This window comes from Mustela lutreola, chromosome 8, assembly GCF_030435805.1.
Source record: "Mustela lutreola isolate mMusLut2 chromosome 8, mMusLut2.pri, whole genome shotgun sequence".
In the NCBI taxonomy this organism is placed as follows: Eukaryota; Metazoa; Chordata; class Mammalia; order Carnivora; family Mustelidae; genus Mustela; species Mustela lutreola.
This window is the reverse complement of record NC_081297.1, coordinates 142,976,215-143,413,069: the sequence shown is the minus strand read 5'-3', so window position 1 is coordinate 143,413,069 and position 436,855 is coordinate 142,976,215. Positions and strand designations below refer to the sequence as shown.

At 44.4% G+C, this 436,855-nt stretch overlaps 4 protein-coding genes and 1 long non-coding RNA gene across 19 annotated transcripts; 1 reads left to right on the top strand and 4 right to left on the bottom strand.

The window, feature by feature from the left end:
• Positions 1-18,109: 18,109 nt before the first annotated feature.
• ADSL (adenylosuccinate lyase) lies at positions 18,110-36,116 on the bottom strand. 2 transcript variants are annotated; one of them, XM_059187054.1, is made up of 13 exons: positions 35,898-36,116; positions 31,504-31,707; positions 29,774-29,818; positions 28,425-28,504; positions 24,915-25,086; positions 24,659-24,705; positions 23,888-23,978; positions 23,390-23,459; positions 23,101-23,248; positions 21,301-21,391; positions 20,421-20,510; positions 19,715-19,891; positions 18,110-18,242 (listed from the first exon to the last, which is right to left on the bottom strand). In XM_059187054.1, the coding sequence occupies exons 1-13, from the start codon at positions 36,066-36,068 to the stop codon at positions 18,156-18,158; spliced, it is 1,473 nt and encodes a 490-aa protein (XP_059043037.1). In that variant the 5' UTR covers positions 36,069-36,116; the 3' UTR covers positions 18,110-18,155. The 2 variants fall into 2 exon arrangements, with proteins under 2 accessions (XP_059043037.1, XP_059043038.1); XM_059187055.1 differs by lacking the exon at positions 35,898-36,116 and adding an exon at positions 34,960-35,138.
• A 10,163-nt stretch (positions 36,117-46,279) lies between these two features.
• Positions 46,280-308,807, bottom strand: TNRC6B (trinucleotide repeat containing adaptor 6B). Of its 11 annotated transcripts, none has more exons than XM_059187041.1 (26): positions 308,571-308,807; positions 244,174-244,248; positions 236,715-236,805; positions 204,993-205,060; positions 121,585-121,672; positions 116,737-116,758; positions 109,390-109,731; positions 104,739-107,087; positions 103,010-103,168; positions 101,454-101,629; positions 100,636-100,692; positions 98,498-98,572; positions 97,586-97,631; positions 95,805-95,953; positions 90,316-90,441; positions 77,857-77,988; positions 77,488-77,583; positions 77,127-77,316; positions 70,510-70,647; positions 68,163-68,339; positions 66,359-66,505; positions 66,000-66,095; positions 63,286-63,510; positions 62,783-62,853; positions 60,100-60,239; positions 46,280-59,139 (listed from the first exon to the last, which is right to left on the bottom strand). In XM_059187041.1, exons 3-26 carry the CDS (start codon positions 236,757-236,759, stop codon positions 58,752-58,754), a joined length of 5,502 nt encoding a protein of 1,833 aa, XP_059043024.1. In that variant the 5' UTR covers positions 236,760-236,805; positions 244,174-244,248; positions 308,571-308,807; the 3' UTR covers positions 46,280-58,751. The 11 variants fall into 11 exon arrangements, with proteins under 11 accessions (XP_059043024.1, XP_059043026.1, XP_059043035.1 ...); XM_059187043.1 differs by lacking the exon at positions 308,571-308,807 and adding an exon at positions 308,435-308,560; XM_059187052.1 differs by lacking the exon at positions 103,010-103,168.
• Positions 308,808-320,712: 11,905 nt separating this feature from the next.
• On the bottom strand, positions 320,713-354,259 carry FAM83F (family with sequence similarity 83 member F). Of its 2 annotated transcripts, none has more exons than XM_059187040.1 (5): positions 353,694-354,259; positions 331,878-332,045; positions 331,234-331,355; positions 328,860-329,554; positions 320,713-322,261 (listed from the first exon to the last, which is right to left on the bottom strand). In XM_059187040.1, exons 1-5 carry the CDS (start codon positions 354,180-354,182, stop codon positions 322,200-322,202), a joined length of 1,536 nt encoding a protein of 511 aa, XP_059043023.1. In that variant the 5' UTR covers positions 354,183-354,259; the 3' UTR covers positions 320,713-322,199. The 2 variants fall into 2 exon arrangements, with proteins under 2 accessions (XP_059043023.1, XP_059043022.1); XM_059187039.1 differs by lacking the exon at positions 320,713-322,261 and adding an exon at positions 323,434-324,048.
• A 19,943-nt stretch (positions 354,260-374,202) lies between these two features.
• Positions 374,203-435,088, bottom strand: GRAP2 (GRB2 related adaptor protein 2). 3 transcript variants are annotated; one of them, XM_059187035.1, is made up of 8 exons: positions 434,840-435,088; positions 392,591-392,682; positions 385,674-385,765; positions 382,514-382,633; positions 379,065-379,233; positions 376,601-376,789; positions 375,210-375,332; positions 374,203-374,593 (listed from the first exon to the last, which is right to left on the bottom strand). In XM_059187035.1, exons 2-8 carry the CDS (start codon positions 392,666-392,668, stop codon positions 374,414-374,416), a joined length of 951 nt encoding a protein of 316 aa, XP_059043018.1. In that variant the 5' UTR covers positions 392,669-392,682; positions 434,840-435,088; the 3' UTR covers positions 374,203-374,413. The 3 variants fall into 3 exon arrangements, with proteins under 3 accessions (XP_059043018.1, XP_059043020.1, XP_059043019.1); XM_059187037.1 differs by lacking the exon at positions 434,840-435,088 and adding an exon at positions 411,101-411,317; XM_059187036.1 differs by lacking the exon at positions 434,840-435,088 and having other exon boundaries at positions 392,591-392,938.
• LOC131839505 (uncharacterized) lies at positions 410,575-430,473 on the top strand. The gene is made up of 3 exons (XR_009356964.1): positions 410,575-410,758; positions 420,320-420,427; positions 429,939-430,473. It is a non-coding gene; the product is annotated as an uncharacterized LOC131839505 (long non-coding RNA).
• Positions 435,089-436,855: the final 1,767 nt, after the last annotated feature.

Here is a 436,855-nt window from a genome sequence, read left to right as displayed (position 1 = left end):
TACTCCCAGTACACAGTAGGGTGCAGAAAAAGAAAACGGGTTAAACCATGAAATCTGGGGGTGCCTGGATAGCTCAATTGGTTAAGCAGCTGATTCTTAATTTTGATTCAGATAGTGATCTCTGGAATTGAGCCCATGAGGATCCACGCTCAGCGAGGGAGTCTGCTTGAGGACTTTCTCCTTCTCTCCCCCTCTCTAATAAATCTTTTTTTTTTTTTTTTTTTTAAGATTTTAGTTATTTATTTGAGAGAGAGACAGTGAGAGAGAGCACGAGCGAGAAGGTCAGAGGGAGAAGCAGATTCCCCGTGGAGCTGGGAGCCCAATGCCGGGCTTGATCCCAGGACTCCAGGATCATGACCTGAACTGAAGGCAGTCGTCTAACCAACTGAGCCACCCAGGCATCCCTCTAATAAGTCTTAAAGTATGACATCTGGAACAGAATAAAAATACCTTGTAAATACCTAGTTCCTCTAGGTTATCACTAAAGAAATGCTTTCTAAGTGTAAGGTATGATTTAACTCCTTTCTTGAAAGAAATGAGCAACTTATTTAGAACTAGGAAATGGACCCCTCTGAGATCTGCTCTTTATGTTTGCATTTCTGCTTCATATATTTTGGGTTTTGGTTGTTTTTTTAAAAGATTTTATTTATTTATTTGACATACAGATCACAAGTAGGCAGAGAGGCAGGCAGAGAGAGAAGGGGAACCAGGCTCCCTGCTGAGCAGAGAGCCTGATGCGGGGCTTGATCCCAGGACCCTGGGATCATTACCCGAGCAGAAGGCAGAAGCTTTAACCCACTGAACCACCCAGGTGCCCCTATATTTTTTGTTTTGTTTTTTTAAAGATTTTATTTATTTGACAGACAGAAATCACAAGTAGGCAGAGAGGCAGGCAGAGAGAGAAGGGGAACCAGGCTCCCTGCTCAGCAGAGAGCCCGATGTGGGGATGTATCCCAGGACCCTGGGATCATGACTGGAGCCGAAGGCAGAAGCTTTAACCCACTGAACCACCCAGGTGCCCCTATATTTTGCTTTTTTTAAAAGATTTAAAGTTACCTCTACCCCCAACTTGGGGCTCGAACTCACAACCCTGCGATCACAAGAGTCACTTGTTCCACTGACTGAGCCAGCCAGGTGCCCCTGCTTTAATAATTTTAAGTACACCTGGCCTGTGCTCTACGATTGGCATTATCCTAATTACAGCTCTTTTAAGTTTAAAGGAAAACTACTAAGTTAAACAATTAGTGTTTAAAGCCGTGGGAGAGGTATGACGTTTTCTCATGATTTTAAACTTCTCAGGACCATAGAGCCACAGCAATAAAAGGCTAGATCATTCATGGATAGAAACACTGGGCTCAGTCATGCTCCCCAAATTCTGTCTTGACTTCTGGTTATGTTCCAGATAAGCTAAATTTGAACTAAAATTTGTGTCCACTAGACCACACCTCTGATAAAGAATATAGCTTGTAAGCAATATATACGAATCCCAGCACTTAAAAATATTATTATGACTAGGGGCGCCTGGGTGGCTCAGTGGGTTAAGCCGCTGCCTTCGGCTCAGGTCATGATCTCAGGGTCCTGGGATCGAGTCCCGCATCGGGCTCTCTGCTCAGCAGGGAGCCTGCTTCCTCCTCTCTCTCTCTGCCTGCTTGTGATTTCTCTCTGTCAAATAAATAAATAAAATCTTTAAAAAAAAAAAAAAATATTATTATGACTAAATGTAATTTGTTCTAAATGGGAATTCTAGAACAAAAAAAGGACATTATCTAAAAACTTAAGGACTTTTTTGATAACATATTAATAATATTGGTTCATTAACTGTGATGACTGTACTATACTACTAATGCAAGACATTAATAAGGAAGATGAAGTGTGGGGTATATGGAAACTTTGTATTATCTTTACAATATAAAAATATTATAAAATTCAGTTTAAATAAAAATTGCATTAAAAACCTGAAAAAGGGGCGCCTGGGTGGCTCAGTGGGTTGAGGCCTCTGCCTTCGGCTCAGGTCATGATCCCAGGGTCCTGGGATCGAGTCCCGCATCGGGCTCTCTGCTCAGCGGGGAGCCTGCTTCCCTCTCTCTCTGCCTGCTTCTCGGCCTACTTGTGATCTCTGTCAAATAAATAAATAAAAAATCTTAAAAAAAAAAAAACCTGAAAAAGGGGATGCCTGGGTGGCTCAGTTGGTTAAACGGCTGCCTTCAGCTCAGGTCATGATCCCAGCATCCTGGGATCAAGTCCCACATCAGACTCCTTGCTTGGCAGGGAGCCTGCTTCTCCCTCTGCCTCTGCTGCCCCTCTGCCTGCCTATGCCTATGCTCTCTCTCTGACAAATAAATAAATAAAATCTTTAAAAAAAAAAAAAACCTGAAAAAGGGGGCACCTCAGTAGTTCAGTTGATTAAGTGTCTGTCTTTGCCCCAGGCTATGATCCCAGGGTCCTGAGATCAAGGTCCATGTTGGGCTCCCTGCTCAGTGGGGAGTCTGCTTCTCCCTCTGCCCCTCCCTCCACTTATGCTAATAAATAAAAATCTTAAAAAGAAAAAAAAAAAACCTTGAAAAAATACACAAAACTTAAAAGAAAATTAAAACCACCTTAAACTAATCCCCCAAGAAACCACACAGTATTTCATTATGTAACTTTATTATTATCTTTTCTACTTTCTAAGTAAATGCTATGCCAACACGGGGCTTGAACTCATGACCCCGGGATTACGAGTCCCATGTTCCACCAACTGAACCAGCCAGGTGTCCCCAACTTTTCCTATTTTTTATGTTGACTCATTCCCCATTCTTTGGTTGGTTCAAGTTCAGTACTCTCTTCCATGGCGGGCAAACCAAACAACAGCCTCCTCCTCAAATTTTAACCTGCTCTCTGACTGGCTGGTGAACTCTCCCAGGCTCAGAAAGGAGAATCATTTCCTGAGTACCTTCTTCAAAAATGTCAGACCCTATGCTACACAATTTCAGCCAGCTAGTCCTCCCATCCATCCAGGATTTACATCACCAATCTGGAGGCACTTACCCTCTGTGCTTCCACTTAAGGACAGGAGACTCTCCGGGTTATCAGATGAAATCTACCATCAGCCTGGGGAATAGAGCAGTTAAGTACCAGGTGTCTGACTGCAGCTGAACAGAAGATGGTTACCCCACAGCTGCCCAGATCCTGACTTCTACATGACTTAGATCGTGGAATTCAAATCACTGGTTAACTGAATTCAGTCCAATTTTGAGAAGGCCTGAGTGTTCTCTTCTCAGCCAACCTGCAGCCCACCCAAATGCCCTTAATTAATGTTAACTGGTGGGGGAGGGGGGCTGACTGGCTCAGTCAGTGGAGCATGTGACTCATCTTAAGAGTCCTAAATTTTTTTTTTAAAGATTTATTTATTTATTTATTTGACAGATCCCAAGTAGGCAGAGGCAGGCAGAGAGAGAGAGAGAGGAGGAAGCAGGCTCCCTTCTCAGCAGAGAGCCCGATGTGGGGCTCGATCCCAAGACCCTGGGACCATGACCTGAGCCGAAGGCAGAGGCTTTAACCCACTGAGCCACCCAGGCGCCCCAAGAGTCCTAAATTTGAGCCCCATGCTGAGCGTAGAGATTACTTAAAAACATTTTTTTTTAATTTTTTAATGTTAAATGGGAAAATAAGAGCAGATAACAAAATTACATTTGATAGTATAACTTCAGTATGTTAATATAAAAGCAAAAGACACTAGAAAAGGAAAGAAGACACAATAAACCCACCCAAATTGCCCAGGAAGAAAAACTAGCCAAATCACCAATTACTAAAGATCAGACATCTAACATTCATCACAAGACTGTCACCTTATTTCCTTATTTTCTGTGAGAAAATTTAAGTAAAATCCGTGGTACGTGGTATCCCGTGTGTCTGGTGTATAACCTAAATTCTGATTAAAGACACATCAACAGTAGCTACTTCCTCTTAGGTGGCCCAGACTAGAGAAGGAAGTAGACAGAATGCTTGGGAAGTAGAGCCCAGTGACTTAATTCCTTGCATCAGACCAAGATTCACACAAGAGGGGCACCTGGGTGGCTTAGTTGGTTAAGCAGCGGGCTTCAGCTGGGTCAGAGCAAGTCCCGCACCGGGCTCCCTACTCAGTGGAGAGCCTGCTTCTCCCTCTCCCTGTGCCTGCCGCTGTGCCTACTTGTGCTGTCAAATAAATAAAAAATCTTAAAAAAAAAAAAACGCAAGAATAATAAACTGTTTCTGAAGGAGTTGAGACCTTCTATGGCTCCAAGCTTCCTTACCACATTGAACTGCATTTAGAATCTGGGTTCAAGGATTGTCTCCTATTCTCCCTTCTAATAAGTTGAGCTCTTTACTCCAGACTACCTTTGATTGTATATGGTTGGAGTCAACTCAGCCTCTTTCCTCTCAACATCCCCATTCCTGACAACTAGGCAGTTTGGCTGCTGACTGAACTGAAGAGAAAGAATGAGGTAGGGCAGAGGGAGAATCACTAACTCAGAACAGCTTCACTGTATGGGCCCAAACCGGCCTGACTCTCCACAATGGATGTGGGTCTCAATTGTGTCTCTTGGGGTCTGCTTGGGTTGCTCAGTTGGTTAAGCATATGCCTTCCACTCAGGTCATGAGCCCAGGGTTTGGGATCAAATCCCACATCAGGCTCCTTCCTCTGCAGGGAGCCTGCTTCTCCCTCTGCCTCTGCTTCCTGTGCTTGTTCGTTCTGTCAAATAAATAAAGTCTTTAAAAAAAAAAATTGTGGGGGGCACCTGGCTGGCTCAGTGGGTTAAAGCCTCTGCCTTTGGCTCAGGTCATGATCCCAGGGTCCTGGGATCGAGCCCCGCATCGGGCTCTCTGTTCAGCAGGGAGCCTGCTTCCTCCTCTCTCTCTGCCTACTTGTGATCTCTGTCAAATAAATAAATAAAATCTTAAAAAAAAAAAATTGTGTCTCTTGGGGCAACAGCTACTTAAGTCACTCTTCTTCCTCTAAGTGGTATTTGAAGCACTGATAGGTTTTCTCCTATATGATCGAGTGCCCTAACACTCCTTTACCACTCCTCATAGCAGGACACAGGACAAGGCTGGCTCTCTAGTTTATCTCTGTTCCTCAGACTGGCTGTCCAAAATGGAACATAGTAGAGCAAGATGGGAGAGGAGTAGGAGGCCTACATTTCGTCTGGTCCCAGTTATTCAACTAGATAGTTGCCGACCATTCTGAACACCTACAAACCCAACAGGAGATCAAAGAAAAGAACAGCAGCAACTCTATAAACAGAAAAGTGACCACTTTCTGGAAGGTAGGATGTGTAGAGAAGTGAATCTGAGGTGATATAGGGAAGACAGACCGTGGGGGCTGGAAGCCTGTCAGCGGGCTCCCGGTAAGTGACAGAGCAGCAGAACACAAAATAAGAACTTTTAGAGGTCTGCTCTGCTGAGGGACGTCGCTCTAGTGGCTAAGCAGGGGGTGAGCCCTTGCAGGGACAGTAAAGGAGTCACAGAAGGACCAGGGGTGCCTGAGTGTGGCAGAGCTCCCAGGTATCAAAGCAAGGAAGGGGGCTGCAGAGGCAGAGCTGAGGCATGGCTCTCAGCTCGGGGCTGCCATAAACCGTGATCTGCAACCCAGTTCGGCCACTACTCTTCGAGCAGGGACCCCACAAGCGGCAGATCTAGGAAGACTCACCTTCCTCCCCGGGGAAGGAGCGGTGTGGGAGCACACCGCAGAGATCGGCTGGGTTTCGAGACTCTGAACAGAGTCCTGTTCCAGAGATAGAAACGCTCAGTCACAGGCTGGGTCACAGGCTGGGTGAGCCCGGAGAACAGCTGGAGACAGGGAGTGAGTGACTGCTTATCTCTGAGAATTTACTGAAGAGGGGGCTCTAAGCTCTCGGCTCCTCCCAGGCCACAGACTGGGCGGCCATCATCTTCATTTCCGTCCTCCAAAGAGCTCTGTGGAAAGCGCTCAGGGAACAAAAGCTCCCAAGGGCGAACCTGGGCAGGTTGCTTAGCCTGGCCCCTGGCAAGGGCAGTGCAATTCTGCCTCAGGCGAAGACATGAGAATCACTGCAACAGGCCCCTCCCCCAGAATATCAGCAAGAACATCCAGCCAAGACCAAGTTTACCAGTCAATGAAAACTGCAAAACTCCAGCGTGAAGGGAATATAGCACATAGAATTCATGGCCTTTTCCCCGATTCTTTAGTCTTTTCAAGTTAATTTTTTTAATTTTAAATTTTCTTCATTTTTTTTCTATTTTTTCAAATTTTTCTTCTTCACTTTTCAACCAACATCTTATCAATTCCTTTTTAAAAATCTTTTTTTAATCTTCTTTTTAATCTTTTACAGTCATATTTTATCCCTTCATTGTATTTAACCTTATTTTTTGTATATGTATGTTCTTTCTTTCAAATTTTGGCATGGTTTCTTCTAACAGACCAAAATATACCCAAAATCTACTATATGGCTTTGTTCTAGTCTCCCACTTGGTCACATTCTCTCCTCCCTTTTTTCTTTTTTCAACGAATTTCTTACCAATTTCTTTTTAAAAATCTTTTTAAATTTCCATCATTACAGTCATATTCCATCCATTCATCATATTTACCCTTATTTTTGCAAAAATATGTTTTTCTTTAAGATTTTGGGAGGCATGTTCTTCTAACAGACCAAAATACACCCGAAATCTAGTATGGGGCTCTGTTCTGTTCACCAGTCTGACCATATTCTTTTTTCTTTTTCTTTTTTTTTCTTTTCCCCCCAGTTTGGGGTCTTTTCTTATTCACTTAGTGCTTATTTTTCTGGGGTCACTGTTGCCCTTTTAGCATTTTGTTTTCTCATTCATCTATTCTTCTCTGGACAAAATGACAGAACGAAAAAAGTCACCTCAAAAAAAAAAAAGAACAAGAGGCAGTATCGACTGCCAGGGACCTAATGAATACAGACATTAGTAAGATGTCAGAAGTAGAGTTCAGAATGACGAGTATAAAGATACTAACTGGGCTTGAAAAAAGCATAGACAATACCAGAGAATCCCCTTCTGGAGAAATAAAAGAACTAAAATCTAACCAAGTTGAAATCAAAAAAGCTATTAATGAGGTGCAATAAAAAATAGAAGCTATAACATCTAGAATAAATAAGGCAGAGGAGAGAATCAGTGATATAGAAGACCAAATGATGGAGAACAAAGAAGCTGAGAAAAAGAGAGATAAACAACTACTGGATCACGAGGGGAGAATTCAAGAGAAAATTATAATATAAGACATAACATCAGAATAGTATTTGGGAATAACTGGGATCCCAGAAGAAGAAGAAAGGGGGGGGGGCAGAAGGTATACTGGAGCAAATTATAGCAGAGAACTTCCCTAACTGGGGGAAGGAAACAGGCATAAAAATCCTGGAGGCACAGAGAATCCCCGCTCAAAATCAATAAAAATAGTGGTGCCTGGGTGGCTCAGTTGTTAAGTGTCTGCCTTCAGCTCAGGTCATGATCCCAGGGTCTTGGGTTCGAGCACCACATCAGACTCCCTGCTCAGTGGGAAACCTGCTTCTCTCTCTCACTCCCCCTGCTTGTATTCCCTCTCTTGTTGTGTCTCTTTCAAATATACAAATAAAATAAAATCTTTTTTAAAATATCAATTAAAAATAGATCAACACCCCATCATCTAACAGTAAACCTTGTAAGTCTCAGAGATAGAGAAAATCCTGAAAACAGCTTGGGACAAGGGGTCTGTAACCTATAAAGGTAGAAACATAAGATTGGTCTGGGGTCAAGGGGTCTGTAACCTATAAAGGTAGAAACATAAGATTGGTAGTAGACCTATCCACAGAGACCTGACAGGTCAGAAAGGACTGGTATGATATATTCAGAGCACTAAACGGGAAAAATATGCAGCTAAGAATACTATATCCAGCTAGGCTGTCATTGAAAATAGAGAGAGATAAAAAGCTTTCAGGACAAACAAAAATGTTTAAAAATTGCAAACATCAAACCATTCCTCCAGGAAATATTGAAAGGGGTCCTCTAACCAAAGAGAGATCCTAAAAGTAACAAAGACTAGAAAGGAACAGACACGGCATACAGTAACGGTTACCTTACAGGCAATACAGTGGCAATAAATTTCTATCTTTCAATAGTTACTCTGAGGGTAAATGGGCTAAATGCCCCAATCAAAAGACACAGGGTATCAAAATGGATAAAAAAAAAAGAAGACCCATCAATATGCTGTCTGCAAGAGACTCATTTTAGACCCAAAGACACCTCCAGCTTTTAAGTGAGGGGGTGGAAAACCACTTACTATGCTAATGGACAGCAAAAGAAAGCTGGGGTGGCAATCCTTGTTTCAGATAAATTAGAGTTTAAACCAAAGACTGTAATAGAAGATGAGGAAGGACACCGTATCATACTTAAAAGGTCTGTCCAACTAAAAAATCTAACAATTTTAAATACCTATGCCCCGGGGCGCCTGGGTGGCTCAGTGAGTTAAGCCCCTGCCTTCAGCTCAGGTCATGATCTCAGGGTCCTGGGATCGAGTCCCACATTGGGCTCTTTGCTCTGCGGGGAGCCTGCTTCCTCCTCTCTCTCTCTCTCTGCCTGCCTCTCTGCCTACTTGTGATCTCTGTCTGTCAAATAAATAAAATGCTAAAAAATAAATAAATAAATAAATAAATAAATACCTATGCCCCTAACATGGGAGCAGCCAATTATATAAGCCTATTAATACCAAAATCAAAGAAACACATCGATAATACTACAGTAATAGTAGGTGACCTTAATACCCCCTCGCTGAAATGGACAGATCATCTAAGTGGGAGATCAACAAGGAAATAAAGGATTTAAATGACACATTGGACCAGATGGACATGACGGATATATTCAGAACATTCCATCCCAAAGCAACAGGATATACATTCTTCTCCAGTGCACAAGGAACATTCTCCAGAATAGATCACATCCTGGGTCACAAATCAGGTCTCAACCGGTACCAAATGACTGGGATCATTCCCTGCATACTTTCAGCCAACAATGCTTTGAAACTAGAACTCAATCACAAGAGGAAAGTTGGAAAGAATTCAAATACATGGAGGCTAAAGAGCATCCTACTAAAGAATGAGTGGGTCAAACAGGAAATTAAAGAAGAATTTAAAAGTTTCATGGGAACAAATGAAAATGAAAACACAGCTGTTCAAAATCTTTGGGATGCAGCATAGGCGGTCCTAAGAGGAAAGTATATAGCAATACAAGACTTTCTCAAGAAACAAGAAAGGTGTCAAATATACAACTTAAGCCTACACTTAAAGGAGCTAGAGAAAGAACAGCAAATAAAGGATAAACCCAGCAGAAGAGAAATAATGAAGATCAGAGCAGGAATCAATGAAATAGAAACCAAAGAACAGTAGAACAGATTAATGAAACTATGAGCTGGTTCTTTCAAAAAACCAGTAAGATTGATAAACCCCTGACCAGACATACCAAAAACAAAAGAGAAAGGACCCAAATTAATAAAATCATGAATGAAAGAGGAGAGATCATAAACACCACCAAAGAAATACAAACAATTATAAGAACATATTATGAGTAACTATGTGTCAGCAAATTAGACAATCTGGAAGAAATGGATGCATTCCTAGAGACGTATAAACTACCAAAACTCAACAAGGAAGAAACAGAAAACCCAAATGGACTGATAACCAGTAAGGAAATTGAAGCAGTCATCTAAAATCTCCCAACAAACAAAACCCCGGGCCAGATGGGTCCCCAAGGGAATTCTATCAAACATTTAAAGAATTAATATCTATTCTCCTGAAACTGTTCCAAAAAATGGAAATGGAAGGAAAACTTCCAAACTCATTTTATGAGGCCAGCATTACCTTGACCCCCAAACCAGACCAAGACCCCAATCGAAAAGGAGAATTACAGAGGCATGTGGTGGCTCAGTCGGTTGGGAGTCTGCCATTGGCTCAAGTCATGATCCCAGGGTCCTGGGATAGAGCTCCTCATTGAGCGTCCTGCTCAGTGGGGAGCCTGTGTCTCCCTCTCCCTTTGCTTGCTGCTCTCCCTGCTTGTATTCTCTGTGTCAAATAAATAAAATCTTAAAAATAAAAAAAAAAAAAAAATTTAAAAACCCAGGGGGAAAAAAAAAGAATTACAGACCAATATCCCTGACGAACACGGATGCAAAAATTCTCACCAAAATACTAGCAGACAGGATCCAACAGTACATTAAAAGGATTGTTCACCATCACCAAGTGGGATTTATTCCTGGGCTCAAGGTTGGTTCAACATCCACACATCAATCAATGTGATACAATATATTAATAAAAGAAAGAACAAGAACCATTTGATACTCTCAGGGCACCTGGGTGGCTCAGTGGGTTAAAGCCTCTGCCTTCAGCTCAGGTCGTGATCCCAGGGTCCTGGGATCGAGCTCCGCATCAGGCTCTCTGCTCAGTGGGGAGCCTGCTTCCCCCCTCTCTGCCTGCCTCTCTGTCTGCTTGTGATCTCTTTCTGTCAAATAAATGAATAAATAAGATCTTAAAAAAAAAAAAAGGAACCATATGATACTCTCAATAGATGCAGAAAAAGCATCTGACAAAGTACAACATCCTTTCTTGATCAAAACTCTTCACAGTGTAGGGATAGAGGGTATATACATCAAAAACATCAAAGTCATCTATGAAAAACCTACAGCGAATATCATTCTCAATGGGGAAAAACTGAGAGCTATTCCTCTAAAGTCAGGAACACAGCAGGGATGCCAACTCTCACCACTGCCATTCAACATAGTATTAGAAGTCCTAGCTTCAGCAATCAGACAACAGAAAGAAATAAAAGTCATCTGAATTGACAAGAAGTCAAACTCTCACTCTTGGCAGATGAAACTTTATGTGGAAAACCCCAAAGACTCCATTCCAAAACTGCTGGAACTCACAGAAATTCAGTAAAGTGTCAGGATATAAAATCAATGCACAGAAATCAGTTGCATTTCTATACACCAACAACAAGACAAAAGAAAAAGAAATTAAGGAGTCAATCTCATTTTCAACTGCACCCAAAACCAGAAGATACCTAGGAATAAATCTAACCAAAGAGAAAAAAAATCTGCACTCAGAAAACTATAAAGTACTCATGAAAGAAATTGAGGAAGACACAAAAGAAATGGAAAAACATTCCATGCTCACGGATTGGAAGAACAAATACTGTGAAAATGTTTATGTAACCTAGAGCGATCTACACATTTAATGCAATCCTGATCAAAATACCATCAACTTTTTTCAAAGAAATGGAACAAATAATCCTAAAATTTGCATGGAACCAGAAAACACCCCGAATACCTAGAGGAATGTTGAAAAAGAGAACAAAAGCTGGTGGCATCACAATGCCGGACTTCAAGCTCTGTTACAAAGCTGTCATCAAGACAGCATGGTACTGGCACAAAAACAGATACAGATCAATCAAACAGAACAAAGAGCCCAGACAGAAATGGACCCTCAACTCTATGGTCAACAAATCTTGACAAAGCAGGGAAGAATGTCCAATGGAAAAAAGTCTCTTCAACAAATGGTGTTGGGAAAATTGGACAGCCACATGCAGAAGAATGAAATTGGACCATTTCCTTACACCACACACAAAAGTAGACTCAAAATGGATGAAAGACCTCAATGTGAGAAAGGAATCCATCCAAATCCTTTAGGAGAACACAGGCAACCTCTTCGCCCTCAGCCACAGCAACTTTTTCCTAGAAACATCGCCGAAGGCAAAGGAAGCAAAGGCAAAAATAAACTACTGGGACTTCATAAAAATAAAAAGCTTTTGCACAGCAACGGAAACAGTCAAAAACCCAAAAGACAACCAAAAGAAAATAGTTGCAAATGACATATCAGATAAAGGGCTAGTACCCAAAATCTATAAAGAATTTATCAAACTCAACACCCAAAGAACAAATAATCCAATGAAGAAATGGGCAGAGGAGGAGGAGTCAAGATGGCGGAGAAGTAGCAGGCTGAGACTACTTCAGCTAGCAGGAGATCAGCTAGATAGCTTATCTAAAGATTGCAAACACCTGTAAATCCATCAGCAGATCGAAGAGAAGAAGAACAGCCATTCTGGAAAAAGAAAAACAACCACTTTCTGAAAGGTAGGACCAGCGGAGACGTGAATCCAAAGCGACAGGAAGATAGACCCTGGGGGGCGGGGCCGGCTCCAGGCAAGTGGCGGAGCAATGGAGCACAAAATCAGGACTTTTAAAAGTCTGTTCCACTGAGGGACATCGCTCCAGAGGCTAAACCGGGGCGAAGCCCACGTGGGGTCAGCGTGGCCTCAGGTCCCGCAGGGTCACAGAAGGATCGGGGGTGTCTGAGTGTCGCAGAGCTTGCGGGTATTGGAATGGGAAAGCTGGCTACAGAGACAGAGCCGACAGTAAACTCACAGCTCGGTGTTACCTTGAACCAGTCGCAGGTTCGGTGAGCTCGGAGCGTGGCCGGAGGTCAGGCAGACGGGAGTAACTGGGCGCTGTTCTCTGAGGGCGCACTGAGAAGTGGGGCCCTTGGGCTCTCGGCTCCTCCAGGCGGAGACCAGGAGGCCGCCATTTGTATTCCCGTCCTCCGGAACTCTACGGAAAGCGCTCAGGGAACAAAAGCTCCTGAAAGCAAACCCGAGCGGATTACTCAGCCGGGCCCCTGGTAAGGGCGGTGCAATTCTGCCTGAGGCAAAGACACTTGAGAATCACTACACCAGGCCCCTCCCCCAGAAGATCAACAAGAAATCCAGCCAAGACCAAGTTCACCTAGCAAGGAGTACGGTTTCAATACCAAGGAGAGCAGCAGAATTCCAGAGGAGGAGAAAGCCAAGCACGGAACTCATGGCTTTCTCCCTGTGATTTTTTTTAATCTTGCAGTTAATTTAATTTTTTTCTTTTTCTTTTTTTTTTTTTTACTCTCGCCTTCTGGTAAAATTTTTTTTTAACTTTTACCCTTTTCTTTTTTAACGTTTTTTAACTAGTTTAACTAATATATATATTTTTTCTTTTTATATTTTTCTTTATTCATTTTCTTTTTTAAAATTCTTTTCTTTTCTTATTTTTTTTCTTTTCTTTTTCTTTCTTCCTTTTTGAACCTCTTTTTATCCCCTTTCTCCCCCCTCACGATTTGGGATCTCTTCTGATTTGGTTAAAGCATATTTTCCTGGGGTTGTTGCCACCCTTTTAGTATTTTACTTGTTCCTTCATATACTCTTATCTGGACAAAATGACAAGACGAAAAAATTCACCACAAAAAAAAGAACAAGAGGCAGTACCGAAGGCTTGGGACCTAATCAATACAGACATTGGTAATATGTCAGATCTAGAGTTCAGAATGACAATTCTCAAGGTTCTAGGCGGGCTCGAAAAAGGCATGGAAGATATTAGAGAAACCCTCTTGGGAGATATAAAAGCCCTTTCTGGAGAAATAAAAGAACTAAAATCTAACCAAATTGAAATCAAAAAAGCTATTATGAGGTGCAATAAAAAATGGAGGCTCTCACTGCTAGGATAAATGAGGCAGAAGAAAGAATTAGTGATAAAGAAGACCAAATGACAGAGAATAAAGAAGCTGAGCAAAAGAGAGACAAACCGCTACTGGACCACAAGGGGAGAATTCGAGAGATAAGTGACACCATAAGACGAAACAACATTAGAATAATTGGGATTCCAGAAGAAGAAGAAAGAGAGAGGGGAGCAGAAGGTATACTGGAGAGAATTATTGGGGAGAATTTCCCCAATATGGCAAAGGGAATGAGCATCAAAATTCAGGAGGTTCAGAGAACGCCCCTCAAAATCAAAAAGAATAGGCCCGCACCCCGTCACCTAATAGTAAAATTTACAAGTCTCAGTGACAAAGAGAAAATCCTGAAAGCAGCCCAGGAAAAGAAATCTGTAACATACAATGGTAAAAATATTAGATTGGAAGCTGACTTATCCACAGAGACCTGGCAGGCCAGAAAGAGCTGGCATGATATTTTCAGAGCACTAAATGAGAAAAACATGCAGCCAAGAATACTATATCCAGCTAGGCTATCATTGAAAATAGAAGGAGAGGGGCGCCTGGGTGGCTCAGTGGATTAAGCCGCTGCCTTCGGCTCAGGTCATGATCTCAGTGTCCTGGGATCGAGCCCCACATCGGGCTCTCTGCTCAGCAGGGAGCCTGTTTCCCACTCTGTCTCTGCCTGCCTCTCTGCCTACTTGTGATCTCTCTCTCTGTCAAATAAAATAAATAAAATCTTTAAAAAAAAAAAAAAGAAAAAGAAAATAGAAGGAGAGATTAAAAGCTTCCAGGACAAACAAAAACTGAAAGAATTTGCAAACACCAAACCAGCTCTTCAGGAAATCTTGAAAGGGGTCCTCTAAGCAAAGAGAGAGCCTACAAGTGGTAGATCAGAAAGGAACAGAGACCATATACAGTAACAGTCACCTTACAGGCAATACAATGGCACTAAATTCATATCTCTCAATAGTTACCCTGAATGTTAATGGGCTAAATGCCCCTGTCAAAAGACACAGGGTATCAGAATGGATAAAAAAACAAAACCCATCTCTATGTTGCCTCCAAGAAACACATTTTAAGCCCAAAGAAACCTCCAGATTTTAAGTGAGGGGGTGGAAAAGAATTTACCATGCTAATGGACATCAGAAGAAAGCAGGAGTGGCAATCCTTATATCAGATCAATTAGATTTTAAGCCAAAGACTATAATAAGAGATGAGGAAGGACACTATATCATACTCAAAGGGTCTGTCCAACAAGAAGATCTAACAATTTTGAATATTTATGCCCCCAACGTGGGAGCAGCTAACTATATAAACCAATTAATAACAAAATCAAAAAAACACATCAACAATAATACAATAATAGCAGGGGACTTTAACACTCCCCTCACTGAAATGGACAGATCATCCAAGCAAAAGATCAGCAAGGAAATAAAGGCCTTAAACGACACACTGGACCAGATGGACATCACAGATATATTCAGAACATTTCATCCCAAAGCAACAGAATACACATTCTTCTCTAGTGCACATGGAACATTCTCCAGAATAGATCACATCCTCGGTCCTAAATCAGGACTCAACCGGTATCAAAAGATTGGGATCATTCCCTGCATATTTTCAGACCACAATGCTCTAAAGCTAGAACTCAACCACAAAAGGAAGTTTGGAAAGAACCCAAATACATGGAGACTAAACAGCATCCTTCTAAAGAATGAATGGGTCAACCGGGAAATTAAAGAAGAATTGAAAAAAATCATGGAAACAAATGATAATGAAAATACAACGGTTCAAAATCTGTGTTGAACATAACAAAGGCAGTCCTGAGAGGAAAATATATAGTGGTACAAGCCTTTCTCAAGAAACAAGAAAGGTGTCAGGTACACAACCTAACCCTACACCTAAAGGAGCTGGAGAAAGAACAAGAAAGAAACCCTAAGCCCAGCAGGAGAAGAGAAATCATAAAGATCAGAGCAGAAATCAATGAAATAGAAACCAAAAAAACAATAGAACAAATCAACGAAACTAGGAGCTGGTTCTTTGAAAGAATTAATAAAATTGATAAGCCCTTGGCCTGACTTATCAAAAAGAAAAGAGAAAGGACCCAAATAAATAAAATCATGAATGAAAGAGGAGAGATCACAACTAACACCAAAGAAATACAAACTATTGTAAGAACATACTATGAGCAACTCTACGCCAACAAATTTGACAATCTGGAAGAAATGGATGCATTCCTAGAAACATATAAACTACCACAACTGAACCAGGAAGAAATAGAAAGCCTGAACAGACCCATAACCAATAAGGAGATTGAAACAGTCATTAAAATCTCCAAACAAACAAAAACCCAGGGCCAGACGGCTTCCTGGGGGAATTCTACCAAACATTTAAAGAAGAACTAATTCCTATTCTCCTGAAACTGTTCAAAAAAATAGAAATGGAAGGAAAACTTCCAAATTCATTTTATGAGGCCAGCATCACCTTGATCCCAAAACCAGACAAGGATCCCATCAAAAAAGAGAGCTATAGACCAATATCCTTGATGAACACAGATGCGAAAATTCTCACCAAAATACTAGCCAATAGGATTCAACAGTACATTAAAAGGATTATTCACCACAACCAAGTAGGATTTATTCCAGGGCTGCAAGGTTGGTTCAACATCCACAAATCAGTCAATGTGATACAACACATCAATAAAAGAAAGAACAAGAACCATATGATACTCTGAATAGATGCTGAAAAAGCATTTGACAAAGTACAGCATCCCTTCCTGATCAAAACTCTTCAAAGTGTAGGGATAGAGGGCACATACCTCAATATCATCAAAGCCATCTATGAAAAACCCACCGCAAATATCATTCTCAATGGAGAAAAACTGAAAGCTTTTCCGCTAAGGTCAGGAACACAGCAGGGATGTCCATTATCACCACTGCTATTCAACATAGTACTAGAGGTCCTAGCCTCAGCAATCAGACAACAAAAAGAAATTAAAGGCATCCAAATCGGCAAAGAAGAAGTCAAATTATCACTCTTCGCAGATGATATGATACTATATGTGGAAAACCCAGAAGACTCCACTCCAAAACTGCTAAAACTTGTACAGGAATTCAGTAAAGTGTCAGGATATAAAATCAATGCACAGAAATCAGAGTTGCCGGAGGGGACAGAGGTGGGAGGGAGGGCGTGGCTCAATGATGGACACTGGGGAGGGTACGTGCTGTGGTGAGTGCTGTGAATTGTGTAAGACTGATGAATCACAGACCTGCACCCCCGAAACAAATAATACATTGTATGTTAAAAACAAAATAAACAAACAAAAAAACTAGAACATAATGCTGTAGGTATAGAACAGTAAGACTACTGTGAAGTTTAAGCCAAATTTATTTACATTTATTTTAATTTTTTCTTCTTAATTTTGGCAACATCATTTCAATCTATTTCAGGTTAGGTAAATTTTAGTTATCTTACCAAATACATGTATTGTCCTAATTTTGTATTATCTGCAAATCTGATAAATATACTTTCTTCATTTTCATCTATGCTGAAACCATTATGTGGAATTGGACAGGGCTGAGGATGGAGATTTGCGGACTAATACTCTTCTAGGTGCCGGGCAGTTCTTAATGATCTTTGGCTACAGCTGGTTCAATCACCTATCGATCTGTATAACCAGGTTTAAAGATTGTCGAAAGCCCTGATGAAATCAATAGACCCAATTAGCTTTTCTCTGATATATAAGTTTTACCAAAAGATGAAATCAGCCTGGGTACAACGTCAGGTGAGTAAACCTGAAAATTCACTGTACCTCTGACTTTCATTACATATTCTGGCAAAACGTAACCGGATACCAAAGGCATCCAACTGTACTGAATCAGGGTCCAGGTTACTTTGCTAGACACAGATCAAATTTACCTTCAGAAGAGAGGACCAGGAGTTTGATTACTTGCTCATGATCAAGTGAGCAGGTGAAACAGACTACGCTAGCTGGACAACATGCCTGAAAGAACAGAGTGAACTATCAACTACAGGCTGTGCTGCTGTAGGAAACAAGAGTCCAATTCAACATAATTTGTTTTTTTGAGAGAGAGGAAAAGCAGGGAGAGGAAGGGAGGGGCTGAGGGAGAAAGAGAATCTTTTTTTTTTTTTTTAAAGATTTTATTTATTTATTTGACAGAGATCACATGTAGGCAGAGAGGCAGAAAGAGAGAGAGAGGAGGAAGCAAGCTCCCCACTGAGCAGAGAGCCCGACGCGGGGCTCAATCCCAGGACCCTGGGATCATGACCTGAGCTGAAGGCAGAGGCCTTAACCCACTGAGCCACCCAGGCGCCCCGAGAAGGAGAATCTTAAGCAGGCTCCACACCCAGAGCTGAGCCTCACATGGGGCTCGATCTCACAACCCTGAGATCACGACCTGAGCTGAAATCAAGAAGAGTCAGATGCTTAACCAGCTGAGCCACCCAGGCGCCCCAACATGATTTATTTCTGCTTTGTAAACCTTGAGAATTTGAAGGCACTATGCAAAGAAAAAAGCGCCGCATCAATTTAAGGTGACAGGTAAAAGGTAAAATAAAGCATCAGAATAACATTTTCCAAGACTCAGCAATAAAAGTTAATGAAGCCAACGACTTCTTGTTTAATTTTTTCCAACGCTACAGACATAATTCTGCTTTCACCTTCATTACACTTTCATATGGTTTCAGCAGGGGATATACCTCCTCTTCTAAGAATCTCTGCACCTGCCAAAAAGGAAAGCAAATATAAGACAAAAGAAAATGTCAAGATGTAAATTTGATAAAGCTTTTTTCAATGTCCATTTATATCACTGAGAAATAATTTGATAAAGCTCTTACTCCACCAGTGAACTTCCATTTTTCTCAACCACCTGTCAGGAATCTGGCCCTAGGCTGAGGCAGCTCAACCCGCCCTGCCCCCATGTGCTTCCCCACAAAGCAGCCCAGCCCAGCCCAGCCCAGCGGAAGTTGGTCTCCCCATCGCCCAACCGGTTCCCCCAGCTAAAATCATCACTGCTTCTTTCCTCCTCATTCAACCAGCTGCCAAGTGACTAACTTGCTAACCGGCCCTGCAATCTCTCCCCTTATCTGTATCTACCACTTTGGCTCAACGCCCTCACCATGTACTGCGTGGCCGCCTCTGGCAGCTTCCTTGCTGGTCTCCTGCCTCCAGTCTGTCTTCCAACTTGAAAGCCTGTAACTATTTCTGGGCACTTGGTGCTCCAGCAACACTGAAATGACTGCAGTTTCTCTCCCATGCTGAACTATGTTATATGCCAGTTCCTACTTGTCCCTAAGATTCAACTCAGATGCCAAGTCTTCCAGGAAGCCTTTCCGGACCTCTCCTATTTTAGAGCTGTTCTATTCCTCTTTTGTGATCCCAAAGAATGTGCTTCCCACAAATCCTGTAGGCATTCCTTGGTGTTATGACCTCTTTATAAGACTTCCCCACCAAGTTTTGACCCCCAGAACGAAGCATAGTATCCGAATGCATAATGAGCACCTCGTCCGCACTCGTACGTCTTTTTGAATTAGCTCTTACAGTCTCTAAAAGACCAAGAGGGAAAATGACATTTACTGAATACTTACTATGCATTAAACACTGTGCTAGGTCTTTTGATCCATGTAACCACCAGCCTGTGAGATATGTATTCTTAACCTGCTGGCCAATGAAAGCCAGAAGTCAGGAATGAACCTGACGGATCTTCCTGAGGGTAAAACCCAATCTTTGTCCATTATACCACATGCTCCAGACCAGAATTCAGAGAAATCACAGGGAGAAATACTTAAGACAGCTCAAAACAACCAAATCATCACGTTAGCCTGCTCTGAATGCTTTCTGACTAGCCTCACTCTCATCGTACCTCTTATAAAAGTAGAAACATTGAAGACAGTATTCTAGGTTCTGTAGCCCAGCAGTGTAAATAGAGGGCATTTTGGGGGCACGTGGATGGCTTGGTTAAGCATCCAACTCTTGATTTGAGTTCAGATCATGATCTCAGGGTCATGAGATCACGCCCTGTGTTGGGCTTCATGCAGGGTGTGGAGTCTAAGACTCTCCCTCTTCCTCTGCCCTCCCCCCAGCGCCCTAGCCCCCACTTGCACAGGCTCTTTCAAAAAAAAATTAAAAAATAAAAATTTTAAAAAGAGCGCATTTGGGGAGGCTTACAGTGCTATGGAAGTTTTCTGGTGCTTACCTGTTGGGATGCACGACCTGTAAACGAAGAAGGATCCAGTAGATGGTCCAGCTGGGAGTGAATGGGACTGAAGTAGGCATCGGCCTGGATTCGCTCTATGAGGTCATTGTCACCCCCTTCCTGCTTGACCACAGCAGCTGCCTGCTGCGAAAGCACTCTGATTTTCTCATGGCAATCCTGGGAAGACAATGAGATATGGTTGGCTTATTTACTAAGAGGGCATCTGAACATCTTAAGAAGTCATCCAACATCACATCCATTCTGTCTGTGGCTAGTACACAAAGCCCTTCTAGGCTGAAGTGGTTCCCCTCACAGTCTGACTCCAAGATCTTGACCCTCTGACCTTATCCTAGGCTGAACCTGAAGTAAATGCCCATCTTGCACTCCCTCCTCTAAAGCCTCACGAACCGTGTGCTCTTCTGTCCTGCCCACTCCCCCACCATTTCCTGTTTGGAAATTCAAACCTAATTCCTTCACTAGGAGTGGACCTTTTCTACAGGTGACTAAGTGATTCGCTTTTAACAACCCAAGTTCACCACAATCACTCTCTAGAGAAAAGCCTGTTCTATGGCAGAATACGGTTACTGCTGTGTACCACTACCATGATTGAGGGTGAAGAAAGAAATGTTTTCATTCTCCTTAAGGGAGGAGAACAGGACTAAAGGTGCACTTTCCACTCATCCAGGACCATGAGGGATCAACAAACCTGGCGGTTACCCCCAGCTTTCACCATGGCCATGATGATGTTCTCTGTGGCCATGAAAGGCAGCTCTTGCCGAATGCGTCGTTCAATTACCTAGAAGAATGAATGCAGGCCTAAGATGGCTCAAGGTTACAAAGTCACACACACGCAATAAGAGATCCAAGTGACCAGCAAAACGCACACAGGACATGAACTATCGTATTTGTAAAGACAGAGAATAGAATAGATCGTTTTCATTAACAGTGTATTTTTCAGTTTTCTTTCTAATCCAAAGTAGTATTATTATTTATTAACATATAACCTATTATTTGTTTCAGGGGTACAGGTCTGTGATTCACTAGTCTTACACAGCTCACAGTGCTCACCACTGCACATTTACTCCCCAATGTCCATCGCCCAGCCACCCCACCCTTCCCATCCCGGCTACCCTCCTCAAAGTATTATTCTGATTTAAAAAAGGAATACTGGTTTAAATAAATTTTTAAAAATTGCTTCATCGGAAAGATTTCTGAAACTGGAACTTTGTTGAAATTTCTATGCCCAATCTGAAGAGCCAAGTATGTAACGGAAATGAACCCATCTGCCTCAGGTACTTAAAAACGGGCAAAGGAAATCGTCTGCTCTGCCAGTCACGCCACAGCTGATGATTCCTGCTCATGAACAGTGTAAGCCAAAGGAGTTCCTTTTCTCTCTTCTACAAACATGTCTGTGGATCCCAGGGTTAGTTCTCTAGAGCTTACGTCATCACCTCCGGAATGTGCTCAGGCAGACCGGGATGCAGCTCCCCAAACATATTCACTTCAGAGCAGGAAGAGATTACACTTCCCCTCCCACAATTCAACCCCTCCCCCCAACATTTTGCTGTTCAATGGAGGCATCTTACTTTAGGGTACACCACCAATCCTTCAGAAATGTTCTGCAGCGTATTCAGTATCGTATCTGCAGTAAGAAATGCCTCAGCCAAACAGATACGTCTAGAAAACAAACAGCCCGTTCAGTTATCTCTTTAAACAAATACCCATTTGAGTGACATATATAGGGTGTGTCCCAAGAAGCTGCCTCACTGACTTGTCACGCCACATGTACTACGTGGACAACTTCCTTTCATCTCATGACTTCAGCTACCCCCATATCCTGATGACCCCGCCATCTATCACCCCTTGTCCAGGCCACCTGCTTCCGTGCCAGATCAGACACCCCACTGGAGAGCTCCGCCTGGTGGATCTGTAAGCACCTCAAACCCTGAATTGCACTCAGCCACTTTTCCATTGCTTCCTGCTCACGTGTCACACCCACTCTTCTGCTCCCTGTGGCTCCTGCTCAGTAAATGGCACTAACACCACATCATGATTTTAATTCTCACTCCTCCACCACCAAGGTCGGCCAATCTGCCCCCGATTTTAGACCCATACCCCTCCTCTCTGATCACAAAGCCACTGTGCCAGTGAGCACGCAGCTTTTTTTAAAGTAGCCTCCTAACGTGTTCTGACCAGATTCATGTCCCCTTATATCCAATTCTCTAAACTGTTACAGGGAGCTTTAGCGGGCACATCTGATTAGGTCACACCCTGGTGAGAAGTATGCAACAGCTGACTTCTGAATGAGTTCACACGTTTTATTTCCATCAATGTCTTATTCCCTGGATTACACTAAGATCCCAGAGAGTTAGCTTTAACTATGTTTTTTTTTTTTTTCAGATCCTACTACAATGCAAGCAAACCAGAGTAATGTGAAACTACTTTTAAAAAGTACAGTATGGGGACGCCTGGGTGGCTCAGTTGGTTAAGCAGCTGCCTTCAGCTCAGGTCATGATCCCAGCCTCCTGGGATCGAGTCCCACATCGGGCTCCTTGCTCGGCAGGGAGCCTGCTTCTCCCTCTGCCTGCCATTCTGTCTGCCTGTGCTCTCTTGCTCTCCCTCTCTCTCTGACAAATAAATAAAATCTTAAAAAAAAAAAAAGTACAGCATGGAGCGCCTGACTGCCTCAGTTGTCTAAGCGTCTGCCTTTGGCTCAGGTCATGATCCCAGGGTCCTGGGATGGAGCCCTGAGTTGGATGCTTACTCAGCAGGGAGCCTGCTTCTCCCTCTGCCCCTCCATCTGCTTCTGCTCTCTTGCTTTCTCTCAATACATAAATAAATGAAATCTCAAAAAAAAAGTCTGGGGCACCCGGGTGGCTCAGTGGGTTAAAGCCTCTGCTTTTGGCTCAGGTCATGATCTCAGGGTCTGGGGATCGAGCCCCGCATCAGGCTCTCTCCTCAGCGGGGTGCCTGCTTCCCCCTCTCTCTGCCTACTTGTGATCTCTCTCTGTCAAATAAATAAATAAAATCTTAAAAAAAAAAAAGTCTGTTATTTCTTGAGTCTTAGAGCATCACCTCCTCTGTGAAGCCTTCCCTGACTCCTCTACCCCCTACCCTCCTCTACTCCCCCATCTTAGCTCCCACAGAGATGATCTCACACACACAATGATCCTAACACGCATCACACTGTTCTATATTCTTGCCTCCCGGTTAGATCCTTCCAGGATCTGTGGGGACAAGGAGACCCCTCCAGCCTCTACGGCGACAAGACCACTCTAGGCTCCGTGGCAACAAGGAGAAAATGTACAGATGCTCAAAACATCCTTCAGGCTCCTCTGCTGGTCCTCCCCGCAACTTGCTGTACACAGCACCCCCCTTCTACTGACCGATTGGCACTATCATCCAGTGTGCGCTCAAACCACTGCACAGAGGCCGTCTGCAGCGGGTCCATGATAAGGGTCATCAGGTGACGGGCGAGGCTGCAGCACCGCTCAGAGCGCATAGGGTTCCGCTTGTATGGCATTGCACTTGAGCCTGCCACGTACAAGGTGAAGCAAATGCAGAGACTTCAGAGGACAGTGAGTGCCCAAGCACAGTGCTGGGTGAGCTATTCACACATGCCCACCGGCCTCCCAGCATCTCTGCAGCACTCCCACATCTTCCCAGAACACTCACCAATCTGCTGTTTTTCAAAGGGTTCCTCCATCTCCTTGAGGTTTGCCAGGAGTCGTATGTCGGTACAAATCTGGGGGGAAAGGGCCACAGGCATCATCCCACAGTGCTGGTGCGCAGGACCCTGGGAGCAGGGGCTAGACTGATGAAGGAGGTGAGCACGTCCTCTCTAAGAGCTCCTGGAGAATATCTCGCTCAGACTCCTTCTGGCTCTTGAAGAGCAGGGATAACAAGGAAGGGAGCATGGAAACACGGTGTGGAACACTGCTGCAGAACACCAAGGACAGACAAGGCAAGATGAGCTTTAATAAGAATGCTGGAGCTAGTCCTGCCTTTTAACACACTTAATTTCAGAGCTGTCACCTGCAGACCCCAGACAGTGAAAATGAAGTTTGACATCTCTCAAGAGATAAGTCTAGATAGAAGTCTGAGGCAAATTCTATCTCTCTGCGGTATGTAAAGCTCTCAGCCCCACTCCCACAAACTGCCTCTACCACTCACCTTGTGCACAGATGCCCCCAAGCTAGCCAGCACGGACAGCACCTCAATATCCAGTTTCCGTGTGTAGGTCTGCCCTGTGATGATGAAAGCCCTAGAAATAAATGGAAAAGAATCATAAGTTAAATATTTCAGGGGCACCTGCTGGCTCAGTTGGCGGAGCATGCAACTCTTAATCTCAAGGTTGTTTTTCAAGTAAGTGTGGAGGTTACTTACAAATAAAATCTGGGAAAAAAAAGTTTTTTCAAAATGTGACTGTGCCAAACAAATGAGCAAAAACAGACCTTAAGCAAAAGCTTGGTCTCACTAGTATACTAAGTCCTACTGAGCCCCCATGACCTCACTGATCACATGCTTCTGAAACAAACTGTTCTTCCACCCTTTTTCCTAACACCCAGGCCCAAGAAGGAAGTGTGGGCCTGGGGTACCCGTGTCTTGTCATAACCTGATGGAAATGCGTGCAACAAGCAGCCATGGTGAAGCCTGGTGGCCCTCAGTGGAAATGGTCAGATTTAGATGAACCCACAGGAGGACCTCGATGTGGGTGAGACTACTCTAAAAATCTCAGAAGTAAACACTTTCCTTTTTCCTTATAAACTGTAAAAAAGTAGAATCTAGACTATAAGAAAATAAAAACCCAGGCCAGAGATAAAACGAAATGGGCAGAAGAACGAAGGAGGAAAAAGTTAGGGTCAAATCAAGAGGTACACTGAACACAGGGCTTTCATCACTTAGCAGGGAATAGGGAAGCCAACACTTTTCCCATTTACCTACCTTTTAAATCCTGCCTTTTCTGTCACCATCTTGTCAAGCTGCTCTACCTTGGAAGAAAAAGACCTCCCTGTAGAAATCCAGGTGTGACCAGTATGAGAACATCTCAACATCCTGCCCAGGTTTCAACCCGTGGTACTCCTCTGGTCCAAAGACTCCACTCATCCCAAGATCAATCCTCCTCTCATCCTGGAGGTCAGCTTTGTTTCTGGTGTTCTCACCACTGAGTTTGCGTGTCCCCCAGTTGCTCTCAGAATACCTTCTGGTCATCTCCCTCGAAGAGCTGCAGGAAGCTGGCCTGAGTGCCAGTGGTGCCCTTCACACCCCGAAAGCGCAGGTCATCTCGGACCCGCTTCAAGTTCTGGAGATCCATGCAAAGGTCCTGAATCCAAAGACAGCAACGTTTCCCAACTGTGGTCAGCTGAGCAGGCCTAAAAATGACCCAAGAAGGACACACAGAAGTCTCAAACCAAGGACTTACTTCATAAAAGCTTCATTCCTTTTTTGAACAATTATTGCTATCCCTGGAAAGGGTAAGAATTAAAGTAAGAGACAGAGAAAATGGTGTAGACAAAAACAGAGCTAAGAGGTTTGGGTAAATAAGGATAAAGAAATTCAATGTCATTTATAAATATTCAATGATTATATAACTAAAGGTCTTCTAACATAGTTCTTTATCATCAAGAGGCAATAGAAGGGCAGGCACAATGTCTGTTTTGTTTGTTCCCAGACTTTGGCAAGTCAAATACACTCATGTAACAAACACTTGCCAAATATCCAATGTGTTCTTGGTTTTGAAAATACAGCAAACACAGAGAAGGTTCCTGTCCAATGGAGCTCACACTGTGGTATAAACAAGCAAATGAAGTAACTACTGATTTTTGGTCACAAATGTGAAAACATAAAATAATGAGGACACTGGAGAAAGCTACTCTAGACTGTCAACAAAGGAAGGCCTCTGAGAGACAAGGTCTGAGAAGGAGCTAGCCATGCTGTGGAGAACAGCCCCCAAAAGACATAACCAACGGACTCTAATGTAACAGACGAGGGCTTTGCTCCCCGTCCTAAGTCTAAATCAATCTACTGCAGGTCTGTTTCGGAGTGTAAAGTATAAGTATGAATATACTACAGTAAGGTTGGAGTTCTAATAGATGGTCTAGCTCATCCCAGATGGATTTTCACTTCCGTCAGGCTAATGACATGAACAGCTGGCACCATGAAGGCATACCATGAGCCACAGTATGTCCCCCATTAATCTCACGGCGTTTTCTAGCTAACTCTCCCAAGCAGATTACTGCTACAAGGAAAGATATAAACGGATGGCTTTGCTTGGATCTGTTCATGGCAGCATTGCACATAACAGGCACAAAGTAGAAGCAACTCAAATGTCTATCAATGGAAGAATGGAAAACAAAATCTGGTATAGCCACCACTTCAGCTACAAAGAGAGACGAAGCACTCTACATGCTACGAGCCCTGAAAACATTAAGCAAACAAAGTCAGTCATAGTAAGAGGAATACTGTATGACTCTTTAAATAAAACATCCAGAAGCAGCAGATCCATAGACAGAAAAATAGATTGTGACTGCCAGGGGATAGTTAAGGAGGGTAATAGGAGTGACTGGTACGTGAGGTATGGGTTTTTTTGAGAGGTAATGGAAATATTCTGAAATTATGTACTGGTGACTATGTAATTCTGTAAATGTACTAAAAAACACGCATTACGGGCACCTGGGCAGCTCCATCAGTTGGGCATCCGACTCTTGATTTCGGCTCAGGTCGTGATCTCAGGTCATGGGATTAAGCCCTGCATCAGGCTCTGTGCTCAGCAGGGAGTCTGTTTGAGAGTGTCTCTCCCTCTGCACCTCCCCTGGCTCATGCTCTTTCTCTAAAATCAATAAATCTTTAAAAAAAAAACCCGATCACTAATTGCAGACTTAAAAAGGGTGAATTTTATCTCAATAAAGCTGCTTCCTGGGGCACCTGGGTGGTTCAGTGGGTTAAAGTTTCTGCCTTTGGCTCAGTTCATGATCCCAGGGTCCTGGGATCGAGCCTCACATCAGGCTCTCTGCTCAGCAGGGAGCCTGCTTCCTCCTCTCTCTCTGCCTGCCCCTCTGCCTACTTGTGATCTCTGTCAAATAAATAAATAAAATCTTTAAAAAATAAAAATAAAAAAAATAAAGCTGCTTCCCTTTCCCCCCTTTTTAAAAGTTTATTTATTTGAGGGGAAGGGACGAGAGAGCAGGGAGCCCAATGCAGGGCTGGCTCCCAGGACCCTGACATCATGACCTAAGCCAAAACCAAGTCAGCCGCTTAACTGACTGAGCCACCCAGGCACCCCACTCCTTTTTTTTTTTTTTTAAGATTTTTTATGTATTTATTTGACAGTCATAGATCACAAGTTGGCAGAGAGGCAGGCAGAGAGAAAAGGGGGAAGCAGGCTCCCCACTGAGCAGAGAGCCTGATGTGGGGCTCGATCCCAATACCCTGAGATCATGACCTGAGCTGAAGGTAGGGGCTTTAACCCACTGGGCCACTCAGGCACCCGCCCCCAACCTTTTTAAGTAGGCTTCATGTACAACATGGGGCTTGAACCCACAACCCAGAGATCGAGAGTCACGTGTTCGACTGACTAAGCCGGCCAGGTGCCCCAGAGCTGCTGCATTTTAAGTGCAGGAACTGACTATGCTGAAGTGATACTCATGCATCAGCACTTTTCTGAGCGCCTAATGCTGCTAACTGGGGCAGCAGGTGCCCTCATCACGCTCCGCGCACAGGAACACCAGGATGCACGCGTTCTCAGACACTCTCCACTACTCACAGGAGCGGAAGAGGAGCTGCCAACGGAAGGCCACGTTCGTCATGGCCACCCCACATACCGCACACGGACTCCTCATGACAATTCCCTCAGCTTTCTGCTACCGAGAAATGCAGACCTGAACTTTGAGAAGATTAAACTCAACAGCCTCTCCTAAGTTATAGGAGATAATATCCTTGTTGCCACTCGATATCCCACTAAACTGTAAGGCAAATGCTAACACGCCACTACTGGAATGTCATCATTAGAAGTTCGCTACTAGCATTCCAAAAATGACATTCTCTGCTTTTGAAAAGGATTTTAGTTGATAATCATAAAAATATGTGCACACTTTATAGGGGAAAAATGTACTTATCCTATTATGCCACAAACGAGATAAATCAGGATTTATATCTTGGTGTATTTTCTTCCAATCTTTATACAATTTATATGCGGTCTTTATTCTACAACATTAACCTAAGTATATTTCCATGGTATTAGACTTACAAGCATCACTTTAATGGCTGCGTATTATTCTAGCCTATGAATATACTACATACTATACCTTATTTAATTATTCTCTTATTCTGGACATTTAGATTATTCCCAATGCTTACTACCAAAACCAACATGTCGTTTAACAGAGATCTTTGTACATAAGGCTTTTTGCATAATTTAGATTACTTCCTTGGGCTAGAGTCTTAAAAATGGAATTACTAAATCAAGGAGCATGAATATTTTCTACGGCTCTTGATCCAGATTTCCCAATATTCCCCCAATGAACTCTTAAGAATCTAGCTTTTACGGTAGGGACAATGTTCATTCCTCATAAGCATCCCAAGTTATCTGCTAAACTATGTTTTGAAGATTCTTCACCTCTAGGCTTCCACAGAGAAGGGAAACTGAAGAAAGAAATGAAAGCCAAATGCACACAAACTAGCCCAAGTCCCAAGAAGTAATCATATCACTTACTGGAAATGTGTGAAACCTAAGGTGGGAAGATCAGCTCGTTCCTTAGCAAAGTCAGCAAGCCGAGAGATCACTCTAGCAAGCTGTAAGAAAGACCATGTAGAGAAGAATGAGTTCACTGTGAGCTTGCTATATAATTAGGAGTTAAACTTTTAGACAATATAAATTTATATTATAAAAATATAAATATAAATATAAATTTAGACAATGTAAATTAGATCTCCAGCCTGTGGAAGGCAGAGGCATATCTTTTCATCTTTGTATCCCAAAGTGCCTTCATGAGTTCAAAGCAACCAATATTTGAAAATTGAGTTGACTACCTAGAGTCATGAACTTTTTCTGCACAATTTAAAGATCACTTATGTGCTCATGCAGAAAAAAACAGGATAAAATCACAAATCTGACCCACATATTCCAACAATAAGCAGGTAGTTAACTTCCTTCATTTAAAAGGCTATGTTTTATTTTCATTTAAAAAATTTTTTTTTTAAGATTTTTAAAATTTATTTATTTGACAGACAGAGATCATAAGTAGGCAGAGAGGCAGGCAGAGAGAGACAGAGAGAGGAGGAAGCAGGGTCCCCACGGAGCAGAGAGCCCGATGTGGGGCTCAATCCCAGGACCCTGGGACCATGACCTGAGCTGAAGGCAGAGGCTTTAACCCACTGAGCCACCCAGGTGCCCCATATTTTCATTGTTTTTGAAGATTTTATGAGAAAGACACAGTGAAAGAGGGAACATAATCAGGGGGAGCAACAGAGAGAGACGGAGAAGCAGGCTCAAGCTGAGCAGGGAGCCCACAGGGGGTTTGATCCCAGGACTCTGGGATCATGACCTGAGTTGGGGCAGACGCTGAACCCACTGAGCCACCCAGGAGCTCCTAAAAGGCTATGTTTTATTTATCTATTTATTTTTAAAGGCTATGTTTTTTTGTTTTTTGTTTTTTGTTTTTTAAGATTTTATTTATTTATTTGTCAGAGAGAGCTAGCGAGAGCGAGCACAGGCAGACCAAGAGTGGCAGGCAGAGTCAGAGGGAGAAGCAGGCTCCCTGCGGAGCAAGGAGCCCGATGTGGGACTCGATCCCAGGACACTGGGATCATGACCTGAGCCGAAGGCAGCTGCTTAACCAACTGAGCCACCGAGGAATCCCTTTAAAGGCTATGTTTTAAAAAGCATTTGCTTAGAGCATTTTAACCCAAAGAAACAATTAGTTCTACAGATCTGACACAGGATTGTTCCCTGAGTAAAAGACAACCTATTTATATTCACGTTATGTTGATTTATTTGAAAGTGGTGCCATGTCCTATCTTGGGGAAACCAGGGCTGACAGGAAACTGCTGCCAACTCCTTACCTTTGGCAAAAGCAGGTCAAATGCGTTTCTAAGAATAATCAGGTCCTGCAAAGGAAAATGCAGTGGTCTTACATTAAACAGCTTGGCCCAAACAATATTACATAACCCCTTTTAGCCCTCACAACTGGGCTTCTCAGCTAGCCACTTATCTCACTATAAGCTACCCTCGGTGCAAGCCAGAAGATCCTAGCAGAAGTTGTTCTTTTCAGGTTACTGTTTTAAAAGCACATCAACCTGGAGAGCAGTACTTCTGCAATCTCCAAGGAACAAAATCCTTATACCCCCAAAGGCCAGTGTACATGGTATCTAAAATGACTGGAAAACAGTCACGGGGCAAACTTCCATCCTGAATACTGTGAAGATGTCCAGGTCACCGAGCTCCCAAAGAGAAATTCCTGAGTCTCAGAGAAGCTTCCAGGGGGAACATTCCATTAGTTTCCCCTATCTGTGTCCACATCTACCATTGCTGACAACAACAACAACAACAACAAAAAGACATGAACCAGAATATCAAGGTTTAGGAAATTTAAAGCTGTCCTTGAGGGAAACAGGATATGCATTTCAGGCCAACTCACATGAGACAGTAATTGTGGAGCCCAACTACACACTGGGTACATGTAAAAAATAAAAAATAAAGTGTATTCCAAGGAAAGGGATTGTAGTTCTTCCATTATTTGAGTCACCAATTACACACAGATGCCTTTAATTATGTACCACTTGAGACTCTAAGTATTTGGGGCAATTTAAAAATCAGTGGCTTCTTTCTGACTTGGAAGGGTATCTGGAATAGAACTTCTGGTCCCCCCGGCACAGTGTGATCCAGAGCACAGCTTTGGAGCCATTCTCCCTGGGCATGTATCCTTTCTAGCGGTGTGACATTAGGCAAGTTCTTCAACCTAAATGTCCTCATCCGTAGAGAGAGGAATCATAAAGCCAGATCCAAAAGACTACACATTCTGATTCCATTTATAGGACATTACCAGAAAAGGCAAAACTACAGAGAAAGAAAGCAGGTCAGTGGTTGTTTGGGCTGGAGAGCAGGAGTGGGAACTGACTGCCAACAGGCATAAGAACCCCTCAGTGTGATGGATGTGCCACAATCCAGACTGAAGCAAAGGCTGAACTGTAACAATTTACCAAAACTCACTGAACTGCGCATTTGAGATAGGGAAATTTATGGTATGTAAACTACACCTCAAAAAGCCATCGAAAAATGGAGATAAAAGCAACTCTCTTATGGTTGTGAAGAATAAATGAAGTAAGACATATAAAGTGGTCAGAACACTGCCAAGGGCCTAGTAAACTCTTAAGAAAATGTGATATTACTTTTTCGTGTTTGACGATAAACTCCTCTGCCAATTAAGTGTTTTGTGAAAGAATCCTAATGCAAACCTTTCCCCCCACCCCAGAAGTTACAATAAAGAGTTATAAAGGACTTTGGAAAGAAACCCCGTCTGGACAATGGCCTTGCCACTAAAACACTAAGACCTTGACTTGGGTCCCGCCAACCAATGCATAAACTGCATCTGCCAGTCTTCCATTACGGAAGTCATTAGGGGCTTATAGTTTAGATTGGAAGGATAACAAAAGCAGAAAATTCCTGAGTTTATGAAACCCCTACAGCTAATGATCTATGGAATCACTTCCTAAAATTAGACAAAAATCACATAAAATTCATAAATCCATTATGAAGACTGAATCCTAAGTGGAAACTAAACAGAGGCTCTTACCGTATTGTCTCCAACGTAGCAGGAGGTGGCGCCAAGATGAATTATGGCTGCAGCTTTTGGGCAGCAGTGGCCAAACGTGTGCACGTGAGCCATCACATCATGTCGCAACTGCTTCTCCTCCTCAGCTGCCATCTTGAAGTCGATGTTGTCCAGGTTTGACCTCATCTCCTGGATCTGTTCATCTGTGATAGGCAAACCCAATGTCTGCAGAACAGGCAAAGCAAAATAAATAACCTCAAATGTCACAACGACTTGAAGTGACACCAAGAAAAAAAAAAATGGTTCATCTTAGCATTTACGCCCCACCTCCCAATTCTTAAATTCAAATTTGGGGTGGGGATCTGGGTGGCTCAGTTGGTTGAGCCATGCGGGCTCTTGATTTCAACTCAGGTCATGATCTCAAGGTCTTGGGAGGGAGCCCTGCCACAGACTCCCTGCTCAATGGGGGTGTCTGCTGGTCTCCCTCTCCCTTTGGCCCCTACCCCTCCCTCCCTCGCACATACTCTCTCTAAAATAAATCAATAAATCTTTACAAAAAATAAAAATAAAATTGGGGGCAACGAAAAGTACATGTGGAGGAGGGCATGTTTTCTTTTTTTAAGATTTTATTTATTTGGGGGCACCTGGGTGGCTCAGTCAGTTAAGATACTGCCTTCAGGGGCGCCTGGGTGGCTCAGTGGGTTAAGCCGCTGCCTTCGGCTCGGGTCATGATCCCAGGGTCCTGGAATCGAGTCCCGCATCAGGCTCTCTGCTCAGCAGGGAGCCTGCTTCCCTCTCTCTCTCTGCCTGCCTCTCCAGCTACTTGTGATTTCTCTCTGTCAAATGAATACATAAAATCTTAAAAAAAAAAATAGCTCTTTCTTCCTTGGAAAAAAAAAAAAAAAAGATACTGCCTTCAGCTTAGGTCAGGATACCAGAGTCCTAGGATCAAGAACCGCATCCAGCTCCCTGCTTAGCAGGAGAGTCTGCTTCTCTCCCTCCCTCTGCTCATGCACCGCGCTCTCTCTCTCGCTCACTCTCCCTCTTTCAAATACATGAAGTCTTAAAAAAAGGGATGCCTGGGTGGCTCAGTTGGTTAAACGGCTGCCTTCGGCTCAGGTCATGATCCCAGTGTCCTGGGATCGAGTCCCACATCGGGCTCCTTGCTCGGCGGGAAGCCTGCATCTCCCTCTGCCTCTGCTGCCACTCTATCTGCCTGTGCTCACTCTCTCTCTCTCTGGCAAATAAATAAATACAATCTTTAAAAAAAAAAAAAAAAGATTGTATTTATTTATGGGGGGGAACATGCATGCACACGGGGAGGGTCAGAGGAAGAAAGAATCCCAAGCAGACTGCCTAGGAAGCACCACGCAGGGCTTGATCCCACTACCCTGAGATCACCACCAAGCCAAAACCAAGAGTTGGATGCTTGACCAACTGAGCCACCCAGACTCCCTGGAGGGCACAAGGTTTTTTTTCCTTTTTAAAAAATTTTTTTATTTTTGAGAGAGAGAAAGAGAGAGCTTGCACCCTCCAGCAAGTGGGTGTGGGGGGCATAGGGAGAAGCAGACTCCCCAACCAGCCAGGACCCTGGGATCCTGACCTGAGCAGAAGGCAGACACTTAACTAAGTCACCCAGGCACCCGAGGGCACGATTTTCTTAAATAATGTAAATTACATTCTAAGTAAATGCCAGAATATGCAATAATATATTCTGATCTTTGTTCTCTCTGCCTTTATATCTCTGCCTGGCTCACATATTTTGGTCTTTGGGCTCAAATGTCATCACCTCAAAGAGGTCCTTCCCAAGTCCCAAATGAAACATCCTTCTTATATGTCATTCAACTATCTCTTTTTTTTTTAAGATTTTATTTATTTATTTGACAGAGAGAGATCACAAGTAGGCAGAGAGGCAGGCAGAGAGAGAGAGGAGGAAGCAGGCTCCCTGCTGAGCAGAGAGCCTGATGCAGGACTCGATCCCAGGACCCTGAGATCATGACCTGAGCTGAAGGCAGCAGCCTAACGATCCCAGGACCCTGAGATCATGACCAGAGCCGAAGGCAGCGGCTTAAACCACTGAGCCACCCAGGCACCCTCAACTATCCCTTTAACCTAAATTTATCTACAGCACTTAATACCACATGACACTTTTACAAATGCATTAGCCTGTCCCTCCCCCTAGAATGTACACTCCATAAGAGGAGAGTTTGTTTTTATTGCTTACTTACCCCTTAGTGCTTGGCCCGTAAGTGCCCACAGTAAGGGATCCAGGTCAAAACTTTACTTTTGACCCAGATGGATTTACTTTGAGAAAGGAGAATTAAGAATGTTGCAAGTGGTTTTGCCAACAAATTATACACAGCAAACTCAGTAAAACTGAAAACCACTACAGGAAGTTATTGAGAAAATAAACACATAAACATCTTACATTCATTCATCACTGGAAAAACCAGGCTGGAAAAAAACAGCTTGCAGCCCAGAGGCAGCTCAGAATCCTGGATTCAAGTGCTAAATACACAGTGGTGAAATTCACTCAAACCTGTCTTGAAACTCCCAAGCCTTGACCCTGGGGAGGTTCATGCATCGAAGGCCTATCTTGTTTAAGACGGTAGCTACTTGCCAGATATGGCGATTTACATGTAAGCTGATTGAAATTAAAAAGTAAAAATTCAGTTCCTCAGTCACACTAGCCAAATTTCGATAGCTCAGGTAGCTATAGGGGCCAAGCTTTATGACAACAGAGGGTATCTCAGGTCTCCTTCCAAAGCAAAGCAGCAGGGGGCAGTGTGGCGGAACTGCTTCCTGCCCCCAAGCAAGGCATCTTGTTGAAATTCATCCCCTACCCCTGCTTTTCTGCATTCCTCCGGATCTCTTATTCAATTTTCTTCTTAGCTACTAAAAATCACTGCGCAGTTTATGCTAATTTCGACACCCTAACATATTCCAAACTCAGATTATACCAAACGTGTATGCATTTCAGGCAATGCGCTGACTCAGCAGAGGAAATGCATAATCTGAATCTGAAATCTGAATGCATATTCAGAGGACTCCACATTTCCATTCCTGCTAGAAGACGTTTCCTAGTTATGGTGATCCTGGCATTTTTGAATGCCACTACCCTCATCTATATAATGGAGTATCATATGAAAGAGAAAAGAGTACATGCCAGTACATGATAAATCACAACACCCTATTCAGGTCCTTTTCTACTCATTACTGTCATCTTAGCCGATAGTTGGTGAAGTCTTTCTGTGTCTCCATTCTGTCATCTGTCAAACATCTGTAAAATAGTACTTACTATACAGGATTTTTCTGAGGGTTAATGAGCCATTAGTATGCAAGGTCTTAAGACAGTGCCTGGCATACAGTAGACATGATAAATGTGTCTTCTATTATTATGTCACTTAATTTTCTTGAGCACAATGAAGGGGAAGTGGAAAATCTAGTGAGTTTTCTGCTCGGGGAGTTCGACTATACCTCGGTCCCAGGCACGCGCTCAGATTGTTTCCAAGTTTACTGATGCCCTTTGAGAGGACACTGCCATCTTGCCTGTTGTGGCATTTTCGTCTGAAACTTTATAGCTCTCTGGATCACCTTCAGCTTCCTTCAAATCCTCTGGGAAGGCCCCTCTGGAGCTATTTCTGAAAGCGCTGAGCTGAACAGCTTTATATGCAGCTCTTAAAAAAAAGACACCAGAAATCCCATCAAATAATCCCTTACCCTGATTCTCCCTCCTTAGAAAGGCAAAACGCAGCCGAATGGACGGGAAATAGCGGCCTAGGAAATACGAATTTTGTAGTGACACTCCTGTCCCTAACTCCATCGAGGCACCGTGGAAGATAAAGTGGCTGAGTGCTCAGGCTCGGCACCGAACCCAAGTTAACATCCCGGTTCCGCTATTAATGGTTAGGAGCCAACAACGCGCGTGGCTATCACTGAGGCTTGATTTCGCCCATACCATGTGGAATTTCCACATATAATGTGGAAAAGGCACCACCTAGTTTGCGAAGTTTGTACGAGTTAAACGGGAAAAGATGTGTAAAGAAATTAGCACAGCACACAAGCACGTAAGGAGCGCTCAGGGTCCGTGGCTAGCGGAGTATTCCTGCAGGAACCGCCAAGATAAAGCCTTAAAACCACAGGGTGCACTTCTCGCCGCCGCCTCCGCATCCCTAACCCTCTGTGAGTCTAAACTAGGGAGGCAACAGGTGTCGCTCCCGGGCCTCCTGCCCTGACCTTCCTCGGGCCATAGCACCTCAGGAAAGGGATACTCGGCCGAAAATAGCGGGGCAGCTGCCCCCTGGGGCCAGGCCCAGGCCCAAGCCCAAGTCCAAGCCCAAGCCCGGCGCCGAGCCGCGCACGTGCCGAGCGCGCCCGCCTCTCCCAGCCCGGCCCCTGTCCCCGTGGCCCGTTACCTGCTCGGCCTCCGCCAGCCACAGCCAGAGCTGCCGCCAGGTCCGGAATTTGTACCTGTCACTAAACACGAAGCACATCTCCGGGCTGGCATAGCGGGAGGCAAGCGGCGAGCGGTAGCTGTCGTACCCGCAGGGCGCCTGCTGCCCGCCGCGGTCGCCGCTCTCCGCCATCCCGACCCGGAGTACCTACTAGCTGAGGGAGGGTCAGCGAGGGCTGGAGCGGAAGTCCGGGGGCGGGACTTCCTCCCTTCGGGGCGGGACCTCCTCCACTTGGTCCCGCCCCGGGGTTCTGGGAGACGCCGGCGCGTAAAGTTGTCGGGCTTGGGCTGCGGGCGGGTGAGGTTTGGTGGGTTTCTCTTCGTGGACAAGGAACGTGATTAGCCTTTCGTTGGTTACTTAGCCACTCTGTGCCTCAGTGTCCCCATTTGAAAAAAGTTACGCTAATACCTCCCTTTAAGACTACCGTGGGGTGTCAGGGTATCAGACCGATGTCTGGGACACTTAGAAAACCCTCTATGTGTTTTGCTATTCTTTTTAAAAATATTTTATTTATTTATTTTAGAGAGAATGAGAGCGCACAAGCAGGGGGAGGGACAAAGAGAATCTCAGGAAGAGTCCCCGCGAAACGTGAGCGGGACGGGGGGCTCGATCTGATGACCCTGAGATCAGAACCTGACCGGAAATCAAGAGCCCATGCTCAACTGGCTGAGCCACCCCGATGCCCCTGTGTTGGCTGTTATTCATTATAGCCGCCGCCCAGCCCAGGTTCACTGCCACTGCCTGTCTGGCACCAGCGCAGTTCCGAGGAGAAATGGTGTCCAAGCGAAATCAGCATTTGTTGAGGTCCAAGTGAGCCCCTTGCACGGAAATGCAATAAGAATGCATTTTGGCCAGCATTTTGGCCTTCTGGCATTCCAGAAGCTGAGTGACTTGCTGAGGGCCACCCAGCTAGTAAGTGGAGCCACCCCACTATAGATTCTGCACTGTTAGCCACTGTGCTGTATGGTTTCCAGCACACACCATGCCCTGTCAAACCCTGGTAAAGGCATTTGCTCTCAGTCTGGAACACCTCTCTCTTTCCTTCACAACCTTCTACTTAAGGCTCAGTCCAGAAAATGTTCCTAATGAACCCACTCTTTCCTCTGGTTGGCCAATAATAATAGAAACCTCGAACACTGTGGCGCCTGGGTGGCTCAGTCCTTAAGAGTTTGCCTTCAACTCAGGTCATGATCCCAGCGTCCTGGAATCAAGCCCTGGAGCCTGCTTCTCCCTCTCTAGCTCCCCTGTGCGTGTGTTCCCTCTCTCGCTCTCTCTCTCTGTCATAGATAAATAACAAAATCTTAAAAACAAACAAACAAACAAACAAACCTCTAACATTTGTGGAGGTCTTAGTAAGTTTTTCTTACCTACAGGCAGTAGGTTTTTACACTCAATCTCATTTAATCTAGCTGGCTCAGTTGGAGTATGCAACTCTTGATCTCAGGGTGTTAAATTCGAGTCCTACACTGGGTATAGAGCTTACTTGAAAATGAAATCTTAGGAACACCTGGATGGACCAGTCAGTTAAGTGCATGGGACTCTTGGTTTCAGCTGAGGTCATGATCTCTGGGTTCTGAGACCCAAATAAAGTTCTTGCCTCAATGCACAGAGTAAGTGTTCAGTAAATGCCAGCCATTGTTACGACCCCCATTTTGCAGGTGGCAAAACAAAGGCGTGGGCAGGTGGAGAGCCTCTAGAGAGTGTTTATGTGGGTGGGCGGGGGGAAGTCTAGGCATTAAATGCAGGCAGAAAGGCCCCAGAAACGTGGTTCTTAGCAGCTCCAAATACACACCTTCCTTCATGCTGCAGTAGCAGACACTATACTGCTTTGAAATAACCTATTTCTGAGTTCCTCAGTAGAAGGAGACCTCCCAGGGGAATTCCATTTTGAAGTCCCAGCTTGTTTGCTGAGGTGACCTCCCCTTTGCCAGTAACCATGATACTTCAGGGATATTAAAAGTTGCTGATTAGGGGTGCCTGGCTGGCCCAGTCATGCGACCCTTGATCTCAGGGTCATGAGTTCAAGCCCCATCTTAGGTGTAGAGCTTACTTTGGGAAAAAAAAAAAAAAAGTTGTGGATTAGATCTCAAGGCTTCAAGATCTTAACTTTTTTTTTTTAAATTATTTATTTGACAGACAGAGATCACAAGTAGGCAGAGAGGCAGGCAGAGAGAGAGAGAAGAGGAAGCAGGCTCCCTGCTGAGCAGAGAGCCCGATGCTGGGCTCAATCCCAGGACCCTGGGATTGTGACCTGAGCTGAAGGCAGAGGCTTCAACCCACTGAGCCACCCAGGCGCCCCAAGATCTTAACTTTTTTTTTTTTTTAAGATTTTATTTACTTATTAGACAGAGAGAGATCACAAATAGGCAGAGAGGCAGGCAGAGAGAGAGGAGGAAGCAGGCCCCCTGCTGAGCAGAGAGCTGGATGCGGGGCTCGATCCCAGGACCTTGGGATCATGACCTGAGCCGAAGGGAGAGGCTTTAACCCACTGAGCCACCCAGGTGCCCAGATCTTAACTTTTGACAACAGTTTCTTTTTCTGTCACCTTTCCATTTCTGCTTTCATTTATTCATGGATTCACTCAAAACCCTATGGACCACACCTGTGGTATCTCCTAGATGACAAATGACCTCCTGGCTTCTTTTTTATTGTTGTTCTTAAATATTGTATTTACTTATTTGACAGAGAGAGATATAGCAAGAGAGAAAACACAAGCAGGGGGAGTGGGAGAGGGAGAAGCAGGCTGAGCAAGGAGCCTGATGCTGTAGGGCTTGATCCCAGGACCCTGGGATCATGACCTGAGCCGAAGGCAGACACTTAACTGAGTCACCCAGGCGTCCCCAGAGTTCAGTGTTTTTGCCTTTCCAACTGATGGCAGACTTGGTTGGGGCAGAGATGTCATCTCATCATGATCAGAGATCATGACATCTCAGTCACTGTGTCCCTGGAACCTAACACAGGATCTATCTAGCACAGTATGGGCGCTCAGTCAATGTCTACTGGATGAAGGAATGAATGCTGCCCAAAGAAGTCTAGCAGAGAGAGAGAAATAAGGCCCACAGTAGGCAAGATTCAAGTTAGATCCTGACATTACACTTCCTCTTTCCACACCTCTCACATTTCCTCCATGTCCCCATTCCACGGATCCTTCTGGCCTCCACCTGGACCTCAGAATTAGCAGCCAAAATTGACTGAAGCACTAATTCCAGAATACCTTGGCTGTCAGAGAAGCCCATCAGTTACCTGGGCGCAGCACTCAAGTCTTCTATGTCCCTTCTGGAGCTGCAGAGGCTCGGTGTTGGGGGTGAGAGCAGACAATTCTGGGAAGATGGAGAATTTACTTCCGGGAGCTTCCCGCTCTTTGCAGAGTGTGGCAGGGCTGTCACTGCTTTGATGTGCAGTGACGAGTGTCCTATTCTCACTTTCCACTGTTACTGTTGCAAACGCAACTGTTCCCTCGGTCTTCCAGCACTCTCTTGCCTCTGCTTCACTCTGCTCTCACTTTTCCCCCCTCAACATAGGAGTTTCTGTCTCCAGTTCTAGATCCTCATTCAGGAAAGGATCTTGCTCTTTCAATTACTTGATGTCAAATCTTTTATCCCTCTAGTTCTTCCTCCCTTCTTGTGATTTAAAAAAAAAAAAAAAAAAAGCACAGGTCTCTCCCACTATAGAAGCATTTCCACTTGCCCTGTTACTTCTTAAACACGGGAACCTCTCTTTCTGGCTGTGTCTTCACCAACCATTCCTGGCACCGTGTGATTTGCAATTGCTTAACCTTTCAGCACCTGGGCCTTCTCCTCTGCCGGAGGTGGCTGATGATCCCCAGGTGGACAGTGACTGACGAGCAAAGGCAAGAATAGAAGCTGACTCCCTAGATCACTCACCGTCCAGGATCTGCCTGTATTGAACAAATGTGCTCCGCTGCCCACTTTATTCCTTAGCACTTTCATATAACCTCTGCCCTCTGGTTTCCTCCAAACCACACTCATTCATCACTGAGAACTTCCTGTAATAAACACATCAAAAGGCCCTTGCCCATATTTGCATGAAGAACCACTAATATGGTAACACAGTATGTGTAACACACTAATATGGTAACACTAATATGTAACACAGTGTTACATATTAGTTTTTTGTTTGTTTGTTTGTTTGTTTTTTAAAGAATCACTAGGGGCACCTGTGGCTCAGTTGTTAGGCATCTGCCTTTGGCTCAGGTCATGATCCTGGGGTCCTGGGATCGAGCCCCACATTGGGCTCCCTGCTCAGCAGGGAGCCTCCTTCTCTCTCTCCCACTCTCCCTGCTTGTGTTCCCTCTCTGTGTCTCTCTCTGTCAAATAAATAAAATACTTAAAAAAAATAAAAGATCACTAATAAAATCTGTGTGCTGGGAGGACATGCAGGGAATGAAATAAGCAGGGAAAGAACGGGGAGCCAGCTTTTTTTTTTCCTTCCTAATGTATGTCTTTATGTCATTTTCATTTTTGAGTCCAACAGTAGAGACAGAGGAGGAAGCAGGCTCCCTGCTGAGCAGAGTCCGATGTGGGGCTCGATCCCAGGACCCTGAGATCATGACCCGAGCTAAAGACAGAGGCTTTAATCAACTGAGCCACCCAGGCGCCCCTCTTGTTTCCTATATTAAATCACCCCTCCTGGTAGACTGGAGTGCTTAGCAATTTTGACAAGCCCTGCCTCCCTCTTGCTTTGAAAACAGAACCGTACCGATTCCCCTCCCTTTCTGACTGCTCTTTCTTCACTAACATTTCCCCTTCTCAATTCTGGAAAAGGAAGCAGTGGGAGTTTCTGCAAGACTTAACCCACCTTTCTGCACTTAACCCACCCTTTCTGGAAACGGGTTGCACATCTGCAAGGCTTGCCTTCTGAGTCTGCAGGTTCTCCAGAGCTTTGGTTCTTGATCTTCAAAGGTCACTTCCAGGGATGCCTGGGTAGCTCAGTGGGTTGGGCAGCTGCCTTCAGCTCAAGTCAAGATCTCAGGGTCCTGGGATTGAGCCCGGCATCTGGCTCTCTGCTCGGCAGGGAGCCTGCTTCCCCCTCTCTGCCTACTTGCGATTTCTCTCTCTGTCAAATAAATTAAAAAATCTTTAAAAAAAAAAAAAGCCACTTCCACCTGGTTGTCATGGCTACCTAAATCAACATCTCTAGTTTGGGAGTCTTACCTTTTTCTTTTTTTTTTTAAGATTTTATTTTATTTATTTGTTCGTTTTTATTTTTATTTTTTTTATTTATTTGACAGAAATCACAAGTAGGCAGAGAGGCAGGCAGAGGGAGAGGAGGAAGCAGACTCCCTGCTGAGCAGAGAGCCCGATGTGGGGCTCGATCCCAGGACCCTGGGATCATGACCCGAGGCGAAGGCAGAGGCTTTAACCCACTGAGCCACCCAGGCACCCCAAGATTTTATTTATTTATTTATTTGACAGAGATCACAAGTAGGCAGAGAGGCAGGCAGAGAGAGAGAGAGAGAGGAGAAAGCAGGCTCCCCGCTGAACAGAAAGCCCAATGCAGGGCTCCATCCCAGGACCCTGGAATCATGACCTGAGCTGAAAGCAGAGGCTTTAACCCACTGAGCCACTCAGGCACCCCACCTTTTTTTTCTTTTCTTTTAAAGATTTTATTTATTTGACAGAGAGAGAGAGAGAGGTCACAAATAGGCAGAGAGGCAGGCAGAGAGAGAGGAGGAAGCAGGCTCCCGCTGAGCAGAGCCTGATGTGGGGCTCGATCCGAGGGCAGACCATGACCCGAGCCGAGGGCAGAGGCCTAACCCACTGAGCCACCCAGGCGCCCTGGGACTTTTACACTTAAAAAAAATTTTTTTTTGTTCTAAGTTGGCTCAACACTCAACATAGGGCTTGAACTCACAACCCTGAGATCAAAGAGTTGCATGCTCTACCAAGTGAGCCAGCCAGGTGCCCCTCTGTCCTTCTTCCTTAAACAAATTATTCATGTAATGTCCTGTTACCCATTAGGATCATTCATTCCACAATGGTGCGTACCGTGTGCCAGGCATTGTACTAGGCGTTGGGATACAGGGGTCAGCTGACGAGGCTGCCGTGGAAGAGGACAAAGGCGAGAAGAGGAGGTAATTTTGGAGAAGTAGATGGCAGCCAGACCAGGAGATCCTTGTTGGAAAGAAGGATATTTGGGGGTTTTATTCTAACCCATGGAAAATCACTGAAAGGTTTTAATGACAGACGGTGACTTAATCAGATTTGTGTTTTGAAAATATCCCATTGGCTATGTATGGAATGGATCAGGGACAGGGAAACTGGGGTGAATGACACGAGAAGCCAGTTGCGCTAATGCCGTAGACTAGGTAAAACCTAGGGGTATGGGTAATCTAGCTTGGATAAGAGAAGTGCGTGCAGAGGAATTAAAGAATGGGAATAGATTAAAAAGTACACTCAATCCATCTTAGTGATGGATTAGTTCTGGGGTGTATGGGACAGGGTGGAGTCACGGGTTCTAGTTCTCTAGGTTTTATCACTGCATGGATAATAATGCCACATACCAGGGGGTGGGAGGAGGGGCTGCAGGCAGGACGGACTTCTGTCATGGATGTGTTAACAGAGCTGTTATCTAGGTGTTTTGGGACTCCTGGGTGCCTCAGTCGGTTAAGCGTCTACCTTAGGCTCAGGTCATGATCCGAGGGTCCTGGGATGGAGCCCCGCATCCGGCTCCCTGCTCAGTGGGGAGCCTGCTTCCTCCTCTTTCTCTCCCTGCTTCTCTGCCTACTTGTGATCTCTGTCAAATAAATAAATAAAATCTTAAAAAAAAAAAAAAAGAAAGAAAGAAATGTGGAGCAGACGATGAAACATCCAGGTCTGGAGCCCAATGGTAAGTGCTGGAAATATAAATTTAGCGGTCATTAGCACATAGATGGTAATTAAAACCATAGAAGTTTTAGGCCCTGGAGCGGATGAACAACACAGGAAAGAATTCTGCCTTGGGGCGACTGCCTGGCATGGAACTCCATCTCTGGGTCTTAGGGTCATTGGGTCAAGCCACAAGTTGGGTATGGAATCTACTTAATTTAAACAAGAAAAAGAAAAAAAAGACAAATTCTGCCTTTTGTGCAGTGCTTACATTCCAGTGAAGGAGATGATGTTAAAGAATAAACAAGACAATTTTGGAAGTGCTAAGTTCTTGGAAGAAAATATAGCAGGACAAGAGCACAGAGTAACTTAGGGTGGGTATGGGGGGGGTGACAACTATTTTTTATTTTTTTAAGTCTATTTATTTAGGTAATCTCTACATCCAACGTGAGGCTCAAACTTACCACCGCAAGATCAACTAAACCAGTTGAAGGCGCCCCAGTGACATCTATTTTTGATAGGACAAGCAGGCTAAGACCTCACATTTGACCACAGATCACACAATGACGCAGGGACCAGAGCATTCCAGACTGTGGAAAAATAAATACGATGCCTTGAGGTGGGCATGGGGAAGTCTGGTGTGACTGAGAGAAAGGAAAGCTGATAAGGGTCCTGTAAGACTGAGATTGAGAATCACAGAGAATGAGACTGAGTATGGGTTTTGTGGACCACGATACAGAGTTTGGATTTTAATTTTTAGGAGAAAGCCCTGGAGGGTAGTGACATAAACCAACAGAGAAGTCTGGGGTGGGCGTGAGGGGACAATGGGCAATGGGGAGGGCCTCCTGCAGTGGTCGCTGGACCCAAGTTGCTTGTGGGAAGATGGGGACCACGTGGGGATGTTTAACATACAGCTGAAGGGCTTCCTGATGGCTGAATTAGGGGCGTGAAGCAGCTGTGAGTCTGAACCATTAGCTGAGCAGTGGTGCCATTTACTGAGATGGTTAAGACGAGGGAAGCAGATTTGACCAGGAAGGCAGAGGGATTTGTCCATTAGCCTTGGCTGTCGACAGTGTTGACTGTTAGCGGATAGACAGGACATTAGAAAGGCCAAGGCCAGAGATAGAATTTGGGCAGGATGGGGACACGTGTTGTATTTTAAAACACTGGGCTGGCTGATCTCATCTAGGAGGAGCAACGGGACTAGAGAGCAAAATTCAGGACTGGGCCTGAGCCCGGGGCATTCCAAAATTGAAAATTTAGAGCTCAGTCAGAGGAAAAGGGAGACTAAGAAAGGCGGCCCGTCAGGAGGACACCGCCTGGGATTTGGGCACGAAGAACACTGGGGTTGAGCACTGATGAAATCCAACATTTCTTGGCCAAGGCAGCAGAGGCTGGGAGAGATGGAGGGGGTAGAGGAACACGTTAGAGCATAGAAGGAAATCCTGGGGCTGCGGTCTCAAGAGGTAAATGGCCGTGTCCACTGGACTAGGGAGGCTGTTAGTGACCTTAGGGGAACGACAGAGGCAGAGACCCAGGAGGAGGAGGAGAGAAAGTTTCTCCAGAAGGAACATGCGACAGCGGGGCAGGGGCCGGAACGGGGGCCCACAGGAGGGGGTCTACAATGGCACGGACTTCCCTGAGCAGGCCGACTGGCCAGGGCTCCCAGCCAAACACGTGAAGACAGAATGGATGATGGAGAGGCAAACGCACCTAGGGGGCCGGAAGGGAAAGGGTCCCACACACCAGAGGAAGCAGCACTTGCAGGAGGAAGCACTTCTCTCTGATTATACTTTGGAAGCAGGAATTTAGGGGGTTTTCCGACACCTCTCGTTTTCTTTCTCCGTGCATCAGGGCGCACGTTGCGTGGCGTCAGGGTCTCACTGCTGGTTGGTTCCAGGCTGACAGGAGTCCTTATTTGCCTCACGGTGACTTCTTCTTTTTTTTTTTTTTTTTTTTGAGCAATGCAGAAAATAAAGAGAGTAGGGTTTCCAAAACGGGGATTTTCTCACGTGGGTGTCAGCACAGGAGCGACAACAGAATTTAAGGGACTCTGCGACCATGTTATTGAAACGATGGGCTATAAAACCTCACCTGCTTAGGGAAGAGGAAGGAGAGGGCTGATGGGTTGGAGAAAGCAAATAACGTCGTGTCCTGGAGTGGCCGATGAGTCTTAAAACAGAGAGGACAGAGAACCAGTTGGAAGGACAGGAGGGCAAAGTCAAGGGTGCTGAAATTTGTGATCGTGGAGGGGAGCGATGTGGCGCGACTATGGGAGTGTGTGGCTGGGTTGGCCTGGAGGAAGGAACGTAGCAGCCTGGGCTGTTAGGGCGATTCTCCATGCGGACACCTGGAGTCGCCGAAAGTGACAAAGTGACGGCAGGCCTTACAGGGGAGAGGAAGGCGGAGTCAGACGTTGAGGCTTAACCGCTACCAGTCCTTCTGCAACCCCATGCCCACCCTTCGCCATCGATGCGTTCCTAAAAGACCCCAGGTTTAAAATAAAGTCCTTGGCGATACAGGTCTTTGGAGCTCCTGTGGAGATCTAGTCCCCGGATGACAGCACTTGCTTGGACAGGCGGGCCCTGGGGATGTTCTCCGGCATCTCGTTCACCTCTTCTCCCATTTCCCGGCGCTGACGTATTTTACAACACAAGAACTGGAAGTGTGTGGCCTACTGCTTCCTACAACAGACTCGCTGAAGATCATTTTCTCAGAGACCCAGTGGTTTCCCGCAGAGGGCATTTTGGCACGATCACTTTGGGATCCCGTCTGGGTTCCTGGTATGGTTTCACCACTGGCTGAGACGAGGGTCAGGTAAGCGAGTGCATGTATGTTGCGGGGCTCCTCACTGAGCAGCGCCCGCTCTACCGTAAGCAGTCCATCAGCGCTATCAGCAGCTCATTTAAGTTCTTCTGAGCCGGTTTCCTCAAGAAATGGGTCTGCTGCCATCTGTCTGGCAAAGTATCCTGAGAATTAAGTCAGACAACAGTACCTGGGAATCAGAAAATGTTGGTTTCCTTCCGTTCCTCCCCTTTGCCATTCTAGAGGCGCTTCGGGGCCAGAAGTCTACCAGGTCTCTGAGCGGCTAAGCATGGGTAAGAGGCTGCCAGGGCCCGGCATCAGCGGGCAGGTTCTCGGCCACGGCCTCCACCAGGCACTTCTCTCTGCTCTCGTGGCTCTCACTCCAAAGGCAAGTAGGGATTCAACAGGACAACAACAAGAGGCAGAAGGAGAACATCAGTTTCTTTTAGAGACTGTGGACCCAGCGGGGGGGTGGGGGGGGAGGCAGGCAGGGGGGAGCCGGGGCCACCGCGCACCCGCCACTCTGACCACCCCAATAGCCATGACCTCACAGGGCAGGACAGACACCACGGAGGCCCAGTTCAGATGCTGACTTTTGGGGAGCTTCTGTGTGTGGATCAGAGAGGGCTAGAGAAGAAGAAACAAAATCTAAACTTTCCGCAAACAAGCCAATTAAATCAGCGGAATAAAACAGGAAACCACAATCAATGCTTAGCAGCCAAACACATTTATTAGTCTTTTTTCTTTTTTTTTTTTTCCAGGAACCCAAAAATATTTTGTAGTTATAATGTAAGCAACTGAGTTGCACATAATACAATCATATCTTTCCAAAATAAAATAAAATAAAAAACTAAACAAAACAAAAATAAGCTGTTTAAAAGCCCAAAAAAACCCTTCAGAAAACTCTTACATATGCATTACATCATCTCTCAGTTTTAATGAAATGACGGCGACTTAGTTCCTCAGTACGCAACCTGTCACAATCCAATAAACACCACCCTTTAGGTTTTTTTTTTGTTGGTTTTTGAGATTTTTTTTGTTTTTTTCTTTTTCTTTTTGTTTTTGTTTTTTTTTAAATCCAGCATGAGAAATACAGTACCTGCTATGGCGAAAAATACACATAAAATGCAACTTTTCAGCTTATTTGTACATTAGTAGAGTTTAACATTTTATTGTTTGTTTTTTCTTTAAGTGAACCAGTGATTTTAAGTACCACTATACTAAAAAAAGTAAAATAAAACAGAGAAAAGGGGGGCCCAGCCTGCCATGCAAGTGCACCTCTAAAGTGCCTAGTTTCTGTGTCCATGTAAAACCAGTAACATGAGGAGCAATTTCAACACATGGGAGTTTGATTAAACCTCTGTATGCTTAAGGAAACACACACACAAAGACAATGCCATATCCTCCCTTTTCTCCCCTCACACTTCCTTGAATCCCCTCGTCGCTCCCTCTGTCGCCCACCAGAAGAGAGAAAAGAAAGCCGCCAAAGTAACATCGTCAAAGCTATTTCAAGTATAAGAAAACCAAACACTTCTAGGTAACTTGCAGAGAGCGTCACTATGGGCGGCTGTGGAGTCGGGTTGGGAGGCTTTGTTTCTGCTGAGTGTTTCAGATGAGAAGATTTTTTGCTGTACCTTCCTGTGAACCTGTTGGTGTGCAAAGTTGGAAAGCTGCCTTTTAAAACTCCAGCCTCTTTCTGATGCCCTTCTCTGTGCCTTCTGCTCAAAGGGGGCAAGGAGAGAAGTCCGGGGCGGAGGGAGGAGGAGGGCGGGGCTTCTCCATCTCCCCGGGTCCCCCTCCCACCGGGTCCCCTCACTTCTCTTGGTCACCATTGGTGACCTAATTAGCTCTCTCTCACTGCAGAGATCCCCATGCTTGTTTCCTGATTTGGTAGGATATATTTTACTATGTAAACATAGCCCCTAGGATTATGGAACCCAAAGCAGCATTTATATCTCCAGCTAAATGGAGAAAGAGAAAATAGTACAGAAACCTCTCCTCAGGTTGCTTTTGTTGTCTCTTTTTGGTTACTCAAAACAGGGATGGGTTGGGTGGGCACAGAATGAAGTTGTAGGCAAATAGCAGAGTTAGGAGTGGGCACAATTGAGCTGTTTCGTCTGCTTTTCCCTCCCAGAAGGTTTTTTTTTTTTTTTAAATAACCTGTTAAAAATGTTCCTGCACCTTAAGTCATACAGAGGTTAAGGCCAAGGGTGCAGAATCTTGTGCACGTGTCTCTGTGAGCACATTCGTGGTGCAGGCACCATTTTTGATGACTTGTGAGATCACTGGACACACTTTGGTCACTGGTGTGTGCAAAGGGTGGTGGTGGGGGAGGGTCCCAGGAAAGAAGTGCAGAGATCAGCAAAGCCCTTTGGGAGCATCGTGGATGATGTGAGGGCAGGAAGAACTTACGGGGGACGAGAAGAAGGAGACAGACAGAAAAGGGACCTTTCAAACAAACGAGAAATAAAGTCCTAAGGTGGTCAGCGCCCCAAATCAGAAGGTGGGCGGTGAATTAGCAGATGTGCATTTATTCTCAAGTTTCTTTCCTTCAGAGGAAGTCGTCACTATACAAGGTCGGGGGCTCAAACTAAAAAGGGCCTCTAGATACAGGGTTGATCTTTGAGATGGGGGTGGGGAGGGAAAGAGGTGTTGGTGAAGCAGCTGTTCAAAACGATCCACTGTGACCCTGCCTTGGGAGTGGCCAAATCCTGGAGTGGTAGCTGACAGATCCTACAAGCAGCATTTGTTAAAACCTTCTCCATCCTGTCAGCTTCAAGCCTCAGGTAGGGAGGCATTCACGGAAATGCCTGAGGGGGCCCACACCTTTCAGGAAGGTGGTTTGCATGTCTCAGATGAACTACCTTCTCAGTAAGAAATCAATACATTTCTGGAGCACTGCAAAGTGACGAGTCTGTGAATTCTACAGCGCCAGACTGAAATGCCAGGAGTAAGGCCCTTTGTGAACTACAGAATGTACTCCATGACTCAAAAAGTGAGCCTGCGGGGCGAAGCAAGAAAGGTTGAGAGCTCAAAGTCTCAGGTTAAAAAACATCCTGGAGTGCCCGGAGGGGATGCATCTTCTGGAAGAGAGAAATTCAGCCACGGACCCACCCTGGAACTAGATCTGGAGTAGATGGACTAGATGGCATCTCTCCGAAACAGGGTTTAGACTCGGGTCGGCTGGCACTGTACGTGGCAGGCAGTGGAGAGACCACCACCCCGCAAATGCACGTCTGCTCCCCCTGACCTGTTCTGCTTTCTTTTTTTACGCAAGAAAGGAGATCTGAAACTTCAGATGGCTTAAAAAAAAAAAAAAAAAAAAGAAAGAAAGAATATCATATTTTAGGGCTACTTTCACAGCAAAGAAAATTGTAAAAGTTATCTTACTATTTACACATTCATATTTCAAAAAGGATAACCCACTGATGTCAGAAAAGGAGAGGGGCGGGGTGAGGGGTCTACACTGCAGGAGAAATGTACCTCGAGGTATCGTTTTGTGTTAGACAGTTGAAACGTCAGGATTTTTTTTTCTTGGTTTTTTTTTTTTTTTTTTTTTTTTTTTGTCTAAAGGCAATCTAACAGATTGGAACCCTGATAAGATCGTGCCTGCACAGCCCTGCATGGGCACGAGGAGACTGTGATCAAGTCTGTTACTCGTTACAGTACTGTGAACGTCGACGACAAGAACTGCTTGCATGGAAACACTGAAAACGGGCAGAACAATCTGTGGCTTACGATACTGTAGGCTGCAGACAAGGCCTAGACCAGAGGGAGGCGGGTGCCAGGACCCACCGCAGGCCAGAATCAACAAAGGAATTCTGTCAGGGCGAGGGGAGGCTGGGGGCGGTCCTGTGGCCTGCACCTCCCTGCTCACTAGCTCTCCGCGGAAGGAACGCCAGGCCGCAGAGAGAGGACATGTGGCTGAGGGGTAGGGGGTGAGGAAGAGAATTCTTTCTGCCTGCCAAGCAACAGTCCCCCTTCCCCACAGAGCAGTGCAGTTTCCTTACAAATAAGCTCATTCGAAAAGGATGCCGGAAGAAGGAAAGAAAAATTCAAAGGAGCGAGGAGGAGGAGCAGGGGGAGAAGTTCTGGAAATCAGAGAGAAAGATCAACTTGAAGGTCAGCACGAGGGAGGCATGGTTTCCTGAGCTTGAAAGGGTTCTGAATTCAGGAAAGGAGGAGTACTTTGTCCCAGAGAACACTAGGGCCTTTGGGGCCCCCTGTCGCCCTGGGCTAACACTGCACGGCTGGGGCGGAGAATCTGGTAGCACAGCAGCTGACAGGGACTGCTGGCCCCAGGTCCCCCGCCGCCCCCCACCCGCCCCGGGACGGCGGGGAGGACTGGGCTCCAGGCCTCTTTCTACCTCACTGTACAGACTCCACTGCTTCTCCCTTCACTCCCCTTCCCCGCCAGGACGTGGGGATACCATGGACACAGAAACCGTAGAACAGGGATGCAAAGCTACTTCCTTCCCCTTTCTGCCCCCCACTTGCAGAATGCATAGTTACAATTCACGTTACAAAATAAAGAAGCAATGATGACCACATATGGGACCTTTTTTTTTTTTTGAAAAAAGAAAAAAAAAATCCAACAACCTCTTCTTAAATTCAGTATCAAAATTCACATTTGCATAATAATACATTTCAAGGCCATTAGAGAGGAATGAGAGAGAAGCACAGAAAGCCGCATCTCTCCTCCCTTTGTCTCCTGAATGAAGCTGAAGGAATCTTGCGGGAGGGATAGTTTTCCTCTTTGGGGAGTACTGAGGAATTATGGAAATGGCCCTTAGCATTCACTTGCGGTTTCTTTAGAAGAGAGGGCATGGGGAGAAGAGGTGCAATCGTTGAAAACAAACACAAAAACAAATTAAGAGACACTGCAGATTTCTATGCTTAACTATAATAGTTCGGAAGAAATAAAATATGACTTCAGACTTTTCTCTTTTCTTCCTCAAACATTTCCATCTTATTCTTTCAGAAGCTTTTTCCTTGCATGTAATACCCTGTTCGCATAAACAGCCAGAGGATGTGAGGAAAGTAACTGCCTTCTCAGGACAGACTCAAGAGGGGGAACAGGTGCCGCCTGCCCCGCACACGGCAGAAGCTAGAAAACGCCTTCTTGACATGCATGCATGGGTCACGAACATCACCGTATTTCAGTTCTCCAGTGCTTACAGAAACACAAAAACTCAGATAGGCACAGCCACACGCGCGCGCTTGCACACACACATATACACACGAAGGAAACTAGGTTCTGCAGATAAATTCAACCTGCACGCTTGGACGACCCTGGGTCTCTGTCGCTGTGCACCATCCCCTCGTTCTCCCTCCCGAGCCCCAGGATCTCTTCCACACAACTCGACACTGTGCAATATTGATGCTAATGGAAACTCCAGAGCCGCCCCTGGGGTCTGCCGGGAGAATCGCTGACTTCCCTAAAAAGACTACGCTGACCGCCTTCCTGTTTCATCCTCATGGACAGCTTCTTCCTAAAACAGACGGTCTCTGTACTCACAAAGGCACATTCAGAAATACTACACTTAAGTAATTAATTCCTTGGACAAAATTAAAAGGGGAGGGGTAGGGGTGGTGTTTTAAATACATTTATTCCAACTTATCCTGAAATTTCTGGCAAGAAGCGTCATGCTGAATGCATCACTTGGTGAGAAACTATACTACCTTTAAAAGGTATGTAACTTCTGGAAGGATTCCAAAGGTTTTTGCTTTGTTTTGTATAAAGACCCCTCCCCCTCCTCTCGTTCATTTTTGGTGAACACATTTAGGATAAGACTCTCTCTCTTCCATTCCATAAAGCTCTGCTGTAAGGCTAGTCCCGCAGTAAGGCTGCTCCAGCTCACCCCCGTGACCTCCGACCGCCCAGCCCTGTCGGGAGCCCAGGGAGAAGGCCTGCCACATTCCCCGGGAGGTCCCAGAGAGCAGGGCAGAAGGGAAACAAAAGCACTTTGTTTCACATCTCTGCTACAATGATAGTGTAAACTACCTTCACAATTTTTCTTTTGCTGTTCCCAGTAAAGAGGAATTTCTCTTTTTGTAAAGACAGTCTCAACGTGTTAACCTTGGCTCTGGACGGGCCAGGGGCTTGGGAGGAGAGGACTGATAGTGGGAAAACTCAACTGAGGCACAAAGTGCTTTGGGGAAACACGAATTCTTTTTTCTTTAAAACAGAACAGTTCTTGCCTTCATCTGACCTTTCCTCTCCCATGGAGAAAGCAAGCATTTGTCACAATGATGACCCCATGACAGGTCCGGCAGAGACCCATCGGTCAGGGCGGTACCAATTTTCCTGATGTGCAGAGCTTCTCATGACAAACAAGTTGTGTGGCTAACGGACAAGAACTATCTAAATTCTGTGCGGCAAACACTGGCAGCTTCCGTCATTTTCGGTTTTTTTTGTTTGTTGTTTTTTTTTTTTAAGTGGTGGTGGCAGGAGGATACTACAAGAGCCTGACCATTCAGAAACTGCTCACACGTTACAATACTTGGTAATTCCTTCCGATCTAGTCCTAGTGACCACACACCTAAGGACAGAAGGAATGCCCCACCAGTGGGGAGTAGCTCTGTTTCCTGACCAGTGTTGCCTCTGCCATCCTGTGAATGTTCATGGCCTCTTTCCTTTGGTGGCAGAGGCAGCGCAGGGAGGTGTGGTGGGCAGGGGAGGGAGGGTCAGTGTTTTATTTTTATTAGGCTATTACTATGTTTACAAGTTCTTGAAGTTGATAATTATTTTAAATCTAAAGAATGTGATGCCAGTACCTCCTTTGTCTAATTCAAGGTCAAGAAAACAACACTATCATTAATAAGCAGGGACCATCTCTGGAAATTACACACACTTTTGGCACTGGCCATAAACCTACAGAGCTTATTACAGGGTATGCACTAACTCTGGAAACACAGAGAACATTCTATGTGGGTTTAAAAAAAAAAATAGATTGATGACGTTCTTGACAACATTATGTATACTTGTCTGTTTCTAGACTGTGTGGACAACCTGCACTTGTAGGTAAGAAAGCTAAGAGGGTGTGGTACAGCGTGCAGCAGAGGGGGAGGGCATACCACTTTCTGAATGGGTTCTGAGGTCTACAGATTGAGAATTCACTGCAGACACAGAAGCTGGAATATTTTCATCTGCACCATCACATGCAGACCAAGCTGGACACTCACAGGAAGAGAAGCAACTCAAGAATAAGATTTCTTTTTGCAGCAACGTTAAGATGCGGAATTAACGCACAGGCATGAAGACTGACAAAACTTGGCAAAAACGCTGGAGAAGAAAAAGTTTGATTTTTTTTTTTCAACCAGCTGAAAATGTACCTCTACTCCTAGTAAAAGATCTTATAGATAGCTAAAACAAAAGAAAAAAACCCCAAATCCAAGCAATAATCCTACAACGTGTTAACATACTGAATCTGAACTCTGAGGAGGGGTAGAAGGGACCTGTTTTACATAAAGACTCCATTGTTCCCTAATCTTAGAGATGGCTATTACAGCCAAGTCTGCCGAAAACATCTTGTTTATACTGCAGAGGAAAACAGGCTTGGCTCAAGCGTTTTGCTCAGCACAGAGACATCTTCATTTTGTTTAAGAGAAGAGTCAAGATGGCAAAATAGGAAAAAATAAAATTAAAAAGTACACAGCATCTGAGGTCGATATGGAATCTGGCTGTTAATCTTACAAACACTGCCGCCCCCATGGCAAAAATTCAAGTGACTATTTGCAACAAGTCAATAGCCTGTGAAATGCTAGTTTCTGCTAGATATATTAATAAAAGCTCTTCCAAATTCTTAGGAATTTCTTTTCCTTTTGTGTGTGTGTGTGTGTGTGTGTGTATCTCAGATACCACATTCAACCCACAGGAACTTGGAAGAACCAATTGCTAATTCATGCTACATTCATATCAGAAGAGTTGGGAAAGTTCTTAGAACAGGAGCCATTCGATTAGAAAATTAAGCTGCTCTAAGTAAAACTGATCGAATGGCAATCAATGGATAATATTGATTTACTGGGGGACACTGGTGAAGAATTTGGTTTGGAACCTTAACATGTAGCACTGCTAAGTTAACTTCTGTGCATGTTGTGAATGGAAAAGGTCAAGGCTAGGTATGGAGGAATCAGAGATGCCATATGGGCCATCCATTTCTTCACAGTGTCTCGGAGATCTGAACTTTGTTTTTTTTTGTTTTTGTTTTTTTTGTGTGTGTTTTTTGTGTTTTGTTTTGTTTTGTTTTTTTTTTGGTTTTTGTTTTTTAAACACCTAAAATTAGGTCATGGCACTGGATTTCAATTGCCAGTAGAGGTCTCCAGTCTGATGGAAGACATCTCTTTCCCACGAGTGCTTTTTCCTTTTGGCTACTCATGTGGTAGACGGAAACCAAGTTTGTGATGTCTGAAAGATGGGCACCTCCAGCCACTAGTAACCAAGTGTTTAAAAAAATAAAGGAAACTAGTAAAAATTGGAAAGCTCAAATTTACATGATCGAAGTGTTTATAAAATAAATCTACGTTAAGGAGAGGTGACCAGCAAACCTCTGCACACATGCCAGAATGTGGTGGAGAGAGGCCACTCCCACCGAATTTTTTAAGTGTTATAGAAGTTACCTAACCTCTCAGCAGACTTGCCTCTTGCCAAAGAATACCATGGAAAGAAAAGAGTTTTTCTCTTCCATTATATCCTCACTATATCCTGTTCTTAGGTCACTGCCAACCAATAAAGCAAAGCTTCCAGCAAGTTGACGAAAGATATGGGGTCAGGGTGGGGGGTGGGGGGAAAGAGGAGACAAAGTAGGACAAGAGCAGAAAACCAGGAACCCCTTTCTACTGGCCCAACACAAACCGACTTTAAAATCACTGTACGCAGTTGTCCCAATGACATACCTGGAGAAGTCAGTGCACAGTAACGAGGGCAATAACACAAGGAAGGATCTTGGCATTCCGCATTATCCAGACATGAAAGCGTATTTAACTTCCTTGACTTCTGTTTATTTATTTTAAATTTAGCCCCCTGCCTTTGGGGCCTGTCCAGAACCACTCCAATTTCCTTAATGGGCAAGCGTAGGTAATGTCTGTGGAGTGACTGGACCACATGCACATACACACGAGCTCCCCCTGCTTAGGATGTCTGGGTGTATGTACGAAGGCACTAAAGTGGTTTTAGAGAAATTGCAGGCAGCAACCCCACCCACTCCCGTTACCTGTCGAGCTGGAGTTTCTTTCCCACTGGGAAGCTTAGATGTTTAAAAGAAGCTGTGGTCATGCTTGGGAATTCTGACCCCTGGCCCCAGGAGGGAATACAAAAGGAGAATTCAACATCAGGAAAAACTGAAAGGAAATACTCCACATCTCCAGCTGAGGGATGGGGATAATTAAGCAGCAGATCTTCAAAACAGCAATTACAATGAGCACAACAGTAGCTGGGAGCTAAAAAAGTAAAATCACTTGTTCCTCATTAGATTCTGCTTATTTTCTCCTCCTCCCGTAACAAGTGGGGAGGTAAGACAGACATTCTTCATTAACAGAACAGTCCATAGATATTTTCCTCTAGTAATGCCTATGTTTAAAATTTGTTCCAAAAATTATTAACCTATATTTCCTAGCTCTTTACACAGATTCTCAGCAATCCAACCGTACAAGATTTTTACAGATTAGAGTTTACTTCTGTTTTTCTAAGTTGTTCTTTCTTTCTTTCTTTTGTTGCTGGGGTTTGAGGGACAGGGAGAAGGGTTCCCTTAAAAAAAAATAACAATCTTTAGGGGAGATGTCAGTTCACTCTTAAATGGAAAGGAAAAAAGTGATGGCATTCCCATTTATACAAACCAAACACTCCCACTAAATGACACACAATTTCAAATAAATCTGTGATAAAGCTCTTAGAAAGCTAAACCTTCTCCCATATTTTTAAGATAACGAATTGACCTGTTGCTGCTAAATTCATAATTTTTAAAAAATATTTCTTTCTATGTGTTTTAAAATGTGTGATCCCCAGTATGACAATAATGTTTGGAGACTTTTCTTTTTACATTTTTTTAAGTAAAAATTGTTTAAACTTTTTGAAGTTTCAGGAACTTGTAAAAGTTTATTAACAGGAAAGAAACAGCCGTCTATCTAGGATAAGATACGGTTAAATAAACCATCTTCAAAAAACTGGCTTCCTACCCTAGAATTCCTGAGAATGCTTGCAAATTTTAAAGCAGGAAAATAAATGTTAAAAACAAAAACAAAAAACACTGTTAAATGCTCCCAGAGTTAGTCTTCATCTAAAATATATATTTATATGTATATATATACGCACTTTTTGGTCTTTTTTTTTTTAAGTTTTTAATTTTTTCCCTTTAAGCTTAAGATGGAAGAACATTTGAGCTTCTCGTGTTTATTTTTACATATTTCAAATCCCTCATTATGTCTTGTAAACAAGAGGGGCTCTAGCACCCGGCTTTCACCGTAGTATCGTAAGGAACCCAACTAACCCATAGTGCAGGCCTAGGAACCAGCAGGCAGGAGGGGGGCGGGGGCGGGGCACGGCAGGGAACCATGGCAGTGGACAGGGTTGCCACGGGCTCGTGGTGGGGGGCCTCAGGACATGCTCCTGGCCCGGGGCCACTAAGATTTCGCCTCCTGTAGATGGCTGAACACAGCCGCTCTCCACCTGGACATCACCACACACCACAGGGTTTCCCTCACACACAGAGAGCAGGCGGAGGGGCCCGGAAGGAGACGTTTGTACATGGGCAGGGGTGGAAGGGGCACGGTGGTGGTGATGACAACCAGAGAGCAGGAAGAGGGCGCGGTTCGCTTTCTACAAGGCATCCAATGGGACCGAACCAAGGCTGGAGACTCAAGTCTGACCACCTACCCACAAAGGGCGCATAGAGACTTAGCTGAGCCATCGCTCACTTGAACTATGCATGTCAATCTCTTCTGAGGCTAGGTTCACAATCAACGGGGTAAGCCGAAGGACTACAGAATTCCCATTCTTTGCCTCCTAAAACCACTTCAATGCAAATAATTCGTTTTTGCCTTTTCCGATACACACCCACCCACCCACCTACACACAGACACAAGCTAAAAGTCAAATACATTAGACATTGTTGTATCCTTCACTGAAGATGCTGAAGAAAGAAAAACTCCCTTGTCCTCACTAGCAGCAAGTTACGGAGGACAGTAGAGGTCTGCTCCCACCAAGGGTTGGAATGGGCAGGTATTTGCTGGTACAGAATGTCGGCACTTTATGTTAAACAGTATAATGCAGACTGGGATGTCCACACCAAGTGCTAGCACGTTACCGGCATACGTTCCCCTCCCCCCACCCCACCCGCCCCGCCAGCCATCCGCTTTGTATAAAGGGGTTTTCGGGTCTGCTAGAACTCTTCACAAAAAGCAGTCTGATACATGTTGATTCCAACTAAGTACATACATGTTGGTGGTAACTGTGGATTAAAAGTTGCCCCCTAGTCGGCCCAGAGTACTACTACATTGATGCTTAAAAAAAAAAAAAAAAAAAAAAAAAAGTCTTTAAATACCGAAATAAAAAAAGCAACATTACAAGGAAAAAAAAATAGAGGTCAAAACCAAAAAAAGGTGCAATACTTAAAAAGTCTTTGCTAAGTTATACCTGCCTAAGCGAAAACCACATACACAGGAAACACACAACACAGAGGAACGAAAGGAGACGCTTGAAGTCCACACTGGTTTAAGGACATTCGTTAAGTAAACGTTTCTGTCAGTGATGGCCTCGTGCTGTAAGACGCCGCGGCCTGGCACAGGTAACGCTCGGCGAGAGAGGAGCAGAGAGAGGGAGAAGCTGCAGGGGCTCTCAGGAGGCTGCTCGCAACCGATTTGTGTCCGTTTTCACAAAACGAAAAAGAGAACCAATGGAAACCTTAATTCGGCACTACCTCACGTCTGTTCAATTCCTCCTACCTGATGACACGAGAGGGGGAGCGTTCTTTTTCTGCCTTTGAGACGTGCTGTATGTAAAAAACCGCCTGTTCCCAGTCAGACTGATGAAAGAAAAGGCCTGGATAAAACTTAGTGGGTATTCCATGTGCCCGGTGGCCATGAACTTTTAAAAAAACCCAGAAATCAGTAAACACACGGTTGCTCCACCAGGTGCCTCCTGCTCTCCTACTTTTTTGGACTTGGCAGTGCTCCGCTCTACTGCTAGGTCAAAAGAAAAGCAAGAGAAAACTCACTCGGGCTAATTTGCAAATGGAAAGGAGCTCCCCGCTTATGAAATCATTAAAAAGCACTCTGTTCATCTTAATGCAGCCCAACGGAGTTGCTTTAGTAAGCAGTGGCTCCCTGCGCTTGTGTGTTCTCTGAGTTTAAAAAAAAAGAAAAGAAAAGAAAAAGCAGATGGCCGGCCAGCCAGCCTGCAGACTGTCAGCAACGCAGCTTTCTGAGATCGAGTGGGGGAGGAGGGGTAGGACATGGGTGTACACACACACACACACACACACACACACACACAGAGACAGAGAGAAGGATGCACGCGGATGCACATGAACACACGTGCACACACATACCAGAACGAGCATGCCTGGGCAGTTACATGTGCCAGAACACACTGGTATTTATCAACCAGCCAATCACAAATTTTTTCCTTTTTTTTTTTTTAGGTTTTTTGTGTTTTTGTTTTTAAAGTGAGGCTCCGTCAAGTCTTCCCCCCCCCACCCCAACAATTCTTTTGAATTCCCCTCCCTCCCAAACGTGGTAGACCTAAGGACGGAAACACACCCAGTGCAAACAAAGTTAAAAAGCTATTTTTTTTTCAGTATATATGTTTCTTAGCAACAACTTCCATATAACATGAAAAAAGTGAAAAACTAGAAACTAATTTTTTTAATTTTTTTTGTGTGTTTAAATTTAAATGGTATGTGTACTTGCTTCACATTGTCTTTCTAGGTTGGCGTTCATGATTCAAGTATTTCAAGAGTGATATGTTCTCTTTTTGGATTCATATTCCAAACGAAAAAACTGAAGTTATAAGGGAGGCAACTATGTGCTCAGACAGTCTGTCAATGACCCACCTTTTTTTTCTCTCTCCGTTTTCTTTTTTCCTTTTAAAAATGTATTTATTGCAAGTTGAAAAAAAAAACGAAAAGGTCAAGTTAGTGCTGCTGCTGTTCCAAAAAAGGTCACGAGGTCAGAGTTGAAAGTTCTAAGTTCAGATTGAATCCGACCCTCCTCCCAGAAGGTCACCAGGTAGTAAGGGAGCAGGGCTGCCCATCCTATGGGGATCTTCCACAGCTGGGACTCCCCACAAGCTAGAAGAATAGTTTGGGGGCCCCCACAACGAAGCGCCAGCAAGATCGGCCCCGCTGCTGCCACCAGCACTGCTGCTCCACTGCCCGAGCCCTGTGGACCCACCGAAAAGATTCAGAGCCGGTCCGACGGGATCTGACTGGGTCTGGCCGGTCTCCAGCGACTGCCAACCTGTGGCGGGTGCACTTGGGGTTGCTGCAGGTGTAGGGGGCTGAGCTTGTGCCAGAAAGCGGCTAACTTCATCATCGGTGGCAAACTCAGCCAGGATGGTAGTGTTTCCCAACACACACCTAGAAAAAAGGGGAGGAAACAGCTATGGATTGGAGGGCAATCCTAAAGCACCCACAGGGACTGAGGGTGCTGAGTCCTCGACGGTCACTGGGTACCCCTCTGACTAGGAGCTTCCACATCCCCAGGAAGCTTTGTAGAACGCCGCATTGTGGGCCCCACCCCAGGCCTCCAGGATCCCGTTTTAACCCGCCCGGGTGCTCGAGAAGCACTGTTTTCAATCAGTAAGGGATCACTAATCTCAGGACATCCAAAGACTACTCGAGGGCACCACGTTATCAGTAACCTTTGGGTATATGGAATTCGTACGTGGAGAACAACGTCACGCCTCTTTTCCCCCAGGGGAGGGGGAAGGTCACACCACAGGCAATGGGGTGACTCAGCTTTAGACATCTGGAGGTGCTGCTGCTCTGTGTCACGGCCCCACTCGTTGCCCAAGCCTCACTGCTGCCCGCTCGCTCGCTTGGCAGCTTTCTGCCGTGGCATCTGCTGGCGCCCAGTCTGAAGCAGCTGGGAGCGGGGACGGTCGCGGTGTGATTCAGTCCCACCTACTTTAGACAAAACCACGGCTACCCGCGCACCCCGACCACCACGTTTCACCTTCACCAACAAAGAAGCCAAGGTAGGTTGCTAGGTTCTATTATGAAAAGTCACAGCGCTTCTTACAATGTCTCCCAGTCTCATAAATACTGGCTTTGTTTCACGGCACTCAACATTTACTCACTGCTTCACAACTTCACAAATTCCTTAGTTTTGGAATTCTGGTGAGTGGCCTATGACACTGGTGAGTGGCACGGGACAGTCCGCGCTTAGGGAGAGAAAAGCAGTCCCCTCAGTACCAAGCAGTCGCTTAAGCCATGATGCTGTTTTTGTGTACCTGTGTCCCGTCAAGCAGGTGGCAGGTCACTCACGTGTGCACCTTCATGCGTGTCTGTCTCAGTGAGGGCACGAGGGGTACTCACATGTGCAGTGCGGTCTGGGCCTTGGCCGCCTCCTGTTTGGTGCTGTATCGAATCAGGGCGGTGCCCTGGGTTAGGTTCAGATGGAATGTCAGCAGTGGGCCATGCTGCATGCAGATGGTTCTCAACGTTGACCCATCGATCTGAGGGGTAATGACATTCACGAGATTAAAACCTGGTCGTGGGGTGTGAAGGGAACGCAAGTGGCCGTTCTTACGCAGGAGAAGACTCCTGGATTGTAAATAACGGTGTCAGCACAAAATGCGTCTTGGAGAAAGGAAGGAAGAACTCGGAGCAGGAAAGAGTGCACTGAATAGAGGTCTTAAAGGCAAATTTTAAGATTTTCAAAGCCCTGCGCTAAGATCTAATGGGTCCATACTAGAAATAGAAACGTTTGTAAAACACAGCTCAAAACAAATCATACGATTCAACCTGCAGTGTCTTTTCCTGACCAGGTAAACAAGTGACCGTGTGTTGATCTGTGAGGCTTCAGGGAGCAGAAATAAGACGGCACCTGAGTAGAATTTAAGAGAACATGCCCAGTTCTTGGCATCACTGCCAGTGTAGTAATCTCCACTTCCCTGGGTAATGATCTCACAGAGAACTAAGAGGTTAGCACTGCTAATCACACCTCATGGTGTGGGATGCTGCTGGCTGACCTAGCTCACGGACTATAGTGGTGTCCTTGGACTCCCACGGTGGCCAACCCAGGGTGAGACTTTCTGCCTCCTTCTCTGTGAACTCTGCTGCCTCAGCCTCCTGTTAGCCAGACTCTCATGTCCAGTGATTTGAGACTGTTTCTCTCACCCAGGACATGGATGAACAAACCTACTTCTTCACTCTGATCAACTTATTTGTACTGAGATCTTAACTAGGTTGAGATAGGCTGCGGAGTCCAACACTCGGATCATTTCTTTGGAAGGGAAACAGATGACCATCGGAACAGCCTTCGAAATTTGTGCTACTGATGGCAGCTGTGGAAACGCTGTGTGGTTTCACCACGGAAACCCTGCAAGATGGAAACCAGTAGGTTCACCAAATTTCTTTATAGAAAATGATAAGCAACTATATGAGCATGGCCTAGAGTATGCCACAAGTAACCTTTCAGCAGAGATGCCCTCTAAACAGATTTTAGGTAATTAAAGTAAATTTATCCAAGTTCCAAAAGATTTGCCCTAAAAACTTTCTAAGCTACGATGGAGATTAGTCTATTAGGTAGTTCTGAGCTTTAAAATTAAACAATTCTTTTTACTACAAACACAGCCAACCCCTTGATTCATTTTACACACATATACATATGTATTCACTGTTTTTCATAGAATAAAACAGAAGTGGACAGCTCGTTAGCTTCCCCAGGTTCCTTTCAAAACAGCGTATCCATTACTGTCTCTCTCATCCTAACCATATAACCACCACACCGAGCGAAAACTTTCAGAATGTTGTCGTATTCTGGGATGCCGGATGGCTCAGTCGGCTAAGTGTCTGCTGCCTTCAGCTCAGGTCATGATCTCGGGGTCCTGAGATCTAGTCCCGTGTCAGGCTCTCAGTGGGGAATCTGCTTTTCCCACTCCCTCTGCACCAGCCCCCCCACTCGTGCTTAATCTCAAATTCTTTAAAAATGTTCTAATGAGGCATATACAGTTCTGAGTATAGTCATATAAAATCTTCATACTTCAGTCATTTATCAGCTAAAAAAAAAACCCTACCTAGGGCTTTTAGCTGAATTGATATGGAGACTAAGAGCCAACCCAGATCTTTCCTCATGCTAACTGTATTTATGAACTACCCTTCTCCACATGTACTCTGAAATACAAGCCCTGGGTACACTCTGCACAATCAGATTCACTGGGCAAGTAAATTTAGGAGAAGCTGTATTTCCCCACAGAGGATCATAATACATGTTAGCATATTAAAGGATCTAAGAAGTCTCATAGTGAAGAAACCTGCTTAATTTTGTTTAATCAAGTATATATTCCAAACATATTAGGCCAGAGACCTATTAATATCCCATGGGAACACTCTAGAACATGCTGGCTTACTAAAGTGTGCATGAATTCATTTATGAATTAAATGCTAAACAATTCATTTTATGTGTCAAAGGGAAGGAGATATAATTGACTCCTTTGAATAAGGTGTTGTAAAGGGGGTGCTGTCAAGTCCAAATGAAGGTCATGGGCTCACTTGCAGTGGGTTCATTTAATCTCATGTGAGTGTTCAACGTAATACTCCTGCAAATATGTCAGTTATCAAGCAAACAAGGTGACAGAGTGGCTTGGAGCAAATGAAACCCATCACTGTAAAAACAACCCAGAGGGCATGTTCTGAAGAGAGCAAATTAGTAATGCCATCTACAAAGAAGAGAGTAACAGACGGAAAACTGAAAGCACTCATGTGGCATTCACATTAGGAAACTGACAGATTTCCTCTACTGCCGAGAGGGATGGTTAATTATTTATGAAGCATAAAAATGGGAAGATATTGAGTCTTAAGCCTTGCTGGGCCTACACTCCCCATTTAGGAGAAGGCTTCAAGCCCTTGGGTTCGCAGACCCACTCCTGTGCGCTGGACCTCTCTGTAGTGACCAGGAAATTAATAAGCTTTCTTATCTGCCGACATCCCACACCTGAGTTTCCCTTTCTTAATGCAATCAAGTCCTGTCTCGAAAATCACAAGGAAACATGATTACCTGTGGAGTGAGATTGTGAAGAACCAGCCAGTAACTGGGACGGACTGAACCACCATCACTCCAGGTAGAGGCTGAAGCAACCAGAAAAACAATTAGGAAGAGCAATAAAAAAAGTCAGGAAGCCACGTGTGAGAAACACTTTCACACAGCCCACATACTACTTCTCTCCTGTTCTCCGCGGGCTTCTCTTTTCGACCGCCCTCTGACCCCCTCCACCCTGTCACTGAATGGCCAGCTCTCTTCTCCTACACCTCCTACACCTACGCACTCGTGTACCTCACTGGTAAGACAACGTTTTCCTCCTAATGTTCTCCCTCTGCTGGTCATCATTTTTGCTTCAACAGTCCCTTGAGAGTTTTCGGATCCCTCTGCCCTAGACTGACTGCTACCTTCCACTCAAGAGATACTCTCTCCTCTACCAGACTTCCTGTCTTCTGAAGATTTCATTCAATGTTGTTTTGTGTTAACATGAACCCCTTGTGTTTTTGGCGGATCCTTCTCACCCGAGGCAAGCCGCGAGTCCTGTGTCCCCCACCCCCTGACTGATCGGGGTGCTGTGCTGCTCCAGGGAGATGACGGTTTGGGGTTGGTCAGACCGGGAGGTGGGCGGGGCAGCGGTGTAGTGTTCCTTGAGGAAATATGGTTTTTCCACATCTTGTTGGAGAGATGAGTGGGGTTGTGTCCTATGGGATCTGGGGACCATGTTGATTTGTAATCAGGGAACTTTGCTATAAAGAAGAGAAAATCAAGGAAGGAATAAGGTTAGGACTGGTCACTTTTGTCAATATACGTAAAATTTGTGTATATTCATAAAATTCTAAAAATAGTTAAAAAAACATTTTGAGAGTAGCATTGCAAAGTAACATTGCCCCTTGAGCTTACTAAATATAAAAATGTCAATGATTATTACTCTGAATTGACAACATATAAACTGAAGATTTAATAAGATAACTAATTCTCTACTACTTTCTTGGTCAAACAGAACATGAAAGGGAAGATTAACTGAAGGGAAGTATTCCTAGAACCATGAGTCTTACGGATACAGTAGAATGTGAACCCTAGTAAAACTATTCTATAAATAGTCATTGACTGAATGAAAAGTAATTAGAAATTTGTACTTTTCTTGATCCAGATTATTAGCTATCAACATTCAAATAAAATTTTTTTTGCAAGTTTTTTTTAAAGTAATCTCTACACCCAATATGGAGCTCGAACTTACAACCCTGAGATCAAGAGTCACATTCTCTACTGACTGAGCCAGCCAGGCGCCCCAACATTCAAAAAACAATCAACAAATATTTGCCAAGGGCTTAAGATGCTTAAAGGCACTTAATCAATGCTGTGGGTAATACAGTTATTCTCAAGAGTTCACCGGGGAAGACATAACAGAAAAATAAGAGAATTGGTAACCTCAGGCATCATCACACATGTTCAATACATAGAGAAGACATGGCTTGGCCATCACGTAAGGGTTTGCAAAGATAGGTCTGGAAGGATTTACATAAATGGTTGGGCTCAGAGAGATAGGAGAATATAGACCAATGTCCAATCTGAACTCTATCTGTACCAAGTATGTTTTCCTCCAGTTCTGGCTAAACAATATTTCACAGGAGCAGATATAGGAGGCCGGAAAGGTGGGCAGGGGCCGATGAGGATACTACTAGATTGAGCACATAGTATTTCAACTTGGCCCTCATCTTGGGTGACAGCAAGTAGAGTGGAGCAGAAGATATGGATGGGAGATGGGGCTGCAGACTACACCCCCTGGGAAACACCCAAGACAGTTACTGAATGCAAAGACTTCGTTAGGAAAAGATAATGGGGGGGTGCAGAAAAGTATACACTCAGTTTAAATATGTCGGGGCGCTTGGGTGGCTCAGTGGGTTAAAGCCTCTGCCTTCAGCTCAGGTAACGATCCCAGGATCCTGGGATCAAGCCCCGCATTGGGCTCTCTGCTTAGCAGGGAGCCTGCTTCTTCCTCTCTCTGCCTGCCTCTCTGCCTACTTGTGATCTGTCAAATAAATAAATAAAATCTTAAAAAAAAAAAAAAATCTGAGGTGATTCTTGGGTCATCTCTCAGGTGAATGTTCAACTGTAGACAAAAAGATAAAAACAGTTCAACTGAAGACAACGGGCAGTTACTGGAATAAAAGAGTTGGGTTGAAAAGTGAGTTTTTACGTGTAAAGAAGTCCCACGAAAGTATAATTCAGGGTGGTCAGAAACCTGGATTGCTGAGTTGTGCCCTTACACACTCACTCAGACCTGAGGCAAACTATCAGCTCTTTGAGTCTGAGTTTCTTCATCGATAAAATGGGGAGAAGGCCAGGACCTGCTCCCAGTATTTGATGAAGGTAAGATAAGGACTCATGCTGACGGCTCAGCCTGGTCTCCAGGAGCAGTCAATACGTGACAGGCAATTGTGACCCTGTCGATGTGACACAGAGGTGAAAAGAAAAAGAAGATAATCTGTAAAGCCATTCACCTACAGTGTCTTAGAAAGTAGTTAAGGATTTGTTCCATTTGCTTTTGCTTGGACAGAACAGAAGCCTTAATGACTTTAATGGCTTGAGGTCTAACTTTTCCAAGACTAAGGTGCCAATTAGAAATAATCTCTCTACCAATCTATGAGGCAGTGTGTTGAATGAGTGACTTCAAAGGCTTTATTGTATCCATTAAGTTGTCATTCCCTATCATCTTAAAAAAAAAAAAAAAAAAAAAAAAGTAACACACATACACATAAGGAATTCAACAAATGTTGTTGGTAGAATTAATTGAAGGTCTCTTTTTTTTCCCCTTGGCCATTTGCCTGTAGCCTTTGTCCATAAGTGGAAGGATTTTTTTTTTAGAAAAGCAAGCCATAATTGGCTGCCTAAGAAATAATAACCTGGATTTCCCCGGCCCTTCCCATGGCCATGATTCCTTCTGGTTCAAGAAAAGCACTTGTGGCACCAAATTTAACCTCTGCCCTCCCACAAGGCTCCCTGCAATTATGTCACCATCTGCCCTGCCCTAAATCTGTGTGTCTCATCCTATCTCTGTGCCACAGGAAGCCCCTTGAGAACACGGCCAACAGAAGAGGTCTGCCTCCATTTTGGCTGACTTAGCCAGTTAGCTTATGTTGAAGTCGTCCTTAAGAAATAAGTGCCACTTCCTTTGTCAAGGAGAACCTGACGAGAAAGTGCTAGCCAAAGGGAAACAAAGAGGTCATACTTGTACCTGAAGTGCTATGAACGTTGGTAAAGGAGTTGTCAGAGGCACTGTAGGGCCAGGCACCAGGTGAAGGCAGCGAGGTGTTGAGGGAAGAATTAGACCCTTTGGGTGACACGGGAAGAATGAGATGAAAATACTGCAGACAGACGTCAGTATAACCAGTGAAACCTTAAGTACTGTATTTAGCCTTTGATGGAAGATTAAAATGTATCTAAAAATGTATCCAAAAAACCCCTGAAAAGCTACATATTTTTATGTTTTCTGATTAAATTATTAGATTATTAGCAAGTACAAATGAAAACATAGATTGACAGATACGAAATGTTGGATATTGAATAAACACAAAGGATGCCTCACTCGTTTACCTGTGGTGTTATCCCGCAGAAGTTGGTGGTCAGTATCTACAATGGGAGATGTGGCTGTACCCCCCAGCACACTTCCTGGGGTGACATAGGGGTCAGATTCAGGGTCAATGTTTTGGATACCTTTCCACGGCACTCCTGGTTGGAATTCTGAAAGAAGGAGAACAAATATTAGAGGTAGGAGGTTGTTCAAAAAAATGATAAAAATCTAGTTTCTTTTTTTAATTTTATTTTTAAGGAATTTCTACGCCCAGTGTGGGGCTCAGACTCACAACCCCGAGATCAAATCCTATGTTCCTCTGACTGAGCCAGTCAGATGCCCCTCAAGTTAGTTTTTGATATAAGACATAGATCTGTGAAAAGTAGAATACTCAATCTATTTTAGTTCAGACTTTTAACATAAAATTAAAGATAAAAAATTCAGCCCGGGGGCACCTGGGTGGCTCAGTAGGTTAAGTCTCTGCCTTTGGCTCGGGTCATGATCTCAGGGTCCTGGGATCGAGCCCTGCATTGGGCTCTCTGCTCGGCCGGGAGCCTGCTTCCCCCGCCCCTTTGCCTGCCTCTCTGCCTACTTGTGATCTCTGTCTGTCGAATAAATAAAAATCTTAAAACAAAACACAAAACACTCAGCCCGAACAAGTACTGTGCCAGAACCTCTATGTCATCAAGCACGCTGACTTTTTCGCTCTCTGTGGCTTTGAACCAGAGCTCATCAGTGCCTGGTCCAGGTGGCCGCTCCTCCTGCTCCCAGGAAGTTCGGGCCTGAGGGCAGCAAAGTCAGGAGTAAGTAACCCGGTGCTCAGAAGAACTGTCCAGGCATCCAGAACAAGAACTGGGAGAAAATCTGGGTTGGAGAGGAGTGACTTCTCCCATTTATCTCACCGAAAATTGGCTCAGATACACAAAAGAAAACACAACGCAAGCGACCACCGTGACGTGGAACAGCCAGGGACAAACAGCAGGAATGAGCTGGCTTATCACAAGAAAGCCTAGAATACGTGGACGACGTGTCTGCAATTTTTTTTTTATCAGTTAATTTAAATCCTACTCAAAGCCATGGGATAGGATTTACAAGCTTTTGTTTTCCCAATCATGATGGAGAGATAGAGCATTACACGCAAACAATATACATTATACGAGCTTCAATGGGAGGAAACGAAATGGATTCCTATTACAAACACGGCCATACAGGAAGAGGTTTAGAGAGAGACACACGGATTTTTTATTTTTGCTTAACTAAATTTGAAAAATTTTTACAATGAAAATATTGTATCAAAATAAAAGAGAGGAAAAAAGTAACAAAGACTCTCACGGCAGCATTATTGCATACCTGGGACCTAAGTGGTAATACTTGCTTCATGAATAAACAAGTCAATTACATGGACATTTCAGAAGATCCCATGTTACAAGGCATCCTACCCACGGAGGACTGCCACAGTGCCAGTGCTCCCACATCACCTTCTCTGATCTCCAAATTCCACTCCTCTGACCTCCTATAGCTCGTCCGTGCCTCTGCAGTGTTCATCACAGTTACCTGCCTTGTGGGGGACCAGCATCTATACCTCACCTTCCTGACTGAACTCGAAGGAGCGGAGGAGACCCCATCTACTGTGAATGTCCTATCTTTCCCATAGCACCATGCCTGGCTCTTATCAGACAGTAATTACGAAATGAAAAAATAAAGTAAGTGCCTTAATAACTGGCAAAAGCAATCTGCCCAGAACCCAAGATTAAGAATTAAAAACAAACGATACACCAGGAAAAAAACAAAACAAAACAAAACAAAAAAACATGGCCTGGACAGTACCTGGAGGCCAACTGGCATTGCTGGATTTACTTCCGATTTTATTTGTTGGTGGAGATTTGGCAGGTAACCAGCTATCACCAGCAGGACCCGTATGGCCACCCAGTGTGTCACTCGGGATGATATCAAACTGGTTGTATGGTGACCCTCCTCGAGTCTTACCAGGGGCCACGATAGCGCCTGAGAGGAGAGAGGAAATTCATTCACACCCAGAAAGGATTCTTATGAACATAACTTGTCAAGTTTCTTATTCAGCAGAGAACAGTATTCTGATGTCTATGCAGTTAGAAGGGAAAAACAAAGAGGTGCTGGAACGAGAGGTCACCCTGGCGAGCCAGTATCCAATTCACAAGCAGATGAGTAGAAACAATCCATTTCACCTTCCTGAGCCTCCTGGGGTCTCACTGAAGCACACAGCACTTTTCTCATCCTCGAATCTTCCTTTCAGTTTTAAAATTCCATGGTTTAAGAAATTAACAAAACTTTCATCAACGATGAATCATATCATTCTCCCCAGTTTCCATACTGATGACTCAAGAATGAGAAATGGGGAAAAACACTACACAATCCGTGGTACACAGGATATGTTCTCATGACACTTGTACGGATGCCTCCCCCCAGCCTCTGCCACCGCCCCAGGTTCTTCCGTGCTTGTCAGACCTCAAGTAGCTGGAAGAAGCAGATATACAGAGGGAGCCCACTGGAGAGAACAGCATCTGCGATTGCTTTGAATTCCAAAGCCATGAGATGAAGTCCCGCCTTAGGTCTCTCCAGCATGTGAGCAGGGAACCCTGCAGCTCTGCAGCCCATGGCCCCCCACACAAAGCAGAACTAATCCTTTTGTAACTTTCTTCCTGAGAGATTTCGGCAGTTCTGTCTGTGCCCCTTTTATGCATTTCTGATGCTACGAGGCAGGAAGAACATTGAAATCTCAAAAGTTCTCTTAATTTAACAAAAAAAAAGGATCTTCACCTTCAATAAAACTTTGGGCCTCTGTGAGATACTACCCTATTTCTTTCTCAAATGAATTTTACATGCTGCATTGTGTCACCTGATCTCCCCTCAGGATGCTGTTTATAAACAGATAAAATTATTTCCAGCATGATGTATTAAAATATTTGTGTAAATATTGGTTAAAATAATTTGCCTGCGTTGGCCCAGTAGGAGCATTATCAAAACCACCTCCACGCTCTGCTAAGACATCCCCTGCATTTCTGGAGCCGCTGACAGAAATCTGACTCAAGGGCACATCACACTGAAGTCGTAGGAAATGAAGAGCTCAATTACCGTGGCGAAGGCTGAGGACATGGGGAGCACTGTATCTACAAGCTCTGAGAAGGCAAGTAGATGTTTAAACTTCTAGCTATCCTCTCACATGACATTTCGTGTTTATTATCATGCACCAATCATGTCTTTGGGGACAAGGGGACCTGACGAATCACCAGCCTAAAGAAGCAGGATAAGCGCCCAAAGCTACAAATGCTGGGCCTGAATTATTCAGTCTAGAGATAGGTGTTAGAATTTCAGTAAATCATTCTTGATTTCGTGGCATGAAATCAAATGAAAGCACACAGGGAGAGCAAGGAGGAGCTCCATGTGGCCAGTTTACTGTCTCTCGGATTCACACGTTCAAGAGTGGTTGATAAAGGAACCCTGGAAGTTTTCAGACCTGAGGCGCTCAGGTCTGCCAGGGAACTGCGGCCGGACCAGCCCAACACCCGGTTATACCTGGTTCTCAGGGCTACAGCTGAGTCCACGTGAATTACTGTCACAGAGAAGCATTTACAGAGAATGATGGAAATGAAGAGCCCACGGTTCACAACCAAAGCCCGTGATGTCCCTCAGCTGCTGTCTTGTGGACACTAATTCATTACGAACAAGAAAGCTTTGTGAACCGTTCAAATTTCATGTTATCTATCTATCTATCTATCTATCTATCTGTTATCTATCTTTTGGAGACTAAAGGGTTTGAGTAATCAACATGATATTTGTTGTGATCTCTTATACCTTCAAAAAAGAAAAAAAAAAAGGGGTTCTGTTCTCTCAGCCCAAATATTAGGGTCTCATCCTAATGGGTTCTCGACTTCACTGCTACTGTCCTCAATCCCATTACAGGTGGGAAATTCTGCTTCCCTTAATTACCGCTAGCATTTTAAGTTTCTTATAATTTGAAATATACACAACCCCAACCTGCCTCTCACAGGTGATCATAGGATTTGGAGGAAAAAAATCAAGAGATCAAGAAAAAGCTAAAGATTTATGCTTTAAAATAATTTTACAGGACGTGATGTAACATCAAGGCCCGGGAAGGCTGTACAGCTCCAACTCATAAGGCTTTGCTTGCTCTTACCATTTTTGTGCATATTGGCTTCCTGTGTGGCTACAGAGGGCAGTCCCTCCATCATGGAGGTCCATTGTTTAAAGCGAGACTCTGTTCCAGCCTCCTTCCCACCAACCATGCCATAGTCCATGCCGCCAGAGCTGAAGCCTAAAACAGAGAACCACATTTTACATCTTCCTATATATTTCTAGTATCAGCAACCAAGAGATCTGAGATAGAACCAACTTCATTTGTCATTTAAAGACTCATTCACAAAAAGTTTCTTCACTCAGAGATTTTGATTCAAAATTAATTGGCCCTTGCTTGCTCAAGAAAGCAATGGCTCTTTGTGCAGGTATGAAACTGTGCAGGACTCCCCAACACTCACTCCTTCAGCTAACGCCTAAGCCAGGCAGAATGCTGGGGCCAGGAATTCGCCAACTCAAAGTGCCATCTCCACACATCAAACTAATATGACAGAACAATAGCCATGAGGGTGAGGGTGTGTGGCTGAAGAAAGGCTTTGCAGAAGAAGGGATATTTGATTTAGGGCCAATGGCAGGTATGCAGCTAAGTCAAGGACACCAAGCAGAAAGCTTTAATTGATGACAATCTGGTACATTTAGGGAATGAGGAGTTCAGTGTGACTCTAGTGCTGGGCTAACCATGGCTGAAGTGAGGCAGGGTGACAGGAGATGAGGGGGGAATGAGAGTCATGTTCTGTAGGTTCTTTATGTTTTAGGCCAAGGACTTTGGGCCTTTTTCTCCTAAGACAGGAGATAAAGACATTTTTTAACAAGTGAGAGAAAGAGAAAACTAAGTTTGTATTTTAGGGAGCGCCCGGCTGGTTCCGTTGGAAAAGCAAGTGACTCTTAATCTCAGGGTCATGAGTTTGAGCCCCACATTGGGTGGAGATGACTAAAAATACGTAAACTTAAAAAAAAGTTCGTATTTTAGAAAAAGTGTAAGAATGGGGCACACGGAGATCAAGGCAGATACAGGAGATCAATTTGTAAGACATCTTTACGCAGTGACAAGACCCCAGAGCTCGAACAGGCAATGAAGGAGAGGTTCAGAGGTTACTCTGCAACGAACCCCAGGTAAGCCTCAGGTGTCAAGGCTTTTAGCACGAGCATAGGTGGGTCATGACTTCCTGCTGCACCGGGCGGAACAGGGGAGAATGAGCAGGAGAGGCTTGCTGACAGGGTCTCCCAGGCCCCACCACCCACTGTAGATCAGAATGTCAACATAAAGAGCAAAATAAAGTACTAAAATACACAAACGAAACAGAGGAGGGGAAGAGCAATGAACAGCCAGAGGGAGACTGAGGAGGGACCGCAGTGAGCACAGAACAGCCATCGCAAGGGGGGTGAGCAGGGGTCCCGTCACGCGAAAGCTCAGGCGGCTACAGGAGCCAAACCCCATCTGCTGGTTCTGGAGAAGATGTGCCACGGCAGCCAGGCCACGCTTCTTGCTGTACCCACTTGACCCTCCAACCATGTGTGGTGCCTCACTGGCTCTGAGATTCTACTGATTATCCAAATCCCATGAGGGCCCAGGTCACGTTTTTTCCCCGTGCTTCTGAGTTGTCAGAGTCAGTTTTATAAATGCATAATAAATCCAGTTCAAATCATTCCTAAAGCCTTGACCTATATTTAAAATGTTGCTATTAATATAAAGAACACTGCTTCGCACTGTTTGTAAGCAACTTTACTAGTCCATGTGATTACTTGGAGCATGGGGGCGGGGAGCAGAAATTCTTGGCATAAGCTGGAAATACTTTAAATTAACTGACTTTTTTTTTTTTTTAAAGAAGAGTTTAAGGTATTTTCTGTTTTCCTATGTAGCTGAAATGAAATGAGACTGGAGGATAGCAGGGCTGAAAGCAATAAAGCCCTTCTCTGACGGAAGCTTTAATGGCCTAAGTGGGTTGCTCCTTGGGCAAGGAACGCCTCTACCTTTGACAGAGAAAACCAACGCCAAGTGCCTGGATTCCAGCTATTTGAAAGCTTGGTTCCAACCATGGAGGAAGAGCTTTTGGGAATAACCCTGGATTATATGGTGAAGACTAGAAAGAACCTGACGATTAGTAAGAAGATAAAGAACCATTCCTTACATATTTCTTTTCTTTTTTTGTTTTTTAAAGATTCCATTCATTTATTTGACAAAGAGAGAGAGTGCACAGGCAGGGGTAATGGCAGAGGGAGAGGGAGAAGCAGCCCCCCCGCCCCCACACTGAGCAGGGAGCCCGACGTCAGACTCAACCCCAGGACCCCAGGTTCATGACCTGAGCTAATGGCAGACACTTAACCAACTGAGTCACCCAGGCACCCCCACATTACTTTTTCTTTAGAGTTGCTCTGAAATGTCTTTAGAACTCACTGTGAATTATAATTATTTAATTTCAGCTGCTTAGAGTCCTTTTGTGACACATGAAGTGTAGAAAATTATGAAGAGTTATACATCTCGAGGGGATGAGGGGACAGTTTGAGCAGTTCCATCTGAACCTTAAGCGAGGTTGGCATCTTTCTGGTTAGAAACTTGGGAATCAAACATCATCAAAGCAAGGCAGCATCCTAACTAAGGAACAAGGTTTGGGAAGGAAACATCCAGAGGACTGTGCGGAGAGCAGGAGATAAAACTGCCCTGAAAGGTTTAACCTCTGAACCCAAAACCGGGAGAGGAAGAATCAGCGCAGGCTGCACATGGTTCTGGATCTTTCTTCGATGCCCCAGAGTAATGGGCAAGACTCACAACCTCTACGCCATTTGTGAGGCACCACATCTCCAAGCCCAGCAACGTCCAGACCTTTCTGTCCTTGCTACTTCATCAAAACCACACTCCTCGGTCCACCAAGCGGCCTCCCAGTAACCCTCTGGCTCACCAGCACAGAACCTGAGCTCCCGTCCGACAGTCCTTCAGTTCAGGTCAGCGCACCCCCACAGAAAGCCTCATTTGTTCCAGGCTCTGTGAGGAGCTGAGGGACAAACAGGAATAAGACATGCCTCTTGCTCTCTCAGGGAATCGTGTCTCCAGTACCTCCTTTTTACCTATCTTGTCGTTCCTACAGATCCAACCCTTGGCCCCCCTTATCCATCCTGGCCAGAATTACCTTCTCTGCCAAACACACTGCTTCACTGACTCCTCATCATTACCATTTGGCTCAGCTGCCACCTCCTTGAGGAAACTGGGATTTCCTCTTTCACACTCTTTGTCTATGTTAGTTCTTTCTTTCCCGCTTTTCTTCTTATTATAGATTATAAAAGGTTTATTATAGATTAAAAAACAAATCTGTGCTTTTATAATAATAAAAATACACTGTAAAAGAAACAAACCACCCATAGTTGCTCTTTTAACACAAATATATATATTTTTAAGTAGTCTCTACCCAACATGGGGCTCAAACTTACAACCCTGAGTTCAAGAATTGCATGCTCAAACAACTGAGCCAGCCAGGTGCCCCCAAATTTTGATTAATTTTATTGGAAGTATGTTTTTCCCTTTTAAGTAGGTTCCACATTCGGCACGGGGCTTGAACTCACAACCCTGAGACCAAGACCTGAGCTGAGCTAAGAGTCAGACATCCAATAAACAGGAGAAGTAAAATTTTATTGGAAGTATGTTTTTTTCCCTTTTAAGTAGGTTCCACATTCGGCACGGGGCTTGAACTCACAACCCTGAGACCAAGACCTGAGCTAAGCTAAGAGTCAGACATCCAACTGCCTGAGCCACCCAGGGGCCCTAGGACATTTTCTAATAAGACGAGGGACTTTACTTCTTGATTAGTTCAGATACCTATACATGAGAGATGAGAGGGAGTTCACACTATTCCTACTTTTTAAATTCTGAGAGACAAAAAGCACCAAGAAATCTTATATATAAGTACACAGCTGTTCAAACACGTTAGGATAGGTCACCAACCCGACAACTCAGTTAGGTATATTTTCAATTCTGCTAAAAGCAGAGAATGAGAAACCATTTTTTTTTTTTTTTTAATAAAAACAATCAGTCAAGGATCAGTTAAAGAATCATTAAACTCATTCAACTTTTTAATTTTGAGAAAATATACCAAAAGAGGCTTTTTTTAAGGACTTACTAAGAGGCTTTTAACTGTTCGTGCCTCTCTTTCACCCAGAGGTGTCTTTTTTAGTTTAATACTCAATAGTAGGAAAAGTGAAATAGTATTCATTTTACTACATCTTTGTTATACACTTTTTGAAAAAAAATTTAACCTCTCTGTATGCAGTACGTATATTCTCATCAAAATCTTAAAGCTATAGATTTAGTTATTCAAAATAGGCAGCCAAATTAGATTTACTTTCAATCCCAAAACCTATTTTTCAATTCAAATAAATGTCATAATATTAAGGAATTGAGGACATTTTTAACTGTGAAATAAATTGCAAAGTATACTTTATAAAGTAGATTGTAAGTAGTCAGATCACAATATGATAAAGACCTAATAAAATTTATCTACTGTTTCATAAATGACCAAATGGAAATAAATCAGTAAGTCAGTATGTTTTTCTCCTTACTTAATTTGGATTATAATGCATAGTTAAATTTAAGTTATTTTGAAACAAAAGTATGATTAAAAAAATGCCTTTTCTTCAGTAAATGTAATATGCTTGTATGTATATAAAACTCTGATCCTTCAGCCATAGGGAAAAAAAAGCCTAAATAAAAGCACATAAGAAGTCCATTCACAGGTTTTATCTGATAAATTGTGAAAAAATGTGTACTTAAGAGTATCTGTGTCACTAACCTATGTTGCTCAAGTTGTTGGAAGATACTTTTCTTAGCACCTAAGACATGGCCCTAGGGCATGAGACTGATGAGCTCAAAAGAACTGTGCATTTCAACATGTGGAAAAGCTGCCCAGGACTTCCAGATGTCCACTTTGCTTTGTACGACTAGACCCTACTCTGGGAACCACATACTCTTTGCCAAAAGGAGATGCAGTAAGCAAAGCTACCTTGCTTTATTATCATATACGGCATCTAAATTCACAAGAACTGGACACATACCAAAATACCCAGGTTCTTATTTCATTTCATCCTTAACAGAAAATGTTGTAAGAAGGTGAAGCCTTGAGGTGCCTGGGTGGCTCAGTAGGTTAAGCCTCTGCCTTTGGTTCAGGTCATGATCCCAGCGTCCTGGGATCAAGGCTGGCATCAGGCTCTCTGCTCAGCGGAGAGCCTGTTTCCTCCTTTCTCTCTGTCTGCCTCTCTACTTGTGATCTCTCTCTGTCAAATAAATAAATAAAATCTTTAAAAAAAAAAAAAGGGAAGGTGAAGCCTGGAAACACAGAGTTAATGACACCTTCCTTAGTCATCATGGGAGGCTTCCCCCTTGCTTAGCACCCTGGATTTCTACACCCAAGATGGGCAGGCCTTAGTAAGACAGGAGCTGGTGGAGAGTTTGCTCTTCTTTTACGTCAAGTGGAAGAAAGGTTATTTTGAATTTAAGTCAGTTCTCAATCAGACCATTTTAAAGAAACAATGCCATTGGTGGATCTGGAAATTAATTCCCTTAAAACTATCCAGGATCAGGATCAAAGCATCCTTGGAAGTCCCTGCTCTTCTCCACACGTGGACACCCAGCAGGCAGTGTGCACCCCACAGAAGTAGAGCAGAGAGCAGGGCTATGTGTCCAGAGTTGCTTTGTTTCCTAGGAGCCAAGGGTTTCAGGTCTCCCCGACTCTTATTTTTTGAGTTTGCACAGAACAGTGTTTTCCTTACCAAAATAAAACCTGAATCTTATCACTTTGAGGAAAAAACCCACTGTAGTGTGTGGTACCTTTTTAATTTTTACATTTTATTTTTAAGTCACTGTTGCCTCACGGACTGGATTCTGCTTACCACACGTTCCCCGGTTCTGAAAAAGCTACCGTTTGCCTGCCAACAAATTCTTGATGAATGTCAAAGGTATAACCTTACTTGAGCTAATTCTATTTAAATCAGATGAAATACTAATATCAGAAGAATTCTATCAGTTTGTCTCCCGAGCTTCATTTTCGTTTTCCATTTCTCCACAAGAAGGAACTTTTATCAGTAGAGCTAAACACCTCAGCCTGTACATATTCTAACAGATTATAACTTCAGATGCGTGTGGCACTCACAGCGCGAACAAACGTTTCAACTGGCTTTCAAAAATTCCCGGTGGCAGGGGCCCCTGGGTGGCTCAGTGGGTTAAGCCTCTGCCTTCAGCTCAGGTCATGATCCCAGGGTCCTGGGATCGAGCCCTGCATCGGGCTCCCTGCTCAGCAGAGAGCCTGGTTCTCTCTCCCTCTGTCTGCCCCTCTGCTTACTTGTGCTCTCTCTCTCTGTCAAATAAATAAATAAAATATTACCAAAAAAAAAAAAATTTCCTGATGGCAGAAGAGCAGGTTGTTATTTGAAAATAGTAAAAGACTCCCTTGGACCCAGAGAAGTCGGAAGCACAGCTCTGAGATTTACTCATCGTGTGGTCAGCTTTCAGACGCCATCAGAACTCTCGACTATCGGCTGGAAGGCCAGGGTGAGAATCCTTCTCTCTCTCCTGTGGCTGATGCGCAAACAGGGGTTAAGGAGGACCGAGCTCCACCAGAGGCTCAGCGCGTGACTGGCGGATTTTGTTAAAAGTGATCTGCACTACTGACCACTTACCAGAACCATATCCAGGTATTGGCCCTTTGGTTTGAAGGTCTGGGAGCCCCACATTCAGAGCGTTGGGTACCATGTTGTCCAGATGTGGCTTGGGCCCAACGGGATGAGAGGGCGAGTGCTTCATGCCAGGCTGTCTCTGCTGCTGCTGCTGCTGCTGCTGCTGCTGGAGCGCACTCACCATCCGAGCCAGCTGGAGGCCAGGAGGCCAGAGCGAGGGGGAACCGGAGCGAAAACGGACACATGAGAAGCCAGCACCCTGACCCTCCCAGCAGAGACTGCAGGCGGCTGGTGCTGGGCTCTCAGGGGCCCGAGCTGCAGTGCTCACACAGAGCACTAGAGGGACCCTGCCAACCCCACGTACCTGCTGCTCTTGCTGCTGGCGCACGGCTTGAGAAAGCTTCCTCTGGTTCTGTAGCAACTGCTGCTGCTGCTGCTGCTGCAGGAGAAGCTGACATGCCTACAAAACAGGGGAGGGGAGAGAGGAGCAAAGTTTCCTGAGCTTGACTTACTGAGACACCCTAGGGAGCTGTGCACCAAAGCACAGTGGCTGAATCAAGCATCTAGGAGGGAAGGACCACCCAGTTCCTGGTCTACTGGGCACATCTACCTCTAGCTGAGCTCATATGACCCTTAAACATGCATAAAACCAAGCAAATCAAAGTTAAGGGTGAGGGAAGCAAATAGCCTTTTTTTTTTTTTTTAAGCTATAGGAGGAAAACCTGCTACTCACCAACTGAAACTGGGGAATCTGTGGAAGCTGGCTCAGCATGGCAATTTGTTGAGGAGACAACTGGGGCCCCACATTGAAAAGACCTGGGTTCAGGCCACTGTTGGGAAACTGCTTGAGCATTGAGGCAGAAACCTGACAAGAAAAAAAAAGATGAATTTTTTTAGAACTTGCCACAATAAAACTTTTTTCCTGTAAGAAGGTCTTAATAGGTCTAAAACAAGTACCCATGGTTTCCTTGACAAGTGTTTGTGGAAAATATTAAATGATCAGGAGAAATACACTAAAGTGTTAACAACGGTTATCTCTGAGTGGTGAGATAGTTAAGAGCTAATTTTAGGGGAAACTGGCTGGCTCAGTCGATGGAGTGTGCAACTCCTGATCTTGGGGGTTCTAAGTTCGAGCCCCACATTGGGGGTAGAGATTACCTAAAGATAAAATCTTTTTATTTTGTTTTAAAATTTTTAAAAAATATTTTATTTATTTATTTGACAGACAGAGATCAGAAGTAGGCAGAGAGGCAGGCGAGAGAGGGGAGGGGGAAGCAGGCTCCCTGCTGAGCAGAGAGCCCAATGTGGGGCTCGATCCCAGAATCCTGGGATCATGACCTGAGCCGAAGGCAGAGGCTTTAACCCACTGAGCCACCCAGGCACCCCTGCTTTTAAATTCTTTAAGGAGATTTTATTTATTCATCTGACAGACACAGAGCACAAGCAGAGGGAGTAGCAGGCTGAGGGAGAGGGAGAAGCAGACTCCCTGCTGAGCAGGGAGCCCAATGCAGGGCTTGACCCCAGGATCCCAGGATCATGACCTGAACAGAAGGCAGATGCTTAACCGACTAAGCCACCCAGTCAGCCCAAGATAAAAATTTTTTTTTTTTTAAAGAAAAAGAGCTTTTAAATTCTCTATTTAGGTTTTTCAATTTTTCTACAATAAAATTTATGAACTTACAATCAGGAAGACTTCGGCAAGACAAAAAGTTTTAATGACAATACGACTTTTACCTGAGAAATTGTTACTGGAAACGGAAACAAAGTATATCAAACTTCACAAAAGTAATAAATAAATGCCTAAAAGTATTTCTGTTATACACATAAGGAATATACATTAGCCTATAGGTGGGAGACACTGGAGTTTCAGTTCATGACTTCTCACACCAAACACTGGGAGGCACAGAGAGGCAGAGTGGAGGAGCCTAACCGGTCAGATGACTCAACCTGCTCCTTCTCCATGGTCTTCAGGAGTGAGCTAGGCTGGGCTGCAGAACCTTCAGGGACAGAGAGAAGACTCCCTTGCACCTTCAGACTGCTGGTCTAAGACGTTTGCACGGAGCTGGAGTGAGTTACCCTGCACTTTCGTTCTCCGAACCTACTGAATCAGCTGGTGCCACAGAGAACAAAATGAACCTTCTGTGGTGGGGGGCGACACACTGGTCACGTGTTGGGGCTGCAGGCCAACTGCACGGGCTCCCATCGCTAACGTGTGTGACTGTTAGCCCTCTGAGCCTCATTTTCCTTATCTCCAAAATTAGAATAATAATATTAACTCTGGTGATTGAGGATGTTATGAGTTAATCCACATCAAAGGCTTAGAACTGCACTTCATAAATGCTCGTATCCTTCCACAGGGACGGCTCTCCAAATGTTGGGAGACGATTATAGCTCTCTGTGTCTCGTCTTCAGACCAAACACGAGGAATTCTTTCATGCGTATCTCATCCAATTTCTCAATGCACAGCCCAAGACAGAGAGAGTCATTTTCTAGAGCAGTCGAGTACTAAGTAGACCTGGCCATCACTAACCCTTGGGTTAAAAGCCAGACTTCTATTTAACAATGCCTGAGATCTCCGTTTCTATGATGATTGCACCCTAACTCCCAATCACACACTAAACTTACTGTCAATTAAAATCTGTAATATTTTTAGGTTTTGCTCTCTTATGTAATATTTAAGCAGGTTGAATTGTACTAATTTATGTTTTTGAACTTAGGATCTTATCTTTATGTACATGGCATATAGTAGATGCTTGATAAATACCTATTAAATAGGTATTTTATTTTTTTAAGACTTAATTTTCTTTTTTATTTGACAGACAGAGAGAGAGAGAGGAGGAAGTAGGGTCCCCACAAAGCAGAGAGCCCGATGTGGGGCTCGATCCCAGGGTCCTGCGATCATGAACTTAGCTGAAGGCAGAGGCTTTAACCCACTGAGCCACCCAGGCACACCTGGGTTTTTTAGGAAGAGTTTTTGTTTTTGTTTTTGTTTGTGAGTGAGCGCAAGGAGGAGAGGGAGAGAATTTTTTTAAATGATTTTATTTATTTATTTGTCAGATATTGAGACAGATAAAGAGAGAGAAAGCACAAGCAGGGGAAGAAGAGGCAGAAGGAGAAGCAGGCTCCCCGCTGAGCAAGGAGCTCAATGTGGGGCTCAACTCTAGGACCCTGGGATCATGACCTGAGCTAAAGGCAGACTCTTAACCAACTGAGCCACCAAACATCCCACAGAGAGAATCGTAAGCAGGCTCCACACCTAGTGCAGGGGCTGACGTGGGGCTTGATCTCACAACCCTAAGATCATGACCTAGCCATCCAGGCGCACCAGATTTAAATTAAAAAAAAAAAAAAAAAAAAAAAAAAAAGATTTTATTTATTTGACAGAGACAGAGAGTGAGAGAGCACAAGCAGGGGGAGCAACAGAGGGAGAGGGAGAAGCAGGCTCCCTGCTCAGCAGGGAGCCCCATGTGGGGCTCAATCCCAGGACTCTGGGATCATGACCTGAGCCAAAGGCAGACAGTTAACTGACTGAGCCACTCAGTTGCCTAAAATTTTTTTTTAATGTAATCTCTACAGTCAGTGTGGGGCTGGAACTCATAACCCTGAGATCAAGAGTTGGCACGCTTCACGTAGTAAGCCAGCCAGGTACCCCGTGAATATGATATTTTAACTTATTAACAGTCACTCCACCGAATTCTTTTCTAACCTATTATTCCACTTATTCCCAGTTTGCGTTTCCCTATCTGGTTGTTGGTGGGAATCTGGAACGTGATAGAGCTTAAGATAACCTATCAGCATGTCCATAAAAACTTCTTTCCAACTGAAAGTGATCGGGCTGGGAATAGTCAATCATTTACTAATCCACACAACTGTTTCAGCACCTAACTTACATTTATACATCTTATCTAAAACAAAGAGACAGCTTGTCAAATGGCTTGTCAAAATAAGGATTTTGACAACAACTCTATCATTCTTATAATCTGTGATTTTTTTAACCGATTAATAAAGAAAATCAGTTAAGACTTATTAGTAAATTTATGATTCTTGATTTCCTATCACAGATGCTCAAAAAGCTATATTTTTGATATCTAGTCTAGAATCTTGCCTAGAATTGGCACCAAGTTCATCAGTCTAAGTCACTTCCCTTACTGTTTCAAAAATTATTTAAAAAAATCCCCATTCTCCTCACTTCCTTGTTGGGGAGGGGGACTCACCTTCTCATCACACTCCAGGCATCCTGCCCTTTCTTGGTGGCAGTAAACCTACAGGGAAGGTGGCCCTCTTCCAGTTACTGCTGTCTAAGTTTGTAATTCAGGATTAGGAAGCTCACATACTCCAATATCAGCTTTCCCAGTGGTAAAGGGGGTATTTTGGCCCCACATGCCTTCATCTTGTCTTAAAAATTCAGGATTTGTGCAAGAAAGAGGAGTTGTCATTATTAAACTCCCCTTGAAGATCCCCAGACTTCCTCCAAGATCACAGAAGGGCTCAGCAATTCTTTTCACAAATTCTTTCTCTGTTGTAGGATTTAATTTGTCTTAACCCTTTTGGTCGAACATCTTTGTTCTTAATGGAGAAGACAAAAGCGGTAAAAACTTTATTTTCACTTAATTTAACTTAATTTCTATTTAATCATTTAATACAAATACAAGTAGTCCAAAGCAGGGATTCTTTTCCCAGTCACCAGAACCGCACCAAACTGAACGCTGAATTGCTGTTTTGCAATTCTGTTTATGTTGCAATTCCCCAACACACTCTTACACATATTCATCCCTGCTTGCTACCCTTACTTTCCATCTTTTGAAAATACCCCTTTAAAATCTGAGTCAGGGGCGCCTGGGTGGCTCAGAGGGTTAGGCCTCTATCTTTGGCTCAGGTCATGATCTCAGGGTCCTGGGATCAAGCCCCGCATCGGGCTCTCGGTTCGGCGGGGAGTCTGCTTCCTCTTCTCTCTCTGCCTACCTGTGATCTCTCTCTCTGTGTCAAATAAATAGATAAAAATCTTAAAAAAATAAGATAAAATCAAATCAAATCTGAGTCATCAGAAAGCTCTCAACCAGAGACCCACTGGGTCTTTCCACTGGGTCTTTCTTTAGCATAACGAGTTAAATTGGTGCTTCTGAGTCCCCGTCTCTACCAGTTTCAAGAATACCTGCCCACCTTTCCTTTCATACTTTCTAGTCTAGAAATATCTGAAGTCATGGTTCCTGTCCGGGCTCACCAACTCGTTTTCTTCCAAGATCTCAGCCACTTTCACTCAGCCTATCAATGCTGTCATTTTGGGATGTATTTTGGGTTAAAGTAACAGTTCTCCCAGCTGTTTCCTCTCTACTCTCTAAGAGATGCTGAGGGTTGCCAACCAATGGGAATGCTTATTGGATTTTCTGTGTTAATAGCTGGAGGCCTAGCAATTGTGAGCTCAGCGTGTGCATCCACTCCTGTGCACTGTGCCTCCACACTGATTTTACGGCCAGCACGACGGGCTTAATATTTAAAAAAAAGAAAAAAAAAGTAAAAATTTCAATAATAACCTTTAAGCACTGATTGCAGGTTGAAATGGTAATGTAGCTATACTGGGTTAAAGAATATATATATATGTTGAGGAGCCTGGATGGCTCAGTGGGTTAAGGCCTCTGCCTTCGGCTCAGGTCATGATCCTGGGGTCCTGGGATCGAGCCCTGTGTTGGGCTCGGTCCTCAGCAGGGAGCCTGCTTCCTCTCCCTCTCTCTGCCTGCCTCTCTGCCTACTTGTGATCTCTGTCAAATAAATAAATTAAAAAAAAAATCTTATAAAAGAAAAAAAAAAAATATATATATATATAATTAATTAAATGGAATTTTACCTGTTTCTTTTTATCTTATTAAATGTGGATACCAAAAACCTTATGTTACATTATGTGATTTGTGTTCTATTTCTTTTCTTTTTTTTTTTTTTTTAAAGATTTTATTTATTATTTATTTGACAGACAGAGATCACAAGTAGGCAGAGAGGCAGGCAGAGAGAGAGGAAGGGAAGCAGGCTCCCTGCTGAGCAGAGAGCCCGATGCGGGACTCGATCCCAGGACACCGAGATCATGACCTGAGCCGAAGGCAGCGGCTTAACCCACTGAGCCACCCAGGCGCCCTTGTGTTCTATTTCTATGGGACAGTGCTGCTCCCAGGCCATCAGCATTGTTTCTCATTTCCTTTTCGAAGGGAAAGGACTCTATGATTCATGGGAAATCTATTCTGCTTATTCTGTTTTCCAATCTGCCAACCTCTCAAAGAAGCAGCCATTGTCAGAACCTTCCTTTCTTCCCACTTCTCCGTTCAGTTTTAAAAGCTTTACTGAACAAATGAGCTAGTCTGCCGATCAACCCATTTCTCTTCAGTCTTGAGAATGTATGCCATGGTTTGCCAAGAGCCCATGCTTCCCACCCACCTCCAATATTCCTATCCCTTGAAATTAGCTAAAGAAACCACCATTCAAAGTAAAACATGCGTGTGATCCAGCAGTACCCTAGGAAACAAATTCGTCCTAGGAGACAAATACAGGAATATTCATAGCAGCACTGCTCGTAATAGCAGAAATCTGGAAACGACCCAAATGTCTACTGGTAGTGGAAGAGATAAATAACCGATGATATATTCATGTAACAGAGACTACATGAACCAAACTGCCCAGATCAACATGGGGAAATCTCAGAAGCACTGTCAAGTGAAAGAAGTCATAGAAGGCTACATACTGCATGTTTTTGTTACGTAAAACGCAAAAAAAAGTCAAAGTCAAACTATACTGTTTAAAGATAGACAGATACGGAAAGAACTGTAAAAAAATGCTAACACAAGGTGTTTTATTCTTTTTTTTTTTTTTTTTTAAAGATTTATTTATTTATTTATTTGAGAGAGAGACAGTGAGAGAGAGCATGAGCGAGGAGAAGGTCAGAGAGCGAAGCAGACTCCCCATGGAGCTGAGAGTCCGATGTGGGACTCGATCCCGGGACTCCGGGATCATGACCTGAGCCGAAAGCAGTCGTCCAACCAACCGAGCCACCCAGGCGTCCCATATTCTTTTTTTTTTTTTAAGATTTTATTTATTTATTTGACAGATAGATCACAAACAGGCAGAGAGGCAGACAGAGAGAGAGAGAGAGAGAGAGAGAGAAGCAGGCTCCCTGCTGGGCAAAGAGCCCAATGCAGGGCTCGATCCCAGGACCCTGAGACCATCCTGTCCTGGTCTCAGGTCGGATCTGAGCCGAAGGCAGAGGCCTTAACCCACCAGGCACCCCAAGGTGTTTTATTCTTTAAATTTAATTTGGAGGCCAGCAACTCCAATGTGCCATAAACTGACAGTCATAAAGACTAGAAAGGTTACCTTCAAGGACTTCCTGTCTAGCTTTGCCCAACTTTTCCCTTCCCCAGACTAAACACTGCCCTTCCCCGATGAATACAAAAGGACCAGAGAGAAGCACCACTAGGCTCCTGGCAAATGGCTGTTCATGCCTGGGATGCAGAGTAATTAAAGTGCAGGTTTGCACATTCCCGTAGCAGGGATTTAATTATTCTGGCTTAAAAGCCCTTCAATCTCCAGCTGGGCTGGAGAAAGGGAAGATCTAGTTGGAGTCAATATGGCATTTACCGAAGCACTGCAGGTGCAAAATGACAGCAATTTAAAGCAAGACAAGAGCCTGGTAGAATATGTTACTTTCAGAATATTTGAGTAACAGGAGGAAAGAGACAAGGTAGAAACCCAAGACCTGGAACACCTGCAGCAAATCTTAAAGGTGAATTTCAATGTCTGCTTTCCAGGTTCACATTACACATGGACTGCCCTGATAAGGCAGTTAAAATGGATGTAAAATTTGATATTATACATTAAAAAATTTCAGTGTTCATGTCTTTTGACCCATACATTTCATTCTGGGCAACTGAAGGTGGAAATAACATGGGCACAGATTGATGTATACGGCTGCATAAAAGATCCATGGATGGGACACCTGGGTGGCTCATTTGGTTGAACATCTGCCTTTGGCTCAGGTCATGACCTTGGAGTCCCGGGATCGAGTTCCACTGGGCTCCCTGCTCAGAATGTCTGCTTCTCCCTTTCCCTCTATTCCTTCCCCCTGTTCCTATGCATGCTTTCTCTCCCTCTCAAACAAATAAATAAACAAATAAGATATTTTTAAAAAGAGATCTACGGATAAGGGTTTCTCTATTGCATTATTTTTAACAGTGAAAAATTAGAAACAATTTAATATCCAATAATAGGGATGAGAATGTTTCGGGAAATAAAAGTAAATCTACCCGATGGAACATTATGCCTTCTTCGTTACAAATGATCGATAGAAGACTATGTTGTAACAGGGAAAATACCAGGTATGACCCAAAGTTAACAGAAACCGCAGGATACAGTGACCACAAATGTCATTATGTGAAACCATGCCAGTATATGAACGGTATGAATAGGGGATTTTGTAAAAATAATCCCTGTCACTGCAGCTGGATCGGGGGTTCCTGGAAGAATTTTTTTTTCCGTTATCCAAACTTTCAGTGTGGTTATTATACTGTCTTTAAATAAATAAATAAATAGCTAAATAGCTACCCAACTGCTTTGTTTTTTAAGATATGGAAATGTGAGGAAAAAAACCTGAGGTTTCTACAGTTTAAGATTCTGCCCCCATTTATGCATCAAATAAACGTTAACCACATTTTGCTAAATGAATAAATCTCGAAAATGAGAACACAAATACTTCTCTACACAGAGCAGATCATAGGTCATACAGAGACTGGCAGCCTTAGGTCTCTCAGACTAAGTGAACTGTGCTTTCCCGAACAATTCCACTTCCTAATCATTCTGAAATGCATCTTCCCATGACTCGACATGTATTTACTCAAAATACATGCCCTGCGCAGTCGTGGATTTCAGGATCAGCAGTGAACAAAGGCAGATACAGACTCGGCCACTGTGAAGCTCGGCACACGCCTGCGGTTGGGGAGAGTGACCGTGGTGGGCTGTATGCTCCACAGACCGGCCTGGGAGAGCCTCTCTGGGAAGGCGCCTCGGCAGCAGAGATCTGAAGGAAGTATGGATGGAGCCCTGTGGCAATCTGCGAGAACAGCATTCCAGAACACACCTGGTGCCCTAGGGCACATTGACTAGACAGGCCAGAGCTAATGGGGAGGGAGAGTGGCAGGTGTCCGGGGTGGGGAGGTGACCATGAGCGCTGAAACCCACAGTAAAGAGCTGGCTTTGTACTCTCAGGGAGAGAGGGAGCCGGGAGAGGATAAAGTGGTAACATGATTTACCCTTAACTTCCCGTGATCCATCTAGAATGTTCATTCAGCAGCCACCGAGCAGGTGTGGCTATTTAAGTGTAAATCAATTAAAATTTCAGTTCTTCCACCCGTTGGTCACATTTCAAGGATTCAGGTGGTGGAGGGCCACCCTGAACCGTGTAGTTTTTGAGGATTACCAGAATGCTGGGTGGAGGCAGGCAGGGCGGGACCAATCAGGAGGCCACTTCTGGGAGGGAAACAGTGGTCACCTGCCATGGGTCCTGTTAGCAGAGGTGGTAGGAAACAGATTTGGGACAGAGCTCTGAAGGGGGATTTGTTGGTGGACTGAATGTGAGCTCAGGGGACTCTGCACCAGCTCCGAGAGCTGTGGCCTGAGCACCTGGAGGATGGGAGAGCCACAGACCTGGAGGGAGAGGATGTCTTAGAAGGGAGTATGGGGGGGCACCTGGGTGGCTCAGTGGGTTAAAGCCTCTGCCTTCAACTCAGGTCATGGTCCCAGGGTCCTGGGATTGAGCCCCGCATGGGCTCAGCGGGAGCCTGCTTCCCCCCTCCCCAGCCCTTGCCTGACTCTCTGCCTGCTTGTGATCTTTGTCTCTCAAATAAATAAATCTTAAAAAAAACAAAAAACAAAACTAAGAAAAAGACAAATATTTCTTTAAAAAAAAAAAAAAAGAAGAAGGGAGTCTGGGATGGAATTACATGTTCTGTTTTGGACACGCTGACCTGAAGTGCCTGTAAGGCCTCCTAACAGAGATGCCCAGAGGTCCATGGAATTGAGAAGAGAGATCTGGGCTGAAGACAGTCTTTTTTTTTTTTTTTTAAGATTTTATTTATTTATTTGACAGACAGAGATCACAAGTAGGCAGAGAGGCAGGTAGAGAGAGAGAGAAGAGGAAGCAGGCTCCCTGCGGAGTGGACAGCCCGACATGGGGCTCGATCCCAGCACCCTGAGATCATGACCTGAGCTGAAGGCAGAGGCCCTAACCCACTGAGCCACCCAGACGCCCCTGAAGACAGTCTTTAAGAGTATTTAAGAGTCACCCACGGGGCAAAATCACCCAGCAGTGGCTGCAGGTGGTGAGAAGAGGGTGGAGGACTCAGACTGGGGCTCTCTGATGTTTCATGTTGCGGAGGTAAGGAGGAACTTGCAAAGGAGATGGACAAGGCAAGGCACGTGGAGAACCACTGTACAAGGTGTCCCAAAGCCAGATGAATGAAAGGTTTCCGAAGGGAGGGCGCGATCCTCTATGTCAGATGCGTCTGATACGCCAATAAGGAGACTGGAGAAGAGACCAAGACATTCCACAGCACGAAGGTCATCTGTGACCTTCACACCATCTTAATCACACCATCTCGCTTGCTCGCTCGCTCTTCACACCATCTTGCTGCTACCACCTTACGTGGAGTCCTTCGCTCTAGTATGTCTGCCATTCAAACATGTCCTCTCCATCTCCGTCAATGTTATTTTCTAAAACGTTAAGTTTCCCTGCATTGCCACTCAGCTGAAAAATCTTGCCCAATGCTGCAGTATCTATGGCAACAGCAGCTAAACTTTAGGGTGCAGATAAAAATCACCAGGGGGTGACTAGGCTCTGCCTCCCAAGATTCTGTCTCAGTAGATTGGGGGAGACCTGGGAACTGTATTTTTAAGTAGCAACCCAGATAACGGTTCCAAGGGACAAAGTCCAAACTCCTTAGCAAACAAAGCTTTTCTGAAACCAGTGCCGAACTTCCTGACTTGTTTTTCCCTCTTCCACTGCAGACCACTTCCATGTGCGTCAACAAGCTCAACCTAACTATTCGGAGTCCAGAGTGCTCCTCATTATACCATGGAACTGCCTCAACCTAATATTCAAATCGATTGCATTTTCCCAAACACACCATGTTCTTCCAGATATGACTACTCCTCGTCCAAGCCGTTCCTGCTGCTTAGAAGGCACCTTTACCCTGGTGGTGCTCAGCAAACTCGGACTCACGCCTCAAGACCCAGCTTAAATGCCACTCCTAGTGTGAGGCCTCACCCAAATCCCAAATTGCGCTGAACATTTCTATGTAACATTGATCGTGGTGCCTATTTGCTGACTGTTCTGCCATCACCCCCACCAACTCCAGGAGGGTATGACAGGAGACAGCAATTTCTTCATCTGTGCAAGGCCAATACCACCACTGGGCACACCGCAGACATCTGATAACCACAGGACTGTTGCCTGACACCAGACACGCTGGGAGTTAGGAAGACACAGTGACCGTGGAGCACTGGGAAAGTTGGGAGCAGCTCTGTCTAGAGGACAGACGGCTACCTGAGGCCTGGAGGATGACCAGGACTTAGAGACAGGGGCAAGGAAGGAGGGACACCAAGAGGACTCCCAGACCCCTGGCACAGGACCATGGAGACGGGAGGGTGACATGATGAACATTTCCTCTCCTGCTAAGATAGTTACAGACCTAATGTCAAACACAGAATCTGAAATCTATAGGATATGGTTTCAAATAAATATTTTAAGTCTAAGTTTTACAAGATATCTCAAAAACAAAACAGCAACAAAACCTGACCCTTCATAACCTGATGGTTGGACCTAGTAAGTATCCCACCCCCTTCTAGAGGATGGGACAGATTCAGAGCTCTTTATCTTAGTTCACTGAAGTGACATTCTAAGGAGACTAAGTCACTTGCTGAATCCTTACATGGACTCATAGCTTTTATACTGCTCCTCAGACCTATTTTCTCACAAAGAGGTATGAGGGACAGTTTGTGGCCCAAATCTCTCCCCATACCTTGCCAACAACTCACGGCACATCTCCTACTAAGAAACGGACCTAAAAGGTTTCCCCAGGGGCACCTGGGTGGCTCAGTGGGTTAAAGCCTCTGCCTTCAGCTCGGGTCATGATCTCAGGGTCCTGGGATCGGGCCCTGCATCGGGCTCTCTGCTGAGTGGGGAGCCTGTTTCCCTTCCTCTCTCTCTCTGTCTACTTGTGATCTCTGTCAAATAAATAAAATCTTTAAAAAAAAAAAAAAAAAAAAGGGTCCCCAAAGACTATATACCCCACAACACAGAGATGCTCCAAGAGTAAGTCTCTGCCATTTCATTTTTTCCCAATCCCCCTTCCAGAGCTCCTAGTTAGTACTTCAACATCTATCTCCTCAAAACTTCTTAGAGTAACCCAGAGCCTGGTTATTCTCCTGCTTATGTGCTGGTGGATCCTCAAGGGCAACCGACTTCAGAGTGTTGACGCATTGGGATTTACAAAGTAGTTTTATTTACGCGCAAAGAAAATAACAAATGCAGCATTAGAAAAATATAGAGACACCTAAAAGGAATATAATCAGAATGGTTTTCATGCAAAAACATCTTTGTATGTATGATACATTAAAGAACTGAGTTTGAGGGACGCCTGGGTGGCTCAGTTGGTTAAGCAGCTGCCTTCGGCTCAGGTCATGATCCCAGCGTCCTGGGATCGAGTCCCACATCAGGCTCCTTGCTCAGCAGGGAGCCTGCTTCTCCCTCTGCCTCTGCCTGCCATTCTGTCTGCCTGTGCTCTCTCTCTCTGATAAATAGATAAAATCTTTAAAAAAAAAAAAAAAGGACTGAGTTTGACATTTTTTCTAAAAATCTTGATTTGGGGGCTTGACCTGGGTAGTTCCGTAAGCTAAGCGTCTGCCTTTGGCTCAGGCAGGTCCTGGGATCCAGACCCAAGTCAGGCTCCCTGCTCAGTGCGGAGCCTGGTTCTCCTGCCCCTCCCCCTGCATGTGCTTGGTTTTGTTTTGTTTTGTTTTCCCAAATCTTGATCTGGATTTTTTACATTTTAGACATTTAGGTAACTATTATTCCTTTTATGCCCATAAAACCTGCCTGTTGGTGACAGATAACCACCTGGATAGGCTTTACTACTGAACCTGGAAACACGAAATTGCTTACCTGGGGGGAAATAAACTGGGGAGGCACTTGCGCCCGGAGATTAGGAGAAGAACTTAGTGGCTGCACCGGTGTGTGCATACCTCTCGATTGTGCTGTGCTATTTCCAAACAAACCATGATTGCCACCCTGTAAACGAACAGCAACAGTAAGGCTTTTTGTTAATGTAAGAAAATGCAAAAAAGAAACAGTTCTGGTTTTCTATCCCTCAGAAGAATCATAGCCTGTGTTCCATGGAATCACAGAATTTTCTAACTAAAAATTTCCTGGTCTTAGAATGTTTGGGGAAATTATTCAAATCAAATCATGCACACAGCACCACCACCCCTGCAGTCGGATGCACTCTACAACCAGAAGGGTTAAATTTGGTCAAATGTTAAAAAAAAATGCACATTTTTTTTTAATTGAAAGGTATAGGCACTACAGTGTTTATTTCAACTGCTCTCTTTTTTCTTTCTTAAGATTGAGTTTACCAAATTTATTTTCAAGTCCAATAATCTGAGCTCCATCTTGAAAAGGCACCTGAGTACAATGCAGCCATCTGAATAGTACCAACTTTAAAACAACACTAGGACATTAATGTCTCTGAATTAGTTCAATCATAGAATCAGAGCCACCAAATTGTAGTACAGCCCCATGAGAGCCCAACTTGAGATCTGAACACCTTTCCCTGTCTTGGGTCTGCTTGATCCCTTCTTTGCTAGATGAGAAAATCTAAATCAAGAGGGAGGTTTTTAAAAAAAAAGAAAAAGAAAAAGAAAAGCAGAAAAGGGAAAAAGTGAAAAACCATTACTGGGACACCAAAAAAAAAACATTACTCACCTGTAACCTCTCATTCCAATGTATGAACATTAGTCTGGTTAAAAATAAGCTTAATTCCCTGATTTCTGGAGGATCAACTCACTGGAGTACTTCTAGACTATTCCAATCAAAGAGCTACACAAGACTGGTTTATAAGATGGCCCTTCTGTTCTGACTTGTTTCAAGCTGAGAAAAAGCCCTTCAGCGAAGAACTTGACACTGTTCTCTCTCTCTGAGGAAAGCTTCTACACCCTCTTCACTTGGCCTCTTTGAGGCCCAGCTCAGAGGTCATCCTCACAAAGGAAGACTTCCCCGAACCTTCTTCCTTGTTTCACATTCAAATTAACTAAGCCCACCTCTATGTTCTGAAAACACATTAAACACTCTTGGATGGACCCCATGAGCAGGTCACATTAATTTTCCATTCTGTCTGTCCACCACCAGCTTAAAACTTCCCTCTCTGTACTCCCAGAAATCAATAAAGGGCCAGTCTATAGGATGCAAATGTCACGACCCACCAATTCCATACACTTGACAACATCCCACTGAGTATCTTTGCTGAAGACAGCCCTTCCACAGCTAATACAAGTATGTATATTCTGAACTGAAGTCACCATCTTCTCCTTGGCACAGTGGGGATTAAGGTAATTTTAAGGAAGAATTTTGTAACAGCACCACTAAGTTCTAGAACACTAAAGATATTTCAATGGCTTAATGATTCAAGACAGATTAAGGGACTGCTACCAGGAAATTAATGAACTTAAAGGCACTGAAAATAAAAATGGCTATGAACATAAAGTAGAAAAGGCAATCAAAATCTGTGTACATCTCACAAAAGAAAATCAGAGATCCATCCTGAATTTCCAATCTCCCCAAAGACTGTTTAAACATGAAAAGACCTTTAATTCTACAAGCTGTAATGTCGCCACTTCCCCTGCCTTACTAATCAAACTGTCACTCTAAGGTGACATGGTTTGGCTCTGATTTTTCTAAGATCGTGGTAGCTGGCAGCTTACCTACTGATCATTCTCAAGAACATGGGAAACACCTGTTTCACTGAGAAAATTCTGCTAAGATCATTCTCACATTTTACTATAAAAGTAATGACCTTGTTATCAGATGTGAATTATTCATGGTTGGGTCCTCAGATGGTAGGATTTCTGGTAGCTGAAGTCCTTGTCAGAATCCATGTTTTAAAAAGTCCAAGACTGCTTTAAATTCCAACCCCTCTTTTGGTAAGAAATATTAGAAAGCATTTGCCTTTTTTCGTTTTTGTAACATCAGGCCCTATTTGCACATTCCCAGTGGACAGATGCCACCCCCGCCCCACCGCCCAGAGGTTTTAAGTCTGCTTTATCAAGTGTCTCTAAAGCCGTATCAAGCCCTGAGATACATCTGATTCGGATCATAGTACAGATGAGTCAATAGCAGTCTATCCAAAACACCTTCCTTCTTTTTAAATATGGAGCTTTGGCACTGCCACAGGCTCCATATTTTCTTGGCTTGGGATAACATGGCTAGTGGCAATCATACATAGTTTTTTAAGACTGTATTTAGAAATTAGGAAAATGGTCATCCAATGCTTATATGTATGTTCACGGCAGTTTATCTGGTTATTTCTAGAGCTTCACTGCTGAATACAAGGCTTTTATGCTGACCTGAGTCCTAGTATTTAATGGTGATCGCTGCCTCAAATGTAGTGTTTAACACAAAAAGGCATATAAATTATAAACCAAGTTACCAAGCTGACTGTAATCTGTGATTTGAAAATAAAAATCTTCCATTTTAATTTTTAATTATGAATTATGAACTATATTAAGGCTGCATGAAAATGGTATAAAAGAACCACGACACACGTACCCACCGGATTCACAATGGACTTTGCAGTATTCCATTTTTAGGATTAAAAAAAAAAAAACAACCCAAAGAGGAATGACCTTTTCTTCGAGCCCAGTGCCAGCTACTTTGGCTAGTCTATTATATTAAAAATTACAGGGGCGCCTGGGTGGCTCAGTGTGTTGGGCCTCTGCCTTCAGCTCAGGTCATGCTCTCAGGGTCCTGGGATAGAGCCCCGCATCGGGCTCTCTGCTCTGCAGGGAGCCTGCTTACCCTCACATTCTCTGCGTGCCTCTCGGCCTACTTGTGATCCCTCTCTCTCTCTCTCTCTATTAAATAAATAAATAAAATAATAAAAAATAATAATAAAATAAAATAAAAATTATATACTAATGGCTCTTGATAAATGCACGATCCTGTAGGCATGTTTGTAATCATCATTTATCAAGAGTATTAGGACTATTTTATATTTTCTATATTTCACTCCAAAAAGAGAGCTGCCCCAAACCACTGATATAATTATTTCTTGTTTGTTTATATAAGCAAAATAGGTCTATGGTCTCTGTGGAAGCATTAAGAAAAACACAAGAAATATAAAAAAAGAAAACAAGAAATTACCCATAACTCCCAAACCAGAAATAACCAACTGAACACAAGGATATCATATGATCCATTTTTAAAATGTGCTACAGCAATAATTAAAGTGTATGAAAGACCTGTGTGCAACCAAGGACTATGGTGTGAAAGGTGATCTGTAACATCCTTTCACATGTATGTGAAAGTCAGTATGTGGAAACAGAATGGATACAATTAAAAATTAAATGTCCTTCCATGACATCCTGAGGTGAGAGTCACAGTGACAGGAAGTGGCCATAGAACTGTGGCTAGGAAAATATCATCACTGGAGTCACTGTCACAGAATGGTCTCCAAATTCCTGGTTTTCTCCCTGAGAACTACCCTGGACCTGCTGTGGGGTGACAGAGGCCTGTGGCACTGCGTCAGGCTCATGGAGGGGAGGGGGCCCCAGGGGCCTACCCTGCCAGTCTCACTCTTGGTGCTTGTCTCTCCCCAAATAGGGCAAATAGGCCGCCATGTCTGAACAATGTCCAGTCTTCCCAAAACTTCATTCTCTCCTATCAGATTACCTCTCTCGGGGTAATTATCGTATTTTACCCTTAAAGACACCCTTAAGATGTTGTAACATTCCAGTATTTGCTCTTACTAGTTTTGCTGTTATTTTCTAAGTAGAAGTTTTACTAACGTGAAAGGACTTCAAAAATATCACTTGCCATTCAATCCAAGGTTAAAAATGGCAAATTTTTGTTGCTAAGTCAGATAACATAAAATACCTACATAGCCTCTTTAACATTTTCCTAAAGTAGTTCTTAGGAACTTAGCTTAACTTGGAACCAAAAATGAGAAGACAAAAGAAACAGATTTAAATAAAATCCATGTTGAGAAAGTATGAGGAGAGATGGGTTCTACGGGCTAAGAGATCTAAAGCCTATACTTAGTATCATTCTGTGCATTCAGTAATCAACAAATTTCCCAAGACAGACAAATGATGCAACGAACTGCAGACCAGGGCCAAGGCGAGGCCACAGCCAAGCAGTTGTAAATTTGAGAGGCCTCCTTACTTGTCTAGCAGCGAAGTTTTGGGGGTTGAGCCCTGTGCCGATTGCTCCAAGGCTGACGTTGGGTAGTGTGGAACCAGAGGGAGACAGCTTGTAGCTGGGAGAAGGGGAGAAGGGAGAGCAGGGAGCCTCATCCCCAAGGCACCCATCTTGATTGGAGAAAGGCAAAGTCAGCTGAAAAGTAGTAGGAGTTAGCCAATCACAATGAGTGTTGGTTAGTGAAGCAACAGAATGCAAGAAGGGACAAGAGAGAAACACTAGGAACAAACAGAGTTAGAGTGTATTAGCAATAAACGAGGATGGAATTTGGATTTGATAAGAGTCATTATACTTGGCCCAAAAGACACCATCTGTCATCTCTGATACGGATTTTTTTTCTTATCCTCTAAATCAGTAACACATTCTGTCCATTGCACTAGGATAAAAACTGCCAGATTCTTTACTTTTATGCTTCTAATACTGATTACTATAGGTGGCTGCTGAAAGAGAAGCCAGAGTAATACTCCTGTGAATCTGTTGCTGCCTGGAACAGCAGCATCAGTGTAAAACTTCTGGTTTTCATTGCTTTCTGCAGAGCCAGGGCCATGGCAAATCAGTATTCTCAATCAAGGAATTACTTCCTCCATTAGGAATGATAAAAATCAAAATAAACAGGTATAAACAACTTCTTTAAATAAGGTAGTTGAGAATTTGGACAGTTTACCATTGTAACTAAAAACAGGTCACTAGGGACATGGAGAAAGAACAAAGGAACTCTCTTAGAAATAACAAAAGAGAAAGTTCTGAGGCTGGAAGGCAAGGCCTTAGGAGATACGGACTGTTTGCACAAGATCCCAAATTTAATTTCTCATTGTACAGCAGCAGAGAAAAGAATTCAGAATAAATTTGTCTCTCAAATTTCTTCTACATGTTTCGAATGTGCATTTCCCGTACTGTAAAAAGTCAGACCATTCATTTCCCACCCCCCTCCGAACTTCATAAAATTTCTAAAGACTCAGACCTTCTTCACACACTAAAGACAGATGGTTCTAGCTTCTGCCTAATCACCTGTCGACATCGACTGCTTTTATGTCACCACTTAAATGCAGGTGATGTTTGCGTTTTGCTCATTAATTAATTCAGTAATTCTATGCTTCCTCCTGGAACTGATTATCAAAAGAACAAATGTGAACCCAAGTGGTTCACATGAATTATTGTGTGAAACCAAGGATCTAACTCACCTTCTCGAAATAAGGCCCACTATCTGTGGTTCCCATGTCTTTGGAATTAGGTGGACGGAACCCAGATCGATCCTTCCTCATGATATCATTAAAATCCCCGAGATTCATCGCTCGTTTGTCCACGTCAAATTTTTTATCTGGAAGGCTCCCTGAAAAAGAGCACAGAAGAAGTGAATATTTCAAGAACCAAAGTCTCCCTCACGACAAGGAGTTACCAGCTCCACTCTTGTCCCTTAGGTGCTGGGTGTAGCCCACAAGGGATCTCACTGGCTCAGGCTGCTGGGGAACCCGCCCTCGAGCGCTCGTGGGCCCTTTTGTTCCTTTTTAAAAAACCCGTTATCAGTTTTAACTTGTTTTCAGTGGAGGACTGAGAGAGAGACTCAGACAGGACCCGGTAAAAACCTGACTAAAAAAATATTCCCACCAGTTATTGACATGTTTGAGGAATATCACTTGCTCATAGATTCAATTGTCCTGGGGGAGAAAATTTCTCTCTTGCCCTTTTAGCATCTGCTAGATAAATGGGTGGGGCTGTGAAACAGTTATTGGGAATAAAAAGGCCTAAGAGGCACAGCTGTTGCTCTAGAATTTAGAAATCAGAGTTGAACACATTAAGTACCATGGTTATTCCTCATTTTCTTCGCTGCTCTGAAAATTTGCTATCATACACTGACATGATCAGAGCTCCTGGAAGCACGCTTTTTTGTTATTCTTAGATTTTAAAAATATCATAGATCAAAGACAATCTCCCTTATGACCGAGGACGGTCTTTCTTCCTGGTTTGATTCTTTTTAGTTCCTCAAGGTGAGCAACAGGGTCATGGGGACGACCCCACAGATGAAGGGCAGACGCTGCATCTGGCCCACTTGCAGTGGGCGAGCTCGTCAATAATGCAACATCCCAGGGCAGACGGGACTAGCAAGCTGAGAGCAGAGGCTGGCAGGGCCACAGGATACTTTGTTCGGCCACACACCACAGTTTTTTTTTTTTGTTTTTTGTTTTTTTTTGTTTTGTTTTGTTTTTAAAGATTTTATTTATTTGACAGAGAAAGAGATCACAAGTAGGGAGAGAGGCAGGCGGGGGTCGGGGGAGAAGCATGCTTCCCACTGAGGAAGGAGCCCAATGTGGGGCTCGATCCCAGGACCCTGAGATCATGACCTGAGCCAAAGGCAGAGGCTTAACCCACTGGGCCACCCAGGTACCACCACACACTGCAGTTCTTAAAATCTGAATTAGCGGGGCACCTGGGTGGCTCAGTGGGTTAAAGCCTCTGCCTTCAGCTCAGGTCATGATCCCAGGGTCTTGGGATCGAGCCCTGCATTGGGCTCTCTGCTCAGCAGGGAGCCTGCTTCCTCCTCTTTCTCTGCTTGCTTCTCTGTGAGCTCCATCTGTCAAATAAATAAATAAAATCTTAAAAAAAAAAAAATCTGAATTAGCTTCCAATATTTAAGTATCGGGTTGTCCATGTATGTATTTCTGGCCTTGCTTGTAAACTGAAAGCTCTGACAAAGCTGAATCCTAGATCTTGTAAATGGGTACATATGCCCCCACAGTAACTAGTGGCCTCCAACTCCCACTTTCTCCTACCTGGCATACACCATTCATTTACAGGACCTTCCGGGATCCTACAGCCGTTTGAGTTTTCAACCCCCACCTAGTGTCTAGGACAGTCCTTCACGTCTGCTTAATAGCACCCACCCCAACTCAAACTGAGCAGGGATCCAACGTGGCATCATTAACAACAATATATATTCCATTCTTATCTGTGGAGTGATACACACCTACAGATAAATCCATTTTGCTGCCTGGATTATCTTCAGTTTGACTCTGAAAAAGAAGCAACAGGGAGGGAGGATTAAAGGTTTGAATTCAATGTCTGGATCAGAGGGGAAAAAATGGCATTATTTACATGAGAGCTGTGGTGTCTGACGGGCACCATACACGGCCCTTTGATGTGAACCTTACACAGGGATGAAGACAAGATCATTCGGGATACGACTAATTTGATTGCCATTGGTGCCTATACTCCCAAATTCAATTTTCACACAGAATTAGCTTTAGTAATTCTATGGACACAGCAATAGCTAAATAGCCGCTTAGAGAAATAAAACCCTGTCCTCAAGCTCTAGTCGGCTCAGGATCAAATTCCATGAGTGTCAGCCAAATGATGACAACTTCTTCTCGTGACTCGTCAAGTCATCAAATCTGGAAATGTGCAGCCAAGTCAAGCTATTTGTCTTTTGGCAACCAGGGACGGGGTGTCCCCATGATGCTCCCAAGAGATAAGGGAAAGAAAAAAAAAAAGAGAGAAGTCCTCCAAGAATTTCCTATATAATTAATTACAAATATTTTCTCTAGTTATTTTGCTGTTGCTGCCGTTTTTAAAACTGTAATATTAAACCTGATACAGGAGTAGTCAGGGAAAATTCTACAAGTTTTAAGGCTTGGCTCTTTCTTCCTCTAGCCACCTAAGGAAAAGGTTACAAGGACTACAAACTCAAAAGCCATAACCATTAAATATTGGAGTAGATCACTAAGAATAAAAGAATGGAAGACAAATATTGCTTAAATCAGAAACACTGTTTAACCAGTTTCTAACTCTGTGATGTTGTACTCTATGTGGCAGTGGTTTTAACATCTGTACTAAAAGTAAAAGCTGGGCTATATTACACATAAAAGAAAACGAAACTTACCAGCAATCCCATATTTGAAAACTGTTTGGCAAGAGGATTCATCCATGAATCATTGTTTCCTCCTTTCAGTGAGCACTACAGAAATGAAATATGTAACCTCAGAACCAAATTATTTTATCTCACTTTATATCTGAGTTGCATTTAAGTACTGACTGAAAATGCAGAACCAACAGTTTACCTTTTAGAGCCCAAATTTCCCTCTTTGACTATGGTTATTTTGATATTTAATCTATTAGATGAAAGATTAATAAGCTTTAGTTCTATCTGTGTTTTCATTTTTCTTTTGTCACATTGAATTAGAATTAACTGGAAAAATATACAGTCGGGTTCCCCCACACCCCCAGGGGGAATGGCAGAGGGAGAGGGAGAAGCAGACTCCACACTGCGCAGGAAGCCTGATGTGGGACGAGATCCCAGGACCCTGGGATCATGACCTCAGCTGAAGGCAGATGCTTAACTGACTGAGCCACCCAGGCACCCAGGTCTGCTGGTATTTTTACCTCATAAACAGAAGAAGGTCAATATCAGATCACAATGTCAGATCACAAACACAATGTTTGCGTCCTAGTACTTTCCCCTTTACTATCTTCTTGTAACCCAGTTTGTAATGGAAGAGTTTGATGCTAGTGCCTATTATAAAATAAATAGGCACTAACCTATTAAAATGGGCTATTTAAGCTGGTCATTAGTTTCTGTGTGCAAACAACGAGGACTCATCCACGTACCCTTCGTCTGCTTATTTAACAGTATAAACAACCAGGGTCCCCAATGGGAAAGAGGCCTAGCGGAAGACCTCACAGATCTTACTGTAAAGTAAGGCAGATGCTGAGTTTTTGTTTCTTTACTTTTCTTTTTTTTGTTTTGTTTTTTAAGATTTTACTTATTTATTTAAGATAGAGCGAGCATGAGCTCGAGCGGTGGGGAGGGGCAGAGGGAAAGGGAGAAGCAGACTCCCCGCTGAGCAGGGAGCCTGATGCAGGACTAGATCCCACGACTCTGAGATCATGACCTGAGTGAAGGCAGACACCTAACCGACTGAGCCACCCAGGTGCGCCTGGGTTTTTGTTTCTCAAGGGACCTAGTTTCTTCCTTAAACAGGACACCCAGCATCAGCTCCTCTTTTACTTCTATGGAGGAGGCAGGTGGAACTGTGATGAGGATTTGTTGGGGACACGGGGTGATGGGGCTTTGTGCACTTGCACAATCTACCGATAAAAACTCTGTGTTTTGATGATATCTGTTACGTCAGTTTTATTATTCTTGAAAGGGAGTAAGTTTATTTCAGTTCAGTTATAGGTTTTAACGTCAAGAAAGCCCTCACTGGAGAGAGGGGAGAACTAACTGGTAGTTTTTGTTGAACGCAAACAGTTTCGGTTTTGCAGATGAAAAGAGTTTTGTGGTGAGATGTGGTGACAGTTGCACAATAGTGTGAATGCACTCAACACTAATGAACTGTCTGTGCACCTAAAAATGGCTAAAATGGTAAATCTTACGTTATCTGCCTTCGATCACAATCAGTTAAAAAAAAAAGGCTCTTGTGCTCGCTTCGGCAGCACATATACTAAAAAAAAAAGGCTCTTGAATACAAAAGGTCAGAACTGTCAGTCACGGGGCAGAAACACTGAATTCCCACTGAGCCGGATCAATTACGTCTCAGGGCCACCCACGGGGCCAGCACCTTTCCCTTGCTCACTTCGGGTCAATCAGCAGTCTCCCTCAACTGTCTTTTATAATCCGACTCATTGGGAATTCGTAAATGACAAAAACAAAGCCACAGCAAGTGAGACAATATGAGTACAAAGATGCTGACCCGTTTATCTGAATAATTCCTTCTGTGACTAGAGTGAGGGAACAGAAGTCCTTAGGAGGGAAACTGTGACTGGCTGCTTACCCAGGATGCCTCCAACAGGAACCATCTGTGTTCTCGGCTACTGAGCTACCCTATTCAGAACAAAACTGCATCCTGCAATAAAGGGGATGAAGGCACAGCCAGCCCCCTTAGCCAACCAAAGACCTTCCAGGAGGGTACTTGGTGTTTGAAACCAGGACAATGTTCACTGAAATGTTTCACGGGGCAGCAAGGCTCCCATGTTGAAATTAAATATACGACTGCCCACTCCTTATGTCCATCAATTTACCTGCAGAAGGGAAAAAACGCCTCTGCTGAGAGAGTGGTTCAGGTTCAGAGACTTGTTCTAGATTGAAACCAAAGTTCTCATCAAATTATGCAAATCAAAGTAGAAACCGAGTTGCTCTAACACAAGGAAAGCGACTTTATCCCCCCCCCCCTTTTTTTATTTAAGTAGGCTCCATGGCAGCATTTAGCCAAATGTGGGACTTGAACCTGTGACTCCGAGATCAAGATTTGAGCTGAAATCAAGAGTCAGATGCTTAGCCAACTGAACCACTCAAGCGCTCCGGAAAGTGACAACTTTAGAACAGGCATAGGATATAGATAATATCAGCCGGCAGATACAGCAGGGCTACGCACCAGCACTTCACTTTGTTGGAAGAATGGTTCTGGGTTTTGGAATTTCCCGAAATCGGATAAAAACCAGTCATGCTGATCACCACTGGAGAAGCTATCTTTCTTTGGTTTCTCTTCTATATATCATTGGGACTTACCCTAAAGACTTCCTTGGCTTTAGAATGCAAAAGCATAAAACATTTATAAGGTATGCCTTGAAAGCTTCCAAAGAGTTATCATCATATGGAAACTAAAAGTGAAAAAAACCTCTTTGAAAATTCCATTTTGTTCACAGCAACAGCTCTGTAGTTTGAGGTTTCAAGGTCATGGGGAAGGAAGATGAGGAGTAAAGAGGAAGTAATTATTTGCTCTTAAGAAAATATTTTCCCCCTTACTTAGGACCTCAGGGACTCCTCCATTAGAAAATTCTCAGTTCTGCCTTCTAAGAATGAAGAAGCAAGCTCGAGCATTTCTAAAGTGGGCTACTACCTTCATTTGCTTCTTTCCTCCTTGTCCCCAGCTTGCTGAGTTGTGGGAGGAAGCACTTCCCTGAGAGCCGGCGGTGTTCCAGACTCCTCCATCATCCTCCTCTTCCCAGCTGGGATGGCGAGTTCCCGTCACTGGACCGTCACTCTCCCCCCAGCCGTCTTGCATAGATTTGGAATCTTTAGGAAAAGAACAGGTCAATCGTATGCGATAGCTATATATGGCAATAACCACAATGCTCAGTCCCTATGAGTGCAGCATTTGAGGTGTTTGTCATCATATCTAATCCATCTCTATGGCAAGGCAAACAATCTAGCCCCTTCCACATTTATATTACCTAGACAGGTAATAGGTAGGTACCATTATAGCTTTAACTACAGACGATCCTGAAGAGATGAAGACATTTTTAAACTGAGAAGGTTTTCTGATGGAAGAAGGGTGATTCTAAGGTTGGGAAAGACACGGAGAAATCCTGACAGTACTGCCCAAGCGTCTCTTTGTGCCGAGGGTCTGGTTCATGTCTTCCAACATCCATTTTGGATCTATTTCAAGTTTATAGCGTGGTATTTCCCATGATGATACAACCAATTTTACAGCGAAAATCATGATGAAACCATCATCTTTATAAAGCTATTTCTATTTCTATGAAGTGAAGGAGATTTGTAATTTTTAAAATGCAAATTACAGATACAAGAATCAATTTCTAGAAAATAGCTAAAATTATATTTCTTCATGTGGCACTGTTAAGAGTCATACATACCATATGATAGAACTGACAACAGAATTTGTTATTCTAGTTCAAATTTTGAGCACTCAGTATGACCACACTTTTAAATCAAAAGATAATTCCTTAAATCTGCAATATGGCAGAAAAGAGATGTTGGAATACTTTTAAAGACAACGACAAACAAGTGAAAACGGGCACTTGAAATTGAATTTTTCAACATTCCATAGCATCGGTTTACAAAGTTTTACAAATTACTGGGCCTACGCATTGCCAGCTGGATCAAGGATAGCTTAGACTTTCAATGATTATGAATAAGTGTGACATGCTTCGTATAAAAACTCAAATGAAGAAATCTTTGTTGCATTCAAGAAACCTTAAATGTTCCTATGTGGGTGGAAGTATGAGAGGAGAGACAAAGGGACAAGGAAGAAACAGAAGGATAAAGTCACTGAGCGGCAGAGACTGTGATCCACAGTAAAAGCCAGGAAAAGTCTTTTCAAATTATACTAACAAAGGGGCAGAGATGCAAAACAGAGATGGTGAGCAATATTTACGTTACTGGCAAAAAAAGCACCACGGCAACATTTCAAATCTGGCCAGATACTAAACCTAACTTAAAATGAACTCAACAAAATCAACTTATGTCTTCTAGACTGTAAACATGTTAACATACGCAAAGCTAAGTCACGGTCATTTGCGACTGATGGTTTATTAAAGGTCCACGGTCCTCAGTCTCATTGAAACGACAGTTTAAACATCAGCCCACGCCTCACCAACATGTTTGGCCTCCAGATCAACGGAGACTCCCTCACAAATAAGGCTGTACACTTACTAGGTTTCATGGCATTTGGAGCGTTGGAGGGTGTGTTCCCCCAGCCTGTGGTCGATGCTCCCGTGTCATCCATTTCACCCCACCCAGGACTGCTTTCGTTTGGCTCACCCCAAGCTGAAGTACCATTATCTGGAGCAGGTGGTGTGCTTTTGCTCCAGACTGCAAAGAAAGAAAATGGGTCTCTAAGAAGGATCTGTTAAAGGAAACATCCTAATATCCAGGGAGCCAGGGAGCCAAGGTGGGGGAGGGGCGGCAACAGTGGGAGAAACAGGCACTCCTGGGTTCTGCTGGCAGAAATAGGAACGGCTTCCACCCTCAGGAGGCAACGGGCATTGTCACTTTAACTTCTGGCCCAGTACTTCCTCTGCCGGGAAACTATACGACAGATACACTTGTAAAGTACATAAACCTACATGTACAGCAGTGCTCACTGGATCGCTGCTGGAAACCATCTGGAAGCGACCTAAGTATCTATCAAAGAGGGACTGGTTAGGCCAATTGTGTCACCCATGAAATAAACACTGTACACGAAGCAAATAAAAGACAAAAATGTATGTGCTAACATGGAAAGTTTTAAAGTATGATGAAAAAAGCAAGGTGAAGAACAGCGTATACAGTACAATCCCTTCTGTGTAAAAGCTGTAAAGGATAGATATATTTTGCTACAGGTATGAACAAAATTTTGAATGAGACACAAAACTCTAAGACATTACCTGTGGGAGGAGACCCCGGGGGCTAAGATTCTTTTATTCACTACATTTCGCTTTTCTATATAGTTTAAAGGTTTTTTACTATATGGATAATAAATTTTTTTCATGTTAGCAGGTCTTAAATGCTGGTCAGGGAATTAATAAGCGATCTTTATTTCCTGCTTCATTCTTTTCAATATTTGTGGGGGGAAAAGAGAACTAGTTAAAAGCAATCATTTTCTAAGTGCCCATAAATACATTCACTGAACACTATGCTTACCCGAGGAGTGGAAAACTAAGTATTAATTCTACCAAGAAAAACAGAAACAAAACCCCACCTGAAGAGTGCATCCCCTTAATTTGCTGAATTATATGTTTTAAGGGGACATTCAAGTTGACAATGCCAAAGATGGTATTACTAGCACTACCTTTAATTTACCAGGTATGGCTATGGTTTCTATTCAGACAGAGGAAGAAGAAAGTTTAATTCTGGGCAAGTGAGTATCATGAGAGAGCAACTTCTTATGTGAAGTATTCCACTTCCAGATCCTGCTGTGCTACAGCATTCCAACGGCCCCTTCCAGAACAACACAAAATACTTCCCTTCGCTGGGGAAGGAGAAACACAGAGGATATGTCCATGGGTAGAAACTGAATGGAAATCAGGTCTATTTCTGCTACTATTTTAATTCTTCATTTTTAAAATCTGGAGCATAGTTTGTTTAGCAAGATACATTTTTTGGATTCTGCAAGACCAATACAATTACCACACACACACAAAAAAAAACCCCTCTGGAAGACTAACACAGGGATGGCCATCTTTTTCCTTTTGCCAAGAAAGAACATTAAAATGTACCACCAGCATCTGTTATCACTACCATTTTATAAAAAGAGAGCGTCTGTTAACCGTAGAGTAGGGTTAATGTAGAAAGATTTCCAGAACAAAACCAACTTGAATAAATGCAGAATAAAGGAATAAGTGCCAATGCCCCGGTTTAGGATTTTTCCTTATTGACCCCGCAAGAAGCAGCCACTGCCTACCTGATGCTGATTTACTGGTCATCGGGGTAGGCAGGTTTGGTTCTCGAGGAGCTGGGCCCCCTTGGGAATTCTTATCCCACAGATTCACATTCTTGTAGTTGTAACTGTCAGGGTCTCCCCACGCCGAAGTGCCATCATCAATGTCCATTTTCCGACTAATTGACTGTGGGGATGGCTCTTCCCAACCACTGGGTTCCTCATCCTTAGCAGTTACTGGCTGTGGCCCACTGCTCCAGTTGGAACTGGAAGGTCGTCCATTGCCTGGAGGTGGTGGGGGCGGGCCTCCCCATGAACCGGAAGCCTCTGGTTGTGGTGGCGGTGGCTGCTGTGGCTGCTGCTGCTGTTGGTGCTGTTTATTCCAGGAACTGGGCTGTCTGCCAGTCTCAGTCCATGCTGGAGACCTTTTGCAATCTTCCCACCCGCCTTTGGAAGCTAGGCTTGCACTCCCACTGTTCCCCCAAGTTCCGATTTCGTTCTGCCCTCCTTCACCCCACCCAGACCCAGGTTTACTTGCCGAACTTTCCCAACTGCTGTTTTTCGCTTGATCAACTTCCTCTCCCCAACCATTCTTCCCGGAAGTCCATCCTTGATTGGGCTGGCGCCCCCCTCCCCACCCCTGATCCTTGCTGGAGTTCTCGTTCCAAGAGGAAGATGTCTTTTCATCCGGTCGTCCGCCTCCCCAGTTGGAAGAATTGTTGTTCTTGTAGTCATTCCAGCCTCCTGTGTTCTTGGGGTCTTTCCACTCTGTAGAGGCTGAGAGCTCCCCCCATCCAGACTTCATTTGATTGCTTTGGCTGGGTGCGTCTCCCCAGCCCCCTGAGTTCTTGGTCTGTGTGGCAGCGCTCTCCCACCCCTCAGTTCCTTTGTCAGACTTCCCCTCAGGCCTTGGCACCTCTTCAATATCCCACACTGTGTCCTGCTTAATTTGAGTTTGGCCCCAGCCAGTGTTTGAGAGCACCCTGGGGTCCAAATCAGTTCGGCTCAAAAGAGTCTGTAAGACAGCCTGACAATCAGGATGTGTGGGCCGGTATGACCGACGGCCAGAATTATGACTGTCACTACTTCCTGCTTTGTGGTTGCTTCCAGTGCTTTGACCTCCAACTTCACTTCCTGTGGAGCTGGAAGATCTTCCCCAACAGGGAGCCTGGGCATTGCCTTGGTTTTCAGGGAGGGGGTGGCCCTTCTGATTGTCCCATGCTCCAGTGCTAGAATTTGGTTGGTTTGGACCACTCCATTCTCCAATTTTCAACTCATCAGACCCAGTCGGCTGTTTCCATTCTCCCTGAGAGACCCCAGATGTCATTTTGTTCCCTTCACCCCATTTGTTGTCGTTAGAGTCCTGAGGGCCAAAGTTCCAGGACCCACCCGTAGACCTGTTATTGTTGTCCCAAGAGTCATTTTTTGACCCAGATGATTTCTGAACAGAAGCTCCTTTCCAGGAGTCCTCTCTATCCTTTCCATTGTTCCCATTGTTTCCAGAATTGCTTTGTCCAGAGGCTGTGTCAGTTCCAGAAGGCCCCCTAGCTGCACCCCAAGATCCAACACTCCCAGTCTTTCGATCTCCAGTGCTTTGTGAAGGGGCATCAGTGCTCCTGGAGGCGTTCCCCAAGCCCATTCCAAAGGGCATTCCCTTATTCTCCATGGGGTTTGGTGAACTTAAGTTCAAGGAGTTAGTGTTTCCATTTTTTGGTCCATCAGTGTTATGAATTTGAGCCTGTTCTCTGCCAGAGACAACAAAATTAACACCCGCATTTTCCATCTTTGACTGCTGTTCCCTGGACGCCTGACCTACTGTGCTAACCTGTGCACTGGAATTACTCGTATCCGTTTCCAATGCCCCTTTCCTAGAATTTCCTTCTTGGACCAGCGCTGGCCAGGCAGATGGGTTGCTATTTGGGTTAAAGTTGCTGAAGCCAGAGCCAGGTCCGACTCTATCCTGACCACTCACATTCCTCCAATTTCCTAGTCCATTGTTGCCCTCTGTAGTAGAGTTGGAAGATTGAACAGATTTAGTCTTAGGGTCAGATTTCCAGACCCCAAGATTACATTCGTTCCCAGAACTTGCAGACTGGCACTGGCTCCCTTTTCCTTTGTTACTAGTGGTGCTTCCTGGCAGAGTGCTCTTCTCAGAGCCAGGGTTCGAGGCACTGTTGTTATCGGTGGTGTTTTCGGAAGAAGACTCAGTGTCTTTGCTGGCAATACAAGGCCACTCTTCCATGTCAGACCCGTCTACAATCACCTTGTCCCGGATGTGAATGGGGTTGGGGGAGGCGCCGTTGTTGGAGGAGGCTCCCGGGCCCCAAGTGGAATTTGCATAATTTGAAGCAGCAGCACCTCCAAGGGTTGACTCTGGGAAAGAGATGATCTGATTAATCACAGCCACACATCCCCTTTCCCCACAAACTAGCTTCTCTACCCAGTTGCCTGTTTTGGTTAACTGTGCCACACCTGTGCTAGTTATCTCTTCTCTCTCATTCTGCAGGGGTGCGGTATTGCTAAGTGTCACTCCACAACGTTTCTCAAAGCTGTCCCCTTGTCATTCTTATTGACAGAGAAGGGCCTTTTTGTATCATGAGACAATGCAGTAACAAGCTGAAGCTGCTTTCTATTTCCAATCTACTCTAAGCACTCCTGGCTAGAGTAAATTGCTCTGAAGCACCCTGTCAATTAGATCACTGCTGTATGGGAAGCTTCCACAAGTTTCTTCGTGCACAAGAACAAAGCTAAACTCGAGTCTGATCAAGACACTGCACAATCTGGAGCCAACGGACTTGTCTGGTCTCATCTTCCACTACTTTCTATGTGGATGCCTACATTCTGCACTCCTCGACAGTCCACGACTTGTGCCTTCTCACCCTGGAACTACTGGTTCCCCTGTTTGGATTCATATACTGAAGTTTATCCATCTTTCTGGGCCTAGTACAAGTGCTATTTCCTCTATGAGGTTTTTGGTTTGGTTTTTAGTTCATCACTTGAAAATAACCTTTCCCTGTCCAAAGCTCAGTGCTGGGGTACTGTGTTCCCATCTACCTTCCCCCACATTAACACAGAGACTCGCCCAGAAGCTCCCTCTCTTAGGCAGAGACCCTATCTTGCTAAGGTTTGAATTCTTCATAGTGGCCAGTGCTTTGCTGCTCAGTAAGCATCTAATGAATGCTGAATGCCCACCCAGCTAGATGCTGGGGCAGACGAGTATGGATCACTTGTATGCTCAAGAAACTTAGTCTGACAAATTAGTCTGGCTCAGCACACATCTTGGTGTAACTTATCATATTTGGTGGGAAGAAAAATGACGTTTTTAACTCAGTAATTTCTTCTAAACTTGTTTTAGTTATTTTAACCAAGATGCTTTAAATCAACATAAGACTGAAAAAATATTGCACAGAGCCATATTAAGTGTAGAAAGTAGAGAATCTCCAACCATTTTGAGATTTAGGGGGTCTCCTTGGTTTTAAGAATGCAAACGAGGGACTCATGTCTACATCCAGGCCTGGCTAGATCTGGCTGCAGAAAAACCTGATATGACCACCAGCACAGACTTCCTTCTGCAACTGCTTATGAGGGGCCAAGGAGGAGGGGCGCTGAGGCTTTCCTCTGCCTGTTTTAGGCCTGGCCTGATGGCCACCACAGGAAAGTCTGCAGAGAGCCCATGTAACTGTGAGGTTTCTTTCCATCTTTACTCTGCACAAGAGATAGTGACAGAATTTTCCAAGGCAATTCTATGTTCAAACTCAGAACCAGAATGAAGCATGCTTTCAGTTAACAATGACCAATTCCTTGTTCTTGCCAAGGCCTGATGATGTTCAAGCTCTGAATTTTAGTACAGCCTCAAAAAAACCCTGTAAGAGCTAAGAGGAAATCTGTTAATAAAGATTTGAAACAAAAGGGGGGAGGTGATGTTTGGAGGTTCTCGGCTGTTAGCTGATTTAGTATTCACCTATTAAAAACTCTCAAAACTTGTAAAGCCCTTCTGCTAAAGATGCCTTATATCTACATGCAGTTTTCCTGTCTGTCTAAAGTAGGCTCTATACCCAATGTGGGACTCAAACTTATGACCCCAAGATCAAGAGGGGCACACTCTAACTGTGGCAGCAGGGCGCCCCTACATACAGTTCTTAACAAAACTCAAAATCCCCTAAAGAAACAATTAATTTAAAAAATCCAATAAAAAACTACAGAATGGTATTATTTGGTATCTCCTCCCACGAGATTCTACAGAGTAACCTAAGAGATAATTCTCTCTCGGCCCCCGGCGTTCTGCAAGCAGAAGCACAGGCAGGTAAGGTTCGGAACAAGCCTGTGCACCGGCCCCACCTCCCGTCGTACCCTGAGCACACACTTGTGCTGATGGCTGGAACTATGGACGCTTGGGTTTATAATGCGCTCGTCTGAGGAGGGAAAAAAGTCCCAAATGGTGATGACGAGCGAAAGCCACATTAGCTCTCGTGCCAAGAGCACACGCTGGACGCTAAAACCCCGTTTCAGAAAGCGCTGGTGTGCATTTCATCCTGGGATCCTCGCCTGTCTTCTGAGTGACCCCAAGAGTCCAGCTAAGGAAGGGTTTTCGTGGACCCTATACCAGGCCATAGAGAAGACACGCTCACTAGTTTTAAAGCTGCCGCGGGATCCGTTCCCAGCGTGGAACCCTCACCTGGTGCAGTCCCACCGTCACCCTGCAGCAGCGTTCCTGTCACTTGTGCGTTGTTTGAGTTTGCTCCAGGTGCGGTGGAGGGAGGAGGCCCTGCCCCACCCCCAAGGAGCATGCAGGACGGTGGAGGGGGCTGCCCACGTTTTAGTAACACTTTGTGGTCCTGCTGGCAACGGAATCGCGGCGGCACCTCCCGAGGCATGTAGCGGGCGGCGCTTGGCGGTTGTCCGTTCGGCACTGCCACCCTTTTGGCATTGTTGCCACCATTGACTGGTGGCGATGGAGAGCTGCCAATTGGGCTGGCGGCCGTTGGTTGGCTTAAACTTGGTTTCGTCACTTCGGGCACTGAAAGAGAGAGATTGGGAAACGGTCTTTGAAACCAAACACCTTTTTCTAAAGATTGTTTTTAAGAAAGCTTCCATGAGACCAATTCCCACAGGACAACCCTTCTTCCATCCAACTGTGGACGGACGTGGTCCTTCTCAACTTCCCTGCACCTTCAGTTTACTGGAGGGACGGCAGAGGTGGGGAGAGATGGTGACAGGGGCCCAAAGACAGCGATGCCATAGAACTCCATTCCATCCATTAAGGGGAGGTGGGAAGCAATCACCATCTGCTCCCCTGAATCCCTGAAGGGCTGCCCAGCCAGTCTGAGGGTACATATGGGCATGAGGCAAAGCCGCTGGGGAAGGTTCAGGGCGCTCAACCAGAATGCCCCTGCCCTTTATCCACCTTCTTGAAGACCTTCAAAAGAGAAGCTTTTCTTGAAGTCCCTAGACTAGATGGGCAAAACACCTTTGTTTGTGCTCCTGGAACACGATGTCCATCTTTCTTCACCATGAATTTATCACATTATATTGAAATTCTCATTCACGAGCTCCTCACCCTCACCAGGCCAGGAATCCGTCAAGAATGAGGACCCTCCTTTCTTCTTTTCTCTTGGGGCCTAGCACAGAGTAGATCCCCCCAGGAAACCTCAGCCCTGGAGTCACAAAATCCATGGATTTTGGTTTCTACAGCTACCTGAACTCGAACACTCTTGCTTTGCACTCTGTAAATAATTAGAAACATTATAAATTTTTTTGCTGGTGTCAAAAACAAAATTTTTAAGGGGTTCTTGTATGTTTATTCCAACTCTTTATTTAAAATAAAAATTTCAGGGGCACTTGGGTGGCTTAGTCGGTTAAGCAGCCGACTCTTGATTTCTGCTCAGGTCATCATCTTATTAGGGTCGTGAGATCAAGCCCCTCCCTGGGATTGGCAATGGGACTGCCTAAGAGTACTTTTTCTCTCTCTCCCCCTGTCCCTCCTTTCTCTCTCTCCCACTCTAAAAAAGAAAAAAAAAAGTAAAATAAAATAAAAAATGCAAATAAAATTAAATAAAAATTCCAAAATGTAGGTATTTTTCCTACTTATTTTAAAGAATTTAATGTTTGGGGTGCCTGGGTGGCTCAGTTGTTGAGTGTCTACCTTCAGCTCAGGTCATGGTCTCAGGGTCCTGGGATGGAGCCCCACATCGGGCTCCCTGCTCAGCGGGAAGCCTGCTTCTCCCTCTCCTACTCCCCCTGCTTGTCTCTCTTGCTGTCCCTCTCTCTCTGTGTCAACAAATAAAGTCTAAAAAAAAAAAAAAAAGAATTTAATGTTTTATCTTACTTTTAAAAATGGCAAACAGGAAGTGTGGAATGTGCAGGGTGACTGAAAATATACCCTTTGGTTTTCCCCTCAACCCTACAAAGGATGATCTTCAGCACCTCTCTTGCTTCATCCTACCGACAGGCTCCCCCCTCCTTCCAAGAAAATCTACCTGGCAAACAGAAGCTGGCAATGTTACGGAAACAACCACTGAGCCAGGTAAGTCAGATGATTCTGAGGCCCAAATCCCTGACCTCCAGAGGCATGTCTGGGACAGCTCTGGTGGCTGTACTGCTCCGACTGCTGAAAGGATGCTGGGCCAGCATGCTGCTCGTTGAACTGGCTCCTTTATGGAGAGAGAGATATCATCAGAAGTCAGGGGGCCCAATCTACTCCCACTGGGCACTGGTGAGCACTGTGAGTAACAAAAACAAATAGGAGCCTGAAGTCACTTCAAGGCAATCCCTGGTCTAATCTTAGCCAATCATGAGGCAGTCCTGGGCCTCCCAGTAAGGAAGGGAGGTCAGAGAATCCACAACCTATGAGAAGAATAAAGCTATTTCTTGAGAAAATAAGTTGGTCGTTGCCAGATAATATCAATATAGTAGGTTCTGCATGACCTATAACAGCCGATAGATAAAAATAACTGATAAATGAATGAAGATGAATTATTCAGTGATTCATTTTCTATCTGTGCCTGTAAGATTCTCATAGCAGATGAGATTCTCATAGCAGATGGCATTCCCAATCCCCTCTCTTCTTATTATGACAATAAACAAGAAGTTGGCAAGGGCTGGGAGGAGTCTTCCCAATTGTTGTTGTTGTTGTTAAGATATTTATTTATCTGACAAAGAGAGGGGGGCAGGGAGAGCACGCACACAAGCAGGGAGAGTGGCGGGCAGAGGGAGAAGCAGATTTCCCCCTGAGCAGGGAGCCTGATGCAGGCTTGATCCCAGCGTCCTGGGATCATAACCTGAGCCCAAGGTAGACACTTAAATGACTGAGCCACCCAGGACCCCATGAATTGAGTCTTTAAAAAAACAAAACAAAAAACCTCCAAAAAACTGAACATGAAGATGAGGTCTAAACTTTTCCCACATTTAAGTTACTTGAGTACAAGTTTCCCCATACTTGGACTTTAACATTTATGTCCAAGTGTTTCCCAAATCACTACCATCCAACTCAGATCTCTTTCACCTTTCTTCCTTTTAGCCAGCGCCCCATTATTTCTTAGCTCAAGGAATAGAGTCATCACCTAACCATCCGCTCAAGTAGGAAACCTGGAAGGTGTCCTAGACTTTGTTCTTCCCCGCACATCATTATCTGATCATCATTACATTCCAATGAACCAAAGCATCTCTCTGATGCCTTCCTTCCTCCTCTACCACTGTTCCTAACCAGGTTCAAGTCCTCACTGCCTCCTCCCTGGACTATTCTATGCCCACCAGCTGAGCCATATGTCATATACCAGCATTCACTCACTCTCTAGAGGCAGTCAATTCCATCTTTGAACAAACGCTCCCACCAGTGTGAGAATACACAGGTGTTTCTACCAGGTGTGACGTACACTGCAATTAGTTTAGTTTGTAAATTAGCTACCTGGGGGGAACCCACCTCAAATCTTAATAAATGAGAGTAGACTCAAGGTTATCTCAACCACCAACACACATTTACTAAATATGCCTTCTAGGGCAGACTCAGCAGAGAGACTTGTGGCCAGTGTACCACAATGATCCATCACCCCAAGTATGCTGATGGGAAGGTGCTGTCCCTCAGCTGTGTTCATGTGGGGTAAAGGTTATGACCTGCTGCTGTGCAGGACAGTATCTAAAAATTTCAACTTATATTAAGCTGGAAGCTTTTCCCTGTTGCTTTGATTCTCACTATCAGTACTTGGCTGTAAGAATAGGCTGCACTGAACAAAACACCTGACAGACATTTACCAAGAGACTAGTAAGTGTCAGGCACCAGGACCCTTCAAATCTCTGAAGACCGTTACCTGAGCTTCCTCAGGCGGTAAGCCTTCCCTTCCACTGAGGGTTAAGCATCTCCATGTGTATAACCCTCCCCAAGGCAACACAGGCTCAAATCGCTGACCAATCTGGTTCAAACCCCACAGGCTCTAAACAAGTTGATTTCTGTCTCTTTACACAGTGTGGTGCCTGTTATAGGAATTGCAAATCCCTTCCTACATACTGCATTTCTATGAACAGCACTTAAGGTCACGTCAGTCATCTTTTCTTCAAGATTTTATTTACTCTAGAGAGAGCTGGAGCACACACACAAGCGGGGCCAGGGGCAGAGAGAGAATCTCGCGCAGACTGCGCTGAGCACGGAGAGGGATATGGGACTGGGTCTCATGATCCTAAGACCACGACCCAGTCAAGCCAAGAGACAGAGGCTTAACCGACTAAGCCACCCGGATGCCCCAGGTCATGTTAGTTTTTATAAATCAATCATTTCATACTGATAACTATACCATTAAGCCAACCAGGATCCTAACATCTTTTTAACAAGGAAAAATTGCTATGTCCAAACTCCTCCATTGCACAGTCTTTCTAGTCCTGATATTTTTTTAAGTAGGCTCCAGGCCCAGTATGGAGCCCAATGCAGGGTTTGAAGTTTAAAGACCCTGAGATTCAGATCTGAGCTGAGATCAGGAGTCAGATGCTTAACTGACCCAGGCACCCCTTTTAGTCCTAACCTTACCCTTCATCCCTGTTATATCTGGTCTATTACATCAATCCCACAGACCCCTTCGATTCTAAGTCCAATATCCAATGAAGTGGGACATCAGCTTCTACTTTAAGTGCTTCGTACTGTCTGCTACTGGACAGCAAGGCCCTCCTCTAGGCCATGTCTTCACATAACCTCCACTTGAAATCTTATTTCTATTCTCCAGAATTTTCTTTTTATAAAATAATGGAAGTTAAAGACAGAACATATAATGAATCTTTTTTTTTTTCCCAAAATATGGACAAATCTTACTTCAGTCCTCTGAACAACCAGAGACTTGGCACCAACAGTCTTTTTTCTCATAGGGTCTACTGGGAAAAGAGGGGCAGATTCAGAGTTATGGGGAGACTGCCTAAGAAAGGCACCATCTTTGGGAAGAGGAACAGGACCTAGAAACATCAGCTAAGGGAGAGAAGAAAGGATTTAGAATGCCCAGACATGCTTTTGGGAACAAAGATAAAAATGTGGCTGTAAAGTGGGGCAAAACCCCAGAAAGATCAGGCCCAGTGCTAGGCCCTGTCTTCATATAACCTCCACTTGAACTCCTGTTGTATTCTCTCCAGAATTCTCATTTTTCCTCTCCCTCTACTTATGGCCTAACATACCCCAGAGATAATTTTTATTTTTACTTCTATTTTCTCCTTGGTTCTACTAAATAAATTCCTTAGGAGATCTGAAACAGGCTTTCAGCTCACTTAGGGATTAACTTTTTTTTAAGATTTTATTTATTTATTTGACAGAGATCACAAGTAGGCAGAGAGGCAGGCAGAGAGAGAGAGGAGACAGCAGGCTCCCTGCTGAGAAGAGAGCCCGATGCGGGACTCGATCCCAGGACCCTGAGATCATGACCGGAGCCGAAGGCAGTGGTTTAACCCACTGAGCCACCCAGGCGCCCAGGGATTAACTTCTGATGGGGGATGGGGTAGAAAAAGTATGGAAACTGTGAGGCTATAATCCATTTTATGGGAGGTGAGAGAAAAATCCTAATTGGAAAGAAAATTCAATAGTAAGTAGGAAAGGAAGTTTGATTTTTAAGATTTTGGCAGAGGGAAGAGGAATGTGTTTCTGAGAACAGACCCAGCACATACACAAAAAATCCAAGAATGCCTTAATGGATTTTCGATTTTCCAATAGAAACACCACTTACCATACAGAGCAGCTTGTTTCCATAGCTCAGTTAGTACTTGGCGTCATGAATGTTAGAGTTGTGGCCAAGCCCAGGAACCTAACCACCATGTTTCAACAACCACAGAGCCTGGATTTTCCAGGAAAATGCCAATACTCTCATCTGTTGTCTTGATAATCATCAGAAAGTCCTATAAACATAAATACTATGTGCCCAAATTCTTTCCTAGATAGTATGTTGGTATAGAAAATATGGATTCTGTACTACTACCAATAACTCTATTTTTATGGTTAAGTATAATTTCTATTTCAAACATATCATTTATAAAGATACTTCCACATAAAGCCCACTTCTGTGTTGGGTACTGGCTAAAAGTACAAGAGGAAAACACTATTCTAAAAATTAAGACAATTATAACTAACAAATGTTCTTACCAGTTTATTTTATAAATCACTACAAGGCCCCAGACTATATTCTCCCTTGAAATGCATTTTGATTAGAAATACATTACAGTAATGTCTAGTCATATGAGAATTTGTTCTCCAGAACTAAGTTTCCTTAAAAACTAGCACTGTCTTGGGGCGCCTGGGTGGCTTAGTGGGTTGAAGCCTCTGCCTTCGGCTCAGGTCATGATCCCAGGGTCTTGGGATCAAGCCCCGCACTGGGCTCTCTGCTCGGCAGGGAGCCTGCTTCCTCCTCTCTCTCTGCCTGCCTCTCTGCCTACTTGTGATCTCTCTATCAAATAAATAAAAAATCTAAAAAAAAAACCCCAAAACTAGCACCGTCTTTATTAGTTTTCCATCACTGTTGGACATGGTTTGGCCTAGCAGTCAACAAAAGAAAACAAAACCAAAAAGAAAACAATCATTAGAGGGTCTCCCATCACATCTTGGCCTATCCGTTCCTATCTTGGCCTATCCATACCCGGACCTTCTTCCAAGTTATCACAGTCCTAATGTGATTCCTTCCATCCAAGGCAGTGGTTCTCAACCTGGGGTATGTATTGGGGTCACCTATAGAACTTCTCAAAATACATCTGCTAGGTCTGTGGCCTGAGACCATGAAGGTTTAGGAGGAGGTCCACACTTGTGTATTTGGCAAGTCTATGCAAATGGTGTCAATGCATATCCTAGCTGAGAACCACATATTTAAGTGGGCAAGGACAGGAGTCAGAACACTGGTCTCAAGGAATGAGGTCTACCGTTCTGCAGGGGAACCAACCAAAAGTGCAACCACCATCAGACTGCATAATCCAACCTGCACCAGATTATGCACAAAACTGCATAATCCAAATGAACAGGAGAGAGAGAGATCTGAAAGCACAGACCATTAGGTTGGGGATGGCCTGAAGAACATCTGCTTCTGTTTACGACACATCACTAGTCTGTAACAGAGTTAAAATGTATTATTTTTTGAAAAAGCACATTCCGGGCTCTAGCTCAGAGGACCACCTGACCATCCCAGACATTTAACGCGCCCTTTCAGACACAATGCATGGCATGCATCAAGATGTTTAGCAATCCTCTGCAGTTCCCATCTATAAATGAGCGGCTAGAGTTTTCTTTTTCTTACTGTTTTGAAAAGGTTCAGTTCAAAGTCATGACCCATATACTTTCAAAACAAGGTATTACTTCTTCTAATCTCCTTTGCCTTCTAAAAAATTTAAGGCCAACTAGAAACACTACTACAAATACTTTTAATTTGCCATTACTGCTCTTCAGTGGTTGTAAACAACCAACTTAATTACCTTGCACCCACTCTCACTAACCAAGTGGATTGGAGGCTGAGTCAGCAAGGGTGTAAAAATCTAAACACAGAAGGTTCCAAGGACTGAAAAAAGAAAAAAAAAATCTTACCTTTGGTTTTTTGTTCCGTGACCTGAAAAATAAATTAACAGACAAAAGTGAATGAGATATGTTTTCTAGTTCCCTATTATAGGACTACTGTAATTCTAATGACTTAAAGAATTCAGACTATCAGACATGCAGACATGTCTGATAAGGATTAAGGATTATGACATGTCTGATAAGGATTAAGTCAGATTACCCTATGCCAATGCTCAATATTTATTTGTTGTTTTTAATCAAAGTTCATGAAAAAAGCTTGAGAGTCCACGCTGATGTCCTTCTATAATGCCACATGCCCACTTATAACTTACAATAATACTTACTACTATGGATACTAAAAATTAAAACAAAAAGCATTCCACTCTTACTAAATGATGAAGTAGCTGTGCCAGGAATGCTGTTTGTCATTTTCATGCTATGACTAGAGAAAAGCAAATGGATAGAGCCTAGAAACTAAACTAGCCATACAGACAAAACGATTACCCTATAAGTATGGACTCAAACATTCAATCTCAAATCTATAAGGCAAAAGTTCAGAAGCCCATCATCAGAGGTATCAGAAGCCATGGCAGAAAGACAGGATTGAAAACCAAGCCATACCACTTCCTGGCTGTGTGATCTCCGTTTTCTATTTATCTGCTGAATGGGGATTAGTAAGAACAGGATCTCGAGTACAAAGGGTTGTTATAAAGATTAAGTCAGATTACCCTATGCCAACACTCAGTATTTATTTGTTGTTTTTAATCAAAGTTCATGAAAACAGTATGAAATACAGCAATGAGTGAACATGTAAATTCTGGACAAATAAAAAGACTGCTTTGTTGAAAGTATTTCTTTATATAGGAACTAATAAATCTATGGAAGTGATTAACTTAAAAGGTTGGATAGGCTGAATGTAATAAGAGGTTTTTTAGAGAGTTTGGATATGATGATTAGGAGCCACATGGAAACTGCTTCTGCTATTGAGAGGAAAATAAAGGAGTGCACCTAATTATATATGCCCTATGATATTAAAAAAACCACAAAAGGCCATGCATAAGAAAAACACCCAAAAGGAAATGCACCAGAATTCTAATAGGCTTACATTATTTTCATTACTATTATGGAGATCGTACATGATTTTGATTCCCTTTCCCAAATGTTAATCTTCTAAAGCATTTTTAATGGTTCTCTGACTTTGATATAGAAAAGAAGATGTTTGGTTATTTGTGGCTGATAAGCAGTGCAGGCCACTGCGACGGGTGCTCATGCAAGCATGCCGTCTTTGGAGTGTATGTCCTACAGCTAACCAACCCGCTCTGCAGTGGATTCCAGCATGCTAATGCCTGATACAGAATCTGAATGAAATGCCCTAGTTGTATGACCTCCCGGAGTGTTCCTTACACTCTTGCATTAAAAGACAAGCTAATTCGACTCTATTGAATTTGTAGTAGACAGCACTTTAAAATGAATGTGTTTCCCTGTACCAACTGTTAAAGAGCTCAAGTCTACTGTGCAATTTTTCTAAAACTCCGTTTCACCACGAATGAACTGATTTGCATCCACATACCACCAATTCCTTAAGGCAATTTAAGCTTTATAACATTATAAACATTTCTCAGAATGCCATTTTGAAGATCAGTTATACAGGAAGTCAATGCCTTCCCCAGTTGTAAGTGACAAACCCAAGTAATGTCAACTGTGTCTTACAATGTGGGTTCTGTTAAAAGAGCTGTCCTCCAGACGGTGGAAAGCTGATGATCAAAGCATGTGTTCCGCCAACACTGAACAATGGTCCTTCAGCAGCATCAGCTTAATGAATGTGAATGGAATCCTTCCTTGACACCTTTCCCATGAATGGAAATCTAACCCGGTTTACTCAGCGATGGCTCTAGAAAGAGCAAATTGAGTAAACCCACACCATTTTCATGAGAAAAGCTCAAGTTTAATGTGTGTGTGGAAATAGCTTGATTCAGCTTTAAGGAAAAGTCGATTCTTCAAGAAAATCACATTGCCAACACTCACTCTTAACCACTGATCTGTTAAACAAACAGGTTTTTTTTTTTTTTAAAGATTTTATTTATTTATTTGACAGAGAGAGAGAGAGAGAAAGAAAGATAGAGATCACAAGTAGGCAGAGAGGCAGACAGAGAGAGAGAGGAGGTAGCAGGCTCCCTGCTGAGCAGAGAGCCCAATGCGGGGCTCGATCCCAGGACTCCAGGACCCTGAGATAATGACCTGAGCCGAAGGCAGAGGCTTAACTCACTGGGCCACCCAGGTGCCCCTAAACAAACGGGTTTTGAGTGACTCTTATGAACTGGGCACTGCCCTAACTTCCCGGAAATACAAATATGAGTAAAACCTCGAGAAACTGACAGTCTAACAGGAAGACAGACACGAAGAGATGATTGTAGAGCAAGAGGGTAAGCAGCGAGAAGGATGGAAGCACCGTAAACGGTGCAGACTGAAAGAATGACCACATGATAGAGCCTCTGGCACATTCCCTATGATTCTTTGCATCATAGCACATTTTATGCCTCCTCGTTGAGCCGCTGTCTCTACAATAAGGTTGGGAGCCACTAAGACAATCACATGGTAACCTTTGTGCTCTTCCTTAAAACTGCTAAATCAGATTTTAATTCTGGAATGGCACAATGGTTCAGTATGATACAACAATATCCAAGGCCATGTGTTGGCCTGAATCCCATGTCAGCCGATCTAGAACATTTTTGAACAAAAATGATTGAATGTTATTGTTCATATGTAACCATTTGGAATTTTATTTATGGTGATTTTCTTCTTTGCCATAATTTCTGAACCAGTTCTTCATGTAGATACAAGTACACAGGGAGAGTGACCAGCTGTATAAATGACATTCTCTGCCTAAATACCCAATTTGCTCTTGAGTAAACCCACACCATCTTGTATTGTAAATCATTTTTCTATTAGTGGATCCACAGTAAAGTTTACAGATGCATATTTTATCAATCACAGCCAGATGCTGATTATTTTCCAGTTGAGGAATATTATGACCTTTGTGAAGAATGAAGACAGATCACAGATTGCCTAAAATAATCACTCGATTTGCTATCTTCTTGTTACCACTCTTTGCTCAAGTTCACCCATGTCTAGCCTATTAACCATTCATTCCCACAGACTGCAAAATCCAATTTTTATACCAACTTAGTTGATGAAATGGGAATGCCCTAAAGGAAAGAAAACCTTCACTGCGGTTCACTCTTCAGTGAACAGGTCAGTATGAGGAGGGGCAATGCCCTGACACGTTCTCGCGGGCGGACCTGCTTATCACCCTCAATACGTGGAAGGGGGCTGTGTCTCCAAAGGCAAGTATGAAAAAATCCTCTAGGTTGTTATCTGACATCTTTAGTCAGACTCTTTCCTGACATTTTAGATAATTCTAACAAGCTCAGATCAGAAGCAACATGTTAAAAGCAGGTGCCCTGGTAGCACGAGGATGGGATGGTGAGCACACCACTACTAACAGAAACAGAAACACCAAGAAAAGCAGACAAAACCTTAATGAGCATGTGCAGAGTCTATTATATTATAGTACCAAACAGTAACGAATATTCCTTTTAATTAAGTCATGAAGAAAAGATGAAATTTTATTTTACATGTTTAATGTGGCAGGGTCATATGCAATCCAATTCAGAAAATATTTCCAGTATTGTTTTTTCTCCTGGCATCCAAAAATGATCTTTTCAGAAATTCAGAAAACTGACTTATGGGAATAACAGTTCTATCCAATAATGCTGAGATAACTTGTGGTGTCCCGTGACACCCCACACTGGTTTGTGTATGACTGCCTGCCTGGGGTCTGTTCTAAATCTGGACTTTCTACCTTCCTAAACTTGGCTTCAATAACCTGGCACTACAGCAGGAACCCTCAAACCTGACTCACAGTTGAGGTCCTACTTCCCAAGTGTGCTAGTCAGCAGTAACAAGAACTGGAGGCAAATCATTTTACCTCCCCCAAAGGCACCAGAACACTCTTGCTGAGCCAGAGCCTAAGTCAGGCAATGCTGAAGAGTGGAGGTGGGGGAGATTAGACCAGGGAGGGGGCAGAGGAGCACATACTGAAGGAGGGGCGCGGGGCCCGCTGGTCTCTGCTCAGACAGCGCTGAGGTCCAGCTCATCAATTAAGACTTGTCAGCTGACAGGAGCATCTCAGTGGCTCAGTTGTTGGGCATCTGCCTTCGGCTCAGGTCATTACCCCAGTGTCCTGGGCTCCAGCCCTGCAACGGGCTCCCTGCTCAGCGGGGGCCCTGCTTCTCCCTCTCCTATACCCCCTCTGCTTGTGTTCCCTCTCTTGCTGTATCTCTGTCAAATAAATAAATAAAATCTTAAAAAAAAAAAAGACTTGTCAGTTGACAGAGGTGAGGCCTGTGTCCTTTTTCTTTTACCATCTCTTCTTCCCTAAGCAAGGGCCTCAATGCCATGGTATATTATCTCCCCCAGAGCACTAATCAGACTCTACAAATGACAGTGCTGTAAGAGGGACCAAAAGGAGAACACTGTGGTGAACTTAACAAGCCTTAAGAAGTTATTTTACAAGCTAACCTAAGAAAATGGAGATTAATTATGGTATGAATGAGGAAACTCTAAGAATTTAAATGCTGGGGACCCTCTTGCCTTTCTCGATTTCGTTTACTGCTGTTCTCATTAAATCAGCTGTAGCTCTCCTGAATACCTACTTATGGAAACAAATGCAGGTCTCCAACTTTCTCCCACTTTCAGATCTTAAAACTTTCAAGTGAACTAAGCAGCATTGCTGGGCTCGCAGGTATCCAACCCAAGGCAGTTACTTACTCTAGCTGCTTGGTGGATGTCAAGACAGACTTAAGTAATTAAACCTACCTTCTGAGTGGCTTCTTTTTTCTTTTTATCCTCTTTCTTCCTTTTCTTGTCTTCCATTAACTGTTCTTCCCTTTCTTGCTCCTTCTCTCTGTTAAAGTAATATCACACCAGAAAGTTAACATCTATATTCAATCTCCTTGCAGCCAATGAAATGTTTGTGGATGGCGTGCAAACATTCCATCTCTGTGACTGAGCAGAACCCAGTATTTTACTTAAACTAAGAGGATGCATAAAACTAACCACATTTGGTTATCCACCTATTTTGGTTTGTTACTCCTTTTACAAAATATGACTGCTTGGTTTTAAAGAAGCCCATTAAAGTGAACTTTAAAGTATATTCCTGAAACAAAACAACACACACACACACACACACACACACACACACACACAGCAAAACCCTTGATTTGAATATATGACAACATCTGGTTGGCTTTTAGGGGATATTCCTGGAATCCATGGATCTACGGAACACTCAGTACCTGGTCTTAAAAACACAAGTAGAGAACACATAAAACACAAAGCATTAGCAATGTCAAAAAAAAAAAAATGTTTTTAAAGGTTTTTATTTATTTTTTTGAAAGAAGGAGGAGGGAGAGAGAGGGAGAGAGAACAAGCACGGGGCGGGGGGCGGCGCAGCAGACAGAGGGAGAGCAGACTCCCTGCTGAGCAGGAAGCCTGAAAGTATTTGATCCAGGACCCTGAGATCATGATCTGAGCCTAAGGCAGCTGCTTAACCAACTTAGCCACTGGGTGCCCAAGAAAAATTCTGTGATAGGCAACAGGCCTCAAAAATAATACAGTATATATTAATCATGATACGCAGTTACAGATCACAATTTAGGCATTTTCCCATGTCATCTCCAGTGTGGTTAACATAAAACTCTACATTCTGCATTTCATATTTTTCTTCTGTATTACTAGTACTGGACACTTTACATGTGTTTTTAAGGCGGGTACCAAGCATCCTATAAATCCGTGTACCCACTCCTGAATGAGTTCATGTCTACAGCTTCGTGAACATGTGCATTAAGACCACCAACAAGAGCAAAAATGATCCACGACAATGAACATTCTAGTTGAACACGTGCTGAATCTTAAGAAATTAAGATAATGGGGGCGTTGGGGCACCTGGGTGGCTCAGTGGGTTAAGCCTCTGCCTTCAGCTCAGGTCATGGTCCCAGGGTCCTGGGATCCAGCCCTGCATCGGGCTCTCTGCTCAGCAGGGAGCCTGCTTCCGCCTCTGCCTGCCTCTCTGCCTGCTTGTGATCTATGTCTGTCAAATAGATAAATAAAATCTTAAGAAAAAACAAAAAAAGATAATGGGGGCGCCTGGGTGGCTCAGTGGGTTAAAGCCTCTGCCTTCGGCTCAGGTCATGGTCCCAGGGTCCTGGGATTGAGCTCCACGTTGGGCTCTCTGCTCTGCGGGGAGTCTGCTTCCTCCTCTCTCTCTGTCTGCCTCTCTACTTGTGGTCTCTCTCTGTCAAATAAATAAATAAAATCTTAAAAAAAAAAAAAAAAGAAAGAAATTAAGATAATGTAATTGATGCTTCACATGTAGAAGAATGTAATATTTAGACTCCTATACCCTGTAACACGCGTCTGAATGTAACGTATACATAAGGCTGCCAACCTCCACTCCGCGCAGCAAACGGGAAGAGCACATCTCCAAAACTACTGCAGCTGCTTCCAAGCTCAAGGCAGGGCCTGACGCCACTCTCCAAATGGCGGAGCTAGAAGGAGACCCAGATCTGGCGCCCAGTTCCCCCACAGTACTGAACAGATACTTAGGATTTTAGGTGATCCAGCACACTGAACTCACAGCTTCCCAGATACCATCCAGAAAAATGCCAAGTTCAAAGTCAGACACATGAAGGAAAAACGTGAAGTAAATGTTTGCTGGCGTGGCAAAAGCCACAAAGACGGTTCCTGAAGGACTCGAGTCGGGGAGTGGTAACGCCTCAAGCTGTACAAAGAACTGACCATCAACACTGAAGCCGGCTCTCCTGACCGGGTAATGCTTTGTTTCTAGAAAACGAAAACTAAATGACAACAACTAAGGATGAGGTGTTCTCCCTACATGCCAAGTCTCCTGGGGTTCTGTCCATATTCACAAATACTGGCCCTTCTCCCTCCCTGCCTCTGGCATAGACATACAAAAGCCTGATGTGCACAATTCACACCCCAAAGGCAACTTCAACGGAAACTATAGAAACATCATCAAGGAAGAGGTTTTATTGGGATTCCCATAGGTTGAATGCTGGAACTCTGTGGAATCAGATGATGTGTCCCTCAGTCTCAGTGGGAACTTGTGGTGGAAATCCACCCGCAGCAGTGCACCACTTCCAGAACGTGGCATTATGAAAACTGGCAAGACAGAGGCTGACCATCTAAGGCAGGCTGGCCAGGGATCCTGCTGTAGTTGCTTCCTCTGGATGTAAGTGGGAGAAGATGGGATTCCTCATGACCCAGTTACTGTAACTCAGTTCCTGTATTTTAAAGTGCAATGGACTACTGGGAAAGAGCAACACAGTCTGAAAATCTGTTTAAATATCCAATGCTTTAAAAAGCAGTGAGTTGCAATTTCTTTCTGTATCTATTCTAAAAAGTTTATTTTAAAAACTAATGTAAAAAAAAAAAGCAAAGTAAGTCTTTAATGAAACACATTCTTCAAAACAACTAACCTTTTCAAGTATTTTTTCCTATAAACAGGTAATTCAGGGAAAGGGACTGAAATTCATATTCACTACAAGATTTATTTCCAAAATAAATATTTTTCAAAGCTTTCCAGGAGACAGGCTGTGCTTTCACCGTCATCTTTTACTGCTTATATTGGTAGAATTGAGTTTTCTCTTTAGATTTCACTTCCTTAGGAAGAATTTACTTTCCCAAACCAAACTTGACTTAAAAACCTGCCATTTAGGGGCGCCTGGGTGGCTCAGTCATTAAGCATCTGCCTTTGGCTCAGATCGTGGTCCCAAGGTCCTGGGATTGAGCCCCGCATCAGGCTCCCTGGTCAGTGGGAAGCCTGCTTCTCCCTCTCCCACACCCTGTTTGTTTCCTCTCTCACTGTGTCTCTCTCTGTCAAATAAATAAAATCTTTAAAAAACAAACAAACAAACAAACAAACAAACCTGGGGCGCCTGGGTGGCTCAGTGGGTTAAAGCCTCTGCCTTTGGCTCGGGTCATGATCCTGGGGTCCTGGGATCAAGCCCCACATCAGGCTCTCTGCTCAGCAGGGAGCTTGCTTCCCTCCTCCCCTGCCTGCCTGTCTGCCTACTTGTGATCTCTGTCAAATAAATAAATAAAATCTTAAAAAAAAAAAACCCAAAACCCAATTACTTAATGATGCCATTTACTTAATGATGAATCAGAAAGTACAGAGTTCACCTTTCTTCTCATCCAGTTGTGCTCTACCTTGGTTGCATCATTGGGGAGCTTTAAAATATCCCATGCTGCACCAGAACCCAAGAGGGCAAAGGGCAAAGAGGGCATCCATGCAAGGAAGGCAGTTACATATAGGGGGACTGATTAGTCTATCTATCTATCTATCTATCTATTTTTTTTTTTTTTTTGACAGAGAGATCATAGGTAGGCAGAGAGGCAGGCAGAGAGAGAGGGGGAAGCAGGCTCCCTGCTGAGCAGAGAGCCCAATGCGTGGCTCAATCCTAGGACCCTGATATCATTACCTGAGCCCAAGGCAGAGACTTGAGCCACCCAGGTGCTCCAAATCAATATATTAATGATGATGACAACCAGGTTTCTCACTATTGAAAAAGTAGCTACCAAAATGGAAAGGGAAAAAGCTCAAAAGAGTCCTGTGGAGTTGGTTCAGAATTAGTTATTGGCAACAACTCAGGGTTTTTAACATATAGAGAAAGATTTAACAATAAACATAGATGCGATTTTTGCAAGCCCATATATGTGTATATTCCTTCATGTATGCAAACACACACACACACACACCCCTAGCTCTGCCACTGAAAGGGCTTGGGAAGAAGGAACACCCCAATAGCAATGAACACACCGAGTACCCAGACTGTGGCTTCTAAATATCATTCTTAAAAAGAACTAAAATCCTTTTTTAGAAGAGCTAATTTGGGGGCTAGGGCAAAGGAAGTACAAAATGAATGTGGAATGTTCATTGCCAAGAAGCAAGGAAATGTTCAACAAATAATAAACGGCTGCAGAGACCAATTTGAAGGGGCTCCTATAAGCTAAATCTGGGACAGTATGCACATAAAAAATAATGATGGTAAGAAATTATAAGCCATTGTATAAAATAGGAAACCATGAGTCCATTCAGACAGAAATAAGTAAATGAGTAAGTTAAAAGTTTAAGAAATGGAATATTCACATAGTTTTAAGGTACCTCCCTATGAAAATACTTATTAATTAGAAAGGAGATAAGAATAAGTACACAGAGGAGAAGCCTGGCAGATACCACCTTAATCAAATAAAACACACGAGCATCATTGTAATGGGATAAACTGAAACTGTGAGTTGCCTGATTAGATACTCTGAGAACACAGAATCTCTTCTACAATATTCCTCTCAAGTATGTATAACCTGAAAATTATCAGGAGGAAATGCCAGAGAACCTCAAACTGAGAGGCATTTTACCAAATAATGGGTCTGCAATCTTCAAAAGTTTCAGGATCACTGAACCTCAGGGAAACAGGAGATTTAACAAGACAAAATAACCAAATGCTAAGTGTGATACTTTTGCTATAAAGGCTATTATTGGGCTAAGTGTCAAACTCTGTGTAGAGGCTGAAGATTAAATGGTAGCAATGTATCAGTGTTTCTTTTGTTTTGTTTTTTTTAATTTCGATAGTTGTATTGTGGTTATATAGGAGAATATTCTTGATTTTTTGAAATACACCAAAGTATAGGGAAAAGGGATACGGGTGATAGGACACTGGGACAACAATTTATTCTTAAGTGATTCAGGAAAAGTGTTGTTGCTGTTTTAATCATATTTGCAACTTTTCTGTAAGTTCAAGATTATTTCAAAATAAAACAAAAATCAACAAAACCATTATTGGGGTAGCTCCTCAAATCAACTACATAGGAATCTCTAGGGAGAGAACCACGGCTCCAAATTCTGCATATAAGCCCATACTTTAAAAGGTATTTATTATAGGGGTGCCTGGGTGGCTCAGTTATTAAGTGTCTGCCTTCAGCTCTGGTTGTGATCCCAGGGTCCTGGGATCGAGCCCTGCATCGGGCCTCCCTGCTCAGCAGGAAGCCTGCTACTCCTTCTCCCACAAACCCCTGCTTGTGTTCCCTCTCTAGATGTCTCTGTCAAATAAAAAAATAAAATCTTAAAAAAAAAAAAAAAGGTATTTATACTTCAAACATCAAACCTTCCATCCAGCAATCAAATACAAGTGCCAGGTGACTAGCTGGGTCCCACTTAACCACCAACTGCTTCTAAGTCTAAACGCAGAGGAAATCATTCACATTCTCCTGCATCTCTTTTTTTTTTTTTTTTTTTTTTTTAAGATTTTATTTATTTATTTGACAGAGAGAAATCACAAGTAGATGGAGAGGCAGGCAGAGAGAGAGAGAGGGAAGCAGGCTCCCTGCTGAGCAGAGAGCCCGATGCGGGACTCGATCCCAGGACCCTGAGATCATGACCCGAGCCGAAGGCAGCGGCTTAACCCACTGAGCCACCCAGGCGCCCTCTCCTGCATCTCTTAACTATGTAGCCAGATCCAAGTGTGAACACTATAATCTAGAATAAATCTAGAATAGTAAAAAGGCAAAACTACTTTTAAGAAAGGTCTAAGGTGAAAAAAATACAACAGTGTTTTCTTGTTTCTTAAAAAAAAAAAAAATTAATTGAAAGAAGTAGAAGTAACTATTTTTTGAGAAAAGCAGTACTTGAATAAAGGAAAATATCCAGTCTTCACCTGAGCTGAGGCAGAGCAAGATTCCTGTTCTGCTGACAAGTTCAGAATATGGAACAGCCATTGTGCTAACGTTCCTAAAAACCCACCACATCACACATTCAAAGAGTCTAAGAGCACACAGGGCAAGTTAAGAGCTGTGCCATCTGGACACCTCCCTAGAGCTCACATTCAAGATCATTCACAGTACAGTTCTAACTTCCATGTTCTCCCTCATCCATTCCACATAGCTAATGGAAAAACCTTCCTCCTTCTGTGGCCCAATCATACCTTACCCCGTTATCAAGTCTTGGCTCAATATCCGTCTATATCATCTCCAATTCACAGGAAACATGCCTCCCCCTGGACATCCCACAAGCACCCAAGGTGTTGGTAGCTATCCATCACGGGCAGCATCAGACCACATGAAAGGACTTCTCTGCAGCATGGCGGCTTTGAACAGGGAGGGCTCTGGGGAACAGAGGCTGGTTTGGGGCTTGGCTAGTCTGTGTTTCGCCTCTTCTCTTGGAGGCTGCCCAGGAACGGATCCATCCATTCCTTTAACAGACATTTCCGGGTGCCTAACACAAGCTGGCCCTTTCCCTAAGCACTGGTGATAGAGCAGAAATAAAACCAAGGCCCAGCTCTCCGGGCGGGGGCGGGGGGGGGGCGGCGCTTACCTTCCAGTGGGGAAGAGAGACAACCAACAAGATCTACAACAAAACTCTATGTGTCAAATATCCACTTCCGGCGTCAACAAGTACCCTGGAGAAGACAGGGTGGGGTAAGCTGATGGAGATAGCGGGCAGGGAAGAGAGCATCTTACATATGATGATTAGAAAAGGCCTCTCTGGTCAGGTGGCCTGAGAACCCCACCAAAGCAAGGGATTGTGTGGGTGCCTGGGAGACAACATTAGGAGATGACGTGTCTGAGGAACCAGGAGCTTGTGTCTGAGGAAGGAGAAAGTGGTGGTTGGGGTCAGAGAGGCAGCAGTGGCTCTTCCTAGAATGACTGCATTTTTCAAGTTAACTGGAACCTACCTTCTCACAACTGAGTAACAATCACCACTTCCAAAATCTCTCTCGTTCTCACCTTCAACCGAAAAGCCCACCTCTCCTCTCAGGTGTCAACAGCTCTAGGGCTGCGGTTTCCGGCCTCAGTGGGGGCTCGCATGCCTCCCTCAGAGCACCCAGCTCACTGCAGAGTCGTGAGCTAGCACGTTTGCATTTGCTACCCACGGCGTCTCTGAATGCAGGGGAGCTGGCCGTGCTTTTCTTAGGCACCCGCAAAACAAAACAAAACAAAACAAAACAAAACTAGGGACACACCAAGTCATTACAGAGTGAGGGAAATTCTCTCTCTGAGGAACATGTGTTCTATCAAAAAGCCACCACACAACCAATGAAGTCACTTACCATACACTGAGTTACTATTATGTGCCAAGCACTGGGTATACAACAGTGGGGGAAAAGAGAGACGGGCCCTACCCTCAGGAAGGGAACATTCCAGACAGGAGACAAACACCCAGTGCCGGGGAATCATTACAAACGCCAGGAAGAAAATAAAGCTGGGAGAGAGGCTATAGAGGACCAAGAGAGAAGGGAGGAGTGGGCTACTTTATACAAAATGTTCAGAGAAGGCCCCTCTGGGGCAGTGAGAGACCTAAAGAAGAAAACTCTCTGGAGGGGAGTGACCCACCAGGCACAGAAAGCAGAAGGGCCCTGAGCTGGGGAAGCGCATAGTGTTGAGTTTGGGGTTTTATTCGGTTTGGGGGCTGGGGGTGAAGCTCCTCCCCTCCTTCACCCTCTCCGTACAGCAAACACTCCACACACCATCGGAGTCTTCTGAGCTTATATATAAGGTCACTCCCATTAAAAGAACGGGACATCTATTTCTTTCAAGTTTCCCTTCTACCTCACTCAATTTTTTTTTAACACTTTATTTATTTATTTGACAGACAGAGATCACAAGTAGGCAGAGAGGCAGGCAGAGAGAGGGGGAAGCAGGCTCCCCGCTGAGCAGAGAGCCTGATTCCGGGCTTGATCCTAGGACCCTGGGATCATGACTTGAGCCAAAGGCAGAGGCTTTAACCCACTAAGCCACCCAGGCACCCCTACCTCACTCATTCTTTCTCTTTCTCTTTCAGTGCCTGCTGAGTGCCAAGCACTGTGCTAGGGGCCCAGAATTCAGCAGCAAATAAAATGCAGCGCTGCTTGCCTTCCCAGGCCTCTCGGTTTAACTTTTTCAAACAGCTGTTAACTCCCTCCCCTTACAACCCGGGCATCATTGTTAGAGCAGGAACCTGTGTTCTTCATGCTCTGACCTCTATAAACTTTGGGGGACTCTGAAGACAGCTTATAGCTTCTTTGGTGTTTTAAAGTCCCAGAACTTTGGGCATATGAATTCATGGCCTCTGATAAAGACCAACTTTTCTCCATCACTAGAATCATGACCGATGGTTCCTGAACTCACTTGCCCAAACCTATCATGCTTCAAACATCAGGCAGAGGCAGGGCTGACAATTTCCTACTTGGCAGCAGTAACCACCAAGATTCTGACTGGAGTGAAACGATTTTAAGAACCTCAATTCAGATAAAGAGGGCTCATCCTGACAGGAAAATGTCTCTAGAAATAAAGAACATCTTATTTTTCTTTAAGGACTGGATAACTGCCCATCAAATAGCATCAAAACGTATTCCTGGGGCACCTGGGTGGCTCTATGGGTTAAGCCTCTGCCTTTGGCTCAGGTCATGATCCCAGGGTCCTTGGATCGAGCCCCGAATCCGCGCTCTCTGCTCAGCGGGGAGCCTGCTTCCCTTCCCCTCTCTCTGCCTGCCTCTCTGCCTACTTGTGATCTCTGTCTGTCCAAAAAAAAAAAAAAAAAAAAAAAAAAAAAAGTCCACCTTTTGGGTTCAGCTCATGTTATAATCTTATGGTTGTGGGACTGTGCCCCACGTGGGGCTCTGTGCTGGGCATGGAGCCTGCTTAGGACTCTTTCTTCCTCACCCTCTTCCTCTCCCCTCTGCTTTCTTTCTCTCTCTCAAATAAGTAAATCTAACAAAACAAAACAAAAAACCCCCAAAACAGAAAACAAAAACAAAAAAAACCCCATGTATTCCTGATGCTCTGTGTAAGTGTGTTAGTGGTTCATTATCAACTCCATACGACTGAGGCAGACAGATGTGAACAGATACAACATGTCCACCCAATACGTGAAATGTGCCAGAAGCAAACCAATACTGTACAAAACACCCAACTCATAATACGTCAACAACCTGGATAAGTCTCCAGGGAATTATGCAAAAGACAATCCCAAAGGTTACATACTGTATGATTCCATTTATATAATATTTCTGGAATGACTGCTCTTGTTGGGGGCTGCAAGGAGGTGTGGGGCAGAGTAACACGGGTGTGGTTACACTAGTGATCCCTGGGGTAGTGGGACTGTTCTGGATTTTCACAGTGGTGGCAAATATGTGAACGTACAGGTGGTAAAGTCATAGACAAGTATATACAAACAGGTAGAAGTAAAACTGGGGAATCTCAATAAGATCGGTGAGTTCTATCAATATCTCGGTTGTGATACTGTAGTACAGATCGGGAAGAAACTACTGATCAGGGGAAACCGGGTAGAGGACACATGACTCTTTCTTACGACTACATGTGAGGCTACGATGATCTCAATTAAAATTTTAATTTAAAAGGGCTTCAACACGGACTCATCTGTTTAAAATTTTCTCTAAGGACTTCTATTTTAAACCATTTTAAAGTAGTTCTTTATGAAAGTCCTGTAAGAGTCAAAAGGAATTTTTCAAATTGTTTAGTCCTGGCGTTCCCAGAAATGCATTCCCAGAAATATTCTAGAATTTATAATTTAGTCTAATATGTTCAAATTGTTATAGTTGTGTCAATCAAGGTTCCTGGCCTTGAGTATGTTAGATACATGATAAATATGATACCAGAGGGGTACTTAAAATCTTCCTCTACCCCATAATTCATCATATAATTCTTTCACTGAGGATTTTAGTGATAACATAGTAATATACCTTACTGTTTGACTCTGTGGTGGGTATGTTCAACAGCTCAGTCAACACCAATTCCAAGCTACCTCAGGTCCACTCCCCTCAGAACCAGAGACTGAGATATGATTTACGCTCTGCCAGTAAGGTAGGCCTGTATATGAACTTTAGAAGGAAACGACAGGATACAGGGCACAGATCTTCTCAGGGAGCAGAATCCACACCTGTAATAACGGTTTCCTGAGTGTGCAGGAAGAGGAAAATGCCCCCATCAGGCCCTCCCCAGTTCCAACGTGTGGTTCCCAAGAAATCAGTGAGATGGTGTCACCACTGACTAAACCCCCCGGGCACCTGGGAGAGTGGATTCTGCAGTCCGGACACAAGAGCTCTAACACAGACTTACACGGAGCTTTTCCAAAGCACTTCTAATACATGTGGCATGTACCTTTATTTCCCTAAAAGACAAATGGTTATCTTGGCAATTTATAAAACATTAAGAAAATAACTAGATCCTCAAACCATTAACAACCATAACCAATTAAGGATTAATGATACCGCATGTGTATCTGGGGTGAAAAAAATTAACAAAAGAAGTGCCATGAAAAAGAGTCAAGCAAGTGCTCAAAGTATCCATTTAGAGTGTTTTAATTAAAAACGCACACAAAAAGAAAGCATGTTGGAACATATCCAGTCAGGCAGAGGAAATTACATACTAGGGTACTCCAAATATCTGTATTGAATCTCTTCTTAACATTTTTTTCATTTGCTAGTTCTGACTGAGAGAATTTAATGGGATGCTAATGTAATTTGTACATGATATTAAATTAGTAGACAAAACCAAACAGCACTGAGGCATAAAAATCATTCCAACACTGAGTGGCTCATGGGAAGAAAATGGTAACATTAAACCTAGAAAAATTAAGGTAAATGCATTTTTCATTTAGAGGGATACAGAAATATCTCCTGCCTTCAAATCCATCATGTGACACGTGACCGGCAATTCTTTTGTATCCCAGAAACAAAATTTAACATAGCTCCTTTTACAAATGGATTATCTTCCTATATGAAGTTAAAGAAAGCAACGCTTCTCAAACTTTAACGGGAATCTCATTAAAATGCAAATTCTTATTTAGTAGATGTGGATTTTAAACTACAACTCTCCGTTTCTAACAAGCTGCCGGTCCCGGGCCTTGACTTTGAATAGCCCAAGTACAATGCACTTGGTTGTTTCTTTCCAAGAAAATACGGAATTGTAGAGTCATTTCTCCAAGAATAAATACTAACCTCATTACTATCAAACTTATGCCTTGTTATTCCCGTCTGTGTTTCAGTGCCAGATTACAGCATAATCTTTACAAAGTTATATTAAAATGCAATTAAACAAATCATGGAGTACCAAGTATGTACGGAACGCCACTGAAATGATGCTAGGAATTGCTAGGGCCAAAATCATACACACAAAAACAAAAAATAAAAACAAAGCAAAAAACCGGATGAGAGCCAATCCTAAGGCATCAATAGCTGAAGTGTGCCCATCAAACTGCACGCAGACTTCAGAGATGTCAAGCATGTAGAGGATTTAAGTTTCAGAACCAGTGAAATACGGCAGGAAGATCTGTGCACACCTCGGCTCTAAGAGTCTCAGAAATTTCCCACTTTCTGTATTTTGAGACATACAAGATTAGACTTATTTAGAATTACTCAAACTAAGTAAAGATAAAATATTTAAAAGAACTTGTTTTTGCTTTCAGAAATTTAAGGTGGCAAAAGTTGTAACCGATGAACCTAAGGAACACCTAATTTGAAACCACTCTTCTTCAAATCCATCATGTGACACATGACCCGCAATTCTTTTGTATCCCAGAAACGAATTTTTTTTTTTAAAGATTTTATTTATGGGCGCCTGGGTGGCTCAGTGGGTTAAGCCGCTGCCTTCGGCTCAGGTCATGATCTCAGGGTCCTGGGATTGAGTCCCGCATCGGGCTCTCTGCTCAGCAGGGAGCCTGCTTCCTCCTCTCTCTGCCTGCCTCTCTGCCTACTTGTGATTTCTCTGTCAAATAAATAAATAAATAAATAAAGATTTTATTTATTTATTTGACAGAGAGAAATCACAAGTACACTGAGAGGCAGGCAGAGAGAAAGAGAGAAGGAAGCAGGCTCCCCGCTGAGCAGAGAGCCCGACGCGGGACTCGATCCCAGGACCCTGAGATCATGACCTGAGCCGAAGGCAGCGGCGTAACCCACTGAGCCACCCAGGCGCCCCCCAGAAACAAAATTTAACATAAGTTAAATTCTTGCTAGGCTAGACGGCCTAGCAATCTTGAACAAAGGGAAACTCTTGGCCTTCTGTTTTTGTTTTTTTTTTTTTAAAGATTTTATGAGAGAGAGAGAGAGAGCATGTGGGTAGGAGTGCGAGAAGGTGAGAGGGAGAAGCAGACTCCCCACTGAGCACAGAGCCAGAGAGGGGGCTCAGTTCCAGGAGCCTGAGATCATGACCTGAGCCCAAGTCAGACGCTTAACTAAATGAGCCTGAAGCAGTGCCCCCTTCTCTGACCTTCTATTCGATCTTAGTCCAGCTGTGCACTTCTTGAAATGGTCTCCTTGCAGCTTCTGCCCACCGGTCCTAAACCTTCCTTCCCAGGCTGCGCAGAGCAAGTGTTCTAGTCATCATAGTCCCCCATCATGTGACCCCCAAGGCATTCCCAGTTCCTTCCAACACTGCCTGTGTGGTCTGGCTTTCTACCCCCTCACACTAGGGTCATTATCCCCTAAAACATGTTCCAGTTTGTGTACACTCATCCGATTATTGGGCAAGGCAGCACGAAAGCAAGCCTTGCCACGTCCTCATCCCAGAAAATATACTACTGCCACTGCTGTGCAAGAGCCCGTGTGCCTTCTTGGAAAGCACATCTTGCTGAATTACAACCGTCAAACACCCCTATTTTTCATAGTACTGCTAAGTCACTTCTCCACAACTGGGTGTGGCATCTTACATGTAGCTCCATTAATGTCCTCTGTGCCAGACTGCTGGCCTGGCACTGCCGCCTCCTAGTCTTCCTTGCATAGCAGGAAAATGTAGTCTGGAACTACATTTCTGAGAAGCCCATTCTCCATTTGTTCTAGGTTAGATGGGCTGAAGTAAGGCACACCCATGTGAGATTTGGAAGACAAAGTCCATATGCTCTGAAAACAGCTGCAAGCAGACACACAAGCAGCAGGAGACCGGACTTTCCACTCTTAGAGCAGCTTCCAGATGAGTTAAAGCCATACTGGAGCGGCAGGCAGTTGAGATCACTGCTTTCCTGGGAAGCCGGCACTCTAATTTCATCAACAATAAGAACAGCCCCCTCCCCTGAACTTTTCCCCCCAGACTTTCTAATGATTGTGAAAGTCTTTAGTTCCCTTTATTAAAGTCTATCCTTCTTGGAATATACAATGGATTCTAGCCAAAATAAATAAATAAATAAATAAATAAATAAAAAGGGGGGAGGGTATTAGAATTAATAAATGAATTTAGGAAGGTTTTATTTTATTTTATTTTATTTTTTTTAAAGATTTTATTTATTTATTTGCCAGAGAGAAATCACAAGCAGACGGAGAGGCAGGCAGAGAGAGAGAGGGAAGCAGGCTCCCTGCCAAGCAGAGAGCCCGACGCGGGACTTGATCCCAGGACCCCGAGATCATGACCTGAGCCGAAGGCAGCGGCTCAACCCACTGAGCCACCCAGGCGCCCCTAGGAAGGTTTTAAAACACAGAATGTCTATATAAAATCAGTTGTATTTCTATAAACTAGCAATAATCAGGAACCAAAATCTTAACAAGTCCTATTTAGTAGCATCAAAACTTATGAAATACTCAGGGATAAATCTGAGAAAAAGTTTGCAATCCCCACACACTGAAAACTATGAAACATTGTTGAGACAAAAATTTAAAAACCTAAGTAGGTGAAGAGGTGTACCATATTCATGGATTAGAAGACTCAATACTGTTAAGATGCTGATTTTCCCAGATTTAATTTATGGATTTGACCCAATCCCTATCAAAATCCCAGCAGGTGGGGTTTTTTAAATAGAAATTATAAGCTCCTTTTAAAATTTCTTAAGAACCCAACAACTTTTTAAAGAGCGAAGTTGGAGGACTTACACAACCTGACACCCAGACCTGTTATAAAGACATAGTAATTGGGAGTGCCTGGCTGGCACTGCTGGTGAGGCATGAAACTCTTGATCTTGGCTGGGATTGTAAATTTGAACCCCACGCTAGATGTAGAGATTACCTGAAAATAAAATCTTAAAAAAAAAAAAGAGTAACCAAGACAGTGGGGTGTTGGCATCAAGACAGATTAAAAAATTCACTAGGACAGGATAGATTCCAAAAATAAATGGACAGAGATATGGACAAGTGACTTAAAAAAAAAAAAAAGGTACAAAACCAATTCAGTGGAGAAAGGACAGCCTTTCTAACAAAGCATTGTGGAACAAATGAACATATTTAAAAAAATGAACTTCAATCCATATCTTGTACTATATATAAAAATTAATTTAAAATGAATAGACCTAAATACAGAACCTTAAACTACAAGAAAATGTAAGAAAGAAAATTTCTATGACAAACTTGGGTTAGGCAAATTATTTCTTAGGTACAACACTGAAAGCAAAATCCATAAAAGAAAAAAATGCATAAATCTAATTCAAAATTAAGAACTTTCTCTTCAGAAAATGCTGTTAAGAAAATGAAAAGAGCTGCCTACTGGGAGAGAGTATCTGCAAATCACTCATCTGATAAAGAACTGACGTCCATATATATTCCACATATATAAAGAACGCTCAAAACTCAGTAATGAGAAACAGCCCGATTTTTAAAACAGGCAAAAAATTTGAACACTTCACTGAAGAAAATACACCGATGGCAAATAAGCAGATGAGAAGATGCTCAACATCATTAGTCATTAAGAAAAGACAAACTAGGGATGCCTGGGGGGCTCAGCGGGTTAAGCTTCTGCCTTCAGCTCATGTCATGATCCCAGTGTCCTGGGATCGAGACCCACATCGGGCTCTCTGCTCAGCAGGGAGCCTGCTCCCCTTCCTCTCTCTCTCCGCCTGCCTCTCTGCCTACTTGTGATCTCTGTCAAATAAATGAATAAAAATCTTAAAAAAAAAAAAAAAAAAAAAGACAAACTAAAGCCACGATGAGATACTACTCCATGCATACTTATTAGAACATCTAAAATTAAAGAGACTGACCTTACCAAGTTTTGGCAACTGGAACTATCTCACGGTGAGAGTGTAAAACGGTATAATCGCTTTGGAAAGCAGTCTGGCAGTTTCCTACAATGTTAAACATAAACCTACCATATGACCCAGCCATTCCACACCTCGGTATTTACCCTACAGGGGAAAAAAAGGATACATCCAGCACAAAGACTCTGTAAATGAGTATTTGGTAATAACTGAAAGGTATAAACTACCCAACTGTGCATCAGTAGGTGAATGGATAAATAAGCTATGGTAGAACTTCCTACTTAGCAGTAAGAAGAATGAACTGTTGATACACACGACGTGAATAAACCTCAAAACTACAATCAGTGAAAGAAGCCAAATAAGAAGTACGGTATGTTCCAATTGTATAAAATTCTAAAAAAACCCCCAAAACCTAAAAAACCAAAGAACAAAAAAACAAAGAACCCCTAAACTAATCCATAGTGACACAAAGCAGATCCGCAGTTACTTAGGGGTTGGGGAGGGGCAAGAAAGGATAGGAAGGCATATTGACAAATGGGCACAAATGGACTTTGGGGAACAAGGGATACATTATCTTTTGTATACATAGTTCAAAATTTAACATATACTGAACACTTCAAACATGAGCAGTTTATTATAGGTCAGTTAAATCTCAATAAGGGGCTATAATAAAAATTAAAAAGAGGGGTGCCTGGGTGGCACAGTCAGTTGAGTGTCCAAGTCATGAACTTGGGGTGTGGCATGGAGCCCTACACTGGGCTCCTCACACAGCAGGGAGTCTGCTGGAGATTGTCTTCCTCTCCCTCTGCGCCTCCCCCTGCTCTCTCAAATAAATCATTTTAAAAATTTAAGAAGAAATGAAAAAAGGGAAAAAAGAAAAGGAAGGGGAGAAGAGATCTTTCCTGCTGGAATACCCTGAATGGCCTGTTTTCCTGGCTGATACGCCAGTCCGAGACCTCTTTAGCAGCTGAAATTTCACCCAGGCGGTGCACACTATTCCCTAAAACAGTAAATCTTTAAATTGGGAGCTTCTGCATGAATAACGTTCCTATGATGGGTATAAAGTTTCATTTTTAAATGCAATGAAACCTCCTATAAAAGAAATCTTGGTAAATCAACGTCTGAATTTTTAGATCTTTACCTTTACATTTCATTTAACATTCTGGATCACTATAAACTACCAGCATCTTCACTGTATTTTCTCCTGAAGTTTCATTCAACTGGTAACACCTGATGGTGTGTTTGTGTTGTGACTCAGGAGTCAAATCTGCTAATTTTTCAGCCATTCTTGTGGCTTTGTTTGCCTTGAACTTAGCTTCTTCAAGCTCAAAGAACCCCTTTGGTTTTAAGGTGCTAATCTGGCGAATAAATCTTTATTAGCAATATTTTACTCCTAAAAGTACTTTCCCATACACTCCAATTAGTATGCCAGCTTCCTAAAAGCCTGAAATTAGCAGTCATTTTACAAAAAGCCCAACAGGCAAAGGGGCAACACCATGATGAGGTCTATACCACATACTCTAGTATTTATATCCTGGAGCCTCTAAAAACCATGTTTAAACCTTAAGGGCCAGACAAACCCACAAATCCAGACGGCAGTCTACCCTCGGCATTCAACAACAAAGAAAGTGGAAAGTAATGAAGAGTCAAAGCCAGGGCTTTGCAAAGAACTGTTCACTACAGAATAGTGATGATATAGGGTTCCTCAGCGGAAAAGAAGTTTCTCAATCAGAATCCACAGTTGTGAGGCACACATTTTTAGAACTGACAACTTATTAACAGTAGAGTGGGGCTGTGTTCACAAACATTGAAGTGCTTGTTTTTATGTTGTTTTTTCCCCTTCTCTGCCTGCTTCCATGCAGGGTTCAACACAATTATTATATTAAAAGAATAACTGATCTTTGAAATCAGTTAAGATTGTTAGCATTTTAACCAAAATGACAGTAAGTAGACACTCTATTAAAAGGCGGTTTTAGGGGTGCCTGGGTGGCTCAGTGGGTTAAGCCTCTGCCTTTGGCTCAAGTCATGATCTCAGGGTCCTGGGATCGAGCCCCGCATCAGGCTCTCTGCTCAGCACAGAACCTTCTTCCCCCCACCCCCCTGCCTGCCTCTCTGCCTACTTGTGATCTCTTTCACTCTGTCAAATAAATAAAATAAAAAATAAAAGGCAGTTTTAAAGGAATCAGAGTGTGACATATGACTGTAAAAGTATGTGGTACCCAGACACATTCAGGAGTAACTCAGGGGCTAGGACATTAAAATGCCTGACATGCTCTACACATGTCCATCCACGCCAGGGTCTCATCTTTGAAGATGCTATCGTGGAAGTCTCAGTCTGAGACTCAGATCCCTGTGTGCGCACCTAATGGAGATGGTACAGCAGGTTCTGGAAGGTGCTGGGAGGTTTGTTGCCCACCAAAACAGGGAAAGAGAGTTGGATAGTGTGTGCCCTCACCTGGGAGTCATCTTTCTCAGGCTTTGGACCCTCCTTCCTCACTGACCAAGCTACTTTCTGTCTCATGGCTCTACGGTACACATAAGAAACGAGGCTAAATAAAAATCTTTAAGAAGATTCCTTAAGGGTGCCTGGGTGTCTCAGTGGGTTAGGCCACTGTCTTTGGCTCAGGTCGTGATCCTGGGGTCGTGGGATCGAGTCCCAAATCGGGCTCTCTGCTTCGTTGGCGAGCCTGCTTCCTCCCGCCCCACCTCCTGCCTATCTGCCTACTAGTGCTGTCTGTCAAATAAATAAAAAAAAAAAATCTTAGGGGCGCCTGGGTGGCTCAGTGGGTTAAGCCGCTGCCTTCGGCTCAGGTCATGATCTCAGGGTCCTGGGATCGAGTCCCGCATCGGGCTCTCTGCTCGGCGGGGAGCCTGCTTCCCTCTCTCTCTCTCTGCCTGCCTCTCCGACTACTTGTGATTTCTCTCGGTCAAATAAATAAATAAAATCTTTAAAAAAAAAAAATCTTAGAAAAGAAAAAAAAGAGACAGAGAATATTCCTTAAATTTAAGGACCAAAAGGAGAATCCAAGTGATAAAGACAATTAATGGACTCTCCTCTGACCATGTCTAGGCTCACGTATACACTGTATTGTGTTCAGAAGGTCAGAGGGCCACTACGGGTGTTGTCATAATGCAGGTTTTCCAAGCAAAGTGACTGTTGCATACATTTCTAGACCTCTGCCTTATTAAAAAAAAAAAAACACACAGCATTTTATGTCAGAAATTAGATGGAAGAGACACAGACTTTCATAAGACATCACGCAGTATCTACTGCAGACAGCGGGGGAGACAGGCAGTGCGTAAGCTTCCTGATTATGCTGCATAACTACCATTTTATTAAGTTTGTGCCTGTTACTCTAATTCTGGAAATCCTCTGAGAAAGGGTGCTATTTGTGACACTTATCTTGGTATTGAAAAAATTAGCAGAGAAGGAAATCAACTCTGAATTTAGGATTCCACAGGTGACAGTCGTACCCTACTTCTCAATGCTCTTAATTTGTGCTCTATTTTCAGAATAGTAAAAATGGAAAGTCTTGTTCTTGGGTGCCAGCAGTTGTCATTTAAATTTAGCAAGCTGAAAGATAATAACTGAATTACCTTGAAGAAAATGCGTATTTATGAAAGGCAAGCATGTTTAATGTTAATAAGTAACCAACTACAGAGTAAAGCTAACTCATGAACTTACGTGACCCAATTCTTTTTTTTTTTTTTTTTTTTTTTAAAGATTTATTTATTTATTTGACAGAGATTACAAGTAGGCAGAGAGGCAGGCAGAGAGAGAGAGAGGAGGAAGCAGGCTCCCTGCTGAGCAGAGAGCCCGATGCGGGACTCGATCCCAGGACCCCGAGATCATGACCTGAGCCGAAGGCAGCGGCTTAACCCACTGAGCCACCCAGGCGCCCCTACGTGACCCAATTCTTGAACTAAAACTATACACCAGTGCGAAAATGATTCAAAATTTAAAATATGATTTATAAATAGCCTTCTGATAACAACTAACCCAACACTGACCTGTGTTTAACTCTCCAGGATCAAATACTGACGGCTAACTCCATTTAGGATGATATTCAAGTATCCGTATACAGTTCTGTACCTGATTTCTATGTAAGTAATCTGAGGGAAATTTTTGTTTTTTTTAAAAAATATTTTATTTATTTTTGAGAGAGAGAGAGAGAGAAAGAGAAACAGCATGATAGGGGAGAGGGTCAAATGGAGAAGTGGGCTCCCTACTGAGCTGGGAGCCCAATGCGGGACTCGATCCCAGGACTCTGGGACCGTGATGTGAACCAAAGGCAGTTGCCCAACCACTGAGCTACCTAGGCGCCCTTGAGGGAAATTTTTAGAGAATGATCTATCTACCACTGCAATCTTTAATGGATAATCTCAGTAAGAGCTACGTGTAAATGTCATGTTTTTCCGAGAGAATACTTAAATTTCTCTTTAGGTATCAAGATCTTTCTTTCCCTTGTAGTTAAGAACTGTACTTTCTTGGGGCAACGGGCCAACTGGGTGGCTCAGTGGGTTAAAGTCTCTGCCTTCAGCTCAGGTCCTGATCCCAGGATCCTGGGATAGAGTCCCGTACTGGGCTCTCTGCTCAGCGGGGAGCCTGCTTCCCACTCCCCTCTCTGCCTGCCTCTGCCTACCTGTGATCTCTGTCAAATAAATAAAATCTTAAAAAAAAAAACCAAACTGTACTTTCTCTATATAATTTGAGTCTAGAGAGTCTCTGAACTTATGCACACAGTATTTTTATATTCCTCCTCTGTGTTTTAAGACCTTCAGTTCCCAACAAATTCTTCAAAGTTCTTTTGATTCCACCTCCCACAATTCCGTAGAAGCGTGGTAAACTACAACAAGCAGAGCACCTTCTACCAAGGCTGCCTAGTAGAAAAAAAGCACACACTTGGAAGTCTAGCAGTTTTAAGATCAACTGTGTATCTTGAGTCTCAGACACTAATGGCACAAACTTGGGCAAATTATCTGGCCTCTAAGTCAATTTTTGTATCTATAAAATGGAGGTATGCTACCTATCTTAAAGAGCAGCTGTGCTGATTAGAGAGCGTGGATGGAAAGCACCTAACAATACCCAGCCTGTGGGCTGCTGCTGCTTCTGCACTGGTGTCCTCCTTCTCAAAAAGCACCAGAGAAGGGCAACAGGTAATACAAAGAGGTATGAGATGCCAAACTTTCTAAGAAGAGACTCAGGGACGATCATGACTCTCCCTATAAAATTAGATCCATACTTCACACAAATGAAAATAAAGTCCAGATGGAGAAAAGATTTAAATGTAAAGGTTCAGGAAAGATACAACTAAAGCACTTGAAGAAACTGTGACTAATTTTTCTTTTCATAATCAGAGTGAACAAAGCCTTTCTTTTTTTAAAAAAATTTATTTATTTTTAATTTTTATTTTTTAAAAAGATTTTATTATTTAAGAAAGAGAGGGAGAGAGAGAACACAAGCAGGGGGAGAGGCAGAGGGAGAAGCAGACTCCCTGCTGAGCAGGGAACAGGACCTCAGGATCATGACCTGAGCCAAAGGCAGACGCTTAATTGACTGAGCCACCCAGGCGCCCTTAAATTTTATTTTTAATTTAATACCCATACCCAGTGGGGGCTCAAACTCACAACTCAAGAGTCATATGCTCTACTGACTGAACCAGCCAGGCTCCCCCAAATACTTTCTTTTTTAAAAAAGATTTTATTTATTTATTTGACAGACAAGAGATCACAAGCAGGCAGAGAGGCAGGCAGAGAGAGAGGAAGAAGCAGGCGCCCTGCTGAGCAGAGAACCGGATGTGGGGCTCGATCCCGGGACCCTGAGATCATGACCTGAGCCTAAGGCGCCCCTCCCCAAAGACTTTCGAACTAGGATACAAACCCAAAATCCATAAACAATTGCTATATTTGTATAAAATGCAGATTGTAAAAGTAATTGCTATATAAAAACTTTAAACAGGGGCACCTAGGAGGCTCAGTGGATTAATCCTCCGCCTTCGGCTTGGATCATGATCCCTGGGGTCCTGGGATTGAGCCCAGCATCAGGCTCTCTGCTCAGCAGGGACCCTGCTTCCTCCTCTCTCTCTGCCTGCCTCTCTGCCTACTTGTGATCTCTGTCTGTCAAAAAAAATAAATAAAAATCTTTTAAAAAAATTTAAAAAACTTTAAAACACTTATTATGATAAACCTACCTGTAACAAATCAGTATTTATTCAGAAAAAGAGATTAGCAACTTATATCACAAAAAGCTAAGTTCCATAATATATAAAGAACTTCTACAAATCAGTAAGGAAAATACCAACAATCCAATAGCAAAGTGGGTTAAGGAAACGAACAGTTCACAGAGGAGGAGTGATAAAAAGTTCTAAACATATGAAAATATGATCTACTGCATTCCCTACAAAGGAATAGTGTATTAAAACTATATGAAATATCACTTTTCACTCACCAACTGTCAAAGACAAAATTTGGTAAAAAAAACACAGTGCCATTCAAAGGGGTCACGGAAAAAGGCATTCACATATATTGCTGGTGAGAATCAATCTCACTGAGAACCATTTGTCAGTAACTCATCAAAATTAAAGTGTACATAGTTTTTGACCCAGCTATCTTACTTCTAGGAACATATCACAGGAAAATAATTACAAAGGAGGGAAATTATCTATGTAAAGGATATCTGCTGTAACATGTCTGTAATGGCAAAAGACTGGAAACAGTCCATCAATTAGGAGATTGGTTAAATAAATTACAGCTTATCCACACAAGCTTCTATAATTGCATATATTAAAGGAAGTTTTTTCTGTACTAATGAAAATAGATCTTCAAGATATATCATTAAATTTAAAAAGCAAGATGCAAAGATGTGTACTTTATGCTACCTTATGTGTAAGAAAAAGGGGGACTTATATGTATTTCTTTGTATATTAATAGAGGCTCCCTGGAAAGAAATATGAAAAATGAATAATACTGCTGTGTCTGAGGAGGAAATGTTGGGTGGTTGTAAGACAATCGTATACTCTTTTTAACCAGATAAATTCAGCTTTAAAAAAAAAAGACAGGGGTGCCTGGGTGGCTCAGTGAGTTAAAGCCTCTGCCTTCAGCTCAGGTCATATCCCGTGGTCCTGGGATGGAGCCCCACATCAGGCTCTCTGCTCAGTGGGGAGCCTGCTTCCCTTCTCTCTCTGCCTGCCTCTTTGCCTACTTGTGATTTCTCTCTGTGTCTCTGTCAAATAAATAAATAAATAAATAATCTTTTAAGAAAAAAAAAAAAAAAAAAGGATAAAACAGTAGGTGTTACCAACAGGGGAAATGGTAAAACATACACAAGTTTATTTCTTACAACTTTTTAAGCTTTTATTTAAATTCCAGTTAGTTAACATACAGTTTGTTATTTATTTCAGGCATAAAACATAGTGACTCAACACTTCCCTCCATTACCTGGTGTTCATCATGACAAGTACCAGCCTTAACCTCCATCACTACTTCACCCATCTCCCCACCCCATTCCCCTCTGGTGACCTCAGTCTGTTGTCTATAGTTGAAAGTCTGTTTCTTGGTTGGCCTTTTTCTTTTTCTTTCTTTCTTTCCTTCCCCCCAACCCAAGATTTATTTATTTGAGAGACAGAGAAAGCAAGTGAGGGGAAGGGCAGAGGGTGTGGGAGAGAAATCCTCAAGCAGACTCCCTGCTGAGCGCAGAGCCCTACAAAGAGCGAGCTCCATCTCAGGACTCTGAGATCATGACTTGAGCTGAAACCAAGAGCAGGATGCTTAACTCAGTCACTCAGGCTCCCCTTTTCCCATTTTTTAGCATGTTATTTTTACAACTGCATGTGAATCTACAATTATTTCAAAATAAAGAGGTTAAGTTAAAGAATACAAATCCCCTCTCTTTCTTTTGGTTCTAATCAAGGCCTTCAAATAGCCAAGCGATCTCCCCTGGGTCAGCTCCAGAGTCCCTCTAAACCTCTTTCTTACCACTGACACCTCCTTGTTTTGTGTGGTGGCACAGAGGGAACCACACACAAAGATGCACGCTGCCCAAATCAGCCAGAAGTGTAGAATGAAATCCTGAGAAACAAGCTGCAAATGGTCAACTAAGAGGTTTCAAGGACTTCCTAATTTTACCTCTGCGAAGGGGCTAGGAGATGGTGTGAAGACAGAAGGTAAGAAAGGTGGTCTAGGGAGACTCCAAAGAGTAAGAACTTGTTTTCTCCACTTCTCCTGGGACTGAAAGTACCTGGATTATTAGGTATGAGTCATCCTGCCTCCTGGCTACTTCTTAAAATGGGAAAAGTGATGGATGGCCCAGGAACCTGAAAACTTCAGGACACTAGCCACTGAAATCCTTCCACTAAATCACCCTTTATATAGACTCCACACTCACCAAAGGACACACAGGACACCTAAAGGAAGGACAATTTTGTGCAGAATGTCCAGTGAGAATCACAGAGCAAGGGGCAGCAGGAAAGTAGACAGGAGGTGTCAATAAACAGGGTTAAGAAGTTAGCCAAAACCTTCACTTAGTTATACTAACTCCAAGAGAAAACTTGCAACAAAAACAAGTTTGCGTTTACAGATTTCCTGAGCACTCAACTGGTATAGGACTATGGCTCCTGAGACATCAGAGAGACTCTGGAGACCTGACTTAGGAACAGAGGTAAGAAACACTGTCAAATAATTCATACACTTAAGAGAAGGAAACCACTGCCCTGACCAGAAGGAAACTACATGCTGTGGTATGTCTCAGGGAATGGTGGAAGACTTAGAATCTTCTGGATAGAATGTTACAGGTGTGAACAGAACGGGGTGGGGGGGCACGAGGTGGGAAGGGCAGGGAACGGGACACTTTAGAGGGATGCCGCCATCATCGGGAAAACCAAAGCTTCCCCGAAACAGCCAGGCATTTTTGCTAAAAGCATATCAGGTGGGGCTTTTGAGTTAAAATTTGCGGTTCGCTTTCCCCTACATGCCCGCCTTCGCTTACCTTTTTCATTCATTTTATTTGACACGCTCCGGGCCTTTACCAAATTAGACCAACAAGTCCAGTCTTGAAAAGCTAACAACTGCTCTCCACACACACCAATTTCCCTTTTCCTAAAACAAAGCCTTTAAAAGGGAAGGGAAAGTGAAGAAAGAGAGCGTGTTCACAATGCCTGCCAATTCTTTTCGCCAACTTGGGTTTCCGCAATTAAGCTTTGCACTGTTGTATGTGCATCTTCTGTTTAAAAAAAAAAAAAAAAGATGAAAGGAGAAGGGACATGAAACACTGAGCACCAGAACTCAGCTTTAAAGGTGCCATAACCAAAAGGTAAAAAAAAAAAAAAAAATTCCAGGAAGATGAAATGATTTAAGCGAACACTTGAACAGTGAGTTGCTGCACGCATACTCACAAAACTATTCACTGCCTCCAGCAGGGGAGATTCAAAGAGTCTCTCCCTCCCTCTTTTAAGTCACTCTAAAGCTGACAGAGTGACAAAAGCTCCCCAGTGGGTGGGGGTGAGGAGGGAAGGGGGCTCAAACCTCACCCCTCCCTCAAAGGGCGAGAAACGGCATCTGAGCACAGAGCCGCGGGCATCCTGTGCACCCTCGCTGCACTCAGGATTCTGGCTTTGGCTCCAGGACCCCTGTGGCCTGTCCGCAGTTATCAAGAGTTGGGGCATCCTTCACCAAGGAATCCCGACTACACATGCCACCACCGGCAAGCAGCAGCCAGGAGAGTGGCAGAGGTCAGGGGGTGAGAGCATCCAAGATCTGGCACGCTGGATGCCCTACCGTGGCCGATTCCCAATGCCATCTGTTGTAAGCTGTGTCACGGTCGGTTGCTAACCAAGTTCCTAGGTTTACAGTCAATTAAAAAAAAAAAAGGGGGGGGTCTCCCTCTGTAACAAAATGTATTTTTCCCCCTGCATTCAAGTAGCATCCCCCATAGGACACGCCTTGTTCTGGGGACTCAGCCTACAGGAGAAAAAGGCAGAAATGGTGTTTGCAGTCCAGTACAGGGAGCAACCAGTAAACCAGCAGACCAACAAGGAACAGGGTTTTAGTCATGATCAGTACTACGAAGAAAACTAGGTAGACAGGGTAATGAGACAGGGCAGACAACGGGTTCTAGAAAAGGAGAAGGAAGTCTTCTGAGGAGGTGACATCTGAGGCCTGGATGGTGCAGAAGAGCCAGGGAGGGTGTGGGGTGTGGGGGAGGGGGAAGAACCAGTCTGAAAGGCTCCGTGAGGAGGTCAGTGTGGCCACTCTCGACACCCGGGTGCTCAGCCTCAGTCTGCGGGGTGAGTGGCAGTTAGAAGATGAGGCGCTGCTGGGGGTGAGGGGTGGGGAGTCCGTGGACCATGCCTGGACGACAGGGCTCTTCCTGTCCTCCCGCCACAAAGCCCCTCCAGCCTTCCGTCCACAGTCCCCAGCCCGGACCCCTGCGTGCTCAGCTCCGCCTCGAGACGCCCTTCTTGCTCCTTCACATCCTCTTCTCCGGCTGCAGTTTCCCAGTTCGAGTCTCACCCCCTCCTCCCCTGCCCCTCAGATCCAGTGCAAGGGCTCCTGAGGGCCCGGAGCACTCAGTCATCTTTCTAAGCAAATACTGACCGTCCTACTAAGTGTCAGGCATTAGCCTTGCCCTGGGGATACGGAAGGGATCTAGACACAGGCTCTGCTTCAAGGGGTCTGGCCTGGTCTTCAGGGAGAGGAAGTGGTAAACACACACTTTCTACTCAGTGGGGTAATCGTAACAATAAAGTTCATTTGACTTTTAATCAGGTAACTGCCTCTGACAGCAACTTAACTCTTTTGTGGGAGCAGATGAGGTCACCTGCCCAGATCAGCCTGAAAACTCAACAGCCAGGTAAACCTGCTTCCTGGAAGGCCTAGGCGGTGGACTTGAAGCCTATTGTTCCTTAGAAGTGTCCCGGTTTGGACAATGAGCTCACCTCACCTATGAGGACCCCGCCTCCAGTCCCAAGCCTTGTCGCTAAAGCCTGCTGCCCGCGGGGCCTCAACTTACACCCCTGCCTCCTCTACCACACCTCCCTGTACAAAGCTTCACTTCCAGTTACCAGAACCCACTGCCACCTCCGACACCGCATGCCTTTTCTCTGCCCCACGCCCTCCACGCTTGGTCCAGGAACAGCATTCAGTGAACGCTTGTTAAAACACAGAAATAAAGGGGAGGCCTGTCCACCTGCACCGCCGCTAACTTCAGTCTCTAAGCCGCAAAAGCTGTCCTGGCGGCACCTGCCCTCCCACTCACTACCCCTTAGTAGCAGTAAGGCACGATGTAACACGATTTTTAAAAAGATTATTTATTTATTAAAGAGAGAGGGACAGGGAGAACACACGAGTGAGGGGCGGGGCTAAGGGAGGGGGAGAGAATCTTTGAGCAGACACCCCGATGAGTACGATCCTCCGAACCCGAGATCATGACCTGAGCTGAAATCAAGCGTTGGACACTTACCGATGGAGCCACCCAGGCGCCCCTGCAGTCTGCTGTCTTAAAGCAACAGTGATTTAGACGTGTAAGTTCCAGAGGACCAGCTTAGAAAGGAATGATGTGGTCACACTGTGCATTCTCTCCTGACACCCCCTTCTGCACCGCACGTGCCCAGCCCTCCCTGATAGCGACACAGGAGGCAGGGTGTCTAGAGCCCCGGGAAGGCCACTCACTCGGCTCTGGCTCACACCTGTGAGAAAGGGAACTGGGCTTCCAGATGACGTCAGGTTCCCTTCAGCCCTAACATTTTATAGTGAGTTTAGAGCATTAGTAAAATTCAATTTCAATAAAAGAATAATTTGGAAAATACTATGTAGGACAAGTATAAACAGGCTCTACTTTTTATTGTTAACTACAAAAGGGCAGATGCCAATAATGCAGCGACAGAAGACAAGAAGCAGCCAGAGCATGCTAATGGACTCCCAGAAAGGACACGGGTGGGGTGTACCCAGTAAAGCAGAAAGATTCAGCCATGCAATGGACAGCTTGAGACGGTCCAGCAGAAAGGCAGGCAAAGTCCCTGCAGTGAATTAAGAGAAAGTTTTAAAATGTTCATGCTGTAACAAATCTCCAATTTGAGACTAATGACAACTCAAAGAAGAAAGCCAGATAAATTCATGTTTGTCTTTTAAGGAAGGGGTGGTAATACAGAAACCACAATAGGAATTAGGCTTCAAAGGGGTTTTCACGTGCTTTTCATCCAAATATTACAGAAGGGAACAACCTATCATACCATGACTTTGAGATTATTAAGTGAACCCTAGGTGGCCCAGCTGGTTGAGTGGCACGACTCTTGATTTCCGTTCAGGTCATGATCTCAAGTCCCATGTCCAGCTCTACACTCAGCAGGGAGCCTGCCTAAGACTCTTTCTCTCTCCCTCTGATAAATACATTTTAAAAAACAAAAAAAAAAAAAACAAACAAAAAACCTCTCTCTTGATTAAAAAAAAAGAAGAAGAATCTTTTTTCATGGTTTGGCTCCTTGTCAGTATTTTTACTGAAGTGACCTAACTCACAGCAAGACTCACAAGTCACCTAACTCACTTTCTCAAAGTTTTTACCTTGTAATAAAAATTGATTCACCATTAAGATATCAACAAGTGGCCCCTTCCTACACTCAACAAATACCTATTTTATAATATTCCCATTCATTCAGCAACTATTTACTGGGCATATACAACGTGCCAGGCCCTGAGGACACAGCAGAAAGAAAAAAAAGAAGGGAAAAACCCAACATGGGCTTAGTCCTGCCCTTGAGAAGCTAGGTGTAGTTGGGGAAAGAGACGTTCATTAGAGAAAACTGATGGAAACGTCCACTGAGGCCACAGTAGGTGCCGTAAGTGGCACAAGGTACTACTGTGTGTGCAGACCAGGCGGGGAGGGAGAGGGGATTTCCTGAGACTGCAGGACGGTGCTAGGGACGGAGGGCGTGGGAGTAGGAAGGAGTCTAAGCAGAGGGAAGAGAATCGATAAAGGCTACGAGGGAGAAACCGGGCTGCTGAGGAACTGAAATGAGACCTGTGCGACGGGAAGTGGAGCAGATGAGCCCGCCCAGCCACCACCCTGCAGGTGCTGGGAGCAAGTTTCTTCTCTTTCCGCAAAGCGCGGGAATCCACCGCTGGGTTTAAGCGGGAAGAGATTTCTATTCTCCAAAGGTCACTGGAAGCAGAGAACCGTGTGTGTAGGGGCAAAGCTCGGGAGCCGTCCACATGCACAGGGCTGGCTCTGTCAACTTTACCAGCAACCGTTGAGCCCACGCAGGAGACAGGCCACACACATCATTTTCACAGAGAGGTTTTCATATAAAGAATGGTTAGCTAGGTATAAAATGACTGACTAGTCCCTGCAAAATCAAACAGAAAGAGACAGAGAGCACACTGTCTGCAGTAGAGCAGCCGCCTGAGGCTGGGGGGCAAAGGGACAAAGTCCCGCCATGGACCTCTGCCTGGGGGGGGGGGGGCGGTGGGAGGGAGCGCCTGCACCTTAGGGGGTGCAAGAAAGCTGGTTCTGCGAGGTCCCTGCACGTGGTGGAAAAACTGGGGAATGGACTGAGCCGCTGCTACAGGAAGGAAATGCTGCCGCTGGAGCAAGGCTGCGTTGCTAAGAGGAAACAGACAGGAAGAAGCCAGTTCCTTCTTCCTCCTCTGGCCCCGCGGTGGCCCTCGCACAACCCTGTTGACAATGCCTGACAGGGCCAGAAGCGGGGGGCAGAATTTCAGCTTTAACACCCCGAGAGCAGGAAGGGTGAGCTTGGGGCTGAGAAACAAACACTTAATAACCAAGAGAACACACAAAAAAGTGCCTGACACAACTCACACCAGCCCCTGGTCTTTTCCAACACGGCTGGATGACTCACAGACCATATTAAATCTTGGATACCATGATCGTTCAGACGAACCAATTTAGGTGCTGCTAAGAAAAACTGTCACCCATTAGACTAGCTCGATGCTAAGTCTCCGTGAACTGTAAGACGCATTCGTATTTCAAAGATGTTAGAGGGCGAAGAAAAAAAAATGTATATTTCAGAATTGACAAAACAGCTGAATATTCCTTAGCAGTATGTCAAACTTAATCAAAACAAGTCACTTATTACTGACAAAGCCAGATAAAAGGGAAATACCGAAAACCAGGAGCTCTAAGAGGGATTTGTTTTGCTCTATTTTGGGGGGTTTAACTTTTTGAGATCTATGGATTGACACACAGAGATCCTGTATACCATTCACTCAGTTTCTTCCAGGGGCAAGTCTTACATGACTGTAGCAGAACATCACAAACAGGAAACTGGCACTGATGTAATCCAGCAATCTTACTCGGATTTTACCAGTTTTTATGTGCTCGTTTGTGTATGTGCGTATTGTTCTCTGCCAATTGTCATATGTGGATTTGCACAACCATCACATCACAGTCAAGGGACAGAACAGCTCCGCTGTGACAGTCCCCATGCTATCCTATCACAACCATGGCCATCCCTCTCCCTGACCAATACCGTTCTGCGTTATTTTTAAGGCAAAGAGCTTATATATTACTCTATCACTATTTGTCATATGAATTGAATTTTCTTCTGTATTTAAAGAGCAATTAAAGAATGTGGTATCTCAGTTGGCTTTGGGTTAACTATTCCTACACGGGAACACACTGCCAAGTGGGTAAGGACCTCTCCAGAAAAGGAAATCTCATTTTCTGACTACTGTCAGATCCCTGCACTAGCCCAGGTTCGCCCCTTCATTGCAACACTGAACGTTAGCTGCTATTATCATCCTTGTGATTGGGTATGATTAGCCTGATTATGTCTCTCCTGTTCCAGTTTTGCCACCCTCTGACACTTTTTTCACAGAGCAGTCAGAGTGATTTTTATAAAAATAAAATCCAAACATGCCTCTGCTTGCTTAAAATCCCTCCCAACTTTCCAGACCAAGCCTTATTTCCAGAGCCTGCCATTCGCAGCTCTTGGAGGCCTGGCCCCCGCGGCTCTCTGGCCTCTGCATCTCCAGGACAAGAAGCCACGCGCCACCTCCTTCCGCGGACCATTCCCCATACCTTTCAGACTCAGGGTGCTCCCTCCTCAGCAAAACCTCCCTGGGGCCCTTCACTGGAGGCTTCGTGCCCCTTCACCATGTGGGCACTCTCTTTATTGTGAAAAATTATTCGTGACATAAAATTCACCATTGTTTCTATTTTTTTTTTTTTTAAAGATTTATTTATTTATTGACAGAGAGAGAGGGAGGGAGAGAGCACTGGCAGAGGGAGCGGGAGAGGGAGAAGCAGACAGCCCATGAGGGGCTGGAACTCAGCCGGTGGGATCACAACCTGAGCCAAAGGCAGATGCAGAACCGACTGAGCCACCCAGGCGCCCCCACTGTAACTATTTTTAAGCGTACAGTTCATTGGCATTAATCCCTCTATCCAGCTTTAACACAAGTTTATTACTCTAGATGCAGCAGGCATTGAAATATGTAACAGTTTTCCGCAGAGTAGGAGAAGGAACATATCAGAAGTCAGAAATTAGAGACGTCATAGTCTCATTTAATAGGAAGAGTTACGCTATTAACAGTTAAGACGTGAGCTGTCCAATATGGTGGCCACTAGCCACACCTGGCCATTTACATTGACGAAAATCAAATAAAATGTGGAAATTAGTTTCTCAGTCATACCAGTCGTATTTCAAATGTTCAATAGCCACATGTGGCTCACGGGCACCACATGGGGCAGCACAGATACCGAGTATTTCTATCACTGCCGAAAGTTCTACTGAATAGCACTGCTGAAGACTATTTTTAAAAGAAATGAGGAATATCCAGCTGGCGAAGGCAAGGCACACAGGCAGGAGCAAAGCCACAGCCACAAGGGAAGCTGAGGCATGCTGGAAGCATGTAGAAACCCGGCACACAGAGACCACAATCTTGGCCTATGTCCATACCTAAAGGCCATAAAAACCCCAAGCTAATCTGTACCCAAAGGGATGCTTTTAAAAAAATCATAAATGCTGGCAATAAGGACCCTAAGGAAAGTGCCAACAGCAGTAGGTGCAGAGGCTAAGTAAGAATGGAACAGTTAAGACGGGAAAGGCATTAAGAAGCCAACAAGGTCCCTCCAGCAAGGACCACGTTCTGAGTCTTAAAGAATAGACTTCAGTTAGGGGGACAAGGTTAGCAGGGTGTTCCAGGCAGGGTTCAAGGTCATGGAGCTGGTAGGTGGGAGAGCCAAGATTCAAACACAGGTCTGTTTCCCAGCGATCTTGACCGTTGGAGTAGATAACTGGGGGAAACCGCAGCAGCACGGCAATCTGACAACCTGAGAGCGGCTGGAGCCCTAAGTCGGAGGGAAATGACAGGAGATAAGTCTCAGATAAGCAGGGGCTAGTACAAAGGGCTTTGTCTCTCAGGCTAAATTTGGACTTTATCTTGGGGAGGAACTGTTGAAGCAATCTAGTAAGCAAAGTAATGAAACCACCACATTGCCGTTTTAGAAAGCGAGCCTTCCAGGTGGAGGAAGGTTACTGGGCCGGAGGAGAGAGAGGCAGAAGGACGGGTGAGTCAGGAGTAAGGGAGACTTCAGGCTTCAGGCTCTGCAGTCAGAGCCCGGCCAGCTCCACGCAGCACACAACCCTGGACATGCTTCCTTCGTGTGAAAGGGGGTATCTCCCTACACATTTTCTTAGGGATGAGGGGTTGCCCTCTTCTGAGGACAGCTGTCAGGGTCCTCCTGACAACACCCCCTGCTGTCCTTTCTGGGACGGAGGGCTGCAAGGACAAGGCTGGCTTGGGTTGCTGGGGCCTCCTGCTGCCCTGCTGGGAGGGCCTGTCAGAAGGGATACAGAAAGAGCTGTTGCCCCGGGCTTCCCAGGAACACAGGCCAGTCAGTTCCTCTGGCTGGCTGCACGGTCTGCGCTGGCCTGAGGTTGCCTGCACAAAGTTGTGGTCAGGATTACACGGGACGCATGGGAAGAGGGGGGCATGCTGTCTTACTCACTCAGGTACTCAGTACAGGGGGGGTTCTCAGTACCACCCGAAAAGTTCAGGCAAGAGAAAAGCACCTGCACCAAGTCAGTGAGAACAAAGAGGAAAGATGGAATCTCAGCTAAGCAGGGAGCAATCAGCAAAGAGTCTTAGTGACTGATTAAACGAGAAAAGAGAAAAAGAAAGGTATAAGACGGCCATTTTCAAAGGAGGTGTTTTTGCCAGCCAGGGATCATCGCTAATGTGTGGAAACGCATGAGACTTTCATAGGGACAGGGCGCTACTGGCAGCTAGTGGGTGGGGACCAGGAACGCTGCTCGACACCAGACGACGCTTGGGGCTGGTCCCTCAAACAAAGTATTATCTGGCTTCCAGTGTCAGCTCTGAGCTTTAGAAACTGTGGTCTAGGATGGTTTCCAGGTTCCTAGACTAGGGTGACTGGTCACGGCAGACTCTGCATCAAGAGAGAGCACACAGGAGGAAGGACAGAGGTCCGGGGACGGGGGAGGTGCAAAAGAGCCTGAGTCGAGGCGGGGATGTGGTAAAAGCTGTGTGTCCCTGGGGCGCCCAGACGGACCTGTTGAGTAAGAGCTTGGAGAGGAGATGTAACAGGAGTCAGAGCCTTAAAGTGCCAAGGTAGAAACCCAGGTCCCAGGAGTAATGAGTTTATCCAGGGAGCATGAAGAGAGGATGGCCAAGGACAAAGCCAAGGAGGATATGGATTTTAGCAAACCACAGCACGTCTTCCTTATCAGTAACTGAGTGAAGGGCTAGGAAAGATGCGTATGACAGGGTATTTGCTACCAACAGTATGCTAACGGCTCCCAACCCTCGCCTTTATTTACAGCTAGGACTACCGCAGCAAAGAGGAACCCTTGGGAGCGTCCAACTCATCTACCTGTTTTAACCACTGAAAGCAATGCCTGACAAATGCTAGAAAAAATAATTTTGATCCAAGTGCTAGTACTTCTCAATAATCCAGAAGCGGAAATGGATCCACAGACTCCCTCAGCAATTTATTTATTTATTTTTAAAAAGATTTTTTAATATTTTTTTGACAAAGATCACAAGTAGGCAGAGAGGCAGGCAGAGAGAGAGGAGGAAGCAGGCTCCCTGCTGAGCAGAGAGCCCCATACAGGCTTCAATCCCAGGACCCTGAGATCATGACCTGAGCCAAAGGCAGAGGCTTAACCCACTGAACCACTCAGGCACCCACCCCAACCCCTTAGCAATTTTAAGCAACACTGTACAAGCCACACACCTTCAAAGCTATGTTATAAAGATCAAACTCTGTGTTCAACAGCCAACATTAAGAGGCTTGTTGGGGGTGGAGGACAGGGAACAGCGCTAGGTGTTAGGTAAGGGGAACAATCATCAGCGCCTGTGTCCCCACCACATGTCACTGAGGGCACGGCATCTTCATGCCTGTTGTCTCATCTCACCTGATTGATCTGTGCAGCGAAACTGTCACACGGATATTGCCATCTCTATGTTATAGTTGAAGAAGCCACTTTAAAGGTTTTCTGTGATTTGCCCATGTTCACATAACTACTTAAATGGCAGGATGACAAGCCCTGTGAAACCTGAGGGGCAGCCATGAAGGTGGGAGGAAGAGCTAGTCCCTGCTTTTCATATGAAAATTAGGGCCAGTCCGAGAACGAGAACAAGAGTGTCCATCGGGTGTTTTAGATGTATCTGTCCTTCAACCCTTCATGCCTTGGGGGTTCTTACTACTCTCAATTTAAAGTGAAAAATTTGAGTTTCAGAGACTTTAATTACAAACTTTTACACATAGTATGTGGCAGAGCTGAGGTTTAAACCCACATTTCTCTGATGCCCAAGCCCAAGTTTTTAATTTACTCTTTTCTTTTGCTTACTACTGAATTTTCTCCTGTTTTGGTAAGATAGGGTTTGGACTTTTTCCCTCACTAGCCAGATGACATGTCCAAACACAACTGGAAGAAATGAAAGTTACTTTCACTTATTTTCTTCTTACTCTCTATTGAGTACATGATTTGGATAGAAAGGGACTGGAGTAAGCGAATGTTCTCAAGGAAGGCTGTAATCAGCTTTGACTAGAATAAACTGGGGCTCTCTTAGCTACTCACATTTTGAAGTTTTATCAACAGGAGATTAGGGACAGTAAAATCTAATGGTTGATGCGCTGAAAGAGAACCTAATGTGGGAAAGAAACATTTTTCCATCTGGCTCAATTACTTAGATGCCAAGAAAAAAAGAAAACGAAAAGGAGACGGCCATATTGCTGCTTTGCCAAACACGTGAGTACGCGTTCACATGCCACCAAAATCCCCTTCCACCAGCTTTCGGGACACAATGTCACATCTGCAGAGGCACAAGCTTTCCCAATGCCAAAGTCATGGGACAACCAAAGATCGCCGGGCCTGCCTTTCCCTTCTCCCTGTTTCAAGCATCTCTCATCTACAAAGAATTCAAAAACACATGTAAAAATAAGTATTCAGCACTTGAGTTACTTGAGTTACTTCTTGGATGAAGACTTGACATTTCTGTTATTTTTCCACTCTTTAAAACTTCTGGGGTAATTTTTTAAAAGCTTTTATTGTTAAATATTTAGTGCATACAAAAGAACACCCATGTACCCACCACTCAGTTAAAAGCAGAGAACATTCCCAGTACCCAGGGACCCCTGTGATCTCACCCCTTCCCACTCTATGAGTTTGCCACCCCTCGGCTAAATGCCTGTCACCTCCTTGCTTTACCACACAGTGCTTTGTAGCCTGAACAACATATTTTTTGTTTTGCATATTTTTATAAATGGATCTGTACTATTTTATTCTTTTGCAACTTGCTTTTTCTCACTCCATATTATATTCCTAAAATTAATTTGCGTTGTGTTCCGGTTTGTTCACATAAATGCTGTACAGAGTTTCATCATTAACGTACCACAAAGTATTCATCCATCCCCCTTTTGATGGACATTTAGATTTCCACTTTGTGCTACTACACACAGTGTTGCTGCTGTAAACATCCAGGGACTCTCCCTTCCTATGGAAGCATGTATACAACAAGAGTTCTTCAGTGAGGCAGGTTAACTGCAGATAGTTCTAGCTGCTGGGTCACCCGAACTTCACTGCATACTGTTACAGTTTTCCAAAGTGATTACTACAGTTTTCTCTCCCATCTGAAGAGTGTAACAATTCCTGTTGCCCTACATCCTCACCAATCCTTGGTACAGTACTTTCCAATCTTTTAGTTTTTGCTAACCCGAGGAGTACAAAATGCTATCTCATTGTGCTTTAACTTGCATTTCCTTGATTACTCACTAAGTTGGATTTTACTCCCCTACGTTTATTGGTCATTTAGGTTTTTTCCAACCATGAAATTTGTTTCTTTATTTTTCCATTAGGTCTTTTTCTTATCAGTTTGTAAGAGTTCTTTGTGAATTCTGGCTACAGCTCCTTTCTTGATAATATGTACTGAAAATACGTAAGTTCTTAATTACAAAAAATATGAATGCAACAACTTTTTTCATTCATGATTTGTGCTTTTGCACCGTGTTTAAACATTCTCCTCCCAAGATCACAAATATTCTCTTATATTTGTTTCTGTAAGTATTAAATCTTTTCATATTTATATGAATCCATATGGTATTTATTTTTTTATAGAGTATGTCTGATTTGATCCTTATACACAGGGGGAAATGATGTGAAAATGGAGGCAGAAGCTGCAGTATTATAGTGACAAGCCAAGAAACCCCAAGTATTGCCAGTAAACACCAGAAGCTAGGAAGAGACAAGGAAAGACTCCTCTCTGGTGCCTTCCAGAGAGAGCCCCACTCTGCCAACACCTTCATTTTGAACTCCCAGCCGCCAGAACAGTGATGGTGTAAATTCCTGCTGTTATAAGTCATCTAGTTTGTGACATTTTGTTAGGGCAGCCACCAGAGATTAATACAATCATATGGAGCATCCCAGCACCTCTTGTTCAAAGCCCACCTCTCTGCTAATCTACAGCGTCGACTGTCACTTTGCCAACTGATTAATAAGGCCAGTTCTGTCACGGACTCCATATACATGGAATATACATGTGATCTGAATCACATGTATACACACATATATATGTGATCTGAATCTAGGCTTTTCACTCTTGATGCTCTGGTCCATCTCTAACCCTGCAGTTAAACTATAGTGCCTTAATTTCCAGCTTTGCATTAAGTCATGGGCAGGGTAAGTCCTCTTATTATTTCTGTTCTTCTCTCTTCCATATAAATTTTAAAATCAGTTTATCAAGTTTCAGAAAAAAAAACTGTTGGGATTTTTATTGGAATTTAAATTTAAATACCAATCTGAGGAGAAATGACACCTTTATTTATTATTGTTTTTTAAGATTTTATTTATTTATTTGACAGAGAGAGGGAGAGAACACATGCTAGGGGAGCAGCAGAAGGAAAGGGAGAAGCAGGCTCCCTGCCAAGCAGGGAGCTCGATGTGGGGCTCGAACCCAGGACCCTGAGATCATGACCTGAGCCAAAGGCAGACGCTTGATATCTGAGCCACCCAGGTGCCCCAAAATGACACCTTTAAATTACTGAGCCTTCTTACCATGATCATGACAGAGCTCTATGCTTATTTAGGTCTTATATTAATGTCTCCTAATTATTTCCTTCCATAGAGGCCTTATTAGTTTTGTCCCAAAATTCTTTTATTTTCTCTTACGACTCTAATGATGTTTTAAAAGACTATATTCTTTTTTTTTTTTTTTTAAGATTTTATTTATTTATTTGACAGAGAGAGATCACAAGTAGGCAGAGAGGCAGGCAGAGAGAGAGAGGAGGAAGCAGGCTCCCTGCTGAGCAGAGAGCCCGATGCGGGACTCGATCCCAGGACCCTGAGATCATGACCCAAGCCGAAGGCAGTGGCTTAACCCACTGAGCCACCCAGGCGCCCCTAAAAAACTATATTCTTAAACGGGGACTCATTTAAATAAAAAAGATGAAACACTGTTCTTTAGAAACAGTTCCTAATCATATACTCATGCCCAGTAACCTCTTGACTGAGAATCTCATGTAGAATTCAGACATTCTAATAACCATATTAGTATCTACTATTCCAGTGCTCATTATGTGTTAGACACTACCCTAAGTATATAGTCCTCAAACTTCTGAGGTAAATTCTATTAGTCTCATTCTAAGGTGAAGAAACTGGCTTAAAGAGGTAAGGAGCCAATGAGGTAGCTCTAGAGATAAAAACCAGTACTTGGTTCCACTGCAAAACTTCTTAAATACCATTGTATTGTCTCCTGTATTGTGGTAGATGAGAATAAAAGCCACCTTAACCTCAGAATGCAAGAATTATTATCTCCTAATAATCAAAATCCCCTTAGGCTGCCCAAATTCACCTGATGGGTTCTCCAAATCAAAACAGCATTCACACTGCATTCAGGGTTTCAAAACTCTTCTGATTAATTTAGAAGAAAACACTCTACAGACGATAAACACTCAATACTTTCCATAGTTACATTTAAAAAACAATTAAGTAATATAGTAAACCAAGAATGTCACAAAGACCAGTATTATTTCGGTTTGTTACAATGGCAATTTTAGATAATTACTCAATTACTTAAAAAAATTCTCAATGTTTAAATGGCGATTTTCAAATTAACTGACTCACTTTCAAGATTCAGTAATGGACCTCAGTCAGACCTAAAAACTTCTAGGTTGATGGTTACTACTGCTTCCGTGGGCAAGTCAACATCTGACTAATCTTGTAATTTCTGTGATTACACTACTGTTTTATGTGTAAATTCTTTCTTACTATATTAGTCACAGAATCAGCATATCAGAGTGCCAGTAATCTTTTGACCTCCAGCCAATACCAAAGAATCCTTAGTTTCAATGCATAAAAAACTGATCTCACCTTATGTTAACAAATAATCCGTGAATGACATCTACTTATTTAATTACATCTGTTTGTGTTCTCTGATGCTACAAATATTTATTAGACTTCTTCCAAGCACTTGGGTTACATCATTTAACAAAACAGAACACAATTCTCCCTATGAGAACAAGCCAACCAACTGGCAAAAAAACCCCCACGGGTCCAGCACCCTCCAGGTGTGGTTCTTAGGAGTGCTCGGGAACAGCCGATTGGCCTATTAAATCACATGTGTGCAATACACCTGAAATTAACACCATTATCAATATTAATGTATGTTAGGCAAAGTGCCCTTTGCTAGATATGCCTGCATATTGAACAATGCTGTTTGGTAAGATAAAAATGCATCAGTACTTTCAACGTAAGAGTTACCAGAGTCTTCTTAATATCAATAATTTCACTGGATGAGAGAAAATGATGATTAAAAAGCAATGGCAGTTTTCCTACGCCCGTTTCAGTGAACTGCTGGTATCCCTGCAAAACCCCAGTAATTGGCAACTTATTAAAAATACAAAGAGCAGCAGTGGTGGCAGAGAGAACAACAGCAGGTCGGTCTAAGCACAGCGGAGCTTCGCAGCAGCCGCAGGCGGCTGTGCAGTTGCTCTGCAGTTGCTCGGCAGTCAATTACTCTCACAAAAGAGCATCAATGAGGGCAGGTAGCCCCCAGGTCAGCTGCACATGTTATCATTCAGAGATACATCATACTCACAAATAGTGGTGCAAGCATTAAAGATCCAAGTTCCACAAACTGCCACGCAACACGCGACATTTACTCCAGCTAATCATCTGGAGGCTTTTTCTGAATATGGTGGAACAGAGGAAGCAGAAAGGCAGATCACCAGTGGGGAAGACGTACATTGCCTGGGTTCTACCAGTCCCTGGGAACCACAGTGGCAGCTGGTGATTCTTGAATGACCAGCCCTGGACACCGACCACAGCGTCCTCAACCAGGATTTTCCCCTTCAAGGAAAAAAACAGGACCTGAGCTCCCACTTTACCCTAATGGTCTGTGAATAAACAGCAGACTGAGGTTTCACAGGACTGACCAAAATTTGCATTAAAAGATCCTGTCCCACACCTCCTTCTCTTAGAATTAAGCAACCAAGAACCCGAAGGGACTAAGCATGGTACCAGTGGTTTCTGAAATACAAAAGACTATTCATAATCTCTAATAACTTAAAATAGATGTGGCAACACATAAAGACAAACAGTTACATATTTTGCTCAACATTCTGCATTACAATGTTTCTTCTCTTTTCTTTTCCTTCCCTTTCGTTTAGGCTAAGGCTGAGAAGTAGAGGGCTGAAGAAGGCAGTGCTATGTGGGTAGAAAGAGGGCAAGATGGAAATCTGAGGAAGGAAAGGAAAGGAGAGAGAAATACATCACAACGGGCAACGGAGACAAGCAGGGGGTCCAAGTTGAAGCTAGCCACTAGCTTCCCACCCCACAACCAGATCACTGCACCCTGCAGAAAGCTGTGGCCAGAATTTTCAGCCATTTCTGGAGGGACTTCTGAGCTGCACCTGCCAAGTGGCAGGAAATGAAAACAAAACACAAAATCGCAGAAGCAGAAGGCCTCACCACACAAGAATGTTCTGATGGCTGAACCTAAGGCTATATAAAGAAAGAAGATACCAGATCTCAAAATTTCATCTCAAATACAGAACTTATTGCAACTGTAAAGATCTTCCATAGTGGCCATGATCCAAGTAATCATTAAAGAGTTTATCGGGCTATCATCCCATTATCTATTTCACTGCACACTTGTACACTTTTGCATTCTTAGACATACCTGGCAGAGATGAAAGTAGAAGCAAAGAGCATTCTCATGAAGCTGATTTCTGTTATGGAAGAAATGGTGGGCCGTGGATTGATGGAAAGAGGAAGGTGGATCATACAGCCAGAAGCAATCCTGATGGGAATCCGTTTAAGGGGGTGAGGCAGACCTTGGGCAGTGGGGAAAACCTGGCAGGTTGTGACATGTGAAGTCTTTGTGATGCACTAGAGTGCCCTGACAGCTGGCTGGGAAGCACCAATAGCTCAGGACTAAAAATGTGCTTTGTTTTGAGCTATCAGTGAAGTTTGTTCAACAACACTGCCAACACCAATAATTAGTTCTACCACACTTAACAAGACGGGCTGCTAATCACTGGCCAACATTTTTTGAAACCTGCTAGTAAGGTAATGCCAACCTGCAAAACGGAACCTCATTCAACAGAGACCTCGGCCTCAACACAGTCTAATGCAACGAATGAATGGGCCCGATGTCCTCCTCATTAAATTCAAAAGTATGTTAAAACAAAAGGGTAGTGAATAGTGAAGATCTGGGCAAGAAAGGCAAGAAAGAAAAGACATCAGAAGTGTGGAAGAAAGACAGGATGGAAGCAAGGTCGACAGGCTGTCACTCTGAAATATTCAGCAGTACCAACTCCTGGGTGATAATCAGAAGAGCAGAGGACCAACCACGCATGCGCCCCTTCAATGCATGGGCAAGAACTTGAGATTCATTTGGGCCAGAGATATGGAGGAAACATTGTTTAGAAGATTTTATTTATTTACTTGAGAGAGAGAGCGCGCACAGGCAGCGGGGGATGGCGGGGCAGAGGGAGAAGGAGAAGCAGACTCACTGCTGAGCAGGAAGTCCCACATGGGGCTCAAGGCTCGATCCCAAAACCCGAGGACTGTGACCTGAACCCAAGGCAGACGCTCAGTCGGTTGACTGAGCCCCCCAGGAGCCCCTGATGACACATTCTGGTCTTCACAAAAGCTATGAGGGTGATTATTCACCAGTGTGATTCCCTATCCCCAATTTGAGAAACAAGTCATTTGCAACCTTGAAGTAACACACAGATCAGATTAATCTTTTAAAAAATGATTTTTCCTTTTGAAAGACCTGACTCCTTCTGTTTTACAGTCCTCAAGCAAATCTCATCCTACATGAATTTATACATGCTCAAAGGTAGCAACGGTTCATTTACATTCCTTCACTGACTGCAGGAATCACAATCTATTTGCAATTATAATGCTCTAAAAATAAGTTATTTGATTCTTTCAAATGTGAAAGGTAACAAACAAGTGGAAATATTCTTGTTAAACTACTAATAGAAACTTGGTGATTTGTAAAATAGCTCTGCCGGGGTAGGGGGGAGGGGAGAAAGAAAAAAAGAAAAAGAAAAGTCATTTGGAGGTTTTAAAAGCCTATTTTGGTTTTTAAAGCAGCATTTGCAACAGGGTATATAAGAATATAAACATCAAATTAAATGACTTTAGCTAAACTAAAACAAGTATGAATTCTCTGACTTTCAAAATCCACCATGAAAACTTTTCAAAACCTGGCATATAGTATTTTCTTGGCTTATACTACTTGAGACAAAAGTAACTTTAATGTGGCCACCTGGGTGGCTCAGTGGGTTAAAGCTTCTGCCTTGGCTCATGATCCCAGGGTCCTGAGATTGAGTCCCAAGTCAGGCTCTCTGCTCAGCGGGGAGCCCGCTTCTCCTTCTCTCTCTGCCTGCCTCTCTGCCTACTTGTGGTCTCCATCTGTCAAATAAATAAATAAAATCTTAAAAAAAAAAAAAGTAACTTTAATGTTTCTTAGTGATCCATATTAAATGATCCTTTCAAATTTGGGCAAACTCACCTAACTATTCTGAAATTATTTGAACACGGGCAAATTTCCACATAAAAACAATGTCAGGGGCACCTGGGTGGCTCAGTGGGTGAAGTGACTGCCTTTGACTTAGGTCATGATCCCAGGGTGCTGGGATCCAGCCCCTGCTCAGCGGGGAGCCTGCTTCTCCTTTTCCCTCTGTCACCCCCCTGCTTATATTCTCTCACTCATTGTCAAATAAATAATAAAATCTTAAAAAAAAAAAAAAAAAAGTAAAGCAACACCTGAGCACAGAGAAATCTGGAATTAAGCCAATATTTCATATTCCATGTTGCTCAAGGTCCACATGCACATGGCAAAGAACTGCAGACAAGTATCCCCACGGTCTGTTTTTTTACATCACTCTTAACAAATCCACTAAAAGCGAAACTTTATGGTAGAAAGGTAATCAAAGGTTTTTAAAAGTTTCTGAAGCTAAGTATGCAAAAATATGTTTAAAGCAATTTTAAGACTACAGTATTTATAAAAGCAAAAAACCAAAAACCTAAATATTCAGAATAGCTACTGTTTATGGAGTGCTTGCTACGTGCCACACTGAAGTGCGGGTATTCTGCATGTTTCATGTCATTTTCAAGATGAGAATTCTCTTAGATGGGGACTAGTAACATCTCCAATCTGCAGATAAGAAACTGGGGCACCATGAAGTTGAGTAAGATTTCTCAGTTGCCGGAGGGCTGGGATCTGAATTTAGAGCAGAAGCCCCCAACACAACAGTGCACTGATTCTCAGGACAGAGAGCTTAAAGAAACAACAGCACCCAAGCAGAATGGTGGGGGGCAGGGGTATGAGGGGAAGGGGCAAAGGCTTTGCCTTCTGATTGCTGACCATTGTGATTCCTAGGAATGCAGCAAGCATAGCACATCATACTCAATATAATCTACAATATATATTATACACACAGCCATATCTACATAAATAAAATGCCCAAGAGAATATGCATCCGCTGTTAACAGGGGTAGAACTGAAGGAGAGTGGGGAGGAATTTTAAAATGAGAAATAGGGGAATTACAATTCTACAAACTTCTCATGATCTGAATGTTAGGCAAGAATATTACTTTCTAAATTCTGAAACGATTTCAAACTTCGAGAAAAGTTGCAATATGGTACAGAGAAAGAACTCCTTATCCCAGAACTGCTGAGAATACGCTGTCAGTCTCATGTTCCACCACCCCAAATACTTTAATGTATGTTTTTCTTTTAAAAATTCTTCCAACCACAACAGAACTATCAAAATCAGAAAACTAACACTGATATGTTACTTCCATTTAATCTTCAGGCCCCACTCAAGTTTTGCCACCTGTCCCAGTAGCGGTCTTCATGGCAAAGAAACAGCGGCATTCAGCTGACTTGTCTCTTTAGTGTCTTTTCAATTTGAAATGGTTCCTCACTCTTGCTTGGACTTGACACTTTCGAAGATGATTGCAGGCCATTTAATTTGTAGAACGTTCCTCAGTATTTATAAAAGCATGTTTGATGTTTCTCCTGATATGATTCAGGTCCTGTATCTTGGCAAGAGTATCACTGAGGTGATGCTGTCCTCTCACCGCCTCCTATCATGTGACACAATTTCAGTGCCGGCCCATTCTGGGGAGATTGACTCAGATCACTCAGTTAGGGTGGCGTCTGCCAGACTTCTCCGCTGTACTCTTTCCCTCATGGTATTCAATAAGTATTTTGTGGGAAGGTATTTTGAAATTTAAATAACCCATGCCTTGAACTCTGAATTTCTTTAGAACTCCATACATAGGTTTTATTGCAAAGTAGGTGGAACTGTGTTAAGAACCCTTTGTTTTCTCTTACTCGACAGGTTTTAATCAATGACATCTTAAATTTTGATAATTAAATTATCCCAGGTTTGGCCCAGTGGGAGCCCCTTCAAACTGGCTTCTGGGTCCTTCTGAAGTGTCTCTATCATTTTGTGAAAATGTCTTTGCTTTTCTAGGACAAGATATTTCAGGTTCATTTTAAACTTTCCTGCTCTAAATCCTATAATCAGCCATTCTTCAAAAAGCTGGAATTCCTTTGAGTAGAAAATGGTATTTAGAAGCCAAGATCTGGGCATGTGATGTGCTCATTGCTATTGGCGTATTGCTGCTTCCAGCAATGGGAAGAGCAAGAATTGTATGCACACACGTATGTATATAAATACACACATACAGGGTGCCAGGGTACCCCAGTCAGTTAAGTTTCTGACTCTTGATTTTGGCTCAGGTCATGATTTCAGGGTTGTAAGATCAAGCCCCATGTCAGGCTCCACAGACAGTGGGAAATCTGCTTGAATTTTAATTTTCTCTCCCCCACTCCCCATTCTTGCTCACTCTCTCTCAAAAATAAAAAAGTAATAAATAAATCTTAAAACACACACACACACACACACGCATTTTACATCTATAGTATTTCTATGTTTATCAACACTTATTAAAATCTTTGAGTTCACACCAACATTCTGTTTCCAGTCTAATATCATAGGGATTATTCTAGTTTTCTCCTTTTCAGTATCTGAAGCTCTCTTCTCCAACACTGAGAATTTCTGGCTCCCATTATCCTTGATATACTTACCTAACCAATCCATCTGTATTTAACCAATCTACCAGTGAGCCTGCCACTCCAGCCCTATGTGGGTACCCCTCCCCTCTCTTGGGCTCTGATACAACAAACCAGTCCCTCTCTGTATGTGAAGACCTTCTCATTCTACTTGGGCTGTGACACGCTTGGCCAGGATTCCTACCTTCTCTGTCTATCTCTTGGTCGCAGGACTGAATTGTTCAGAAAGGAGAAGAAAAAGAGAAAAATATTTCTGAAAATTAAATGTTTAAAAATATATATATTTTAAAAATACTCTCCATTAAACTGGAATTTGTTATAAATCAGACAGCCAAACTGAAGTTCACTTTTGCATCACCTATGAAGAACAGGTTTGTTAAGTAAATTAATAGTGTAAACAAGCTTGTAACCCAGATGTTTAACCTACTTAAGAAAACTAATTGTTTTCAAGCACTTTAAAATCACTGGGCATGTACTTGCCTTTAATTATTATCTAATTACAAATGATTTCTATTTTCTTCATTATGGCTTTGATAACTCCTCTACTTGATTATACTTTAAGAAGTACTACTTAAACTTGATAAAGTTAAACTGCTTTTTAAAAATGATTCTTTATTAATCAACTTGGCTTTTAAATTAATCATCTGAAATCAGGTTTTTAATCATTCAGTGATTGTTCTTTTTTCTTAGTTAACCTATCATGCTGCTCAAAAAGAAAATGCCTTTCACTGACCACCCAGGACTGCCCCCCAAATCTCCTACTCTGTGTGCTTACCTCACTGTCCTTATGTATTATGGATGCAGTGCTGAGGACCCCCCAAAAAGCCATCAGTTCTCATCCTCTGAGTCCATACTTAAAAAACATTCCACTTTATAAAACAGGAACTCACGAGTTAACAAATGAGTCTTTACTGCATTTTTAAAGGCTCTAGGAAGAGACCACGTTCTGGAGTTACTGCACCTCGTTCTGCCCTGTCCTTGTTTATGTGGCCTCAGACCAGTCAGCATGCTTTGGGCATGCCATCTTTCTTATGAGCGAACCATTCTCCATATCCGGTTGTCATGAGGACTGAATAAGGTAATGGGAAGTACCTGCTATAAATGGGCACTTAATGAATATGAGTTCATGACCCCCAACCCCAACCCACCTGCAGCCTTACAGAAAACCTTGCTAACATTCAGAGCAGAGTTTTCCAATTTGGTCACACAGAACCTTAGAGAGAACCTATAGAAAAACATGGGTTATAACTGCCTCTGGATTTTTTTTTAAAGATCTTATTAATTTATTTGAGAGAGAAAGAGAGAGCATGAGCAGAGGGAGAGGCAGAGGGAGAAACAGACTCCCTACTGAGCAGGGAGCCTGACATAGGGCTGGATCCTAGAACCCTGAGACCATGACTTGAGCCAAAGACAGATGCTTAACCAACAGAGCCACCCAGATGCCCCATAGATGCCTTCTTAAATTGTATCTGCCCCTGACCAAACCAAGGGAATCATGAAAAAATATCAGCTAGAGTTCTATGACCTAAAAATGAGCTATCAACTTATCCCTTACCCAGGAGAATAGTATTGGTATTCATGGGGGAAAGAAACGAGAAATAAATAGGCTATATTTTCAATTCTGACTTCCAAATAAAAATGTCAACTAGTCTAGAAACCCCAACTGATCCTGGCCTAAGGGTCATCTCTGGTTTTTCCTAACCATCTCTGTCAAGTACCAGTGACTAAATATCAGGATTTAATATCTGATAAAAGAAGACCATGTTATTAAGAATCCACGGTGCCTTGCCTCAGTAGCTCAGTCAGACAAGCATCAAACTCTCAATTTCAGCTCAGGTCATGATCTCAGGTTCTGGGATTAAGGCCTGCATCAGTCTACCCACTCAGCAAGGAGTCTGCTTGTCCCTCCCGTCTGCCCCTCACCCGCTGGTGAGCGCGTGCTCTCTCTCTCTAAAATAAATAAATAAATAAATAAATAAATAAATAAAATCTTAAAAAAAAAAAAAAAATCACAGTGTCAATAATGTGATGCCCTATGGGCTAACCTAGCAGTGTGTTTAAAAAAACAAACAAACAAACAAAAACAACAACAAAAAAAGCTAGTCCCCAGAAGCAAACTAAGCAGAACTGAAAAGGTCCCAATCCGTAAGACATTTCAAACACATGGCCTCAACATAAAACACTAGTATCAGGAGTGATTCTAAAAATTGCCAGCAAATAAAGCCACATGATCTATTTCTCAGTATGTTCAATATTTGAAATATCTAAGCTTTTGGCATGTAAGATTATGTGGTTTTGGTGTGTCACTTCTTTTAAGAGCATGAAAATCTGTTTACATGGAAGAGATGGAAGATGTAAGGGCATTCCTTCCAAACTGCCTCAAAAGCCAGATATTAAAAGAACGCAAACCAAATGCTGAGGTACCACGTGTACACACCGTTGCTTCCCCAAGTTACTGCTTCTTCACAGAGAAGGATGAAGTGGTCTACGTGTCTCATCTGCAAAGCCTCCGAACTTCTGAACAGCCTCTAAGCAAAGGTCAGAAAGCATCTCCCTTGGATGTGCCAAGGGCCCAGGCTCAGAGTGCTACGTCACAGACTTCAGACAAGGGTGGGGTGGGGCAGCGCTCAGGGACAGCGACTGAACTCCTCACCCAACAGAAGCCCAACTAGGGGTCGCCTGGGTGGCTCAGTTGGTTAAGCAACTGCCTTCAGCTCAGGTCATGACCCCGGAGTCCCAGGATCGAGTCCCGAGTTGGGCTCCCAGCTTCATGGGGAGTCTGCTTCTCCCTCTGACCTTCTCAGCTCTCATGCTCTCTCTCAAATAAATAAATAATTTTTTAAAAAAAGGGAAGAAGAAGCAGCCCAACTAGTTACCCAGAAAAGCCGATGGAACCTACAACACGAGGGGACTCCCCTGAGAAGAGGTCCCATCTGTCAAACTGGGAACTGGGAACTCTAAGTCTGCAGCCCCACAACCACTGCTGATGCTACCACTATTTCTGCTACAGGCAACTCTGATGCGCTGCACGTCAGACAAGCTCTTCTCCGGTCTCGGCATCCCTCAGTCTGCTCTGGCTCTTGTCAGTTGAGATGCATAAAGGTGCGGCAGCTCAGAGAACTCACAGACTGACAGGCACTTGATCTTCTTTAATTGTGAAATCATCTTTGTTTCCTATGAAAGGATGTTGGGCATGAGCAAGGCAAAAAACTGAAAAAAACTGGGGAAAAAACTGAGAGTTCTACATAAAAAATAATGTTGCCTAAAATACAGAAATTTATTTTTAAAAAGGGAGACAACAGTCAACCGCACCCTTCCATGCCACCCCAAATATTTCTGTTAGGAGGAAGGGTGGCCCAAAAACTTCAGAAAGCTATTACAAAGCTACATGGTGGGGGAGAATCTTTCATGCCTGGCTTCCCCCTACGGCAGCAGAGCACAGGGCTCACGTACACAAATGCAGCAGCCAAGGCTGTGTGGGCCACTAGTTCTACCTGTGTAACCTTGGGCAAGATATTCTGTTAGCCTCAAGAGTCTTCATGAAGATTCAGTGAGTGAACATATGTAAGGCACTTAGAACGTGTGCCTGGCATTCCTCAGAGGAAGCACACAGCAAGTAATTTTATCTTTCCACTTAAAAAGAAAAAGAAATGTTTTTAAAGTAATCTCTATACTCAATGTGGGGCTCGAACTTACAACCCTGAGACGGAAATTCACGTATTCCGCTGACTGAGCCAGCCAGGTGCTCCTCTTTCCCTTCTAATATGGAAAGTTCTCACCTCTCCAATCCAGACTCTCTCTTTACCTAATCTTCCAAGTCATTTGCTGCTCCCTGGTTTTATCTTAAGGGAGCCTGGACTCTCAAACATTCACCAATATTCACCAGCATTCCCCCAAAGACTTCACCCCTGGTGATCCCACACTCCCTTTCTAGGCCAGTCCTCATTCAGCCTCAAATGAACCCTAACCAGCTGCATTCTTCACCTTGACTTGCTGGAAAAATGAAATATCTTCCCTCCCAGTGAAGCCCTGAGAGCTGGTATATGTTTCACGGTTTTCTTCCTTCCCTTTGGTGTGGGGGTGGAAAGGCTGTTCCAAATGTTTTAGCTCTTTAGGCTCCCCTTTACCTGCTCAGACTTCCTCTTCTATTTTACAGAGAGGAGGGACTCCCATTCAGACGACAATGTCTCTCAAGGGAACTCTCTCAAATATCCTTCCTTCTATTTCCAAATTTACTCCTCCCTCTCGAAGGCTAACCTGTCATATATGCAGTGAATCTCTTCCCACACCTCAGTTCTCTTCTTGGACCCTCACTCCCATGTTCAAGTCAATGAACTGTAAAAGCCTAGTGGGTGCCAAGTTCAGTCTGTGGATGATCAGGATACAGAGCTCTTCTCACACTTTCAATCACTACTCCTCTCCTTGCTCCTTCCCCTTAGCCTTCTCAATCATGTTTTAAAATGTAAGCCCTCTAAGGAGAAGGATTTTTATCTAATTTGTTCTCTGCTTTATCCCTAGAGATTAGCACAGCTATTAAAACACATAAGGCTCTCACACTCAATAGGTATTTGTTGAGTTAATCCAAGTCATTCTTGATTCATTTAGTCCTTCAAAAAATGCTCACAAAAAAGCAAAAAAAAAAAAAAAACAAACAAACAATCTGATCAAAAATGGGCAGAGCACCTGAACAGACATTTTTCCAAAGAAGACATACATACAGATAGCCAATAGACACAGGAAAAGATGCTCAACATATCTCAACATCAGGGAAATGCAAATCAAAACCACACTGAGATATCACCTCCCATGTGTCAGAAAAGCTAGTATCAAAAAGACATGAAATAACCAATGCTGGAGAGGATGCGGAGAAAAGAGAACCCTGGGGCACTGCTGGGAACACAAATGGGTACAACCATCATGGAAAAATGGTGCAGAGGTTCTTCAAGAAAATAAAAATAGAAATACTCTACAATCCAGTAATTTCACTACTGGGTATGTTACCCAAAGAAAACAAAAACACTAATTTTTTTTTTTTCCAAAAACACTAATTTGAAAACATATCTATATATGCACCCCTGTGTTTATCACATTACACTAACAGAGATACGGAAGCAACCTGAGTGTTCACCGACAGATGAATGGATAAAGAAGATGCAGTATATACACAGACGTGGAATATTAGTGGAACCCCTGACAGGCTCCATCAGTAGAGCATGTGACTCGTGATCTCGGGGTTGTAAGTCTGAGCCCTGTGTTGGGTATAGCTGTTACTTAAAAATAAAATCTTAAAAAAAAAAAAAAAAAAGGAATGAGTTCTTTGTGACAACATGGATGGACCTAGAGGATATTATGCTAAGTGAAATAAGACAGAGAAAGACAAACACCACATGATTTTACTTATATGTGGAATCTAAAAACCAAACCAAACCAAACCAAACCAAAATTCTAAATATAGCAAACAAACTGGCGATTGCCATAGAGAGGGCTGGGGGGGGATGGTAAAATAGGTGAAGGGGATTAAGAGAGGTACAAACGTCCAGTTATAAGATAAGTGAGTCATGGGGATGTAACGTATAGCATGAGGAACACAGTAACATACTGACGCTATATGGTGACAGACGGGAGCTACATGCATCACGGTGAGGAGAGTACAATGTACACAACTATCCACATCATTACGTTGTACACCTAAAACTAACACAACATTGCAGGTCAACTACATTTCAATTTAAAAAAAAAGTCCCCTGGGCTCTCTGTGTGTTACAGTGCTGGGTCATAGAAGGGAGCACAACTAGTTTCGGGCCCACAGCTGCTCACTGTGTTGACAGAAAAAGACCCCAAGCACATGGGAAGACTTCCCAATGTGCCCAGGGCCAAAGAGGATGGCAAAGTGCTGGGGCTGCTGGACTCAACGGAGCCCTACACCTAATGCCCTGAGCTCCTCCAGGCCAATCTCACGACCCAAATTCGGGGCTTATCGCTACTGGCCCCTGAGGACTACCCTTCACCTTCGCTTCCCTAAACTCCTTCCTATCTGGGTTTCGCTTGGAGAAACCTTGTTTCCCGTTTTCATCCCACTCCTCTGACCATCTGTTAAGGGAACACTGTCGGTCTCATGGCCTAGATGACCATCTCCAGACGTAAACTTCTGTCTGGGAAACTCTCTTGAGCTCCTGGCCCTTATTTCTACCTGCCCAGTTATAGTAAATGCCCAGCAAACACCTGAAATGTGTCCAAAGCAACACACAGCCTCTCACACCCCATCCTCACCCCACTACCTACTCAAAATCCCTTCTCTCCCCGCTGAACATGCATGCCGGCTCACGGCCGCGCTCATTCTCCTAGCCCGGGCCTTCCTGACCTCCTGCTCCTCCCTTTCTGATCTAGCCAATGGATTACACTTCAGAAGTGTCTCCAAAATCTGGTCTTTCTATCTTTACGATCGTGGCCTTAACTTACATTTTTTTCCAGTTGCTCCTCTTGCTTTGACTGGCCACAATCTCCCCCCGCCCCCATCACACCTTCAACCTGGAGATCAAGTGAAGCACAGTTGATTTTTTTAGTTGCTTTCTGCAAGATGGTATCTAGATTTCTTACAATACTCAAAGGCCAACCAAGCCTTGCACTCTGGCCCAAAGAGCCAGCCCTGCGACCTGCTAGTAGCTCAGCATCTGTCACCCTCACCCTGTCCCTAACTCCTTGTCTTTGCTTGTGCTCTTTCCTCCGCCTAAGATGCTGACAATAAAACTAATGAAAACGGTCACTAACACTGACTCCAAGCAATACACTGAACACTTCAAATGTGTTCTCCTTTAATCCTCATAACTATTCTTTGAGGTAGGTGCCATGATTACTCCACATCTTACCGGTGAGAAAAGCTGAGGCATACAGGTAATACTGCCCAACACTGGGCTGTCCGGACTTCAGAACCCGAGTTCTTAACCACTACACCATAGCGCCCCTGATCCACTAGCCATCCCTTCCACCAAACGGTTCCTAATCACCCTTTAAGACACAGCTCAAACACTCCCGCTTCGGTGGGACTTCCCCAGTGCCCTAGGCCTCTCTCCCCATCCTCCAGGATCCCTGGGCATCATGCTTTTTATCTTTATTACAGGCAGCCTCACTGGTTGAGTCCCAAAGATAAGTCAGGTTGTTTTTATCTTTGTATTCCCAGCCCTATACCCCGTCTGACACACACACACTCAGGAAACACACAAACTCTTCTCCAAGTACACAGAACCTGTGGTCTATCCTGCTCAAACTCAAGTCTACCCTCCACGTTCTGGCTCCCGAGCACCCTTCCCTGCTAACCAGCTCCCAAGCACCCTCCCGTGCTAACCGCAACCTCTCCCCTCATCCTCACCTACCCCCCCAGGCCTCCTCCATGCTGGGGCTGCCACTCCCACAGCCAGCTGATAGCATTATCACCACCAAGCAGGGCCAGCAAGGAGCTGGAGAGGAGCTGGCGGGGCACCCCTTGATTACAGAGTAAAGTACACCTAAGAAGCACTTTCCCTGGCTGAAGAAAGAGGGGACATTTGATGTGGGGCTGCCAGATTTAAGGTCTTGGTCATTTAAAACGCCTAAGTCAGATGGTGAACATAAAAATGTACATAATAGGACAAAATCTGCCATGAACATTATTCATAACTCATAAAGAGCCAACCAGCTGACAAAAATGTACATAAGTAATATTATTTAGTTCTGTGATCTACTTGCCACTTTTACATAATCACCATCATTATATATTTCATTAAATCAGATAAACTTTGCTATAGGTTTTGATTACTTTAGATGCTACAACTGCTCAGCACCTAATGTAATTGGTTTTTCTTTTCTTAAAGTAGAATGGTTACTTGCTCACAGTCTGTGCCAAGGGAACAAAGTAATTTTTTAAAAAGTATGAGTCAATGAAATCATCACCACTGTAGCCAGTAAATAAGAATGAAGGCAGGCAGTCCCAGAACTTGAAGTAAGGTTTATTCCTTTGAGTGAGGCTAATAAAAACCAGGAAGTACAGAGTTAATTGTAACACATGCTAAGAGATGGTCTATAATTAGGATGTGGTTCCCAAACGCTGACCTTTAGTACCTGTGCCGATCTATACTTCCTACGTAATGGTTTTCATAAAGCTATATTCAACTTAATGAGATGTCTATGATTCTGAGACCTTCCATTCAACTGTTACAATGTTTTTTTCTTTGAAACAATGGTAATAAAGAGTGAGTTTTTAAAAAATGCCTTTACCTGGCAAGTTTACAACAGGTAACTCATTCGGCTCCCAATACTGCTTTTACAGTGTCACAGTTCCCCAGAACCCAAGTCTGGAAACTACCATGGGAGAGCGTCTGAAGGAACTTGGGCCAAATAGAGCTTGTGTGACCAGGACATAGTTTTAGAAAGGAATAACCAAAACGTAAAGCTAATGATGCATTTCCTCAAACTGTGTCTAAAAAACAAAAAACCTGGTACTTTAAGATTTTATATCTGCACATTACTTAAGATTCCCAGTGTACATTAGCATCTTAAAGACTCTAAGTCCTGTAGTGAGCAAAAACCAGTTTAATTCAGAATCAGGAAAGGAATTTTTTTTTTTTTTTTTAAAGATTTTATTTATTTATTTGACAGAGAGAAATCACAAGTAGTCGGAAAGGCAGGCAGAGAGAGAGAGAGAGAAGCAGGCTCCCTGCTGAGCAGAGAGCCCGATGCGGGACTCGATCCCAGGACCCTGAGATCATGACCTGAGCCGAAGGCAGCGGCTTAACCCACTGAGCCACCCAGGCGCCCCAGGAATTTTTTTTTTTTTTTTACAAGCAAACCTATTAGTACCCCAACAAACTGTAGGAAATCTTGACCTTATCAAATGTATTAAAGTTTGTGTGAAAACAGAATGTGTTAATAGAGAAGATACATCTTTACGAAACCTGGAGATGGGGCAGGGAAGTGCCCCCTACCCCCTCCAAAGATGAGTGAAACAGTGTTTTCTGAGGGACTTTTCCAAGAGAGAAAATATAATCTGTCAAAAGGTGTTTTCTACTGGGGCGCCTGGGTGGCTCAGTGGATTAAGCCGCTGCCTTCGGCTCAGGTCATGATCTCAGGGTCCTGGGATGGAACCCCGCATCACATCGGGCTCTCTGCTCAGCGGGGAGCCTACTTCCCCCTCTGTCTCTGCCTGCCTCTCTGCCTACTTGTGATCTCTCTCTCTCTGTCAAAGAAAATAAATAAAATCTTAAAAAAAAAAAAAGTGTTTTCTACATAAGGTTCTCTAAAATCTAGAGGAATATCATATCTCCATTCTTCAATGTGGATGGTCAGCTCCTTTTTGATCTGAATGGAACACTCTGGGCATGGAGGACAACATTCTGGTCATCAAAATACCCACTTCCCACACACCAAAGTAACAAATTAACATTTTAAAAAATTGCTTATGACTATGGTTGATGAGATAACTCAGTGAACTGATACATTTGATTTTCAAGACCAGCACCTGTGGAATATGATGTCTCATGTCTCACATGGGGTTCCCTAAAACTTCTTCAAACCTCATGAGACAACCTTTAGTGGATCCAATTAAAATTTAAATCAAATTAGTGGGTTGGGATCAGCTTTTTTGAGTTGGGGTGGGTTTTTTTGTTTTGTTTTTAGGTTTATTTATGTATTTGAGAGAGAGAGTGTGCAGGCAAACAGAGGGAAGGGCAGAGGGAGAGAGTAAGAATCTCAGAGACTCCCCGTTGCTCCGTCTCAGGACTCTTGAGATTCTGACCTAAGCCAAAGTCAAGAGTCAGACACTTGGGACGCCTGGGCGGCTCAGTCAACCATCTGTCTTCAGCTCAGGTCATGATCCCAGGGTCCTGGATCAAGTCCCACATCATGTTCCCCGCTCACTAGAGAGCCTGCTTGTCCCTCTCCCACTCCCCCTGCTTGTGTTCCTTCTCTCAATGTGTCTCTCTGTGTCACATAAATAAATAAAACCTTAAAAAAAAAAAAAAGAGTCAGACACTTAACCCGCTGCCAACCAGGTACCCCAGGCTGTGTTTGTTTGTTTGCTTTTAACAAATAGAATATATCAGAATACATTACACACAGTAACAGAAAGTCCCTATTTTTGCTTCTGTGTACACATTCACATACGTACAGAGCCTTAATGCAAACAGTGTATTTTACTGGGCAGCCACACAGAAAGCCACTGTTTGAAGTTACCCAATATTCTATCTAACTTCAGGTTATACATAGGAACTTCTTGGCCTAAAAACAACAGCAACTATTTTCTGTAAGCAAAGGAGTTAAAAAAAAAAAAAAAAAAAAAAACACACAATAGCACGGAGGTTCAAGATGCTGCTCTGTTTGGGGGAGGAGATGGGGAGGAGGGCGAGGGACCCTGCGCTAGGTGTCCGCCTTATCACAGCGGTCCAGGACGGTCCAGGACATTGCTCAGACCCACCACCATTCAGTCTGGTTTTGACAGAGGCATAAATGGATAACCCAAATGCACTTCTAAAGGAAAACAAAAATGGAAGGGATTAGTTTCCATATTGATTAAAAACAAAACAAAACACAGTACTTCACGGAACAGCTGACATCCCAAACTCCTACAGGGCTCTTCACAGAACACCAGGCTCCCCTCTGACCGCTGAAATGAAACTGCAGCAACTAAAAAAAAAAACACGGCTCACTCTCCAGCGTGAACAAGGTTTGTTGGGTTCCGACCACAATTCAAGATAATTTCTATCTTCCCTGGTTATTACTTAAAAGGTCTAATTAGTGACTACAAAGCAATCTAAATCAATAGGATGATTAAATAAAAATCTTTGAACCTGCTTTTTACGAACCACTCATATTTAGTAAATATTATACTAGCCCAGGACGGCAAGAAATACGAAATGAGTGTAACAGTATAAGGCCAAACAGCTTGCGGATGACCAAAGCACACAGGAAGTAATTAGCCCTTCAGCACTGCTTTCCCCTCTCAAACACCTCCACTGATGCTAGATGGCTGGGACCACTTACCAAAAGCTTCCAAGAACACTCAAATTCTAATTTCATTATCTCTCTGCCTGGAGCCACCATCAACCCACTGACTCCAAAATTCAACAAGATCAAAAAAGGGGCAGGAGAACTCCCATCTCTGCAACTGAATGTGCTTTTCGTGTAAGCCTCTGCACCTAGCAATTCTGACATGTGACACAAATTGGCACGCTGAAGAACTTAACAGTCTTATCCGTAACTGGCCAACATGCCATTCTATTGACTTAAGCCAAAAACAATTTTTAAAATTTGTTTTAAATTTTGGAATCTGTGCACTTGCATAAAAATAAAAAAGTTCACCTCCTCACATGCAAAGTTAGGATTTGACCCTCCCAATTCTAAAAATTCCACTAGCGGAATCCAACATGTATTCTAAGAAACATCAGTCTATGAAATGCTTTGTGATGGTAAGAATGCTTTATGGTGCTTTAGCTGTTTTTAAAATGTGCATTAGCGGTAAGGTAACCCATTTACTTCTCAACAAACCCCACGGTGTCCAATATGGTAGCCACACATGGCTAGTGTGCACCTGTAATAAGACTGGTGTGACTCAGAAATGGAATTCCAATTGTATATTAGTTCAAGTACTGAAAATTTAAAGTTGATACTCATTCCCATTAATGGAAAACTTTTTGTATGTTTGGAAAAACATGGGTATGTGGCTGTACCTTTTCAACTGTAAATTTTATGAAATCTAAATACAGATCAAGTATTTCCAATAAAAATTTCATTTTCAAACTGAAATGTGTTTTAAGTATAAAATACGTACCAGATTTCGAAGCCTTAGTATAAAAAAAAGAATGTCTAACATCTGATTTTAAGTATTTAAATATTTAAGTACTTTAAAATTGATTTCAGGGACGCCTGGGTGGCTCAGTTGGTTAAGCGGCTGCCTTCGGCTCTGGTCATGATCCCAGCGTCCTGGGATCGAGTCCCGCATCGGGCTCCTTGCTCAGCAGGGAGCCTGCTTCTCCCTCTGCCTCTGCCTGTGCTCGCTCTCTCTCCCTCTCTCTCTGATAAATAAATAAATAAATCTTTAAAAAAATTGATTTCATGTTATACTGAAAATATTTTGCACATATTTGGTTAAATAAAATATTTATTATTAAAATTATTTTCATGTTCCTTTTACCTTTATTTTTTAAAAAGATTTTATTTATTTATTTTACAGACAGAGATCACAAGGAGGCAGAGAGAGAGGAGGAAGCAGACTCCCCGCAGAGCAGAGAGCCCAATGTGGAGCTCGATCCCAGGACCCTGAGATCATGACCTGAGCAGAAGGCAGAGGCTTAACCCACTGAGCCACCGAGGCACCCCCTTTTTACTTTTTTAATGTGACTCCTGGAAAATGTTAACTATCACATGACTCACATTCCATTTCTTCTTCTTCTTTTTCTTAAGTTTATTTTATTTAAGCAATCTCTATATCCAACATGGGGCTGGATCCCAGGACCCCAAGATGAAGAGCTGCATGCTCTACTAGGTGAGCCAGCCAGCTGTCCCTCACATTCTGTTTCTACTGAATGGTTCTGGAGTAACCTAATGATCCCCAAACCTTTCCCACTGGAACACCTCCCAACACTAGGTTTGGGAACGCTATCGTAACCATATACTGTTCTTCCTGCTGACCACATCTGAGATTGAGAAGTCCTTTTCTCCTCTTCAGCAATGATTCCAAATGTCCGACACAATCACCTTCCTTTTCATCCCTTCCCAGGTCCTCTTTCTCTTCCTGTCCCCAAGGACCTATTCTCAGTTCTCTTTTCCATTCGCTACCCATCCCTGGTGAGCTCATCCACTCGCTCGGCGTCAGCTATCACGTCTATGTGGATGACTTCCGATCCTTTATCTCCACTTCTGACCTCCTTCTCAAGCTTCAACTTCACACTGCCAGCTGCCCGCTACACAGCAGCCTCTGGGAGTCTCGCTGCCTTCGTAAACTCAGGATGTCTGTCTGACCTGGAGTACATCTTCACTCCTCCTGAAGATTCCCATCATTCCTCCTGAAATCCCGGAGTCCCTGTCCCTCTTCTAGCCACGCCACAGCAGTCTTATCCATAACTGGCCTGCATGAGTCTAAATCACCCTGGAGTCCTCTGCCCCACTGCCACTGAGAATTCCCCAAAACCACTTTGAATGCTTTGTTATCATATTTTCAAGTCCCATCTGTCTGCCATCCAAACGATGAGCAATCCAAACTCCTGAGCAGGTCTCCCGGCTTGCCTGTACATCTCTGAGCTCCCATCAACCCTTCCAGGACGTAACTAATCCTCCAGATGGATTGCTCTCCACTCTACACAATTCCCACCAACCTTTTAGGCTTAGCTCAAACGCATGCTCCTCATAAAACCTTCGATGATCAACTTGACCAAAATTAGTCTTTCTTTTCCTTGAACTCCTTTGGCATTTCTAATGGCAACCATCATGGTAATGGGAGTATGTGGTCTTAACATCTTTATAAAATAGTGTCCTCTTAACAGCAGCTAACAGCACCTTGCACTGCACATTGCCATTTTTGGACATCTTACCAAAGAAATCACCTTGAAAAGAAAAATGCTGGAGGACTTGGGACTACTGACAATTCTCAAATCTTTATCTCCAGACAGATACGTAATAGCTCCACACCTTCATTTGGATGTCTCAGAATGCAGCAACTCCAGAACTGAACTCATAATCTAAACCCCACACCTGTCTCCCGAATGGACCCCTCCTCCGTGAATGAGACCACCATCCCATCAGTGGCCCAGGCCAGAGATGGGAGGCATCACCTTTAACTTCCCCATACTTAGTATTCAGGTGCTGTGAAATCTCCTTCTTAAATATCTCTGGATTTAACTACTTCTTCCCAACTCTGCTGCCAGTTCAGGCCACCATTACCTGGGATGCCTGCAATACTGTCTGGTCTTACACTCAACTCTCCAGCCATTTCCTATAGTGCAACCACAGTCGTCTTTCAAAAACCTAATCTGAGCAGGTGACATTCCTGCTGAAGACCCTTCAACTATTCTTAAGATCAAAACTTTCAAACATGACTTACAGACCTTCTGCATCTGGCCAGTGTTTATCTTTATAGCTTTGCTTCCCATTTCCCAGACCATCTCTTTCCCTATGTACCTCATGTTCCAACCATGTCCAAGCACTCAATATGCAGTTCTCCAAGTATGACAATGTCCTCTCTTGCCTCAGGGCCCTTGCACAAGCTGGTCCCTCTATTTGGGTTGGATGTCGGTCCCTCCCTTGTAATCATCCAACACTCCCAAACACTGGCCAGCCTCCTTGTATTTCTATTCTTTGTAACTTCAGCAATGGTACCTGGAGAAAACTTCACCCTATTCCTATACTAGCACTTATCCTAATATCCATCATGTAATAGGTACTCAATAATTACTTGCTGAATGAGTAAACAGATAATAGTTTTCTGAGTTAAAAAAAAAAATTCCAGGGGCACCTGGGTGACTCAGTCAGTTAAGCATGTGTCTTTGGCTCAGGTGGGCTCCCTGCTCTGTGGGAAGCCTGCTTCTCCCTCTCCCTCTGTAGTTCCCCCTGCCTGGGCTCTCTCTTTCTGCCAAATAAATAAATAAATAAATAAAATATATATTTTTTAATTCTCAAGTCAATGAATGAAAGCCATTTCTAGGACATCTATATTTATTTGACACCATTGTAAAGTGGGCAATTGACCTAAGTTTTTATCTGTCTTTTGAATCAAAACTATTAAGTTTCATTAAATAAACAGAATTTACAGGTATAGGCTCAGAATAATCACAACGAAGGAGAAAACACTGTATTTTATGTTCTCCCTGGTAAACTTGGGACCAACTCATCTGAAACTGTTGAGAACCTTTTGATGCAAAACGCAGAATGTATGAAAAGCAGCCAAACAAATGTGGCTACATCACAGAGGCAGAGCCTGCAGGAAACTGGAGAGCCTGAAGAGACGACATCAGACCCCAGGAATGCAGGTAGGGACTTTTTAATAAAAATAAATGGCTCAGCACTACTCCTGTCCTTATCCAGCCTGAAGCTCAGAGCACACGATTCATGATCCCGTGAGCCAGGAGAAAGAATGGAGGCATCTGTGGGGCCAAAAAACTCTTTCTGGTTTATTTAACAAAGAGAGACAGAGCAAAGGGGAAGGAAATACTTACTAAGCAAGGCAGCTAGGTGCCGGCTCTTACATACATTTCCTTTACGGTTCACAGCAGTGTATTATCCCCATTTTACCGATGAAGAAATGGGGACTTACGGTCACATAGCTGGTCCTGGGGACCTTACACTCCAGTCTAACGCCAACCTGTTAAGCCCAGTTCTAGATGCTGGGGACTGAGCAACAAGCAAAACAAAAATCTGCTCTCAGGAAAGGGTATGGTTTTGTGGGGAGTGATGCATCATACACAAATAATGTAATTTCAGATAGTGACACAATTAAGGGATATTAAAACAGTAGAAGTGAGGAATGTGGCAGAGTAAGGAGGAAGGCAAGTTAGGTTGCAAAGTTTGCAGGGCTCATTTAAAAGAGAATTCTGAGGAGATACTTTTGCATGGCCAAAGGAAATGGAGAATAAAGTGATTATCTGTCCAACCTTCAATGGAAATCTCTGGAACTACCAGAAGCAAACATTACCATTCATTTCCTGATTCTCAGCAGAGACTAAGAGATTAAAGGAGCTACAGTGTTATCCTAGTCCTAACCCAAAGCGATCGGTTAGATAGTCATCAGATGGTGAGTATTTCCACACAAACCAAGGGGTAGTTCAGGGCGAAGGGCTGACCAAATTAATTCTTACACTTACAACAGTGACAACACCTACAACAGTACCCGACACCTGCCACGGCGTTAATAAATGAGAGCTGAACGACTATACGAAGGAAGAAGGAAAGAAAATGTTAAAATGTCACTGTCATGGCTTAAATCCCTTTTCAGGCCAAGCGGCTTCAGTTCACCCCAGCCCACTCCACCACCAGACTCCACCACAAGAAGAGCGTGAGAGAAGGTGACTGGTGTAAATCCACAAACAAAACTGTACGAGGAAACAATCAGCATATGCTTCCCCCTCCCCAACCAAAGATGTCAGAAACCCCACCTTTAAATCATAAGTTACACTTAGTGAAAGTCTAATAATCCAAATGATGACCAAAAATGAGTAATTACTTAGCTGTTTTAAATAAGGGCTCTCTTAATGCAGGTGTTCTGGATACTTCTGTGTCAGGTACCTGCTCTCACTACCGCACCCGCAGCACCAAGCTATGATGGCCTCGTTATCTGATGATCTTCCTTGCTAGATTGGTACTTCTTGAGGGCAGGAACAAGGTCCATTCATCTGTATTGCCTCAGGGCCTTACCCAGTTTAAACTGGACATGGTTATGCTAAGAACCATGGTTATGCTAAGAACCACGATTATGCTAATGTAGAAAAATTAAATTTCTCCAAAACGTTCCAGACATGGGGTGTAGGGTTAGGGTGAGGCCTACCCACTGCCACTGTGATCTGCGGAGCCTTCTCTGAAGGCCTCACCATCACACATCACTCTGTGAGCATCTCTTGCACAGGTGATGAACTGGAAAAGCCTTAGAAGTCTCTGCTTCAGTTTTTAGAAGTTTGTTTTTGAAGGACGGCGGTAGTGGTGACAAAGAACAAATGGCTGTTCAAAGCTGAATGAGAGTTGAGTTTGCCACTAAATATCAAAGATGCTGACGCTTCCTTTCTGGAACCCGGATGGAAGGACAGACACAGTGTAAGAACAAGATACCACTTCTGATAGGTTAGCACTACCAATTTTTGTGATGTTTCAGTAGATCTTAATAATGAATCTATGACACTTCTTTCAGAGACAGAGCAGTGTTGTGAATAATGACATTACTATAGGATCACCAGTAGAACCAGCATAAGGAGATATGGACGGTGGGGGGGCGTCCTAAGTAAGAATCACATACATTTTCTCTGGTAAGAAACTTCCTCTGCATACACTGTCTCGTTTTTAAGAACCGTAACATGCAAGTTCTAATCTCCTTGGGTTCTGCTCTTCCAACACATCAGCCATGTCACTATAAAGTTTTTTAAGCTTCATTTCGCCCTATCAACAGAAAGAAAGCTTCGACAAAAGGCACAAATTAAACACTATCCATCTGCATGCTTGATTTCTTATTCATTTTTATTTGCTTCCGAATGACCACAGTTTCGGTGTGCCATCAGGATTGGCTCTGCAGGAACTTAGATCCAAAATGGCAGCTGAGCTTCTGAAACTCACCAGAGCCATAACGCTTAACATACGTGAAACCAGGTCTTATGTATATCACTTTTCAACCTGTCTAGGAGATAAGAATATTTATAAAAACATTTCAGAGACTCAGATGGCATTCTGCTCACGTTCGTTCGATCATCTTCCTCCTTGCGGGAGAACAGGCACCCTGCTTTTGGTTCCTCGGTCCCACAAACTGAATTAACCTGCTATTCACATGTTTACACAGTCCACAAAAGCAAGCTAATGGCAAAACATGGAAAGCTTAGGTTTTTCTCACTCTCCTCCTCTAAGGCCAACTTAGGAAATGGGTGTAAAATGAATCATCTAACAGGTAAAGCCCCAAATAAGCGCTTTCGTTTTCAGAAAAAATAACAATAATGAGAGCTTTAATTTTCTTGAGGTCCACCACAAAGCAACACTCTTTATCACTATGGTAATTTCTATGTCTTTTCCTTTAAATTCAAGCTGCAAAGAAATTTTTTAAGAGAAATTTGTTCCAGATACCTCTTTAATAGAATGTTTCCAAACCCCTCTTACACAAAAGCTGAACTTATATCACCAAAAGATGTACGCTGAATTTAAACTGTCACTTCTCTACTTATTTCCATTACTAATATAATAACATTAATTCTAAAAAAACAATAAAATACTTGCTCTTTAGAGATGGAGAACTTTAATTATCTTTATGTATTCAAATGCAGTCTTTTTGTTAAATTAGCGTGAAAGTCCCTTCATCTACACACAATTGGCCCAAAGAAACAGGCCATTTTCAGCACAAGGGGCCAATCCATTTGAACAGTGAATAAAGCTTTTGAAAGCACTACACACCCTCTTCCAGACTGTCAAATTTTCAAAACGGGCCAGCATTTCTTCCATTTTTTTTTTTTTTTAACACTTGCAGGACCAACAAGCATCTTATAATTAGATTAATTAAAAAGGAAACAAAAACACTGCTCCCTTCTGATCAAAATTATTCCATTTTGCTTAATTAGCTTTAATCCAAGTCTACATATTTAATGATGGGGATATGACAATTCCATCCATTTGCATATTTTAAATGCCTTTCTAAACTATACTTTGTAACAGATTTAGAAGAACAGTCTCTTTCTCATGCCAGTATGCCACGCATAAATCAGGAGGATACAAATTAGGAAAAAAAAGAAAAAAGAAAAGAAAACAAGGCCTCTCAGAGCCAGGGATGTGCTGAGGGGGTGGGGTAATTTACTCAGGGGTGGGGGCAATTTCCCCGCCACATCACAAACTACGATCCTTTCAGCCCACCAGACGAGAGAAGCATTACATCACACTCTTACAATGATAGGGGGAGGTGGCTCTGAGAAAGCAAGTTTTCAGCTTTCTTCCCTCCCTGCTCCTAGGCTTTCTAGAATCCTGTACTGGGAGTAATGGAATTTAACTTGAGGGCACCGCACGGTTTCGGGGGTAACTAACATACACATCCATACAGCTACCTATTTATGTGACCCTAAATGACCACTTCAACAATGGATACCTGACCCAAACAGGCAAACACAACACATACACACACACACACACACACACACACACACGCTGAATTTGCACTGAAAAGCCCAGTTCGTCTGTGTAAAATTAAACAAAAATGTTAACCTGTGAGAAATGGAAGAGGCCAGTCTACCGGGAGAAGCTGATAAAGAATTCATTTCTAATGGGGTGAATAGCTGTTTAGATCTTTAACACACCATGTTTACAAGACAGTCCTACCATTTGGTTCAAACCACGATCAAAATAAAAGCGCATCTGGCTGCACATTTGAGAACACACACACAGACCCAGTGCAAATGAGCGCGCGCAGCGAAGACAGGGGTGATCCACACATTGCTTGGGAGGTTTTCAAGCAGGGGAATCTACAAACCCCAAACCTCCTGGTGTTCACTCGCCCCCAGCCTGATGTTTAAAATGTATCAGGTCTTATTTTAGGTTCTACATCTCTCTAGGAAGGATGGCCTAGCTTTAAGGGAGAAGGAAAAAAAAAAAGGCTTTGCCGTGGTAGTGCTTGCCCTCCCAGATCCTTTGTCGGCCTTAGCAGCCGAAAGAATGCAAACCCATTTATATTTATGCAAATTTTTGCAGCAGATTTAAGGGGGCAGGGAGAGGTCTGTGTTTTTTAAAAACCTCTTTCTAAATATCAAATTTCCAGTTATTCGCAGTTTCATTTATTTGCAAGAAGAAATGAGGATGAAAATATGTATATAATTAAAAGTGCAATTAAATCACTTCAAAATTTAAATATTCTACCAAGGCTTTTCCATTTCTAAAATGCCGAACCAAAAGTACATCACGGGTCTGATTTACACAGATTCACGAAATGTCTGAAGCCAGTCTCCATGCTAGACAAATGTCCATTTGCAACACCACTAGTGAAAACGGTTAGACAAGATCCATATAAATCAATTGGTTTTAAAAAATTGAAAATATTTACCAACCTCATAAAGTGCAGCAGTGCTTAAATCCAGCAAATTGAGGCATACAAGGTAGAAATGGAAATGAAAAAAGGTCCAAAAAATGATTTCTTTTTGTCTATCTGTTTTTTTGTATTTTAAATATTCAGAAACCAGCAGAGACTCTGTCGGCCATTTTGGCTTGAACTAACTCTCTCTCACTCACTCTCCCTCTTGCTCTCTCTCTCCCCCTCTGTCTCTAAAGGAAGCAGCTTTTTGTGACCTTCAAATAGAGGCGGATCATGTGACTTCGGGTAGGTTTGTCAATCAGGAAAGGGGAGGGAGCTGGGGTTGAAACTGCCTTAAAGGGAAAGCAGCCCTTTTCCACTCACTTTCATTTGTGAAAGGCTGTTATCTCATACTCTCCGCCTACACACACTGAATGTGAAAGTGGCAACAGCATAAGGGTAACAGATGAATAAAATATAAAAACCTTTATTGGTTTATAGAAATATGCTCAGTTGCTAACGATTCTTGCAGATCCTAGAGCTTGGCTTCCTTGCTACAGTTATTCTCTAGTTGTTTGGGCAAGCATGGGCTGGCAAACTGCTCTTTAAAAGGGGGCTTAAACAATGCTTTAGCCAAACAAGAGACTAGTTTTTAAAGATTAAGGCGAAATACAGGGCACAACTGATCTCTGACAAGCTCCTAAAACGCACAGGAGAAGACTAAAAGGAAACGCACCCAAGTACAAACGGAAACTGGCAATTCAGAGAGGTTAAGTGACTAATCTCAAATCACACAGCGAGACAGAAGCAGAACAGGGACCGGTCTCCCAACTGAAGTTCACATGTATTCTTTTGGGTGTATGTGTGTTAGATACCTCCTCCCCCAGTCCCCGCCAAAAAATAGATGCTGCAGCTTTAGAGAGCTGACTTCCTCTAGGATAGGGAAGATTCCAGGCCTGTTTAATCCCCTCTCCCACCTGAGGAAGGAGCTCTGCAGCTGACAAGAGTAAGGATGAAATTTAAAACCTACCTACTTTCCCTATCATACCCGGTCCCTTCTCCTGGCTACATGTACTCTTGATTTAAAAGCACCTAAGAAAGCCAGACTGGGTTTGCGTCTCTTGCCCTGGGGCCAACAGGCTGTGCAAACTTAGTTAGGCAAATCCCTTCACCTCCCCATGCTCAGTTTTCAGACTGGAATGTAAAGACTGGACCTTACTAGATGGTATCTTTTGTTCCTTTCCGCTCAAAAACACTGCACTTGGCTTCTTTCTTTTAGCAGTTCTGTTCATCCTATCCTTGCCATCTCGAAAGTAAGTCATTACTCCAGGAATGCCTTCTTGACCCTCTTGGTGGAGACTAGGCCTCCCTATCCAACACTCCCATGACATCCTTCACGGCTTCTTTGTAACATTGGTCAGAATCACCATTTATTGTTTGCGTAAAAATTTCCCTATTGTTGCTCTTCCTACGGTGTGTATAAGGACAAACACCACATCTTCCCTCACTGCTACCTGAGGCCCCATGCAGTAGGTGAATGAATGAATGAATGAATGACCTGGACTTCCATTCAGAAGTGCCGGGCAAGAGGAGATTCGCCACCCAAATAGAACGGAAGTCACAGCGTTTCCAGGAACTCACAGCGTTTCCAGGAACTCCCCTCCATCTATCTGTTCGAAGGACTGCTTTGGAAATAAAGCAACTACGCGACAGAGAGCAGGCAAAAGTGCCCCGCGACTCAAAACTCCATCCATCTCCAAAAACCAAGAACACTGGGATCCCCAGTGTGAGTTCCCAAATGAACAAGGCTGACCAGTGTAACCTGACACGCCATCCGGCAGGGAACCTGTGGAGTCTGCAAGCCCAGCCTTCCTCGAAAAGGAACCTATGATTCCTTCCTAAATCCCACACGTTTGTCATCCTGGCTTTTGGGTCTCGTCTTCCTATAGACTTCCTCCCTTGCTTTTTCCATTCTGACAGGAAAGGAGCTGTTTCAGGATAGGCGGAGCCAATGCCTCAATGATCTGGCTGGCATAAAAGGCTTCCACTGTCTTCTCGCCGACCAGCCCGGAGTAGGGCAAGAGCCAGGACCCAGACTGACAATTGAGTTGTAAGCAAAAGCAGGAAACTCCTTGGATGGAAATTTTGAATATTTAGTCTATTTTTATCCTTCCAATACCTTCCAGATGAGTTACGGAAAGCTTACTTATGTGGCGCATGCGCCCCATGTTCAAACGCATAGAGACTGTACAGCTGCCTTGTTTTAATTTGGGATAGACATGGTTTCCTTATAATTTTGCTAAGTTTCCATTTCCCAATGCAGAATATTATTGTATAAATATATGTATGTGTGTATGTGTCACCTTAAAAGTGCTAAACAAGCTGCATGAAAGGCCAGAAAACATAACCACGTTTAGAAACAAAATACTAATTCTATTTTCAAAGAATAGGATCAATGTTTCCTTCAACTTCTAGAGAGCTTTGTTTTGTGAGATACCTCTAACCTTATAGCAATTAGTTCACTTGCTCATCTGAAGGAATAGCTGAAATAGGGGCACCTGGGTGGCTCAGTGGGTTAAAGTCTCTGCCTTCGGCTCAGGTCATGATGTCAGGGTCCTGGGATCGAGCCCTGCATTGGGCTCTCCGCTCAGCGCTGCTCCCCACCCCATCGCCACCTGCCTCTCTGCCTACTTGTGATCTCTGTCTGTCAAATAAATAAATAAAATCTAAAAAAAAAGAAAAGAAAAGAAAAGAAAAGAAATAGCTGAAATAAACCCATTACTTTCACTGTATTTCCAGACATTTTGGACTTCGTGATATATTTGCTGTACTTTTTCAAATTGACCATAAGACAGTGTTTTTAAACTGTACTATCTATTATAATATGAGGATACAAAGTAACAAAAAAGTTTCACTTTTTTTTAAAGGTTTTATTCATTTATTCATAAGAGACAAGAGAGAGGCAAAGAGCAGGGAGCCCGATGGGGGACCCAATCCCAGGACTGGGATCATGACCCGAATCAAAGGCAGATGCTCAACTGAGTCCCCAGGTGCCCCCAAAGTTTACTTTTTTAAACAAATAACCCAAAACTTAGACACTCATATGTGTGTTATCTTTCAAAGTTGGCCCCTTGGTGACAATATACTGAAATATTTTTACTAGGAAACAAGATGAAAAAATAATGAACTGGGGCACCTGGGTGGCTCACGTGGTTAAGCGCTTGACTCTTGGTATCAGCTCAGGTCATGATCTCGGGGTCATGAGATCAAACAGGAGCCTGTTTAAGATTCTCCCTCTCCCTCTGCCCCTCCCCCCAAACCAAAATAAATAGGGATGCCTGGGTGGCTCAGTCAGTTAAGTGTCTGTCTTTAGCTTAGGTCATGATCCTGGGGTCCTGGGATTGAACTCTACATCAGGCTCCTTGCTCAGAGGGGAGCCTACTTCTCTCTCTGGCTGCCACTCCCCCTGCTTGTGTGCTCTTTCTCTCATTCTGACAAATAAATAAATAAATAAATAAATAAAATCTTTAATAAAAGAAAGAAAGAGAACTGAACATTTAATTCAACAATCTAGAAAACAAGTAACAAACCAAAAAGAAATTTATAATGATAAAAGCATAAACATAAAGCAAAATCAAAGAAGAGTAGACTAATCAAACTAACACCTTTTTTGCTCTAAAAAATATAGGTATATAATCCTTTGGAAAATCTCATCAATTGGGCAGCTGGGTGGCTCAGTCGGTTAAGCATCTGCCTTCAGCTCAGTTTATGATCTTAGGGTCCTGGGATCAAGTCCCGCATCAGGACTCTACTACTCAGCAAGGGGTCTGCTTCTCCCTCTCCCTCTGCCCCCAACTCATGTTCTCTCTCACTCTCTAAAATAAATAAAATCTTAAAAAAAAAAAAAAAAGGAAAATCTGATCAAATTTTAAAAAAGGAAGAAGGAAGTCATAAATTAACATTAGGGCTCAGAAAGAGGGCATTATAACTACAGATCTGGAGAGTATTTTTTTTTATTATTATTTATTTATTTGACAGAGCAAGATCACAAATAGACAGAGAGGCAGGCAAAGAGAGAGAGAGAGAGAAGCAGGCTCCCTGCTGAGCAGAAAGCCCAATGCGGGACTCGATCCCAGAACCCTGAGATCATGACCTGAGCTGAAGGCAGCAGCTTAACTCACTGAGTCACCCAGGTGCCCCTGGAGAGTAATTTTTTTTTTTTAAGATTTATTTTTTTTTAGAGAGAGGAGCATGAGCATGAGCAGGGGGAGGGGCAGAGAGAGGGCAATACAGAAGCAGACTCCCTGTTGAGTGTGGAGTCTGACACAGGGCTCAATCTCACAACCCCAAGATCATGACCTGAGCTGAAATCAAGGGTCAGATGCTTAACCAACTGAGCCACCCAGGTACCCTGGAGAATATTTTTTAAATTTTAAGAGAATTATACATTACTTCACATCAATAAACTTGAAGAGTAAATAAAATAGAGGGAAAATAAAGAATAATCAAGGAAAATAGAAATTACTAAAATCAATTCAAGAAAAATTATGAAAATAACAACAAAAACCCACAGCAGAAATCTGTAAGGTATTCCAAGAAGTAGCCACTAAAACTACATCAGGCACAAATGGTTTTCTGGGTGAATTCTACCAAACTTCTATCAGATAATTTCCATGTCATCCCTACTATTCCCAAACTTATGGAGACAACAGGGAAAGCTTCCTAATTTCTTCTTTGTGGCTAACATATTCCTGATATCCATCTGAACTGAGATGGTACAAAAAATAAAACTATAGATCAATCTTCACTTGCGAAGACAAATATAAAAATCCTAAGTAAAATATCAACAAATAGAATTCGGCAGTTTTAAAAGAACAGTTCCTTATGACCACGCAGGGTATATACCAACAATACAAGGATGGTTAAATTACAAAATCTATTAACATAACTTCACTTGTTCAACAAGTATGTGCTCAATGCTTTCTGTGTGCCTGAGTCCATGCTAGTTGAGTTAGTGAACCGTACCAGAAAGGTTCTTGTCCATGTGCAGCCAACATCCTTGCAGAAGAAGGAAATCACTGATAAGGAAATGAAGTGTTTGATGGCATACAGAATAACTATGGGAGGTTCACTTTAGATAAGGTGGTTAGGGAAGGCTTATCTCAGGCTGGACATTTAAACTGAGTTCAAAAGCAACCTGCTAGCTTAAAAGAACAAGAGGGATGATCAGGAGGCTAGAACATGTGAGCAGGGGAGCAAAGTATGAGATGCATCTGAGAGTAAGAGGAGCTAGATCATTCTGGGTCTTGCAGGCCACGATAAGGATGTTCTTTTAAGAACAGTGGACAGTCGGATGCCTGGGTGGCTCAGTCAGTTGAGCCTCTGGCTCAGGTCATGGTCTCAGGGTCCTGGGATCAAGTCCCACATTGGCCTCCTTGCCCAGCCAGGAGCATGCTTATCCCTCTGTCTGCCACTACCCCCTGCTTGTGTACTCTATCTCCCTCCCTCTCTTGGACAAATAAATAAAATAAAAATATTTTTAAAAAGAAACAAAAGAAGAGTGGAAAGTCACAGAAGAATTTTAAAACAGGAGACCAAATGGCACTATTTTATCCATTACTCATTTTCTACTTAAGGACTATCGTCTACCAGCTTGTCAGGAGACTAGGAAAATATTTAGGACCTGAAAAAATATACTTCCAAGTCAAAGATACAAAAAGAAAATTATAACCACAAAAATTAATAAAGGCTTAAATGTCCTGAAATATAACCACCCAGGAATTTTTTTTTTCTTTTTCTCTTAACCCAGGGCCTCATCTCATGATCCTGAGATCAAGACCTGAGCTGGGATCAAGAGTCAGATGCTTAACTGACTGAGCCACCCAGGTGCCCCAAACCCAAGACTTTCATTCACTGTTAAACTTGGGATTTACACTTGATCTAAGCCAAAAGGCAGAGACATCTGAAAACAATTCTCACTTTACAAAAATTCCTAAAAATGCTAACTGTTAAAAAAATCTCAGGTAATTATAAATTAAGTTAGTTATTTGTAGCCAAAGAACTTCAGTAGCAAAATTATTAATATCCTTTAAACACATGATAGCAAAAATAAATAAAACCACAAGTTTAATATGGAACCTGGGTACCTTTTACTGGATATCCTATAAAGTGGGGCAAAGTCTCCAAACCCTCCCTAAGTACGCATTTCAAGGACCCATGGAGGTCTTACCACCACTTTAGGAGAGACAGGATCAGATTAATGTTTTGAAAGGCTCATCCTGCTCGTACATGGAGAATACACTCTACAAGATCCAGAGCAGAAGCAGAGAGACAAACTGGCAGGCAACTGTGGCCATCTAGGTGAGGGAGTGACCAAGTAGAGGGGGGAGAGGTGGGGAATATATTTAGAAGGTACAAGTGAGTCTATCATCAGATTAGTAGTTGTTGTTAAGAATAATAGCTGTGACCATGAAATAAAGTAAGGCCAATCAACTCTTTCAAAAATAAGACTTCAAATTCTGGACCTACCATTCATTCATACAGTCAAGAAACTTTTTGGTTTTTGTGCAAATTTTAAAGTGTCCACCACACATTATATACTGTGCTAGAACGAGGCCCTGGGGGATACAAAGATGACTTTTAACACCCTCAAGGACAGAAACATAGTTAAAATACAGTATGGCAGGGGTGCCTGGATGGCTCTTCAGTTAAGCGTCTGACTCGTGATTTCAGCTCAGGTCATGATCTCAGGGTTGTGAGACCGAGCCTGGTGTTGGGCTCCGCACTAGGCGTGGTGCCTACTTAAGATTCTCCCTCTCCCTCTCACCTGCCCCCTTAAAAAACAGCGCGGTAAGTGCCATAAATAAAGAACAGAGACACAAGATAGTTATGCCGCAGGAATACAAAGAACTAAGTGCTGGGAGAGTCACAGAAGATTTCACAGGGGATATGAGATTATGAACAGAGTCTAAAAAATGAGTAGGAGTTTGCCATGGAGAGAACATAGAAAAGGTAAAGACTTTTCTAAGTTTATCAACTTCCAGTACTATCAAATGCTGGCAACAACGAAGGCTGACAAGAAACAATACAAATTTAAGAGCTAACTTTTTCAGGATTCTTAAATCCCAACAAAATGAGAAGGTGGATATAGTAGCCAAAGCTTCTAGCTGGAAAACAGAATGTTAGCATTTATACTCTTACTACATTTAGAAATTAGAATGCTAGCAGACCTAATTTTAGGGAACATTAAAAAAAATTCTCGAATTCTTTAGAACCAAAACTCCAAGATCAAATTTGCATTTAGAGGAAGAATTCCTTGATACTGAGGGTTGAGGCTGCTGTCCTCTGTGCTTCTGGCTCCCTGTGCACATGTCTAGGGTAGCAGCTTCATGCCCTGTTGCTGTTGTCACCCATTCATTTTGTACTTCTTCTAAACTCTGAGCTTCTTAAGCACAGACTATGTGGCTACACTACACTTCTGTGTAGTACACAGAAGGAATTCAGTTCGTATTTGCCGGATGAAGGACCAAACGAATTAGCAAAGGAATAAATGAACAGTACAAATCTAAGTATTTACAGGGTGCAAAAGAAGACGATACTTAAAAACCTCTAATTGGTTGGGGGCGCCTGGGTGGCTCAGTTGTTAAGATCCTAGGACCCTGGGATCCAGCTCCACATGGAGCCCGTGTGCGCGGAGCCTTGCCTCAGGCTCCCTGCTCAGCGGGAAGCCTGCTTCTCCCTCTCCCACCCCCCATCCTTGTGTTCCCTCTCTCACTGTGTATCTCCCTGTCAAATAAATAAAATCTTAAAACAAGAGAAAACAAAAAACCTCTAATTGAAAGAAGATAAAACATGTACACAGGATAGTCAACCAGAAAGTACAAAATAAACTGTTAACTGTATGGCTTGCCTAAGAGACACAGGAGTTTGAAAACAGAGGCTCTCCCGAAGCCCTTCAAGGGGTCCTGGCACTGTGCCCAAATGATCTCCCTGCTTTATTCTGTTGCAGTGTGTTTTTGTCTTCTTCTTTAATTGTGGTAAAATACACCTGTTATGAAATTTACCATCTTAACCAGTTGTATGGTTCAGTAGCATTAAGCATATTCATGTTGCTGTGAAACAGATCTCCCGATCTCTAGAGCTATTTTATCTTGCAAATCTGAAATTCTATACCCATTAACCAACTTCCCTTCTTCCTCTCCTCTGGTCCTTTGTAACCACTATTTTATTTTCTATTTATATAAATTTGACTACTTTAGATACCTCATTTAAGTGAGACCACCCAGTATTTGTCTTTCTGGGACTGGCTTATTTCACTCAACACAGTATTCTCAAGATTCAATCCAGCTGTGTATGTGACCGGATTTCCTTCTTTTTCATGGCTAATACTCCGCAGTATGTATACGCCACCTTTTGTTTTTCAATTCATCCACCCATGGACCCTTGGGTTGCTTCTGCCTCCTGGCTACAGATGCCTATGCAAACAGTTCAATTCTTCTGCATGTGTACCCAGAAGGCAGACTGCTGGATCATGCGGTAGTTCTATTTTTATTTTTTTGAGAAATCTTTTGTCTTCCATAGCAGTTATGTCATTTTATAATCCCAACAGCACGCAAAGGTTTCAATTTCTCCACATCTTTGCCAACACTTGCTCTTTTCTGGTTTTGGTGTTTTTGTTCTGGGTTTTGGTTTTTGGGGTTTTGTTTTTGTTTTGATAGTAGTTCCTGATATATGTGAAGTAGTATCTCATTATGGTTTTGATTTGCATTTCTTTCTTAGTGATGATGAGTGTCTTTTCATATGCTTACTGGCCATTTATATATCCTTGGAGAAATGTCTATTCAAGTCCTTTGCCCATTTTTAAATCACGTTATTTGATCTTTTGTTGTTGAGGTACAGTTCTCTACATATCCTGCATATTAATCCCTTACCAGATATACGACTTGCAGATATTTTCTCCCATTCTGTAGACTGCCTTTTCACTCTATGGACTGTGTCTTTTGATGCACAAAATTGTAAAACTTTGATGTAGTCTCATTGGTCTATTTTTGCCTATACTTTTGGTGTCACATCCAAGAAATCCCTGCCAACTCCAGTGTCATGAGGCTTTCCTCTTCTGTTTTCTTCAAAGAGTTTTATTCTGTTAGGTCTTAATCCATTTTGAGTTAATTTTTGTACATGGTATGAGACAAGGGGACATCTTCATTCTTTCACAACTGGGTAGCTAGTGCTCCCAACACCATTTGTTGGAAAGACCCTCTCCTTCATTCCCCATTGAATGGTTTTGGCACTCTTGTCAAAGATCACTTGACCTTATATGTGAATATTTATTTCTGGCTTTCTATCCTATTCCATTGTCTATTTGCCTATCACTATGCCAGTATCACACTGTTTTGATTACTGTAACTTTGTAATATATTTTGAAATTGGAAGTGTGACTACTCCAACTTTGTTCTAAATGACCAATTATTTTTATAAAGTGTGCAAAGACAAAATATTTTCATCACTTTAACCCATATTGTTAAAACCACAGTCTCTTTCCATTTCAACTTTCCCCCATCATGATTCCCTGTCAGTAGAGTTAGAGTGGGTGCAGGCATTTTAGGGATCTGTAGAAAGAAGTTAAATTGGTGATATGTTCATTTTAAGATTAGCGGAATATAGTCACGTGGTTCTCAGTCTCGTCTCTGTGTGTTTGAGTAATGTTAACCATCCTTGTATACAAAGATGTTACCGGGCCAACTTACTCTGCATCATGATATAAATGTGTCAGTTCAAAGAGTATTTCAAAGTAGCCAATGTACAGGAAAAAATGAAGCCTTGTAATTTAAAGGATACTTGATAGAGGTTTTTCCCAAAGTTGACAATAATCTTAAAAACTTATATAATGTTAGTAATAACAAGTTGTGAGAATGAAAGGAACTTTGCTAATCTGTCAATAAGAAAAACCATATTCTGGTCAACCTTTCTGTAATAAACAATAAATTACCTTTTTATTCTATTTTTAGAAAATATCACAGAATTGTTATATGAAAGAGCAACAAAGACTATACAGCCAAAAAATGGAGAGAAAAAAGTTTCACAGTGATGTGTTAAGCAGTGAATACAAATATTATTGCTATTTTTCTGACTTTTGTATTTGTCAACTCTTAAAAGTTGCCATTTTTGTGATTTCTTTCCTCATTGCAAATAAATGTTCACTTCTGTACAACTTGTCTTTGAAATTAATGCTCTTAAAGAGCATTCCCACAAAACCCAGATTCACTCCTGGTCAGAAAGGTCTTCTTTGCCTGAACAAAGGCATATAGAGGGGAAGGAAATGAGACGTGCATGGAAGGCCTTATGGAAAGCCACTGGATGGGTGCAGAAAGATCCTTTAATTAATTAATTAGGCAACTAATTAGTTAGATTTTTCTTCTAAAATAATCTCTATGCCCAACATGGGGCTTGAACTCATGACTCCGAGATCAAGAGTCACAAGCTCTAACCTACTGAGCCAGCAGGATCCCCAAGATCCTTTAAACAACAAAAAAAATATATGCATTGGTAGGCTAAAGGCACAAAGAAAAAGTTCAGACATGGATAGAAAGGCAACTTCTGCTAAATAAATAATAATCAACAATTGGCTTATGGTAGAGATCCTTAAAGAACAGTCTCAAAATCAGGTCTGTTAGAATATACTCAAGAAAGCATTGGCTATAAAGTCAAACATGATATGTTATCAAATTACATCCCTTCTGCTAATAAAAAATAAAATATTCTGGAGTTAGGATTTTTAATAACTTCACCTCAGACTTTCAAAGTGAGTATAGAACAGAGATTCTTAGCACTCAGATAACCTCATTCATTCAATATAGTATATTTATTGACATTTTCTATGGGCCATTGGCAGTGACCAAGCTGAAAAAGGTCTTTGTCCTTGCAGAGCTTAAGAGCAAAAAAGCTTAATCTGCCTGCCATGGTGTGCCTCCTCTCTACCATGTTCTTCACCTCTCCTCCAGCCCCAACTTCCAGGCACAGACATTCCCAGCAGAAGGGAAACCCAGGCCAAGTGCTCGGGGCAGAGCTTGTCTCCACACCCTCTAGTGATCGTAACATTTGGGGGAAATAAACACTAGCTTCTCTTCATGACACCCCTGGAGATTCCTGCAGCTGAACTTGTAGTTCTTTACCTGTAATTGCTATTTCAAAGATTTCAGAAACATTTTATAACTACACAATAATAACATCTAAAAAAAAAAAAAAAAAAAGCCTAAGACACCAATTTCAAGGAACCAGGCAGATACATCTTGCCTTTCGAGTAATGTTTTTCCATAAAGGCAGTTAGTTTGTCCATAAGCAAAATATAAGCTAAATAATTAAGACTATTATAAAATTAGCCACAGTTTTCTAAGAACTGCATGATCTATCCTATTCATTGTTGGTTAAAGTCGCCACTCGAACCTGTAAGTAGCAGCAACCCACACAGTTTGTATCATTTTCAACTATGAAACACACAGCTCCTGAAGTTACTCTTACTGTAACTAATCCATGGACCAGACATCCAAGAAAAACCTCATGAAATACAATTCAGAACCTATTATGTACGATTCTGAAACTCGGGAGAAAAATGTTTTCAGAGAATTAATTTTTTCAGTCACTTCAATGCAAATTACAAAATTTATTAGCAAGGGATAGTTTCCCAAAGACCTAATACAAAATGTTTATGGTTATGCTAAAATTCCCAGCAGCAAAAATTCCATGAGCATAACTATCATCTACTGAACCTCTTTGTGGCATTTTCAAAATACCAATTAACTTGAAAATAAAACTCATTTCCTTTCTCTTAAAAACAATCAAAGACAATTACATAGAAATCTAACTAGTCTTCTGATGTCCAGTTTACCGCTGTGTAATAATGATGGAGCTTACACAGAGTTCACTTTGGTACTTGTTAGTAAGTTTATTTCAACTTGTACATATTTCAATAGTTTAAAGAAAAAAAAATGGTGAAAAACTGATGGTAGAACACAAAAATGTTAAAATAAAAACACCTCTTTCCTATGGTCAAATACCAGTTAGTGTTTTGAAGATAATTATGTATAAAATAAGTGACTTGGAAATACTTTCTTCTCTCTCTCTCTCTCTCTCTCTCTCTCTCTGTGTGTGTGTGTGTGTATTTATTTAGGAAATACTATAGAGCTACCCCATTTTTTTTTTTTAAACAAGCACCCAAAAGAATGGTTGCGAAAGAACTCAGTATTAAATTTGGTGGTTAAACAGGAAACAATGAATATCCTAATAAAAGGAATCCTTAGTGTAGAGACTGGGGAAGAATAAACTTAAAAGTCGCACTACAGTATAAAAAGAATTGGAGGAAGATAGAGCCGGAAGTTAATGAGTTCCAGTAGGAGCAGAAACAAAGATAAGGTAAGGACAAGCTGTTAGAATTAATGAAAGGTCTGTATAATTAATAATTCAGAAAAATTAAAAGGGCATTTATAACTAGACATTTAAGTTGGGAGAAATGTAATTAGTAAGAAGAGAATTTAATCAAGACATCGAAGTTAAGACATTTAAAAAATAGCACCTCAAGCCCAAAGCCATATTACACCACACGAGAGTATAAAGAGCAATGTTGATTCCATAAATTACATTGTTTTCTCCGAATCAATATAAAACTATCTTCAACACTTTGATTTCCATATAGCCTCCCATGCAAACTCTGAACAGATTCTCCCTTAAAAAAGGGAAATCAAAAAAGATGGTACTCCAAGGGTGTTGAAATACAGGAACTGATATAATTAATTCTACCAATAAGCCTAAAAAGGGGATACTGTCTATGTACACATTATAAAATGAGATTTTTTAAAATTTTAATATGTATGTTTTATTTAAAATAACATAAAAATTACCAGTTCAACATAAAATCAATGTAAGTTTTATTAATTTTACATTATCTTTTATGGTACTAAGTCTTTGAAATTCCAGCTAAATTTTGTATTTAAAGTACCTTTAAATTTGGTTGCTTCTTTTGTGTATGTGGCAAACACATCAAATCAAATTTATCATCTTAACCATTTTTAAGTGTAAAGCTCAGTAGTGTTAAGTACATTCCCACTATTTTGCAACAGATCTCTAGAACTTTTTCATCTTGTAAAACATCCATTGAACACCGATTCCCTCTACTCCCTACCCAGAGACCTTGGCAATCCTCACTTTTCCACTTTCTGCTTTTAAGATTTTTAACATCAGATACTTCATTTGAGTGGAATCACACAGCATTTGTCCTTATGTGATTGGCTTATTTTGCTTAGCCTAATGCCCTTCAGTTTCATCTATATTGTAGCATGTGACAGGATTTCCTTATTTTTCAGGCTTTGTAATATTCCATTGTGCGTATATGCCACATTTTCTTTACCCACTCATCTCTCAATGGACATTGAGGTTGCCCCACTGCTTGGCTGTTTATGAATGCTGCAATGAACATGGGTGTGCAAATATGTCTCTGAGATCCCACTTTGAGAGATTTGTTTTTAATGCTGAATTTTCATAAAATGAACCAAAAGATTCAACAAAATTCAATCAACAAAGATTTACTAGAAAAACTGAATCACTGTAGTATATTCAAGGCAAATATCTTTTGAGAATGTGAGTCTACTTAAACATGGAGATTTAAAGCTTATTCTTGTTTATAAATTAGATTTTAAGGAAGAAATTGAAAAGAAGCTAAATTCATTAATACAGTTGATTGAACATCACAGGTTTGAAGTGTGTAGGTCCACTTAAATGCAGATTTTTTTTTAGTAAGTACAATACAGTGCTGTACATGTACTTTCTCTTCCTTATGATTTTAAAACATTTTTTCTCTAACATTTTACTGTAAGAATTTAGCATAGAATGTATATAACATACAAAATACGTGTCAATTGACTGTTTATATTATCCATAAGGTTTCCAATTAACAGTAGACTACTAGTAGTTAAACTTTTGGGGAGTCAAGAGTTACCTGTGGATTTCTGACTGTGTGGGGGTCAGTGCCCCTACCTAACTCTCATGTTGTTCAAAGGTCAACTGTACACGAAAACGGATATTTGGCTGCAAATAATTTGCAACAAATAATCTGCCTTCAAACATCTAGACCATCACTTGCCTCATAAATAAAACCAAATCAGGAGCCTGTCTTGGGTGGAAACATTTTATATAAAATGAGCTTTCAAATAAGCAGAGTCAAACACAATCTATGAGCAACTATCTGCTTATGCTTTTTGAAAAGCTGTTATAGTTTTATCTTTACCCCCGTGTTAAACACATTATGTGATTAATGCTGTGTGAGTTTAATGTAGTAATTATATGGCAATAAACTTAGCTTGTTTGATTTGTTATAGTAGCTCATAAAGTAAATATTCTCAGAAAAATGATTGTATTAGATATAGTAATACTTCATAAACCTCATTAAAAAGCAACAATATTGAAACAATATATATACACAAAGTGTTTAAAGCTATATACTCTACTTAATCTTGTTCACACATACATCAGAATCCAGTACAACTGATCTAAATATTAACAGTTTAGCACAGATATTTCTCAATATCAAAAGTCAATTATTATTTTTTAAAAAGTCAATTATTTTTTAAGAGGGTTTTCTACATGCATAGCTACCCTAACTTGCCTGTTAAAAGAATTTAGCTCCACTGAAATAAACATCAAGAAAATAAAATAATTTTTTCAAAACTTCTGGCACCTATGGTAAAAATGTTAAATGATGAAGCAAAGAAAGTGGCATAGATCAGCTAATAAAAATAATTTTAGTCCTAATCCTTAAAAGAATTTGCTCTATGACCCTGACATTCTATTAGCCCTATATTCCATCTGCCTCCATAAATAAAATAGGCTATTCATACAAACTGAGACCAGTGAACGAGAGCCATTTTGGAAATCAATTTGGAAAAAAATTTAGATCTCTGCCTCACTTCATACACAAAAATGAGTACCAGTTCAATTAAGCTGTAAAGGGAAAGGGGCGCCTGGGTAGCTCTGTTGGTTAAGCAACTGCCTCCAGCTCAGGTCATGATCCCCGGGGGCCTGGGATTGAGCCCCGCACTGGGCTCCCTGCTCATTGGGAACTCTGCTTCTCTCCTGCCTCTGCACCCCACCCCCCATCCTGCCCTGGTTCATGCATGTGCTTTCTCTCTGAAACAAAAAATAAAATCTTTAAAAAAAAAATTTTTTTTTTAAATGTAAAGGTAAAAAGTAAAGCAAGAAAACTGAGGTATTTTATTACATTAGGGCAGGGACAACTTCTCTCAGCAAGCACAAAATATAGAAGCTACAAAGGCTGACTGATTTTATCACATAAAAATGTTTTAACTTTATAAGTATGAAAGATACTCCAATGATAAAAGATAAAAGATTGGGAGAAAATATTTAAAACATCTCAGAAGACAAAGGTTAATATCTATATCTTATGAAGGGCTCCTACAAAGCTATCAAAAGAAACAATCCAATAGAAAAATGGGAATAATATGCAAATAAATTATACATAAGATTCAAAAATCGATGGCCAATAACTAACAAAAGATATTCTAACTTATTAGTAAGCAGAAAGGAGCAAATTAAAACAATAAAATATTAGGGGTCCCTGGCTAGCTCAGTCGGTGGAACACATGACTTTTGATCTTGAGGTTGTGAGTTCAAACCCCATGTTGGGTGTAGAGATTACTTTAATAAAACAACAACACACATAATAAAATATAAGAGTGGCAAAAATTTCAGGATAAGTCATTTTATTGTCATCAAAGATGAGGAGAAATGGGCATTCTTATACACTATTTATGGAAGGCATCATGGGTATATAGCTTCTTTAGAAGGCAATTTGTTAATAGCTACCTTCATGCAAAAAAAAAAAAAAATTCTATGAACTGACAATTCCATCTCTAGAAATTTATTCCACAGAAATACACCTGTGAATAAAGATATAAGAATTAAGGATGTTCAATAAAGTATTATTTGTAATAATCAAAGAAGTAGAGACCACCAAAATATCTACTGGAGAAGAATGATTATAGTCCATCCATTCAACAAAATGTTCTGTAAATGTTTAAGAGAATGAAAGAGGCTGTGTAAGATGCCAAATTAAAAAAGCAAGTCACAGAAGAAAAATGTTGGGTAAAAAAATTCCTATTTAGTTATTTTAAGATATACAGAAAATGGGGTGTCTGGCTGCCTCAGATGGTAGAATGTCCAACTCTTGATCTCAGGGTTGTGAGTTCCAGCCCCACGCTGGTGTGAAGCCTACTAAATTAAAAGAATAAATAAACAAACAAACAAACAAATAAATAAATAAGTAAAATATACAGTAAGTGTTTACAAGGATTAGGAGGGGAAGATGGGTAAAAGAAGAGTCTCGCTTTTATTCCTATATCTACATTTACCATTTGAATGTTTTATGACAAACATGTACAGCTGCCCCTTAAACAACGTGTGGGTTGGGGCACTGACTCCTCCACACAGTTGGAAACCTGAGAATTATTTCTGATTCTCCACAACTTAACTATGAATAGCCAACTGCTGACTGGAAACCTTACTGATAGCAAACTGTCAACAACTACTTTGTATGTTATATGAATTCTGTATTATATACTTACAATAAAGTATGCAAAAGAAAGTGTTTTATTGACTGACTGATTTTTAAATATTTCATTTATTTATGTGAAGAGAGTGAGACCGCACAAGCAAAGGAGAGGCAGAGGGAGAGGGAGAAGCAACTCCTCACTGAGCAGGGAGCCAAAGGCAAATGGTTAACCGACTGAGCCACCCAGACACCGTTTAAAACATAAAATGTTTTATTTTATTTTTTGTTTTGTTTTGAGTTTTTATTTAAATTTTAGTTAGTCAACATATATAGTGTAGGCGCACCTGGGTAGCTCAATTAGTTAAGTTTCCATCTCCTGATCTCAGAGTAGTGAGTTCAAGACTCCAACTGGGGCTCCACGCGAGGTGTGAAGCCTACTTTAAAAAAAAAACAAAAGCAAAAACAAACAAACAAGCAAAATCATAGTTCAATATTGGTTTTAAGAGTAGAATTTAGTGAAGAAAATGTTTTAAAATCATGAGGAAAAGAAAGTACATTTACAGCACTTTCCCATATTTTTCCGGCTTAGTCAGAAAAGCATGCAACTCTTGATCTTAGGGTTGTGAGTTTGAGCACTATGTTTGGTGTAGAGATTACTAAAAATAAATAAACTTTAAAAAAAATTCCATGTATAAATGGACTTGCACAATTCAAACCCGTGTTGTTCAAGAGCCAACTGTGTTATTTTTAATAATTAGGAAAAAAAAAGAATAAGCAGGAATTTCACAAGTTATTTGGCAATGTGTACATGCCCAGGATCTAGAATGTAATATTGAATTCCTAGATCCTACTACCCAGGATTCAATCATCCTCTGCCAACTGCAGTTCTGAGATAACGAAATCATCATCATCATCATCATCATCATCATCATTATCAAAAGACCACATCGCCTTTGGTCCCCACTCCCATAGAAGAGCTGGACAAGTCTATGGGAGGAGCATCTAGTGAGAAGCATCATTTCTGCTTTATCATTTCAATATATGACAGCAGATCAGGCTCAGGAAGAAAAATAAAACAAAACCAGACACAAAACAAAACAGGATTAATCTGTGAAAAGGCAGTATGAGACTCACGAAAACAAAACAAGGTAAGGATACAACACAAGTCCACGGGGCTGTTTGAAGCTCTAAAAGAAGCACCGTTTGTGTAACACAGAACTTGTGGGAGAATCTGCCCCAGGGATGCCTTCTGAATACCTAGAGAGGCTGATACAGGATAAGGGTTACTGGAGCAGGTTTTTAAAGATAAAGACTAGTTTGTTTGGGAAATGGATACCCCTGGAGAACAGAACTTTCATCTGTGTTTTAAAAATAGGCTTAATGCCATTTTCATTGCTTCCCCCACCTCCCTCTTATCCATGGGGCTTTGATCTTAACACCACTACTTTTCGGAAACACTGCTCCCAAGGTTGGCAAAGGATTTGGGTTCAGGAGATACTATAAAACACCTTAATGTCAGAAAGATCCAGGTTCAAATCCTAACTTCCATTTCAAGCTGCATTCCCATGGACAAGTTACCTACCACGACCCTGGAGTAAAATGGTACACTGTCACGAACAGAAAGAACATCAACAGCATCTAAGCAATGTACCTTATGCACAGAAAACCCTAATCAAACGGGAGGTATCATTTTTATATTATAAGACCTCTGACCGGAGTTGGGGGTTGGGGGAGTGGGCAAGAGGATGGGAGAAATGTCCGAACTGTTCCTGTAATTCCACGGGGACTCAATGTTTGGCATTCCACTTGGCTAACGATGAAATGACTCCATGAGTCCATGTAGAATATAAGTGCATTTGACAGAATACAGCAAAGTTAGGATTTATATTGTAAGCTATTTTTAAAACTGCCTGGTTAGCAAATTAAACCAGCTGTGAAAATATCCTGGTTTCCATTCACAACAAATACAAGATAAACATTCTCCTTAATGAACCTGGCCTTGTGGCAGCACAGCATATTCTGCATAATTCATTCCTAAGGGTTTCGGAGACATCATTTTCATAAGACAGACCAAAACTAAACTATTTTCTAAGGAAAAGGAAAAGAAAAGAGAAAAAAAAAGATGAGAGAGGAGTTTCTTTCTACAGATTTTCAGTAAATTCCATGAATCGCTGTAGTTTAGGAGACTACAGTCTGAATAAAGGAAGTTCTGTCAATACTTCAGGCCAGCCTTAACTGTGCTTCCTTTAAAAGGGCATATGAAACACCAGTCTTCTCTGCAACACAATTTTTCAAGTTCTGGGGCAAAGGGAGGAGAAAAATCTGCTCATGGTCACCCAAAAGCTACTCCGAGGACTCCCAATTTCAGATTTAAAACTGATCACTCTTTGAGAAGTCAGGGGAGAGATCCTGAATTATTTAGAATGTTGGCTAAGTTATATTATTTATGATTGCCGTTCCTTTAGGGAAACAATTTGTTATTTAAACAGAGAACAGAAGTATAAATAACTAAATGAAATAGAATTTCAGGAAGTGCTATACAAATAAATTCGTACTTGGAATGCAGGGAAAGTCTATTCGTTTAGTGCACTTCATAAAGACATAGCTAAGAAAAGAATGTAACATTTTAAACTTCTTTGGAAATCAACCAGACTGAATTAGTTCAATTTGGAACATCCTAAGCCTTAAAGCCTTTGCTAAAGTGTAACACAAATTTTGATTAGCCAAGTGTGAAAAACTACAAAGCCAACTTTCCTGTCCCTCCAGTTAGTCTGTCTATAAATAGAAGCAAATGCATTACCAGCCACCAAAGCATTTGGTGAGTTCCAGTGTGCCCAACGTATGCATCCTCTGCAAACGTGCTCTCAGCATGTTTAACCAAAGTACTTCTGAAGATCTGTAATAGGACCCTTTTTAAATAAACTGTGACTCACTGTTTGCTTTCTTCACCAGGAGGTGGAGTCTTGCCATGCCCTTCCATTACAAAATCCTCCTGTTCCACCTGCAAAAGGCAAGCACCACAGGTCAGCAGTAGTCAGTAACTAAGATACAGCTCACTCAAACTTCCAGGGCCTGGCCCGTGCACAACCACATGGCCACTGCCCTCTGTTGCCTGGTCCAGAAGCCTGGGCCAGTGCCTTTCAATCCCCAGGTTTGTTCAAGGCATCTCTCCTAGTTTTGCAGAACAGAAAAGGAAGTGTGTTGACTTGGAACTCACATAACTGTAACCAAAAAAAAAAAAATTTACATCTGGAATATAATAACAAATTGCTATGAATCAATAAGAAAAAGACAATGAACCAGAAAATTTTACAAAATAATCAAGTAGGAATTTTACTGAAGAGGATGCACAAATGAAAAGATATTCAATCTCATGTCAACCAGGAAAATGCAAATTAAAACCACCAAGAGAGGGGCGCCTGGGTGGCTCAGTGGGTTAAGCCTCTGCCTTTGGCTCAGGTCATGATCTCAGGATCCTGGGATCGAGCCCCACATCAGGCTCTCTGCTCAGCGGGGAGCCTGCTTCCCCCCTCTCTCTCTGCCTGCCTGTCTGCCTACTTGTGATCTCTGTCTGTCAAATAAATAAATAAAATCTTTAAAAAAAAAAAAAACCATCAAGAGATACCATTTCACAACTACCAGGTTGGCTAAAATTAAAAAGTTGGGCAATACCAAGTGTTGGCAAGGGGACGGAAGAACAGCAACACTCATCTACTTCCGGTGGGAAGAAAAATTGGTGCAACTGCTTTTCAAAAGTTTGCCACTATCTGTTACATTGGACTATGTATGTACTGTACAATCTAGTGACTGCACCTCTGGATAAATACTGCAGAGAAACTTTTACACATATATAGAAATATTTTTTGTAGAATTACTTTAAACAGAAAAAAAGCAAACATCCATCAACAGTAAAATAAATAAATATACTATGGTGTTTTCAGAGCAACAGAACACTATACTATATGAAAAGGAATTAACTGTAGCTACACACCTCAACCGAGATGAGTTACAAAAACACAATACTGGGTGAAAAAGCAAATCATAAAAGAATACATAGGCAGTATAATTCCATTACATAAAGTTCAAATATACACTTTTTAAAACTATATATATGCATGTGTATATAGATGTATATGTGTGTATATATAGTTTTTATTTTTATTACTTTTAAAAAAGATTATTTATTTATTCACTTATTTGAGAGCAAGAGAGTAAGAGAGAGAGTGAGAGCACGAGATGGAAGAGAGTCAGGGGAGAAGCAGATTCTCCCCGCTCAGTGGGGAGCCCGATGCGGGGCTAGATCCTAGGACTCCAGGTTCAGGACCTGAGCTAAAAGCAGTCGCTCAACCAACTAAGCCAGGTGTCCTTATATACAGTTCTTTAAAACTATTTTATTACTTTAGAAAGATTTTATTTATTTATTTGACAGAGAAAGTGGGAGAGCACAAGCAGGGGGAGCAGTAGAAGGAGAGGGAGGAGCAGGCTCCCCAGCTGAACAGGGAACCAGATTCGGGGTTCGATCCCAGGACCCTGGGATCATGACCTGAGTTGAAGGCAGAAGCTTAACCATCTGAGCCACCCAGGTACCCCTAAAAACTATTTTTAAAAAATAAATGACAAAATTAAAAAATTAAAAACAAACACACATACACACACACAAAAATGAATGACATACAAAATGTAGGCTAGGGATTGTCTTAGGAAGGGACATATGCAAGGTCCAGGGGTATGCCTGTGGTTTACTTCTTGGCCTGTGTAGAAGGTATATGGATATTTGCTTTATAATTATTCTTTTAACTATCCATTTCTTTCTTTTATATATGTATGGTTTATTTCTCAGTACAAATTTCAAGAGAGAAAAAACATTTTACCATTCCAAATGGTTTACTGATCTGGAAGATCAGTGACAGAGATAGAGCTACCTCCACAAATGGGGATTATCTGTCAGTCCTATGAAGACTCTCCCAAAAGGCAAAACTTAAAAAAAAAAAAAAAATCAAACAGATATATTCAAGGAAATAGACAAGATTATTCCCAACTTAGAAAAACAATTATAGGACCTAATAAGCTGGAAGACAGACAACAGTAACATAGACACATAAAATACAATGAAGCCCAAAGAAAACAAAAGGCTCTCCAATTCTGTCATCCCCAGTCTTCATTTCTTAAGAAGATGGGGTAATACTAAGAGGCTAAGTTTCAAAAAAGACGGAAAAATTAAGAGGTGTTCGTAATTTCCATTGAAGAAACCAGAGGAAACATACACAAGAATAATTAAAGACACATGCTGTGCATACTGTAAAAATTCAAACCAGGTTTTGACTTTATTCTTAGGAACTTCCTCACTCTGCAGCCTGTGGGACTTAGCCAAGGAGAGGGAGGATTCTCCCATCCTAAGCTTATACTTAGGATGTAAAAACTCTAGAAGAAAAAACAGGATTGCAGATGGACACTTAATGAGGAGCTTGAGATGACCTGGTTGTGTTACAAGAGTGTCCAGGTATATATTTGAAAATCACCGTGTTGCACATTTTATTGACTTAACTATATAAATCTTGTGCCTTAGTTAGGAAAAACAGGTGACAAACTATTTATGTTTATTAAGTTTCTTGCAAGTGCAAGCATCAATTATTTTCTTGAAGACAAGAATGACTATTCTCTCATTTATATGTATTATGGAAATTTCTTGATCCTTCATCTTTAAAAATTCTCTCCAATTAAAGAGCTCTAAGGAAAAAAAAGAGCTCTAAATTGTGCACCTTGGCCTCTGCTTAGTAGTTTTTTTTTTTTTGAAAAAGGTTTATCTAGAATCAATTTCTAGTTAACAGTAAGATCGAAGAACCCAGAGCTTTGACAATCTCTTCCAAGTGGGCTCCCAATCTTTAACTCTAGCCCCCATGTTATGCACACTAGTCTTCTCTGCTTAGATGGCCCAATAAATTTCTAAGGAAACATCACCTTTGTCCTCAAATTTCCTCTTCTTTTTATATCCCCTATGTCTCCAAATGGTACCATCATTCACTAAGATCCCCAAACATGAAACCTACACAGGTATGCCGCACTTTTCAAAAGTCTGTATTGTACCACTTCACTTTCACAAAAGACCTATGTTAATACCTATTTTTGCTAAGAACAACAGAAACCTGGAGAGGATTTTCGCTTTTTTACAAATGAAGGCAAAAAGCAAAGTAGCATTTAGAGCTGGTCTTGCAGCAGCCGTTACAGAGCAGTGCGCGCCCTGAGTGGCAGACAGGGGCACCACCAGTCTCCTTCCCTAGGACGTCCGGAGGACTCGGCATCTCGGCATCCTGCTGCCAGAGCTTTTAACTTTGTGAGCATCTGTGCTTTATCTCCAGTTATCCTGTGTGTCCGTTAGCAAGATGTGTCTTGAAGTGTCGGAAAAGGCTAGGAGAGGTTATTTTCTGGGTTTGGGAATGTGCCAAGATTTTCCCATATCAAGAAATGGTCATCGTTTCTTGGTTTTATACAACATTTGGACTTAGGAAAGATTTCATAGGAAAGCTCTACCTTCAGGTAGCAGGAGAAACCTGTCATCACACAAGAATCCAAGGTTCCCTCCTTAACCCTACATCCTATTAATCACCAAGTATTGTGGCTTTCACCTCTTAAATAGCTCTCACATGCACCTCCCCTTCTTTATTCTCTTTAATGGCCACAGTTAAAAACCAGCTTCTCTAAATCTCACTACTACACAAGTCTTCTCAGTGGTCTTTGTGCCTCTGGGTCCCATCTCATTTTAATACATCCTCCAAATTGTTTCTGTCAAGTGGGCTTTGGAAATGCAAATCTGACTGCATCATTCTCCTTGAAATTCTTCAGTGGTGCTCCATCACCTACCTGGAGGGATAAAGTTCAGTTCCTTTGCCTAAACAATCTTTTCATCTGCTTCTGCCTTACCCACTCTGAACCCCTGGTGGGGGCATACAACTCCTTAGCCCTCCGTGCATTTACATGAACTGCTCCCTCTTGCCTAGAAGCTCTGGCCTTCTGCCCACGAGCAGTTCAAATTCCTACTCATTCCCTTAAGTGTCAATTCAGATGCCTTTCCCTGGAAGACACCATCTCCTGCAGCAGGTTCACAACTTTTCTCAGTCTCCATCACCTCGAAGACAATAAAAACGGTCCAGAGAGATCACTGCTCCTTACTGCCACTTCCTGTTTTTCTCATGTCCACTTCCTGTCCCTTCCCTTATTTTTTTCCTACAAATTTCACGAACACCTTTGGACTTAGTTTGATGATCTCTACCACTCCGCCTCCTTGACTTCATCTGCAGGAGTTGCAAGATTTTTTTTTTTTTTTTTTTTTTAAAGTAGGCTCCCTGGCCAGCTTGGGGCTCAAACTCATAACCCTGAGATTAAGACCTGAGCTGAGATGAAGAGTTAAAAAGCTTTATTGACTGAGCCACCCAGGCACCCCTCAAGATTTTTATACATAAAATTTATACCATGTCTTCACCTTTCTCTCACTACCATTCATTCATTCAACTAACATTTCCTCAGCACATATTACACGCAAGGTGCTGGGCTGAGATAAAAGTGAAGAAGAGTGTCGGTGCCCTCAAAAAGCTTGCAGATTAGTGAGAAAGACAAACAAAACCCAGTAAATTACCAGCATTGTATGGTGATAGATGGTAGCTACACTTCTGGTGAACATAGCAGCATAAGGTACAGACCTGTGGGATCACCTGAAACTAATGGAACACACTGTGTTGACTATACTCCAATTAAAAAAAGACAAAACACGACCATACAGTGGGAGAAACCAATGCAAGGATCCAGGAAGGGCGCCTGGCACAGCCTAAAGGAGTCACACACACTAAACCAACCCCAGGCAGGTGACTTCCCTCCTTCCTAAATTCAGCTAGGGAACGGGCAGGACCCAAGCTGCTCCATGGCAACGTCCCTCAATTCTGAAATAGGACTCGGGCCACAAGCTCCCCTTGCACTCGCTCCCTCCATCTGAACCTGGGAAGAGTCCCTCTAACTTCTAGTTCTGCTGTTGGTCCTCAGTGCCCATTCAGAGGCTCCATGATGCATATTTCAGTGATTTTTCTGCTCGGTGCCCTAGATTTGCTCAACACCAACTTGTTTTTAGGGTATTTCTGTCCTACCAATCCCTTAATTTCTTCTCTTCTGCTCTGGGAATACAGAGCATAGCTGGAGAAAGTTACAAACTGGTTCCTTTTCAACCCTATGCCAATTAACTTCCACTCAGTGCTTGTATGTCAGCGCCTGGCCTGCAAAGCCCTTCACTCATTCATTCTGTAACTTTCCACTCTCCTCCAAGATTCCAAACCCATCCATAAGGCGTCCTCCTTAGTCTGGCCTTTCTGAAGATTATCCTGAAAGCCTGTCCCACACAATGGATGCCCGTGGTTTCTTCTTGTCTGGATTATGCAGTTGAACCTGCATCTTAACCCACTTCCCCCCACTCCACTGCTCCACCAGGCTCCCCTCACTGCCTGAATCCTAGATGCATGACCCACACCACACCACCTCCAAGAAGCTCTTTCTTCCTTTCAAGTAAAACCATCCCCTCAACTGACAAATACTTTGTAATCTCTTCTGTTCTGAAAAATTATTTTGGCCTGTGATACCCTCCAAATATCTTCCCGTTTTTACTCTTCCCTTTACTATCCAAATTATTAAGAGAATATACAATACTCCATTTCTTCCATGTTCTCATCACTGATCTGATAAAACACTGGTTGCCTGATTAAACTCTTATTGAAGTAACATATATATGAATTTCTTTTTTTTTTTTTAGATTTTATTTATTTGAGAGAGAGACAGAAGGAGCATGAGGGGGGAGGGGAAGAGGGAGAGGGAGAAGCAGACACCCCACTGAGCAGGGAGCCCAACATGGAGCTCCATCCCAGGACCCTGGGATTACGACCTCGGCTGAAGGCAGACACAATTGACAGAGCCCCCAGGCGCCCCTATATGATTTTAAAAATCAAATAATACCACCAGGCTTATAGACAAAAATAGCACTCTCCTCTGGTGGCCCCTCACCCACCCCCATGGAGTGCTTCTTCCCCATCCTCCCAACTTAAGTCACCATATTTGTTCAAATCAATATTCAGCGCTAACCGTGCTGTTACTGAGTAAATAACAGATACAGCTGAATCATACAGAATAGTGTAATTAAATTTGCTTTTCGTGTACAATTTTCTGTTTTCTGTGGAACTAACAATTACTACTTTCTCTTCTTACACTTTCTTTCGATTTGCGGGGCGGGGGGAGCTTAGTATTTATTATGGATTTTTCACTAATTCATCCTCAAACTCTCCAACAAAGCTGTAAGTCTCCTCTTAATAAATTCAAACACTTCAGGTAATCTACCAATTTCATTCCAGTCTGGGAGACCTTCCTCAGGGGTTTTCTCCTCTCCCAGTCTGGATGGTTTGCTCTCTAGGCCACTAAAGAGCTGACACAGGGATGTCTTCTCCCCTTCATCTCTGAAATTCCTGGTGTTCTGTCTCCTACCCAGGAGCATCTGTTCCCCAGATCCTTGGTCTTCTTTCATGGTCTACTCCCTGGTTTAGGTGGCACATATATTCCAGGGATTTCCTGATAAAAGGTATATGGAAAGTAGATTTTTTGAGATCTTGAATGACTGAAATGTCCTTATTTTATCCATATGTATAACTGACACACAGAATTTTTTTTTATCCACATACATAACTGAATTAGAAGTTCAAGTTAGTGAACCTTTTTCCCTTCACACTTTTGAAGTGATGCTGCAGTGTCTTCTAGTTCCCAGAGTTACGATATAGAAATCTATATCTATATACAGTATTTTAAATCCTAATGTTTTGGATACAACCTGTTTCTTTTCCAGAAACTTTTAGGGTCCTCTACCTCTCCTCTGTTCCGCAAATGCAAGCCACAAAGTATGGTTCTTTTTTTATTTATTGAGCTTCCAGGTAGGTACTTGCACTCTAGAAACTCGGATTCTTCAGGTTTAAGACATTTTCTCTACTTATTTTGATAATTTCATCCCCTCCACGAATTCCTTATTCATTGCTGAGTTTTGGGGGCTGATCCATAAATTTTCTTCTTTTCTCTCCAATTGCATCTCTCTGGCTTTTTCTTTTACTTTCTGGAGAGTCTCTCAACTTTACCTTCCAACACTTCTAATATTTAAAAGAATTTCTGCACTGTGACTTAATTTTTGAAAGCTCTTTCTTGTTCTCTGAATACTTTTTAATAGTCGTGCTCTTATTCCATGATTATACCCTCTTTTATCTCTGAAAATTAATTAGAGTGTTTTTGTTTTGATTTTCTTCTGCTCCATATATTACCTTGTTTCCTCCAAGTCCTCTTTTTTTAAAAATTTTTTTATTATATATTTTTTTAGATTTTATTTATTTGACAGACAGAGATGACAAGTAGGCAGAGACACAGGCAGAGAGGAGGAAGCAGGCCCCCTGCCGAGCAGAGAGCCCGACTCAGGCCTCGATCCCAGGACCCTGAGATCATGACCCGAGCCCAAGGCAGAGGATTAACCCACTGAGCCACCCAGGCGCCCTCAAGTTCCTCTTTTATATTTGCTTTGGTCACTATCCTCCAGTCATAGTTTTTTATCAGATGCCTGGTCATCTTTGGCTATCTGCTGATACTTATGAGGTAAGCCGGAAAGAACTCAGGAGTGCTCTTCATATGAAGAGAAGAGAGGGATATCCTCCCTGGATATCAGAAGGGAAACCTGGCCATTTCACTGGGAGAACTCTCAGGTGTCTGCCTCTATTTATTCCTTTTCTCCCTCTTTGGGCTTTTCAGTTACCCAGAGAGGTACCCTTTAATTCTCAGCCTGACTGGTGTAAGTCTGTCAGTGTTCGGGGACTGAATTTGGGAAGACAGCTGGCATGATCTCACATCAGTCAATCATCACTGACTTGACAGAATCTTTCTGCTTTGAGTTGGATCCTTCCCTCCACCTTGAGCCTTGCCATGGTACAAAAGGGAAAGCTATCCCTCTGGGATGTGCAGGCCAGAATACGAGGGGCTTTGCTCCTTGTAAATTCTTCAACCAATGCTGCTGTCAGTGTCACTCCAAAAGCTTTTTGGCTCTCAAAATTTTGTTGGCATTTCTTATGTTTCATATACTCTTCCATTTACTTTTTTTTTTTTCTGGTGGATTTATGCTTGCTAAAACAATTTCAGTGGAGTTTTGGAAGGGAGTGGAGACTAATAACTGGGTTTAATCTACCATGTCTAGATCTACTCTTAAAACTCTTTTATCTCTTCTTATTCCCCTCTATCAAAATTGCCTTATTTGGGGGGTGCCTTGGTGGCTCTGTCCATTAAATGTCTGACTCCTGATTTTTGGTTCAGATCATGATCTCAGGGTTGTGAGATCGAGCCCCATGTTGGGTTCTGTGCTGGGTGTGGAGCCTGCTTAGGATTTTCTTTCTCCCTCTGCCCTTCCCCCACCTCTCTCTTTCCCTCTCTCTCTAACCCCCCCACCCCAAACTGCTCTACTTAATGTCACCAATAAATATTTGTTGGTTGCCTCCTTCTTTAAAATATTATTTGAAGGGCGCCTGGGTGACTCAGTCAGTTATGTGTCTGCTTTTGACTCAGGTCATGTTCCCAGGGTCTGGGGATCAAGCGCCATGTCAGGCTCTGGCTAAGCGGGGAGTCTGCTTTTCCTACTCCCTCTGCCTCCTGCTTGTGCTCTCTCTTGCGCTCTCTCTCTCAAATAAAATGTTTTTTTTTTTTTTTAAGATTTTATTTATTTATTTGACAGAGATCACAAGCATGCAGAGAGGCAGGCAGATGGGGGGTAGGGAAGCAGGCTCCCTGCTGAGCAGAGAGCCCAATGTGATGCGGGATTCAATCCCAGGACCCTGAGATCGTGACCTGAGCTGAAGGCAGAGGCTTAACCCTCTGAGCCACCCAGGCACCCCCAAATCTATTGTTTTTAAAGATTCTATTATTTACTTGTCAGAGAGAGAGAGAACACAAGCCAGCAGAGCTGCAGGCAGAGGCAGAGAGAGAAGCAGGCTCCCTGCTGAGCAAGGAGCCTGATGCAGGACTTGAACCCAGGACCCTGGGATCATGACCTGACCCGAAGGCAGCTGCTTAACCAACTGAGCCTCCCAGGTGTACTGTAAAATAAAATCTATTTAAAAAATAAAAATAAGGGGCACCTGGGTAGCTCAGGGGGTTAAAGCCTCTGCTTTTGGCTTAGGTCATGATCTCAGGGTCCTGGGATCGAGCCCCGCATCAGGCTCTCTGCTCGGCGGGGAGCCTGCTTCCTCCCTCTCTCTCTGCCTGCCTCTCTGCCTACTTCTGATCTCTGTCTGTCAAATAAATAAATAAAATATTTTTTTTAAAAAAGCTACTATGAACATCATTTAGAAGTTTTTGTATGGATATATGCTGTCTTTTTCTTTGGGTAAATACTTAGTACTCAGCAGTGTGTATCTGTTTACAGATACACACAACAAAGATGCTACAACAAAGTACCACAGCTTGTGTGTTTTCAGTAGCAGCAATTTATTATCTCACGCAGACCTAAAAGCTAGAAGTGGGACACGAAGAAGAGCATTGGTTCTTTCACAGGGCTGTGAGGGAAGGATTTGTTTCAGGCCTCTCCCCTTGGCTTACAGATGGCTGTCTTCATGTTCGCATGGCATTCTCCCTCTGTGTATGTCTCTATGTCTAAATTCCCCTGTTTCATTTGTTTAAAGATTTTTCCATTTATTTGAGAGAGAGAGAAATCACAAGTGGAAGAGAGGAGCAGAGGGAGATGGAGAAGCAAACTCCCAGCTGAGCAGGGAGCCCAGTGTGGGCTTGACCCCAGGACTCTGAGATCATGACGTGAGCTGAAGGCAGATGCTTAAGTGACTAAGCCACCCATGTGCCTCTAAATTTCCCCCTTTAAAAAATGACTCACCCTAATGACTTATTTTGCTTTGATTACCTCTGTGGAGACCCTACCGCCAAACAAGGTCTATTTTGAGACAATGGGGGTTAAGACTTCCAACAGGTTAATTTGGGGATAGGGGCTAGACAGGGAAAACAATTCAGCCTCTAACAGTAGAACAGTAGAATATGGTAGCTGTATGTTTAACTTTTTAACAGTCTCTGACTGTTTTCCAAAGTGGCTGCAGCATTTTTATCTCCTCACCAGCAGTGTATGAGAGTTCCAATTCCTCATACCTCACCAACACTTGGTGTGGTAAGTCTTTTTAACTTCACCCATTCTAATTGTGGCTTTAATTACATTGACACTGAACATCTTTTCACAAGCTTCTTTGCCATCCGTTCTCTGGTAAAGTGCCATTCAAATTTTTGACCATTTTTAAAGCAGCTTTATTCTCTCTCTCTTCTTAAAAAATAAGCTCTATGCCAAATGTGGGGCTTCAATTCATAACCCCAAGATCAAGAGTTGCGTGCTCTATCAACTCTTGATACTTATTCTAAGTATCTTTACTGAGATATAATTTACGTAACATAAAGTTCACCTGTTTAAAGTATACAATTCAATGGCTTTTAATATATTCATAGAATTGTGCAATTATCACCACAATCCAATTTTAGAACACTTCTATCATCTCAAAAAGGAAATTTGTCCTTATTGGCAGTCATTCCCAATTTCCCTCTCTTCATCCACCTTTCCAGCACCAGATAATGGCTAATCTACTTCTGTCTCTACAGATTTGTCTGTTCTGAACATTTCATGTATAAATGAAGTCGTATAGTATGTGCTGTTTGTTTGTCTGCTTTCCCTGAGCATAATTTTTTTTCTTTTTAAAAAATTAACATATAATGTATTATTTGTTTCAGGGGTACAGGTCTGTGACTCATCAGCTTACACAATTCACAGCACTCATCACAGCACCTACCATCCCCAGTGTCCATCACCCAGCCACCCCATCACTCCCACCCCCTCCACTCCAGCAACCCTCAGTTTGTTTCCTCAGATTAAATCTCTTAGGGTTTGTCTCCCTCTCTGTTCTCATCTTGTTTCATTTTCTCCTCTCTTCTATGATCCTCTGTCTTGTTTCTCAAACTCCTCATATGAGTGAGATCATATGATAATTGTCTTTCTCCGATTGACTTAATTCACTTAGCATAATACCCTCTAACTCCATCCAAGTCATTGCAAAGGGCAAGTTTCATTTTTCTCTTTTCTTTTCTTTCTTTCTTTTTTTTTTTTGATGGCTTCACAGTATTCCATTGTATATATATACCACCTCTTCTTTATCCATTCATCTGCTGATGGACATCTAGGCTCTTATCATAGTTTGGTTACTACTTATATCAGCTATACCATTGCTGATATAAACATTGGGGTGAATGTGCCCTTTTGGATCACTACATTTGTATCTCTGAGGTAAATACCCAGTAGTGCAATTGCTGGGTCGTAGGGTAGCTCTATTTTCAACTTTTGTGGAACCTCCATACTGTTTTCCAGAGTGGCTGCACCAGCCTCCATTCCCACCAACAGTGTAGGAGGGTTCCCCTTTCTCCACATCCTTGCCAACATCTGTCATTCCCTGACTTGTTAATTTTAGCCATTCTCACTGGTGTGAGGTGATATCTCATTATAGTTTTGATTTGTATTTCCCTGATGCCGAGTGATATTGACCAATTTTTCATGGGTCTGTTGGCTATTTGGATGTCTTCCTTGCAGTAATGTCTGTTTATGTCTTCTGCCAATTTCTTGATTGGATTATTTGTTCTTTGGGTGTTGAGTCTGATAAGTTCTTTATAGATTTTGGATACTAGGCCTTTATTTGATATGTCATTTGCAAATATCTTCTCCCATTCTGTTGTCTTTTGGTTTTGTTGACTGCTTCTTTTGCTGTGCAAAAGCTTTTTATCTTGAAGAAGTCCCAATAATTCATTTCTGCCCTTGCTGCCCTTGCCTTTGGTGATGTTTCTAGGAAGAAGTTGCTGCAGCTAAGGTTGAAGAGGTTGCTGCCTGTGTTCTCCTCAAGGATTGATGGATTCCTTTCTCACATTTAGGTCTTTCATCCATTTTGAATCTATTTTATGTGTGGTGTCAGGAAATGGTCCAGTTTCACTTGCCTGCATGTGGCTGTCCAATTTTCCCAACACTATTTGTTGAAGAGACTGTCTTTTTTCCATTAGACATTCTTTCCTGCTTTGTCAAAGATTAGCTGACCATAGAGCTGAGTGTCCTTTTCTGGTCTCTCTATTCTGTTTCATTGATCTATGTGTCTGTTTTTGTCCCACTGTCATACTGTCTTGATTACAGCTTTGTAACAGATCTTGAAGTCCCGCATTGTGATGCCATGAGCTTTGTTTTTTTCTTTTTGTTTTTCTCCTTTCTCTCTCTTTTTTTAAAGATTTTATTTATTTATTGGACAGACAGAGATCACAAGTAGGCAGAGAGGCAGGCAGACAGAGAGGAGGAAGCAGGCTCCCTGCTGAGCAGAGAGCCCATGCGGGGCTCGATCCCAGGCCCCTGGGATCATGACCCGAGCCGAAGGCAAAGGCTTTAACCCACTGAGCCACCCAGATGCCCCTGGTTTTCTTTTTCAACATTCCTCTGGCTATTTGGGATTTTTTCTGGTTCCATAAAATTTTAGGATTATTTGTTCCATTTCTGTGAAAAAAGCTGATTGTATTTTGATAGGGATTGCATTAAATGTGTAGATTGCTGGGGCGCCTGGGTGACTCAGTGGGTTAAAGCCTCTGCCTTCAGCTCAGGTCGTGATCTCAGGGTCCTGGGATCGAGCCCCGCATCGGGCTCTCTGCTCAGCGGGGAGCCTGCTTCCCTCTCTCTCTCTCTCTACCTGCTTCTCTGCCTGCTTGTGATTTCTGTCAAATAAATAAAATCTTAAAAAAAAATGTGTAGATTTCTCTAAGCAACATAGACATTTTCACAGTATTTGTTCTTCCAATCACATCATCTGCAAAGAGAGTTTGACTTCTTCTTTGCTGATTTGGATGCCTTTTATTTCTTTTTGTTGTCTGATTGCTGAGGCTAGGACTTCTAGTACTATGTTGAATAGCAGTGGTGATAGTGGACATCCCTGCCATGTTCCTGACCTTAGGGGAAAAGCTTTCAGTCTTTTTTTCCCCCATCAAGAATGGTATTTGCTGTGGGCTTATCATAGATGACTTTGATGATAATGAGGTAATGTACCCTCTGTCCCTACACTGTGAAGAGTTTTGATAAAGGATGCTGTACTTCGTCAAATGCTTTTCCCACATCTATTGGGACTATCATATAGTTCTTATTCTTTCTTTTATTAATGTATTGTATCATACTGATATAAGAAGTGCCACCCCAGCTTTCTTTTGCTGTCCATTAGCATGGTAAATGGTTTTCCACCCCCTTGCTTTAAATTTGGAGGTGTCTTTGGGTCTAAAATGAGTCTCTTGCAGACAGCATATTGATTTTTTTTTTTTTTTTAACCTGATACCCTGTGTCTTCTGATTGGGGCATTTAGCCCATTTACTTTCAGGGTAACTACTAAAAGATGAATTTAGTGCCATAGTATTGCCTGTGACTGTTACTGCATATTGTCTCTGTTCCTTTCTGGTCTATGTTACTTTTAGTCTCTCTCTTTGCTTAGAGGATCCCTTTCAATATTTCCTATAGAACTGTTTGCAAATTCTTTTAGTTTTTGTTTGTCCTGGAAGCTTTTTTATCTCTCTTTCTATTTTCAGTGACAGACTAGCTGGATATAATATTCTTGGGTGCATATTTTTCTCGTTTAGTGCTCTGAATATATCATGCCAGTCCTTTCTGGCCTGCCAGGTCTCTGTGGATAGGTCTGCTGCCAATCTAATGTTTTACCGTTGAGGTTACAGACCTCTTGTCCTGAGCTGCTTTCAGAATTTTCTCTTTGTCTCTGAGACTTGTAAGTTTTACTATTAGATGACGGGTTGTTGATCTATTTTTATTGATTTTAAGAGGGGTTCTCTGTGCCTCCTGGATTTTGATGTTTCCTTCCCCCAATTAGTGAAGTTCTCTCCTATAATTTGCTCCAATATACCTTCCTCCTTCTCTTTTTCTTCCTCTGGGATCCCAACTATTCTCAAATATTATTCTAATATTGTTTCCTCTTATATTATCACTTATCTCTTGAATTTTCCCCTCATGATCCAATAGTTGTTTATCTCTCTTCTCAGCTTCTTTATTCTCCATCATTTGGTCTTCTATATCACTAATTCTCTCTTCTGCTTCATTTATCCTAGCCATTAGAGCCTCCTTTTTTTTTTTCTCTAGAAAATCTATATTTAACTTATTTGTCAAAAAATTTACAGAAATGGGGCCCTTGGGTAGAGCCTCCATTTTTTATTGCACCTCATTAATAGCCTTTTTGATTTTGACTTAGTTAGATTTAAATTCTTTTATTTCTCCAGTAAGGGATTCTCTAGTATCTTCTATACTTTTTTCCCAAGCTCAGCTAGTATCTTTATAATTGTCATTCTGAATTCTAGTTCCGACATCTTATGAATGTCTGTATTGATTAGGTCTCTGGCAGTTGGTACTGCCTCCTGTTCTTTTTTTTGAGGTGAGTTTTTCTGTTTTGTCATTTTGTCCAGAGAAGAACAGATGAATGAGAGAAAAAAATGCTATAAGGGTAACAATGACCCCAGAAAAACATACACTAAACAAATAAGAGACCAAAACTGAGGGGAAAAGAAAGGAAGAAAAAAAAAAAAAAGAATACAATCAGGCTGGTGAATAGAACAGAGCCACACATTAGATTTTGGGTGTATTTTAGTTTGTTAGAAGAAACTACGTCCCAAAATTTTAAAGAAAGAAAAACTTATATATATACACAAAAATAACGGAAAATATGATAAAGGAATGGAATATGAGTGTAAAGACAAGAATTTAAAAAGATTTTTAAAAAAGAATTGATAAGAAGTTGGTTGCAAAAATAAAATTAAAAAAAAAAAAAAAAAAGGAGAGCATGTAATCAGGCAGGAGACTAGAACAAAGCCATACCATAGATTTAGGGTACATTTGGTCTGTTAGAAGAAACTGCATTCCAAAATTTGAAAGAAAGAAAAATATATATATACAAAAAATTAAATACAATGAAGGGACAGAATATGACTATAAAAATGTAAAAATGAAAATTTAAAAAGCTTTTTAAAAAGGGATTGATAAGATGTTGGTTGAAAAAGGAAAGAAGAAAAATTTTTAAGAAATAGAAAAAGAAAAAATAAAATTCAAACAATTAACTTTGAAAGACTAAAGAATCATTGGAGAAAAGCCATGGATTTTATGTGCTGCATTCCCCTAGTGCTGGAGTTCTGCAGTTCTCATTCATTGGTAAACTTGGTCTTGGCTGGATGTTCTTGCTGATCTTCTGGGTGAGGGGCCTATCGCAATGATTCTCAAATGTCTTTGCCGGAGGCAGAACTGAACTGCCCTTGCAGGGCCAGGCTGTCATCTGCTTGGGTTCGCTCTTGGTAGCTTTCGTTCTCTGATCACTTTCTGTACAACTCTGGAGGACAAGAATGAAGATGGAGGCCTCCCAATTTCTGGCCCCAGAAGAATCAAGATCTTGGGGCTCCCCTCTCCACTGAGCCCTCAGAGAAAAGCAGTCAATCACTCATGTCTCCCTGGTCTCTGGTGGAACTCTGTGCTCACCCGGCCTGTGACCAATCGTTTCTATCTCTGGCACATGGCCCCATTTGGAGTCTCCAAACCCAGTAGATTCCTGCGGTGTGCTTCTGTGCCACTCCTCCCTAGGAGATACAGAGGAGTCTCCCTGGATCTGCTGCTTGTTGGGTCCAACTTGTAGTGGCCTGACTGGGCTTCAGATCTCGGTTTATGCAAACCCCAAGCTGAGGCCCCTCCTTGGCTCTGATACTTGGGAGGTATCCCCACTTCCCCACTCTGATACTTGGGATCTCTGCCACAGCCCCTGTCTTTCTGTGACCCCGAGGGTCCTGAGACCACACTGTCCCAGCGAGGATTCCACCCCCTGCTTAGCCACCAGAGCAACATCCCTCTGCAGAGCAGACTTCTGAAAGTTTCGATCTTGTGCTTTGCTGCTCTGTAACCTTCCAGGAGCCGGATGATGGCGTCCACCGCCACCCCCCACCCCCGCCATGGTCTATCTTTGCCGTGGATTCACTTCTCCGCACATTCCACCTTCCAGAAAGTGGTTGCTTTTCTGTTCATAGAATTCCTGCTATTCTTTTCTTTGATCTCCTGTTGAGTCTGTAGGTGTTCAGAATGGTTGAAAACTATCTAGCTGAATTCTTGGGACCAGAAGAAATTTAGGTCTTCTACTCCTCCACTTCTTGCTCCTCCTCCAGCATAATGTTTTCAAGTTTCATCTTTGTTGTAGCATGTATCAGTAATTCATTCTGTTTTATTGCTGAATACTATCCTGTTATATGGATAAACCATTTTGTTTATCTATAGTATCAGCTGATGGACATTTGGATTATTTCTACTTTTTTGCTATTACGAATAATGCTATTATAAACATCTGTGTACAAATTTCTGTGTGGACATATGCTTTCATTTCCCTTGGGTGAATACCCAGGAGTAGAATTACCGGGTCATATGATAACTTTATGTTCAACTTTTTGAAGGACTACCAAACTGTTTCTCAAACCAGCTGCACCATTTTCCATTTCTACTAGCAGTGGTCCAAGGGTTCTAATTTTTCCACATCCTCACCCACACTTGTTATTATCAGTCTCTTTGATAGTAGCCATCTTAGCAGGAGAGAAGTGGTATGTCACTTTGGTTTCAGTTTATAGTTCTGTAATGGGTATTAATGTTGAGCATTTCTTCATGGGCTTATTGGCCATTTATCTATCTTCTTTGGATAAATGTCTTCCAATTACTTGCTCATTTAAAAAAAATTTTTTTTCCCTACTATAGAGCTTTGAGAGTTTTTAATAGATTCTAGATACAAGTCTTTATTCAGGTAAATGCTTTTCATGTATTTTCTCCCAGTCTGTGGCTTATTTTTTCATTCTTATTAGCAGCATCTTTCAAAGGGCAGAGGTTCTTAATTTTGATGTAGAACAATTTATCAATTTTTTTCATTTTTGAAAGACTTTATTTTTTAAGATTTAATTACTTATTTTATTTTTTAAAAAACATTTGTTTATTTATTTAACAGAGAGAGAGACAGCGAGTGAGGGAACACAAGTGGGGGAGTGGGAGAGGGAGAAGCAGGCTTCCCCCTGAGCAGGGAGCCTGATGTGGGACTCGATCCCAGGACCCTGGGATCAAGACCTGAGCTGAAGGCAGACACTCAACCAACTGAGCCACCCAGGTGCCCCTATTTACTTATTTTAGAGAGAGAGAGAGAGCAGGTAGGGGCAGAGGGAGAGAGAGAGACTTCAGCAGACTCCATGGTGAGTACAGAGCCCGACAGGGCTGGATACCATGATCCCGAAAGCACGAAATGAGTTGATGAAGATTTGGATGCTTAACCGACTATGCCACCCAGGAGCCCCCCAAATATTTTACTTTTAAGTTATCTCTATACCCAACATGGGGCTCAACCCTACAAGAGTCACATACTTTATGACTGAGCCAGTCAGGAGCCCCAGACAATTTATCAATTTTTAAAATTTAATGGTTGTGTTTTTGCTGTGGTATCTAAGAAATCTTTATCTAGTCACAGATTTGTCTCTTGCATTTTCTACTGGAAGCATTATAGTTCTAAGTTTTACATTTAAATCTAAGATCCATTTTCAGTTAATTTTTATATATGCTATGAGGTCTAGATCTATTTCATCTTTTTTGTATATGGATATCCAATTGCTCTAACACCATTTGTTGAAAAATTTCTCCACTGAATTGCCTCCACAAAATTGCCTTTTTCAAAGATCATTTGTTCATGTATGTGTGGGTCTATGCCGGAACCTCTCTTCTGTTTCACTGATCTAATTTGTCTGTCTTTTTCTCAATACCACAGGGTCTTGATTATTGCAGCTTTCCCCTCTCCATTTATTTCTTTTTTAAATTAACATATAATGTATTATTTGTTTCAGGGGTACAGGTCTATGATTCATCAGTTTTACACAATTCACAATGCATGATTATTGTAGCTTTATAAAAAGTTCTGTAATCAGGTAGTATTAGCTCTCCAACTCTGTTCTACTCAAAAGCTGTTTTGATTATCATTATAAGTTGAATAGTGTCCTCCCACCAACCCAAAAAGATGTTGGAGTCCTAACCTCCAATATTTCAGAACGTGACTTTATTTAAAGATGGTGTCTTTACAGAGGTAATCATGAAGTTATTAGAGCAGGCTCCAATCCAACCTGACTGGTGTTTTATAAATAAGGGGAAATTTGGACACAAAGACAGACATGCATGCAGGAAGAAAGCCATAGGAAGACTGGCTTATGCTGCAATTAAGTCAAGAAGCTAGAAGCCAGAAGCTAGGAGAGCAGCCTAGAAAAGACCCTTCCCTAGTCCCTTCACATGGAACAAGGTGTCAACACCATGATCTTGGACTTCTGGTCTCCCGAACTGTGAGACAGTATGTTTCTGTTGTTTAAGCCATTCGGTTTGTGGTACTTTGTTAGAGCAGCCCTAGAAAACTAATATAGCTGTTCTAGGTCCTGTGCATTTCTATACGGATTTATAAGTCAGCCTTTTCACTTATACAAAAAAAAAGGCTGCTAAGTTTTTTTTTTTAAGATTTTATTTATTTATTTGACAGATAGAGATCACAAATAGGCAGAGAGGCAGGCAAAAAGAGAGGAGGAAGCAGGATCCCTGCGGAGCAGAGAGCCCGATGTGGGGCGATCCCAGGACCCTGAGATCATGACCTGAGCCGAAGGCAGAGGCTTTAACCCATTGAGCCACCCAGGCGCCCCACCGCTAAGATTTTGATAGGGATTGAACTGAATCTAAAGATCAACTTGGGGAGAAGCAACATCTAAACAATATTGAATCTTCTGACCTATAAACCGGTATATCTCCCCATTTATTCAGGTTGACTTCATTTTCTCTCAGCAATGTTTAGTGGTTTCCAGTGTATGTACAATGCTGAATAGAAGGGGGACAGCAGACATGCTATTCTTTGTCTTAGAAATAAATAATTCAGGGGTGCCTGGGTGGCTCAGTGGGTTAAAGCCTCTGCCTTCGGCTCCGGTCTTCTGGGATTGAGCCCCATGTCGGGCTCCGTGCTTGGCAGGGAGCCTTCTTCCTCCTTTCTCTCTCTCTCTCTCTGCCTGCCTCTCTGCCTACTTGGGATCTCTATCTGTCAAATTAATAAATAAAATCTTAAAAAAAAAAGGAATAAATCATTCCATCTTTCACCATTAAGTTTAACTGTAGCATTTTCATAAAGGCCCTTTATCAGGTCAAACAGTTCCCTTCTATTCCTAGTTTGCTAACAGTTTTTTTAATCAGGAATGGATGTGGCCCTTTGTCAAATGCTTTTTCTGCATCTGCGGAGTTGATCATACGTTTTTTCATTTTTAATTTGTGAACATGATGAATTACATAGTGATTGATTTCTGAAGGCTCAACCAGCCCTGCATTCCTGGGAAAAATCCCACCTGGCCTTGTATTTTCTTTTTTAAGATTTTATTTATTTAAGGGAGCCTGGGTGGCTCAGTGGGTTAAAGCCTCTGCCTTCGGCTCAGGTCATGATCTCAGGGTCCTGGGATCGCCCCACATCGGGCTCTCTGCTCAGCAGGGGGCCTGCTTCCTCCCTCTCTCCCTGTCTGCCTCTCTGCCTCCTTGAGACAGAGAGAAAGAGATCACAAGGAGGCAGAGAGGCAGGCAGGGAGAGAGGGGGAAGCAGGCTCCCTGCTGAGCAGAGAGCCCGATGCGGGGCTCGATCCCAGGACCCTGGGATCATGACCCGAGCCGAAGGCAGAGGCTCAACCCACTGAGACACCCAGGCGTCCCCTGGCCATGTATTATCATATGCTCAAACTTTGTTTAGAATTGTAGCACCCACTTCATGAGAGAGCCTATTCTGTAATTTTCTTTTCTTGGAATATCTTTGGTCTTGATATGAAAGTAATGCTGACCTCACAGAAGGAGTGGGGAAGTATCCCCTTCTCTTCAAGTGAGATTAAGCTAATTAACATGTAACATGGGAACCTTACGATAGTATTCTTCCATCTCCCCCCTCCTGGCCTTTAGGCTGCTATCAGTGTACAATACATACCTATAAACCTACACTGGATTTGTATGACTTTTATTCAAACAATCAGTTCTCCTTTAAAGAGACTTAAGTAATAGGTCTTCTGTATCTACCCATGTCATTTCCATTTCTTTTTCTTTCTTTTAAAGATTTTATTTATTTATTTATTGGACAGGCAGAGATCACAGGTAGGCAGAGAGGCAGGCAGAGAGAGAGGAGGAAGCGGGCTTCCGGCTGAGCAGAGAGCCCGATGCGGGGCTCGATCCCAGGACCCTGAGATCATGACCTTAGCTGAAGGCAGAGGCTTTAGCCCACTGAGGCACCCAGGTGCCCCGTCATTTCCATTTCTTGAGCTCTTCATTTCTTTGCATAGATTCGTATTTCCATCTGGGATCCCCTTCCTTCTCCCTTCCATATTTCCCACAGTAAGGAAGGGTATGCTGATGATGAATTATTTCAGCTTTTGTGTGTCTGAAACAGACTTTATTTTGCCTTTGTTCCTGAAAGAAATTTCACTGATTACAAAATTTATGATCAACAGTTTATCTTTCAGCACTTTATAGACCACTGTTGTCGTCTTCTTTGCATTGTTTCCAAAGACAAATCCTTATCTTTGTTTCTCTGTTAACATAAGTGTCTTTTGTCCTCTGCTTTTCAGATTTTTTCTGTCACTGGTTTTGAGTAATTTGATTATGACATGCTTCAGTGTGGTTTTCTTCATGTTTCAGGAATATTTAACTTCTTGGATGTCTGGGTTTACAGTTTTTATCAAATTTGGGACCGTTAATTCTTGGGTTTTTTTCTGCCCCCTTCCCTCTTCTTCAGAGACTATAATTGCATGTATATTAGGTTCCCCGAAGTTGTCTATAGAACGCTGATCATCTTTCCACATTTTGCTTTTTACTCTTTTTTTCTCTGTGTGTTTTGTGCTGGATATTTTCTATTAGTATGACTTTAAATTCTCTAGTGTTTTATTCTGCAGTGTCTAATCTGCCACTAATCTCATCCAGTACATTTTTCATCTCAGATTTTACAGTTTCCAACTCAAGAAATCTGATTTGAGTCTTCTTAAAAAGTATCTTTCATTTCCCTATGTGATTTTTTGAATATTAAAATACAGTTATAATAAGTATTTTGATCTCCTGTCTGTTAATTTTAATCTGTCAGTTGTGGGTTGACTTCAATTAACTGATTTTTTTTCCTTTCACTATGGTGTGTATTTTCCTGGTTTTTAGATGTCTTATAATCTTTGCTTAGATACCAGATATTGTAGATTTTACTTTGTTGAGTACTGAATACTCTGGATTCCTATAAATATTTTTGAGCTTTGTTCTGGGACACTGTTAGACTACCGTGAAACAGTCTGCTCCTTTTGTGTCTTGCTTTTAGGATGTTCTAGGCTGGACCAAAGTAGTGTTTAGTTCAGGGCTAATCATTCCCTACCAATGAGGTGAGGACTCTGTTAGTACTACTACTGAGGACTCGACCTAATGGTCCATGAGTTATGAGGTTTTCTAGGGTATAGAAAGAGGCAATATTATGGGCATTGTTTCTTTTGAGCCTCTTGGATGGGTCCCCCTACCCTACCCCAGCCATGAATAGTTTCCTCATATGCACGTGTCTCAAGGTATTCTGCTGATACTCAGAATGAATCCTCCACAGATCTCTAGAGTTCTCTCTGTGCGTAACTCTTCCCTCTCCAGTATTCTGGCCAGACCTCTAGGTGTCTTAGTCTCTCCAGAACGTCAGCAAGGCTGCCTCAGCTGAGAGGGTCCACTGGGCTTTGCCTGGTCTCTTCTTCCCTGATCTGTAGCCTGGAAGCTTTCTCAAGCCAGTATGCTGGGGTGGTCAGAGGACTCACCTTATTTGTTTTCCATTTCTCAGTGATCACTGCTCTTCATTACCTAAAGTCCAATGTTTTTTTTTTAAGATTTTATTTATTTATTTGACAGAAATCACAAGTAGGCGGAGAGGCAGGCAGAGAGAGAGGAAGGGAAGCAGGCTCCCTGCTGAGCAGAGAGCCCGACGCGGGACTCAATCCCAGGACCCTGAGATCATGACCTGAGCCAAAGGCAGCGGCTTAACCCACTGAGCCACCCAGGCGCCCAGTCCAATGTTTTTTAAACTGCTGTTTCAGATATATAGATTATTTTTTGTCTATTTTTAATTCACCAGTAGGAAGGTGAATTCTGTCCCTGACACTCCATCTTGTCCAGTAGCAGAAGTCTCAACAGCTTTAAAAAAATGTTTTATTAAATAAATTTATTATCTATTATTTATTAAAATAAAAAAAATTATTTTAGGAGCACCTGACTGGCTCAGTTGGTAGACCACATGACTCTTGATCTTGGGGTTTTAAGTTCAAGCCCCACGGTGGGTGTAGAGATTATTTAAAAATAAAATCTCATACAAAATTGTGGTATTTTAACCATTTTTAAGTATACAGTTCAGAGGTATCAAGTATGTTCACACTGGCATGCAACCATCACCACCACACATCTCCAGAATGTTTTCCATCTTCCCAAACTATACTTTTCATTCCCCTCCCTTCAGCCCCCGGCAACCACCCCAGTACTCTCTGTTTCTATGAATTTGACCACTCCAGGTCAAATTTTTGCGAGTAACTTATTTCACTAAGCATAATGTCTTCAAGGTTCATGCATGTTGATATGCCACTTCTTGTTTATCCATTAATCTGTCAGTGGACATTTGGTTGGTTCTATTTCTTGGCGGCCACTGTGAATGAGGTAGCTATGAACATAGGTATGCAAATATCTGATAGAGTCTCTGTTTTCAATTATATCTTCTTATTTTTTAACTAAGTTTTTAATTTTAATTGCAATATAGTTAACATACAGTGCTATATTAGTTTTAGGTGTACGGTATAGTGATTTAACAATTCTATACATTATCAGTGTTCATCCTGCTTCTTTTTTTAAAGATTTTATTTATTTGTCAGAGAAAGAGAGAGAGAGAGAGAGTGCACGCACAAGCAGGGGGAGTGGCAGGCAGAGGGAAAAGCAGGCTCTCCACTGAGCAAGAAGCCTGATGTGGGACTCAATCCTAGGTCCCGGGGATCATGACCTGACTGAAGACAAAAGTTTAACAACTGAGCTACCCAGGTATCTCCCTGCTTTCAATTCTTAATGATTTTTTTATTATTAAGTGGAATATCCTTTCCACTTACTGTTCCTATTTTTCTTTGTCCTCTAAGTAACAGTTCTCACAGTAGCCATCTTCCAAAAAACCACCCTTTTGAAATATCTCCTCTGCCTTATGCTGGACTACACTCTCCATTTCTTTTCTTCTCTCTCATCTAATCTTAGAGCCTTTGAATTACATCTTTGACTTAGAAAGCTCTTCTCTCATATCATTACACGAAAGCTTCCTTTACATCATTTAGGCTAGCTCAAGTGCATTTCCTTAAACAGAACACAGCTAAAGGAGCTGCATGTCAGGACCCCAGAATGGGCTCCACACTGTGCACGGAGCCTACCTTAAAAAAAAAACAAACAAACAACTAATTTTTAAACTTACTACTACTTCATTGAACAAATATAATTTTTTTTTTTAATTTAGTTGACACAGAGAGGGAGAGATCACGAGCAGGCAGAGAGGCAGACAGAGAGAAAGGAGGAAGCAGGCTCCCCGCTGAGCAGAAAGCCTGATGTAGGGCTCGATCCCAGGACGCTGAGACCATGACCTGAGCCAAAGGCAGAGGCTTAACCCACTGAGCCACCCAGGTGCCCCTGAACAAACATAATTTGCTTATTCATTCACCTCTTGATGGACAATTAAGTTATATCTGGTTTGGGGCTATTACAAATAAAGCTACCACGAATGTTCTCACTTATTTTTGTGAACATATGCAGTCATATGCACTGGGTATACACCAAGAAGTGGAATGTCTGGGTTGTAAGTTAGGCCTATGTTTAGCTGTTTTTTAAAAGATTTTATTTATTCATTTATTTGAGAGAGAGAGAGAGAGAGAGAGAGAACATGGGGGAAGAGGGATAAGTAGACTCCATGCTGAGCACAGAGCCTGAGGCAGGGCTCCCTCCCATGACCTGAGATCATGACCTGAGCCAAAACCAGGAGTCCAATGCTCAACTGACTGAGACACCCGAGCACCCCATATATTCAACTTTAAAGGTTCAGTTATTTATTTAAATTTGAGAGAGAGAAGGTACGTAAGCAGGAGGAGGAGCGGGGTGTAGAAAGAGAATCTTCAAGAAGACTCCCCACTGAGCATGGAGCCCAATGTGGGGCTCAATCCCAGGACCCCAAGATCATGACCTGAGCCAAAATCAAGAATTGGACACTCAACCAACTAAGCCACCCAGGGCTCCTGTTTAACTTTATTAGAGACTCGAGAAACAGTTTCTAAAGTAGTTGTATCATTTTATACTCTCTCTAACAATGTGTGAGAGCTCCAGTTGCTGCATGTTCTTGCCATACATGGTATGTTCAGTCTTTCAAACTTTGGTGAGTATGTAATAATAGCACATTAGTTTTGGAAGGTTGTTTTGGTTAAGATTTATTTATTTCAGGTGGAGGAGGGGCAGAGGGAGAGGAATAGCGAATCCCAAGAAGATTCCGAGCTGAGGGCAGAGACCAATGTTGGGATTAACTCATGACCTTGAGATCATGACTTGAGACAAAACCAAGAGCTGGATGCTTAAACCAATGGCGCCACCCCAATATCAATGTTAGTTTTTTGTTTTTAAAAGATTTTATTTATTTATTTGACAGATAGAGATCACAAGTAGGCAGAGAGGCAGGCAGAGAGAAGAGGAAGCAGGCTCCCTGCCGAGCAGAGAGCCTGATGCAGGGCTCGATCCCACGATCCTAGGATCATGACCTGAGCTGAAGGCCGAGGCTTTAACCCACTGAGCCACCCAGGCGCCCCTATCATGTTAGTTTTAATTTGCATTTCTCTCATAAATAATGTTGAAAACCTACTTTTGCAGCCATTTGTGTATCGTATTTTGTGAAATAACTATGTGTTTTATACATATTTTTCAGTTGTTTGATCATTCTTACTGATTTTTAGGAATTCTATATATATATTCTAGATATGAGACCTTTATTAGATAAATGTATTGCAAATAGCTTTTCCACATTCTTAATGCTGTCAGCATATTAGCAGATGTTTAAATTTTTTATATGAAATTCAATGGAACAACTGTTCTTTTTTATGGATCGTGGTTTTTGCAATCTACCTAAGGTCACAGAGATCTCTCTCTTTTTTTCCTGGCCCCTCACCCCCACTGAGACATCTTTTATGTTGTTTTCCAAAAGCTTTACAGTTTTCGCCCTCACATTTATGTCCTTGATCCATCTGAAATCAGGTTTTCTGTATGGTGTGTGGCATAACAATCATGGCTTGAGTATCTCCATATGGTTATCTGGTTGCTCCAGTACCATTTACTGAAAGATCTTCCTTTCCCTCATTGAATTACATTAGTCTTTTGAAAAACCCTTTTTAAAATTCTAGGTTTAAAAGAAAAATTGTACAACTACAGGACGGGCAAGACCAGTATAACAGCAGCATACTGGATAATGTGGCTGACTTTTCTGACATAGAAGCACTTCCCCCTTAGCAGCAGAACCTATCAATTTTAGCTAACGCATATTCCAACATCATTTGAAGTTTATTGTGGTCATGTCATTAAATTCTGGTCAAAGAAATATAAAAGCACAGCTGAATGTGCAATCTTCATAAAGCCTTTCAAGGTAAGTGACAAGTTCTCTCTTTTTTGCTAGATGGAATACAAACATGAAGGTTGGGGCCAGAGAGAAAACAGAATTTTCTCTTTCTATAAATTAGGAAAATTTTTTAAGATGTAGAAAAAAATAGAATAAAAAAGCAAACACACCCATGTAACCACCACTCAGATTTAGCATACTTGCTTTATCATATTTGCTTCAGATTTCTCCCTCTTTTTTAAAGAAATAAAAATACGGATACAGTGAACAGTTGAGGCCCTCTGTGTATGTAGCCAGTCCTTTTCCAACTCAATCTTTTTCCTCCCTCCCCAGATGCAACCCTACCCTGAAGTTTGTGTATGTCTTACCTTTCAGAGACAACTTTAAAGAATTTACTGGTTCTGCCGTCTCTGAGTGCTCCCTAGTTCAGATGTGATCTGTGCACTACTGGCTTAGGGGTCATCTGGGGCACTTGGAAAATACAGAGATCCCAGGTTCCCAAGCCCTGAGGTTCTGTGTCAGTAAGTCCAGGGTGGGCCTGGTCACCTCCATCTTAGTATACTTTATTATACTTTTTTTCACTTACATTTAAAAAAAATGCCAGGCATAAATCAAAGCCACAATGAGATAGCATTTCATATCCACTAGAATAAAAAAATACATAAAATAACAAATTGGTATGGATATGGACAAATTAGAACCCTCGTATACTTCTAGTGGGAATATAAAATGGTACAGTCATTTGGAAAACAGTTTGGCAGTTCTTCAAAAACTAAAACACAAAGTTACCATATGACCTGGCATTTCCACTCCTGGTTATTCACCCGGTTTTTCACCCAAGAGAAATGAAGGCACGTGTCTGCACAGAACCGTGTAAGGAATGTTCGTAGAAGCATTATTTATATGCACAAAGCACCCACTCTCCTTGTATGCATTCTCCTACACCTTTCTAAGAAGTTTCTCTGACCTAAGTAAACAGAATTGATTACTCTGCAGAGAACTTCTTTGGGATGGAGGACTGAACTTAGCATGGACTTTGGAGTCAGACCTGGAATCCAATCCAGTTTGTTTGCCAGCTATGGAAACAAATAGTTTCTTTCCCAGTCTGCTCTTAAAATACCAAAAGCCATAAAATCTTGTTATAATTTGCTAAATCAGATTCAGTCTCAGATAGAGATATCCTAAACTTAAACAAGCAGAAGACTTGGGATGCCTGGGTGGCTCAGTCGGTTAATCATCTGACTCTTGATTTCAGCTCAGGTCATGATCTCAGGGTGGTGAGATTGAGCCCCACATCAGTTTCCACGATGGGCTTGGAGCCTACTTAAGATTCTTTCTCTCTCTCCCCCTTTTTCCCTCCCCCTTCACTGCCCCACCACACTCGCTCTCTTTCTTCCTAAAGGAAAAAAAAAAAAAAAAGGCAAAAGACTTAGTCTAAATAATCTCATTTAACTCTCTGATGTAAAGCCAATCAACAGATCACTTGATTCTTTGTAGACAAGACTATGTTTACTTATTACCTCTAATAACAATTAAAAGAACACTATAGCTAAAATGTTTGCCTCCTGATTAAGTGTTTTTTAATTTATGGTAATTAATAAAGACACATGGGCACTTCATAGCTATAATTCTTAAACTCTAGAGCTTATTTCTTTTTATTGTCTTATTATAAAATGCTCAACTATACAAAGAAGTACAGAGAATAAGATAACAAACACTCAACTGCTCAGTTTTATGATAATTTTTACTATGCTTGCCAGATTTCACTTAAAAAATAAACATTCCAAGCCTATAGCTGCATAATCCCTACAACTAGTAAGCTAACACCAACTCGTTTAGAATATCAACCTAAATTATACTCAATGTAAAGTAAGAAACAGCTGTGGAGTTGAAATTAAAAATTCTGATCCATCCTTGGTAAGAAATAAAGTGGAAGATTATATCAGCATTGACTGGAGATGTCCCAGGAGTGCTGGCTCTTGCCTCCTGCTTCATACGTCCTTTCATGAGATCTACTTCCTTGTCTGTGGTCCCTGCCATCTGACTCTGAGAACTCAAGAACTAACGGAAATCAGGCCACAGGCTACGTTGGGCCAATTAGATTCTCTTGCTTTAGAGAATGAGTGTCAAGATGCAGATATGCTAGTGTATCCTCTACATTAACACTGGTTGTTAGGAGAACAAATCATATAGTAAAATTTAGCACATCTCACCTCCATGCCTGTTCTTTTTTTTTTTTTTTAAAGATTTTATTTATTTATTTGACAGACAGAGATCACAAGTAGGTAGAAAGGCAGGCAGAGAGAAAGGGAGGAAGCAGGCTCCCTGCTGAGCAGAGAGCCCAACTCGGTGCTCGATCCCAGGAGCCTGGGATCATGACCTGAGCCGAAGGCAGAGGCTTTAACCCACTGAGCCACCCAGGCGCCCTTCCTGCCTGTTCTTAACGCTCCTTAGCCCAAGATAATCTTAGATAATGGTCTCCATCATTCCCTCCTCTTCAGCTAGCACCAACACTCTAATCACTACTAAAGATGACCTCAAATTTTCTCCTTGTCCTCCTGCTGAGAGGTGGAATCTGTTTCTCCTCCCCTTGAATCTGGGGTAGCCCTGGGACTGGCTTTAATTCACCAGAAGGTGGGGAAAGGAAAGCAGTTTGACTTCTAAGGCTGCAGCTTCTGCATGCTTGCAGTACTCTATCTTGGATCCCTGTTGCCATGCTGTGAGAAACCCAAGCCATGTACAGAGGTCACATGGAGGAGATCCTTGAGGCTTGGGTCGACAGCCTCAAGCTGAACTGCCAGCTGCCAGCCCGTGAGTGAGCCATTTTCTATGCTTCAGGCCAGTTGGGGCTGCAGATGACTGCAGCCCCTGCCAAGACCACTTTGGAGCAGAACTGCCCTATAGATCTCAGTGAATCACAAATCATGAGAGATAATCAAAAGCTGTGGTCGTGATTTTAGATACATATAGATATATATTCCTCTATTATTAATATCTTATCTCAGTACCTTTGTCACAATTAATGAACCAATATGATGCATTATTATTACCTAAAATCCATACTTTACTCAGATTTTCTTAGTTCTTATCTAACAGTCCTATTCTATTCCAGCATCTCCTCTGGGACATTTTATTACATTTAGTCATGATGTCACCTCAGGCTCCTTTTGGCTGTGACAATTTCTCAACATATCTTGTTTTCCCTTGACAGTTTTGAGGGAAGTCTTGGTCAGATATTTTGCAGGACATCCCTCTATCAGGATCTGTCTGATGTTTTTCTCATGATCAGAGGGGAGAATGGGCTTTTGGAAAGAAGACCACCGAAGTAAGGTGCCACTTCAGCCCATCACATCAAGGGTACATACTGTAAACATGACTCATCCCATTGATGTAGACCTTGACCATCTGGCTGAGAGGCTGTCTGTCAGGTTTCCCCACTATGTGAAGCCACATTTAAGGAAGGGGGATTTAGGTTTCCATTCTTTTTTTTTTTTTTTTTTAAAGATTTTATTTATTTTATTTTTATTTTTTTTTTTCAAGATTTTATTTATTTATTTGACAGAGAGAAATCACAAGTAAGCAGAGAGGCAGGCAGAGAGAGAGAGAGGAGGAAGCAGGCTCCCTGCTGAGCAGAGAGCCCGATGCGGGACTCGATCCCAGGACCCTGAGATCATGACCTGAGCCGAAGGCAGCGGCCCAACCCACTGAGCCACCCAGGCGCCCCAAGATTTTATTTATTTATTTGACAGACAGAGATCACAAGTAGACAGAGAGGCAGGCAGAGAGAGAGAGAGGGAAGCAGGCTCCCTGCTGAGCAGAGAGCCAGATATGGGACTCGATCCCAGGACCCTGGGACCATGACCTGAGCCGAAGGCAGCGGCTTAACCCACTGAGCCACCCAGGCGCCCTAGGTTTCCATTCTTGAAGGTGAAATACCTACATAAATTATTTGGAATTCTTCTGGCCAAGAGATTGTGACAGTAGTTTTAAACCACTAATTTGTGGTGTGGTTTAATATGTAGCAAGATATCTGAAATCCACTCAAATCCATCTCCTGTTAGACCCGACCATTTATATATGCAACACTTGCGTCATTCTGCTTACAATGCCCTTCCCACCTCCACTCACCCACTCACCAACCAACCAACCAACCAATAAAAATGAACAAAAACTCCTTATCTTTCCAACAAAACTCTAGTGTTACCTCCTCTGTCATGAAGCTTCCAATGAGAAGGAACTCTTTGCTCTGACCTAGCTCCTAATAACAAACAGGTAATACCACTATCATTGCTCTTATGGTATGGTTACCTCCCTCGACTAGACTACAAGTTCCCACCATGCAGAGACCCCACCTTATGTAACTCTGCACGCCATACTTGGGACCATCAGCACATACTAGCTGCCCCGTAAGTGTTCGTGAACTAAGTGACTGACTGACTATGAAGGTATATTTTTTAAATAATACCACAATTTAAAAGAATAAAAAAGACAGCATAAATAAACAGCTATAGTCCAGGATGTGCACAGTTCCATGTGCAACAGCTAGACCAGGCACTAAGAAAATGGATCGTTGCATTCAGGGAGTCAAAGTCACATATAACAGACAAAACAGTATCTGTTTTCAGATCAGTGTGACGACACAAGCACATAAATACTAAATAAATTAGATCACACGAGTCTCTTTCTAAGGGAAATGAAGGCCAATGAAGTCCATATTCTCGCCTTTGGATTTCCTGATATGTCATCAGAAACTTTTTACAGAACACAATTTTCATATTTAACTTCTAAAGTGTGGAACAATGAGACAGATTCGTGGGTAACTCTGTTAGTGCTATTCAATTTTCTCTTTTACGTCCACAGCAGGGAAATTAAATAAGCCCTGAAGTGGTCCTTGGGAAAAATATAAGAACAGTCACTGTGTCTCTGAAGGATTCAAGGGCTTCTGAAGTTTTACATTAATACTAATTCTGTCAACTTGTCTTCCTTCAGTATTTACAATCGCGGCTTTCACTAAAACAGCAGAATGCTCTGCAAGAAAGTGATTAGGTCACACAAAACTGCATTCTAGTGACCAGGGGAAAAAAGCCCTCCCACAGGGAGGACCAGTAGCACTGGCAGCAGCAAAAAGACGCCCCTCAGGAAGGTCTAGGGCAGCAGACTGGGCACTGTCCAGGACACAGGACACAGTGTGAGATACCCTCGGAGTGCCCAGTAAGGACGAGGGACAACTTTGAAAGGAGACATCAAGGTGACACTGAGGGTCCCATTTGACCAGGCAGCGAAAGATCCCAGGGAGAGTCAGGACATGGAGCCAGATATGGAGATACACATAAGCACACAGATAACAATTTACATACCGGGTTTGACAATGGTTAACATTCATTCATGCCTGAGCCTGAAAACCCAAACCTAACAAATTACCATTTAAAAATTTATAATAAAAAATGTCTAAAAATTATTATAATGTCTCTGTGCAGCAGGAATAAGTGACAGGCTTTTTACTTTTTACCTTACACACTTCTGACTCATTTTAATTTCTTAAAATAAGAATATAGAGCCTGCACAATAAAATATTAAAAGATAAAGGGCTACCATTGCACAAATGAAGCATACAGTTCTCTAGGAGTTCAGTAAAATTTGTTTTAAATTGGTCATGGAGCATAACAAAAATGGCTATCAAGAAGAAAAAAAAATCTTCTCAACCTTAGGTTAGGTTTTAATTTAAATCAAGCTAGTTTCTAAATTCACCTAAAACAAAACACCCACTCTACTCATCCACTGCCTGTTTTTAATTTCTACCCAAAGTGTTTGCATCTTTAGTAGTTCACTGACCTTGGAACTGCTTTCTTCCGACACTTCTCCCTCATTGGTTTGCATGGGAACAGACTCTGTGCAAAACTCTGCAGAAACACACAAATACTGCCTAAAAGAGGGAAGAAGAGAGAAAAAAAGGAATTTAGTACACACATCTTTGGTAAGAAGGGAAGGAGAGAGGTAAGGCAATTTTCCCCCACCTTAGGGGAGGAGAGTTAGATAGGGGAAGGTAGTCATTGACGACATTGGGATATTAAACAGTTCTATATTTCTTTCTTCTTTTTTCTTGGTTTTTGGCAGAGATGACAGTGAAAATCTTCAGTAATTCCTACAGTACAATCAGTGACCTAAAAGGATGCCCACCTCTGTAAAGCAGTGGGCCAGTTGTTAGGCTGTAGCCAGTCATACTGTCTGCATATTACAATAAGCTACTGGAACTGGCTGGGTTTATAATTTATGTTCAATATTTGTGGGATATTTTATAACTGAAATTACAGTACATGCTAATGGTAGATCCTACTTTTTAAAGAGGTTTTGCTTAATCAGCTAAATATCAGTTAATTTATTTTTACATGAGAACAGGCTGTCCTAGGGCAAAACAATAAAAAGTAGTAATGTTTCCTCTAAGAATAAAATGAGTCGGGCGCCTGGGTGGCTCAGTGGGTTAAGCCGCTGCCTTCGGCTCAGGTCATGATCTCAGGGTCCTGGGATCGAGTCCCACATCGGGCTCTCTGCTCAGCAGGGAGCCTGCTTCCTCCTCTCTCTCTGCCTGCCTCTCTGCCTACTTGTGTTCTGTCAAATAAAAAAAAAAAAAAATCTTTAAAAAAAAAAAAAAAAAAGAATAAAATGAGTCAAGTTAGTTAAATTTTATGAATTAAAATGAGGAAACTAAGAAAAGTGTATGTAACATTCAAATTTTTATTCAATATGGAATTCCGGAGGAATAATTACTCAAACTGATACACAACAAATCTCCATTACATTACAGGTAACCAATGTTTAAAAACCCTTCTAATACTTAAAAGGTTCATACCTACAAAATATAAAAGCTAGGATGTGCGTGTGCAGAGAATTTCTTTATTAACGCAGCAGCCTAGAGGTCTAGTGTGGGAATGTCTCTTCATCTGTTGCGCGGGAAAGGAGAACCTAGTACCGTGCTCACCTAATGAGGTTTCTTGGGAACCAGTGCGTATTTATGTGCCATGAAATGTCAAACTGGTAGAGTGGGAGCTCTGTTAATCGTACACTCACTCCAGATGAATTAATACTGCCCGTTCCCTCTGTGAAACAGATGCTCACAGCAAGGGAAACAGGCTTTCTCTTGCTGGTTTTGCCCCTCATCTGTTTATGAGAGTTGTGCAAAAATAAACTTGCTCTTTCTATGAAAATTAAATTGACAGCACCGGAAAAAGTCTGTAAGCTACCTAGAAGGATGTTACATGCAAACTGCTTCACTGACGTCCTTAAGTTTCATTCTGCTTTACAGATGTAGAGACCGTATTTCTTAAATGATGCATTATATGGACAGTGGACAAAGAAAGACACCCCAATGATTTCTGTGCCCGTTCCATTTGAATGTGCTGGGAAAGAGGAACCCTCCTTCACCCCTCCCGAGGCTTCCCTCCTGGCTCCTGTCCACGCACCCAAGTTCCACCGCGGAGGATCCTTTCTGAATGGTGAGATCAGAAGGAGAAACAGGGCATGTGAGCTCAGCCCTTGTCTCTTCCTTTTGGAAGCCAGCTGTCCCAGGGAGCACGCACTTTCCTCCACTCGAAATGCAGGACCCCCACAATGATCTGGGACAAGGTAAGCCTGCTGAATATTGAGTTCGGTGCTAGGAAGTTCACTTGCCTACAGATGTAAGCCACATTCTCCTATATAGCTTTATTAGTAACAGAGATGATATTTTGGTCTTTCAAATGCCCTGCTCTTTTATCTTATTTCTCACTTGGTATAGAACTCAGCCAAGGGAAAAAGACTGCTATTTACTGGGTCTCTCAAAGATCCTAATATCTGGTACATGAGACTAAAGTTTTGATAAACACACATGAAGGGAAATTTGGGGAGTGAATGCATGTGGAATTTCTTTTCTTTCTTTCTTTTTTTTTTTTTTAAGATTATTTATTTATTTATTTATTTATTTGACAGAGAGAGAGAGAGAGCATAAGTAGACAGAGCGGAAGGCAGAGGGAAGGAAGAGAGAGAAGCAGGCTCTCCGCTGAGCAAGGAGCCCGATGCGGGGATTCATCCCGGGACCCCTGGAATCATGACCTGAGCTGAAGGCAGCTGCTCAACCAAATGAGCCACCCAAGCGCATGCATGTGGAATTTCTAAGGCTTCAGTTAGGGCAGGACTTTGGGCCTTGGTCTTTTTAACGAGGGAGCAATGTGTTTTAATCTTGCAGAGGTTTACATGAGGCCAGAGTTTTACTTGCAGAGGTTTACATGAGCCAGAGTTTTTGCTGTCATACACCAGTTTTACACTATTGAGGCTGAATTAGAAGTTTATAAACCACAAGCCACATTGTATTTTGACATTAGTGATGACTGTAGTTATGGTAACTCTGTCTTCAGGTAAGTGGCTATTTCTATACAGACAAGACTGAATATGCCAGGCACACAAGCCTTGGCAAAGGCTTGGGGGCTTTGCTGGCGACAGCAAGGAAAGAAGCCACAGTCTGGTGGTTGCGGTACTGAGGCTCATCTACATGTCAGCTGTGCAAGTGGCCTCAGCATACATGGGCCACTCTGGCCCAGCAAGCAAATGCTAGCCGTGCTGGCCTCAGCAAAGGGAACAGGGCATTAGCAGGCTTGGTTGGCTTCAAAGTACAGAAGGCTGCTGCCTGACCTTGAATTATGCAGGCACAGCTTTTCCTAAGCAGGCACGGCTGAGGCAAAGATTAGACTGTAGGGAAAAGAGACTTTTTTCATACAGGCTCTTTAGATTTTAATGAGTGGAACAATTATTTGCTTGCTGCACATAAGCTGCAAGGCAGCTGAACGTCACACGGCACATGTGCTACAAAATGGGTGAAGTTCTACGTTTAAATTGTTCGTGCTCGGCTTACACAGGCAGTCCAAAGGCGAAACGGAAATTGAAGAGTTGTCTCACTATACTCATAGAAGGCAGGGAGCCAGGGAACTTACGGAGGAAGGGAAGGAACTTGGTAACTGGGGACACCACTACTATAAATCCCTAAATATTGCAAAAAGAAGGTGATACTTCAAGGATTAATTTTTAAAGCAGAAGACTGTACACTGGCTGGGTTTTTTTGAGATATGGTAAAGGCCCAGTTCCAAATTTAATCTCCTGCTGGCAGATTTTTCCAAATTGGGTGGAAGTGTCCAAGTTGTGGATTCTGCACACTGGCATGGGGTAACCGGATACCCTGGAGAGCCCCAAACCAAGAGGACCTCACCCATCCTCCCTCAGACACCAAGGTGGCAAGACTGAGTACAGCGTTCTGAGAACATACTTTTATCAGAAATTACTGCTCGTGGGCAGGAGGCAGGCTTACTTTCTGAATCTGGCGGCTATGGGGAGAGTGCTCAAACAATTTTGTTTAGTCTTGGAGTTTGTATAATTTATATGCTGTGCTGATCCATTTTAGGATCTCCTGGGGGGCAAAATCCTATTTTGTCTATCAATTTTGCCCAAGAAAATGCCCAAGAGAAGAGTGGTAGTGGGGGTCTGTCCTCTTGAAAGTGGGAGCAGGAGTGTCCTGAGATGTCCCCCCTCCCACCCTAGAGGGGAGGGACAGAGCCAACGTGACCTGGATTACTACTTAAGACCCATGTGCTAGGAGACAAGAGCCACTATGTGTTAGGGGAGGAGAACTTGCCCACTCTAGACATTTCCTTCCACATGAGGCCACATCCCTTTACTGCTGTTAGCCTTATACTCCCAACACATGCTGTCAGGGTGAAGTGCCTTGTTTGGTCAGTGAGTCTGGAAGGAGAAACTGGGCCTGCACAGTCCAGCACCCCCCTAGGCCCTTCCTGTGGCAGCACCTATTCTGCTCTGCTCCTTCCTTTTCCTAGGAGGCAGAGGTCTGTCCATGACTCGTCTTGCTGGGTGAGGAAGCCTGTTCAGTTTCAGAGCTGAGTATTAGAAAGCTGACTTGCTGTTAGACACAAGCTGATTCTAAGTCAACTTGAATGGTAATAAAAGTGAAAATCTGTTCTCCACCTGCCTTACTCCTTTATCCTATGTCTGTGGTTCAGAACTCACTCAGGGGAGAGAACGTTTTTTATCAGGTCCTCTTCAATTCCAGGTTATATATGGAAAGTCTTCTCTTCAGAATTAAGTTTTCTGTTTCCGTCTTATCTTCCCAATTATCCCATTACCATTGGATACGAATAGCAGACTTTTACTTTATAAACTTTTCAACTGTTTTTAGCTACTTCCCAAACACACACTATCCCCCACTTCACTCAGGCAAACCTTCTCTCCACTCTCTCCACACAACTTGCTAATTTAATTTCTTTTTTAAAAAAATTTAATTTAGGGGTGCCTGGGTGGCTCAGTGGGTTAAGCCTCTGCCTTTGGCTCTGGTCATGATCTCAGGGTTCTGGGATCGAGCCCCACATCGGGCTCTCTGTTCAGCAGGGAGCCTGTTTCCCCCTCTTGCTCTCTGCCTGCCTCTTTGCCTACTTGTGATCTCTGTCCGTCAAATAAATTAATAAAATCTTTAAAAATTTTTTTAATTTAAATTCAATTTAATTCACATATACTGTATTATTAGTTTCACATTTAATTTCTATCTATGCAGTCCATGCCCCATTTGAAAGCCCTTCCCCTCACCATCAATCCACATCTCTCCCCTTCCAATATCCAGTAAATTTTTATTTCTAAAAATCTTTTCTGATTAATACCATATAGTCTCCCTACTTACTACACATCATTTTTCTTGTGTATGGTTTTGGACCTAATCTCACTTTTTTTTTTAAGATTTTATTTATTTATTTGACAGACAGAGATCACAAGCAGACAGCGAGGGAAGCAAAGAGAGAGAAGAGGAAGCAGGCTCCCTGCTGAGCAGAGAGCCTGCTGCAGGGCTCGACCCCAGGATTATGACCCGAGATGAAGGCAGAGACTTTAACCTACTGAGCCACCCAGGCACCCCTATTCTTATTTTTTCTAAAGGAGTTTCTTTTTTTTTTTTTTTTTAAGATTTCATTTATTTATTTGACAGAGAGAGATCACAAGTAGGCAGAGAGTCAGGCAGAGAGAGAGAGAGAGTGAGAGAGAGAAGCAGGCTTCCTGCTGAGCAGAGAGCCCATGCGGGGCTTGATCCCAGGACTCTGAGAGCATGACCCAAGCTGAAGGCAGAGGCTTAACCCACTGAGTCACCCAGACGCCCCTCTAAAGGAGTTTCTTGAAAAAACCTTGGTGATATTCCTGTGAAACCACAGCTTATAGTTTAGTCTACATTGTGAATTTTACTGCCCTTCTGACAAAATGGAAGGAGAATGAAGTAGGCCATGCAGAAGTATGAGGTTGAGCTCTGGGTTCCACTTGGGAAGTGACAAAGGGACCAGTGTACTGGTGCTAAGAGAGTGATGAAAAAGTCAAGGTAAAGCCCACTTCTGTGAAAATTCACTGGAGGGCCGAACAAGTGGCAGCAAAGCTGTCAAAGATGACGTGACAACATGAGCATCTCATTTCTGCTCCGGCACATGATGTCATCTCAGAGCTGTCACCAGCTTGCTATATGTGGTAGCGACTGGCAGTCTTGACCTGGCAGTGCTTTAGCACACACGGAACAGGACTTAACAGATGTTAACGACAAACATGAGTAAAACTGTACATCACACCGCATCCAGGCTAGGTCTCCTCTCCAAGGTGGCAAATGTATTCCCATCTTGCAAGTTCTCCAGAATCTAGCCCTCACAGGTCTCTCCCGTGTCATCGGCCAGACCTCTTTTTCCCTTTGCTCCCGTCATAATGAACTGCTTACAGGTTTCACAAATATGCCAGATTATTTCCGGGTTCCATGTTTTTGTTCATACTACTCCTTCTGCCTTTCCCTCCTCTGGTACCACCAGAGAACACCCTCCTCTCATCATTCAAGACTCAGCTTTTCAAAAGTATTCCCTGATCCATCTCTGCGCAGAACTGATGAGTCCTTCCTCCATGTCCCCCAAGGATCTTACTGGAATTCTATTATTCTATTATATTATCTATTATCCTATTATTCCTGTGATGCTCTACTGACTTTACTTGCTTACACAGATGCCTCCCTTATGACACCGTCAACCCTTTGCCACCGGACACTAGATCTCGTTAATGTCTATACTCATAGGTTACTTAAAACTGTATACCTGGAATGTAATAGTCAATAAATTTCTATATAGGAAGGACCAAATTAATCAACTAAAGTCCTTTTTTATTTAAACTGCAATTTGAAATTCTATCAGTTCAATAGCTATTTCCTGGGTCCCTACCACACACCCAGTGAAGCTCAGCAGGAGAGCTCCAGGAGAAGAGCTTTGGCTTTGAAGGAGCAGAATCATTCATAATTCTTTGTCAGTTATAAGCTGTGTAATCCTGGGCACTTAACGCTCTAATCTTCATTATTTTCATCCATAAAACTGGTCAGGAGGAGGTGTTACAAGGATTAAATGAAGTAACATATGCACAGCGCTCAGCAAGGTATCCGCCAACAGGCGCTAAAGAAACAGTTTGTTCCTTTCCAAGAAGTCTCAAAGGGTTTACAGACTAGCAAAGGAGACAGAGATAAATAAATATCTAATATAAAATACTGACTACTGTATCATGGTCGCGGTAATGGGTGTACCTAGAATACAGATGAGAAAGAAATTCTGCCAACGTGGCCTAGAAGAGGGGACGATAGAAAAGATACGAGAAAGAGCAGTGGATCGCTGTGGAGAGCTGCGAAAGCGTCCACCAAGGCACAAAGCTGAGAAAAAGAATTCTGTATTTGGGAAACAGAAAATGGCCCAGTAGGGCGTACAACAGATCGGGGGCACTAGAAAAGCAGCCAGAAGCACTGATGGGAATTAGGTTCTCAAGCAGTTTGTAGGATGGCAGCTGTAGCAGCTGAAAGCCCCGAGAGCTGCTGGAGTACAAGAGTGACTGAGTGAATACCTCATTCTGAAAGCTGGTCCTGGCAGTACTGCGGACGACAGACTGGAGTGAGGACAGACTAGAGGCAGTGAAGCTAGGAATACACTCACGGAATACTGTGCAATTGCTAAATCCTAATAACAAATTCTAGCTTTATAAAAGGATGAGGCACCACATGTTACTATCAATCATTTGGACTGATGTGCTTTTCAAAGGGACCTACTGAAGGAGAAATGCAGAGAGCCGCTGTGATGGCCACTTTCCATATCCTCGTGGAACGACCCGGGAAAGGAGCAATACATCAACATGTACTTTTCTTCTTTTTAAGATAAAGACTCTCCCATTTCACTGCCAATACATCGTGGATTGAAATTTTTAAAAAACTTACCTTTGACAGTATCCTGGGGCAACACGAACCCGTGAAGATGAGGCTAGACTACATTCAGTGCAAAAAACCCAAACCCTGAAAAGAGAGAAAAACCACAATGAGGGGCGTGCTCACGGCAAGATGCCATGGGGGGGCGGCAGGGCTCAGCTCCGAGTCGGGCAGAATCGCACTAATTCAGGCCCTTTCATCCACCAGCTATCGACGGTTGGGCCAATGCCCTAAGCTTTCAAGCCTCAGCTTCCTCATTCAACACTGAGAACGGGAACAGCACCTTCTTCACGGCATTCGTTGGAAGTCTAAATGGAATATGTGTAAAACAGTACAGGGCAGGGCACCCACCACATGCTCAATAAAGAATGTGAGCAGAGGGGCGTCTGGAGAGCTCAGCTGGTATAACATCGACTTGGTTTAAGCTTAGCTCAGCTCATGATTTCAGGGTCGTGAGGTTCCATGCTCAGTGCTGAGCTGGCTTGAGATTCCCTCTCTCTCCCTATACTTGCACGTTCTCTCTAGATAAATGAATGAATGAATGAAGAAAGAAAGAAAATCTCTAAAAAACCCCAGAAATACCTTCTGAAGGACCACCAAAACCCGTATTAAACCTTTATTATTGATTTTGCCTTACGTGTTCTACCAGAAAAATGCCAAGTTCCCTTTTCAACTTCTCCATTAGACGCGAGGATGTCTCATAACCACTTTGGATTCATCGCATCCCAAACGGTCCTCTTCATCCCCTGCCTGAACCTTCAGTCCCCACTGTCTTATCAAGGGCACCACCCTCTGCCCTGTGCTTGGGTCAGCACCTCAGGGCGATCCTGGATTTCTCCCCCTATCCCAGGCCCCTCACAGCCTCATCAGCAATCCTGTCATTTCAGATTCACAGCATGTGAATTCTCCACTTCCGCTGCCATTATCATTCCTCGCTTGCGGAGGCAGCTTGGCTAGTCTCCCGCCCCTACTCTTGCTCCTCCCCCGTCCGCTCCCAAATAATGGCTGGAAGGACCTCGTCAAAATCAAGCTGGATCACAGCAAGCTGCTAATGGATGCAGTGAAAATTGTATTTATGTCCTGACAGAATGTCTCTCTCTTTGTATTTATGAAATACATCCGTACACATCTGGACACACAGATGTGTGAACATGTATGAAATGAAAGCCACAACATATTCGACATTTAGAGGTCCCAAGCCAGTCCCTTCATTTTGCAATGGCAGAAACAAATGCCAGAAGGAGATCTGCTCAAGGCTGGACTTCTGTGTGTGTGCAAAAGTGGTCAAAAGAATGCCGGACAAGCCCTAGGAAACTCATCTGTGATTAGCGTCTGCACTGCTGTCAGAAAACCTGTCACTGTTTGGAAGTTGGGTCCTTGGTTTCACAATCAGTTTAAGTGTTTCTGTCCAAGAGGGGCGCCTGGGTAGCTCAGTGGGTTAAGCCTCTGCCTTCAGCTCAGGTCATGATCTCAGAGGGTCCTGGGATGGAGCCCCACATCGGGATCTCTGCTTGGCAGGGAGCCTGCTTCCTCCTCTCTCTCTGCCTGTCTCTCTGTCTACTTTTGATCTCTGTCGAATAAATAAATAAAATCCTAAAAAAAAATGTTCCTGTCCAAGAAAATGTATTCTGTCCCCACGGCTGCAGACTATGAGTTCCAGCTTTAGTTCCACATCACATCTTAGTATTTGAGATGGTGCTTCAGGGAATCTTGAAAGCATCTTGCTGCCCTCTTATCTATCAGCACTTCTCCCTTCGTTTATTTTTTTAGCAGTGTTTGAATAAATAAATCTCGGATGGAATTGCACTATGATGAGTATTAGTGATATTTTAATCATTATCCCTATTCTCCTACGATACACACCGTTAACCCAGCCATCTTCTGTTCTAAAAAGCAAACGTGACCTCTGAGTAAATTGCTGCCAAGATTCAGTCAATAATTACCCATTACCTTTAAGGTAAAATTCAAGATCTCTCTACCTCTATCATCACTTCATATCCTCCTCACAGGGACTGTGCATGGTTTCCTTGCCTGAAATACACGCACTGAGGGCCCTTTGCTTAATTCCCATCTACTCCTCTTGTAAGATCTGCGTCTGGAATTATCTCATGAAAGTTTTCTGTACTGTCCTTAGCTACCCTAAGTGTCCCTCCTCTGAGATATACCATACAATGCGGGTAGTGTCTGAGGGTCTGCTTTCTACACTCAACGGGGGCTTCTTGACAACAAGGGCTCTCTGCGTCTTACCCATCTTAGAATTTGGTATCCAGCAGGATAAACAAGCTGAACTTAATCCCGACAGCCTCCCAATAACTCAGCACTTCAGTGTGGAGCCCTCCCCGTTAAATGGCACCAGGAAAAGCTGAAGGAGCGGGCTGGAACCTCCCAGACGGGTCTGGCCCTCATGGAGGACATGAGCTATGTGGTTATGCGTGACCCTCAGCACCTCAGAAAAAGATTCAATTCTTTCATGTTTTGTCACCTACAGATTGTCAAGAGAACAACCCTGACTAATTTTCAGTTCTCTATCCTGATTAGTTTCTGCCCAGGCTAACCATGACTTCTCTAGACTTACCAGTTGTCTAAACTCTGTACCAACTTCATAAAGTAGCCCACCATCACGTATCTTGTTAACAAACAAGCTTAGGACACTAGTTCAGTCCTTTGCCTGCTTGGCTGGTGGGCTCAGATGCCTGCCTGTGTTCAGTGAGGGGAAAAGGAGCTGAAGCAGAGGAGAGGCAGGCGAAGGAAACTGGGCAATTTCCAAGCACTCTAGAAACCAGTTTTTACAGAATGGTTTCCCTAAGCTTCTCTGCAGGGCTGTGAACCTCCTTTATCAGATGCACTTGTACTTAAGACAAAGATAACATTTGATTCTAAAATCAACATTTGGAATTATCTTGAAGTTATCTACAGCACTGTTTTCCTTCTAAGGTACGAGTAATGGCAAATTCCTTCAAAACATCATTTTGAAATGTTCGGAACTGCACTGTAACCCTACCATTGGATTGTATACAGCCACAGCACTAAACTATTTGAAGCATTCCAGTTTGCTCTCTTGCAGAGCAACCATACTGGCTTTGAGATCCACACGCAGCTGGGAAGGTTTCATGGGTCTTGAACTAAATCACAACTAGGCCCTGCTAAACTTCAAGTAGACTTCAAGAGCTCCTCCAAGCCCACTACCTAATTGAACTCATGGGATGCAATCAAGCCTACATCTTTCCTAGGAAAGAAGGACATTTCCAATAAATTATATTCACTTTACTACTTTAATATGGCATAGTTTTAATTTTCAAATGTGATTATTCAGCCTAATTCTCATTTTAAAAAATTCAAGCGATATGGATAAGGCTCTTCCTTGATCACAGTCCCCTCGCCCCCTACCCTCACCCAGGACTCCCCACTGTTATCAGTTTAATTTCCAGGCATAATTCTGGGATTTAGACTATTAAGAATATACAGTTCAGGGTGCCTGGGTAGCTTAGTTGGTTGAGTATCGGACTCTTGGTTTCAGTTCAGGTCATGATCTTGGGATCGTGGATTGAGCCCTGTGTTGGGTTCTATGCTCAGTGGGGAATCTGCTTGGGATTCTGCCCCTCCCTCTCCTTCTGCCCCACTCCTCACCTTGCTCACAAACACTCTAAAATAATAAAATAAATCTTAAAAAAAAAAAAAAAGAGGGATGCCTGGTTGACTCAGTCAGTTAAGCATCTGCTTTTGGCTCAGGTCATGATCCCAGAGTCCTGGGATCTGAGTCCCGCACTGAGCTCCTCGCTCAGCAGGGAGCCTGCTTCTCCCCCTGCTTGCTGGTACTCTCCCTGCTTGTGTGCTTGCTTTCTCTCTCTATCTCGCTGACAAATAAATAAAACATTAAAAAAAAAAAAAAGGAATACACAGTTCACCCTTGAACAACATGAGTTTGAACAGTGTAGGCTCATTTCTATGTAGATATTTTAATAGGACAGTTCTAAAAATGCATTTTCCCCCTTATGATTATCTTCAAAACACTTTCTTTTCTCTAGCTTACTTTATTGTAAGAATGCAGTATGTAATACATATGAAATACAAAATAAGTGTTAATTGACTGCTTATATTATTGGTAGGCTTCCAGTCAATAATTAGTTAAGTTTTGGGGGAGGCCAAAGTTATACACAGATTTCCGGCTGCACAGGGGGTCAGGCATCCCTGGCCCCTGCACTGCTCGGGGGTCAAGCATACTTTAAACTTTTAACTCAGTCACAAGTAACGCTGAAAGCCCTGACCACTTACGTCATTGGCAACGGGCCCGACTTCAAGCAAGATGTCTGGAAGAGGCATCTTAAGTGAAGCAGCAGATGTGAGCGTGGAGCAAAACACCAGCAAGGGAGCCGGAAAGGCCTTTCCAGGAGGCGAGCCCAGATGCCAGGACAATCGTGGCTGGTAGGAGGGTACCACATGTCCAGCTCTATAAGCAGGGCACTCAGCCCAAGTGGGTGAGAAGGAACTGATTTAATTAAATAACACAAAGGGGCTCCTGGGTGGCTCAGTCGTTAAGAGTCCGCCTTTGGCTCAGGTCGTGATCCCAGGGTTCTGGGATCAAGCCCCACATTGAGCTCCCTGGTCAGCGGGAAGCCTACTTCTCCCTCTCCCACTCCCCCTGCTTGTGTTCCCTCTCTCGCTGTGTTTCTCCCTCTGTCAAATAAAAAAAATAAATTAAATAAATAAATAAATAAATAAAATCATGAAAAAAAATTAAGTAACACAAATAATATCAAAAGCCCAAGCCGCACAGGTGGAGGAGATGGGCTGCTGCAGGCAGATGGGTTTACTTACCTGCCAATACACAAGCCTTATGATTGTTCCAAGATCTGGAAATGTTACCTGTGCAGTTTCAGGTCACCTCTACTTAAGTTCAACACTTTAGAAGTTCTGTAAAATGTTCCAGTCTGCACATTCTGAATACCATCTTCTTTAATCCTAAAGTCTCCTCTAGCTTTTGTACCCTTCCTTACCTCTCATTCGCTTATTAATCATTGCAATAGGACATCTTCCCCTATCAATCCCATTATCAAATACAATGGCTATCATTCAGTTGTTTTTGTTTTAACCTCTCTTTCACATTTAAAAATCAGAATGACCTGAAGGTCTCAACATTTGGGGCACCCTTTCCTATCTTGTTATCAAGGACACTGCAGATCCAGGGGCAGTGGAGCATGAGACTTCTGATCTCAGGGTTGTGAGTTGGAGCCCCGTGTTTGTAGAGCTTACTTAACGGTAAAATGTTAAAAAAAATAAAAAATAAAAAAAGATAGTGCAGATGCAGTCACTGAGCCAGGGGTACCTTGTTTTAGTTGCTGGTCTCTTAGCTGGGCCTGGTCCTCCTGTCTCCCTGGGCTTGCAGCCTGCCCCAGGCCTTTGTCAACGCTGCTGATTTTCAGATTCACAACGGAGCAGAGGGTTGCTGGGTGAGGAGCTGCTGCCTCTGCACATGGGGGCAGGGGTACACGTGTTGTGGTGGGGTAACCAAACTCAACTCCTGAGTTCAAGGACTGAGGCCAATTCTGATACCAAACTGTCATAGATCATGTCCCTTTACCCCACAGAAGGAGCCAAATTCATTACTTGTGCCACCTCTTACACCATTTCTTTGCAGACTCTTACTATAGAATCTTTCTCTGCTCGTCCTTTCATTACTGGTATGTTCCTTGGGAGTGATAGCCTTCCCTTTCCCTCTTTGTTATACACATACATCTTTATCTTCCCCCATAGATTCAACTCCTATCTATGTCTTGAAAACTCCCAATCTCTGTCATCCTGACTTTTCTTACCATCTTCAAAGCCTTCTATAAACTGCCCAAGGTCAATGCTCTTTGCCTCATGTTCCACAGGTCCCTAAAATGCAACACACCTAAAACTTCATAATCTTCCCTCAAACTGTGTTCTTCTCCTTCCGCCTCACTTGGGAATACTGTCGTCCCACTCAAGTAAAAAAACCTGGCACCGTCATCAGTATCTTCTTCTCACCTAACTCTGTCAGTTAGTTCAGGATGTACTTTCTTCCCTATTCCTACTACCACTGCATTAGTTCTGGCAGTTTCTCACTAGATTTATTCCATTTTTTTACACCCTCAAGACCCTTGTACCCCCACTGCCATCAGAATTGCCTTTATAAAGTGCAACGTCCATCTTCAAGACAAAATCCAATTCTCACTAGGTGGTTTCCAAAGCCCAGGACCTGTTCCCCTCTCAGCTCCATCTCACAACATCACACTGCTTTCAGTTTTCTTTAAACACCACAAGGCTTCACGAGCCAGTGAGTTTGTATATACTGTTTCTACTTGGACTGCCTTCCTGCTCACAAGGCAAATTTCTTCCCCACCTTCAAGATGCAGGTATAGGAAAACATCTTCTATAAAGGCTTTCTTAATGCCGCACTTTTTTTTTTCTTTTAAGATTTTATTTATCTATCCGAGGGGTTGGGGGCAGGGAGGGAAAGAGAGAGAGAAAGCATGAGAGAGGAGAAGGTCGGAGGGAGAAGCAGACTCCCTGCAGAGCTGGGAGCTGGATGCGGGACTCGATCCTGAGACTCCGGGATTATGACCTGAGCTGAAGGCAGTTGCTTAACCAACTGAGCCACCCAGGCACCCCTTAATGCCACACTCTTGCCACAGGTGGTCTGGATGGGAACTTGTTCTGAGTTAGAGACAACTGGTATATATTTCCACTAGGCTTGTTTATGTTGTACAGACTACTGAAGGCAGCATGTGAGTCTTCTTTACTACTGTATCATCATTTAAAACAGGGGCAGCGTACAGAGGCCTCTCAGGGCAGAGGGCTACTTGTGCGGGACCCCTAGACTTCCAGAGAGAAGCTGTGAAGGAAACTCTGGGACTGACAGGTCCATGGCACAAAAGTGTTACATTTATTCATGTATTCTGTAAGTCAAGGATGGCTGCCTAAGAAAAATAAGCTCAGTCTGAAGCAGGGATGAAGAAAAGGGTATGGGCTCACTTTTAGCTACGTATTCAGTGGGGTCAACTAATGCCTTCTAGCTTAGTCTAGGACGACCTGTCAATCCTTTAACAGATGGGTCTTCAGAAGTAACCTAAACACAAGCAGGCACCACTTGGAGGTGGGGGTGGGGACGGTAGGGAATGATGACTGCTGGCTACAGGAACAGCAGAGGCAGCTACTGAAACAGCAGAGTCAACTCGGCCCGCTTTACTGGATGCTTACTAAGCGCCCAGCATGATGCTCGCGGTTTCAGAGCAAGGGGCTATGGCCAGGTTTTACTTCCATTGTTGGTCGCATCAGAATTAAACAGTTTAACATGTTCAGTTTTTATTCCAAATTTACAGATGAATCATGATCAAAAAGGCTTTATTCTTTTTTTCCATAGTGTATATTAATTTGATGTAGGCGTTTTTTTTTTAATCAAATAGCTATTTCTATTAAAGTTCACAAAATTTTAAATGCATTCACCAATAAAACCAGTAAGTTAGGGAAATTTTAATATTTATATTGGAGATGATAATAAAATGGATAACCATTAACCGATAACCACCATTTTTTTTTAAAGATTTTATTTATTTATTTGTCAGAGACGGAGGGAGAGAGAGCGAGCGAGCACAGACAAAGAGGCAGGCAGAGGCAGAGGGAGAAGCAGGCTCCCTGCCGAGCAAGGAGCCCGATGTGGGACTCAATCCCAGGACCCTGGGATCATGACCTGAGCCGAAGGCAGCTGCTTAACCAACTGAGCCACCCAGGCGTCCCCCGATAACCACCATTTATGCTGTGCTCAGCCAGGTACATCATGGACACCTCAAAAAACTCTCATTTAACAGATGATCCCTGTCCTCAGAGATCTTAACACTACTGATAAGGAGAAGAAAATCAGCACAACAATCAATTGCACAAGAACTAAAAGCACTAAGCTACGTGGCACAGAAGTTAAGACAACTCAGAGAAAACAATGAGCCAGACAATCAGAACAGGACAGCTTTCAGAGAGAAACTAGGAGTCCAGCAGAACTGACAGGACTTAAAGCTGTGATTCGCAAACGTTTTATAGCCTAAGGATCTCGTTACAATTCCAAAAAATTATTAAGGACCCTAAAGAGTGTCTGTTTATGTGGGTTAAAAATATCAGTATTTACCCATACTAAAAATTAAGGCTATGAAAAATTTAAGATATTTACTCATAAATATCCATTTTAAAATATTAATATATTATTGCACATAACATCTTTAAGTTAAAAATAATATTTAGAGGATAAAGAAATTTGAGAAAAGTACCATTGTTTTACACTTTTGCAAATATCTTTAATGTCTGGCTTATGAGACAGCAGCTGTATCCTCGTATCTGCTTTTGCATTCAGTCTTTTGTAGTATCGTATGTCAGGAAGCCTCTGGAAAACTCCACAGCACACTCGTGAGAGAGTGAGTCTAAAAGGCATATACATGTCAGTATTATTAAAATGGTTGTGACCTCATGGACCCCCGAAAGGGTCTGGATGGGGAGTGCGGAGGACCCTTGAAGCACACTTGTAGTAACTACTAATTTTAAAAGAAAAGAAAATGGTATTAGGGTATGAGCAGGAAGGAAGTGTGTGGCTCGGGAGCCATAACTTTCACATACGCAATGCTTACTCTTAACATCTTGGCTACAACCAAGCTCACCTCCTCCACTGTGAGCCTCAGAAACAGAATCGGGAGGGCTAGGTGGGGTTCTGCATGACAGCGGGACAAGGAGCTTCTCCCTCACCATCGCGCGCGCGAGTGTGTGTGTGTGTGTGTGTGTGTGTGTGTGTGTGTGTACATGCACGCGCGTGCGTGCGGGAGAGGCTCTACTTCCCCCAGCAACATTCCCTGGAGGCCGCGTCAGGTTTTCCTCTCTAGCGCCCACACTGTGCTCTCCTCCTAGAAGCTGTAAATGGCTCATAAGAAACTGCCTTGCCATGGCTTCCCGAGGCTGTGTTTACTAACTGCAAAATCATCTCACTGCTACAGCCTCATATTTTTCAGACATTTCTTGATCTGGCTTGTCTTAAAAAGCAAATTTAACATCAGCCACGTAGCCAGTTTTTTCCTTGCCAATAATCATGTGAGTTTGTGATTCTGTTCCTGTGCATCTTGTGCTCTGTAAAAACAGTTCCTGGAGCATCATATGTCATGGATCTAGTTGCCATAAACTGAAAACATTTTCTTCATATTTTGTGGCATAAACTAAAAGCATTCTGGATGTGGTTTGCATACAGTCCATCTCTGGCCAAAAAAGAGGTTTAAATATATGGACAGACAGAGAAAGGGGGGGAGGCCATTACCACGATTAAACTGTTTGATCATCAAAGTCAATGTTTGATAGTATACTTAATTTTACTGTAAAATTTGCTATGATTAGTTCTAAAATTACCCTACAGTAGTAGGGTACAATTGTTCACTTTATATAGCAAGCTTTAAGTTATCGAAAAGTACTTTCTAGCTGAAAGAAGCACAGATGAAACAGAGGCTTCTTTTTGATCTCGCAAAAAAAATATGAAAACAATCATGAATCTATATAGTTTTTAGTCTTTTTTATTACTTTTTTTAGTCAACATATTTCTTAAGGCCCCCTTACAGACCAGAATAGATCCTTTTTAAGTCAAAGTGAAACTAAAACTTTAAAAGATTTCTGCTTCTGGGAATGGCAAACTAGGTAATTCAGACCAACCGTCCTGCTGAGGGTAGCCAGAAAATCTGAAAAAAATATAAAAAGTATATTGAAGGCAGGGGCATTAACAAGTTAATTAAGAATTACCGGTCACAAAAATCAATTCCAGGACAACTTTATAACTCAATATGAAAAATAAATAATAAAGCTTTTAGAAGATAATATGGTATAATGTTTTCCTGACATTAAGGAAGGATTTCTTAAGCAGCACACAAAAAAGCACCTATTATTAAAAAAACAGATGAATTTGACATGAAAATACAGAATTTTGGTTCATCAAAAGACATCCTCAAGAAAATGAAAAAGCAGGCTATATAAAACCAACAAAGAGCTCATATTTGAAATAACAAAGAATTCTAACAAGAAGGAAAAAACTAAGATAAATCAATAGGAAAATGGGTAGAAGACTAGATAAGCCACGTCAGCAAACAAACAAAAACAAAAGACTACATTATCTAAATGGCCAACAAAACATATGAAAAGTGTCTAGCCTCATTGGGAAGTAAGAGAAATACAAAATAAAACCCCAATGAAAAATACAAAGGAGGGGTGCCTGGGTGACTCAGTGGGTTAAAGCCTCTGCCTTCAGGTCATGATCCTAGGGTGCTGGATTGAGCCCATCGGGCTTTCTGCTCCGCAGGGAACCTGCTTTCCCCGCCATCCAGCCTGCCTCTCTGCCTACCTGTGATCTCTGTCAAATAAATAAATAAAATCTTTAAAAAGAAAAATACAAAGGGAAATCATAAAGACATATCATTATATACCAGAATGGCTAAAAATTTACTTGTTTATTTATTATTATTAGTTCGAAAGATTTTATTTATTTATTTGACAGAGATCACAAGTAGGCAGAGAGGCAGGCAGAGAGAGAGGAAGGGAAGCAGGCTCCCTGCTGAGCAGAGACCTCGATCCCAGGCCCCTGGTATCATGACCTGAAGGCAGGGGTTTTAACCCACTGAGCCACCCAGGCGCCCCTATTTATTATTTTTTAAGAGTTTAAGTGATCTCTACACCCAAGATGGGGCTCAAACTCACAACCCTGAGATCAAGAGCCACCCACTCCATCGACTGAGCCAGCCAGGCACCCCATGAATGGCTAAAAATTTACCAGCCAGGCACCCCATGAATGGCTAAAAATTTAGAAGTCCGGTAATAAAAGTGTTGCCAAGGATAGGGAACAACAGGCTCTCCCTTACACTAGCTGAGTCAATGTAAACTGTTACATCCACTTTGGAATACAATGCGCCATTATTCTTCCCTATGATCCAGCGATTCTACTCCCAGGTATATATACCCAGCAGAATTCGTACGCATTTGCAGCCAACAGACACAAACATCTTCAGACCAGCACTGTTTGTAATAGCTCTCCACTGGGAACAATCCACACACCGAGTAGCAGAATGGATAAATATCTTCTAGCATATTCATACAACGGAATACCATACGGCTACAAAAATGAAGGAACAACCACACAAAACACGGATGAATCTTGCAAATACAAAAGAACATATGGCCTGTGATCTGTGTTCAAAATCAGCCCAAACTGTAATGTTTAGAGGTACACAGGTGGTGAAAGGAAAAAGAAAGAAAGAAATGAGGAGAGTGGTTACCTGTCGGTGGGAAAGGAGGACTGTTGGCAAAAAAAACTGCAATGGGACTGCTGCATCCCTGTCATGTCCTACTTCTTGACCTCGGAATGGATTATTATTTAAAATTAAATAATTCATTAAGTTTTACATCTGTATTCTATGCACTTTCCTGGCTGTGTGATATATTTCACAGTAAATGGGAATGAATGTAAATAGAACTAATACAAAGGGAAAAGTGGTATCTTTTGTATAATTTTAAAAATTAGATCACAGAACCCAAGTTCCTTAGAAGGCATCCCGGCCCTTCATTACCAAGCCCTGTCCTCCTGGCCTCACCTCCTGCCACCCACCTTTTGTTGGCCAGTAGTCCGCCGCGCTCACTCGCAAGCAGGTGTGTCCTTTACACTTCCGCATGGTGTTTCTCAGTCCAGAAAACCACGCAGACACACCCCAATCACCCTCCTGCCAAACTAAGTACAAACGTTCATCAAGACACAGCCTGGGTATCTACCACCTTCTGGGAGAAACATTTTTAGGAGACACAGACTCTACAGACACACTGTCTGCTTCAAATTCTAGATCTGCCATTTACTAATTCTGTGACCTTGGTCAAGTCACCAAACTTTAGTTTTATAGTTTCCACATCTGTAAAATAGGATAAAAACATTATCCGCCTCACTGGGTAGTTTGAGGATTAAATAAGTAAATATATGCAAAGTAAGACAGTAAGGACTAAGTACTAGATATTATTATTACCTAATATTAACTAGATATTAGCTACTATGATTATTATCAATACACTCTGGTAACCTCCTGAAGCCCCTGCACATTTGATACTCTTCCTCTGGGCTCCCATGGTGCAGTATTACAGTTTATTTTCCTCTATACAGCCCATTATGGACAGTTACTTCCTTGAGAGCAGGGACTAAATCTTTTACTGCTCAATCCCTAACATCTAGCACAGTGCCTGGCATGTAGTAGATACTCAGTGAGTATCTGTGGAATGAATAAGTCACCAAGACTCCAAACAGGCATCTACATCACATATAAAAGTAGTCCTCTGGTGCTGAAGGGTGCCCTATCCTTGTGCATGCCATAAACCAGAAGCACAGTCTTGACAGATTCCTACAGCAATTACCTCGGAATATGGGCATAGACTCCCCCTGGTAGCAATAAATGAGGGACAAGTAATAATACTTGTCCTATCTACCTCTTGTGAGTCTGAAGTGATAATAACTATGAAAATGTATTTTTTAAAGTGTGATGTTCTATTATATGAGGTTTTATTGCCTTAATAAAACAACAGGATTATTGTTGAGTTGCAAGTCTGGAAAGGGCTTTAGGGAGTAATAAGGAATTAATATAATGTAAAAATGCAATCTCATATGGTCTGAGATAAGATCTTTATTTTTAAAGTAAACATTAAATATTTATTTTTAATAATAATTTGCAATATACTGCAGTAATAATTAAAATATTTTGCAATAAAATTCCCCCAATTTTCTCAATTGGTTATTAATGATTTAGGTAATAGCAAAAACAAATATTTGCCTGGGTGAATGTTCACAGCAGCATTATTCATAATAGCCAAAAAGGGAAAAATTCAAATGTTCATCAGCTTGAAAATGGATCAACACTGTGGTACATCCACCCAGTGGAACACTACTTAGCAGCAAAAAGGAGCAAGCTACTGATAAAAACTACAGTGGGGTGAGCCTTGAAAACACAACGCTCAGGGACGCCTGGGTGGCTCAGTTGGTTAAGCAGCTGCCTTCGGCTCAGGTCATGATCCCAGCGTCCTGGGATCGAGTCCCACATCAGGCTCCTTGCTCAGCAGGGAGCCTGCTTCTCCCTCTGCCTCTGCCTGCCATTCTGTCTGTCTGTGCTCACTCTCTCCTCCTCTCTCTCTCTGATAAATAAATAAAATCTTTAAAAAAAAAAAAAAAAAAAAAAAACACAACGCTCAGTGAGAGAAGCCACTCACAAAAGATCTCATGGTGTATGATTCCATGTACATGAAATGTCCAGCAAATCTACAGAGACACAGAGCAAATTAGTGGTTGCCTGGGCTGGGAGTGGGAACTACGGACAGCAAACGGGTATGAAAGGTCTCTCTGGGCTGACGGAAATGTTCCAAAATGATGTTGTGGTGATGATTACGTAACAGTATACATTTACTAAAAATGTTTGAATTGTACACCTAAAACAGGTGAATTTTATGGTGCGTAAATTATACCTCAATAAAGGTGTTTTTTAAAAAACAGAAATGTTGGGCACTTTTTTACAGCTAGCTGTTATTCTCACATCTTTAAAATCTCACCCCCACATGGGACCAAAGAACACAAGCATAAAGCATAATGACAAAAGTTAGCTTTCAAAAAACAAAAAAAAGATTTTAAATGTCACGTACTAAATATCTTAAAAAACCAAAGTGCCACCTCCTTACTTATTTTCCAACCCAGCAGTAACAAAACAATGATCTTGATAAACAGGCTTTCACTGTCATTTGTTTATTTCACCCCACCTGTACAGACACACATTCTGGCCTCATCTGTATTTATAATTGCAAACAGGAATATTTGGCACAATGTCCCCCACTCCTTATAGCCAAAAGGCAAACATAAGAAAAAGATAAATACAGAAAACATAGTATATAATGAAGGGCACCTGAGTGGCTCAGTTGGTTAAAACATGGTGTATAATGAGATAAAAAAATAATATTATACCTATGATAAACAGGCTTTCTAAATAGAGTTTAACCCTCAGAAATCGGCAGTTCTTTCCACAAATGTACTTCAGATTAAATTCTACAAGAATTCCTAAAATCCTATCCAAATTATTTTGCTTAACTGGAATTGCTAAATTGGATATTGCTTAAAGTAGGTCATTGGCTCGGGCTTGAAAGTATTTGGTAATGCAGAGATCTGTCTGCAACGTCATTTGTCATAATGACTTAGACAAAACAGGAGAAACCACACTGGTTGGGTGTCAAGTGTCAGTTGTACTTGATTCAGATAATTCTCATTTTAGATTTATCTCACTGCAGACTCTCGAACAAGGAAATAACAAGATGAAAGAAGTGTTTCTGAAAGAGGAAATCTGGTGGCAGCGTTTAGAAAGCACCTCTTAGGCTTCCTGCTCCTTTGTCCCTCACATGTGCTCAGTCTCCAAAGACCATTAACCTTTCCTTTGGAATGTTTTCAGGTTTATTCCTTTCTCTCCACTTCTACTCTCGCCACTACAATCCTAACTGGTGTCAGGAAGAAATAAAGGACAAGAAAACTAGGAGAAGCAGCCAAACTAGACACCATCATCTAAGATGGAAGTGAAGGGGCCCCAGTCTTGAGCAGTGGTGCTCACAGTGTGGTCCCCAGACCAGCAGCATTGGCATTACCTGGGAACTAGATGCAAATGTCAAGTCTCAGGCTTTACCCAGATGTACCAAATCAGAAACTCTGGGGGCAGAACCAGCAGCCTGTTTTTAATGAGCCCTCCAGGTGTTTCTGATGTAGGCTAAAGTTTGATTGTTAGGGGTACAGAAAGAGCAGAAGAGGAAGGAATGGACCGAGATGAGAAAACTTCAGAACCTACTGAGAACTTCTACCACGATGTCCCTCCAATCTCTATCCCAACCCATCCAAAAAGAACTGGTTTCCAAACTTTTTTTTTTAAATTTTATTTATTTATTTGACAGAGAGAGAAAGAGATCACAAGTATGCAGAAAGGCAGGCAGAGAGGAGGGGGAAGCAGGCTCCCTGCTGAGCAGAGAGCCCAATGTGGGGCTCGATCCCAGGACCCTGGGATCATGACCTGAGCCGAAGGCAGAGGCTTAACCCACTGAGCCACCCAGGTGCCCCCATAAACTGCTCTTTCAAGTGCTGTTCACTTCTGCTATCACAACCCTCTACACTGCTTACAATAAATCTCCCTTCTACCAGTCCTCATCCAATAAATTAATCTGCTTGTTTCCATAGTTGGGGCTCTAGGCAGTCAAGAAAAAAGGAAATGCACCACATATGGGAAATTATGATTTAAAAAAAAAAAAAAAAAAAAGAGGCCCTTGAAATTGGTAGGAAAAGATGAGGGGAGCCTGGGTGGCTCAGCTGGTTAAGGGTCTGTCTTCAGCTCTGGTCATGAGGCGGGGATCCTGGGACCGAGCCCCATGTTGGGCTCAGTGGGGAGTCTGCTGCTTCCTCTCCTTCTCCCGCTCTCCCTGCTCATGCTCTCTCTTGTGTGTACACACACACTCTCTCTCTCACTCTCTCTCAATAAAATCTTAAAAAAAAAAAAGAAAAATTATTATTCAATAAATGGTTTTGGAGGAGTTGGCTAGTTGTTGTCGGAATGGAGAATGGAGAGTGGAAAGCCATATTCCTCACTTTATGCATCGTATTCCGTGCACCAAAATAAAATTTCAGGTAAATCAAACACTTTAATTAAAAAAACCAAAAGGAATATGAAAGTAGTAGATGAATTAATCATTAATATTTTTATCAACTTCAGTAAGAGAAGATCCTCCTAAAAGCATGATAATTCCACCCAGAAGACTTAAAAGAAATTTCTAATAATTATACTACATAAAAATCTGAAAACTTTTCTATGGCTAAAAAAGATCACAATATTAAAAGAAAAGACATACTAATAAAACATTTGTAGTGCACAATAGGTAAAACTTTCTCTCATACTCTTTTTTAAAAAAAATTTTTTTTTAATTTATTTGACAGAGATCACAAGTAGGCAGAGAGGCAGGCAGAGAGAGAGAGAGAGAGAGAGAGAGAAGCAGGCTCCCAGCTGAGCAGAGAGCCCGATGCGGGACTCGATCCCAAGACCCTGAGATCATGACCTGAGCCGAAGGCAGCGGCTTAACCCACTGAGCCACCCAGGTGCCCCTCTCTCATACTCTTAAGAAAAAAAATGAATGCGGGGCACCTGGCTGGCTCAGTCAGTGAAGCACACAACTCTTGATCTCAGGGTCATGAGTTCAAGCTCCATGATGGGTATAAGGATTCCTGAAATTAATAAATTTAAAGAAAAAGAAGAACAAGCCTAATCAGATAATTGCACAAAGGAAAAGAAAACATAATTCACAAAAGAAAATAATACAAAGGATATAAAAATCATGAATCTAATACTTTTTTTAAAAAGTTGGTTTTAGGGGGGCACCTGGGTGGCTCAGTGGGTTAAAGCCTCTGCCTTCAACTCAGGTCATGATCCCGGGGTCCTGGGATTGGGCTCTCTGCTCAGCAGGGAGCCTGCTTCCCCGCTCTGACTGCCTCTCTGCCTACTTGTAATCTTTGTCAAATAAATAAATAAAATCTTAAAAAAAAAAAAAGTTGGGGGCGCCTATGTGGCTCTGTGGGTTAACCTTCTGCCCTGGGCTCAGGTCATGATCTCAGGGTCCTGGGATCAAGCCCTGCCATCAGGCTCTCTGCTCAGAAAGAAGCCTGCATTCTACCCCTCTCTCTCTGCCTGCCTCTCTGTTGGGATCTCTCTCTCTCTCCTCTCTCTCTATTAAATAAATAAGCAAAATCTTTAAAAAAAAAATTGGGTTTTGTTTTTGTTTTTACTTTTTTTTTTTACTTAGCAAATTGGCAAAGATTAAGAAGATTGACAAGGCCAGGTGCGGGACAGCAGCACTAACACATTGATGGTAGGCTATAAACTACCTTTCTACAGCATAAAATGACATCTACCAAAATGTAAAATATGCATTTCTTTCATATAGCAATTCCCTTCTAAGAATGAATTCTAACAGGGGCGCCTGGGTGGCTCAGTGGATTAAGCCGCTGCCTTCGGCTCAGGTCATGATCTCGGGGTCCTGGGATCGAGTCCTGCATCGGGCTCTCTGCTCAGCAGGGAGCCTGCTTCCCTCTCTCTCTCTGCCTGCCTCTCCGTCTACTTGTGATTTCTCTCTGTCAAATAAATAAATAAAATCTTAAAAAAAAAAAAAGAATGAATTCTAACAAAAATACTCACAAGTATACAAATATATTTGTATAAAGATGTTTACTGCTCCTTCTGCTATACTATTCGCAATCCCGAATTGTAATCCTGAACAACTTTGATGTCTTAATGTCAACCACTTGGAGACTGGTAATAGAAATAGAAGAGTATTCTGCAGCCATTACAAAGGGAGTTTATGTAATAGGGAAGGTGTTCACAGCGTCTTGTTAGATTAAAAGAAGAGCCATTATCACGTATCGTTTAATTCCTTATTGGTAAACACACACACACACACACATAACTATAACACATAACATACATAATATACATTTATATATCTGGGGAGGTCAAAAGCTACATGGATATCTGACTGCATGGGGGACTGGTGCCCCTAACGCTTGTGTTCAAGGCCAACTGTATACATAAATCACAAATATATTATATCCTACATATGCTATAGGTATATATGTAATGTATACAGTGTAAAATTTACCCATTATAAACCAGCATGAAAGTATAGGGGGAAAGTCTGGCGAGATATACAATGACTTTTAAAAACAGGCACTTTGAGGAGTGTGATGGGTGACTTTATTTTCTACTTCATAAACTTCAAGTTCCTCTCAAGGAACATGGATTGCTCTTATAATAAAAAGTAAATCTGATGTCACTCTTTGTCCAAAGTTCTACAGCCTCCAGCCCATAGAGAGTATAGTCCAAACCCCTCAGTCAAGTGTTAGGATGGTCCAGCTTTGTTACCCGACACCCTTACCCATCACCAGGGTGAACTCCTCTAATTGGGCAGGTTAGGCAGGGTAGAGTGTCTGCTCTCCCTCCTTCATTGTATCCCTGGCAAAGTGTGGTGCCCCCTCTGGTAACCTTTCTGCCATTGTCAAAGCTGTTAATGTGACAGGTACACTGGAATGACACTCTGATTTGTTCCTTTTAGAACAACATTGACAGAGCTGCTCAAATAAATTAATAGATTCCTTCAACTGCCTTTGTAGGAAAATAAGTTCACGTGCTAATGTATGGGCTGACCGATTCATCCCCACCACTGAAAACCAAAATGTAACGTGTTTTTTGGCTAACAAATATTAAGAGAAATGATGTTTGGAGGTTTTTTTTTTTTTTTTTTAAGATATTTATTTATTTATTTATTTATTTATTTATTAGAGAGAGAGATAACAACAGAGATAGCAAGAGAGCATGAGCAAGGAGGAAAGGGAGAAGCAGGCTCCCACTGAGCAGGGAGCCCGACGAGGGGCTGGATCCCAGAACCCTGAGATCAGGACCTGAGCTGAGGGCAGATGCTTAATGGACTGAGCCACCCTGGCACCCCAATCTTTGGTTTTCATAGCCATTTGCTGGCATATATCCCCCATCCTATGTAACACATAGATACAACAGTTATAACTGTTCTGGAGCAGAATATTGAGACAAGATTTCTTAGAAGACACAAGAGGTAGAGTCAGTTTTATGATCTCTTTGTTTGGGATGCAATGCGGACGGACCACCAAGTACTCAGACAACACCTTGATCCTGTCCCACTGTTCATCCTGCGAGCCTAACTTACTCTACTGTCAAGGTATGGTGATGTCACACGACCTATATGCCAGTGCAAGTTTGACTCGGGGTTTGTTAGTAGAAAAATCATGTCTTTGCAGGAAATCTGGATGCTTCTCAAAACTACAACGCTATGGTTGAGTAACAGAGCCTCGTTTTGGCTCATCCATAACAAGGCTTTTCTAGACTTCCTAGCTGGGTAATATCAGCTTTATTCTAACCCACACCTTCTGGCTGACAATTGTCCTTGCAGACCTCCTGAAAAAGAACTGACCATTTTAGAAGTACCCTGTGTCTAAAGATCTGGAACCCAAAGTCTTACAAAATTTTGGTCCATGATCAGGGCACTTACTGGTTGACTATTTATTATGGATATCAATGTGTTCAATACAATAGATGGTACTTTCTTAAGTCAGAATGTAGTCATGATCAGCTTGATAGAATACAAATACTTGGGCTTAGGGGTGAGAGGGGTACAAAGGAGCTAGAGTACATGGACTGCCTAGGCTAAAGTCACTAGGTCAGTGAGCTGGTAATGGCCTGAATAAACCACTATATGTGTCAGTGACATCTGCCATGAACATGAAGGTTATAGGTTATAGCGCTTGTAGCGGTACAGTTTAGATGTCTACCTCCCCTACCAACCATGGGAGGAATGGGGTACTTTACTCATATTTGCATTGAGCAGGTACTCAGTAATGTTTGCTAAATTAACGAAACATATGCTTTAAGAAAATACACATCACAGAATAAAATGGCAGATGGCAAAAGCTGGTAGTTGCCTACATTTCCTATTGCTATCCAGATTTGGTTTGGTGCAATTCTATACTCAGATTTCTCAACATTTCTTTTTTCTTTCTTTCTTTCTTTTTTTTTTTAAAGATTTATTTATTTATTTGACAGACAGAAATCACAAGTAGGCAGAGAGGCAGGCAGAGACAGAGGGGGAAGCAGGCTCCCTGCTGAGCAGAGAGCCCGATGTGGGGCTCGATCCCAGGACCCTGAGATCATGACCTGAGCCAAAGGCAGAGGCTTTAACCCACTGAGCCACCCAGGCGCCCCCCTCAACATTGCTTATGAATAGAGGTGGCCATGTGTCGCAGTTCTGGTCAATGAGATACACCTCACTGGATGAGGCAGATGTTTTGTACTTCACCCGTCCTCCTTTTCTAGGGGCTGGAGGAGGGTCGGGAAGCAGAGAAGTGAACTCCCTACTCTCAAGAAAGATACATCTAGGAATGGGTAGAAGGAATTTGAGCACTGTGGAGTGACTGTAACAGCCTCGAACTACTTACTTCTCAGCTTTATATTGTATAAGAGAAAAGAAATCTCTATTTGGTTCAAACAAACTTGGATTTTCCATTACATGTAATCTAATTTATCCCTCAGTGATAAAAGTAGCGATAGGAAGAAGAATTATGAGGCTACTGTGGTAATCCCAAGAACAACAATTTTATTCTAATAACTGAGTAAGTATAGTGTTCTTTTTTTTCATGATAGTATAACTGTAAATAATTCTAGGGTGTCTGATATCATTAAATGACAGGACTGTAGCTAGCAGTTCAACAGTGATTTGAGATTATCTAACCAAATCAAAATGTTTGGAAAGAGTGGTGATGCTTATACTGCAGAGACACACTGCAGTGTTATCAGCACGAAGACCAACTAAAACAGATAAACTCCAAGATCACATGAAATTAGCAATAACCTCTCAACTCCATGGAAGTGGTAATCAAAACCCAGACTGGAAAAGAAAACTGAAAACTTCAAAAACATCTGCAGAAGAATGCTACTATCCCAGCTGCATGTTAAACCTCCTTCATCAGATACGTTCTACATTCAACATCTGGCCTTCCCCAGCTAGTGCCGACCAATTCAGCATTAAAGAACACTTCTTGTTTAAATAACCATCATGGGGGAAATTTTTAATCCCTTTCAAGGGGGTTCAGTTGTAGTTCACACTCACTTCTGAAGAGATGAAGGTAAAACATGTTGTTCTGTCCACTCTCTCTTTTTTTTTAAGATTATTTATTTATTTATTTGACAGAGAGAGAGAGAGATCACAAGTAAGCAGAGAGGCAGGCAGAGAGAGGGGGGGAAGCAGGCTCCCTGCTGAGCAGAGAGCCTGACAAGGGCCTTGATCCCAGGACCCTGGGACCACAACCCAGAGGGTTAGGCAGAGGCTGAACCCACTGAGCCACCCAGGTGCCCTGAAACAAGAAGTTTTTTAAAGTATCATTATGAACTGATAAACTTTTCAGTTAATGTTTTTATTGGTATTCTAATTGTCTCATCGTTGGCCAAAGGGAGTTGTTCATGTGTGTGCGCTCTTGCATCTTTTTTTTTTTTTTTTTAAAGATTTTATTTATTTATTTGACAGACAGAGATCACAGGTAGGCAGAGAGGCAGGCAGAGAGAGAGGAGGAAGCAGGCTCCCTGCCAAGCAGAGAGCCAATGCAGGGCTTGATCCCAGGATCCTGGGATCATGACCTGAGCCGAAGGCAGAGGCTTTAAACCACTGAGTCACCCAGGCGGCCCTCTTGCATCCTTTTGATGTGACCCTTGTCACCTTGTCTTTGATGACTTCCTTCCTATATGGTATAACAAGAAATTCTACGTTTATCTCATATAATTCCTGCTGTAGGCCTGGAACAGTTACCCAAGGAGTCGTGCTTTCTTTTAGTGAGAACTGGTACTTCAAGATCAAAATTCGGGCAATTAGGGTTACATACTGCTAACTCGGTTGGTTATTGTTTCTAGGCCTTTTCAGTGTAATACGTTGGGCAGTTTTTTAAAGATAAAATGTATCAAGAGTTAACACTAAAACTTCCAATTCAAAATCTAGTTAATCAAGAGAATGACAAGACAAGCCACAGAATAAGAAAAAAATATTTATAAAAGATTTATCTGATAAAGGACTATTAACTAAAATACATGAAGAACTCTTAAAACTCAAAAATAAGGAAATGAAAAACTCAGTTAAAAAATGAACCAAGGGGGGCGCCTGGGTGGCTCAGTGGGTTAAGCCGCTGCCTTCGGCTCAGGTCATGATCTCGGGGTCCTGGGATCGAGTCCCGCATCGGGCTCTCTGCTCAGCAGGGAGCCTGCTTCCTTCTCTCTCTCTCTCTCTGCCTGCCTCTCAGTGTACTTGTAATTTCTCTCTGTCAAATAAATAAATAAAATCTTTAAAAAAAAAAAAAAAAAAAAAAAAAAAAAGAACCAAGGGGCACCTGGGTGGCTCAGTGGGTTGAGCCTCTGCCTTCAGCTCAGGTCATGATCTCAGGGTCCTGGGATCGAGCTCTGCATTGGGCTCTCTGTTCAGTGGGGAGCCTGCTTCCTCCTCTCTCTCTGCCTACTTGTGATCTCTCTCTCTCTCTCTGTCAAATAAATAAAATCTTTAAAAAAAAAAAAAAAATGAACCAAAGGGGGCGCCTGGGTGGCTCAGTTCCATTGAGTGAAGGACTCTTGATCAAGCCCTCCATTAGGCTCCCCAGGCATGGAGTCTGCTTGGGATTCTCTCTCTCCCTCTGCCTCCAACCCTCCCCCTGTTCGCTCTCAATTTCCAACAATAAATAAAATCTTTTTTTTTTAAAGATTTTATTTATTTATTTGACAGAGAGAGAGAAAGAGAGAGAGAGATCACAAGTAGGCAGAGCAGCAGACAGAGAGAGGGTGGGGAAGCAGGCTCCCTGCTGAGCAGAGAGCCCGATTCTGGGCTCGATCCCAGGACCCTGAGATCATGACCTGAGCTGAAGGCAAAGGATTAACCAACTAGCCACCCAGGTGCCCCCAATAAATAAAATCTTTAAAAACAACGGTGAGGGCACCTGGGTGGCTGAATCCGTTAGGCCTTCGGCCTGGGTCATGATTTCAGGGTCCTGGGATCAAGCCTGGGGTCAGGATCCCTGCTTAGCAGGGAGTCTGCGTCTTCCTCTCCCTCTGCTCCTTCCCCCTGCTCATGCTCTCTCCCTCTCTCTCAAAAAAGAAAAACAAACAAACAAAAAAAGAACAAAAGACTTGGAACAAGACACCTCACCAAAGAAGAAACACAAGTGGCAAGTAAGTATATCAAAAGATGCTCGACCTTGTATGTCATTAGGGAATCACAAATTAAATAATAAGATACCAATAGCCACCTATTAGAATGGCCAATAACTAAAACACTGACAGTATCAAATGCAGGAGGCGATGTGGAGCAATAGGAATGCTCATTCATGGCTGGAAGGAATGTAATATGGAGTATCTTCCACTTTGGAAGATGGCTTGTGGTCTCTTACAAAACTAAACAGATTCTTGTAATCCAGCAATCACACTCCTTGATATTTACCCAAAGGAACTCTGTATCCACACAAAAACCTGCACATTGATACTTACAGCAGCTTTATTCATAACTACCTACACTTGAAAGCAACCAAGATGTTCTTCAGTAGGTGAATGGATGGATAAATGAACCATGATATGGCCAGACAACGAAATACCATTCAGGGCTAAAAAGAAATGAGCTATCAAGCCAAGAAAAGACATGAAGGAAACTTAAAGGTATATTTTAGGTCAAAGAAGCAATCTAAAAAGGCTACGTACTATATGATTCCAACTATGTGACATCTGGTAAGGCAAAACTAGAATGTAGTGCAAAGATTAGAGGTTGTTGGGGGCTCCTGAAGAGTGAAGAAGGAGTAGGAGGAACAGAGAGGATTTCTAAGGCAATGAAACTATTCTCTATACTACAGTGGTGAATACATGTCATTATGTATTTGTCAAAACACACAGACTGTACAACACCAAGAGTGAACCCTAATGTACACCACTGACTTTGTATGATAATGAAATGTCAATGTAAGTTCATCAATTAGAATAAATGAACCACTCTGATGCAGGATGCTGACCACTGGGGCAGCTGGAGGTATATGGAAACTCGGTACTTTGTGCTTAATTTTACTGTGAACCCAAAACTGTTCTAAAAAATAGTCTATTAAAAAATCAAGTTAATAGGGTTTTAATTAACCTCTTTTATTTTTTATCTGTTAACTCCTTTCACCCAGGTTGAGATTCTGGGTCTCAACAACACAAGAAATGATAAAATGTCACACTATTACTCATACATATTATGTGACAAATATACACACAGCAATCTCAGACCAAAGAATAATAATACTGACACCATCGCCAATAATATACCAGTTTTGTTGTTGCTGTTGTTTTTCGCAGTTATTTTTTTTATCCTTTCAGTAGATACCACTAAGGATATAAAGCTCAAATTACTGAGGTTTAAATTTTTGGTTCTTTGTTCCTTGTTATTTTCAATTTTTAAAGATTGGTTTTTAAAAACAATTAACTTTGCCTTGTAATCATTTAAATCACTGCATGAAGTCATATCTATAAATAGGCTATATTCAAAGCAGTCTAGTTCTTATGTTTCCCTTCCATCATCTCTTATAATCTCTTTAAGTTCTTATGATTTATTCCTCTATTTAAAAAATATAGACTGAAAATACTGACATCAAAATAAGCTAGAAACCCTTGCATTCAAAGTGAATGGAGGAATGGAGCAGAAAGTCACTGGTTTGTAGTTAGAAAATGCAGTATCCAGTTACTAACGCACTACTTATTACTGGACCTTGGGGAATTATCTAATTTTTCCGAGCTGCATATCCTTTTCTATATTATGAGGAATGCAATAAATATCTACCTTATACAGTTGCTATGGGGTCAGATCTAAAAATCTTTTAAAGGTAAATTATATATGAATACATTCTTAAAGGAATGGTTTCTGAAGATTAGCCAAAAATAATTCTGTTTATAATAAAAATCTCTTTTATTCTTAGGTACAAAATAAGAAGGTATAATCTATTCCTTTATTAAGAAAGAACCTTCAAGAAGTAGGGGGAGAGAAGCTGAAGTCAAAGAGCTCCAAGCAGGTTAAGCTTTCCCTAGGGGAAGGACCAAGGGGTCCTGGGAAGTGACATAATGGAAACCTGGTCCCTGGAGTCTGGGGCACCAACAGTTAAGTGACTGTACCTCTGAATCTCTAAGGGAAACTGAGGCTGATGGTGCCCTGTAAGACCCAGCCCTGCCGGCATCTTAGCTTTTCTCCCATTCCCTGCCTTTTCTTCCATCTCCAGTAAACCAGCTTTTCTCAGTTCCTGCAAGTTCTTTTTCCTCCCTCAGCACCTTCACACACATTCTTCCCTTTATCAGAACAATCTTGCTCCAAACGATTATCTGGTCAACTCTCAGTTTTCCTTCCCATCTTTGCTTAAATGTTACCTTCTCAGAGACGCCTTCCCTCACCTCCCAGACTAAATCAAATCCCCTAATCATTTACTCTTACAGCTCCTTGTATTTTTCCTAAAAGAATTAATCAGGGTTTGGTATTACATATGCAGTAATGTAACTATCTGTCTTTTTCCCAGGAGATAAAAAGTTCTGTGGAGGTCAGCATATGTTTCGCTTACTTCTTTACCCCCAGTTCCTAGTACCGTGTCTGCTTTGGTAGGTGCTCAATAAATATTTGTTGAGCGAGTGAAAAACGTACACATCATATATAAAACTATTGAACTAGATCCTGACTACTGGAAAGAGAGAAGGATCAAGTTACTAAACATGAGAAAAAAATCTACACTCCAGTATCTTCTTATAAGGGGCCATTATTCTATTCCCCTCTAACTTGATTATTATTTAAATATACAAACATTCAAATTGTATAATGTTAGTTCCCTCTCTATGTGTAATAAAGTTTTAGTGATGAAAATGTCCAGAAACAAGGCTTCCTTATGCTCGTCACAAAAGCTAAGATTTTTCACATATGATGTAGCGTAAGTTTAGGATATTATGACGAAGCAAAAATTTTCAAAATAAAATAATACAACTTCCTAAAAATGCCAAGAAGAAGGCCCACAGGGAGGTGGAATCTAGAGTAAAAAAGACTTAAGATAAATAAACCAAATGCTATAATGATAATCTTTGAACAGTACCTGATTTTTACGTTGCCAGAAATGTGATAAGCGTATTAGTATTTCTCTTCAGTGCATATAATGAATAAAATATGGCAGACAGAGAATACACAATTTAAATGGGAAGGTAAAACTTTATTTAATTTTTTTTTTCTATCTAATGCCTTCATTTTCAGGGCGCTTGGGTGGCCCCTTCAGTTAAGTGTCTGCCTTTGGCTCAGGTTGTGGTTTCAGGGTCCTGGGATCGAGCCCTGCATCGGCCTCCTGCTTGCAGAGAGCCTACTTCTCCATCTCCCTCTGTTCCTCTCTGCCCTGCTTGTGCTCTCTCTCTAATAAATAAATAAAACCTTAAAAAAAAATAAAGCCTTCATTTTCCTTTTTCCTTGCAAACAAATGAACGAAAACACAGTTTATTTTCATACATTAAAAAAAAGGATAAAGTTTCTATTCATTAGAACACCTTTTTTGAACTCTTCATAGATTCTGATAAGCAACTCTTAAGAAGTCTGCTGTGTATGACCAAGCAGCCAAAGTCCACATACATACAGCCTTTACCAATGAAAGGAACTAGAGCTCCCTGAAGAAAGCTGATGCCGGACTGGGACAGAAAATGTACACATCTAGACATCTTGCCATATCAAAAAGCAAGGATGGTATAAAAAGTCTTCAGAAGTCAACTGGAAGAGGCTCCTCCCACTAGTCAAGAACAGGACAATACTGGGGTGCCTGGGTGGCGCAGTTGTTAAACGTCTGCCTTCACTCAGGTCATGGTCCCAGGGTCCTGGGATGGAGCCCTGCATCAGGCTCCCTGCTCAGCGGGAAGCCTGCTTCCCCCTCTCACTCCCTGTGCTTGTGTTCCCTCTCTCTGCCAAAATCTTAAAAAAAAAAAAAAAAAAAAAGGACAATATGAAGCATCAATTAAAAAAAAAATCACTGCAATGGACTCACATCTATTAAATATCTTATTTAAGTCCAGGGGCGCCTGGGTGGCTCAGTGGGTTAAGCCTCTGCCTTGGCTCAGGTCATGATCTCAGGGTCCTGGGATTGAGCCCCGCATCGGGCTCTCTGCTCACCGGGGAGCCTGCTTCCCCCTGTCTCTCTGCCTGCCTCTCTGCCTACTTGTGATCTCTGTCTGTCAAATAAATAAAATCTTAAAAAAAAAAAATTTTAAGTCCATAATGATATATATATTTTTTAAATTATGTTGTTCTGCTTTGGACCATCGATATTAGGAATCACATTATTATGAAAACTAGTAAGTAAAGGGAAAGAATCAAGCATTTAACCTGCCTTTCCTAAATGAAGTGTACCTCAGATTAGTCACAGAGTTGATATGGGAAAGCTTCTCTAGCTAATTAAGAGAGACAAATGACAAAATTAAAATACCACCATTTTGCAACATAAATTAACATAGCTAGGCACTGATCTTCAATACCTGTTAACATCACAGTAAGATGCGACAACTGTTCTTACGTGCCTCCTGACGGAAGTAAATACCACTTCCTATGATGTCTTCTTGCCAAACAAAAAGCACCTGAACTAGATCAAACTCTAGATACAACTACCAGTTTACACAAAACAGAAGATAGAAGAACATGTTAAACATAACACGGGGATGCAATCAGCAAAATCTAGAAGGTGGGAAACTATAAGACAGATGGCCAAATTTATTTTTAAGATAACTTGGGAAGAAAAAGAAGAGAGGGAAGTACAGATAAAAAGAGACTGGGGAAGCATACTAACTAAACAGTAAGGTGGTCCTTGTTTGGACGCTGATACAAACAGATCAACTTTATAAAATCAGGGAAAATTTGAATATTGATTTTTTTGGTGTGATATTAAAGAATTATTAAGTTTTTATTTTTTATTATTTTTTAAAAGATTTTATTTATTTATTTGACACACAGAAAGAGATCACAAGTAGGCAGAGAGGCAGGCAGAGAGAGAGGAGGAAGCAGGCCTCCTGCTGAGCAGAGAGCTCAATGAGGGGCTTGATCCCAGGACCCTGGGATCACGACTGGTCCTGGGATCATGACCCGAGCCGAAGGAAGAGGCCTTAACCCACTGAGCCACCCAGGTGCCCCAGAATTATTAAGTTTTTAGATGTGATAACTATATTATTTTTTTAAGAGTCCTTATCTTTTAGAGATACACACCAGAAAATTTTGAATGAAGTACTCGTGAGGGACTGCAGTCATCTAAAGGTCCATCTAGAGCTGAAGGATCTCCTTCCACAGGGCTCCCTCCCATGGTGGGTGTTGGCTGGATGCCTCAGTTCCTCGCCACACGTACCTTCCACAGGATACTTCAATACCCTCACAGTACAACAGGCTGCCTTCTCACAGGGAGCGGCCTAAGAGAGCAAGGCAGAAGCTGCAACCTAGCGCTGGAAATCATGCACCATCGTTGCCTCAATATCCCACTGGTTACCCAGGTCAACCTATTCCATGTGAGAGACGACTGCACAAAGGCGTGAATAGGATCATCAGGGCCATCTTGGAGGCTGCCTACCGCATCATGGCACTTAAGCTCCTGACTTTCAAAACCCTTCATCATCTGGCTCCTACTGCGCTCCAACCTCATTTCATTTTCTTCTTTCTTATTCTAATAAGCTCCACTTCACAGGCCTCCTTTCTGTTTCTCGAGGGGTTTGTCTGTATTAGCTGCTCCCTCAGCCTGGGTTATTTCCTCCCCTCACCATCTTACCGTTTAGATCTAACCACAATATCACCTCCGCAGAGAAGCCTGTCCTGACCACCCAGTGTGAAGGAGCTGTCTATCCCTTTCTGTCCCAGAACCCAATTTTAATTCTTTGCACAACACTTAATCACTATCTGATATTTTAGCACATCTGGCTCAGTGGTAAACTCTCCAGCACAATGAGTCATCACACTCAACATAACTTCAACATCCAAATGGGTGACCTCGCCAACCACGCTGGCCTCTCTGTTCCGTACACTGCTCAGCTCCAAGGACCTTTTCCTTCACTCTGCCTCAACCACACACTCCCACTGTCACAACAAACTCAATCCCTCTTGCATCTCCTTCAAACTCTATCCACAGTTTGATCCTTCTAGTTCACTTGCTCGGGTGCCCCATGAAAACAACTTTTATTTGCCATGAGACCCTCAATCCCTTGGCCCCACTCTCCATCTCCAGATTCCACTTTTCCTTTTATCTAGCTCAGATTTCACACTTGAAGTTATAATTACCTCCTTGCTAGAACACTCAACTTTCTTTCAAGGTCTCTTTCAAACTCCGTAACACCGGAACTCAAGAAACTGCCCTCTCCATACCAAAAATATTGATGAAAAAGCATTCAACGAGGCAGATTACTTTCCCCATAAATTCAAGGTTATTTTAAATGCGCACTCAGTCTTAACTAGTAATCCCACCAGATTTCACTGGTAAACTAGCTTTCTAATTCTTCCCCTCCTCAAGAAGGCACTCTCTTACTCATTTTTCCCTCCTCTACAACCTTCATGTCCCTTTTAGCTAGTGCCCTTGACTCTTCATTAAAAACTACAAAACCTAAAATTAAACCTAGAAATCTGTCATCTTTTCATGACCAGCTGTAAAAGCCTACCTGAATTTGCACTCATTCTCCCTTCTTTCCCTTGTTTCAACAGACCTGACCGTCTCCTCTTGAAGAACAATCCCTCCACTTATGCACCAGTCTCATCCCTTCTTCCCGACTTATAAACTCATCTTATAATTATCCCTCCTTTTCCCACCATCAACCATTACACACTTTTTCCTGAATCATTCCCATCTGTGTATATTTAAGATCTAGTATGACCTCTTTTAAGAAACAAACAAAAATTCTCCTTTGACCCCTATATCCCCCTTTGGGTATTACTCCATTTCTCTACTCTCTTCACAGCCAATGTTGTTAAAGTGGTTTAAAAAAAAAATGCTATCTGCACTTTCTTACCTCCTGTGCATGCTCTGTTCAATCCATCCCAATATGACTTCTGCCTCCATCACCGCAACATACATTCTGCCAATCCAATAACTAGTTTATGCCCTCCTCCTACTGGGCCTCCCAGCATCGTTTCCTCCTTCTTTGGAATAATCTTCTGATTTTATTCAACCAGTGATTACTGAACTCTAGCCCCGGCCAGGTACCATTTTAGGCACAGACTGCGGATACAGGGCTTCTATGATCTCTCCCTTTGCTGGTTTCCTTTCTATGTTTTTCACTTACCTCTCATCTTCATCCTCCTTTGACCTGGTCTCTAAATGTTAAGTAATTCAGAACTTAATACCAACCAAGCCTCCTTTTCTATACTCTCTCCTTAAATGACATCATCCATTTCCATGGTTTTAATTATTATCCTTAAAGTGAAAACATCCAACTTTTTGATCTGTAGCCTGGAACTGTCCTTGGAACTCTGGTACTCCTGTGTTCAAGACTTAATGGACATTTCCACCTGGATACCTCAAAGCATCTCAAACTAAATATAATCAAATTTTAACTCTTGACCTTCCTTTCAAAACACAAGATAAAACAGAAAAAACACAAGATACAGCTCTCAAACCATGAATTTGGATTCTTCTCTCCCCCTCCTCTCACTTCTAATCTACCAGCAAGCTCCCGAGCCTGTCTTGAAAATATATCTCAACTGTGTTTGTTTTTCTTCAATTCTCTTGCTATTATTATCTCTTGCCTAAACTACTGCAAAAGTTTCCAGCTAGCCTCTCTGGTCCCATCTTTTTCTCCCTCTGATCCTTCTGATATGCACCTTTAAAAAACAGAAAATGACATCAGCCTTTTCCCTGCTCTTAAGTCTTCAGCAGCACTGCACTGTAAGAGGAATAAAATCTGGACACCTTCTCTGGTCTTCAAGATCGTTAAGTGATACATTCTCTGCTTATCTGCCCTCCAACGTCTGTCTCCAATCTTCCTTTCTAGAAGACAGCCACACTGACCTTTCAGAGTCTTGACTATGCTAAGAATTGTTCTCCTGTGGCATGCGCTATGCTACTCCCTCCCTTGGGAACACGTGTTCCTCCACTCTGGCTGGTTCCTTCTCCATGTCTAGTCTCAGCTTAACTACAAACTTGCCAGACCATCTACGATGGTCCTTCCTAAATGCAGCCTTTATTCATTTTCTTCACAGAACATAACATTTCATAATTACTTATTCATTTAATTAAAAACGTATTTTGAAAACGTATAAACATAAACAAAAGTACAGCAAACAGTAATGAGCCCACAGATTCTAGTATTTTTATTTTTTAACTACTTCCCTTGCTATACTATAAGCTCCAATGGATAGAGATCGTATCTTTTTCTCCTTTTCATCTAGAGCCTTGCAGAGTGCCTAGCTCATGATAAACACCGAACACACTTTTTTGTTTTGAATGAGGGGGAAAGTTGAAGATGACACTAAAAGACACTGATGGCACCATCAAGAAAAGCAAAACAAGGAGGGGAGAGTTTTGAGGACAGCTGGTAATTTATTCATCAGTCTGCTCCCTGCCAGGCTCTGGGCAAGGTGTTGGGTTTCAAGAGATAAATAAGTGAAAGTCTTATACAAAGTCCAGCAGAGACAGATGTAATAACGGAGCATTTATTCAGGGCCACCCATGTTCTGGATACAAGGAGAAGCATTTCAGACTCATTGTCTCATTTAGTCCTATGACAACCTCACGAGGAAGGGATTATTATGATCCCGTCTTGCACCCAAGGAAACAGGATTATAAAGGTTAAATCACTGGTAGCAGGACACAGGCTGGGAAAGTAGTAAAGTAAGGTTTAGAACTTGGGCTATTCAGTTGCAAAGCCAAGCCACTAATTAGCACTGTGCTTCCAGCTGTGCACTATCCTCTCCAGCCCTAGGAAAACCGTCCCAGCAGAGGGTGTGCAAGGTGCCCTGGGCGGAAGCAGAGAACTGTGAGGAGGAGAATGGACCAAAAGCCTCCTTCAGAGGTAACATGAAACAGAGTCTGAAAGTTCAAGCAGGAAATTGCTAGGCCATGCAGTCCGAGGAAACAGTAAGCACAAGAGTATGCAGGCACTTAAAGGCGCCCTGTGTACCTAGGATGCTTCCAAGGATTCTTTGTTTTATTTTTTACAAGTGAGTGTAATGAGTACCATTGTGCTAGGAGCTGTGGATGTGAAACAAAAGATGAAATACTACAAGGAAGTTATGCATAAAGCACCATGAAAGCATAAAGGAGAAGGTTTCTTGCAGCCCTGGGGGAATCTGGGAAGGCTTCACAGAAAAGGAACCGACACTGGATGCGTTAGGAGAAGAGGGCAGGCAGAGAGAGGTACTTGCAAAAGGCAGGGCCATTTGATGAGGCAAGGAACACTTGAGGAACCGTGAGAACTGGATATGGGCACATGTGGAGAGAGGGGATTAGGGTCAGTGGCAAGAGATGAGGCTGGCAGCCAGTCACAGATGTGACCTTCAACATCTTTGCTGATTGTAAGATTAAAAAACAAAAATGCCTCAAAGCCACAGTTATTTAAACAGCATGGTCCTCCTACAGGAATATATAACCCAGCAACAGATCTATGCATATGAACAGGGGGATCTGGTATAGAAAAAAGATGGCATGTCAGATCAGTGAAGAAAGGACACATGATTTAATAAATGCCACAGGGATAACTGGTTATCCAGTTGGGAAAAAAAATCAAATTGGATCCCCTCTTTCATATCATGTAAGGAAATAAAATTCATTTAGATTTCGGATTAAATGTAAATAACAGAACCATAAATATCTTTTTACAATAAAATAGTATTTTATGAAATAGAATATAAATTCTCTAAGAATTTTTCAGTTGAAACAGGAGACTTCAGGGCGCCTGGGTGTCTTAGTTGGTTAAGCAACAGCCTTCAGCTCAGGTCATGATCCTGGAGTCCTGGGATTGAGTCCTACATCAGGCTCCCTGCTCAGTGGGGAGTCTGCTTCTCTCTCTTACTTTTCCCCGCACCCCTCCCCTCTCATGATCTCTCTCTCTAATGCTCTTTCTTTCAAATAAATAAATAAATAAATAAAATCTTAAAAACAAAACACAGGAGGCCTCAAAGGAATTTTGTTCTTTTGTTGTTGTTGTTTTTAAAGATTTTATTTATTTATTTATTTGACAGATCACAAGTAGGCAGAGAGGCAGGCAGAAAGAGGAGGAAGCAGGCTCCCCAGTGAGCAGAGAGCCTTATGTGGGGCTCAATCCCAGGACCCTGGGATCAAGACCTGAGCCAAAGGTAGAGGCTTTAACCCACTGAGCCACCCAGGTGCCCCTGTTCTTTTGTTTTTAAAGGAATTTTGTTCTAATGGCAGACTAATGTGACTTACCAAAATGACAGTTACTAAGTTCACTTTGTTGGGAAAGTCTTCCCCCCACCACTTTTTTTTCAAGAGTTATTTATTTTAGAGAGAGAGAGCACAAGCAGGAGGGGCAGGAAGAGGGAGAATCCCAAGTAGACTCCACACCGATGTGGAGCTTGATCCCATGACCCAGAGTCCTCAACCAAAGCCAAAACCAAGAGTTGGGCACTTAACCAAATGCCCCACCCAGGCACCCGCTACACCTTTCTGCTAGTCAGAAATATGTGGGGGAGCTTTGTAAAACCTCCCAGAAGCGTATCAGAGCTTCTAGGCTAAGAGAAAGGCTTAAAAAGAATGAACTTTCTTTAATAAAAGTTTTCACTAAAAAAAAAAAAATACACATTGATTTTCAATAGCAATTAATTGTTGGAAAGTAATTTCCTTGGTCTAACCTCTTGATTGGGTTCAATAAAGCCTATAACTGAAACTGTTTAATATTTCACTTTGCACTGAAAGATGTATAAGCTTAGCACAACATCTGAGCAACTACTAGGCAGACTGGGAAGCGCCCTTAATTTGCAGGCGGAAGACAGGGGTTCCAGAAATTACCACACAGAGGCTAGCTGTGGGTGCTAAACTACTGACTTGGGTATTTAACTTCTCTGAAATGCAACCTGATCACCTGTGGACTGAAAACGATGATAATCCTAGACTCCTCTCCCACAGGGAGGCTGCAGTGGGAATTGAATGAGATCATCTTCCTCTATAAACCACTCAATAAATATTTGTGGGATGACTGAAGGAATACACCATATACAGTAAGTGTTTCGCACATCTATAAATATGTATGAACACTACAAAAAAATCCCACCGACTCTTAGTTATAATAACCACTGGAACTACACAATATAGACGTGTATCTAGACGCCTGTAGTCCACATTCTGTAGGCTTGTAAAGTACACACCAGGATGTCAGGGAGTCTCGGGGAAAGGCTGTCCTACTCCCTTTCCTTCCCTCCTCTCCACCTTTCCACCTCTTTCCTCACCTTGTCCTTGCCTTCAGGACCAAAGAGAAAGCAAAGGGCTGGTTTTCTCTGCATGACTCAAGTCAATGAAAGGGTCTCCTCTTTCCAAACATCTCAATTTAAACCACATTTTATTTTAAATTTTATTTACTTATTTATTTAAGTAATCTCTACGTCCAACATGGGGCTCAACTCACGAGCCCAAAGATCAAGAGTCGCACACTCCTCCAATGGAGCCAGAAGGCTCCCCAAAGTCCACTTTTTAAATATATTTACCGGGACGCCTGGGTGGCTCAGTTGGTTAAGCGGCTGCCTTCGGCTCAGGTCATGATCCCAGCATCCTGGGATCGAGTCCCACATCGGGCTCCTTGCTTGGCAGGGAGCCTGCTTCTCCCTCTGCCTCTGCCTGCCACTCTGTCTACCTGTGCTTGCTCTCGTTTCTCTCTCTATGACAAATAAATAAAATAAAAAATCTTAAAAAAAAATAAATATATTTACCTTTCTTCTTGAAACATGGTGGTAATGTTTTACCACCATAAATTCAAAGTTTCACTTCTTTCAATAAGCATTCCTTTAGTAAGCAACCTTTAACCTCCCAAGTGTATATGCTCGCGATAGACGCTCCACCTCCGTAATATTTTGTGGAGCACTTACCACAGTCATCCTTTGTTATAAATGTCTGCGAATGTCTTAGCTCCTCATGACCTCACAAGTGCCAGCGGACTGTCTGCTTGTGGGGCTGAGCACACAATGCTCAACAAAAATTCAGGTTAAAGGGGCGCCTGAGTGGCTCAATTGATTAGGCATCCACTTTTGGTTTCAACTCAGGACATGAGCAGGTCATGAGATTGAGCCTCATGTGGGGACTCTGTGCTTGGTGGGGAGTCTGCCTCTCTTGCTTCACTCTACCCCTCCCCCTGCTCTCTTTCTTTCTCTCTCTCAAATAAATAAATCTTTTTTTTAAAGATTTTATTTATTTATTTGACAGAGAGAGATCATAAGTAGGCAGAGCAGCAGGCAGAGAGAGAGGGGGGAGCAGGCTCCCCGCCGAGCAGAGAGCCTGATGCGGGGCTTGATCCCAGGACCCCAAGATCATGACCTGAGCTGAAGGCAGAGGCTCAACCCACTGAGCCACCCAGGTGCCCCCAAATAAATAAATCTTAAAAAAAAAAAAATCAGCATATGAATGGATGCTGGCACATTAGAAATTCACTATCACCTTAGAAGGCTGAAGCCTGAGTCAAAATAATTGGGATGGCAGAAACTGAGAAAATATATAATTTCACCTCACTTCATGTATATTTTATAAGCATCTACTATATGCCCAGTACAGCGCAAGGTGTGCCATAATGAATAAAACCCAGTCTCTATCCTTAAGGAGTTTAGAATCCTATTAACACTCAATCATATTTTTTATTATGGTATAATTTCAGACTTAACGAAGAGTTACAAAGATAGCACAGAGAGTTCTCATATCTTCCCCCAGCTTTCCCTAATATTAACACCTTCCATAACCATGATACAGTCAGTGAAACTAGGAAATTAATATCACTATAATACATTAACTACAGGCTCTACTCTGACTTTATCACTTTTTGGAAGTGCTGTCCACTTTCTGTTTCACAACCACTCATTACACTTAGTTGTCACATCTCTCCTCTAATTCTATTTTAAATTTTTTTAAAAATTTTTTTGTTTGTTTTGTTTTTTTAAAGATTTTATTTATTTATTTGACAGACAGAGATCACAAGTAGGCAGAGAGGCAGGCAGAGAGAGAGGCAGGGAAGCGGGCTCCCTGCTGAGCAGAGAGCCCAGTTCCTCTCCCCCCCACCCCCCCTCGGGACCCTGGGATCATGACCTGAGCTGAAGGCAGAGGCTTTAACCCACTGAGCCACCCAGGCACCCCACTAATTCTTTTTTTTTTTTTTTTTTTTAAGATTTTATTTATTTATTTGTCAGAGAGAGTGAGCACAGGCAGAGAGAGTGGCAGGCAGAGACAGAGGGAGAAGCAGGATCCCTGCTGAGCAAAAAGCGCCATGTGAGACTCCATCCCAGAACGCTGGGATCATGACCTGAGCTGAAGGCAGAGGCTTTAACCCACTGAGCCACCCAGGTGTCCCCCAACTAATTCTATTTTTAATAACTATTTTTTCCTGCTTACAGTAACATGTTTCCTGCAAGTGAAAAAAAAAATAGAAGGAAGAAAAAGAAATCTCTGATAAACTCTATGAAAAAAAATAAGCACTCCTAACATCTATGATTGACTCATCTTTTTTCCATGTATATATGTATATACACATTTTACTTTTCTTAAAACCAGGAATCTAAATACAGTCTTTTGTGTACTTTTTCCTCTTATTATTATTATTTTTTTAAAAGATTTTATTGATTTCTCTGACAGAGAGAGATCACAAGTAGGCACAGAGGTAGGCAGGGAGAGAGAGGGGGAAACAGGCTCCCCCCTGAGCAGAGAGACCGATGTGGGGCTCGATTTCAGGACCCCAGGATCATGACCTGAGCCAAAGGCAGAGGCTTTAACCTACTGAGCCACCCAGGTACTACCTTTTATTATTGTTTTTAAAATTTCCGTGTCTTTAAAAATTATTTTAAAATATGATTTTAATTATAGCTTAGATTCCACTGTTACAATGAATCATAATTTGACCATTTCCCTGTTATTGGATAGGTAAGTTGCTTCCCATCTTATACTACTATAAATAACAGTGCAGTGAATATCTTGAATATGAAAACACCGTAACATTTACAGCGATGGATAAGCACAGAGTATTAGTGATGCAGCCGGCAGAAACAACCAACCTAGCTTTGAGGAGTAGAAAATCAGAAACACTTGTTGGAGGACACATGTCTGAGATGGCTTCTGAAGACTAAATGTATTCCCTCTTTCATTAGTATTCAACCAAACATTTACTGAGTGCCAGTTACACCCAATTATTATGCTGGGATCCAGGGATACAAAAGGGACTAAGGCTCTGCAGGGGAAGTTCACTGTCTAATCAGAGAGGCAGACACTAAATAGAAAAACCACAACAAGATAAATGCTATTATCACAGTGCTGTGTATGAACAAAGTGCTCTGGGAGCACAGAGAATACATTTAAAGAATCAACTGTAAAAGCAGAAGGAGTTATATCAAGGTTGATTAACAACACATAGAGAGAGGTTTTAGTGAAGTATGATATTAATGTGTATCGATGACATGGAGGAGTTCCTTAAGACAGGTAAATTATTATTATTTTTAAAGGATTTTATGTATTTACTTGTCAGAGAGAGAAAGAGAGAGCATGCACAAGCCAGAGGAGCAGCAGGCAGAGGGAGAAGCAGGCTCCTCGCTGAGCAGGGAGCCCAATGCAGGGCTCCATCCCCGGATCCCAGGACCATGACCTGAGCTGAAGGCAGATGCTTAATCGACTGAGCCACCCAGGCACCCCTAAGTCAGGTCAATCATCAACAGGGAATACAAAGTATTCAGATGGAGAGAAGTAATGGTTCTATTATATTCTATACTGGTAAAACGAGGGCTAGAACACCACGTTCCTTTCTAGAACTCTATCATTAAATCAATTTTATTGAGATATGTCCACAATGAAATGTACTCACCGAAGCATACAGTCTGATAAAACTTGATGAATCTATAACCCATATAACCACTACCACCATCAAGATACAAAACACTTCCAATCATCCCTCAAATTTCCTTGAGCTTCATTCCAGTTAATCCCCTTCACCCCACATCTAGCCCCAAAGCAACCACTGATTTGCCTTCTGTCACTACAGACTTGAATTTTTTAGAGTTTCATATAAATGAAATCATACAGGCTGTACTTTCTTGGCTTTGGCTTCTTTCAACCCAGCCTGGTTCTGAGAGTCAACCATGTTGGTATGCGTACAAGCAGTCCATTCCTTTCCATTATTGTCTGAGTGGTGAGTTAAGAAGCTATGGATAAACTAAGATCAAGAGAAGAGAGACTAGGCCATGAGGTGAACAGAAGCCAGGTTCTATGAGAAATCACTGAAAAAATCTGGTTAACACTGAAAGGGAGAGCATCTGAAGAACTTTAATGTGGAGAACAGGCTTGACCGAAACTAATGGCTGCCCACAGAGGCAGTCGAGATATTTAACTGAAGCATCATGGCTGACAAAGATGCTCTTGGAGGGATTCCAATCTCAAAAAGACTGTGGACTTGATATAGTTAGTGTTTCTTCCAACCTTGAAGGCCTACGATTCTGTAATTCTCATAAATGAGAAAAATTATGCCGTTATTAACCACTAAAATCTTAGTATGAATTTTTTTTAAACCAAATTAGCTATTCTGTCAATCCCAGAGTTAGTACAGCCTATAGTGTCAAATGTTTTGGGATGGTGAGGTGGGAATGTCTTTAAAATCAGACAGGTATAAGTCTAAATAAGTCTCCATTCCGCCACTTAATATGTGTCCAGGACTTAACCTCTCCATGCCAAAGTTTCTTCATGGAAAACTGACACAATGATAGATATGCTTGTCTCAAAACAAAATTGAATAAATCTTGTTAGCAAGACCCTATAGAATAAGGTAGGGAATATATGAGTTTTGAACAAGTGGGAGCCTAGGAAAGATACGAAGGCACTGTCTAGAACCGGAGTGATAAACTATGACCCAAAGGCCAAATCTGGCCATAGCCTGGTTTTGTGTGGCCACTAGCCAAGGACGGCATTCACATACTTAAAAGGTTGTAAAAGAAAACAAAGAATAATTTGTGACATAGACCTTATGTGACCCAAAGCCTAAAATACTATCTGGACCTTTACAAAAAAAGTTAGCTAAAACCAGGTATAGAGCAGACAGGGCTCAATGTGGCTGGTCGTGAGTTATATGGCTTTAAAGAGACAAACATAAAGACTGTCCTCTGGTGAAAGGCATACAGGAGGAGATGTGGAGGAGATGTCCTCAAACATGTGTAGCCTTGGGTTTCTTATCTATAAATTGAAGATAAAAACATTCAACTTCTGCTCAGGCCATGATTAAGCAATTAGCACCAGACTTGCCCTTCCATTATAAACAACTAAAAAGTTGTGCAAAATAGGGACACCTGGGTGGCTCAGCTGATTAAATGTCTGCCTTCGGCTCAGGTCATAATCCCAGGGTCCTGGGATCAAGTCTCACATTGAGCTCTCTCTCTCTCTCACACACACACACATAAATAAATAAAATCTTTAAAAAAAAAAGACAAGAAGATTGTGCAAATACACAAAACAACTGTTTTAGGCATTGAACAACAGTTAGCACTGTGGTGCCTGAGAGAAGGGAACCCAAGATGAGCCCTAAGAAGGCTCTGCATCTCTGCTTGGAGGTACTGTCTACACTGTGGCACTGGGAAAAAGACCATAAGCAGAGCCCAGTGAGCTAAACAGGTCAAGGTGACAGAATTCAGGCTTTAGAGAGTCTAGGAAGGCTGGAATCTGCCAGGGCAGAGTACATATAGAAACAGCTCCAAAATTCTGCATAGGGATCTCCTCGAGTGTTTCACTATACCAACCTGTTGCATAGAATTCTGCAAATTCTAGATTGGCAAAGCCAACCTGTTTGGGGGCGGGGGAAACAACTAGGGCGCCTGACATTGAACAGTCCCAGAGCTGATAACCAGATAGGAGACATCTGAGCTTCTACCAGTCAGAGTGGAGACTCCAAGGAATACTCCAGACATTCAGCAGAGACCCTAGATGTCAGGTCTTACTAGAGGGCTAAATGGAGACACTTAAAATAAAGGCAATTCTAGATCCACCCTAAAAGCTTAAAAACTAGCCTAGAAAAAAATCCATCTAACCCACAAGAGACTCAATTGCTTGCAAAAACAAAACTTGACCCTCTTTAAAGAAAGACAGTAAGACAATATATAGCATTCAATAAAAAATTACTATACATGCAAAGAGGCAGGAAAATTTAACCCATATTTAAGAGAAAAAATATTAGTCAATAGAAACAGATTCAAAAATGGTGAAAACTGGGGTGCCTGAGTGGCTCAGTCAGTTAGGTGTTTGCCTTCAGCTTGGCTCATGATCTTGGGTCCTGGGATCAAGCTCCACGTTGGGCTCTGCTTGGTGGGGAGTTTACTCCTCTCTCTCTCTCTCTCTCAAGTAAATAAATAAAATCTTTAAAAAATGAAATAAAATCTTTTAAAAAATGGTGAAAATTATAGAATCATCAGGTAATGATTTCAAAACACTATAAATGTGGGGTTTTTTTTTTTCAAGATTTTATCTATTTATTTGACAGAGATCACAAGTAGGCAGGGCAGCAGGCACAGAGAGAGGGAAGCAGGCTCCCTGCTGAGCACAGAGCCCGATGTGGGGCTTGATCCCAGGACCCTGAGATCATGACCTGAGCCGAAGGCAGAGGCTTAACCCACTGAGCTACCCAGATGCCCCTATAATATGTTTAAAACTTAAAGCAAAGCAACAAAATGAGAAAAAAAAAATGAAAGGTATAAAAAATAATCAAACACAAGTTCTAGAGAAGAAAAACACAAACTTCACTGGCTAAACCTAACAGCTCAAAAGATACTACAGGAAAGAAGATCAATTAACTTATTAACTTAAAAAAAAAAAAAAAGGAAAGGAAAAGAAAGGCAAAAAAGGCAAAGTCTCAGTGACCTATAAGATAGTATCAAATAATCTAAGTTATGTGTAATTTCAGACCCCAAAAATGTATATTGTCTGTGTGTGGGGTGAGGGGAGGATACTTAAGAAATAATGGCTAAAACTTTTCCAAATTTGTTGAAATGCCTAAGCCCATAGATCCAAGTACTCCAAGAAAACTACCCAAGGCACACTGTCATCATCAAATAGCTGAAAACCAGTGAGAGAAAATCATATAGAGCAGCCAGAGAAAAAAGGCTAACTAGACAAAGGGGAACAGTGTTAAGACAAACATCTGACTTCCCATTAGAAATAATACAAGATAGATGATAACAGAAAAGCACCTTAAAATGCAGAAAAATAGCAACTGTCCATCTAAAATTTGACAGCCAGCAAAAATACCATTTAAAAATGAAAGAGAAACTCAGATTTTTTCAGCAAACAAAATATGAGAGAATTCATTGCCAGCAGATCTTTTCTAAAGAAATGTTGAGGTTTTCATGCTAAAGAAAAAAATGATACCAGGGTGCCTCGGTGGCTCAGTTGGTTAACCATCTGCCTTTGGCTTAGGTTATGATCCCAGAGTCCTGGGATTCGAGCCCCGTGTCAAACTTCCTATGCAACAGGGACTCTGTTTCTCCCATTCCCTCTGCCTCCCCACCCCACTCACTCATGCTCTCACATGTGAGGGCACTCTCTCTCTCCTAAATAAATATATAAATAAAATCTTTAAAAAATGAAAAAATGATATATATAGGAACTTAGATCTAAACAAAGTTATTAATAAGGGCAGCAGAGGGGGCACCTGGGTGGCTCAGTGAGTTAAGGCCTCTGCCTTCGGCTCGGGTCGTGATCTCGGCGTCCTGGGATGGAGCCCTGCATCGGGCTCTTTGCTTGGCGGGGAGCCTGATTCCTCCTCTCTCTCTGCCTGCCTCTCTGCCTACTTGTGATCTCGGTCTGTCAAATAAATAAATAAATAAAAATCTTAAAAAAAAAAAAAATAAGGGCAGCAGAGGTGCTGCCCTATCTCTCTCTCTCTGCCTGCCTCTCCATTTACTTGTAATTTCTCTCTATCAAATTAATAAATAAAATCTTTAAAAACAAAAAAGCAAAAACAGTAACATGAACTGTGGGGTTTATTATATATGTAAAAGTAAAAGGTATGACAACAATAGCCCAAAGATTGAGGAAAATGAAAGTATACTCCATAAAGTTTTTACACGGTAAATAAAGCAGCATATTATTTTAATGTGATAGTATTAGTTAAAAATGCATACTTAATTTATTTTTTAACTTTTTTAAAATTTATTTGTTGAGAGAGAGAGTACAAGCAGGGAGAGCAGCAGGCAGAGAGAAAAGCAGGCTCCTGGCTGGGCAAGGAGCCTGATGCAGGACTCGATCCCAGGACCCTGGGATCATGACCTGAGTTAAAGGCAGATGCTTAACTGACTTGAGTCATCCAGGCATCCCAAAGATGCATGTTTCAAACTCTAGAGCGGCTGTTATAAAAATAAAGCAAAGATTTAAAATAGCTAATAGACCAGGAGAAGAAACAGAATAATAAAAAAGTAATAAAAAATAAGCTAGGAACAAAAGAAAGAATAAACAAAAAGAGATGGGCTAAATAGAAAACAAATAGCAGGTGGCAAGTATGTGGGGAAACAGAAAAAACTTTTTTTCATTAAAAGCAAAAACAAGGGGCGCCTGGGTGGCTCAGTGGGTTAAGCCGCTGCCTTCGGCTCAGGTCATGATCTCAGGGTCCTGGGATCAAGTCCCGCATGGGGCTCTCTGCTCAGCAGGGAGCCTGCTTCTCCTCATCTCTCTCTCTGTCTGTCTCTCTGCCTATTTGTGATCTCTCTCTCTGTCAAATAAATAAATAAAATCTTTAAAAAAAAAAAAAAGAAAACAAATAGCAAAATGGCAGACTTAAACCCAACCATATTACAAATAAATGTAAATGGTCTAAATACTTCAAATAAGAAGCAAAGATGGTAAGACGGGATTAAAACAATAACATATGACCTATCTGCTATCTAAAAGAAACTCACTTAAGAAAAAAAGACAGGGGCAACTGGGTGGCTCAGTTAGTTAAGTGTCTGACTCTCGATCTCAGAATCATGAGTCATGAGCTCAAGGCCTGCATTGGACTCCATGGTGGGTACTTAAAAGGAAAAAAAAAAAAAAAAAAGGCATACATAGGTTAAAAATTAAAGGATGGGGGCACCTGGGTGGCTCAGTCGGTTAGCAGCTGCCCTCAGTCCCAGGGTCCTGGAATCCAGCCCCAGGTCTGGCAGGAAGTCTGCGTCTCCCTTTCGCTTTGCCCCTTTCCCAGCTCGTGCTCTCTCTCTAGCGCTCCCCTTCACTCTCTCAATAAATAAAATCTTTAAAAAAAGGAAACAAGAAAGGTTGGCAATCAATGACCTAAGTTTCCATCTCTGAGAAGCTAGAAAAAGAAGAACCAATAAAATCCAAAGCAAATAATACGAAACAATAAAGATTAGACTGAAAATCAACAACAGAAAACAAACAGCGAGACAAAAGGGAAAATCTATGAAACTCAAAGCTGGCTCTTTGAGAAGATCAATAAAACTGATAAACTTATAGCTAAAGAATGAAGAGAAAGAAAATATAAACTATCAATATCAGAAACGAAGGAAAGGACATTCCACTCCAAATCCTATGGGCATTAATACAATTTAAAAATGTTATAGACAGGGGCACCTGGGTGGCTCAGTGGGTTAAAGCCTCTGCCTTTAGCTCAGGTCATGATCTCAGGGTCCTGGGATGGAGCCCCACATCGGGCTCTCTGCTCAGCAGGGAACCTGCTTCCTCCTCTCTCTCTGCCTGCCTCTCTGCCTACTTGTGATATCTGTCTGTCAAATAAATAAATAAATAAATCTTAAAAAAAAAATGTTATAGACAGCTTTATGGCAATATACAACTATGATAAAATAGGAAAATTCCTTAAAAGATATAAATTATCAAAATTAATATAAGACAAAATAGAAAATCTGAATAGCTTAATGATACACTTAAAATGTAGAACCTGCATTATCTACAAAGCATATTTTAATGCATTAACATCTTTTTTGAAATTCACAATAACAAATATTTCATCATCTTCAAATATACTGGTTTCAAATACTCTAAGGATAAAGTTTCTCCATATTTAAATCCTTTATTTACTCTTAAATTATTAGCTTGAATTATTTACCATTTCCTACCATAGGAGAATTTATGTTACTCCTCTAAGTTATACCTAACTGCCTAAAATAATCAGGTCTATTTTAAAATTTGATATTTTTTATTCTTCAACTTGCTAATTGGCTTTTTAGTACTTGGGATTACTTTTGTCTGACTTTACAGCAAACCTTTGTTTATTATTATATGTTGGTCTCACTTAATAGTAATTTTATTTCTACTACATTTTATAGTCAAGTTTCCTTTCATCAACCAGCATTTTTAACTTCATTAACTTTGTAATGTCAAAGCCTTGTGTGTGTTTCCAGTACCTCCAAAATACCACTAAAAGGAAAGAGGCCCTAGATTCTTAACATTCCACCAGCCAAAGCTTTGCCATAAAGTCCTTGGAAATGTCTAGCTCACACAATTTCCAGCAACGTCAGAGAAGCTCCTGTTCAATGTAGCACACTGAATCCTAACAAGGTTGCAGGAGGAGACGACAAAGACAGTGTCCCTGACCTTCACTTAACAACAACAGCAAACAGGGGCGCCTGGATGGCTCAGATGGTTAAGCATCTGCCCTCAGCTCAGGTCATGATATTTAGGTCCTGGGTTAGAGCGCCATGTTGTCACTGGGCTCCCAGCTCAGCAGGGAGTCTGCTTCTCCCTCTCCCCTTGCTTGTGCTCTCTCTCTCTCAAATGAATAAATAAAGTCTTTAAAAAACAACAAGAGAAACAGGATATACACACTCTGCAAAAACAAGAAATCTGAAAGCTCTAAGCGGGCAAACAGGCCACCCGGAACACTCACGAATACTTATTTCCTCTGTTCCACATATATGGTGCCAGGTACAAGGACTGGAAAAACCCAGCCCCTATGTGTGTGTGGGAGGCAGGAATGAGATGGGGTACAGTGGGGGAAGTTCTAGTTAGGAATCAGGACCAAGCAATTTGAGACTGCACGTCCTTTGGCTGAATACATTTCGGCCAATACTTATCAGATACACCCTTATTTAAAAAGGTACATCTGACAGCCTCATTATGACTTAGAAAAGTGGTTCTCAGCTTTTTTTTCTAGCCATCTCTGGACAGTCCCCTGGAAATATCCCCAACATTCTCTCTCTACTAAGGCAGTTCTTCACATAGTATTAGTAGTACATCAACATTAGTTGAACTAAAGAATAAAAAATCTGGGGCACCTGGGTGGCTCAGTGGGTTAAGCCACTGCCTTCGGCTCAGGTCATGATCTCAGGGTCCTGGGATCGAGTCCCGCATCGGGCTCTCTGCTCAGCAGGGAGCCTGCTTCCTTCTCTCTCTGTCTGCCCGCCTCTCAGTGTACTTGTGATTTCTCTCTGTCAAATAAACAAATAAAATCTTAAAAAAAAAAAAAAAGAATAAAAAATCTGGATACCAGCGTGCCTGGCTGCTTGGTTGGTGGACCTTGTGACTCTTGATCTTGGGGTTGTGAGTTTGGGCCACATGGTGGGTGTAGAGATTACAATGAGATCTTTAAAAAAAAAATCTGGATTCCATATAAAACACAAATTTACACTTTCCCCAGGAGGACATTCATGTTAAGAGGCATTATGCTTTTATATTTATCCTGGCTTTAAAAACATAAGCAATTTGGGGTGCCTGCATGGCTCAGTCAGTGAGCATCTGACTCTTGATTGTGGCTCAGGTCATGATCTCTGGGTTGTGAGACTGAGGCCCAGCATGGAGTCTGCTTAAGATTCTTTCTCCGTGGGGCACCTGGGTGGCTCAGTGGGTTAAAGCCTCTGATTTCAGCTCAGGTCATGATCCCAGGGTCCTGGGATCCAGCCCCGCATCCGGCTCTCTGCTTGGCGGGGAGTCTGCTTCCTCCTCTCTCTCTGCCTGCCTCTCTGCCCACCTGTCATCTCTGTTTGTCAAATAAATAAAATCTTTAAAAAAAAAAAAAGATTCGTTTTCCCCCTCTCCCTCTGCAGCACACACACATACGCACACACACACTCTCTCTCTAACAAAACAACAAAAACCCAAAATGTGCTTAATACATTAATAAACAATTTGAGTAGTATTCTTGGGACTAATCAGTGGGACCACATCTGCATCGCACTGCCCATATGCTTACCTTGAGAACCACTGACTTGGCAAAAGAGCTCACACCCCACTTAAAAGTGCTCCTTAAAATTAACTGTGCACTGTCAAACATTACGTATGATTTTTGACTTAAAAAAAATCATTTTTTTGCTAAGTAAATCAGTAAGTCATTATTTCTACTTCTACATATAAGTCATACTCGGATACTCTCAATTCGGAACAATTAATAATAAAACGTGTTTAATTAACATTTCATAATGATGTAGTTTGAACAGACAGCTCTATTTTTTTTTAAAGATTTTATTTCTTTATTTATTTGAGAAAAAGATCACAAGCAGATGGAGGGGAAGAGGAAGAAGGGCAAGCAGACTACCCGCTGAGCAGGGAGCCTGAGGTGGGGCTCAATCCCAGGACCCTGAGATCATGACCGGAGCCGAAGGCAAATGCTTAACCAATTGACCACACAGGCACCCTGAACAAACAGCTCTAGAAATAAAATTTATACATGCCAGCTAGAAGAGAAAGGGCCATCTCCATAGTTTAACACATAATGAACACAAACTCAGTGCAAGCGGGGTTATAATGCCTAATTGGAATTTCCCAAACTGTCCTCTGGAATGTCTGAACAAAAACAAAATAAAACAAACAAACCAAAAAGGATCCAAACCCCTAGAAAAGCTATAAAACAGTGGTCAAAAACTGGCTGTGTGAGGAATGCCAGAGGATGGGAGAAAGCTTGTACTTTTTACTTATACTTTTGTAACCCCGGATTTTTGTTTTAGAATAAGTACGGATTTCTTCTAGATTTATTTTTAAAGCTACCACATTAGCGGATAGGAGTTAAGGTCAGTTCAGAGAAAGCTTGCTGCTCCTTCTGAAACCTTATTACATGAGCTAGGATATCTTTTACATAAAGTACAGCATATTTTCAATCCTTTTTCCTTACTATTTATTACCACAAAGCACCTCTGAAAGGAGAACGGGGAAAGGAACCAGGAGATTCTTAACATAAAGACAGGGAAGTGGAGAAGTGCCACGTGACCGTGACAGCCGCCTAAGGGATCAAGCTTTGTCAAGAGGTGTCCTAATTTCTATTAACTGGCCCGTAGAAAACAGATTTAATCTCATATCCTGTAGGAAAAAAAAAAAAGGAAAGCAGGTTTCATTTTCAAAAGGTAACACAATTAACCAAGCATTAGAGCTAAGAAAGAAAATACTGGTCCGTAATCCCTTAGCCACAATTCCCAAATCCAAAAACTTCTGAAAACCACCAGTATTCCATAATTCATCTAGAAGAAAAACTTGATCTGAACTTAATTGGCACAATATCTGACCTGAACTGACATGAAACTATTTATAGTGTACCCACTAAAGTAAGAACAGTCATAGCTTTGGCTGCCGAAATATATAACGTATTTGACTACGAAGTACTGCCCCTGACTCTGCAGGGCCATTACGTAATATAAGGTAAAAGCATCTTATTAGCTTTCTAAAAATAAAAAAAAATTCTGAATTCTAAAATACTGATGGCCCCCACGGTTTCCAATAAAGGACTACGAACTTAAAAATGTCTTTTCATTAAAATGGTGCTGTCAGCCTCCACTGAAACATACAGCTTTTCCTGAAAACATTCTTATAATTGAACTAATTAATTTCTCTTTTCTAAAAACTACCACTATTAAAAAATCTTACTTTGCGTATCTGTAAACCCGTAACTGCATTATTAGCACATTTTAAAAAATGTGTTTACTTGAGAAAGAGAGAGAGCACAGAAGCAAAGCGGTAGGAGGTGCACAGAGAGGGAGAGAAAAGGTCAGGCAGGTTCCCACTGAGCGCAAAGCTCAACACAGGCTCCATCTCATAACCTGAGCTGAAACCGAGGACTAGACACTCAACCAACAGTGCCATCCAAGCGCCCCAGTTAGAACATTTTATACTTATCCACATTACTTTAAATCAACCTCTCTCTGAAGGTAGCATTAAAACCAGAAGGGTGGTATCACCTCTGGCAGAAGGGCGGTATCAGAGTGGAGCAAAGACAGGCAAGTGAGAAAAGCAGACCTCTGCCGATATGCTTTTTCTTCCTATATTTAAAAAACAAAACAAATGGCATGAGATTTTTTTAAGTGTCAAAGAAGAGCACAGATTTTACAAGTGAACAAGTACCAACGTAAATCATTAAAAGAATCAAAAGCAAAACGAAGTCACATAATCCAAGTAGTTACCAAGCAGTAGAACACAAAATAAGAGTCAAGAAATAGAACATTTGGGGCGCCTGGGTGGCTCAGTGGGTTAAGCCGCTGCCTTCGGCTCAGGTCATGATCTCGGGGTCCTGGGATGGAGTCCCACATCGGGCTCTCTGCTCAGCAGGGAGCCTGCTTCCTCCTCTCTCTCTGCCTGCCTCTCTGCCTACTTGTGATCTCTCTCTGTCAAATAAATAAATAAAATCTTTAAAACAAAACAAAACAAAAAGAAATAGAACATTTACAAGTAAGGAAAATTATATATTTTTGCCCAGTTATGTATCAATTCTATTATAATATATGACTAAGTGACAAATGATAAAAAAGCTTACAAAACTCAAAAGTTTCTATTATGGAAAGAAAACTGTAAAGCCAGATTAAAGCAAGAACTAAGACATAAGACTACTAAAAACCTATAATTAATTACAGTGCAGAGTAATTTAGAAAATTTTACAAGAAAAATAGGGACAGAATCGACATTTTAATAAACATAAATACAGTACTATATTTTAAACCATTGTATCTACATAAAACAAAATTGGTAAAAATTTTAACTATACACGAATCCTCCCTCCCTCCCTGACTCTCGCACAACTAACAAATGCTAGAAACAATGCAACCAAACAGGAACCTCATTTCACAACTGGTAGACATGAAAGCAGTGAAAACCTCTTTTAATGAATGTGTGGGATACAGAAGAACCCCAATTATTTCTGTTTAAAGGAAGCTCTCACAAAGTTATACTCAAAAACAAAACAAAACAAAAAAACCTGAAGACCGAAAAATCACTCAAAACACTCCCAAAAGCAACATTAGTAGCAAAACTGGGTGTTGCTATACCCTAGAGAGGAAGGATGAGGCTATCTATACCACTATTACTTACTAAATTGAGTTTTTATTATCCATGAAATACATACAACCCTCAGAAATAGTATATATGAGAACATCGCTAATATGCAGAATTCTACATTAATTAAAACTAAAAATTAAAAACCCCAGGGTAGGGGCGCCTGGGTGGTTCAGGCAGTTAACTCTCTGCCTTCGGCTGAGGTCATGATCTTAGGGTCCTGCGATTGAGCTCCACCTTAGCCTCCCTGCTCAGTGGAGAGCCTGCTTCTCCCTCTCCCTCTCCTGCTCCCCCTGCTTATGTTCTCTCTGTGTCTATCTCTCCATCAAATACATTTAAAAAAATTAAAAAAAATCCTCAGGGTTGATTAGGATATTAAAAAGTCCATGTCATAGACAAGAATTTAAATTTGAGAATATCAAGGATAAAGAGCAAGCCAAGAGGATAACAAGTAAGAATAACCAAACTCTTTACTACAAGATTTCCTAAAAAAAGAACTGTAAAGCTATAAAGTCTGTTAACTAAAAATAGGAAATTAAAGAAAGTTAATGTTGAAAGTCAAAAATCTAAGAACGTAATCCATTAAGAATATTTTTTAAAACCCCTTATTTTCTAGTGGGAGTTGGTGGTAGGACTAACAGGACCTTCAGGTGCTAGGAAACAAAGACCGTGGGAAAAGAGTTCTACTTAGTGATGAAGGCTGCCCATAATGTAGCATATATGCCAGTCTAGAAGATTTTAAGGGTAGTCCTTGGTTAATTATGTAACAGATCCAGATTCAGGGCATCTCTTTGAACTAGGTCATTCACATAATTCCTATCACTTAAGAAAGATAGGTGTGTGCTCATGCTACTGGAACTCTGTATCTTATAGGAATAACTTCAGATTTAAGTTATGAAAATATTAATAATGCTATGCAAGTATCAAAACCCCATTTACATCCTTTATACTATGCAATGTATCTTGACAAGGTGATCTTAGTTTCCTTACAAATTAGTTAACTCTTAGTTAACTATAGTTAACTAGTAACTATTCTGATTTAGGGAGCTTCCACAGTTGAGTATAGCCTAGTGAGACAATATTCATAAGTACCCAGAGGTCAGAGAGTTTATAGTCAAGTGGGAGATAGAGTATCACACAAAAACAATTTAAGAAAGCTTACTAAGAAGAAATTAAGTCCACGTTGTAAATATAAACTGATATTAAATATATACTAATCAATATACAGAAACATTTGAAAGGAAGTTATTTTTCAAGAAACATACTTCTAAGAAGTTTTATAGGTCTTTATCTCAATCAGGTTGACATCACTGATAATATTGTGCAATTCCTATTTTGCATCCAAACTGGTTTACAAATCACACAAGGAAATCTGCCTCATTACTTTGAACTAATTTTGGACCCAAAATAATACTGCCCAGACAAATCATTTAACCAGACCTGAAAAATGGTTCTTGGTTGCTCCCCAAAATCAAATCCACCCTAAAAGAATGAAGATCTCCTCCTGCGGAAATTCCAAGGAGGATCTCATACTCTGGAAGCAATTCCTAAATAATTCCTCAGATGTTTTATAAAAAGGCAGGACACTTCTACTTTCAGAAAAGAAGGACTAACAGTGGTCAGATGTGCCCTTGCAACTAAAAAACTGGATGAAATATATGAACAACAGTTTTCAAAATGCTGGACATCAGGAAAGGAAGGACAGTGATCCCTAAGAGATGGTAAACAAACAAGGTGAGCCCTGCAACTGCCGTAGCTTGCTGCCCAGGGAAAGATGCCAGGCCACCACCAAGCAGGGAGGGGGAAACCCAAGTGGAACTCAGAGACCTCCCTTAATTCAGGAGATGCAGCTGAGATTCTGGGAAAGCCAAGGCAGTGTGCAGTACCGGAGAAGAAAGAGCTACAGAGAAAGAACTCAGGGAGAGGGGACCTCCTCCAGTATTCAGCTGGGTAGTAACTAAGTAACTACAGCTAACATTACACTTAATGGTACAATGCTTTCCCCCAAAATCCGGGGGAAAAGCAAAGAATCTCATTCATACTTTTTCTATTCAGCATGGTACTTGAGCTCCTAGCCAGCACAGTAAGGCAAGAATTAGAACTCTAGGGTTAGAAAGTAAAATTGACTTTCTTTGTAACTGATATAGTTGCATACGTAAAAATCAACAACAAAAAAAGAACCAACAAAAATGCCACTAAACGTGATGAATGAAATTAGCAAAGTTTATTTGCTCAGTCATATTGATGAAAACAAACTGTGTCCAAGTGAAAGAAGGCTTTCATAAAGAAAGGCTTCCAGAAAGAAAAGTTTAGAGAAGGCTGAGAGTAAGAAGCAATATGGTTTGGAAGCCAGAAACTGGGAGAATATTTTACAAAAGGAATAGACTTTCGTAAAGTATGAGGACAAAAAGGGAGAAAATCATACAGAAGATAGGTAAAAGACTGTATGGGAGAAGGCAAAGATTCAAACGTAGGGAGTGACAGTTGATGGCTGGAGCAGTAAAGTAAGAGTACACAGGTAGAGAAAAGAAAGTAACATGTAGAGAATGTGTTTTGGGGAGAAACCAGGAACAGAACTGACAAGAAGCTATTTTAATAATCTAGCTATAGCCTGAGGATGACTTAGAGTCAGGATGGTGGCATGGAAAACAAAAAAGGAGAGACTCAACGTCCAAAGCCACAGGAGAAAGGAGCTAAAGAATATGCTAATATTCCAAGATTCAATGTTTCAGGATTCTGAGATTCAGGAATTGGGAGGGTGGATTACCAGTGATGGACTCAATAAGGTCAACAACTTTTAAGGGAGGGGAAGCAGAGGCCCCTCTCCAGAGTGACCTGCCTTAAAAGCACCCTTAGTGAGGCACCTGGGTGGCTCAGTGGGTTACGCCTCTGCCTTCAGCTTAGGTCATGATCTCAGGTCCTGGGATGGAGCCCTGCATCCCTGCATCAGGCTCTCTGCTCAGCAGGGAGCCTGCTCTTCCCCCACCTGCCTCTCTGCCTACTTGTGATCTGTCAAATGGATTAATGAAATCTTAAAAACAAAAACAAAAACAAAAAAACAACGCACCCTTAATGACAATTCCCAAGTCTTTGGGAGGTTAGAGGAAAACAAGAGAAAATGACATTAAATACGCATTTTTAAGTACAGTAAATAAAAGTCTAGAGAGCATCCGCTTCCAAAGCAAACACAAAACATCAGTGTTGAGCTGGGGCTCTGGCAGGTTCAGGAAGCAGAGGGCGGTGTCACAATGTGCTGAGGCCGACTCACAAGCTGTGTGTGGGGCACAGGGTCCCCTTTTTAAAGTTTTCAAACCAGCCCTTACTGGCTTGAAATGTGATGTGTTTTGCACTTTCATTCTATTGTTTTGTTTTTGTTTTTTTCTACAAAGAGCCTTCTCACTAATTCTCTTGGTGTTTTAAAAATAATGTTTTCCCGTCTGGGTCTGTGTTTCAAGAATGCCCGTGCGAGGGCGTAAAAAGACCTCCTCTCTTTATCCCAATCCACAGACCCACCTGTGTGGTTTAAGTGGGAATCAATAGTGTGTCCTTTTAAGGGGCCAGAGCCAAACTGTAAAATAAAAACATCATAAATTTTAAATACGTTGGTATAAAAATATAAAACTTTTATAGTGAAAAGGCTGACAAAAGAGTACTCAGGAAGAGATTTATTTTAAAATCTGTTGGTCCATCTGAGTGCGGAAATTCTATATTCAGAAGTTCCAGAGACAGGGGCGCCTGGGTGGCTCAGTGGGTTAAGCCTCTGCCTTCAGCTCAGGTCATGATCTCAGGGTCCTGGGATGGAGCCCCGTATCGCATCTCTCTGCCTGCCTCTCTGCCTACTTGTGATCTCTCTCTCTGTCAAATAAATAAATAAATTCCTTTAAAAAAAAGAAGAAGAAGAAGAAGAAGTTCCAGAGACAGACATCCACAGAGGTAAAGGATTTCCTCATGAAGAGGATACTATGGAGCATGATACATCAGCTGCCAGATTTTCACAGGAAGGGAAATACCTGGGCTCCTTGGAGGGCCTCAGTTTTCATCTTCTTACTTTGAATCTCCTTCCTTCCACATCAGAACCTAGCAGATGCTCGAAACATTTCTCTAGGTATACTGATAGGGCCTAAATTAGGAAGCCTAATCTACTTCTACTTTTTGAGGCTCTCAATATTGTTTTTAAAATAAAGACATGCCAAAACAGCATTATAAAAACTGTAGTATATTTTAAATACATACTTTTCATAAATTGACAGTTTTAGGAAAAGAATACAATGTCACCTGTCTTATTCACTAAAGGATTATTAAACACATTCATTTATCATAAACTATACAGTGTGATCCAGTAACTAGAACAAGTTCAAAGTTACAAAGTTACAATTAGTATTTTCTTTCCATCCAATTTATCTCTTGGAGTGTCTACACCTAGGGGCACCTGGGTGGCTCAGTCGTTAAGCGTCTGCCTTCCGCTCAGGTCACAGTCCCAGGGTTCTGGGATCGAGCCTCGTATCCAGCTCCCTGCTCAGTCAGGAGCCTGCTTCTACCTCTCCCACTTCCCCTGCTACTCTCTGTCAAATAAATAAATAAAATCTTAAAAAAATTCTGTGCAAACCATTCTGCTGGGTGTCAGGGCAGTATAAACTTGTTTTAAGTTCAAGGTACCAAGAAAGAACCCCAAATTCTCCCTTTTCTCTAGTTGAGGAACTACAGGAACTTTTAAGGATTATTACCCCAGCCATGTCCTTCAAAGGAATCTGTTGGCCTTGCCCTATGGACTACCTGCTACCTTCTCCACTCAAGCAGTTTCAATATTTCTTTCATTCCTGGATCCTTGCTACACACCTTTAAATAGGTCTTCTATCTCACCTTAACTTGTCTTCTCAACCTTGTTCTGCTTTCATTGTCTCCTTCCTTTCTTTCCCAAACATCTTTCTAAAAAAGATTTATCTATTCATTATTTTAGAGCAAGAGAGGGAGAGCAGGGTGAAGGAGAGAGGGAGAGGGAAAGACAGTCTCGAGCAGACATCCCACTGAGCACAAAGCCTGACACACGGCTGGATCCTCCAACCCCTAGATCATGAATTGAGCCACAATCAAGAGGCCAACACTCACCCAACTGAGCCACCCAAGTGCCTCTTTCCAAACATAGTGAAATAAACTAAACTCACTGCTATCATTCTCCCACCATCCACTGTCTCATTCACCCCTTGAAATCTAGGTCCATAAATGAACGCACAGAATTTGTAGCAACCGACAGTGCAGTGGGCCAATTAGCATCTTCTGCGTGACACCAGCACTACCAGAACGTCGTAGTTTTTTTCATTCTGGAAAATATCTGAACATGCAAAGCTGGGAAACACTGGTCAGCCAACAACGCAGAGGCATCCCACAACTGCAACTAAAAACAACTCAGTGATTATGGAAAGAGAGATGGCAAGAGATGGGTGGGTTGAGCGAAAGGAGGCACTACTTAAGAGTAACAGGGCTGATAAAGGAGGCATGAAGTGACAAGAGAGCCAAGAGCTGATGAACCGAAGAGGAGTAAAATTAAGGAATATATGCTAGATTTCCAGTCGACAAACATTCCTTTTTCAATTTTGGTTGAGAATCAAATTAAGCCAATGCTAGTTCAGTGAACCAGTGGGAGAGTAATAGATAACAACCTTCAAGATGTAGAAATGTACACATACCCCGAGGCTCTTTTGGGTACTCCTTTCTGATCTTATCCCTTTCACTGGTTCAGCATCTGGGCCTTGAGAGACAGATCAGCACTCACCTCAGGCAGTCAAGCAAGAGGTCACTTCCTTTACTCTGGGCTCCTACAGATAAACTTAATGAGTCACCACTTTCTAGTTCTACCTGATATCATTAGCATAGTTACATGTACAGTGACAAGAACCATTCTGGTTTATGACTCATCTTCTTTGAATGCTACTATTTTGTTTTGTTTTGTTGAGTATATTTGACACTGAATGGCATATTATAATGCCTTTATGAATTCAAATATACAGAATCACATCATTATTTCTAAGATCATTTCTAGTATTGAAACGCAATATAACCTAAGAGTCTGAGGCTGACATGTCACAGCCTATTAAGTCAGCTGTTGGCCCTGTACCCCCAGACCAGCTTTATAAAGCATACCACTGGGCTAACCATCTTCTCCATGTGCTAAATGTGCTCCTTTGTGCCTCTGCACAGCCTGTTCCCACTGCCTGAAGTGCCCTTTTCTTCCGTGACTTACTGGGAGTGCTTCCTTCCCTGGAAAGGTTTTCTTGACCTCCAGTTGTATTGATGACCTTCCTTCCCTCCTGCCCCATCCCTTGCAATGTCTATCACAGCTTTTATTACATCAGATGGCACTCCTCTGTGCCCAAGTCAGCCTCACCCACGTGGCTGTGCACTGCTTGGGAGCAAAGATCTCTTCTCATCCCATTCTTGTAGTCCTAGCTTTTCTTTTTTTTTCTTCCTTTCCTTACTTTTTTTTTTTTTTTTTTAAAGATTTATTTATTTTGAGTAAGAGAGAGAGAAAAGGAGGGAGGGAGAGGGCATGCAAAAGCAGGGGGCCAGGCAGAGGGAGAGGGAGAAAAGCAGACTCTTTACTAAGAGGGGAATCTCTCTCTCAGAGCCCCCCCCACCCCATCCCCCCATGGCCTGCAGGGCTCAATCCTACAACCTTGAGATCATGACCTCAGCAGAAAGCAAGAGTTGGACACCCAATCAACTGAGCCACCCTGGTGCCCCATAAGATTTTAAGAGGAATAACCACTCTGATCATTTCTACTAATAAGGATTAAACGGATACTCATTAAACTCTAAAATAAGATTTTCAGGGGCGCCTGGGTGGCTCAGTGGGTTAAGCCTCTGCCTTCAGCTCAGGTCATGATCCCACAGTCCTGGGATCCAGCCCCAGATCCGGCTCTCTGCTAGCAGGGAGCCTACTTCCTCCTCTCTTTGCCTGCCTCTCTGCCTACTTGTGATCTCTCTCTCTGTTGAATGAATAAATAAAATCTTAAAAAATAAATAAAATAAGATTTTCAGACAACTTAAAAAATTTAAGAACAATATTCTTTCTGTAATTCTCAAATGTTTACCAATTTCAACTAGAAATTAAAAAAAAAAAAAAAGAACTTGGAGACAAAAGGGAAGCCCCACCCTGCCCCCATATATTTATTTAAACTGTTAGAATGACTACTTTTTTTGGACTCACTACTTTTTAAAAATTCTATTTTTAGTTCTCTTTCCTAACTTCATTTGAAAAATACTTATGAGTACCTACTATGTGCAACTTACAGTACTAGATACTGGTTACACAAATGTGAACAAATCAGACAAGGTATTTTTCCTCACATAGGTATGTTCTAACAAAGAAACTACACAAATTACATCGTTATTCCATGACAATTCTGCTAAGTGTTCTGAGTGTTTAAAAGGAGCGCATCTAAGGGTGCCTAGCTGTTCCAGTGGGTTAAGCACATGACTCTTGACTTCAGGGTTGTGAGTTTGAGCCCCACATTGGGTGCAGAAGTTACTTAAAAATAAATCTTGAAGAAAAAAAAAAAGGAGCACATCTAATCTGAGGTGGGGATAATTAGGAAGTCACTAAAGAAGTGACACATAAACTGAGCTCTGAGGATTGAGGAGGCATCAACTAAGGTCAGGTATGGGGGCTTCCAGGCTATGGGAATAGCAAGTGTAAGGAGGAGACCTTGAGTGAAGAGGAAAATGCATTTCAGGGACCAGAAGAGGGTCAATGTGGTGAGAGTTCAGGCAGCAAAGGGGAGAATGACTGGAAATGAGGCAGGGTCTTCACTGGGTCTTCAGAGAACATGAGAGATCAGTTATTTCTTTTCCTGAAGTTTATACTCCAAGAGAGGATGGCAAGGCTTTTGGGACTCATTAACAATTTTAAATAAGGGACAAGTATGATCAGATTTACAACTTGTTTTTTGAGTAAATGTTTTACATTTGCGGTATAACACACAGAACAGATACACAGTTTTAAAAGATGATACTTGCAGCTTCAACAATTCTCTACTTACAAAAGAGAACACAGAAGTTCTGAAAAGCTAAGTAATTTATTTGAGGTCCTCAAATGTTTAATGAGGTCAGAGCGGGTACAATATGGCAGGCACAGTACAGTGTGTGCTTAGGAATGCAGAGATGAATACAAGAGTTCTGTGCTAAAGAAACATACAATCTAGTGACAGACCTAGAAACGTGATATAGTGCAGTCATGCTAGGAATGAGTAAAGATATAACGGAGCAGAGAAAAATTAAATCTTCTTAGGAAGCATTAATCATTTTGTCTCTGTGTTAAAGGGGCATTTTTTCCATACTATTACAGTTTTTGAATTTTCATTCATTCCTGTACTTGGAATATGGTACGGATTCAAGCAAATGTCTGCCATACAGACCAATCACTACTTTAACTCCCAGTGCGGTGCCTTTCCAAAACCAAATGCGTTTCTAACTCTGGGAGAGTATGCATTAATTTCAAGGAGCTCTTTTGAAGCTGCTTTCTGAGACAGTTTACAAACCACAAGAGAAATCTCATTCAATTAAAGCCAAACTTCATTTCTGACCCACCCTGAAAACCCATAATAATGTCTAAACAGTTATCATTTTTTAATCTTTATTCAACTTTTTAACCATCACCAATGGGCACTAACAAACGTTTTAAGTAATCTCTATGCCCCCAATGCGGGGCAGGACCCCAAGAGCAAGAGTCACATGCTCTAAAGACTGAGCTAGCCAGGTGCCCTAAAACAGTTACTTGTTATTTTTTGTTTTTTTAAGATTTTATATTTTAAGTAATCTCTATACTCAAAGTGGGGCTTAAACTTAAACTCGGAGATCAAGTGTTGCATGCTCCTCTGACTGAGCCTGCCAGGTGCCCAAACAGTTATTTTTTTGTTGATATCTCTTTTTTTTTTAAGAGTTTATTTATTTATTTGACAGACAGATCACAAGTAGGGAGAGAGAGAGGAGGAAGCAGGCTCCCCGCTGAGCCCAATGTGGGGCTTGATCCCAGGACCCTGGGATCATGACCTGAGTTGAAGGCAGAGGCTTTAACCCACTGAGCCACCCAGGTGCCCCCCTTTTTTCTTAAATCGGGGCTAGAACTCGTGATCTGAGATCAAGACTTGAATGCTTAACCGACGGAGCCACCCAAGCACACCCCAACAGTTATTTTTTAAAGCAAATCTTCATTCAGAAGAAATGCTCCTATGAAGACAATCAAGAAAATATTCCATATACTCCTCCATAATCCATGATCTCTGAACCGAAATGACTTACATTTTAGTTTCTACTTGGAAAGATATAATATAAAACATAAAATAAAACAAGATATAAGGTAACATTTGTTCACTTATTTACAGTATTTATGGACTGCCTACGACAGGTCAGCACAGGAGCTGTAAGGATTGCAAAGATGAGCAGGACAAAAACCTGCCTTCAAGAACTTATAGTCTGATGGGGGAAGCCAACAGCACACAACTCAGGACAGTGAGAGCTGAAATTCAGCAGGTACACACAGATGAGAACACAGAGGCTCTGCACAGCTGCCATCAGTTCTAATTCGTCAGTACCCATGCCTTTTTTTTTTTTTTTAAGATTTTTATTTCTTTATTTAACAAAGAGAGAGAGATCACAAGTAGGCAGAGAGGCAGGCAGAGAGAGGGGGGAAATGCGCTCCCTGCTGAGCAGAGAGCCCGATGTGAGGCTTGATCCCAGGACCCTGAGATCATGACCTGAGCCGAAGGCAAAGGCTTAACCCACTGAGCCACTCAGGCGCCCCTCAATATCAGTTTTAAAATACTTGAACTTTACCTCAGATAACAATGCAAAGGCGTAAATATTTTAAGTACTTACTTTATAGCAGAACAGCAACACACACAAAAATAAGGATAAAGGGTCAGAGGAAATGGTGAGAAGTGAAGTTTTGGGATACCTCAGGATTCCCGAGCAAGGAAGGTCACCGTATTTGGATGAGGAACTGGTTGTAGATAGGAAATAGTTATCAAAAGGCTGGTGGCTGGAATTAGCTAGGAAGAGCTAGGTATAGCGCTCCAACCATACTGAGTACGTGGTGCAGAGCTGTGCTGTCCAACATGGTAGCCATTAGCAGCCGGTGGCTGCTGAGCACTTGAAAAGCAGTTAGTCTGAATTGAGATGAAGTGAAAAATACACTCCAAATTTCAAAGGCCTAACATAAAAAAAATTGTAAAACATCTCTGTAATTTTTTCTACTGATTACACGTTTACATAAAGTAATTTGGATATACTGAAGTAAATAAGATTTTATGAAAATCTACTTCACCCTACTTTTTAACTGTGGCTACCAGAATATTCATGACTACGTATGTGGCTCACGTTTATGGCTCGCATTCCATGTCACTGGACAGTGCTAGTCCAGAGTGCCTGGAATAACAACTGAGGAGTTGAAGCCCTCTAGGCAATGAAACACCACTAAAGGTTTTCAACCTTAAGTGCCTGTGGTTGATTTGGGGAGGGGGCAGGGTACGTAAAAAAAGCACCGTTCAGGAAGATCAGTGCGGGGCGATCTGGAGGGTCAAGACACTAGAGGCAGTTGTCAATGTCAAAAGGCTGGCAAATGTCAAAGGGTAAGCAGGCTCAGCTGGAAAGCAGACAAGGTCTTTAGAAGCCACAGGCTGGGTGGAGAGAGGAAGAAGAGATCAAGAGCAGGGGTTGGTGAGCGAAGAGTAACAGCCACAGGCACTGGTCCCAGCCTGTACTTGGACAACCAAGGTGCACTGCTCAGCAGACTCAGCAAGCTCAGCCAGTCAGGGTTAGATCTAGGACGCCTCAGAGGGCTCCCAGGCAGGGGCACACTTCAGAAGGAGAAGAGGCTTGGTGCCATCTTCAGCAATTTCAGCTTTGTGTGTGGCAAGACTCCCGACAGTGAGATCAAGTCCCAGAGAAGGTAGGAGGTAGAAGGCAAGGCTACCAGGAACTACAAGAAAGCAATACATTATAAAAACAAAATCCAGACTCATAACACAGCCAACAAATATTTACTGGCAGTTTATTGTACGCCTGATACTTGGCTCGGCTCTGGAGACATGGGAAACAAAACAGACATGGTCCTGAATCACAATCGTGGTGAGAGCTATGAAAAAGGAACAGGAGCTTTTCAAAGACCTGACCGAGGCTGGATGGAGTGGTGGAAGGTCATAGAAGAAAGTGTCTCTGAAGAAGTGACAATTTAATCTGAACCCTGAAGTCAGGTGGGTGAAGATTAAGGAGGAGGCAGGGGAGGAACAGTCCAAGCCAGGAGAGTGGTATGTGGTATGTGCAAAAACCTTAAACCTGCAAAAGGCTTGGGTAATTCAAGGAATTGAAAGAAAAACCAAGTAACTGGGATATCCAAAGTGGGGGGGGAGGTGGGCCATAAAAGAGATGAGAGAAGGTTGGAGAGGGAGGCAGAAGCCAGATCTTACCAAGCCTCAAAGGATGAAAAATAAAATCCCAAACAGGCCTCAGTGCAACTGGAAGCCACAAGGGCTTCTGACCAGAGAAGTGGTCCAAACCTGATGGTGTTCTAAGGACTCCAATTACCTACGCTCCGCTCAGACTACTGAATGGGAGCCAGCTTGGCAGCAAAGGCCAATATTTGTAGCTAAGTAGCAGGATTCCGGGTCTGGGATAAGAGAATTTATTATACGGCCCTCCAAGTGTTCCAGGGTTCCAAGCAGGGAGACGGACGGCATCACCAAAATGTACAGAAAAATCTGATGGAAGAACTGGTTTAGAAGGCAAAGTTAAACAAAACTTTAAACATACTGAGTAGGAAGGCACAGTGCATTCCAGCAGGTAAATACTGATGTTGTTTTGGAGTACAGAAGAGAGATCAGGCATGGATATGGAGGTTAGCAGATCTAAATGTGATAGATAGTTTTAAGTCCCCAAAGTAAATAACATTTTTCAGGAGTAGGCAGAGAAAAATAAAAGAATAACAAACAACAAAAGGAGCCTAAGACTGTTTGTTTATCTCCAGGATAGAAGTCAGGAGGAAGGGGAATCAAAAGGAATATAGTATGAGGATGTTTTTTTGAGGGAATGATATCTGTATCCTGACTGTGGTGGTGGTTACATGAACCTATACACGTGTTCACATTCATAGAACTGTACACATATTAAAAGCTAATGTGAGGGACGCCTGGGTGGCTCAGTGGGTTAAACCTCTGCCTTCAGCTCAGGTCACGATCCCAGAGTCCTGGGATTGAGCCCTACATAGGGCTCTCTGCTCAGCAGGAAGCCTGCTTCCCCACACCCTCTGCCTGCCTCTCTGCCTACTTGTGATCTCTGTCTGTCAAATAAATAAAATCTTTAAAATTTAAATTAAATTAAATTAAAAAAAAATAAAAGCTAATGTGACTGTTATTTTTTAAAGGGGGAGGGGTAGTCAAAAGGACTGACTGCTGCAAGGAGACATAACAGGATAAATCCGAGAAAGATGCTCTGGGACTTTTAACCATTAGGTAACTGGCAACCTTGGAAAAAAGCCTCACAAAGGCTGGGAGCCAGGCTGTAAAGGTTCAAAGCATAACTCGAGCAGTGAAGGAAAGCACTCAGTACAGCCTCCTCTTTTAGAACTCCGGAGGTGAAAGGAAAAACAGAATGGCACATAGCTCAAACAGTAAGAACTGGGAGATTTAGCAAACTGGCAGAGCCAACCTTCCACACCACGAGTGGCTCCATTCCAGCGTTTTTCTAGAATACGCATTTTGCACATGAACTATTCACTTTCTTATTGTCCCATTAAACTAAAACTGTTAAACCCGAAGTCATTACATTTTTGACTGTGCTCCTTAGTCCGCTAACATTTACTGTGTTCCTACTATGTGCCATGCACTGTCCTAGATACAAAAGTGAGCAATGCCTTGTCCCTAGATGAGCATTTATCACAATAACAAGGTCCTGGGGGTAGAGATTTGCATAAAGCGTTGAAAACCTTGCCCTTCTGAATTGAATGTATTTGTATTTGTAAGAATGAAAGAAGGAAGAAATAAAAACAAAGCTGGGATGTAATTTTGTAAAAATGTTCTTAATTTCTAAAAACTAAGAATGAATTTAATTTAATACTGACGTCTTAAGTTAGGCATGGAGAGCCTCACCATCAGTGGCACTTCTCATTTCTTTTCCTACTTTTCAGAGTCCTTTCTGCCTTATTTCCTCAGGATAAATTAGGAGGCAAAATGGAATAAGTGCAGGCTTTGAAACCAGACAGACGTGAAACTAACTAAACCTATCCCTCCAAGTTCCTAGCTGTGCAGCTCTTGGATGGTCTTTTTCCTAGCCACAAAACAGTGATGTCACCTACATGACAGATCTGAGGTAAGGATTAGAACAACAACAACAACAAAAATACAGAGGCTGGCATATTAGAAAGCAGTGAATGTTGGTTAATATTTTTACCATCATTTGAACAAATAATATTGTTCTGACTTAAAACATTTTTAAGTGCTTCTATTTTTAAAAAAATATTTATTTATTTATTGGAGAGAGAGAGAGAGAGAGAAAGGAAGAGAGCATGAGAGGGTTAAGGGTCAGAGGGAGAAGCAGACTCCCTGCCGAGCAGGGAGCCCGATGTGGGACTCAATCCCTAGATGCCAGGATCATGACCTGAGCCAAAGGCAGACGCTCAACCAACTGAGCCACCCAGGTGCCCTTAAGTGCTTCTATTTTAATGAAGAAGAAAAAAAATTTTTCAAGGGCACAGCATGTATATGGTACTTTAGAAAAACAGCTTGGTAATTTCTTCTTCTTAAGTCCTATCAGAAACTATTCTGCTCAAATAATGATGTTTGTTTGGGACAAGCACCTAAAAACAGCCAAGAACCAAGAAAATATAAAGGCAGCTGTTACCATCATCGCTGTGTCCAAGTGGGACAAGCCAGTGGCTTTGTGTTCTGGATCCCTTAGTGTAGGTACCTACTCCATTCATATCCCTCCCACTACCTACCTACAGCCACACAGCACGCTGCAGGGGTGCTAAAAGTTCTGCTTTTAAAGAGGCATTTACACAACACTACCAAAACAATAAATATAGTTTCAAAGCAGAAATCACTGATGCCTCTCCAAATCAACAGGAAGCTATCCTCCACTGAAATTCCCCACAACTATGAAGGAAATAGCCTCTATTCTTAAACTTTCACAAGATGCTAAGATGCAAGATGTTTATACACCTTATTTCTGTACGCTTAACTCCTGGGAGTGGCCGGGCAGGGGTAGGAAGGCAACCCATAACGTTTTATTCCCTATGGAGAAATATCTCTGGCCAATTCTGTCTTGCATAATTTTGCTTATATTGCAATACAAATGACCACCTTGAAATTCGTCTTATTCCTCGCACAATTTCCAGCATAGATGCTGAAGAGTAATAAAACAGCCGAGAGATACGTGAGAAAGCAAGGAATCTTAAAAGACAGAGACTAGTACACTGTCCTTAAAGAATTGAGGATGGGCTGGTCCTTACTTAAGACACCTAACAAGAAGCTACGGTTACTGGGTGTCCTCAGCCACTTTAGGGTGCGTGGCCCCCCCGCTGGCTAACAAACCCGCTAGTTTGAAGCTAAGGGGAGCCAGCTCAGGAGGACACAGGAAACACCCCTCATGCCGTCTGGTCCCATTTCCTCGTGGCCAGCCTGAATCGCCTCTCGAAGGTGGCCACGCCGCAGGGCTCTAAGGTGAGGGGGGCGACACCCCCCCGCACACCCCCGGCCCGGATTAAGCAGGGGAACGCGTTCGCGCTGTCACGCAGCTCCCGCGCCGGCAGGGACCGGGAGGCTCGGAGGCCTGACGCCTCCCTCGGCACCACCCGCCCCGCCAGGCAGGGGGCCCGACGCGCCTCCGCGGGGGCCCCCCGCTCTCCGCCGCGACAGGGAGCGCCTCGCCGCCCCGGAGGCCCCCCAGCGACGGGAAGCGAACCCGACTCGACCAGCCCACCCGGAAGCCCTCCCCCAGCTCACACCTGCTGGCGCGTGACGCCCGGAGCCGCGCGCGCCCGCCCGCCTGCCCCGGCCCTGCCATTCCCGGCGCCCCTTCTCTGCGCGCGGGACGTGGCCCGCGTCCCTCCCCGCCCCGGGGTCAAACCCACCACACTCCCGCCCCGACGGAGCGCGAGCTCAACGCCGCCGCCCCCGCCGGGGCCCGCGCGCGCTCCCGCCCCCCGCCCAGGCCCTGTCCCCGCCGCGCGCGCTCACTCGCGAGGACACGCACACGCTGCGCCTCAGCTTGACAGGCCGGCCCGCGCCGCGCGCTCCCGCGGCTGTCCTCGCCCACCCGGCCGCCCAGCTCTGACTGGGCGGTGCGCGGGGGAGGGGAAGGGCGGCAGTGGCCGTCGGTCCTCACTCACCGCCGAGCCGCGCCGGCTCCCAGTGCGCGGCGTTCCGCTGTGAGGCGATGCGCTGCGATGCGCGCGGTCCCCGCTTCTCCGCAAGCAATGGAGGCGACGTAGTAGCGGGACTGAAGGGGCGCGGGGGGTCACTCCCTCCCGCTTCACCTCCCAGAAACACGGGGACCCCAGAAACTAAAAACAAAATAAACAAACTTTCCCCTCCGCCTCCCTCCCCCAAAACCACAACACAAACACTCGGGAGCCCGCCCAGAGCCCCACTCCATTGGCCGTAGGGAGGATGCTTCCGGCTCTCACTGGCTGACTTTTGTGCCCATCAAGCTGCGGTTCCGCCCCTCCAATTCCTCGCCGCTGCCGTCGCCCCTCATTGGTCAAGGGCTTCCCGTTTGACGAGCTAGGATTGGCTGAGCCGCCTGCGCCAATCATTCGGGGACACACCCCCTCAGCATCCCAGAGGCCGCTTCCTTGGTCGCGGACGCGGAGAGGCGAAGGGGAAACTAGAGCATGATGGCGGCCGAGCTCACTTGGCGCAACCATCCTCTTTTTTCTTTTTTTAGCTCGTTGGTGCCTCGCCCTCGCGCTGTTTCCCCTGAGCTCCTCTCTCCATCCAGTATTGCCTAATAACGGAATCTATACGCGCCGGCTCCTTGATTTATCCCCTTCGAAGTGCTGAGTGTGGGCTGGCTGTGCGTCATTGGACTGTCAGAATGTCACTCTCTAGTCAAATCTTCAAGCTATTGGTGGGGCAGGCAGAAAACCCGTCCAACAACAAGGACTAGTGCCATTGGTTTGACTCCACAGAGTTCTTTCCTGGTACCTTATTGGGTAAATAGGCGCGTCCGTCAGATCGGATTCTCGGTGCTACGGTTAATTGTTCGCTGAGAGTTTGGATGACTCTGGTCGTTTGGCCCGTAGTTGACGATAATAATGACTGTCGTTTATTTTGTGCCTGCTTTGTGACAACTACTGTTCTGGGGTTTTTACAGGGATTTTCTGGCTAAATCTGTGAGTTTTACATTCTCTGAATTTTACAGATAGAAACGAAGGCTCTCAAGAGATGTAGGACACCTTCCCAAGGTCACCCAGATAGAACGTAATTGGTGAACCCGGCGTTGGTCCTAGGACCGTCTGACTCCAGAGCCTTTGCTCTTTTAATTGGCGCCTCTTCCTTCGGAATCTTACCTGATAGCCAACGCAGCATCTTCAAAATGTGTTTATTCCGAATTCAAGTCTCTCCCCCCCCCCGCCCCATCAGTTTCTGTAGGTGACATTGTGGGAGACTAAAGCTGTGGAGAGGTTGTCATTGCCGCCACCGCATTCTCCTCTCCTCTACGGCACCCGTTCCTCTCCACCCCAGAGTAAACCATCTTGGTGTTTCCTGACCAGAAGCCCATCTACTTCTGTGTTTATTTTCTCAGCTTTATAAATGAGCATTTCTACCATCCTTGTGTGCCAAGCCTACCGCCTCAACCCTCCCTCATCTATCTCCAGCTCACTCTTTGGAGAGAGACCTCAGAAAGAGAGTCTAAAGAGAGATAAAGAGTAAATTGCTTTAGAAATAAATAATTTATTACATGCAAATGGAACAGCCCTTCAGCTCCTGGGAAGCTTCCAGAGTGGCCCCTGATGCTGTGCGAGTCGTGTGCTCCTGGCTCCTTGCCATTAGATTCTTTCTCTGTGGCAGCTTTCAGGGAAGTGAATCCAACATTCCAGCCAGGGGAGGGCAGGATGCTTAGGACCCACTGCCAAAGAGCCAGCCCCAGCCTCTGGGACTGAAATGATCTCCAGGAGCACAGCTCTGGACTCCAGCCTGCATTCCGTCTCGGGTAATTAACATTTTACCATCCCAAATCCCCATCCCCTGTAGCTTCAGTGGGATCACGGCCCTTGTTTCACTTCCTGATCCAAGCTGTTGTGTAACCTCGTTGGCACTGCTTTAGTAATAAAACAACCACTGTAATACTGTAATGCTCAACACTTAACAGATTTTCAGCAGAGGAAGACAAGGCATTTCACAAACATCAATTAAGATTAAGTGGCAGGTAATTCCTGGCAACTGCCACAGCAGGACAGAAGAAAGATTATGAGTCAAATTCTAATAAAGGTCCTAAGAACCTGAATCCTTATAAGAACATGCACATACCCCATCCTAGCATTCCAATATGGGGATTCTGAATCAGAAGACACAATGAATGAGAAATGTTCAGAGTTCAAAACCTTTCTTATCTTCATTTTGGTTCTTTGTAACTCTTTTCACCCATAAACCAGTGCTTGGTTTTACAGTTCATTGTCAAACACATCTGTCTGCCCCCACTTAGTTGTAAGTTGCTTGAAAACAAATGGTTTCTTTTTCATCTTTGTATCCCTTATATTGTTCTGATTATAAAAGGTCCCCAAACAAATAATTATTCAATAAATGTTTATTGAGTCTGTCAGCACTTTCCTAAGGTAGAAGGGCTATACAGTTGAATAAAACACCTCTGCCTTCAGGGAACCTTCAAGTCTAGTGGTGGTGGCCAAAAGATAAAAATCATTACAGTGCAGGTGGTTTGGAAGGACACGGGAGGAACATAGGACTCAAGCTTTGCAGGACAGGGATGGATTCCCAGAAGAAGTGACATCTACAAGGAGACCTAAAGGATGAAATGTGGTTAGCTGACCAAGGGACTGATGATGTATGGTGACCTGCAGTGTTTTCTCTCTGTGTGCAGGGAGCAAGAGGGGACTATCCAGGAATGGCCAAAGCCAGTTCTTCCTATAATCTTTTTTTAAAATATATTTTTAAAATATTTTAATTATTTATCTGGCAGACAGAGATCACAAGTAGGCAGAGAGGCAGGCAGAGAGAGAGAGAAGAGGAAGCAGGCTTCCTGCTGAGCAGAGAGCCTGATGCAGGACTCAATCCCAGGACCCTCAGATCATGACCTGAGCTGAAGGCACAGTCTCAACCTGAGCCACCCAGGAGCCCCAGTTCTTCCTATAATCTTGTTCGTGAGGGCCTTCAGCTATCCATCTGCTCTGCCTCATTGTACTTTCCCTCTCTTGGAGAAAGCAGGAAGCTGCAACCCCTGTCGTGTTTGCCCACCTGAGAACAGGAAAATAATTTCCAAATAAGATTGCTGTTCTTCCAACAATAAAAGTAACGCTAAGTAAAGATTTCAGACAGTACAGAAAGCTTTAAAGTGGAGAATAAAAGCTCTCTCAAATCCTTACTAGCACCAACTCCTATGAAGGAGAGTATCTAACCCAGACTTCTCATGGATAGACCCACATGTAGATTTTTTTCTTCCCACAAATAGTGGGGTGTGGCTTAACGTGTACACTCTGGGAGCTCTCCTTGCTCAGAACTGCAGCTTTGGGTGAAACCTGCTCTCACTTTCTATACTTATGGCAAGGAGGCCAATAAATCAAATGTTTATTGTGGAGGCTGATGGTTTCAAATTCCTGTTGCTGGAAATAACAAATTACCACCTGTTACAGGAGTTTGGGGCTTGCTCAGGCTAGTGTAGAGTCAATGAATTGAGGGGGGTGGGGAGCCTGCTGTGCCCACTACCTTGGGTTTGGGCTTATGGGTTTGCTTTGGTGGTTGTGGAGTCAGTCCATGCCCTGAAAAGGCAGCCCAGGTCAGAGAATAACATGCCAGGATGCTCTCCTATGCTGTCTTTCTCATTTCTTCTCTGCACACTACTTGGGGAAAATATTTTTTGTTTGTTTGTTCCAACTCACCCAGCTTTGAGAGTAAAAAAAAAACCTCATCAAGCCCTGCACAGTTGTATTTAGGCCAAGTGCAGTATGTTCTTGGAGTGCCTTACTATTCTTAGAGCTCTATATGTAGGGTTCTATACAGTTGGCTTTTTGCTGGAAGGGAAGGCAGATTTGATGAGTGATAGCTGCTTTGGATGGCTACCAAAAATGCTCTAAGCCATTCCAAGCAACAGGCCTTCCTTTCTTCCCTTGAGAGATTGCTCTGTGATCCCTGAACACATTGCATTGGCCTGGACAAAATCCAATGCAGCGGGAATTTCTGTGAACGATTCTGCCATGACCCACAAGCTCAGGGTGACATAGCCCGCTGGATCTGCTCCAACTCTGATTTCTGTGCCACAGAAGAACTCCGTCCACCCTTCACACTGGCCTCTCATTGCTATGAGACATTGGAAGTGTTTGTAAAGCGTTCTCCAATTCTCCATTCGTATAACCATGGGAAGATCCCTGTGAAGGAACCTAATCCAAAAGACGAGAAGCCTGCTGACAGCTGATACTGCTTACTGGGGTAGTGGGTATGGCCAGAGCCAAGGCCAAGAGCAGTAGGGGAGGGGAACTTTCTAGGGGGTGCTGATTATAGAGGACGTGCTTAGAAGCATTTATTACATGTCTGGTAGCATTTATTGTAGAACAAAGCCCTTGTGAAAGACGCTATGCTACTTCTAGATCATTTCTATTCTTATGACCACACTTCCAGAGAAACTTCCTATGAAGCAGCCAACCCTGGGCTCCTCCTGTTTGCTGGCCAATGCTAGACCCACAGGAGGCTCACAAGGGAACCAGAGTGGCTGTTAATAATAGCTACCCTTTCATGAACACTTGCTTGCTGTCTATCAGACACTACATTGAGGGCTTTACCCAGATCGCAGCAGCTAATCTGCACAACCTTGGTTATCCCCATTTTCCAGATAGGGAAACCGAGGCACTGAGGGCTGACGAATTTGCTCCAGGTCCTCATAGATAATAACCTCGCAGCTGAACCCGGACATTCCGACTCCAATGAGTAAGCTCTCTTCTTCGCTGCTGCATTGCCCCAGACATCTACTTTGAGAATGCCACCGTGCAGCTGGGGAGACAACAGGCTTCCAGAGGAGCCGTTGCCCTCATAGCCGTCAGTAGCTCAACTCCACGCTCCTTTCTCCTACAAACACAGAGAAAGAGGTGTGCCTCTTCTTGGCTAACTTACTGCCTCCAGTGGTCCTTCCTCCGCATCCCAGTTGGGAACTGGCTCTCCTTACACCCCCTTCAAAGCAACCTCCTTTCTTCGTGCCCTTTCTCCCTGTGCTTTTTCTCAGCCTTTTAAATACTGGCCTGAGGCCATCTCCACCTGTGCCCCTCCTTTAAACCTGGTCCGCACACTCTTCTGACACTCATTTCTCCAAGCTCATCTGTGACCTCTTGTGGCCAAGATCCAAGAGCCTGTCTCAGTTCTTGTTTCCATGGCTTCATCACTACGTTTTACTCCGAGAATCTTCTCTTGGCTTCCCAAAATAGCCAGCTTCCCTCCTACCTCTACAACTGTTCATGCTCTTTTTCATACCACCTCTTTCTCTAGCTCTTTCAAAGGAGTCTGTCTGCTCTTCTCTCCTTATGTTGCCTTCTGGGGGCATGGGGTGGGGGCGGGGAGTTGGGTCATTGTCCTGCCTTCACCCGGAAGACCCGGAAGATTGTCAACTCCCCGGCTCCAGGCTTCCTTAGGCAGCCCACCCGCTGTTCACCTTGCGCAAGACACAGGCACCGAGTGGCCATCTCTTCCCTTCTAAAATGAATATATTGAATCAGATTTGCTCTTCTAGGCTCTAAAATGAAACCTGAAGTTTTTCAGCACATATCATGCCCAGGCAGGACCAGCTATATAATTTGTGGCCATGCAAAATGAAAGCACGGGGCTCCTTGTTCCGAAATCATTAAGAATTTCAAGAAGGCAACAGCAGAGCATTAAACCTGAAGTGGGACCCTTCACCTTCTGAGTGTGGGGCCCTGTGGGACGGCGGAGGCTGCCTGCCCATGAAGCCAGCCCAGCGCCAGGCACTGTTCTCAGGATTTTATACGTATTAGTTTATTCAGTCCTCATAACAACCTTAAAAGGTAGAATCAGATGAGGAAACTAAGGCAAATAGAGGTTAAATAACCGTCCAAGGTCACATTTTTAATTGGTGGAACCGAGAAAAATACCTGTTGCTGTTAAGAGGTTCTCACATCCCTCCACACATCTGTCCTTCCTTCTGCACCGAGGTCTACACTTCCTTCACAGCTCAGTTCGAGCCCCCTCTCCTCTCAGGGGCTTCTGGACCAGAGAAGTCAGGCCCACATCTCTACTCCCTCAGAGCCTCTCAGTACCCTGTGTACCCACTTGCCCACTGTTTACTGTCTTGAGGCTCACTGATAACCAATTCTACAAGTCTAGAGAGAAAACTTCTTTAAATCTCTCTCTACAACATTATACCAGCTTATAGTAGCCTGTCTCACCCACCAGACTGGGAGGCCTTGAGGGCAAATACTATATCTGAATCTTCACTACATCTCTGATGCTTATAATTCTCTTGAAAGAATCCTTTTTAGGCTCTGGACCTTTCCCTGGAATGCCTTGCCTCATTCTTCCCTCTTCCATATACTCCTCAGATATTGGCTTGGAGATTACCTCCTCCTCCAGGAAGCTCTCCTTGACCTCCACCTGTGGGTTAAGTGCCTCCTCTGGGCTTCCGCACCCCCTGTACCACCCCATCATAATGCTTGCCTCCCTGTGTCCATCTTCTCAACAAGGTTATTAACACCTCATGGGAAGAGACCAGGTCTGTTTTATTACATTGCCTAGGTTACACGAAGTGTTCAGTAAGTTTGTCTGAACAAATGAATTAATAAAAGTAAATCTTAAATACACAATGGTTAAAACTCCAGGCTCTTTCATGGCTCTCACACAGGGCTGGGCCCCTGATGGATACTTACAGTGAAAACCAATAATTCCAGGATTTCTGTACAAAAGAAGGCTTAGTCGTAGCAGTCTGGTTAGAGCAGCGATCCGGTTGGTTCCTCTTGACGGAATAATGACAAAGTAAAGATCCCAGGTGTGACAGTGGGGAGTTGGGATTGGGCGCACGGGAGGCAAGTGTGTGGGGCCAGACCGTGGCAAACATGGGCTCACCAGCCCTATCCAGCCCCGGCCTGTGTTGCATAGCCCACAGGCTAAGAATGATTTTTGTGTTTTTTAAATGGTTGGGAAAGTTAAAAGAATAATATTTCATGACACATGAAAGTTACATGAAATCCAGAAAGTCTCATTGGCATATAGCCACGCCCACTCATTTACATAGTGTCTATGGGTGCTTCTGTGTTACCGCAGCAGCAGATACCGTGGGTCCACAAGGCCTAGAACATTTGCCCTCTGGCCATTTACAGAAACAGTTCATCCACCCTTGGCCTCTGCTGTCTTACTCTTAGCTGGAGGAGGAAAAGCAACGCGCTGCTGACTGGCCACAAGGTGTCAGCATCTCACCATGGTGCTGTTAGATGCTCCCTGAAGGACCCGAAGCCAGGAGTACGGGGCGGCACTGGGCGCCTGGGCCTTGCCTAGGAAGGAGCCAGCCTCCTAGGAAGGAGTAGCTGTGGAGAGCAACGGAGTGTGAAAGCTAGAAGAGGGGCGCCTGGGTGGCTTGGTGGGTTAAGCATCTGCCTTCCGTTCAGGTCAAGGTCCTGGGGTCCTGGGATCAAGACTCACTTGGGGCTGTCTCAGCAGGGAGTCTGCTTGTCCCTCTCCCTTTGACCTCTCCCTCCCCCCATGCATGCCCCTCTCTCACTCTCTTTTTCTCCCTCAAATAAATAAATAAAATCTTAAAAAAAAAAAATGTCTAGAAGAAAGTTAGGGAGGGCCTGGAGCCTACTTGAATGGAAAGTCCAGTGGCTTGCTACACATAAGCAGCCTTTTCTGGATGTGCTGCGGGGTTTTTTGTTTGTTTGTGTTTAATTTGTATTTTATTATTATATTCTATGTATGAAGTGTTGTATTTTATATATGAAGTATTTTCCAAACAAACTAAAATTGTCTATTTTACCCAAAACTATCCATGAAGAAAAGTTGTGGGACATTTTCACAACCAGATAAGACTGTGGCCCTGTTCCATGCCTGGAACCAACCAGCCCACAGAGCTGAAGTGAGGGGGGTTTGACCGGAGCACATGGGGCCCTGCCAGGCAAAGCGGCCCTCAAATGGCCTCCCTGGCAGGTTTTCTGCATCCTTCTTTCAAAACCTGGCGCTTGGAACTTTTTTCAGGTGGACGGGCATTTACCTGCACATGCCCACTCCTCACTGAAAGTGGCAAGTGTGTATACAGGGAGGGAGCAGGGAGAGTCCAGGAGAGAACGCCCCAAGAGAGAAGTGATGAAGCCCTCGCTCTAACACACCAACGGAAGCATGGGCGGGTGACTAAGCTACCCCAGACGTTAGCCACTCTGCTGAGCGCTTGACTCCTCACAGCCTCTGGAAAGTGGCACCAAATTATCCCCATTTTACACATGAGGAAACCCAAGTTCTAGGTGGGAGGCTACTTGCTGGGTCATTTAGCTGGTATGTGGCCAAGTGGGGACTCCAGCCCCACACTGCCCATCCTGACGACTATCCTCTGGTCCCCATGTGCCTCAGCTAAGGTCAAAGCAAAAGGCCTGCCCCAGACCACCCTAAAGACATGAGCCCCACCCCGGGCCTTCCTTGCTCACCATTCAGCCTCGGGCCGAGCTCACAGCAAATATGCGTGGAAGGAACAAATGAATAAAGCCTTCCAAATCCTGCAGTGAAGTGCCTTTCCTGGTCCAATCAGCCAACTTCCAAGACCTTCTGGAAAGAGATGAGTCGTAGAGTCCAAGCTACGCTTAGGAAAGAAGAATCTCCAGACATGGTTTGGGGATCTTAGCAGAGGACGGTGTGTGCTTCTCCCTTGCTGGTGCCCAGAAGGTCATGGCCATCGTGGGCAGATGGCCTGCTCATGTTTTCCCCTCCTGCTCTCCTCCAAACTGCTTATGCTCTCGCTGCAGCAGGTCCTAGCCGGTCTCCTATGACGTGGACTCCTGTTTCCAGGCTTGCTATGTTGTGGCTGCAGACAATGCCTAACTTCTAGCCACTTGACTGGATGAAAACGGGTCTCCAGCTGGCTGTCACTCCGAGAGGCCATGGGCACCACTCCAGATGGGCCCAGATAACCACATTCTAGACCTTCCTGTGACTTGTTGGGGGGTGGGACACAGACTATTTTCTCACATCAAGGCCCTCACCTCCTCACCCCATTCTTGTGTTAGCAGTTTGAAAGGAAGCAGGCAAAGTCATCCCGGAGCAGCCAGAGAGGCTTGGAGGCCTGGGCCCACCCAGTCTGGAGCCACTGGGAGAGGAGACTGGCCCCTAGGGACACAGGCTGAAAAGAGAAGACCTCCCTGAGGAAAGGATTTGGTCAGGAAGGACTTGGGATAACTCAGTTCTTAGGAAATTAAGTAGCAAAGAGCAGAGTCCTGTTTGGCCTCTAAGTACGGTCTCAGAAGTCGGGAACAAGATTGAAAGGGTCACGATCAATTCTGGAGCCTCTGACACCACCCACATTGACCAGCCTGGCTTGCTCTCTGTATCAGGAGTCAGTCGAGTTTTCAATCACTCAACAAACAGGCGCTAAGTAGATACTGTGGATACCCAGTGACCCATAGAGATGATGGGCAGAATGGGTACTTACCACCCTCTGGATGGGAACCTCAGGGATAGAATGCGTACCTCTCAGCCTTCACTCCCGTGTGCACCTGCTGCCTCCCAGCCTTCTCGAAGGCACCCAGCCTCTCAACCTTGGTCTGGCTCATCCTGCTAAGCCCAGGGTGCCTGTTCTGCACCAGACCTTCAGCCACAGGAGTGACAGGGCCTATGATTAGAGTGACAGCCGCCGGGTCCTCCAGGGTGGGTGGGGAGTGACTGTGGCGTGCAGCCAGATGATGAACTGTAGCCAGGGTGCCCTGCGGGGCTCACCTGCTGCTGGGGGGCTTTGCCGATGTTGACTCGTGATGCCCCAGCCAGCGATTTCCACCGGGCCTGATGTGAGGACCGTGGAAGCTTCTCTGCTCTCAGCCCCATCTGCCTTTTGGGAGTGAGGACGGTGTTGGGCACACACAGGTCTGTCCAAGGGCGCTTTCCATGTAGGGCTCGACTCGAACTAAAGGAAGCCGAACAGATTGGGAGGAAACGTAACAGGGTTCTCTGTGGAGTAAGGCAGATGTGTGCACATAAACACACCTGTTCCGGGGAGCACAAGGCGGTGAAGAGCTGAGCAAGGTAACTAGAACAAGACAGAAGATGCTATTATGTCAGTCACAGAAAGCAAAATCGTTGGCAAATCAGCCACCTCTCTGGGCCAAAGCGTTCTGTTGGAGAGAAAGGTTTCCCAGGGGCGTGCACATGAGCGCGCCTTAGAGAAGCAGCCTGGGGCTTTGAGGCTGCAGCTAGCGGCTGGGCTGTGGGGACTTCATCCCCTGGGGACACTTGACAACATCTGGAGGTATTTTTGGTTGTCTCGTTGGGAGAGGTGTTGCTGGCATCGAGTGGGTAGAAGCCGGGGCACTGCTAAACATCCTGCAATGTGTGGGATGGCATCTCCTCCAACAGTCTGTGGCTCCCACGTCTCACCACCAGCATGGAAGGCGAGAAGCCCTGTGCCAGAGGAGCAGGACTCAGACCTGCATTTTACGCAGTGTGGGACCTTGGGAGAGCCACGTGCCTCCTCATCTGAGAAATGGGCACAGTAAGACCTGAGCTGCTCGTCACACAGCTTCATGAGACTCAATCCCCAGTGGTCCAGGAAAGCTTTTTTAACACTGCAAAGGGCTCTTTCCTGAGCTTTTCTTAGTTTGAAAACTGCAGGTGACTAAAGCATCTGGCACGGTCACTGGCATATAGTAGGTGCTCAATAAATTAGAGAAAATCATCACAGTAAAAACAGAAAAGGCCCATTTCACCTCTCTGTCCTGTGTCCTCCCTATCTCAAGGGCCATCTTTTTTTTTCTTTTTCTTTTTGCCTATCCATTCTATTAAATTCTCTGACAGTAGAGGGTAGTGGTGTTAGCAGAGGCCGTGCAGGTTGTTGGCACTCAGCCTACAGAAGCTGGACCCAGAGTGGGCTACTTGATGGTGCTGCTGGTGGTGTCGAGAGGGCCGTTTCCTCCGTGCTCCTCCGGGAGCCCCTCTGACGTTACCAGCCCTGTGGAAGCTGCCGTGTGGGGACCAAAGGCACGATACACCCTTGCACTTGCCATCCATCTGAGGATGCCAGATGTACCCTTGAGATCTGATGAGAGAATGCTTCACAGTGTGTGTGCAAATGCTGTAACAGAGGACAGATGTAGTAAAGACTGCAAAACCCAGAGGCAGAGCAGAGTGGTCTGGAGCTTGGGCAGAGGCTTGAAGCTTAGTGCTTCAAGATCCTTAGCAATCTTTGCACTACTGTCCCGTCCCTGGCCTCTCAGGGCTGGAGGGGTCAGGCGCCATCTCATCCAAACCTCGAAAGGGCATGGGGAGACAGACCAGAGGGGAGGTGCCCTCCCTCGGCAGCCAGAGGTCCTCCCACTACACAGCCTTGCTTCCTCGTGGTCTCCTGCCCCCTTGTTTCTATGAACAAAGTGGGAACACCCTGTCTTGGCACCTGGGGAAACAGGCAGAAAGGCAGGCCTGGTGCCAGGCTTCAGTGACTTGGTGCTTCTAATCTGGACTCTCCCACATGTTAGGGCTGGGGAGGAACTGGCCCTGCTCTGGGTCAGAAGAGGGGAAGGGGATACAGCAGGCCAGCTTCTCTGGGAGGGAGGGCAGAAGAAGCCTTTGGGGAGAACTCTTAGGAGCTGGTCCCTTCTCTAAGGCCTCCTCCCTTGTCCCCAGAGGGGTCCACTCTCCCCATCAAGGGTGATCTTTTTCCCTGACTGCCATTTGCCCACTTGTGTCTCATACTGTCAAGGTGACGGCCCTGAGCAGAGGGGACACCCTCCACCGTGGGGATTTCTATCCCTGGTTTTCCTTTCCTTGCCCTCCAGGACAAGCACGTGCCACAATGCCAGCACCTCCCAGGAAATATTTAATCCTCAGAAAAGTTCAAGGCGGTAGGTCAGGGCCCCCTGCCCTCCCCACCCCCCACCCTTGAAGCTAGCCTCAGGATGGAGAGAGGAGCCCCTGGGAAGTGGGCTCACCCTTCCTTTCCTCCCCCACTGCCAGAGGCCATGTTCTTCCCCCACAACCCCACCACACCATCCCACCTCCTGGTTCACTTCTGTGGCCCCAGTGACCTCCCCCAACCCCACACATAGGCCCCTCCTCCAGGTGCTGCGGGTGCCCCAGGGTTTTGCAGAAAGAAAGACACAAAGACAAGTTGGGTTCAGAAGAGGCTGGAAGAGGCCGCCTGGTGTTGCTTCCACTGGTGTTGCTTCCACTGGGCCATGTGGCCCCTCGGCTCCCTGCTGGCTGTGATCCCACAGCTGTAGCCTCGCAGAACCTGCAGTCTGGCAATTTCTGTTGTCCACTCGAGAAATTTCTCCTCAACTCTTAATCTCAGGAGACAAACTCAGGAAAGGATGGGGCGGCTGGGGGATGGACACTGGGGAGGGTATGTTTTATGGCGAGTGCTGTGAATTGTGTAGGGCTGATGGATAACAGACCTGTACCCCTGAAACAAATAATACATTATATGTTAATAAAAAATTTAAAAAAAAAAAAAGGAAAGAAATCTCTCCTTTGACCCCTCTGGTCACACAAGTAGGGAGGGGTAGGCGGTGACTTTAGGCTGCTCTCCCTGGGCTGGCGTTGTGGCCATTAGGCCAGGCCTCTTTGGGGAGGCAAAAGCTCCTAGATACAGCCTGACTTTTGTCAGGAGGCAAAGGCTGGTTTTCGGCTGAAATGTAACTAGAGAAGGCACAACAGTCCCGGCTGGTGAAGGGGCCTGATGGCCATCTTGGGAGGAAGCGGGGAGGGAGGTGGGAAGGACAGAGGCCCTTGTCTGCAGGGCTAACCTCCCATAGCACTCGAACCTCCCGGCCTGGGCTGCCAACCAAGGCACTTTATTAAAGGGAGGGAGTAGCCTCAGGCAAAAGCACAAGAAGCAGCCCCATATGTGTTTGCACTGGTGACAGCCAAGGAGGTCTGGACCGCTGGCGTGGAGTGTGCTGAGATGGTGGCAGGGAGGGGAAGCAGACCTCAGCGTGAGGGCTCTCAGCACGGCAGGGTCAGATTCTGCCCCTGGCTGAGGGGAGGCTTGGCCCTCATTTCACTCCAGGTCTGGTACAGGAGCCTGCAGAAACCAGGCCAGGAAGGCCAGAGCAGCTGGTGCCCTAAGCTGTGCTCGCTGCACCTTCTACCTTGAGTGCCGAGCCTAGGTCGAGACTGGCTCCCCGGCCCAGAGTCCCATCCGTTCTCTTCCTTTATATCCCACCAAACCTCTTGGGGAATCAGGAGCACCAGGAAGCCCAGGGAAGGAGAAGTCAGGGAGCTGGAGCTGCCCTGGAGACCCCATCACCTTAGGCATGAAGACACGGACTCACCCCATCTGGGCACCTGCAGGGCAAGGCTGGCCCAGTGGAGGGAGGGGGTCTGGCATAAAGGAGAGCAGACACGAGTCAAGCTTCCACTTCATGTAAACAAGGAGTGTCCCCTGCCTGGCCAGCGACAGTCTTGCAGGGGTGTGCGGTCGTCTTGAGATGCTGCAGACTCTCACGTCTGGAATCAAGGGTCCCTGAGGCCAGGATTGAGGCTGCTGGGCAGGAAGCAAGTGAGGGTCCAGAGTGCAAACTGGTGCAGGGCTTGACCTGAATTCTCCATAGGGCAGGGCCGGGGACACCCATAAGTCCTCCCCACCGCTGGCCCACAGCTCAGGAAATCACGCAATTTCTGGCCTTGGCGGGACTGGCACTTGTTTTACCTGCAGAGACAACTGACACAGGCAAGGAAGACGTAAGTGAAGTGCTCGGCGGACTCGCCTCCCCCTCCTCTCCCGTGTTCTGCCCACACCTGATTTAGGGGCTGGGCTCACGGTCTCCCCCGCAAGCTGCTGATCTGGGGTCAGTAGGGTCCCCAGGAAAGCAAGAGGAAACGTTCTCCCTGTCTCGTTCTCTCTGCAAGACAGTCACTGTTTGGGGTACCAAGGGATCTGCTGCCTCCTGACCTCAGCAGCATCAGCAGGGAAGGATCCAGAACCCCAATCTGCAACTATGATCAATGACTGAAAAAGTCTTTCCAAGAGGTGGCTTCCCAGTAGCCCAGACTCTGTGCAGCTGCCCTCACCGCTTACCAAGCACAACAGACCTTCTCTCAGCTAATCCCCAGGGCAGTGGACACACCGTGAGACGGTGTCACCAGCCCTGCCGCACAGCTGAGGGCAGCGGACCCACCGGCTCCCCAATCCTGTCAACACCAGCACCAGCCTCGGCTCCTTCCCCGAAGGGATCATCTGGGTCAGGAGGCTGATGGCGAGCCAGGCAGTGTGGCCCAGACTGCATGCTTAGGGGGGTGGTTGTAAGACAGAGGAGGGAGGGAGCACGCTTCAGGGAGGGGAAAGGTGGGGGAGAGAAAGCTGCTCTCCAGGCCAGAGGAGCCCGCTTCCCGCTTCCGGCTTCCCGCTTCCCGTCTCCCCAGGCCCCTTCCCTCCACTTCCATCCTTTCAGCCCCAAGTGGAGGCCGGTGGCTTCTGCGGTTTCGGCTGGATTTCTGCGCCGGGAGCTCCAGAGGGAAGGGGGCGGGGGGAGGGGGGGAGCTGAGAGGCAGACACTGACATTTCGGCCCGCCAGGTGTCAGGCTGCTGGGCCTCCGTCCTCCTGGGCACAGGCTGCCCTTCTCCCAGGTGCCAGCCGCTGAGCTCCTTGGTGCCAGCCCCTCTCGAGGGTCACCTCCCTGGCGCCCACACCCTTTCCCACATCACTCCAGCTGCGAGTTTAATTAATGCAGCCGCTGCCTCCTCTCCTGGACTACCAGTAAGGGAGACACTGAAGAGGCTCCAGTGGAGGCCTCCCCACCCCCCTCAAGCTCTGCTCGCCACCACCCTGTCTGGGGAGACTGAACTTGCTCGGACTACGAGGCCAGCTAGGCCTCCCTGGAAGCCAAGTTTGATGCTTGTGAGGCTTAGAGAAAGTAGGAGGGAGGTGGATGATTGTGCCCCACTCCCCCAGCTCCAAGGGTCAAGGAACCTGGGTTGACTTGGGGGGAGAGCGGGGGTGGGGAGCGGGCTGCCTCTGATGCAGTTGTGCTGTCCCACAGTCCCCTCACAACTACCACAGACACAGCCACCCCCAATGTCTCTCCTTAGTGGCTTCTTTTATTTGCTTGGCCTCCTGAGCAGATGTGGCGTTCCTCCCCGGAGGCGGCAGCATTCTGGAGGCAGGGAAGCAGATCAATTTCTGTAACCCGAGGCAGGGGAAGGAGTGTGGCTCCAGGGTGGGAAGAGCGGGCCTGCATCCTGGGCCTGCACTGCGCCCTGGCTCTGTCCCCCTGTCGGGGGAAGCTGGGGGAGGCAGGGGTGAGAGCCCACAGGTTTGCCAGGTTGCGCCTCCCACTCGTTCCATCCGGCCAGGAAAGCCTGCAGAGACTGGACTCAGGATTCCTCTCCGTGCCTCCGACGGAGAGATGGTTTGAGGACAAAGTCTTCGTGCGCCATCGTTCCCTCCGCGCGCGCTGACTGCGAGTCTAGCGTGTGTAGGTGTTTGGCAGGACTGAGGAGAATCAGACCTGCTCAGGTTAACAGGGAAGAATACATAAAAATGGCTTTTCTTTTCTTTTCTTTTCTCTCTTCTTCTTCTTCTTTTTTTTTTTTTTAACAAAGTATGGGCAGCGCAGGGAAGATCTGAGGAAAGGCCAAACGTCAAAGGGAGCTAACGCTGAAGTGAGACCCCGCGTCGTGAGGGAGGTCGCCAGTGGAGGTGCCTGGGGCGTCAGGGCAAGGACGCTGACCGGAATGCCAGACTCGGACCATGGGCTCTACAGCCCCAGGGGTTTCAGGACTTCATATTACCCTTTTCTGGAAGATTCTTCCTCTGGATGTCTACACAATGTTCTTGCTCCCTTCACTCAAGTTGCTGTTCAAATGGCCCTTTGTCCCTTCATCAGACAGGCCTTCCTGATCACCCTTTATCAAAGGGCCATTGCCCACCCTGCCCTTCTGTTTCCAGCCTGGTATTCACTCTGTAAGAGCAGGGGCTTTGCTTGTTTTGTGTGCTGTAGTACCAGGAACTTAGAACAGTGCCGGGCAAACAGTGCACAGATATTTCTTGAGTGAAATGGGTGCCCAGGCAGCGGTAAGCCACTCACAGGTTCGTACCAATCCTCACAACAGCAGCAGCAGCCATAGGTCTCAACTGGGCGACGTACATGCCCTCACTCACCTGGATGGTGAGGAAAGCCCTGGCGAGGCCCAAGGGAAACGGGAAGGACAGAGGGATCACGACGTATGCCGGTGAGAATAAGGACGCTATCCTCTTTTCTAGAACTGGGTGGGATCAGGCCCCTTGAAGGATGCTCACACGACTCCCCTCACCTTGCCGTGTGGTCGGGACCCTGACAGGTAATAGTACTTGGCTTTACTAAGTCAGACTCCAAACACCAGCTGGGGCACAACCCGTGACCCGCAGGAGCGACACTGAAGTCCGAAACTCTGTCTTGACAAGACAGCTCTTGAGTAGACTTATCCTGGAACTGGTGGCCCACAGGTCCCCTAGGGGGCTCTGAACCCCAGGAGTACTTCCCCAACCTTCTGTCCCAGACAGGGGCCCAGATTTCCAAGAGAGATTTGAGAAATCCAGCCCCCAGGGATGACACAGGTGAGCCTGAAGTCCCAAACCAGGAGCCTAGTGGCCACAGCACTAAGAGCCAGACCACATTGTCAGTTAAGATGGCTCCCCCATGCATGAATCAGGGAACCCAGGAAATGGAAATGTCACTGTAGTCACCTCCGAGAACTCTGGGAAGAAAAGTATGGGCCCAGAGGACCTTGGTAGGTCATGACCCAGAGGTACTCTGGAGTGTTAATGGCCACTTTCTTCTTCCTCTCCACTAATGGGATATCAGGGGGAGAGTCCATTGGTAAGAAGCCTCTAGACCTTCCAAACAGTCTTCAAAGATGTAGGAAAGTAGCACTAACCCTAAGTTCTAGAGATAACCACAGTGCTTTGTGTGGGGCCCTGGGAGGCAAGAGACCATGCTGCCCTATTTCCCTGGACACAGAATCTTGCTTCTCTGCACCTATCTGTGAACGATGTCATCCAGCAGGGTGGTTGTGAGTTCTGTGTGACAGCAACTAGCGTGGGTCCACATGGCACCTGGTCAGGGAATGTCTGCGCCTTTCTTCCTTCCCTTGACCATAGCCAAGAGTGATCTTCTTGGGGGGACGGGGAGGGGCTCCGGGACATCATCTGGAACTTCCTTCCCTCAGCCTGGCAGCCCCATGAGGGCAGGCCCTTATGCGAGAGTCATCATAATCCACAGCTCTGGGACCCCGTACATGGGAAACACTCGGCACACTTGTTTAAAAGGCAGATTCCTGAGCCCAGCCCAACGGTACAGACTCCTCACTGAGTTTTAACAAGGCTTAAATTCCAGTGAAGGCCGCTCCCTGAGATTGGGATTTCTGTCCCAGAGGACCGTCTTAACTCCTGGATGGACACAGGTGTCAGGCTTGGGAAGTCTGTAAGTGCACCCACCGCAGATACAAGGTCCCAGTTGAGAGAAAAACCAGAAGGGAAAGGAGCTCAGCTTCCACCAGTAGAGGGTGCAGTGAGCCTTCAAACCACCAGGGTCCATCCCCACCTCCCCACCAGCCGTGACAAGACACCCACCCCCCCATCCCCAGACCTAAAGGAAGGGATTTCCGAAGGTCCTCCCAAGGGCCACACTTGGACCTGCAAACATTTGCATGCTGCTTGACAACTATATACTTCTTATCGAGCAATTTCACAGGCTGCCAGCACTTAGCTTTTCTATTTTTCTCTTCCACCCACCCTATCCATCAGCCCAGGCTCTCCCTTGACAAGAGGGAGGCAGGGAGAGAGAGGACAGAGTCAGAATCAGGAGCTCAAAGGGACCTCAGAAACCCTCCCTAGCTCAGCTCCTCCTCTTCTCGAACAGGAAACAGCCTTGGGGAGCAGGAAGGATGGGTCCAGAGTATGGGGAGCAAAGTGCTGGGGGGCGAGGTCCCACATGATGTCTGTTCTGATGATGTTCTGAATGTTCACTGTAGGAAAAGGATCCTTTCCCTAGATGAGGGCCCTAAGCTAGTAGTTAAAGTGATTTCCTCCCAGATGACAGTTCCAAGAGTACTAGAACTGCTAGTTCCAACCTTGGGGGCCCTATGAAGTCAGGAATGTGACCCTCTGTCTGTCACACAGAGTCGTGGTGACTTAGCTTCTGCCTGAGATGAGACACCAGGACAGCCCAGCTGCTGTCATACGTTTGGGAAGCTGGAGGCCAAGAGAAGGGCTTGTGGGGCGAGGGGTCCTGCTTCTTGTCCCTTCCCTTGGAGGGAAGCAAGCGGCAGGGAGAGGAAAGGGCTCATTAGCAGCCTGACTATGAGGCCCTGGGGAACGGGAGGCCCAGCCCTAAGGCCACTCTGTGTTTCTTCTAAAGGATGGGGAAGGAATAGGGTGATCCCGCTGGGTCTCCCGGGGCCTTCCTGACTTTACGTGCTAAGGCATCGGGCACTCAGGAAAGGAGCGTCCCTGGGGCGCAGCCCCATGTGCTTGGCTGGCTCCAAAGACATGCAGAGGGCGGAGGCAGGGGCGGTGAACTGGCTGCTGAGAGACTTCAGGAAGGTGGCAGGAAGGGACAAGATAATGGGCCTTTTGTTTCTATGGAAACACTTCAGGGTGAGGGGCTGAAGGGAGTGAGAGCTCACTTCCTCCACAGTCAGGACTTGGGAAATGGCCCTTTTTGTGCCCACTCCTCCCTCGCCCTGCCCTGCCAGGTGTTCACCATGGCAACCCTTCCTCCCAGCAAGAGGGGTAAGGTGGCAGAGCACCAGGTGTGGGGGCGGGGAGCCAGGGATCCCTGTGGGAACGCGACTGGGGGCCACCACCCCTCCCTGAGAGGTCATGGGCTCAGGCCTGGGTTTGAGTCCCGACCCCACCACCACTTCCTGTGTCCTGAGACCACCGAGTGCACCTCTCTGAGCTCCTACCAGCCACCTCTGTGGTGGTCGTGAGGAAAAAGTGAGAGAGAAAGCATCTTATGAAGGGCCTGGTACATGGAGGTGCCCAAGAGACGCTTCCCGGCCCAATGGAGGTACGGCCCTGGCACCCCTGTGTCCCAGATTCAGAGACTCCCAGGCCTGTCCTAACCTGGACAAGCACAGGCGGAGCGCGCCAGGTTCCGGGGCCGGCTGGGCAGTCAGCGCAGGGGAAGGTGGTTGTGACCCTTGCTATCGAGCCATTATCAGGTCAAAGCTAGGGCTGTGGGGGTCAATGGAGATCTGGAAGCACTCAGATACCCCAGCAGCACCTGCCTTGCCGGGGGAGGCCGGTTGCCCTGGGGCCGAGCCTCACAGCCACGAGCGAAATCCCTGCACGGAGACCCCTTCTTCTCGGAGGTCCTACCGTGAGGAAAGGCCCCGGCAGCAGCCCTGGTTGTCACCACCCACCTCTTCAGAAAGGCCTGCTCCGGAGAAGAGATGGAGGCCCAGACCTCTAGGGAGTCCCAGAGAGACAGCCAGAAAGACGCCACCACCAGGAACACGCTCTCCCGAAAGTAAGCAGCAGGGCAAACACCACTTATCAAACAAACACAGGGAAGAAGCAAGTCACGCTATTTACAACAGAAATGAGGAAAGTGGGTCAGGGCGTGGGTGGGGTTCAGGTGAGGGTGGGGTGTGTTTGAGCCAGGTGGATTGTGATGACAGGTGAGGTGGCAAGGAACAGGTTTTCTAGAACGAGCCCTCGACTCAGAGGCAGAGGTCAAGCTTGGGTCAGACCACTCAGCTGCTCTGTGTCTGTTTCTTCACTGACAAAGGAGAAAGTTTCCAGGCTTCTGGTGGCAGGAACTAGAGCTCTCAGATGACTCCATGTCCAGCACTGTTCCAAGCACCTTACAGCCTCAGAACAGCTGAGCTTCTCCTCTTTATTTTTAAGATTTATTTATTGGTACCCTTCTCCTCTTTATTTTTAAGATTTATTTGTTGGAGAGAGAGAACGAGAGAGAGAGCAGGAGAGGGGGAGAGGAAGAGAGAGAATCTTAATCAGGTTCCACGCCCAGCAGAGCCCCACTCGGGAGCTCGCTCTCGAGACCCTGAGATCATGATCTGATCTGAGCTCAAATCGAAGAGTCAGACACTTCAGCCAACGGAGCCACCCAGGTGCCCCGTCCTTCTTTCCTCTTAGAGAAGAGGAAGTGAACTTGGACCTGCCGGAGCAGGATGGGAACCGAGGGCCTGCGGGACCTCAGGGCTCTGGCTGTCCGCACGCCAGCAGGCAGCCTTTCTGCAGACAGGAGGCAGCGCTCCGGGATGAGGGCAGCCGGCCTGGGGGCGTGGGGCCGTGGGTGGAGGGAGGGCTCACCTGAGATGTCAGCACTGGAGCCCTCTTTGGGCCTCTTCCCCGTCACAAACTGCACCTCTGCGAAGGTCTCGGTGGAGAGGGAGCTGCTCCCGCCGTTGGGCGCCGCGGGAGTCTTGGACCGCCGGCTGAAGAGCCTCCTGCTGAAGCGCCTGCTGTCCTTGGCAGTGGCGGCTTCCCCGTTGGCAGCCTCTCCCTTGCCGTTCCGGACCAGCGCCTCCGGGGGTCTGGGCTTCAGGTCCACGTGCAGGTGAGAGACCACCCGGCCGCCCTTCCGAGCCAGCTGTCCCGAGGGCACGGGCTCCATGGGGGGCAGCACCTGCTCCAGCGTGACCAGGTCGTTCAGGAAGCTCTCCAGGCGCCGGGCCGCCTCCCCGCCGCTGCCCCGCTCCTGCTGCTCCTTGGGGTCGCCGCCGGCCTCCCGCTGCTGCCGGACGGCCCAGCGCATCATCTCCCCGGGGGGCTGGCGGCTGCCTGACACCAGGGCATACTTGGGGTTGATGAGCCTGCGAGCCACCGTGGAGGAGTGGTTGGGGCTCAGCCTCCCGGCGCCACCCCCCAGGTTCAGCTGCTGGTACAAGTTCACCTCCTCAGAGATGGCATACAGCTCCCGGAACAACAGGTCGAAGGGCTCCACGTTCTGCCCTGTGAGGAGGAGGAGAAGGTTCCTGTCCACGTAGGAGGAGCTCCAGGTGAACCTGGGAACGTAGGGACAGAGAAGCACGACACGTAGGCCCAGCCTGTGGCAGCCCCTGGCCATCCCAGCTCCACAGCCCGCTGCCCCCACCCCAACCCCATCTCCTATGGAGGCCGAGGCCTTGCTGCCTGGTGGAAGGGGCCTCCTGGTCCCACGTCCTCCCTGTTTCTCAGGTCTTGGCCTCAAATGCAGAAAGCAGGTGAGGGCATGAGAAGGCGGGCCTGGGTTCCCACCTGGTTTCTACCCTTGGAGGCCTTGAAAAGTGGGGCTCAAGGAGCACACAGCCACACAAGTGTGGTGAGGCTCACGTGTGACACCACGTATAAAACATTTAGCTCCGTACGTGGCACACACACACCCTGAGTAAGCGGGGATGGGGCTGCTATTACTGTTTTTTTTTGTTTTTTTTTTTTTTAAGATTTTACTTATTTAGTTGAGAGAAAAAGTGCACACAAGCTTGGGGGAGGGGCAGAAGGGCAGAAGCAGGCTCCCCGCTGAGTAGGGACCCGGATGCCAGGACCCGGGGATCATGACCAGAGCCAAAGGCAGATGCTTAACCCACTGAGCCACCGGGCGCCCCCGCTGCTACTGCTAATACGGCTCTTCTCAGAGTCTTCCAAGCGCTCAGTGTCTGCAAATCCTGCACTTCAGCCATGTCCGAGGACCGTGGCCACTTACTGATCATTTCCCGGCCCGGTCTCTCGCCTCACCGGGATTTCGGTTTTCTCGGAGGGCAGAGTCCATCTCTGAGATGGACTTTCTCATGTTCCTGGTAACAGACTTCTGAACTGGAATTGGGACACATTGCTTTCACACCACATCCTTACATTCCTTTTTTTTTTTTTTTGGCATATGAAAATTTATTTCTGTCATGTTTTCACCATCAAAACTTAGGATCTTGTCTTTCCTTCTTGCTTTTGTATTAGGCAAAAGAGAGACATCGGCTACTTTGACAGCCTTAAACCGAACGCCAGGAACGTCACCGGCAGCGTGACCTTTGTGGCCAAATCCATCAACCAGAACCTCATCATTCTCCTCGGTAAAATTCAAACCACCATACTTGGGTACAAAGTCTGCGACTTTTTTGCCGTTCTTGATCAGCTGGATCCTGACATGTTTCCTGATGGCAGAATGTGGCTGCTGGGCTTCAAACCCTGCTTTTCCCAGCACAATCCCCTTTGCACGGGAAGCGCCTCCAAATGTGTTGGCCCCCAGGGCTGTGCCCAAAGGGACCTTCTTGTGCCATTTATTGTGCCACTTCTGATCTCGCAGGCCATGGAGCTTCCTGGCAGTATGAAAACTAGGACCATTGCCCATCCTGCTGGCACCACAGGCCTGAGTGAAAGTGACCACACCCTCCCATTTCTTTCCCAGATCTGGTCCATTCTGCTTCCTGACTGTCCCCGCAACGACTAGCCTCACAATGCAAGAGCTGCTGTGGACCATGAAGGTCAAGCTGTGCTTAATGCCCGGGAAGAGTTGACCCCCGTCTCTGGAGTAATACAGTAGCCAGAAATTTGGAGGGCAGGTACTGGCCAGGAGGCTCTTCCCTGCCATTAGATCCAAGAACCCATCTTAGACCCACGACCACGGGGGCTCCAGTCCAGAGTCTTCCTGACCATGTAATTTGTTACCCCAAGTAAAAGCCTCTGGGTTCTTCTCTGACCTGGCCCAACTCACCTGTAAGATCCTGTGGCCACTTTCTCACCATCTACCATTAGGAATGTTGATGACAGGGTCCCCTTGATCTTCCCCATGGGCATGTAGAAGCCAACACCTGTTACAGAGCGGACACGGATGTTCTGTTGAGAAGAGTGGAAAAGCACTGTCACTCATGAGACTTGGAGCCAAGTTTTGTGTGGCAGAGAAGGAACCCTCTTGTCTGTGGAGCCCTGCCTGTTGGTTCCCGTCTATGCTAGACTCTACTTCCCACAGGTGTAGAGGTACAACCCCATCTGGAGAGCAAGAGGAAGTTAGCACATCTTGCTTTGAGCATAGATGAGCCCAAGGTGGTTCCTGCCTGCTCCCAAAGCTCCCTAGAAGAGAACCAAAGCCCTAGTTTTGATCCTGACCATGACTCTGCAGGGTGAGCACCCCAGGACTGGGCCAGAGCTGCCTCCTTAACCTCAATAGTCTTGAGATAAAATTTAAGCTGGGCATGTAAAAGTTAGGGTTATCAATTCACAAGGCAAGGTTTTAGACAGAAAGAAAGGTGTTGAACTCTTGCCCGAACTGGGCAGAGGCTGGGGGCAGAGGCAGCCTCCATCTCATCTCTTGCACCTCTTCCCTTCACGCTCTATCCCTACCCCAGTGGTACAACTCACCCGAACGCGGAAGTCGGTGAGCTCTAGGCCCTGACACATTTCCAAGAAAAACTTCACGCCTGCCTCATCCAGGATGATATACACCGGGACCCGGCGCTTAAAGGCAGCATCCACAATGTCTTGGAAGATATCGCTGTCAGTGAAGAAGTCCATGACCACCGCAATGACCTGGATGGGGAAGGGCGACTAGTGAGACATGGGGTGACTCCGTCTCTATAGCGGTACACTGTGGCCCAGAGAGGTCTAGCTGGGCCTATGTAACCCGAGGCCAAGAGCCAAACAGCCCATCTGCACCACTCCTGGGCTCTCTGCCCTGAGAACTGTCTGGGGGTCCAGGCAGGCTGTGCTCTATCCCCACTACCCGACCCTGCCCGTTCTCCAACAGCTCTTCAGCAGCCGCGCCAGGGAGATCTAGGAGGTTGAGGAAAGTTGGTCCTAGTGGCCCAGGGAAACAAGTAGGCTCAAGAAGAAGTCACTGAGAAGCGTGGGATGGACTCATTCTCACCACTTGCAAATCTGCTCAAACCCCCTTCTCTGCCGGCCTGAGTGCTTTGATCTCCCTAGAGTTGTGCACGGTCCCGTCCTCCCGTTGGTGCGGATTCAGGTAGAACTCCAGGAGCTCAACTCTCCTGGCCTCCAGGTGGCCAGGTTATCTCACACCACCCTCAAGTCAAGGTCACTGCCTAGGACCCTTGGTTTCTAAAAGCCTGTCCTGAAGATCTGTCATGGAAGGTGAGGTTTTCAGCTTGAGGTAGATCTGCCTTTCTGACCTTAGTTTCTTCATTTTCCTAGGCAAAACTTCGTCTGCTCCAGTGGCAGGGTTTTCTTGCGGGCCCCAAGCATTGTGGGTGTGATGCAGAGCAAAGGGCATGCTTTGGGGTCAACGGATCTGGTTATATCGACTTCCTATGTATGTGACCTCAGGCAAGTCACTTAACCTTGGTGAGCCTCTGCTTCCTCATCTGCAAAGTGGGCATACCCTTTACCCTGTACTTTCATTTTGCCATTGAGATTAGATAACATCTGTAAAGCATCAAATACAATGTCTGGCACGCAGGAAGTCATAAATAAATGGTAATCACTGTACGGTTGAGGGCTTCTGTTAGCTGTTGCCACTGGAAGCCTGAACTCTGAAGTCAGACAGACCAGGCCTGGTAGACCAGCTCCACCACGTACACCAGTACACCAGCTAGTAACCGGAACGATCTCAAAGGGCTGTTGTGAGGGACTGGGGAGACAAACCGCGAGAGCACTGAGCACAGTGGTATCCTCCATCTCCACTACCCTCACACATGTGCTCTACCCTCCCCCTGCCTCTAAAGAACCCCCCCTCCATTCACGCAATATTATTTACCACTGTTCTTGGCTCCCACATTTCATACTCAATCATTCATACAAGTTAAAATTTACTGGGTCCCAGAAGCAGAGGGGGGATCTACAGATAAACTTTAATCCCTGACTTCAAGGGGTTAATCCCACTGGAACGATAAACCGTTTGCACTAAGTAAGACGTGAGGCAAAATGAGATAAATGCTTTAAGAGAAGTACAAGTGATCCGTGAGGTGAGTTCAAAGTCAGAAGGGGGTGTGGGAGGAGGGGCAGCAGGAGGGAGAGAGACTGAATGATTGCTTCTGGCCAGGGAAGAAATTCTTAAGAAAGGCTTCATCAGGGAAGCTAACACCTGAAGAATGGGCAGCCTCCGGGGACCGGGAGAAATGAACAAGGAGGAAAACAGAGCTGGCAAGTGGGAGGGGGTGCCGCGCGTGGGTGTGCGGGTTGTGCACTGCACATGGGCTCTGGGCTGAGGGGGTGAGTGGTAAATATGCCTGCCTGAGGAAGGGATAGCTTTTTCTAATCTGACCACATCCACAGGGGCTAGCAGAAGCTTATGAGGCACGTGTTTCTGGCAAAGAACACATCGTAAACAAAGGCACTGAAGACAAGGACTAACAGGCACCACACGCTTTCCACGTGCCCCACGCTGAATTTTCTAATCTGATCCTCCAAATAAGGAGGACTGTTCTCATTTTATAGATGAGGACGTAAATGCAAAGGGGCTTAATGATGTGCCCAAGGTCTTACGGTTAACATGTAGCAGAGCAGGGATTTGAACTCAAGTCTCTCCAACTCTGTAAGGTATTTTAGAAACATCATATCAAAAGCTGGTTCTTTAAAAAGACCAAAAAAGGGGCGCCTGGGTGGCTCAGTGGGTTAAAGCCTCTGCCTTCGGTTCAGGTCATGATCCCAGGGTTCTGGGATCGAGCCCTGCATTGGGCTCTCTGCTTAGCTCTCTGCTTCCTCCTCTCTCTCTGCCCGCTTCTCTGCCTACTTGTGATCTCTATCTGTCAAATAAATAAATAAAATCTTAAAAAAAAAAAAAAGACCAAAAAAGATAGATAGACTTTTGACAAGGCTGACAAAAACAGGGAATGCAGATAAAGTGCTGAGTAAAAACAGAAATAACCACACACATATTTACTTTTTAAGAAATCATATTATTTAAGAAATAGTAAAAATGACAAAAAGAATATTAGGACTATTTACATACTGATGAATTTGAATGTGAGAATGACGTAGTTCAGTCATTAAAAGCAAATTAAACATAATTCAGCATAATCCAGTAAGGTTTATCCTGGAAATACAAGGATGATTAATCTGTTCTTTTAATTTATAACATTTATGGGGTCAAGGTGGGTAAATCATATATTATTTTAATAGGTTTTTTAGAAGTATTTGATAACATGGGGCACCTGGGTGGCCCAGTGGGTTAAGCGTCTGCCTTCGGCTCAGGTCATGATCCTAGAGTCCCAAGATAGAGCCCTGTGTTGGGCTCCCTGCTCAGTGGGGAGTCTGTTTTTCCCTCTGCCCCTCTCCCCGCTCATATTCTCTCTCTCTCTCTCAAATAAATAAATAATATCATGTTTAAAAAAGTATTTGATACATGAGATCCCTATTTATGATTAAAATTATCAAAAAAATAGCAATAGAAGGGACCTTCTATTCCTTAACTTGATAACAGCTATCTACAAAAAACCCACATGAGGGGCACCTGGGTGGCTCAGTGGGTTAAGCCTCTGCCTTCAGCTCAGGTCATGATCCCAGGGTCCTGGGATCGAGCCCTGCATCGGCCTCTCTACTCAGTGGGGAGACTTCTTCCTCCTCTCTCTCTCTGCCTGCCTCTCTGTCTACTTGTGATCTCTGTCAAATAAATAAGTAGAATTTTTTTTTTAAAGATTTTATTTATTTGACAGACAGAGATCACAAGAAGGCAGAGAGGCAGGCAGAGAAAGGAGGAAGCAGTCTCCCTGCTGAGCAGAGAGCCTGACATGGGGCTCAATCCCAGGACCCTGGGATCATAACCCAAGCTGAAGGCAGAGGCTTTAATCCACTGAGCCACCCAGGCACCCTAAATAAGTAAAATCTTAAAAACAAAACAAAACAAAACCCACATGAAACATACTGAACAGAGAAATGTTAGATGCATTCCCTTTAAGTTCCAAGAATATCAATAATACTTTCACCATTGCTATGGTGGAAAAAGTACTGGAGGTGCTGACCAATGCATTATGACAGACAGAGAGAGACCAATAAGAAGAAACAAAACTATCAGTATTTGGAGATGATTTTTAATTTTTTTAAGTAGGCTCCATGCCCAGTGTGGAGCCCAACGTGGGGCTTGAACTCATTACCCTGAGATCAAGACCCGAGCTGAGATCAAGAGTCAGATGCTTAACAACTGAGCCACCCTTAGAGATGTTATTTTTAGAGAAAACCCAGTAAAATGTAGATGAACATTACTAGAATTAACAGGGGAATTTAGCAAGATTGCCAGATACAAGAAAAACTAACAAAGGGCAACAGCACTTTTATACTACAGTAGTGATCAACTAAAAGAGAGGGGTGGGGAGAAAAAAATAAGATCAACGTTGCAATTTTATTTTTATTTTTTTAAAGATTTTATTTATTTATTTGACAGAGGTCACAAGTAGGCAGAGAGGCAGGCAGAGAGAGAGGAAGGGGAGCAGGATCCCTGCGGAACAGACAGCCCAGTGCAGGGCTCGATCCCAGGACCCTGGGATCATGACCTGAGCTGAACGCAGAGGCTTTAACCCACTGAGCCACCCAGGCACCCTGACATTGCAATTTTAAACACATAGGATTTAAGAATTAATACCTTTATTGAGAAATTTAGAAACCTCTATTCAAGGATACTTAAAAATATGTGAATAAATGAACAGATAAATTGTGTTCATGGATAACACGATTCAATATGTGAAAAATCAAATTCTCACCATATTAATAAAATTCAATGCAATTCCAATGAAAGTCCAGTCTGTATTTCTGAGGAACCCAAATAATTCTAGGATGTAAGGAAGGATACAGATCTACAATAGCTAAGTCAATTTTGAAAAAGAAAAACTGAGAGGCACCTGGGTGACTCAGATAGTTAAGTGCCTGCCTTTGGCTCAGGTCACGATTTCCCAGTTCTAGGATCGAACCCCGCATTGGGCTCCCTGCTCAGCAGAAATTCTTCTTCTCCCTCTGCCTCTTCCCACGGCTTGTGCCCGTTCTCTCTCTCAAATGAATAAATAATCTTTAAAAAAAAAAAAAAGCAAAAGAAAAGCTGAGAGGTGACACTTTTCCTACCAATAGTAAGACATGCTGCCGAGCCATAGTCATAAGATTGTGGTACTGAGGCAGGAAGGAAATGAAAAACAAATCAGTGAACAGAACGAAGACCAGAAACAGACCATAAACATCTAGAACTTAAAGTCTGACAGAGGCAGAATTACAACTCAGTGGACAAAGGATGCTGCTTAGCAGATGTTACTGGGATACTGGGTTACTGGAGAGAGAGAGGGTATCCCTGCCTTACACCATATATAAAGGTGAATTTCAGGTGGGTTAAATACCTAAATGTGAATGATAAAACTAATAAAGGAATTGATAAGATAGGATTTCTTAAGAGTCTAAAAGCACAAGTTGTAAGGCAAATGAAATTTAAAAAATAATGCATTTGGGGCACCTGGGTGGCTCAGTTGGTTAAGCGTCTGCTTTCGGCTCAGATCATGATCCTGGAGTCCCGGGGTTGAGCCCCATGTCAGGCTCCCTGCTCAGCAGGGAGTCTGCTTCTCCCTCTGCCCCTCCCCCACTCATGCTCGCTCTCCTCTCTCTCGCTCATAAAATCTTTAAAAAAAAATACAATGCATTTGACAAATTAGGGATTTTTTGTTCAAAGAAGGATGCTGTAGATAAAGGCAACTGATTGACGACAGGGAAAAGATATTTGTAATGTCTACAACCAAAAGGAATTAATAATATACAAGGGATCCCTGCAAACCAGCAAGAAAAAGACAGGGAACTAATTAGAAAAATGGGCAAAGAATATGAATAAGCGACTCCAAGAGGAGATACCTGAATGGCTAATAAGTATAAAAAGAGAAGCAGACCTCATTAGTAATCAGAAAAATTCAAATTAAAGCAAAGTGATAAGAGAGATACCACCTTACAACTGTAATATTCACTAAAAATGGGAAAGCTGGCTAATCCCAAGAACCGGAATGTGAGGGCAGGGGAACCCGCGTGGGCGGCTGGTGGAGAGAACACAGGTGCCGCTATTCCCTTCAGCAGTGGGCAGAGAGTGGTGGATTTAAAAATGTGCATAACTCAACTCAGCAATGCCACTCTTGGCCGTGCACCCAGGGAACCTTCCAGATCTTTGCAATAGTCTATAAGGGGACAGGAATGGAGACATTTGCTGCAGCTTTCTTTGGCATAGCAAGGAGTTGGCAACAATTAAATGTCCATCTCAAGAAGAATGTGTAGGGGCACCTGGGTGGCTCAGTGGGTTAAGCCTCTGCCTTTGGCTTAGGTCACAATCTCAGGGTCCTGGGATCAAGCCCTGCATCTGGCTCTCTGCTCAGCTGGGAGCCTGCTTCCCACCACCCCCGACTCTGCCTGCCTCTCTGCCTACTTGCAGTCTCTGTCTGTCAAATGAATAAAAAAAATAAATAAATAAAATAAAAAAGAATGTGTAAGGAAAATGTGAGGAATGTGCATTGCAGAGGGCTTAGTAGCCGGCAGAAGCAATGTACTAGTTCCAGGGCAGAATAGTTCTTTTGAAGACGGAGAGTTTGATATAAAATGTCAGGGAATGACATCTCTAGCCTAATACCATTCATGTAAATAAAAACACATGACATAAAATAACACTGCATATGTTTTCCAAGGGCACAGACATGTGCATGGACATATACTGAACACGTTAGGGTGTCTGCCTGTGGAGGGAGAAAGGGGTCTTCTGTGGTAGCATGATGGCAGTGGCCCATGACCCGAGGGTCTCAATCAGCTCTGCACTTGAGGTCCAAGACGGACAGACAAACCCAAAGCGGGCGACCCAGAGCAGTTCAGGGTAGTGAGTAAGTATAGTGGGGTTGGGCTGGGTCATGGACGGCTTTAACTGGACGTTTTGGGCTTCACTGCATCGAACATCTCCCCTCCCCCCCGCCCCAGTGTAGCAGGGCTTCTGATACCTTCCCTCCTAAGTGCTATCTGAGGCCAGAGGCCATTGTTTACTCATTTCCAAACTCCCTGCAGTGTCCAGGTCAGAGTCAACTCTCCACGTATTGCTGGGGAGTGCCTGTCTGGCTCTCAAGTCACTTCTGGATCCACTCTCCTGCTTTCCTTTCACAATTGCAAAAGCAAGCAGGGAGCTGGCCGCCCTCACCCCTACCCGACCCCACCTGGCGGAGGATGTGATGTGGAAACGGATCGCCAGCCGGAGGGAAAGATGAGTCCCGAGGGCCCCCCCACTTTCAGGAGGCTTGGTCTGCAGCACCCTGGCGAGAGCCAGCCATCTGTGTCACTACCAATTAAGCAGTGAAATATCTGTAGTCGGAAGAGAAATCAATTGCTCTCTGACTCCTGCAATCTCGTTGTGGAGGAGAAGTGATAATTACCCTCCGCTTTGGTCTCTGGAGGGCACTGCTTGACATTCAGCTCCGCAGCTCCAGCCCCAGGAAAACCAGCCTCCCCACCACCGCCCTCCCCGCCGTGGTGTTCAATGCCTCGTGATCCTCTACCCAAAACCCAACTTCCAGACTCCCGGAGCCAGTGGAAAATGGGGTATGAAAGGAAGGACGTCACAGGCTCAGAACCCAGGGAGACCGATTCTGTTAGCAGAGAAAAGTCACCCCCCTCCCCGCCAGCAGCAGGCTTCCAGTGTCCTTTAGCTGGTGACCCACTGATGTGCGGTGCCCAGGGGGAGAGGTTAATCTGAGGCGGCAGGAGTTTTTAGAAGCTGCGGCAGGCGTCATGCTGCAACACTTCTCATCAGGTGTTTAGTTAGCTTAACATCTCCTCCTCTGATATCCTGCCTCAGCGGCATAGGGGTGGGGGTGGGGGCGCGGAGGACAGCGGGGCAGGGGAGGGTTAGGGAGCCTCAGAACACCCCTCTGTCATTTACCTTTAATTACACTGCCAGCTTTTCAGATTCTCTGTCTGGATTCCTTAATTGCCATTAGAAAGCAAAACAACCGAAAGACTCCCACCTTCCCTACATGCTCCAAGGCAGCTCTGCTCAAGACTGCCCAGGACCAGCACCCCTGGTGTGTTTGGGTGACCCGGACTAGATGTGTGGTGCGGATCTCACCAGCCTGCCTCACAGGCACTTCCAAAACCAACATCCTCTTGGTCACCCTGGCCAGAAGCCTGAGTCTACTGGTCTCCTCCTCCTGCCCCACTGAATACATCTAATTGGTTGCTGAGCCCAGCAGGTCCGACCTGCTCCGTGCACCTTCTCTGGGTCAATTCCTTCCTATTCCCACCATACTGCTGCTCTCAGGCCCCCCTTTTCTTACTGAGCTCCTGGAATAGCTTCCTGACTAGTCTCTCCTACTAATCATTCTCCCCAGCAACAACCCCCAAGACCACAGCCTCATAAAATGGGGGCAGGGGTCTCAGGGGCCTCAAGAGAGGTCCAAACTCCATAGCTTGGCATTTGGAGGGCCTTATGATTGGCCCCTTTCTGCCCCTCCAGCTTCAGCTTGGGCCACATCACCTCTGTCCCTTTGCAGTGCAGAATGTCCTGCCGTGGCCCAAACAAGGGGTTTCTCGACTGTGGCTCTACCGACATCTTGGGGTCAGTGCTTCTTTGCTGCGGGGGGCTGTCCTGTGCACGCTGTATAGCTGCATGGCAGTAGCCTCATTCCGCATGGTAACAACCAAAATCTATATCAAAATCTATAGACGTGACAGATAAATATCTCCTGGGGGCAAAACTGTACCACCCCCCACTTCCTTCTGAGAACCGCTACACACTTCTGGCAGTTTTCAGTCCTTTTGGTCCTACTCCTTCCATAAACCGGTGAAAACTCCTCTGAAGCTTTCAAGCTCAGCCAAGAGCTTCCTGAACGTCCCCCCCACCCCTACCCAGCAGTGCTCGCCACTCCCTGCTTCCTGCCCTGGTCATAGTCCAGGCAAGTGCGAGGTCCTTAACACTGTATTGTAAGTAACATCGGCTCAACAGCTCTGTCCCTCCCTGGGCTGTGGGCTCCTGGATGGCAGGGACCATGTGATTTGCCTCAGAGTCTCCACCCTCGGGGGACCTCTCTGCACAAAATCAGCTCTCTGCGTTTGCGCATGAATGCCTGCATACGGTATTTGGTATTTGTGGGTGCGGTTGGAGCTTTGTAGTTCTTTCATTTCATTAATGACAAGGCACTGGGGTGGGGAAGAAAAATAATACTAGGCAAGCTTCCTGGTTCAATCATCTTGCTGGAAGGCAAGAGTTAAAGCTCTTCCTCAAGGGTGCACAGAAGAGAAAAGAAGTTGGTGCCCTTTGGGACTGCCACCTGAGCAATAGCTTAAAGGTCTGGTCTCTCTCTGCCTCTATTCTATGCACCCAAGATCTTAAAGAAGCAGCCAGCCCATCTGTGAAGACAGTACTTAGCCAATGTCCATCTGGCCAGGAGGTGGGGCTGCCAGCAGCAGGTAACAGCAAGCACCTTTGTGAAAATGACAAAAGGGAGCCTGTCCTCCCTGCCATGGGATGCGAGGCAGTGAGTGGAGCATGCGCTCTCAGCTGTGCCTGCCTGCAGGACACAGGCTGCCCCTGGCACTTAGGCCCTGCCCTGGAGGACGTGCCAGACGCACAGAATCTCAGAAGTAGGAGGAAACTTGAAGCTGGAGCCCACCTCCAAGGTTAACTGACTCTGTTGGGCAGAGGTGGGACGAAAGCCTGGGCTTCTCACCATAGTCCTGAGCTTCCCTAGGACACCAACCTGTCACCCCCTCCCCGGGGTGATGGGGATAGCGCAGCTCTGGGCACAGGTCTACTCTGGCAAGGCCCCCAGTCCACCTCTGGTCACTCAAAACCAGGCTGCTTCAGTGGAGCAGGACAATGCCACGTTCTCCTTCACTGTTGTCCCCAGCTCCCCGCTGCTGCACTGGGCGAGTGTGGCAGAGATCTGTGCCTTTCTCGCTCGGCTCTGTGGTGGGGAAAAGCAAGAGGCCACAGGCCAAGCCTGTCTGTTGCATGGATGCTTGCTGACAGTCCCCTCTTTCTAGAAAGGAAGGGAAGAAAGCCCACCAAGGTATGGCCCAAGGAAAGCCCACCAGTTCCTGCTTCCCGCTGATTATGTATACAAGCCTGGGGCCTGACTTTCACCTCCCAGGACTGCTGGGAGGTTCAGATGAGGTCATGCTCATGAAATCCCACGAAAAAGCTGTACGGTTATAGGGGGTCATTAAGGTAACCCCTTAATGGGTGAATGGGACTAGCACCCCACACCGGAAGCCCTAAGGTTCCTTGAGGTAGGGTGGGCTGCAGGTGGCCATCTATCTATCTGGCAGCCCAGGGCAGTCCATTTGTCTGGGACCAGACAGGAGTCCTTCCCTTTCCTGTGGGGGGTAGTGCTGGGTCAGCCAGCCAGGGGTCTCCCCTTATCACCCTAGTGAGGGATCAAGGTCTACAGCCAGTAGTTGTCAAACTTCACTGTACAAAGGATCATCTGGGGTGGGTTGGGGACGGTGGTGTGCCTGCTCAACATGCAGATTCAAGGGTCTCATCTGCAAAAATTCTGATCCAGCAGGCCCTTAAATAATGCATTTTAGCAACACCCTTCCCCGCAGGTGATCTGAATACAGGCGGTGATGGGTCACACTTCGAGTCCTGACTGGTGTTGGCAAGAGAACACACTCTCTGGATGCAGACAGTTTTACTGGTTGAATGGGCCTTGAGTGAGTCATCTCCTCTCTGGCCCAGCTCCCTCACATGGGGAGGTGATGCCTTCCCGGAGTTGTTCTGGGTCTTAAGTGAGATAATGGAGGCGGCACAGGAGCTGGGGTGAGCGGCGGGTACAGGCTGGTGCCAGCTTCTCAGAGACCCAAGGCAGAATGAAGGGGCCATCACTTCAGAGGAGGGGCGGCAGAGGAAGAGAGCAGAGAGGGGGCACCAAGCTCCCAGGGAGCCGGCGTTGGGAGCCGCCCGCCAGCTCAGACATCAAGGTGGAGATGTTGCTCCTGTGTTCAGTACCAGCCCAGCAGGCCCAGCCTGGGGTGGTGATTAAAGCCTAGACAACACTACATTTACAGAAAGGTCAGAACTTGAACTAATTGAGGGGAAGGGCAGCTCAATTAAGTGAAGAGCCCGCATAGGCACTGTTCCTCGAGCGATGCTGGGTGTCTCTGCCCGCACACCAAGCAGCCGGAAGGCAGTAAGCCCGCAGCTGCCGGAGGAGAGGGGACCTCAGCGTGGCCCCAGGAACGCCACCGGCACAGTTGCTAGTGGAGCCCAGCGAGGTGCTGCTGGAGGATGGAGACACCTCATCTCGGGGGCGGGGGCTCTCGGTGCTCCGGGTACACCCAGCTTCCTTCTGTCATCAAGGCTCCCTCTGGATGATCACCAAGCCTGGTAAGGTGTGAACAACTGAATAAGAAAGCGTTCCATGTCTGCTCCTTGCAGTGGAGGGAGAGGAGAGCCAACAGGGGAGGTCTGCACAGCCCCCATGGGGAGGACACTCATGGAACACTGCCTGGCCCTGCCCCCTCCCTCTTCCTAATGTCCCACCCTGGGCTCCAGATTCATTCTGCTAAAGCCCCAGGCCAAGAGTGTACTGCAGTGCAGAAAGCGGACTTTGGAGTCAGGGATCCCACGCTGGCGGGAAGACCTCTGAATTCTACCTGTAAAGTGAAGTCTGCTGGTTCCGTGAGGAGCACAGGACTGGAGCGGTGCAGTCCCAATTGTTAGGAGGCAGCTGGACAGTGAGGTAGTCAGAGCCAGGGTCCCAAGCAAGAAAAGATGGAGTCAGGACAGCCAAGATCAAACAGCACTGACATCCTGTTCTGCAGCTTAGAGGGGACATGCACTGACATTCTGCTTTGCAGCCTTTGCAGAAGTGACTTCTGCAAAAATCCTAGAATAAAACAATTAACTGCAACGCATTTGTCACCATCATGGGCAAGGGGCAGTTAAGACATAGGCCCCCAGATGTTAGCAAAAAAGGACCATCGGTGTGTAGACATTAACCGAATAGGTAGACAGATACCAAAGCCCTGATTGGCACCACTCAGCACAGCCTGGTTGCTTAAGACAGTTCTAATCTTAGAAACTCTGGGGGCGGCCTTCTCAGGCCCCTCCCTCTCCGGGAGCTTTATCCAACCGCTCAGTAAACTTTGCCTTGCTGCCCACCACTCCTCATCTGGAATCTACCTCTTCATTCTTTGAAGTACGTGACCAAGAGCCACGGGCACTAGAGGCAGATAAATCCTGCAACACGATCACTCTCCCTCTTGGCAAGCGGACCCAGCAACAAACCCTAAACACGTCATCGCCCTGCTCAAACACTCTGGCCCCCCGCTGCCTACAGAATCAAACCTTTCGCCCAACTGAAGAACCTCCATATACTTCCAACCCACTCTCTCTCCTGACAGTAAATTCACAGCACCCGAAATCATTCTACGTTCTCCAAACACACTAGCAGCTCCTCCCTGCCCCCCACAACACACACACACCCCTTGTGTCCTAACACGTGCTGCCTCCACCCTATCCCCGTGGTGATGGGAATGCCCTTCCTCTGGCCTTATTCCACTCTTCACAGAAGCTGTTCCAGGATCATTCTCTGTTCCCAGCCCCGAGGGCGGGAATGCTTTCCCAGGATGCTTGTCTCCTCAGGCCTGGGTCTGTCCTGAGCACCTGGCAGGTGGGGACAGAGACCTGTCATTCCCTCCCTTCCAGAGCCTGACACACAGGAACTGTTCTAAGAAGACCTCCGCAGTGGGGGCTTCCCTCTGGTTGCTGAGGAAGCTGTCTGGACCAGAGCCCCGGCCCACCAAGAGGGCAGAGCCAAGCCCTGCGGAGTCCTGTTCTCTGCCTGGGGGCCAAGTTGCCCCCATCCCACCAGCGGGACATCTGTGCTTTGTCAGCAGAGCCTCCCAGCTGTCTGTAGCCGTGTTACATTGTTTCAGGCTCACTAATTAGACATCATTAAACACTGGGCTCCCGTGATGCACCAGCAGCCACAGGAGCCCAGTTCCGCCCAGGCTGGCTGCTTCCTCTCCCGGCCGCTTGGCTTCTGGGCAAAGCTCTGCTCCCAGCCCTGCAGGTCCTGTCTCCCTGCTGAGTGGCGCTGGGACTCTCTCCCTGGTGATCTGACCCTGGGAAGCTGTCTCCTACTTGACACCCAGACCCCACACTAGGTTGAAGGGGACAACATAAAGGAGATCCAGGCTGGCTCTCAGAGAAAGAGAACAGACTGCACCCACGTGAGCGAGGTCAACTAATTCAGCCATGAAGAACCATATGTGACCCGCTAGGGAGTAAGCATAGCAATTCTTTTTAAGATCCTAGGCCAGCTTTTCTGTGCCCCATGGCGGGCTTCTGGGACAACTTCCCTGCACTAAGTTGGTGTCAATTAGTGAAAATTATCTCATGCAAGCTCATTTTAACATTAGCTTAAAGCTAAACATAATTAGGAAGATAAATCAGCTGCTAAAAAAAAAATCCGATGAAGATACACAGATGATTTTTAGGACTAGCGGCTGGTCCGGGTTACTAGACTGGTGTTCTGAGTGCTAGACGCGGCAGGGGCAGAGCAAGGTGGGACTTGGAAAGCACCTTCCGAGGTATTTCTGCATTGATTCACCAGCGCAAGACAGCTGGGGTCGGCAGCTTACTTGGGAGGTTCTAAGAAACAGAAATGACAACTTTGTGGTCACTGCCTGGTGATGCTACCTGGGAGAGCTTCCCCAAAGAGGAGAGGGCAGGGAGGGGTGTGGCTGGGGAAGGTGGTCCAGACGGCGCTGGGGTGCAAGGAATAAAGTGAATCAGTGTGCTCCCTGGCCTCCCAGCCTTGTGAAGCCCCGCCCTCGGCCCCGCCCTCCCTTCCACACTGGCTGCTTCAGCTGTCAATCCCTGGAAGGCCTCTCCTAGCCCTGGAGCTCTGTGGGAAGCGGACTCCTCCGTTCCATCCAACTCCACTAGTTAACCAGCGGTGTGACCTTGTCCGCCCAGAGCCTGTTTCCCCATCTGAAAGATGGAAAGTTGCTGGCTTGTTGTCAAAGTGTAATGAAAGAATATTTTCTAAAAGGGTCGGCCCCTGCACGTCTGGCATGGAAGTGTTCCCGAACAGCCATCGAACCCCTCCCCCCAGATGCCCTGCGGTTCCTTTTCTTTTTACCCCCGTTAGACTTAAGGTCAGGGTCAGGGTCCACATTGTATTCCGCTGTTTATTTCTCAAACTGGCACATCATAGGTCCCCAATAACACGTTGAAGGAATGAACAAATGTGTAGACTCTCCAGACAGTTTGGAAACCCTCAGGGAAGGTGGGGGAGTTAAGAACACTCACTGTCCGTCCTCAGAGACCCACGAAAAAGTAAAGAACCCTGATCCCTGCCACTGCCCCAAGCATTTGCAGACTCACTGCTAGAAAAGAGAACAAAAAGAATATTTATCCAGAGCCTGCCACATGCCCAGGCCGTACTTCGAGGGGTCCCACAGAATGACCACCAACACATAAGCTATTAGGGGATGAGCTTACAGGTTCTGGGAAACTCGGTCCAGAGAGACTAAGAATTAGAAAAGCCAAAGACTCTATTCCAGGGCTGAGATTATGATTATGGGCTCATTAGCAAGGCCACAGACTCCAGGAATTTCAAAGGAGGAGGAACAAAACTGGGGAAGGTGGCAGCTGCAGCTAGAGCGGACCAGTTCCAGCACCTGGGGTGGGGCGCTGCGGTGGGGGAGGAATCACCAGAATGACTCAGGGAGGCTGGGGGTGCTCAGGACAGGGCCAGGAGCCCAGGCAGGCAGGCAGGACCCACCCTGGCTTGATTGTTCTCTGACCTGCTCCCTACCTCCCCCCAACCCCAAGGTTGGAATCCTGCCCAAGAACAGGCTCTGCCTTGTACACTGAGAAAGAGAGGTGGATCTGGCCACCAGCCAAGGTGAGGCAGCATCCTAGGGGCTGAGAATATGGAAGGACTGGGGTGGCGGCTGGGAATCTCATCAGCATGTCAATGAGGTCACAAGTGAGGGGAGGGGTCAGAAAATGGCCATTCAGAGGACAATGTAAGTCCCTGAAAGCTACCTACCCTCAGTTTCCAGGCAACAGCTGCCCCAACATCTCCAAGTAGAGAGAGAATTGTCTTCTCACCCATTCGGCACAGATCAGAGCAGCCGGCTGCAGTGTACGTGTCTGTCTCCAAACTAGTCTGTGAGCTTCCCAGCCCGGCTGGCAACAAACACACTTTGTTTCTGTAAGTTTCAGAGGAAGAAGTGGCCCCAGAGGGCAGTCCCCAAGGGTAATGGTATTTGTAGCAGAAGCACACAAGCCTTGAACTCAAACCTGAGTGGAATCCCAGTGAGCCTCTTCCAAATTCTATGACCCTGTGCTTTCCCTGAGCTTCTGGGAAAATGGCACTTCCCTTGTGAGGGGCTGAGGACTGGATTAATTAAAGGAAATAGCGTAACACCCGTCTTTCAACAATGTTAGCTCTCTTCATAGAAACCCCTTTTATTTGCACATGTTACTCATCTGTTTCAAAGTGCTATATGCTAGTCTTGCTTTAGAGCCTCAGGCAGACTTGTGAAAGTAAGCAAGAAGGCAAGAATTATCCTCACTTACAGATGCAGAGATGGTGGCCTGGCAAGGTCAAATGATTTGCCCAAGGTCACTAAGTGGGCAAGGACAGAGACAACCTGAGCAAGAATGAGGACATCCAGGCTCCTGGCTCCAACTGTGTACTTCCCTTGGCAGTGGCCTGGTCTCCTGAGACCGCAGCCCAAAAAGCCTGATCTCCCCCACACCCAACCAAGAGAAGGTCATGAAGAAGTCATCCCTTTATTGAGGCCCCATCTTCAATGTCTGGACTCCCTGAGAAACACCCATCATCAGAGTTTCAGAGACCCAAAGTGTCAGATTTCAGAAGAACCTCCTTCTCCAAAGAGAAGAACATGGTTGGCCCTGCTGTGCCACACTGCCCACTTGTGGAAGCTTTAGTTCCCAAGGAATATTTCCAGACTGCTCTCAGGCTCTTTGGGCTGGGCCACACAGCCAGTCAGGCCCTTCTGGAAGCTAGTGTGAGGGAAATACCCTTGGGGATCCCCAGTTTAGGAACTGGGGCACCTCTGTGCCTTCCTGCCTCTTCTCTGCCCGTGGTGGATCTTAGAGGAGATCTTTGTCTGAGGACTCAGATATCACAGCCTTGCAGACAGCAAAGCGGTCAGACAGCCACTCGAACAAAGAGTCCTCACCAAACAAATGCGGTGGGGCTGGGGGGGAACAGGCAGCTGGTCTTCTCTTACTTCAAGGAGGAAAATGAAATACACCTGCACAGGGCCCCCAGCAATGAGAAGTGACTCCTAACTCCCCTAATTCATCTCCTGGGAGGAAATTCAGCCACACTTCCCTCCCCGGATCTGAGAGAAGACAGAGAAGGCATTACTTTCCAGAACAATTGACATTTGGGGGATACTTTCTCAGTGGCCTTAGGTTTCACATGTAGTTTCCTCCTTGTTTTTCAAAACCATCCAGAAATCTCTAGGTATTGTCATCCCATTTTGCAGATCAGAAGCCTCAGAGAAGGAAGGGCTTTACCCAAAGGAACACAGCTAGTGAGTGGCCAGATCTGGAGAGAAACCATGACCTTGCGATTTAAAGATCTTTCAAGGCTTGGCCTTGACCTTGACATGCAGCTGGGTCTCCACAGCTTGGTAATTCTGGCTCCTGGGATCAGTGATTGAGCATAAAGGAGAGACACTCAGAATCCAACAGCCAAAGAGCTCAGGGCTTGGCAGGGGTGCTGCCGGGACAGGCTGGGGCAAGATGGGGAAGGGTTACAAGTTCTCAGTCCCCTGAGCTGCAGCTGCACGATTACGCACCAGCCTCCAGGGGACAGGGACTCTGGAACTGCCCTGTGCGTCTGAATTGAAGTCGGTGCGGGATGGTTACTGGAGCAGGGAAGAAGGGTCCGGTGGATTGGACTTTTTTTGGTATCTGCCTCATATCAATACCTCAATGCTCAGCATGGGGCTTGGCACAGAGACTGCTCAGTACTATCTGCAGGATGTCCTTGAATGAGGGGATTGTTGATTGAGGCTAATAGGGGGAGACAGTAGGCTCTGCTCAGTGGCAAACACTGCCACCTGCCAGGTGAGCCTTCTGGCACAGTGAGCCAGACTCCAAGATTTTGCCATTACCCCCTGCACCCCCCCCCCCCGGGGCCCATGTTCCCAGCTGTTCATTCCCCGGCACCCTAACCAAGCTGCTAACCCGGCAAACCATGCCTCCTGCTCTGGTGCTTTTCCCTAAATCCTTCTGCCCCCTCCCCCAGCTTACAGCATTCTTTTCTCTGCTGCCAGACAATTGGTTACAATGGGATTAAAGGAGGCCCCTGGGTAATGCACCGTTCAGTGGGGGACATCTCCAGACACTTGCTTCTCTAGAGGCGCGGACAGAGATGGATGGCTGGCTGGAGACAGTTTCCAACCATTTTTACAAATCACTGACCACCTGTGACCGCTGGGGCCCTGCAAAGGAGACTCAGAGGAGTAAGGTGGGTTCTCACTCTTCCAAAGCTGCCAGCCCCTGAGAGAAACCGGGCTTTCCCAGAGCAACCTGTGTGACGCGCACATGTGGGACAAACAGGGAGCTGCATCGGACAGTAAAAAGGTCACTTTTGTTTGTTTTAGAGAACATGTGCAGGGGTGGGGGGGAGAGGGGAAAGTTACGGGGAGGGGCAGAAGGAGGGAGAGGGTCTTAAGCAGGCTCCATGATCAGGGCAGAGCCCCACGTGGGGCTTGATCCCATAAGCCTGAGATCACAACCAGAGCTGAAATCAAGAGTCAGATGCTTAACTGACTGAGCAACCCAGGTCGCCCCCCAAAATGGTCATTTTTGAATTGAAAATTTGATAAAGTGCCTAGGAAGAAGTAGCACATGGGCTGAGCCCTGATAGAAAGGAGACACAGCTCTATCGGCGGGCAGGAGAGGGGGAGGGCCAGGCCCCTCTGTGCCCCATCACCAGGCGGGTCTCCGCTGGAACAGGAATGAAGAGCTCCTGCTTCATCCAAGCTGCCCAGTGCCCCAGGCCGGCCACCGGCCTCCCTCTCCTGGGTTGCATCAGTGGGGTCACCGGTGACTCTGACCACGCACCTGGGGAAGCCACACGATCTCCTTGTCCTTGGTCTAAAGACCAACCATTATACCCTTTCCGACCTCAAAGGGCTCTTTGCAGAAATGAAGAGAATACTTTGCCCGTCTCGGTGACAGGGGCTCAAAGGACACGGGCCAGCAGGCGGGAGGCAGTGAGGGGCCTCCGGGTGTGGGGCCCTGGAGAGCAGGGTGGAGGGTCAGTCTCTGAGACAGGGGGGCAGTAAGCTTCCTACTCTACAGGCAACCTCTCTAAACGCACGCAGGGGCCTCAAAAGCAGCCGCCAGCGGGCACAAGGGAGCCCGGGCGCCGAGAGGGGTGGGGGTTCGGCCTTCCTGCTGGTTGGGACACGCTCAGCGGCAAAGGGCCGTCCCTAACCCTAACCCCTCAAGGCCCCTGCGGCCGCGCCCTCTGTCGGGCCCTTTGCATTCTGTGTTCTAATAATGGTTTAGAAGACTATTAGGCTACTTAAGAGCAGGGGCGTGTTTTATATGTCTGTTTTCTACCCATGGGCTGAGCACACGGTAACCTCCAACCACCCATGCCATGAGCATTCTTCCAAACCACTAGCCTATCCCAAGTGCAGTGGTTGGGTCCCTCTGCTCTTGGACGGAAGAACCCAAGGTTTCCCAGTCTACACGGGGTCTCACTGGATGTCTCCTCGGCCCTCTGCATGTACAATGACCTTCGCAGCCCAGGCAGCAGCCACCTCCCCGGTCATCTCCGTCATTGTGAGACAGGCCAGGGGCTCACTGCTTGGTCCCTGAAGGCACATTTTCTGCCCATGGGTTAAGCAAAGTCCATCTTTCAGTGACAGTGAGATAAAGGGGAAAAGACAGCAGGGACAAAGACACACCCCACAAGTAAACACGGCCGAACGCCAGAAGGCCAGCCAGCCGGCACACGGCAAGGGCCTTCTGCCATCGGGGGAGGCGGAGGGAGCAGATGACCCGACCGCCCGCTTCCAAGGCCTTCCTCTCAGGCCACCAGCTCCCACTCCTCACCCGCCCGACTGTTTCCTCCCTGCCCTCTGCCGTCCCCCACCCCCAGTCAGATTTTCAAAGTGCCCCCCCAGTTAGGCTTCGCTCCCTGAATCCCTGAGGTTTGAAGCCCTTGCTGGTCGGCAGACATGGGTAGGTCCGGGCCACTCCCCTGGGCCTTAGTTTCCTGTTTGTCCCTCAGGAATAAAGGTGACAGCAGCTCGTGAGGGTCTACGGGAGATGAAATGAGATAAAATCCGAAACTCCCTGGGACACAGCTGTATGTCTGTGTTCTTTTACCTCCCCGCCACGGTCCCCCTCATCGAGGCACAGAAACCAACTCAGGCTGCCTCACCTGCCCTCACAGCAGCCTGCTGCTCCCTGCAGACAAAGGAAACTCCCTCCCGCGGGGTGCAAAGGAAGGAGGGGAAGAATCTAGAGGAACAGCCGTGGACGGTCGCTTGCCAGTTGGACAAGCTGGGGTCAGTCGGGGGCAGGCAGTGCTCGGAGGGTGTAGCCTTTAGAGCAGAACCAAAGGATCTGGGTCTTTCCATAACCCGCCACATGACCTTTGGGCAAGTCCCTTTCCTCCTCTGTCCCTCAGTTTCCTCACCTGTGAAACAGTCAACCTCTCTGTCCTACCTACTGCGTGGGGTCTCTGAGAAGAAGGTGCTGTAGAGAAGGGAGCGACAGGGAGTGCCGGTGGGGTCCGGAAGGCCTGCGAGCTGCGTGGAGCAGAGACAGGGTCAGAGGCTGCCTCTGCCAGGGGTGCTCTGACCTGCTTCGGACTCAGTTTTGGGATGCTCGCGCTAGGCCCCACACAGAACTCCCCTTAGGGGAGCTCTTTCCTCTAGTCAAAGCCCAGTTTCTGTTTTTTGTTTTGAAAAAGATTTATTTATTTTGAGAGCGAGAGCGAGTGCGTGAGAAAGAGATAGAGCCCCTGTGTGCACGTGCAAGTGGACGAGATGCGGAGGGACAGAGGGAGAAGCCGACTCCCTGCTGAGTGTGGAGCCAGATGGCTCTGGGGCTCAATCCCAGGATCCTGAGGTCATGACCCAAGCCTAACTCAGATGCTTAGCTGACTGAGCCCCCCAGGCGCTCCAAAGCTGCTTGCTGTTTTGAAGGAAAAATCTTTTGCTCCTGCTCCCAAGTCTCTTAACGGAGAAATTGGCCATTCAAGTTTCTTTCTCTTTCCCCTTTCAACCGTGCATCTCACATCCCTCAGGAAGCCCTCCCAGATTAGGCTCAAAACACACTCTTCCTTCCAGCACATTCCCCAGTATTTGCGTTCCTGCTTGGAGGGCAAAACCCACAACTTCCATCCTTCTGTGGCCTGCGCCTGGCACTAAGCGGGCACTCAGGAAGTAACGACCAGTTAAATGTGTACATAATGGACTCGATCACAATTGTTAAAGTTTCTGTTGTTCAATATTTAAAGAGCTAAGAACATTGCATTACACAGGAGACTCCTGACATTCCACGGGGACTAGCAGCCCCAGTAGGCAGGGGTCCTGTCTCTCCCTTTTTGTAACAGGGGCACACAATGTACCCCGGGTTGTGACCAGGCTAGGTCCATTCAAAGCCCTTGGGTTAGTCCCAAATATCATCAGACAGCCGGGCAGGATGGCCCAGTGATTAAGAGCAAGGACTTTGGCTTTCAAATCTTGATGCAACCACTTACTTGCTGTGTGACCTTTGGCAAATAACTGTTGTGAACCAAAAAGGAAGGCAAATGCTCATCTCACCTAGTTGTTGTGAAGCACAAAAGAGAAGATGAAAGTAAATTATTAGCACAGAGCCTAGCACATAGGAAGTGCTAATAAGTCAAGGCTCTTAGTATTGCAACGTGAGAGCTGAGCCCCTCCCCTGCTGCACAGGGGAATCCTTGTCTTTTTTCCACCTCTTCTCAAACCCGCCTTTCTCTTTTGCTGAATGCAATATACAAAGAAAGCTCAGGCAAATAAGAAGGAATTTCTTAGAGAGGGAGGGTAGAAATATGGGCGAAGAAAGTTAAGGCTTCCTTCTGGGAGCCAATCTAGCCAACAACCTGCATCACCTCTTCCAGGAAGAGGAGCGTCACCGCTGGTCTTTCTCGATTGTTCTTTCCTCCCAGACCACCTGTTCAGCCTCCAGGGGTAACAGGGCTCAACCACATCCACTGGGCTGAATTAGAAGGGTGAACCCAAGCCACCCCTGTTGTATATTCTGCACCAGACACCCAAAGCTGCTGGTGTTTCTTAACAAATCTCTGTGGGGGAGCCAGATTTAGCAAATGAAGCAACAGAATGCTCCATTAAATTTGAACTTCAGAAAAACAACAAAGAACATCTTAGTATCAGTAAGCCCCATGCAATGTTTGAGGCATACTAATACTAAAAATTATTTATCGTTAATCCAAAATTCAAATTGAACAGGATGTGCTATGTTTTAGCCAGAAACTCTAACCAAGGTGCCCAGGGCACTAAATTCTTCCCCTCCTTGTCCCACAACCACAATACTGGTCCATCAGTATTTTAACTAGCTACTCTGGAAACATCCCCTCCTTTTAACCCCCAGGCAGAGACACGGTAAGTGAGAGCTTTCCTGTCCCTCCTCCGCCCCAGCTGCTGAGTCCAGTGAGGTGACTTGTTCTCAGAATACATTTCTTCATTCATTCCAGGCCGCTTGTCTAGTACTGGCCCCCAAGGCGAGGGGGTGAATGCCAGTCCCCTCTTGACTCTGGGGAGGGGGGTGTCTCCTAAGAACAGCATGGCTGGGGTAAGGTGGAGAAGTCCCACGACCCAGGTCCTGAGTGTCCTGTTGCTTGAAGACCAACCGAGAAGGTGGCCTGGCGCAGGATTTGTAAATCCCTGGGCAACACATGGGTTATTAACTCGACCTCTGAGTGGCCCATTTTACCACAAAGCCCCCACTCTTCCCACTTGACAGGGAGAAAGCAGCACATGGTGGGGGAAAGCCACCAGCCCCTCTGGACGCTGGAAGAACGACAAACCACTGTCCCGCGCGTTGTGATTTGCCGAACACATTTTTAGTCATCCTCTTCAGAGGCCTCGGCTTAAGGGAGGGTTCGGGGCCGGTTTTCTAGAGCGGTCAGGAAGTCCTGACCCAGGCCCTGCCTCCGAGGTGGGGCCTGGTCCAGGGGGCTGCCCGTGGGGGGTCCCACCGGTGTGGGGGGCGGCGCCTACCTTCTGGGCCTGTTGGATCATCTGCCTGACCACCTGCTTGAGGTGGGGCGCCTTCTCCTCCTTGGGGGGGTGGGTGTAGAGGGTGATGCGGCTCACGCCGCGGTAGACGCCCTGGTCGGTCCAGCCCAGGTCCAGCGGGGGCACCTCCGTGTCGGAGCGGTCGGGCCAGTAGGCCAGGGACTCACAGGGCTCGGCCGGGGCCTGCGCCTGCGCTGGGGCTTTGGCCTTGGCCTTGTTCTTGGCCCGGGCGGCGGCGGCTGCATCCTCGTAGGGGCTCCAGGCGGCGCGGAGGGCCTGTTGCTCCCGGCTGGAGAGGAAGTCCCGCAGCTGCTCCTTCTTGACCAGCTCGCGGTACGCCCGCTCGCCGCCGGCCAGCAGCGCCTCCAGCGCGGCCCGCCTCCGCTCGCAGTAGTAGAAGGCGGCCTGCCCCTCGGTCACCCTCTCGTTCACGTGCGCCTCGTCCAGGCAGCTGAGCTGGGACTCGGCCATGGCGCCGCGGCAGCGCGTCCCAGCCCCGGCCCCGGCCCCGGCCGCGGCCCCGGTCGTCCCGCCGCACCTGGAGCCGAGGGGCGGGGCGCCTCACCTGGCCGCGAGGTCGGCCAATCCGCGCGGGCCGGGGCGCGGGCGCGGCCGTCGGGCGGGGAGGGGCGGCCGCGCCCTCTGCCTCTGGGGGGTCGGGGGGCGGGGCGCGAACCGTGCGGGCGGCCTAGGGAGACGGTTCCCGGGGGGCGGGTGGGCGGACGCGGCAGGGACCAGGCCTGTGGGGCCCGGCCCGGCCCGGTGGGCAGGAAATTGCAGAGGTGGTGGTGGTGGTGGTGGTGGTGGTGGTGGTGGGGTCTCCTAGTTAGACGCACGTGAGGCCTCTGGCCGGCTTCTGCCTCCCGGCCCTGACCCTTCGGTGGCGATGATCTAACCCTTCCTGCGACCTGGCAGGGCCGGACGCCGAGCAGGCGTGCGTTCTTCTTCCCCGCAGTTATGGCCGCGAGCACCTGCTTGGTCGGGGTGCCTCCGGGGTGGTGGATCTGACCACTCCTGGCGTTGAGGGTACCGGGGTGGGGGTGGGGCCCTGCTGCCAGATGGGATTGTGAGGGCTTGGGCGGGGTGTGTGTTGGGGGTGGGGGTTGTGTGCACAAGCGAAATGCTAATAAAACCCTCAGTTCCCGGCCCACACGTCCCAGTTCCGAGATCAGAGGGACCCAGAAGCTGTCAATACAGCTCCTTCACCACGATAACAGTTTCTTAAAAACAAACAACAACAACAACAACAACAACGAAACAAATATAGCAAGGACTTAAGCTGCAGTGGTAGAATTTCACCCCCATTTTAATTTGAACTGACCTGTGTGTGTGTGTGTGTGTGTGTGTGTGTTTGGGCAAGATAGGCTGCCAGAGGCTTGATTACTATATTAGTGATTCAAAGTACATGTTTGAGCTCAAGGAAAGAAGCTGCGCACACACACACACACACACACACACATCACCAGCGGCAGCTGCTCTGCTGTTTCCCATTGGATTAAATACAATCTTCTTAGTCATTAACATATTATTTTGTTCATGCACTGCTGTACAACTTGATTCTCCACATTCAAAATATTTTCAGATCATAGCAACCAAAGGTTCACATTTCTCCCATTTTATAGCACAGCCTCTCAGAGCTGGAAGGAGCACTAGAAACTGGTCCAACCCCCTCATTTCAGAGCTGAGGAAATTGAGGCCTTCAAACACGTGGTCTGGCTAGGCCTCCCACAAAAGGAGAGGTGGTGCGTGGGGCCTATTAGGTTCTCTGTGTCTCAGCGATCTTTGCCCTACATCTCAGCCGCCGCTGCCCTTTCTCCTTGTGAAATGACAGAAGGTTACTGGGGACCTGATTTTAAACCCCAGGGAATTTGAGGAGGTTGTCTACTATTTCTGGGCCTTCCTGTGACAGCATGGGGGGAAAAAAGGGTTAGATTGTCAAAAAGCTGTGACTACTGTGACACAGTGGTCCACTGAGGCACCCAGCATCACCCCAAAGATCAGCGGTGGTGGGCTGTGAGATGTCCACGGCCGTGCCACCCTTAGGAGCCTCAAGGCCTTACTTCCGGCGGCATTTTATGCTTAATTTCATCTTTAGACAAATTTTGTCTCTAGAATGGAAACCATTTAGTTTGCTTCCTAAAGCTTTCCAGGCCCTAAGAGATGCCAGACTGTGCCCTGGGGGCACAGAGGAGCCCAGGGAGGTGGGGATAACACAGGTGTGACAAAAGTGCTCTGATTAACTCAAGCAGTGGTGATTCGGGAGCAAACAGATACTCAAGGCCCACTACGTGCTGGGCATGCAGAGTGTGCGCAGTACATGGTTCTTTAAAACAGAATCAATTAGGGTCAAGAGAAAGGTATGTGCAGGGAGCTGTGGGAACTTTAAGGGAAGAAAGAATTAATCTTGCCCAATGGAACGTGGATAAGAAAGGCTTCACCCAGCAGGAGGGGATTTTTTTTTTAAAGATTTTATTTATTTATTTGACAGACAGGGATCACAAGTAGGCAGAGACACAGGCAGAGAGGAGGAAGCAGGCCTCCTTGCCGAGCAGAGAGCCCGATGCGGGGCTCAATCCCAGGACCCTGAGATCACGACCAGAGCCGAAGGCAGAGGATCAACCCACTGAGCCACCCAGGCGCCCCAGGAGGGGATTTTGAGTGGAGCCTAAAGGATGAGAAGATTTCAAGGGGAGAGAGGGAGGGAGTGAAGACACTCCAGGCAGAGGGAGAGGGCCAGAGCCTCATGTCGGCATCAGGCACATGAGACTTCAGGTCAAAAGCCTTAACCCTCAGAGCGTTAGTGTCCTCATCTGCAGAATGGGATGACAATGCCGATATCCTAATACCTCCCAGATTGTTGTAAGGATTAAGTGAGATCTGGTGTTTGATTTAATTAGCTTTTGTGTCTGGCTGGTAGAAAGTGGTTTACAACATTGCTTCCAACACTTTCCTGTGCATGGAAATGACCTGGAGGATCTTGTGAAAATGCGGGTTCTGATTCAAGGGGTCTGAGGTGCGGCCCCAGATGTTGCCTTTCTAACAAGCTCGTAGATTGTGTTGGTAGTGCTGGCCCCTGGACTACACTTTGCCAGCAAGTGGCAGATTTTTCAGAGGCCAGTTGAAGAAGAGCGTGAACTTCTGTGTCAGGGAGTCCTGGAATGAATCTCACTTTCTTGTGATAAGATGTGTGTCCCTGAAAGAGTTACTTCCCTTTTCTGAGCCTTGGTCATGTCTTTGGCGAAATGTAGGCTATAAAAAGTCCTACCTTAGGGGCACCTGGGTGGCTCAGAAGCCTCAGGAGAAGGCTCAGAAGCCTCTGCCTTCAGCTCGGTCCCGGGGTCTTGGGATCAAGCCCTGCGTCGGGCTCTCTGGTCAGCGGGGAGCCTGCTTCCCCCCACCTCTCTGCCTACCTCTGCCTGCTTGTGATCTCTGTCTGTGGGATAAATAAATAAAATCTTTGACCAAAAAAAAAAAAAAGTCCTACCTTACAGGGCTTCGTGAAATGTCTGGCCTCGCGGAGAAGCCGGTAAAGTACGGGAAGATGGGACTGGAGAGAGAGGGACGTTGGGGCCCAATTATGGGGACCTTAATTTTAGATCTTATCCTGTAGCCAGAAGGGAGGCACTGAAGGTTATTAAGAGACTTGTCTCATCATAAACAAATAGCAGTGATCACTGCGTCCAGACGCTGTGCTGGGTATTTTGGGGATCCTACCAATTTTAAATCCTACCTATTTTAAACATTATTATCATCCCCTTTTCGTAGGTAAGGAAACTGAAGCACAGGGAGGTTCAGTAGCATACTCTCGGTCACCCAGCTAGTGAATACGAGAGTCAGGATTTAAACCGGGGTCATCTGAGCCCAGAGCTTGCCTACCCATCTGCCTTGCTCTACTGCATCGCGTGAGAATGTTAGGAAAGGGCATTAGTGAGAGACCATGCTCCCCTTGCTTACGAATTTAATCATTCAACAAAATTTGCCGAATGTCTAGCGTGGTATTCTGGGTTAGAAACCGTTCACTGATTTAGAGATCCTTATTGAGCCTTAACATAGGTGCGGTGATGCAGCTCTGAACCAAACCAAGTCCTTGCTCACGTGGAGTTCCCACTGAAGTGCAGTGATTAAGACACGGTTTTTGCTCTCAAGAAGCCCAAATGTTATGTGACATAAGTTGGAATTGGACAGAAGGTTAGAATCAGAGTGGACTATTTTAGTAACAGTTGACATTGGAAAAGATCTCTCCTAGATGTAACTGATAGGAAACACCCTGTGGTCTTTTTGGAATATTCTCCCTTAGGTACCAAGGACTGACTTACCCAGCTCCCGGTTTTGAGCAGTTACTGTGTACTAGATAACTTGCTTGCCACTGGGAGTAGGAAAAGAGGAATCAGACACCATAGCCAGCTGCCGTGGCGGCTGCCTGAGTGTAGCTGGGAGTCGGATGCCCCCAACTATCTCTGCAAAGCAGGGGATAAGTGACAGCGTTGGCACTGGCGTTCTCAGGGAGGCTGCAGGCTATGGAGTCGTTTTAACCTACAATTATCCAATTTGATCTGCCCCTAATCTGGTGAAGTAGACTCGGAAAGGGATTACAGGGAGGGGTTAAAGATTAATAAATTGAGACTCCAGGAGAGGACCCGTTCCAGGTTATCTGCTGACAAGTGGAAACCCCGGGGGGTACCCGTCCACTCAGCCTGACCCCCCGGCCTTCCACACCCCCCTCAACAGCTGAACGCTGTGTATTATCACTGGGGTTTTAAAAAAGCCTTACCTGCCAGGAAATTGATTCCTTTCAGGCAGAGGCTCTATCTATTTTGCATCTGGGGACATTCCACGAGGAGGCGGTGACAGCCTGGGAGAAAGCCTCAGGCCCCACACCAGTCCCTCTCGTCCTGGGGCTGGAGTTTCCCTAAGCGAGGTGAAGCCCTTCGAGCTTGCCTTTCCCCCAAGGTCACTGCGTCTTCCTGAGAAATCGTGCCTCTGCGTCTGGCAGAGGCCGCCCCCTCTCACGCGGGTCCTTGGCTCCCGTTCACCTTTCTCTCCCCAGGGCACGCTGCCTGCTGAGTGTGCAGTAAAGGTATGACACCTTGTCGTTAATGCTAATTGTAACTGTGTTCGTCTTTGCGCTAGTCTCTTTTCCCAGGCCCTCCTGTGTAATTTGAGTCCCAAAATAGCCCACCTCCTGAGAGATCAGCTACGTGTCCCAGGGCTGACTTTTTCTCCTCTGTGGAAATTTGTGTCGCGAGCACCTGTTGTGAAACGTGGCGGACTCTTCGTGCCCGCTGCCTATCCCCAGAAAGGAGGAGAGAGAGAGAGAGGAGGTGGCTGAAGCTGGCGCCGTGGGGAGGAGGGTGTCGATTCTCGGACTGAGCTAGATGAGCAAAGGCTTTCTCCTCTGACCGGCTCTGCTGGCCCCGAAGGAGGAACACACCCAGGTCTCCCCCAACCCTCCCAGCCGGGACTTACCAAGGCTTCATCTTTTTATTCATGAATGGTTTGGGGACACGGATTACGTACTAGGCAAGCTCCCGTCCCCTAAGACCTTCCAGACTCGGAGACTTTGCTGTAGCTGCAACCTTGGAAGCATATAGGTTTCCCTCCGCCACCCCCAACCACTCTGCCACGGCTTCCCTCTCAGCTCCAGAACATTCTCCTCCACTCATTTTAGTTCATCAGGCTTCCCACCGGTCCTCTCTGCTCAGCTGTCCCCCAGGTACCTCCACTGCAAGGGAGGTCTCGAAAGGAACCCACATCCACTTCTCTCCTACCCCCGCCCCGCCACTGTTCTTTCTGGGTCGCTTTGCTCCGGAATGACACCACCATCTGCCCGGTTACCCAAGTGGAAAATGTGCATGCATCTCGACTGCTGTCCCTCCCTCATGGCCACCAGGCCAGACAAGGCCTCTTCTGAGCCGTTTCTCATGAGTCCTCTTCACCCCATCCATGCTGTCACTCCCTCCCACACCCTCCCCCACCACATTGTTGCAAGAGTCTCCTAACCGGATCTTCTCCCCTCAATTCCTTTTAAAATGCAAAGATAATCATGTAATTCCCCTGCATAAACCTCTTCCAGGATTCCCCACTCACCCTACACCAAAGCCCAAGCACCCTGCAGCCACTTACCGTCCTGTTCATTTTCTTCCGTCTCCTGTGACTTCCTCGACATGGGACATGTGGTGCCTTTGCTTAGGGAGCTCCCGTGGCTAAAAATGCTTTTCTCTCTAGTCTGCTAGCCACTCTTCTGGATCCTTTGGTCCTCTGGTCACTTCCTGGATGGTGACTCCTGGCCCTCCAGGTCTGGCCGGGTGCCCTCCCTTCGTGCTTAGCCTCAGTTCAACTCAAGTTCCGTGTGGTAATGGTTGGTTCCCCCCACTCCCTGCCCCGGACAGGCAGCAGGTTCCTTGAGGATGCGCTGTCTTGTTCATCAAGGTGTTCCCAGGTATTATACCTTAAATGCTGGACTGTTGCCCTGCTTTCCCCCCCTTCTCCACCACCATTTTACTTCAGACTTCTTAAAACTGGATAGGATTTTCTCATTTTGCCCTGGCATAAAGTACAAACATAACAAGAGCCTAGAAGGCAAAAGGTGATTGAGCTGAATGGGAGTCTTTCTTTAGCCGTGCAGTTTCACAGTGTGACTGCGTGTTGTGTGTGTGTGTGTGAGAGAGAGAGAGAGAGAGATCTTATCTGATATGTGTGCTGGTACATGACATGGTGGACATTTTTTTAAAGTAAGCTCTACACCCAACATGGGGCTCGAACCCATGACCCTGAGATCAAGAATAATACTCTCTATAGACTGAGCCAGCCGGGCTCCCCATGGTTGACATCTCTGATCATCTTTAAAGATAAAGAGGGATTTTGGCACCCATGCCCTCCCAGGAGGCCCAGACCAAAGGGCAGATGGGGAAGGGGGAGCCAGGACCAGAAAGGGAACAGGGGTCAGAGTTCAACCAAAGGCCTGCTGACAAGCAAATGGACCCAGGGGTCTGGTCCTTTTCCTCACCTGGAAGCTCCTCCCCCAACCCTCCAGCAGGTTCCCAGCTGCAGCAAGCACTTGGGCCACGTGTCAGAATCAGCCCATGGTGGGTTCTGGGTATGCAGCACCCCAGAGCAAGAACTGGTCACCGGCGAGGGGACTGTGGTAGACGAGTTTGGGTTCCACCCTCTGCCCGGCAGTGCCTGCCTCTGGCTCTCTTTTTGCTCGTTTAGTACCAGAAGATTCGTGACCGTGAAGGAGGTGGACCAAGACAACCGCAGGTCCCTAACCTGGCTTTAGAGCCTCTGCTCGCTGACTGCGCTCTGATGTGCACGCTGCCAGCCCAGAGGGGCCCCATCCCAAGCTCTGTGTGGCCAGGGTCAGAGGCAGCCCTCGGCTGGAAGGCAGATTGCCTCCACCACTAGAGAAGTTTCCAAGGTTAGGAACAAGTGCACTTGCCTTCGTGTTTCCCATCATATCTAGCCAGCATCCACTCTACAAATATTTATGGACGGAGTTCTGAGTAATACCCTCAGGGAAAACAGTCATTCTATCAGCAAACATAGATGGAACCCTATGTTGTAGGGGATTTAAGAAAAAGATATGGGCCCACTCCCAGCTCCCAAGGGGCTGGTCTACTCTACTGCTGTCTACTCTCCCTTGACGCTGCTAGGGAGGCAGGAATTTGACATTATTTCAGATCAACTGAGCATATCCTAAAACCTTTAACCGTATTGACTTGAGGCTAACTGTTTGGGATCGTAATCCACAAATAATTAATTTCTAGAGATAAAAATTCAGATTCAGTGAATTTCCTAATCCTTCCCTAGGCACCAGGCACCCATTGGCTCATTTCATCCCCACATTAAATACTACATTTGCACACGATACAACTGATAAAGCTGAGGCTCAGAGAGGCTTAGCAACATGATCAGGGTCACACAGCTAAGGATTCAAACCTAGGTCCACTTGCCACCAGATCTGTGGGAGTCAAGGGCCAGATGGGTTATATAATAGAACTGCCTTGTCCAATATGGTTGCTGCTGTTCAAATGTAAATTAATCAAAATTAAATCAACGTAAGAAATTCAGGGGTGCCTGCTTGGCTTAGTCGGTAGAGATTGCGACTCTTGATCTCAGGGTCGTGGGTTTAAGCCCAACGTTGGGTGTGGAGCCTACTTCAAAAAAATCTTAAAGCAATAAATTAAAAGTAAGATATTCAGTTCCTTGGTCCCATTGGCCACACCAGAAGTGCTGAATAACCAATGGACCCAAGGGCTATCACCCTGGAGAACGCAGATCTAGAACATTTCCATCAGCACAGAAAGTTTGTGATCACATGGCATTGCTATAGGAACCCAAATGCAGGGACCGTTACTCGAGAGCTGAGAAATTAGGAAGGCTTTTCCAAGGAGGTGGAGCTCGAGTTGGGCCAAGGACCTAAAACTCAAAGAGGCGGTCAAGGAGCATTGGAGGCAGCAGCAACTCCCCGGAGAAACAGGGAAATCGTGCCCTTCCATGCGCTGCCAGCTCTAGCAGGGATGTGGTGCTGACAGGATGCTGAACGGGTGAATGAATGAATGAATGAATGATCAAGGCAAATAGAGGCTAAATGGACACGTCAGTTTGGATCATGGTGTGTGTGTCTGTGTGTGTGTGCAGTGTATTTTTGTCTTGTGTTTGTGTGTACACGTGCATTTGTGTATCCATGTGTACACGTGTATATGTGTGTACATGTGTGTTACTACACATACATAAAAACGCACATGTACATGTTCCAGGGGTGGGGGCAGGATGGGGAGAGGGAATGGGCCAGAAGCAGAGGTTGCCCCATGAATGTTCTTGAATCTCTGAATTCCAGGGTGAGTTTGAACTTAGCTCTGTCGGCAGTTGGGAGCCACGGAGGGTGTGTGAGCTGGGAAATGGCAGGATGTCCCCGGCAGAGGGCACGGGATGGGCCAGAGGCAGAGCGAGCCCTCGGCGTGCTCTGACAGCACTGAGTGTTTGAGGAAGACGGCTGCTCTGGTTCTGGGGCTCAGGGTGTGTTCAGAAGGAAGTCACAGGAAGGGATGGAGTTTCTCTCCCTTCTTCCTGGCGGTAGCAGAGCTCCTGGAGTGGTGTGTCCTGGTCGGCAGGGGAGGCAGCGTGGGGCGGCTTGAGCAATCTCCAGCCCCGCAGGGCGAAGCGTTGCTAAAGAGCCTCCTCCCCTTCCAAAGAACTAGCAGTGCTGGGAACTGGGGTGTGTCTGAAACATTTCTAGACAAATTTGAAAACAGCTGTAACCCCAATTGAGGGACCTGGACTGGAATTATGTGTTTAGCCTTCGTTCATCCCTGTCTTTGGGGACCAGACCACGGGGCACGGGCCCCTTGCCCACCCACCCCTCCAAGGTGAAGCCAGAAAAGCAGTGTCAGGAGATGGTTCCACAGAGGGAGATTTGCTCTCTGAAGCTGGAATCAAGGAGGACGTCATGAAGGAGGTGGCATTTCCTTCAGCCTTGCACACTGGCTGGGACACGGACAGCGGGCCACAGAGAGGCACTGCCCAGTCACTGAAGGAGGAATACGCAGGACAAGGTTCAGGGCAGAGAGTGGCCCAGAGGTTCCTGCCTCCCCTTCACCCCCCAGCACTGGGGGACAGTCTTGAACCGCAAGCTAAGGAGAGCGGGGGACAGTTTTTAGGAGAGAAAGTGCCGCGTCTGGGTGGGGTGATGTGTGAAGTGGCAGAGAGCGTGGAGGCAGGCAGACCAGCCACAGAAGTAATGGCAGCTCCGGGACCAGCCAGCCATTCTCCATCAAGAATCACTCCTTTATTTGACCCACACCCTGAGCACTTTGTCCCTTGCCAGCTACCGATACAGGGCAGCTGTCCCCGGGTAAGAGGATGGGCGAGCTCCAGGGGGGGGAGCTGTCCCCATGCTGATTTACCACCTCAGCAGCTTATCAGTGTGATCGGTGCAGAGAGACTTACCCTGAGGAGAGCTGAGGACAGGACAGTGAGTTTCCGGGGGTGTGCGTGTGTATGTGTGTGTGTGCAGAAGACTGTTCCTGCCCCGGTGGAAGGTGTGGTAGGGCCCTGTGCTCTGTTTGCTGGGCTCTCCCCAAGCAGTTCCTCTAATTCTGTTCACTTCTCATGACATCTTAGTGCTATTGTCTCTGATTCTCTCGATTAGCTCAGAGAGGTCAAGTACCTTGTCCTGGCTACAGAGTCAGCGAGACGGAGTGTTTTCTCCACTGTTCCCACATTGCCTGCAGGGAAAGTAGGGGATAGCTAGGAAGGAGGGGGCACTGGAGTGCACGAGTCAAGGATGGGCTTTTTCTATATGACTGGGACTTTCTAGGTGGCCCGTATCACAGCAGGCAGCTGAAAAGCCGCTGGTCCTAACACCCCCTACTGGTTTTCACGCCCTATGTACAAGGTGTGAATTACTCCCTCGGCTCCCCACCAGGAAGGGGGAAACTCAGCTGTGGAGTAGGGGTGGAGAATGTTCTCTGATAGGATTCCAGCATCCTGGACCACAGTCAGACTAACCCTGTTGACCATGTATATGGCAGGGGAAAGTTAAGGAGCGGCCAAGACTTAGAATTGGAGGCAAGGTCCGAGGAAGAAGGGGGAAGGCAGATCAGCTCTTGGAGGTTGGACGGGTAGGGTCCACTTTCTCCTTTGGGGCTACAGGGACCACCAGTGACAATGGGCATTAGACGGTTCTGGTGCTGTGGAACCAGCAGCATTGGCGGGGGACTCCAGCATGAGGCGAAGGGAATATCAGTGCGGGGGAAGCATGGGTGGGAGAAGGGAGAAGTAGCCCACAAGATTGGAAGGTTCAGGCAGCTAGACAGGCAGGGGGGCAGCCAGGGCTAGGAGACTCCAGCAGCGGGTGTCTGGATTCTGGAAGGGGACTGGCACGGATGAGAGGGAGCAGGGGGTGGAGCTGGGTCCTGCAGACATCCCAGCACTGAGGCCTGGCTAGGGGGTCTCACTGCAGGAATGAAGGAAGAGAATTGGGCCAAGGCTCAGATCGAATGTGAGATCACATAGACAGTCCTAGAGGCCGGTGCAGAGCCCCCCAGATCAGTTGGTCCCAGAGGCTGGGCCTGTGCCATGACTCCAGTGGGGACAGAAGGGCCAGCAGAGCCCAGGAAAGGGTAGACACTTTAGCAAGCCTACGTACCTTATGGTAACACACCCTTAAGGGGACTTCCTTAGGAGGTCTAGGTTCAGAAAAGGACCCAGGGAGCCCCCGGGACTCATGAGTACAATTCCAGAAGCTAAATTCCAGAATCTCCATGACTTTTATGTGTCCTACTGGAGACACTGGCTGGCTAGTTTCTTCTTTTTATTTTAAACACAACTCAATCCATTCCTCTTCTGCACCCATCTTGAGTCATTCTTACCTAAGAGGAGTCTGAGGGTCAGTGTTTATTTAGTATACGCCGTCTGCATGCAGCAGTGGTTTGAGCACTTTATTGTACTGATGAGAATGAGGCACAGAGGGGTAAAGAAATTTCCCAAAGGTCTGGTGGCCCAGAGAGAGTGAGGACAGAGTCCAGACTATGGACATCCCTGCTGCCCACCCCCCCAGCCAATGCTCCCTTTCCCCTGTGTCCCCCCCACCATTGGACTTGCCATGGTAACCAAGCCTCCTCCAGCGTGGGAAGCAGAGGCTGCGTAGCAGTTACCTAGCAACTCCCCATAACCAGGTCAGAGCAGGGAGAGGGAGGTGCCATGTGCTGCCCACCCAGGGGAACTCAGTCCTGTTGAAATGGGATTGCCCACGTCAGCACGTGGCCACAAATGACCCTGGGTAGAGCCGTACCTGGAAGCACCCGTGTGGGGGAGTCTCACAGCAGGTTCAGGGCTGGAACTATGGCACAGACCTGACTGGCAGGGGTCTCTGTCCCCACAGCAGGTCCAGAGCCTCACTGTGTACAGTTCTGGTTTCTGGGCAGAGCGTGGAAGCTGTCCCCACCGACATGCTGTTTTAACATGCATGTGGGAATCCACTGAGGAGGGCTGAGGGAAGAATGTGTGTGTGTGTGTGTCTGTGTGTGAGTCTGTGTGTGTCCATGTAGGCATTTCAACTCTGAGGGGAATGCCAGGCAGCTATGCTGCCTCACACTGCCTTCTTGTTCTTTAACTATCTCAAGAATTGTTTCTGGAATGGCCTGGTTCATAAAATTAGTGCATCTTCTTCTAACATTTCTTGTAGACCGGGTCTTCATAGCCATTCCATTGCTGCTGTCACTACCCCATCCATTTCCTCCTTTAGGACTGGGCTCTGCCTGGGTCCCCAGTTTTTGCCTCCTATAAGGTCCCATCAACTGGTCTAAGCCAGTCAGGGTGGTCTCATCCTCTTAGACATGGCTGGTTTAGGAATGGCAGCTGACCTAGTCATGCCAATGGGGTTCGAGGGAATGACTGCTGTATGACTTTTGTCACAAATTTAATTAATTAATTAGTTAATTAATTTGAAAGAGAGTGAAAGCATGAGTGGAGTGAGGGGCAGAGGAAGAAGCAGGCTCCCCACTGAGCTGGGAACCCAATGTTGGGCTTAATCCTGGCACTCCAGGATCATGACCTGAGCCGAAGGCAGTGGCTTAACCGACAGAGCCATCCAGAAGCCCCTATTTATTTATTTATTTAAATGGTTTTATTTATTTATTTGAGGGGGAGAGAGAGAAAGATTGCACAAGTGGGGGGTCTCAGGCTCACTCACTTTCCACTAGTAGGAGTGGGGCACTCAGGAGATGCCTGGATAAGGCTTGGTATTAAAAGTAAAAGACCTAAAAATTTTTTTTAAAAAACCATAAAAAAATTTAAAAAAAAAATTTAAATTAATAAAAAATAAAAAAAAAGTAAAAGACCTAAAGGAGACAAGCATCCCTCTTTCTGAACAAGTCAAAAATATGCCTCCTTGGTCCTTCCTCTCCTAGGTTGGAAGTGGAATTGGACTTGTAGCTGCAGGACCACCTTCTTCCAGGTTGAATCGACTTCCCTCCTGCCCTCCCTCTCTCCCTCCCTTCCCTCATTCATGCATTCATTCATTCACGCATCCGAGCTGAGACTCGTTCCTTCTGGCTTGTGAGAGCCAGTCGCGCACACATCTCTTCCCCACTCCCAATTTGCTGGTGTCATGCTGGTGGCTTGAAACCAGCCATGGTGGCAGGGTTTTGTTGTTGTTGTTGTTTTAATGGACTTAATTTTTTTTTAGGGGGGGAGCACTTTTAGGTTCACAGCAAAATTGAGCAGAAGATAGTCTCCTTATACCCCCAGTTCCCACACATGCACAGCCTCCCCCATTATCAGCATCCCCCACCTGAGCGGTGCCTTTGTTATATTGGGAGAAGCCAAAGCAACACATCATCATTATCACCCAAAGCCCATAGTTTACCTCAGGGTTCACTCTTGGTTTGCACACTCTCTGGGTTTTGACAAATGTGTAATGACATGTGGCCATTGCTCTAAAAATCTGTGTTCCACTTCTTCTTTTCTCCCTCCCACCTTACCCTTGGCAACTGCTGCTCTTTTTACCATCTCAATAGTTTTGCTGTTTCCAGAATGTCCTAGCGTTAGAATCATACAGTATGTAGACTTTACAGATTGGTTTCTTTCACTTAGTGAGAGGCATTAAGGTTTCTACATGTCTTTTCATGGCTTGATAGCTCATTTTTTTTTTTTTAAAGATTTTATTTATATGAGAGACGAAGTGAGCAAGTGAGAGAGAGAGAGAGCGTGAGCACACAAGAAGGGGCAGAGGGAGAGGGAGAAACAGACTTTTCACTGAGCAGGGAGCCCAATGCGGAGCTTGAGTCTAGGACCCTGGGATCATGACCCGAGCGGAAGGCAGATACTTAACTGACAGCCACCCAGGAGCCCTGATAGTGCATTTCTTTTTAGTACTGAAGAATATTCCATTGTTTGAATGGACTGAAGCTTATTTATCCAATCCCCTCCTGGAGGACACCTTGGTTGTTTTCAAGTGTTGGCAATTATGAATGGAACACCCATAAACATTCATGTACAGGTTTTTGCATGGACATAAGTTTTCAGTTCCTTTGATAAATACTAAGGAGCATGATTGCCAGATCATATATTAAGACTATGTTTCGTTTTTCTAAGAAACTGCCAAACTGTCTTCCAGATGCTACCAACCATTTTGCATTCCCACCAGCAGTCAATAAGAATTCCTGTTGCTCCACACCCTTGTCAACATTTGGTGTTGTCAGTGTTTTGGTCCTTGGATTTTCTAAGAGCTGTATAATGGTATCTCGTTTTTATTTGCATTTCGCTAATGACATGTAATGTCAACCATCTTTTCACGTGCTTACTTGTGATATTCTATTTTCTTCAGTGAGGTGTCTGTTCAGGCCTTTTGCCCATTTTCAGTTGGGTTGTTCATTTTCTTATTGTTGGATTTTAAGAATTGTTTATTTTGGGTAACAGTTCTTTATCAAGTAGGCTTTCTGAAAATATATTTTCCCCTTCTGTGGTAACTCATTCTGTCTTCTATTCTTCTGCTGCACGGTAGGAATATCTACACTACAGAATTGGCAAATGTACTATTGGGTATTTACCCTAAAGATACAAATGTAGTGATCCAAAGGGACACATGCACCCGAATGTTTATAGCAGCAATGTCCACAATAGCCAAACTATGGAAAGAACCTAGATGTCCATCAACAGATGAATGGATCAAGAAGATGTGGTATATATACACAATGGAATACTATGCAGCCATCAAAAGAAATGAAATCTTGCCATTTGCAACAACATGGATGGAACTAGAGCGTATCATGCTTAGCGAAATAAGTCAAGCAGAGAAAGACAACTATCATATGATCTCCCTGATATGAGGAAGTGGTGATGCAACATGGAGGCTTAAGTGCGTAGAAGAATAAATGAAACAAGATGGGATTGGGAGGGAGACAAACCATAAGTGACTCTTAATCTCACAAAACAAACTGAGGGTTGCCGGGGGGAGGGGGTTGGGGAGAAGGGGGTGGGATTATGGACATTGGGGAGGGTATGTGATTTGGTGAGTGCTGTGAAGTGTGTAAACCTGGTGATTCACAGACCTGGGGATAAAAATATATGTATATAAAAAATATATGTTTATAAAAAATAAAAAATAAAAAAAATAAAAAAAAAAAAAAAAAAAAAAAAAAAAAAAAAAAAAAAAAAAAAAAAAAAAAAGAATTGGCAAATGTGCCGATTGGGGCTTTCCTTCAGAGGGCAGTTGCTTAACATTTACCAGCACACCAATGCACGTGTGCATCAACCATTTATAGGGTGAATTGCTCATGCATGAAAAAAAGTTCAGTGCCGTGGAGGAGGCAGGCTCAATGAATCCCCAACAATGCTATAGAGTTCTGAGTATTGGGATGGAAGCAGAACAAGGATGCAACAGGAACATGAAGGAGGGACATGTACCGCAGCCATGAAGTTGGGATGGAATCCCAGTGGAGAACTTGAGCCCTGAGCTAAGTATTTCAAAGTGAGTAGCTGTCTGGATCCCTACTGCCCAATGAGGTAGCCAGCCACTTGCCCCATCTTGCTGTTGAGGGCATTCACACTAGCCACATTAAACAGTCAGTGACTGCAAGTGACTGGAGACTGTCACATTGGACAGAGCAGATAGAGAACTTGCCCATCACCATCACAGATGTGCTACTGGACCTCACTGATCTAGATAAAAAAAATGCGGGAAAGGCATTCCAGGCAGAAGGAACCCAATGGAGAGACTCAGAGCTCTGAGACACCATGACTCATTCTGGGGAGAGATGAGCATTGTGGCTGAACAAACAGGCAGCATTCAGATCACACAATGGCATTAGTGCCGAGCCTGGGAGTTTAAACTGTGGCCAGAAAGCTAGTGGGAGCCCCCAGAGGCTTTTGAACAGAAGCCTGATGTCATCAGCTTTGCATGTTAATAAGGTCTCTCTGGCAGTCAGTGGGCTGGATCAGAAGGGCCAGCCCAGAGGCAGGGGTTGGGGGCTGGACTTGAAATGAGGCAAGGACTGTGGCACAGCTGCAGAGGAAGTAGAGAGATGTGGATGACCCACTGGCTCATTGCATCTGGCCTCTATGGGGTGTTTTGTAAATAGTTGTTGATTTAATGAATGAATTACAGCACAGTCCAGATTATACGACAGGGTGCATATCCCTCTGGCACCGTGGGCGCGATCTATTGCACAAAGAGTACGAGAGCATTTCTTTTCAGCGGAAGGAGGAAGGGGCAACAGGGTGGGAGAGATGGAGGGTAAGGGGGCTTCCTGTCCTGTGTGAGGGAGCGAGGGCTCCAGTGAGGAGGGAATGAGCTGTGCGGGAACTCTGATCTAGGTAGAGGGTCTCTGGGGCCCAAGGACAGGGGCGACTCAGAACTGCGTACAGGCCGTTCTCCACCCCTCCTCTTCCCCGACCCACCTAGCCACACGGACTACAGGGCAGAGTTAGCTTCCTGAAGGATTGGGGTATTTCCTCAACACGCTGATGCAACGGACAGCGGATCGACCGCATCTGGGAAGATGCTGTCCGCGGAGGATGTTCAGGGAAAATCGAACCTGGCCAGAGTAGGAAGCGTTAGCAGACCTGTGCTTAAACACACGAGACACCAGCCTCCCTCCTGTGGACTCTCAAAGTAACTGGAGATCTTGAGGGCACGCGGCTGAAAGCTACTGTAACTTGGGCATCGATGCTAATATCACCTTGTTTGCACCTACGGGTCCATGAGGCCTGGGACCTTTGGGTTACAGAATGAATGATAGGTGACACGAGGCAGGTTTCACTTGCTCATTCATTAAACAAATATTTGTGGAGCCTCTGTGCACCGAACACAGGGCTACATGTTGTGGCATACAATGGTCCACAAAACAGATGATCCCTGCCCCCAGGGAGCTTAAAGTCTAATAGGCCAATAGACCAACTTACACGTTGTTCAGGAAAAGCACCAGGAACCACCAGATAGTCTAACGGGAAGGATTTTTAGATTAGGGTCAGGGAAAGATAATTGGAGAAAGTGACATTTAAGCTGAGGACTGAGGGTGCATAGGAGTTAGCTAGGTAGAGGGAGACCAAAAGGTATGGAGGCTTTGGGAACCAATCTGGAGGCTGAGAGAAGGCCAGTGGGTGGGAGCGTGGCATCAGGGAGGGGAGAGGCACAGAGGAGGCTGAAGGGGGGAGGCAGGGCCAGACCACCCGCAGCCACATGGGGACTTGGATTAAAATCCAAGTGTGGCAGTTGGCAGGGGAGTGACGCGATCAGGCTGCTGTTGTACAAGGATCACTCTGGCATCTGTGTGGAGAATGGACTGGAGACAAGAGGATATGCTGGGAGAAGCGTGTCCGGGCTCAACGGGTCACCAAGGAAAAGATATGGTGGTTCGGCTGTGGTGATGGAGAGACGTGGAGGAACCTGAGAAGTATTTAAAAGAAACAAGACAACATGCTTTTCCCGTGTCCTTGTTTTGGTACACACAGGCTGAAGTGTTAACTTTTGACAAGGCAAATAGCAAGTACTCGCCCAGGCCAACCTGTCCTGCCTGTGGCCTGTTTTGCTCTGGGTTAGTTGATCTAACTGTGCCCCAGTGACATGGGTCATTCCCTCGCCTCCAAGCAGGACCACACCTGATGCAAGTGCATTTTATGTTTAAAGATTTCCTGAGAAAGCTTTCACAACTTCTGTAACCTCTGCTTATCTTTAAACTAATCACCATTGGGAAACCCGTGTGTGGCCTTTTTCTGAATGCTAGTCGTCCTAAAGTTTCTTGATTCTTGATAGAGGTGGAGACCCTGAAGTCGATCACCTGGGCCGTCAAATGCGGATGATGTCATAACGGCAGTTCTGAATCACATCTCATTTGTAAGCGACAGAGGAAAGTGCCTGAAGATCCCTAGAAAAAAGATCTCTTCTGATTTTTGTGGCTCTCTAGCCCCCTGTCAAGTTCTGTGCCATCGCTACTCGAAGACTGGTCTGTGGATGAAGGCATGTCACCTCAGAGCTTGTGGACACGCAGCACTGGATCTGAATCTGCATTTTAACACCTTCCTCAGGCAATCCACAGGCACTAAATTTTGAGAAACACCGCTTTCGATCACCCTGAGGCCATCTAAAAGTGGGTGGGCAGTGGCAGTTTCCAGAGATTGGAAATTGCAGGGAGCCTCGGCAAATGGGTAGAAAATGGAACCGGTTCATCAGGAACCGGATTTTCTCTGGAAGTTCCCTGCCCCCGGGTCATGCAGAGCGTTTCAGCTGAAGTCAGACATCTGTGCTGTTTCCCGGACTGGGATTGCGTGGCTTGTGAGGCCGGGAGGACACGCCCCTGGCACTGAAATGCTCAGGTGGAGAGGAACTTCCCATGGGCTCCCCGAGGCAGTACCAGAGGCCCAGCAAAGCCACTTCCCAACAGCCCCTAAGTAGGGACAGTTGCGTCCTTATCCTCTTAGCCTAGTCCCAAGGGCCCTAGTTCTCCATGGGTGGTTGGGGTGACTCTTGCTTCCTCCTTGCCACGGGATGCGCGGGGGCAAGGCCATTTTAGCACTACCCAACGCCTGGGGCTGGACTTCAACATCGAGTTCTAGGGGTTTCAAGAGCTCTGCCCACACTGCGGGGTGAACCTCCCCAGGCCAGAGCCCCCCACGCCCACAGACACAACACGCAGCCTGGCAAAACACTGGCACTGGTCGTATCATTGTTTTCTTGAGGAGTGTTTCAAGGCACGAAATCCAGGCCAGAACCAAATCATTTCCCTCTCTCTCCACTGGGGCCGGTCCTCCTACATCATCAGACAAATGGATGGGGTTTGTGGGCTGTTTAAAGCATATGGTTTGTAAATACTGTAAAATCAAACATCACTTTTGGCTTTTATTTACTGTAACATGTTCGCATCACCGAGCACCAAAATAGCTTGTAGGTCTCCTTTGCCTTGTTTTCTCTCTCCCGGCTCCTCATCCTTCGCCCCTGCCTTCGCCAGCACTCCCGTCTCGGCTCTAATTCCTCCTTCCCCGCTGCTCCGTTCCTCCTTCCCCTGCTTGTCCGCCCCCGCTGGCCCCTGCGCTGCCGTCTTCCTCACCTGCCCCACGTAACGTCTTGCCTCCTTTCCCTCCCTTTGTGCCTCTCGAGCTGCTCCTTGATCTTTTGAGATGACTCTGCTACCCTTCGCGTCCCGGCTCCCATGTCTGCAGGCTGCGCCAGACCGCTCCACTCCCCTGGCCTCTCAGGGCTGCTTTCTCTTCCCTCCCAAGACTCCCTGCAGAGTGCCTGCTTTTTCCCTTCCCCTCTAAAGGCCACGCAGGGATCACAAAACCATAGAATTCGGAGTCAGAGGGTCACAGCCTGTGTTATACTGACTGTTACTTCTGAGTCAGAAACTCTTTCTTCTCCTGTCACCCTCGGTAATGGCCGCCCGGTCACTCCTTAGAGCAGGAAGGGCTGGGGGAGAAGACAGAGGGACAGGCCCACCTCACCCCCATGTTCCCTCACCAGCACAGGCACCCCACCCTTTCATTTAGGTCTCATGAGACACCCCCCACCCCCATCAGGGCCCTTGGGCAGACGTTTCTGCCCCCCAGGTCCCACTGAGTTTCCTGGCCAGTTTGTGCTTCACACCCACACCCCCGAGGGAATCACAATTCTATGTTGAGGTGGCAAGAGAGATGGTGGCATGGGTGTCCCTTGCCCCTCATGCAGCTGTTGGGGGGGGCTGTCAGCAATGGCTCAGCAGCTGGATCCTGGACGCTCGTGGCAAAGCCGGCTCCCACCCAGGGTCATGCCGCAGCAGGTAGCCCATGGGCAACGGCAGGTCAACGCCCCCGTGGACTGGGCTGGTCTCTGTGCCACTGCGCAAAGCATCCTCAAAACATGGGAAAACAAACAGAGACCCAAAGAGACACCCTTGTTGCCATAAAACAATGGCTCTCAAATCCCGCTTTCTCACCCCGGGCTTCTCCAAACATTTTACAGAGTCTCAAAGCTGCTTTCTTGGTATCCCGGGAAACAGAGGTGACTCCCAGGTAAGCCACTGGGGATTTGTGAAAATCCCTCCATCTCCCAGTGCTTGGCTCCTCCGGGTCTCTGATTCCCCAGGTCAGCCACAGGGAGGAGGATTAGCCGGGAACACGGGCTGCAGGGAGGTGAAGGTCCCCGCTGAGCGTGGAGCGGGAGACCAGACTCGCCCCGGCTGCAGGAGCCCCCTCCCCACCCAGCGCCAGTCCTGCCTTCACGGCCCCTCCTGCTCCCAGCTCAGCCCCATGGGGCCGCGCCTTTGTTCTCAACCCCGCTGAGCCCACCCTTGTAGAATGGAGGGAAGCTGCCTTGCAAACCCTGGAGGTGAGCAGGGCTGGGAGGAAGCGGAAATGGGCCCCCAGACCCGCCCTGCCCTGTTGTTCTGGGACAACCCAGGGCGTGGATCTCGCGCTCGACGGGAAGAACTGGGAGCCTCCTGTCCCTGCCCCCCACCCTCCAGCTTTCCCACAGCCTTCCACGCGCCACTGAGGGGAGCAGAAAAACAAGTATGAATCTAATTCTTCGCCTGACTTCCTTTCATATCAACTAAGTAACCAACGAAATCGCCAATAAATTACTACTAGAAAATGCGCGCGCACACATGCAGAGGTGTGTGCGTGTGCGCGCACCCGTGTGCGTATGTGTCGATGGCCCCGGCTTCTCTTCCTTGTCCCTCTCCCGCAGGCAGCTTCCGATGACAGCCTCTGACGCCCCGGGAAGGGCCTCATCGGATCATGGGTGCCACGTAGTTGGCGGGGAAGAGGCCCAGTTTGTTGTGCAGGCGGCCGGTCCACCAGGACGGGTTGGAGCTGTCCAGGACCTCGACCACCTCTCCGCAGCGGAAGCCCAGCTCGTCGTCCTCGAGGGCCTCGAAGTCATAGAGCGCCCGGGCCCACCGCACTCGCTGTTGGGGGAAGCACAGAGGGGGTCCCGCTGAGCCGTGGTGGGGGGTGCTGGCCCTCCGACCCGCTGTCTCGCAGGAGGGTCCCGCCGGCTCCCACACTGAGACCAAGACCTCGGCGAGGACAGAAAGCAGACCCCGCAGCCCAGCCCCAGGCCTGACCTCAGCAGAGCCCACCTGAGTCGCGCTCCGCACTCAGGATTTCCACCGCCAGAGCAGTTAGTCTCCCAGGCTCCAGGAGCATCCTTGACAGCTACTGCCTGGGCGTCTATGCGGGTCTTTTGACTCTCTCCAGGTGACAGAAAGGATGGCAGCATGCCCAAGCGAACAGTGCCCGTGTTACGGCCACCCAGGGAGACGCAGTGCCAGGAAAAGGGCAACAGCTCACGTCCGCTACAGCCCAAGCTGGAGCCGAAACGCGAGGTGAGGACACGGCCCGGTGGCGGGACAGGACAACAAGCAGGCTCGGCTGGGCCCCAGAACTCCTCCTCCTCCCAGGAGCGCCCACCGCCTCCACTCGGAGCTCTGAGCAGCTTGCTTCTCTCCGGGAGGACCAGCCCCTGCTCTAAGTGCCCCTCTGGCCACCCTCATGGAGCCCAGGGAGGGAAAGCCTACGTACCCCGGCCACTTGGAGCTGCACGGGGTCCGTGTGTCTCCGGTGCATGAGGGCGGCGTTCATTTCGCTGCCCGCGCCCATGCCGCAGTGCCCATCGTTTATGTCAAGGCTGCCTCCTCGGCGGTCCTGGGAACGAACACATGTCACACAGGACCAGTCACCATACCACGTCCCTGTCAGGCCCCCCGGCGCCTTGCTCAGATGCCACAGACACAGCCAGTGCTCCAAGGATACTTGCTGCTGGTGACAATAAACCCCAGGTGTTGGGGGCAGGGGTGGTGGAGGATGGCACAGGGACCTTCGATTGTGAAGACGATGCCAGATTTCATTCACTCAAAGAGTATTTATCAGGCGCCGACCATGTGTCTGGTACCGTCCTAGTCACTGGGGATATGTAGCTGGAAAGAAAAGGTCTTTGTCTTTGGGGATTGTCGGTTTAGACGGGGAACTACACACATTTAAGTGATAACTGAGCTGAGAGAATGTCTAAGTCTGCCAGGGTAATCAGAGAAGGCTTCCTAGAGGAGGTGACACTTGAACTCTAGCTTTAGAGGAGAAGGATCAGCCAGCAAAGGGCATTTTAGGCAGAGGAAAGAGGATATAAAATGCCGCCAGGTCATGAGAGAAAACACAACAGACCATTCTGGTAACTAAAGATAGTGCAGAGTTGCTGGAATGTGTCTCTGCTCAGGGAGTGGGGAGGGTGGGGCGTGGGGGTGGTTTAGGGGGGAGGCAGCAGCAGATGAGGCTGGGGAAGCAGATACAGGCAGCCTACAAAGGGCTTTGTGTGCCCTACTAGGGAATTTAGGATCGATGTTATCTGGCTGTGTTGTCCATCTCGGTAAGCGGCCCCAAACCCCATCTGGAACAAAGCAGGGAGTAAGGAAATAAGCAAGTGGGGCTCTATTGTGGGTGTTAATCCGTTTTTCTCGTGGCTCTCCACAGCCAGATGGGTTAGGGGGCAAGGATAGATCTGGAACTGCGCTGACAGGGAAATGAAACACCGGTTCACTGAATCCTCAGGGTAGGAGTGTGTGTGTGTGTGTGTGTGTGTGTGTGTGTGTGTTCAGGCAGGGAACCAATGAATTCACAGGGCCTTCTTTGCCAAGAGCAGTTCCCATATCATATTATCATATTTCTGCCAGTTGTGAGGTCCCGGGTCTCCGTTATGAACTCTGTGAGTCCTCACGAGGCTGGGCAGGGCCCGAGACACTCCTCCCCACGGTCCCAGGACCACGACAGTCCCCAAGCCTTTGTTCGCTCTGTTTGCATCTGGTGTTGTGGGGGATTTTCACACGCTCCGTGCCCGTGGGGACAGGGTGGCCCGAGCCCCAGGGTGGGGGAGCAGGGCGTCTTCCCTACCTCACGGCGCCCACGTCATTCTTCTGCTGTACCTGGTGGAAGTGGGGGTGCTGCAGATAGCGGTGCTGCTGGGCCGGGGGTGCCGGGGAGTACTGCGAGGGAGGCGGTGCCGGGTGGTCCGACAGCTTCCGGATCATGGAAGGCCGCATTTCTTCTCCCACAGCCCCACTGAGGTGCGGGCCTCCCTGGGGCCTTCGGTCCAGGCTGTTGCCCCGGTGACCCTGGGAAAAGATGATGAAGATGATGGAGATCCGTCCCCCTTGCGCATCTCCCGGCCCCCCAGCCCCGCCCCCCCTTGCTGCCTGCTGTTTCCAGACTTTGCCCACGACCTCTCCCACAAACAGCTGCCGGCACACAGGCAGCCTCAAGAGAGCCCATGGTTTGGACCCTCATGGTTTCAAAAATGGTCTCCAGTTTCTCAGGTTCTCCTGGGTTGGGGACTCGGGCTCCTCTGGTTCACTTTTCCACGTGCTACCCATTGAGTCCCTACCCAGCGGGCTTGTTTCCCTCTCTGTAATCAACCTGAAATATTCTATCTTACTGACACAATGCCACCCCTCCTTATCGCGTGTTGCCACACCGCCAGACACCCTCCCCTCCCCATAAGCTCTGCCATTGACTCTGCCTGATTTTGAACTGTCATTTATCGCCTGGTGATAGGGCCCCAAACAGCAGCCCTCTTGCGGCACCATGGAAACCAGGCCTGGCGCTGGGCACGTGCTGGGAAGGAGCACGGCCGTTCTGCTTAATGGCACCACAACCTTGTGACTCAGAGGTAATTTCTTGTTATTTTTATTTCATAAACAACTACACAGGGCCTGGGCTTCGTACATGCCAGGTGCTGCTCGAAGTGCTTTACAAATATGAACTCATTTCATTCAGTTTAATGCATCTTAGGCTACTCCTCTTTTCTCTACATGCACATCCTGGTAAATTAATACCTCTGTTTCTTGGTTTAAATAATTCACAAAGTCTCAGTAAACCTTTGTTTTTCTTTCTGAACTCTGACATGCCCTTGCTGGGACACCCTTTTCTCCTAGGACTGTCCCTTCTTAGGCTTACAATCAACCAGTTGCCTGAGATGGTTTTCTCCACTTCCCCCAGAGCACCTGTTGCTTTGAAAGCCTCAAAGCCTTTCAAATAACTCATTCCAGGGATTTCAACTGTTTTAACTACTCCAGAAATGCTTCTTCCTAGAATACCCATTTCTTTCTTACAATGATGTTGTTTCCTTTGGAAGGTATTTTATACGTTGTGTGCATGTGCATTTTCTAATGGGAAGCAAGTTAGCATTTCCTTGGTGCCTACTCTTGTCCAGACTCTAAGGCATGTGCTATCACTGTATTATCTCATTTAATCCTTACAACAGCCCAGTGAGGGAAGTATTATATTCTCTCCATTCTCCAGATGAGAAATCTGATACTCAGAAAGGTTTCTTAACTTGGCTAGGTAATAAGGATAGTTAGTGATGAAATTAGGATTTAAAGTTAGGTTCAGTGGGTTGAGCCTCTGCCTTCGGCTCAGGTCATGGTCTCAGCATCCTCGGATCGAGCCCCACATTGGGCTCTCTGCTCAGCGGGGAGCCTGCTTCCTCCTTTCTCTCTGCCTGCTCGTGATCTCTCTCTCTCTGTGTCAAATAAATAAATAAAATCTTTAAAGTTAGGTTCGTCTGAGGGTGCCTGGGTGGCTCGGTTGGTTAAGTGTCTGACTCTTGGTTTCAGCTCAGGTCATGATCTCAGGGTCATGGGTTCCAGCCCTGTGTCAGGCTCCGTGCTCAACTCAAGATTGTCTGCTTGAGGTTCTCTCCCCCTCCCCTGTCCTTCTGCCTGCTCTTGAGTGCTCTTTCTCTCTTTCTCTAAAATAAATAAATAAATCTTTAAATAAAAAAGTTAGGTGTGTCTGATGCATTTTCTAGTAAAATAGTACTCTATATTCCACACCATTCCAAGAGCAAGCATTCCAGATCCAGTTTTTTTCTCCAACACCCCCAGCCTCCCTTTCTCTGACAAAGCTCTACCTGCCGCCTTAGTCCCAGACTCTAGGCGGCCCTCCTACCTCCCCATGTGTGGGCCCCTGGCCTTCATCTTTGGGCAACAACTAGGCTAGGCTGGAACTGTGATGTAGTACTATCTATGCGAATAAAACAAAGCACCCACAATTAAGAGCTAATGTTTGGGACGTGCTTGTAGCACTGTTAGGAGCGATGTCAGGGAAGGGGCTTACGTGGTGTCCTCTAACCTTCACCACCATCTACGAGCTAGCTGTCACCATCATTCCAGTTTTATGGATCAGGAAACTGAGGATCAGACAACTTTCCCAAATCACATGGTTGGGAAGTGTTATGAGAAGGTTTAAATTGAGGTCTGACTTCAGACTTATTCTTTCTTCCAGAATCCTCAGAGGAAATGCTCATCGAATGTGTTGTCTCGATGGGTCACATAGGACTCCTGTTGTCTAAAATCTGTGGACTGGGGATGATTGGGACCTGAGGCATACCTGATCCTCTCGGGTTCTATCCCTCAGAAAGATCTGCTTCTGTTTGGAGATGGAAGTCGTCCTGTAGTAGTCCACCAGCTTATTTAGAGATGGAAACTTCTCTGTCCACAGGAAGTAATTACCCTTGTTGTCTCTCATGACTTTGAAGTGCTGAACGTCATCTTCATGCCTAGAGATCAGGGTGAATCCAAATTGTATATTACATGGTGACAATGTTCCCATGCCCAGGGCTGACTGCATCCAGGGTTGCTGGAGTTCTGCTGGGGCAGGAAAGGGGATGTGGAGTGCCTGCCCATCACAGGGCGGGGGTGCTGGCTCAGTCAAACTCTCAGGGGGAGATTGGTGCAAGGGACTGCTCAGGACACGGGCAGCATTAGAAGGGATTTCTACATCAGCAGAAGATAATCTGTCTTCTGACACTGGAGCCAACCTTTTATAAGAAAAAAAAATGTCCGAGCACTTCAACAATGACCAGGTCAAGGACTTTTTACAATGTTTGTTTGAAACGTGGCCATGCCTGCGTCCTGTACGATGCCAAGGACTCCACCAAGGCTTGGAGGGGAGAGGTTTTTCACCCCTGTTATCTTTCCATTATCAGAAATACATTGAACCAGTTCTTTTAAGCCCATAAACTAGCTCTGGACAGTAAGAGACTATCTTGAGAAATTTGTCGCACTTGGTTCTCTACTTAATGGAGATCTCTTGGTCTTGGTTTATGTTTTGCATAAATAAAGTTACAAAGTATTTCGAACCTTTGGGGAGAAAAGTGTTATACAGCCATGCAGTGTTTTGATTGAAAAGGACCTCTGATGGGGCGCCTGGGTGGCTCAGTGGGTTAAGCCTCTGTCTTCAGCTCAGGTCATGATCCCAGGGTCCTGGGATCGAGCCCCGCACTGGGCTCTCTGCTCAGCAGGGAGTCTGCTTCCTCCTCTCTCTCTGCCTGCCTCTCTGCCTACTTGTGATCTCTGTCTGTCAAATAAATTAAAAAATAGAAAAAGAAAAAGAAAAGGACCTCTGAGGTTGTTTAGTCCTGTCTCCATGTTACCCATGAGGATGCTGAGGCTCCAATTGGTGGAGGGGCTTGGCCAAGGTCACTGTGAGTGATTGGCAGAGCTGAGGTGAGAACCCCGGCTCTCTGATTCCAGTCCAGTGAATTGAGCCTGTCATACCATGTACACGTGCCAAGTTCTTTCGGTACCTTTTGACAACAGCTGGAATCATAGTGATGGGAAATATTTCTATCAGGGATGGAGAAATTGGATGTTACTCATCTGGAAAGGGAGAGCTTGGCCTTTACTAATAGCTCCAGTCTTTCCCCATCACCAAGGCATTCTCTTTTCAATGTCAAGTTTATTCGTCAAACAGACATACATTTCTATCTAAAAATAAACCAATGATACCAATTGCCTGATCCAACAGAAAGGTCAAGAATTTAAGGAGAGTTGGGGAGTGAAGATACCTCTGAAGATTAGTGCAGGTTTCTTAAGGATGGACTCAGTGGTTCGTGTTCAGAGGGGACAGGAATTTTGATTGATCTTCAGTCTCATCTTGTGAGCTAGGCTCTGTTCATGGCCAGGTGAACCCATATGGGAACCTCTGCTTGACTGCTCTGGGCCAGGAACTGACACTCTGCAATCACTGTGTGGTCTTCTCCTCGGTGTTGGCCACTAACAGATGCTTCCTTCGCTCTAACAACACATGGCTTAATTCATAGTCATTACTCCTCACATCTGTGTGTGGAGGAGGAAATATTCTTGTGATATAATTATTCATCCACCATCTCTTAGTCAAAGAACTCAGAGTGAGAAACATTAAACCCCCCGCCCCCCATGAGCTGAGAGGATGGATGTCAGGCTTGCAGCCAACCCTCTGGACCCATGGAGAGAGAGAGAGTGGCTGCACCATTGTCTCAAGTTCTAAGAGAGGCAGAAAAAAGGATATAACTCAGGGCTCTAGCCTCTAAAATCTAGTGTTTCAGACCCTTAACAAATGCTAAGTGATAGAACCACAATTAGCTCTTAATTATCTTTGCATGACAGAAGGCAGATGTATAAATAAATAAAAATGATTTGCTTTGGAATATATTAAGCTACATTTCTGCATAAGATGTAGTAACAATTATGGTAATAATCACAAGAAGCTGCAAGCTTCTGTAAGAGACTGTGGCAGAAGTCAAGGCTGATCATTTTGGAGAATGCACCTTACTGGAGGAAATACAACCCACAATTCCTAGGTAAAAAGCCACAGTGCACTTCACGCAAACCAGAGGCACCAAGAGATGCCCTTCAACATAACCACTTACCTGGTCCAATCTGTAATCAGAACCCTTAAGAGAGGTTTGACTGTAAGATTTATTAATAGAGCAAGATTGCATTAAGACCTAACAAATTTAGAATTTGTGACACTTCAATATTGGCCTGAGCTAAAATTTCCTGTTGCCTAAGCTGTGAAAAAAAAAAAGTTTTAGTTAAGGAAAATTAAGATTTTAAGCAATACTGCAAGGGCAATGCTAATGAGAACAAGCTATTTTTGAGCCCTGTGGAGGCACACGTGCATACAAATTGTTGACCCCTTATTCCTAAGTCCTCCCTACCTATTCCTTAAAATAGCTGTTTAAAATGGTGAAGTGCCCTCCGTTCATTACCGGAGATTGGATTTACGCACCTAAACCACTGAAGCTATATGCCTTTCAATGTACACTGAATGATCCAGACCAACATTTCCTGTCAATGAACTTGACAGGAGGTTCCACTGTACAGGTGGTCATGTCTCCTCCTGCACAGATATCAGCATTAACTTGTGCACTTTCACATGTGGTCACCCTGCCTGATGGGTGACTCGTGATCCCAGACATGCTGACCACACGCAGTGCGCTCAGACTTGGGGTTTCTGAGCGCGGGGCTGTGTCATGTTTATGCCCGGACTGACTCATTTCCTCCTGGGTGCTGCATGTTAGTGAGATTTTGCTGCTCCGGTCCCTCGGCCCAGCCCTCCTCGGCTCGGATGTGTCGCTGTCAGTGTGCTGCATTACGGTGTGCTGAGCTGGCCCTTCTTTTGTGCAACCGCCTACAACAATGACTTGGGATTTTAATTTTCCTCTGCGCCTTCTTCAGACACATATCAGTAGTGGAAGAAAAGGTTTAGATTTAAACCCCAAGAGAGATGTGGACAGCTGGGAATTCCTCCTTCTCCTGCCCCACGTCCCTGCACAGAATGCACGTCCCTGAATGCCTGCTGAGTGCAAGGTACTGGAAAAGGCACAAAGGTGAAATAAATTAGGATCCTGTCCTTCCAGAAGCACTTTGGCTAGAGGAGGAGGCAGAGGAACATATATGGCATCCCAGTTGATATGACGCCTGGACCCCTTGGCCACCACGTCCCTGAGCAACAGGTCACATTCAAGAGGTCACCCCATGGCCTTAGCAGTCTGGGTTGGGAATGGTGAGTACCTGACGGAGATGGAGAAGTCCCCTGGGGAGCTCTGGCTGGCCCGAATGATGAAGAAACCAATCTCCTTGCCCATAAGTAGGTTCTCTGCCTGGTGTCGTGAGAGACCTTCATGAAACCATCTATGGGATGAGACAAAATCAGAGAATCTTGTGAGATGCTGGGGTGGTTGGAAGGGGAGGGGGAGAAGCAATGACCCAAATGGACGGAGGCTGGGGACTCTGGTCAGTAGCGTGCGGACAGAAAGAGAGGAGGGGCCGGGGCCTCCGAAACCAAACGTGCGCTAGGCAGCTTCCAGGCAAAGCAACTGAGTGTTCCCCTGATGCGCTCCCCTTTGTTCCTTCCCTCCAGGAGAAGCCTCTCTCTAGCTCGGAAAACCTGAATCATGGAAATGTGCCACTGCACCAAAATGGGACAGCGTGGGAGTGACTTACTGCGGGAAGCAGCCTCCTGCTGGCAGCCCTGTGAGGGATGTCACTAGGAAAGATCTGCAGGGACAGATGACGCACCAGGACGACAGGAACCCCTTTGGGTGCTGGGGGGCCGGAGCCGGGAAGCCTTGGGCTCACGCCCAGGCAGAGAGCTCAGTGGGCCCCCTCGGAGCCCAGGGACCCTGGGGACCCTGGGGATCTGGGTGGCGTGGAGCCAGGCTAGCAGCCGCCAGAGAGCAGCGTCTACGCAGCCAGCTCCTGGGAGCTCCCCCAAATCCAGGAAGGTCATCTTTACTGTGGAAAAGAAGGAATGGAGAAGAAACTCCTTTTTCCAGGGACAGTTGGGGTGGCAGCCTGCAGTGCTATAGCAGGTGGCAGAGCCTGCATGCAAACAGAGGCTACGGCCTGAGGGCAGGGAACCAGAAACCTCTCAGCCACAGAGCAAAAATGAGTGTTTGCTATCACTCAGCAGTGCTGCCTGGGACGGGTCCCTTTCCTCCAAGGTGGCTGCTCAAGGGCTGCCCCTAGTCTGTCCGTCCCTTTTAGGGTGAAGGTCTGACACGCTTCAGAGTCCTTTGTAAGCAGTCCCTGTGCTCTCTAGAATTTGGGAACCTGACCTGCAGATAGGAGTGGCAGGAGGGATGTCCTTATTCCAGACTGGACCCTGCAGGGGAAGTGTGGTTGGGCCGTGAGGGGCCCGAAGTAGAGGGTTTCCGGCCGCCAGCTGCCTGGAGATCCTATCAGAGTGTCTGCCATGCTTGGCCACAGCGCTGGACAAGCGACCACCACAGCTTGCCTTGCGTAGGGAGTGTAATGGGGCTGGAGAAAGGAACAGGGCCTGCTCCACAGCAGCCATACCTCGAAGGAAAGATTTTGGACGAGGCAGCGAGTGGTTAGGGGATGGTCTCGAATTTTCCAGACGATTCGAGGACAAATACACATTTATCACTAACCCAAATACACATTTGTCCTCGAATCGGAGTTTGATACGTGACTTTAAAACGGGCGATCTCCCATCCAAGTACTAACCAGGCCCGACCCTGCTTAGCTTCCGAGATCAGACGAGATCGGGCGCGTTCAGGGTGGTATGGCCGTAGAAATATATGTTTATAAAAAATAAAAAATTAAAAAAAAAAAAAAAAAAAAAAAAACGGGCGAAAATGTCCACACACTACTTTTTAAACGGGTAGGCAGGGGTATATTTTCACCCATCATTCCAAAGCTACTCACTCATTCATTCAACTGTTTTTTTTACCAAATACCTACTACGTGCTGGCCTTCTGCTGGGAGCGGGGGACGCAGCGGTGAGCAGAGCAGACAGGAAGGCCTGCCCTTGGGGAGCTTCCGTCCTATCCTGCAGAGACCCCAGAACCCGCCAGCGGGCCCCAGAGCCCACTGAGACTGCGATAAAAAGACTTCAGGGGGTGGGGAGGAGTTAGAGATGAGAGGGCAGACGAGTCTCCAGAGGAAGGACAGTGGTAACTGCAAGGGGACTTGGGATCACGAATTTTGGGTTTTGGGGGGTTTTGGGAGGAAGATGGGAGAAACTGCAGCATCTTTGCTGAAGGGAATGACCCAGGAGAGAGACAGAGAACTGATGTGCGAGAGAGGGAGGAGGAGTTTCTGCTAGAAGCAGACGATTCTTTCCAAACAGCTGCAGGAAAGGCATCCTTGTCTGGGCGCAGTTGCAGGAGGTGGGTGGATGCAGTGAGTCAGCGGGGGGTTGGGGTAGAGGGGCTTTTCTGGTGGCTTCCTCTGTCCCAGTGATCCCGGAAGCAAGAGCCCCGAGCCTCGAGGGCTGTGGGGGAGGGGCTGGAGGTCTGAGGAGCAAGAGGGTGGCAGGTAGTCTTCTAGAAGGGCCTCTGGGTGGCTTAGTTGGTTAAGTGTCTGCCTTCCCCTCAGGTCATGATCTCCTGGGATCGAGTCCCGCACTGGGCTCCCTTACTGGCGGGGTGTTCCTCTTCTCCCTTCCCCTGCTCATGCTTCTCTCTCTCTCTCTCAAATAAATAAAATCTTTAACAAAAGTAGAAGATCACAGGGCAGCCTCAAGGGTTGAGGTCGGTGGTCGTTCTGCTGGTTCAGTGGCCGGCCCTGGTTCACGATGAGCGACGCTCCTGCACCTGACCAGAGTCACCAAGACCACTTTGGGTTTCTGACAGACCTGCGCTCTTTTGAGCCAGACAGTGACTCTTGGAGATTAGATTTCTATCTAACCCTTGTGGTCAGTTCTTGAGACAAACGAGACGCAACCTCTATTTTCCTTTTTCCTCTTGATGAAAGGAATTTCCTCTCCCCGCCAATGGTTCTCAGGGATCTGAGATCTGAGATCTTCTCTAAACCATTGTAGAGAAGGCAGGGAGCTATTTGGGATCCCTGATGAGGATGAAGACCTTGGGAGGTAATGCGGACATGCCCACAAGGACAAATCTGGGCGTGGGGTGGCCAACAGCGCCCCTGATGGAACTCGTGGAAACCCTGTGATTGCAATTATAGATGAGTTTGGCTTATAAAACCTAAAATAGGTGATCCGTGCGCATGGTGTAAGATTCAAAAGGGAATGCAGCGAAATGCAAATCTCCCTCCCACCGTGGCCTTCAGAGGCGTGGTTCCCTCTCCAGAGGCAACCAGTTTTGACAGTATCTTGGGTATGCATAGATAATTTTAGTGACTGCTGAAAAAGTCAGGGGAGTGTGTGTGGGTAGGCCCCTGTCAGCGGGCTGGAAATACTTACTCAGGAAACTGGATGTCTATAAAATTCTTGGGCACATATCCTTCTTGGCTCCCGAGCTCCGCCTTGAACCACTCCTGTTGGTTACTTAAGATCTACACAGAAGAGAAGGAAATACAGAGACTGTAGGGAGGACACAAAGCAAAAAAAAAAAGGGGGGGGGGCTGCAGGGTGAAAAACACCCTTTCAGATTTAGAGGGAAAAAGGCCAAGAGAACCACACAGGCACTCCAGTCAGGGGGCAACAGGTTTCTCTCTGGAATTTGGCTTCTTTGACCCTGAGCATTTCTGACCATGGGTTCCGCCCACACATGGAACCCCACCATGGTGTGGACTCCCCGACTCAGCCCTCGGGGGATTCTCTGCATATTCTGGAAATTCATGGGTCCCAGATCTCAGCCCCCGATGCTCCTCATTTGAGCCAATGCTGGGAAGGCAGGAGTGGCCACCCCATGATTTCTTCTTCTCTGCCAGGTAACCAAGGACCTTTAAAAAAATGTAATATTTTCTTATTTCTTTAAACAAGCCAATTAAAACTTAAAACATCCAGTGGGGCCAGCTTTGAAAACAGTAACTTTTTGTGTTCACACTCCATGTGTTTCACAAACAATTTGGACGTAACTCAAGATACTTGGGATGCCTTTTCTAAACTTACTCTTAGTGCCAGATCCCGAGCAAAGCCAGAAGTTCTGTCTCCTGATTATATGGTCCTTCGTTGACTGTGACCCCAAATGTTATCGCTTCCCTTGATTACTCATATGAGTCTATGTGGCTCTGTGTGGCTTCTGGTTATTTCAGAAAATGTTTCACTATTAAAAGACAAATGTTTGCCCCGAACCTCCACTGAGAATGTTTCTAAAGTCTGTGGCATGGACTTGAACAAGAATGGAGATGGCGGAGCCAAGCGATGAAAAGAAGCTCGGCGATGTCATTGAACCCCGGTGAGCTACGCGGGAGCCCTCCTCCTTCTGGACTTTGTGTGAGAAGTGATCAACCTGCAGGTTGGCTCAGCCGTATTCAAGTTTCTGCTTCTTGCAGCTGACAATGCCTTAATTGGATGGAAGTGCTATGCTGAAGGAGAAAGCAGAAATGGGTAGGGAAGACTGCCTGGAGGAGAGGCTTGGGGACGAAAGGAATTAACCCAGGCTAAGTCTGCTGGTGCAGGAACTTCTGGGATGGGAAGAAGTGGGGTGCATTCTGGGAACGAAAGGCCTAGGCCTGGCGGGCGTTGAGACTGTGGTCCCTGGGGGCAGAGCCAGGGGAGAGCAGAGGCACAAGGCCATGTGACCCACGTAGAAAAGTCTGAACTTTTATCTTGAAATGTATGGGGAGCCGCTAAAGGCTCAGAAGGAAAGGGAAAGAACACAGTAAGAACTAGAGCCCAGAAAGAGTTCTATGCCCGAGCATGAAGACAGACTGCAGGGGGAGGTCTAGGAAGGCAGGGTAGTCATGCTGGCGAGAGGCGAGGGGCTCTTTTAAAGGAACCTGGAAGCAAAGTGTGCAGGATTGCATGACTGTTTTCCGAACCAAGGGAGAAAGGGATTCTGGGAGGGCTCCGGATTTCAGCCTTGGGAGACTAAGTGGGTGGTGATACCTTGGCTAAAATAGAAAGTACAGGAGGAGTGGGTCTGAAGAAGGGCTCATGGGCCTCAGGCTGCACATGGGTGAATCCAAGTTGCCCCTGGGACCGTCTGAGAAGAAAAGCTCGGGGAGCAGCTGAAGGTGTGTGTCTGGACTCAGCAGAGATGTTGGGGCTGGCGTTTGGGATTGGAGAGTCATCCTAAAGCAGGTGGAGTTGAAGTCCGGGTCCCACAGATTTTTCTCTTCCAGAGACGGGAAGAAATGACGAGAGCTCACTAACTGATATTTCTAATGTCACCCTGAGGTGGAAGAAAGGGGCCAGCACTCTGAGCTTGGAATGAGAAAACCTAGTTTCTAGCTAGGCTCTGTCACCAGCTGTATGACCTTCGACAAGTCAACGAGCCCCCTGAAAAATGGGGCCAGTAACAACCAGCTAACCCCTCACAGAGCTGATGCGAGGATCAGGTGAGGCCTGGTACCTCGAAGTCCTTCAGAAAGGGTACGCTGTTTTTAAAAACACAATTCTGCAAAATGTGGTATTCTCAGGAGGGAGGACTCCAGCTCTGAAGGACATGGTAGGGTTTATAAGTTCTTTAAAGTATTATATGTGCATGTTTTGAATTTAATCACTTGTTCTGAAGAAATAAAAGTGTGTCCCATATTTGGGTTCTAGAATTGCTGAGGACAGAAAACTTTATAGTTTCTAACATCAAATGTGACTGCTGGTATCACTAAGGACACGTGGGATGTGTATGCCGAGGGGGGTAGAGTGGGGTGGGGAGCAGAAAATCTAGGTCAGAAAAAGAACTAGGAAACTTGGCACACAAAGAACACAAGGACATTTCACTCCATGCCTTCACCACCCCCCCACCAATATATGGCTTTGGAATTCCTTTCTCCCGTCACACAGGAGTGAGATGTTTGGGCTGTGTAGCCAATGTCAAGTATAAGGTGAGTAGGGATAAAAGAGGCCAATTGGAAATTGGCTCATCACGGTAAGAACCAACTTTGTAACTTAGTTCTCCAACCTGAAACCAGCTGTAATTTTAGTAATTGTGGCTCATACCCATCTACCTCCTGTAGCAACTGAAAGATTATCCCACAATGCCGGCCATTTCTCCCACCACCTGGTGCTCCGTCTGCCTGAGATCGTGTTCCCAGAGAGGTGAATTTACAGGCTTTTTATGGTGTATAGAAGGCAAGGTTTTAAAAGAATCTCATTTTCTGCAAAGAAGAGTGTCTGGGGGGAGGTGGTTTCTTCCTGCCGTTGCTGGCCCAGGGCCCCATACTTCCTGTTCTTCTCATCTCTCTGCCTATTCGGTTCCCCCTATCTCTTGTCCCCATCATGAAAACCTAAGCAAGGGGTTCAGTCTGAGCACATGAGGTTTTAGACTTCACCTTACGGTGCCTTAATTTTTATAATGTTGCTTACGAGCACAATTTTCTGGGTTACACGGCCTGAGAATAAGTTAGACGGGGAAAGAGGACAAAATGTGCAGTTGGGAGAATTTTTTAGAATTGGATGGAATTATAGCTCTTAGAGGCAGAGCAGAAATCTGAAGTATCGAAGTTAATTGACGTAGGATTAACTCTAACAGCTTTCAGGTCACTGTTTCAGTAGGAAGAAATGGAGTTGAGCTGGACACGTTACAGAAGCAGGTAGAAAGGGACTGGGTCAAGAGACATTTTTTAAAAACGACCGGCCAATTTCAGAGGGAAATGCAAGTCGGGTGCTGCGTGTAGCTACAGGTCTGGGATGGGGTGGGGGGTGGAGTTGAGGCACGAACATGAAACCTCCAGCTCCTGATGTCAAACGTGTCTCTCACAGGAGAAGCGGGATCGAGTTATCTGGCTGGAGTTCCCCGTCCACCATCTTGTTCACCATCCTGTCATCTAGTGAGCACCTGCTGTTTGCACTGAGGTGCTGGGAATACAGATATGAATAAGCTGAGGGCTTTGTCCTGGGGAAGTCACGGTCTGGAGTGGGTGGGCTGGTGGTGAGCTACTCAGACATTGTTTGTGCCTTCTAGTGAGAAAGTCTGTTTAGTCTTTTAGCAGGAAAAGCCTAGGAGGAAAGAGATCCCAGGAGTAGATTACTGGGGCAGTCAAGAGCCGCCTTTGGAAGCACTTGCAAGATCTTGGGGCTCGTGACCCATCTCTGGAGTGGCGGAGTAGGGCTGCGGTGGCTCGGAGAGACCCACAGGCACAGCACTAGCCACCACGATGCAGAACAGCGGTGGGGCTCAGCCAACAGGCCCCTCTCCACTTTCCTTTCCACCGCTAAGTGGCAAGGGACAGAATTTGAAAAGAAGGAGAGGTCTGCCCTTCTGATGGACTTCTACACGAGCCTGCAGAAACGCAGTTTAACAATTCAAGCCGTTGGCACCGAGCACCTGTTTGGGGCCGGGACTTGTGTGGGGCGCTGCTGTGAACACACAGAGATGAACAGGGCATGGCTCTGCTCTCAGGGAGCTCACAGACCAGTGGAGGAATCAACCACTCATTCACTCATCAAATGTTAGGGAGGGTCAACAATCTGTTGGTTTGGACACGGGCGGAGCCAGCAGTCAGGATCCCGCAGGGTAAGGGCTGTGATGAGAGATGGGTGTAGAGGGTGCGCAAGGGCATGGCTGCTCGTGGATAACGCTCATGGGAGCGGAGATCGTCAGTGCCTTGAATGAGGTGTGCGTGTACAACGCTGTGCGAGAGCTGAAGCGGGAGTGATTAATTTTGCTGGAGCCATCGGGAGAGCAGAGGGAGTGAGGCTTCCCAGGCATGGTCAAATACGTGTGTACAGGAAAGAGGCATTCGGAGCACAGGGAGAACCTGACACAGCACAGTGTGTATATGGCAGTGTGACCTGGGGCATTGCACACACAAAGGTGTGTATGTACATGTGTATGTACAATTGTGAGTATGCACAATTACATTACTAGATCTTTCCAAGGTGACCACAGTTAGAAGTGTGTGCATGGGTGTGCATATATGTGCACGTTCATGGGCAAGAGCTTGGTGAGGTTAGAGAGGAGGTTGGGACAAGGTGGCTTGAATTTCAGTCAGTTGGTAATGGAGAACCACTGAATGCTTTTGAGTAAGGAAGTAATCTGACCTGATTTGTCTTCCAGAAAGATCCTCCTGAGAGCAGTATGTTGAAGGAATAAGAGACAGCAGGGGATGAAGTTAGTCCAGGGGCTGTGGCAATGGTCTGACTGGCAGCAGGAATGAGTAATGTTGAAATAACGGCAACTGTTTATGAAACATCCACTTTGAGCTGGGGCCATTACCTCTAATCCCTTCCAGAACCCTGAAAAATAGATACGGTCTCCACTTACAGATAAAGACAGTGAAGCTCAGAGGAGGTAAGAGACTGACCCAAGGACACACAGCTAGTCAGCAGGGATTCAAACTCAGATTTACCAGTTCTAAACTCCTGCTTTTTACTTCATCAGATCGCTCTCTTGTGAAGAAGGGGATTGCTTAAGAGATCTCAAGAAAGAAAAATAGTCAGGGCAGAGTGCATGTTTAGGAGAGAGGCTGAACCCCATTCAGATCCAGAAGAGGGACAGTTAACAGTGTCAAATTCCACAGATGCTCCAGTAAGGTCATTACAGTCCACATTAAGGAGACCACTGGTGGGGTGCCTGGGTGGCTCAGTGGGTTAAAGCCTCTGCCATCAGCTCAGGTCATGATCCCAGGGTCCTGGGATTGAGCCCCACATAGAGCTCTCTGCTCCACCGGAAGCCTATTCTCCCTCTCCCACTCCCCCTGCTTGTGTTCCCTCTCTTGCTGTGTCTCTGTCCAAAAAAATAAATACAATCTTAAAAATATATATATATTTAAAAAAAAGAGAGGTCACTGGTGGGCTTACAGAGAGTGTTGGGGGTAACAGGCAGATTCCAGAAAGTTCCAGTGGAGTAAATGGGAACGGAGGAAGTGGAGGTACCAGCACAGAGAACTTCTCCCAGTGTTACTAGCGAAGGAGAGGAACGAAATCAGGAGGTAGATTGAGAAGCAGAGTTGAGGAAAGTTTTTTTTCCCCCTTTTCCTTTTCTGAGGAATAGGAAACCTTTGAGCCAGATATTAGGTTCTGTTTGCAATGGGAGATGAGGGGTGGGGTTGGCCCCTGGCCCCTAGAGTGAGGACACTCTATAGTGGTTGATAATCCCATGGTCACAATATCCCATGGAGAAGGGAGGGGCTGTTCACCATGAGACAGAGAGGTCACCCTCTGTGACCTTGGTAAGATCCCACAGACGTGAAGGTCACCTTTTCTTGGGTCAGTGGCCCAGGTAACACTTTGACCTTGAGAAGCTCCAGCACTGAAGACACCCTCTTCACAATTACATTACTAGATCTTTGCAAGGTGACCACAGTTAGAAGGATGAGTCCCGGGGGTGTTCAAGTTCCAAACCAAGTCCTCCTACCTGGTCTGTGCTCCAGGGACACTTTCTGAGTCACCCTGTCCCGTTCTGCCAAGGTTCCCTCTACAGCAAGTGAACTTCGTCATGGAGAGCCTGGCCTCAGTGCTGCTGTGCAGTCTGAGAAGGCCCAAGTGGGCTGCTGAGGACCAGGGGTCGGGATTTCTGGGGGTGCTCTGAGGCAAGGTGGGGGGGGGGGCACGGACATCACAGAATCCTCAAAGGGCCTGTGTAAGGGTTTGTGTTTTGCTCCAAACAGGGCCTAAGATGTAGGACTTGAGCCTGTCAGTACGGTACGTGGAATGTGGAAGTCCAAGGCCTCTACAGCCCTCCAAGCAGCCACTACAGCTCAAGTGTGGGTGTTAGGCAAGTTCTAGGGCGTCCTTAATGGGGCCGGTGTGCGTGGCCTCTACTGGCCCATGTCCTCTCCAGCTGTCTTTCCTAGGCTGTCTCCCTGCACCTTCCTGTTAAGTTCCTCACAAAGCTCACTGAATGCCCACCCCCAGCCCCACCATTGAGCTCAAGGTCAAAGTCCAACTCAGGCTCCCTGCATTCCCTGACCACCGAGTTCCTGCCACCCTGTCTCCGCAAGGTGGGGCCACTTGTTCCCTCACCTGTGATCCCTGAGCACTTAGACAAGAATATGGGTCAGAGCTCTTCAATGGCTTTCTTCCCCTCTCCAGTCCACAAGCATCTCAAGACAAGGCTGGTGGCTTCTGTCCACCGCCCAGCCTGCTAACGGGATCCCAGGGTGGGGGTGGGGAGCCCAGAAGGAGCCCTTCTGCTGGAAGTGAACTTCTCTTTTTGAAAGGAACTGTGTGTAGCGCTTAAGAAACAAGGGCATGGGTTGTTAGTGAACTTGGGGACCAGATCATAGTAACCTAAATGCCCCAGAGCACCCCAGGGGCCCCACGGCACCCACCTTCAGAACGTCTCCAGTGTGAAAGCTCAGTTCGTCCTCCCCTGAGGCGGTGAAGTCAAACTTGGCGATGGCTTCCATGTCCCCACGTGAAGCTGGAAGACAAGTAACGTTCTCATTATGCCCTCTGGCCAGAGAAGAGAGCAGGGCAGCGGGCCGTGTGGCAGGCTGGGCGGGTGGTAGGGTCCTGGCCCAAGGCCTCCAGGCCTGAGCGGAAGGCCCAGGCCCACGGGGAGGGCTTTTAAATCCTGGGAATTGCTGCGGGAGGGAAGCCTGTAGGCTGTGCTTCCCCTTCTTCCCGGAGTCCCCATGCCCCAGGAACAGGGAACGGAGGCCGAGGCCGGCAATGCCTTTCCCCTTCCTTTCATCTCCCTTTGCCTGCCTGGTCTGTCACCCTTTCTGGGGCATCGCTGTTTCCGGTTGATAAGGACCGAAGACTTGCTATCATCTCTAACTTGAGGCTCGAGGGGCTGGAACGACTGTTCTGTAAACATCGCCCTGAGGCTGTCCCTTGGCGGCTATATTTAACCAGGCAGTGTTAATTAGACAGATGCCATTTTCTCTTTTACATCTGAATCATTTAAGAGAATTAGGCAGCGACGGCCAGTGGGGAACGCAGCGTCCTTCCACATGGCTTGAGAGTGGAACGCGTTCTGGTTCTGGAGGCAGGGGACTCGTTTAGTCAGCCTCCTTGTTTCTATGCCAAATACAATTTGAAAAATTTCATTCTGATACTTCTGCATCAAGTTAAAATACTCTCCCCCCGCCGCCCCAGGAATACACGAGGCCTATGTGAAATAAAAAAGTTAGCCTACAAATGAAATAGAGTTTTAGGATTGTTTTTGTTTTTGTTTTTTGGGTTTTTTTAGGATACACTGAAGCATGTCTGTAAGAAAGAGTCCTGCTTTTGTTGGTGACAAGATGTATGATTTTGTGCAATAACTAAACCTCTTGAGGTCTCAGTTTTCTCATCTGTAAAGTGGGGATAATAATATTCAACTAATAATAGGGGTGCCTGGGAGGCTCAGTCAGTTGAGCCTCCAACTCCTGATTTTCCTCAGATCAGGATCTTAGGGTCGTGAGATCAAGGCCCACGTCAGGCTCAGCACTGGGCATGGGGTCTCCCTCTCCCTCTGCCCCACCACTGTGCACACACTTGCACACACACTCTCTGTGTGTGTCTCTCTCTAAACAGATAAAAAAAATAGTCCTTAAAAAAATAATTGTATGGAATGAATTTATCCTCAACAAAGGTAGCCTGGCCAAAAGCAGCCTGAGTTTTCTTCTGATTTCTCCCATCTTTTATCAACTTTCCTCTCCGAGATTTGGTGTTTATTCTCCATGACCCACAAATCCTCTGATTCTCTGCTAAGACAGTTTGCTGTTAGGAGAGCCTTGGAAGCTGTTGTTTGGCATTTATGTTTATCAGAATTTGGCTAAGTCTGAAACCCTTTTGGTTAGTCACCTCACACCCAATGGCTTTCGGTAACGAGTAAACCAGGACCACAAACATACTTTCAGTGGGAATTTCCACCCAAGGGGCAAGATTTGGGTAAATGAAGAAGGTGGCTGCCGGTGGGAGAGTGCAGCCCGCAGAGTTCGGGGGATTAAAGCCAACTGCCACCGTGGTCACAGCAAGGGCCTTGGTTCTCTGATTTTTCACCTTTGCTTAGTCATCCAAAGGCAATTTATAGAGATGACGATTATCCATCCTGAAGATAGATATTAAGAAAAGATATTTCAGGAGCCAAAGTAAAATGTCAGAGTTAATTGTCTGAGCTTTATCACCATCCAAAATTTATTTCCAAACAAAAATACATATATATACTTTTTGTACCCTTTCTTCAGGATCTGTCCATCTAAGGCAAATTAAAACAGTGACCTTGGATGGCCCACTCGACAAGAAGGAGTATTCTGCCCTCCTTGGTGAGTGCTAAATGCTTCTGCTGATTTGCTTCACCTTGTGGCTTTAACATGAAAAGCCTCCCCTAATTAAGGCCCTTGCCTTGGGTTTGTGGGAAGATGTGATGTCTGCGGGTCACCGTCATGGTATCCACAGCAGATATTGGTCACCTCAGGAGAGCAAGTGTCAGGTGAATGGTCCTGAAATCCAAGATCCCATTTCTATGCAAATTTACCTTAATAAGCAGGATGGAGACAAGGGAGGGCAAATGCTAAACGTATTAGAAAAATCACATAAATTAGTGTTGAAAAAATATCCCAGGCATGCTCTAGATGTGACCTTGAGCTTGGGAAGATCTTTTGTATGTTACGTGTGGCTTGGATGCAGCCTGGGTGCTTGGTACAGGCTGGTCGGGTGTTACCTCGGTGAGGAGGCCAAGGCAGAAGCAGCATGGCTTCTGAGAAGTGCCTCTTTCCTCTGCCTTCTCCCAGGATGCAGGTAGTATGGCAAAGCCAACTTCATGGGCACATCACAGAACTCCCTAGTTTATAATATTAATCCTGGCTCCAAAAACCCAATTAAACAGGCCCACTCTTCATGAAATCACTTTGAAAAAATGTGTGTGCCTCCCATTTCCCATTTCCATTTGTGAAATGAAATCTGCTCAGATGCTGTTTGGTAGGAGGGAGATGTTCAGGGGGGAGTGGAGTCAGTTCTATTTTCGTTCCAAAACCAAGGCTTTGCAAATTTCTCCCCTTGAATTTACCATTCCCTGCTTCCCTAATAGCAGTGGCAAGCCCCAGGGGTCTGTCTTCTGTTTGATCATAAAAATTCATGGAAATTTACATCCCATTTTTCTATATCCATTAGTTCTAATTTTGAAAACTTTTAAACTACCACCAGGGAAAAAGAAAACTGAACCAACGTATTTTGTTCAGTATTTATCCATTCGTTTTATAGTCTGTACCTTCTACTATATATATATATATATATATATATATATATATATATATATTAATATATATATTATATTAAAAAACATGGTACCAACAATTCCAAGACAGAAGAGACAAGGGCAGCGGCAGGGGAGAAAGGGAGCCAGCTCAAGTTCAAGAATGCAATGGAGCTTTCTAGCTGCTGTGTGCAGTTACAGCGCTCCTGACCTCAGGAGGAGATGACCAGAGACGTCTCTTTAAAGAACCTCACGGACGGATTAAATGTGTGTTTCCATCCAGGGATCTGCTTCAGAAATGGCTGAAATGCTGCCGGCTACAGAACGTGAATGACAAGTGACTGTGTCCAGGGGCAGGCAAGCCGCCTCCCCCGCCCACCCCGACCCTGTTGCCTATGCGGTTTGTCCAGGAATCCTACCTCCAAACCATGCAGGGCTCCTGCCCCTAACATTGGCTCTGCTTCTCACCATCCCCCTGCGTCTCTCTCACTTTGCCCCTTCACAAACTGCGTGCCACATCCATTAGCAGCCCCGTGACAGATCTGCTGCGCCATTTGGCGACACCGCACAGGACTTCCCCAGGCACGGTTTTCTCTGCCCCTGCATTTCCATTTAAGCTTCTTTTACTACCAAAAAAAAAACAAAAAACCAAAAAACAAAAAAAAACAAAAACCCACCCAAAACAAAACCCTGAAAAATATTCAGGCTTATATACCAGGAATGTTTGTCTACTTCTAAAATACAGTCACCACCAAGGATGAACACAAAAGCTGCAAGACAGCTCTTTTAAAAGAGCCGCCATGTGAAATCCAGATTAATTGGTTGTGCTCAGAAACACGTAGTTACCCTCAAAACTGTACCAGGCGAGAAACCAGGCTCCTCCTAAGTTGGCTATGAATAGTCAAGGCTTCCGTTTTACGCATCTCTGAAAAAGAGCAATTGCGTAACACCACGAAGCCGAAGCTGTTGGAAGATTCAGGCTCAGGACACAAAGAGGGAAGGAGCTGGGTCCCAAGTACAATCCGCAGCACCACCACCTCCTATTTGGCCTGGGAGAACCCGAATTTAGATATTATGTGACTTGCACCTGTTTACACTATAATTCGGTTAAGCTATTTTTTTTTTTTTTTTTGAGAAAAACACTGCTCTTTATAAATACCTCCTTCAGCATTTTATCAGGATGGTAACAACAAATTAAGTTTTATTAATTTATCTTGTGTCTGAAATGCTGTGATAGAACAGCGAGGAGTTGACATGAAAGGCCTCTGAGGGCAGCTAAAGAGAAGAGCTTGGCTAAAAATGTAAAATTCTCTGGGCACTTTAAGTTCACATAATGTGGACATTCGGAACCCACAGCCTTTCTATTCGTCAGGCAAAGCCCCTCCTGGAGTCAATGAGATGGCTGAACGCTTACTCCCTGCCCTGAACTGACAAGGTCAGTTCCATTACTTTCCTGAAGTAGGAAACCTTCCCCGCCAGGAACAACAACAAAAAGATTATAGGAAAGCCTCACTGTACACAATGGATATGTTCTTGAAAAGTTATTAGGGATAGAGTACTTGTAAGTGGCATCATATTAGCACACATTATAGAGGCTCATTCTATAAAGGAACCCCATGGTGCATCCCTTTTACAAAATGAAAAGGAAAATTTGTTATGCAAATAACTGCCTTTTAATTTATCTGTTTTAAAATCTGTGTTATCATGCATCTATGCATCTTAAAACAGAGCACACCTGTAAATCCTTCTAGTGCCTCTCACTGTGAGTTAAATACATGTTAGTTTCCTCTCTTAATTCCCAGAACGTTTTTTAAACACCTCTCCTATTGATAGATAGCGGTCCACCTTGGAGTACAGAACAGGAGCCGTCAGACCTTTTCTGTAAGGAGCAGAGAGTAAATATTTTGGGCTTTGCGGTCTGTATCTCTGCCACAGCCACTCAACTGGGCCGCTGTAGCCAGGAAGGCAGCCTGAGAAGAGTACTGAATGGGTATAGCAGGCTTCCAATAAAACTTTATTATGGACACTAAAATCTGAATTTCACATAATTTTTACATGCCACGAAGCAAAAATGTGTGATGGGTGGAACTTGGGGCCTTCTGGCCGTAGTTTGTGGACCCCTGGTAGAGACCCTTATATCTGTATCTTTCTTCCCTAGTAGCCTGGAAACTTCCTGAGGGCAAGAGCTGTAGCTTCATGGACTGAGTATGGGCTTAGGAGTAGATAGGCCTGGATTTAAATCCAAGATGGGCCATTCCCTTTCCAAGTGTCCTGTTTCTCTGTCCATTAGACTGGAGTGACCACATCTATTTCACGGGTGCTGTGCATCCCGGTGTGTAGAGACATGGGCACACAGTAGACATTCCCTAAATGGTCACAGGGGTTGGTGTTACTGATTAGATTCCCTACAATATCGAACCAGTGCTTAGTAGGCACTTAGTAAATGCTGAGTGAATGAAAACCTGATAAGCGACCTGCCATCAGAGTTACAACTGTGATTGATTTCCGCAGGGAAGGCAGAGGACCCATTTACAAGGATGAATTAATTTCCCAGTCAAAGGTGCCCTGCCTTCTCCGCAAACTCAGCCAGAGATAATAAAACACACACCCACATGAAAGGTCTGATTTATTTAATCCAACAGAGGGCAATGGTGTACCCCAAACCGTCGGGTCCATCCTGTAAATTTTTTTTGTGTGTGTGTATGTGTGCATCATGCGTCTCCACAACCTTTATCTAGACATTGTTTGGCCATTGTTCTCCTTGTCTCTTGTGTGTTTCAGGGCATGTATATTTTAACATTTCAAGGAGTCTAAAGCCCACACAATACAGAATGACTTCACTGGGAAAGAACTGGAAGCCATTGGCTCCTGCTCATATTCTGCTGCTCTAATTCCCCGAGTATCCTGGAAACATACATGGTCCCAGGCATCTCAGAGTGATGAGTCCCTCACTCCTGCTTTTGATTCTAGGTTAATGATTTATGTTGAAATTCCTACTGTGTGCTTTTCTTCTTATCTGAACGCTATAGCTATGGCTGGAGACTCTTTGCTTTAGTTTAGCACCTTTTTCTGGACATTGGACATGGGAACAGGACACCAAGAAAGGACATAGATGGCCCTCCTTGAAAATTTGTAAGCTAGGATGGACAATTACCTATAAATCACCTGTTGGCTATTGATTAAATATTCTTCCGGGGACCCAAATCAATCTATTCTGGAAAAGAAAGTAAAAGAAGGGAAGAAAAAGCCTGAGCATGGTCAAGAAATCAAGGGCTGGCCTTTTTTCATTCTGGGCTTTCGAAGGGCAACACTTTTGCTCTAGTCTACACCAGCAGAATCCCTGCTTACAGAATACCTCTTCATCAGCTGGTCATGTTGGAAATGTTAACCTTCTCGCTGAATGTCTAACACGGTATACACGTTTCTTTACTGTGCCTACTCTTGAATTACTTCTAACTCATCCCTTTAAAATATAACTTTTTAAAATAACTTTATCCCTTTAAAATAGAAACCCTCAAATCCTATTCTAGTAAGATCCTCCTTCTGGTTTCTCTGGAGACTCGGATCTGTGGCCACATGTAGAGGGTGAAGTGGGGGTTGAATCATGGCGGTACCAGTCTTGCAGACAGCCATGGACTTGAGAATGGCCATCGGGGGCCTCTGCTCTCAAAAATTTAGGACCAGCAGCTCCTTCACTTACTAGACCTCCCCAGTCAGACATGGGGAATCAGTTCTTTTTAGGTTCAAGATCTCAGGGGAATAAAAATAGCCCTCTTAGGAGGACCTGGCCTGTTTCCACAGGTGTTCTCTCCATGGGATATAAATATTTCTGACTTTATTGCAACCAAAGCAAGCAAAGACAAGTGGACTATACTTCACCAAACCATTTCTGGCTAGCTGGCTGAGATTTTAGTACCCTCTAAAAGCGTCCATTTTAAATGATTTTGCACACATGAGACATTCTTATTTTCTCTTGTCCCGAGGTAACTCATTGTTTCCCCCTCCAAAGCCTCGGGCAGACATAAATTCCCCCAGCACAACTGGCAGGGGCGAACACGGGGAACTAGAGGGACCCTCCACAGCCTGTCTGAGAAAAGCAATTCCCTAGCAGCTGATCTGCTGACGCCAGTCTTGGGGACATGAGGAAGTGGCTTAGGAAGAAGCCTTCAGAGAGGGCCCCATCTGCCCTGCGGGAGTCTTTCTCCCACAGCAGTCATCCTCCGGCTGCTTCACTTCTGCAGAAAGCAGCACGGAGCTGTCTCTTGTGACAGGTAGCGAATGGGCAGTGGGTCCCGGAGCGAGAGCTGAGACATGGGCAGGAGGGGTCTCAGGTTCAGCCCGTAACCGCCTCGCTGAGGCTGCCTATATACACCATGACCTTGGGATGCTGTCCCTACCAGTGCACCTCCTGCTGACCCTCTACCAACCGCTTAGGGTCTCGGTCTACGCTTTGGTCTTGCCTTGTAGATGTCTCCCTATTTTCTAAGTGGGAATCATCTCCTCAGCTAGAAGGCACTTGTTTTAGGTTTGGAAGCCAAATAAATATATTCCAAAGACATACAGACAAACTTAACACAACTATAAATCTCTTTTATCCTTATTTAATCAAATTGCTGTTCTGTACGTCCCTGCTTGTCACTGTGGATCAGGGAGATCTCACCGGTCTCAAGGAGGTTTCCTTCTTTTTTAATTAGCTCCTTTTTTCCTGCTTAAGGTTTTTTGTTTTGGGGTGGGGAGGGAGGGCAAGGAGAAGGGTGTAGAAGAGGCTGGAGACAAATTGGGGGACTGTCCCTGCATAGGTGCCCTCTCCTCCCCTGCCTTCTAAATTGAGTGATGCCCAAGACAGAGGGTCATTTGCTCTTCCTTCTTCTGGTTACTTATCATCTCAATCTTCTGTAATCAACACCAGTCTGACATATCAAGTGAAACTTTTAAGATTTTTTTTTTAAGCGATCTCTACACCCAGCATGATGCTCAAACTTACAACCCCCAGTTCAAGAGGTGCCTGCTCTACTGACTAAGCCAACCAGGTGCCTCTCTTCCCCCCCCCCGCCCGCCCCAAGTTCAAAGCACATCATATAAAATTTCACTTGTCCTCAAACTTTTTATAAGAAGAATATCCTTTTCTTTCAGTGTAATGCCTATGTTCTCTCCCACTCAAGCAACTTCTATTCTTTTTTTCCCTAACTTGCCATTCTCTGTAACGTGAGGTTCCCAGGCACAGTGGCGGGGCACAGACCTGGCTGTCAGACAGACCTGGTTTCAGATCTCAGTTCTGCTGCTTCCTTGCTAGCTGGGAACCTTACCTCCCCTGTGCCTCAGGTTTTGCATCAAGAATTCAGATAATAATGCTCATTCCCAGTGTGGCCGGGGACAGGGTGTGGAACACCCCGCTCATCCTTGGTGTTCGACAGTTCGGTGTCTCTCCAGTCATTTCTCCTCTATCTACTCTCCTTTCTTGTAGAGAAAACAGTTTCAAAATCCCGTTTTTCAAAAATCCGCCAAGCATATACCCCCTTCCCGAGGGAACGCTAGCTTCTCTCTCTACTCCCTATGGAGTCCTGGCTGCAGCAATTTCAGAAGGTAGGACGCAAAGAGTTGTCATCAAGACAATCCTGTCAGTAGAGACAAAAGACAGCCTGAACCAAAGGGCAGTGGGGAGACGGAAGGCTGAGAAACAAAACTGATCTGGCTTCCAAGCTTTGCCGTCTGTTTGCCTCACCCAAGTCTAGAGACAAGAGCCAGCTGAGCCTAAGTTCCATGTACTGATGTGATCTATCATGGGCCAAGAGCTTCGCATGCACTTGGCGACACGATTATGATTATGATCATCATTACCAGTACGACCATGACTGCCGCGCCCATTTTATAGCTGGAAAACGGAGGGGCGCGATTAGCGTCTGCGTCTGTTCGCCCCTGAGGCTGCGCTCTCTTCCCTTCACCACGCTGCCTGTGCCAGTACGAGCACAAATAAAACTCCTGCACTAGTTCAGGATAATGACTAATGAGCTCAGGGTCCCCTATACCTTCCTGGGCAGCCATCCTTCAGCCAAGAAATTGTTGGGCACAATTCTCACATATCCACAAAATCCAAGCCCCTTATTCCTTGGTCTAAGAAGGCAAAGTCTGCAATAAACCCGGCTGACCTCAGACGAAGCAATCACGAGCTTTAAGCCCATTTGCCGAAATGGAAGCAATCTCAGTTAATAAACCTACACGCGGCTTTTCTTCTCCTTGCCTTTCCCTTGGCTCCTGTCTCGCTCTCTCTTTCTGTCTTCCGAGGTCGTGGGTTTCTAACCTCTCGCAGCATCCACATCCCTCACAATCTAGTCTGCTTTTGTTCGGAGCTCTTTTTCTTTCTCCTCTAAATGCCAGTGACTTACCGCGAATCTGGTTAGAGCAAGTGTACCTCAAGTCTTTTTGTTTTTACACCTTCTACACTCTTCTTACTGAAATAATACCATGAAAACATCAACCAAAAAAAAACAGCGACAGAACTGAAACAGGAAGAGCCCACCCAGCCCCACTCCGCTGCCAGACTGAGGTATCTCTTGCCATTTTCTTGTGCTCTCCTGATTGTTCCCTAAAGCAATGACAATTGTCGACAGAAACACTATGAATCCTGCTGGTGAAATCCAAACGAGAATGAAGCATTAAAGACAGACACATGCCCAATCAGAAATAATTCAATGAGCCCGACGAGAAGGGCTGGAGGAGGCAGCAGTGGATGTGAGTGGAAGCAGGAAGGAGACAGACAGACAGACATTTTTGAAAATCCCCAGATTTTTTTTTTTCTCCCCGCTACACTTTCTAATTTCTATTCACATCATGATTTTTTCTTCAAATATATCACCAGGATTTTATGGTGCCTTCATGTTCTCTTTTCCTTCTCTTCCCGTCTGTTCAATTTCATGTTTGTGTTTATTGATTCGGGCTCTGAACGCTTGGCTCATTTATCATATATATATGAAAGCCTCTGTCTTCTTGCCCTGTCGTCACCAGGGCTGTAACATCTCCCCCAAAGCAACAAGGCTGCTCAGCACCCTCTCTTCCTTCTCTCGACATTTGCACCCTGTGTCACCTTCATTCTTACTCGGGCAGAGCACAAAACCAGAGAGTAGATGAGTCTGTGACCACAACTGCTTCAATCTTCTTGTCACTTTTACTTATATTTCCAGGCCTCCACTTAATACTGGAATGCGGGTCATTTTTCAGTTCACTGGTCTCAAAGCTTGCCAAAGTGGACGTTGACCCATCCACAGTTTAACCGGTTTCATTCAATAAATCTATCCCTCCGATTGCTGGAGGTAATTACATTTTTATGTATCAAGTCACCCCATAAAGGTACTAGAAAGCTGCTGTCGCCCATTACTTCCGTCAGATGAACAGTTATAATATTCTTACCTTTTTTTGGAAATTTAGGTCATGATTTGAGTTCGCTTGAACTGAGGAACACCTGTATTTGCTTTGCTGAAGGTAGTCTCCTCCTTTTCAACTGCCAGTCTTAATCCCCTAAACCTTAGGCTCTCTAAGTTGGAGGTGACCCAGAAAGTTGGCCCTGTCTTTTCTTAATTTATCGAGATGATGGAGAATGGTCATAGGGAAGATGGAACTGGAAGCAGCTAAGCAGTTTGGTGAGTTGGTTCTATGGAACCAAATGTCTCACTGTAAATTTCAGTCCGAATTCTGCCCTGAGGAGGAAAAGAAATTGAATGCATGAAGATGACACTTGCAAGTTGCAAATTCTTGTTTTTAAGCCTTGACTATATTCCTGGCTCCTCCACCACCCTCCATGGGATGAGGCTCAGACTTCTTGCTCTCCGGGTCATTTCCTTCAGGTGATGTCACAGTTTGTCCATGTTCTTCTTAAAATGTGTTACCTAGAAGTCAGCTCAGCACTCGAGAAACGGTCTCAGCTGGGCTCAGTCCAAGAGCACTGTTTAATCACTTTCTCTGCACAACGGAGCTTTCACCACTGTTACTCTGTTGGCCGTTCAGGGTCCGACAGCAGGCACTGGGATGAAAGCACAAATGTTCCCAGCGCGAGGAGGGGTCACGCCAGGCCCCTCTACTTCGTATCTGCAAGAGGCTTCTGGGAGCTAGGATGTGAGGTTCAAACTTAATCTTTTTTATTTTGATCTTGTTTTGGTCCTCGCTGGCCAGTTCCTCCATCCGTTATGATTCGTCTGGGCACGGATTTGTATTGCTCCCCGCTGGTGTCTCTCCTGACTCTTTTCTCACAAGCAAGCTTAATGCCATTTTGGTCTTCATTTCATAACTGAGACGTGGGCTTTGGAGTCAGGCAGAGCTGGGCTTCAGTCCTGGCTCCCTCACTCACCAGCTGTGTGATCATAAGCAAACTGGTTATATCTCTGAACTCAGTTTCTTACTGAATGCCTCCCTCCAGGTCGCCACGAATGTATTCATCAATGCTCTCTCAGCATTGGCTCCAAACCCACCAGATGAAGTGGTTCTCATTCTGCTGTGTTTTTCTGCATTTTCTTCTCTAGGGTCTCATGAAAAATGCAACCAAATGCCTTGCTGAGATCAACCTGGGCTGTGCCTGTGCCCTTTCCTTAAATGGCAGTTTAATAACCTTATAGGAAAATAACATAAACCACAACAGGGTCAGCAACTCTTTCAGGATCATGCCTGGGGAAATCCAACATGGAAGAAATTCGTCTTTTCACTCACTTGCCCTCTTTTTTGTCTTCTGTTCCCCAATCCTTGTCCATTTTTCCAGCCCGTTGAGTTTCCTTTTATGTCGTTTAAATAGGCTGCTGTCACCGTCTCTCCCGTGCCCCCATTCTCCACCCCCTCCCATCACACTTGCTTGTTGGAGAAAGGACTCCTGGACGTTGAAGCTTTCTGGCGCACACTTTCTGAGAGTCATTTTCCCATTTAGAATTTGTCGGTGCCATGTTGTCATGCTACCTCCCAGATGCACTCAAGACTCTCCTTTTGCCATTTCAGGCCTTAACAATCTCTTCCCTAACACATCTCTCTAAACAGACTTCAGAATACCATACACCCATGCACATATGTTTTAGGATGGCTTTTCATTATTCTCTAAGCACTCCCTCTGCACCCTCACCTCCACACCTGTCCTCCCTCTGCCACCTAACTCAGGCTACTATGTACAGTTGTGCAGGTTGTTTACTGCACGAGGACCCGTGGCTGAGGCTGCAGTAGGGGTTAAAATCCAACCAGTACTCTTCTATCAAGCTTTGGGAGTCCTGATGTGGGGCTGCATCTGCCTAAAGTTAGGGGCACACTTTTCTAACATAAAGACATCAAGTCTAACTGCAACTGCCCCTTCTAAGCCTTATTCAATGTCTGCCTTTGTCACACCCTATGCTCTCATGCTCTCTTATTTTCCTGGGGGACTCACTGTATTTACCCCTTGCTTGGTGTTGCCATCACATTCAGTGAGATGGGCAAGCACCTGACCTTTTGGAGTCTAGCTACCAGAGTTCAAATGCTGGCTGTACCACTGGCTCTCTGGGTGATCCTGAGCAAGTTACTTCATGTCTCTGAGTCTCATATTTCTCATCTTTAAAATAATAATAAAAATAATAGTGCCCACCTTCGTGTTCTTGTGAAGATATCTGGATATTTGAGATATCCATCTAAAATACTTAGTATGGTGCCTGGTGTACATCGGGCCCTTCATGCCTGCTAGCTACTGTGCTTCATGCGTATTCCTCAACAGCTAGCAATGACCGAGAGACTGGCTCTCAGGAAGAACGAGTGAGAAAATGTATCCCTCACTAGGTAGGCTTGCTAGATAAAGTACAGAATGTTCAGTTCAATTTGAATTTCAGACAAATTTTCTAGTATAAGTTTTCTTTTTTCTTTCTTTTTTTGAAGATTTTATGTATTTGTCAGAGAGAGCACTAGCAGGGGGAGCAGCAGGCAGAGAGAGAAGCAGGCTTCTTGTCGAGCAAGGAGCCTGATGCGGGACTCAATCCCAGGACTCTAGGATCATGATCTGAGCTGAAAGCAGACATTTAAGTGACTGAGCCATCCAGGCATCTCTCTAGTGTAAGTTTTCTAGCATAAGTATATCCCAAATGTTTACCTTGTCCACAAAAATCCCACAGGGGTAGATGGTGCATTGTTAAAAACAATGGCAAGGAGTCATTTGAACTTTCCACTCTGTCCTCTCTGCTCAGCCCACTGCTTTTCATCTCACACAATGCTTGCCCTACAGGGTCTCTGACATAAAAACTGGGGAGTGGGCCAGCTTGTGGCATGAGACTCGAGGTCTTGGAATGAAGCCTTTAGGTGTTCCTGTGAAGGTTATGCTTTGCATGGGGAAGTGAATATTCTCTCATTCATATATGTGGGGAGCCACAAAACTGTCACACTTCCCACCTGCTCTGCCTTTCATGTGTTATCTGCTACTTTCCACGGGGTGTGGCCAAAAGGCACGCTTTTCCTGTTAAGCATTCTGGCATACTATGGGTTTTGATAAGTGGGTGTGATAGATTGGAATTTGTGTTTCTGCAATGGAATTTGTGTTTCTGCAAGTGAATTTTCTTGTAATCCATACTTGTGGTAAAGTGGGACCCCTCTAAGCCTTCCTACGCATTCAGACGTTTCTCTTGTGATTATTCTGGCGTTTTGCATTGTTATTCTCAAATTCACTATCTGTGCTCTCATATCTATAACTTGTTAAATTTTTCCATGCTTGGCATTTGCACCACAGTAAAAAACAAACAAAGAAACAAAAAAATCGCAAAAACCTCCTGGGCACCGGCCCCAGTGAATTATTAGTAGTCCCAACACATAGTCACCAGGTTGACATTTACTTGTGTTACCGTGTCTCTAGTCCCAGTGACAAATAATCCTTGAATCGATTGCTGATACCTCATCCTTTTTTTTTTTTTTTAAATTTTTAATTGTGATTTGTGCTTTTCTCGAGCATTGCCTCTTCCTGGAACTACTGTAGAGAAGCTACTGAATCCCCAACGTGCTTCTGTTCCCTTTACGATCTCCTCTTTTTTATTCTCCCTCCTTTTTTTTTTTTTTTTTTAAGATTTCATTTATTCATTTGAGAGAGAGAAAGAGAGAGATCACAGGGAGAAAGGGAGAAGCAGGCTCCCCGCTGAGCAGGGAGTCCGATGAGGGACTCGATCCCAGGACCCTGAGATCATGACCTGAGCCGAAGGCAGAAGCTCAACCTACAAAGCCACCCAGGTGCCCCTCTTTTTTATTCTCATTCATTTAAAATCCTCCATTACTGACTCCTCACCCAGATTCTTTTCTCTCCCAACTCTGTCTGCATGGCCAAGCAGTGGTGACTTCTCCTCGGTCTGGTTCTCACATTTTCTGCTGCTGGACCTCACAGGGCTTTCACTCTGCTCTCTCTCAGGAGTATCTCCTCTGCTTTATGCATTCACTCAGCTGACATCCTCCAGGCCCTACTTTGTGCCAGGCGTTGAACTCCACATGGAGATCCAGAGTGGATTAGAGAAGCGGTCCCAGAACTCAGCTGGCTCCCACTCTCGAAGGAAAGACAGAGAAGTTGACAAAAAAATGAGAGCTGTGTGCTAACAGAGCTAAACTTCACGTGGTTGAGAAGCCCAGAGGAGTGGTTCCTGATCCAGCCTGGGATGGGTACAGGTGCAGGAAGGGCTGAGGGAGATTTCCAAGTGAGATAACAAAGAAACTGAGTGTTGTGCACAAGTAGAGGGCACGGATGTCACTGATGGAAGGAATGATCCATGTAAATAGGAATTGTGGAGCCCATTTGGTTCATTATAACCATTGTGGACTGGCGTGGGTTGGGGTTGGTGATTCTGGTGGGGGCAGGCCACAGAGAACCTTGCACAGTATGCCAAGTACATTAGAACTCATGCCGCGAGTAAAGGGGAATCACGGAAATTGTTGATAACATCTGCATTAGGAGAATGTTTAATCTGGCAGCAGTATGAAGGATTGGGGGGGTGGGGTGAAACTGAAGACAAAGAAACCACCACAGTGGTCTTGGCCAGAAACGATGGAGGCCTCATATGACAGCGAGAGACCTCGCTTCTTCCCTGCACCTTGGGTTTTTGTCTCAATAGTAAGTGCTTTACATGCTATCTCATTTAACACTTGCAAGGTTCTGAAAAGTAAGACCCGTTGTTCTATCCATCTCATCTACGAGAAAACCAAGGTGCGAGGTGAAAAGACTGTCTAAGGTCACATGTGTTAAAACATGTTGGAGCCAAGATTCAAATTCAGTCTGTGCACTTAACTAATATGGTGACCTGTCTATTACTGTGGCCAACTATCAATGGCTAGAAGGCAGAGAAGAGTCTAGAGCAGCGCGCTCCAACAGAAATATGCAAACCACAAATGTGAGCCACATATGTCACTTTAACTATCTCACTAGCATATTTAAAAATTTATTTTTAATAATTTATTTTATTTGACATGATATATCCCCAATACTATCATTTCAACGTGAAATCAATATAAAATATTATTGAAATATTTTGCATTCTTTTTTCTGAACTAAGTGCGGTATGTATTTTACAGTTACAGTATATCTTGGTTTGTACCAACCATATTTGAAGTACTTAATAGTACATGTGGTTACCAGCTACCATATCAACCAACATGGATCTGGAATGGCTCTCATCTTTCTGCTGTGGACAACATGGTAGATGGAAATAACATTTTCAGAGATAAGGCACTAAGGGCAGAAAAGATAATCTGGAAAAAAGTTTGAAATGCTTGAGAAACATCTAGGTAGAAATTCCTAGGCAGGGGTTGGATATGTAGGCGAAGATCTCAGCATAGAAGTCTGAGTAGACATAGACAGTTGGAACCTAGTCTCATAGAGACAGTTATTAAAACCCAGGTTTAGAAGGAACTCACATGGGGCAATTATGTACAAGGACTGAGTTCTGGAAACACAAGGAAGGGCTGGATGCATTGTGTAGGTAGAGGAATTCATTTGTAAGTTACTCCCCTTGAATGAGAAGGAAGGACAAAGTGAGTGGGTGTGCAGAAGGTAAGTTCGTGTAGGTAAAGAGGATGAAGGGAGATAAGAAATAGCCCTTCTAGCCCGATGCTGGCCGGGGTTCTCTTGCCTCTTCTACTTCTTTTTTTCTCTTCTACAGAAAAATGAGCCCTTTTATTGCTGATTCCTCACAAAATCTATATGCAAAAAGGGGAGGAAGAGGCAAATAAAATGTAAATATTTGTTCAACCCCAGGAAGTAAAACCAAGATGAGTACTCATGTCTCCCAATTGCCATTCCATATTCTCCCTCTCATTAAACTTCCTATTTTGAAATAATTATAGACCCACAGAAAATTGAAGAAATAGTCCAGAGAGTTCCCCTGTCCTCTTCACCCTCTTCCCACGACGGTGACCCCATACACCACCACCGTACAGCATCAGCACCAGGAAACTGACACCGGTACAATACTATTAACGAGACCTTTATCTTTTATCATTTCTTAGCAGGAAGCACCCTGAGTAAAAAGAATCAAAATGGGGTAAGATGTAATGTCCAACCAGATCCAGACCTTTATGGGTGTTCAAGACGTTTTTATCCCTGTAACCAAATGATGTGCTTCAAATAACAACACCTAAACGCCACCTTAATCCTCAGGCCAAAAATACCTTCTTACAGTGATCTGTAACTTGTACCAACATTATACGGTCAGACCAGACTCTTCGCTGTCTGTTTGGCTTCTAGTTATGGAGAACAGCAAAGGACAGAAGAACCGCTCTGCCGTCCCCATCCGGATCTCTAATGACGACTGTATGACTCAGAAGGGAAAGGGAGGTGCCCTACAACCAGGTCTCACTGACTACTGAACCCAGGCTCGGTTTCTGACAAGGCTGTGTGTCTTGCTAGATGCTGTTTCCCGCCCTTATCTACACAGCAGAAAACCAGTGGATTAGGAGGGAGTCATTCAGATACGTGACCCCATTCACCTTTCAGGTTGGGATGATTTCAGAGGAACCTACAGCACCCAATACGATAGGCTCCTCAACAAATGTATGGGGTTTAATCGAATCAGCACACAAAAGAAACAGACCCAAAGGATACCGGCACATTCCTCAAAAGCAGGATCAAAGAAAGAAAGAATCAAGACATCTCTTTGTTTCAAGGAAACAAAAACCATTGAGAGAAAATGTAGCCAACTCAAAGGGAACAGTGGCTGTCCATCAGCCAGGGTTTGGCCAAGGCAAAGAACCCATCTATTAACAGTGAGAGTTTCTCTCTTTTTTTTTTTTCCTCTAAGTGGTAACTTGTTAACCAGTAAATATGGAATGACTTTTTTTTTCTCCCTTGGAGATAAATGAGCTCTAGTTCTCAAAAAACGATATATCTGGCAAGAGGTGGAAAACAGAAAAATGAAGTGTATATTCCATTAAGACCTGAAAATTCAGCAAAATACTCCTTTCTGGTAGCTGGGTGAGAGGAATTTAACAATTGGCCTTGACAATTTCTGAGCAGCTGAGGAAGGAACAATTTAGCAGGAAGAGGCTGGATCAGGGTGCTCAGATGCCTTCAGGCTGAGTGATCTCTCGAAATGTATTTTGTGTATCTATACTTTTCCCTTATAGTGTCACGTACCATATCTGTGCTACCAGTAATAAAACAGCTTCTGTCCAGTTGGAGAAGGCAGGCTGGGGGCAATTCGCAGTCGGGAAGACATACTAGAGCCTGAAAGGAACAGGACCCAGGGAAGGGGGAAGGGGACTCCTGACTCGGTCGTAGCCATGGGGAAGGGTCTCCTGCCCCCCAGGTGCTGTGACCGAGCAGCCCTTACAGGATGAGAGTGGAGGAAAAGAGCCCAAATCAGCTCAGCTCTATCAGGCCGGTTAGCCAAGGGTCAAGGGTGAGAAAACCCATCCTGTGTTTGATGGACTGGCCCTGCGGACCAGAGTTCAAAATTCAGCCCCGAGATCTGTTCTGCTGCCGACCTGTACCGTGACAGTGTGTTTTGGCCGTCTGTGTCCGACCCAACCATTTGTTTGGGGCTGACTAGAGGCAGCCTGCATTTTCAGATCTGGGCAGATGCTTACACAGACCCCGCTCTCCAGTCAGACAAGAACGCCACCAGATGTGACTAAATGTGCCTCCCTTTCTAGCCGTTTCAATGTGAGAAATCCCTCCCCTATCAGTCCGCTGCAGAAAACTATTTTTATCGAGGTCGTTCAACCCCAGCTCTGAGACGCATCACAGATATGCCCACAAAAGTTCCCCAGCCGACAAGGAAATAAATCCCGTGCCAGACAGACTCGAACACTTGGCCAGGCAGCAAGGGGAGTGTGAGTCCTGCCTGCGATCCCGGAGCTGCAGGTAAGCTAAGTGGGGGAAGCAAGGCAGAATTAAAATGTGACTGCCGTGGCGTCTGGTTTCTCCTCTCTTCAGCTTCCACGGAAGCAACTGAGAAAAAGGGGAGAAGAAGCAATTTAAAAAAAAAAAAAAGAAAGAGAGAGACAAGGAAGGCCCCTTCCCGGAAAACCAGTTCTCAGCTTGAATGCTCAGCTGTTCATTCCACTTCAGAGAGCCAGTGACCACTTCCTGGGCACCAGGGAACAGAAAGTCTCAGTCTGATCCAGGCCGGGAGCGAGGCAAGGGGTGGCAGCTTCTGCTGTCTCCCTTCCCCCTTCCAATCACAATAAATATATTTATACTCACTTGATTGTGGCAGCCAGACAATGCTCCCCTAATTGGCAGTGATCAGAGCTCCAGAATTGCTTGGGTGAACTTGCTGTCTCTCTAACAGGCAAAGCAATAAGGGGCCACTAAGGCAGTCCCCATTAACAATTTCCGGTGGAATGAAAAAACAGTCCCCTGACTCCTGCATGGCAATGGATTTTCCTAACAGCTCCTAAGAGTCAGCCCTTGAGGAACTCAGACTTAGAGGAAACTGCCCAGCATAGAATGCTTTTCTAAATCTTCCCCACCCCCAGCTCTAGGGCATAGAGGGAAAAAAAAAAAAAAAAGAAAAAAGAAAAGAAACCATAGCCACTTCCTTCTGCTGGAGGTTCTTTTGTTCTTTTACGTTTTTCTCTTTTTCTCTTACGGGCCTTATGGAGCTAGCTGTCATTTTTGGTGCTTGGTTCTTTGCAAATTTCAGGGACATCTGGCACGCAGTTTCCTGCATTTGCTAGCTTTGTATTTGTAGATGCGGATGCGGTCTCCACTGCGTGTGCATGTTAACATTCCATGCGCATGACTGATGCACACATAATTTGGAACTTGAGGGCCTTGGTATATTTTGACATGTAAATGCGACTACCACAGTGCTGATCATACGTAGTTGCTTAATAAATGTCTGTTAAATAAATGAACGCATCAAGAAGGCAAATGTCACTCATTCATTCATCAGACGTGTGAATACCTGGTATGTGCCAGTGTGTGGCTTAGAATGTGCTAGATGCTGCGTGTCCAGGGACGCACACCCACGGTCCCTGCCCTCAGGGAGCTCACAGTTGAAGGGTGGGAGACAAGCTCATAAACAGGCGATGATAAGACATCATGGAGAGAGCCCTGTGCAAGGTGGCATGGCTGAGGAGGGAGACCTTAGTCTGCCTAGGAAGGGGCTGAGGCCATGATGTGTGTAGTGTAGAGGGTCTCCTAAAGGTGGTGACACCTGGGCTGGCACTGTAAAGTGTTCCAAAGGAGACAGCATAATTGAGGCAGGACGCAAGAAACAGCAAGGAGTAAGCAGAGGAGGTCTAGAAGCCCGAGGGTGTTTGAGGAAAGCACTGAGGCCAGGAGTTAACAAAAAAGAAGTGGGGGCTCAGACAGGGGACTGGCTCTGGCCAGTAGGGCCTGGGGCGAGTAAAGAAAGGAGCTTCAACTACCTCAGGACTAAAATTCTTCTGGATTGTGTCAGAATTCGTCCATGCACTCCGCAAAGCAGAATTTGAACCTGCTTTGGAAGCACTGCCCACGGGCCGTAAGTCACTGCACCTGTCACTGATGAGCTATGTGAACCCGAGCAAGGGCTGCCTTCTGCAGGAGTGCACTGAGGGCACAGACTCTTGGGCTCTTACAAGCTTCTAGAGGGTAAGTTGCCTGAGTCTCTGAGGTTCGTGTGCAGATCACAGCTGGGCCTGTACCCTGTGTGGACCACGGGGCTCTGAAGTCACAAGCCCACTTCCCAGCAGCACACAGTACCCCAGCACCACTGTCTTAAGGCACAGAGATGGGCAGGCATGTTGAGTGCAGCTCAGCAGACGCCCCTAAGCAGTCTTCACGAGAATGTGCTGCATGATGGAAATATCCTACTGTCCCCAGCCTGGGTCAGGGTCTCATTATCTGAGTTCTGAAGAGCCCCCAATTAAATTCATAGCACGGATTGCTGCTTGATTACATCTCTCTAAAGCACTGCTGAGCTTATATCCTTTCTGCTCAAAAACCCTGACTGATTCCTCTTCACGTATAGAATCAGGCACTAAATTCCTAGAACGACATTCGAGGCCACCCTCAATCTACCCCCTACCCTACCAGCCGCAACTTCCGCCTCAGCCAGGTGGGACCCTGGGCAACGGCGTCCATGGAGATTCCTCCGGCTCTTCTTTTTCTCCCTCCAGCCCCCCCCGCTAAAGGTCCAACTCAAATTCAAGACCATCTCTTCTAGGAACACCGTCTGGCTGCCCTGTCCTCTTTGGCTGCCCTGTTGTTCATTAGTGACCATTAATTTCACTTTGTGGTTTATGTCTTACTTCCCCAGGTAATTTGTAAGCTCCAGAGGATAGGTACCAAGCCTCCCTCCTCCTCGCAGTCTACGGACTGAACTCAGTACCCTGCTCATGGTAAATAATTGCTGACAATGGCTTCCCTCCATTGCAGCCTCCAGGAGGCCACTGAGTAAAATCCACGGCAAGTAGAATTATTACTGTGTCATCACAGCCCTGTGGCCCAAAGTCCTTTTTCTGTCTTCTTGGAAAATGGAAACGTTGGAGAGAGTGGTCTGCTACAACCATTTTAGAGTAAAAAGGATGTGAGACATTTCTCCGACGATTCATAAACAGTATTTTAGAGGCGTTCCCTCAGAGCTTAAAGTTCATCCGGGAATGAGCTATTGTGCAGATCGAAAGGAGCACAGGTACGCTCCACCAGGAGGAATAATCACTCTGCTAAATTTATTTATTTATTTATTTATTTATTTATTTATTTTTAAAGATTTTATTTATTTATCAGAGAGAGAGAGAGAGAGCGAGCACAGGCAGACAGAATGGCAGGCAGAGGCAGAGGGAGAAGCAGGCTCCCCACCGAGCAAGGAGCCCGATGCGGGACTCGATCCCAGGCCCCTGGGATCATGACCTGAGCCGAAGGCAGCTGCTTAACCAACTGAGCCACCCAGGCGTCCCTCACTCTGCTAAATTTAAAGGGAAGAATGATTGAACGCTCCAGCTCGAAAGTAGAAATGATTTAACATCACACGACTGAAGAGGAACATGAGTGACTTACTTAATGTATGGCCCCCAGTGTTCGGTTTTTATTGTATGTTCCACTGGGCAGCGCACGGGTTTCTCACAGAAGAGGAACTGGTATTAAATCAATAAGGAAAATCACCATTTCCTTACTGATCCAAGAGCATTTAAGGAAGCTGAGCCCTGCCAATATGTACAACTGTGCAGAATTTGGAACTGGGCAGTGAAAACCACCACCGAAGCTGGCAGCTGTGATTCTCCCAGAAGCAGAGCTTCAAGAAGAAAAATAGCTTTTAAACTTTAGTTCCATTTTTGCAAATTGGATCTGTTCATGAAAAACTGTTTTAAGTCCAGGTTTCTTTCTTTCCTTCCCCCCCCCCCCCCATTAGTAAAGGGTATGATTGTTTCTTTTCACCCACAAGGAAATTTCTTCATTTACTCCACAAATATTTATTGAGAACCTATCATGAGTCAAACACCATTTTAGGTGCTGGGGATGCAGACATGAACAAAAGAGGCAAAGTCCCTGACCTCGTGGAGACTACCTGCTAGCGGAGGGAGACAGCCGATCAAAGGGAGAGAGCTAGTAAATAAGTAAACAAATCAGTAGATAAATATTGTGTCAGGCATAAATATGGAAATGAAGTACATCCTATTGTACTTGAAAAATCATTTTCTAGAAAATTAAAAATGAAGGGACATGTGGGTATCTCAGTCGGTTAAGTGTCTGCCTTTGGTTCAGGTCATGATCCCGGGGTTTTGGGATCGAGCCCTGCGGCAGGCTCCCTGCTCAGTGGGGAATCTGCTTCTCCCTCTGCCTGCTGCTCCCCTGCTTGTGAGCTCTATCTCTGTGTCAAATAAATAAATAAAATCTTAAAAATATGGAGACTCCTCCATGAATATTATTTGACTCATATGTCATACACATGAAGGGGTATTTAAAAAATAACTAGAAAAGAATATATATATTGCTCTTTACATGTGACATTGACATTCCCTGCTGACTTTCTGCAGCCTCATATCTCTGAATCTTTCCTAGACCTGAGGGCCCAGTCATAACAGCACCATGGAAGGTTCTCTGGCGATGTGATGTGCATATTGTTACTAGGTGTTCCTTCTTCCTTGAAGACTCCTCCTCCTTCTCTCTGATCCTTGCCGCCCGTTAATATGGCTCCAAAGTTACCCTCTCTGTGTAACCTTCCCAGATCCACCAAGTAGAGCTATGTGCTCCCTCTCTTCTGTCCCAAGGATATCCTGATACCTTCTCAAGTCAAGGAAAGCATCTCCTGGAAGACTTCTGCAGTGGTTTGTTTACTTCTATGTCTTCCTTCCCAAGCTACACTCCTCCAAGTAGGGAGTGTCTTGTTTGTAATTTTATCACACTGCACAGTGCCTGGCCCGTAGTAGGCCCCCGATTAATACTGGATGAATGAATGAATGAATGAATGACCTATGGTCTCCTCTGTTTTGGCTTATGCTAAGCTATGAAGTCAGAAACGAGGGCACTGTAGCAGAGTAGCGGAGGAAAGCCAGCTGGCCAATACAGTAAAGAACTCCAAACAATGGATTTTAAACATTTGAGCTCATGGACTGCAGATGATAAGGAATTTCAAAATCAAGGTTTCCTAGATGATATTTCTGTGAGTACTAACTCTGGACGGTTGAGAAGTTCAAATAAATGATTAAAGCATGTAAAGCAGAACAATTAAGTAATCTGGATCATTTACTGCAGGAGAGAAACTTGAAGAGACTTTAATAATGGGTCTTAATGAAAGGAAAGATTGTATTCCAAGGACGACTAAACACCCTCCATCTGCATGCACACAAAAGAAAAAAAAAAAAAAGGAGATCACAGCACTATAAAATTTAAGTTAAAAAAAAAAAAAGGAACTCAATTTCAAGTGGGTTATAGGAACTCATTTCAAGTTACTCTTACAAATAACTGGCATGTGAGGAGGGCTTACTCAGAGCCAGGTACTGTTCTAAACCTCTCCCCATGTGTTACTTTCCCCCAACCTTACGACAAACCCGTGTAGGTTTTACAATTTCAGTTGTATTAACTCCTGTTTTACAGGCGAGGAAGTGGAGGCATCATTACTGATGGTTAAGGAGTTCTCCCCAGGGTCGCACAGCGGGTGTTGGTGGAGCTGAGATCCCAGCCAGGGCTGTCTGGCCCCTGAGTCCTTGCTCTAGCGTACTCTGCTCATGGCTTTACTAGAGGCAGACATAGAAACCAGACCGTCCTCTCACCGTGGAGACCTGAAGCTTAACTCAGTTAAGCTCCTGTGGCTCGCTTAAATTTGCACAAGAAAATCCTTGAATACGTAACTGCCCTTCACGGTCAGGGCCACTTGACCATCTCATGGGCTTTACTACATCAACGCGTGTGCATGTGTGTGCACACGTGCGTGCATATGTGCATGGTGAAATTCGAAAACCTGCTTTTCTTTTCTTTGTTCTAGTGAGTTGGCTCACCAGCTCTTGTCTTTCTAATGAGATGTTGAGTGGTTCTGTATTGTTTTCGGCAGCCTGCACACACAGTTTATAGGAGCAGACGCAAGTCGAGTCACATTTAGATGTTATGATTTTAGCTCCAGAGTGAAGGAATATACTCTCGGGGCTGAAAAGTCAGCATCTTCTTCCCTGTTATTTTTTTTCCAAGGCAACCTTGTTCAGCCTGCCCCGGGGACAGAAGCAGTGGGGTCGTCAGCAGCACAGAGCAGGGGCAGCTGGCTGAGCAGCTCAGAGGCCTAACACCAGGAAGTCAAGGCTCATGTGGTCCTTGGAGGAGAGAGTGATCAGGCCCCGTGCTGCAGGAGACCTGGAGGCTGGTTCCGGGGAACCAGGGCAGCCCAGTAGGAGCCCTGTGAAAGGGTGTGAATGAGTCACTACACTTTTCAGGTTGACTGAGATGACTTCTGTTGATTTTCTTCGAATTTAGATCTGCTATCAGTGTTCACACATGGGGCCTAACGGGAAGAAGATGAGTGAACATTTTCTTGATAGTGCCCGGCCTTCGGCAGCATTGCGATAAGATTTGGGTTAAGATGTGACTCGGCAAGAATGTGTAGGTCAGCGAGTGTGTCCTGAGGGCCTCAAGGAGGTGTGTTTTGGTGTCCTGAGCCTGAAGGAGACCCAGGGGGACAATGTTTTCTGACATACACAAGTCAGCCTGAGTTGGTATAGTCTGCGAGAGACACTTTCTTTTTAACACCGGGTCCCCCACAATGACTAGATAGATTATTGGTGCCTTTGGTTAAACTTTTGGGTTCTAGAAGCTCACTTAACCTTTCCGGTCTGAGTTTCCTCATCTTTAAAATGGAAAGGACAATGGCACCCACACCATTGGGCACAGTTAAATAGATTGATATGGGTCAAGTGCTTGGAGCAGTGCCTGGTATTTAGGTAGCATGAAATTTGTATTTATATAATGCACACATCTTTGTTCATACAGCCACTTACTTAGCAGAGGACCAACTCCAATGCTTATGCAAAATAGGTGCTTAACTATTTGTTAAATGTTGAAAGAATTAAAGGAATGGATTTAGTGGAATACATGTATGGTAACCTGTTCTGACTTCTCAGAAACCTGTAATTTGGGGGCAGATTAGGTGTTAGATTTAATCTCCTATAGAGAAATATTTCAAACAAGCAAAGTGTTGGGCAACCAAACAGTTATCTCTGCAGAAAAGAAGGGAACAGAGATGATGGTTTTGCATGAATATCACAATGGAAATGGCATGAAAAATTGATTTTTGAGGAATTGAGGAACAGTTAGCAAGGTCCATGACTCTCAACCAAATAAAGAAAAGTATCTAATATAATCAGACATTTCAGATCTGCTAAGTATATGTTACTTTTGAGTTTACAAAAATAAATATAAAAAATGGGAGTAAAATCTCTGATCTGTATTTACCTTGTATTGATTTTCGAATAATGACAGCTTAAATCTGAAATGAAGAACTTAAGAAAATGGAAAGAAAATGAACAAGATAGTGTTTTAGGAGCTGGTACAGGTTAAGAGTACATTGATATTAGATTGAATCATATGAAATTGCCACTTCCTTTGGTGAAAAATGGTCGGAAATAGTCAGTTTCAAATGGTTCAATCTAATATATTTAAGCTAATTAACACTAAATCAAAATACTTATATTACCTTTCCCTTTATTGCCTTTCAACTATGACTCTAGAACTAAATGGGCCAACTGTATTTGTCTTGGCCTATTTTGCCTCTCAGAATTTGAACACAGTAGGTGCTAAACAAATGTTTTCTTAATTGAGTGCTGTTTTCTGTTAAATTCCCTCAAAAATTTGACCTAAATTTCATTCTGCTACCTAACGCCGAGACTGCCCTTAAAATATAATTAACAAAGTGTTAGCTTCATTTCATGTTTTATGATTTAGACAAATCCTTTCTGTGCCTTGTTTGGGCAGCACTGGGAAGCTAATTAATACATTATTAATATATTGTAGAGGCAAACGAGACTCTGCTTGTGCACACAAGCCATGACAAGAATAAATTTGGGTCAGATATAGTTTTGCAATTAAGGAAAAATGTTGTGATAATAATGAGAAATTACTGTTTACATGACATATCTCTGCACATTCAAACACATTATAAACTTATAAAGGAGGTGAATGGCAGAATCAGGCACGCTTTCTCCTGAAGGTTCCAAGCATTTAGGGCTCGACTGGGGCATCCAAAGGGCCCTGCAATGAACTAGAAATGATAACCTTTGGGACCCCCAGGAATGAAGAGCTTCCTTATTATTCATCGGAGGTTTCATAACGGTTGGCACTGGTCCAAGAGTTAGGAACACATATTGAAATAAATGAGCAGGAAGCCTTAAATGGGTTTCAACTCAAAAAATGAAAGGCTTTTTCTACAGTGGAAGGGATGGGGTATGTTCAAGGAGGAGCATGAATAAACCATGAGTTATATTACACCTGCTTGGGCCTCGGTTTTCCCCACCTTGGTTCACTACCTCCTGGAGAATACTCATTCTCTATCATCTCTGTTGCTCCCAAGGTAAGTCACATCATGCCTTAAAATGAGATGCGTTTCTTAGGGGGACGAGCTAGAGCTCTAAAATGGATTATTTAGGTATTTGTTGACCTGGAGTTGTGAGAACAGCCACATTGCCTAAGCAGAGTTCTGAGAAAAGAGTTGCTTTCATTTTTTCAACAGAAGAACCACAATCCTTGTTCTGTTTGGATCCTCAGACAAATCAAATAAATGAGCAAAAGAGGGCTCACGAAATCACCAGTTTTAACTTTACCCCCAGTGCCACAGATTTTTCTTAGAGATTTTTTTTCTCTGAGTGTGGACCATGTACAATATTCTGTTCAGTTTGTGCTGTCTAATGAGATCCCAACCCAAGGGGATGGGCTCCTACAGTAATGTCTTAATGCTAATTACATTTTAGAATGGTTAGGGCAAGAATAGTTCCAAACATACTTGAGGTAATAACTAGTCCTTTATCTAGAAGGTCAACAGTTCAATCAAACAGAGAAAAAAAAAATGAGCATATCTTAAGAAAGAGTTTGAGTGGTTTTGTACAAGAGCTCTCATTAAGTCTACAAGAACACTTAAAATACTAGAGCTAGGTAATTCTATATTTCCCTTTTTAACTCACCGAAAGCCCCTGATTTCAGGGAGCAGTGTCTGAGAACAAGAAGCAACTGGCAGGTGAAGGGGAGAAAGTGTGTTGTTAAGGAATTGGCTGGAGTTTAGGTTAGGGATCTGTGCCAAGACTGCAGCACAGAGTTTGGGGGTAGGGGATGGATGTGAACTTGCTGATGAAAAAGCAGAGGAGATGCTAGAGAGTTATAGGTATCAGATGAGGCCCCCGGGCCAGTCTTCTATTACGGTAACAACATGGCTTTAGACCGTGGTGACAGTAAATCTCTCGAATAATTGTTCATCAAACCACTGTACACAAAATTACAATCTGCTCTCATGAATGCAGTTTCTCTAACAGTGTCAGAACTTTCCCACCTCTTCCCATTTTTCTATGATTTCTAATGCGCTCAAAAGGGGAGCAGTTGGAAACTATACCCATCGCTTTCTGTTTTAAATGACTCACGTTATCTTTCACTTAGAAGGGCCTAGTAATTTAATCTATTTTTAAGATATTTATTGAGCACCTATTATTTGCTTGGCAATAGTCAGATGGCTAATCGTTTTAGAGAGGATTCCTAAAAAAGACTTTCTGCTCTGCCAAAGATAAAGTATTAAAATAACAAAACAGCTCAAGGATTTTTTCCCCCATGTGCTAAAAAGTGGTGTTTCTCATCCTCCAAGAGCCCCCCACTCTGCACAAGGAGGTCCTTTCAATAAGGGTGTGATGCAATCTGGCGTTGTGTGAAGCGCCAGTCTAAGAAGTAACCATTTTAGGGGGACCACGTTCCGGAGAGAAAACACAACTAAGCAGGGAACATGAAGAATGACTTCTATAATTTAAATTACAGGGAAACTTTTGAGCTGAAAATCAAGTGACAATAAAAGGGACTGAACTCAGTAACCTTTAAAGAGGATTTTCAAACGTACGGAAAAGTACAGAGAAGAAGAAAATGCCTGTACGTACCCACCACTCATAGAATTTTTATGAGTCTTTGTAACAAACCCTGTTCCATGTCAGAGGGGTCCAAAAGTTGCTCAAATAAAAACCTTTCTGTGTCTGAGGCCAGCCTCTGGGGATAGAACCTTTTTGGAGGTCATCACCGGCTGGAATTCTCTTCTATCTTCTGGCCACTCCACCAGGAGCTGTTACTGGTGGGGGAGGGGAGGGTCTGGCAGATGCTAGCAGGGCTCCTGCCTTTCGGCACCTCACAGTCCATTTGAGGGGATCGATGCCCACATAAATAATTCTAACATAAGGCTGACAGGAGTGCCCCGGGAGAAAAAGATTAATTCTGTTTGGGGCTAACCCCTCAAGGTTGGCTTGGATTTAGGAAGGTGGCTATGTGGGGGCTGGGGTAGCTCGAGCAAGAGGGAAGGCCTTGTTCCAGAATGTTGAGCAGACTCCGGTCCTTGGAACCGAGTGTATGTTCTCAATGAAAAGGGTATGCTTTGGCTATTAATTTGAAAAAAAAAAAAAATGTTGAATGCCTCTAGCTTATTGATGGCGGTGGGGGGTGGGGTGTCAATGTCCTAATTTCTCTCATTTCCTTTCTCAACTACCGAATTGCCACTAAGTCTTACAGAATTTTTATATATAATCCAGCTGCTTTTTAAACCTCAAAATCATGTAAAGCAGTCATAATTTACCTTTGGAGAGCATGTTAACAATTTACAAATGCCTTTCTCTATACACATGATGACATTAGATCCATATAACCACCCCGTAACACCATAGGCTCATCTCCTCAAGTTATTTCTTTCAAGTTACTTTGAAAGTAACTACTACTTACAGGAACTACCAGCTGTAGAACTCAGAAAAATTTCCACTAGCAGCCTTATTGTGTTAGAAGTGCACACCAGGATAAAGGCAGCAATTTGGGAGTAATGAAGGAGAGGGTCCCGAGATAGACAGTGATTGTCACAGAGGGAGGATTGTGGTTCTGGAAACGAGAGTGATGCAGAAGGTAGAAGAACGGATTAAGCGCAGGGTGGTGGTCCATGGCGGGAGCAGGGTGGGGGAAGATGGTGGTACTTAGCACGGTGCTGGGCACTCAGCAAGCCCAGAGTTGATATCTGTTCAGCCCTAAGTGGGTTGGGTCTGTATCTTGAGCAGTTCCAGCAGGCAGCACAATTCAAAAATATAAAGTGGTGACTTTTAGAACATGGCTACAGAATAAAATGAATATTTTTTTTTATAACACTGAGGAGTGAGAGAGTGGTTCAATCTGGGGGAAGGGAGGAACGCTCATCACATTTGACACATCTATGCTCTCTCTTCTTCTGCAACATCTCCATCTATGGTAACTTTATAAGCTGCTTTTCACATACCGAATCGGTGCACTTTTGCAACTACTTCATAGAAGCTAAAACAGCCAGGACACCGTGATTGTTGTAATCTAGTTGGAATAAGCCTTACTGACTTCAGATACATCAACATATCCATTTAGCCTGATGCAAATCAGTTTACTTTTCTCCTTAGAGACATGATGTGAAATGAAATTAATCCAGTTGCAGCAAAGTGAGTGAATTCAGTTGACTAAATCCCTTTTCGTAGAGAAGAATTTTGTTCTGCAGCTCATTTGAAACAAAATCCACATGGCAGTATAATGCCATCTCTGGAACTGAGCAAATGCATTTATCCCACTTTTATTTACAGCTAAGTTCACATCAGAGCTGTTTCCTAGGATAGTGTACTCTATTGTCCTTAGGTGACGGTCGCAGTGAAAGCATTTGTGGGACAACCAAAATGTGACAATGGCACTTAGCCTAAGGACTGTCTCTCCAACTGGACTATGAACTCAGCAAAGATCAACAACTCCTTGGAGAGAGAGAAAAGAGAGATGAACAGAGACCAACAAAACCATGCCTATTCTTATACATTATCTCTTCTCTGCCCTCCATTGTCAAAAGGGCAGTCAGCACACAGTGTTTGTTTAATAAATACATTTTGGTGGTGACTCACACAAGCAGGCAGGACCTGGAGACGGTCCAGAGAATACCAAAGGGATGAAGAGGTTGGGGCTGTGCAAATGCAATTGAGATCCTCTGCCCCAAAAAGGGGAAGGCTGGGCGTGGCCATTCCGGATGCAACTGAGGTTGTTGAGTATCACCTTATGTTAGAAAGCACGTAGCCTCCCTGGTGGGATGAAAGGAAGCCAGCTGACTTCCCAGGAAGAGGATTTGGGGTTAGGAACGGGGAAGAAGGCTCGACTTAGATGCATTATAAGGCATCAACACAATCTTTAAAGAAATCTTTCCCTGGAAATTTTACAGTTGTAAAGTAGACAATCTTTCTGAAATGATTGAAGTTCGGTAAAGCAAGGAAATGACCCAAGAACATCATAAGCTCTATCCCAGTACTGACCCCAGGATTTTTCACCAGCCAGGGTCAGGACCTGGTTCGATTCTTGCCTACCTTCCTCCATAGCTGAAAGCACGTGACCCCTTCCTGCAAGTCAACGATACTGTAGACTCTGCACTAACCCTTCTCTCGTTTGGGAGGGACTTAAGACATTCGCTGTGGCTGAATACTTGGCTAGATCATATCAGGTCACCCCCACTGCTGCCCTGGCTCAGAGATGTCCAGTTCCAACAAACGGGATTTTGTCTTACTCCTAAGCCCTTGTTTTACTGGATTTACCTGAAATCCACTGCGTACTCTCAGGCTAACACCTGAAAGCCTTTCTTATTTTCCAAGCCCAACATGATTTTGGGATCATATCTAGCATCTGCTCTAGCACTGAAGCTTTGTGTCTCTGGCCCATTCTCCCCCCATCCCACCCCAAGCCCCAGTTCATACCTAGGGTCTAGTCTCTGAATCTCATCCCTGTTATGTAAAGTTGACTATCTTTGTGCACAGAGCAACGTGATCGTCTGTCCTAGATGTCTCCTCTAGCTTGTGGCTGGATCCCCCACTGCCTTCCTTCCACATCCCTCCCACCATCATTGGGCCACTGCCAGCCTATCTGTTCTTTGGTCATATCATGACATGCCACAGGGCTCCACTTGCTTATGGTGTTCTATAATGTACAGTTGCACATCTGAATCTTTCTCTACAAACTATATACCTCTGTAACAGGGTTTCTCAACATTATTACTATTGACATTTGGAGCTGGGTGGGGGCCGTCCTGTGCATTGCAGGGTCCTTAGCAGCATTGCTGGCCTTCACCCACCCAATGCTAGTAGCAGCCCCCTCACCCCCAATTGTGACAACTAAAAATGTCTCCAGGCATCGCCAAATGTCCCTGGCAGGGGGCGGATGTCAAATCTCTCCCTGTTCTACAAGAACTCAGAAAGTCAAGAGTATTTTAAAGCCGGTTATATATATTTTGAGAAATAGCTAGATGTATATAAAGTATTTAAATCTGGTAAAAGTTTAACTAACAACTCTAAACTCTTAATCAACACCAAGTGGAATTTTAGAATTGTATCACGACACAAGATGGACACTGGGTAATGTGGTGCGAAACCTTGTACCCTAGGTCGGTTCTTCTCATATTTTTGTGTGCATAAAAATTACCAGGGTGATCTTTTGAAAGTTCAGATTCTAATTCATTAGGTTTGAGGCAAGGTCTGAGATCCTCATTTGTAATAGGTTCCCCGAGTGGTATCAGCTGGACTGGTGATTGAAGCTGGGTAGGGAGGCCCTAGATCAAAATCACTGGGATGGCGTGGCGGGGTGGTGGTGGTGGTGGTGGTGTGGACATCTGTGAATCTTAAGGATTACAAGGTCATGAGAGCAACATTCAAATTTGCCTCTGAATGACAGATTAGGAAAACGTGGATGCTCCCTGAACCTTTCTATAAGAACAAAACTGCTCACAAAAATGGGTTTTGAAATACGACGTTTCTATTAGCTTAAAGTTATAAAAGTTATACAGATTAGCCCTGAGTTCTCTGCTTTGGCTGGGAAAGAAAACCTATGAACCACTAAGCTACTTTGGCAAGACTTTTAGGGGTTTCTAAAGATCTGACAGAAACCTAAACTTCAAGGTCTTTGTAGTCCTTATTCTACTAACGGAAGAGGCCAGGGCTGAAGATGCCAGTGGGGGAGGGGAAGGAGAGAGAAGAATCACTTTAACTGAGGCTTTGCAATGAAACAGATATACGTGTTCATGTTTACTCAAATTACAAATCAGGCACTGAAATTGTACTGACATCACGTGATGCTACTCTAAGCCCAAATCAGATCACTCAGCTACAGCTTAAAACAGTTGCAAAAATGGATGCTATTTATTATAACGGACAGTGGTAAGCATAATCAAATCTTCCAAAAGCTGCTGACAGCCTGAAATAAAATTTCCTCTTTTCACTTAATAGTGTCTCTGAGTAACTTTTACTTGGAGTCTGCAGACATCTGACTCATTGTTGCGTATCCTTGGGAAGGAAAGGGCCACTCACATGTGTTCTTATTTTATAGCCAGAAAGATGGAGGATCGCTGGTTTGTCTAGAGATGGAGATATGTCCAGGCTTGCAGAAAATTTACTGATAGGAGGGAGATAATTAAGTCCTGACCCTGATCTTCCAGAGGGATCCAGCATGAGACTAACCGTGCCCTCAGCAGCAAATAAATACTCACCTGCTAGGAGGGAGAACTAATTCACTAGCTTTGAAATATTTTTTTAAAGATATTTATTTATTTAAATTTTTAATTGATTAATTTATTTATTTAACAGAGAGAGAGAGAGAGAGAGAAAACAAGTAGGCAGAGTGGCAGGCCGAGGGAGAGGGAGAAGCAGGCTCCCCCAGAGCAGGGACCTCGACATGGGACTCAATCCCAGAACCCTGGGATCATGACCTGAGCTGAAAGCAGACACCTACGGGCCTACCTACTCAGGCACCCTGCTTGGAAGTATTTTGATAGGCTGTTACAATACGGCTTAGTATGATAGGGATAAATTTCTCTACATTTAAACCTGTGCCTAGAGTTTTTTGTTTGTTTTTAAATCAAGAGTGTAAGTACAGAATAAGGAAGATCTGGCTTAGTAGTCAGGCATGGGAACTCACGGGTTTCAGCTGACCACAATTTCGGTATGAGTCAGCCTTGTGACATGAATGCCAAAAAGGCCAATGCAATCTTGGGCCATATTAATAGAAATATAAGGCATAGAGGAAGGGAGACAACGACTCCATGGCACTCTTCATTTGTCAGAGGGCTCCTGGAGAACTCTGTCCCATTCTGGGAACCACCATCCAGGCAGGACTTTAAACTGGAGTCTGTCGGAAGTGAGCACTTAAAATGATGACAGCAGCCAAAACCCCATCTTAGGAGAGTAGTTAAAAGAACCAAGGCTATTTAAGTTTGAAGAAGAAGACAGAGAGGGACATAACTGGAAGTGAGAGAAGAGCAGGCAATCTGGGAAAAGAGCTTAAGGGACAGTTTCCAGCAGCAGAACTTTAATTTCTGGCTCCTCAAGGAAAAATAATTCATGGAGACTTCTCAACTCCTATCATCTGCAAAATAAATGGATCATCAGTGAAGAAGACTCTATTCCTCCTATGATTTCCGTGGAAGATGCGAATTTGTGGATGTAGTTATGTCTCTCTGTTTAGCCACCTCCCTCCCCTGCAGTGGCACCTCCTCCAGGAAGCCCTCTTTGCTCCACTTGCTCTGTTAATCCCCTTGGCACAAGTTGTGCACTGAAGTTTTCATCTGTCCAGTTCCCCTAATAGCTTGTATGTTCCTTAGGGGAAAGGATCCATTTGGTTTTGTTTTTATTACCCTAAGTGTTCTCAATGTATCTGCATACTGTGAGTTAGAGATTGAGGGGGTGTCTGCTGACGGTAGCCCCCAAAATAAATCAAAGTAACCAGACGGGTAATTTTTTATAGCATCTATATGACAGAGCATTATAGCGAGCTCTCTTGATGATAATAGCACCTAACTGACCCTTCATTTTATGAGATAATTTGAGCTGACAATGTTGACTGTGTAATAAATCTTGCTTTTCCCTACATCTTGCATTTTAAAATAAAACAAAACAGAACAACGAAGTTTACTATGGAAGAGCTCCATCTACCTTGTTCCAGGTCTTGGGAATCACTCTCCAGCTAGGGGATTTTTTGGTCTCCACACTTTCTCCCTCTTTGTTTATTTGGATTATTTACGGGGAACCAGTGTCCAGTCAGGATCTAGTTGATGAAGTGAATTAGTAGTCTACTTAACAATATTAGTCTAAGAGATAGAAATGTCACAAAATAGGGTTGGCTAAATAAGAAAGCACCATATTATTCATTTTATAAATATAAATGAGATATTACATCGTTCTATTTATCAAAGGTCTAAAATTCTTGTAACAATGGATGTTTCTTCTCAAGGGTCCTGCATAGCAGGTTAAAGAATGGCATTGTCCCACTCAAAGACAGAGGAGGGAAGGGAGCCCACTAAGTCATCCACGAGGCTAAGGAAAGAGCACGGAACATAGGAGTAAAGTTCATGCTCTGTCGTTCTCATCAGTGGACAGTATTTCTTCCCACAGTCAATGACCTGACACGGGACTGAGCAAATTACACGCTTCTCTGCAAGAAATTGTTATGGCTCCATTTGATGGCCTGAAGTTCATTTGGAAAATTCACAGACAAAAAGGGCTGAAAACCAGGGCCCCCAATTTCATATCTCTCGCTATTGATCACAAATAAAGATCTGTGGCAACCTTCCCAATTATGGAGGTAGCCAGCCTGTCCCTGCCAATACTCTTTGGCTTAGACTGGTCCAAAGGCCAAGAATAATGTGGCTCCTGCCATCTGGGCAGATCTTTGGATCTGGGGTTCTATCTGGCAACTGACATACAGAGCATGAGAATTTTTCTGCCTGTTTTAGCTTCCCGGAGAGACTCAGAGCTAAGCTGGGGCTACCTCATGGATTTTGTGTATTTGGCAGCATATGTTACAGACTATTTTAATAAATCTGAAACAAATGCTAACACAAATTCTTCTAATTATACTGACCCAAAGATTCCCCAGGTAGCTCCCAAAGTGAAGGGCTCGGTCACGTCCTTTCTTGTTTAGGGTTTTCTGTGCTCAGCGCTTGTAGGCCCTCTTACGAGTCTCCCGGTTTCCAAGCACATTTCAGGGACATTAAAGGAAATAATTCAATAATGAAAAATCAGGATGGAAGGTTTAGGTCCTTCAAGAGGAATAACCTTTATAGAAGGATAAGGTTTATCAGCCCCAAATAAGTCCATCATCTTTATTTATTTCCATATTATACTCTGAACTACCCAAGAGGGATAATAAATAATCGTGGTAGGTCTGTCTGATGCCGAGCACAGAGAGCAAAATCATGGTGAGGCAGTCAGCCCTGCAGGAAAATGAAGCAAACAGCAGAATGACACACAAGCAGCCCACAAAAGCACTATTACGTTTATAGCTTCTAAGGGGATTTGGGCATCGCAAAGGAACCGATCACGAATTGGACACCAGCTTTTATGACCTACAGGGAAGGGTAAAAGGTCTTGTCCTTTATTACAGAAAAGGTCATTTCCCTCTATTCTCAGACCCAGTGGGATTAAGTAATTTGCAACAGAACTAAAATGGCTTCAGAGCACCTATGGTCTAACCTCTCACTTGACTGAGAAGGAAACTGAGGCCCAGAGAGGTTACAATGTCTTGTTTGGAGTCACGCAGGAAGTTTCCAGGAAAGCCAGAATTCGGATTTCCAGAAGCTCATCAAGGATTCCTGCTTCTTCAGAATGTAGTGCCCAGACTAGTGTAGCAGAAGGAGCTCTGAGTATCAACTTCACAACCTTGGTCTTAAGTCTTGGAGGACGTTAGCAAAATGACCTTGAAAAATTTACCTAACTTCTTAAGCTTTGGTTTTTCCCACACTGCAACACGAGAGGTAAAATATGTAGTGTGTCTACCTCAAAGATCAAATGAGATCGTGTGTGAAAACTCTTTTGAAAACCTTTACAAGGCTCAGGGTGAAATAACTTCAGATAAAGGAAATTCTTTCTGTTGAGGATACACGGGTAGACTCCACAGGATTCATGGACCACTGGAAATTCTGCATAAAGGTGTATGTGGATGAGTGCTATCTAGGCGCACTTTTCTTCCTCTGGGGAGTTTCTAGAGCTTTCATCAGCTGCCTAAATGGGTGGCTATGTACTATGGATATCAACATCTTTATGATCAACTTAAAAGGTTGATGTATTAAAATACAACTATTTTTGTGTATTGAATGTAGGTCTGAGATTTTCTTGCTAGCTTTACTGATTCAATAATCTGTGTTTTTAGAACATCAATCTATTTGGGGGAGGGGAGCTAATCTAACTTCCCATTTTGCTCCATGAAAGACTAAAAATCTATGGCCTATAGAATGACGAAAAGAAATTTCAGATTACAAATCAACCAAGGTTTTTATTTTCCTGCTTGTGTACTTCCCTAGTAATATTTTTTGGTTATCTAAAAGAGCTTTCTTTAAAGTCATATTTAACAAGAAAACTATCTACTTATTATTTACTGAGTTCCTACTGAGTTCTCAGCACTCGGTTTCCAATATTTACCCATAAAGCACTAGACAAAAGACACAAATCATAAGCCATTTGTAGGCTTCCACATTATGCCCATGGTTCTAGAAGGCTGAGCGGTGTGGAGAAAAACAAATGAAAAAGTATTATTTATGACCAATTGATCAATTAGGCTGCTTTTCATTAAAAAACATAAAAAGGCAGAACCGATTTAGCAATGACTGTGTTCGAAGTGCATAAAAACATTATTAATGTTGGATTTTTTTTTCTCATTTATTTTTAGTTCTGTTTAGAAAATTACACTTGAGAGCTTTCTGTAACAGCATTTAAGGGAGTGGGTAAGACAGCCCCGGAAAGCTTTTGTAATGCTAATAAAGGGGTAGGGTAGGATACCGGTTTGCAAAGCCTTTTCTGTATAGAGTTCTATGTTTCCGAAGCAGAGACTGACTTCTGGACTATCTGAAGGTCTGAGATAACCAACCAGGGAAGTCACCTACTTACGAGACTCATCTACTGTCCCACTGAGAAATCCAGTGGGGTCTTTTACAAATCTGACAATGGCTATACTCCTGTGTTTAAGTGGTAAAATCTTAAAGTACAGGAATGTGAAAAATGAGAGGGATTTTTTTTCCTCTCTTGACTATATCAAAATATCATCTCCTGCCCCACGGCCCTGAGGACTCATAATTCCCCTCTTGTATTATTCCTTTGTGTTAGCTTCCTTCCTTTTCCTTCATAGTTCTGTATTTTTCAGGTCCCAGTGATATCTTTTGTTTAAAGTTCCTCATACAGAGCCTTAAGCTATATAAATCTGGTAAGTGCACTCATCTGTGCTTAATGTAGTGCTATCATTCCGATGAATAAAACCTAAAATCTGCTTTGGTTGCAACAGTCCCAGACTTTCAATAACTTAGAGTAACTTAAAACCTGGGTGGTGGTGGCGTGAGGTCCCGTTACTGCTTCCCATTCAGTTCCATTTCTGTCATCTCTCCTTACAGGTTCCTTACAGGTTCCAGTCTTCGGAGAGAACACTCTGCAGTCAGACTTCCTGGGTTCAAATCCGGACTCTACCACGTACTAATTAAGTGACCTTGTGTCAGTTTCTTACCCTCTCTGCACCTGTGCTTCCTCACTTGCAAAAGAAGGATAACATAGCCCTTAGTTCTTTGGGTCTTTATGAAAAGCAAATGAGTTCATACCTATAAAGGAATAGACCCATGCTGGGCAAGCAACACTAACAGACACCATTTTAGGGACTTTACATGTATAAATTACAGTTGCACCTTGAATAAGGTGCAGGTTGGGCCACTGCCCTCCACCCCTACCTCCTGTTCAGTCGAAAATCTGTGTGTGACTTTTGACTGTCCCCAAACTTAACTACCAGTAGACAACTGTGGACCAGAAGCCGTACCAATAACATGAACACTCGATTAACACCACTTTTGCATGTTCTGTGTATTATACACTGTCTTCTTACAATGAAATAAGCTAGAGGGAAGAAAATATTATTAAGGAAATCACAAGGAGGGGCGCCTGGGTGGCTCAGTGGGTTAAGCCTCTGCCTTCGGCTCGGGTCATGATCTCAGGGTCGTGGGATCGAGCCCCGCATCGGGCTCTCTGCTCAGCAGGGAGCCTGCTTCCTCCTCTCTCTCTGCCTGCCTCTCTGCCTACTAGCGATCTCTGTGTGTCAAATAAATAAATAAAAATCTTAAAAAAAGAGAGAGTCATAAGGAAAGGGACATCTGGGTGGCTTAGTTGGTTAGATGTCTGCCTTCAGTTCAGGTCATGATCCCAGGGTCCTGGGATAGAGACCCACAGTGGGCTCCCTGCTCAGAGGAGAGCCTGCTTCTCCCTCTGACCTTCCCCCTTTCATGCTTGCTCGCATTCTCTCTCTCAAATAAATAAAAATTTTTAAAGATTTTATTTATTTATTTGATAGACAGAGATCACAAGTAGGCAGAGAGGCAGGCAGAGAGAGAGAAGGGAAGCAGACTCCCCGCTGAGCAGAGAGCCCAATTCGGGGCTTGATCCCAGGACCCTGGGATCATGATCCGAGCCGAAGGCAGAGGCTTTAACCCACTGAGCCACCCAGGTGCCCCTCAAATAAATAAATATTTTTTAAAGAGAAAATCATAAGGAAGATATACTTACAGTACTGCACTGTATTTATAGGAAAAAATCTGAGTGTAGGTGGATGTGCACAAACAAACTCATGTTGTTCAAGGGTCAACTCTATTGAGTCTCTAAAACAATACGATAAGATAGGTACCATTATTACCCTCGTTTTTGTAGCTTAAGAAACTAAGGCACAGAAAGACTAACTTGTCCCATCTGGCCCAGTTAGTAGCTGGAGGACTGGCCTCAAACCCATAGCAAGCACTCAATAAATGTTACTTATTATTGTTGTTAGAATTATTGCCTGAATTTATACACTCAATAATATCTGCTATTGCTGCTCAAAATGATGAATTTGTATGTCTAATCCTTCTTCAAAGTGCATTAAAAATGTATATGATCCCCAGTGGAGCAGTCGATTTTGGCAAGGATTATCACCTAAAGCCATTAGGTGACATTTGTTGGGAAGTAAGATACTACCAGTGTCGAAGCGTCACCCCCTCGGAGAACTTGTTAACTGCAAAAGCGGAAAAAGTACTTTTACAATGAGAGCTCCCTGGAGTGAGAGCACTACTGCGAGCCACGATCAAACCGAGAGTCACAAATAGAGCGACAACCTGGCATTTTGTGCTTCCTGATGAGATGCGATATGGAGCACCTTATAAAAGACATTCAGTCGAAATCTAATCAATGCATAGGCCAGACGTGGGCATTTATAGGAAATACAGGGGGTAGACGAGCAAATTAAATGACACCATGAGGCAACAACAAATCTAGAACATGGGACATCCTTCAAGATAACTGGCCTAACCCTTTAAAAAATCCAATGACAGGGGCGCCTGGGTGGCTCAGTGGGTTAAGCCTCTGCCTTTGGCTCAGGTCATGATCTCAGAGTCCTGGGATGGAGCCCCACATTGGGCTCTCTGCTCCATGGGGAGCCTGCTTCCCCTCCTTTACTCTCTGCCTGCCTCTCTGCCTACTTGTGATCTCTGTATGTCAAATAAATAAAATCTTTAAAAAATAAAAAAAAAATCCAATGACAATAAAAAGACATAAAGCCCAAATGTAAAAATGTGTTTTTCTTTATAAAAATTAGACCCTACTTTTTTTTCTTTAAAGGTATAGACAGCTTTGGAGGTCAGGTGGTGAAGTTTAGATATGGTCTAAATATTAGATCATGCTAAAGAATTACTGCCTGTCTTCTTAGGTGTAATGATATTGTTATGGTTCTGTAGGAGAATGCCCCCATTCTTAGATGTGTACCCAATCATTTAGGAACAAAGTGTCACTTTGTCTGTAACTTACAAGTAGTTCAGAAAGAAATACACAAAGATGGAACAAATATGGCAGAAACATAAAGGTTCATGAACCTAGCAGGTGAGTATAGAGGTATTCATTGTACTAATATTTCAGCTTTTTTTTGTTTGGACATTTTCTTCACTTTCTTCATGAATGTCTTACATCTTCTTTGGAGAGCATATGAAATTTTTATCTTCATGTACTTAGTAATAGTTTCTTTTATAATGATTGTCTGTGAATACATATCTAAAAAGAAATTTCTAAAAATCACTTACTGAATTTTTACTGGCCCAACCTTACTGAAACCTAATAGCAATGCTGAAGAGTGCTTAGGGCCTAATACAGGGCCTGTTACATAATGAAAGCTCAATAAATGTTTATAAGTGCTTATTTGTTAAATTCATTTTGTTCCTGAGAATTTTAAGATCCCAAGAAAAAAAGAAAGGAAGGAAGGAAGAACGAACGAACACATGAGGCTGTGTTCTTCCTTTCCAGATCAATACACGCGTTAGCAAATCTTGAGATGGACAAGATGGGAGCCGATCAACTTTATCTTTTGATTCAAATAACAGATCACAAAGATTCTTGACACATTTTGAGTTTGTCTTAGGAGAGCATGAAAATAAAGAATCTGGCCCTAGCACTAAACCAGCAGCTACCCGTTACTTATTTAAGAATTCCTGATGGAATCACACTCAATGACACATTTTTGAACAATTGTGGACTTTTTTGGTTCAGGGAAAGAGGCAAGTTCTGCTTAAGTTAAGGCGTGAGTGCCACAAGGCACCAACACCAGTGGGCATTATTCTCTGAGAATCAATAAACTTATGGGAATTGGGGATCACTTTCACTCTTCCATGAAGGCATCTTCCAGATGGCTTCAGGTAGTAAGTGAGATATATTTTGTATAAAAGTAGAAAGAAAATGATAAAGATTCAAAGAAATATTTAATAACGATACAATTTTGCATTTTCATAGTGCCTTTTTCCTAAGGCACTTCATATATCAATATGAGCTCATTTATTCTCATAGTATCCCTGTGAAGTAGAAAATAAACAATTGAAATAAAAGAATAAAAGAGATTTTCATCAGGGTGTAAGATGCGGAAGATACTCGAATATCATGTTAGCAATAGGGATATTACTCAGATCGATATTGAGCAAATCAATAGCATCCCTCCCCTCTGCTTCAGTAAAGTCATTTAAAAAAATAAAACCTATTACAATTTAAGGGAAAAAAGCTTACAGTTTCCTCTATGGAAGACACTCCAAGTCCAGTCTAAAAAGATAGTTTTATTCAATGATACAGGCCTTCTCTCTTTCAGAAAAACAAATCAAAAGGAGTACAAATCATGATTTTTAAAACTTGAAATTTAAATGCCCTTTGATGGTTCTGTATTTACACAGTGCTCTTTATTTAATAGTGGATGCTTTTGTAAAGAGGTTTGCCTTAAAATTATATTACAAACATGAAGTTTTATAAATAATACTGGGTTGTTCAAGCAGTATCTACTTATACTAAATGTTCCTTCTGAAACAAAAAATAAGAAAGAAAAAAGGGAGACCCCACTAAGGAACTTACCAGTCTATGATCAATGCAGCTGTATAGAACAAAAGATACTTCAGCCTGAGATTTCCTACGCTCAGATGACATAACATGAGCACATGCAATCTTTTTCATCAGATTTTTAGATCCTAAACATTTCCCTCTTAATTTATCTGGGGATGAGTATTTTCAGTAATGCACAGGCTAAGTTACGTACACCTTATTAACCAGGCCTCATTCCAGTCATATAAACACAGTATATTTAAGCTAGTGGAGTCCTTGGTGGTATCCTTAACCCTCATATTCAAGAATGTTTGGGGCAAAGAGCACAAAGGAGGAGCTGTCTTCAGACTCAACTCCTGAACTGGACACCATCTTGGGGATATGGCACTAATTATTAATAAAGAGCCAAAAATAAACAATACTCTCTCAAAATCTATTTCAACAGAAACTTCTCTTTTTGTAAAGAAGTTCAAAGTGGTGTTCTTTGTACAGGTAAATTCTAAGAGAATTTCTAAGAGAGTAGAGATGTAAGCAATCCTGGCCCCCCAGTGCCAATATTCATTCATTGCTGCCCAGACCTTCATCCCCACCCTCAACTGGGGTTCAAGGCTGACGACGGAGAGGTGGGATTTTACCTCTGTAATGGGTCTAAAGTCTCCCCCTGGGATGGCTCAGAAGCCAATTAGTGGAGAATTTTGTGTGCTGTGCTGGGTAAGGAACAAGTTCCTTTGCTGGAAGTCGAATCTCATCCCCACAAGCATTGTTACAGCAAAAGATTTAAAGACCTTCGCAGATGGACCAACATATGAGTAGCAATATTTCAAGAACCCATGGGATTCATTTTAATTAGATTTGACTCATAAAGAACATTCTGCAAATTATAAAACGGTTGAAGATCTCTATAGAGTATATGGCCCGATGTTGTCTAATGACATACCTTTTTGAAGAGAAGAGATCGAGTCTATATCTTGGCTTTGACACTGAGTTAATAGTATCTTCTCTTCCAAAAAGGAAGACAAAGTCAAACATCAAAATTACTGCATTTCAGAGTACAGATCCACGTTGTGCTGTCTTCCAAGGACCACACTAAAACAGAGTACAAGTTTGCAGATCCATTAATAGTGCCTCCTCCTGCCTTACTTCTTACTCCCTCCTCCAAACTGCCCCCAGCCAGCCCTGCAGTCTGTAGGCAAACCACACAGGAACTAGCAGAAACAGGGCTTCAGAGAGTTGGGTGTGAGCCTTACATTATGTGGTTTTGTTTTCTTGCTGCCAGAGTTGAACTAAAACGCAGGAGGTTCTCTGAAGCACTTTTGCTTCTATATGCTTGGTTTCAATTTTAACAATTTCCCTCTGAACGATTCTGTTCACATAGGAAAATTTCAAATCCTGGAGACGATTCATCAATAGGCTGCTGCTCTGAAGGAAAACTCTCATTTTCTCCCAGTACATCCAAGATTCCAGAGAAAAATTTAGGACTTCTTCAGGGAACTTATTTAATACCACCCTGGGATCACGCACAGAGTAAAATCCCAGAGAAGATGCTTTCTTAGTGTACTCAGCCCATATTACTCTTAGTCCATAACATGACCCTTAACAAAAAACAAAAGAAGAAAATCTCTGAACCAGGATGACTTCTAACCCCAGGTTTGCCAGTCAGGCAAGAGTGGGGACTGGTTCCTTAGATCTTGGGGACTTTCCTTTCTTCTGAGTTGGTCGAGCTAAAGGATTTCCGGGATTTAAAGATTTTTCACTGACCTAAGATTTTTGTCATTGCCAACCTCCTTAGTTCTTACCTTCAAATTTGTGAGAGCCCTCCTTCCCTTTAGGGTCCCATGCCAAGTCTAACTTGCGAAGGCCTTTTCCTCTCTTTGCTCTTACTAGAAATGGATTGCCAACGATGCATCTTTTGCACGACATAAGCGACACTGCCACCTGCTAAGTGGCTCCAGTAAGAATTTAAGCCCAAAAGAAAGGGAAACACTGTCTCATGAGATAGATATTCCCAGCATTAATTCCTTGAAGGCTAAGAAGGAAGATATCATAGAAGACTCAGTTTGGAGTTCTAAAATTTAAACTTATTCTATATGGTGAGATGATATCTTTTTTTTTTTTTTTTTTTTTTTTTAGATCTTTTCACCCCTTTAATACCTAAATCTTGTTCAAAATTTCCTTTTGGGGGGGGGGTGGATTTCTCCTTGGTAATAACTGCTCAACACTTTCATTGAAATAGAAAAGAATAATGTGGTTTGAAATCATCAGGGTACTTTGGTCACGTTAGGGGCTCAATATTTATTGAATGAGTTAAAGGAAAGAATTTGCTATTCTTAACTCCTTAATACAGAATTTTCTTTCTGTTAATGAAATTTTGTTCAATTTTCTTAAACCTGAGTTGCGTCTGAACAAGTTCCTCACTATTTCCACATGCTATAAAGATAGAATTTTAAAGGCAACAGCATGTCCCTGACTTTACAACAATAAACATCTTAATGTGGGCCTCAGTGTTCTTCAGTCTTCATGATCTAAGGGCATTCCTGGACCCAATATCATGATACCCAGCAGCTTCATAGCTAGTTGTCAGACACTGAAATCCTCTAGCCATGGAGCAAATCCCAAGTCAGTGGTATTGAAGTGGTTGATCAGCGAGGTCCTAAATGCCCACAGCTGGAGAGTGTGAAGAAAGGAGAAAACATAAACAGTGTTCTAGAGCAAGAATCGTGGAGTTCTCAGCTTGCACCCTAATGAGGAAGCTACTTTTCCACAGGGTACTACCCCCCTAGGGAGCAGAATAGAACCCCTCCCCTTTCAAGTGTGGGGCAGAAATGCAATACAGGAAAATCTCAAAGAGAAGTTATTTTGGCAGCAAGTAATGATCTACAGACGTGTTACAGAGCATACGGAGAGGGCAGCGAGGCCACCCTAGTGGTTTATTTCACGGATGCTTTGTCATTGA

Bases quoted from the DNA above. Each gene is read 5' to 3' on its own strand.
- ADSL (XM_059187054.1), bottom strand. From the start codon at position 36,068: ATGGCGGAGAGCGGCGACCGCGGCGGGCAGCAGGCGCCCTGCGGGTAC. The intron at 23,249-23,389 runs GTGAGTGTTCTG...TGTACGTGGCAG, and splicing joins CTTTGAAAAACAGCAGATTG to GCTCAAGTGCAATGCCATAC. The intron at 21,392-23,100 runs GTCAGTAGAAGG...TTTGTTTTCTAG, and splicing joins CTGGATGATAGTGCCAATCG to ACGTATCTGTTTGGCTGAGG.
- TNRC6B (XM_059187041.1), bottom strand. From the start codon at position 236,759: ATGCAAACCAATGAGGGAGAAGTGTCGGAAGAAAGCAGTTCCAAG. The intron at 101,630-103,009 runs GTAAGTGTACAG...CTTTTCCTAAAG, and splicing joins TCCAAATGCCATGAAACCTA to ATTCCAAATCTATGCAAGAC. The intron at 66,096-66,358 runs GTAAACGAGTGA...TGTCACCCAAAG, and splicing joins TCTGCGGGATAACACCACAG to GGTCTAATTCTTCCCTCAAC.
- FAM83F (XM_059187039.1), bottom strand. From the start codon at position 354,182: ATGGCCGAGTCCCAGCTCAGCTGCCTGGACGAGGCGCACGTGAACGAG. The intron at 332,046-353,693 runs GTAGGCGCCGCC...TTCCCCATCCAG, and splicing joins TGATCCAACAGGCCCAGAAG to GTCATTGCGGTGGTCATGGA. The intron at 324,049-328,859 runs GTGAGCCCTCCC...TAACCTGAGCAG, and splicing joins CTCCAGTGCTGACATCTCAG to GTCTGATTCTCCTCAGTCCT.
- GRAP2 (XM_059187035.1), bottom strand. From the start codon at position 392,668: ATGGAAGCCATCGCCAAGTTTGACTTCACCGCCTCAGGGGAGGACGAA. The intron at 376,790-379,064 runs GTATGCCTCAGG...ATCTTTTCCCAG, and splicing joins ATAGAACCCGAGAGGATCAG to GGTCACCGGGGCAACAGCCT. The intron at 374,594-375,209 runs GTACGTAGGCTT...TTCCCCCAACAG, and splicing joins TGCAGCTCCAAGTGGCCGGG to CGAGTGCGGTGGGCCCGGGC.